Below are 514,148 nucleotides of genomic sequence, written 5' to 3' on the forward strand. Positions count from 1 at the left end.
TTTTCTCACAACCCACATCTAATCAGTCAAAAAATCTTGTTGATGGTACCCGAAAATACATCCAGAATCCAACCTCTTCTTATCACTTCCACTGCTACCATCCCATCCATCTGAGCCACCACCATCTCTTGGCTAGATTGCTATAATATGCTCCCAGTTGTTCTTCCTGCTCACACCCTTGTCAATCCTCAGCATCACAGCTCAAGTAGTCCTTTTAAAAAGTAATCAGCGACATCACTTCTGTACTCAAAACCTTGAAATGGCTCAGAGTAAAAGCCAAAGATTTACAAATGCCCACAGGCTCTTACCTGGTCTGCTCCCACTCCTTAGCTCACCGATCTCATCTCTTTCACGCTCCACCTTGCTCACTCTGCTCCAGAGACACTGGCCTCCTTGCTGATTCTCAGACATGCCAGACAAACCTTCCCTTAGGACCATTGCTCCACCTAGGATGTTCTTCATCAGATATCTGGAAGGCCGCCCAAAACTTCTTTCAAGTCTTTGCTCATCTTCACAATGAAGCCTATCTTGCCCTATTTAATACTGTCACTTGCCCCCAATCCCAGCACTCCCAGCCCCTTTATCCTGCTTTACTTTCTTTTTCCATAGCACCTCCACTTTCTACTACATTATATACTCTGCTTATTAGGTTCATTATTAATTGTCCCCCTCCCCCCGCTAAAATGTAGTACCCCAACAGCCGAGATCTGTGTTTTGTCCACTGATGTATCCTCAGTACTAAGAACAGTGCCTGGAACATAGGGGGCACTCAGTAAATACTTGTTGAATACATGAATGAATTTTTTTTAGCCATAAGAACCTTCTGTTACAAGGCAAATATATCTGGGTATAGGTGACACATTCAGCTTCAAGCTTCCAATTTGAGCCATTAACATACATTACAAGCTACAACTGGAACTACAAGTGATACGTCTTTGACACCTCTACTTTCCAGCTCACTCCTTCAACATATTCTTTGCACCAATGTTCTGGTCTTCTCCTCGGGATGGGGAATGGATACAGTAAGCATCACCTGCTTAGGGTTTGTCCTCCCTAGAATAATTTGGTCCTCTTCCTCTTCATCTCCATGAGGTCCTCACTGTGACCCAATTCCAAAAGCCCTTGTAACTGAAAATATGAGAAGTGGTGGCTCTACTAAAAAAAAAAAAAAAAAAGAGTTGGAGATTCCTAAAGTGGGCCAATATTGCCAATAAATCTGACTTTAGTTTATTGACATCTAGAGAAAATACAAATGATCACTAGACTTTTATAGCAAGAGAGAAGGATAAGGGATAGTAAGAAATGCTGGAAGGAACAGACTGCCTCATGGAGCAGCCATTGGGAAACTCACATCTTATTTTTGCTTAAGCTGGACCGTGTACTAACCCACCAAAGGTTTTGTAGGGCCCCCTCATGCTGCTGGCAACTAGGATAGCCTGGAGGGAGCTGCTCCAAGAGTTCTTGGCAACACCCACTGAATGAGAGATGCCAGGTAGGAGTATGGCAAGTGATCTATCCTACTAGAGCTTTTCTGAAGATTCCAGCCACTTCCACAATGCTCTCTATACTGAAAACACTCTAACAATCATTAGGATCAACTAAAAGAGAGGCTGAGCTTTTGTTTCATTAGGTACTGAGTTAATCCTCAAAAACTCTATTTCTTACATAGCACTAAATTGCTTAACCTCAGTCAAAAAGAAATCAACACAGAAAGTACCAAATCATAGTGCTGGGCACATACCATTAGTTCCTGCTTCTTACTTCTCTTGTTTTCCTCTACTCCCTCCCCACACCCACAATCTCCTTTGAGATGACTGTTTTTCATGTTTGTCTCTTTCATGGCATGTCTCTATTTCTTCTTATTTGGCCCCAGATGTCAGACTGGCTTGCATTACTCCAGGCTGAATCATTTGATTTCCTGTCCATGTTCCTAACCTTTCCGGCTCCTTTTGTATCATTTCTCAGTCATTCCTGCTGTTTACAATACCTCTCAATTTAAAGCCATCTGCCACTCTCATTAACGAATCACTGACCCTCTCCCCCATGATCCCAGGGCATGTTGGATAAAACAAGACCTGACACCAATTCTCTTCCTTCCTTTCAAGGCACCACAACTCTGGGTTACTTTAACTTATTACCATTTTAAAATATGATTATATTATTATTGCATGTTTACTCCTAATCTAGGCAAATCTAATATATGAAAATTAGAATTGACCTTTTTTTTAATTATTCACTTTTCAGAAATTTTAATTATTAATTCCTTTAATTAGTCACCTTAGTGTACTTAAAATATGTACTCATTAGCTTACAAAAAAATAACTCAACTTTTCAAGGCTACTTACGGCCTTGAATACAAATATTTAATGTCCTTTAGCCACTTTATAAGAAATTGTTTCTTGTAGAGCTTTGAGAATAAAACCTAAATTCTTCCATTTGAATAGTAAGCTTCTGAGGAACACACCAGTTTTCTCACTGCTGATTCACTGGATCTCAGCTTCAACTTTTCTCACTCCTTTTCCTGATATACTCAAAATATTTTCGAATCCCAGCTATTCCTCCTTCCTCAAAAACTTTTTGAGCTTCTTCTCTGTCCCAAGCACTGTACTAGGTGCTGGGATAAATAAAGAAAGAGTCTCCATCCTCTGGGAGCTCTTAATCCAGGAAATAACATGAAGGAAAACAATACTGTTGCGTGCCTGCCATATTCTGGATCTGCAATGTGTTATTCCGTTTAGACCACAAGGAAACCCCATCTTACAGCAGAGAAGACAGGGTTTCAGAGAAGTTAAGTAATTTTCCTTTTACGCAGAATATGAATAGACAACTTACAGAAGAAACACAAATGGACTGTAGACATATGGGGAAAATATTCACCCTACTAGTTATCAAAGAAATACATATTAAATAAATAAATAAACTATTTTTTACCTTTCAGATTAGTGACGAGATAAAGAACTCAAAGTTCGTGGGGTTGCAGTAGAACAGGCTCTCCTACACAGGGCATCAGAGAATATAAAGTGGTGCATTTTCCTGAGAAACAACTTAATAACATATAACAAAGACCATTACAAGAGGAATTTACCCTAATGTCCATTGCAAAGGAATGAAATAAACAATGTAATATCATGCACTGAAATTGCACACAGCCTTTAAAAATCATGTAGAATATGTAGTGACCTACAAGATTTTCTGAACACTAAGTGAAAAAGCATATTACAGAACAGTACATACTATATAGGATTACAATATATACGGAACTGTGTGTGTGTGTGTGTGTGTGTGTGTGTGTGTGTGTGTGTGTATGTGTGTAGAAAACAGAAGACTGAAAGACTAGATACCAATAGGTTAACAGAGGTTATTCATAAGGGGTGGGATGGGGCTCTTCCTATTGGTAGCATCTAAATTTTAATAATTTTTTTAAAAAAACCAAACACATAAAAATGTTCATACATCCAGATTCAATTATTCCATTGCATTGCAATGAATAGTAATGCAGACTAAGAATCAGGTGACTTGCTTAAAATCACCGGTTTGGTGTGCTGTGTTAAGTCAGGCTTTCTAACTCTGAAATCCACTGTCTTTCTACATTCCATTCCTCTCCCTCGCCACAGCCCCAATTACATCATATTTAGAGTTCCTTTCTCTTTGGTTCTTTTTCCTTTTAATTTCTACATCTACTATATCCCTTCCCACCTTTTTCTAAACCATTTTAGCAGTAGTCACTGTGAATTGCATATTATATGTAATACAAAACGTAAACCATGTTCATTAGATGAAAAAGACAATTCCTCCCTCATAGAGAGAACTGGGACAACACATATCAGAATAGGCACAATCTGACAGTCTTCAAATAAGTCAGTTTGCTTCTTGCATTTAAAATGAAACTGAAATCTGTTTGGTCTTAACTGTGATATTTGGAAAGCATCATGCTTCCTTCTATACCAAAAGATTTCTTAACTTTTTCAAAATGTGAATTATTGAGAAGACCACCTGCCCAAAACTCGGATCTGAAAAACCAATCCCTAATTTTATTTATAAATGTCAAGATTTCCCTATTTTCACTCGCTTACTCAAAAAGCAGGATAAATGTAATAGCCCCTCTCTTACTTGGAAAAGCACAGCTTTTGGAGTGAGTTGCCTGTGTCAGGAATTAGCAACGTCTTTGATGATGCACAGCTGTCTTCATTTCGTAATCACAGACGTCTAAAGCATTCCAGGAGGCTGACTAATGTACCTGGAGAAATGTGCCATGTTTTCTCATCCTTTCTCCTGAACTTGTCAGATCAAGAAGGGATGAATATCTCCTTTGCTTTACAACTAGGAACTTAATTACAAGATGGAGTAAGACAAATCCTTACATTCTCCACCACCATTTCCTTCTTGTTCTCATATATACCTGTCTCAAACATATGCACAGTCCTCAGTGATCTTAGTGGTTTCCCCTTTATTTCAATCTTTCTCCTACGGAGATTCACTTAGGACAAGATCCCCATACGGAAAACTGAAAAGTTTTCCTACCAATGGTTGCTATTAATGGCAAAAGAAAAACAGAGCACCACTTATGTTGCAGCCTACTGTTCACCAAAGGACATCATACTAAATATTCAGGAGTTTTTGAGCACCCCAAATAGTCCCAGACCAAAGTCAAGCCTCTGAGCTGAGCAATTAATAACGAAAAATTCTGAAGGTGTTTGTTGAAAGGTTCTCAGCTTTGTGACGCCAAATACCATCTTACGGAAAAACCCGAATGAACTTTTTGGCCAATCCAACACTTGTCTTTCCCCAAAAGAATTCTATTATCCCACCACCACCAACTCTTCTTTCCTGCTCTCTTGCAAGAAGTAAGTGATCGTTACCACCTCAATCCACCCAAGGGCATTTCATCTGAAACCCGAAGTTCATATGCGATTAAGATTTGTATTCTTTGGTGATAGAAGTATCAACAAAGATGTAGCTGGCTTCTCATGTGAGAGGAATACATACCTGAACAGCTCTACTTGGAAGGTTGATGCATTTTACTATACACAAATTATACCTCAATTAAAAAAAATAAACTCTACTAACAAAGACTCATCCCCTCAGGGAACCTGCCCTTACTAGACTAACAGCCCTAACAGGGTTCTCCATACCCATATATGCTACCCAATTAAAAAAAAAAAAAAAAAATGAATATCTTCCCCACTAACTAAAGTTGCATTATTTTTCTCAGTGTATGCCTTCCATCCAATTACATGGAACATCACTGGACTTTCTAAGTAAGCAAAAAAGAAAATTTTAAAGAAACTTATAAAGCCAAAGGGATAAGCTAACTAGAGTCCTGAAAAGTTGTGTGAGCTGTCTGAGGTTACACACACACCATGGCCTAGGGAGCAGGCCTCTAACCTCCTTTAGCACAGGCTGGAAAGAGCACAAGTGATCTCAATGCATCACAGAAAGAATGGACATTTTAAAAAGAACAACCCTCTATCTAGCTCAGTCCCAGCACAGAACTATTTTGAATGACCCCAAAATTCTTCCCAATGAAATATTCACCTCAAGGAATAAATAACATTAAACCAGGAATTAATAAACATTCAGGCAACTTGAGATTTTATTGTGAAAATAGCTATTTTGACATTATATCCAGTTTCTCATTTATCAGAATAAATTCTTCACAACATTGTTCATCATCACCACTTCTGGGTATTTATACACAGTCTCTGAGTAAAATATCTTCACACTAGGCAAGGCTAGAATATTGAAATTATGACCAACAATGCTTATTTTAAGATTGTTTACTTCATAACAAAACTACAGTGTTTGTACGCTAGAACAGATGTTTCAAATGTATACCATTTGAAGATAAACTTGGTGGAACAAAACCGATATGAGTATACATAAATTTCTTGCTTGTCTTCTTTGCTATCAGTCTTCCAGAAAGCTAAAATTATATTACAAACACCTCAAATTTCCACTTCGGGATGAACAGAAAAATGGAAAGACATTATTTCCTATTTTACAAAATAAAACATCAAGTCAGAAGAAGAATAAAGCTCATCTTTATGCAATTAACATAAAAGCTTGAGTACACCCGTCCTTCTCCAAGAAATAAGACGCCAGCACTGCAAGAGAGGCAGCCAACAGGTCAAAGAACGAATGGCCAACACAGCCTCCTCTATAGTGCGTGACTCACTCAGTACTGACGCAAACTCTGGCAAGCCATTGTTTCTAGACATCCAGGGATCCGGGACATGTAAACTCAATGATTAGAAGGCATTTCTCTGAATTTGCATGAGGAGATCTAAAGAATCAGAACAAAGATCCAACTGCTTTGCACATGGCCAGATGTTCACCACACCACAACTCAAACCCAAAGGCAAGCTTTCCAGCAAATACACATCCAAAGCAGGCAGTTCCAAATATGCAAGCATATACACTGCAGAAAACAAAGAGCATCCTTATGCCTGATGAGTGAACTGGGTTTATACTTTGAAATGAAATCAGATATACTTAGTCCTCTGAAATTAGAAGGTCTAGTGAGGCTTAAACTTGGGGGGATACAGAAACTTGCTGAGAATTTAATAAAAACCGTAAACCCTCATCCTAGAAAATGCATACACAAACATACAATCCTTTTTTAGACCATGTCTTCAGTAATAGAAGTTGAAAATATTAAACTTTCCTTGCTTTTGTCACTGAAGCAACTGTACACTTTCTAAGACACTATGTGTGTATGCATGTGCATATATATATATATACACATATATAATAACTAGCTTGTATGTGACTTTAATGCTATAAATACTCACTGCCTTTCTGGTACTTTTAAAGCACAGCCAAGAACAGTTTGGAATGGAACTCCAAGTTGGTTCCCTCTGTCTCATAGATGCCTAACAAGTGGTTAGTTCTCTGAAACCACCAGTTCACACTCCTGTACAGCTGTTCCAAGCCAACTGGGATTCTAGAGAAGCAGCTGGACTGACCAAGGGTCTCACATGTGCCTAAATTACCAGCCTATTTAGACCCACAGCCAAACCTCAGTCAACTCCATGGTCCTAGGGAGCCCTAACCTGTCGCTTCCATTTTATCACCACTCACTAGAAGGGCAGCCAACAACTGGAAACCTCTGCAATGAGTACAAACAAGCAGAAGCACTCTTAGGGCAGCATTTCCCTAAGTGTATTTCTCAGAACACAAATCCCACATGACACCTACTTAAAAAAAAAATCCACATAAAAATAAATTAGGAAAATAGTGTATAAAATACAGGCCCTTCTTGGAGTCTGAAACCACCAACAGCATATGTAAGGTTCTGAGAAGCCTACAGTAACTTAACTTTGTCTAACCCAGCATTTCCCTATTTAGCCAAAGAACCCTCTATTCATATAATAACAATATATTCTGCCAAAATATATCTTGAAATGCTTCTCCAAAGAACTGAAATACAGTTTAAAAATATCTTACAATATAATTTCAAATTAATAATAATGAGGATATAAAAAGACTTATTTTCCTGCATTTTTTTAAAGCAACTACTTTGTTTTGCTCTAAATAGTCTTTTATCATAACATTCCACTCTCTGTTTACAAACATCCAACTCAAAGCTACCCTTTCTTATATCATTGTTCAAGAATGTTAATTCTCATCAGTAATCATTGGCCTCCTCATCTGGAACAAATGATTTTTGTATGCTTTTTGATTCCGAGGATACCTCTCCACCTCAATCACAATAATTTTAAGTCTAGGGGAGGTAACCTGGACTTCTAGCAAACATTATATCCCAACAAGAGTTTGGGGCTAAATAATTTTACAAACACTTTAAAAAAACAAAAGCAAAGCACTCCATCTTTACATCTCTATGAAAATCAACATTTTGAAGATCTAATGAAACTTCAGTTAAACCTTTGAGACTAGGATTACTGACCTTTGGTTCATGTAATTAACAACAAATTTCTTAAAAATCTAGTAATTTCTTAGGAAATATGAAAACATTGAAAAGTAAATGTAAATTCCACAGAGCTGAACAAGAAAAAATGCAAAAGATAATTCTAAATGCCAACAACATATACAAAAGACCGTCATTACAACCCAAATATAATATGTGGCTCTGCTCAGGATTTCAATTACATAAATAATTAAACCAAGACAAAGTCAATCACTAAATCCCTGTGAACTTAAAAAACAAAAAGCTCACAGACACGCTGCATTTTGTTCATCAAAGCATGGTCCTAGTGTAGTTAGAGAGAGAACACTTGCAAAACAAAGAAGGATTACCACACAGAGACAAGGAGGAGTTTTTTTCAAAATATTTTATCCTCAAAAGTAAACCCACATACCATAGGAAAAAAAGATACAATTACAAACATAAAATCGTAGAATTTTTAATCTCCTAGGGAAAAGGGGTTCTTGGTTTTAAGGGTTCTTGTTGTTTTTCTTTGCTGATATGGTAAAACAGATCTTTAGATTATCATTTGTTATAAATCTGAGGTGTTTTTTTCTTTAAACTCAAGAATGAAATAAATTATATTTAATTTATATTATGCATTTATTCATCTGGAACTGAATACTGAATACTATGTTTACAGCATTAAATTTTAAATCATAGTTTATCTAGATAATGATAAACTTATTGAATTTATTTTTAAAACCCTTTTATTTTGAAATAATTATAGACTCACAAAAAGAAGTTGCAAAAATAGTACAGAGAGATCCTATGTAACCGTCCCTCAGCTTCTTGTCTTTACATTTAAGCATTTATATTTTGGTTTCAGAGGGATACAATTTTTGACAGTTTATGAAAAAGTAAACAGTTTATGAAAAATCTAATAACATGGTAAATGTCTATTCCTGGAAGAGGCTCTAAGAAAACATACTACTGACTTCAAATACCACTTTTATCACATGATACTACCTTTAAAAATTGGTTTTCTGAGATACTAACACTGTTACCAATTTCTGCCTCTTTTGATGTCTAGTTTTCTTCCATTTTTGCAGACTTCTGAAAATTGTAACTTAGCTCTGATTGAAATAAGCTTCCCCATTCCTTTAAGTTAATATATCTAGCCACATTAAGTGAACAGAAATTACAAATGGAAATCAAAATGCTTCGGATTTAACATAAAATCTCTAATCCTCTAGCACTCAAAAAATAAAACAAACATGTCTAGGTTGAAATTTAATTCGTTTGTCAGTGCCAACCTTTTAGGGGGAAAAACATTGTGTAGGAATGACTGTCCTTAAAGGTCTTTTACAGTTTCTTTGGTCTTAGGGGAATGGCCAGTCTTATGGATAACTGATGACAGTTTGTTGATGAAAGATCTTTATCTTATGGGGATTATCTGACCAATTTTCTCATCCTATACTACCAAGAAACATAAACACAAACATAGTCCCTTTTATCATATTATCCTCCACCATCACTTCCAAAAGAAAGTGGCTCACAGTATTTTAAGACTGTGGACCATTTATCCCAGCCAACTCAAACTTTATCCAAAGCATATCCTGACAGGTTGCTCAAAAGCTCTCTGCCCAGTCTGGAAAGTTATCCCTTTCCAAGAGCTTCCTATATGTGTGGCTGATCCCTGGAGTGGCTTGTGCTCAGCGATAGCTTCCTAGCATCTCATTAGCTTATACCAAAACCCTCAACTAAGTAACCCAGCATATAAATTCTCACTTACCTAAATCATATTTTGCATCTTAGGAAAGATAGTCTGGAAGCATCATGGCCTATATAGCATACAGCTAAAGGCAGTTCAAAGCAGGAATGACCAAAAGGAAATAAATCATATTTATAGTCGTCTCTCTACTAAAAAAGGATAGATACTTGTTATTCTAAAATGATATTTTTTTATTAAACTTTCAACACATCAAACATTACAGTATGCTTACTGGCTGCATCTTTGTGTCGTAAGAATACGATATTCCTTCCACATTCCTATAAAAATGTAAACACATTTTGCTTACTCATGGACAGTAGTAACCTTATTGACAGAAAACTTTACATAACCCAGTATTATCCTTTGACTTTGCCCATGGAGAAACCTGGAGTTAAATTTACCATTCAATTTTAGAATCTGTTAGGGTTAATATAGTTCTTTCTCCTACAAATTTTTTAGTTTTCCAAAAACTAATTTTAATTGTCCTGTTTTACACACGTTTGACAATTTTAAGTCACTTCAAATGCTTTTTGAAAGTTTTAATAGAAATCATAATCGAAAATGACTAACGCTGACTAAACCATAAGCAGATGATTAATGTGCTAACCACTCATCTCTAATAAACATCAATCAAGTCCTATGGTCATGATTTCCAACACAGAACATTCAAACAGATTTCCGATTGCTGGACTATAACAGAAGACTAACGCATCACACACACACACACACACTCTCTCTCTCCCACCTTTGCAGAAGTAATGTGAAACTCATTAGCTTCTTTCTCTCAATGCATCCAAACAGATGAACAAGACTTTGAAGACTACCCTGTTTCTCATTAAAACTTTCAAGAAAAAATATTTACAATGACATAAAGACTTCTGTATAAATAGCTACCTAAATACAGAACAAATTGAGAGGATGCAGGTCAAACACAGCCGAGTTCCACTCAGCTCAAATCAGACAAGTCTCTTGAGTCCAAAACTGTTTTCCTAACCTGGGGGTTTCTGCAGGATGTGACAAGATTTGCTGAGCACCATAGTAATCTTTTAAGACACTAATCAAAAACATGGTCCTATATTTTAAAAACCCCAGAAGTAGTTTTAGGACAGCAGAAGCACCTCAGCCACTAAAATAAGCAAGATTCTATTATAAGTAAAATTACCCACACAGCAAATCTTTGAATAGTTCAGCAACCAATAAATAGAAAATGTTCTTTAAAATCTGCTATTTCCGATTACTCCATTGACTCCTTCAACTGCAGTTAACTCTATGGAAAATAATTAGTTGTCATAAAGGTTGTGACTACATGATATGTTTCTTAGGAAAGAGCACTGGTCTGAGCCAAGCATGGTGAACCTGGACCAGGTGCACAGTAGTACTTCTAGTTCGCTGGCAGTGGGCTCCTCCTGAGTAGTGTCTAACCACTGGGCAAGTGTCAGTCAGACTTTACAGCCTGGCATAATAACGATGCTAACACATTCAGCTCTCCTGAAATCAACCCAAGAAAGAGATGACTAGAGTTAAACATGTACTATGAATACACAGGTCTAAAGCTCCAATAAATTAAAACAGCCCTTGCTAACCTGTATTGAACACATGAGCAAATACTGTTACATTGAAGTGCATATAGTCAGACAAATATTATATGTAACCATCTTTAATATTTATATATATGGTACTAACTCCCCCAAAGATTAGACTTATGAGAGCATAATTAAAAACACATTCCTCATTGCTTTTTAAAGTTAAATACAGGCTTTTCTACTGAAGTAAATAGAATATTAGAATAATATATTTTTCCTAACGTCTAAAATAAGCATCAGATTTCTAAACAGAAGAAAAAAAGGCTTCAGCCAAAGAGCCACATATTAGATATTTAGACTGGTCTAAGAATACTAAATTAATAAATTAACTTGAATAAACTAACAGTGCACATTCAGAACAGAAGTGTAGCTTTGGGCCAGCAACACGTGAACCAAAGGCAAAAATCTGCCAAGGTTAAGGCAGGTTTTTTATATACAGTACAATGTGTTTTCTTTTTTCCCCAAGTTCATTTAGCATTTACGTTGATGTTATTTAAAGTGCATTGCCAAGCTAAAACACGAGCTTCCTAACTAAAAAAAAATTGCTGTCACAGAAAGTTTCTTTTGTTTTAGAGTCTTCCTTATACTTATTTATGAATTTTCTTTTTGCCTTCACACACTTAGTGTAAGAGATTACTGCAACAATTACATGACTTTGGACACAAAGCATGAAGACTGTCAGGGTGATAGCCGTTGTGAGGAATTACTTTCTTCTTCTGCTGGAGTCAATTTAAGTGTTGGCAGTTTCCGAGGAGGAAGTTGAGGGCTTTGGCGAAGATTGTCATCCATCTGTGGAAAGTACAAAAGGTACATCTGACTAATGGCTATGGCACCACTTATATGGACTGTGGCCTCCCCATCCAAACTATACTAGAAGAGTACTGAACCTTATGTTTCTAGGACTGCTAGAGAAACCTTTTTCTTGCAAATAATCTCTCAAGAATTCTAAACATATCTAAATACTGGCTGGCTCAGTATATGTATGAAAGCAATATGGCTCACCCTTGATGACTTCACAAAATTACAGTAATTCCACAAAATGAATAGTCTACTGAACTCAACCACAGCACAACTTGGTTTAAGAGATCTTCTAATATTAAGTGTAAAAGCAGTATTTCTGTTACATTACTCTCCACAGTTTACAAAGTATGTTCTCATTTGATCTTCCCAACACAACTGTAAAGAAAAAAAAAAAAAAAGGCGGACACAATCATTCCCTATTTTACAGATTAGCAAAATGAAGCTCAGAATGGTTACCAGATTCGCATTAGGTTGCAAAGCTAGCATCAGAGCTGAAATGTGAACACAGGTCTTCTTATTCTAACACTATTGTTCTTTCAACTATATCTCATTGCCTCAATAAAAATGACCTGTACTCCACTCAAAAAGATCACCTCTTTTAGGCTATGACTATTTAGACCAAGAGAAGTTACGAAAAGAGACAGAAAGAAGGATAAATTCTTTAGACCTAATCCAGAGGCAATGCAAACACTGGATCAGTTCTAAGTCTGCTCCAGAGAAACAAATCAAGAGCATATTTAGAAAATGTCCAAGAGTTTCAGACTTACCCTAAGGAGTACGTTAGCATCCCGGGAAACACTAGGACAGGGGTTACTTAGAACTGAGTCAGACCTTAGAAAACTACCTTTAACCAGGGTACCCCAAAACCAGAGTGCAAGGTCCTGGTGTTAAGCTGCTTCATAAAAGACTTGAAAGCAGCTGCTATCAATGACCCAAAACCAACAGAATATAGCATCTTATCATCTACTTGATAGGTAGGCTTTTTTAGAGTTTTGAATATAAGCAGCCCAAAACTCTCCCTTATCTTCTCAAGATGCTTTTATAAAGCATAGGGGAAATGTTTCAGCAGAGGTACATAGGGTTCATAATAAAGGGAAAAGAATAAAAGATTAACTCTTAATTTTCTGAGGGAAAAAGTATTCCCAGTGAACTATCTGAATCAATTGTGATACCTTTTTTTTCCTTGCAAGAACTAAGTTCCTCAAACATAACTCTCTCTTTTTTTTAAGCTCTAGATTTCCTGTCTAAATGGTGAACGGTGGTAGCCAATAGAATTTGTTGTTCTAATGTCTTGTAGCAAACAGTGAACTGTACTGAAGAGCAGATGGGAAGTGGGGTGGAGAGAGGTGCTGATATAGGGTCAGGAAACTCTCATATATTGATGATGCCAAAATGGAACTGTACCAAGTGGTGACAGGGCCTCCTGGCTTCACTTTCTGCATATGTAGGTATTTCATGGTTCCCTTCACATGTCTAATGAATTTGCCACAGATAGAAAAGGAAACTATACTGGATAGCCTTCATCTAGCAGAAAAGTATCTAAAACAGTCTGAGTAATCTTTCCATTATCCACACTTAATTCTCAGTGTATTTCCTCTCATGAGATTTGCTGGGTTAGGCTATGAATTAAGACAAACTTGGCTTTGACTCAGCTTACCCAAACTTTAATAAGAGGTACATGCAATACCATAAAAAGAAATAAAATGGTCATTCCAGAGAGTGGCAGTTATAAATCTGGCTATTACCACCAGTAGTAATGGATACATACTTTCATTCATGAGTTAGATGACTGACTAACTGCAAAGCCCATGCTGGAATCCAATTTCTAGGGTTCAAATTCCCTCTCTACCTCTTGCCAGCTGAACGGCCTCGGGCAGGTGATGTTATAAGCTACTCTCGAAGCTTCAGTCTCTCATCTGTAAAATGGGAATGACAAAGTACCTGCACACACAGAGCTGCTGTGAAGATTAAATGAGATAACTCATATAAAGCTCATATAACACAGTGCCTGTTACTCAATCCCCCAAATCCTCTAGCCAGTGTTATTAAGTCACAATGACCTATTAGTTTGTGAAAGAATAAAGCATTATCCATTTGTATAAGAAAAAAAAGAAAGGTTATCAAACACTTGAGGAAAAAATGCATAACTCCCTTGTATTTTTCCAATTAGAATCACCCTTGAAATTTCCATTGTTGGCTCCCTCCCCTACCCAATTCCTCAATATCTCTCTCAACAAATGCATACTCCCTAAGTGGCAAAATATCCACACTGGCAAAAACTGTAGACAACGTTGAGAACAGAGGATAGGAAGGAGACAAAATAAAACCATTTATGTGGAAGAAAGAAAAAAACACCATAGTGCTTTTAGCAAGAAAGGATAAGCACAGGTGCTTACAATCTCAAGAAACGTTAACCCTCAGAGACAGAAAGAAGCAGACAAGCAAGCTAGAAGTGTTTTTTTGTTTGTCTCTCTCTTTTTTTGAAGCCAGGCTTTTGGGTCTCCTAACTTGAAAAGTACTATTAACTGGGTGGTAAAAGTAAATCCAGTACCATTATCAGATCTTTCCCCAAAGCAATCAGGCCATTACTGGCTTCAAAACACTGTATTTTATACAGCTTTAGTAAATGTATGTTTAAACAGCTTTCTGAAAAAATAAACTTAAAAAAAAAAAAAACTGAAAAGGTAAAGTTAATGCATAACCCAAAACAATATTAATTGCAGAAAGGAAAATACTAAACTACTATAAAATAACAATCGAAGTAAACTTGACCTTTTCAATCAAGTTGGATTCCTTATTTACAAGTTGTGTGAGTTTCTGCAGATTTGCATCTACCGTTTCTTGTCCAGCAGAAGAGATGCCTAAGAAGCCAGGACAGAAATCAGAAAGAGGAAATTCTGAAAGCCTTACAAGCTGTTTAGATTCAAAGAATATTGAGTCTATCCACCCTCCTAAGTGCCCCACTGCCCACCCCACCCTCCAAAAAAGGCAAAGTGAAAAACCATTCTGGGTTCAAAGGCAAACTTAAGAGGGAGAGTAATGCCCCAAAACCAAACACTAAGCCAAAGGACTATATTTGTCCTTAAGGAGACCCTGTTAGCCAAGCATTATGCAGATAGCCAAGGTCATTAGCAAGAGCACAACAGTCCTTATTTCCTTCTCAAATTTGACTTGTACCTTCCCCCCCATTTCACATAGGTCTTTAGTTACAACTATTTGAACAGCTTTCTAAGGCCCAAACTGCTATCCACGAAGCATCCGAAGTACTTGGAGGAACTTTAAAAAATACAGATTCCTGGGATCCATCCCTAAGGGATTCTAATTCAGTGAATCTGGTATAGGACCCAAGATTTTGTATTTGTTCTGTAGTCAGGTTTGCTAACCACTGCTCCCAAGTAACAAGGTTGAAAGTTACTCAGTTTCATGACCCCCAAAGTAACTAACCCCTCCCTTGTTATATACAAGTGTATTACATACAAAACACATAACCCACTATAAAAAGTAACCTGTCCCTAAACCAACGATCCTTATGACTTCTATTTTTTAAAAGGACAATTCTGGCCAACTCTCCCCATACAAATTTTGTGTCCCAATCACTTAAGCACAAGGCCCAACACTCGAAGAATCAGAGCCTAAGTGACAGGTGCCCTCTGTTTACTATACCTCCAGTCGGATGCAATCAGTTTTGAAGTACTGGAATCATGGGAGTGTACCTCACCAAAATCAATCTGCTGCTCATTTCTGTTCACACAGGAAAATGCTAGAAGCAACATTTAAAGTAATTGCCCATTTGCATTAGGATAAATGCTATCTTTCAGCAGGGACACAATAAATACCTGTGGTTAACTTTTAGAAGAAAATGCCCCACTTCAAAGGGGCAATATTTAAAGAAAAAGAAGCAAGAACTGTATAAAATCCAGAACAGACAAACGGCAAATATATATTTCTCTATTTAAAGAAGAACTCACACATGGGAATAAAAATAAAGTTGGAAAAATGCAACTTTTTGAAGTTCTATAAACCAGCATTTAAAGACAATATACAAACTTCTTTAATAAGTAATGGATTTGGCTTATACATCCTTAGGAGAATATGCAAGTATTCTATGCAAACAAAGATTAGCTGAAGAGGAACCAGCTTACCTCCAAGACTAAGCCTAAAATAACTGTTTAGGATGTCATCACAAAAGCGACACAGGTTGGAGAGCTGTTTCAAATGTTCTTGTAACTGAACTTTAGGAAAGCATACTTTATAAAGAGGTGCGAGAAAACCAAACACATAGGCATCCAAAGTAGAAGGCCTAAAAATAAATTAAGGATTTTTTAAAAGCACATAAGAAAATATTAATTTGGGATTATGTTAAAAAAAACACTTTTTCTCAAATACATTTGTCAATTCTGAAGTACACAATACAGTCTTTTAAAAGGTTTACTACCCATTCTGGCTTATAAAAAGGATGCAGCTAGGGTTTTACTCATTTGTAGCTTTAAAAAAATACTCTACCCATTTTATTTAGAAGAAAATTAAGTTGTAAGTTAATGATTCATTTTTACTCATAAGTGTGATATAGAGACTGGAGACACGGTGGGAATAGTCTTAGAAGTTTCAAATTCACATATGTAGCATATTAAGTCAATGTGAGATTACCCAAACAGAAAAAGTTTCCTATAGTAAAAATCCATTAAATATTTTTTTTAGGTGAAAAACTCATTGGGGATGGGGTGGGAGGACCAGGCAAGGGAACTTGCTTTAAATAACTGCTCACTGAATACATGCAAACAAAACATCAAAATGGTTTTTAAGGGCATGCACTCACGTATCTCCAAAGAAAAACTGAGATGTTCCCAGTCTGTTTGACAGAAGATTTAGGCACTCCTTGGCATCTCTGTATATCTAATAAGGATGAAATTACATCTCAGAGGTAGGAAAGATACTTGAGAACTCCTTTTCAGACTAGCATCTATAGGTGAGTTCACCCCTGCTCTTTCTCTTGTCCTCCTCTGGAGGGCCCTTGCTCTGAAGGTAATCCCAACCATACCTGAGCTTCTACATCTCGGAGGTGGTAGAGGGGAGGCTCTCCCCTGGTCAGGAGAATCCTATTCAGTGCTCCCTTAGACATTCTTCCAGGCAGGATCAAACTCAAGGGAAAAGGCATTCGTGAAGCAAACCATGGCTTTGTCACAGTAAAGTAATTGTCACTCTCAACCCAGAATGTGTGAAGCTGCAAAAGGAGGGAAAAAACACTACAAGGATATTCTTTTACTAAAAGGAAGATCCTCAATCAATGTGAAAGTTTTTCATAAATATCTCTGAATGAAGTTGACTTCACACAAATTTTCCAGTTAGGATGACTCAAGGATAAATCAAGGTTTTTAAGTGTGTGAGTTTTGTTGACTGCTCTATCCCAAGCACCCAGAGTAAGGCCTGGAACATAGTAGGTGCTCAATGAATATTTGTTGAATGAATGAATTACAGTTGGCCCAACTCTATACATGGACAAACTCCAATCTTTCACAGAGAATGTTTATTTCCAAAATGACATTATCTTTCACTTTGTTGTTTCATACACTAGTTGAACGTCTAACAGAATCAACCCAGTTCTGCAGTTACATGAAAGAATCAAGACTGATACATAAATGAAATTTCTTCTCTTAAGCCTCTTCCATTATTCTTCTTCTAAATCGACTAAGTACACTTTCAGTAAGTCACTAAAATACTGTAATATTCACCAATGCTCACCACTGCAGGAAGAAGTTTCTCTTCGAGGAGAGCAATGTAAGCTAGTGTATCTGCCCCTTGTTTTGCTGACAGTTCATAATCGGCATTATATTTCTATTAAAAAATATAAAACCAAAAACCTCATAAGTCAAGAACATCCCAAAACAGTGAAGCTAAATAAATTAGGACTCCTATTCTTCCTCAAAAATGGCAAACATATTAAAAGGGGAAAAGAGAAATACAAATTCAGCGACAAATGCTGGTTAATGCAAATAAAGTTCTTAGCACAGCATCATGCACACGTTAAGGTCAATAAATGTTAGTTTTAGGTGTTTATTTATTATTAACTATTATTTCAATGATTGTTAATGACCTAGTTTAGTGCATGGCATGTAGTACAAACTTAATAGAGGCTATTATTATTCTTGTTAACAATAAGGAAAAAGTTCTAATTAGTAGCATTTTCCCCTTGAAAAAAAGAAAACCTTCCAATTGAGAAAAGTTCTAAATTTTGTTGATATAGGACTTCTTTTTTTTAACTATTGGCAAAAATCAATGATAACTTTCGCATTTATGTAAATTGTTACAGTTTAAACATTTTAGATATATAAATCTTGGCATGTTCAGATATTTTGGATACATTATTTCATGAAACATTTAACTGCAACTATTAGTTTAAGTGCTTTTAAAAAATAAATAGTTGCTAGTTGATGGGAACTCAGACCTCACACCAAGCACAAAATGTGTAGCAATTATGGAACTAAATTTACAATCATATCAATAAGTACAATAGTGAAAATGGTTAAATTGAATCTACTTATTCCTAAACTTCAATAAAAACCAAGCAAAGTGCATGAAAATATAAATTGACTATAACTCACTATATGGCTTTTGAATCATAGTACAACTCATGATTTAGAGCAGTGACTCTCAAATCTATTCTTATATCAAGCCCTATGTATCTCCAAAAAAGAATTCTAAAAAAAAAAATTTTTAATGCACTTTCTTTGGAAGCAACATGCAGGGATCAAGAATCTACTTCTTCAGAAGGAACCCACCTGTTTTCTTAAAAAGTTTAGTATTTTTGCTGGCTGAGAAACAATATTGTCTTCAGTTGTCAAAACTGGTACATCTCCTGTAATCAAAACACAGTTTACATACAAGGAAGCATTTCGATTTCCTCTGAAGAGATTCCAATACCCTAAAAACTATGCCAGTCACATTTGGAGAAGAAAAAAATGAGTAACTCATCTTAGGTTTTTGCAATTTCACACACACACAAAAAGTTTTGGAGAGCATTTTCATTTCTCGTAATTTCCACTGATTTGGCTTCTCCTTTGAAGTATTACTCAGAATGATCAAAACATAAGCAACACACAGCCAAGGTCATGGTAAGAACTAAAACCCCAAGGTACTCCATGGCTACAAGCCCCCTAGGCTTTAAATAAGAGGCGGGAGGGTGCTTACAGAGGGCAGAAATGGGTGTTTAAAAGTTTACACTGTACCTCTTGAACCTCTCCAGGTGTTATCTATGACATTGACTTTCAGGGGTGCACCAGAAAATTTGGCGTAAGCCTGAAAGAGAGTTTGCAATAAAACATTTTAGACTGAGTACGTAATGCAAATCTGCAAGGCAGCTTTACTTCAAAGCCGGGTCCCCCGAAGGCAGAAACGCCTGACTCGGGTGCTGCGTCCCTCCCGCTACTTCTAGCCGGGGTTGCGCGCTACCAAGATTTCGAGGACTTTTTTCCCCCCACACGTTTGGGGGATGCAGAGCGGGTAGCGCGCGCCTCCTGTTTTGGGCTTTCATTCCACTGCGCAGACGGCTTTGCAAGGCTGCGAAAACTCGGAGCCAAGCGGAGAAGCCATGACTTCTCCTCCAGGCTTCGGCGGGGTCACAGGCTAGGCTGTAACTCGTTGGACGGGAGGGAGCCCCGGGCGGTGCAGCGAGCAGCGCCCCGGCCGGCCGGGCCCGAGCGCCGCGGGAACCAACCCCAGCCGCCGGAACCCGGACCAGCCAGCCTCGCGTCTCTGGCCCCGCCCCTTCTTTCCCGCGCCCCGGCTCGCGAGGCGGCCTCACCATCACCACCAGGGACTCGCTGTGCACCGACGGAAGCCCCCAGCCGCCTCCCCAGCACCTGAGCTCCAAGGGCGCCGCCATCTTGCCGGGGCCGACCTTTGCTATCCCGGAAATACTTTTGCCGCCTACTTTCCGGCACGTGGAAACGCGGGGGCGGGGCGCGAGGGAGGGAAGGGTACTTTGGGGACTGGGGGAGGTGCAAGGCGGGAAGGGCCACTGAAGGGGTTAACAACACGCTTAACATCAGTTTGGCCTGGGGGTTAAGAGTCCTGGGCAATGTCATACAACCCGCCAGTAATTCCTCAAGTACTTATTGGATGCTTAATGTGTACCAAGCACTTTGACTATTACTACCCTGGGCCTAAACTAACCCATTTGTAAACCAGGCATGACAGTTTATTCACAAGATTGTTGTGTTTAAAATTATGACATGGAGGTAAAGAACTTGGCGTATAGTAGGTACTCTGTAATTGTTTGACCCCTTTTCCCCATATATTTGGCTTCTGCTTCTTGCCACTCTCAATCTCAGTTAGTCACCTTCATATTTGCTCGTTACACTCTTCCTAGAAGTAACGAGTTTCCTGAAGTTTGTCAAGTGAATCTGCCGTTCTTCAGTCTGGAATATTGTTCTTCCCTGGCACTGCTCCCTCAGAAATGAGCTTAACTGTCACCTCCCTGGGACAATTTTCCAAAGTTAGGAACTTCTGGATTCCTGCAGCATCTTGTACATACTTGAATTGTAGCTTCTATCTGATACAAACCTTTTGCCTTTCAGTGTACTAGAAGTTCTTTGAAGACAGAACAGGGCTGGCTTCATAGATGTGAGACCTCTTCAGTCACACACGGCCCTATACTTAGAAGAGCTCACACTTGCCTTAATGTTCTGGTGTCATTGTCTTGAAATTCTTAATAATTTTTGAACAAAGGGCCCTGCATTTTTTATTTCAATTGGGCCCTGCAGATCATGTCACCAGTCGTGTCTGTGGGCCTAGGGGGCATGAACTACATGTTTCTTGAACATCAAACTGACAATTTCTCAGAAAAATGGAGGAAAAAGAGGAAAGATAGGCCTTGGGAATGCCATGATCGTAACATGCTCTCTGGGTCTTGAAATTAGCACCTGGATGTCAGGCTTCTTTCTAGAAGGCAAAGTAAACTTTCTGGGATACCCTCCCAGGCACTCCTCTGAGACCTTTCCTTCCTTGTGCCTCTGAGATGGCTGGGTCCCTTTAAACAACTGAAAACTCAAAAGAAATCTCTGCAAATTTTCATAAAATTACAATTGAACAAGTAATTGCTAAGCACTCCCTTACTGTTTACATAGCCATCTAAATTACTGTATGAATCTGCTAAAGTCCATTTTTATGTTTCAAAGGCGAGAGTTCTCAGAAATGGGTAAGGAAGTTATGTCAAAGGTGACATTCCTTTAACAATACTTTAAACTGGGAAATGTGTAACATATGTACCATTAAAATTAAATGTCAAAATATTTATTGAGCAGCTACTATGTCCAAAACACTGTAAGGCTCTGGGAGAATACAGAGATAAATAAGATATGACTTCTATCCTCAGGAGTTTATACTCTACAAAGGAGACAAAGGATTAGGTGTAACAAGTTAGATTATCATGTGTAAAGTTAGAGATAAAAATAAAATACTATGAAAGCAGAGAGTAGGAATGATACATCCTCTGTGGGATCAATGGAGTCTGTCTGTTCAGTCTTCAGTATAAAGCAGGTAATTCAACTTTCAGATTCAAGTAATTGGACCTCCCTGTTTAGAGAATTAAAATCCCAAGTCATAAAGCTCGGAGTCCATATACTACAATTAGGCATTTTAAATAATCGTACACAGAGAATGTAGATTACTTGAGTCTTGTTTATAGGAGCGAGGGAGGTGAAAGTGGATGTACATTCTTTGTGGACACACAGCATAATTACTCAGTTTAGCCTTCTCCCTTATTGCTGCTGTTACATACAACAGTTTCATTTGCATTAAAGAGAAATTAAATCTCCTAGCATTGAGTTGAGACAGAAAATAGCATGCTAATGCTTCTGATGAGAGAATCCTTACACACAGGTTTATTAGTGCCTGTTTAATAGCAATCTGTTATTGTTGCAATTCCTCTTGAGAGTCTGTATTTTCTAGATTGAATTTTAAAACCCTAGGCCAGTTGATTGCACAACGAGGCTGAATATGGTTCCAGAGGACCACAGAGAAAGCTGAAACCTTCAGGAATTATGCCTGGTATGGGTAGTTGGTATGCCCCTGCGCCTTTTTCTGGCTGCTAAAGAGTATCATTCAAAGTTCATCAAAATAATTTCAGATTCCTACCAGGAAGCATGCTATCTGCAAAACATTCATGTATGTGTGGGATGACCTGAATTACAGCTTTATAATGAGTATTCCAGACAGTGTTTTCCCTGAAAAAAGAAATCTTACTTTTCAAAATATAGACATTGAAAGTGGCTTCATCTATTGATGGTCATCTGGGCTCCGGGGACCTGATCTTGGCATCCATTCCTATCCCTCGGGTGTTTCTTAACTTAGGAGCCATGGTATTAGGATCTTTTGTCTGGATGATTAAGAATCTGTAATATGGTGCTGTCAGCAAAGATGAAAGGTTTGTGACAGTGATTATGCATTATGAACTAGAGAGCCTTGAATGTCGCTTTCAACTCTAAACTTCTGTAATTCAGTTCCATGTTCAGATAAGGAATGCTTGGGGAGGAAACTAACAAACACTGAATAGAAGTCAGGAGAGCTGGTTTCCTGACTTTGTTTCTAAATAGCCATATGACGTTGAGCCAATCATTTTACCTTTATTCCTCAACTCATTCACTTATAAAGTAAAGGTTGTTCTAGCTCTGAGACACTATCATTTTATGTGTGATAGGCATTTAATAATAGCTGACATTCATGGAACAATTTCTACATGCCAGAAATTGTTTTAAGTATCCAACATAACTCATTTGATCTTCATAATGACTCCATGAGGTAAATACTGTTACGTTCCCCTGTTTTCAGGGAGGGAAATTAAGGCACAAAGATGTTAATTAACCTTCCCAAGGTCACCTAGCCAATAGGTGATAGAGGCAGGATTTGAACCCAGGCAGTCTGGGCTTATACTCTTAACCACTATGTCATTCTGCCTGTAGCCTTCTTTTTCTTTTAAAAAAAATTTTTATTGAAATATAATTGATTTACAATGTTGTGTTAGTTTCAGGTGTACAGCAAAGTGATTCGGTTTTATATATATATATATATATATATATCACTTTTATACATTCTCTTCCATTATAGGTTATTACAAGATATTGAGTATAGTTCTCTTTGCTGTACAGTAGGTCCTTGTTGGTTACCTATTTTATATTTAGTAGTGTGTATATTTTAACCTCAAACTCCTAACTTGTGCCTCCCCCCTTTCTCCTTTGGTAACCATAAATCTGTTTTCTGTGTCTGTGAGTCTGTTTCTGTTTTGTAAAGAAGTTCATTTGTATCGTTTTTTTTAGATTCCACATATAAGCAATATCATATGATATTTGTCTTTCCCTGTCTGGCTACTTCACTTAGTATGATAATCTCTAGGTCCATCCATGCTGCTGCAAATGGCATTATTTCATTCTTTTTTATGGCTAATATTCCATTGTGTATATATACCACATCTTCTTTATCCATTCATCTGTTGCTGGATGCTTAGGTTGCTTCCATGTCTTGGCTATTGTAAATAGTGCTGCTATGAGCATTGGGGTGCATGTATCTTTCTGAATTATGTTTTTCTCTGGATATATGCCCAGGAGTGGGACTGCAGGATCATATGGTAGCTCTGTTTTTAGCTTTTTAAGGAACCTCCATACTGTTCTCCATAGTGGCTGTACCAATTGACATTCCCACCAACAATGTAACAGGGTTCCTTTTTCTCTACACCCCCTCCAGCATTTATTATTTGTAAACTTTTTGATGGCCATTCTGCCTGTAGCCTTCTAAGTAGTCCTATAAAAATCATAGTTTCACTCAGAGTAGAATTATCAGTGCCATGATATTACTATCATTATTTATTTAATAGTATTTGTTTAGAATTAAGCCAGTAAACAAGTTCATGAAGCAAATTCTATATGCCCAGCACCTTGCTGGGCAGTCAGGGAATAAAAACTTGTGTTCATGCTTTCAAAGGGATAGTTGATAAAACAAGGCCTACATATTTGAGGTAACTAGAGTTGATTAAGAGGTACCATTTTGTCAAGCAGACCACAAGTCTAATGTGGCTTTAGACAAAGTCTTTAATGTACTGCAATGCTTGGCAAAGGCCTGGTAGAAGAAGTAGGACTTTAGCTGACCTTGAAGGATGAGTGCATTGGATTTAAGTTGGCACAGAAGAAGGCACTCCATGGGATATACTACATATATAAGTCAAGGCTTAGAGATGGGAATGACAATGGCAAAGAATCTGAAGACAAGTAAATGGATGCTGGATTTGACAATAAGCTGGAGACTGATCAGGAAGAATGTTGATTGACTAACTTGAGAACCATAATTGGTGATATTGGAAGGCATGGGGATATGTAGTTTCGAGGAAGTAAAAAAAGAGTAAAAGTCTTAATACAATATTAATGGATTCACATAGTCCTGGATGGGAGGTGGAATGTTATTGTTTCATGGACATGATAGGAGGAAGCATTTTATGAACTCATGCATTGCATTATATGAATTTAAATGTGAAAATAATGAAGGGAGGAAATGCTGCAGAATATTATTAGAAGAGAGTCATCTGGCACCCTTGCACTGAGCATTTCTCATTGAATAGGTTGTTAGAAATCAAATTGCAAGAGATTGCTAAAGAGAATGGTATTAGGGATAGGGGCAGGTATAATATCACAAGGAATATGCCAGATAAAGGACGGAAAGGAATAGGACAGGAGCAGAAGATTCAAGATAAAGTTCTTGACGGATTTGACAGGGTGGATCTACATACAGACATGGTGAGCAAAAGCCTGAAGATGGCAGAGAGAAGAGTGATGGGGTCCTAGGAATTACCCTAAGAGTTGAGAGGCTGAGATCAGAAGCTTGAGCAGTGGCGCTGGCATTGAAAATGAGAGACATGCTTTCTTTTTGATGCTGGAGAAAGCTTCAAGGAGAGCATGGAATGCTGAGTTAGCTCAAATCAGTTACCTTCAAATTTCCCTGTTACATTAGAAAACAAATCAAAAGAGCCTGAGGGAAAAAGATTAGGGGCTCTAAAGAGAGAGAGAAAGCAATTTAGAGGATGTATCAGGGAGTTAGTAAAAAGTGAATGGAAGGGCTTCCCTGGTGGTGCAGTGGTTAAGAATCCACCTGCCAATGCAGGAGACATGGGTTCGAGCCCTGGCCTGGGAAGATCCCACATGCCGCAGAGCAACTAAGCCCATGCACCACAACTACTGAGCCCGCATGCCACAACAACTGAAGCCCGTGCGCTTAGAGTTCGTGCTCTGCAACAAGAGAAGCCACGATAATGAGAAGTCCGCGCACTTCAACGAAGAGTAGCCCCCGCTTGCTGCAACTGGAGAAAGCCCGTGCACAGCAACGAAGACCCAATGCAGCCAAAAGTAAAAACAAATAAATAAATAAATTTATTTTTTTTTAAATAAGTGAATGGAAGCATTGCTGACAGTAGCAAAGGTCAAATTTAAATTAGTATGAAGGAGACAAATCAAGTGAGAGCCACGGGCAGGCTAATAATTAGATGCCCTTTCAAAGAGATATTCTTTAAATATTTATTCAACTATTTTTATGGAAATGAAGTTAGCTAGAGAATGTAACAGTATCAATTTACATTTTACCGATTCCAACTACTAGAAGTCCTATGTGGGGACCTGGGTTTTAGTACCCTTTAAAGCTTGGTCCTGAGGATGATAGAAAAGGGAAGGGATCCTAGGAATTGCCCTACGAATTGAAAGAAGATGGAATCTAAAGCTTCAGCAGTGGGGCTCAGCCATCTTGAAGCCTAGCTAAGTTAGCGCAATTGTGTGACTTCCTCTAATGGTACCTTATTGCCTAGAAATGTAAATGGGGAGTCAGGTTCATTTATTTATTTCGTATCAAGGCTATTAGGCAGTGATATATATTGAAAGAGATTCATTTTGCTCCTCCAGCATAGTGAACCTGTTGTCTGTATTTTGTACAGGTATACCTTGGAGATATTGGTCAGTTCCAGACCACCACAATAAAGCAAATATCACAATAAAGCAAGTCATACAAATATTTTGGCTTCCTAATGCATATAAAAATTATGTTTACACTATACTGTAGTCTGTTTAGTGTACAATAGCATTATGTCTTAAAAAAAAACCCAGTGTACATCCCTTAATTAAAAATACTTTATAGCTAAAAAATGCTAACCATCATCTGAGCCTTCAGCAAGTCATAATCTTTTTAAAATAATAACATTAAAGATCACTGATTACAGATCACTATAACAAATATAATAATGAAAAAGTTTGAAATATTTTGAGAATTACCAAAATGTGACACAGAGACACAAAATAAGCAAATGTTGTTGGAGAAATAGTGCCAGTAGTTTGCTCAATACAGTGTTTCCACAAACCTTCAATTTGTAAGACACAAAACAAAAAGCAATATCTGTGAAGTGCAATAAACAAGTTATGCCTGTATTAAAAAGAATTAAGTGAAAAAAAAAATCATTTGACATACTGATCAATTATGCAGAAACAGAAGAATTATATTTTAAAAGTGGGGGTAGTAAAGGGTCCTAAAAGGAAATAAGGTTTCTATACTTCACTCAAAGTGATAGAACATCATATGCCTGTAGACTGTGATAAGTTATATATGTATATTGTAATGCCTAGAACAACCAATAAGAAAATAATACAAAGTGATATACTCAAAAACATTAAATAAATCAAAATAGGATTCTAAGAAATGTTCAAGTAACCCACAAGAAGAAAAAAGAGAGAGAGAGAGAGAGAGAGAAACAGAGGAATGATTAGCAGGGAACAAATAGAAAACGAATAATAAAATGACAGATTTGAACTCAACAAAATCAGTTATTACTCTAAACGTAAATGGTCTAAATACACCAACTAAAAGACAGAGACTGGCAGAGTGAATGAAAAACCACAACCCATAATAAGGACCCACTGTAAAGCACAGGGAACTCTTCTCAATACTCTGTAATGACCTATATGGGACAAAAATCTAAAAAAGAGTGGATATATGTATATGTATAACTGATTCACTTTGCTGTACAGCAGAAACTAACACAACATTGTAAATCAACTATACTCCAATAAAAATTAAAAAAACAAACAAACACAACCCAGATAAATACTGTCTACAAAGAACTTCAAATATAATGACAGAAGTAGGTTGGACACAAAAGGATGGAGAAAACTATACTGGGCAAATATTGATCAGATAAAAAAGTAAGAGTGTATATATTAATATCAGATAAAGTAGGCTTCAGAGCAAAGAAAACTACTAGGGACAAGAGGGATATTATATAACAATAAATAGGCCAATCCGCCAAGAAACCATACCAATCCTAAATGTGTACACCAAACAGCAGTGCTTCAAAACACGTAAAGCAAAAACTGATAGGTATGAAAGAATAAATATACAAATCCAGAATTATAGTTATGGTTACCCCCTCCCTTCTCAGCAAATTGATAGAACTACTGGACAGAAAATAAGCAAACATCTAGATGAATTAAACACAGGATTTAATTGACATTTATACAATGCTCCAATCAACAATAGATCACACTTTCTTTCCTAGAGCTCACGGAACATTCACCAAGATAGATCATATCCTGAGTCATAAAGCAAACCTCAACAAAAAATTTTGATGAGATCATACAGAATGTATTTTTTTACCATACTAGAATCAAGCTGGAAATAAGAAACAGAAAGACAACAGTAAAATCTCCACAATCTTGGAAATTAAACAAGACACTCCTAGATCATCAATGAGTCAAAGAGGAAGTCTCAAAGGAAAAAAATATATACAATTGAATAATAAAAATACAAAACAGCTTATTAGGAGAATGAAAAGATAAGCCACAGACTGGGAAAAAATATTTGCAAAACACCTATCTGTTAAAGGACTTGTATCCAAAATATATAAAGAACTCTTGAAACTCAACAAGAAAACAAACAACCCAATTTAAAAATGGGGAAAATATGCAAACAGACACCTCATCAAAGAGGATATACGGATGGAAATAAGCATATAAAAAGATGCTCAACATCATTTGTCATTAGAGAATTGCAAATTAAAACAACGAGATATCAGTACACACCTGTTAAAATGGCTAAAATCCAAAAAACTGACAATCCCAACTACTTTGCAAGGCTGTGGAGCAACAGGAACGTTTATTCATTGCTGGTGGGAATGCAAAACTTTGCAAGACAGTTTGGCAATTTCTCCCAAAGCTAAACACTATCTTACTATATATTGTGGGTTGAATTGTTTCCCCCTCCCCCAAAATTGTGTTGAAATCTTAACTCCTAGTACCTGTGATGTGACCTTATTTGGAAATAGGGGCTTTGCAGATGTAAACAAGTTAAGAGGAGATCATACTGGATTAAGATGGACCCAAAATCCAGTAACTGATGTCCTTATAAGAAGGAGACATAGAGACACAGAGACAGAGATACACAGACACACAGAGAGGGAAGATGACCATGTGAAGACAGGCAGAAATTGGAGTGATGTATCTGCAGGCCAAGGAATACCAAGGATTTCTGGCAGCCACCAGAAGCTAGGAAGAGGCAAGAAAGGGTTCTTTCCTAGAGTCTTCAGAGGGAACAAGGCCCTGCTGACACTCAATTTTCACTTCATTTCTAAACTCCAAAACTGTGAGAGAATAAATTTATGTTGTTTTAAGCCACCCAGCTTGTCATAATTTGTTACAGCAGCCCTAGGAAATTAATATATCATACAATCTAGCAATTGTGCCCCTAAGTATTTACTCAGCTGATTTGAAAACCTACATCCACACAAAAATCTGCACAGGAATGTTCATAGCAGCTTTATTTATAACACCCAAAACCAGAAGCAACCAAGATGTCCTTTAATAGGTGAGTAGATAAATAAACTGTGGCATATACATACAATGGTATATCATTTAGCTATAAAAATAAATGACCAATCAAGCCCCCCCAAAGGCATGGATGAACCTAAAGTGCATATTGCTAAATGAAAAAGTGAAACTGAAAAATTATATGATTCTAATTACATGACATTCTGGAATAGGCAAAACTATAGATACAGTAAAAAGACTGATGGTTGCCAGGGGTTTGAAAGGAGGGAGAGAAGGTTGAATATAAAGCACTGGGGGTTATTTAAGAAGATGAAACAACTTTGTAAGATACTGTAATGGTGGACACATGACATGATCCATTAGTCTAAAACCATAGAATTTTACAGCACAAAAAGTGATCCTTAATGTATGTAAATTAAAAAATTATTTAGGAGTTCAGGGCATCCCAGCATGGGATATAGACTGTGACAAAAGAATCTTTCTTACAAATGCATGAAACGACCACACTGAAGGGGATGGATGGTGGTCCTAATCTAAGCAACTTTGGAAATGAGTGTAATCTGTATGACTAAAGGCAAAATGAACTGTACATAATGCTGTACTGTAGTTGATAAAGTTCACAGGTACGGGTATGGGTTAGCAATTCTGGTACTGCTATATGTACTATGGAGTTGAACAATTAAGTACATGGATGGCAGACGATAGGCGTCTTCACTGTTGGAGGTGGGAAGTTACAGATTAGATAAAAATCTAAAAAAATCTGAATAAAGTATGGACTTTAATTATAATTTAATATATAATATATATAATTTATATATGTATATAAATTCATTTATGTTTATTCCATTGCATTAACTCAAGTTACTAGGTAAAAAACAAATTCACATGCCACATTTTTTTATGGTGGTAATTAAAAAGTTATAAAGTACCATTTTCGGAAGTGTTTAAAAATGAGTATGTAAAACAATTTTAGTTATTTCCAGAACTTAAGTCATTCCATGATATTGTTAAGTCTGATGGAGCTGCATTAACTTTTCCAGCTTAATAAGGTACCATTCATAGTGAAGACCAACTAAGCTCTGCCTTGTGAAATCCTGCCCTCTGGATCAGTAGGAGTTCATTACTGAAGGATTCTTTGCTTTATACATAAATTGTTTTAAACAGCAAACTCCCTAGTATTTAAAAATAGTCCCTATCTATAAATTATATCTATATACACAATCACATCAGTTGTGTAAAATGACACATATCTGGTCTGATACCCCACTTTATGAAACCTCCTCTTGAAATGTCAGCCATTACTCACATCAGTGTTTTAAATGTTATCTTAGCAGACTAAGTGTATATTTTACTTAGTGTATATTTTAAGTAATGGTATGAATTAGGAAGAGGAAAGGACAGAGTCTAATGAGTTTGAAATGGTGTCACAGGGCAGTTTTACACTTGTGTATCACTCACAGCTCTTGAAATCTTGCTTCCCATATTCATCAAGGTTGCTGAGGCAACAGCACTAAAATCAAGCCAAAAGGTATATTGAGTAGGTATATGGGAGAATGGAATATGTGTTGACTACTTGACAAAATGTCTTTGTATGTAACTTCTTGTTAATATTATTAATTTTGTATAACAGTATCTATTCACACCATATGGTTGCCCACACATGAAGATGCATCCTGGTTTTCTACTTCAAATGCAGGAGCTAAGTCTTATATCCCCCATGGCACCCAGCAAGCATATAATAAATGCTCATGGTTGATGAGAGCTTCCTTAAAGTGAAGAGAAGGATGCAAAACATGTTCAACTATTAAAGGAGCAGAATTTTTATTGCCCCTTCAGTTTCCAGTGTCCCAGTCTCACCCTTTGCTTCTCATGACCATGTCTACCCCTCCTTATAGTGATTTCCTCTGATGTCTGTATTTTATCTTTCCATTGTATCTTCTCCCCAGTTCTGGAAACTTCCTCCTTTCGCTGACCTCTGCCTCTACAAGGTATATCCATTCTTCGGCTTCCAAATACTTCATGCCTTCTGTTACTGTCACCACAGCCTTCCACTCTGTACCTCTGATTCCCATCATAAGGATGAGATGATAAGACTATGGTGTGAATAAACACAATTTATGTGCCTTTTCCCCTCTTTCTTGGAGTAGGTAATTAAGTGACCTTGAACTCTCATCCAAGGTTAACTAAATACTGAAAACCTACAAGATAAAGAGAGTGACCAAAGCAAGTCCAGATGAGGTTCTCTTGGGTGTATTTTCCAGTGTGTACAGTGACTCAGTATCAGTACCCAGGGTTGGTACACCAAGAACAAGTGTGTGTGTATGTGTGTGTGTGTGTGTGCATGCACGCATGCAGTAGTGGGTGGAAGAAGCCTTACAAGGCAGGAATTGTTGAAGAAACTTCCTCAAGCAAAAGAAATATCCCAAATGGTCTCCATTTTGAAGAAAAAAATTCTTTTCTCTCTGATCTTTTCAGGTGTAGATGTATTAATTATGTATATAGACCTGTTTAAAAACCAATCTATTTTTACATTTATCCTTCTTCAAGATAATTTCTACTTGTAGATATGGCCAACAGTTTATAAAAATTAAGAGAGACCAGTTGACTCTCAGTTAAACTGTTCATCTGGTCCATAAGAGTCTTTCTGCTATTTGGATTTCATAAGCCAAATGGTATCTTAAAATTAGCAAATATGCTTACAATTCAGTTGAACATATTTTTCTATGGAAAATGTTATGAGTACAAGAACGACATCTAGAGATGACTGTCAATATATATTTTCTTTGCATGTATGATATATTTGTTTCTGTGTTTTAGAAATACTTTAGAAGGAGGCTGGGTAACAGAATTAGCAGCAGCATTTTAAAATTCCTCCTCACAGTAATCCTAGGGATGGTATTATACTCATTTCACAGATATATCCCTCCCAATCCAGCAAACATTTATTGAGTCTACTAAATGCTGACACCAGTGTTACCAAGATAAATAAGATGTAGTTCTTGTTTTTGAGTGGCTTATATTGGAGGAGATAAACATATAACATCCATTCTGTGTGCTTCATGCTGATGGGGATAAGTTCAGGGTATTATGAAATTATATGCGAGGGATAATTCACCCATCTGCAAAGCGCTTGGAGATGAAGCAGTGTCAGGCAAGCACCCCTCATGACCAGCGAGGAGTTCCTAGCAGAGATAACAACTCCAGTAAAGACAAGGAGTAAAGAAATAGTATGCTGTGGTCTGAGAACGTGTAATTCAACGTTTTAGGAGAATAAAGTGAGCAGTAGATAATAATGAGAAATAAGACTACAGGCATAGTCAGAGGCCTGTGTAGTCATGCTAAGGAATTTGGACTTGGAGACACCAAGAGTAGATATCTTGTCCTGAAAAGTGATTACATGAGGATTTTTACCCAGTTCTGTTTGTCTCCACAGCCTGAGCTTTTTACACCAAATAAAATTTACTTCATAGACATTCTTGACATTAACTATTTACCAAAGATGTAAATAAATCATATTGTAAGAATGAGAAAAAAAACAATTTGGAAATTAGTTAAATAGCATTATTTGGAAAAAGCCACTGTTATACAGCCCTACTTCCAACATTCTTTGTACTTCAAGTTTATTGATTAGACATCTTTTACTCTCATATTTTATACCATACCATGCACTCTATTTTTGTTAACTGTCATCAATATTAAAACAGCAAACTGACCAGCATCTAATTCTGGGCTTACTTGGTGGTACACCACTTGGTGGTGCTCCAAAGCAAGCACTCTGCTCTTTGGACATCCAGTCACTGCCTTCAGTAGCTGCCTGACATAGATGTGGATCTGACACCAGACCTTTACATCAAGGGCACCTCTACCAAGGCACATCTGCTGGGCCTGATGGGAGCAGAGGTCTCTCTCAGTCCTGGCCTCGGGGACTGACATCCCCTCATTGGCTGTCAGGAAGGCCCATTGCTAAGTATGACTCTACCGCCCCTAAACCATTAACATTTTCCAAAGAGGAACAGGCGCCCAAGGACCATGCTCTCTGCCATGGTTAATAGTCATTCTGCCTCCGAAGGGCTGGAAGCACCTCTCTCAGTGACCTCGTGCTCCGTCCTAATGTGAATGGTTTTCATCCTTTTTCACCAAATCATTTAGAAAAGGTGCCGAGAAAGTCAACTATATTCATTTGGTACAGAGCAGAGAGAGAACATTTTATGTTCAAGAATAAATTGTCCAAGCAGTAAATGTCATTAGGGTGAATCCTGTAATGAGACAGGAGAGAACAATTGGACATTTGGGGAAACTCCAGGAGAAAAAAAAAAAAAAGGAAAGACTGAGAACTAAACAAAAGAGTTATTAAAATTACAGAGATTCAGAACAAGACTTCTGAACACAATTGTATTGATGGTGTTGGGAAACTTTAACTAGTGCATGCCCCTTCAGCAGGAGGTGGCTGGAGGAACAATTATTTCAATGTACGTTCACTTGAAAAACTTTGTTTCATCTTTCTCTTTTAAAATTTAATTAAGTGCCCTGATTCTTTTTTTTAATTTATTTTATTGAAGTATAGTTGATTTACAATGTTGTATTAGTTTCTGCTGTACAGCAAAGTGATTCAGATATATATATATATATATATATATATATACACACACACACACACACACACACACACACACACACATTCTTTTTCCTATTCTTTTCCATTGTGGTTTATCACAGGACATTGATATTGAATATAGTTCCCTGTGCTATACAGTAGGACCTTGTTGTTTATCCATTGTATATATAATCATTTTAAATGCCCTGATTATTATCATAAGAACAAAGAATGTAATTTTTTTTCAGAGAGAACAAGTTTTTTTTTTAAGTTCCATTTTATAATCTGTTATAGGTGAATGAGTAGCAAGTTAAGCATTGTGTTTAACTCCTGGCATGGAGAATGGAGGGTAGATATATCAGGAGGGGGATATAGAATGGGCTTCAATAATTTGCAATAACAAACTTAGCTGAGTAGTAGGAACAAATATTTGTTATGTTATTCCTTATGCTTTTATATATGCCTGAAGCATTTCATAGACTTTTAAAAAGCAAATTAGAGATTCAGGAAATACTTAGGGAAAGGAGAGAGGGATCAAGAAAGGGACCAGAGGGGAAGGGGATTAGACAAAGAGGAGGATTAAGTAGGGAGAGATAGAAAAATAGGTGAAGGCATGGTTTTGAACCTAGAGAGCTTTCTTTCTTTTTTCAATTATTTATTTATTTACTTACTTACTTACTTACCTACTTACTTATTTATTTAGCTGCGCCGGGTCTTAGTTGCGGCACTCGGGATTTTTGTTGCAGCGTGCAGAATCTTTTAGTTGCAGCATGCGGGCTCTTTCTGAAGAGTTAGGTTAGTGGTCACACCATGCTGTTTGCTAACGATTTGTCCTGATTGAGTAAGCTCTCTAACCCCTTCCCACCACACATGAGACTCAAGAACTGCCCATGGCATTCTGATCTCTGCAAACCAGACATAAAAGCAGTTCTTCCAAAGGAAAAAGGGCAAAAGAAAAAAAAAAAACAAAAAACTGAGAGCAAATGCAAGAAAAAAAGAAAAGAAAAAACAATGAACATATATGTATGAATGAACCTACAGCAACTCAAAACTGCTCCCCTTTGGGGACAGAAGCAGATACCATAGCCAATTTCAAAATGAAATCCCATATCCCTCCAGACCCCTTTCTTGCCATTAGTGTATAATTTACATGCAAGTTGCCTGCATAGTTAATCTTCCTCTCTAGCATCTGGTATTTATCATCAGAAATAAATTGGTGAGAGATTCTGGAGAAGCTCTTCATATATTGTGGGTTTTAAACATTCCTCTACAAGTCTGTTTCTTTAAAAAATTAAAAGAGCAGCTGAGCACAGGGAAATACGTGATAGCAAGTGGGGGGATGGGTCATTCACACTTGGGGCTCTCCCAATTCGACATAAATGAATCAGGGCCAGAGAGGTGAAGATAAAGGGAACTAAAATTTAGAGCTAAAAGGACTTTGAAAACCTCCCAGCTCAGCTTCCTGATATTCTACCAGTGGCTGGTCACTTTCACAAGGAATCCTAGCTGCAACAGCCGAGCTGAAACTGGAGGCTACGTTTCCTGAAGTGTCATTCAGGGTTGCCTCAAGGGTTTATTTTTTTCCCCAAATGGAGAAAATAGAAAAGTTTTAGATTATCCATTTTAGAGTGATAACTAAGATGTGTAAATGATATTGTTCATTCTGTAAGTGTGATCGGCGCTGCATTCGACTGGCCTGGAGAAGTCAGGACTCTGTCTGTGCCTTCTGGGCAAGTGCTTTCAAATGCTGGTGACGCAGCATCTCTTGGTGTTTGTTCCTGAGATGCAGATCTGAGGTCCTGCCAGACACATCCTGCAGGCTGGACCTTTGACGACATTGGGTTGGATCCTTCTTGCTTCTTACTTGCTAGAGTCTTCCCTTCTCTGAAGCTTGTGGATTTGATTTAGAAATTCAGAAAAATTTTAGAAATGGACAAACAGATGAAAGATTAGAGAATTGTTTACCCATTGGGGCAAAGTGGCAACTTTTAGTATTCTGCAACTGGGGTAAATGAAAAAAGTAAAATAAAAACCAATTTCAAACATTAAAATAATAACGAGAGCTCAGAAATGACAGTAATTAGACTAAGATCATGTGGAAAAGTTGCATTCAATATATTTTGGAACAAGGTGGTTTTTCCTTGTTCTTTTTCTTAGCTCCTTTTGGGACTATTTTAGTGCTTCAGTGCTACTACACAGAAAATAGTGTAAATGTCTTCATTTTTCCTGTAATATTCCCCAGCTCTTCCTATATTGGCAAAAGATAATAGATTATGGATTTCTTAAAGTTTAGCAGCTTGTAATTCCATGTATAGTATAAATAAGTATAGTTAAAGTTTAATTTAATTAGTAAATTTGCAGTTATCTGAATTAACTATTCTTTAAAATTTAATTTAGCGGATGTGACAATTTTGTGATAACATTAAGTCATTTCTCATATATTTTAATATACCTAAGTCACAGAGCATCTTAAACTTGGTAAAGAGAGAGCCAAGTGTAGAGGGATGAGCACTAGATAAGAGATCCAGAGTGAGCCAGTGACAGAACCTCAACCAGAATGCAGGTCTTCTGACCCCAGCCCTGGGCTCATACACATGTCACATAGTTTTATGGAAGACAAATATTATTGTTTTGGATCTTACAGTCACTTTTCTTCTGGTGATGTGGATGGTGTATTGGATTTTGTCTGAGATTATCAATATTAATTATTCACATTCTTCTCAAATTGTAACCACTTAGTTTTATTTTGAGAGTGAAGAAAGCAATAGGTGGTCCTGCAAGAAAAGAAAATGAAAGACCCTGATTTGTGTATTTGGGGTAAGGTCTTAGAACAAACTGGGCCCAGGTCCAGAATAAAAGAGGACCATTCCTAGCAGAGCGTAAGAACATTAGAAAGTCTATTATCACATCACAGCTATTTAACAAAAATCAGATTGATATAATTTTCAGAGAAGAAACAAAAGATACTCTCAAGCTGTGTTCATAATAATACGGTCTTTCTGAAAGTTAATCAGTTTGTTTACGTACCACATTAACATAAAAATTTTTTTTAAACAGTGAGCATCTTCTAACTAAAATCAGTGGTTTAAATTAAAATGTAAAAGTGGTTCTACCAGTGAAAACTATGGCAAATGTCTCCATCTAAGATAAGGTTGCCAGATAAAATACAATATGCCCAGTTAAATTTGAATTTCATATGAATAATGGATAATTTTTTCATATAAGTAAACACTTCAAATTTAACTCAGCTTCCTGTATTTTTATTTGCTAAATCTGGTAACTATAATCTAAGGGGCAAATTTTGTTTCCAAATACTGCTCCTGAATAAAATCCAAAGTATATGATAGCCAGTTAATTTGGAAAATAAATACAATTTCAAATCTTATTTAGGTAGGGCTTCTCAACACCGGAACTACTGACACTCCGGGCTGGATAGTTCTTTGTTGCGGGGGGGGCCATCCTGTGCATGTCAGGATGTTTAACAGCATCCCTGGCCTCTACTCACTAGATTCAAGTAGCATGCCCCAGCTGCGACAGCCAGAAATGTTTCTAGACATTGCCAAATGTCCCCGGGGTGGGGTGAGGGGGCAAAATCGTCCCTGGTTGAGGACCATTGTTCTGAGGAAAGAAGCTTATTTATAAGTAAGTGTGGTACATGTATCTCGGGAGAAAACTAGCCTGTCCTGGTCTTGAAGAAAGAAAGGAAAAACCATATTTTACGTAGTTTTCATTTTAAAGCGTCTTGGGAGAGATACCAATGGAGGACTGATGGGAAATGGTTGAGGAGTTGAGTGGGTAGACGTGGGATTGTTTTACAACCTGAGGCTCTATTAAAGAAGCTTCTGTTTCCTCTTTGAGAGAAAAAGATGATAGAAAGTACTCAAGAGAAGCCTCAGGTTCCCAACATGGCCTTCATCCAGGCTCTGAGAGAACAGTTAGTACAGAGTCTGCTGATTTCTGGAAAAGGAGTGTTTTATTTGGATAGCAATAACTGAAATTCCAACCTAGACCACCTAGCTGAATAATCATGTATGTGTGTCCAAAAAAAAACAAATTGCCAAGAGATGTGTTGTGAACCAGAGTGGGGAAACTATTTACTATTTGATTTTCAGAAAACAATTTGACAAGGAATTTTGCTACGAGGCTGTTGCTTCTATTTTCCCCAAGAAAACATATGAATTTAATTTGCTGTCTAAACCAAGAAAGTAATGTGGTTACACATACTATGGAGAAGTTTTGAAAGAATTGACCTTTCAAGTCTTTGTGCCTCTAATTACTATTCTTTAGTCATATAGAGTCACTAATCATTCCACCTGCAAGGAATTTTCAGCATAATCCTATTTTCCACTCAAGTTCTAAAGGATTGCCAGATTGCAGTGAAAAAAATCAAATCTACTTCCAGTAAAGAGAGACTCAAAAGAACAGTGGTTCAAATAAAATGCCAAAGAGAATAATCAACTTCTTATTCTACTTTTATTAATGTGAAATCTACAAATTTGTATTTTGTGAGGATAATACAAAAAATTTTTTTCTAGTAATTGAGTCATTCTAACTAAATTTAGGCAAATAGTCCTACTAATGTTACTTTTTTAAAGACGTATGTCAAGGCAATTCTACTCTAAGAGTGAAGCAACTCAGTTCCAGAGTTTTTTCTTAGACAGACAATATACACAATGCCTAAAGATGCAGCAAAGGTGCACTGTCCTTAAGATAAAGTCTGGAATCCTTACTGTGGTCTACAAGGTCTTAAATTATCTGACTAGAGTTGATCACACTTTCTCCAACTCCTATTGTATAGGCTAAGCTGCTCTAACATAGAAACCCAACAATAGCGTGGCTCAGATAAGACCAAAGTTGATTATTCTCTCACATAACAGACTAGAAGGATGCAGGTGGTCAGTGGTCCAGTGTTCATGGGGAGCTTGACCCATGACATCATCCAGTGGCCCACCTACCTTCTATCTTGTTGCTCCTCCACCCTGTAAGGCATTTCCTCATTCATATGGTCAAAGCTCGCTCACCACCGCCCTCTCTGCATTCCAACCAGCAGAAAAGTAGGCAGAAAGGAAGGCAAATAACTTTCTTTTAAAGATGTGCTGCAGGGTGGGTTTCCTAGGAAATCTGAGATGGGGATTAATGTGTAAGAGGTTCGTTAGGCAGTGCTTTTGGGATCAACCTCTGCAGGGGGAAAGGAAGGAGGCAGAATTGTGCAGAGAGAGAAGTTAGGCTGCAGGACAATCACAGCCAGGCCTCAACTGACCCTATAGTTAACTGTGAAGGAGAGATGGCCCTTCAGAGTTGGGATGGGGAGTTGGGCCTTTATATCCCTTGACCAGTTATTGGCTGTGAGCTGCTCCAGGAGGAGGGCATGACCTTGGATGAGATGGCTCTTTTCAGCTGAGGGAATTCCCAAAGAGGGCTGTCAGCCAACAACCACACCCCACCCCCATGCCCCAATGGCTAGAGGGCAGCACAGCACAGCACCTATGATGGGATATGACCCAGAAGTTGTACAAACCCCTTGTACTTACATCTCCTTATCTAGAATGGCTAGAATGGCCACCACAACTGCAAAAGAGGCTGGGAAATATAGTCTTTAGCTAAGAGGACATATGCCTATCCTTGACTAAAAGGAAGAAGAGGTGAATGGATATTGGGGAATAATCACAGGAGGAAAGGAAAATCATTGCTTGAGTTTGTTCAGCTTGTTGACTCTTTTAGATCAAAAACTATTACATCAAGGAAGCTACCCACAAAGCACAGAGGCAGAAAGAGAGGTAAAAGGGGGGCAAGAACAACTGAGAGGTGATCATACCCAGTGATGTCCCTCGAGGAATAATGACAACACCAAACTTGGCCAAATTTTGGAATGATCCAGGGCTGGCTCCCCAGAGGTCTGCAGGAAGAGGTTCCCAGGGCACACTTCCAATCTGCTCCCCCAAACCCAAGCCACAGAGGGAACTGAATGAACAGCCTCTCCCTAAAGGGTCCTACTTTGAGCTCTATGCCCACCTCTGGGATTGGATGCTTTTCTAAGACCTGTGACATATCAGAACCAGTCGCTTTATGTAGAGGATAAAAATACTGAAACATGGTTGTTTCTGTCAAAAAAAAAAAAAACCCCAGTAATTATATTGACCTAAATCAGACCCAAATCAGACAGCACTAATGTATCACTTTCTTTTAGTGGTAATGGGACTTTCCGCAAAATAACGGTGTGTGAAAAGAAAGGAGGCTAAGAAAAGCTTATGTGCCTGCCCCCCTCTATCTGAACAAAGCAGCTAGACCAGTTCCTGCCACTGACTGGACCAGGGATTGGAACCTGACGTAAAAGCCATCTATAGGCTGAACATAAGGAGATCAGCTTCTGACAAAGCACAGTAATAAAACTCTTACCAAGAGTGGTGCTGTATTGGATAGTGTGGGACTAACCAACCAACAGATCCTCTTAGGCAGTTGGCACAAGGCAGAGAGAGGAGCCAGTATGCACTAACAGTGAAACTAGAGAGAACAAAGCAGAGGGAGGATGAGGGACCATAAACTGTCTGCTTTCTAGAATGGCTGATGGGCTCCTAGAAGTATTCCTCTCTCCTCTCTCCCTGCCCTCATCCCCATCCTTTCCCATACACCCACTGCTGGAATACAGGGGACTTCTTAGCTGCAAAAAGGCAGGGCCATGGGGATCCTCAAAATGGAGCAAGTTTCTAACCTCCCCCGCAAAAAAAAAAAGTGTTTAATTTCTTAACTCCAGAGGTGTCTTGCCAGGATCCTGCATACTGATATTTTAAGAATAAAGTGGTAACATTAAGGGCCCTACTTTGAGCCTTGTGTCCACCTCTGGGTTTTAGCCATAGCCAGGCACATGTGACAGTGGTAATGGTGGGCTGCCCAAAGTGTATTTGTACCAGTCAGTATAGGATAAAGCTTAAGAAAACAGGTTCCGGAATTCCACAGATCTGGGTTTAAATCTTAGCTCTGCCACATATTAGCTGTGTGGCCTTGGAAAAGTCTTATATCCTCTGTAAGGCTCCATCTCCTCTTCTGTAAAATAAGGACATAATAATAGTATCTGCTTCACAGGGCTTTTGTAAAAGTTAAGCGAGGTAAAATTGGCTCTTGGCACAGGGCATAGAATGTAGTAAGCACCCAATAAATCAGCTGTAATAGTAGTTACCCCATAAATAAGCCTCCTTGGAGGAAAATTACCCTAAGATATGAAGAAAGTCAATTTGACCCAGAAACAAAGTCTCAGAAGAGAGATTCTGACTATAACTTGGTGCCCAGCTCTTAGCCCTGTCTCCTGGTCCAGCTTCACAGTGATTCATCATCAAATCCCATAGAGGTAGGATTATAGTAAATTATGAAAAGAGTTTTTCATTGAAAACTGGTTAAAGCTTTGTTGTACGAGGCAGCGTTGCTTTGGCATCACCACAACTTCCTATAATACATGTGTTCCTCCTAACCGGGAAAGAAGTAATCTCTCAAACTTCACTTCAAAATGCTGCACAGCTTTGGAATCTCACAGGATCCAAAGCACCAGAGGTGGTACTCAGCAGATGTGACAGTGGTTTCCAGCAGACATGAATGTGGTCCCTGCCAGATGTGATAATGGTACCTAGCAGACATGACTGTGGTCCCCAGCTGATGTGACAATAGTATCTAGTAGACAAGAATATGGTTCCCAACAGATGTAACAACGATCTCTAGCAGAGATGACAATGTTCCCCAGCAGATGTGGTGGGAGCTTCAGAAGCAGAATGGCGCTCTGTGGATGCAGCAGGACACTTGGCAGCAGCAACAGACTTAAGCTGATTGATATCAAGAGAGGTGCTGGAGCTCAAGGGTGTGATATTGTCTAAGGTCAGGGGAAGAGAGCAAGAAAATGACCATGAAGTAGCTGCTAGTATTTCTTTGTGAACATGTGTGGATTATAGCCCAAGGTACAGAAATTTGGGGTATGAGGGAAGTGGAGAAAAGACTCTGATTTGAAACAGACTGAGGAAAATAGGCAGGGAGCTATGGAGTACACTTCTATTATCTGGCATTCCCATAAGAGTCAAACAAAGGGCCTTACTTACAGCACCGTATTCCAATGTGGACGTGGAGAGAACACTGTACCAGGAGCCTGGAGAACTGACTGTTCATTCTGGTCTGCTACTGACTGTCTCTGGGGAAATAAGTTAACCTCCTTGAACCCCGGCTTATCCTCATATAGAAAGGAGAGAAGAGGGTTGTACTCAATAACTGAGGCCCTTTCTGTGATAGTTTTATGTCATCACTCCCAGATTCAGATAAAGCCAAGGTCTCCCTGACACTCCTTCCACATTGAAATGTGTTTAACTCCCAAGAACTTGGAGATGTTACCATTCCTGTAAGTAATCTTGTAATGGAAATTTTACATCCTTTAAAATAATTAACATTCAGTACCCAATCTTAGAACATTATCCAAACTTAGATGAGAAAAGATGAAGCAACGAAAAAGGTGTTACCTTATCATACTTTTTTTTTTTTTTGGCATTAAAAAAAAAATGACAATTAGGGGATGAGGAAAGTTTTAGTTTCTTTAGTACTGAGTTGGTGGCAGCAAAAGCTAAGTAGGATTTGACTATCTCAGGAATAGACTTCCCGTAGGTGACCCAGGTACCCAGGGGAAGGTGCAGCCAAGGTGAGTGATGTCCTCTGGGGCTTACATGGCCTGGCCACAAGTGAGAGACCTTCTATAAAGGTCTACAAGACCCTGGGAACATAGGAGGGTACATTCTAAAGGACTGACACCTGCCTCACCTTGGGTGGGTAGGTGGGAGGAGTTAGCCAGGACCTCTATGAGCTGTACTGGGAGAGGTGAACCCATGTTTTGAAGCTCATCTCTTTACCTTCTGGTACATTCCTTCTTCTGATAAGGAACCTTTGGTAATCACATGTCTCATTGGAACATTATCCTCATCTACTAATGTAAAATGATGGCTGACTGTCAACATTCAGAAGGTCCCTGGGGAGGCCAGGTGTCACGGGGAAGACTGCCAGACTGGCTTCCAAGGGGAATGTTCCTTTCCGTGGTAAAAGTACCAGAGGCCTGGGTTGGGGATTCAGTCATAGAGATGCAGAAGCTCTTGTCTTGTCAATGTGGAGGGAGGCTGAAGGATAATAAGCAGACTGCCCTTATTTTCATTAAAAGGCAAAGTGTCTTTTACAGGGCTGACATTAGCTTCAGCCTGGCAAGTACATTCTTTTTTTTTTTTTATTCAAACAGAAAGTCACAAAAATTATGATCATCCTCATCAGTTCACTCAGTCCCATGTAATTAATTTTTTTTTCATCTTGATCTTTTGTTAGCACTTTTATGAGTTCATCAGTTTTCCATTAGAGTTCTGAAAATGCTTATTCATTCAGTTCAACAGTATAGTCAGTTACCAGAAACCTGTACTTGTCAAGTCTTTTCCATGAATTCCTTGAGGATGAAACACTTTTATAGGATCATATTTGCCAAAGCATCAGAGTACACCCAGAACTGTCTGTAAATGACAAAAGACTTAAAAATGACCACGGTTAAAGATTTGATGAAAGTTCATAATAATACAATTGACAAGGAAATTTAGTTATTTCTGAGATATACATTTTAAAGTAATAACTAGAATTATGACTTATAACATTATACCAGAACATATAAGATTTTTAGAAATTTCATATAATGTCTGAAACACCTATATTAACATATTTCCATACAAATAACCCAATGAAAGTTTAGTATTAGTTGTTTCGTTTGTTTGTTTTTTGTTTTTTTATACTGCAGGTTCTTATTAGTCATCAATTTTATACACATCAGTGTATACCAGGCAAGTACATCCTTAGACAAACTGCCAGGAAGCCAGTTTAACAGAAATTTGCTTGGCAAGCAACAAGGGTGAGGTTTAACTGGGTCAGCCTATAATTACCTGATGCATCCATTTCTACCATGTGGCCTGTCTGCCACTTGTCCCAGAAGGGTTGTATCAGCGGCCAGGACAACTCACGTGTCCACTGCCAACTTTTGCCTCACTGATTCTTCCCATACCACCCATTTCTAAAACTTCAATGTCTGACCAGTTCCCTTTCTGACTGTCACAGTCTTTCCTTAAACGTGTTAAAATTTTTCATTGGGACAGGTTAAAGTCAAGTCTCTGTACTCTGCAGGATGTAGCTGTATACTGGGTTTACCCATCACCTGTGGTCAGCTGGCAAAAAGCTATTTCTTTGCATAGCCTAATTCTTGGGTCACCCCATTGTTGGCCTCCTCCCATATAACACCTACACTGTAGTCTTAAAATGTCATTTTGTTATTTCATTTCATTTTTATTTTCTGTGTTCTTTTGAAGGTCTCCACTGATTTTTTTTTGAGTGGGATTGCTCTGAGAAAGAATGTTATTTTTAGCATAAATTGAATCAAGTGTGATGAACTCTTATAACAAATTCAACTGCCATAATCAGCTTCATTATATCAAAGGAGGGCAGCTTCTTTCTCCATTACTATTTCTACCTGAGAGACAAAACTGTGTTCACAAATGACGAAACATATATACGTATAATATCATGTTTAAAATACTACTAGCTCTAAAAGTTGGTCAGTAATAAGTTCTCATTTCTTTTTTTCATAATAGATTTTGCTTGTCATGTTAGTGTTTTGCACCACTAACTGCTACTAAAAACCCCAAGCATAGGCAAGCTGCTTGGAATTCCAACCCTGGATGAATTGATTCAAACAGGGTAGACTAATTCATACCACTCTTCCTGTGCTGCCACTAATGAAGAAGACTAAAGAGCAAGTAAAATAGTTACCACTTTCCAGATTTCAATTTTTTATTTGCTTTAATCATTTCATTTTTACTTATTGATCCATTCAAGTATATATTTATTTATTCCTACCTAATTTGTCCAACAGAGCATTTAAGACACGAACACAAGATGAAAATAAGGATCAGAAAAAATAAAAATAAATGGTAGATAATCAAAGTGGGAGGGGAGAGTTAAAAGATCTATAGGATAGTAGCTCCTACATAATTATTAAAGTGGAGGTCAATGTTTGGGCGGGGCTTCCAGGTGGCAAAAGCAAAAATGAAAATATAATAGATACAAAATTACCTATTAGCCATAAAGAAATCTCCTAAAATAAACAAAGCTTTTTGCTGGCACTTGGATCTGAAGGAAATTTCTTATTTATAGCTTTATATAAGAAAAACTCAGTGATATGGATGGCACAGTCCCACAGTATAGTTTGGCAACATGCAAACCAAAAGAATTTTGTGTATTGGGGGGGAGGATATTTTCTTTGTTAATTTCTTCCTTCTACTAGTTCCTGAGCAATACATTTTCTATTCTCCCAGAGGTAAGCATAAATATTTTAATATTTTATGAAATCTAAACTTATCAATCATTTTACCTGCTCCTGAAAAATACAAGATCATTATAAGACTATGTCTAATTGCTTCCCTCCCAACTTTATTGTTTATAGTACTTTAGTTCTATCTTGCTTTTTAATTCTACAAATTAAGCATCATTGTTACTGTTTTATATGACCAATGTTTGTCTATTTATTTATAAAACCTTTGCTCATCATTTCTTCTTGTATTTCAGACTTCCAATTTGAGTTCATTTTTCTCTGAGTCTGAAGTGTATACCTTAGAAATTCATTTTGTGAGGATCTATACTGAGTTTTATTTGTCTTTAAATGTCCTTATTTTACCCTTATTCTTTTCATTAATTATAGAGTTTGGGATTGATAGTTTTTTTTTTCCTCAGCACATTAAAAATAATATTCCCTGTCTTCTGGCTTCCATTAATTATTATTTATCCTGTTTGGGATTTGTTGGGATTCTGTAGTTTGGTGTCTGTCAACAATTCTGAAAAATTCTCAGCCATTCTCTCTTTAAATATTGTCTTTTTTCCATTCTTTCTAATATCTCATCTGGAACTCCAATTAGACATATGGACTTCTTACTCTATCCTCCTTTACTTTTAACTTCTCATATTTCTTTTTAATCTTGTTTCTCTGTGCTATATTTTGTACAAGTTCTTTAGATTTATCTTCTACTTCACTAATTATCTCTTAATTTTGTCCAATCTACCATATAATTCATACATTGTTTTTCATTTCAATTCTATTTTCCTTTCATAGAAGTTCTATTTCAAATATACTTCAAAAAATTTTTTTGTTTCTTGTCCTTATGTTCAGGCTTCTCTTTTATTTCTTGAAGCATATTAAATATACTTATTGTATAGCTTGAAAGTCTGTGAAAGTGTGATTCTGTGTCAGTTGTTTCTGTTGGCTCTCACCTACGGTGCCTTATTTCCTTGAATGTTTTGTAATGTTTTTTTTTTTTATTATTTGGAACGTTATCTGTAGGAATTCTTTGAGAACTGGGTTAAAGTTTTTGTCCTCCAGAGAGGATTTTTTTGGACTTTAGTTGCCTGGAGGCACTACCAGATCTCTATCTGATATTTTTTCATGCCATACAGTAGCATGAATTTAGCACTACAAAACCACAAGAAGCAACATCAACTATGAAGCATTCTTCTTTTTTTTAATTTTTTTTAAATTTATCTATTTATTTATTTTTGGCTGCAGTGAGTCTTCATTGCTGCGTGCAGGCTTTCTCTAGTTGCGGTGAGCAGGGGCTACTCTTCGTTGCAGTGTGTGGGCTTCTCATTGTGGTGGTTTCTCTTGTTATGGAGCATGGGCTTGACGCACGGGGGCTTCAGTAGTTGTGGCGCATGGGCTCAGTGTTGTGGCTTGCGGGCTCTAGAGCACAGGCTCAGTAGTTGTGGTGCGCGGGCTTAGTTGCTCCATGGCACGTGGGATCTTCCCGGACCAGGGATCGAACCTGTGTCCCCTGCATTGGCAGGTGGATTCTTAACCACTGCGCCACCAGGGAAGTCCCTGAAGCATTCTTGACAAAAATATTTAACTTGAATCTAATAATGAGAAACAATTGGTCAAATTCAGAATATAGGACATTCTACATGACAGTTGGCTGGAATTCTTCAAAAAAGTCATTGTCATACTCACACATAAAAGGCAGGATACTCTTCTTAATTAAAAGAAGCTTAAGAAACAGAACAATCAAATTCAATGCACTTTGGGCAGCTTCTGTTTTTCTTAAGTCATAAAATATATTTGGAAGACAATTAAGAATATTGGAATACAGACCATATAGTAAATGACATTTTATCATTATTTTTCTGAGATGAGATAATATTATGATTCTATAGGAAGATGTCCTTATTCTAGGAAATGCGTATTGAAGTACTTAAGGATAAAATGTCCAGTGATTATAAGTTAATTTCAGTTGGTTCAAACCAAAAAAACCCAGGTATTTATCTATACGCACACGCGCATGCACACGCACACACACGTGTGTAGGTATAGATATTGGCGTATGTATAAAGAAACTGGTGACTCTAGAACTGTTCATTGTACTTTTCTCTTGACTTCTCTGTAAGTTTTAAAACATTAAATTTTTTAACTTTGTGGGAAAAGGCAAAAACAAACAAACAAAAAAACCACATGAAGGATAGCTATAGGTACAACTGCTCAGGGGGAAGATTTTCTCCCCTACACCAGAGCTAAAATCAAGACAGGCAAGATTTCTTGTTCTCCCCTTCCGAACAGAGGGTTTATTTCTAGTCCACTCTTATACTGAGAGTTTGACTCCTTCAGGTCTCAGCTTTACATGGGGGAGGGCGTCCTCCTATTAGTCTCTTCATCCTAGGAGGGCCTTAGGCTTTTTTTTTATCCCTTCAACCTGTGAAGCTGATAAAACAGAAGTTTAATTTCCCAAGGTTTATCAGATACTCTCAGTGTAAAAGCTGACTTCGGTGCTCATCTACCTTTTAGGATTCAGGCTCTAACTTTATATTCGGTCTCTATGAATTTCTTGCTTTCTTACAGCTCAGTAATCCATCTAATTTTTAAAATATTTTCTACTCTGAAATGTTAATTGTTTTTACTAGGAGGATCATTCAGGGCATCTTGACAAAAGTCTTCATGCAACAACATTTTAAATAAAAATTCAATCACAATTATTTTTCTTCCAATTTTTGTAGAGATTTAAATAGCAGTTATAACCACAAGCAAGTTTCAAAAAACTATTCCTTCTCATATCATTATTAAAAAGCCTTTGGTCTTAATACATAAATCCAGTACATTTACCTTTCAGCTACCCAGGTGAAAATATAGTTGTCTCAATACACAAAAAAGTACGCTATCAAGCCAATCTTTTCTCCTGATTTATGAAGCTCATTTACTCAAATTGTTGTAAAATCATAATCTACCTTATGTACCAAAAATGTACATAAAGAGAGGCTAGATCATGGAAGAACACCTTCTCAGTGTCGTAAATTCCTTTCATAACAACAGTGGAAACAGCCCTGTTGACAAGTCTGATACATCCTTTTTTCCATGCTTTATTTATTTGCTTATATAAGGATCAGACTACAAAGCCCACATCTCTCCCCATTTTCTTTTTACGGTACTGGACTTGGGATGCTCTGAACCAAAATATTCTATGAGGATGTCACACTTTTCTCAACACAAGGCTCCACCTAAGAACAGGGCAAACCTTTCCCCAAGATAGCTGGGTAGGTTACCATTGATTTCCTCAGTTGGATGAACACCAGCCTTAATTGAACAGGAATACTTATTAAAGAAACATAGAGAAATAAAGGAAAAGTAAACAAACATCTATTCTGCAAAAAGCAAATCTCAGAATCATAACATTCCATGATGTCCCACAGACCCTGATTATAGCAGAGTAATTATTCCCCAGAGTCAATTACAGTGTGGATTGAGGATATTTTTATCCTGGGACTTTCCTTAGCCTTTACCAGCCTCCAAAACTCTCTATTTTTCTGATTTGTATGTTGGCCAACATATCTAACTGTACCTGCACACACATAGAGTTACCCAGGAGTGAGATTACAGAGTTTCTATATATAATAGCACAGCCTCCTCCTTGATTCTGAGCTCAATTTTTGCCCTAGGTAACCAAGGCAGCAAAAGCATTAATTCTGCTTGTAGTCAGAGTAATTAAAATTTCCTCTAAGTCCTGCTGTCTTTCCCTTCTTTATACAAGAGGGTTGGGTGTTCTTTCTCTAAGAGAATATGCTCTACTTGTTTAAAGATTGTCAGGGCAACCTACTGTTTCCCCATTTCCTCTCATTTAGGCTCGGGAGAATAATAGATTAACAAACTCAATTTAAAATGGAAATACCTGAACCTCATCCCCCAAAAATGAAAGTAATAATGAAACCACTTAGAAACCACTTTGTGTCAGGCACTAGGTTAAATGCTTATATTTATTCTCTCACCCAAAAAGTGCTATTGGCATCTCCACTCATCTTACAACGGGTACCATTAGCCTCTCCATCTTTTGAATGACACTTCAGTCTAAGGAACAGAGCCATTAAATGCCTTCCTAAGGGCACACAGTATGGAATCAGGATCAAAGCCATTATGGCCGCAGAGCCTACTGCATTCCTAACCAAGACAATACCCCTGCTTATTTTCAGCAGCCCTTTTCAGAAATGTTTCAGATTCACACATCCTGGGAGTCTTCAGGTCCCTGAAGTCAGAGTCTCAACCTAGGAATAAACAACCACTGTTAATTGAAAGTTACAATATGTCAGACACCATCCTGGAGCTGGTTCTCATACAACTCGCAAGGTAGGTATCATTCCCATTTCCCAGTGAGGAAATGGAGACACCACCCCCTCCCCCAACAAAAGTTTTAAGAGACCATACACCTTCTAAGGCCATACATCTAGAGAGTGATGAGTGGGGTTTCAAACCCAGGTGTGACTCCATGTGCCACCTCTCCAGATCAGACACAGCATTCCTTCACAGGACAGGGCTAGGTCATGATACACTGTGCTGGTGACCACAACCATTATGGCAATGGTCTTTAAAAAGTGTAGAGAAAGAAAAGCAAATACTGGAAAACTGAGTTTTTGGTTTCACATAATATATTAGAAGAAAATAAATTAAATTAACAGCAAGAAATTCATTCTTATGGCTTCCCTTCCCTTAGCCTGCCCAGGAAGCAGGGGTTTTTGCATTGATCAGACATGCATTCTCTAGAAGCCAGTGCAGTAGAGTAGAAAGGCGCTGGGCCCGGGGGTCAGAGACTTGAGTTTGAGGCCAAGCTTCAGCATTCCCTTGGGTAGGTTGTTCAACCTCCCTGACCTTTAGTTTTCTAGTCTGTACAGTGGGAATTTTAATGTCTATCTATCTCACTTCAGTGTCTGAAGATTAAATGAGAACAAAGATATGACAGGGCTCTGTATCTGAATGAGATAAAGTTGATTACTATTATTATGTGAGTTACTAAGACTCTTCCACAGAAAAGAGATAAGGATGGGGTGTGTGTGTGTGTGTACTTATGCATATACATGCATATATATGCATGCATGAATATGCATATAAATACATATGTATAAGTAAGTTGTGCTGTGCAAATGAAGATTAAAAAATTAGTCATAATGTCACAGGAAAAGCCCTGTTCGGGTGTGCTGGGGCAAGCCTGCAGGCCTTGATTTTAGCTGCTTAACTAAGCCGCTTATCAGATATGCAGATAGTGTTGAAAGACTGCTGCTGTGACCAAGATAAGAGGGATAGTAATCCTCAGAGGACTAGTACCAAAGTCTGTGCTCCCACTGGTGACTTCCAGGAGCCTCACTGAACAGCGTGTTCCAACCAGAGGGCACTGGGAAAGGAGCTTTTACATTCTGGAGAGAGAGAGAGAGGGAGAGAGAGTATGTGTGTAAGAAAGAAAAATGAAGGTATCAAATGGAACGTGGTACTCTTTGACGGGTCCTTTAAAAAGAACCAGCACTCAACACCCCTGCACACAATGAGCTTGTTCTTGAGGGACTCTTGGCTGCCTCCTCACCTTGCCTTCCTCTTTTTCTCTCCTTCTTCCCCCAATTCCTCTGTTACCTTTGCTCACTTCTGCTTTTTCTGCTGAAACTTTTCCTTTATTGGATTTGTCACGTCTACTTTGCTTTCCCACTGGTCACTTTTTAAATGCGGCAGCCAAAGTCATCAACATCACTAGCAATTACATCCATAATCAGAATTATTTCTGTGAAGGGACATGCCACAACACCAGAAGGAAATCTCTTTCTGAGAATTATGCAAGGCGGAATCTCATTTTTAACTGACATGTATGATGAAACACATGCTATCTACCAATGAAATTTAATGCTCAAGTGGCAATATAAAAGGTCTGCAGTTCACATTTCCCTAGACCCATAAAAGGAAGCGTATTTTCATTAGTAAGGAATGGAATCAGCAACAGGAGTCTGCTAATATTTGCTTCCTCTTCCTTCCCTTCCTTTCTTCTGCTTAATAATTAAGTCTAACATAATGGATAGGATTTCAGAAAACGTATGGCCTAGAAAAGGGGCCAGTCACTTTTCCCATGAAGGGCCAGAGAGTAAAGACTTTAGGGCTTTGTAATCCACATGGACTTGGTGGCAACTCCCCAGCTTTGTGGTTGTGTCACAAAAGCAGCCGTAGACAAGTGAACATGGCTGTGTTCCAACACAATTTTATTTATAGACCTGGAAATCTGAAATTTACATAATTTTTACATGTCATAAATAACACTCTTCTTTATAATTTTGTTTTCTGCAGCCACTTAAAAATGTCAAAACTCCCCTTAGCTTGTCGACCCTAGAGAAACATGTGGTAAGCCAGATTTGGCCTGTGGTTTGCCAATCCCTGGTCTAGAACTTCTTATATATTAAGAGTATTCTTCACATTAAACCCATGGAAACTGAAGTTATTTCGTCTCTTTTTGCCCATCCTCTTTTCCCTAAGTCCATTATTTTTCCCCACCCCCTCCCTCTTATTCTCATTTACCAGTTCATCCCTTCTCTTCTAGCTTCGCCTATTTGAGCTATGAACCTCAAAAGAGAAAAAGGACCATTTGCCAAAGACCCACTTGTAAGCACCCAGCCCTGCAGGGGGCACTAGCAGAGTGAGAGACACAGAGCCTGTGGTGACCATGTTGGCCTGGTCTGTAATCCACCCTCCTCTCCCTCTTCCTTCCTGGTCGAGCCCACTCCCACAATGGAGGCTGAAAACACCAGTCGTCCCTTTCCCACCCTTTCTGACAGAAAAGACACAGGTATGTCTGTGACCCATTCCTGGACAATAAGACTTGAGGAGAAAGAAGTCTATTTGGGTGCTGCTGGGGAAGGTCTTCCTCATGGAAAAATGAGCAGTGGTTGGAGATTGAGAGAGATACAAGAGCAGACGCCTCACCATCCCCTTGCTTCCTACTCTTGGATGATGTCATGTAAAGACATGACGTTAGGAGCTGCAATAACCACGAGGGAAGTTCAAGAGCTGATCCAGAGGCATAAGGTTGTTAATTCACTGAACCACCCCTGCAATTCTCTCCCTCTGGACTTCATGTTATAGGAGGTAATGAACCCCTGGGATGGGAATTCTGTTACTGTCTTAACACAGACAGCCTTCATTCTTGTGAAGCTTCTGTTGTGATACAGAAAATGAAAAACTATTATAAGAAAACATAAAATATCAAATTTAATAGACCACCACATGATACTAGTTATACTTTTAATGCCTCTTGATTAAGAAAAATCACATATCATCAACTCCCTCCCTGGCAGCTCTGTTCCATCTACGTCAAAATATGTTCCTGTCTCTCCCAATGATTACTGCCCTATCTCCACCTTCCACATCACAGGCACGATTCTTGAAAGTTATCTTACTTTTATCATTATCTTTATTCTCCACTTCCTATTCTGTCATCCTCACTCCTCAAATGGCGGTACCCTGTTTTTCTTTCACCCACACTACTCCATCAAATGCTTCCAACAGAGTCACCAATGACTTCCATGTTGATAAGCCGAAGCACAGTTTTCAGTTCTTATCTTGCTTGACTTCTCCAAGGTATTGATACTATTCACCATGCCTCCCTGATACCACACTTTCCCAGTTTTCTTTTACTTCTCTCCATCTTTATCTCTGCCTTCTCCTCTACTGGTTCTGAACATTAGTGTTCCCCGGTGTTTTTTCCTCATTTGATGCACGCTTCTTAGGCAATCTCTACACCTACAGCTTTAGTTGCTACCTGTAAATTAATGAGGCCACACCTATCGACCTCTCTCTTGAGTTACAGACCCATGTAACTAAGCTCCTAATGGACAGCTCCACTTGAACGTCTTAAAAGTGCCTTAACCTCAACATGGCCAAGCCAAACCATCATCTAGCCCTCATATCTCAGGGAATGGCACTACAGTCTGCAAAGTGGCCCAGGTCAGGACCCCAGAAATCATCTTGACATCTCCCTCCATGGTCTTGTACATAACATGCATTCACTCTGCTTGCAATGTTCTTCCCTTACTTTGCCACATGGAGAATGCCTCCTCATCCTTCATGACCCCAGTGAAAAGCCAGCTCTTCTAGGAAGACTCTTCCAATTCTCTCTAACTATAAGTTGCTTTCTCCTCAGCATTTCCTTATTTCTTAGGACACATATCTGTTATAGCCTTTGTCATATTATTTATATCCTCTCTATTTTTGTATTTCTCACAGCAGACTGTGAGCTGGAGACAAGAACTGTCTTTCATTCATCTTTGTATGACCATTGTCTAACACAGTGCTGGGCACATTCTTGAAGACTGTTGAGAAATATTTGTTGAGTGAAGTAATGAACAGGCACAAAATAATTATTTGTTGGATAGCTGATTACATTAATGAGAAGAAACTCTAATTAAGATTTCATGATTGACAGGCAAATATTCTTTCTAACTCAACACTTTTGTCAATGATTGGATAGCAACACCTACAGAATTTTATAGTTTGGAGTTGGAAAAAATATTTATATATATGGGCCAGCTTCTTTACAAACTTGTTAGGGCTCATTTGTAATTAGCAGTACCAAGTTTCCTGTTGACAGTTAACTACTAAAAACCGTCATGTGTTAGTTATTTTAGTAAAGTTAAACATGCCCCCAGGAATTCGAGTAATACTATTCACTTGCTTACAAACATTTTTTTCCCCATAGATGAATTTCAATCCAATTCAAATCAAATCATCCCCAATTCCAAACTCCTCACATCCAAATGAATATAATTTTAGCATATTTTGCAAGTTTGCTTTATGTCCTATTATTTCATTGCAGTTTGCATCATATTTTCTTAGCAAATACATTTAGACATCTGGCACTAAGTTTGGGATTTCCCTGGAACAATAATCATTCTTATCACTAGACTTTGCAGGAACCGACATTTGGCACTAAGTTTGGGATTTCCCTGGAACAATAATCATTCTTATCACTAGACTTTGCAGGAACCACCATTTGGATGGATTAATGTATTGTTTAATGAAGCAGTGCAGTTACTTTACGAAATGCTAGTTGTCAAAGCTCTCTCTGGACTTCAAGCTGGGTAGACATAGTTACTGGTAATAAATGTCCTCACAATTGCACTTCTGGCTATTTTTCTAAGGAATTTTTACACAGTATTTAGTAAAGTATATTAAAGAAGCTTAATAAGAATTTTTTTAATAGTCTACTTAGACCCTTAGTTAGATTGAAAATGAATGATTTTACACACTTCTTTTCTTGCTTCACTAATCTTCAGTGCCTAATTGCTAAGGCAAAGTATTTTTTTTTGAGTTCTGCAAAAATGTTTTTTACTTTTAATTGTACACTAATCAAAAGCCCCCTGCTTCATTTACTAGGCCCTTATTGGTGTTAACTAGTTTCTAGAGAAGCTATTTTCCTGTCACTTAATCAAGTTGTTGAAACTAACTCAACATTGTAAAACAACTATACCCCAATTTAAAAAAAAAAAGGATCATTCTTTGTTATTAACACTAAACTAAATAGTAGTCCAAAGTCTACATTTTCCAGTGCTGTGGCATAAATGTCATCACACATTACAGTGTAAACCATACTCCCTTCAAACCATCTTTAAGTGTTAGTAATTATCTTCCATTTCTATTCCCTTCAAGAATTCTAGTGGAGAAGGGGGAGACCTTCAAGAGGACGGAGGAGTAAGACATGGAGATCACCTTCCTCCCCACAAATACATCAGAAATACATGTACATGTGGAACAACTCCTACAGAACACCTACTGAATGCTGGCAGAAGACCTCAGACTTCCCAAAAGGCAAGAAACTCCCCATGTACCTGGGTAGGGCAAAAGAAAAAAGAAAAGACAGAGACAAAAGAATAGGGACAGGATCGCCACCACTGGGAGGGAGTTGTGAAGGAGGAAAAGCTTCCACACACTAGGAAGCCCCTTCATGGGCGGAGACTGCGGGTGGCAGAGGGGGGAGCTTCGGAGCCATGGAGGAGAGCATGGCAACAGGGGTGTGGAGGGCAAAGCAGAGAGATTCCTGCACAGAGGAGTGGTGCCAAACAGCACTCACCAGCCCGAGAGGCTTGTCTGCTCACCTGCCGGGGCGGGCAGGGGCTGGGAGCTGAGGCTTGGGCTTCGGAGGCCACATCCCAGGGAGAGGACTGGGGTTGGCTGCATGAACACAGCCTGAAGGGGGTTAGTGCGCCACAGCTAGCCAGGAGGGAGTCCAGGAAAAAGTCTGGACCTGCCAAAAAGTCAAGAGACCATTGTTTCGGGGTGCACGAGGAGAGAGGATGCAGAGCACCGCCTAAACGAGCTCCAGAGATGGTCACGAGCCGCAGCTATCAGCACGGACCCCAGAGATGGGCATAAGATGCTAAGGCTGCTGCTGCGGCCACCAAGAAGCCTGTGTGCAAGCACACGTCACTATACACACCTCCCCTCCTGGGAGCCTGTGCAGCCCGCCACTGCCGGGGTCCCATGATCCAGGGACAACTTCCCCAGGAGAATGCACAGCGCGCTTCAGGCTGGTGCAACGTCATGCTGGTCTCTGCCGCCGCAGGCTCGCCCCACATTCCGTACCCCTCCCTCCCCCCGGCCTGAGTGAGCCAGATCCCCCTAATCAGCTGCTCCTTTAACCCCATCCTGTCTGAGAGAAGAACAGATGCCCTCAGGCGACCTTCATGCAGAGGCAGAGCCAAATCCAAAGCTGAACCCCAGGAGCTGTGCAAACAAAGAAGAGAAAGAGAAATCTCTCCCACCATCCTCAGGAGCAGCGGATTAAATCTCCACAATCAACTTGATGTACCCTGCATCTGTGGGATATCTGAATAGACAATGAATAATCCCAAATTGAGGCAGTGGACTTTGGGAGCAACTGTAGAAGTGGGGTTTGCTTTCTGCATCTAATTTGTTTCTGGTTTTATGTTTATCTTAGTTTAGTATTTAGAGTTTATTATCATTGGTATATTTGTTTATTAATTTGCTTCCTCTCTTCCTTTTTTTTTAATATATAGATTTTTTTTTTTCCCTTTTCTCTTTTTGTGAATGTGTATGTGTATGCCTCTTTGTGTGATTTTATCTGTATAGCTTTGCTTTTACCATTTGTCCTAGGGTTCTGTCTTTTTTTCTTTCTTTAGTATATTGGTTTGGTTTCTCTCTTCCTTTTTTTTAATTACTTTTTAATTTTTTTAATTTTTAATAATTTTGTTTAATTTTTTATTTTAATAAATTTATTTCTATTTTATTTTTTCTTTCTTTCTTTCTTTCTTTCTCCCTTTTCTTCTCAGCTGTGTGGCTGACAGAGCCTTGGTGCTCCGGCCGCATGTCAGGCCTGTGCCTCTGAGGAGGGAGAGCCGAGTTCAGGACGTTGGTCCACCAGAGATCTCCCAGCTCCATGTAATATCAAACAGCAAAAGCTCTCCCAGAGGTCTCCATCTCAATGCTAAGACCCAGCTCCACTCAATGACCAGCAAGCTATAGTGCTGGACACTCTAGGCCAAACAACAAGCAAGACAAGAACACAACCCCACTCATTAGCAGAGAGGCTGCCTAAAATCATAATAAGGTCACAGACACCCCGAAACACACCACCGGATGCGGTGCGGCCCACCAGAAAGAAAAGATTCAGCCTCATCCACCGGAACACAGGCACCAGTCCCCTCCACTGTGTAGGAAGCCTACACAACCCACTGAACCAACCTTAGCCACTGGGAGCAGACACCAAAAACAACAGGAATTACAAACCTGCAGGCTGCAAAAAGGAGACCCCAAACACACTAAGTTAAGCAAAATGAGAGGACAGAGAGACACACAGCAGATGAAGGAGCAAGGTAAAAACCCACCAGACCAAAAAAAATGAAGAGGAGATAGGCAGTCTACCTGGAAAGAATTCAGAGTAATGATAGTAAAGATGATCCAAAATCTTGGAAATAGAATGGAGAAAATACAAGAAACATTTTACAAGGAACTAGAAGAACTAAAGAGCAAACAAACAATGATGAACAACAAAATAAATGAAATTAAAAATTCTCTAGAAGGACTCAATAGCAGAATAACTGAGGCAGAAGAACAGATAAGTGACCTGGAAGATAAAATACTGGAAATAACTACTGCAGAGCAGAATAAAGAAGAAAGAATGAAAAGAATTGAGGACAGTCTCAGAGACCTCTGGGACAACATTAAACACACCAACATTCGAATTATAGGGGTCCCAGAAGAAGAAGAGAAAAAGAAAGAGACTGAGAAAATATTTGAAGAGATTATAGTTGAAAACTTCCCTAATATGGGAAAGGAAATAGTCAATCAATTCTAGGAAGCTCAGAGAGTCCCATGCAGGATAAACCCAAGGAGAAACATGCCAAGACACACATTAATCAAACTATCAAAAATTAAATACAAAGAAAAAACATTAAAAGCAGCAAGGGAAAAACAACAAATAACATACAAGGGAATCCCCATAAGGCTAACAGCCGATCTTTCAGCAGAAACTCTGCAAGCCAGAAGGGAGTGGAAGGACATATTTAAAGTGATGAAAGGGAAAAACCTACAACCAAGATTACTCTACCCAGCAAGGATCTCATTCAGATTCAACAGAGAAATTAAAACCTTTACAGACAAGCAAAAGCTAAGAGAATTCAGCACCACCAAACCAGCTTTACAACAAATGCTAAAGGAACTTCTCTAGGCAGGAAACACAAGAGAAGGAAAAGACCTACAATAACAAACCCAAAACAATTAAGAAAATTGTAATAGGAACATACATATCAATAACTACATTAAATGTAAATGGATTAAATGCTCCAACCAAAAGACATAGACTGGCTGAATGGATACAAAAACCAGACCTGTATATATGCTCTCTACAAGAGACCCACTTCAGACCTAGGGAAACATACAGACTGAAAGTGAGGGGATGGAAAAAGATATTCCATGCAAATGGAAATCAAAAGAGAGCTGGAGTAGCAATTCTCATATCAGACAAAATAGACTTTAAAATAAAGACTATTACAAGAGACAAAGAAGGACACTACATAATGATCAAGGGATCAATCCAAGAAGAAGATGTAACAATTGTAAATATTTATGCACCCAACATAGGAGCACCTCAATACATAAGGCAAATGCTAACAGCCATAAAAGGGGAAATCGACAGTAACACAATCATAGTTAGGGGACTTTAACACCCCACTTTCACCAATGGACAGATCATCCAAAATGAAAATAAATAAGGAAACACAAGCTTTAAATGATACATTAAACAAGATGGACTTAATTGATATTTATAGGACATTCCATCCAAAAACAACAGAATACACTTTCTTCTCAAGTGCTCCTGGAACATTTTCCAGGATAGATCATATCTTGGGTCACAAATCAAGCCTTGGTAAATTTAATAAAGTTGAAATCATATCAGGTATCTTTTCTGACCACAACGCTATGAGACTAGATATCAATTACAGGGAAAAATCTGTAAAAAATACAAACACATGGAGGTTAAATAATACACTAATAAATAACCAAGAGATCACTGAAGTAATCAAAGAGGAAATCAAGGGATTTCTGTGCATTAATTTTGTATCCTACTTTACCAAATTCATTGATTAGCTCTAGTAGTTTTCTGGTAGCATCTTTAGGAATCTCTATGTATAGGATCATGTCATCTGCAAACAGTGACAGCTTTACTTCTTCCTTTCCAGTTTGGATTCCTTTTATTTCTTTTTCTTCTCTGATTGCTGCGGCTAAAACTTCCAAAACTATGCCGAATAATAGTGGTGAGAGTGGACAACCTTGTCTTGCTCCTGATCTTAGAGGAAATGGTTTCAGTTTTTTGTCACTGAGAATGATGTTGGCTATGGGTTTGTCATATATGGCCTTTATTATGTTGAGGTAAGTTCCCTCTATGCCTACTTTCTGGAGGGTTTTTATCATAAATGGGTGTTGAATTTTGTCAAAAGCTTTTTCTACATCTATTGAAATTATCATATGGTTTTTCTCCTTCAATTTGTTAATATGATGTATCACGTTGATTGATTTGTGTATATTGAAGAATCCTTGCATTCCTGGGATAAACCCCACTTGGTCATGGTGTATGATGCTTTTAATGTGATGTTGGATTCTGTTGGCTAGTATTTTCTTGAGGATTTTTGCATCTATGTTCATCAGTGATATTGGCCTGTAGTTTTCTTTCTTTGTGACATCTTTTTCTGGTTTTGGTATCAGGGTGATGGTGGCCTCGTAGAATGAGTTTGGGAGTGTTCCTCCCTCTGCAATATTTTGGAAGAGTTTGAGAAGGATAGGTGTTAGCTCTTCTCTAAATGTTTGATAGAGTTTGCCTGTGAAGCCATCTGGTCCTGGGCTTTTGTTTGTTGGAAGATTTTTAATCACAGTCTCAATTTCAGTGCTTGTGATTGGTCTGTTTATATCTTCTATTTCTTCCTCGTTCAGTCTTGGAAAGTTGTGCTTTTCTAAGAATGCGTTCATTTCTTCCAGGTTTTCTATTTTATTGGCATATACTTGCTTGTAGTAATCTCTTATGATCCTTTGTATTTCTGCAGTGTCAGTTGTTACTTCTCCTTTTCCCTTTCTGATTCTATTGATTTGAGTCTTCTCCTATTTTTTCTTGATGAGTCTGGCTAATGGTTTATCAATTTTGTTTATCTTCTCAAAGAACCAGCTTTTAGTTTTGTTGATCTTTGCTATAGTTTCCTTCCTTTCTTTTTCATTTATTTGTGATCTGATTTTTATGATTTCTTTCCTTCTGCTAACTTTGATTTTTTTTGATCTTCTTTCTCTAATTGCTTTAGGTGTGAGGTTGGGTTGTTTATTTGAGACATTTCTTGTTTCTTGAGGTAGGATTGTATTGCTATAAACTTCCCTCTTAGAACTGCTTTTGCTGCATCCCATAGGTTTTGGGTCATCGTGTTTTCATTGTCATTTGTTTCTAGGTATTTTTTTATTTCCTTTTTGATTTCTTCAGTGATCTCTTGCTTAATTACTAGTGGATTATTTAGCCTCCATGTGTTTGTATTTTTTACAGATTTTTTTTCCTGTAACTTATATCTAGTCTCATAGCGTTGTGGTCAGAAAAGATACTTGATATGATTTCAACTTTATTAAATTTACCAAGGCTTGATTTGTGACCCAAGATATGATCTATCCTGGAAAATGTTCCAGGAGCACTTGAGAAGAAAGTGTATTCTGTTGTTTTTGGATGGAATGTCCTATAAATATCAATTAAGTCCATCTTGTTTAATGTGTCATTTAAAGCTTGTGTTTCCTTATTTATTTTCATTTTGGATGATCTGTCCATTGGTGAAAGTGGGGTGTTAAAGTCCCCTAACTATGATTGTGTTACTGTCGATTTCCCCTTTTATGGCTGTTAGCATTTGCCTTATGTATTGAGGTGCTCCTATGTTGGGTGCATAAATATTTACAATTGTTACATCTTCTTCTTGGATTGATCCCTTGATCATTATGTAGTGTCCTTCTTTGTCTCTTGTAATAGTCTTTATTTTAAAGTCTATTTTGTCTGATATGAGAATTGCTACTCCAGCTCTCTTTTGATTTCCATTTGCATGGAATATCTTTTTCCATCCCCTCACTTTCAGTCTGTATGTTTCCCTAGGTCTGAAGTGGGTCTCTTGTAGAGAGCATATATACAGGTCTGGTTTTTGTATCCATTCAGCCAGTCTATGTCTTTTGGTTGGAGCATTTAATCCATTTACATTTAATGTAGTTATTGATATGTATGTTCCTATTACAATTTTCTTAATTGTTTTGGGTTTGTTATTGTAGGTCTTTTCCTTCTCTTGTGTTTCCTGCCTAGAGAAGTTCCTTTAGCATTTGTTGTAAAGCTGGTTTGGTGGTGCTGAATTCTCTTAGCTTTTGCTTGTCTGTAAAGGTTTTAATTTCTCTGTTGAATCTGAATGAGATCCTTGCTGGGTAGAGTAATCTTGGTTGTAGGTTTTTCCCTTTCATCACTTTAAATATGCTCTGCCACTCCCTTCTGGCTTGCAGAGTTTTAAAGATGATACAAACAGATGGAGAGATATACCATGTTCTTGGATTGGAAGACTCAACACTGTGAAAATGACTATACTACCCAAAGCAACCTACAGATTCAGTGCAATCCCTATCCAACTACCAATGGCATCTTTCACAGAACTAGAACAAAAAACTTCACAATTTTTATGGAAACAAAAAGACTCCGAATAGCCAAAGCGATCTTGAGAAAGAAAAGTGGAGCGGGAGGAATCAGGCTCCCTGACTTCAGACTATACTACAAAGCTACAGTAATCAAGACAGTATGGTACTGGCACAAAAACAGAAATATAGATCAATGGAACAGGATACAAAGCCCAGAGATAAACCCACCCACCTAAGGTCACCTTATTTTTGATAAAGGAAGCAAGAATATACAATGGAGAAAAGACAGCGTCTTCAATAAGTGGTGCTGGGAAAACTGGACAGCTACACGTAAAAGAATGAAAGTAGAACACTTCCTAAAACCATACACAAAAATAAACTCAAAATGGATTAAAGACCTAAATATAAGACCAGACACTATAAAACTCCTAGAGGAAAACATAGGAAGAACACTCTATGACATAAATCACAGCAAGATCCTTTTTGACCCAGCTCCTAGAGAAATGGAAATAAAAACAAAAATAAACAAATGGGACCTAATGAAACTTAAAAGCTTTTGCCCAGCAAAGGAAACCGCAAACAAGACGAAAAGACAACCCTCAGAATGGGAGAAAATATTTGAAAATGAAGCAACTGACAAAGAATCCCAAAATTTACAAGCAGCTCTTGCAGCTCAATATTAAAAAAACAAACAACCCAAACCAAAAATGGGCAGAAGACCTAAATAGACATTTCTCCAAAGAAGATATACAGATTGCCAACAAACACATGAAAGGATGCTCAACATCACTAATTATTAGAGAAATGCAAATCAAAACTACAATGAGGTATCCCTCACACTGGTTAGAATGGGCATCATCAGAAAATCTACAAACAATAAATGCTGGAGAGGGTGTGGAGAAAAGGGAACCCTCTTGCACTGTTGGTGGGAATGTAAATTGATACAGCCACTATGGAGAACAGTATGGAGGTTCCTTAAAAGACCAAAAATAGAACTACCATACGACCCAGCAATCCCACTACTGGGAATATACCCTGAGAAAACCATAATTCAAAAAGGGTCATGTACCACAAAGTTCACTGCAGCTCTCTTTACAATAGCCAGGACATGGAAGCAACCTAAGTGTCCATCGACAGATGAATGGATAAAGAAGATCTGGCACAATATATACAATGGAATATTACTCAGCCATAAAAAGAAAAGAAATTGAGTTATTTGTAGTAAGGTGGATGGACCTAGAGTCTGTCATACATAGTGAAGTAAGTCAGAAAGAGAAAAACAAACACTGTATGCTAACACATATACATGGAATCTAAGAAAAAAAAAAAAGGTTCTGAAGAACCTAGGGGCAGGACAGGAGTAAAGACGCAGATGTAGAGAATGGACTTGAGGACATGGGGAGGGGGAAGGGTAAGCTGGGATGAAGTGAGAGAGCAGCGTGGACATATATACACTACCAAATGTAAAATAGATAGCTAGTGGGAAGCAGCCACATAGCACAGGGAGATCAGCTTGGTGCTTTGTGACCACCTAGAGGGGTGGAATAGGGAGGGTGGGAGGGAGACGGAAGAGGGAGGACATATGTGGATATATGTATATTTATAGGTGATTCACTTTGTTATAAAGCAGAAACTAACACACCACTGTAAAGAAATTATACTCCAATAAAGACGTTAAAAAAGAAATTCAAGTGGAAAACCTGACATAACTAATGATAGCTTTATTCAAATATCAATTAACAAATATGTATAAAGCTTCTACTTAGCTGTGCCAAATAGCAGCGTGTAATACGAGTAACTTCTCCCACTTCTGAAGAACAGGAGGAGCATAAGCAGGATGGGTATCCCCACGCCCAGCTGCAAAAGAGTTTGAAAAGGTTTATTACTCACATAGGGAGGCTTTCTGGTGAGAGCAGGATGGGCTCCCAAGCTGGTCTGCAGATGGCTTGAGAGAGCAGGGAAAGGAGGCTGGCTTTGGGGTGTTCATGATGATTAGGGGGTGGGGCTGGGGAGAGTGTTCCCATGCATGATGCAGGGCTTGCACAGCACCAAAGGAAGGAGCACCCAGGCTTTCTTATCAAGTTGCTCAGATGTGGGACCAAGAGGAAGGGGAGTGCTGAAGCTTGAAATCTGTCAGCAAACATCAAAAATGGGGCATACTCTGTGTTAACAATAATCAGAAATGGAACGGAACCTAGTATATCAGTTGCTACAATAAGATCGTAATGTTACGATAGTAAACATGGTAAACAACCCCCAAATCTTAATGGCATACAAATATAAATGTTTAAAATAAATAAATAGGGACTTCCCTGGTGGTGCAGTGGTTAAGAATCCGCCTGCCAATGCAGGGGACATGAGTTCGATCCCCGGTCCGGGAAGATCCCACATGCCACGGAGCAACTAAGCCTGTGCACCACAACTACTGAGCCTGCGCTCTAGAGCCCACGAGCCACAACTACTGAAGCCCATGCTCTGCAACGAGAGAAGCCACCGCGATGAGAAGCCCCCACACCGCAACGAAGAGTAGCCCCTGCTCGCCGCAACTAGAGAAAGCCCGCGTGCAGCAGCAAAGACCCAATGCAGCCAAAACTAAATAAATAAATAAATACATACATTTATTAAATAAATACATTAAAAAAAAATAAACGTTTGTTGCTCTCGTGGCTGGAGTCAACAAGACAGCTCTGCTGATCTTGCCTGAACCTATTCACCTGTGTGAGTCAGCTGTGAGCAGATCTCAGCTGGCTTTGCTTAGGGTGACTGTGGTGACTCGGCTGTGCTCCATGTCTCATCCTCCAACAGGCTAGCACAGCCACAGTATCATGGCAAAGGCAGAGGTGGAAGAGCAAGCAAGTCCAATCACACACGTATGTTTTTTACTTCTGCTTGTAGGAGTTTTGCTAAATTCTTATTGACCAAGAAAACTACACGGCCAAGCCTAGAGTTACAGCTGGAAAGCAAAAGATATATAGAGAACAGTGAAGCTTTGGGGCCATTTTTGCAATCTACGGCACAAATGGATTACTAACATATCACAACCTCTTATCCTGCTTTACAGTACCAAGAGAAGGAAAGTCAATTCAATGAGCTACTTACTATCAAGTGCCAGCACTGTACTTGGAATTAGGACTATGAAAATAAATGAGATAGTGTTAAAAAAGAGCTCAGTCTGATATGGGGGAACATTTAAATAAATTAGTACATTATTAAAATAAATTAAAATTCAGTGTAAGTGTTAACAACAGATATTTTAATGAGGTGGCACAGAAAAGACACAGATTAACTCTTTCACCTCCTTTACCATATATTTCACAGCCAATTTAATGAATTTTATTGTAATCAAATTTCCTCTTGATTCTGAGAACATGAAGAAAAAGCTGACTGAGATTCCCCAAAGAATAGCCTCATAAAAATGCAGTCTCTTTAAAAACTAAATCATAAGTTCTATTAGGCTAGCAGAAAGTCATTTGATTCTTTTGTTGCTCAGTTACACTTAGTAGTCATCCAGTTTCAACCAAAATTTATTGTGTGCCTAGCTGTGCAAGCTATTTTGCTGGGAATTTGCTAGGATTTGGGGATGCCTGGCAAAGATGACTAAACAAAGATGACTTAAAAAAAAAATGGTATCTGCCTTCCAAATAACTTAGTCCTACTTACTCCGAAGTCCGTTGCATAAAACATATACAAGCAAAGCCATTGTGCTTAAAGCAGAAGTTGGGAGCCTGGAGCTCCCTCCAACCCAGGCCACTCCTGAGGACACCGTTTAGTCACTTGAAGATTCTCTAGTCTAATCCATCTCACTAGTGTACAGTCACATTGCTGGAAACATGTGCCCTTTGTCTCTTCAGTGCTCTCTTATATGTAGACATATGGTGACCCACTCCATACAGAGACTTAGTGTAATGTGGCATTAAATGAAGCCTGGATTAGAACTATGTTAGACCTCAAATAGAAAGGAGCTCTGAATATAGCTCACAAATTTTCAGGTCATTAGCTGTAAATGGAATCATAATTGGTGAGGGGTTATTCTAGCACAGTTTGGGAATAAGATGATGAGTTAATCTTCCAGCTTATGGCAGATAGCTTCTTAAACTTTGAAATGGAATTCTTTGAGACTTAAAGATAGGGATATAAATACTTTGCTGGATTTTCTCCATTAGTCAAGATTGTTTAAGAGGGAAAAGTTTGCCATTGTTCTGAAATATTTTTTCCTCTAATTAATCCACATTATTTTTAGGGGGCTTTGCCTAGGAGGAAGACTAACTCCTTATGTTCCTTCCCTCTCTTTTAGGTCCTACTCCCATAGCTTTAAACTGTCACTTGGAATCTTTTGGGAGGGCGGAACAGAAGTGGGCAGAGTGTTTGGAAACCGGACTGAAAAATTCTCCATAAAACACTACCATCCTATAAATGGTTCTGTCTGGATGGATTCCTTGAGATGTGTTTTATTTCCATTAAAAACTCAAAAACTTTGAAACATTCACCGTTCACGTCTCAAAACTTGATGGGGAAAATATTCATCATTTGAAGTATTCGAGAAAAGACTGAAGAAATAAAAGAAACCAGTTGTTCTCCGGACCACCTTAGGAGGCAGAAGTTCCCGGAGAGCCTTCAGGGCTCGTTGGGAAGGGAACCCAAGATGGGCGTTAAGAGCCTGACAAAACGATGTTCTTCTGTTTAGAAAAGAAGAGGTGGGGGATGGATGGTGCCCAAAGCTAGCGGGTCAGTGTCACTTTCTTCCTCCTTTGCCCCGCTCTTGTCCTTCTTCTCTGTCCTGCGTGTCCTCACTTTCTCACCAGCCCCCCGACTGCCCATCCTCGCCCTTCGCGTCCTCCTAACCCCCTCGTCCGTCCGGGCCCGGCGACTACGCCCACCCACCCAGGACCGGGTCGGCCCAGGGCTCCTTCCCAGCCCCAGTCCCGAAGCTCACGCCTCTCTCTCTCTCTGCCGCCCACGCTCCCCGCTTCGGCCGCCCCCATACTTCCCGGCCAAAGGGGATCCCAGCCAAGTAGGCCGCCCAGGCCTCGGCCCTCCCCCACCCCGGCCAGCCAGACCGACCATAAAGCGCCCTGCCCCGCCGCCAGCGCACTCAGCTCCGCGGCGCCAGGACGCGAGCACCGCCCCCGACGGCAGCCCGGACGCCGCGCTCGCCTCACCTGCGCTGCGCGCGGGAAGCCCGACCGAGGGGCCGCGCGCTGTCCGCACTCCCAGGCAGGGCCCGCGGAGCCGTGAGTCCCGAGCGCCCGCGGGGAGCCGAAAGAGTCAGCATGCTGGCCCCGCGCGGAGCCGCCTTGCTCCTGCTGCACCTGGCCCTGCAGCCGTGGCTGGGGTCCGGCGCCCAGACCACCCCCCAGGGTAAGTGGGAGCGAGCCGGGGCGGGAGCCACGGGCCAGGGTCCCTCGGTCACGGAGTCCGCCGTCCCGCGCTCCACTTGGGCGAACGGAGGGACCAGCTCCGCGCGCGGCTCGGCCCCTGGCTCCTGGGGCCTCGCTCGGCACCTCTCTGTTTTTTTATTGTGATTGGAAACGATAATTAAAGATTAGAATTTTCGGAGATTAGATTATCCAGCGATGAGACCAATTCCCTGTACAATAGTTTGGGGGATGCAAAACCTATTTTCAGTCTAGGCAAAGACGTGGGGTTTCCAAGCTTACGGTGCGGCCCTAGACCTCGAACACGTCCTGTTTGAAGTAGGGTGAAATCCGAATTCCGTCCCCCGCGGCTCTCTCTGGCCGGCCCTCCACTCAGCCCAGCATCCTAAATCCTTCGACGCGGCAGGAGCGATGTTCCGCCCAGGTGGTCTGAGGCTGATATCCCCAAGAAAGGTGCAGTATTGCTGTATTGCCCTGCCACTTGCCTTTTTCTGCTCCAACTTTGCTGGGACCCCAAAGCCTCCTTTGGGAGTTGGCTTGGTCTCTTGATTCTGGAGGTAAATTGAACTGGAAGGCTGAGAAATGGGTCTTTCTCTACAAAGAGGTTAATAAGTTGATTAATAATTTGAAAAGCCACCTGGATGATCAGTCTTCAAACCCCTTTGTGAGATGGGGTGAAAAGAACTGTTGGGCAGAAAGCACTTAAGCTTAAACAGAATTTTGGAAAGACCAAAAGGAAGAAATTATTTAAGCAAGAAAACATCTTAGGGCTTTAACTGGCTATCCAGTGATGACCTTCATCTGTTTGAATTGATGCCTGGGGTTAATTTTTACTAAGAAAATAAAGCTGGAAGAGACACGCAACTTGAAGTAAAAATTGCTAATTCTAGGAAGGCAGCATGAAGAATGCCTGTGCTGGTGCTCTCCATTCCCTTCCCCTCCCACTGCAGTAATTACCCATTTAAACTTTGCATTTCACCAGATAACTCATTTTGATTCCAGACCAGGTAACCAGAATTGTGTTTTCAGGGGGTACTGAACTGCTTTTAGTTTGGGTTGAAATGTTTAAAATGCTGTACTTTATAGTATTTGTTCATTGTGACCTTGCTTCTAGGAAGGTAAGAAAGGACGCCTTTTTTAAAAATTAATGTATAATTGGCATATAATGTTATATTAGTTTCAGGTGTACAACATAATGATTTGATAATTGTATACATTGCAAAATGATCACCACAATAAGTCCAGTTAACATCCATTGCCACAGGTGACTACCGATTTTTTTCTTGTGATGAGAACTTTTAAGATCTATTCTCTTAGCAACTTTCAAATGTGCAATACAGTACTATTAACTGTAGTCACCATGCTGTACATTACATCCCCATGGCTTATTTATTTTATAACTGGAAGCTTGTACCTTTTGACGTCCTTCACCCATTTCACCCCCACCACTACTACCCCACTTCTGGCAACCATCAGTCTGTTCTCTGTGTCTATGAGCTTGTCCTTTCTTGTTTGTTTGTTTTTGTTTTTAAGATTCCACATATAAGTGAGACCATACAGTATTTGTCTTTGTCTTAATTACACTTACATAATGCCCTCAAAATCCATCCGTATTGTCATAAATGGCAAGATTTCCTTCCTTTTTATGACTAAATAATATTCTATTGTGTGTGTGTATCACATTTTCTTTATTCATTTATCCGTTGATGGACACAGGTTGTTTTCATATCTTGGCTATTGTAAATAGTGCTGTGATGAATAACTCCATATATCTTTCAGAGTTAATGGTTTTGTTTTCTTTGGCTAAATACCCAGGAGTGGGATTGCTGGATCATATAAGGTAGTTCTGTTTTTAATTTTTTGAGGAACCTTCATACTGTTTTCCATAGTAGCTGCCCCAACTTACATTCCCACCAATGGTGTACAAGGGTTCCCTTTTTCCCACCTCCTCACCAACACTTGCTGTTTCCTGTCTTTTTGCTAATAGCCATTCTAACTGGTGTGAGGTGATATCTCATTGTGGTTTTGATTTGCATTTCCCTCATGATTAGTGATGTTGGGCATCTTTTCATGTATATGTTGGCCATCTGTCTATCTCCTTTGGAAAAATGTTTATTCAGATTTTCTGCCCACTTTTAAATATGTTTGGTTGTGATTTTTTGTTGTTTTGTTTGTTCTTGCTATTGAGTTGTATGAGTTTTTTATATATTTTGGATATTAACCCCTTTTCAGAGATGTGATTTGCAGATGTCTTCTCCCATTCCATAGGTTGCCTTTTCATTTCATTGGTTTCCTTTGCTGTGCAGAAGCTTTTTAGTTTGATGTAGTTCCACTTGTTTACTTTTGCTTTTGTTACCTTTGCTTTTGGTGTCAGAAAGGAAGCTTTTTGACACAGTTCAAAAGTTTTCTTATTGCAAACATTATTTAACAGGTTTGAATTCATGGGTATAATATTTTGTGTTATATGAATTCTTGACATTTGAACACACAACTTCATGGTGTGTTGCAGGTATGGATTTTGCTTCTCCTTGGACAGAGCTGCCTGTTTTATGGAGACTTGAAATCAGGCTATACCTAAATTATCTGGTTAATTTAATTGCTGTAGGCGATCTGATTAAGTCAAGTTTCTGATAGATTCTTTATTGAGTTGATTAGTTTGCAATTATCAGCTCAGCTGAATAATTTGCTTATCTCCTTTTTCCTCTGAGCTGCCTTGCTAGTCTTATTGGTAAGTATTCGATTTTCATACAGTGATGGTTGGGCTCATTGGTAGCAGTAATTTCACCTGTAACACTAGAAGGTTGTGCTTAGATCCTGGCGCTATTACTAAAGCGTAATAACATTAGTAGAAATTTGTGGTGACTAATTTCCTTTTCAAAACATTCTCCAAACTCATTACTAACTAATCCCAACTTGGCCTCTTGAGAGTGAAGCCAGTGGATTAGAGGAACCATACAGATTGAAATGCGGTAAATTTAGTTTCAGCTGAATTATGAAGTAATCCTGGTCAAAGCAAAAATCAGGAATACCAAGAGTTTAGTTTTGCATGCAGTTCCCATACTTTTAAACACACATCTCTTTCCTGAAGATGTCTTGTCCTGAATGGAACTTTTAAATATATTGCCTTATTTCCCTTTGCTCCCACTGGTGGAAATGTAAAGTTTCCAGTTCTCTGGAAATTTAAAAATTCTATGCCCCTTTTGAAGTACAGTGGGCAGCAGTCCTCATGTTTGGGGAATGTGGGATGCTAGAAAGAACATAATAGATATTCTGCTTTCCAGCACTGCTAGTATTAAAATCATTATTGTATAAGGTTCTTGATACACATGAAAGAAACAATACAGATCCAATCTGAAGACAGATCGTCTTTTAAAAGGAGTAGACATTCATAAATAACTAGGCTTTTGCCTGTTTGTTTTATAACTTTTTTTCTTACGAAAGCAACACCTGTTCATTGTAAGAAAAAAAAAGAAAAAGAAAATTGGATAAGTAAAAGCAAATGAAATTAAAAATGTATAATTATTCAACCCAGAGATAGCTACTATTCTTGTTAGCATTTTGTCGTATTGTTTTTCAAATCTTTTTCTGGGCAAATACATATTTCAAATGGGGTCATGTTATACATGTAATTTTATCATCTGTCTCCACTTAATATATCATGAGCTTTTTCCCGTATCTAAGTATTCAGCTGCATTACCCTTTTTAATATATAGTAATTTAATATATAGTATTTCTCTTTTTGGGTGGACCAAAATTTATTTATCCAGGGCTCTAATGTAGGACACTTAGTTGTTTCCAGTGTTTTTATACTAAAAATAATTTGTTGAACATTTGCAGTGCCACAGGATGGCTTTGGAGGGCTGAAATCCCTGTAATCTCTGTCAAGCCTTTCTGTCTCTGTTAAGAAGAGACAAAGTGCTGGGCCAGCAAAGGTTCAGGTTTCCCACCTCTTCCAATTAGATTTTCACATAACTCCTTCCTAAATAGAAATTCTAGAATTAACACTGGTGGTGAATCTCCTAAATAAATTACCATGTCATCCATTATTTTCTTAAGATAAATTCCTTTTGTAGCAATGCTAAATCAAAGAGCATATGTGTCTTAGGGCCTTTGATATTGTTATTTAAACTGGCTTCAAAGTGTTTATACCAGTTTAAATCTTACCCACCAGTATATGAGCACCCACTTTCCAGAATCCTCACCAACAGTTGGGTATTATTGTATTTATTGTTTTTCCAATTTGATGGTGAAAATAATACCTCGTTGTTTAAGTCAGCAATTCCTTCATCATTAGTTAAGCATATGAACACTTATATATATACTTATTTGCCATTGTAACTCTTTTTCTGTAAATTGCCTTTTCATGTTATTTACCCATTTTTCTATTAGGATGCTTATTTTATTGATTTGTAAGAGCTCTTTATAAATTACAGATACTATGACCCTTTTTAGTAACCAGATTATTGCATCCAGCAGACAGCTCTGGAGCCTGAAGTTCCTGCAGGCTATGGAATTGTCCAAACGATATTTGCATAAACCAAGAAAAATACTAAGTAACTTCTAGTGCGTATTACCCAAATTTGACCTTTGCCTTTTAAATTAACTGGACATACTCTCTCATAGCTTTCATAAAGTTTGAGAGAAGGTGCTGCTGACTCGATCAAAAGCAACTTACACAAATATAAATGCAGGTTCTAGTTTTTGTAGACCAACTCTATCAGTGAGGTTACAATCAAGAAATAGAAACCACGTTGTATGGTTTTGTTTTGTTTCCACATCGGGATTTCTTCACAGAGAAACACTGGGGCACTGTAAATGCACAAAGGGAACACTTAGGTCTCACAAAGGTAGCAAACTGTTTTGTTGACAGTGTATCTCCTACCATACCCCTGCTTTCTGCTGCATATTCCCTGTGTCACTTATCACTGACCAGGAAAAGACAATTGGCTCCGGTCCAAGAGGCACATGAGAGACCCCAAGGCAGAAATTCACTACTAGGGGCCATAAGAAAAACAATGATTTGGATGCTGTTACCTGCGTCCCCCCCCCCCACCTTATACGTTAAGCCTTTAATATAAAGGCTTTTAGCCTTTATAACTACTTTATTTATTTATTTATTTATTTATTTTTGGCTGTGTTGGGTCTTCGTTTCGTGCGAGGGGCTTCTCTAGTTGCGGCAAGCGGGGGCCACTCTTCATCAAGGTGCGGGGGCCACTCTTCATCAAGGTGCGCGGGCCTTTCACTATCGCGGCCCCTCCCGTTGCGGGGCACAGGCTCCAGACGTGCAGGCTCGGTAGTTGTGGCTCACGGGCCCAGTTGCTCCGCGACATGTGGGATCTTCCCAGACCAGGGCTCGAACCCGTGTCCCCTGCATTAGCAGGCAGATTCTCAACCACTGTGTCACCAGGGAAGCCCCACTTTTAGCCTTTATACTAGCCTCTCCCTAGTGGGAATTTTCAGAGCCACTTCTTCAGCCAAAATGCAATTTTGGGTTTGCAAATTTTGTCTTCTCTTGGGGGCTATAACCTTGTGATGAATACTGTGCTCTATTTCTTCTGGTTCAAATGTCCAGCCACCGTAAGAGTGATGAGGAAGAACTGGCGTGTTTGACAATGTGGAAAAATGATTACAATAACAGTTCACTTCATAGCTTACTGTCAGATTGTCTCCCCTCAAAAAACATGTTTGCCCCAAAGTTAAACCTTTCACTGATTGTTCCTTTCTCCCCATTCTCCGCAGTCTTTGACCTTCTCCCATCCGCCAGCCAGAGGCTGAACCCAGGTGTCCTGCAGCCAGTCCTGACAGACCCCACCCTGAAAGAGCTCTATGTGATCTCCACCTTCAAGCTGCAGACCAAAAGTTCAGCCACCATCTTCGGCCTTTACTCTTCAGCTGACAACAGCAAGTATTTTGAGTTTACTGTGATGGGACGCTTGAACAAAGGTAAGGAGATTTATAGAAATTATTTTCTTAAAAATCCTCTCTGCCTATTCCAGGATTTGGGGTCTACTTTCCTTCAGATGGTTCCATCCACCATTGATTTCAGTTTTCAATACCAAATTCCTCTGATTGTGCATTTACCCGTATAGGGAGGGTGAGTTGATATCGGGAGAAAGAAGGAAGAATAGCTTGCGGCAAAAATGCCCTTTGACATTGTCCGATCCTCGTGTTATTCTGGATCCAGTTCTGGAAGGAACAGGACCCAGGACAGTTTGGCCACTCTGTTAGTCAGCTTGAGCTGCTATAACAAATACCATAGACTGGGTGACTTAAGCAACAGATGTTTATTTCCCACAGTACTGGAGGCTGGTAAGTCCAAGGTCAAGGTGCCAGCAGATTTGGTTCCTGATGAGAGCCTGGCTCTAGACAGCCACCTTCTCACTGTGTCCTCATATGGTCTTTCCTCAGTGTGTGCTGGTGCAGAGAGAGAGAGTGAGCTCTGTCTTCCTTTTCCTGTAAGGACACTAATGCTGTCATGGGGGTCCCACCCTCATGACCTAATCTAAACCTAATTACCTCCCAAAGGCCCACTTCCTAATACCACCATATTGAGGGTTCGGGCTTCAACATATGAATTTGAGGGGAACACACACATTCAGCCTGTAATAGCCACTCACACCATTCTTGTGCTCCCTTAGAAGCATGTGGCTTAGCAGACCTAACTCCTAGCTCTGCAAGCACCTCCCGAACTTGATAGAATATATCTCAGCGGTAGAACAAAATGAACAGCTCTCTTTTCTACCTGTTTTGTGCCAATTTACACAGGTCTGTCACTTGTTTGTTCCCTCTGCTGTCAAATGTTTCACTGTCAAATTGAGTTCCTACATGTACTAAGAAATGACTTCCAAGGAAAAAGGTCACTATTTTTTCATCTCCTTCTCTTCCACCCGTGCCCTGGGGACAACACCTGTTCCTGCTTATTGAGGAATGTGACAGATACGTGTCCATGCTGCCTCATGCTTTTAAAAAAGGAGGACTCGTCCTTCCGGCGAGATTTTTTTATTTCAGTTTGCTCTACAAGGTAGATACTTCTAGTGCTTCAGACTCTCTGAGATTCTAATTGTGATTGAACACTTAAAGCTGCAGGTGTTGGGAGCTGAAAGAAATTCCTAATTCTTAGAGTTCACAGGACTATGGAGTTAAAAGCAAGAACGAATGGGCTTTTGACCCCTCCTTTTATGTCAAGTTCCAATATCCTCCCTCCCTCCTTCCATCTCACTCACAAGTCTGCTTTCTCTGTCTGTTCCTCACGGCCTCTCAGGGGCTGAGGTGCAGTTTCAGACAGTGAAGTGAGTTGGGGACATGGTTCATGATTTAGCAGATGTTTCAACCATTCCTGCTCCCTTGGCCCCGCCTTCAGCCCTGATGGGAGGTAATTTCACCCATCTCTCTGCCTTGGTTCTCACAACCCCATTTTGCCTCACATCTCTTGAAGGAACAGCTCATTGTCTAAGAACCCAGCTACTCAGTTTATCATCTATAAACGCCACCCTTCTTCATCTAAAGGGCAGTAGCTTCTCACTAAATTATTTTAGATGCACTGGAAGGTTTTTCTTTTAGCTCACTCAGCTTAGTGGCTAAAAGGCCCGCTATAGAGCCAAAAACTCTGCTTCTAGATTTAACTCTCTCTGAATCTCACCCTCTATTTCTAAATTGGCCATTGTGGAAAAACAAGCAACTTCCCCCCAGCTGATTCTTTCTGTTCACTCTATAGAGGCCGGGGTAATGCTAGATACATGGGCAGGTAGATGGATAGGGAAGGGGGTTGTTAAGTGCGTTTCCTTTGAAGAATCACCAGTCATGTGAGTCAGCTGTTAATACCAGCTGATCTCCATGTTAAAGGAGAAAAAAAGAGGAAAGGATTGAACACCTTTCCACCTGCCAACCTACTAGAAGAGGTAAAAAGCTCTTAGAAAAAGTATTTTTTAAAAGGAGTCGTAAAAGAATCCAGAGATGACAATTCTCAGAAAACAAAGAGGGATTTATAACAGTATTAGAGTTGAAGAATTTGACACAGAGGAGATTCCCTGGAGCAATAGGAAAAAGGACAGAGATTTGCCATCCCTGGTGAATCGGAAAGTTCTAGGAAGGAGCAGGAGCCCATTGTGACTGGAACAGAAAGAGAAGTCACTGGGTCCATCAGGTCCAGAAAAAGATGCAACATGTGTTTGTGACTCCCCATTGAGGTGTTCGGTGGTGGTGCTGGGCTGCACCCTGCAGGCCTGCAAGTCTTGTTGCCCAGCCTCGAGACCAAAAGAAGAGCCCAGAACAGTGACAGAGACATCAACAGTTTATTGGACAGGGGATCTTACATGTCTGCAGCAAAAGGTCCTGGAGCGACATCCCACTGTATAGACCAGACAGCAGGCAGGACATGGCAGCGATCTTTGCTACTCGGGGGAGAAGGAGGCTACCATGTATGGGGGAATTGACGTCAGGTTGGCTCATCAGTTACCAGGGAAACCGGCAGCTGGGGTACATCCCTTACAGCCCCTCAGGTTAACCACCATCATGAGGGCAGAAGTTTCCCTTTAATAAACTAGCAGGTGGAGGCATTCTGGCCTAAGGATTAGAATAAGCACTTGCCGAAGCAGGAGGCAAGCACGTTCATGTGAGTAGCGAGTAGGTGAAGCAGGGACTGGTCGAGCAGGGGAGTTACAGAGAGCAAGAGACCATCTTCAGTGACCTGACCGTTCAGGGGGCCATGCACACCCGCCATGATTTGTGGAGGGTGGGGGGAAAGCATCTTCCTGGAAGGTGAACCCCAGTCCATTATTCAACTGACAAGGCTCAGCTGATCTTGTCTTTTGTTGCTTTGCGTGGAAAACAGCGAAACAAGAAATCAAGATGTATCTCTCGTGACTTAAAACACCAGAGTAGGAAATAAGACACATCTTTCCCTCTGTTAAAGGTTATGGTTTGGGAGAGGGTGACTGCACAGATGGAATCGAAGAGAGGATTTGGTTGTCTGGGCCTTTGGCGAGCTCCTACGAGAAACTAAAGTGTATTCCATGAAGACTGCAAAGAATGAGTTTGCCACTGAGCTTTCTGTTTCTACCCTCTCACTCTCCAAGTCATCCTACCATGGTCGCCTCATTACTGTTTGCAAAGCGTAACTTGGATCTAGTTATGCCTGACTGCAGAGACCTGTAGTGGCTTCCGATCCCACACTGAATAAGGTGCAATTGCCCAGGCTGGGCATTTAGGTCTTTCTATTGCCTGACTCCCAACGAGCCTTTCCAGTTTATCTGTCCTTCCAACTGTCCGTGCAGCCTGTGCTTCAGCCGGATGGACTAACTGCTGTTCCCTGGACGCACCCACGCTGTCGCTCCTTCTCTGTCCTTTTGCTCTTGCCCTCTGCTTCCCCTGGTGCATGCCCTGCACCATCTCAAGTTACTGAAATCCTACACACGTAAGACACATCTCCAGCTCCTCCCGACACCTTTCTTTATATGACTTTGTACCTCCACAGAAGGTGCTACTCTTCGCTTGCCTTGTATTTGAATTACTTAGAGGTCTTTTCTCCAGTAGGTTATAAGCTCCCCTAAGGCAAGGACTGAGCATCCCTTAACTCACCTTTGTGTATACTGCAGCACGTAGCACAGTGCCCTGTACATAGAAGTGGCTCATGAAGAGACTGGATAGAATAAATGGAGGCTGAGAAGAGTAGCTTTGTTTAAAAAAAAAAAAAAAAAAAAAGACATTGTTGTGGAAATTCTAGATGTATACAATGTCCCACAGTAGGTCTGGCTCGGAATCACTTTTTGAATGAATGAATGTTGAAGACCATTTGGTTGAGGATGTAGAAGGAATACAGATAGTATTTCTGATAGAAATGCTCTATCAGATTATTAACAATACAGTGGTATAGAAATAAGCATTCTATAGAAACCACCTAGCTGGGTAGAAGATATGGTTGGTGATTTTCTTGAATCTGGCATAGAGACAACTCTCCAGTTAGTATACTGAGTTTGAGTCACAATTAAAAGTCTCAGGAACTGTGTCACCATGAATACATCTCTGAATCCCCCTGAGCATCGACTTACTATCTCTAAAGTGGGGATGATAATAGCTACCTCCCAGGTTGATTGCAAGAACTGACTTACATAAAGTATAATAACTTAGACTCTGAAGCTCAATAAAAACTTCAGGTTACTATATTAGATAGATTAGATAGATAGTGAGAGACAGAGACACCTTTCTATTATTTAGGCAACTGTCTTCCAAAAATGATGAGTTGGTGAACTCTTGGCTTACGTTAATGAAAGCTTCACCTTTCAGAAAAAGCATGAGAGGACCGCTTCTTTGGTCTTAATTTGAGAGCCACAGGAAAACAACTTGATGCTGTGGAAATGAAGGGAACTCCAAGAATTAGCAGTAATGACTGGAAAGAGTCAGGCTCCTCAGCCTATGATAGGAGAAGTCAAGTGGTTCAGAGTAGTTGTTCTGAAACGTGCAGGCTAATGAGAGATACAGCTGGAAAGAGATGGAAGAGTTTAAAAGTTAGAATTCTGGAATTCCCTGGCGGTCCAGTGGTTAGGACTCTGAGCTTTCACTGCCAAGGGCCCGGGTTCAGTCCGTGACGGGGGAACTAAGATCTCGCAAGCTGCGTGGAGCGGCCAAAAAAAAAAAAAGTTAGAATTCTAAACCAAATAATGAAGGGGAAAAAATGAGGTGCCTCAAACACTTATAATAATATTTATTTATGGAGCCGTTACAATGAACCAGGGCCGTGCTAAAGGCTCAACGCTCATTTTCCCTTTTAACTTTCACAGTACTCTTATGAGGTACCCTTGAATGAACTCAGTTTTAAAATGACGATATACAGAAAGTGGAAAGAATTTTCGTGAACTTTAGGACAAACCTTCAGAGGGTTGTACTATTATTCATGCATTTTGGGATTTCCTGGAAAAGAAAGCTGGGATTATTTGAAGGCAAATAGGTTTACTAAAAATAAATCCTGCCAAACTTTTTAATGAATTTTATGAAGTCACTCATTATACCTTTCTGAATAATATAAAAAAAGAATAAGCTAGATAAATAGTACTGTTAAGGAGTTGGTAAATTGCCTTATAGCAAAGTATCTAGTGGTTTTTGACAAGGCTCTGTCTTGGGCATTGAACTTTTCAACATATCAGTGACTTAGGTGGAAACATAGTATTTTAACATGTTTGCAGTTGGCACAAAGCTGGAAAAAACAGTTGAACATGTCAGAGGCCATTATCAAGATTTACAGGGTCCTACCTGGCTGACACACAATAGGCCACCATCAGATTAAATTTAACAATAATAAATGTAAATCCGTCCTCTAGGAATGAAAAGTAAATTGTAGACACCCAGGATGTGGAAGACCCATCCTAAGCATTCTAGTCAACAACGTTAAGAACCAAGCAATGTTGAGCACAGTGCCTGGCACTTAGTAGTTGCTCAAAAATGTTTGCTGAATGAATGAATGAATGAACAGATACAGTGATGCAACTTTTTTAAAAGCTTTTTAAATTTTAGGCTTCATTAATACATACGTGTGGCCAGATCAAGGGCACTGATAGTCCCACTGTACACTTAATTGTCCAGCCACATCTAGAATACTGTGTCTAGTTGTGAGCACATTTCACAGGGACACTGTCAAGTCAGAGATTACCTTGAGGAGAGTCACCAAGCCAGCATCCCTCTGGATCCCATTTTTTTTACCACATCACAAGTCAAAAAATTAAAGGAACTGGAGAAATCAAGGAGCCAGACAGAAGACGTGAGAGAGATGAAAGTTGCCTTAAAATATTTGAAGAATATCATTTTGATTGAGGATAAGATTATATCTGTCTATAGTTCTGAAGAGTAAAATTAGGACACACTGGTGGAAGTTGGAGGAAACACATATTGGCTCTGAATTAGGAAAATCTTGGGGAGCAATCCAAAAGTGAAATGGGTTTTTCTGCAAAGTAAAGTTCTTTGTTACTGGAAATGTGCTGGTAGAGACTGCACTTTTACTGAAGGGATTTGTGAAGTGAGATATTAAGCTGGATGACTTATAATGCTAATATTCTGTGGCTCTACTAAGGCTAGAGAGCATTCCATGGGCATTTAAGAAGTTGCTTTGCACCTCTCTCCTATAGGGTGACCTTGGGATTCTGTGCACATTTACAGCTTTGTTACCTACCAGATAGTTGTTTACAGTGATGCCTCATAACTTAGCAAAATATAAAGCCTTTTGCAGATGTTCAATATAACTGCTGTGCTTCCTTTCACTGGATGTTTCTTTGCTCCGTGTGTGTGTGTGTGTGTGTGTGTGTATGTGTATGTGTATTCTGTAAACTTTACATTGGTTTAAACTGCTACAAAAAAATTTCAAAACACACATACTGCATTTATCACACCTGGGAGTCACCCAGAGTACTTTTAGGAAAAGCAGTTTGATGATTTACCTTTTATGTATTTCCAAAGCACTAAAGTTACAAAGACCTTAGCGTATAGGGCATAAAGATTAATGAGTCAAGGCAAACAAGAATATCCGTCACAAGAGACATTAATGGCAAGAAGTCTTTTTTTAATGTACAGTTATTTGGAGAAGAAGAGGAAAGGTTGACAGCAATTACTTTCATCATATATTTAAAAGGGCCACAGAGCAAAGCCATTTGCCAAGCAAAGCAGAAAGCCCGGAATACCTTGCTGAGTTTGCTGCCTGCAGGCCAGGTCACTCTGAATTTCTTTGCCCAAGCAGACAAAATATTATCATTTCCAGTTCTTTAAAGCTGGCAGCCTGCTCCATAGCTTTGATATTCAACACATCATAATATTTTTGACTACCAAGTCCGTCCACTTTTCAAAAAGCACCTTTTGAAACTTTTCCCAAGATAGCAATATTTCAAATCTTCATTGCTTGGGTTTGCTTCTTCATCTTCATCCCCCACCAGTCACTGAGATGGTTTTAATCAGGCCAGGCTGCGTGACTCCTCTGTCAGGCTGGTGCCCAGACATGGAGATGCAGCCATAAAATGAGGCTCCAAACTCTCAAGTACACAAAGATGCTACGTTTAGAAGGAAAAGATTTATGTAAGTAAACTAATAGAAACTGCTCCCCACATTTTTAATAAGATTGTGGATTAAAAAAAATCAGAGTAGATACATGAATACTCTATTTTATCTATTTTTTCATTCAACAGATAGTTATATTTGGTGTTCTCAGATGCTGTGGTGTATGGGAAAATTAGTAAGAAATAGACTGCTTGTCCCAAGAGTTTATGCTTTAGTAGAGAAGATGAGAAATAAACAAATATACTAGTACCTACGTTTGTATAGCAGCTTATATTTTTGCATTTTCTTATTTGACCACCACTGAAAACAAAATGAAATAGGAAGGACAGCTTTTATTGACTCCTTTTAATAGTTTAAGAAGTGGACACTTCAGGCCCAGGGTCACATAGGGATTTAATATCCGAGCCATGACTGGAACCTGAGTCCTGAAAAAGTATACCTAGCAAAGCACCGAGAAAGTGTTAGGGAACATGAATGAGGCAGTAACTTCCAACCCTGGGGAAGATGGAAGACTAGAGGGAGTCTGGTGCATTTGAGCTGGATCTTGGCTTCAGATTTGTAGCAATGATGGAGCAGGAAGGAGAAGAATGGAGAAGAGAACATTCGCACAGAAAGAAAAGGATGAGGGAGGCTGGAGAAGGCTAGAGAGGGGTGAAAATGGGTTGTTAGAACTGGTCGTTCAGCTTGGCTGGTGATCAGCAGAATGGAAGGTGGCAGGAAGGTTGGGCCAGTCCTGGGATAAGTTACATATTAATTAGGGACCGCTAGGGAGCTAATGAATGATTCCATTGGCTCGCTTGTGTGTTGCATTGAAAAGGCAATCATTTGATCAAAACAGTCCTGTAAGAATCTCAAGCTTTCAGTCCAGAAAAACTGCATAGAAAGAGACCCTCAGCAGGAAGGTAAGTAAGGAATCTGGTAGAGAAACCCAGAGATAGAACAAGGTAGAGGCAGAAACACCGTTTGAAGACCTGCAGCCTTCAGTTCTAATCAGAGGAGTTCTTGGTACTCGCCCTGAGAGAGAACAAGGCTGAAATCTCCAAGCAAACTTGTTTCAGTGAGAAGCAAGCAAGAGAATGGAATGTGCCTCAGCTGAAGAAGCAGAGCTGTACCCAGTGACGGTTTTCCTGAGTGCCTTGCTCCCTGGGGTGCTAAGGGGCAGAAGTGGGCTGGAGCCAGGAGAAGACTGCTCCTTCCGGCTTCCAGGCCTGACTTTTCACTCCTTCTGGAGGCAGAAGTGATGTCTTACTGGCTCACTTGTATTTTCCCCTCTGTTTTGCTCCCCTCTGCTCTGTGTATATGTTGGGCTAAGATTGGGCAAGGTGAGCACTGGGAAAGGGGAACCAGAGAGAGGAAGGGAACCATGTCTGCTCTCTCCCCTCCAGTGGTGCTGCTTCTGGAGAAGGTCAGGGAATCTCCCAGGCCGCAGGCTCCTGGGTTGTTGAGGCTGTTTCTAGACTCATTGTGACTGATGGGAAAATGCTGAGTTTTCTGAGCAGGTGCCTGTCGACCCTCTGGGGTAGTCTTACTGCTCTGAAGATTAAGTATAGAAGCACTGAAGTAAGGAGTTTGCAATAAAAAAGAAAAATGAAAAAATGGAAGCCATAAGCAAAATGAAAATTATTGGATCAAGTATGAAGAATGGTAAATGTCAAAGCACTTGATAATTTTCTGCTAACAGACCTTGTGAAGATGGAAGTTTCCATAATTTTTCTTTTCCTTTTTTTCCTCTTGCTCTTGTCACAAGATCTAGAAGCATGAGGAATTTGTCATTTCAGTGCTGCACTGCAACACAAAGCAAGGCAGAAGTATAGTGTGTCCTTAAATGACAGCATGAACACAATGGCAGGTTTGGCTGCCTGCAATAGATGTTAAATTGCTACTCTCTAAACTTTTAAATTTATATGTGAAAAGCTTTCAAGGCAATCATTTAATTATTCATTGGAAGTTTATATTCACAACATTAATGTGTACCTGTTATATATAACGTACTCCACTAGGTACTATTTATAAAATTAAACTTAGCGATTCAGTTATGAAAATAAATCATGGCCCACATGGCCTGGAAGGCCTGCTAAAAGCAGGCAAGAGGCCCATGAAAATATGTTTCCTTTGAATCCCACAGAAATCCCAGGGGAGAGAGACCAAGGGTATTTGTTTTAAGCTGCTCTGTGTATCCTCTTAAATTGTTACTATGAGGAACAGAGGTTGTGGCCATAATGAAAATGAGGAGATCCTGAGTATATGTGTCTATGACCTGGTTGAAGTCTGGTAGTCCAAGTGGTGTTTTCACTGGCCTGTAAAAACGCCAGGGATTTGCAAAACTATTCAAAAAAGTAAAGAAATAGACGTCTTAAAATATTGAATTAGTGCATATATTTGGTTTCATTTTCCCCCTCTTTTGTGTACCTTATGCCTCCAATTTCCAGCCATGCTATTACTATTATAAATTCTCAACAATATTAAATAAAGGGGTAAAAAAACTCTGTTGTATCCCATGTTTAAAATACTTCAAGAATTTCTACTCACGTCTGTTTTCTTTCTCCTCATACCACATTTACTTAAGTCTTACCAATACTTTGCTTCAGGAAACGTAGTAATGTACTACAGCCATAGAAAGGCCTTCTAACCAGTCTGTTCTGTCAGGTCTTACCAATTCTTCTCTCTTGGTAAGCAAGTGGCGGCGACCACATGAGCACGAGAGAAGATCTCCTGACTCCTCAGGGCATCTCTCTACACCACAGACCCTGATGCCAACTGGCCCCCTCCAACCATGGTCAAATGGGAAAGCAAATCTAGTCAGGGTTTAGAAGGGTGGGGAAGTCAACCTAGAAAGTCTAATGTGTTTGGAGGAAGTCTTCAAAAACATCTTTAAAATTTCATAGTAGGGATTATTTTTTCTGGCAATATTGCAACATAAACAGATATTCCTGGCTGGCTACTCCATGGGGCAGCACCAAGTTGGCATTTACACTTCACAGAAGAGGTATCTGAGGAAAGATGGTCCCAGTTACTTGTTATGAATCATACAGACTGACTGTAGCACACTCTGGGTTTATATGTGGAATTCATTATTTCTTTTACTTTTTTGTATTACATAAGTAATGTGTGTTTCTTGTAGAAAAATCAGGCAATGAAAATGAAGAAAAGGAAAAAAACACATCATCCAAGCGCCCAGCAATGACCGTATTAATATTTCCTTCTAATTTTCTGTATATACGTCTATGTACATACCTACATAGTTTTTTCGGAATGAACCTGTACTGACTCATAACCTTTTTTTCACTCAACATAATACTGGGAATGTCTTTTTGTGTAAGGTAGTGGATCTCCCGTGAAGTCCTTCCAAAGGCCTATCCAGGCCTAGCATTCTTTTAGTCATGGAATAAACCACACTCAGTTTCAAATTCTAGTCCTGTCACTTACTGTGTCCTTGAGCAAGTTCCTTCACTTATCTGAGCTTCCCTTTCCTCACCTGTAGTCATTCCAGTTTCATAGGGTTGCAGTGAGGAGAAATTAAGTGTTTACAGCAGTAAAGGGCAGCACCCAGCCCTGTAGTAGCGCTCAGTAAATGTTTGCAAATTAATGAATTCATGCCTTCAGGAGCTTGGATGTTACTTGACTTTTGATGGGTTCTACTTGCTCACTGTACTCATCATTATCTGAAATTATACTGTTTATTTTCAAATTTACTACTTATTGTCTCTCTTCATGAGCACAAAACATTCTCAGCAACAGAGTGGTGGCCAGTGCCTAGAAAAATGCCTGGCACACAAAATGTTGAAAATTTATGGTGCTGACTTACTTGCGTCTTTCCAATGACCCAGCCTCGCCATTGTCACCTGGAGGCTGTGCAGCACAGAATCACGCCCTTTCCCTTTATCTCATTATTCGCTGACCCGTGCTTGGTTCTAGCCATCCTCCGTTACCTGAAGAATGATGGGAAGATTCATTTGGTGGTTTTCAACAACCTGCAGCTGGCCGACGGCAGGCAGCACAGGGTCCTCCTGAGACTGACCAATCTGCACCGGGGAGCTGGCTCTGTAGAGCTCTACGTGGACTGCTCGCAAGTGGATTCCATTCACAATCTCCCCAGAGCCTTTTCTGGCCTCGCCCAGAGTCCTGAGGCTGTTGAATTGAGGACTTTCCAGAGGAAGGCACAGGTAAGAACCCACAAACCATTCTCCAAAGTGGAAAGATGAGTTTCTGAAGCTTCTGCTGAATGCAGAAGAGTGGGCTGAGGTCAAGAGTGGGTCTAATTTTGGCTGCATGTTAGAAACACCTGTGGAACTTAAAAACTGACTGCTAGAGGGCCCACCCTCCAGACAAGTTACATCAGAATCTATAGCGGTGGTGCCTCGGCATCAGTATTTTTTAAAATACTGATTCTAACGTGAAGTCAAAATTGAGAGCTGCTCTTTTAGATGATAAGTGGAGACTTTGGGGATATAATTGTAAAGCAGGAAAGGAATAGCAAAAAGAATAGCAAAAATTTTTAAACTATCTTAGGGCAATAGGATGATCTACTTGTAATCTTTCTATAATGTTATTATATATATATATTTTTTAAAATTTATTTATGGCTGTGTTGGGTCTTCGTTTCTGTGTGAGGGCTTTCTCTAGTTGTGGCAAGCGGGGGCCACTCTTAATCGCGGTGCACGGGCCTCTCACTATCGCGGCCTCTCTTGTTGCGGAGCACAGGCTCCAGACGCACAGGCTCAGTAATTGTGGCTCATGGGCCCAGTTGCTCCGCGGCATGTGGGATCTTCCCAGACCAGGGCTCGAACCCGTGTCCCCTGCATTGGCAGGCGGATTCTTAACCACTGCGCCACCAGGGAAGCCCCTGTTATTATATTTTTAATGAAAGTAAAAAAGAATGATTGGAAATTGCCAAGCACCAGGAACAACATTTTTCACAGGCCTCACTAGAGCATCCCTAACAAAAAGACCCTTATGGCCAACTTAATTCCATGAGGCCTTACAAATCACATCACTTCTGTCTTCCGTTTTATGCCCTGTTGATGGTATTTTTTTTCATCATATCATTGCACCTACTGTAGAAATTGCCACATATGTTTCTCTTAGAATTTTGCACTAGGGGGACTTCCCTGGTGGCGCAGTGGTTAAGAATCCGCCTGCCAATGCAGGAGACATGGGTTCGAGCCCTGGCCCGGGAAGATCCCATGTGCCACAACTACTGAGCCCACGTGCCACAACCACTGAAGCCCGTGCTCCTAGAGCCTGTGCTCCACAACAAGAGAAGCCACCACAGTGAAAAGCCCGTGCACCACAACGAAGAGTAGCCCCTGCTTGCCGCAACTAGAGAAAAGCCCGTGTGCAACAACGAAGACCCAAGGCAGCCAAAAATAAATATAAAAAATAATTAATTTTAAAAAAATTTGTGCTAGGAAATACTTTGTTTCCTATAAATAACTAGTATTCTTTGTCTTTTCCAATTATTACTGTAACTGCTCATCATTCCAGAATTTCATCTGATACAGAAGTCAATCCCAAAATCAATAACTACGTTCATCCACTGTGGCCCATATTGTTGTTTTATATATTGCAATCACTATTTTCCACTTCTATTTCATTATTATATGTTTTAACTAAATTATATGTGCTTTTAGCAAGTTATTCTGAGCCCTTTGTGTAAAGAAGCAGGGTGTAAACAGTAATTTCCATTGTAACTAGGAATGCTGAGAAGTTTTAGATAATAATGTAAAAACTATGAATCAGATACTAGAATTTGTGCTTGAAACATAGGAAGCATTTTCAAGCAGAAGTTTCAAGAAAGCTAAAATCCAAGTTTAGAGAGAGGGAGAAAGAGTTGTATATATATTTAGTGTAGATTTATAGAGAGAGAAAAAAATTAATAGAGAGATATGCCAAACTTTATTTCTGAATCCCCAGAGTAGCCCAAATAGTCAGAATGACAGTCAGAAATTGTGTCACTGACATTTCAGAAATTAGTCTCCACCACCAAATAAGTCCATTTCTAAAAACCAAGGTCATCAGAAATAGATGGAATTTTTTGGAATTTTGTCCAAAAGTTCTACCTCCTTAGACTATCAACAAGGACCACAGTGCTCTGTCTTCATAGTCACCTTCCCAGTCAGTCAGTCAGTCAGTCAATTAGTCAGTCAGTAGGCACATTCTAGGCATTAGACCAAACAGTCATGGCTCTGCCTCCATAGAGCTTATGGTCTGATTCCAACAAAATACCTGTTATGTAGCACGTGTTGCATACATCTTAACTTAGCTAAATGAAAAAGCAGAGTCCCTCTGAAAATCCTTAGCATGCTCATTTCTAAATAAGAATGATGACTTTATGTTGCCAGTTAACATAAACATTTTCTATCATACATATGTAAAATAGTGTGTACAGTAAAAGCTACAAAATTAAGGGATGAGGAAATTGACTATGACTAACAATGAATGATGGATATAAACCAGTAATGTGAAAATATATGAAAATATACATCACAGAATATACAGTTTAATATCACTAATTATTAGAGAAATGCAAATCAAAACCACAATGAGGTATCGCCTCACACCGGTCAGAATGGCCATCATCAAAAGGTCTACAAATAATAAATACTGGAGTGGGTGTGGAGAAAAGGGAACCCTCTTGTACTGTTGGTGGGAATGTAAATTGGTACAGCCACTATGGAGAACAGTATGGAGGTTCCTTAAAAAACTAAAAATAGAACTACCCTATGACCCAGCAATCCCACTACTGGGCATATACCCTGAGAAAACCATAATTCAAAAAGACACATGAACCCCAGTATTTATTGCAGCACTATTTACAATAGCCAGGTCATGGAAGCAACCTAAATGTCCATCAACAGAGGAACGGATAAAGAATATGTGGTACATATATACAATGGAATATTACTCAGCCACAAAAAGGAATGTAATTGGGTCATTTGTAGAGACTTGGATGGACCTAGAGAGTGTCATACAGAATGAAGTAAGTCAGAAAGAGAAAAACAAATATCGTATATTAACATATATATGTGGAATCTAGAAAAATGGTACAGATGAACCTGTTTGCAAGGCAGAAATAGACACAGATGTAGAGAACAAACGTATGGACACCAAGAGGGGAAAGGCGGGGGGGGGGGATGAATTGGGAGATTGGGATTGACATATATACACTAATATGTATAAAATAGATAACTAATGAGAACCTACTGTATAGCACAGGGAACTCTACTCAGTGCTCTGTGGTGACCTAAATGGGAAGGAAATCCAAAACAGAGGGGATATATGTATACATATAGCTGATTCACTTTGCTGTACAGCAGAAACTAACACAACATTGTAAAGCAACTATACCCCAATAAAAAAGAAAGAAAAAGAATATACGGTTTATTCATCCTCATAGTCCAAGGAAACCAGAGACTTTGCTAAAACCTGGATCCAAGACACCCTAAAAACAATAGTGTTTAAAATTGGGGTCAATGTCTTATTCATTACAGTCTAAACTCCATAAACAGACAACTCTTAAGAGGCTCCTGCCACAAAAGAGCTTGTTTACCACGAAGGAAAACTGCCTTTTCTCTTCTCCGAGTCACCTTCATGAACTCTCAGACCACGCTGGATGCCAGCACTCTCCTAAGCTACTGGTTTCTTCCATATTTGCATCAGTCAAAAGGATAGGGCTGGCAGGCTTCAGGAAAAAATGCAAAACCACAAAATTATGTAAAGTGTCAGAGTCCAAGTATTCAGGCCTACTCTGTGATGAAAATTGTGTGCATCTGCAAACTCATTGGCTTTTGAATGACATCAGCAATGTGTGGTATGAATCCGATTTCTTCCAGGACTCCTTGGAAGAGCTGAAGTTGGCGGTGAGAGGCTCGCTGTTCCAGGTGGCCAGCCTGCAAGACTGCTTCCTGCAGCAGAGCGAGCCACTGGCCGCCACAAGCACAGGTGTGGGCTCTTGGGCAGTTTGCATGCCTCCATCAACACAAACCCCCAGGCCCCCGGCTGGACTGGGTACCATCCCAGAAAGGTGGGCTGTCGGCAGAGCAGCCCTACAGGATCATGTACCTACAGAGATGAGGCTCTTGTGCCAAAGTCCAGGGCAAGGAATATTTTCATTGCACTTTTATTGGTATAATTCATAGGAATTTGGAGTAACCAGCCCAGTGGCATCATTATCATTATGTTTTAGATGAATTAAATGAATTTTACCCCAAATTAAATTCCTGTATCTTAGGTTCTTTGTCTTGATGATCTCTGGGAAATCATTTGTTTTTGAGTCACTGTAGAAATAGCTGTCACTGACTGAATGCTCCTTACCTTCTGCTATTCCTACAGGAGACTTCAATCGGCAGTTCTTGGGGCAGATGTCACAACTAAACCAGCTACTGGGAGAGGTGAAGGATCTTCTGAGACAGCAGGTAACAAGTAGGACATACCATCAGAGAAGGCCCAGTCTAATCAGAGAAGCTCTTTGTTGGAGTTAATGGAGCTGCAGACCTGCAGAGGCAGGGAGGGGACCTGGAGCCTGACCCCAAGTGGCCCCGTGCAGCCTGCTGCCCTGGGGCTCTGAAAATGGGGGACCAGCCTGTGATAAACACACCAGGGCTCCATGCAGAGTGGGAACTACCAAGAGCTCCTTTAACACTCCTTTAAGTACTGCTTAATAGTTTGCTACTCATGGATTCTTTCACTCCTGGATTATACATCAGGAACTCCTTTTCCATCTTTTTTTTTTCCCCTTCCCATTTCTAAAGGTCAAGGAAACATCATTTTTGCGAAACACCATAGCTGAATGCCAGGCTTGCGGTAAGTGCTCTTCTAGTAACTGGTGCATTCTGAGTTGGACCAGCAAATGCCGACTGATGACGGGCCTGGGTGGGTGAGGCTCCACTGGCGCTGGTTTCTGGAGGTTTGGCACAGAGGCGGAGGGAAGGGAAAAGAAGTTCACTGGGAAACTAAACTTGATTCTGTATCAGCTCTGTTTTCTTGGTGGTTTATAAGCCTGTGGATGATGGTTTTCCTCTAGGTCCTCTCAGCTTTCAGTCTCCAACCCCCAACACTGTGGTGCCCCCCGTGCTCCCAGCATCCCCGACACCCCCAGTGCGCCGGTGCAATTCCAACCCGTGTTTCCGTGGCGTCCGATGTACCAACACCAGAGATGGCTTTCATTGTGGGCCCTGCCCCGAGGGCTACACAGGAAATGGGATCACCTGTTCTGACGTTGATGAGGTAAAAGTTCAACTAGATAGGATGGGGCTCCCTCAGTATCTTGTACACCTGACAGCTTATGGAAAAAGAAGCCATGTTGATGACTAAGGGATGACTTGGGTTGTCCTCCAGGCTACATAAAAACTACTCCCTCAGGAATCCTTAGAGATCTGTGAAGATGGGAAGGAGGAGGCATGATGCATAGTTGTGGCTGTGATCATTACATCTCCCCTCCGTGGTTCCCACTCTTCCGGTTTGTGTTGCTACAATGCTGAGATTTCAGCCTTCAACTCTAACATTGATTCTTTCTCTTAAGCAGTCTCTGTGACAATTGTGATTTTTCCACACATTTGCAAACGTGGGAGGGGAAAGATCTGGGTAAGGGTATATTTCAGGGGTTGCAACTGATTGCTTCAGGCTTTTTAAAACAGAGGAGCAGACAGGAATCTCAAACCAATAAGACCTTTTGAAGAGGCCCCATAATCTGTGAGTAACCAAAAGTGCCCAGAGATGGAGCCAGAAAGACATACAGCAAATGCGGGCTGTTTGGCCAGCTGGCAAAGCCTCTGAAGGACCATGGTTAGCCAGTCACTGGTCCAGTCCCAAAACAGTGTTCACAGTGAGTAGCAAGGCTGCCCCCAGAATGTGCCTTTGCCCTCCCATCAGGCCAGAGGAAGGCTGGAAGGAGCTTTCACACACATGGATCCTGCAGGCTTGTGGTAGCTGATTACCTCCCCAGGTAGTAAGCAATTAAGATGGTCTCTAGTCATCCCTCCACTGGAAGAACATCTGCACATGTTTCACAGAACTGCATCTGGTTTTTATCTGTAAGCTGGAATTTTCCTCCTTTTGAAAGGGCAGGAAGTGGTCATGTTTTTTACATTAGTTGGACTGGTTAAAAACAAAACAAAACAAAACAAAATCAGAATGAACCTCCTAGACTGTGAGAGCCTAGGAACAGTCATGGACTTGGTAGGGCACAAAGGCAGGCACAGACCCTGATGAATCACATCTTACTCAAGAAACAACTGCCCTGGCTTTGTCTTCTCAAGGTCTTTTTGTTTGAGTAGTTGGTTCCTTTGGACTCAACTAGTAGCCAGCTGACAAGTGGTCCAGGAGCACTGTCCTCTCACAGAGGTTTTAAAACTCCAAGTTAGAATATCAGGGAATTTGCACTGGGAGGTAGACTGGTTAACATTAAGGACTCTTTCCACTTGGCTGTGCGTGATTCTATAATATAGCAAAAGCCCACTACAAGGAAACCTCCAGACCGTGTGGGTCAGGGATTCTGTGAGTAACTATGAAATTGGAAGCCTTTATTGCCTTTGATCATGTCGAGCACCAAAAAATGGGTAGTTAAATGAATCCCCAAATCTGTGCAAATAGATGAATGGAAGTTTGAGAGTGTTTTCTTCAAGTGGCTAAAGAGTGAATTTTTCTTTCTCTCTAGTGCAAATACCATCCCTGCTACCCAGGCGTGCGCTGTGTGAACTTGGTTCCTGGCTTCAGATGTGACGCCTGCCCGGTGGGCTTCACAGGGCCCATGGTGCAGGGTGTTGGGATCAATTTTGCCAAGACAAACAAGCAGGTGGGCTGAAGTTGTGGCCTTTTAATCTCTAATTACCAACAGAAAACCTTTGGTTGGTTCCCACCTCTTTCCATATAACCCTTTACCTCCCTGAGCGGCCAAGGGTGTGCGGAATGTCCTCATGCACTGCGGGTACATTGGGAAGTTTTCCAACTCATTTCATCAAGGCTAGTGAGGAGGAAGCTAGTCAACTGGGATAATCGAGGAGCACTAGGAAAGCAGTGAAGGGGGTAATCCTGGATATGTGGCATGATTCAGCCTTATTTTGTTGGTAGTCTTTTGAACATTTTGTCCCACCAAATAACTTAAGAACTGGGGAAACAAATAAAAGCTTTGAAAAATTAGGTCACTTTCATAGAGTCATTGTTGCTGATCAGAAGCTGTTTTAGAGATGAGAGGATTTCAAGAGTAGAAATAATCCCCTGAGGAAACCTGCCTTTCTTCTTATATAAGCCGTAAATTGCTGTAAAGCACTCAAGCACTTTGTGACAGTCTCCGTTTATATCCAAATGTTCTACTATATCCTGGCCATTATTTAACTGACTGACCGTGAAATTCTTTTTGATGTTTTCAGCCCTTAAAAATGGTTGGTCTATAAATATATTTTACCACTTTAGGGAAATTACTAGCTTTAAAGAAGGGCAGAGGTTCATTATTTCCTAGCAGCCTATCAAAGGATTCTAGAGGGCATCATTTTTTAGACTAGAAAAAGGAGCCAAGCTCGACACACAGGAATGACAAGAAGCCATTGGAGTAATGACCTAAGTTTTTCTTCCTCTTCTCTAAAGACAGAATCGCCAAGACTAAGCTAAGGAAAATAGACAGGAAGAAACAGAAGGTGCTTTATGTAAGCTAGGAAGGAGCCCTTCCGTGGATTTCCAGAATATGGTAGAATGAACTCAAGTCAAAGGGAGCCAACTTGCTAAAATTAAACAACAAATTTTAATGCATGACCAATATCAAAAGAAATAAAAGGAAATGTGCAGTTTCGAGAAACAAAGAGGGAACTCAAAATCAGAGCTGTGGGTGGAAACTGATGTCACAGCAGCTCATGGGAGGTGGGAGATGGTTTTAGGTCCTCCAAGTGGGAAACTGGGGTTCAAGCACTATGTGGGTATAGCAGATGTAGTCTTGAACCTTTAGAAAGACCTAATACCCCTGAAGAAAGCCAGAAGGCTTAGAGAGCTACCCTACTCATTACAAGGAGATGAGAAAACTTTCTTAGCCCCCCAAAATCAACAGGAAGCTTGATGTCAGCTTTGGGACATGGTTGACAGAAATGACAGTTGCCCACAACAAATCAAAACTCCAAGCTTGTAAGACATATAGTCATGAGCTCCGAACCTATGTTACACACAGGATGCAGAAACAGAAGCCCCAAAATTGACATAAAAACCAGCCCTAGAGCAGTAAAATCCCCAGGACCCTGGCTAATATCACTTTGTGAAGAGACTGCAAAACTCAGGGCAAGTGGGACACCCTCAAGCAAAAGCAGGGCCACTAAGGATATTCTCTGATCACCAGCCTACCTGAAATTCCATGTCCTCGCTTCACACAAAGATGTCAAAACAAAGCAAAATGTATTTGTCTTTCTACTTAAACAGTGTCCCTTTAAACTTCTCTGCACTAGGTCTGCACTGACATTGATGAGTGTCGAAATGGAGCGTGTGTTCTCAATTCTATCTGTGTTAACACTTTGGTGAGTATTTTTCATGGCTCTTGTTATCGAAGACCAGTTACTAAAACAAGTATGTGTACGTAAATCATAACCCTAAAACACATGGAGAACATATGGGCATAATATATTTGATTTGCAAGTGAGGATAAAAGTTTATGCTGAAAAACAGTTTTTAATGTAAGAGTAATTTATAAGTAATTTTCTATATAAGAATGATTTTATATGGGAATTCCCTGGTGGTCCAGTGGTTAGGACACTGCGCTGTCACTGACGAGGGCTCGGGTTCAATCCCTGGTCGGGGAAATAAGATCCCGCAAGCTGTGTGGCGTGGCCAAAATAATAATAATAATAATAATTTTATAAATGCCAAATTTGTTCTTTATCTTCTCTCAAAGTTGCAGTGTTGGGTTTTGTTTTATATATATATATATATATACAGCAGGTCCTTATTAGTCATCAATTTTATACACATCAGTGTATACATGTCAATCCCGATCTCCCAATTCATCCCACCACCACCACCACCCCCCCACCGCTTTCCCCGCTTGGTGTCCATACGTTTTTTCTCTACATCTGTGTCTCTATTTCTGCCCTGCAAACCGGTTCATCTGCACCATTTTTCTAGATTCCACATATATGCGTTAATATACGATATTTGTTTTTCTCTTTCTGACTTACTTCACTCTGTATGACGGTCTCTAGATCCATCCACGTCTCAACAAATGACCCAATTTTGTTCCTTTTTATGGCTGAGTAATATTCCATTGTATATATGTGCCACATCTTCTTTATCCATTCGTCTGTTGATGGGCATTTAGGTTGCTTCCATGACCTGGCTATTGTAAATAGTGCTGCAATGAACATTGGGGTACATGTGTCGTTTTGAATTATGCTTTTCTCTGGATATATGCCCAGGAGTGGGATTGCTGGATCATATGGTAATTCTATTTTTAGTTTTTTAAGGAACCTCCATACTGTTCTCCATGGTGGCTGTATCAATTTACATTCCCACCAACAGTGCAAGAGGGTTCCCTTTTCTCCGCACCCTCTCCAGCATTTGTTGTTTGTAGATTTTCTGATGATGCCCATTCTAACTGCTGTGAGGTGATACCTCATTGTAGTTTTGATTTGCATTTCTCTAATAATTAGTGATGTTGAGCAGCTTTTCATGTGCTTTGTGGCCGTCTGTATGTCTTCTTTGGAGAAATGTCTATTTAGGTCTTCTGCCCATTTTTGGATTGGGTTGTTTGTTTCTTTAATATTGAGCTGCATGAGCTGTTTATATATTTTGGAGATTAAGCCTTTGTCCGTTGATTCGTTTGCAAATATTTTCTCCCATTCTGAGGGTTGTCTTCTCGTCTTGTTTATGGTTTCCTTTGCTGTGCAAAAGTTTTGAAGTTTCATTAGGTCCCATTTGTTTATTTGTGTTTTTATTTCCATTACTCTAGGAGGTGGATCAAAAAAGATCTTGCTGTGATTTATGTCAAAGAGTGTTCTTCCTATGTTTTCCTCTAAGAGTTTTATAGTGTTCAGTCTTACATTTAGGTCTCTAATCCATTTTGAGTTTATTTTTGTGTATGGTGTTAGGGAGTATTCTAATTTCATTCTTTTACATGTAGCTGTCCAGTTTTCCCAGCACCACTTATTGAAGAGACTGTCTTTTCTCCATTGTATGTCTTTGCCTCCTTTGTCATAGATTAGTTGACCATAGGTGCGTGGGTTAATCTCTGGGCTTTCTATCTTGTTCCGTTGATCTATGTTTCTGTTTTTGTGCCAGTACCATATTGTCTTGATTACTGTAGCTTTGTAGTATAGTCTGAAGTCAGGGAGTCTGATTCCTCCATCTCCGTTTTTTTCCCTCAAGACTGCTTTGGCTCTTCAGGGTCTTTTGTGTCTCCATACAAATTTTAAGATGATTTGTTCTAGTTCTGTAAAAAATGCCATTGGTAATTTGATAGGGATTGCATTGAATCTGTAGATTGCTTTGGGTAGTATAGTCATTTTCACAATGTTGATTCTTCCAATTCAAGAACATGGTATATCTCTCCATCTGTTGGTATCATCTTTAATTTCTTTCATCAGTGTCTTATAGTTTTCTGCATACAGGTCTTTTGTCTCCCTAGGTAGGTTTATTCCTAGGTATTTTATTCTTTTTGTTGCAGTGGTAAATGGGAGTGTTTCCATAATTTCTCTTTCAGATTTTTCATCATTAGTGTATAGGAATGCAAGAGATTTCTGTGCATTAATTTTGTATCCTGCAACTTTACCAAATTCATTAATTAGCTCTAGCAGTTTTCTGGTGGCAGTTTTAGGATTCTCTATGTATAGTATCATGTCATCTGCAAACAGTGACAGTTTTACTTCTTCTTTTCCAATTTGTATTCCTTTTATTTCTTTTTCTTCTCTGATTGCTGTGGCTAGGACTTCCAGAACTATGTTGAATAATAGTGGTGAGAGTGGACATCCTTGTGTCGTTCCTGATCTTAGAGGAAATGCTTTCAGTTTTTCACCGTTGAGAATGATGTTTGCTGTGGGTTTGTCAGTTATGGCCTTTATTATGTTGAGGTAGGTTCCCTCTGTGCCCACTTTCTGGAGAGTTTTTATCATAAATGGGTGTTGAATTTTGTCAAAAGCTTTTTCTGCATCTATTGAGTTGATTGTATGGTTTTTATTCTTCAGTTTGTTAATATGGTGTATCACATTGATTGATTTGCGTATATTGAAGAATCCTTGCATCCCTGGGATAAATCCCACTTGATCGTGGTGTATGATCCTTTTAATGTGTTGTTGGATTCTGTTTGCTAGTATTTTGTTGAGGATTTTTGCATCTATATTCATCAGTGATATTGGTCTGTAATTTTCTTTTTTTGTAGTGTCTTTGGTTTTGGTATCGGGGTGATGGTGGCCTCATAGAATGAGTTTGGGAGTGTTCCTTCCTCTGCAATTTTTTGGAAGAGTTTGAGAAGGATAGGTGTTAACTCTTCTCTAAATGTTTGATAGAATTCACCTGTGAAGCCATCTGGTCCTGGACATTTGTTTGTTGGAAGACTTTTAATCACAGTTTCAATTTCATTACTTGTGATAGGTCTGTTCATATTTTCTGTTTCTTCCTGGTTCAGTCTTGGAAGGTTATACCTTTCTAAGAATTTGTCCATTTCTTCCAGGTTGTCCATTTTATTGGCATAGAGTTGCTTGTAGTAGTCTCTTAGGATGCTTTGTATTTCTGCGGTGTCTGTTGTAACTTCTCCTTTTTCATTTCTGATTTTATTGATTTGAGTCCTCTCCCTCTTTTTCTTGATGAGTCTGGCTAATGGCTTATCAATTTTGTTTATCTTCTCAAAGAACCAGCTTTTAGTTTTATTGATCTTTGCTATTGTTTTCTTTGTTTCTATTTCATTTATTTCTGCTCTGATCTTTATGATTTCTTTCCTTCTGCTAACTTTGGGTTTTGTTTGTTCTTCTTTCTCTAGTTTCTTTAGGTGTAAGGTTAGATTGTTTATTTGAGATTTTTCTTGTTTCTTGAGGTAGGCTTGTATTGCTATAAACTTCCCTCTTAGAACTGCTTTTGCTGCATCCCATAGGTTTTGGGTCGTCGTGTTTTCATTGTCATTTGTCTCTAGGTATTTTTTGATTTCCTCTTTGATTTCTTCAGTGATCTCTTGGTTATTTAGTAACGTATTGTTTAGCCTCCATGTGTTTGTGTTTTTTACGTTTTCTTCCCTGTAATTTATTTCTAATCTCATAGTGTTGTGGTCAGAAAAGATGCTTGATATGATTTCAATTTTCTTAAATTTACTGAGGCTTGATTTGTGACCCAAGATGTGATCTATCCTGGAGAATGTTCCGTGCACACTTGAGAAGAACGTGTAATCTGCTGTTTTTGGATGGAATGTCCTATAAATATCAATTAAATCTATATGGTCTATTCTGTAATTTAAAGCTTCTGTTTCCTTATTTATTTTCATTTTGGATGATCTGTCCATTGGTGTAAGTGAGGCGTTAAAGTCCCCCAATATTATTGTGTTACTGTCGATTTCCTCTTTTATAGCTGTTAGCAGTTGCCTTATGTATTGAGGTGCTCCTATGTTGGGTGCATATATATTTATAATTGTTATATCTTCTTCTTGGATTGATCCCTTGATCATTATGTAGTATCCTTCCTTGTCTCTTGTAACATTCTTTATTTTAAAGTCTATTTTATCTGATATGAGTATAGCTACTCCAGCTTTCTTTTGATTTCCATTTGCATGGAATATCTTTTTCCATCCCCTCACTTTCAGTCTGTATGTGTCCCTAGGTCTAAAGTGGGTCTCTTGTAGACAGCATATATATGGGTCTTGTTTTTGTATCCATTCAGCAAGCCTGTGTCTTTTGGTTGGAGCATGTAATCCATTCACGTTTAAGGTAATTATCGATATGTATGTTCCTATGACCATTTTCTTAATTGTTTTGGGTTTGTTTTTGTAGGTCCTTTTCTTCTCTTGTGTTTCCCACTTAGAGAAGTTCCTTTAGCATTTGTTGTAGAGCTGGTTTGGTGGTGCTGAATTCTCTTAGCTTTTGCTTGTCTGTAAAGCTTTTGATTTCTCCATCAAATCTAAATGAGATCCTTGCTGGGTAGAGTAATCTTGGTTGTAGGTTCTTCCCTTTCATCACTTTAAGTATATCATGCCACTCCCTTCTGGCTTGTAGAGTTTCTGCTGAGAAATCAGCTGTTAACCTTATGGGAGTTCCCTTGTATGTTATTTGTCGTTTTTCCCTTGCTGCTTTCAATAATTTTTCTTTGTCTTTAATTTTTGCCACTTTGATTACTATGTGTCTCAGCGTGTTTCTCCTTGGGTTAATCCAGTATGAGACTCTCTGTGCTTCCTGGACTTGGGTGGCTATTTCCTTTCCCATGTTAGGGAAGTTGTCGACTATATTCTCTTCAAATATTTTCTCTGTTCCTTTCTCTCTCTCTTCTCCTTCTGGGACCCCTATAACGCGAATGTTGTTGCGTTTAATGTTGTCCCAGAGGTCTCTTAGGCTGTCTTCAATTCTTTTCATTCCTTTTTCTTTAGTCTGTTCCGCAGCAGTGAATTCCACCTTTCTGTCTTCCAGGTCACTTATCCGTTCTTCTGCCTCAGTTATTCTGCTATTGATTCCTTCTAGTGTAGTTTTCATTTCAGTTATTGTGTTGGTCATCTCTGTTTGTATGTTCTTTAATTCTTCTAGGTCTTTGTTAATCATTTCTTGCATCTTCTCAATCTTTGCCTCCATTCTTATTCCGAGGTCCTGGATCATCTTCACTATCATTATTCTGAATTCTTTTTCTGGAAGGTTGCCTATCTCCACTTCATTTAGTTGTTTTTCTGGGGTTTTTTCTTGTTCCTTCATCTGGTACATAGCCCTCTGCCTTTTCATCTTGTCTATCTTTCTGTAAATGTGGGTTTTGTTCCACAGGCTGCAGGATTGTAGTTTTTCTTGCTTCTGCTGTCTGCCCTCTGATGGTTGAGGCTATCTAAGAGGCTTGATGGGAGGCTCTCTGTCTTTAATTTTTGCCAATTTGATTACTATGTGTCTCTCAGCGTGTTTCTCCTTGGGTTTATCCTGTACGGGACTCTCTGCGCTTCCTGGACTTGGGTGGCTATTTCCTTTCCCGTGTTAGGGAAGTTTTCGACTATAATCTCTTCAAATACTTTCTCGGGTCCTTTCTCTCTCTCTTCTCCTTCTGGGACCCCTCTAATGCGAATGTTGTTGCGTTTAATGTTTTACCTGAGGTCTCTTAGGTTGTCTTCATTTCTTTTCATTCTTTTTTCTTTATTCTGTTCCACAGCAGTGAATTCCACCATTCTGTCTTCCAGGTCACTTATCCGTTCTTCTGCCTCGGTTATTCTGCTATTGATTCCTTCTAGTGTAGTTTTCATTTCAGTTATTGTATTGTTCATCTCTGTTTGTTTGTTCTTTAATTCTTCTAGGTCTGTGTTAAACATTTCTTGCATCTTCTCGATCTTTGCCTCCATTCTTTTCCCAAGGTCCTGGATCATCTTCACTATCATTATTCTGAATTTTTTTTCTGGAAGGTTGCCTATCTCCACTTCATTTAGTTGTTTTTCTGGGGTTTTATCTTGTTCCTTCATCTGGTACATAGCCCTCTGCCTTTTCATCTTGTCTGTCTTTCTGTGAATGTGGTTTTTGTTCCACAGGCTGCAGGATTGTAGTTCTTCTTGCTTCTGCTGTCTGCCCTCTGGTGGATGAGGCTATCTAAGAGGCTTATGCAAGTTTCCTGATCAGTGTTGGGCTTTTGAATGAATGTTTATTGAATAAAATATTATCATTCTAGTATTTTTTAAATAGGAAGAGCTTTTTAGTTTGTATTAATAGTTCAGTATTCCAAAATATGCATTTTACTTGTGACAACACAATTCCCATATGTGTTCATTATTTTCATAGAACTTCTCAGAAGTCATTTGTATTAAATTAAAATGCTTAACGCTTAGTGGGTTGAAATTTTAACTAATCAGATATGGCTTTTATTCCTGAAAGTTCCTGTTGACTCTTTCCAAGATGATAGGTGTAGCACAGTAGAGTGTCAAGGAAAGAACTATTGGCTCCAGGTATGACTGCTTCTCACTTACTGTATGTTCCTGGGAAAGGTTTTTAATCTCTAGGTTCCTAGTTTCCTTATATGTCAAAGAATTTTATAATTATCAAGTCACTTATTTTAATCCTCACAACAAACCTGTCAATAGGCACTATTATTATCCCCATTTTACAGTTGAAGAAACTGAGGCACAGGAAAGTTAAATAATTAGGCAAAGGCCACACATCTCATAAGACATCCAGTCTGGCTGCAGAGCCCTGTTCTTATCCACAATGCTGCCTAGGAATATACTGGGACTTATTGCTTCTTAGCTTTTTACCAGGACAAAGCTAGTCTGCCGAAATGGATTTGGGAGACACTGACATGAAGGTAATAACTAAAGCCACTCAGGGGGAGGAAAAGTAGACAGTGGAACTGTCTACAAAATAGAACTCTAGAAAACTTCAAAAATGAAGAAGTAGGCAAAGGAAAAAGAGCAGAGAAGCAAAGAAAAGGAAAGAACTGACCAAAGGGAGTCTTCCAATGAGGCTGACAGATCACGAAAGATCATTGGAGAGAATTCCCTGGTGGTCCAGTGGTTGGGATTCTCCCAGGGCCTGGGTTCAACCCGTGGATGGGGAACTAAGATCCCACAAGCCCTGCAGTGTGGGAAAAATAAAATAATAATACTTGGAAAGCATCTTTTGGATTCAGTGATTCAGGAGTTGTGAGTGACCAAAATCATTGAATTGTATAGTTTACGTGGGTGTCTTTCATGATATGTAAAGTCTATCTCAGTAAAGCTGTCTTAAAAAAAAAAACCAAAAAATGTCAGGCTTGCCCTGGAAGTGCCATCGCAGTGGAGCTGACAGCTCATTTGCCAGGTTTCTTCCACAGCACCCCACCTCATCAAGAATTCTCAGTGCAAGGCCAACGACATTTCTCTGTTCCTTTGTCACTTGATTGTTAAAAACAAAAAAGCCAAATGAACATTAAAAAAATTTTTTCTCATTTGCTTTTTAACCAAACCATGTTCTTTGTCCCCAGAGTAAATTTTCTCACTCCACCTCCCAGGACTTCATTGGAGTTTTCAGCCCTTTCCTCCTTGCCCTCCACAGTGGAGCCGGCAAATCAAAGTGGCTCACTGGCCAGCCTCTGCCTTCGATTGTGTTCCTTCATGTCTCCGTGGCCTGCTGTGGCTTCCAGTCTGGTAGTGTCTCCCCCAACACTCACACAGTGTTATAAGACATACACATAAGCAGAGGCAGGCATGGGGCTCACTTCATTCTGGCATCATCGAGTACATGTAAAAATAGACACAAGCGCCGTACCTTTGTTCACAGGTCTGAGGCCCTGGCTCACCGTCTTGCTCTGCTCCTTACAGGGATCTTATCGCTGTGGGCCTTGTAAACCAGGGTACATTGGTGATCAGACGAGGGGATGCAAAATGGAAAGAAGCTGCAGGAATCCGGAACTGAACCCTTGCAGCGTGAACGCACAGTGCATTGAAGAGAGGCAGGGGGATGTGACATGCGTGGTAAGTTGTTTGCTACTTGCTTTATCATTTTCCCCCTTACATTTGAAACACCACCCCTCTCCGGTTTCTACTTGCTTCAGGGTAAAAGTACTCAAGAATGAAAGCAATTCCATCACAGTAAACAAAGGATGTAGTAATAGCAGAGTCAGCTGAGTTTGTGGGGAGCAATCTGAAGTCCACCTAACCATCAGCCACCCTCTTTCTCTCCCTCTTGGCCGTGGGTCGGCACCATCCCCTTGGGCACCCCGGTGGTGGAGCCCCAGCCCCCAACCACCCTCTATGGAAGGCCCGAGAAGTGAGCAGCCGGAGAGGAAGGAGCCTCCTTCCCTCCCTTCCGACTGCTGCCCTAGCTGCTTGTTTATATGAGCACACTGATGCGATTCCTTACTGTCCTCACCCTGAGGACATCCAGTTTCAAAATCTGGCCTAATACTCCAGGAGGTGAGCCTCAGTGGAGGGGTGGTGGGCTGCTCTTATAAGCCCTGGGAGAAAAACCTCCCATCTTCCGCAGCACCCTCTGTTCTCTGTGTCCACCTCGGCCAGGTTCAGGAGTGGCTCAGTGGGTGCTCACTCTCCTTCCCATGCGGTTCCCCACCAGGGAGCCGGCCCGGGGAGGAGGAGGTGGGTAGAGGGCAGGGCACTTGCAGCCTTGCAAGGGTCTCCCGCCAGGCCGGCGTGTAGTGGGCCCTTGGCGAGGAATGGGGTTCATTCCTGCCATCCATCCTGCCCCGGAGCCCTGCGGGATCCTAGGCGCTGCTAAATCAGCCGTCTTCAGCCGCTCACCTCCTCCTTCCTCCCCAGGGAGCCAGGCCCTTTAGAGTTGGGGGTTCATAGGTTCATGGCGATCACGCTGAGCGGCAGGATGGATCCTGGGAGACTTTTTCTCTCTTCTTTATACCTCAGACTCAGACTTCCTTACCTTCATGTTCTCAGAATTTTCTACAATGGGCATATCACTTTCAAATAGGAAAAATGAGAAGAATCAAAACTAAGTTAGAGAAATAACTGTAATGACACCAGCTCTCTCCAGCAACACAGATAATTTGTAACAAGATACTGATGAAGGAATGAGCTGGGTTCAAGGGGGAGAAAAAAATCAACAGTTCCTCTAATTCCTGTTGATGGGGCATGTTTATTCCCACTGAGAGGCAAGCGTATATCTATGTTTAAATCCTCATTTTCTGTGAACAAATTAACGATTCCCCTGGGATGGTGGGAGATGAGGCTCTTAATGTGGTTTTGAATTTGTAATAAGGCACAGTGACAGATGGTAAAGGATTAATACACTTGGTGTGACTACTAAAATAATTTAATCTGCCAGAAAATGGCTCATTAAAAACATACTTGTTCCTAGAGGAAATCTTTTCTTCATTAAAATGAGTCAAGGACCATACCCCATGGCTGAACTTTCCAGGCCTTCTGAAGGCCCTGCTGAAGCAATTGAACAGAAATAGGTGTAGTTACTGGGAGGGGTGTCTTTGGATCCTGCCTTCTACATCTCTGGTTGCAGAAGGGGGGTGCGCATGATTGAGAACAGACAGGCTACAGCTTAGGAAGTCACTGGTCTTAAATCACCTTATTTTGATTAATGAGGGCAGGAAATTTAACATTTACTCATGTAAAGTTTCTTTCCTTGGCCCTGTTCCCCCGACTCTTACCCGCCCCTGCCTTGCTGGTTCCCTGTCATTTTCCAGGCCCCCTTGTCTCCTGTTTCTTCTGCTGTTCTGCCTGCCTCTCCTCGGGCACCCATCCTGCTCCTGAGCTGAGCTCCTAGGTACCACCTCATACCCAGGACACCACTTATGGAAGGATTTCCTTTCTCTTGGGTTTATCATTCATCCTTTAGCCAGGCCAACTATATGGAATATCAGAGGGAGAACTCAAAGTGCATGTTAACCAAATACATGTGGCAGAAAACATTGAACTGGGACAGTCTTGAGTTCAAGTCCCAGCTCTGAGACCTTGGGCAAGGCACTTAGCCACTCTGAGCCGAGTCGACTCTTTTGTAAAATGGGATAGTGATGACCTTGCAGCCTCACTGTAAGGACTGGAGAAAATGCCTGTAGAGTCTGGTATAGAATAACTGTTATTTTAATGCCTCTTCTGCTGACAGTGAAGGCTTGCTCTCAGCAGCTGGTGGTGGCACGGAACTAGGGTAGACTTTTCCAGAAATGTAGAGAACATGCAGACCCAGCACTACACCTGTGGGAATCTTCACCTGTTTAAAGATATGAGTGGAGGTAAAGCACTTTGGAAGGTTCCTGCTGCGGTGGAAATTGATCTAGAAGACCATTAGATTCAGAGATACGACTGTGGCTCCAGAATGCTAAGGAAGGGGCCACAGCAGCTGCTCCACCCTTGTGTGCATTCATTTCCACTGGGAGAAGAAATTGGATAATCATATGGAGAACATTTTGACAATAATTCAAAAGTACAAATACAAATACCCTTTGAACCAAGAATTTCATACTAAGAAGCCAGTACACGTGCAGAATGATAAATGTCCTCGAATTCTTTGTGACAGCATTGTTTGCAACAGAAAAAGGTTTTAACGACTTGACACCGACCAGTAGGGGACTGGTTGAATTAATTGAGGTGCATGCATTCCACTTTATGTATGATATATCTGTGCCCATTAAAAAGGAAGACACAAATCTACATGTGGTAATATGAAAAGAGCTCTAAGATATTATGTTAATTTTTTTAAAAATCAAGGTACAGAGCAGTGTTTATATGTGTGCTACCAATTGTGCTGAAGGACAGAAAGAAAAAGAATGTATGTGTGTTTGCTGGTCTCTGCCCAGCATGTCTCTGAAAGTATTCATGAGAGCAGATTGCCTTGATTCCTGAGCCAAGGTGCAGGAGCAGGAAGGAGTTTTCACTCTCCCTTTGTACTTTTTGAATTTTGAACTATTGGACTATTCAAAACACAGTTTAATAGTTTTAAAATCCTACCAACAAAGCTTTCTGACCCTCCCTCTGGGGATGCACACACAGGAGCAGAGGCCCCTGTCAGACCCCGGCCTCCCACCAGGCTCAGCTCCTGGGCTCCTGACGGGTTTTCCCTTCACAGTGTGGGGTTGGCTGGGCTGGTGACGGCTACATCTGCGGAAAGGACTTGGACATTGACAGTTACCCTGACGAAGAATTGCTGTGCTCTGCCAGGAACTGCAAAAAGGTAAGGGGGACGAGCAGGGGAAAAACACACACACACACGCATGTGCACGCACACTCAGTCTGTGGCTTTCCAAAGCCACATCTTATATGGGGCAGAGGTTCTGTGGGTTCCATTTAAAATTGTATTTTTGAAGTAGCTGCATCTCAAATGTAGCAAAACAGCCATCAACAATAAAGCCAGACAGGTAGGGACTTCCCTGGTGGCGCAGTGGTTAAGAATCCGCCTGCCAATGCAGGAGACACAGGTTCGAGCCCTGGTCCGGGAAGATCCCACATGCCGTGGAGCAACTAAGTCCCTGCGCCACAACTACTGAGCCTGCGCTCTAGAGCCCGCGACCCACAACTGCTGAGCCCATGTGCCACAACTACTGAAGCCCGTGTGCCTAGAGCCCTACTCCGCAACGAAGAGTAGCCCCCGCTCACCGCAACTAGAGAAAGCGTGCAGCGATGAAGACCCAACGCAGCCAAAAATAAATAAATTTATTTTTTAAAAAAAGCCAGACAGGTACAGGCAGAAATAGTTTTTGACTTAAGACAGATGGAGATGGGGATGGGGGAAATGGGGAGAAGTTGATAAAAGGGTGCAAACTTTCCGCCATGAGGTGAATAAGATCTGAGGATCTAATGTATAACATGGTGACTATAGTTGATAACACTGTACCGTATAGTTGAAATTTGCTAAGAGAGTAGACCTTAAATGTTCTCAGCAAAAAAAGTGGGGAGATAAACATGTGAGGTGATGCATATGTTAATTAACTCAATGGGGGAATCCCTTCACAATATCAACGTATATCAAATCATCACATTATACACTTTAAATGTCTTGCAATTTTATCTGTCAGTTATACCTCAATAAAGCTGAAAAAATACAAATGTAGATGTGTCTCTGAGCTGTGTTTCTCCAACTTAGGACAACTGCAAGTATGTGCCAAATTCCGGCCAAGAGGATGCAGACGGAGATGGCCTTGGAGATGCTTGTGACGAGGATGCTGATGGAGATGGGATCCTGAATGAGCAGGTAGGTGCCTGCTTTGCTGGGAGGGCCTATGAATTGCCACGTACCAGGGATGGTGGAAGAAAGGCCGTGAAGTCAACTATTTATATTACTCATCCCGATTGTCTGTTTCCATGCCTGCGTTCCCATAGCACTGCAATTTTTTATTCTAAGATTCTGAAATGTTTATAAAACTGATGAACTTGGGCCTCCTGAGTTCCGACATCTCATGCCAGTTGGGGGAAGGTTGGCTGGCCTCCACCACAGGACCAGGCACACAGTGGGGATTCAGTAAAAGTCAGAGTTAATGTCGGTCTTTTGATCCTTTAGGATAACTGTGTCCTGACTCACAACGTGGACCAGAGGAATGGTGACAAAGATATCTTTGGGGATGCCTGTGATAACTGCCGGAATGTCCTAAATAATGACCAGAAGGACACTGACGGGGATGGAAAAGGAGATGCCTGCGATGACGACATGGATGGAGATGGTGCGTTTGTCTTGCTTAGTCTTTTACTTGGGACTCATTTGTCCTTTTTCCCCTTGTTCTCTCTTAGGAGCAGGAATAGAATGACTGACTCTGAGGGCCTTCCCACTCCAGGGGGTTCCACATGGTCTGTGCCTGGTGGCCCCAAGGCCCACTTGTTTCTGTGGAAGAAGAACCCTGGTGTTCTGGGAACTCTGCATCATTGCCAGAAACTTTGTAGGAATCCCTTCGAGCAGTGTCTTGTCAGGGATGTGACTTTGTAGGGCATCTGTCTTCCCAGACTGTAGCTTTCCTCCCTCCCCACCATCCTTCTCATGCATAAGGGTCCTGGAAGTGGAGGATTGAGGTAGAGGGGCTGAGCAGGGTCATGGGCCGCAGCCCTGGGTCAGGCTCCTCCTGCAGAGAATCGGGCATTTCCCAGGAGACTGGGAAGAGCTGTCAGGCAGGGCAGCTGCATCACCCAGCTCCAGGGTCCACTGAAGGGGCCTCGTATTGTGGTCTGTGTGAATAGCACCTCTGGAGCACAACTCTGGAGCCTCACAGGCCGTGAGGAAGGACGTTTGTTCCTGTATAGCTTCCGTAACATATAGATGACTATCATCATAGTATAGGCTGGATCCGATAGTTTCTGTAAAACATATCACAACACAGGAACTTGAAGGAATTTCCTTTTAGAAATACACTACACCCACCACTAACCAACACACACCCCACACTCCAGACTATTCACATGTCTCTAAAACACGACCCCGCCTTCTATAAGCCTGACTGATGGTAAACCAGCTCAGCAAAACAAACAAAAAATGCCCCAAGTTGTAGCATTTGCCAGTTTCCATTATGTAAATACCACTTCCACCATCACTGGTTCCAAGGTACCAAGAGGAGATGACATGACTGAACGGGAATCTGGGGAGAAATGGGTATGACTGGCCTGACTCCAGCACACCACTGCCTGAGCCCCGGGGCCCTTGTCATAGCTCACACACCCGTGAGGTCCTCCCTCTCCAGGGTCGACCCACCTACCCCTCATGACCCCCTCATCCGGTTGCAGTGATAGCCCTTGATATCTTCAACAAATTCTAACTCAGTGGATAAATGCCTCAGGTCACTTTTCTTTTTTAAGCCTCCCAGAATCCATCCTTTGACATTACCTCCAGGTAACTGCTGGAAAAGGTATGGCTCTCTGAGGATGACCCAGGCAGACATTACCTACTGTGTGCCATGTGCTGGCCTGATCTCTACAGCACCTGGAAGTCTGTGCTCCAGACCTTTCTGTGATGTTCGCCTGACTCAGGGAAGCATTCCTTTCTCATAGGAATAAAAAACTTCCTGGACAACTGCCAGAAAGTTCCCAACCATGATCAACAGGACAAAGATGGTGATGGCGTGGGGGATGCCTGTGACAGCTGTCCTGATGTCAGCAACCCTAACCAGGTTAGTAGGATCCAGGGGAATCCAAACTCTAGGCTGAACTGCCCAATGCAAAGACTCGTGTAAGACCCGTGTCTGGAAGAACCCAGCAGAGCCTGCCAGCCCGGTTCTTTGCTGTTGCCTTATACCTGACAGCAGAGGTGGTGAAATTGTATACTTAAGCCTGGAGGTGATGGGAAGAACATTACAGGAGATCTGAGGCCTTCTGGACTAACCTCACAGGCTGTGAAGTCCCTATGAGGTTAGGAATAGGAGTTTTTGGGGTTTCTTAAAATTTATTTGGCTGTGCAGGGTCTTAGTTGCAGCACGTGGGCTCTTCATTGCTGTGTGCGGGATCTTTAGTTGAGGCATGCAGGATCTAGTTCCCTGACCAGGGATCGAACCTGGGCTCCCTGCATTGGGAGCACAGAGTCTTAACTGCTGGACCACCGGGGAAGTCCCAGTAATAGTTTAATGATGCCCAAAACAAGTTGTTTTTTTGCTGAAAGGAAAATGCAATGTGGAAATTAACCATTGGGAGCCTCATGTCCCTTTCATCCCCAAATCCCAACAACAGCCTATGTATGGACATTTCAGATTGGGTCCAATCAGCGATGTGCTGTTTCCCTTCTCTCTCCTCCTTCCTGTCTGGATAATTGGGTATGATGTGTCACTTATTTTTAAAGCCCTGAGAGAGGGGCATCATTATTGCCCTCTGACTCACTCCTATTCTGGCTCAATTCCAAAATGCAGAAGCAGAGCAAAATCTGTTTGCCTTGTCCCCGTGCCTGTGGCTGGCTCCCTTCCGACCCGTGCCAGAGTGCCACGTCTCCACCTGCCACCATGCGGCCCCAGCGCCCTTCTCCAATCAGCTCATCTGGTGTGTAGGCAGCCCATCCTTGGAGCTTGATATTTTGGAAGGCTTTTTTGAAAATTCAGCATTGTGCCTACACCAATATGGTGTTGTCCTTTTGCAGTTTGCACCACCCCAATTCCAGAGAAGTAATTCCTGAGATCCAGTGATGATGGGCTGGGTCTGCCTTCTCTGGAACATTCTGTGCAGGCCCAGGGGTAAATAACACGTTTTGTTCCCTTTGCAGTCTGACGTGGATAACGATCTGGTTGGGGACTCCTGTGACACCAATCAGGACAGGTATGGCATGTTTCCCAGCTGCACAGGGCCAATGAAAATTCCAGAGAAAGTTTTCTCTTTCAGAGCTCTCTGTTGCCACCATGCTCTGGGATCTCTCTGGGCAGATTGAGTTGCTGGAGGGACAATAGCCCTGTCTTTGGTCAGGGTCACTGCACCTCCATGAATGGGGGAGTTGACGGTACCAGGAGGGGCCACTAGGCACTCAAGCAACTGAGACTCTATCACAGGAGAGGCGGTGTAGCATCATGCTTTAGAGATGGGCTCTGGAGCGACACAGCTAGATATAAATCCCAGGTCCTCCATTTACACATCAGCTTACCTTAGGCAAGTTACCTCATCTCTCTGTGCCTCCATTTTCTCATCTGTAAAATGGGGATGGAAATGGAATGTAGCTCTTAGGACTACTGTGAAAGTTGAGTTAATTTATGGAAAGTACATATTACAGTTTCTGTTGCATAGATGTTAGCTCTTTTGCTGTTATATTCTTTCAGCTCAGGAAAGCTTCACCATCATCCCAAAATAGAGAGCTGTCAGTGTGCTGAGGGAATCACTGTTATTTCATTGTCCTTGGAATTTTTTCTTTCAGTTTTCTTTATTTGGGTGGAGTTGTTCTATGCAAATGAATGTTGTCAGCCCTTCTAGCCCCACATGGGTGGAGTCCTACGTTAAGACACGGGGCTGGATCAGATGCTATAGGAACATCAAAAATGTAGGCATGGCCAGCTCTGCCCTAGAGGTACCTGCCGTCCAAGACTCTAAACCCTTTCATCTCTGTAGGGAATCAAAGGGGCAGCAGGACAGGGATGAAAGAGGGAAAGGAGTCTAAAAGGCAAAGCAGGAAGAAACGTAGCTGCCCTTCTCAACCTCTTCTCAGAGGCTGCCCTACAGGCAGCAGCTCCCAAGCCCAACCTTGCTCAAGGACAGCTCCTATCAAGTCCCATCTCTGTCCTTGTGCTCCGTGTCCTTGCTGCACAGTGCATGCCAGCTAAGTGAACGTCAACATACTTCTCAGTCTCTGAGTCTCAATTTCTTCATCTGCGAAGTAGAGAGAACTAAATGCCAAGTGTTGGTAAAAATGAAAGATAATGTAGGTAAAGCTCCTACCTCCAGTGCTGGCCCTCAGGTGACCTGCAGAAAATGGTAACTGAGGTATTATTGTTATCACAGCATGAGGAGAGGAGAGGCAAGTCGGTGACAGTCTGACATAGGATGTCTCCGTTTTCGAGGGGAAGATGGGACTGGTACCCTGACAACTCCCCTCAATAATGTACATCAAGAACGTTCCCTGTTGCAAGTCATCTTGCACTCTCAGTGCCATCTAAGTGATTTCTAAAATATCCCGTCCCACCAGCCTCTAGATTTTCTGCCTGAAATAAATAACTCATTCCACTACATCTTAATTCCCACAAACTTGAGGACAGAAACTGCTTGGTTTTGCATAAAAATGTTCAGGGCTATATGGAATGGCTGCTAATGGAAATAGCTCAATCTTATGATTTGGAAAGCAGCCCTGCCACATGCCCAGGAATTCCACTGTTGGAGTTCTGTCACCTTCTGCCTGTCGGGGTTGACCTCACTTTCTCTGGGACCCATCTGGGAAGCACTGGCCTGAAGGGCATGGACTGGCCCCTGGCTTCCCTTCCTTGTCCCATTGTGGATGGCGTGGGGCAGTTGCTGGTTCAGGACGGGCTGTGGGTGGCGCCCGTGCAAGTAGTATCTGCGCTAATCCAGAGTAGCCGTGGGAGGCCTCCATCAACTCAGGGAAGCCTGGGGACAGGGCAGACTCACCCTCAGGTGGCCGTTAGGCCTGGAAAGAAGGAATGTCGGGTGGGCAGAGAACGAGGGTTTCTGAGAAGTGCGTTAGCCCAGGGCCGAGCCCAGCCTACGTGCTCAGTTCTTGGGAAGGGCGGCCCTCCTGTTCCTGCCCTTCTCCCTGTGCATTCACATCTGACGCTTCTCAGGCTTACTGGCCGGGCATGGTGAAGAGTCACAGAAAAGGAAACACCATAGGGCTTCCCAAGAGCCAGGCACTTAGAAGTGTTTTTCTTATATTAAAACGTAACATGCAAAATTCGAATCACTTAATCATTTAATCCTCCTAACAACCCTGTGAGGTAGGCTGTTGTTATTCCCATGGTACAGGGGAGGATACTGAGCCATAGCGGGGTAAGCGTCACGTCCGGGGCCCCAGGCTGGGGCGCAGCTGAGCCAGGACTCACAGCGGGCAGTTTGGCTCCACTGCCCCTCACTTTGTTCCCCTCCCACTTTCTCTGTCGGGGATCACAGTCGTGCCCGGGGACTGAAAGGAGCATCTGGTCACAAAATCACAGAAATTGGCCCTTATTTTGAATAGAAAATGATCTACTTGTTTCAACAGGTTGGAGAAGTGGGAAATGGTCTCTGAGGCCCATAAGGCAGCCTCATCTAAGGACCTGTGGGTTTGATAAAAGACCAAGCCTGGTTAAGACCCCGAACCCAAACTCTCCCTCCTGAGAACCGGACTCTTCGTGTCCTCTGCTGAGCTGGGACGCAAACCCCCTCTCCTTTCTCCCACAGTGATGGAGACGGGCACCAGGACAGTACAGACAACTGCCCCACGGTCATTAACAGCGCCCAGCTGGACACTGATAAGGATGGGATTGGTGACGAGTGTGACGACGATGATGACAACGACGGCATCCCGGACCTGGTGCCGCCTGGACCAGACAACTGCCGGCTGGTCCCCAACCCTGCCCAGGAGGACAGCAACAGTACGTGGGCTCAGCCCAGGGCTCCCCTCAGCCAGGCACGTGGTGGCCCAGCTCTGCCAGGGCAGGAGCTGCTCCGGCGCAGCCCTGGGGTGAGACCACGCGGGGCAGGGAAGCAGCCACGTGCCCCCCACCGGGGCTCGGAGAGCCGCTCCACCGTCTTGCTCGCGCCTCTCACCAGAGTCACAGAGCAGGAGCAGGAGGGCGGGGAGGGCCCCGCAGCCCTGCATGATGCCTGATGCCTGCCGGGGCCACGCTGTTAAGGAGAGGGACGCCCAGAGCCAGAAATGAGACAGCAGAGTGGTGAGGACGGTGGTGAGCATGGGGGTGCGCTGGTGAGGCCACGCCCATCCCAGTATGCAAATTCAGATTTTAATACCATCTGTCAGCTGGACAGAAGACACTGGGCGATATTCAGCCTAAGGATCACTGTAAATTATTCTTAGATTTTGGTGGCCATAATTTCCCTGCTTTTTATGCGTCATAGTCCAGAAAGTACTGTAGACATTTGCTTATGTAAGGTCAGGCCTTAAGATCCACCAGTTGGTGAAACCCCTGTCCTAGAGGACAGCCAGCGTTTCCTGTCAGGTCAACTTTGAAGTGTACATTTTTTTTTTAAGATTTTTTTTTTTTTTTTTGATGTGGACCATTTTTAGTTTTGGTTTTTTGGCTGCGAGGCATGTGGGATTTTAGCTCCCCGACCAGGGATCGAACCCACAACCCCTGCCTCGGAAGGTGTAGTCTTAACCACTGGATCACCAGGGAAGTCCCTTGTCAGGTCATCTTTGGACAGTTGCCCTCCACTCTGTCCCTAGGAAGTCCTTTTGATCACCTGCAGTGGGGTTCACTCACCTGCAGTGGGGTTCACCAACCCACCATGAGAACTCCGGGGCTGGCTCAGACACGGCTGATTCCAGGACTCCTCGCTCCACGTGGAGCTGGGTCTTGGGCTCTCTCTGCTCCTTACCCAGCCCCCTCCCTGTCACGGAGTGGGTGGCTTGGAGGTAGTAGGCATTACTGAACTCCCCCCCTCCTCCTCCACCCCCTCAGGTGACGGCGTGGGGGACATCTGCGAGACAGACTTCGACCACGACCATGTCATCGATCGGATTGACGTGTGCCCGGAGAACGCAGAGGTCACCCTGACCGACTTCAGGGCCTATCAGACGGTGGTCCTGGACCCTGAAGGGGACGCCCAGATCGATCCCAATTGGGTGGTCCTGAACCAGGTGAGGGTCATGCGGTTGGCACCAGCTCAGCGTTGCCTCTCAACACAGGCCCTTCTGAGAGTAGTGGGTAAATTTTGCGGGTGCCGACCTCGAGCCAGGCACTGTTCCACGTTGTGTTTGTTCCTCTCAGCAGCCCTGTGACAGAGCTCTTTCATTAGCCTCGTTTTACAGAGGATGAGCTCAAGTGTTACAAAGCTTGAATGATTACTCAGGGTAGCACTGCAGGTAAGCGGCTAAGATTGCTGGATTTGGGACCTAGGCAGTCTGGCCCTAGAGCCGTGCTCCTAATCTCTGCAGTACATGCTCCTGTGTGTCCTCCTCCTTGTGGCCCTAAAGAAGAAAGGCACAGAGAGGCTTAGTAGGTTTTCCAGTGTCACCCAGGAGGTCACAATCATTAGAAGCATATGTTCTCTAATTAAGGGTTTATTGACTCAGCTTAAGTGACAGTTTTAGCAAAACTATTTCTACTTAGCTTTGAGGGTTTTTTGTTGTTTTTTTCCTAAGTGTACGCTTTCTTTGAGCACGTAACAAGGTAGAGCAGTTCCTCAGATAATGAAATCTTTACATGGAGGTCTGAGGTTCTGGGCTTCTTTGAGAATATTCTACCCCCTCTAAGGTTAATCTTAACCTCTTCAACTCTCTCTGCAGGGCATGGAGATCGTGCAGACCATGAACAGCGATCCAGGCCTGGCAGTGGGTATGTCCAGGGCCTCATCACCACTGGTGCAGAATTCACTCTTTCCAGCTACTCGTGTGGCTTGTCTGTTTTTCTCATCTATTTTGATCTTTACAGGGTACACGGCTTTTAACGGAGTGGACTTCGAAGGGACCTTCCACGTCAACACCCAGACGGACGATGACTATGCTGGCTTTATCTTCGGTTACCAAGACAGTTCCAGCTTCTACGTGGTCATGTGGAAGCAGACAGAGCAGACGTACTGGCAGGCCACCCCGTTCCGAGCTGTCGCAGAACCTGGCATTCAGCTCAAGGTACTCATCTCCCTTTCTTCTGGGCCCTTCACCCGCCTTCTAAATTCTGTGTTCGCCCATATGGCATTTATTCATCTAAGGAATTGATGCATTCCTGCCAGCATTCAAGTTAGTTAGGGAACACTGGAGCCCATCCAGGGCCTTGCCTTCACTCCTGCGTGCAAGCTACATGCTTCCCTCGGGATGACTGATGGTGAGAATGTCAGCCCCAGTAGGGCCCAAGAGGTGGGGAAGATTTGGAGGTACATCTTAAGGCACACTCTTGGAAACTGGCTAATGTGTTTCCTCAATGGGGCCAACTTTGTACAGGAGGGCTGGGAGGCTACCTCTGTCACTCCTGCTGGGAGGAGAGGCAGACTTCAGAGCCCTCATTGGCCAGATGTGGGGAGCAATGGATTTTCAGCAGGAAAAACATGGACTGGGTTAGTGGAATACTGGCCAGGGCGGATTACTGGAAGGCTGGGGGGAGCATCGCAGTAGAAATGGCACTTAAGTGTTTATGCTTTGTGTCCAGATCCAAAGCCACCAGATTGTAACCGTGAATTCCCACCCCATCACCACCCCAGGGATGCGGGGTGCAGGAAGGGTGGTCTGTGCATTCTAAGACCTCGCTCGTGTCGTTGTCCAGGCCGTTAAGTCTAAGACGGGTCCGGGGGAGCATCTCCGCAACTCCCTGTGGCACACCGGGGACACCAGCGACCAGGTCAGGCTGCTGTGGAAGGACACCAGGAACGTGGGCTGGAAGGACAAGGTGTCCTACCGCTGGTTCCTGCAGCACCGGCCCCAGGTGGGCTACATCAGGTAGGTGCAGCGCCCCCTCCTCCCCGTGCACTTGAAGTAAAGCACATCCTTCTCCTGCATCGTGGAGCCTTTGCTCCCCTGAGCAGAGGGTCCCCGAGGACACGCTGGGACCTCAGGCTCCCAGAAAAGAGGTGGGAGGATGACACCCGGCTCAGACTGACCGCCTGGATGGTAGGGCCAAACTGGGGGTAGAAGGACCTTCTGTGGGGGAGGCCTTGGCACCGGAACGGTGATTCCCCTCTGCCACGCTGACCCGTGTGAGGTGAGACGTGCACTGACTCTGCCATCCGCATCCCCGTGTGTTCCCTCTGGGCCCTGTATCATCACTTACCCACAAACATTTCACGCTGCAGTGAGTCCCTCACGGTCTGATACACTCCACGAGGGCAGCACCCATGTCTCATTTTATCTTGGTCTCCCCAGTGCCTGACACAGTGACGGCACGTCCCACCCTCGGCATGAACTGACCCTCATGTGAGCCGATGTAATCTGCCTTATTTCCCTGTAGGACTATTTAAAAAACAAACAACTGTTCTCAGAAGCTAGGATGCCTTAGCACTACATCTTTCTTTGAAATTTAGTCGGTGTACTTTTCTCTCTCATTCCTCAAACTTACAGATCAGCACCCATGCCAGCTTACGTAGCACTTTTAGGAAGGGTGCTGATTACTTTCTCCTGACCGGGGGCGAGGAAGCTGCTGAGTGGAAAGAAGCGAATCATGAGGGCTAATTCATATTTTGTCCTTCTTTCTTTGAGACATTACATAAAATGTAATCTGTCTCACAGTAAGATGATCATGTTCTCAGCCCTATTAAGCTTAATGCCCCTTTTTTATGACGTATTTTGAAATGCCCCCTCTGTGTCCCAAAATGAAATCATAGAAAATATAACCTACCTGCACATATTATTTGAGAGAGTCAATCTGATCCCTAATAGAGAAATAATAATTTATAACAAAATCATGTAAATGCTTGGACACAACCACACCCAACACAGAATGAGACAGACACTGGCACCTGTGCCTAGAATCACTGCAGAGGCAATGTCCTACTACAGATTGGTGTGTTGTGGACACAACAGTGGTATTGCCACCTGTGATGTGACTTTCTAAAATGGTGAACAGCTACAGAGAAGGACAAATATCGTATGACATCGCTTATATGTGGAACCTAAAAGGTACAAATGAACTGATTTACAAAACAGAAGTAGAGTCACAGCTGTAGAAAACAATCTTATGGTTACGGGGGGGCGGGGAAGGGATAAATTAGGAGGTTGGGATTGACATATACACACTACTGTATATAAAATGCATAACTAATAAGGACCTACTGTATAGCACAAGGAACTCAATATTCTGTAATGGCCCATGTGGGAATAGAATCTAAAAAAGTGGATATATGTATATGTATAACTGATTCACTTTGCTGTACAGCAGAAAGTAACAACATTGTACATCAACTATACTCCAGTAAAATAAGTAAATAGTGAACAGCTTAATTTTTAAACAAAACAAAGTACAGTTGACCTTTGAACAATTCAGGGGACCAGTTCCAGGACCCTGCCGTGGATAAAGATCCGCAGATGCTCAAGTCCCATAGTCAGCCTTCCGTATCAGCAGCTCAGTATCTGCAGAGTCAACCACCTGTAGATCACATAGTAAAGTAGTATTTGGGAAAAATCCACATATAAGTGGACGCATGCAGTTCAAGCCTATGTTGTTTAAGGGTCGACTGTACTCAGTTTCTCAATTTACCCTGGAAAATCAATACCAGTGCAAAAAATACTTGATGTTCACAAGTGAGAGAGAGTTAGTTAGGTTCTAAGCCCAGATAAACAGTCTCTCTCTCCACCTACCCAGGGGTCTGGAGGAGCACCCCAAAAGTGTCTGGATGAAGGACAAGTTTTGATTTTTCTCTCCAGGGCCTTGTAAGCCACCCAGCACCCCTGGCCTCTGTCACTAAATGCCATGGTGACGACAGCTCAAAATGCTCCCACAAATTTCTAAAACCCTGCTTAGGGAGTGCTGTCCCTCCCGAGGAGAATCATTGCTCTGGGTTTCCACCAAATATTATCAGTTCGACCTAGAGAAAAGCAGTGGTTTTCAAGCATGATGTCTGGACAAGGTAACTCACTGGACAGTGAAGTCACAAAGCCTCTTGGTCCTGAGTCGTATTGTGATTTCTCTTTAACTCATCAGCGAGTACCCATCGAGTTGAACTCGGTGCCCAGCATCATGCTAGGCCTTTGGAGAGACGGAAGAGGGGAGGTGTGGACAGGTGCTCCCTGACCTCATGGAGCTTCCAGTCTCGTAGGGAAAGGGGAACACAGCAGCGGGAGCACGATCCAGGTCTGCGAAAAGTGGAGTATGAAACAGAGCAAAGACGCAGGTGGATAAGAAGTGGGACCCCTAGGTCTTATGACAGGCGCTTCCCCCAACCTTGGTTTGAGACCCGCTCGTGGAGACCCGCTCTGGCTGTGTTGTCCGCAGGGTGCAGTTTTATGAAGGCTCCGAGCTGGTGGCTGACTCGGGGGTCACCATAGACACCACCATGCGTGGAGGCCGGCTCGGCGTGTTCTGCTTCTCCCAGGAAAACATCATTTGGTCCAACCTCAAATATCGCTGCAATGGTAACGTACATTCTTGTTACTGCATAATATTACTACTAGAAAAAAAATCAAATAATGCCACCCTATTGTATAGCACACATCCCTTCCAGAAGCCACAAGCTCATGCCACATATTCCCAAAACCTGAGAATCCCTGTGTAATCCAAGTAAAAGGTAGATCTCATTTTTCCTATTTGATAGATGAGGAAATTGAGCCCCAGAGAATTAAACTGCTTGGCTTAGGACGTGGGTTCACTGAGAGATTCAGGCAGGTTTAATTGACAGGCAGCCTTCATTTTCATACAGCTCACACATAATCATAAACTCAAAATCCATTCTGCATGCAAATTTTCTTTAGGCCTGTGAATGAGCACTCCTGGGCTTGAAGCCAACAATTTGCAAAGCAGCCTGCGGTAGAAGATGGCTGCCGGGGGGGTGGCGTGAGGTGGTGTCTTTGGGGGCCTGCTGGGTGGGCTGAGAGCAGCCCCTACAGGAGGCCTCCCAGCGTGAGATGCACCAGGATGCGGGCTGGAGGGAGCCCTCCTAACCCCCTGTGCCTGTTCTCCTTTGCAGACACCATCCCAGAGGACTTCCAAGAATTTCAAACCCAGAATTTCGATCGCCTGGATAACTAAACCAAAGAAACAATCCGTGACTGCTTTTACAAACACTGAAACCACATATTTTTTAACTTCCTACAACTTTCTTTATATACACTGTGGCTTTCTTTTGCCCACCCAAATATACCAAACGTTTTATATGAATGTAGCAATAAAGAAGAGATAATTTCTAAAAACCGTGTTACCCAGACATCGCCTGCACGTGGCTCAGGCTTTGATGACGTGTGTGCCGTTCTCTGTGGTGTCCACGTTCAGCTTGCCAGGGGATCTTTTTTCCTCAGACGTGAGATGATTGAGCCGCGTGCATCAATCAAAAGGCTCAGGCCAGAGGTCTCATCTTCCGTCTCTCCAGTTAGTTAGCTTCACACAGAAGCCTAACAGTCCTGTGCTCACCTCGGCAGCCTCCTTATTCTGGGTAAGGAGCCTCAGAAACACTGCTCAGGGACACCTTTCCTATGAAGACTTTTCCTGACCCATCCATCCTGGGGCAGATTTGTCCAGTTCCTTCTGTTACCCTCCCCACCTCACACTCACCTTCTGCCCAGACTTCTATGCCAGCACTTTCAACGCGGTTATTGTGCTTACTTATATATTTGGCTCCCCCTAGTGGAATATCAGCTAATTGAGAATTAAGGACCATGTCTTAACTACAGTCTGTATAATCTGAGTGCCCGGCATGGAGTAGATATCCAGTAAATTTTTTGCTGGCTGGCTGCACGAATGCCTCTTAAGTAATAAGGACAATAGCGTATATGGCTCATGTAAGCCCTCCTACAACTCAGAAAGCTGCTCACAACGTACACTCTATCTGCAGTGGTATCAGCAGCCTCGCTGTATGTACAGGACAGAAACGTGCCTGATTTTTGCACTAGCCTTTCTCCCATTCCATTTGTTAGGCAAAGATCCAGGCAAATTTTTATGAATTCCCTTAGATTTTTGTTTCAAGGAATATTGCTGGGCAGTAATATATTCTCCAAATTCTAAAATTCCTGGAAATATTTTAAATCATAAATAAAGGATAAACACCGTGACCACTGTTTTATTATGATTTCAGTAGTCAGAAAACACAGTGGCACATGCATGACCAATATGAGATGTGCAGGATTTCGGGCCACCTCTCACATGTAAAGCCTACAGATGGAGGTTGCCTCAAAAGTCAGGACTTAGACCTTCAATCAGGGTCTTCAGTGAGTGGACAGAACTTAGACCTGTCTACCAATTATTCCCTCTGCTGACACAGAGAGAATCTAGTCTCGCAGGCAGATCCTGCTACAGGAGCTGCCTTCCCAGGATCTCTGGGCCATATTGCTGTCGTGACACCTGTGGTTCCACATCTACAAATCTTTCCCAGTTCCAAAAAGCCCAGGAAGGAGAAGTAAATTCATATGGTTGGAGATTGTCATCTCTCAATCTTCCCCGCTTTCCTTGCTTTTTTGTATCCCACTGAAAGGTTATTTCCTGAGCCCTGAGGGCCTCCAGGAGCTCTCTGGCCCTCCTGGTCCCCACCCACTCTGTGGTAGAGCTACATTATACCTTTATAGGTATAAAAGGTATTTCATACTACAAAATTTTAGTGCGCTTTCTCTGGAGTCCTTGGCACTTTACTAGCAATATGTGATGAAGGCTACAGATCCTCTTCTTGGGGGATTTCATTCTAATCACTGAAGTACATGCCAAACCCTGTACCTGAAATACATGCATTTATAAGAGAAAAGGGTGTTAGCTGATCAGCTCTGGATGTGAATCTGAGTTGAAGTCTTACAGTATCTCGATCTGACTTTCAGTGAGACTGGCATGCTTATTAAAACTATCCTGTGCTCCTGTATTTTCCCCTACAAGCCTCCCTGAGGCTGGTGGAAAGAGGAGGCAGCCTCCCTGCTCTTAGCTGGGCAGTTGCTCCCAAAAAGCAGTATGTCCACAGGAAAATTTCTTTAGATAATTGATACATTTTTGTCTATGACCATGATAGTACCATGGGCTCACAGGAGATTTAGAACATAATTCCATACTTTAGAGAGCTTATTAACATCATATATAATAAGTTTTGTCTCCCCCAAAATCAGAAGGCAAATAGAAAAGGTAGACCCAGTGGTGTGCTTAATTAAACCAGCACATGCCAGCTCATGAGAGCTAACCAGTAAATTCTTAGGAACTTTGCGAGACAGTTCTTAAATTGTTGAAAATGTGAAATTAGCCATGGTGGGCGTATTTACACCACAGAAATTGGCAAACACTACAAATTAGATCTCCAGATTGCTGACTGCCAAACATTTACCAGCACACAACTGGGTACACTTCCTTATTCCTAGTCATTCTTCATCAATATCTTGGAAGCTGGTGTAGAAAGCTTGAAACTTTCAGAAAACTTCTTGTTTAAGAAGTAGAGAAGTACTCTTAGAAGTAAACGTAGGGAAGAAGCTCTTTGACACGGATATTGGCAGTGATTTTTTGGATATGATACCAAAAGCACAAATGACAAAAGCAAAAATCACAGAGCAGAATAAAGAAAAAAGAATGAAAAGAACTGAGGACAGTCTCAGAGACCTCTGGGACAACATTAAACGCACCAACATTTGAATTATAGGGGTCCCAGAAGAAGAAGAGAAAAAGGGACTGAGAAAATATTTGAAGAGATTAGAGTTGAAAACTTCCCTAATATGGGAAAGGAAATAGTTAATCAAGTCCTGGAAGCACAGAGAGTCCCATACAGGATAAATCCAAGGAGAAACACGCCAAGACACATATTAATCAAACTATCAAAAATTAAATATAAAGAAAACATATTAAAAGCAGCAAGGGAGAAACAACAAATAACACACAAGGGAATCACCATAAGGTTAACAGCTGATCTTTCAGCAGAAACCCTGCAAGCCAGAAGGGAGTGGCAGGATATACTTAGAGTGATGAAGGAGAAAAACCTGCAACCAAGATTACTCTACCCAGCAAGGATCTCATTCAGATTTGATGGACAAATTAAAACCTTTACAGACAAGCAAAAGCTGAGAGAGTTCAGCACCACCAAACCAGCTTTACAACAAATACTAAAGGAACTTCTCTAGGCAAGAAACACAAGAGAAGGAAAACACCTACAATAACAAACCCAAAACATTTAAGAAAATGGGAATAGGAACATACATATCGATAATTACCTTAAATGTAAATGGATTAAATGCTCCCACCAAAAGACACAGACTGGCTGAATGGATACAAAAACAAGACCCATATATATGCTGTCTACAAGAGACCCACTTCAGACCTAGAGACACATACAGACTGAAAGTGAGGGGATGGAAAAAGATATTCCATGCACATGGAAATCAAAAGAAAGCTGGAGTAGCAATTCTCATATCAGACAAAATAGACTTTAAAATAAAGACTATTACAAGAGACAAAGAAGGACACTATATAATGATCAAGGGATCGATCCAAGAGGAAGGTATAACAATTGTAAATATTTATGCACCCAACATAGGAGCACCTCAATACATAAGGCAAATACTAACAGCCATAAAAGGGGAAATCGACAGCAACACAATCATAGTAAGGGACTTTAACACCCCACTTTCACCAATGGACAGATCATCCAAAATGAAAATAAATAAGGAAACACAAGCTTTAAATGATACATTAAACAAGATGGACTTAATTGATATTTATAGGACATTCCACCCAAAAACAACAGAATACACTTTCTTCTCAAGTGCTCCTGGAACATTCTCCAGGATAGATCATATCTTGGGTCACAAATCAAGCCTTGGTAAATTTAAGAAAATTGAAATCGTATCAAGTATCTTTTCCGACCACAACGCTATGAGACTAGATATCAATTACAGGAAAAGATCTGTAAAAAATACAAACACATGGAGGCTACACAATACACTACTTAATAACAAAGTGATCACTGAAGAAATCAAAGGGGAAATCAAAAAATACCTAGAAACAAATGACAATGGAGACACGACGACCCAAAACCTATGGGATGCAGCAAAAGCAGTGCTAAGAGGGAAGTTTATAGCAATACAAGCCTACCTCAAGAAACAGGAAACATCTCGAATAAACAACCTAACCTTGCACCTAAAGCAATTAGAGAAAGAAGAACAAAAAAACCCCAAAGCTAGCAGAAGGAAAGAAATCATAAAGATCAGATCAGAAATAAATGAAAAAGAAATGAAGGAGGGCTTCCCTGGTGGTGCAGTGGTTGAGAATCTGCCTGCCAATGCAGGGGACACGGGTTCGAGCCCTGGTCTGGGAAGATCCCACATGCCACGGAGCAACTAGGCCCGTGAGCCACAGCTACTGAGCCTGTGCGTCTGGAGCCTGTGCTCCGCAACAGGAGAGGCCGCGATAGTGAGAGGCCCGCGCACCACAACTAGAGAAAGCCCTTGCACAGAAACGAAGACCCAACACAGCCATAAATAAATAAATAAATAAATAAATAAATAAATAAATAAATAAATAATAAAAATAAAGGAATTCCTTTAAAAAAAAAGAAATGAAGGAGACAATAGTGAAGATCAATAAAACTAAAAGCTGGTTCTTTGAGAAGATAAACAAAATTGATAAACCATTAGCCAGACTCATCAAGAGAAAAAGGGAGAAGACTCAAATCAATAGAAATGAAAAAAGAGAAGTAACCACTGACACTGCAGAAATACAAACGATCATGAGAGATTACTATAAGCAACTATATGCCAATAAAATGGACAACCTGGAAGAAATGGACAGATTCTTAGAAATGCACAAACTGCCGAGACTGAACCAGGAAGAAATAGAAAATATGAACAGACCAATCACAAGCACTGAAATTGAAACTGTGATTAAAAACCTTCCAACACACAAAAGCCCAGGACCACATGGCTTCACAGGTGAATTCTATCAAACATTTAGAGAAGAGCTAACACCTATCCTTCTCAAAGTCTTCCACAATATTGCAGAGGGAGGAACACTCCCAAACTCATTCTACAAGGCCACCATCACCCTGATACCAAAACCAGACAAAGATGTCACAAAGAAAGAAAACTACAGGCCAATATCACTGATGAACATAGATGCAAAAATCCTCAACAAAATACTCGCAAACAGAATCCAACAGCACATTAAAAGGATCATACACCATGATCAAGTGGGGTTTATCCCAGGAATGCAAGGATTCTTCAATATACGCAAATCAATCAACGTGATACATCATATTAACAAATTGAAGGAGAAAAACCATATGATCATCTCAATAGATGCAGAGAAAGCTTTTGACAATATTCAACACCCATTTATGATAAAAGCCCTGCAGAAAGTAGGCATAGAGGGAACTTTCCTCAACATAATAAAGGCCATATACGACAAACCCACAGCCAACATTGTCCTCAATGGTGAAAAACTGAAACCATTTCCACTAAGATCAGGAACAAGAAAAGGTTGCCCACTCTCACCACTATTATTCAACATAGTTTTGGAAGTGTTAGCCACAGCAATCAGAGAAGAAAAAGAAATGAAAAGAATCCAAACTGGAAAAGAAGAAGTAAAGCTGTCTCTGTTTGCAGATGACATGATACTATACATAGAGAATCCTAAAGATGCTACCAGAAAACTACCAGAGCTAATCAATGAATTTGGTAGAGTAGCAGGATACAAAATTAATGCACAGAAATCTCTTGCATTTCTATACACTAATGACAAAAAATCTGAAAGTGAAATTAAGAAAACACTCCCGTTTACCATTGCAACAAAAAGAATAAAATATCTAGGAATAAACCTACCTAAGGAGACAAAAGACCTGTATGCAGAAAATTATAAGACACTGCTGAAAGAAAAGATGATACAAATAGATGGAGAGATATACCATGTTCTTGGATTGGAAGAATCAACACTGTGAAAATGACTCTACTACCCAAAGCAATCTACAGATTCAATGCAATCCCTATCAAATTACCAATGGCATTTTTTACAGAACTAGAGCAAAGAATCTTAAAATTTGTATGGAAACACAAAAGACCCCGAATAGCCAAAGCAATCTTGAGTACAAAAAATGGAGCTGGAGGAATCAGGCTCCCTGACTTCAGACTATATTACAAAGCTACAGTAATCAAGACAGTTTGGTACTGGCACAAAAACAGAAACATAGATCAATGGAACAGGATAGAAAGCCCAGGGATAAACCCATGCACACATGGTCACCTTATCTTTGATAAAGGAGGCAAGCATATACAGTGGAGAAAAGACAGTCTCTTCAATAAGTGGTGCTGGGAAAACTGGACAGCTACATGTAAAAGTATGAAACTAGAACACTCCCTGACACCATACACAAAAATAAACTCAAAATGGATTAAAGACCTAAGTGTAAGGCCAGACACTATCAAACTCTTAGAGGAAAACATAGGCAGAACACTCTATGACATAAATCACAGCAAGATCCTTTTTGACCCAGCTCCTAGAGAAATGGAAATAAAAACACAAATAACCAAATGGGACCTAATGAAACTTAAAAGCTTTTGCACAGCAAAGGAAACCATAAACAAGACCAAAAGACAACCCTCAGAATGGGAGAAAATATTTGCAAATGAAGCAACTGACAAAGGATTAATCTCCAAGATTTACAAGCAGCTCATGCAGCTCAATAACAAAAAAACAAACAACCCAATCCAAAAATGGGCAGAAGACCTAAATAGACATTTCTCCAAAGAAGATATACAGATGGCCAACAGACACATGAAAGAATGCTCAACATCATTAATCATTAGAGAAATGCAAATCAAAACTACAATGAGGTATCACCTCACACCAGTCAGAATGGCCATCATCAAAAAATCTAGAAACAATAAATGCTGGAGAGGGTGTGGAGAAAAGGGAACCCTCTTGCACTGTTGGTGGGAATGTAAATTGATACAGCCACTATGGAGAACAGTATGGAGGTTCCTTAAAAAACTAAAAATAGAACTACCATACGACCCAGCAATCCCACTACTGGGCATATACCCTGAGAAAACCATAATTCAAAAAGAGTCATGTACCAAAATGTTCATTGCAGCTCTATTTACAATAGCCAGGACATGGAAGCAACCTAAGTGTCCATCATGAGATGAATGGATAAAGAAGATGCGGCACATATATACAATGAAATATTACTCAGCCATAAAAAGAAATGAAATTGAGTTATTTGTAGTGAGGTGGATGGAGTTGGAGTCTGTCATACAGGGTGAAGTAAGTCAGAAAGAGAAAAACAAATACAGTATGCTAACACATATATATGGAATCTAAGAAAAAAAAAAATAGGTCATGAAGAACCTAGTGGCAAGATGGGAATAAAGACACAGACCTACTAGAGAATGGACTTGAGGATATGAGGAGGGGGAGGGGTGAGATGTGACAGGGTGAGAGAGTGTCATGGACATATATACACTACCAAATGTAAAATAGATAGCTAGTGGGAAGCAGCCGCATAGCACAGGGAGATCAGCTCAGTGCTTTGTGACCACCTAGAGGGGTGGGATAGGGAGGGTGGGAGGGAGGGAGATGCAAGAGGGAAGAGATATGGGAACATATGTATATGTATAACTGATTCACTTTGTTATAAAGCAGAAACTAACACACCATTGTAAAGCAATTATACTCCAATAAAGATGTTTAAAAAAAAAAAAAAAAGCAGAAATCAACACATGGGACTACATCAAACTCAAAAGCTTCTGCACAGCAAAAGAAACAATTAACAAAATGAAAAGACAACCTGCAGAATGGGAGAAAATTTTTACAAACCATATATTGGATAAGGGATTAATATCTGAAATATATATTTTTAAAAACCCATACAACTCAATAACAAAAAACAAACAATCCAATTTTTAGATGGGCAGAGAACTAAACAGTTTTCCAAAGAGGACATCAAAATGGCCAACAGGCACATGAAAAGATGCTCACCATCACTAAGTATCATGGAAATGGAAATCAAAACCACAATGGGATTCATCTCATCTATTAGAATGGCTATCATCAAGAAGACAAGAGACAAGTGCTGGCGAGGAGGTGGTGAAAAGAGAACCCTTATATACTGTTTGAATGTAAATTGGTCCAGCCACTATGGAAAACAGTATGGAGTTTCCTCATAAAATTAAAAATAGATCTACCATAAGATCAGTATATACCAAAAGAAATGAAAATAGGATTGCAAAGCAATACATGCACTCCCATGTTTATTGCAGCATTATTCACAATAGCCAAGATATGGAAACAACCTAAATGCCCAATGGATGAATGGATTAAAAAAAAAGATGTAGTATACACACACAATGGAATATTATTCAGGCATGAGAAAGGAGGATCTCCTGCCATTTGCTACAACATGGATGGACTTTGAGCATAGTATGCTGAGATAAGTCAGATAAAGAAAGACAAATACTGTGTGATATCACTTATATGTGGAATCTAAAAAAGTCAAACTTTTGAAAAACAGTAAAATGGTGGTTACCAGAGGATGGGGAGTGAGGGGATAAGATTGCTGTTGTTTAAGGGTACGAACTTGCAATGAGAAGTAAATATGTCATAGAGAGCCAATGCACGATACGGTGAATATACATGACAATATTGTACTACGATCATCAAACTTGCTGAGACTAAAACTTAATTATCCCAACCACTAAAAAGAAATGATAATTATGTAATATGATAGAGGCACCAAATATCACTGCAACAGCAATCACATTACAACATGTAAATATATCAAATTAAGATGTTGTATACCCTAAATTGACACAACGTTATATATCAAATATATTCAATTTAAAAAAGCAAAGAAGTGGAAGAAGCTGTGAAAAGCGGGAAGCACTTGAGAGAGGCTAGACAAAGGCCAGATACACACCATAGGAACAGACCAGCAGGTGTGGTACCCTCTTCCCCAAGTCACAACCTGGGACTTTTGAATGTTTACACTCAACTTTATCTCAGTGACTCAAATTCCTATTAGAGTTTCATTCAGGTTAGTAAGATCCTCCTTTGAGTTTTAGTAACACCCCTAGGAGTCTGAGCAGCCATCACTCACTCACCAATGAGGATAAAGTCATCCTGTTGCCTATCCACCTCCTCACTTCTGACTGAGATCAAGGGTCCTGGGGGCATGGGAGGTGTGACTGGGCGAGAGAAGAGGCTCATCACTGTGGGAAAAAGACTGTGCCTGGGTAGACTCCCACCAGGTGTGGGGAGAGTTCTTGGGGCAGAAGGAGGGTGCTGAGGGCATCAGGAGACAGCCCCAGGGCCTGGGAGCAGGTGCAAAGAGGGAGGTAGAGCACATTTTGCCTCCACCCAAGAAAGAAAGGAAGCTCTTCCCTCTCCCCTCCCAGGTTATTATTCCAGGATCTCAGAATTAATTAAAGACACAAACTACAAAATCTTAAGTTTATAAGTTCAACTTAAAACTCTTACTATACTTGGGGAAAGGGCAGGGGGGATAAATTAGGAGGTTGGGATTAACATATACACACTACTATATGTATAATAGATAAGCAACAAGGACCTACTGTATAGCACAGGGAACTCTGCTCAATATTCTGTGATAACCTACAAGGGAAAAGAAGCTGAAAAAGAATAGATATATACATATATACACATATATGTATAACAGAATCACTGTGCTATACACCTGAAACTAACACAACATTGTAAATCAACTGTACTTCAATTTTTTAAAAATCTTACTATTCTACTATACTCTATCAATATGCAAATCTACTTAGTACTCTATAGCAAAATTTATAACCACTTTTAAGCTTTTGATTGTTTAGTCCCATTTGCAAACTTAATTAAATCTCCCTAAGCATTAAAAATTGCATTTATAAACTTAATACATTAATCTATAACATAATACTACAGTAATTTGTGATATACTATAAATTCACTATGTTTCAATTTCACTTATAAATTAAATTTTTCTGTCATTTGTCTGACAAAACCTACCTACATACTTACGTAACTCTTACAAATATAACAAACATGAATATTGTGGATCATAAGGTATCTTAACCACCTACTATTTATATATTCAACCAAACCCTCCCATACCTTTTAACTTAAAATTACAAGACTAAAATCAAATACTCAAGTTCAGTTTATTAAATGCTCTAATATGCCAAATTCTCTTAAATATTTCAAGTACTTTACATACCACATAGTCAAAGATAATTCCAAAACACCACACAAAAATATTGGGATGACCGGTTCAGCATCTCTATATTTAAGTTTTCTTAGGAATAAAAGACCCTTACCCAATAAGGAAACTATACTGTGCCAAGACATTCGGGGTGAACTCAGTGGACTGAGGTTGTTTATTAGCCAAAGTTTTGGGGCTCTGGACATCGAAGGGGATTTTTCTCATGACCCCAAAGGGAAAGCTGAGCCCTCCTACAGTCCCAATGTTATTAGGGACTCCAAGTGTATGCCCTCCAAACAGGGGTGGCTCATATCCCACTCCCCTAGATTCATGTATAAATGACCTAGTTCTCAAGTTTCCTCACCTCTAGACTAGATTCTTTTTGTGCTGGAAGAATCTACAGTAGCCATAAATTGTGTTTTCTGTGTACAAAAGCTTCCCTCATAAGGAAAAAAGCAAAATCAACAAAAAACAGCCAAGTGACAACACTGATAGAATTTTTTTTTTTTTTTTTTAATTTTGGAGGAGTCTGGGAAATGCATCCTCAACTCCAAATAAGTGGCTGACAATTGTTCTAGAGCACAGCCCATTTCTACAACGGGGATTGTCACTCTGCAGAGGGGACTGTCGCTGTACCTTGGTGCAGCCCTCCCTGGCTCCAAGGCCATCAACACACAGCAGGCTGCAGCATCACCGAACGGCCTGGCGATCCTGCCACAAACCCTCTGAGGCAATGAGCTCAGGGTCCACCCTCTGCCTGAACAGAAGAACTGGGGGAAAGGGAAATATGAGCAGGAGGTGGGTCTGTGTCTCAAGGTGCTACCCTACCACATTCTGAATGATCTCAAATGTTGGTGATCTAAAGGGTAGGATCATCTTTGGGTTTCTGGGGCCTCCCTGAAAAAACAAAATAGCCACCAGGGATACGGTTTGGAAAAGTAGGACTTGATCAAGGAATGAAACTGGAGTTGGTCTAGAGGCAGAGGGGGGTGGCCAGAAGAAGAGAGAAAGGGATTCCCCAAGGGTGGTGGAGCAGTGGGGTGGTGGGGTCTGGAGTGGCAGGGTCTGCCCCACTCCCACACAGCAGGAGAAGGTGGAGGAGCCTCCAGTGGGGCACCCGTGGGTGACTGTGGACTGGACACTTAGCCCACACCCTGAGAGCAGAGGTGAGGGCTCTGGGTAGCCAAGACTGCAGGGGCAGACAGGCCCATTACGAGCAGCATCACTGCAGCCACCAAGAAATAGCGCCCCCGTGTGGTGGAGGACCAGACGCCCGCAGGAACATCCAGTGGCTGAAGAGCAATGGTAGCGTGGGTGACCACCAAAGATAAAGCCCCCAGTCTCATATTCTGAAGCCATATAAGCCCAGGGATACTGAATGGGGGCATGGGGGTGAGGGAGGAGCCCCAGGAAGAATTGACAGTGGAGGTCGGCAGGATGAGTGGGCAGGAGGCCAGAGTGAGAGCAGGGGCATCTGCTGAGCCCCAACAGAGTGGAGCAGACAGAAGGAAAGTGAAGGAAGGGAGGACATGAGGGGCAGGGCCAAAGGGAGCTGCACTCGGAGGAGAGAACTGGGCCACAGCGAGAGCAGGACCGCCTCCACGACCCACACTCCCAACTCCAGAAGGTGTTTCTGGAGACACTGTCCATCCAGCTCCATTCACCAGAGGCAGAAGCAAGCAGCCCCAGACCCACATGCAGAAATGGGGAGCCTGCAAAGCACGTGTACTGTTCTAAGATAAAACTCCTGAACGTGTGTTGTTTCTATAAGAATGGAATACAAGTTAAGAAAGTGTCACACAGACCCATGAGCAGTTTAAATGGGTTCAGCATAATATTGCCTAAGAGAAGTATAGATGAATAAATGATATAAAATGAGAGCAATTAAAATACAAACAAAACAGCTTTGATTTCAACTCCTAGTTCACACCACCAAGGCTGGACCCCAAGTCAGTTTCTTGAGCCACTACAAATCAGACTTGCATTATTCAGCTCCTACTGACTAAATTTCTTCTTAAAATTAAAAGCTGTCTGTGTTTAAACCAGGCCACATCCTTCACCTTAGAAATTCCACAAAATAGCTCCTGAGCCGAGGGGTCCAGATGGGTGGCTGGGTGGTGGAGCCGGGTCCCAACCCTGCCCTGAAGGGTAGCCCTCAGAAGTCACAGCTTCAGCTCAGAGTACTCCAAGAAAAGGATTCGTTTCAGTCCTTGATCCAAGTGGTGAACTAACACACAAGTTTCGCCTCCGTGAAGTTTAACTTGCTAAGTACTACCAAATTTATACACGATAGAGCACAGCAGGAATCACTTTCGGGAGAATGTGTGCCCACAAAAAAAGACGTGCCCAGCTAAGCGTGAACATCTGCTGCCACGTTTCAGGTTCTTAACTAAATACTTGTTCATTAATGCTTATTCTATAGCATCCGCTAGAGTAAGCAGTAGCAGACATCTGAAGTCTAAGAAAGATTTATGGAAGGAAAATTTTTATAGAAAACTTCTCCGTTAATTTATTTTTAATGAGTTATCCTCACAAGCCCATCCTGTTTCCCAACCCTCTCCCACCAGAATTCTGAGGATGAGAGCTCGAGAACCAACATCTCGCAAGTCCCTTCTCACCCTGTGGTTTCTGTGAGCTCCTGGAGGATGAGGACTGTGCAATATTCATCTCCATCCCTCCCCTCTCCAACCCCCCACCCCTGCCCTCATTAAAGTGTTGAATTGGAAAAGCCAACTGCATCAAGCCCAAGAGCAGTCGGCTTCAACTTCCTGTCTTTCTCCAGAGAATCCACTAGGTGGCAGCAATCCTCTAAAAATAGCCCTATTCTGAACAAACTGCTCTTTTTTATTTTTTTAGCTAAAAGACAACTCCTAAAGTTCATTGAAAGTAAAATAACAATTACTACAGTTTATTAAAAACTTACTCTACCCCTAGCACTGTTAACTGCTAATAGTTCAGTGCTTAAGAGCTCTTATTTACCAAAACATAACAACAAAACAAAAAACAAGCACCACACATGAAACATCCTAAATTTGAATTATTGCAAATTGGGCTCTGAATGATCACTGAAGCCTCATTTCCTTTGGTTTCTTTCAGGAATTGCCTAGAGAAGCCTTTTTCCATGTCCCTCAACCTAAATTCACATGATAGTCTTCTCTGTGAGCCAAGCAAAGAGCCATTCTCCATCCATTCATTATTCATTCATTCATTCACTCACTCATTCATTCATCAAACACCCAATAAGCAATTACCATGTGCCAGACACTGTGCTAGGCACTGTGAGGGCTACAAAAAATACACAAGTGCAGTTAGCTTCAGTCCAGGCCTCTGTATGAGTGAAAGTCATTTTCATTCTAGTACTGATCATAATTGCAAAAGTATAATTTATTTTAGAATTAGATGAACCTTAAAGCCAGTCTCTAGATTCCCTTGCTCTTAGACTATCTATAACACATTTTTCTATTGGAAGAACCCCTACTTACTTAATCCTGAGAGTTCTTAGCTCTTAGCTGGGTCAAAAGAGCCTTGTCCTAAATGTCCCACCAGGAAGGATTTTCCAGGGAGCAGAGGGCAGAGTCCCAGGCCAGGACAGGTGGCTTGACAGAAACTGACTGAGGCAAAAACTGGCCTGCAGGGTGTTTTTGTTGTCATTTGGTTGTTTGTTGGTTTTGTTAACCCGAGCAAACATTTAAAACACAGAAGAGTTCACATAAAAATCTGGATTTCCAGCTTCCCTCAAAAAATCAAAAGCTCTGGCCACACCATCTGCATTCCTGACCAGGAACCTCAGCGAGGGCTATGTCCTCCAGGTCTCCCAGGCCCCGTTCAACCCTTGGCACTCAATAGGCTCCTGCCTGGCTGCTACAGGCGACTGAGTCTGACTGAGACCCTCAACTTGCCATGTCCAAGGTACTCGGCAAGCCAGCCAGGAGTACAGAGAAGGGTTAGACGCCAGCCCTCTGGCTGATGACCTGCTAGGTACCTTGTCCCCAGTCCCACAGCTACTGAATGGCTCAGCCTGGGCTCCAATCCAAGTGTCCTAAGTCCTTGTCTTAGCAGGACTCCACAAGAAACAGAACGCTGTCAAATTCATAATTGAGAAGAGATTAATAAAGGGGCTAATTCAGAAGGTAGCGGCAGGTTTCAGGAAACCAAAAGCGAGAGTACAGTATCCCTTCCTCTGCTCCCGCCCCACTCCACCCACCAAGCAAGAGAGGGGAGCTGTTCCCGCCCCTCCCCACCTCCCTTGACAGAACTAGAGGCAAGAGTTGTCACCATTTCTGGAGAGGGTGAGGGCAGTGAGTACAGCCAACAGGACCTTGGGTAGAGGGGCACAGCTGCACCCCATGTGTGCAAAACCCCACGTGTGCAAAACCCCGCGCAGGAGCCAAGGAAACAAGCAGCCCACACTCAGTCTCCTTCCCCTCCCCGATCACGCAGACTCAGCCAGAGCCAATGTGCCGGGGTGTCCACTGATGCAGAACACCAATGCCAGCCCCTCCAGACAGAAAGCAGAGGAAGGGCAGGTGGGGAGTGGGCCCCCCTTTTGACCCAGGACAAAGAGAAGACCCCCTACTTCTACTCTACCTTAATTCAGCTCCACCACACTGCCTTCTGCCCTGGACATCAGACCAAAATATCACACACCAACACAGACAGGGAGGAAACAGACTAACAGTAACAGCTCGACTTAGAGAGCATTCCAGACAGCTTGTACACACTACATCTAATCCTGACAACAACCTGCAGGGGAGGGGGAGGGGGAGGAGGGAGAGGATTCCCTTCTTGTAACTGAAGAAACTGAGGCACAGACTGGGAAAGGGACTTGGCAAAGGACACCTACTTTATAGATGGCAGAGACAAGATTCAAACCCAGTGTCCCTGGCTCCATAACCTGAAATTATTATATAGTTATAGAAAATATGCATCAACTGTGCAGAAAAGGGTTAACAAAGCAGGCCTGAGATTTCTACCCTAAAAGCCTGCTTGCAGTTTTGATCATGAAGAGATGCTGAATGACAAAATTGTTTTTTCCTCCTCTACTACAGGGACTGTTTGGTTATTCTGCTTTATTCTGTTTATACAGTGAATTACATTTTTAGGTGTCTTTTAATATTAAACCATTCCTTTAAAAAAAAAAAAAAGCCTGCTTGCCAAGTTGGCCTCTGGCTGGCACCTGAGAGCCTGGGTTTGGGGAGGGCTACCTCCATTCCCAGAACTGATAAGTGTGGCCCATATTGTACCATGTGGCTTATGCTGAACACCTGCTTCCCTGTCGGGGGTCTGGAACTTTGGTACATGCTAGGCAGAGTGTGCTTGCATGCCCAGCCCCCAGTAACAAGCCGGCTGCTGAGTCTCTAATGAGCTTCCCTGGTGGACATTTCACATGTGTTGTGGCAACTCCTTGCTGGAGGGGATTAAACACGTTCCTCTGGGAGAGGAATCTTGGAAACGTGCACCTGGTTTCCTTAAGATTTTGCCCCGTGCCCCTTTTTCCTTTGATGATTCTGCTTTGTATCCTTTACTGTAATAAATCATTGCCACGAGCTTGACTGTATGCCGAGTCCTGGGAGTCCCCTAGCAGGTCACTGTACGGGAGGTGGTCTTGAGCACCCCTGAAACATCAGGCAACTCTCACTAGCAGGTGAGTGAGGCCATGGGGCTTGTCAAGTGCAAAGACTAAATGAAGGGCTATTTCTGCATCATTCATGAGGAAATAAAGAGGGACCCAAAGGTAAAAGCTAAGGCTAATAACTACAAACCAGGGGCAGAGACAAAATAGTGCAGCTTATTCAGCTACTCCTGCACCTGGAGGAATTTAAGGTAGAGGCTACGACTCCCGATATCTGCTCTATCCTTCTTTCATAGGCATAGAGCCCACAATTTTACCTGGAACATAGATGCCCGGAATAAGTCTACATCTCCCAGATTTCCTTGTAGTTGGGTGTGGTCATATGACTGAGTTCCAGCCAATGGCATGTAAGCAAAAAAATTATGGTAGCTCTGGGACTCTTCTTTTAAAGACAGTTGATGTTTCCTCTCTATCTTTTTCTCCCTCCTCCTACTCTGGAATATGGATGTAATGGCCAGAGGTCCAGAAGCCATCGTCGACAGAGGAGACAACTTTGGGAATGGAAGCGTCATAGCACAGAACAGGATAGAATTGGTACTGTGAAGTCAAACACTGGCCCTAATATTTCTACATCTTGGCTTTTTGAAAACGAGAATTTTTCATCAGCGTATTTGGGGCTTTTCTGTTACTCCCAGTTGAATTTAATTCTCCCTAATACAGAAGATACTCAGGATGGGCAAGTGTTTGCAAAGTTATGTATCCAAAACCATAAAATCACTAGATTTTATATCTGAATGGTGATTAGGGACCATCTTTTTCAACCTCCCCATTTTACAGTTGGAGAAACGGAGACCCGGTCATCTCTGATTTGTCAGGGTCCCATGGCTAGTTAGGAGCGGGGCTGAGACTAGATCCCAGGTGTGGGAACATGCAGGCTCAAGCTTCTCCTTCTGCTGTGAGAACCACCTCAGCTAGGCCAGGTCAGAGGTGAGGTCTGAAACGCTGTTCCCCTCCAGAGCGCTCCAACAGAAAGTGCTAATAGAAGGTACAAGACAAACTTCCAGGAGTCTCCTGGGAGGCCACCCCACCTCCTGTTTTGATGGGGAAGACCCAGCAGTGGAAGGTGGGCACGTCCTGGGACTTTGGAGGCCCCAGGTTTTCTTCTCCACACCTTCTTGTCACCCTCACCAGACTTCATGCCTCCATCTATCCTTGGAGTTCGAACCCGAGGCTACTGGGAGTGCCTCTGACCCATATGGTGCATACTGAGCAGGACCCAGGCCGGACTTGAGCCCCACCTGTGCCTCCTCGGCCAGCTGCCTTTATGAAGCGCACAAAACCAGCAACTTTATAAAGCTGACCCTTGAAAAACACAGGTTTAAACTGTGGGGAGTCCACTTATACGTGGGCTTTTTTCAACAAATACGTACTGCGGCACTACGTGGGCTGCAGCTGGTTGAAACTGCAGGTGAAGAAACACATAATACGTAGGGTCGACTGTAAAGTTATACTGGATTTTCCACTGTGCGAGAGGGTCAGCACCCCCAACCTCCATGTTGTTCAAGGGTCAACTGTACAGAGCCCCTAGTCAACCTCAGGCTTGAGAAAGAGCTCACTGGGATCCACCTTGCTTCCCAAAGCACACTTGGCCTTGCTTACATCAGGGGAACTTATGTTCCTACTGAAAAACACTGTGGCAGGTGCGTTTGGTGTCCATCTCTCTCAGCACTTCCCACTCACTGATGTCAAACTGCCAGCACCTGCAGCACTTTTTTTCAGAGCGTTCTCTGGTGCTGAGACAACTTTTTCTACCCATGTCGCAGGCTGGGAGTGCAAGGGAATTAAGAGTCCCGGGAACAGGCTCCAACTAGCCCCTCACCTTGGGGGGGATGCCCCTGAGGTATTGTTGCAATGTACATAGAAGTGAGAGTTTTCTTTCTTCTCCTGAGAGCAAGGAAAGCAAAGGGAACCGCGAACAGGCTAGAGAAGAAACATAACCTGGCCTGAAAGAGTTAATCACTCCTTGTTTTACTCTAACTGTCACTAATTTGTAGTAAATAGATTTGTACTTTACAAAGCTAACCTCACTCCCTGACACTACGTAATTTACATTTGGCACCTATCACCCCCAACTCTGCGTGAGTTACATCGATAAACCAGAGGCAAATGGACGCAATTACCGGGCGGCCTGACACCAGCTATGACTGTTTTGAAATAATGTAAAGGAAAGGAAGAATGCAAGACCTTCACTACTTTGGTCCTTATCATATACCCCGGACTGCGAGACCCACATATAAAATCTTCCCTGATTTCCAAGGGCTGGGGGAGCACAGTTCTTGAGGCGCTAGCCTGCTGTGTCTTCCCTTCTGCCTGGCAGAAAAATAAAGCCATCTCTCTCTTCCTCCAAATTCCCTGTCTCCATATTTTTGTTCGGCATTGGTGTACAGGGAAGCCGATATTTCGGCAACAGTATGTGTTCTCTGTCACCCCCAGCACGATGAAGCTCCAGTTGCCTCAGTGCTAACTGCCTTCTCCTCCCTGCCTCACTCTCCACTCCCCTACCTGGGGTTCCTTCACCTCCAAATAAACAAGCTGTACTCAAATCCTTAACTCAGCGTCTGCATCTGGATAAACCAACCAGAAGTAAACCTCCCTCTCTACTAGCCCACTTAGATTTTACTTGATCCAGAGTTAGGGAATCTGAGGCTTGAATGGATACCCAGTGCTCATGAACATGTGCACACATACATATGTAGAAATGTCCAACTCCCCTCTGGAGCAGTCATCCCAAAGACATCCATGTGTCTCAGCCACTTAGCTGGGCTTCACTTTCCCTCCATGAATAGCCCAGAGGTCCAGTAAATAAAAGGAAAACTAGAACAATGAGGGCATAGTGATGCTGGATCTCATTCATCTGTTTAATCATACCTGCCATCCACCATCACATCCAGCCCACAGACTTTGGTAAATGCTCATTAAATATCTGTTCATCAGAGAAGCAGTTAGAAACAGGCAGCTTCCGCTGCACAACAGCCCACCTCCAATGCCCAACTGTCTCATCTCTCTGGGCATCAAGGATAATTCCCCCACCCCTACTCTCTCCGCACATAGCGATGCAGAAACTGTACTTGGTTTTTTTCAAGCTATTCTTCTGCATCTTCAGAAGCATGTGCCAGGAACATGCTCTTGAAACAGCCTGCTTGTTCATAAGTACATTTCCATTTTAGCAAGCGCAGCTGTCGCTCCTGCTGGTCCCACCCATGCCACCTGCCCAGAGGGAAAATTTAATTCACAGAAACTCAAGAGTACCTCCCAATTCAGGGGTTCTCTCAAGAGCCTCCCTGACAGTTGTCATCTCGCTATTTCATGAATACCTCAAGTGACAGGGAACTCACTACCTACAAACTTTTGACCTGATAGGCTACATGAGGTAGACTATCCTTTTGTTGGAAGGTTCTAATTATAATAGTTTTGAATAATAGACATCCATTATACATTTACTATATGCCAAGCGCTATTAAAAGTGCTTTACCTGTTGGAATTCATTTAATCACCACAGCAACCCCATGAAATAGCTGCTATTGTTATCATCCCCACTTCAGAGCACAGAGAAGTTCATAGCTTACCCACGATCACAGAGCTGGCAACTGGCAGAAGGAGATTTCAAATCAAGGAAATCTCACCCCAGAGTCTTCCTTATTGCCTTTTACTTTTTACTCGGGGTAGAAATCTCCCACCATATTAACTAAGCCCTTGTAAGTCCAGATCCTTGTAAAATTGTGATGAAAGCCAAGGACCCTCCCTCTCCCTTTGCTAATGTGCAGATGGACACAACATTTTGCATATAATTTCAGGGAGTCAACCTGCCCAGCCCATGGCACACAGGTTAAGAACCACTACCAACACACCAACACAGAATATTTTGCATTTGCCTCTACTTGAAAGTCATTTGAGGAGATTTTATGTATCCAATGGGCTTCCGCATGTTTCTCCAAGCTAAATTCACCCAGTTCCGTTAGGAAAGAATATTCAACCACCCCTCCCCCCAGTAACCAAAGAAAGACAAATTTTAAAAATAATGAGATTAAACAATAATGAGTGCTATTATGTACTTTTTTAAAACAAGCAACAATAAAGAAAGACTTAAAAATCATGTGCTTGAGGGTTGTACTCATTTGTTGCTGCTGGCATTGGACCTATATCCACTACGTTTAGAAAGAAATTTGGCAACACACAGGAAGGAGTGATGAAAATGCCCACAAGCTTCTGACCTGACAATTCCACTCCCAGAATCTATTCCAAGACAATGATTTATGTGGAAATAAAAGCCATATATAGAAAGATATTCATCACAAACTTACTTCTAAGAGCAAAAAAGAAAAAAAAGGAAAAACTTAATGCCCAAAAAACAATGGGATAATTATAAATATAGTTATTAATAATGGAACATATCAAACAATGGAAAGCATTATAAGAATATTCAGAGAAAAAATGTGTAACAGAGAAAGAAAGTCATGATTGTTGTTAATTATGGAGTGACAAGGCAGGAACGCCCAGAGAGTTTTAATCAGCTTTTTAGTGCCTCACTCTAAAATGTGAGACCCAACAATGAAAATAAAACCAGCTCAGAGGGGTGAGAAAGAGGCCATAAAGGGACCAGAGGAACATGTAAAAGAAAAAAACTAAATAATACCCTCCTTGGGAATTCCCTGGCAGTCCAGTGGTTAGGACTCCATGCTTTCACTGCCGAGGGCCCGGGTTCAATTCCTCGTCGGGGAACTAAGATCCCACAAGCTGCATGGCACAGCCTAATAATAATAATAATACCACCCACCTTGAAATATGAGAAGATATGTGCTATGGTCCATATATTTGTGTCCTCCCTAAATTCATATGTTGAAATCCTAACCTCCAAAGATGATAGTATTAGGAGGCTGGGTCTTTAGAAGATGTTTATGTCATGAGAGTGGGGCCTTCAACAACAGGATTAGTGCCTTATGAAGAAAAAAAAAAGGCTACAGAGAGAGCCCAGCCTCTTCCACCATGTGAGGGCACAGCAAGAAGGTGCTGGTATGAGCCACGAAAAGGGCCCTCACCAGAAGGCAACCAGGCTGGCACCTTGATCTTGGAATTCCCAGCCTCCAGAAGTGTAAGCAACAAATTTCTGTGGTTTATAAGCCACCCAGTCAGTGTTTTTTTGTTATAGCAGCCTGAACAGACTAAGACAATATGCATCCAGGAAACAAGAACAGAATGCTATTTTTAGGGAGGGAAAGGAATAATCAGAAAACAGAAAAGAACTCTTGGTAGATAGAATTATGATAGCTAACATAATAAATTCAACAGAAAATCTGGAAGATAAAATAGAGAAACCCTCCAATAAAGGGAACACAATAAATAGAAAGTGGGAGAGAGAAGGTGACTAATCTGGAAGGCTCAGTATCTACCTAGTAGGAGTCCAGAAAGAGAGATCAGAGACAATTTCCAGGACAGGGAGTTTAACTGGCCAAGGCAAAGGCATGTACCCTGCCCACAGCTGGGCAGGGAGGGGAGGATCTGGCCTCTTTGAGTTCTTTAGAGAAAGGGCACTGCCTCCACCACAACTATACCTAGGAGTAGCATCTCCAGGAGAGAAAGTAATAAGGTGCTATTAGGAAGTGAGGTTTAGATCATGGACAGCCAAAAACTACTAATGTCACTACACAGGAACACACGTTGACTCCTAGAAAACAGACATTCTTCTCCAACTCCTGATAGAACACCTTAGAATCCTATCAAATGCAAGATCTCCCATTCTAGATCTTTCGTGTGTCATCATAGGATAGATTTCTTGTGGTGTCCTACATTCCAGTTGCTTCATATAGGTTATCTCATTAAAGCCTTACAACAAAGCAAAAAAGTAAATACTCTTCATATCCCCATTTTGCAAATGAGGAAACAACTACCCAGAGAGGTTAAGAAGCAAGTTCAAATAAGAACCTGCTGTATAAAAGAATAAATAAAATTGTAAAATTCAAAAAAAAAAAAAAAAAAAAAAAGAAGCAAGTTCACCCATCTAATAAGAAGGAAAGCCAGGATTTGGACCAAGTTCAACTGATTGTGGAGTATGCCCCCTTACCCATACCACAGGACTTGATATTCCTCTCCCAAAAGGCTTCCCAGTGCTCCCAGAGACCCAGATGTCCCACCTTACTCAGGACTCCAAAGAGGATGTAAGGCAGCTCATTAAATGGCCCACAGCCTCAGCAGAGCCATGTACCAGGAGCATGTAGCTCAGCATCTCAGCTCAGAAAGTCCTTGGCATCCATGGTCACCCACAGGAGGGCCATGAGCCTTCTCCAGTAACCTTTTTTTCTAACTGACATATAACATTACTTTAGTTTTGGTTGTACAGCATAATGATTCAATTGATACTTGTATTCATTGAAAAATGATCACAAAATAAGTCTAGGGGGCTTCCCTGGTGGTGCAGTGGTTGGGAATCTGCCTGCTAATGCAGGGGACACGGGTTCGAGCCCTGGTCTGGGAAGATCCCACATGTCGCGGAGCAGCTGGGCCCGTGAGCCACAACTGCTGAGCCTGCGCGTCTGGAGCCTGTGCCCCACAACAGGAGGGGCCGCGATAGTGAAAGGCCCGCGCACCGCGATGAAAAGCAGTCCCCGCACCGCGATGAAGAGTGGCCCCCACTTGCCGCAACTAGAAAAAGCCCTCGCACAAACTGAAGACCCAGCACAGCCAAAAATAAAAATAAATAAATAAATAAAGTAGCTATAAAATAAAAAAAAAAAATAAGTCTAGTTACCATCCATCACCACACACAGAGACAAATGTTTTCTTCTTGTGATGAGAACTTTTAAGATTTACTCTCTTAGCAACTTTCAATATGCACTACATTATTATTAACTATAGTCATGAAATATTCTCCAGGATTGATCACATGCTAGGCCACAAAACAAATCTCAGTAAATTTAAGAAAATTGAAATCATATCAAGCATCTTTCCTGACCAAAATGCTATGAGACTAGAAATCAACTACAAGAAAAAAACCTGCAAGAAACACAAACACATGGAAGCTAAACAATATACTACTAAACATTCAACAGGTTAGTGAAGAAATCAAAGAGGAAATTAATAGATATCTGGAGACAAATGAAAACTCAGTGATCCAAAATCTATGGGATGCAGCAAAAGCAATTCAAAGAGGGAAGTTTAGAGTGATACAAGCCTACCTCACGAAGCAAGAACAATCTCAAATAAACAATTTAACCTTACACTTAAAGAAACTACATAAAGAAGAAAAAGACAAAACCCAAAGTTAGTAGAACAAAAGAAATCATAGAGATCAGAGGAGAAATAAATGAAATAGAAACAAAGAAAACAATAGCAAAGATCAATAAAACTAAGAACTGGTTCTTTGAAAAGATAAGCAAAATTGATAAACCTTTAGCCAGACTCATCAAGAAAAAAAGAGGACCCAAATCAGTAACATCAGTTATAAAAAAGGAGAAGTTACAAATGATACCACAGGCATACAAAGGACCATAGGAGATTACTATGAGCAATTACACACCAATAAAATGGTCAAACTATAAGAAGTTAACAAATTTCCAGAAATGTACAATCTCCTAAGACTGACCCAGGAAGAAATAGAAAATACAAACAAACCAATTACCAGTAATGAAACTGAATCAGTTAAAAAAAAGAAAGAAAGAAAGAGAGAAAGAACAAAAAACTCCCAACACAGAGGAACCAAGATGGCGGAGTAGAAGGACATGCTCTCACTCCCTCTTGCGAGAACGCCAGAATCACAACTAGCTGCTGGACAATTATCGACAGGAAAACACTGGAACTCACCAAAAAAGATACCCCACATCCAAAGACAAAGGAGAAACCACAATGAGACTGTGGGAGGGGCACAATCACAGTAAAATCAAATCCCATAACTGCTGGGTGGGTGACTCACAGACTGGAGAACACTTATACCACAGAAGTCCACCCACTGGAGTGAAGGTTCTGAGCCCCATGTCAGGCTTCCCAACCTGGATGTCCGGCAACAGGAGTAGGAATTCCTAGAGAATCAGGCTTTGAAGCCTAGTAGGAATTGATTGCAGGACTTTGACAGGACTGGGGGAAACAGAGACTCCACTCTTGGAGGGCACACACAAAGTAGTGTGTGCATCGGGACCCAGGGGAAGGAGCAGTGACCCCAGGGGAGACTGAACCAGACCTACCTCATAGTATTGGAGGGTCTCCTGCAGAGGCAGGGGTGGCTGTGGCTCACCGTGGGGACAAGGACACTGACAGCAGAAGTTCTGGGAAGTACGCCTTGGCAAGAGCCCTCCCAGAGTCTGTCATTAGCCCCACCAAAGAGCCCAGGTAGGCTCCAGTGTTGGGTTGCCTCAGGCCAAACAACCAACAGGGAGGGAACCCAGCCCCACCCATCAACAGTCAAGTGGATTAATGTGTTACTGAGCTCTGCCCACCAGAGCAGCAGTCAGCTCTACCCACCACCAGTCCCTCCCATCAAGCCTCTTAGATAGCCACATCCACCAGAGGGCAGAGAACAGAAGCAAGAAGAACTACAATCCTGCAGCCTGTGGGGAAAAACCCACATTCACAGAAAGATAGACAAGATGAAAAGGCAGAGGGCTATGTAACAGATGAAGGAACAACATAAAACCCCAGAGAAACAACTAAATGAAGTGGAGATAGGCAACCTTCCAGAAAAAGAATTCAGAATAATGATAGTGAAGATGATCCAGGACCTCGGAAAAACAATGGAGGCAAAGATCAAGAAGATGCAAGAAATGTTTAACAAAGACCTAGAAGAATTAAACAACAAACAAACAGAGATGAACAATACAATAACTGAAATGAAAGCTACACTAGAAGGAATCAATAGCAGAATAACTGAGGCAGAAGAACGGATAAGTGACCTGGAAGACAGAATGGTGGAATTCACTGCTGTGGAACAGAATAAAGAAAAAAGAATGAAAAGAAATGAAGACAGCCTAAGAGAGCTCTGGGACAACATTAAATGCAACAACATTTGCGTTATAGGGGTCCCAGAAGGAGAAAAGAGAGAGAAAGGACCTGAGAAAATATTTGAAGAGGTTATAGTCAAAAACTTCCCTAACATGGGAAAGGAAATAGTCACCCAAGTCCAGGAAGCACAGCGAGTCCCATACAGGATAAACTCAAGGAGAAACATGCCAAGACACACAGTAAACAATTTGGCAAAAATTAAAGACAAAGAAAAATTATTGAAAGCAGCAAGGGAAAAACGACAAATAACATACAAGCGAACTCCCATAAGGTTAACAGCTGATTTCTCAGCAGAAACTCTACAAGCCAGAAGGGAGTGGCATGATATACTTAAAGTGATGAAAGGGAAGAACCTACAACCAAGGTTACTCTACCCCGCAAGGATCTCATTCAGATTTGATGGAGAAATTAAAACCTCTACAGACAAGCAAAAGCTAAGAGAATTCAGCACCACCAAACCAGCTCTACAACCAATGCTAAAGGAACTTCTCTAAGTGGGAAACACAAGAGAAGAAAAGGATCTATGAAAACAAACCCAAAACAATTAAGAAAATGGTCATAGGAACATACATATCGATAATTACCTTAAACGTGAATAGATTAAATGCTCCAACCAAAAGATACAGGCTTGCTGAATGGATACAAAAACAAGACCCATCTATATGCTGTCTACAAGAGACCCACTTCAGACCTAGGGACACATACAGACTGAAAGTGAGGGGATGGAAAAAGATATTCCATGAAAATGGAAATCAAAAGAAAGCTGGAGTAGCTATACTCATATCAGATAAAATAGACTTAAAAATAAAGAATATTACAAGACACAAGGACACTACATAATGATCAAGGGATCAATCCAAGAAGAAGATATAACAATTATAAATATATATGCACCCAGCATAGGAGCACCTCAATACATATGGCAACTGCTAACAGCTATAAAAGAGGAAATCAACAGTAACACAATAATAGTGGGGGACTTTAACACCTCCCTTACACCAATGGACAAATCATCCAAAATGAAAATAAATAAGGAAACAGAAGCTTTAAATGACACAATAGACCAGATAGATTTAATTGATATTTATAGGACATTCCATCCAAAAACAGCAGATTACACTTTCTTCTCAACTGCGCACGGAAGATTCTCCAGGATAGATAACATCTTGGGTCACAAATCAAGCCTCAGTAAATTTAAGAAAATTGAAATTATATCAAGCATCTTTTCTGACCACAACGCTATGAGATTAGAAATCAATTACAAGGAAAAAAACGTAAAAACCACAAACACATGGAGGCTAAACAATACGTTACTAAATAACCAAGAGATCACTGAAGAAATCAAAGAGGAAATCAAAAAATACCTAGAGACAAATGACAATGAAAACATGATGATCCAAAACCTATGGGATGCTGCAAAAGCAATTCTAAGAGGGAAGCTTATAGCTATACAAGCCTACCTCAAGAAACAAGAAAAATCTCAAGTAAACAATTTAACCTTACACCTAAAGGAACTCGAGAAAGAAGAACAAACAAAACCCATAGTTAGCAGAAGGAAAGAAATCATAAAGATCAGAGCAGAAATAAATGAAATAGAAACAAAGAAAACAATAGCAAAGATCAATAAAACTAAAAGCTAGTTCTTTGAGAAGATAAACAAAATGGATAAACCATTAGCCAGACTCATCAAGAAAAAGAGGGAGAGGACTCAAATCAGTAAAATTAGAAATGAAAAAGGAGAAGTTACAACAGACACCACAGAAATACAAAGCATCCTAAGGGACTACTACAAACAACCCTATGCCAATAAAATGGACAACCTGGAAGAAATGGACAAATTCTTAGAAAGGTATAACCTTCCAAGACTGAATCAGCAAGAAACAGAAAATATGAACAGACCAATCACAAGTAATGAAATTGAAACTGTGATTAAAAATCTTCCAATAAAGAAAAGTCCAGGGCTTCCCTGGTGGCACAGTGGTTGAGAATCTGCCTGCCAATGCAGGGGACACGGGTTTGAGCCCAGGTCTGGGAAGATCCCATATGCCACAGAGCAACTAGGCCCATGAACCACGACTACTGAGCCTGCGCGTCTGGAGCCTGTGCTCCGCAACAAGAGAGGCCGTGAGAGTGAGAGGCCCGTGCACCGCGATGAAGAGTGGCCCCCACTCGCCGCAACTAGAGAAAGCCCTCGCACAGAAACGAAGACCTAACACAGCCAAAAATAAATAAATAAACAAATGAATAAATAAAAATTAAAAAAAAAAAAAGTCCAGGACCAGATGGCTTCACAGGTGAATTCTATCAAACATTTAAGGAGAGCTAACATCCATCCTTCTCAAACTCTTCCAAAAAATTGCAGAGGAAGGAACACTCCCAAACTCATTCTATGAGGCCACCATCACCCTGATACCAAAACCAGACAAAGATACTACAAAAAAAGAAAATTACAGAACAATATCACTGATGAATATAGATGCAAATATCCTCAACAAAATACTAGCAAACAGAATCCAACAACACATTAAAAGGATCATACACCATGATCAAGTGGGATTTATCCCAGGGATGCAAGGGTTCTTCAAGATATGCAAATCAATCAATGTGATACACCATATTAACAAATTGAAGAATAAAAACCATATGATCATCTCACTACATGCAGAAAATGCTTTTGACAAAATTCAACACCCATTTATGATAAAAACTCTCCAGAAAGTGGGCATAGAGGGAACCTACCTCAACATAATAAAGGCCATATACGACAAACACACAGCCAACATCATTCTCAATGGTGAAAAACTGAAAATATCTCCTCTAAGATCAGGAATGAGACAAGGATGTCCACTCTCACCACTATTATTCAACATAGTTTTGGAAGTCCTAGCCATGGCAATCAGAGAAGAAAAGGAAATAAAAGGAATACAAATTGGAAAAGAAGTAAAACTGTCACTGTTTGCAGATGACATGATACTATACATAGAGAATCCTAAAAATGCCACCAGAAAACTACTAGAGCTAATCAATGAATTTGGTAAAGTTGCAGGATACAAAATTAATGCACAGAAATCTCTTGCATTCTTATACACTAATGATGAAAAATCTGAAAGAGAAATTATGGAAACACTCCCATTTACCATTGCAACAAAAAGAATAAAATACCTAGGAATAAACCTACCTAGGGAAACAAAAAACCTGTATGCAGAAAACTATAAGACACTGATGAAAGAAATTAAAGATGATACCAACAGATGGAGAGATATACCATGTTCTTGGATTGGAAGAATCAATATTGTGAAAATGACTATACTACCCAAAGCAATCTACAGATTCAATGCAATCCCTGTCAAATTACCAATGGCATTTTTTACAGAACTAGAACAAATCATCTTAAAATTTGTATGGAGACACAAAAGACCCCGAATAGCCAGAGCAGTTTTGAGGGAGAAAAACGGAGCTGGAGGACTCAAACTCCCTGACTTCAGACTATACTACAAAGCTACAGTAATCAAGACAATATGGTACTGGCACAAAAACAGAAACATAGATCAATGGAACAACATAGAAAGCCCAGAGATAAACCTACACACCTATGGTCAACTAATCTATGACAAAGGAGGCAAAGATATACAATGGAGAAAAGACAGTCTCTTCAATAAGTGGTGCTGGGAAAACTGGACAGCTACATGTAAAAGTATGAAATTAGAACACTCCCTAACACCATACACAAAAATAAACTCAAAATGGATTCGAGACCTAAATGTAAGACTGTACACTATAAAACTCTTAGAGGAAAACAAAGGAAGAACACTCTTTGACATAGATCACAGCAAGATTTTTTTGATCCACTTCCTAGAGTAATGGAAATAAAAACAAAAATAAACAAATGGGACCTAATGAAACTTAAAAGCTTTTGCACAGCAAAGGAAACCATAAACAAGACTAAAAGACAACCCTCAGAATGGGAGAAAATATTTACAAACGAATCAACGGACATAGGATTGATCTCCAAAATATATAAACAGCTCATGCAGCTCATTATTAAAGAAACAAACAACCCAATCCAAAAATGGGCAGAAGACCTAAATAGACATTTCTCCAAAGAAGACCTACAGATGGCCAAGAAGCACATGAAAAGCTGCTCAACATCACTAATTATTAGAGAAATGCAAATCAAAACTACAATGAGGTATCACCTCACACCAGTTAGAATGAGCATCATCAGAAAATCTACAAACAACAAATGCTGGAAAGGGTGTGGAGAAAAGGGAACCCTCTTGTACTGTTGGTAGGAATGTAAATTGATACAGCCACTATGGAGAACAGTATGGAGGTTCCTTAAAAATCTAAAAATAGAATTACCATATGATCCAGCAATCCCAATACTGGGCATATACCCAGAGAAAAGCATAATTCAAAAAGACACATGCACCCCAATGTTCATTGCAGCACTATTTACAATAGCCAGGTCATGGAAGCAACCTAAATGCCCATCAACAGACGAATGGATAAAGATGTGGTACATATATACAATGGAATATTACTCAGCCATAAAAAGGAACGAAATTGAGTCATTTGTTGAGACGTGGATGGATCTAGAGACTGTCATACAGAATGAAGTAAGTCAGAAAGAGAAAAACAAATATCGTATATTAACGCATGTATGTGGAACCTAGAAAAATGGTACAGATGAACCGGTTTGCAGGGCAGAAGTTGAGACACAGATGTAGAGAACAAACATATGGACACCAGGAGGGGAAAACTGCGGTGGGGTGGGGATGGTGGTGTGCTGAATTGGGCAATTGGGATTGACATGTATACACTGATGTGTATAAAACTGATGACTAATAAGAACCTCCAGTATAAAAAAAAAAAAACAACAACAACAAAAAAACAACTAATACTAAACTTTCTTTGGGTTATTTGTATGGAAATATGTTAATATAAATGTTTCAGACATTACATGAAACTTCTAAAACTCTTATATGTTCTGGTATAATGTTATAAGTCATAATTCTAGTTATTACTTTAAAATGTATATCTCAGAAATAACTAAATTTCCTTGTCAATTGCATTATTATGAACTTTCATCAAACCTTTAACCGTGGTCATTTTTAAGTCTTTTGTCATTTACAGACAGTTCTGGGTGTACTCTGATGCTTTTGCAAAAATGTTCCTATAAAAGGGTTTCATCTTCAAGGAATTCATGGAAAAGACTCTGACAAGTACAGGTTTCTGCTAACTGACTATACTGCTGAACTGAATGAATAGGCATTTTCAGAACTCTAATGGAAAACTGATGAATTCATAAAAGTGCTAACAAAAGATCAAGATGAAAAAAAATTAATTACATGGGACTGAGGGAACTGATGAGGATGATTATAATTTTTGTGACTTTCTGTTTGAATAAAAAAAATAAAAAATAAAAAAAACCCAAACAAACAAACACACAACAACAACAAAAAGTCCCATCAGCCTCCCAGAGGCTCCTATGTGTATTTTAATAAGAATGATCATCATGAATGACGACGACTACTGTCATCATTGTGCTTTGTATTTAGGGGTGGGGAGGGCTCTTGGCTCTGCAGACGTGGCCTGGGGGCCTCACCCAGGCCTTCCAGGAGGAAGGTGGCCAGTGTGCCTCTCCAGGCTTCAGAGGCACCCCGAGGGGCCTGCCCAGGCCCACACAGCTGCACCTCAGGAAGAGGAAAGCCCTACCCACCACCACTTACTGTGGCAGGCTTTCCCGGTCCCCTGTCTCTCCTGGGCTACTCATCTGATACCCTTAAGCATCATGGTTAAGAATGAAGTTTTAGGAACCAGACAGGCTGGGTCTGAATGTGAGCTCTGCTATGTAATCTGGGTACAACTTCTCTGTGCCCACCTCATGGGATCATTTTGAGGATTACATGAATTAACACATGGATCATGCTTAGAACGATGCCTGGCATGAAGCAAAGCTCAATAAATGCTGGCTTTTATTAACAACAACAACAACAAAAACTCCCAACAAACAAAAGTCCAGGACCAGATGGCTTCATAGATGAATTCCACCAAACATTTAGAGAAGAGTCAACACCTATCCTTCTCAAACTATTCCAAAATATTGCAGATGAAGGAATGCTTCTGAATTCATTCTACAAGGCCAGCATCACCCTGATACCAAAACCAGACAAAAAATATATCACAAAGAAAATCACAGGCTAACATCCCTGATAAACAGATGCAAAAATCCTCAACAAAATATTAGCAAACAAATTCAACCATATATTAAAAGGATCATACACCATGATCAAGTGGGATTTATCCCAGGGTTTTGATATCCACAAATCAGTCAATGTGATACACCACATTAAAAAACTAAAGAATAAAAATCATATAATCATCTCAATAGATGCAGAAAAAGCTTTTGACAAAATTCAACATCCATTTATGATTAAAACTCTCAACAAAGTAGGTACAAAAGGAATATACCTCAACATAATAAAGGCCAAATATGGTAAGCCCACAGCTAAGATCATACTCAACAGTGAAAAGCTGAAAGTATTTCCTGTAAGATCAGGAACAAGACAAGGATGCCCACTCTCATCACTTTTATTCAACATTCCAATACCATTCTTAGTATTGAAAGTCCTAGCCACAGCAATCAGACAAGAAGAAATAAAGGCATCCAAATTGGAAAGGAAGAAGTAAAACTGTCACTGTTTTCAGATGGCATGATACTATACATATAAAATCCTAAAAATGCCAGCAAAAAACTGCTAGAACTCATCAATGAAGTCAGTAAACTTGCAAAATTAATATACAGAATACAGATACAAAATTAATATACAGAAATCTGTTTTCATTTGTATACACTAACATCAAACTATCAGAAAGAGGAATTAAGAAAACAATCCCATTTACATCAAAAAGAACAAAATACCTTGGAATAAATCTAACTAAGGAGGTAAAAGACCTGTACTCAGAAAACTGTAAGGTACTGCTGAAAGAAATTAAAGACCACACAAACAGATGGAAGGATATACCATGCTGATGGATTGCAATAATTAATATTGTTAAAATGAGCATACTACTCAAGGCAATCTACAGATCCAGTGCAATCCCTATCAAAATATCCATGGCATTTTTCACAGAACTAGAGCAAATAATTCTAAAATTTATAGGGAAACATAAAAGACCCAAAATAGCCAAAACAATTTTGAGAAAGAAGAACAGAGCTGGAGATATCACGTGCCCTGATTTAAGACTACACTACAAAGCAACAGTGATCAAAACAGTATTAGCAAAAAACAGACATGTAGATCAATGAATCAACAGAATATAGAGCCCAGAAATGAGCTCATACTTATAAGGGCAATTAATCAACAGCAAAGGAGACAAGAACATAAAATGGGGGAAAGACAGCCTCTTCAATAAATTATGTTGGGAAAACTGGACAGCTACATGCAAAAGAATCAAACTGGACTACTCTCTCACACCATGCACAAAAATAAATTCAGAATGAATTAAAGACTTAAATGTAGGACGTGAAACCATAAAACTTCTAGAAGAAAACACAGGCAGTGTGTTCTTTGACATCAGTCTTAGTAATATTTTTTCAGATATGTCTCCTCAGGCAAAGGAAACAAAAGCAAAAATAAACAAATGAGACTACATCAAACTAACAAGCTTTTGCCCAGTGAATGAAACTATCAACAAAGTGAAAAAGCCACCTACTGAATGGGAGAAGATATTTGCAAGTGATATATACAATAAGGGGTTAATATCCAAAATATACAAAGTACTCATACAACTCAACAGCAAAAAAACCAAACAACCCAATTTAAAAATGGGCAAAGGATCTGAATAGACATTTTCCCAAGACATACAGATGGCCAATGGGTACATGAAAAGATGCTCAACATCACTAATCATCAGGGAAATGCAAATCAAAATCACAATGAGATATCACCTCACACCTCTCAGAATGGCTATTATTAAAAAGACAACAAATAACAAGTGTTGCAAAAATGTGGAGAAAAGGGAACCTCATGCACTGTTGTTGAAAATGTAAATTGGTGCAGCCACTGTGGAAAACAGTATGGAGATTCCTCAAAAAATTAAAAATAGGACTACAATATGGTCCGGCAATTCCACTCCTGGGTATTTATCTGAAGAAAACAAAAACACTAACTAGAAAAGATATATGCATCCCTATGTTCAATGCAGCATTATGTACAATAGCCAAGATATGGAAGCAACCTAAGGGCCCACTGATAGATGAATGAATAAAGAAGATATGAGATAGATATATATATATATATATATATATATATATATATATATATATATATATATATATACACACAATGGAATATTGCTCAGCATTAAAAAGAAAAATTGAAATCTTGCCATTTGTGACAACATGGATGGACCTAGAGAATATTATGCTAAGTGAAATAACTCAAACAGAGAAAGACAAATATTATATGATTTCACTTATATGTGGAATCTAAAAACAAACAAACAAACAAATGTAACAAAACAGAAACAGAGTTATAGATACAGGGACCAAACAGGTGGTTGCCAGAGGGGGGCAGGGTAGAAAAGAAACAGGTGAGGAAATTAAAAGGTATGAACTTCCAGTTTCAAAATAAATGAGTCACAGGCATGAAATGTACATTGTGGGGAATGCTGTCAATAATTAGGTAATATCTTTGTACCATAACAGAGAGTAACTAAACTTATCATGGTGATCACTTTGATACCACTAGAAATATCAAATCACTATGTTGTATAACAGGAACTAACAGTGTTGTAGGTCAATTATACTTCAAAAACAAACACACAAATGAACTCATAGGAAAAAGAACAAATTTGTGGTTACCAGAAGCAGTGAGGGGTCGGGGTGGGGGGCAGGGGGGTGCAGAGGGTTGGAGGGAAGGAGAATTGGATGAAAGCAGTCAAAAGGTACAAACTTCCCCTTATAAGGTAAATAAGTACTAGGGCTGTCATGTACAACATTATAAAGACAATTAACACTGCTGTATGTTATATATGAAAGCTGGTAAAGAGTAAATCCTAAGAGTTTTTAATCACAAGAAAAAAAATTTTTTCTACTTCTTTTATGTTCTATCTATATGAGATGATGGATGTTTCATTAAGCTTATTGCGATGATCACTTCATGACGTATGTAAGTCAGATCATTGTGCTGCACACCTTAAACTTATACAGTGCTGTATGTCAATTATATCAATAAATCCGGAAGAAAAAAAAGAACTATAGTCACCATGTTGTACGTTACATCCCCATGACTTAGTTATTTCGTAACTGGAAGTTTGTACCTTTTGACGTCCCTCACACCTTTCACTACACTCCCACCCCCGCCTCTGGTAACCCCCAGTCTCACCCCTCCTTCTCATCTCAGGTCTCACTCAGGGGCTCTGCCTGCGGGTTTGCTCAGGCTGTGGAACAGGAACTCCTGTTCTTTCCCTGCTGGGAAGCCAGACAAAGCAGAAAGAAGCTCGGGCAGTTTTGAGAGCCCCCAGACAGCTGACACCTCCTCCCAAGCAGCAACAGACAAGGCCCCAGTGCTTCACCAGCATGAGAGCAGCTATGCAAAGAGCACACTGACGTCCTTGTCTGAGCCCGTGGAAGCTTCCATGGGCACAGGCTGTGGGTCAGGTGGAGACCCGCCTTGGAGCACTCGCCTCTTTTTTGCCTGACTCTTCCTTGTTCCTTTTCTTTAAAATGCTGACCTGGACAGAGAAGCTCTCAGCACGTAGGAAACATTCACTCTAACTCCATCAAACGTGAGCTCTCTACAAAAGTTCTTGAAGTGGCTCCCAATCTCAGGCCACAAGTCCAGGTGTGCAGAATACACACACATTTTCTATTACCAAATTTAATTTGTTTGATCCCCAGCCCACCAATGTGGCAAAAACATAATCTCAGTTTGGAATTTACCCCCTGCCTGAACCTAAGATCTTGTCAAAGTCCCCCTAAGCTTTGAGGGATGGGGTCTTCAATGTCTTCTGGTTGTCCGTGTGTCTGGATGTTGTCACATATTGTCACTTTGTGGCCTGCACAATTGCAGGCTCACCATCCAAACATTTCCTATTGCTGCTGGAACAAATTACCGCAAATTTAGCAGCTTAAAACAACACAAATATATATTAACTCACAGTTTCTGTAGGTCAGAAGTCCAACACGGGTTTCCCAGGGCTAAAATCAGGTGCTGGCCAAAGCGGGGCTTCAATTGGAGATCTTAGGGAAGAATCACTTCCGAGGGCATCCAGGGTTTTGGCCCAGCTCAGTCCTTTGTAGTCAAGGGACTGAGATCCCCATCCCCTTGCTGGCTGTCCACCAGGGTACCCCTGGTTCCTAAAAGTCTCTCTCTGGGCCTTGCACATGGGCCCCTCAGCACCAGCAAAGAGGCAGCAAACACTCCTCACCCTTGGAAGATCTGTCTCTGACTTGGCGTCCTCTGCACCTCTCTGACTCTGACTTCCTCTCCTGCTTGATTCCATTGGGCCCACCTGGCTAATTCAGGCTGATGGCCCTATTTTAGGTCAGCTGATTAGTTACCTTAATTCCACCTGCCAGAGTCCCTTCCCAGCTGTACTAAATTGATGCTTGATTGACCAACCAGGGGATGGGAGAATGGCTCAGGGAAGGCAAAGGGATCTTTACAATTCCACCCACCACACAAACCCTGTGAGGGCACCCGAGGAGGGAGGCAGTGCGGCCACCCTGCATGCCCACTGAGACATCACCTGCCCCCTCAGCCCACAGCCCCTGGAACACAAGACCTCCTTTCAAGGTCATGGTCCTCTTAAGGCTGACGCTTCGCTGCTACTCTCATGGCCATCTCAGGAAGGAACTTGCTCTGCTCTGAACCACACTGGGACGGGAAGCTCTGGGGGCCAAGGTGTCACTTCTGCCTGAACACACTGCACAAGCCACTTCCTTTTTGGGGTCTCCCAGGGCTCTTTCTAGTTCACAAGACGTAGGACAGCCCCCCCACCATAGGAACCCCCATTTCTGTACTGTCATGGCTTTCCTTCTTCCTCCCTTCCCCCATCCCAGAGGAATCTTTTCTCGTGTTTAAGTGAAATCATCCTCTCACCAAACCCCCCAAATCCCAAATGCTTTGGCTACATCCAGAGTCCTGTCCATTCAGCAGCGGCTTTAGGCTTTTAGAACCGGAGGTCCGGTCCTGCTTTCCTCTCTGTTACATTCCTCACCTGGGGCCCAGGGGCTGGAAGATGGCTGCTTTAAAGTTCAAGTTGCCGGGGTAGGAGGCGAAGGGAGGGAGAGGACGGCAAAGCAGGGAAATACTTGAGTTAATATTTCAAGCATGTTTTCCTGCCACTCTCCTGACCTGGCCTGTTCTTTAAAATGCCCTCGACATGCGGCCCATCACAGGAGTCCATCCTGGGGGACTGAGCTGGAGCCAGCGTCTCCCCGGCCCCAGGCTGTGCCTTCAAGTGCCGGGCCAGGAGGGGCTGCGGGCAGCTTTGAGGCCTGCACCTTCTTGGAGTCTTTTTTGTTCACTCTTCGGAGCCTAATTCAGAGGTCACCTCTCTATGCGGCCTCTCCTTCCCTTCAGGTAAGTGTAAGCACTCCCTGCTCTGGGCCCCCAAAGCTCTTTGACTTGTTTTTGACCACACGGCCAGGGGGTTCGGCCTAGGTTAAATCAAAACCAACCAAGATCCTCAGAGCAGACTCCCTCCACCAGGATTACAACTCTTAGCCCGTCTCTGCCCCAGAAATGCCACCACTGCTTCCTTTAGGGGCTCCTCATCCTCTTTGGTCCCCTGAGTGTCTCCCTGCCTCCCACCCTGGACTCCTGAGGCTCTGGCTGTCCCACTCGGCTCCCGCCAACACAATGCACAGCTGCAAGGGCTGCCCCTCAGGACGGGGCAGAGGCTGGCACTCCAGACTCCGAGGATGTCATCATCATAGTTCAATCCAGACACACTCCTAGAAGGGCCTGCAGGAGACCCAGGGTGCCCATGGACCCTGGAGCAGAACTGGGCTTCTGTGACAGCTCAGGCTCCAGGACCTAGAGATGGTTTCCAGGAGGGGGCAGCAAAAGGCCCTGCAAACCAACCAGGCCACCGCTCTCCCCCACCCCACTCAGCACCCATAGAGGCCTTCTCCAGGGCCAAGGGCTTCTTGGATATCCTTTCAAGGTCATGGCAACACGCTCCACAACCAAGAGGGCTTGTTCTCAGGATCAGACTGGAAGGGCAGAGAGATGAAGTCGCAAGAACCTGCAGCCTCGATGAATGCAGTGCTGTGCCCAGGCCCACCTGGAAGGACCACATTAGGCTCAGCCTCTCACCCTAACCATGCCAGAAAGTCTACGGGCAGAAGTGAACAGGAAGGGAGGAAAGTTCTTCAGATCAACGTGGTTTTATTGATCTTCTGACCAGCACTGGGCAAGGGCCAGTGGAATTTTTAAAAGGAACATAATCCTGGTCTTTGCCCTCAGGAAGCTTATGATTACTGAAGAGAACCAAGACTGTCACATAGGTAAATTAGGCCAGACACCGCTGGGGGATGGAACAAGGCCTTGGCCAAGTCAAGTCTGTGTGTAATGGAAAGTGAGCTGAGCAAATAAGGAGAGAGAAGAGGTAGCAGGTAGGAGTTACCACAGGTGGTGAATCCATTTGCTAGGGCTCCTGTAACAAAGTACTGTCAACTGGCTGCCTTAAACAACAGACGTTTGATGTCTCCCAGTTCTGGAGAATTGGTTTTGGAAATCAAGGATCCTTCCAAGGGCTGTGAGAAAAGGATCTATTCCAAGCCTCTGTCCTTGGCTTGTCAATGGCCATCTTCTACCTCTGTCTCTTCACATCATCTTCCCTCTATGCACATCTGTGTCCAAATTTCCTCTTTTTATAAGAACATGAGTCATATTGGATTAGGGCCCACCCTTATAACTTCATTTTAACTTGATAAACTCTGTAAAGATCCTATCTCTAATAGGGTCACGTTCTGATGTACTTGAGGTTAGGACACGAATATGTCTTTTTTAGGGGACACAATTCAACCCATAATAGGTGGCTTCAGGGAGGACTTAAAAGACTCAAAAAATTTGCCCATTTGACGGATCAGGTCCCCCAGCATGGGTGAGAATTTTATGATTACTGAACAATCCCCCAGGGAAGTACTTTCAGGATTTGGAACTGAAATCCTGTAGGAACATCAGGACCAGAGGACACCATGTTGGGCAGGCTTTCTTAACGCAGGTCCCGAGTCTGGGAGCAATAGAATCCTGGCCCCAGCTGTGCACAACGGCTGAAGCCAAGCCTTAGATTTTCCCACCAAAGGGGAAATCTTCTGGAATCCACATGAGGACCATAGCTGAGATTGGTTTAGAGGGCAGCAAGCAGCCGGAGTAGGCCAAGGAGGAGGGAAGAACCTTTCTCCCTGTTTCCATCCCCGCATACAAACACAGGAAAAATCAGACACCTCCTGCTGCCCACTTGGATGGTTTATGGGTCCAGGACACAGACAGGGTGGAGGAAGGAGGGCCACTGGGCCTGCGTCTTACATTCATAAAAGGGCTTTATTTTAGCCTTTCGATGTTATTTCCAAATGTTTGTTACAAGCTGAGTTGTATTCTCCAAAAATTCCTAACACCCAGGACTTCAGAATGTAACTGTATTTAGAAATAGGGTCTTTAAAGAAGTTAAGTTAAAATGAGGCCATCAGGGTGGGTCCTAATCCAATATGACTGGTGTCCTTATAAGAAACGGACAACTGCACACAAACACACAGAGAGAAGACCACATAACAACATGGGGGGCAGACGGCTAATCTACAAGCCAAACAGAGAGGCCTCAGAGGAGGCAACCCTGTAGACAGACACCTTGATCTCAGACTTCCAGCTTCCAAAACTGTGAGACAATTTCCGCTGTTTAAGCCACTAACTTTGTGGTACTTTGTTCTGGCAGCCCTTGCAAACTAATACAGTGTTAAATCTATATTCACATTGTCTGTGTTTTTAAACATTAATTTTTTTTAAATGTTATTTCCAGTGTACTTTTTTTTTTTAATTTATTCATTTTTATTTTTGGCTGCGTTGGGTCTTCATTGCTGCGTGCAGGCTTTCTCTAGTTGCGGCGAGCGGGAGCTTCTCATTGCGGTGGCTTCTCTTGTTGCGGAGCACGAGCTCTAGGCGCGTGGGCTTCAGTAGTTGTGGCACGTGGGCTCAGTAGTTGTGGCTCGCGGGCTCTAGAGCACAGACTCAGTAGTTGTGGCAAACGGGCTTAGTTGCTCCATGGCATGTGGGATCTTCCCGGACCAGGGCTCGAACCCGTGTCCCCTGCATAGGCAGGTGGATTCTTATCCACTGCGCCACCAGGGAAGTCTTAAACATTAATTTTTTAAGTGTAAATATATTTTAAAAATAGTATAACATTTAACCTGTTTTTTTCCCAGCATTTTTAATGTATTGGAAACTACCACCACCCGTCCTCAAAAAATGAAAGTGGCCCAGGAGTCTGTAGCTCTGAGCAGCCCCTGAGAGAATCCAGCAGCCCAAGTGGCAACTCTCTGGAGATCTGGAACGATGGTGTGTCTGGACACAGCCTTCATATCTGGCCCGAGAGCCAGCTGGCACTGTTAGGCCGAGGAGAGAGCTCTGGGCTTCCTCAGTAGCTGGCAGCATCCCAGCCTGCCTCCTCCCAACCACCCCCAAACCATCTGGAAAATGAAAATAATGCCTCTGCTTCCTACCAGGCTCCAGAGACCCTGCGAGAGACAAGGAGAGATTATCCACTAAGCCCCCCACATTCCTGGAGAAGGTTGCCCTGGAATGGGCTCCTGCCCGGCCTCCTCTGCCCTAAATAGCAGAAGTAAGACGCTCATCGGGGCTCTCGCCAGCTGCCCTGGCCTGGCCTCTGGAACCGCTTCTGCTCGGAGGCCGCCGATGGAAGGCGAGGCTTCCCACCGGCTCCCGCTCCTCGGGGTGTCCTCTTCCTACCCCGCCCCTCGTCCCCTGCAGCCTGCCTGAGATTCAGCCACCTGAGAGGTGACTCTGGCAGAGCTATGCAAGGGCAGCTGTGCTCTTGAGTCACCTGCAGATTTGTTAGAATGCAGAGTCTGATTCAGCACATCTGCCCCAAGGCCCTGAGCTTCTGCCGTTCCCCCTGGTGATGCAGATGTCACTGGTCAGAGTGGAATAGCGCTAGACAATACAGCAGGAGGGAATTATAGTCTCCAAGGCATTCTGGCAGAGGCCAGCACTCCCAGTCAAGAAGCTTGACCACTGTTAGGAGGGAAACGTGATGCTCTCCCCCGCAGCTCCGAGGGGGATGCAAATCCACACAGGCTTCTGCCCAGCCGCTTTTCCTCGCGCTTCCACGTGGGCACGTAGCCCCCAAGTCAAAGCAGCCGTTTAGCCAGCTGGCAGTCCAGCACCAGCAATTCATCTTTAAGTTAGGAACCTGGGAATCAGTAGGCGGGCACAGCTCAGTTTTGCGGTGTCCCTGAGAAACAACGCAGCCCCTCTCCAGATGGGCTTCTCTGCACCTTCCCTCCCTCCAGTGGGGGCTGGCCAGACCCCAGGGTGGATTCGTTCTGGGTAATTGCACTATTCCTGGCAGGGCTTCCAGGCTCATGAAATTCATCTCTTGCCAAAGGCAGAGGATCAGCTGGCAACAGAGAGCATGGGCTGCAGCTAATCAGGTGCAATCATTTTTTTAATGACATCTTTTCCCCTCTAATTATCAAAATCATGCAGCAACTCACTTTAGAAAATTTAGAAAACATTGTAAATAGAAAGAAGGAATAAGCCTGCAATTCTACAATTCTAAAATAATCCATTTTAACATTTTGAAAAATGTCCTTTCAGTTCTTTATGTGCTTAAATGTCATCGGCATGCAGTTACACATTGGGCTCCCCAAATTCTTTGAAAGCATTTTTTTTCAAATGATTAACATTTTATTATAGAAAAAGCATCCCAAATACAGGATTTCGTAAACACTGGTAGGTGAACAAGTGCAACTTTAAAAGTAAATACAAAGTAAAGAGGCAAAAAACCTATAAGCATTTTGCCTTCAAGAAAAAATGTAATGTTCTCCTGCAGAGGTGATCCCACCCAGAGCATGAATGTGGCTCCAACCCCCATAAAGTCATCAGGTTTACTTTCTGAACTATGCCCAGTTTATCAATTTCAAAATGATGGCAAGAAGTGGCATTGAATAAATCACTGAGACAGATTCTTAACTTTCTATTGATTATTACTCGATAAAAGCTTCCCATCACACTTTGACAATTTAAAGCCTGTGTTCTGATTGTTTTTACTTACAGAAGGGCTGGAACACTATCCATCCTTCCTGGGCTTATTCCACAGTATTTTCATAGATAGACCTGTATACATTAGGTATACAGAGATCAGAGAACTAAATTCCAAGAGAACAGAGATCACACTGTTCTCTTGGAATTTAGTTCAAAATAATATTGGCTATTGCATATCGTGCAGTAAATCCAGCTACTTTCTAGCTTCCTTACCTTTTTTTACTGTCATTCTTTTAATACCTTTTCTCCACTTTGGAGAAACCATTAAGTAATCTCACCAGAAAGAATGATTTTCAATAGCTGCATAATAGTTTCCCCAAATAGACCTTGAGCAAGTTGAAGGCAGACTTGTTCTTTTCCACATTCCTAGAACTTGACAAACAATAGGTACGCAACAACATTTTGTTGAATAAACGAAACTTTCCTGAGTTTATGTTTACCGCATAAAAGTCTATACATTTTTGCTGTCTTACACTTACTTCTTTTAAGGTGTCAATATGCTGAAATTTGGTAAATATAATTTCAATCCCACTTGAATCTCTGAAGGCTAGGTAAGAGTATTACAAAAAATGTAGACGTGCACTTACCGTCTGCAAGCAGGGCCATCTAGAACTCTTCTATGGCTCTTTAACAAACCTTCAGTGGGATTCCTACCTCCACTGACAAATGGGGAAAATTCTAGAAAGGAGGGAAGTCTTTTTGATTGGGATGCTTAACAGATTATTCACAAAGTTAATTCAACATTGGAAGGATAGAAGATGTCAATTCCACACAAATGTAGAAGAAATCAACAGTCTGGCCTCATGGAAACCCATGCTGGGGAAGGCGGGAGCAGATGGGGGAGGAGTGTAGGGCAGAGCAGAAAGCCATTTCTTGGCTGCAGCAAAATGCAAAATCAGGCCCCTTACCTTTGGCCCCTCCAGCACAGCACTCCGTCCTGTCTCTTCCCTACTTGGAGAAAAGCAAACTGTATTCAATCACCTTTTCAAATTCTAAAACCAGGCTTTCCTGTCAGAATCAGGCCCAGGAATTTTCCATTCCCCCTTGCACTGAGGATATTTTACCTGGGTCTTAAGTCCATAATATTGAGAGCTTCTGGGAAAGGAATAGAAATGAAAATCCAGCCTCGTGTCCCTCTCCTCTCCTGAACAGAGGGTGGGACAGGCCCAGCCAGTCCAGATCACCACCAACCCAGAGGAAACTTCAGTCCATATTCCCTATTTCCTTCACTGGGGTTTGCATGCTATACCTTCCTCCAGGCAGTGAGAGGCAGCGCTCACCTGCCTTCTCCCCACCCCTGTGTGCAGCAGCTCCGTAACTGAATGCAGAAACCGGTGGCTCACCTCCAAGAGGATGCCGTGCACTTCTCCAATGGCCCTGTAGCAACCAGAGATCAGCTGGCATCCCGTCCTATTACATCTCGCTCATTAACAAACATCTGCAGAGGCGCGCCTGCTGTGGCCTGGAGGGGCATGCCATACACTAGAGGACTCAGGCTCATGGGGCCCATTGCTCCGTCCACCCCTCTGGCTCTGGCCACCGAAAATGGTAGAGCCCTTAACTACAATGACTAAGCATGTAAGAATTCACTAAAAGGGAAGACGATGTAGGGAACTGCTTAAGCCAAGACTCAGGAGCAAGACAGACCTGAGTTCCAGGCCTCCCACTGGCACGTATTCACTGTACAACCATAGGTGGGAAATCACCTTTCTGAGCCTCAGTTTCCTCATCTGCAAAATAGGATAATACTAGTACTTACCTCATAGAACTGATGGGAGTTTTAACTGAGGTAATGCAAGTAAAGCACTTAGTCTGGTACCTAGCACATATTAAGTAGTCAACAATATCAGAAAAGGTGAAGGTGATGATGGTGATGATGATGTAAGTCCAACACAGAGGAAGAGACAGGCAGGTACTAACAGATAATTACATAGGGCTAACTGACCCCCAATTTCAGTGATCTCTGTCTCTGATTTTCAGGGTTTTTTTCAATCGGTCAGCACACAACATAATTCATCCTTGAATTATATGCTCCCTGAGGATTTTGCTTAAAACAAATAGGGTGTATTAGTTTCCTGTGACTGCTGTTAAAAACAAAAACAAAAACAAAACAGCCACAGACTGGTGGCTTAGAACACAGAAATTTATTTTCTTGCAGTTCTGGAGGACAGAAATCTGAAATCAAGGTGTTGTCAGGGCCCTCCATACTCTAGGGGACAATCCGTTCCTTTCACCTTCCAGCTTCTGGTGACTATCAGCATTCCTTGGCTTGTAGCTGTATCACTCCAATCTCTGTCTAGACGTCACATCTCCTCTTCTGTGTCTGTTTTCTCCTCTGTGTGTCTCTTATAAGGACACATGTTACCCACCTGGATAGTTCAGGATGACCTCCTCACTCAAGATCTGTACCTTCATTACTTCTGCAAAGGTCACATTCACAGGTTCTGGGTGATTAGTATATGGACATATTCTTTCAGCCCACTGCTCAGAGAAACTAAGAACATGAGCTTTAGAATCAAACTGACCTGGATTCAAATACCAGATCCACAACCACTAGCTAGTTGAGTCACCTTGATTAAATTACTTGACATCTTTGAGCTTCAGTTTTTGGAAACAATGCCAACTCATCAGTGTTTTTTGTGAGAATGAAATAAGCTAATATGTAAATTCCCTCTGTAAATGGTAACTCCCTCTGTAAATGGTACTCCCTCTCATTAACGGTAGGTTTACCTTACCAGGCTAAAAGCTTACAAGAGCGGGCAGCATCTTGCTTTGCTTCCTTCACGGGTCCTTCTAGCACAAGTCTGCAAGCAGTTCATCCTCAGTGAAGACAGGGTGAAAAATTGGCTGAACAAGCAACCCAGGCAACCAACATCACCAATGACATGAGATTCTACAGATGACAGGAAGTTGGGTTCATGTTCTCCACCTCTGAAGGAGGCTGTTGGAGGAGTCCAACAGTGACCCCAACCTGAGCATTGCAGGGGCCCAGATGGGTGGGCTTTAGGCAGAGAATAGGACCATTTGGCAGGCATGCAACTGGCCTCACTCAGCCCTGTTGTTACCATTGAAAAAAAATCCCTCCCCAGTGACATGATTCCTTGAAGTGGGGCAGGGGAAGCTACTCTGGAGAAGCCCAGAATTTCATAAACAGATCAGAACCCCAATTCCTAGCAAGGAGCACTTTTCCAGACCAGAACTGGGAATTCACCTACTCATGTTCATTTCAACACATCTGAATAACCCAGGGTGCTTACTTAATGCAGATTCCTACCCCCTCCCCGACCCCCAGACTGGCTGAATAAAACTTTAGTGGAGTGGGGCTAGGAACTAAACATTTCAAATAAACCGCTTAGGTAATTCTGATTCATTTGGAGAAAACCAGCCATGATAATCAAATTATAATCCAACCAACACATCCCTAAACATAGGCTTGATCTTCAAACACTCTACCGAAGAACTATTATATGTCAAACTGGAAAGAGTAAGAGTTTGGGAGTCAAATAGGATTGAGAACCTAACTGAGGTGGTTCACATAACAGCTGTGGGACCCTGGGAAAATTATTTCTCTGGCTCTCAGCTCCCAGTTCTGTAAAGCAGACCAATATGCCTCTCAGGGCTCTGGTGTTAATTAAATGAAAATTATGTAAGGTGCCAGTACACAGTAGGTTGAAGCAGAGACTGCTACTGTTCACCAATCCATTTCTTCTTCATTAATATACAGCTAGACTATATCTCCAAGCACCCTGACAGCTAGACATGGCCATGTGACTAGCTGTCACCAAGGGAATGACTGTTAAGTGATGTGTACTTCCACTAGGCAAAGGCTGGAGGAACAGATGCATCTCCTTCATGTTCTTTCATCTTGCACCAACTGGATGTAGGTGACGGCCCTAGGGAAGTGAGGAGCTACAATATGGAAGGAGCCTGGGTCTCTGAATCACTGGGTAGAGGAAAGCTACCCACCAACCAGAATACCTGCCTTGGACCTTTTTTTTTTTTTGCAAATGAGAACTAAGTCCCTATACTTTGGGAATCTATTTTTTACAACTAATGTATAGGTGGTCAGAAGATGTTCATCTTCTTTCTCTGCCTTCAAATAATAATTACACGTTACCCAGAACTGGTTCAAGAGTTTATCTCCACTCGGAATTTCTTCATAGTATAAAACATGTGGTAGGCAAATTCTAAAGACAGCCTCTCCGAGATTCCTGTCCCCCGGTTATTCATTCAATTAAACACTAATCTAGAGACTTCTGTGAAGGAATTCTTCAGATATAATTAAAGTTCCAAGTCAACTGACCTCAAAATAAGGAGATTATCTGGGTGGGCCTGATCCAGTCACATGGGTCCTTTAAAGGACAGATACAGAAGTCAGAGAGATTGGAGTTTGAGAAGGTTCCATATGCCCTTGCTGCTTTGGAGATAGAGCACCATTTGAGAAGGAGCTGAGGGTGGCGCCTAGCTGGCAGGCAGCAAGGAAACAGAGACCTCAGACCTACAGCCACAAAGAACTGGATTCTGCCAATGACTTGAAAGAGCTTGGAAGCAGATTCTTCCCGGAGGCTGCAGATAAGAGCCCCGTCTAGCCAACGCTTGCTTTCTGGCCTTGTGATACCCTGAGAAAAGAACTTAGCCAAGCCCACCCAGACTTCTGACCTCCAGAACTGTGAACGAATTCATTTGTGTTGTCTCAAACCACTAAATTTGTGATAATTTGTTACAGCTGCCACAGAAAACCAATACGTTTTCTAAATCTGTTTCCTCACCTATGTTTTTAAGAATTCTGTGGGGTGGTGGTAGAAAGTAGGTTAGGTGATATCCAGGCATCCTTTTAGCTTTACATTTGTTCAGTTCCGTGTCTCCATTGTATGTTAGGGAGCCCCATGGCCCTACGGCACTTGGAATCTGGTGGGAACATGGCACAGTCTGGGTATTAGTTGCAGCTTTATGAGTAGATGATCCACTCCCACTTCACCAGCCCCCAAATCCAAATCTTAGAAGTAGCACTGCTGTCAAAGAAAACAAAGTTGGGCAAAGTGATTCCAAAGCCTACTGTGCTGACCTGCAATCTCCCAGCAGATCTCCAAGCCTGATGAATGTGGAGGATCCAGCCTTTACCACTGTGCTCTACCAGCTCTGGGTGTCATGAACGGGGAAGGTGGCTTATTCTGATCACATTTCCTGGAACCCTCCTGGCCTAATGCATATATATTATTTCCATGTCTCTTATCCTAAAACACCCTCCAAAAGCAGAAAGTGTTCCCGCACATATTATGCCCTTGACCAAGATGAATTTAAGATTTTTTTTTGAAGTAAAGGAGTTCAATACATACAAGTATCATCATGAGATACTGAATATACAAACGGACAATGGCCAGATTATATATAAAAATAGAACTCTGGGGAATTCCCTGGCAGTCCTGTGGTTAGGACTCGGCATTCTCACTGCAGGGGCCCTGGGTTCGATCCCTGGTCAGCAAACTAAGATCCCACAAACCGTGTGGTGTGGCCAAAAAAACCCAAAAAAACAAAAAACAAACAAACAAAACCACTCTGACACACAACATGCAGCAACCAGACCAGGAATCCAAACAACAACCCTTGTAGCAAATGACTCAAAATGGCCAGGACTTGATTAATAACTGATAGCTTCCCTAATTTTTGCCCCCATTTCCAATTTAGGACTAACCAGAGAAAGCTAAATAGGCACCTTCACCAATCACACAGGATGCCTGCATCTAGTTAGCCCGTTAGCCTGCAAACAGTTTCCTCATGGCAGCAGCTTCCAATAAGAGTATAACTGAAGTCTTCTCTTTTCTCCACTATAAAGCTTTCCCGCTCCTTTGTCTTTTTGAGCCTGCCAAGCACTGGTGATGGTGGCACACTCCCCTGCTATACAGCAAGATCTGGAGAGCCTTTGCTTGTTCTCTTTTAGGTAGTCTTCATTTATGTACTTATTTTTCAAGCAGATTTAGAGCTTTGAGACATAAAGTGACATATTGATTGTTTTTAGTAATGTTATGTTATTCACACTAATTCCAATAATAAAAGGAAAATTTCATAGTAGGCTACAGGAGTGTTTCCTGGAAACTCAGGGTCAAGAGAGCATCTGGGCCACAAGAAGATCCTAGAACCATAGTCTGGAAAAGCCACCAGAGCTCTCTATCTTGCATCTTATCTCAGAAAGTTTTCTCTACCTTATCTTGTTGCAAACAGAAATCTTTGCTTTTCTGGCCTACAGGGCAGAAAACGTGACCATGAACAGGGCCTGTGTTTAATGGTGCTTGTCCAGCCAAGGGGGTGTTATCTGCAGAGAGAACTCCCCTCCCCTCCCCTCTTTTCTCTTCTCTTTTCTCTGTCTCTGTCCTAATTGCAAGCTCCAGGGTAAGGGACACAGACTAGGCCACTGGGTCTAGTGCCATCTTAGAATAGTTCACCAACTATTATAATTCTATATTCTAGGATAAAATAATTCATCCTAGAATAGTCCCCAACCCCGAACCCAGGTGGTCAGTGGCTGTGGGCAGTCTTGTTTATGACCGCGGCAATAAGGAGCCCATCCCTGTAACTGTTTGAGGGGAAGAGGGGATGGGGACAGTTCCCAGAGGAAATGTATAGGGGCAGACAACCCAATAGGGATTCACTCCATTCCTGATGGCACAGGGAGAGAGTAGTTATGTGGTGCTAGATTCTGTGCCTCCCAGTATCACTAACTCACATGGTCTAGTCACTGATTTTCCTTGGGAAGAGATTCATCCATCCATTTAACAAACAGCAAGTGCACATCCCAGCATTACGCTAGGTGCTAGGTGTACAATGGTGAAAAAACCCATCATCTCTGCACTCATGGAGAGGAGGATACCACCACATAAATGGAAAATTAAAATACGGTGAAGAGTATTATGCTCACACTATAACCCAAATCTGAGCCGGGTGGGGCTGAGGAGGGAGCTGTTTCAAGAAATTCTTCCTTAAAGAATATGATATCTGAAAGGAATCTTGAAAATTAGGGAGGTTGGCAGAAATAAAAGAAGGATGAATGTTCCAGGCAGAAGCAAGTTTCACTGTCAAGGAAGGGCATTTAGGGACACCGAAAGTAGTATAGTAAGGTTGACACGAGGAGTATTAGGGTGAGAGCACTGGGAGGTAGACTAGAGAAGGGGTCAGAGACCAGGTCTAAAGGTGAAACCGTGACCCTCAGATTGGGACTTGAAGCCACGTGCCGGGACTCGAACCCAGGCAAAACCCAGATTGGGACTTGAAGCCACATGCCAGGACTCAAACCTGGCCAAAACCCACAGTCTTCCAACTGATACTGCACACCTGGTTTCAGGACTTAATGAAGCTCAGGTTCTTGATGTCTCATTGCAGAAAGAATTCAGTGAGAGACAAAGTGATAGGTAAGAAGTGGATTTATTTAGAGAGAAACACACTCCACAGACAGAGTATGGGCCATCTCAGAAGGTGAGAAAGGCACCAGGGTATGGGGATGTCAGTTTTTATAGGAGTGGGTTATTTCATAGGCTAATGAGTGGGAGGAGTATTCCAGCTATTTCAGGAAGGGGCGGGGATTTCCAGGAACTGGGCCACCACGGCCCACTTTTGGATCCTTATGGTCGGCCTTGGAACTGTCATGGCGCCTGTGGGTGTGTCATTTAGCTTGCTGATGTGAGCGTATGCTGAGGCTCAAGGTCTAGTGGAAAAAGTCGACTTGTCTGCCATCTTGGACCCATTTGGTTCTAATTAGTTTATGTAATGTCCTCAGGCTACGTCATTCTTTCAAAGGTTGTGCCCTGCCTCCTTCCCTCCTGTTTCAAAGGGACTTGAATGCCATAAATATATGATGAAGGCAATGGGCCCCTTACACAGGAGTGACCTAGATTACTAGATTTACATTCCTGAAAGGTCACCAGGGCTGGTAAAGGATTGGGTGTATCTGAAAATGGAGAGAGCCAGTTGGGCAAATTATGCAGTAACCTTGGGGTTCTAAGGTGAACTAAGACAGAAGGCAAACTGATTCAAGAGATGTTACCACATGGATCAAGAAAAGGCCATGCAGTGGATGAGGTGGTTGGGGGAAGATATATATATAAAGTTATTACTTGAAATAATGGAAGAAAGGTTGAGAGAGATTGATTCTATCACCATTTATTTGGCAGGATCACAGGCTGAATCATGAGCCTTCCTGCAACCTAATCTAAAGTTTGTTCAGTTCAGAGATTCTATCTGAGCAAGGAGGAGCTTATGAGTCAGTCACCTATCAATGTGGTCTTGTGAGCTTTCTTGTCTCCAAGAGACAAAAAGGAAGAGAAGAACACTTTAGGATTATAATTATGAAAATTCATTTAAATATACTGAAAAACCAAAGTGGTGGGGTAGAGGGGAGAACTGAAAATCTGATTTCATCTCAACCACCAAGTAGATTTGGGACAGAAACAACCAATTAGGCAGAAATCCAATTTGGATTACAAAAAGCTAGTTCATCAGTAAGATCAGTACTGACTGTAAAAATCAGAAGCAAATGAAGAGTCAATTGAGCACAAAATCTTCCCTGTGATAATATGCAAAGAGATCCAAGCTGTACTAAGTGTAAGTTTCCTGCCAAAGAGAAATATCATCTTCCCTGGTGGCAAAAGTGAGAATTTCATGACATCAGCCAGATAACCACAAAAGAATGTATCTTATAATACAAAATGCCTCTAAGCCATCATGAGACTATGCTCTCCCCACCCAACTAACCAACATTCATCAGTTACTGAGGTATATATTTAACAAACACATTCCATTTTATAGCCACACTCTTTCTAAGCTGACAGGTTGGATAGAGAGATACCTAAAACACAAGCTCTCCAACATACATTTTTTCCTTCTATGTTGTGAGATATTAAAACACTGTTTTACACACATCACCCTTCCTATATTAAAAACAAGTTATCCACTGCCTTTTTTGTCCAAATAAAATTTATAAATTTTAATCTGGCTATGAAAATTTTAATTAAAACTTTAAATTTTTAATTTGGTTTCAAAATAACTATATATTCATTATGGAAATTTTCAAAGAAGAAAATTAAAATCACCCTAATTCCAATACTCAGAAGCAATCACTTCTGTAAGTTAAGACATTGACATCATGTATGACAGGGGAAAAAAGTAAATTATAAGAATTTTTTAAAATCTCCTTATTCCCCATTATAGTAGGTTGTATTATTGTTCAAAATATCAGCTGCCCCATCCTGGGGGAGGGTAATACTTCCCTGCCTCATTGCATCAGCTATGACTTGAGGCACCCCTCCTTGTGGGAAGATTATATATCCCCACCCTGTGGACCTCAAGAGTAGCCATAGGACTTGCTTTGATCAATGCAGTGATAACAGAAGTGATGTGTACCACCTCTAGGAAGAAGCTTTGGGAGTTACCATGTGATTCTGCCATGTTCTCTCTTTCTTCCATGAGACCAGTGTAGGGGAGGAAAAATAATTTTCCCTTTACTCTTCTAAGTTCTTAGCTGAGACTTCTGTAATAAAACAGTTAACAAAAGACAAACAAAGACATTTAGTAACATGCATACCTCATGTATACATGAGAGATACCCAAGGGAAAAATGGCTCCCCAAAGTGGCTTAGAATTCACTTAAATACCGTCTTAATAGGGAAAGAAGAAAGAGGATGTAGGCCTTCTAGGGGAGAGTAATGATTTTTAGGAAAGATGAATGGACCTTTAGAAGAACAGATGGGAGTTTATGTTGAAGTCTGTCTCGGTGTGGTGTCAACTTCTAGTCTCCTCTGGTTGATGAAATTCCCAGGGAAGGGCTCTATGACTACTGAGTTCCTTTTGGAGGATCTCTCTGTAGGCAGGTAAGGGGCATTCAGAGAAAGCTTCTCCCTACTTGCTATAGCTCAAAACAATCAGTATGCCAAAGTGGCATATTTTGTGGTGGCATGTTTTGCTACCCTTCATTCTATACCTCATGTATACATGGGAGATGTACCGGAAAAATTAGTAGTTCTCAGAAGCAGCTTAGAACTCAGGCTTAAATACCATCTTTAGCTAAAGACAAGGGAAAAGTATGGGAGAAGCCAAGTATGAGGAAGTGACCAGGAAAAGCATGGTAAACTAGAGTAAGTTTTATTATGCAGATTTAAGTCAATGTCTTCTCCATTGATAAGGGTCCAAAGTTGCCTCCAGGTATTAATGTTTGTCCTTCCTGGTAGAGAGGGGAGTAGGGATGCTTTTCTAAATTTATGTTCTGCTCTTAGGCAAATGGGGGAGGGCAAAAAAGTTTTCTTGTATCTTCTCAATTGCCTTCAGCTCAAAAGAAACCTTCTTCCAAAGTAGCATATTTTGGAGTGGCAAGTTCAGCCACCTTCATCAGCAATATCCCAAATAGGGGCTGCTGTATCAGCCTGGCTCTCAGAGTGAAGAGAACTTGGAGCAGAGCTGCAGACAGCCCACAATTGAAATGTAATGTGAGTGAGAACTGAACTTTACTCATTGTAAACCACTGAGAATTTTAGACTTGCTTGTTACCACAGCATATCTTAGCCTATACTGACTGACACACCCAAAGTATCAACTAAATTTTTCTTATGTCTGAAGACAGCTTTTATGCATTGAAAGAGTTTCAACTTACATTTTATATACTTAAATTATATGTATTTTTAAAATAATTTTAAGTCTTTAAACTCATGTCATTTTATTTACAAATTGATTTATTTTGTGTTAATATTACTAGTCAATTTTGTTTTTGATTAATGTCTCCTTGGCTTATAAATGCGATATATACACCCAAATGTTTATCACGTTTTAAAAATTAAGTCTTAGAAATTTCAAAGTACAATCTAATTTTAATACATTTGATTTTCTCAAGCCCTTCAAAAACCCAATAAAGATTCACGTTAGTACAGACAAAACTCTCTAAACATTTAAAACACATGAAACCTAAAAAGTTTAACCTTATAAACTTAATAAATTATAATAACTTAAACATTGGCTTTAAACTTAATTACCTGTATCTTCTTTTGAATTTTTATTAATATTGTAAGTCTAATTCATCTGAGTCTCTTCACTCACTTTCTCACCTTAAAAGGCAGAAAAACGCATAACATACTATAAAGATTACAAAATTTACTTCTAGATAATAGTCATTGCTAGACATAACTTAGCTTGTCACCAGAGCGTCTTTAAAATTATTCTTGTTTTCTGGTAATAACAAGATATTCCAGACCTTTATATTTCCTGCCCTGAAATGTGCAATGTGCTTCTCTTCAGAGAGCCCTGCACCCTTCCTTGGTTTTCTGTCTGTAATGTAGTTAGGATGGATCTGCAAAGCAGTCCCTGGAGTCCACAAAAGAAAAGCCAGAAATTCACAGTAGTCTTTGGCCTGACATCCTTGAGATGCTGAACCAAAATCCCAGGTGTTTAAGGCACTGAGGTTCACTCTGCTACTCAAATGCAAGTCCTTACTGATATAATCCTTATGCAAATAGAAAAACCAAGAGAAAACTCTATATACTAAAAGGAAAAACTGATCTACAAAGGAAAACCTTGGGAGGTGGAGAATGGTAAAGAGAAAAGGAGATGGGAAAGATGGGTGGGGAGAGGTGAGATTTGGCAACCTCTGTAAAAACAGTTGCATTTAGTAAGGATTTTAAGAAAAGTTCGCCTTTTTCCTTCATGTGTAAAATGAGAATTAGAACAGTAACTTCCACAGGATCATTGTGAGAATTGTACCAGGCATACATCAAGTGCTCAGTGAATAAGAGCTATCATTATTATTTCAAGCTGGGGTTCCAGAACAGAATTCAAGTGAGGGACATTAAGTACACCCTAAGAAATCCGGAAGTCCATTCTCTCTCTCTCTCTGCCCCACCCCTTCTCTCTTTCACAACTACGCCTCTGCACATCCATTTTAATCCTAGATCTTCCTGCAAATTGGCTTTCTCCCTGTGTCCTAAACTAATCACTAGCAACATCTTTTCAGTTTCCCAACTCCTTGTTTCAAGTCCAAATTTCCAGAGAGGCTGATTGCCGAACTTAAATGGGAAGTCCATTCCTGAATCAATTAACTGTAGCTATGACAATTATGTGGAAAGAAAATAGCTGCTCCTGCTACAGCCATGAGAACAGTTCCCAAAATGTGGAGAGGGAAACTCAGGGCGGGGGTGCTGCTATGAAGACAAAACAACGTGAACACTTTGGGTGCATTTTCTCTGAGCACACAAGCATGCATGTGTGTTCTAACCAAGTCCCTCTCCTTGACCAAATGTTAGTCAGGCTCCTCTGAGCTCCTTCTTGACTAGACCTCAACCTTAGTCTTCCACATCCAGCCTGTCCTTGCCAGGTGGCACAGCCTAGTCTTAGCAAAACTCCCCACCCTTGATATCTGACCAAGTTCTTCATCCCCTCTACCTTTGATGTATAAGTCCTTGTGTTACCCAAAAACTGGGTTCGCCTCTTCATGGGTGTTGAGCCAAAAGACACAACCAAGCCAAAGATTGAGAGAAGGAAGGATTTATTATTACTTGCAGCCAGTAAGGAGAACACCGGGGGTCTTTCTCAAAGCAGTGTCTCCCTGAATAGCAAACTTGGGGAAGCTTTAAGCTAAGGGTCCATGCATATTCATGAAGGGGGTTTGTGTGGTATATGCATATTCATTAAGGGGTGTGAGCAGAGGAGAACTCAGCATAGACTTGGGACAAAGGTTGACAGAGTCCAGGCCCTAGCTGATAGAAGTCATGAGGGTCAGAAAATGTCAACATCATCATCCCTTAGGTTCCAGTTAATCTGATGGTTGAGGACTCCAGGGGGTTTGAATTCTGCAAAACAACTCAAGAACGTGCTTCAGGGTAATCTTTACCTTTGAAACAGAACTGGTAGTCTTTACAACTGATATATTGTCTCTGATAAAGTTAGGTTATCTCCTTGTCCTGGCAGTAACTGTTTTTACCTTCTTTTTTTCCCTTAATATCACTGACTACTGAGACCTATCCCTCTGCAAGGGCAAGCACTGTGGCCAGGCTTAAACCACAAAATGGTTTAGGCCTAAAACGGCTTCTTATGTTTATAAAGTTATGTCTGGTTCTTTCTCTGGGGGCCCCCTACCCTATCTGCTTACACTTGGCCTACCTTTAGCAAGAATCTCTCCCCCCCCGAGGTCTCCTCTTGTAATTTTCCATCTACTGGATCCCTTCCCTCTGCTTGTTGGCTATCAATCCCCACTGTCCTTGTATTGAGTTGAGCCTGATCTCTCTGCCCTATTGCAAAACTCCTAATGAATGGACTTGAATAAAGTCTTAGCATGTTGTTGTTATTCTTTTTTTTTTTTTTTTGGCCGCACCATGGGGCATGCGGGATCTTAGTTCCCCGACCAGGGATTGAACCCAGGCTCTTGCAGTGAAAGCACCGAGTCCTAACAACTGGACTGCCAGGGAATTCCCAAGTCTTACTGTTTTAACAAGTATCATAATAATTTTTTCTTTAAGAGTTCACACAGGCAGGATTTGGATCACACTGTATATATGGTTTTCTAAATTACTTTTCATTTAACAACACACTGAAACACATTCAATGAAATATTTTTTCAACAACACTATTTTTTAAACTACTCATCATTTCTAAGATGCCACAAGTAAAGTGTGGCCTCAAGGTCAAGATAAAGCCTCTTATTATGACCTCAGAGATTTAAGGAAGTGCGTCTCAAATCCTCCTGGCTAGTGTGTCTCCTAATCTCAGCTAGATAAAAGGGCTTCTGTAAGAATAAGGGTATTGTCACACAGCACTCTGACCTGTAGCCCAAAGTAGAGGGGAGTGTATCTGGAAAAGATTGGTGGGGATGGTTTTATCTAACGTAGTGAATCCCAGTAAGAGTCACACAATGTTTTTAAGAGAATTGAACTAACAAAAGCACCACCAGCTTGTACCAATAGGGACAGGGACAGAGACGGTTCAGACTGAAGCCACTGGGCTCCCAACCACTTACGGGCAGGAAGCAGGCTGAGCAAACTATTCAGCTACAAATCAGGCCTTTTTTTAAGGAAAAAGAAGGATGACCCAGAAGGTGGAGCTAAGAACTAAGTCAGGTCCTGTTGTGGATGATACTTCCAGGGGTGGTTCCTGGGATGTCGTTCTGGAAGAGACTGGAAAAGACAAGTTTTTTAATTAATTAATTAATTTATTTATTGGCTGCGTTGGGTCTCCGTTGCTGCGCACGGGCTTTCTCTAGTTGAGGCGAGCAGGGGCTGCTCTTTGTTGTGGTGCGTGGGCTTCTCATTGCAGTGGCTTCTCTTGTTACGGAGCACGGGCTCTAGGTGCTCAGGCTTCAGTAGTTGTGGCACACGGGCTCTAGAGCACAGGCTCAGTAGTTGTGGTGCACGGGCTTAGTTGCTCCACGGCACGTGGGATCTTCCTGGCCAAGGGATTGAACCTGTGTCCCCTGCATTGGCAGGCGGATTCTTAACCACCGCGCCACCAGGGAAGTCCCAAAAGACAAGTTATTTGCCTCCCATGATCTTAAGGGCAATGTGAACAGGGACAGGATAACTACAATAGACAATCCCTCTCAAAAGGTGGGGATGAGTGTATGTAAAAACCAGTAAAGTCTGAACAAGGTTTGTAATTGAGTTGACAGTTAATACTGCCAAGTGCTGGTAGGTCAAGTAAGATGAGGACAATGGATTCAGCAACATGAAGGTTACCAATGACTTTGAAAAGCACTTTCTGAAAAACGTGTGTGTCAAAGCTTTACTGCGGCAGGTTCAATTCAAGAGTGAATAGAAGAAACGATAGAAGCATAGTTTTTGGATCTTCCTGAGTTCCTACACAAAAACAGTGCGAGAGGATAACACAACCAAAAACCCCATGGACAACATTTACAACAAAAAGTGGTGAACCTCAAAGCACAAAAGCCGGAAGACCTGAGCAATGTCAGCATTTATGTGGGAAGAAGTGGTGGAGGGTGGGGAATGGCAAATTCACAGAGGTAGAAAGTAGGATGGTGGGTGGTGGCTGCCAGGGGCTGGCGGGAGGGGAACGGAGAGTTGCTGTTCGATGGGTAGAGAGTCAGACCTTTGCCAGAGGAAAAGGATCCTGGAGATTGGCCGCACGACAACGTAGATGTATGCCAACTCAAGGTTGGCACCTGCCACCAGCCTCTGCAAGGATTAAATCACAAGCTGCTGGGACCGCTGACCTTCAACACCCCCTGAAAGGAGTTCAGGGTGGAGATCAGGAATGAGGTACTCTGTGCTCCGGGAAAAACTGGCAGAACAGGCCTTCAGATAGTTAGATATTTGCAGGAGAAGATTTTGAGCCCAATTCTTGCACCTCCTCATATCTAGAAAAGCACTAAAATCTTTCATGGTGATGTCTGCTCCTAATATACTGACCTTCCCCGCTACCTCTTCGGAACAGTTCCTCAGAGCTATCTGAAATGCTGTCTCTTGGGCTATAGTCCCCATTTTGCTCCAAATAAAACATAACTCACAACTCTCACGTTGTGCTTTTTTTTTTTTTCAGTCGACATGTATTTAACACTGCTGACTGCACACTAAACAACAGTTAAGATGGTAAATTTTATATTATGTGACACATACTATTAAAAAAAAATCAGGATACTAACCTCACATACAAATGAGGATTAGAAGTATCAAGATTAAATCCCATACAAAGATATTTTAATAAAAGCAAAAGTATCATTCAATACTGCTAAAGAAATTTTAAAAGGCCTATGTAAATGAAAGATACAATCATACGTCAGAAGACTTAATGTTGTTATCATGTCAATTCTTCCTAAATTGATCTAATGACTCAATGCCATCCCAATCGAGGGAACTGGCAAGTTAATTCTAAACTTCAGAGGGAAACGCAAAAGACCTAGAATAGCCAAATCTTGAAAAAGAAGAACCATGTTGGAGAACTCACACTACCTTGTTTAAAGACTTACTCTAATTCTCATGTTTAAGACAGATGTCGTTATCATAAAAATAGGAAAAAGGAAGCAGGCTGCAGGGGCTTTCAGAGAGAAAGAAGGCAAAAAGCTTGGGTTTTCCTGTTTGTATTTTCATTCTCTAGAACTAGAACAGACTCTATGAAGCTTAAGAGAGAGCAAATTAACACCTGAAGACATCTTTGGAAAACAGTACCTGGAAGACTTTAATTACAAATGTATTCAACAGAAGGGAGAAAAAACAACAGTTTTCAATTTTATTAAAGTTAACAAGTTTTGAGTTTTCTACCTAGGAAAAGACTGGTCAACTTCGGCTGCTTCACAGAAAAATTAGCATCCAAAAGAACAAACATAAATCCATAGTTGCCTTTGTGACTTAAAGGAAAAAAAATAACTATTTTAAAAGTTACCAAAACTCCAACCATATCTGAGAGCATTATAAATTTCAAACAGTAGATTTACCACACATATTACATTTTCAAATTGTAACATAGCAAAACATAACCACATAATTTGGCTACATCTAATTATTTCAGAAAAGTTAAAAAAAAAGTAACAAAGTTATGACTATAAAACTTTTGTAGTTTTTTTTTGCAAAGTAAAAAAACCTTAAATCTTTAATAAAGGAAAACAAAACAATCCTTAAATTTCTTATAAATAGCTCTCAAGACATATATTACCCATCTGCTACAAGCTTTCTTTACCTGACAGAATTTCCCAGGATCCTTCACCACAAAGGATTACCTTAAAGAATTCTTCTAAAAAAAAAAAAAAGAATTCTTCCAACATTTTACTCACATAAATATGATTAAACACCTGTAGAAGTGGATGTGGACAAATGCATTCTTAATCCACCCTTCCCCAAGTAAGTTTTTGCTGAAAGGATTTTGCTTTTAAAAAAAGAACACCTCTTTGGTAAAAGCCAAATATTTCCTCCTTTCAAAATGAACGCCTCTGCAAATGATTTACTGAGGAAGGGGGGGGGGGGGGGGAAAGAGTGAGAGGTCTTTAGAATGGCTAGCATCAATTCAAAAGATCTGTGTCCTGCGAAGCAGCTCCAACATTAGAGAACACATTTCTGCCTAAAATGCAAAACTGGATTAAAATGTCTGAGGCTTTACAAATATATTAAAGATGGCAGGAAACACAGTTAAGAACGAGGCCAAAGGGATTTAGTAAATTAAGGAGAATACCCTATAGAGAATGCCATGAATCCAGGGGCATTGGCACTGTGCCTGATTAAGGAGGGCCCAGAGTGCTCTCTGGACACGTGGGGTCTTGGCCCAAGGTCACAACCTTCTTAGTTATAACTAAAACCGCCTTTCACTTCCAAGAGGGGTAGGACAGGAATACATACCAAGATGAGATGCTCTTTAGAAAGGCAGTCAAAGGAGAAAAAGGCCTAGGCAGCTTAAATGCACACAGGCTCTGGAATTCCCTTTTGCAGGGTAACAGGAAGCACCAATGGTAGTAAACTTCTGGCCAAAATTAAATAAGCACATAATCTTAAAAAGGCAGAAGGTGACAATTTTGGGGGGATTAGCACTGCAGAGGTCATCCATAATGAAGGCACCGCTGAGCAACTGGAAATAAACAATGGGGTGTGGGAGCCCCTCTGTTGGCCATTCTGATGGGCACCAGAACCCCAAATCCCCAGTAACCCCACCCTCCATCAGTCCACACGCACATGACCCATCTACTCTACAAAGGAGCTCCAAAGACCTCTGCAACAATTCTTTCAAGCCATTTCCCAAGAAACTGTGAGAACAAAAACAAAACCAACTAACCAGTATTAAAAAATTCAACCCAGTAAGGACAAAGTAGGGTTTCCAAAAGCCTTTGACAAAAAAGTCTCCGGTCTTCAGTGAGGTGACACATCTAGACATACACTGCAACACTCCAGAAGAATCCCTTCCCCTACTTAAGTGTCTGTGCTCGTGAAAATGAGAGGGGAAAAAATTTCCACATCGGATGAACAGCACAGAGGAAGCACACACAGTTTTAAAATATCTTCGGCTTTCATCACTAAAGGAGTCTGACCAGCAGCTTCTGGGAATGCACTGTTTAAATCATGTATAAAAAGTTGTAGGAAGCAGAAGTCTATTATTTTAAAAAGATTATCAGTGAATTTATCAAATGGACATCATCCTTAAGAGCAACTCGGAGCAATTGGCACAATGTTTCCAGTTTCTTAAAACACAACAGCACAAAAATGCAGGTTTTTTAAACCCATGAATGTTGACTTATCACCTGAGTATTGTTTATTACAATTAATAATCATTAAAGTCAACTTCTTATTTATATGCCCTCTGTCCTCACAGAACACCTACATCTCTTGATCATTCAGGTAAACTTGCTTAAATTTTCAGTTGAGAATAAAAATCAGTGACTGTAACTCTCCTTCTTGTGTCAGACCAACCTTCAGAAAGGAACATTATTAGGCACCAACCAAGTCTTAAGCAGCTGGAAAATGGGGGTTGGCTGTAGGAGAATTTGGGCGGCTAAGGAAGGAAACTCCGAGGGCCTGGCCACTGGCAATGTCCTTTCCTCTGTGTCTCCCTGAGCTTCCTTCTGCACAGGAAGGGCCCAACGAAGGCCCGCTAAGGAACACAGGGCCTGGTCAGCTTGACCTTGACCTGCCAGAAGGGCCAGTTCTAAAGTCACACGGCTGGATGCCAGACCCCACTAGACCCCAGCAGGGAGAAGACACAACGAAACCTGTCACTGACGGCACCCCGGCTTACCCAGAGCCCGTGTCACTGCACCAGCCGCTGCGGTGGCCTCTGCCAGGACGCTGCGACACACACAACCCCACTCCCTCCACCTGTCCGGCCCACAGAGCTCACGCTCCCACTGGCTTAACCTCGGGCTACACATGGCGGCCATTCACTTTGTGCCTACAGAAGATCTCTGGACCACTGAGCCCAAAGAGCTCCTGGTCTGAAAAAAACTTGATAAAGTTTACAAAACAAGGCTCTCACACACACACAGTGAGCGAACCTCCAACACTGTAAATAAGTTCCTGGAGGAATTCATCCATTGTTTGACCCCCGCCCCCCAATTTTCTTGAAAGGAGGGCAAAGCAGTGAGTGGAAATGAAGAACTGGACTAATTTCCCAGGCCAGCATTTGGCACACTGGAGGCCAGCTTAGGTGGGACCCAATGCATACAGCAGGGCACAGAAAGTACAGGCCAAATCTCTTCATCCTCAGACCCTCTCTGCCCGGGTGCTGAGAGGATTCTTTCCATCCTGCATGAAATACTAAGAGGAGGGCGCCCACCGTCCTCCATCAGGGTCTCTGATGGACTTTCCACTGCGTAAACTCTCCCCTGGCTGACAGCATCAGCACTGAAAATGGACGTCTTCTTGGGCAGCTGCCTAGAGTCAAAGCTTTCTTCAGTATCACCTAAAAAGTATGTATTTTGGAAATTTCTGCGGCTTTTGCTTGTGGCTTAGTTAAATACCTCCCCACCCACCTTTTCTTCTAAGTACATTTGGTCACTTCTACAACTTGTATAACTGGAGGCCTTACCTGGTCAGCCCTGTTTGAGGTGTTGCCTGTGATCCCCACCTCAGCAAATCCACCCCCAAAATCATAATGGACATTAACGGTGTGGTCACATTACAGAGCTGGAAAACAAAAGCCCTTTTGCTTTTACAATTTCAAAGGCCTCAAGTGGAAGAGAAACTGGCTGACTTTAGTAATGGAAAGAGGGGTGCAGCAGGCTTCAGTCAAGAAGCAACTTCCCAGGTAAGGTCCTAAAGTATCATGACTATCAATCCACAAACAAGAAAGAACCATAGCAAAGAAAACAACACAAATATTGTTCTCTAATCATGTGAATAACACCACGAGTAAGAGTCGTATTATTGCAGTAACTCAGATCAGGTAGTGATAATCTGGTGGGGGATCACATGGGTGGTGATGGCAAATTGTGCTTTTTCACATTATAACAAAGATGTTGAACCCAGAAAGGATGAGGGGAGCTCTGGGAAGGGCAAGGACAGAGGGAAGTCTGTGATTCCCAGCATCACAACTTCAAAGGGGAACGTTTGGGGGCTGGGAGGAAACAGCACAAGGGTGGAGTTAAAAGCAGATGCTTCCTCTTGTAGCCAATAAATACCAGGGAACCATGAGCAGGGGTCCCGCAGGCCAAGGTGTGAGAGGGGTCTGCGTTCTGTCAGGAGCTCAGGGCTCCAGATTCTGTCATGTCTTTCTATTTCAAGGATAGGAATAATAGGCCACACAAGGTAAGCTTTTCTCCCTGTGATAAAATGTCATGCCCCAAACTCTGTTTTGGTAAAAACATGCAGAAGGAAAATACTAGCCTAACTACTATCCCAGTTTTTAGGGGTAAGACACATACAAAATATATCACTCAGGATCAACTCGGGTGAAAATTTCAATTTTGGGGGGACAAACTGGTAGCTTCTTTTCGAATTTCAGAATTAAAAAAGCTAAGCAGGTGATTTTTCTTTTCCCCCCTGTAAGTTTTTTTTAGACCCACTCAAGCCAGCCAGGGGAATGTCAGCTTGTCACAAAGTACCAGTCACTGCTCAGACTCCTGGTACATTTGTTCAAAGGACGTCACTTCCAGCCTGCAGAACCAAGGAGATCGCTCACATCCTCACACGGAGAAGTGCGGAGAGGGTCGACAGAGGGGAGCGACCAGCGTACCCAGGTATAACAGCACACATATCCAGCAGGAAGCCATCTTGACCCAGAAGATGGACCAGCTCCCGCTGAAGAAGGTTTCAATGTTGGCACTTTCATAGCTGCGGAAACAAGAGACCCAGCTGTGATCAGGGCAGGGAGAGAACGGGTGGTGAGAAGGTCTCTTCCACCAAGTCTGTCTCTCCCTGCTTCCACCACCTCCAGCCTTTCTTTTTTCCCTAGCAACTCAATTCAGGTGTAATTCACACCCACTTAAAGTACACGATTTTTGTTACATTCATAGACTTGTGTAACCATCACCACAATCAATCTTAGAACATTCTCACCCCCCCAGAAAGAAACACTGCACCCTTCAGCTGCCCTCTCATTTCCCTCCTCCTCCCAGCCCCTGCCACGCATTTATCCACTTTCTGTCTGTATGGCTTTGCCTATTCTGGACATGTCACCATGCATGGAATCATGTGGCCTCTCGTGACTGGCTTTTTTCACTCAGCATACTGTTTTCAGGGTGTATCTACGTTGTAGTATCTAACAGTACTTTATTCCTTTCTGTTGCTGAGGAATATTCCATTGTGTGGATATAGCACCTTTTGTTTATCCATTTGTCAGCTGATGGACATTTGGTTGTTTCCACTTTTCGGCTATTATGAATGATGCTATTATGAACATTCGTGTACAAGTTTTTACGTGGACATATGTGGTTTTTTTTTCTCTTGGTTATATAATTAGGAGTGGAATTGCTGCATCATATAATAACTCTGTGTTCAACATTTTTGAGGAACTATTTTCCAAAGTGGCTGCACCATTTTACCTACCAGGAGTGAGAGGGGGTTCCAGTTTCTCCACATCCTTGACATCTGTTATTTTCTGCCTCCATCCTTTCTTAAACTTCCGAAGCCAAAAATTTCCAGGAATTCTCCAGGTATCACTGGGAAGCATTAGAGGCTCTAACACCCTCTTCTCCCTCAGGATGTTGGGGAAGAATCTCCTCAGGGAAGCCTTCCCCATCACTCTATTTGAAACTGCTGCCCCCAGCATCCCCGACCCCACTGGTACTCCTCCTTCCTCTTCTTCACTTTTCTCCCCAGTAGTCATCACTGTCTGACACGCTGTATTTGCTGTGGATCACCATCCATCTCCCCTGTTAGAATACAGTCCCTGCCACCCACAGCAGTGTGGCATGAAGGAGCCACTCACATGTTTGTTGTACAGTGAGTCTTAATGTCTATCCGAAGTTATTCTAATGTCTATCTTAGGTATATCCTCAGGCACAACAAATTATGATGCAACAGAAACTTTGGATCGGTCAAAGAAATCTCCAAAAGGAATCAAAAAGAATCTCCATGTAGTGACAGGGAAAGTCGGGCCCATCATGTATTGTCCACGTAAGTTAAAAAACAACCCTCAAAGGGGAAAATATGTGTAATCACATTTATGGTTTAAAAATTATATAGGCTTATAAATGCACAGAAAAGGACCGAAAGGATACATACCATATAGTTAGCAGTGGTTATGGGGTGGGGATGGGGTCCATTGTTACTTTTCACACTTCCACCTTAATTTTTTTTTTTTTTTTTGGCCGTGCCATGCTGGCTAACCCGTGCCCCCTGCTGTGGAAGCCGGGAGTCTTAACTACTGGACCACCAGGGAAGTCCATATGTTAGTTTTTTTTAACAAGATGTTTCAAACTTTTGTAATGAAAGTGTAAAAAAAAAAAAAAAAAAAAGACAAAGTACAAAGTAGAAAAAAAAGAGTATCTTCTCTTTCTTAAAGGCACAGTTCCATGTTCTTTCTCCTTACTATTACTATGCTCTCAAGACTGCCCACGTGCCATTAACCTCCCATTTTCTTAAAGCTGCAGTAAGTATCACCAATTGCCAGGCTTAGAAGCACTCCAACAGAGGGACTTCCCTGGTGGTCCAGTGGTTAAGACTCCACGCTCCCAATGCAAGGGGCCCGGGTTTGATCCCTGGTCAGGGAACAAGATCCTGTGTGCCGCAACTGAAAGATCCCGCAACTAAGACCTGGCACAGCCAAACGAATAAATAAATATTTTTTAAAAAAGCATGCTGACAGACTGTCAGGAACGCGGACTGTTTCTGTGAAGATGAGTACAGCAGCACTTGGAGAAGAAGTTTGTTGACTCCAAGAGATCTGATCTTCGGGCCGTAAAGAATAGGATGTTTTTAAAAGACTTTTTTTTTAACAACTTCTAAAACATCTAAGACAATGGGGCCACTCACTTGAACCAGTTGGTGACGGTCATCATCACATACAGGGAAGCCAAGAAGAATACGAAGTGGAAATAGGCATAGCTGTAGACAGTGCTTCTCTTCTCATCATAAATGACCCTCGGGCCCTCTTTCACATTCTGCTGCTCTTCTGTGTCTGTGAACCACAAAGCGAGCACAAGCCCAGTGAGTGAACACATGCATGTTTACCATTTTCGCAAAGCCACACTCGCTAATTTCCATCCCAGGGGCTGTTGAGTAGAAAAGCTGTCAAAAATCATTTGTACCCTCAGGCAATTTCATCTATGCCATAAGCCCCAAATGCCCACCTCACCCCAGAACCTTCTAAAACAGGATGAGTTACCTAATGTCGGTCACATTTATTTTAACAGAAGAGAGCCCCTAAACACACAAAACGTATTATAAGCTCAGAAGAAAATGAGAGAGCAGAGCAAGAGTTGTCAAGCCCCTGGGATGCTCTAATTCAAGAAGAAAAGTAAGCTGAACGAAAGAAATTTTCCAAGTTATCATTCCTTTAAAAAATGCACCTCCTGCTCCTTGAAATCTCACTGGGTAATGTAACTTATATAAATATGACCCAAAATATAGACTGTTCTTCGCCTGCCAGAATATCAACACAAACAAATCCCAGCAACCCTTTGGGAAGAATGTGTAAAGTGTAACACATAAGAAAAAACCAGCTCTGGAATAAAAATTTCCTCTTACCACTCAAGTTATTTGTGCCTGAATCCCAAATGCTTACAGACTAGAGCTACAGGTCTGCAGGCCCACACGGAGCACAGAAGGAAAGCTGTCTACTTACCCTCTCCACCAGAGCCGAAGCAAAAACAACACCGGGCTACCTGTGAGGGCAAAACCAATAAAGTCAGGCAGCTTGCTTTCTGCTTTTCTATCTCCACATTGGTTAAGAACTAAAGGCCACCTATGTGCCAAACTTTCTCCATCTGAACTATATCCCAAGCCCTGAACTGCACGCTTCATTCCTTCGAAAGGTTCTGACTACCTGTTTGTTCTTCCAAGACGCTCTGGGGGCTAGTGACAGGAAATAAGGACATGGAGGTGAGCCACGCAGATCCCCTTCCAAGGTGCTCCCTTAGTGCTTGCTCAGCTACTGCGAGGCTCTAGAAGGCAGCTCCAGGCTTTGCCCAGCTGTGGGTTGCCCCACCCTCGAGGGAGCCTATCCTGGGCAACCCATACAGAATGCCCGCTCACGGCAGGGCTGTAAAGGCGCAGCCACTGACCCCTGGGGGACAGCCCTGATGGGTCGGGTATCTGCTCCGAGTGCCCGGGGGGTGAGCAGTGGCTCTGTCCAGCCTGCAGTGCCCTTCAACTTCACCCTCTGCCCCATGCTGCCCCCTCCCGTCCTTCCACATGTTTTGATCCCTAATAAACATCCTGCACATCAGGCTGTGCCTCAGTGGCTGCTTCTGGAAAACTCAACCTGGAACACAAAGTGAATGAGACAAGGCCGCCACACTCATGGAGCTCACTCCCGGTGCTTTGCTCTACTTGCTACTTGATGAAATCCTCTTCAGCGCCTGGGGCTGGGATCATTATCCTGTTTACACGTGAGGAAACTGGGGTCAGGCAGGCTGAATAACTGGCCTGAAGTCACAAAACTAGGTTAGTGACAGAGCTGGGAGAGGAACGCAGTGAACCCCAATAGGCAGCATGTGGTATGTAGGAGATGGTGGGGCTGACAGACTCAGAAAGGGTAAAACTAATGGATCTGGGGCCAGGAGGCCTACCCACATTTCCTATTAAAATCAGGCTCTGAGCTGGCTGCCTCATGGGGGCAGGGGTGCTGGGGACAGCAATGGATGGGATGCTTTCCTTTAACAGTCCTTGGTTCCTTCCAAATGTCATGCCATGCTTCTGACCTACTCAAAACAATAAACAATTTAAAAAAAAATCAGGTTACGAAAAATTACTACATGATTCCAGAAGTACGCTGGTAAACAGAATAAGAAATGCTACACATGCCAAGACAGTCTGGGAAGTGCTGGGTCCTCAGCACCTTCTGGCTAACAGTTTCACGACGAAGAACAGAGAGCCAGGGTCAAGGACATGGGAGCTTGAGCCTTCGTCCCATTTATACATCTCAAAGCCAAGCCCTTTTTCCTTCGTGCATCAAGGAAACTTGTCATAGAGGGATTGGCCTTGACAGAATCTTGGATCAAGTGATACAGTCTAAGATTCACTAATTCATTCAATGGGGCCAAGACATGGTATGCTTAAGCTTTTGAAGCTTAAGTTACAACAAGAAATGAGTAACTCTCTCTTTCAAAGGTATATCCGTGAAATGTGAGGCAAGGAGTTAGCAAACCAACTTCCATCCTGTGTGCTCTCCAGTTCAGAGGGGAACGCTGGGGCTCTTTCCTTGGAATGAGAAGAAAAACATCCTCTCTTAAATCTAATTCGGAGACTTGCTGTTCTTTGCACTTTAACTCTGTACACAATGGGGATATTGAAGCCAGAGCGGGTCCAACCTCAGCAGGGGGTGACCCAGTCAGTGGTGTGAATGACCACTTGCCTTCTAGAGGCCATTCTCTTCTGGGAGAATAGGCAGTAACCCATTCAAACTCAGCACAGCTTTCTCCTTCTTCAAGTGACAGAAAGAGCTGTTGAATGATACTGGCAGACTGACAACCCCTCATAATGGTCCACTATCTCCAGATCAGGTGCAGGGAGGACCATCCCCAGAGACCCACTGCAGAACCAAGTGCCCATATCTGGACAGACACCAGGGCCCTTCCTCCACGCAGCCAGGGCTCGGACGCCAGGCAGCATCAGCACCAGGGCCCGTGGAGAGCAGCTGAATCTCCGGCAGTGGTGGTTAGAACACAGCACAGACTCCGGAACCAGAGGGCACGGTTTACACGCTGGCAGATCAAAAGTTTCAAGGACTTAACTTTTCTGTTTTTCCCCCTTCTGTGAAATGGAGATAAAACCTTCCTTGGGTTTCTCTGAGGATTAAATGAAGTCACAAATGTAGCACTTAGAACACAGCTAGTCTTAGCCATCATCGGAACCTCCTGTTCGTTCCATTCTTGGGGTCAGGGCTGAGTCTCTGCCTGGCTGCCTCCATCTGATTAGACCTTTTGTGACCTTGGTGGATGTTCCACTGAGGGCCCCAGAAAAAAGACTTTTGCACAAGAAAGAAAATGACATTCTGCTGACCGACAGGCACCCGCCGACCAGCCTGGTTCTTCGGACGCCAACTGTTCACCATTCTTCGCCCCATGAGATGCCCATCTGCTGGAGCTGCTGCAGTTAACAAGCTCACGTACAGACAGTGCCCAGCAGGGCGGCACAGAGCACAGGCGCGTCCCTCCCCTGCTCCTTCCCGCAGCTACCGTATGACCTCATGGCCGTGCCGTGTACGGAGGGCGCAGACAGGTAAAGACGAGGGGAATGGGCTAGAAGTTAAGACAACCCGCACACATTCTGTTACAACAGAGGAAACGAGCAAAGAGCAGCCCAACGAGCTACCCAGGCCTCTGGTGGGAGTGGGGCGGCCGAATGCCACACCAGAGGCCAAATTTGTTGGAGGAAAATCAAGGATTTATTTTAATCCTGTAGTATATTCAGGACATTTCTTTTCCTGTACGAAAATTGTATTCCTTCCTGAGGAGAAAAATGGGATCATGGAACCCATGGTCCCATGGAAAAATGGGACCACTAAAGATGCAAATAAACACAGAAAAAGCCTTCTGAAAAATGGGCCTTCTGAGATGAAGCAGGGCAAGAAAAGGAAATGAACTTACTTCCAGTTCAGGAGCTGCGTACCGCCCCTGCAGAGCATCGGAACTTGATCTGGTTGTCGACGTCAAACTAAGAGATAAACAAAAAGGTCAGCAAAGCCTATTAACGTGTTACATCACATCGAAGGAGGGCAGAGCCCCCTGGCCGAGGCTCCAGTGAGAGGCTCACTCTAACCTACAGTTCTGCTTAAATAAACGTCGTCTATTTTAACATCCCACTTTATTCCAAAATTGCCTGACCTGTTCGATGGCTGTTTTTTTCCCATGTTGCATGAGATCATTTTATGCAAAGAGAATTTTATAGGTTAAAAAAAATAAAAGTCATTTTTTGGTCCTATTATCCTGGTTTTCACTATTGGTTTCTGCTTCTCCTCCCTCAAATGCCAAAATAATTTTCAGATTTCACTTTTATCTTTCCCCTCCCTTTGACTAGTCTCACTTAGAAGGGATCAAAAGCAATGAAAAGAAGCCAGAAATGGCAACAAAACGCAAAGGCATGAAAAGCAAAGGTCATCACTATTTTCTGTGATAATCAGCCTTTGGCAGAACAAGGTTTTCTGTTTGGAAATTCAGCACGGAGTAGTTATCAGTGTGATTTAAAAAAATTCTTCCTGCCACTCTCCCCATGCCTAGAGAGGTAAAATGTTATAAAATCTGGCTTACAGGGGTAAAAAAAAAAAAAAAAAAAGGTACTTATTCTTCCTGGGGGGGAAAAAAGGACCATTTTAAGCAAATAGAAAAATATTCAATATATATGAATAATCTTTACAGATTGATTTAGCAAATATTTACCGAAGGTGTGCCATGTGCCAGGCCCTGTTCTAAGCACTGGGCACTCAGTGAAACACACGACAATCCCTGCCCTCCTGCAGCAAATGCACTAGCCTGGGGGCGGTGGGGCTAGTGCAGAGGCAGGAATTAGCAGACTCATTTTAACCAAATAAACTGCAAGAGGCAACACTGCCTTCTCTGCTCATTCTCATCCTCTTTCCCAAGGAGAGAAGAGATCAATGAGATGCAAATAAACAATAAGAAGCTTTCCTCATAAAAAGGTCCCCTGGGATCCAAGAGCATTGCTTCTTCTGTGGTCCCCTCAAGTCCAATAGCATCACTTTCACTTCCGCTTTGAACAGATGGATGTTAATGGAGGCCCACTCCACTCCCACGTCCTGACTTTGAGCCTGGTCTGAGGAATGATAGAAACAATTCCCAATGGCTGTGCACCCAAGAAACACATACACCTTGCTCCTGCACTCAACGGCGTGCTCCATTTTGTGCATATGAATTAGGATTTAACACAGTATATCGTTTCCATGGAGGAAAATGTAACTTAACTTTAGGAAGAGATCAATATCTGGAATTTTCATCTGAAAGATGGTATTTAGTCTTTAAAAAAGTTCAAATAAGTATTCCATTTCATAAATTCTTGGGAATAAAATGGTTTCAGAAAAGCAAAGCTTTTGATCCTGGCACCTCTGCCACTTTGCTTCCATCATCAGAGAGCCCTTTAAAAGGGGAAGCTTTTGTTCTTCTAAAAATACCTATAATCAGTTCATCATTAGTGACATGTGACTTCTACAAGTAGATGTTACTGTAAAATAAGGTCTTTATTCAGTCATGGCCTTTACCCACAGAACACTCTTCTTAAAATTACTGAGAAAATACTGTTTTTACAAACTCTTTAAAAGCCTAGGAAATTCTTATTGTCTGCACTCTGGCTATTACTAAGACCCATCTGGTCGGCACAAGACAACAATTCCCGGATTATCCATAACCTCTTCCCTTCCAGGGCTAAGGCCTGAGTGACTTTAACTCAGTACTTCCTGTGGGGGTGTGAGGAGCCTGACAGCATTTGGTTGGGACAATGCTTCAGTGGACAGAGAAGGTCTAATCACCTTATTTGTTTACTATCTCGAGCCCTCACTCACCAAAAGCCAGTAGCATCTTGCAGTTGTTGTGACAACCAAAAAAGAAAAACGCCTCCCTGCTACCCCCAACCCCTCCCAACTTCTGTCATGCCCAGAATCTCTTCCATATTGTAAGAATGATCTGCAATGCAGGTGCCCCTCCACATCTGCTTCAGTGGTTCTGGAACTGGCCAAACTCCACTAGGTCACAGAAAGTCTCTAGACAACATGTCCAGACTTTCCTATCGGAGACCGCAGATTCTGCCCCCGACAAACTTACAGGGCCCTTGAGCGATCCCGTGACTGTTCTCAGACTTGGTATAATCAAGTTCAATTATGTTCCCAGTGGAAACCAGAGTTGGTGGAAAGGGGTCTTCAACATATTCCTGATGCAGAGACATGAAGATTTCTAGCTGGCAGGTTAGGGAGTAACAGGATTCCCAAAAGGTACTCCCCCCCTTCTTAAATAAAAGCAGTAGGTCCAGAACTCACCAAAAGAAGAGATAACCCTCCTTGACTTGCCAACTTTTCTCCATTTAAACCAATCTCTCCAGTGCCATCTTACCAATCTTGCACCTATTTCCATATGGTCTGCTATAGTGCTGTGAAATGTCCCATTTGGAACTAGCAAGTTGTTTGACCTTTATTAAAGAGTCAGTTTTTCCAATTTTGTACTCAAATTCCTAAGACAGCTGAAAAAATAGTTATTTTTTTCACTTAAGCATAGCTAAAACTGAAATAGCCGGGGAACATTTTACAGCACAAATGCCTCTTAATAATGCAATTATGCAAGTCATCCAGCTGATTGTTCCACCTAAGTGAAGGACCTTACTCCAAGTCTTCCCAGGGCGGGAAAAAATGACGATGAACCTGTCTCTCCCAATACGCCAGCAAAGGAGATGTAAGGAAAGGCTTCCTGAACTGGGGGAGAAATATAGGAGCAGTGTCCACAGCTCAATTTTCCTTATGTGTACAACGAGGGAATTGAACTTTTCTTTTTTGGGGGGGGGGGGTGCGCGCACAGCTTGTGGGATCTTAGCTTCCCGACCAGGATGAAACCCGGGCCCTCGGCAATGAAAGGACACAGTCCTAACCACTGGACCGCCAGAGAATTACCAAGAGGGAATTGAACTTGATCGACTCCATGATCCTGTCTCATCTGACAGTTTGTGAACTTGAAGCCAACAGAATAACAATTTCAATCAATATCTAGAGACCAAGGAGGGACTTAAGGAATAGCTGGGGGAGGCCAGGGCCTATGACAGCAAGGATCCAGGCCTAAGGGGGTACAGGGGCATCCGCTCATAGAAAGAGCCATCGGGGGACTCCTGACGGGGTCCGGGCTGTGACATTTCTTTACAGCATAATGCCTGGGTACAGTAGAAGAGGCTTTGGGAGAAAGGGCAGCCTCAGTTGGAAAGCTGGGGAGTGGGTTTTGGCTGAGCCCTTCTTCCAAGCTAAGACAGCCAAGAGTAAAACATCCTGACAGTGAGTGCCCAGAAGCAGGACTTGGGACAGAGAGCCAGAAACTGAGACTGGAGGTCATCATGAGAGCCTCCTAAAGAAGTGTTTGAGAGAGAGAGAGAGAGTGTGTCGGGGGTGAGGAGACTCCAGTTGGGTGAGAACATAGCACAGTGAACCTCTAAGATCTTACCAAAAAAAGTGAACCCCAATGCCAAGCAACCCTGGACTTCCATTGAAAATAGGTGATTTCTTCTCCCTTCAATGCACACACCACCCAATCTTCTGGCTTCCTACAGATTCTATGGAGAATTCTAGATATTCCTGCAATCATCTTCAAATGACAGTTTTTGCCCAGGCAGGGCAGCCTCCTTCTGTAATATCTTCCAATCTCTCAATCCTCTTGAGTCTAGGAAAGTCAAGATTTGAAACACTCCTAATTGTGCCGCCTCTCACGCCTCCCCGTTTAAGGCCCTCCTAGGCTGAACTCAGTACCCCTTGAGCTCCAAGATGCTTAGTATCAAGTTCTCAAAGCCCATTCCTCCTGGAGCTGTGGTGGGTAATCAGAGCAAACATCAGTCCCTCAGACACCCTCACCCCGCCCTGCGCAGCACCTCACTGACCCCTGAGGAATCACCTGCCTTCACCAGGCAGTGTGTTCGTGCCGTGTGTTCCACCAGTACCCTGGAGCTGCCTGTCTACTCCTCACCTGCACTCGGTGTGGCTGCTGTTTCTGTCTCCTCGTTCCTTTGCGCGTTACGGTTTTGCAGTTTGGTTACCAGCATTCAAAAACGCTTGTTACTGGCATTTAGGCAGATGTTAAGTAGCAGCTGTCACCTTTGAAAGTTGTTATCTTTTGGGAATATCAGATTAGACCTTACCAACCTCCACTAAAGTGCCTCTAAATTCCAAAAGGAGCAATGTTTTATTCATCATTTCTCACTCAAGGGTGGCAGTGAAAATCTAACAGGGTGGAAATTCCACACCACAAGCCAACACCACTGGTGGCAGTTCTATCAGCACATTAAATAGCATTTTTGCCATCTTTTCCATTGATGGGCTTATAGCAAATCTATGCCCTATTTTTATCTCAGGGCACAAACATTTTTTATCATGCAGGATTTGGCATTCAGCAACTCAAAAAACATATGATTTTATTCTAACAAATATCTTTACAGCTTTTTTATCCTGATAGTACAAACAAAAGAAACACTAGCTCATTGTAAAAAAAAAAAAAAATTTTTTTTTTTAGAAAAAAAAGTTATCCCTAATACCACCACTCTTACAAGCTTGGTTTATCTCCTTCCAGGAGTTTTTCTACATGTGTAAATACAACTATATTTTATTTCTAAAATGGAATATTCTACACTTATAGTTTAGTAACCTACTTTCTCCTCACTGGATTTACCAATATTTTTTTACATACCAATACAGAAAAAAACGTGAGTGACAAATCGTAAAATTAGCCATGTTGCTGACACTTCTCCCCAAAGCCCAACAATAACAGACTCAGGAAGGAGAATCTTAAGAAAGGAAGGGCTGAGAATCAGGATTAAAATGTGGGTGGCCTTTATGAGTTTCCTGAAAACATTCATTGATGAGGGCCCGAATCAGTGAACAAGTATGGAATTAGTAACGGTGCAAGGCCAGAAACCGGTCACCACAGTCCCTTCTGCTGCAGCATGGCGAGGCTGTCACCACATCCCAGACAGGCTGAGAGCTTGCACGCGTTTGCAAGCTTGATGCATGACTGTGAACACGTGCTTTATAAAACTCAGTTCTCTTGTCTACGTCTGTCGTCTATGTCTATGTCTGTTGGTCCCTCTCTATGGCATTAGGGGGTGTTAGATGCTCTACGAGAAAAAGCCAACATGCTCAGAGAGACATTCTATTTATACAAGCTATCACCACCAGGATGGTACAGTTTCGGCCAGAGGAAGATTACCATGTGCCTGTGACTAGCTGAAATTTTTAGACACTGAAATATAACAAACGAGGGACTTCCCTGGTGGTCCGGTGGGTAAGACTCCATGCTCTCAATGCAGGGGGCCCAGGTTCGATCCCTGGTTGGGGAACTAGATCCTGCATGCATGCCACAACTGAGAGCCCGCATGCCGCAACGAAGATCCCGTGTGCCGCAACTAAGACCTGGCACAACATACATATATACATACATACATAAATAAATATTTTTAAATAAAAATAAAGAAGAAGAAATATAACAAATGAAATGTAAAACACAGGAGTAAAACCTAAACATGAAAGGGTTACTGTCAAAGGGAAGCTTGCTCATCAGTGAAATATGTACCTGAAGTAAGAAACTTATCATTCCTACCCTTTACTTTTCTCCTTCTCGTATCTTCTACAGATTTTGAAGGTGGAATAAACCTCACCCCAAGCATCTGCAACACAGCCTGTTTATGTATCACACATACTTTTGGAGGAATGACTTTGCCTCCTTAACAGCAATGTGGGTTTTAGCATAAAAGAAAAGGGATGCTTCCTGTCTTTCCTGGACCCAGCACAAAACGACTGTGTTGGAGTGCTCTGTACTCTTTCCATCAACAAGAGAACAAACGGTATTTCCGCTGGAGTAGAAAGTTGCCAAAACATTCTGGCACATACCACCGCTTCCTTACTTTGTGCTCCCTTACCCTCCAAAAATGCTTTAGCAAGTAATACTCAACCGTCTGCTAAAGGATTGCAACGTACCATATATTTTATTTACCGCATAGAAATACAAGTTAGGCAAATGAAGTCCAAACACCTAGAGTTCATGCTGTAATACCAACCTTTTTACTTCGGGCTACATTTTCCCTCTTCCTCAGATGGTATTTGTTTGGCTGCCTCACACTGCTAAAACGTATTTAAATTCTCCTCTTATACTTTTAAAGTCTGCAAAGATGGCCTCAGGTAACTCCTGAAACTTACCAGGAATACAAGATGCACGCACACAGGAGAGTGGTACCCAGTCCAGCAACCAAGTTTTTGTCTCTGTACAGGTCCTGACCAAAGTCAGGCACACAGATGGTGACGTTCTTCCCATGTTGATCTAGAACTTGTGAAGAAAAGGGAAAGGAATCACAGCCAAATTAGAAAAGCCCGCTGTTAACTCAGGAATGCATTCACTTTGGGAAAATGCATGCAGCGCAGAACAGTGAACACTCAGCACTGGAAGCTTCTCCTCTACCGTCCCACTCGACTCAGACTAGATTGTTACTACTGTGAAGCGCCCTCTGCCACCTAGGAAGCCTCTCGGAGCAAGACCCTCGGGTTCCAGCTTAGTGCTAAAGGGATCTTCAGTCCCAGGACTTTCTAAGAGTCGTGTTATTTTTCAGTACTATTGAATCAATAGTAAAAAGTAAACTTCGGTTGTTTTTCAGTTGATTGGGCGGCAGGTAGCATGCAGCTAACCGAGAGCATCCTCCATGTCTGTCCTCCCTGGAGGAGCGTCGAGACTATTACATCAAACAGGAACCTGCAGGAACTGCTATCTGGCCGACAGCCTCCACCCAGATGAGAAGTCATTTTACTGTCGGTAACAGGACAGTCATGACATCTTAAGGCTGTAACCTGGGAACCTCCTCAAGTGGTCTAGAGCTTTAAAAAATTGTGAGAGGCTACATAACAAAGAATTGTATCATATTACCATCACTAGTCGTTTACTTTTTATCTATCACAGAGTCTTCAATTTTGAACACCCAAGCTGGGTCTGTTTGCCAACTCTGCCCCAAAATAAGGAACATAAACATAAAATAACAGGCTAGAAACCATTTTACAAACATGCACATTCTGAGAGTTTAAAGTTGGACTAAAATTATTACTGGTGCTCCCACTTGAAACTGTAAACTGTGTGTGCTGTGGTTTAAGGAATCTTTATTCTTAGGCCAATGAAAATTTTCTTTACAAAACTGACCAAAATATGAACTTTGCTATTTAAGTAGTACCACCCGAAATTAAAAATAAAAGTTTTTTTCTGTATTTAAGTGATACCTGCCATTAAAAAGAAAAATGTTGTAACCAAAAACCCCGTTAAGTTAAAAACAGAGATTAATACATAAATAGTCAAAACACTCATAAAAGTCTTAAATAGACTAGACTTAAATAAACTTAGAGTCACGATAGAGCTTTTTTTTTTAAAAAAATTATATCCAGGATAGACTATACTTAATATGACATACAATTATACTCGCATTGTACTATAAATAGCTATAAAGGCAAGACCCATATGTAGCACATGTATAGGCTAAAAGTTTCAAATTATCTTTGCATTTGCTTTCTAAATTTAAAAAAGGAAAACAACTTCAATTTTCTATTCTAGAGAAAAGAGAGTACATGTATTTAACCTGATGTATATAAGATAAAATGTACCCAAACATACTCACGTGTATATGAGTATACATTTATATACACATTTATATATCACAAAAGTGATAAAGATGATGAAATATAATAAGTTTGGAAATCAACACAAGAAAATTTGGTCCTTTACTGGGAAAGCTTATAATATAATAGTGCTTTTATAGTTCTCAAATATTCATTGCAACTACTCTACAAGAATAATAGGTACCCTTTATATAGCACCTACTACATGCCAGGAACTGTACTTATACTTACACACACACACATACTCACTGAATTCTTAAAAACCACCCTATAAAAGAAGAATTTTATTTAATTATCTTCTTAAAATAATAATTAAAATTCTTATTTTAGGGGCTTCCCTGGTGGCGCAGTGGTTAAGAATCCGCCTGCTAATGCAGGGGACACAGGATCAAGCCCTGGTCCGGGAGGATCCCACATGCCATGGAGCAACTAAGCCCGTGCGCCACAACTACTGAGCCTGCGCTCTAGAGCCCACGAGCCACAACTACTGAAGCCCGTGCGCCTAGAGCCCCTGCTCTGCAACAAGAGAAGCCACTGCAATGAGAAGCCCGCGCATCACAATGAAGAGTAGCCTCCGCTCCTGCAACTACAGAAAGCCCGCGTGTAGCAACAAAGACCAGATGCAACCAAAAAAAAAAAAAAAAAAATCTTATTTTAAAGGCGAGATATCTAGGGAGAGAAAAGTAAGTGACTTTATACAAGTTACTTAAGCGGCAGAACCACTCCCACGCTCTTTCTACTCTCTCCGTTACAGTCAGAGAAATGATCACCTAAAAACAATTAATAACCATCTAAAAATAATAATAAAAAAATAAAGAGAGCAAAAAAATTTTTCTTGAAAATTTTGATTATTTCTTGAACATTTGAGTATTTCTGAGCAGGAAAATGCAGATTAGGCCTCAAAGCAAACTCAACAGCCCTCCTTAGTTCATGTCTTTCCTGAACAGCAGGAAGACTCAGGAGAAGGAAGTTTCATGTTCATATCCCGTGTTGAGGACGTCATTTAATGAAGAAGTCTAGATCATCTATTTTGATGTGTCGTATCCCTGATACTGAAACGATAGCTCACAGAGACAGTGCTCACTCCACAAATGACACTATTCATCCTGCAAGCACAGGCTCCCTAACAAGCCGGCTTACCTACTTCTACAGGTTTGCTGGACAGAGCTGAGAACGTGAGATACGTGACGTAGCAGCTGATGAGACCCGACTGCAGTAACCCAGAGTGCGGCTGTCCTGGAGAATGAGAAGAGACAGCGTTTTAAATCAATGATGAGAAAGCATATGTGCCTTAAAAAAACAGGTCTCTCCCAAATGATATCCCTCCAACTTGGAGCCCCACCCTTCAAGGTAAGAAGAGGTACGTAATGTGTTTCTCAGACGACACCAAAACATTTGGGGAGGGGGCGGGGCGGGGAGTGATACACTGAACCTAACTGCTGTTTTAGAGACGACAAGTTCTGCCGAGTTCTCTCCCAACACCCTATTTTGATAATAACTACAGCTGTACTGAAACATATTGCCTGGTCTCCCTGAGGTTCATAACATTGGTTCTTAAATCACAAAATCTCCAAAGAAAATTTACCATCGTTATTTGTGACATCACATAGCTTAGTGGGGTAAATGATGGATTTTATAGGGTGGGCCTGGATTCCAGATTCGACAAGGCCATCAGACACACATAGTCCATGACAGTGGGAAAAAGCTCGTATCTGTCAATGGACAAAAAACCTTTGGGAATACCAGAGCTGGTCCAAACCAAAGAAGAAGGCTATGGGACTGAGCATTCACTGGGAAAAGGGCTTCAATGTTACAATATTTAAATTAAACTGTTTGGATGGTTGAGAGTAACCAAGATGTGATAAAAGGGATTCATCCTTTTTTTGGTGAAATTTTCAACCACCTGCAGACATAAAAGGATTTAGTTTTACCCAGTCTTCCCTCTGATTAAATTTATTCCCAGAGTTATAATTATTAAATTATAATGACCAATAAAGGTAAAAAATAGGCCCTTTTATAATGTTGCTCTTTGGCATGGGAATAAGACACACCTTAACAATGAATGGCATTAAACCAAATATTTCAAAATATTATAACTATTTCAAAAAGTAGGATTTAACCCAAAGAATATTTTAATCTGAATACTAATGCTTTAGGAAATTCTTAATTGATCAATTAAAGGAACTGGAGGAGTAATAACAGTCTCAATTTCAATAATGAACTTCGATCATCTCTTCCTTTTGGCTTTGAAACAAGCATGAGCAAGATGAGGCTCACAGGTTTCTGTTGGCTTTGCAGAGGAAGGATCGGGATATGAGAAAGGTTAGCTCCCGGAGCTAGCTGTCGGCAGAGCCAGGATCGGATTTCCTGCTTCCTGACTCTGGGACCACGCTGTCCTCAATTTGTGGTCCACAGGAGTCTTAAGTGAAAGATGAGCCGCAAAACAGCTCCTTCCGTAGCCTTCTCACTCATTCAAGTTTTACACAGAGATCACAGGGAAGAGCTAAATATCCACTCAAGGTGTTTTCCATTGAAAGGCTCCTTGTAGTACATTATGTAATGGCAACATCTATCTCCTTATTTATTGGCTTCATTACACTCAAATCTTGGACACAAGGCATGCGTGACTATCACATTCGCCCCAGTGTGGGGCATGAAGGGGACACTGGGGTCCCACCTTTCCTATTGCTGACCCACCCGTGGTAAATTAAGGAATGACCATAATTTCCAAAAAGGGAGGGGTGTTGCTCAAAGACATTTATAATATGAATAAGGAAGAATGGAAAAAAACTGTGCTTACGATTTTGGACACAGGGTGAGATGGCTACCGCTGAAATAAGCAGACACAGGCCTCCGTTTATCCCCAGAAGAATTTTATTTTCCACGCAACCATCTTTCTGTGTATAAAACACTGCCATCAAAATCAAGCCTCCCGTGGCGATGGAGTACATGATGAGAGTCACCAGGGACAGAGAGGCGTACCACAGCTTGTTGCTAGCTGTGCCTGCGGTCCTGTTTCTCCAGGAAGTGGAGAAGAGGAAGGGGAGAGAAGACAGGTCAGTTGATTCTCCGACAGCATCTACCATCCCTCAGGCATTATTAACTAATGCTATCAGGCCCCAGGCCATAGTAATGAGTTATCCAGAAGGCCTATCATTTTACCGACTAGAAGCTCGAAGGTACAGGTAAATATGTAAAAACTTCTTGGCTCAAGCATAGAATTTTTTCTAAACACTGAAGACATTCCATCTTTGACTCAAGTGTATTCACCAAGTAAAATGAATATACCACAGACTTTATTCTAGCTTCCCCATTCTGGATGTCAATTACCCTGGGACAGGTTTTGGCAGTATTAAAAAGTGGCTCTTTGCTGGAGTTTGAGCTTTCCCCATAAACACAGAGCCTGGAGGTGCCAGTCTCTTACGCCAAGCGCTGCCAGCAGCTCCTGCTGATGCTCATCTTCTCTTCAGGGAGAGAGAAGCAAATGAACTTCACCCGGAGAAAGACTGGCTGACCTCAGCTCTTCTGTCCCTGCACTGAAAAGGAGAATCTCTACTAGTACTGCTTCTCCCAAACAATGCCAGGTATGATTAAGGAGAAGTTTGACATTAGAAAAAGTGAAGACAGGAATTCCCTGGTGGTCCAGTGGTTAGGACTCAGTGCTCTCACAGCCAGGGGCCCAGGTTCAATTCCTGGTTGGGGAACTAAGATCCCGCAAGCCACGCAGCACGGCCAAAAAAAAAAAAAAAAGGGGGCGGGGTGGGGAGAGAATAAAATCAGCCGGCAAAAGAGTAAAAATTTTAATGGGATTTACAATAAAGAATCTAAAAGAGGAGGTTAATGTGCTCTCTGGTTTATATAAACATTAATAAAGGGATGGGAGAAATAAGTAGTGATTTCACAATCTACAGAAACTGTTCAGAACAAAGAAAAGAGTGCTTATTGTTGCTAAATGAAGAGGACAGAACAACAACAGGGGGGTGGACTGAATCACTGTCGTCTGCCTCAGGATTCAATTGCCCTTTGTAACCACACTCTCACAAACCTTCACAGAGAAAGCAGCATACTTAATGTCTTCACAAAGCTGGAAAGTGTTCAAGCAACCCAGCTAAAATGTTCCAATTATGAAGTTACTGCAGCCGGAGACAAAGAAAACAGGGAGGAAAGGCCAAAATGACAATGACCATCATATTCCTGAAACTGAGCCAGGTGCTCCGATGACCACAGAGTTATTCTCACAGAGAAGGCACACAAAGCAAATGAAGAGAAAATGAAACTAGAGAAAGGAAGGAGCCAAATGGTAATCGATGACATGGAGAGAAAATGGATTATGTAGAAAAAGGTGAACACTGCTGACCAGTGTGTAGGTGGGGTCCAGCTGTTTCCTCACTAGTCTTTTGGGCTACGTTATTAGTATAAGAAGGACTTTCTTAACAGTTAATTTATGCTTAGATTCCCAAGGTTAAATCTTCAACCCTAACCTCTCCGCTCAACTCCAGGCTCCTATTATCCAACTGTTAATGTCTCCACTTGGAGGTCTAATCTGCATGTCAAATTCAGCAGGTCCAGATTAACTTCCCAATATTCAAACCTCCATCCCCAAGTGTGCTCTTCTATGATCTTCCCAACCTCAGAACACGGCAATTCCATTCTTCTCATTAGGGGTGGGGGTGGGGGGAGATTAAAGAACTGCAGTTGCTCTTGACCGCTGTCTTTTTCTCTCCCTGCTCCTGTCCTCTCCCCACCACCATGCCATCCCCAGCAGCAAATTCCACTGGTTCCAACTTCAGACTATATCAGAATCTGACTGCTGCTACCATGTGGCTCCAAGCCACCTCGTCCCTCACCTGGATCATCTCCCACTAGTCTCCTTACTTGCACCTGTAACCCCCTCTCATCTTTTCTCAACTTAAAATGTGCATTAGACTCCATCTCTCTAGTGCCCTTCCATGATGGTCCCAGAAGCCCTTCATGAGCCAGCCCAGGGCCGTCTCTGATTTCATCTCTTGCACCCTTCCCTCACCACTGGGGTCCAGCCACAGTGGATGTCCCTGTGCCCCTTAAAGAAGCCAGCACAATCCTGCCTTAGGCTCTCCCCAACTTCCCTCGTCTCCCTCACACCTCGTCATGAAAGCCTTTCCCTGCTCTGCTCGCCCCAACTCCCATACCCTGCTTTCTTTTTCTCCAGAGCACTTTTCGTCATTGAACCTAGTCGTATTTGCTTGATTATAAGTTGATTATCTATCCCCCCTCTCCCCAGGAGAATGTACGCTCCACAGAGCAGGACACGGTTGCATTCACTGCTGCTCTCCTACTGTCGAGTGCCCGGCAAATAATAGGTGCTTAATGAATACTGGTGCAAGGACTGCCAACTGTTAGAGAATAACTGGGTGCAGCAATGGTGGCAGAGTGGCTGTGATTCCTGCTGCTCCAGACTCAATTGGTCCTCCCAATGACATCTGCTATAGACACCCCAAATAAGTGCTGTGACTTATTTACCTTTATACTCTTGGTGCCCGGCACACAGTTAATACTCCAAAAATTTTGAATCAGTGCTCAATAAGAAGCACTTGGATGGAGATTAGAAAAAGACCGGGCAGCGGGGAGGAGTGTATGGACACAGAAGCAAGCAGGTTATCAGGTTAGGAAAGACGGCTGGGCTCAGGCTTCGGGTGAGGGTTAGGAGTAAACAAAACCCAACAACAACATTAATTTAAAATCTAGAAAATCTAATAAATAAATAAATAAAATCTAGAAAATGGGTCTTCATTAGAAATACCTAAATAGGGCTTCCCTGGTGGCGCAGTGGTTAAGAATCCGCCTGCCAATGTAGGGGATATGGGTTCAAGCCCTGGTCCGGGAAGATTCCACGTGCCGCGGAGCAACTAAGCCCGCACACCACAACTACTGAGCCTGCGCTCTAGAGCCCGCGAGCCACAACTACTGAAGCCCGTGTGCCTAGAGCCCATGCTCCACAACAAGAGAAGCCACCGCAATGAGAGGCCTGTGCACCGCAATGAAGAGTAGCCCCCACTCGCTGCAACTAGAGGAAGACCCAATGCAGCCAAAAAAATAAAAATTAATTAATTAATTAAAAAAAAATGCAACTCCCCCCAAAAAAGAAACACCTAAATATACTGTTTACTTTTTGTTATTTCAGTTTTTTTTTTAAATAAATTTATTTATTTATCTATTTATTGGAGGCGTTGGGTTTTCGTTGAGGTGCGCGGGCTTCTCATTGCAGTGGCTTCTCTTGTTGCGGAGCGTGGGCTCTAGGTGCGCGGGCTTCAGTAGCTGTGGCACACAGGCTCAGTAGTTGTGGCTCACGGGCTCTAGAGTGCAGGCTCAGTAGTTGTGGCACATGGGCTTAGTTGCTCTGCGGTATGTGGGAATCTTCCCAGACCAAGACTCGAACCCAAGTCCCCTACATTGGCAGGCAGATTCTTAACCACTGCACCACCAGGAAAGTCCCTGTTATTTCAGTTTTGATATAGAACTGATGCTTCGAGTTATAAAAATTGACCTAGAAAGTGTCAAAAACAAGACAACAGGCTTAGAAAGGAGTCGCTTATGCTAAGCCCCACATCACCAAACCAACACAGCTTAGAGTTTCAGCTCTCCCAGAAACGGAATCTTAAACCAGTCAATCCGGAATCCCCTGATCAGCACTAGTTAGGTCACCTAACTGGCAGACGCCTGCCATCCCCTCAAGGAAAGTTACCTCACAATAACCAACCTGCTTTTTTGCCTAATAGTACTTCCTTGTCCCTGCTCTCTGCTGCCTATAAATGTCTTTTACTTAGTACAGCTCCTCGGAGCTCCTTTCTATCTGCCAGATTGGAGGGTGCCCAATTTGAATCAAATTTTGCTCGGACAAACTCTTAAAAAAATTTTAATATGCCCCAGCTTACCTTTTAACAAAAGAACAAAACACATTAAACATCACCCAACCACAACATTTTTCAGGTAAAAAAAAACTGAGGTCAGAGAGGCCAAGTCATATGCCTCAAGTAAAACAGCCAGAGAGCCAGGGGCACTAAAATCTGCAGCATTTGTGTCCAGGCCCATGGCCTTTCTATCCTACTGCTTTTCGGGTATTCTCCTTCTCAAGATCTTTACAAAAGGAGAGAAAAAAAAAAAGAAAGGAAAAGGGAAGAAAAATTTTGGTTGTTCCATGAAGAGTGATACAGGTATTATATTTTCTAGACTAACCTTGTAAGCAAGAATCTCTGTTAAGAAACACACCAAAAAAAAACTAAATTAGATGAATTTACATAAAAATAACAATACTTGTACGTTTCCTAGCTTAATCCTAATTTTAGGCCGACCAACCAGCTGTGCGTACGTAGACAAAAGAGATTTTGTTGGGACACCGGCCTCAAAGCCAGGTCAACAGCAACATCAATCGTTGCAAAGCTCTTAAGCCGTTCCTATTGGGTGGTTTCTGGAAAGTTTTTAAAGCAATCAAACTCTTCCAAAATGCCTGTTAAAACCTGGCATCGATAATTAGTCCCAGAAAATGGCTTCAGAATCAATCAAGACATTAAAGTCAGAGTAAAAAAGCACAAGTATTCTCAAGAGAACATACTATTTAATGGGCAAACCAGGCACTCAGTATCAAAGATATTAATATTTTACCATGAAGTTCCTTACTCGAAGTTTATTTGTAAAAATTTTAGAAAAAACTTAGGGTGATGCATTCATTTTGTCAAATAAAAAATTCAGAATGAAAGTACTTAAGAATCACCAGGGAATTCCTTGGTAGTCCAGTGGTTAGGATTCCATGTTTTTACTGCCGAGGGCCCGGGTTTGATCCCTGGTCTGGGAACTAAAATCCCACAAGCCACATGGTGCAGCACCCCCCGCCACCCCCCCCCCAAAAAGAATCATCATCAATGGAAAGAATGGTATTTAATCAATTAAAATGCATTTCCAACTTACTGTGCATATTTCTTCTGCATAACTGAGAACAGAGTCACATAAAACTATAGTCAACCATTTGACTTATCTTTAGGAAAACTTTGCTGCCTCGAAACAAGATCTAGTAGAAGCCCCAAACATACTAGGTTTCAGAGATGACCCAAAATGCAGGACAGCATGCAATATTAAACTTATATATGTACTCAGACCTAGAAATCTGTATTATCATAGAGATTAAGATTTGAGGGGAGTTCCACGGCAGTCCAGTGGTTAAGACTCTGCACTTCCAATGCAGGGGGCGCGGGTTCAATCCCGGGTCAGGGAGCTAAGATTCCCACATGCCGCGCAGCGTGGCCCCCACCCCCAAAAAAAAAAAAGATTTGAAAAAATACCAAAACACGCCTGTAGTGCTACCTGTATGACTATTCAATGTGCTGTAAACATTTTTAAATTGGCATTTGGGTGCTTACTCCAATATTTACCAAATAATAAAATGGTTAACACCATCTTTTCACTCAGGCATCTCATGATTCGATTTTCAAAAAAACAAAACCAAAACAAAACAACTACTACTACCACCAAGCTGAGGAATATAATCAGGATGAAAAGCGTTTTGAGAGAATTTGGACAGTATATTTTGTTTTATCCAAAATAAAAAATAAAATTCACATTCATATAGAACTTTCAGATCCCCCACCCAAACAGTACAAAATAACGTGATGCCTACAAAATCTACAAAACTACAAAAGCCTTACTAGATATAGCAGGCAGTTATTTTCATTCATATTTTATAAGTAAAGTAAGACAGAGCACTTCAGTGCTTTGCCCAGAGGTCACAAAGAGAGTCAACCTGGCCTTAGCACTGAAGGAGCTGGACCCTTGTCTAGCTGTCATTTCCTCAATGTGGCTCAGCAAGAAATAAAACGAGCCATTAATAGTTTGGCATTTCCCATGTACTCTAGGATGTGAATTCTATTTTCAAGGCACTTAAAAAGGGTCTGTATTTTTTTTTAAAGTCGGGGAGGCTTTCTAAGGTAGAACAACAGATCTTCCTTATGAAGGGGTCCTTCCCCTCTTAGGCAGTTGAGAAGGAACAAAATTTTTTTTAAAAAGAAAAGCACTATTTCATTGAATATTCTTTGCAGAAAATGAACCTCCAGCTCCAAAGTACTTTTTTCTTTTTAATCTCCTAAGGATGGGCGCCTAAGATAAAGCCTACCCAAATTTTCAGCCACTAACGCAAGCATGGAGCAGGGGCTGCGAGGTGCCAGCAGTGGGGTTGAGTGTGGCTAAGTCTTAGAGCCCAAATGAGAGGGTGCAGGCAAAAGAGAGCCAAAGAGTGAAAAGAAATGAAGTGGAAAAAGGAAAAGTAGAAAGGCGAGAAAAACAGTATGGGAGAGGAGTAAATGAAGAGGTCCAAAGAGCAGGAAGGAAGGGAGAGAACAAGCAAAAATTGTTTTTGGTGTAAGCAGGCTGCTAATCCCTGGCAATACAACTCGGGGTAGAGCCTCTGTCAACACTGGGGTACTTTCTCTGAGTCAGAGAGTGAGTTCACGCGGAAGCTCTCCATAAAGGCACATACCAGTTCTTGTTCCATTTATGTGCAAACTCCACAAGTAAGAGGAGCTGGATGCCTATGAACAGGAAGCCTCCGACGGCTCCCACATAGCGCCAGGCTGCAAAAGAAGACCGTCCGAAAGGAGATGAGGTGACTGTCCCAAGTGTTTAACTCAAAAGAGAGTAATGACTACAGTTAGTTTTTACTGCAGGCTCCCTGTACCAGTAACACATTTAATTCCCACACAACCCTACAAGGTGGGTACTACTATTACACCCACTTTACAGATGAGAAAAACTGAGAGTCTACACGTAAGTTGACAAGGTCCCATAGCCAGTAAAGGGTGGGGCTGGGATGTGAACACAGGCAATCCGGCACCACAGCATCCAAGCTTCACCTCCATGCTATAAATAAATGCCAGATATCCTAACAGACGCAGTAATTCATAAAATCAACAATGACCCTCAATTTAAAAGTAAAATCACACAATGCCAGAAAAAACCAAGGATTCAAATTTTACCGGATAGAGACCCACCAATGTCCAGTGAGGAAATGAGGTTCAAATGGGGGGCCACGGACTCAGGTTCTACTTCTGGCTCGGCCACAGAGAAGCCCAAACCTTGGATAAGCGCATCACATCTCTGGGTTGTCTATAATACGACTGAGCTGTGCTAGAGGATGGACAGCTAGGTCCCGTCCCATTCTAAGTATATTATCCTAATATATACAAGGACCTCTGTGGAGAATAGAAAACTAGTTTCCAGTATTTTAGGTAAAAAGACAACTTGGATACAACTTCCTTAAGGAGTACATAAAACCGGTATGACCCTAAGAAACTATCTGGAGCCTGATATATGGCTATTTGAGGGACTATGGCTGTTCCTTATTCACAATGTGAATATTTTTACTATCTTAATAAGGAAAGTGAATCCATTTGGGTCTGAACAGTGTTCTGAACCTCTAAAACTCAGGCTTTTTTTCCCCTCCCTACCTCATATGAAGAAGGGCCCCTTGTTTCAGCTATGATTAAATGCTTTATATTAAATAATTTTGGTAGGTTCTATCAATAAGGAATATAATTCAGTGTTATACAGTTTCACATAAGGCAAGTTTAGAGATAGTCTGGAGGATGCCTTTCTTACCCCATTATAGCTACAGCAGATTTAAAGCTGCTAAGAAGCCCTAAGTTTGTGTGCACTGCTCAGAAAGAACAAGGTCTCCCTGGGTCACGCTGACATGCTAAACTAGTTTTCAAACAAGTTTTAAGTGCTTCATTTTCCCTTCAGGCTAATAACCTTAATTTCAATTCTTCAACCGGTAGAGTAACTAAAGGTCCTCTCACCCCTCCCAGGGAGGGAGAAGTGGCGGGGAGTGGGAGGGGGGAGGAAGTACAGAGGGTGAGTGAAGTGTGGGCAGCTGAGGCAGGATTTATTTTTTTAAGCTACAAGAAAGTTAGTAACCTACAATATCAAAGGCACCCCGGACTACGCTTTCGAACAGTTTTACAAAGTGAATAAAAACACAATAAATAGATACCCCCAATACCCCATTTGTACCATTTAGAAAGGTCTCCTGATCTGGAATGAAGAAGGCTCCTGAGCACATGGCCCCCAACAGCAGAAGTTTAAAGAACCAAAAGCTGGAGGGGAAGAAAAAAAAAAAAAAAAGGAAATGTATTTAAATGATATTCAAGGAAGGACAAAAGACCTCTTAGAGGTAAGCGTGTCAATTCACGATTCTGTTCTCTCCAAATGGAGGGTAAGTAATTAAGTGACTGGAGACTGCCTTTTCTCATAATTAGACAGACTTCGGTGTGGCCTCTGATTGTGCAAAACCATTTTGTTGCAGGGGTGGAAGTGACCTGGGGGAAGCTCTTGGTACAAGAAATAAACTCTTATCTCCAAAGCATTTCTCATCATGGTACCAGGTGTTACAAATAGGATTCCAGTTCTTAGGCCACTGTGTGGTGGTAAGTATCAGTTCCACCTTCCCTAAAATCAGTGTCAACAATTTCAACCAGAGGAAAGCAGTCAGAGGGTCTGAAGAGTGGAAGAGGTCCTGGAATGTTGCTCTGAATATAAGGAACGGTGAAAGGACCCCCAAAAAGACTCACCCATTGTGAATATAGGCTCTACAACTTTTACTGTTGTTGATTTTCAAGGTCAGGAGGCAGAATATAAAGAAGAAACAGGCCATTCCAAAACAGACTCTATATACCGCAGAATACCCCACCAGCTTCTCACAGGTGTCGCCAGCTTTAATGCCTTTACAGATATCCTCGAAAAAAGGGATCTGAAGAAAAAGAGAAAAAGTCATTTGTTAAAACTAGGAAAAGAAGGGCTGCCATGGAGTGTTCTTTCAGCCTACAAGTCAAAATCCAATGTGAAATACACCATGTGCAGAGAGAAATTAAGACGGAGAAGAAAGTCTCTCTTCCAAAGACCGCTTTCTTTCTCTGAATCTTTCTTAAAAATATAGTGCTCATAACATACCACTCCACCTCCACTTACTCCTAATGAATTCTGAAATCCAGCATCAGAGTTTTAAAAAATGATACTTAAAATACACAGGTATATTTTTCTTTATTCATTCATTCATTCATTTTTGCTACGCCGGTCTTAGTTGCGGCATGCGGAATCTATCGTTGCGGCCTGCAGATTTCTTAGTTGCGGCCTATGGGATCTAGTTCCCCAACCAGGGATCGAACCCAGGCCTCCTGCGTTGGGAGCTCGGAGACTTACCCACTGGACCACGAGGGAAGTCCCACGGGTATATTTTTCTTGAAATGCATAAATATAGAGAATAATTGCACATATGCCATTATTTATATAGGATAAGCTCCTGACCTGGAAATGAAATCGGTGGGTCAAGTAGTATCTACATTTTAAAATTTCAAGAGATAAAGTCAAATCACACTTTTAAGGGCTGCATTTACATACTACCAGTAATATTTGCAACTGCTCACATTCCCAACCTGAGCACCAAATTTAAAGGTTAAATACCACTATCTTGTTTTAATGTCCTGTCTTCCTCATCACTAGTAAGGTTCACATCTTTTCTTAAATTTATGGCCATTTGTATTATTCTCTGTGAATTGGCAGTTAATTGGATTTTTTTCTTGATCCACTGGAGCTCTTAATTATGGACCTTAATCTTCTGATAAATGTTGATAATGGTTTATTCTAGTACAATTAGAAGGTTTTAATGTAAAACCCACTTACATTTTCAGAATAATTAAAATCTTACATTATGAGAACAAGCAGCACGTTTCTATTAATGTCAGAAAATAAAGATTTAGTCAGTGTTTAAAAAAAAAAAAAACTTGCTTCTTACCAACATCAAAGCTGAACACTCTTTAGAACAGAAAATAAGTTGAAAATCACATTACAGCCTTTACTCACAAGCCAAAAAAACAAAACAAAAAAAACCCAGGAAAAAAATGACATAAAACTAGAGGTAAAACTGAAGCATGATAATTTAGTTTCTTCTCCAGAAAATATCCTAAAGAAACAACAACAGTGGAGGTTATTAAGATTTCCATAAACAGAAGGAAGACTACATTTAATTGCAGTTCATCTTCCTCCACGAGGGTTCCCTCCCTCAGAAAAGAGCTGTAATCATTACTACACCTGAATCTCAAACATGCTTTTCCAAACAAAGCATGTTTTTCAAAATTAGTGTCTCGGGCAAAAAAGCATTAATACTGAGACCCTATTAGGATAGCTCCATTTCCATGAATAGCTATAAAAGATTTCATGGGACTTCCCTGGTGGTCCAGTGGTCAGGCTCTGCACTTCCACTGCAGGGGACACGGGTCTGATCCCTGTCGGGGAACTAAGATCCTGCATGCTACGTGGCGCAGCCAAAAAAAAAAGATTTCATAAAGAAATGCCAAATATTTTGCAGTCAGCAAGTTCCTGCAACTCCAATTTCTTTTTGATCAGAGCAAGATATAAATGCATAAAGGGAGACACTACTGTATTTTTGACCAAGCCGGGTAAAATACTAAGCCTAATAAAATACAGAATGTCTAGTTAAATTTAAATTTTGGATAAATAATAACTAATTTTTTAATATAACAACACTTGGGACATACTTAGACTAAATATTGCATGGGACATATTTATGCTAAAAAAGCATTCCTTGGCAAGAGATGAAGCTCAAAAGGCAGGGTCTTGGTGGGAGGGGCCAGGCGTATGCCATGCTAAGGAGTCTGGCTCCCACCCTGTAAGGGAAACAACTATTTAAGCTGGAACACCTTTGGCTGCAAAGTGGAGAACATATGGGAAAGGGACAGGTTTGAGGCAGGAGGATAAATTAGAGGGCCACTGGATTAACAGTCCAGATAACAATCGAAGAAGGTAAACTACTAGCAGAGAAAACAGAAATTCTGTGGCTAGAAGTCATAGTTGGCAGGACTGTAGGGATGGCGAGAAAGTGAAGGATGGGGGGGAGGGTTCTCTTCTGCTTTTTTAAAGCTGTTTGGGGTGGTGGGGGAGTAGGGTTGGCAGAGGACAAAGAGTGGAACTGAAAAGAACAGATCGGGAGTTTGCTTTTAACATATAGGGTTGGAAGCGCCTTGGAGCATCCCAGTGAGAACGGCTGGTCTGGAAATTGCTTCAGTACAGCGATAAGGTTACAGGATACAGGAAGTGCCCTCACACAGGTAATGAGAAGTCAGGAAGGGCCTTCTGAAGGACCTTGAAGTTTCAGCAGTGTTTCACAGTGAGTGAGCAAACTCACATGGTTAAGATCCTCATATACTGAAGTAATGGGGGACGCCACACAAGTGAACGTTTCAGAGCCTCTAGCAGGAAACAAAAGCTGCACCCCTATGAGTGGTACCGATAATAAGGAGGTAACACTGCATTAAATCTGTAAAAGGAGGCGCCATGCCACCTCACTTACTCCGTTTTGTTCATATGGGATTTACAGCTCTGTAATATTCATGGAACTCTTCTCTTCCCTCCCTTCCGTGTCCCACTCTCTCAGCAAAGCTAATCCCTGCTGCACACCGCCGCCCTCACTTCCACTGTAACACGCGCATGGCAGCATCCCTTTCGTCTACACCAGCCCATCTTTCCCGATTAGCCTCTTCTCCACCTCCCTACCCCACACCCACTTCTCTCTTCTCCTTCTCAGATCAGTTCAAGAAGAACGCTACTGCCAGCAGGCCTGAACGTCTACCCTACCATCCCGCATAAATCCCCCCTCCCCTAAAACCCTTGTTTACCGCCAGAGGCCCTTAGGCTCATCAAAGGCTGAGTATGTGGCACTGCATACTTCATCCAAAATATCAGTAGGCAAACAACCCCCTGCTCCAAATACTAAGACCTGCTTTATGCTCTGTGGGTGACTTAGTCATGTAGCCTTCAGTACGTGGTGAATATTTTTAGGCAAAGAACCTCCGAGTTGAACAAGCTGGCAGGATTTAGCGAGGGGAATCTGCCCTGATTAAATATTTGCTGTTCCAAGCTCCATCCCAGTTTTAGAAAAAGAAAACATACATTACACACACAGATTCCACACTGTGGGGTAGCGGGGACAGGCCTGCTAAGGGTGTTACTTCTTATGTCTGGTTCTGGGCAACCAAGGACACTGCATCTGTGTTGGTTCTGTACAGACCCAAGGGCAAGGGTTTCCCCCCACCCCTCAGGCAACCAAACTCAAAGCCACAAATTATCAGGAAGAATAAAAAGCTCACATGGACTTCCAACCCTGAGAACTAAATCAGTGAATCGTTGTAAAAAGTGCTCATCACAGCTCCTAATCCATAGTAGCCATTAAGTAAACTTCCTTAACTCTAAGGTACTATTTTATAAAAAGAACTTCTCGGGGAGGGAGTTAGGCACATTACATGAACCCCTAAGTGGTTGATGCATTCTGATTTAAACATGGGGGGACATGAACATCTTAAAACTCAGTAGATGCTCTATTCACTTTACAAAGGATTCATATTGAAAGTTACAGTTGGACCCCCATATCTGCCAGTTCTGCATCTGTGGATTCAACTAACCACAAATGGAAAATATTTTTTTAATATTTTTATTTTCCAGGAAGTTCCAAAAAGTGAAACTTGAATTTGTCATGTACCAGTAACTATCTACATAGTATTAGATATTATAAATAATCTAGCGATGATTTAAAGAATATAAGAGGATGTGCCTAAGTAATATGCAATGTCATTTTATATAAGGTACTTGAGCATTGGTGGATTTTGGTATCTGATAGCGTCCTGGAACCAATCCCCCACAGATACCAACAGACAACCATACCGGGTAACTTTCAATAAGGTGAATCCTTCCCTGGCACATATATATAGGCATACATCAGAGATATTGCGGGTTCAGTTCCAGACCACTGCAATAAAGCAAATGTCTCAATAAAGCAAGTCACACAAATCTTTTGGTTTCCCAGTGCATATAAAAATTATGTTTACACTACATTGCAGTCTATTTAGTGTGCAATAGCACTATGTGTGTTTTTTTTTTAAAAAGCAGTGTATAGACCTTAATTAAAAAATATTTTATTGCTAAAGTACACTAACCATCATCTGAGCCTTCAGTGAGTCATGGCAGTAACATCAAGGATCACTGATACCATAACAAATATAATAATAATGAAAAAGTTTGAAATATCATGAGAATTACCAAAGTGTGACACAGAGACATGAAGTGAACAATGCTGTTGAGAAAATGGCACCAACAGACTTGCTAGATGCAGCATTCCCACAAACCTTCAATTTGTAAAAGAACGCAGTATTTGCGAAGTGCAATAAAGCAAAGGACAACAAAACAAAACAAGGTATGCCTGTATAAGAATTGAATTCTAAAAAACAGTGCTCACTACCTATCTTTCAGAGACCTAGTTGCCACCCAAAAGAAAATATGTCTGAACTCCCAAATCAGGGAAGACATTTTGACACATCAACACAAGTATTACGCTCAAAGAGATGGAAGCTAGAAAATCCCCGTAACTCATCTGTATAGAAGAGATGCTAGCTATGCCTCCAAAACAATTTCAATCTCAGGTAAATAAATATAAACAAACAACAGAAGAGTTATAGGAAGGCTTACAGGTCTAGTTGGCCAGGGGCCCACATGCTGCAAACTTAGCAATAAAGTATAGAATTTGGGAGTGTTTCTTACAGAAATGAAGAGGAAAAGGAGCGGCGTGTTCCTATAATATTAAAATATTATTTGGGAGAGATGAGAAAATGGCATATTAGCAAAGGGAATGAGTCTTACATTTCATTACATCGAATTTTTAGGGCATTGAAGGAAACCAAGCTGCAGAGAAAGCTTTGGGCAGCTGAGCAGGAGTGATACCATAAAACCTAGAAGAACCGTATCTGTAGGTTCTGTTTAGTATCTCTTACTTGAAATGAATTTCAGAATCGAGACCCTCTCCCCTTTTTGATATTCCACTTATTTTCAAACTTTCTAAGACAATTTCTTTTTGTCTGTGGAAAAATTCCAGTGTCCACGAGAGTGATGCCTGTCTGTTACCCACCCACGGACAGCAGCTGTGAAACAGGGAACACCAAGATCAGCTTCCATCCTCCTCTCCACGGCCTCTAGCAACCAAGGCTCATTTCTCTGTAAATTATTACCTTTGAGGCCCTTTTTCTGGCTATTTTTAAAAACAGTAATGGTCTCCCCTGGTGGCGCAGTGGTTGAGAATCCGCCTGCCAATGCAGGGGACACGGGTTCGAGCCCTGGTCCGGGAAGATCCCACATGCCGCAGAGCAGCTAAGCCTGTGCGCCACAACTACTGAGCCTGCGCTCTAGAGCCTGTGAGCCACAACTACTGAAGCCTGCGCGCCTAGAGCCTGTGCTCCGCAACAAGAGAAGCCACCGCAATGAGAAGCCCACGCACTGCAACAAAGAGTAGCCCCTGCTCGCCACAACTAGAGAAAGCCCATGTGCAGCAACGAAGACCCAATGCAGCCAAAAATAAATTACTTAATTAATTTAAAAAACAAAAACAAAAAAAAAACAGTAACAATCTCACATCTCGTTTGTTCCGGTTTCTAGACATTTTTAGGAGAAAAGTCTACATGTGTCATTATTAAAAGCCATAAGGGGAACTAAAATTTCACCGAGCCTGGTTTTATTTGACCCCGCCACCTCTGCCATCAGGAACTTAACGTCCGCAAATAGTAACTCCCCAGAATCTCGGAAGCATGCAAGACAGAGACGGCACTGATGCTCACAGCTCCTCCTCCACCGGGAGCATTTCGTCAGGATCAAACCACCCACATACGATTAGACAGTTAGAAAACAACTCCAACCAAACTTTAAATAATAAGCTTGCAATCCAAACAAGATAACTTGCAGAGAACTGACTAATAATGATGGCACGAAGGGCTCTTCCTCAGAAGGGAAGCAGGTGACAGCTAACGTCAATCTGCTCAGGGAATTAAGGTAACGTGAAGGCAGTATGTACAAACAAGAATCACGCCAGTTACTAATCTTGAAGGAGAGATAAGAGTTAATCCCAGCAAAAACTCATATAAATCTTCAATTAGGCAATGGCAGTGGGGATTGGGGCCATGGAACAGACAGGTCCCGTGTGCTGACTTGATGGGGCCTAGGAAGAAAGGCAGAGGAACCCAGAACTAAGATTGCCAGTTCCTCGCTTGGCAGTTGGTTGGATGGCGGCCCAGCAGCGGATAGGAGTCACAGAAGAGCGGTTTCCGGATGGGGGGGCAGTCATTCACTTAACGACAGGCGGCCAGTATCCAGGGGAAATGTGGGCAGATGGCTAAGCAAGGCTGCAGTGCTCCAGAAAGACAGCAGGACTAGAGAGAAGGACCTGGTAGTGACCAGCAGAGGTGGCAAAGGAGGCACTCAATGGAGTAAATAAACTCACCTGGAGAGGAATGCGGGTAGAGGAGGGGGAGGGAGACAGAGGTGGGAACAGCCCAGAATGCTGGGGAATGCAAACATTTGGGGACTGGGAAGAAGGGGAAAATAACCAAGCAAGAAACTGAAAAGGTACAGAACTAGAGAGAAGTTGAGGGAGGCTTTCAAGAAGCAGAGTGTGTCAAATACCACCCATGCCATGACAACGCAGATTGGATTTGCCAACAAAGAGGCATCCGGGGCAGTGATCAGAATATTCTCTAGAGTAGATGGGGGCAGAAGCCAGACTGATGGCTGAAGGCTGAGCAGAGGAGACAGTCAGGGGGGCTGGGTAGCGGGCAGGGGGTGAACCCAGCAGCCCTTTCACCCCTGCTTTCAAGAAATCTAACTGCAAACATAAGAGTCCAAGCATCATTCTAAAATATATTTATTTACAATTATACAAGCAATACATAATTATATTCTTGTTGCCAAAGAAAATGTAAATTATAACAGATACAGGTAACTGAATCCCCTTGCCCATCATTACTCCAACCCTAACCTGACTGCTTCCCAGAGGGAACGACTGTCACACTTTCATGTGTATCCTTTTAGGCCCTTTGCTGTGTTATTCCCCTCTCATTACGTCTCACACACTGTTGCGTGTTCAACACATAAATCTATTTGCACCCTTTTTAACTACTATACAGAAATCCACAACCCAGACCAATCGTAATTTAGTTTCTGTGACGCTAGTGGAAGACATTTACGTTGTTTCTGAGTTTTCACTCTTATAAACAATGTACAATGGATAGTTCCCATATTGTGCATATCTCTCTCTGCACATGTAGAGCATTTAGGAGGACTGACATCCAGAAGATGAATATTGAGTCATAAAATTGGTTAAATTTTAACAGACACTGCCAAACTCTCCCCAGGGAGGGTTTCTGAAAACTCTAGGGCTGGGGGGAACAGGGAGAGCAGGAGAGAGGAACAGAGATGCCCACAGAGCCCCCTACACACCCATCTCGGAGCCAGGAAAGTCCCTGCTGCTCCCCCCTACGGTCAGCATCTCAATAAGCACTGCCCCCCATAATCAAGAGAAAAGGGGTGGAAGCAGGGGGCCCTCTGAGTCCAGAAAACAAATCCACACCTAACCCCAGAGACAAAACTGCAGCTATGGAGGTCTGGACTTTGTTTTAGATGGCAAATACGGTTATTGGCCCACACTCCCTCCCACAGAATGCAGGGTCTGATAGAGAACTCTGTGCCCCCCTGAGAGGAGCAAGGCCCACTGACAGTTCTCTCCTGAACACAGAGATGCTGAAGTTTCTATTAAGAGGACTAAATGCCTAAACAGGCAGAGCTTTCTAGCCAGACCACTCATCAGTGGGAAGATGTGCTTACGGCCTAAGTGAGCACCAAATCAGCTAACTTCCTCTTGAACTTGTGAACCTGGAATAGAGTGGTGACATATCATATGCAAATCCAACTACGCTCATGGCTGTTTTCTATAAATCATTATTAAAAGCCCAGTGAAATTAGAGTTTACGTGTGTATTCTTCATCCCACACGATATATTATATAACTATACCTAAGCGTCACAGCACAGGGTTTGCTCATTCCCTGACTCATTCATATCTACTGTGTACAGGTACTGTTCTAGGTTATGGAGATTCAAGCAGCGAATAAAGCAGGTTAAAAAATCCATGCTAACAAGGAGCTAACTTTCTAGCGAAATACATGCTGTACACACAAAGCCATGTGTGCTCTGCTTTATGGATATTTCAGGCATTTTCATGGTTTAATTTCAACTATCCATGATTTTGCCTTAGGTGGGACACAAGAACCTAATATCCTCCGAAAGACTGAATCCTACCAAACCTATACCCTCAAGATTCTGAGAGCCCCTAGTCACTTGTTCCCCAATCCTAGTTCTGAGAACCTGGCCAGGCAGACATTTCAGTTTCTGGCCCAGCATCCTTCCCATTTTACACTGGACCAGGAATTGGGGGTCCCAAGGAGCAAAGAACTGGGGTACCCACACACTCATTTTCTCCATCCCCACTTCTTCCTAATCACCAAAATGCTTGGTTTGGCTACCTAAAAAGAAGGGCTGATTTTTTTTTTTTTTAACCTTTGAATGATTTACCATGTATTTCAAAAGGCCAGGAAGAGTAAGACATCATACTGTTGAACGTGTCACATTGAATTTATCCCTACATTGTTCTTGCCTAGTCAAGCCAGTACATACGAGCTCACACAGCCCAGTATTTATTTGCAACTTAATCAGGAGCTCCGGTACCCTCAGCACAAAGTTTAGGCCATTCAAGTTTCCCCTTCAGGGAGAAGGGGAGAATAACTGCATATGACATGCACAGGGCCACTGAGGTCTACCACAGGCCAGCGAAGCAAAGGACAGCGTGTGGTAGCTCCTGTTCATGTAAATAGGGAACACAGCCACGCTCATTTGCTGGCCTTTTGTTTTGGCTGCAGAGTTGAGTAGTTGCTAAAGACCACAAGGCCCTCACAGCTGAAACGTGTACTAGCTGGCTCTTTACAGGAAAAGTCCGCCCAGCCCAGGACTAGGAAGTAGAGCAGAGGAGCTGCGCTGAACTGCCGCTGAAGCATGAATTAGCATCTCAAAGGCAAATGACAACTGGCGATGACTTACTCTACAGATCATAAGTCAAAGGAGCAGCAGAGACGCGACTGGCGGAACTTGTGCTTTAAGAGAATTAAATCGTACACCTCCCATATGTCATTTTCAGAGCTGCAGCTTAAGGATTTTAAATTATCTGCCTGCAAAAAAAAAAAAGCTTTGTGGAGGAGGTGGTGGAGGACATGTCTGTGAGTTCAGTGCTTTTTTTTCTGTGGGTCAGAAGCCCTCATAGTAGAAAAAAACCTCACATCTGTTATACAAACATGGCTTGTGGAACCAAAAATAAAACCCACACTGATGAAAGCCGGCATGTAGAGAGATAATTTTAGACTTAATTTTAAGACTGTATAAATGGCCTCACTGAAATTTAAAAACCACCCCCCCCCCAAATACCCAACCCCCCTTGTGATTAAGCTCAACCCTGCTTTAGAGGGCAACACATTCCAGTCCCTTGTACAAACCTCCTTCCTCACCTCGGCTCCCAGTCTCCCATGAGGACGGGGAAAAAGCACTCCTGAGTTCTAACGTCACCCCAAAGGTCAACAGAAGGGACAGCTAAGCTGACACCACCATCTCCAACAGTTGCTAACGGAATTCAGATTATTTTTAACTATGCAGCCTAACGCTGGGGGCACCTTCTTTATACACTTTCCACCTGAGGCCCAGTTCTCTAAGGACAACTAACTGTATGTTACTCACACCCACATCCCCTGCACCTGCCACAGTGCTTCGCACTTACATAGGCAGGAAAGAAAGGAGGGAGGGAGGAAGGGAGGAAGGAATCAATTACGTGACTTAAAAGATATTTTAAAACATGAACTCGGATTACAGCTTAACCAAGTAACACGATCACCCTTTTAAACTCTGTTATCAAGTATCAAGACTCAACTATTCACAATATTTATATTTCCTGCTCCCAGCGATCTGAGGCTACTGGTGTGTATTGTGCTATTTGTTCCCTCTGGCCCCATATTTATAACAGAGCTGTTTCCAACCATAAGCTCTTGTCTGTCCCATTTATCTGCAGAGGGCTTCGCAGTCCCGTCTATGGACAGTTGCTTAACGGGTGCTTTTGATGGTCACAGAAAAAAGGGTCAGGAAAACTTCAGTTCTCACATCTTATCACTGTACCCCTCCTACAGTTGGATGGATCCTGAAACAGAGATCCTGTTAACATCCGACGCTCCCCCAAAGCTTCTGGGTAACGGATCCTCCAGACAGAGGACGATAACTATTGTTTCTTGTCTTCTGGCTCCTGGCAAGCTCAGTATTACTGGACTAGGATCAAACCTCTTTGTCTCTGGTTCAGACTCAAAAAGGCTCTCAGCAGGGTTTATATTAGTTCAAATCACTGCCTGTAGAACCAAACTATTTCCCACCATCACTCTCCCCGCATTCACTGAGCGCAGGAGGTTGGGTCCTGAGCCATGAGAGAAGCGAGGGATGGGAGGGCTGCGGGGACTGTTTTCTCCAGGTGGTGTTACGCCTGGATGAACTTGAGACCTAAGATAAAACTGTTTGGAAACATGTGTCCCCAGAGTCACCCCAACTTAGAGAGGAGGGGACCCACAAGATTTAAGAGGTGGAACCTCACTGCCAGCGCACCCCAGGGAAGCTCTGATCAGGCCACGGTGAGAATTTTCCCTCCGTGTTCTACAAAGAACTTGAAGTTCAATGGCCCAGGCCCACCTTTAACCTCAGAAACACACTCGCTGATACACTGGACACATATAAGGTACAACAGTACAAAGAATTCAGCTGCTGTTCAGAGCGAGGACTTTTGAAAAGCATTCTATCTCAGCTGGATTAAAAAAAAAATACTCCAGACTCAAATAACTGGGTCAGCAATTTTTTTTTTTGGCGCTAATTCAGCACTTGTTCTAACACAAAAGCATAAAATGTCAGCTGAGAATGGAGAGCTCTACTCCCTAGAACTTCAATGCATGATAGCAACACCTGATGCTGGGTCTCAGGTACACAGTTCTCTTAACATTCAACCAGTAAAGACCAAGATCAAAACAAGAGCCAGACTTTGCAGCTTCAGCATGAATACCTGTCATTCTATGCTGCGACAAACTACATGGTGTTTGGGATCAAACTGGAATATTTTTCATTGCTGCTGTTTGTTTACTTTGAAAAGATAGTCACACCAAACACAACTTGAAGGCAGGTTCTATTTCACATGCAACGCCAACGAATAAATAAATACTGGATTTGTGGTTGCCCCTATTTTCTATTTCAGACTAGCCATCATCCCTAGAGCCCAGCTTCTGGCTTTACAAAGGGAAGGAGGCAAGTGGGGAAGATAAGCTAAGAAAGCCACTGAGGGCCCGAGGTGGTACTATTTCCAGAGGAAATACTTCTCCCTCACCACCAAGTCCAGATGAAAGATCAGGAATCAAGAGGAAGGATAAGTTTGCTAAGACTTCTTCTGCTACTTCTGTGAACATCTGAGCAACAGCCAAACCCAGTCATACAGGCCGGAGAGGCACCCTGGCTGGGGACCAGCAGTCCTGGGTCCTCATCCCAGTTCTACCTGGTGTCACGGCCTTGGACAAGCCACCTCACTGCCCTGCGCCACACCTCTCATCTGCCAAATGAGGGGGTTGGTTAGGATTATAACTTGAGATTCTTCCACTTTAAAATAATGTTTTATCCAAATTATGCTCTAAAAAGAGAGCAATATTTTATCTGCATGACACTTACACCGCATAGTATCTGCTGTCTCTTCACCGGGCAGAACACTTATGAATAGGAGCTGCATCCTTTTTTCCATTTCTTATCTGTTTAACTAGATCCTTTAACTAGTAACTTTGTTTCATGTATTTTTTTTTTTTTTACCCCCTGTGACTGGCACGGGAATGGGAATGGGAGGGCTTTCCCAAAACCAATACTTATTCTAATGTTTTCATATTCCTAATACTGTAGGTTAAAAAAAGTAGAGTAGCTCATTACCAAATTTCAGCATCTCTAACGTGCTGGATCAAAGCTCTGTCAACTCTAGGAACCACCGAAGTATGGTTAAACGTCACTGTGAACTGACCACAGGGTGTACTCAGGAGAGCATTTTGAAATCTAAGTCGTCTCTAAGGAAAGTAGCTTCTGTGTTCATCTATAGTTGCTACACTGTGGGAACTCCAGAATTTGAAAATGGAGTATCATCTGGGAGACATACAAGTACCAACAGCATCCTCATGGGGTCACCCATGGGATTAGTCATCTGGAGAAGGAAGTCTGAGGGGAAGTGAATGTGTGAAGCTAGGGACACGGGGACAATCCAAGTCTAAATAAGACAACTGGAACAGGACATCAAGGAGCCTGGTGGGGTCGAATCAGGACTGCCTGAACGCAGAGCAGAAACCCAACCCTTTTCTGACCCGCGTGGGGAAAGCATGTGGTCAGCACTGGACCTGGAAAAAAGGGGGAGAATGGATCTGTCCCCAGCACTGTCCTGAGACAAGTGTGCCTCAACCAGCAGATAAACATTAGGAATAACCAAAGCCGGAAATGAAAGCACGGCCGAGGGAAAGCAGGCAAAGGAGAAGGGCTCAGGCCAGGAAATGACCACTACACTCGGCGGGGATGGATAACCAGATGTGGATATGGCCTCGGAACGAGCCTGGCTATAAACAGTCCTCCTTTATTTCATTTTCATCCATCTACTTCCACATAATCTTATGTTAATACAGCTAATATACATGAATTTCCCATTACCACATCTCCTTCTCCTTCTTTTTTTTTAAGATTTTTATTGATTGACTGATTGCTATGTTGGGTCTTCGTTTCTGTGCGAGGGCTGTCTCTAGTTGCGGCAAGCAGGGGCCACTCTTCATCGCGGTGCGCAGGCCTCTCACCATCGCGGCCTCTCTTGTTGCGGAGCACAGGCTCCAGACGCGCAGGCTCAGTAGTTGTGGCTCACAGGCCTAGTTGCTCCGCAGCATGTGGGATCTTCCCAGACCAGGGCTCGAACCCGTGTCGCCTGCATCAGCAGGCAGATTCTCAACCACTGCGCCACCAGGGAAGCCCCCTTCTCCTTCTAATGAACAGTGAAAATGACTGAGAAATACAAACCAAAGCTAATTTATATATCACCTCTAGGGAATGTGTTGAGAGAGACTGGGTTTTCTGAATAAATAGAGAAGTCCTTTAAGCCCATCCTGCTACCTCTGTTCCAGGGGCCTAAATCCACAGTTGGCAGCCTCAACATCCATCCCTGTTCCCCTTCCCTGGCAAATTTTGGACTTCATGATAACTGTAGAAATCGCAGGTAGAATACCTACTTAAGATTTTTTTAAAGGGGTGGGGGGAGGTGATGACTGTAACTTGGGAATGTAACTGAAGGAGGGGCAGATTTAGATCCAATCAGCGTCCCACCTCCACTTAGTCCTGAAACTGAGTGGTCCATTGAGTCCAGTGGACCAAAGTGACCAGAACAATTTCTAAATAGTTACTTGGATAAAAATGCCAGATTCCAGCGTACCAAGGGTAGAGGAGTGATGGCAGAGACAGGCTTCTCGAGCCCCGGCCTGGGGCTGTGCGTGAACATCTGCAGAGACCACCCGAGCACACTCAGCAACCTCCCTACTGCTCACCGTCAGCGGTGGGTAAGACGCCTGGTGTCCGTTCTGACATTTACAGCCTTTTCAGAAACTCGTGAACTCAAAGAGTTTAAGCTATTTCAGGAGTTTCAAATCCAAATGCTATTCTTGGGGGGCAAGAAGTAAGGGTAAATGTATGGGACCTGATGTAAGTAAACATCCAGTGATGGCGCCTGTGGCGAGCTACAGCATGCCAGCCCCTTCCGCAGGCAGCCAAACGCACATTAGAAAAAGAAAAATCTGCTGGCCAAACAAGAGCCTGTAAGCCAACTTAACAATGCCTGAGCTAAGAGATTTCCAGGCGCACCTGAAGTCTCTGGGTGTGGCACTGCCTAGTGGGGGACGCTGGGGCATCAGGGGTTCTACCATCAAGAGCTGGTTTTCATTAAGTCCAGGGAGAGAATGGAATTCAGAAGCTGCTTTTAAGACACTGAGGAGACTGCAGCCCTCAGCCCCCCTCACCTCTGGGTCCTGTCAGATCTCGTCCAACCCTCCTTTGAAGCCCACTCTACCCTGCAACATTATCATCCTGTGCTGAAAAGAATGGAAAAACTCTTTTCATCCAATCATAGGAATGGTTCAATTTCCACATTCTTACTCACTCAGGGGAAAACTGACCCAAACCCACCAGCAGAAAATAATGTATAAAGCAAACCATGTCTCCAAAAGAGATTCAGTAAGAGTACAAACAAAACGTTAACACCTTTTAAAACAACTGAAGGAACAAAAAAAGATTGCTATCAAAAACAAAGATCATAGTAGCTTCTCCTCTCAATACAAGGAATGATTCTTCAAGATTTAAAATTCAAGCAAAGAAACACACTAAAACAACAACACAAACACGTCTTCCACGATGTGGAAGATATGTTTTGGTTCTGGAAGAAAAAAAAAAAAAACGCAAAGATCCAGGTGCTACCTACCACCCATGTCGATGACTCAGAGCAGCCTGGGCACCAAGGCGAACGCGGGATGGAGAAAATGGATTCTTGTGCTCAGGAACCTTTAGGGCTCTTCTTCCCTCGGCCTGGCACACAGCTCGCAGGGAAGAAGCCCTGAGGGCCACATAGATGCCCTGTCCCCCCTTTTCCAATGCAGGCTTAGTCTTAGGGGCTCCTATCCCACAGGAAACAAGAAGAGCCTTCCTTTCTCCTCCCTCCCCGAATGCCCGCGCAGCTCCCTAAGACGCCCAAACTCAAAGTGTCATCGCTGGTCTCCACACAGAAGTTACACCTTGATTTAGCGGTGCCGGTCAGGAGGCCTAAATCTCTCGCCCATTCTGTGGTTGCTGTTGTAATTCTAAAATGCATTTTTAATCCCCACAAGCATCAAATATCTCGAGACTGTTCCTGCGTGAATTACATGGTCACTGACAAGAATGACCTGCAATAAAATGGCTGGTATGTTTTGAGATGGGAAAAATGCTCCAGGAGAAGACAGAAGTCGCGTCCCATTCAACCAGCACAGCAGAGCCAAAGTTCTCACGGGAAAGAGGAGTTTCCCGAGAGAGAAGAGGCGGGACGAAGTCTGGCCCAGCAGCTCTTTGCAGTTCCCTCTCGCTCAAACTACAACACAGGCCGCATTGGGAAGCCAAGGCAAAAACTGAAAACAACTGAAAAGGCGCTGCCCTGTGTTCAAAATCCGCACACCAAAGGCCACGTGGCTCCGGACGGAGCCCCGGCCACCGCGCAGGAAGGCAAGGGTGCCCGGTAGGAGGCAATTCCGCTCTCCCATCTGGGCTGTTGCAAGGATATGTGCTTGCCCTCCTCCTGTCACACCCTCAACCATCTCCCCAGGCCAACGAGGAGGGAGGACTGCAGCAGAAGCCCAGTGTGCATCCCCCAAGGGACCTTTCAGCGCCGCCCTCAAGCACCGCCTGAGGGTGAGGCCAGCCTCTATGCTATAGGCCCAGAAACAAGCTGACTTGGTGACCAGCTGGCTGGCCCCCTGTGAGGCCTTAGACATGGGAAAGTGTTGGTTTCGCCAACAGAGGCCTCATTCCCTATGCAGGAAGCCCAGCCAAACCATTTTCAAATAAGTACCTTCAGGGGACAGGCATAGAAACATTTACAAGAGCCTCTGTGAGGCCTCAGGGTTGCTCCTTCCCTCTCTCCCTCCCTTCCTCCTTCCCTCTGCTCTGACCCCAAGTCACACTGCACACACACCACTGCTGGGCTCACCTCCCTAAGTATCTCTGCCTGTTTCTATGACAACAGCCTCCTACTCAAGAATCTATAATGGCTTCCCACTTGCCATGAGACCACGGCCAAATGCCTCACCTCGGCACTGAAATTCCTGCAAGTCATTCTAGCTGCCCATGTCTCCTCCCTCTCCTTCTACACATGCCTTGTCCTTATTCTACCTACAGAGCCTAGTCACTAAGAACTCAGTCAGCCTGGATTCAAATCCCAACTCCACCACTTTGAGCTGGAGACCTTGGGCAAGGTACTTAAATGACTCAGTACCTCAGTTTCCTCATCTGTAGAGCAGGGATAATACTGCTCAGGTGAGTACAGTGGTCATGAACTGAGATGATAACGTAAAATGCTTAGAATAAAACCTGGTACATGGTATCACCCAACAGATATTAGCAACTGAAATATTCATCATTATCACACAAGTCACTTCTTCCATGAAGCCTTCCCTAGAAACACCAGTCAACACCTTCTGTTTCCCTTCTTTCTTTTCTTTTTTTTAAATCTTCTGTTTCTTAAATGTCCTATGAACAGTCAGATACTGACTGGAGTTGTTAGGGACTGTTCCATGAGGCAGGTTACTTGGATGGTAATCAAATGTTAAAATTATTATTATGAAAGTCATATCCTAGAATAGGTCCTGTGGTTCCCAAATTAACTTTACCTCCAGTCACAATGTTTCTGATGGGTTCATCTCTAAGCGGTACTATACATTTGTAGTTTCAGATTGTGTTTCTGGGATCCAAAGGCTAATGCTACGGAGACTGAAAGCTTCTTAAGAGCACCATGGACACACTGGCAGTTCCTATCACAGAGACACACTGGGGCCTTTTTTTTTTTTTTTTTTTTCCTTCCTTCCTTCCTTCCTTCCTCTCTCCCTCCCTCCTTCCCTCCCTCCATCCTTCCTTCCTTCCTTCTTTATTTATGGCTATGTTGGGTCTTCGTTGCTGTGAGCAGGCTTTCTCTAGTTGCGGTGAGCGGGGGCTACCCTTCGTTGCCGTGTGCGGGCTTCTCATTGTCATGGCTTCTCTTGTTGCGGAGCACGGGCTCTAGACGCGCAGGCTTCAGTAGTTGTGGCACGCGGGCTCAGTAGTTGTGGCTCGCGGGCTCTAGAGCGCAGGCTCAGTAGTTGTGGTGCACGGGCTTAGTTGCCCCATGGCATGTGGGATCTTCCTGGACCAGGGCTCAAACCTGTGTCCCCTGCACTGGCAGGCGGATTCTTAGCCACTGCGCCACCAGGGAAGCCCCACACTGGGTCCTTAAGCCAATGCTTGTTCATTTAAAAAGAGAACATTAAGTTACCTGAAGAGCTAATGTAAGAAGTGGGAGATTAAACAGACCTTCAGAATAAGAGTTAAAATCTACCCTTTCAAGTATTCCTCCTCTCAAACTTCTTATCACAAACATTTAAGATTAAACCAAGTTAAGAAGAAGAGTGGAAAACACCACCGAGATGGAGTAGGACCTGGTGTAGACGAACAAGGCAGCCTTAGCCCTTGGTCTCCCTGCCTCCAAACTTCCACAGCACTTCATGCATCCTCTCATAAGACACAACTGCTACCTGGTTTTAAGCCTCAGAAGACTTTATACCTGTCTCTGGGTTAGAAGCTCCTTTTCTCTCAAGTTTGAATGCCCCATGGCTCCCACTGCAGGGCCTTACTGAGCAGAGATCCACTGTTTAAAGCAATCAGAGGAGAATCTAAATTTCACAAGTTTTCACATTAGTTCCAGTATATTCCAGATCATACCACCACAGTTATAAAAGCATTACCCAACAGAAAGCTTCAAAGGGACTACTTTAACTAACGGATAAGAATATAACAAGTGCTTCTAAAAACATGGTTGTTCTGAAGCCCTTGAGTGCATTTAACATAGTCTGCAGTTTCAGCAGAAGGTTGGGGAGAACAAACACTTCCTCAGGAGTTGCTCCTGGTGATGCCATCTCCATGCTTCCAGTAGGGCACTGCCCTGACCTCGCCCCCTCCTCACCCTGCTGGCCCCAGGAAGATGCAGTGCTCAGCACTAAGGCTGTGGGGCAAATGGGGCCTGGCTGGCTAGCCTTTCTTCTCCCGCTTTCCCTCTGAGGAGAGCTGCCCCCAGAGAACACGCCTGCAGCTCTTCCCAGCAAACCGTGCCCCTGCAGAGGAAGTGCTCCCTGGCTCAGGTGGGGTCCCCAGATGGGTTAAGTCTGACTCATTTTGGGGTTCAGTAGTAGGAAGACCACTTCCTTGCAGATACAAGTCACAATGTCTTACATCAACTTCCAGGGGGATAAAGGTGATGTTTGGCATCTACCCGCTGACATTGTAGTCTTTTTTGTCAATTTGTTCAAAACCTCAGAGGGGAAGGATGGTGTTATTTATTGGGCTCCCTCAGAACCCCCAACACCTCCCCCCATAATCAGGCCTACTATGAGGAAATTCCAGAAAAAGGCCCTATATGTGTCTCTATCAGCATCACGTACCAGGGATACCTTTGTAGACACTGCCCAGGAAATGGCTGGAAGCAAATCCATCCCTCACCCGTGGAGACACTCACCCCACAAGTGACATGTCCAGAAAAGTAAAACTCGTCCAGTAGCCCACTCCTCATTATCTGTGGGATTATGTAGGCTTTACCATACTGGCCACATTAAGTGTTTATATATAACAGCTGCTACTAGAGACACTGGCAGACAGCCTTAGGACAAGGGAAGAGAACAAAAGTCTACAAGAAAAGACTACACATCTAATCAGGAACGGCCATCAACAAGGCTAAGATGGGACTTCCCTGGCGGTCCAGTGGCTAAGACTCCGTGCTTCCACTGCAGTGGGTGTGGGTTTGATCCCTGGTTAGGGAACCAGGATCAGGGAACCAAGATCCCGCATGCCATATGGCATGGCCAAAAAGGAAAGAAAAACAAACAAAAAAAACCCAAGATGAGGCCAAGACAACACACACAATCTTCTCCACCAAAAGCATCAGATGGCATCTGTCCTTCTACTACAGATAGAGATGGTGAAGGGTTCGCCCACTTGGAAGCACTGAAGAGGCTTCAGGGAAGTTTAGGGAGAGCAGGTATAACCCTAAATCACCCTGGGGTGGGTGGGCCCCATCCTCTAAACGGAATGTTTCCCACACACCCTCATCAACCGTTCATCAGGAGTAGGAAGAGTTGAAGGGGTGACTTACATGCTCCCTCATCTCGTTGGCCACGGTGTTGGACATCATGATGCAGCAGATGACGACGACCAGGATGAAGTAGAGCGCGTACATGAAGCGGGTGCTCCGGGACTGGCGGATCTTGGGGCAGCAGCCGCAGCAGTAGGAGCAGCCAGCATTCCCACAGCAGCAGGCCAACTAGGAAAGGAACACAGAACATCCTCTCGGAGCCTCTCCTTCACAAACCTGCTTACCCCAGACCTCTGCAGGTGAGCTACCATTCTTCCAAGGCGTCCTGCCCATAGGACACGTGTGAACAGTTGAGTGCGTGAACAAAGTTTTCGCCAGAATTGGTCTGACATTGTCTGTAATAAACATGATGGCTTGGGAGATGCCCAATACTTAAACAGAAAAGGCACACTTCACCTGAAGCACTGTGATCACTTAGACTAAAAGCAATCAGGGAAGAGCAAGAGAAGAAGCCAAGAACTAGAAAAAGGACTAAGTGAAGTGGGAAGGACGGAATACCAAGAAGTTGGGCCCAAGAAAGGGACCTGTCAAAATCCATGAGCCAAAGAATGAACTGCATGGGGGGGAGGAGGTAACTTGAAGCACAAAAGGCACAGGAGCCTCTTACACGTGTGTTGTTGACCACAGCTTCACGCCCCTAAGGGTAGGCTTTAGGCTAATGAGTGGGGCAGGATTGGGCTTTACTGGTCAATGCAACCGGACATAATTTTATTTGAGAATATTAAATGAAATAGGGGATTAAGTTTTCAGGTTTGGGTCTGGTGTTAATTTTTGTTTTTCTTCTTAAAGAGTTTGTTTTTTTAGAGTAGTTTTAGGTTTACAATAAAACTGAGGGGAAGGCACAGAGATTTTCCATATGCCCCCTACTCCTACACATGTATAGCCTCCCCCATTATCAATATCAGTCACCAGAACGGTACATTTTGGGTTCACTCTTGGTGTCGTATATTGAACAGGTTTAGATAAATGTATAATGACATATATGCAACATTATGTATCAGAGTATTTTCACTGCCCTAAAAGGAAACTAGATCTTCTGTAAGCCTGGGTTTGGGGCCTGGCTCTGCCACCTACCAGCTGTGAGCATTTTCAAGACTCAGACTCCTCATGTTTTAAAGTGAGGGTGCTAACAGCATGTAGTGTACTCGGTGGTCTCTCGGACAACCTAATCAGACACACCTGGTGTTAGGGAGGGATATCCGTTTAGCAAATAGGGAATAATACAAAAGAGATTACCATAAACCACGAATAACAACCAAACCTACATGTATTAACACTATATATAAAACATACCAATGCAATCTCTTGATAATGATTTAGCAGGAAGTTCAGAGCTTTGCATGGCTGCAAAACAAGCATCAATTAGAAGGCTACACTATAAACATCACTTACAGTAAGAGGAGATCACAGGTGTAAGACCACAACAGGTTATAATCGTAATGACGTTAGGACGGAGCTTGGAAACATACGCATTTCCCGAGATATTTCATCTACTTCGTGGAACCGCCATCGTTGGAGCCCTTTGTCATTCTGTACTATTTCATTACTTAAAATTTCTTAATGTACTCTCTCCATCTTACATTCAGTTTTCTAAGCCATTTTTCTCAAGACTCTTCTTGCCTCAGAAGGCTGGGCTACTGCTTTGCAAGACAAGCTATTCTATCGGGCTGAGCTAACAGATCACACAAGTGGGATCCTAACACTGCTGTCTGTGTGGTGTTCTTATAGGCCACCTTCCTTTACAGTTCACTCATCCACATTCCCTGTCCCTGATTTTATTGATCCCTTTCCACTCATATGCCCCAGTTTTTCTTTTCTCTCCCTCCCCCGCTCCCTCTTCTCCACTCCCACTGGCTTAGCTGGCTTCTGGCCCAGACCCGCCTCCCTCCTCCTCTGCCTGCCAAATTCTTTCCAAACTGCCTCATTCATCGGTTGCTAACTCTTTAAGCTCTACGGCCTTAGATAACCAGTTTTACTGTATTTCAGATGTGATCAAATATTTATCCTATCTGGAAAAAGAAATATTTAGAAGCAGTTGATACATCCCACGAGAGAACCTACCCATAGCAGAATCAACATTTACACTTACTATCTCCACAGAGGGGAAAAATGAACACATACAGACATAATGTCAGCCTAATTGGTCATTTAAAGACAAATAGTGACAGAGGAATGTGATCATGGAAAACGTGAAGAGAAAATCACATTGGTTTAATCCTACCCTGTCGTTAAAGCCATGTGTCATCGTATGGATCTAATTTTGTAAACTCTCCTTATTTTTCACTTTCACCCTACATATAGTGCCATGATATTTATATGTGTGTATACATATATACAGACAAGTGTACATGCATACACACATGCCTAATATTAGAATCAAAGAGCACTTCTCTACTAGCCTAAAAGTTATTTATGAAAGCAAACTATGCCAATCACCAATACCATAGTACAAGTGCATTATCTTAAGCTAAACGCTGATATGGAAGTGGAAATTCAAAACAGCATCCACACAAGCAATGTTATGTTAGCAGTGAGGAAAATCTCACAGCCCTGCTGACTTACTACTTCTTTCCGGCAGTCCATAATTTAGAATAAAATGGGTTTACCTTTTATTCCTTGCCACTTACAGCTTTATTACTGCAAGCATGTCACTCCCCTACTCTTCACCCTCAAAACTGGAGAAAGCAACTCCTGGCCAACCTAACTTCTGGGGCTGTCACAAGCTTGGAGAGAAGCGCCTCTGTCTTGTTACCCCCAACTCCAGAGGACCTAAACATTTTACTGAACAAGTCAAGGTATAAAAAACAAAGGTAGCATGTACAACACCAAGAGTGAACCCTAATGTAAACTATGGACTTTAAATAATAATGATGTGTCCATGTAGGTTCACTGGTTGTAACAAATGTACCACTCTGGCGAGGGACGTGAATAATGCGGAAAGCTGTGCGTGTGCAGGGGCAGAGGGTATACGGGAAATCTCTGTACCTTTCTCTCAATTTTGCTGTGAACCTAAAATAACCCTTAAAAATAAAGTCTATCAAAAAACAAACAACAACATATGAACAAAACAGTGCCCATCAACGGCTCAATAAATGTTGAATGAATAATATATGATAAAGTCATAACAGCAACACTCCTCAAACAAAAGGGCTGGCAATCCCACTCCACAGGGCCAAGGACACAAGTCATGTGCTGCACTTTGAATTTCTCACACCCACATTGTATCACAAAGAGTTCATTATTAAGGGCTTTAATTTGTAGATACTGCACACAATCTTTTTCCACAAGAAATTAGTATACATTCAAGAGGGACCCAAGACAATCTTTTGGGAGGACAATGCTTGCAATTCTTCTAGAAGTTCATCCTACAGATATACTTACACAAGGGCACAGAGATTTAGGTATAAGGTTGTTCATTAAAAGCATAAAAACGGGGACTTCCCTGGTGGCGCAGTGGTTAAGAATCCACCTGCCAATGCAGGGGACACGGGTTCGAGCCCTGGTCTGGGAAGATCTCACATGCCGCGGAGCAACTAAGCCTGTGCACCACAACTACTGAGCCTGCGCTCTAGAGCCCACGAGCCACAACTACTGAGCCCACGTGCCACAACTACTGAAGCCTGCACGCCTAGAGCCCATGCTCCACAAAAGAAGCCACCACAAAGAGAAGCCTGCGCACTGCAACGAAGAGTAGCCCCTGCTTGCCGCAACTAGAGAAAGCCTGCTCGCAGCAATGAAGACTTAACGTAGCCAAAGATAAATAAATTTTTTTTAAAAAGCATAAAAGAAGGTCTTATTCTCCAGCTACACAGGGGCGGAATAAATGAATTATGGACTATCCATACAATAGGACATAGTTTAAAAGAATAAGTCAGTGTTATGGGCTGAACTGTGTCCCTGCCCCAGCCCCTCCAGTCATATGTTGGAAGTCCTAACCCCCTGTATCTCCAAACATGACTTTATTTAGACAGAGGGCCCTTAAAGAGGTAGTTAAGATTCAATAAGGTCACTGGGGTGGACCCTAATCCAATATGACTGGTGTCCTTGTACGAAGAAGAGATTAGGACACAGAGACACACAGAAAGAAGACCATGTGAAGACACAGGGAGAAGACAGCCATCTACAAGTTAAGGAGAGAAGCCTCCTTAATCTCGGACTTCTAGCTCCCAGATCTGTGAGAAATTAAATTTCTGTTGTTTACACTACCTGGTCTGTGGTACTTGGGTTATGACAGCTCCAGCAAACTAAGACAGCCAGTATGCCTGGATATTTTATACGTATGCATATCTGTACGTGGGGAATATGTGTGTGGACACAAGACCGCTAACATCGATCACCTGGGCCTAGATGAGTGCGCCTAGATGTGGGGAGGAAACTAAGACAGCCATGTCTCACTGTTCTGCTCTCTTTTTCTGATTAGAAAAAGAAAACAGACTATTTAAGAAAAGTAACTAAGTTTCAAGATAACCATATAGAAGTATTTGCAATGTGGTATTGACTTGTGTGATTTCTTTCTTTCTGAAGAAACTTCCCCTCCCCCAAATATACTGAAAAAGAAAAAATTCAAAGAGCCGTTCACACCCTCTATCTAACTTCCTTCAAAATAGCAACAGTGTGGATAGCAAAGGCTTTTCTAAATAGAAGGTGCTTTGTCTTTGCCGGGGCAGAGTCCAAATGAAAGGACTAGCCAGCCTCTCGCTGCTACCTGGAGCTGGGCCTCCCCCTTAGTGTTAGTTTTCTTCTCCTATCTAAGGTGCACGTGCCCGCACACACACAAACACACACACACACACACCACCACAACCACAGTAAATAAATACACAGTCTCTCTCCTTGTCCTCCCCACTGGCCTTGGGCTGACAGTTCTTCTAAGGACTGATGCCAAGCACGTGAGGAAGTGATCACAGAAGCGAAACATGAGCTAGGGCTGGTAGTAACTTCCGGGTTCTTTTGTTAAACTAAAAAGCACAATTCCTTTATTACCTAGAATTCCCTGCTGACAACACCACCAATTGGAAATAGCAAAGAATCAGGAAGAAAGCCAAAGAGATGTCATAGAATCAGCACAAACACATGCCCATGTATCTTGTGAGAGTTCCCCTCTTCCCCCCTCGGGGCTTTTTTTCACAGTTCCAACAGGCTTGCTTAGGCCCACTGGTGGGAAGAGTAGAGGTCTGAGAAGCAGAAGGCCTGGATTCTAATGCTGTGCAGCTCTGGGTCTTGGTTTTCCTCACTTGCACATTGAAGGAGCCTAGGCAGATGAGATGGCAGGTAAACAGGTTTCATCTGACGCTCAACTCACTGGCAGTGGTGGTCTTGAGGTAGGCTCTAAGGCTGAATGTCTCAATCCACGGGGAGAATGCAAGGACCAATGGGCACCATGTGAATGGTGGCACCCACGCTACAGTCTGGTCATCCCTGTAAGAGGTGATCTGATTGATCCCTACCATCCACAAATTCTTAGACGTTGAAAAATGACCTGCAAGAGGCAAGCACACTGGGTTAAACCCAAAGCAAGAAGAGAGAAAAATCCATCAGAAAGAGAAGAATTAAAAAGTGGAGCAGTCAAAAGCTCTTCAAGCAGGCACGGGTTCTATGAGCATCACTCCACTGCTTCCTGGGCTACATTCTGCGATATTCAGCTCCCGCGGCAGTGAGATAACTCACATTCATCATAATGGCTCAGGCACCCCATTAACTCGGGTTCCCTTCATTCCACTTAGGAAGGCAAACAAGTTGCGTAGGACATTTCTGTCACAAGAATCACCCCAAACACGGATCACATTTTTTTCAGTTCCAATGCTTTAGTTTGGGGGAGCGTAAATCCCTCAGCAAAGTGGAAAACATTCATTCATTCAGACTTATTCCTCGAGAGCTCTGGACAGCCTAGTTGGCTTTAGCACGTCAAAACTAAGTTCAAACTGCAAAAGGAAAGATTGCTTCAAATCTGACACGGACCTTCATTCAGTCCCTTTTCCTGATTTGGAAATGCAGGAGCCCTAGCAGAACTGAAGAAAGACCTAAGAAATTGTCTGTTAATTACAATAATTACAATATTGTCCCTTAATAAATGGTGAGGAGGCGGGGCAGCAGTAAGGAAGTTCCTAAAAAACTGAAGTTGTTGAAGCTGCTGGAAGCAGAACCCAGGTGTTCCTGTGCGAGCTGGGGGTGGGGTTTAATACCAAGGAAACAAGAAAAACACACAAGACATAAAACCAGGTTCAGAACATTTTATTAAAGTGAACGGTGCTCTCTATCTTTTAATATCCATTTCCACATCTTTCGGTAACACACAATACTACTCATGCCATGTCACAGCCCACTTTCCTTCCTTCTCCTTTGAGGGTTTAGGATTATCTATGAATCACCAGCGGTCAGCAGAGAGGTAAGGAACAATTGATTCTACTTTGATAGCAGTATTTATTTAAATTCTGGACTACATAACCAATATTTTGCAGCTCATTCTCCTCACTAGATGCTCAGAAACAGCTTCCCACTGAGCTTATACAGACCTTTTTCTCCGCTACAGTCAGGAGGCAGAGGGAGTGGTAAATAGCAACTCTTGCCACCGTGGCACCATGTGCTGCCCTTTACCGGTAGCTATACGAGAGAATGATGGGACTTGAAAGCTAGGAGAATAAGAACACGCAGTTCCTCTGCTCAATAAAGGCGTATTTTACTGCACAAGAAATATAGGTGGCAAGTAGTCGTTAATTCGCAAAAGGATTGTGTTTTAGAAACCTCAACACATATTATACACGTGTTAGTAAGTTGGTTTGTTTGGAGCTTACAGTGGATTTCTCCCACACAAAAGAATATAGGGCAACCTAGTAAAGCTTACTTAAGCCATAATAATATTAGCTAACCATAGCTAACACTTATTAATCCCTTGCTCTTTGCAAGGTACTACAACTTTTTATATCATTAGCTGTTATATCAACCCCACCTGACAGAGCTGGTGAGTGGCAGAGCCAGGATTTGAATCTGTAGGCTCTTTGCCACTCTGCTCTATTCACTGCTGGTATATACAGAGGGTGCACTGGACAGACAACACCGGCCTGAAACCTTGGTTTCCTACAGAAGGGAAATTGGCTGTGTGGGAAGGAAACAGCAAGTGAGGAAGCAGTTTTTCTCTCCTGCCCTCAGGGGTACAGTAAGCATTCAACAGATATCTGAAGAAGGCATCTCCCTCTGTGTGCCCCCTCCTCTCTCCTGGCAACCTCTGGCTTCACTGGATCTGGATGACCTCTATTAGAGCCCTGCCAGAGCAGCTCAACCACTCCCATTACCAAGCTCCCCACCTCACCCCCAAGTCCTACCCCACTTTAAAAGCCCTACCCCAATCCTATGGAAATAACCAGGCCATTCATTCACTCAACTAATGGTTATTATACTACATACCTACCTGTGCAATGTTAATTCCTGGGAATGCAGCAATAAACAACAGACCTTGTTTCTACCCGTGAAATGACTCTATGGGGCATTCCCCCAAACCCTCTGCTTTAGCTCCTCTCTGAAGTAACTAGATAACAGTATCTAATGCGCATTCCTGAGTTGCTTTGCAGATGTGAAAACCTCCACCAAATGAAAGACGTTAACTACCTGATGACCATGAGCACATAGCCCCCAGACCTACTGGTGCCTAAGGACTGGTAGTGTTAACCCCTGTGACACTGCCCTGTTACCTCACCATCAGCCAATCAGAGAACTGTGCACAAGCTGACCACATACCCTGTGACCCCCCCCTCCCTCACCTGGCCTTAAAAATGCTTTGCTGAAACTGTTCGGGGAGTTCGGGGTTTTGGAGGGGGCACGAGCCACCCGTCTCCTTGCGTGGCCTTGCAACAAACCTTTCTCTGCTCCAAACTCCGATGTTTTTTTGGTTTGTTTGTCCTCCCTGTGTGTCAGGCACACAAACTTGCGTTGACATAATGAGTTGTTTAGAAGAAAGGAACCTGGATGCTCCTTTCTGTACTGGAAGGAATACTGATCACTGACATAATGGTGCATTCATATTAATGAATCCAATGCACCCACTGAAATGACTATACAGGAAAAGTTACCGCCATGGAAAGATGTCCACACTGCATTAACTGAAAACAGTTAATAACACAACAGTATAGAGCATGATAGAATTTGGGGTAAAATTATAACAAGACATAGATCTGCAATAACAACAACAAAAAACAATCTAAAAGCATATACCAGGGTTTCCCTGGGGGCGCAGTGGTTGAGAATCTGCCTGCCAATGCAGGGGACACGGGTTCGTGCCCTGGTCTGGGAAGATCCCACATGCCGCAGAGCAACTGCGCCCGTGAGCCGCAATTACTGAGCCTGCACGTCTGGAGCCTGTGCTCCACAACAAGAGAGGCTGCGACAATGAGAGGCCCGCGCACCGCGATGAAGAGTGGCCCCCACCTGCCGCAACTAGAGAAAGCCCTCGCACAGAAACGAAGACCCAACACAGCCATAAATAAATAAAAATAAAAATAAAAGGATATACCAGTATGTCAATGGTAGATAACAGAATTGTAGGATTATGAGTGACTACACTTTTCTGTATTTTCTGAACTCTTTGTAACCAGCACATATCTTGTAATTAGAAAAAAAAACACTTCAAGTTTCTCTTTTGGAAGAAAACAAAACATTTCTCTTCTACCTTACAGGTGGTAAGCACTCAAGTATTTGCTAAACGAATCAGCCAGCGAGTAAATGACATCTACTTCTGCTATGTGATTGCTAGAAAACAGCCAGAGTGAACTATCACTGTAACTGAGGCATAAAACTAGGAAATTCCACTCTGCTGTATTTTTAAGTATGGTTAAGACGGTGAATTTTGTTTTTACCTCAAGTTAAAAATTCTTTAACCCTTATAATGTTTTTTAGAGTTTAATTGCTATAAATAAACCTCTACTTGGTAGAATTTGAAGCAAATGAAAATGAAATAGGAAAAATTAAATGGCTACCTAAGAGTGCAAGTTAAACAAGAAGCTGTGTGTTTGCCTGGCCCAGAAATTGGCTCTTGTGTTTCCTTCATTTCAGGTTCTTAAGTTTTTCTCTTTTGAGTTCAGAGAAGCCCTTAAAGCTCCAAGGTTTTCACAATCTTTTCCATAACTGTCGCGACACGATTCTGGAGGACTGTCGGAAAGGAGTTTGGGACAGGAGGTTTCTCACACGTTTCCACATTCTAGAACGTGCTGGTTTCAACAGCATTTTCATGAGAAGCATTGTCAAGGGTCAGTGTCCTTCCTTCATGAGCACTGAGTACCCACTGCCACTGGGACCGAATCTGAAACGGGCAAAGGACAGGTCATCAACACCCACCAAGCCAGCACTGGCTTTTGGGTTATAACGAATCTGGACACAACCGTTCCCCTTGTTGGGAGCCTCTTTCTCACGAGGTTAGGGTTACTTACAGCACCAAAAGAATGCTGATCGAGTTCTCTGTTCTCAGACAGCAGTTGGATTCTTTGAGTCATTCCCTCACACCACCCTCCGCTTATGCATCTTCTAAAAAATACCACACTCGATACACTTTAGTAAGTTGGTGGAGAGGATCTATAAGGTTTAAGGTTAAAAGGTAAACTAACTCCGCTTTCTGGCAGTTCAACAGAAAACAAACACTCGGGGGAGACAGATCATTCACAGCAAAGTTTGTCAAACTCAGCACCCTTGGGAACCCCATAATTCTTGGGGGGATGCTGTCCCGTGCACCGTGGCATGTTTAGCAGCTTCCTTGGCCTCTCCCCACTACACACCAGTAGCAGCCCCCGCTCCTCTCCCTCACAAGTGGAGCCGATCAGAAATGTCTCAGACAAATGCCCTCCCCGCTTCTCAATGGAGCCAGACTGTCTGGGTTCACACCCAAGCTCCAGTGCAGCCTGGTTAAGCGTCCTTGGGCCAATTCTTTTTTTTTTTTTAATTAATTAATTAATTTTTTATTATTTATTTTATTTATTTTTGGCTGTGTTGGGTCTTAGTTTCTGTGCAAGGGCTTTCTCTAGTTGCGGCAAGCGGGGGCCACTCTTCATCGCGGTGCGCGGGCCTCTCACTATCGCGGCCTCTCCTGTTGCGGGGCACAGGCTCCAGACGCGCAGGCTCAGTAGTTGTGGCTCACGGGCCCAGTTGCTCCGCGGCATGTGGGATCTTCCCAGACCAGGGCTCGAACCCGTGTCCCCTGCATTGGCAGGCAGACTCTCAACCGCTGCGCCTCCAGGGAAGCTTGGGCCAATTCTTTACCTCTCCAGGTTTCAATTATCTCATTGTTAAATGGGAATAAAATTACCTACTTCACAGGGTTGTTGTGAGGATTAAATGAGTCAGTTCAGGAAAAGCTCTCAGCACAGAGCCTAATACAGGGTACCCACCCACCTTCTCAAGAAAGCCACCTGTACTCATCATCTACATCATCAATACTCATGTCCCTCCTCCCCAGAGAGGCCCCCCTCCTTAGTCCATCAGGTAGATATGGAAAGAGGTAAAGATGGGAGGGGGATGGGATCAAATCATTACTACCTCACTTATAACAACGCTTTCATTTTTCTGCCCTAATGTGAAAGATAAATGCATCTCTTGAAGGAAAATACTTTCAGAAATAAAACTTCTGTGATCTAAACCCAGGAAAGCATCCTAGCAACTTGGGGGAAAGTCGTCATGTGTGTGGAAGCACTTCCCACGTGCCCAATTTATTTCCACTGAGGAACAAGCAAGACAATCAGAACATTCATTTGCACCCACTGAAGCCACAAATACCTGCAGCAGAACAGTTCTGAGAAAGATGAGTTAAGCAAGTTCTAGAAAAAAAATGGTGTAGGAAAACAAAACCTTGAAATTCAAAATGGAAAAGTGTAGGATGATGGGAAGAAAAGTGCTCATTAGGTTTAAACCATGTTTAAAAGTCAGTTTTAAGGCTTCTCATCAAAATGAGAGAGGGGGGGAAATCCTGCTTGTTCCACTTCATAATAGCTTATCAACAAGCAGTTAATGAAACACAAAGCCCAAAATTTGACTGATTGTGTCGTGGAGATTATGCCACAATGAAGAAATCTGCCAAGCCCTTTCTAAGAGGTGCTTTACGCCAGCCCAATCCCCCGACGCTGCCAAGCCTGGTGATGGAGGCCACAGAGCCAACTAGATCCAAGTGTGCTGTGGGAAGGAGAACAGAAATGGGCTCATTTTACAGACAGTTCCAGTGGCATGACCTCAGAGCTCAGGTGGGCCAGCAGTTTCAAGGGGTTAGCAGTGCACTCCTTTCCCTACCAAGTGAAATCCCATGTGCAACTCCAATGTATAAACATATAGATGCACTAAAACACTACAAATGTTCTTACATATACATACAACACATATTTATCAAATGCTTACTAGTGACCAGGCACTGTTCTAGGAGCTAGTAGTACAGTCGCTGCCCTCATGAAGCTTACATTCTAGTCGATTTATATCAAACTTGGCATCCCCCAAATTCCACCCAAACTGGGACATGTCGCAGCACCTAGGTTGAAAACCTCTGATCCAGTCCAGTCCCCTCATTTTCCTGATATGAAATCGGAGGCCCAGAAAGGTTAGGTTATTTGACTGAAGGACAAATCTAGGGATGGGCATCAGTGGACCAACAAAAAACACACCATTTGAGACAATTCAGCAGTCTGGAGGCAGGACGAGCTAAAAACTCAGCCTGTGGGTCCCACACTTCTGCATCCATAGCGCAATCAACTCACAGACACGCAAACCCACTAAAACATGGCACCGTAAGTAGTTTAAACAACGCTCTGTCGACTCTAGCAAGAAGGCAGTAAGTGTCTAAGTGTCTAGTACAGTTTGAAAGGTTTCCATCACAACACAGTTAAAGTGATGGCATTTTATGGCTCACGATGAGTCAGCCACAGATCTGAGCTCTCTGGAAGCTACGGGCTACGGCTGCTAAGTGGCCAAGCCCCTGAGGTGCCTCCCTCCCTACGTCTGAGAAGCAGGCGAGTCCCTCCCCGCATCCCTCACACAACCGCAGGGTCAACTGCTGGTCACTCTCCCTCCCCGCCGTAGGAAGAGGCCACGGCTCCAGACACCTCCGACCCCTGACAAGTGACAAGCTGGCTATCTCTGAAGGTGAGACTAGCTGCAGTGGTTCTGTGCAAGGACAGACTCTCACACGCCTCCTGCCCTAGATTTTCCAGCAGTCAGGATTGCATATAACCCTATTCTTTAGGATTCCCAAAATGCCCGATAGAAGGTGACGTTTTAAACCTGTTTTCACATAAATGAATAGAAGAACTGGAAAGAGAAATGTCAGACAAAGGCCTCTGGTTTGGAAAACCCCGTACCTGTAGGGCACCAGCCCTCAGGGGCAGGGAAGGGAGAGAGAAAGGGCCGCAGTAGCTCCTGGTTCTCACGGGGACCCTCCTACAGGGTCGCCCTCACCCGTCTCTCCACATGAAAGCCTGCTGGCCACATGAAAGGGCCTGGTCTCACAGCCTTTTCTCAGAGCTGGAGTAACAGCTGCACTGTTTTCCTGCAGCTGAGAAAACACCTCACAGTTGAGATTGCCGTTCCTCGGTCCCTCAAAGATTCAGGAAGCCTTCTTCCCAGCCCCCCTCTCCTTCCATCCCCGAAGTTTACCTCCTCCTCATACTTGTAGCTTGAAGAGGAAGGAATGAATAGGTGTGTACCCTTCCCCCAGGCAAATATCCGCAGTTAACTGCCTTTTTTGTTTGAAGAGCTGCCCAGGGGCCCAGTGGATCTTATCGGCAACCCGCCTACCCTCTTCTGAACCTGGGCCTCATGACAAGGCCAGCTGGCACCAAACCCTAGGTGACAGGGTTTGTGAGGTTGCTTTTATTCAGCGACAGGCAGCTTTCACGGCACCGGCTGGCAGAGAACTCTCACACACGTGCAACTCCCCCCTGCGACCGCGCCCCCATCCTGAGAAGCTTCCTGTTAATGTTCTTAAAATACCTCTGCAAAAGGAACCGAGGCAAAAAAAAAAAAAAAAAAAAAGGAACCGAGGCCACACATGAAGGAGCCCATGAATCATATTTTTTTCTATCAAAATATCAACAGAAATGAAAATATTCTTATGTAGTCCCCCCCGCCCCAACCTTCACCTTCATATTTTTAATCCATCAGAGCACTGGCTGTGCCAGCAAGGAGGGCAGAGGGGAGTCTAAGGGAGGTTCTCCCAGAGGCATTCTTTTTAATGAAAGAAGTCACTTCCCAAGTTGGGAGTGGTGTTCCCTCTGCCACTTAAAACTACAAAGACAGAGCCCTTCTACTGGCCCTACACTGTGGAAGAACAGTACCCCGGCTTCAAAATCAAATGCCACGGATCAAAAAGCTAGGCTGACGCACATACTCAATGAACTGTTATTGGGCTGCAAGGTAAATAGGCCCAAGGGGTAGGCGGTTCAGGAAATGGACCTGAATTACTGTGATTTGTTCAGTCACACCTGGTGTTTCTCAAGCCAGCTGGGTGGAGTGGATAGGGGGTAGACAGAGTAGAGGGTTCCCTGCAGGAGTCTGGTCTGTCTCGCCCTTCCTTCCTTCCCCCAGGGAAATCCAAGGGTCAAGGGGCCCAAGTGGGGCAAATGCCAGGTTGGGGCCAGGGCAGGACTGACGGAGGGTGCTTCTGAAGCGGGACCCTCCAGGGAGAGAGAGGGAATCAGCCAGCACGAGGCCTGAGCGCCCACACAGGAAACTGGGGGAATGGGGGCAACAATGAAGTCGAAGTCACGAAGAAACCTTCCTGGCCCCTGACTTGGTGGTGGCAGGAGGGGGAGGCCCAGGAAGCCAAGAGCTGCTGGAGTGACAGGAGCGCATCTGGTGGGGATGTGGTGAAAGCACAGGACTGTGGACAAGAGCCTGGATGAGGGGATGGACAGAGGAAGTGCAGGAAGGCCCCCAAACAGACCAGCCCAGAGTAGACTAAGCCACAGACTGCTTCACAGCAAGAGCGGAGAGCGCTCGGCAAATTCTGAGGTGCCCGAGCTCGAGGTGCCAAGAGTGGCTCCCGGGCCAGCAGCGTGGGCATCGCTGGGAGCCCGTCGGGTCCCAGCCCCCAACTACTACTCAGAACTGGAACCTGCACTTATTCAATAATAAGCTCCCAGGTGATCTGTGGCTCCTTCAATGCTGTACCCAAGCTCAGGGAACTAGGGTGAGGGCTTTCCTTCTGCAGCGGCAGGGCCTCCTCTTCCACGGGTCTGGAACAAGCCAATGGCAGGTGCGGGTGTGTGTTTAAGGAAGACATTTCACACCCCTCTCAGCAAGTTCCCGAGCTCTCCGCTCAGGAGTACTCTTCAGGGATGGCAAATAGGGAACGCATGTTTCCAGGGGGATCAAACACTGCTTCAATATGACAAGATAAGGGAATTGCGACAGACAAGTATGCGGTCCCTGAAAAAGATGTCGTTAAATAATTTAATATGGGAAAATGCTCATGGACACATCCCTGGGAAAAGACAGAGTAAACACACTAAAATATTAACCAGAGCTGTGATTTTTAAATCATCTTTGTGTTCTTTACCTTGTCTTGATTTTTCCAAGTTTTCAACATTAGGATGAATTTCATAACAAGTTCTTTTAATTAAAAGAAAATTATACAAAATTTTAATCAGTGAAGAATAAAAGAGTAGAAGTCTTCTGACCCGGAAAAAAGTACAAAGCCCATTTAATTTGCTACCTTCCACATACGCTATGACTTGCTATCTAGCTGTCTATTTTATTTATAAAATTCATTCTAGGAATTCCCTGGCAGTCCAGTGGTTAGGCCTCCGCGCTTCCACTGCAGGGGGCACGGGTTCAATCCCTGGTCACGGAACTAAAATCCCACATGCCACGCAGTACGGCCAGAAAACAAAAAAAAGAAAAGAAAAATTCATTCTCTTGGGGTACATTAAAAAAACAAGACAACCTTGGCAAAATCAAAGAATATCAGAAGGGAAGAAATACCATAAGCAGCTCATGCAGCTCAATATCAAAAAAACAAATAACCCAATCCAAAAGTGGGCAGAAGACCTAAACAGACATTTCTCCAAAGAAGATATACAGATTGCCAACAAACACATGAAAGGATGCTCAACATCACCAATCATTAGAGAAATGCAAATCAAAACTAAATGAGGTATCACCTCACACCAGTCAGAATGGCCATCATCAAAAAATCTACAAACAATAAATGCTGGAGAGGGTGTGGAGAAAAGGTAACCCTCTTGCACTGTTGGTGGGAATGTAAATTGATACAGCCACTATGGAGAACAGTATGGAGGTTCCTTAAAAAACTAAATATAGAACTACCATTCGACCCAGCAGTCCCACCACTGGGCATATACCCTGAGGAAACCATAATTCAAAAGGAGTCATGTACCACAATGTTCATTGCAGCTCTATGTACAATAGCCAGGACATGGAAGCAACCTAAGTGTCCATCGACAGATGAATGGATAAACATGTGGCACATATATACAATGGAATATTACTCAGCCATATAAAGAAACGAAATTGAGTTATTTGTAGTGAGGTGGATGGACCTAGAGACTGTCATACAGAGTGAAGTCAGAAAGAGAAAAATAAATACCGTATGCTAACATATATATATGGAATCTAAAAAAAAAAAAGGTTCTCAAGAACCTAGGGGCAGGACAGGAATAAAGACACAGATGTAGAGAATGGACTTGAGGACACGGGGAAGGGGACGGGTAAGCTGGGACGAAGTGAGAGAGTGGCATGGACTTATATACACTACCAAATGTAAAATAGATGGCTAGTGGGAAGCAGCTACATAGCACAGGGAGATCAGCTCGGTGCTTTGTGACCACCTAGAGGGGTGGGATAGGGAAGGTGGGAGGGAGACGCAAGAAGCAGGAGATATGAGGATATATGTATATGTATAGCTGATTCACTTTGTTACAAAGCAGAAACTAACACACCATTGTAAAGCAATTATACTCTGATAAAGGTGTTAAAAAAAAATGAAATAAAATTCAAAAAAAAAAAAAAAAAAGAATCCAAAGGATTATATGCTGTTCTGCCATCAAAACACCGAAAATTAAAGCTGGGAATGTCTTTAAAAAAAAAAAAAAAAACCTGGGAGTGTCTTAAGCAACCAGGGAGATCCTTCTACCCAGTACTCATTATAAATAATAGTTACCTACCATTTCTTAAACACTTCCTCTGTATCAAGGCACTACACTAGGGTGCTTTCAAGACCTTCTTTGATTTAATCTTTTTTTTTTTTTGGCCGCAAGGCATGCAGGATCTTAGTTCCCCCACCAGGGATTGAACCCGTGCCCCCTGCAGTGGAAGCACGGAGTCCTAACCACTGGACCGCCGGGGAATTCCCTGATTTAATCTTCAGAAGAGCCCTATGATTTAAGTATCACAATCCCCATTTTACAGATAAGGAAACCTCAATCGCTGATTGCAAAGCCCATGAGGATTCTGAAAACTGTTGTTACATCACCACATCCCCAGAAGACCTGGAGTACACTGTTTTGAAGCCTCCTCCACCCGCCCCCATACAGAAACATAAAATCAAGAGAGACCCAAAAGCACCTAAATGCACACAAGACCTGAGGCAGTCAGAAGGGCCCATTAGATATGCATCGTCCTCACTGGCCCTCACTCAGCACCATTCCAAAGGCTCGCTATAGTATAATACAGCCAAGGCCTTCAGCATCAAGTATCATTCTGAAAGACATTTGGCAGTGTTTATTCTTCTTATAAGTTGTGGTAGCAGTAGTAACAATAGAAAATTGTACTGTGTATTCTCTAGGTGCCAGGTAGGGCCCCAAATTCCTTACATAGATTCATTCTCACAATCCTGTGAGGCAGATAATGATTTACCAGTTTTTCACTGGTATTTTTGTCATCTTTTCACAAATGAGAAAGTATTACTTAACTTTTTGGCATGAAAATGTACCACTTTTAGAATCAGAGAAAAAATTTATAAGTTATGCTGACTTTGAAGGAGTGATGTAAAGACAAAAGAAGAAGTAGAGGAAAGAAGGAGAAAAGAGAGAAAAAGGAAAAAAGAATGTCGATTCCATTTTTTTTCACAAATGAGAAAACTGATGTGGACAGAAGTGAGGCAACTTTCCTAAGGTCCTGAGATGTGAACTCAGTCAGCCAGGTCCTAACACTCAAACCCAAACCTTTATGGTGCCATCTCTAGGATGGAGCAGCCATCAAGAGTTACTGGCATACACTCAGGATAAAATTATATTCTACAGAGAGGGATGATGTTTAAAAGTTTCTAGCAATTATTTTGGACTCTAGCTTTAAAAACAGACACTAAGCATAAAATAGAGTGAAACTGAGTTTGGCACTTTGCAACAAGCCTAAAATCTGAACTACAATCCAAATCTCCTTTTATCATTCGCCTTCTTCTTTCAACTATTACATTAAGTTAAAAAAATTCAGGTTGCCTACATTCTCAATCATTATGATACTGCACAAAATGTCCATTTCTAAACTGTCCCATGATTCACATTTTTCCCATTGCTAACATTAGAACACCTCCCACGCTTTCTAATAGAAATAAAAAGATCATTCTGAACTCTTCCGAACGAATTATACAACAACAAGATACATAAGCAAAAGACGGAAAACAAAAATTGCATTTAGGCTTAAAGTAAATTTCATGGTAAGTTCAGAAGACTCCCTTTCCCTCAAAATATCACATAGAAACTTTTCTTTTTTAAATTTAACTTCTTGGGATCATCTCTTCAGAGACTGCATAAAACAAAATAGTTTTTCAACCAACCTTTGAAGTTATCAAATAACTGAAAAGTGATCAATATAAACAAACAAGAATTTGAACTCACCTACACTAAACATTCACAGTTTAAGACAACACTAGGCAAGAGTAAAAGTAAACAAACAACAGAAACTTGCTCCCTAATATAGGTAGGAATCCCTTGGCCAGTGGAGCAATGCAAACAGACTTGTTCCCCCATATTAAAGCGATAATGATGACATCTTCAAGGAGGACATGAGATCAGCCACGTAAAGTGCTCAGCCCACGTGCCTGGCACATAGTAAGTGTTCAACATTAGCTTGTATTAAATGCTCATTCCATCAATACAAGGTTACTTACCAGCTGTGCACCTCAATCACCTCATCTACAAAATAGAGATAACAGTAGTTCCAACATCATAGGATTGTTAGGACAGAAAATGTAGTAAAGCACTTAGAACAACAATGTTAGTTACCAATATTATTCTTAGCGCCCTTAAAAAAGAAACTGAGAGGCTTACAGGGCTGGGGTCTGAACCCAGTAGCTCCAAAGTAGCTAGCATCTCATTTCCTCAAACTCAAACCTGGAGCTGACGCTTAGAGAGACTTACCTGGCTGCCAGCTCTCTTCCCACTGCACGAGGAACAAGGGGACAAGGAACCTACGGGCTCCCTTCCTCTTGGCAGCTCCACCTGCTCCAGCAATGTGCAGCTTCAGCATCCTCAGCCCCGTCACCCAAACCTCACATCTAACCAAAAAGTTATTCCCCTTTGCATTTCTGTTTGCCGACTTTTTCCAAAAGGATTTTGTTGGGGGGTGGGAGGGGGGTGTTTTGTAACTACATAAACAAACAACAACAACAAAGGCAACTGCTCCCATTTCTGCAGCACTCACTCCCAAATGCTAGGATGGACTCTTACGTGTGGACAGTTTCTCCCAACCTGTGAGATACTTACTTCTGTTATTATCCCCACTGCAGCAATGAGAAACTTGGGCTCAAGGAAATAAGTTGCCCAAGGTCACAGCTCATTAAGGGTGAGGACAGCGCCCAAACCCAGGTGTGATTTAAAGTCAGCATTCTTAACTGCCTCACTGAACTAAATGTGGAAAAGAAAAAAGGAAAGAGGGATTAGCACCTTCGAAAAACAATAACTGTTTTGGAAAATCCAATCAAAATTCATTTTCTAATGAAGTTACTGCTTAATAAATGAAAATATTACATAAAGAGCTGGCTAGTGCTGCGTACAGCAAGGAAGCATACTTTAGTCCTGACAACTCCATGACTCAGAAGCACAGTTTACCAGTGACATAGGGACGACTCCAGTTTCCACTGACACAGTATTTATACTTTGTGATTTGTATAAACAAAACCATCTCTCATGCCTTCAACATCTACCACAGCCCTGTGAAACCTACAGTTAGAAATCTGAAAATATTTAATCTCATGACCACACGAAGAAATGAGCCAACCATCTAAGACTGACTAGTCACCAGTCCCCAGACTGCAACCTCCAGCCCACTGACCAACAGTCCCACTGTGTCTAAATCCCAGATGGATAATTCCTCCAACGTAGGATCAATTTCTAAAAATTAACAGAATTGAGAGCCCAGAAATAAACACTAACATTTATGGTCAATTAATTTCTGACAAGTGGGCCGAGTTAATGCACTGGAGAAAAAAAACAGTATTTTCAATAAACAGTGCTAGAACTATTGATAGATACCCAAATGCAAAAGAATAAAGCTGGACCCATTCCTTATACCATACACAAAAATTAACTCAAAAAATGGACCAAAGACCTAAATGTATGAGCTAAAACTATGAAACTCTTAGAAGAAAACACAGGACTAAATCTTCATGACCTTGGGTTGGACAAAGCATTTTTTAGACACAAGATATAGCACAAGCCAGGAAAGAAAAAATAGATACATTGGACTACATCAAAATTTAAAAAATTTTATGTTGCAAATGATGCCATCGAGAAAGTGAAAAGATAACTCACAGAATGAGAAAACATTTGCAAATCACGTATCTTACAGAGCTGGTATCTAGAATATAAAAAGAACTCTTGGTCTTCCCTGGTGGCGCAGTGGTTGAGAATCTGCCTGCCAATGCAGGGGACACGGGTTCGAGCCCTGGTCTGGGAAGATCCCACATGCCGCGGAGCAACTAGGCCCGTGAGCCACAATTACTGAGCCTGCGCGTCTGGAGCCTGTGCTCCGCAACAAGAGAGGCCGCGATAATGAGAGGCCCGTGCACCGCGATGAGGAGTGGCCCCCGCTTGCCGCAACTAGAGAAAGCCCTCGCACAGAAACGAAGACCCAACACAGCCAAAAATAAATAAATAAATAAATAAATAAACCCAAAGTTTAAAAAAAAAAAACTCTTAATATTCAATTTTGAAAAAACAACCCAACTTATAAATGAGCAAAGGATCTGAACAGACATTTCTCCAAAGAAGATATGAATGGACAATAAGCACCTGAAAAGATGCTCAACATCATTAGTTATTAGGAAAATGTAAATCAAAACCAAAATGAGATACCACTTCACAAACTAGGGTGGATATAATTTAAAAAAAAGAAAAAACAGACAATAATAAGCATTGGTGAGGATATTGATAAATTAGAACCCACTTACACTGCTGGTAGGAATATAAGATGCAGCAGCCTCTTTGGAAAATGATTTATTTAAAACAGCCATAAAGTGGAAACAACCTAAACAACCATCAACTGAAAAACGGATGAGATAAATGTGGTATTCTGCATAAAAAGGAATGAAGTACTGACATATACTACAAATGGATGAACCTTGAAAACACGCTAGGTGAAAGAAGTCAGTCATAAAAGCCACATATTGTACAATTCCATTCACATGCAATGTTCAGAATAGGCAAATCCATAGAGTAAGAAAGTAAATTAATAGTTGTCAGGGATCTGAGGAAGTTTGGGAAGAAACTGGGAACAACTGCTAATGGTCACAGAGGTGATAAAAATGTCCTAATATTAGATTGTAGTGATGGTTGTACAACTTCGTGAATATACTAAAAAACCACTTAATTTTTACACTTTAAATGGATGAGCTAGGGACTTCCCTGGTGGTCCAGTGGTTAAGACTCTGCGCTCCCAATGAAGGGGGGCCGGGTTTGATCCCTTGTCAGGGAACTAGATCCCACATGCCGCAACTAAGAGTCCGCACCCCACAACTAAAAGATCCTGCACACCGCAACTAAGACCCAGCACAGCCAAATAAATAAATAAATAAATATTTTTAAAAATAAATAATGGATGAGCTATATGGTATGTGAACTATATCTCAAAACTAACTTTTAAAATTTTATAAAGAATTTCTTTAATTAAAAAAAACCTAATATAGTCATTTTTATAAGACAAATAAGGAAGTATCCAAAAAAAGAAAAAAGAGGAAACCTAAAATAATAATTTTAAAAGGCTGGACATTTCTGCTCAACAGAGAAGTAAACGCTTGGGCATTGCTCCAACTCACTTTAAGGATAAAAATAAAACTCTGAGGTTTTTTTGAACACCTGTTAATTTAAACAGGAATAAAGTCTCCCCAAGGGCAAATTCCCAGCACTTTGGAGCTGAAATTGTTCCATGTGATTCTTAAATTATTGGTCAGCTATAAAATGCTTTGTAAAGTTTACATTATTTCATGGATCTTTCAACATTGAGTTTTCTTAAGAGACTGCACATTGGAAATGGCTGATTCTTAGTACTGGAGCTCCCATTCCTCTAACAATTTTCTTGTACCAAAAACAGCCCTTTCAATACTTCCTAGTAACCCACGGCCAGCTGCAGCACCCTGACAAAGACTGATTTGACAGCTTAACTATAATCTTGGCAACCACTTTTATGGGTGGCACACTTTTTTTTTTTCTAGTTCTATTCACTTCAGTACACTTTAGTCAAGAAAAGTCTACATTTACATATGTAACTCGTGGGTAATGCAGATAATAATAAATTATACCACACATCCTTATCAACGGCGCAACCAAACTGATAATCTCAGTTTCCTGTCTCTCTGGACTCAGGCTTCTTGTCACCAGAATTGGCTCTTAATTATTCAACTGTACTGCCTCTGGACTATCCACAAAAAAGCTTACAAAATGCATACTGGAAAAATATCTAAATGAACTCTCTCACCATAAAGCATGCTTTTCCTTCTCCTATCAAACACGTAACTTTATCTAACTAGCTTAGCTTAAGCACTCAATCTTAATATGACACTTCTGAGCAACATTTAAAGTAAACTACATCCAAAATACAACCTGCTGTCTGTATGTCAAGTTTTGAATGCATGTTATATAAGTCAAGGTGGTGCTGTGGTAGAATCATCTACCTTGCTTATCTGTGTCCTTTTTTATCTCCGTATGTACTACTGGAAGTAGGATTCAGTCCATTTTGCAGTTCTAAATTCCATGGAAAAATTATCAAGGCCAAACCACCAAGTGGTTCTTGTCTGGGCAGCACCATCCTCCCTCTGTGGCCTTGTGGGTTGTTGCTTATAAAGGTGGAGACAGTTTTCACAAAGATTGGTAAGTGCTACTGATATCTAACTGGCTTAGCTTAGGCACTAAATCTTAATGTTATCAAGCATACTAAATACCAGCTCAGGACTCCCTCAAGAGAAAGAACTGCTTCACCCAAAATTCCAACAGCACTGCCCCGGGGACCCACGAGTTAAAGATCATTCCTCCCAAATGCCACAACTCACTTAATTAGTTATAGCTTTTTCTTTAACTCTTCTAATAAAAGCCTTATAGAATAGATACTTTTTTTGATCAGGAGCTCCCTCCCTACTTTCTCTTAGTACCTCAAGCATTTTTATTACTCTCAAAGTCTTAGAAAGATCGGGAAGGGGGAATGGAAGGACAGTGCTGAGTGGAGGAGAAGAGGGGCATCTCTCTAAAATCTGGGAATACGGTCAGGTCAGACTCACAATGAAGGGGAAATGGGATAAGCATCAGCCTCTTCCAGCGCTCTGTGCCCTGCTTTCTTTCTGCCATGTCACAGCAGGAAAATGAAGTCAGAGACTCAGCTCTGCTGGACCTCTAGCTTCCAAGAAAATACAATCCCATGACAACCCTCAACCCTCTCCTCCCCCCATCATAAGGAAATAATTTACTGCTTCATGCTTTTCAAAGCATGCAGCCAGAAGCCACTGCTGGGTATAACAATTTGCATAGAGCGCCTCATTGGTTAACCAGCTCAATCTAAATGGCCTAATACCCCTTACTCAGCAACCTGCAACTTTCACAAACTACATGGCTTGGTAAGAAATAAAAAAGCACATTCTTAAAAACTGCTTTCTGTTAAAGCTCATGATCCACAGATGAAGCGGAACTTCCTGGAAAAAAAAAATTCAAACAACTGCTTGGGAGTTTAATAGAAGAGCGAGGACAAAAGGTTTAAACTGATTTTACTGCAGCAAAATACAGTGGAAAAAAACCAGTGTGAGATTTCAACCATAAGATTATGTTTAAAATCTGCAACCATGAGCACTCTGTTGAACTGCAGATGTCTTCATAAAAACCCCAACACTCACCCATTCTCTCTCTTGTCATTTACCAAATGTCCACTGTGTACAGGCCACGGGGGCACACCACAGGCCAGGGTAGCAGGCCAGGGTGGCAGTCCCTGTGGCACGCTGATTAGCTGTGTGAACCCAGAAGAGGGCCTGAGCCCTGCGGGCCTGTCTCTTCTTCAATAACATGAGAGGGTGGACATGCCACTCCCTTAAGGATTCATCTAGCTTCAGAAGATGACTGTGTAACTAACCAGATTCTCACCGTCCATAAGGTACCTGAGAATGGTAACCCACCAAAGGAGTGACAGGCATCACTCACATCAGAAATCTCATGGTCAGCAGTGAGACTTTCTCTGGCTTGCTGCCAACCAAAAACTTCCCATGATGGTTCTAATTTCAAACTGCCTGACCATTATCCTTAAAAACTATTTGGGAGTGCTAGAAGTTCCAATAATTTGGCTTCCGACTGAACCTTCTCATACCCAGAGGTACAATTCCCCTCTGTCAGCATGTCCCAATTTTCAGTTTAAGGTTTGGGTAGACAGTGAGGATTTTCATAACCAGGAGAGCTGCATCAACACAACTGTGGTCCTCTATTCCCCAGGAGCCAGAGCCCATTCCCACCTTCAATGCTGCCTCTTCTACTCTACAAAACCACTGCAACCCTCTCCAAGTTCTGGGCCAGCAAGTCATTTCAGCCTGGGGAGGCTGGCAGGAAGAGGAATTCAACCAGAGCTCCCTAAAATGAAGTAGAGCTGTTTCCAAAGATAGGAAGAGTTCCTATCTCTGAAGTTGTTCACTTACTATAGTACAAGAAATCTGAGCACAATTGGGTAGGAGGATCAGAAGACCCTTCCAGCCACTTCCAGTACCAACTTTCTTGGAGTTTGTCCAAAGAGAAGCAGCGGGCCCAGCTCCTCCCTCACGCAGCTAACAGGCATACGAATTGGTCGGCCTTTCTGAAGGAGGTTTGCCACGTCCAGGGCTTCTGACCTATGCATTTTATAGTTGGTTCTGCTATACTTGCTCTGAAAATACAAATTTGTTCCAACAGGACTGATATGGAAGGAGTTTAGAGCATCTCACCCCAGGATATGACACTTTGGCATATTGATTATTTTGAGTTAAGGCACCTGAGAAACAGCAGGTGCAAGAAGGGCACTCTGACCTTCATGTTTCTTCCTGAAAGCAGGAGATGACATTCCCACATGAGAGGTGTCCTCCCTGTACCAGAAGGAAGACATTCTTATCAAGGACAAGAAGTTGAGATGGAGAGAATTCTATACAAAGAGACCTTATTAAAATAATTTTTATCTTCCTTTCACCTCCCCACATAATTTAGTCATTTTTCCACAACTGCCTCTCTTTGTTCAATCTAATATAAAAGTAGGTTTCACTATTTCTTGGGTCTTCATTTCCTTATGAGGGCTCCCAGGTCACATAAAACTTGTGTTAAATAAATGTGTATGTTTTTCTCCTGTTAATCTTTGTCAGTTTAATTTTCAGATCCAGCCAGAGACCCTAAAAGGGTCAAGGAAAACTTTTTCCTCCCCCACCATGTTAGGGAACAATATGAGCAAAACAGGACGTGCAGTTTTGTCTGTGAGACACATATACTGAAGGCAGAACACTGTGCCCAGCTGAACTGAGCTACACAGAACACATGAAACACACACTCCTCCGCTCCACCTGCATTATGAGTCACTCGAAAGCACATCTGGTGTTACAACTTTCCATCCAGTTTCAGATAACCCTCCATCCACCACTTCACAACAACTCACAAGCTGCAACTTTTCCAACACCTGCTTCCACAAGCAAATTTCAGGTCTTTTTCAAGGTCAAGTGCCAAATTTTCATAGTATTACATATCTCTTAACCATTTAACATTTGTAAAACTGTAATATCATTTTTACCAGATTCCCTTTTTATGTGTGTGTGTGTGTGTGTGTGTGTCACTGAGAAAACTTTCAATGCTGTGCTCCAACCCCATTTTCCCCACAAGGCCTGTGGTTTTTGCTGTTCCATCTTGCATAGTGTGATTTTTTAGGAATGCATATTCATGTTGTGTTACAGAAGGACTATTTCCAGAGCTCTAACCTAAAGAGGCATGGGACTAAAAAAAGATTACATAAGAGTTACTTAAGTTTTTTGTTTTTTTTTTAATATACTAAACATTTAATAAAGGGTAAATAGTGAAATAAATGTCCACATGATCAATTAAATGTGATACTGCCATTAAAATGTTCTCATTCTTACGATATGTGGAAATGTCCATAATGTTGTGTGAAAGTAATTTAGGATATAAAACAGTACATAAAGCATGATCTGATATTCATTCATTTATTTATTTATTCATTCATTCATTCATTCTGCATGGCTTGGGGGATTTTTAGTTCCCTGACCAAGGACTGAACCCAGGCCGTCAGCAGTGAGAGTGCGGAGTCCTAACCACTGGACTGCCAGAGAATTCCCAGTCTAACTTATTTTAATACTAGAACGAAATAAAACAAAATACTAAGAAGGGTTTGTTCTCTCTAGGATTATAAATGATATTCATTTTCTTCTTTATACTTTTCTGTATTTCCCAAATTTTCTATGATAACTATATATTATTTTTATAAAGCAGAAAGTACTGTTTGTTACTTGTCATTTGCTAAAAAGTCTAGTAAACTGACCCACTCTTATCCTTTCTTCAAGATGCTATAATACATACTATAATCTTCACAAAATTTTAAGGAATAAAAAGGCAATAAAGAAGATAGAATACTGAAAAACATTTAATTAATGCCCATCCTACCCCTCCTCCCAAAAAAAGGTAAGAAAGAACAAAGAACAGACGAAGAAATGGAAATGACCAACAATATATAGCCTGAAGTTCAAGCATGAATAATTACATTAAATGTAAATGATCTAAACATCCAATTAAAAGGCAGAGACTGTCAGAAGGGATCAAAAAGTCCCAACTACATGTTGTTTATAAGAGCATTTTTAAATCTAAGACACAGATGAACTGAAAGTTAAAAGGGTAGTATGGCCATCAGACAAAGACTTGAAGACAAACACCATTACCAGAGATAAAAAGGATCATTTTATAAAAGGATCAATTCATTAAGGAGACATAACAATTCCAAATGTGTGTATACATAATACAGCTTCAAAATATATTAAACAAAAACTGACATAACTACTGGTAGAAAGAGACAAAAACACAATCATATTTGAAAAATTTAACACCCTTCTCCCAGTAATTGACAGAATTAGACCCCTCTATCAGTAAAGATAGAGAAGATTTGCACAACACTAGCAACCAACTAGCTATACCCAACCTGCTGGTAGTATGGAAAAATGAGCAGGCAGTGAAGAGACTAGGAGAGGAAAACCAGTTTACACGATACGCATTTCCATCTTCCTGCCTTTAAGTCAACCCCCTCAACACTCTGGCCTTATTTGTAAGGCTGTCATTTGGTCAAGCCACGATGGGCAGTAACTACCCAATAACTGTAGAAAACATGTTCTTTTCAAGAGCACATGGAACATTCATCAAAATGTATCATATTCTGAGCCATCAAAAAGAAATATATACAGAATATGTTCTCTTATCACAAGCGTAAACTAGAAATCAATAGCAAAAATATGCCTGGAAAATCCTCAAATACTTGGAAAATAACAACACACTTCTAAATAACCAACAGGTCAAAGAAGAAATCACAAGGGAAATTAGAAAATATTTTGAATTGAATGATAATGAAAACAAAGCATATCAAAATGTGTGGGATGTAAAATGATTTTAAATATGCCCTTGAGAGGAAAGAAAAGATTTAAAATAAGGGTTTATGTTTCTACCTATAAAAAAACCCATAAAATAATTTAAAATAAATAATAATAGATTAAGATCAAAGTAAGTTAAAAAAGGGAAAAAAGAGCAGAAATCAATGAAATAGAGAATAACAACAAAAAAAATTGTTTCTTTCACAAGATTAATCAGATTGATAAACTCCTAGAGTCATCAAAAAAAGAATAAAGAACACAAATTACTAATATCAGGAATGATTGAAGAGACGTATTAAGCACATTGTTTTTTAGAATATAAGTTATCTCGATACAGACCACTAACAGATTCCTACAAAAGACTTGCATTTAGAAAATCCATTACGTTAACCCCAATGGTGTTGAAAAATCAGGCAGGGGATGACGTGGTTAGGACTATACTTTGGTAGAAGGATCAACCTGCTGGTAGTATGGAAAAAAGAGCAGGCAGCGAAGAGACTAGGAGAGGAAAACCAGTTTACATGATAATGTATTTCCATCTTCCTCCCTTTAAGTCAACCCCCTCAACACTCTGGCCTTACTTGTGAGGCTGTCATTTGGTCAAGCCACGATGGGCAGGAAGTACAGCACTCACTAGGGTTATTACACTAGTTCCTCCTAGCTTGTGCTCCACAGGGATAGTTCTCTCATTCAGCCTACATTCCCACCCTCTTCTATGGGTCTTCCAGTACTGAAGAATCTGGAAAATGTAACCACATTTCTAGACTCCTTTGCTGTTGGGGACCTGACAATTAGCAACCCTCACAATATTTGGAAGGTGAAAACAAGGTGGGGGACCATCCTCCTGCTGCAGTGTCTGCTTCCCAGCAAGGTCCTAGGACAATGGTCAGACTTGGGGTTCCCATGTTAAGCCGCCACTTGTGTGGGTATCAAGAGGCGGGGGGGGCAGCAGCCTGGGCTTTCAGACATCTGGATTACTGCTGGAGTGGTGTGCCCTTAAATCCAAGAGTTCAAAGGCGGCCCCCTGACTCTTGCTCCTCTAGCTCTTTAATTTCTTCAACAGTTAATTCCCTACATTAAATCGTTCTGCTTAAAACTGAGTGGTCTCAGTTTTCTGCATTGAACCCTGACACACCTGCATCACCAACTTACAGATAACAAAGAGTCTTAATATTGTCTTGTTTTCATCCCTTTCAACAATCATATAAGGGAGGCAAGACACAAATTTCCCCCGTTTGATGAACAAAGAAACCAAGGCTCAGAAAACTTAAAAACTGGGAAGGGTAGTGAGTTCCCCAACACTGGAGAGGCTCAAACACACCAGAGGTACACTTAGGAGGGGCATTTTTACAAGACGTCTAAGCTTCAGATGGGGAATTAAAAGGTATGCCTTTTAAAGCCTCTTCCAAAACTTTCTCTGATTCCATGATCTGCCTCATCAATCACCACACAAATAGCCCAACCTGGGCTAAGGATCAGAGCATTAGGCGACTCAGCCCTGCGTAAATTACTGAGATACAATGCAAGAAACAAAACACTGGAAAATAAATCCCGTAAATACCTCATGAGCTTTGTTTCAAAGAGCAATTGGCTAGTTTATAAAAAACGATATTTAAACAAACATTAGCCTGATTTTCCATCTCTCCTAGATATCGCTGCATAAATAAGATTTAAGCGGTTGTGTGTATGTGTTTTTCCTACTTTTGTTTAGACTAGACAGTTTTCACGAGGGGGAAAATGCTGTCTTATCACTATATTTTGTAACCTTACTTCAAACCGAAATTGTTTCAAAATTTATTCTGTGATAAGAACCCACCCTAAGTTTTTCCATTAACAGCTGCTTTCCTTAAACATCAGCTCAACTTTAATCTCACAAGGCAAACTACATACAGAAGAAAAGCCAAAAGTAAAGTCCTATTTCCTTCAAAATTCAAACAGATGTTTTAATGTAATCAAACAAATCCATTGTTTGAATTTCCTACACACACACTACACTGACTCCCAGATTATGTTCTAAAATCTTCGAAAATATCATTAATACACAAGCTAGAAAATACGAGGATGTCCCCACTGGAAATGTTTAAAATTCATTTTAACAAGGGTTGCAAAGGTTCACTTCGGACTACTTGAAAAACCTGATCGTTAGGGACAATCAAGGTGGTCTAGATGAGTAACTTGATCCATTGGATGCTTGCTCTGAGCATCCAATCGCAATCGCAAATTCAACTAACAACAGCAGCATGTAATGACAATTCACTAGCAATGCTGCTTGACTCAGGACACTGAAAGAACACAAGAGCTTTATCTATAATTACTATTATAATTAAAGATACAGAAAGCACTTTAGTCAAAGGGTAAAATGGAATTGTGTCCAATGGCTAGTTCTGCAGACATATCATGTTACACAAGGACTTCCTTTTTAATGTTAAATTATCATAGGTGAACAGGCCACATACTGCTCGTCCTGCTCTGAATACAAGTAGACAATGCCATCGTTATTGCTCTGTCCTTTCTAAAGGCGATTTACATTAAAACACCTGGGAAACTGAAAAGTAAGCTTCTGAGTCTCACAGTTAACTCACTCCCAGATATTCAGTATCTCTGGGAAATTGACAGGCGATATTCATAGGGAAAACGGGGGTGGGAAGCAAGCAGTGGGCAAGGGGGTGTTACCTTTTATCTCATTAGCAGAGAGATGAGTCAGAGGCTGCCCTCTACTCCCTACAGATGGGCCCTCCCAGCAAAGCAATCCCACGCAAGACCTGCCGCAGCCCAAAGCTATTTGCCAGCCTGCCCAGGTCAGCTCTAAAGCCACCCAAGAAAACAAATCTGAATGAGCAACCTTCATGCTGACTCTCCACCTACAACGGCAACCTTCACTCTCTTCATTGTTCAAGGTCAGTGACAAACTTATCTTTACAACAACGTGAACTTGGCTAACTACACAGAGGCATCTCCAAACCACTCTTTCTGTATCAGCAACAGTTCAACATCAGCCGAATCACCACCACCTTTGTCAGTATGGTAGAGCAATGATGTGGCCATTTTACTGCAACTTGCCCGCATTTTATAAAACGAATAGAAAAATAAAACTGCCAATACTAGTGATAAGCACAGGACTCACAGAGAAGGGCACCTTTATAGAGCAAGAAAACAGAGACTCAAACACCATCTAGACAGATGGTATCCGCATAAGTGACTGTAAAGAAAAAGACCAAAGTTAAAAATGATGTTGAAAATGGTTATTGTCGATGGCATCTAAAGGAGGTGTAGCTGGGATTTTCTTCATTATTTTTAGTCTTTTGGGAATTGAAACACACACACACACACACACACACACACACACACACACTCGTATTAACACATAAGCCTATTAACTGACTTTCACATATTTATGTTTACTTAATACCTCTGGAAAAATTGCCATGTTTGAAGGTAGAGGACTGCACTACTTTCTGGGTATAAGCCCAGAAAACATGGCTGCAAATGAGTGGCTGGTGCACTTGAAAAACTCCTGTAATTCAGCAGAGTTGAATCAAACATAGCACCTACAACATAATCCCAACTCCACAAAGTAAAATCATATATATTAAATGTGAGTGACTGTTATAAATTATTAAAATATAGTTCTCTCTGGGTGATATGTATTTCACAAATGCCCCAAACTGTTCAAAAAAGCATCAGTCATGCAAAGAATGAACTTTTGTGCCTAGATCCCTTCCAAGGGTGGAAGCAACACGTGATATAATGAGCACCTAACATTTCCAATCACTATAAACAAAGAGCTGTAGGGAAAAAGTTTTGTAACCAAAAGCACACAACAGGGGGTTCAGCTAGGTCACAGTACATGCTCTGTCTAGGAGAGAGGAAATGCACCCACACAGTAGCCAGGAAACAAGTCCAGTGCATCAGATGACCACATACTAGGTGGTGTGGACAGGTTTTGTGTGCAAGTTCTGAGAATTCTTAAAGCAAGGGGAAGGTCATTTCTGAGGAAAATGCTTCTTGAGCTTGGCCTTAAAAGCAGAGATTTGGGTTTTATAGAGAAGGAAGGACATCTCAGGGAAGTCAGTACTTTTATGTGGTATGTAATTTACTTTTTAAAGAAGTCTTCATGGATTTTGTGTGTGTGTGTGTGTGTGTGTGTGTCTGTGTGTGTTTTAAGCTACAGTCTAGAGGTGATCAGATGCCCTGATGAGGAAGACCCATTCCAGCTAACACTTAACAAAAGCCGGCCTCTAAAAGCCTCCTGCGTGGGCTTCAGTTACTTCTAACTCCAATGACCCCAGGCTTTGTTAACCAGCGTTAACGATGAGACATGGTGAAAACCGCAAGAACTCTCGATACACAGCAACTCTGCTCAAACCCTTGCAGGAAGGACTTGACCAAACTTTAACAGGCTTCTAGTAGCCTGAGGCTGCATCCCTGGGATGACCTAGCTGCCTTTTGCCTTTTTGAGTTCTTGTCTGGAAAAGTTCAGGGCTGTAAAAAGAAATTTACTGTTTGTTCTAGCCAGCACCTAAGATAGGCCCTAACCTCCCTTTCTTTTTTCTTTTTTTTTTTTAATTTGTTTATTTATGTTTGGCTGTGTTGGGTCTTCATCGCTGCGCACGGGCTTTCTCTAGTTGCAGTGAGTGGGGGATACTCTTCGTTGCAGTGCGCGGGCTTCTCATTGCAGTGGCTTCTCTTGTTGCGGAGCAGGGGCTCTAGGTGCGCAAGTTTCAGTAGTTGTGGTTCGCGGGCTCTAGAGAACAGGCTCAGTAGTTGTGGTGCACGGGCTTAGTTGCTCGGCGGCATGTGGGATTTTCCCGGACCAGGGCTCGAACCCGTGTCCCCTGCATTGGCAGGCAGATTCTTAACCACTGCGCCACTAGGGAAGTCCCTATCCTCCCTTTCTTAAGAGCATTTACTAAATAGGGCTAATAATTGTGAATCCTTCCTCTGTCCCTGAGAAGAGGGACAGATAGGACACATTTCCTACAAGTCTGGAGTGTCTTTCTCAAGGACTTAAATGCCATTCCTTTGAAATGTAATCATCAGGAAGGATAGGGTCTATCTCCTAGTCTCAGCGGAAGGACAGAATCTAACCTGCCAGCTATCAGACCCAGCTGGCCTCATCACCCATACTCCAAACAAACCTTTGTAACGTCTCACTTCCCTAACTCTACTTGGGCCTCCACTCACTCCTCCCTATTCCCTCATCGTCCCTTGAAAACTCCCAGTGATCTGTGCTAATCAGGATGGAGCTCAGGTCTTTCTGTCAGTGAGTGGTTACTGAATAAAATCTGTTTTCATTGCTTTAACTAACGTCCAGCTTTATTTATCTTTGACAGTGGACAGTCCCTGGTGGCATTCTGTGGCTTTGTCAATCAATTAACATAACAGGCATTAGAAATTTGCTTTCGTTGGGGAAAATCTCAGGGATCAAGTAATACAATCTGGCTGGAAACACCCTGGCATGGGCATTCCCACCCTTATATGAACCGGCTACAAGGACAAGGAGTCTTCTGCCTGAGAGTGGGACCGTGGGCTTGATCCATCCATGCGGTCCTGTGCTTCAGCAGTCTTGGTCAAGTTCTTCCTTCTAGAAGGTTGTCACATCTGCCTCAGGGAAACATGCAAGTCGCGTGTCAGTGCACCAAGAAGGGCAAAGAGCTGGAACTTCGTGAAGCCGCAGATCAGGCTGTGTAACTGTGCTGTGCCTGCCTGCCAATAAATGCCTGCACAAGCGACAGAATTTGGTCTGAGACTTGCTGTCTTTATAACCTGGACCAGACTATGAGGAAGAAGCTAAACCCCACCCACTGGTAACTCCTGGCAACCACCAATATCTACCAAGACAGCCTCATAGCTATGCATTCAAAGCTGCCTTAGGGCCATTATAAGCAACAACAATGAGCAACAGTTCCTCATGATTTATTCATACTGTATTTAGAATAATAAGGAATAACAGTTTCCCAGTTAGGAGCTCCAACTCGAGTCAGGTGGACCAGTGTTGAAGGCCTGGCTCCACCACCATGTAAATATCAGTCAAGTTAATTTATCTCTCTGCACTTCAGTTGCCTCACCTGCAAAAGGAGGCCAATTAGAACATTCCCCGACCCCATAGGGTTGCTGTGGAGAATGAGTGATATAACGTAGGTAAAAACAGCACACTTGTGGGCATGAAATAAGCTTCAGCTATTGTTACTATTATTATTAATGCTTATACTTGCCTGGAGTAAACCCTGCCAAGCCTTACTCTCAAATTGCCTTGACGAGGTGTCTAGATCTTCCAATTACACATCTCATTTCACCTCTGACAGGGTGTCCTGTCACTTTCTGCAGTGAGCTTCCCCCACACTTCCAATCCCCAACTAGCCCTTAAGTTCCAGGAGAGAAAGGACGCACTTTGTTAATCACCCAGTGCCCAGGGGCCTTACCACAGTGCTGGGTACCCAGAAGGTGTCGAGTGACCACTGTCCTGTGACCTCTGCTTCCATTAGCACCGATCAGCCAACGGCCTAAGCAAAATCTAAGTATATCAGGGTCAATGCAAAGATAAAATGACCCGGAGACTGTCCAGGTAGAGGTGGATAATGGTCACTAAGATCTTGGGGGTTCCTTACTCTGTGCCAAACCCTGTACGAGAGACATTATCGCATGTAATACTCATAATAACCCTAGGAGGTACTATCATACCCATTCAACCACGGAGGAAAACTGAGGTTAACTGAGGGTAAGTGACGTGCACAGTCACACCACCCCTCCGCGTCCAGATTTCCCAATTCAAATCCAGACCTGAGTCCAAAGCCCAGGCTCTTTTCTGGGTTACACATTGTTTCTGACAGTATCAATTAAAGTCCCCCAAATTTCTATCTCCAACCTCAAACTTCTCCCAACTTAAAAATCCAACTGATGACTTGCCATCTCCATTTAATTTATAATAGGCATCTCAAATGTGACAGAGCGAGAAGAAAACTATGGGTTTTCCTTGCCAAATGTCTTCCTCCCTTCAAGGAAGAGCCAATGCTCTCATTCCCACCCCCCACTTCTAACCCATGTAAAAGTCCAGCTCTACCTCTACAATATGCCCAGAAGCCAGTGACGCCCCACCGTAAGCACCACGACGCCCTAAATTAAGGTACCACACTCTCCCCTCCTTGGCCTAGGGCAACAGCAGGTTGCCAGGATTCAAGCTCCGTCAAGAAGAATTTGGGCTCACTGCGGAAGCCCAGACCACTGCTCACACGCAGGAGGAGGCAGCTTAAAAGTATTCACCGGGTGGCCAGCTCTGACTGCTCTCTCTCCATGCCAGTCCCTGACAGTCAAGTCTTCACAGCACCCAAGGTGACAACTTCTTTTCCTCCAACACCCTGGAAGCCTCCCTACCCAGGCCCTGATGTGGGTGCCTCTCCTCCTTTATGTCTCAATTCCAAGGGCATCTTCTCAGACAGACTTCCCCAGCAACCCTACCCAAAGCCACTCTGCCACCAGGACCTGTGACAGTACCAGTACTTGCTGTTTCACTGCTTACATGCTTATGAAATTCCACCCAACCCCAGTCACTGAGGGCAGAGATGATGTTTGCCTGGCTCACTGCCGTATCTCCAGCTGTTGGCACACAGTAGGCGCTGTGATATTGTGATATGATTAGAAATATTTATTCGGTCTTCCACCCCGGTGTGGGAGGCCCAGAAGACTTGTGATTGGTAGCTGGAGTGTGCGGGGGAGGGAAGGGGGAGGAGGGCGGACCCCTAACCTGTGGGATACTAACTCCAGGTAGTGTCAGAATTGAATTGTTGTACAGCCAGTTACTATCCGGAGAGCTGGGAAACTGGCTGGTGCGGGGGTAAAAACAATACAAAAAACCCATACATTGATGTCATAAGTGATGTAGGGAAAAACAATGCACAGGTGCTCAAAAAATGTTTGCAAAGGATTCACAGACTTAGATATCTTCTGACAGTGCTGCATTTTTTTTTTAATGCAAACTTAACAGCCCCATTCATACGAAATTATAGTGTCATCACCCCCTCCCTGTGTTGAGAGCCACCACAGTGAAGCCTCAAGCAGTCCCTAGAAAGCAGAAGTTAATTTTCCTGTGATGAACGGCCAGGATTTGGTTCTTTCCAAAGTCCTGAGAAGGGGATTTCAGAAACAAGTCATGAGGACTTCCCTGGTGGCGCAGTGGTTAAGAATCCGCCTGCCAATGCAGGGGACATGGGTTCGAGCCCTGGTCCGGGAAGATCCCACATGCCGTGGAGCAACTAAGCCCGTGTGCCACAACTACTGAGCCCGCGTGCTGCAACTACTGAAGCCTGCGCTCCACAACAAGAGAAGCCACCTCAATGAGAAGCCCGTGCACCTCGATGAAGAGTAGGCCCCGCTCACGCAACTAGAGAAAGCCTGCGTGCAGCAACGAAGACCAAACACAGCCAAAAAATAAATAAATAAATAAATAAAATTTAAAAGTTCTCACTTTAAAACAAACAAAAAGAAACAAGTCATGAAACCCTGCCAAAATATCAACCATACCAATCATTCTTTTACAAGACCCACTTGAGTACTGGCAATAATTTTCAGAGCCCTAAATCACCTGCTGGGAGCCACAGAAAACCTCAAGGGGCTTTCAAGGGACTGGAGAACAGGTGCCCCGAAATACTTGTAACGTAATCACTATATAATGAAGTGTCACATCATTAGGACTATCTCAAAATAACAACCATGAACGATTATGCAAAGCTTTCTTGACATTTGGAATATTCTGAAAACAGCCTTTTCCCGTCCACGTTGGTCTCCAAAGCCCTGAGAAGGTGTTAAATGTCCTCCTGTCGCCTTGCCTGACTCAGGGCAAGGCATTCCACCTCAAGTTAAAAACCTCAATTTCCTCATCTCTGAAAAGGCCAGCTTGAATGCATGCCAAGTACAGTATTAGACCTCAAAAACCAAGTGATAACTTCACACGGCCACTGGAAAGAGGACGGATTATCTACCAGTGTAATCGGCGGGTTAGAGAAACCCACAGCTTAACCCCTGCATCAGTTACGGGCTGGCCTCTGATTGTCGCAAGGCTGCATGTATTAAGAAGCAAAAACAGCCCGGTATGCCCTCCGGAGTTAGACTCATTTGAGAAAACGCACCATTAAAACTGTACAGAAATGCTGATAATCAATACGGCTAGGAAGGAGGGAGCGCGACGTGCGGAAGGCTTTACCTACTTCTTTTTTTTCTAACTCTGCAGGAAGGAGTGAAATCAACATTAAAGGTTAAAAACTATTACTAATTATGCCCTGATGCACTACTAACCGGTAGAAGACGCCTGTCCCAAGCGGACACAGGTGTTTTAAGATCTCATGAGTTTAACAGGCGAGAGTTACAAAACAGGATCGGGCAAGTTCAGCTGAAAGGAGGGATGGGAAGGCTCGCGCTCTACCCAGTCAGCCGCGTTTGGGTCCAGCCAGGGTTGGGTCGGGAGACTCAGGAAGCAGGGCTGAGTCTTCCCAGCGCCCAGATCTGAGCACCGCGGTTTGGAAAGCAGTCTTCCAGACTTTCTCGAAGAAAAAGAGCCACTGCTCTAGAGCCTTGCGAGATGTCAAGCGCAACCCGTCTGGGCCATACGACCCGAGTTTCGTTCAGGGCATGGAAAAGAAGTGGTTGCCCAAACCCACGTCTTCTCCTGGGTTCATCGGGTTGGCAGAGCCAGGTGGCCTACGGAGCTCAGCACCACACACTCGTGTTCTGGGGAGGAAGCGACACCCTCCTGAAACAGTCGGGATCCTTCGCCCGAACCCTGCCCGCCCCGCCCTAAGCGAAGTTCCTAAGGCCGAACGGGAAGACCTCGGGGTAGCCTGTAGGGCTTCCCCGTGTCCCTCTGGCCCGCCCTCCGCGGCACACGGTTTTCCCCGAAGGCCGAGCGCCGCGCTCCGGCCCGGAGCACTCACCCAGGCGGCGCAGGGTCACCCACCCCACTTGCGGCGGCGGAGCTGGGACGTGCACCCAGAGAAGCCCGCGCTGCCTCGGCTCCTGGCCCGGTCTCCCGACCTGTCTCTCCCGGCTCACCTGGCCCGCACAGCACTGCGCTGACATCGTGGCGGCCGACCACCACCAGCGCGCTTGCCGGCTCCCAGCTTCCCTCTGGCCCTCCTGGCTCCCTCCGGCCTCGAGCGTCCCTCTGCAAACCCGCTCACGCCTCCACGCGGCGTAGCCCCAGCTGAACGCGAAGCACTGTGGCCTTGGTAAAAACAACTGCCGCCAAACCCCGCCCCGCCACCACAGGTCCCGCCCCACTCGCCCGCTCCAGCCGCGGCGGCCGCCCGCAGCCCCGCCCCGTGCCCGCCCCTTCCCGGGCGCACCGCCTCCGAGCCCGCCAGCTCCGGGCTCACGCTTCCGCTGGCGTCAGGCGGTGGGTGGTGGTCATCACTTCCCGGTGCAGCGCTGGACTGCGAAGTCTGTCCTCCAACGCGCCGGCCAGGTATTACCGGGCTCCTACGCCGGCCTGGCGGCGCTCGGTCCCCAACCCAGGAGAGCGCGGCGCCCCTAGTCCCCGGCTCTGGTGGAAGAGCTGGTTGCTGACTCCAATAAACCTTGGAGCCCTTAGTGAGCGATTCTGAGTGTCCTGCACTGCACAGGCGCAATAGGGGTGGCCGGGTGGTGGTCTGTGCTGCGCCTCGCGCCAAACTGGGATATCCACGGGATCCCTGTTCCAGAAATCCCTTTATCTCCCTCATCTGCCAAGAAAATTTCTCAACTTTTGGGAAAGTTCCCTCGGCCCAAGCTTCGAATCCCTGGGCTTGGCTGTCCTGCCCTGACGTTACCATGGCACTTGGGGGATCCTGGGAGAACCCTTTCTGTGCTTCCCTGAATATTGATCTATTTTCCAATCTCTCCCTCACCACCCGCGTTAAGAGCGCATCCCGGCCCAGGGACTTGGTTTGCATCCCTACTTCCTCTCGCCCGACTCCACTAAAAAAGGGTTCCCTATATTTGTTTGTTACATGCAGAAGACAGAGAGGGTGCCCCTAGTTTATCTCCCTACCCAAATCTTCTCTCCTCGCGGCCACTTTCCCAAGAAGAGGAATTTCTGTTATTACAAACTTTGTGCCAAGGCCTTTTTACTCCTTAAAATAAGCATTACAGTATATATTTTAGAAATGAGGCAACAGGTCTATTATTTAACACACAGGTTAAATAACTTGCCCTAAGCTTAACAGCAATGCTGAAGAAGCAATACTGGGACTGGAATCCACGTGTCTGATCCCCTCGGGCATGATACAAAGCTTGACCTTAAGCCTTTGGCAAAGTAGTGTCTTTGAGGGCAGTTTAGGAGGTGGAGACTAAGAGGAAAGTCGCATGGAAACCAATCCTTGGATTAGGAGCAGCACAAGATCTCCTAGAATTGAGGCAGGCTGGGAACTGGGATCCTCTACAAGAGTGCTTGCACCTGGACAAACGTCTCCTTGAGCAATAGGATACAAAAAAATTATGTGACTAAAAATAACTGCACACATGCACAGTTGAGGCAAAGCTGAGCAATAGGATACAAAAAGACCAGAAACAAACCACAAGTTGTTGAGGTGCCAGGAGCTGAAGCATGGTACTGTGCATGATCCTGTCCACTGCACCACCAAAGAGGTGGACAGACCATGTAATGTATGTCTCCTGCGAAACCCACCCATGCATCCCTGTTGTTACCCCATTTAAGGACCCAAGCAGCTTCACTCCGAGAGCTGGCAAGGGTACCTGTTTCTTGCTTTTGCTCCCTGATGCTGCAGCTCCAGCCCCAATAAAGCCTTGCCTGAAATTCTCCTCTGACTTCTTACCAATTTCTATTGATTAAAGAGTCCAAGGGCCCGGGTGAGTAACAGAAGCTCCTAGAATCTCAGCTGCCAGCGTTTAGAGGAAGAGAAATAATGGAGCAGGCCCTATTCAGAACCATGGAAAGTAATGACAGTTGGCTCTAACTATAAAATTTTTTTTTTAAATAAATTTATTTATTTATTTATGGCTGTGTTGGGTCTTCGTTTCTGTGCGAGGGCTTTCTCTAGTTGCGGCAAGCGGGGGCCACTCTTCATTGCGGTGCGCGGGCCTCTCACTGTCGCGGCCTCTCGTTGCGGAGCACAGGCTCCAGACGCGCAGGCTCAGTAGTTGTGGCTCACGGGCCCAGCCGCTCCGCGACATGTGGGATCTTCCCAGACCAGGGCTCGAACCCGTGTCCCCTGCATCGGCAGGCAGACTCTCAACCACTGCGCCACCAGGGAAGCCCAAAATTTTTTTAATAATAGTATTAAAAAGGAAAAAAAAGCATAAGCAGTAACAGACCAGTGCAGCCACCTGCTTGGTGGCAGCCTATGATTCATCAGAAGCCAAGGATCTCACCAAGACTAGTTAGGTTCACTGTCGGCTGAGGTGGTCACTCTGACCCCATTTCTTGCCCTGGGAGATTACTTGTGTGCCGGAAGATTCCGCTCCCCTGGGAAGAGCCAGGCAGCTTCTGGGGAGGGGGAAGATGTGAAATCTACCTAAGTTTGAGCCTGCTGGGACTACAAGGTCTCCTCACCTTTTGGGAGGAGCTCAGGAAGATGAGATCCCTCATCAGGCACCACTGGGTTACAGGCAGAGCTGGTAGTAGGATCCAGGCCTCCTGAATCCTGAATTCTTTTTTCCCAAATGGATGCCAACATGGGAGGATTCTGTGACAATATTAACATCAGCCTGGCAAAGAGAGAATATGACTTAATAACTGGAGAATATGTAGACTGTGCCCAAGGTACCCAAAAAGCATAGTAGAAGCCTGAGCTTCTGGAGCCATAAAGTTGTAAATTTTAACTCCACCAAGAACTCACTGGGTGACCTCTGAGCCTCAGTTTTATCATCTGCAAAACGGGGACTGATAGTGCATTAAACTCACCCCTACAGACCATGTGGTACAGGGCCTGGCCCTCATAAGCACTGACTAAATAGTAGCCCTGACTGGTATTAACAAACGAGTTAAAAAGACAATCTATGCAGGCTGATTCCTCCTCCCTGCTGGAAAATCTCAAAGGAATATGACTATCGTTGACCAAAAGAAAAACGTACAATGTAAAGTGAGTTGAGTTGTATTCAGAGAACTTACTGTGGACCATAGCCCAGGAGACAGCCTCTCAGATAACTCCAAATTGGGGAATTGCTCCAAAGAGATAAAGGAAGAGCCAGGATATATGTGAATTTTTTGCTGGAAAAAAAAAAACATGTAGTCAAACATAAAAATATTACTGCTAATCACAAAGAACAGACATCTCAAGTTAATTATTTTAATACTTTTCTATGAATGGGAAGATACAAGAATCTGGGGTTCTTGAAATTTTTCCGTAGATGTGCTTCTTAATTATATAGGGGCCAGGATGTTTTTCCTTAGATACGCATCTTAACTATCTAGAGGCAAAATGCAGAATGCTTCCTGTTTTTCTCCATCCTGAAGTCCCCTCAGGGCGCATTGTTGGTGGGTGACAGTGGCTAATGGCTTGATCCCTGTAGAAATGGAATGGCTGGCAACATTTTTTTCTTTACGCTAGGTCTGAAGGTTTACTCCTTTCCTGGCTCTGAGGGCTTCGCACTTACTATTTAAGGTCTGGTCCATAGTATCCTTTGCATCTGTGGTCAGTTAAAAAGAATAGAGGTAATGTCAGTAGACATAACATAAAACAGTGGCACCTTAATTTTATTTTAAGTACTCTGCAGGCCTTTTCAAGAAAGACAGTTGTATGCTGTTCCTAACAGGAAGGTAATTTTACAGTCCATCCCTTTTGATGTGGATTTTTCAGGAACAAGCAGTAATAGACCTGTTTCAATAGACTGTAGCTCTTGGCAGACCATGCGAAATATTCCCCCCACAAAAATGTTCTTAAATTAACTAACTTAGCTCCTTTTATACGATTTAATTATATATGTATATTTATGGCATATTATAAATAACCAGCTTATAATTTGCTTTTTTCCCCTCCTGAATTTAAAGATTTTTTTTTTGGTTTTTCCTTTTTAGGAAGAAGCCACTGTTGAGCTTAAAGACACCACTCACTGAACTGAAAACAATAGTTATATACATATGTTATTAAAGTAAAAAACATAGTCATACATTTGCTTTTTTTTAACTTTGAATTTAGAAAACTTCATTACAAATTTAATTTCCAGTTCAAGAAATGGCTTAAAAGCCAATAAAATTAATTATTCTAATTCCCTAAAATTTTCTCAACTTTGAAAAAAAAAACCTAGTGATGTGTTATTGGTATTTAAATATAAAAGAAGAAATTTCTCCAATCTTCACTTATAAAGCTCTAGGGATCTCAGTCTAGTAGTGAAAGTTTAATTAATTTCAGTTACAAGTAAACAATGAAGTATTCATTTAGAAACAAATAGCTATAAATTTGGGACCCAGGCAAAAAATAATAGGCTGCTATAGTGCCCCCGCCCCCCTCCTTATGGTACTTGCATTCTCCTTTATTTCTATTAAATTAATATATGTACAATGTATTTTAAATGTCACAAATATTACAAAACATAAAATAAGAAGTAGCGTCTCCCTTCTCCACATCCTTCCTTTCAGTCCCTTCCCCAGAGGCAACCACTTTCAATTACTTCAGTAGTTTTTCCTTATTACCTCCATATTTTTTTAACATTTATTTTTTTATTATTATTATTTTTCACGCCACGCGGCATGAGGGATCTTAGTTCCCTGACCAGGGATCAAACCCATGCCCCCTGCAGTGGAAGCACGGAGTCTTAACCACTGGACTGCCAGGGAAGTCACAACTCCATATTTTTAAATAATATTTTTATGCTGTTATTTCCTGATCTGTTGACTATATTTATTGTGTATTATCTTTTATGTTCCATGTGGGCTGAAAGCTTAACCCACTGAGCACGTCTATCTGCTATCTTGCCAATCTAATTATATCACTTTTCATAAAATAATGTGTAATTAATTTCATAAATTAATATGTAACTGGCTAGTAAAAATTATTCATTGCATAGCCACATGGTGTATAATAATAGCATTTCTTTCTTGTCTCTTTTTATTTTTCATTCCCATCCCCCTTTCCTGGAGAGGCAGTATATTCTAGTGGTTAGGGTTAGAGACTCTGGAGCCAGACCCTGCGATCAGACCTTTGCTTTTGTCGCTTATTAGGTCTGTGATTTTAAGCAAGTGACTTCTCTCTGTACTTCAGTTTCTTCCTCTTTAAATGCAGAGGATTAATAGAAGTATACAGATTAAAGCACTTAAATAGCACCCAGCATGTATTAAGTGTCTGGAGTTGTGTTCGACTCACATGGTTTTCTTTCTACCTAATCTTGATTTTTCTCCATTTGTCCATCTGATCTGTCATAATTCTTTTCTCTCAGATAAGCAACCATGTCAGATAATCTATCAGTTCCATTTTCCCCAAGAGTCCTTTCTTTCTGGCAGACATCTCCAAGCTACTGCAATCTGGATCCCTCCAGGCTGCTACTGATGGCTGCCATCCTGGCATTCCTCTTGCTACTCTCTTCTTGGATATCTGGCTTTCTGGAGTCCTCTTTCTTGATTTTCTCCCTTGCTTTGGTGAATACATCAGCACTTTGGGATGCCAAACCCCTTCTTTTAACCCTATATTGACCTTCCTTGACCTGCTTAACTTAAAATAAAAGTTATTCATCTTTCTTTTTAACTCTAATCATTCTGTTGTACCCTCATCCTACCTTTAATTCCATTACCTCCTGTCTCCTCGACTTTCTCTCTTCCAAGCATTTTTTTTTTTAATAAATTTATTTATTTATTTTTGGCTGCATTGGGTCTTCATTGCTGTGCACGGGCTTTCTCTTGTTGCAGAGCATAGGCTCTAGGCGCATGGGCTTCAGTAGCTGTGGCTCGTGGGCTCTAGAGCGCAGGCTCAGTAGTTGGGGTGCACGGGCTTAGTTGCTCCGCAGCATGTGGGATTTTCCCGGACCAAGGCTCAAACCCATGTTCCCTGCATTAGCCGGCGGATTCTTAACCACTGCGCCACGAGGGAAGTCCCTCTTCCAAGCATTTTAAGCTTTTGCTTTCTACTGAATCATTCTCAAGCTCCAAACATGGTCAGATTTCTCCTAAATTAAACAACAAACGAAAACCTCATTTCAACTCAGCGACCACCTTTTCCTCTTTTCTTCATCTTATAACTTCTAGAAAACAAAGTTTGGTGCTCCACTCTCCTGAACTCTCTCTGGCCTGGCTTCTGTCCCTCTAGGCCACCGAAGGTGCAAGCTTCTGAGGTCACTGGGGCCCCCAGCTCCTGTTCCTAAGCCTCCTATTTGCTTTAACTCCTGCTCAAAATCATTTTCTTTTTATCTCTTTATCCAAACACAGAAAGAAAATTGAATATTACTCCACTAATTCCCGTTTAGAGGAATTTTTAAAGAAGTGTGCTTTTATTTTTCCAAATTCAACTAATGACAACAAATAAGCTAACAATGTGTTGCCTGGTCAAGATTTTCAGGGTAAATGCTTTGGGAAACCGGAGAAATCTTTTGTAATCATCCTCAGTTATTTTGTACTTAGGGAAAACTAATGATTCTTCAGCACTCAAATGGGTGCTTTAAAAGTTTTGTCTCAGTATTTTAAAGATTCTCCCTTTAATCCATTTCACATTATTAGTTTGCTTGGAAAGTCCTTTGAGTGTAAATAATACAAAGGAATATACTCCTATATAACACCCCAGGGAACCCAAATTCCAAGTTAATGAAGAGAGTAGAGCATTGTTCAACAGGTTTTTCAGCATTGCTCAACCCTTCTGGGAACAAATTAATATTTTTTAAAGTCCTCTTGGACTAAAGGCCTAGTCTTCATATCAATGGAAAGAATATATATGTATGTTCTTCATATATAATATGTATGTATTTCCCACACACCCCCATCTCTGAGATGTATCATTTACACTCAGATTTTGTTACCGCTTTCTAAGAAAACTCAGTAGGAGTGTTTAGAGAGGCTTTGCGTCTCTAACTTAATTAAACTATATAGTTGTCTTTGAGTAGATTTTCGAAAGTTTCCAATTTCTTCTCTTAGAGATAAATATTTGGGTAAATCAGGCAAATAATTATTACAATCACTATTCAATAGTATTATGAACTTTAATGAACATTTCTGAAAACAACTCATTTCTGTTCTTCTGCATACCAAGGAAAATTATTTTCACTTCTTTGGTTTTAACACTCAATCCAGAAAACTTTCCATTTCCTGATTTCAAGTAAGCACATTCAGAAAAGCTTGAGGTTGGAGGTTGGGATTTGGGGAGCTGGGAGGGGGACAAAAAAGAGAGCAGGCATCCTTTTCAGTTTTCCTGGTTAATCCATTCTAATTAATTTCCTGAGCAGAAGAACAAGAGGTGAGCCCATTTCTTCAAATAAGAGCACTTTGTGTTGTCTTATCTTTTTAATGTGTATTTAAAGGGACTACTCCTGCTGATTTGTTTTAAATTTGCTTCATAAGATGCATCCTTTGAAGTAAGCGATCCTTGGAGGTGATTGGTTTTAAAAGAATCATGGCCAGTTAAATGCCTGTGAAACCATATAGTTTCATGAAAATCAATAAAAGGCTTTCATTGAGGGTTTCACTTGAAAGGTGTTTACACTGTTCTGTGAAGACTGGAAAAGCAAAAGAAGCTTCCTGAGGTTCCACAGAAAGACAATCCGGCTTCTTTATTCACAATAGGATTTCAGTTGCAGAAGAGCATTTTAGATTCAACAGTAGGGGAATTTTAAATGGCTGAGAAAAATTATAAGAAAAACTTCAAAGAACATTTCATTTTTGTTTCCCTCTTTAATGCGAAAGGAAGGGAAATACACCCAGTGAAGAAAGTTAATAACTCTGAAGCCCAAATGAAAAGTTTTAAAAAACAGCTGCTTTAAGGGGGAAAAAAAGAATGCATTTATTGAACTGACATCATCAATCAACAATTTTCAATATTTTTCTGTGTTTTCTCCCATGCTGATTCTAACAGGTTGAAAGCAAGATTAAACGCTCCTTTTCCTTTGCTTTATATAAAAGCAGTGGGCTTCTATTCCATAATTGGACTACATTTTTTGAAGAAGCAAATGGAGCCTTAGGCACATTCATTTCTGACCCACCCCTCAAAGTAGGAAATCCAAAATGGGGGTGTGTGGCTTGAGTCACAATAAACTGAGGCAGGGAACAAGCACCAATTTTTATTTATTTATTTATTTTGCTGGGACATAGGGGCAATTAGTAGAAATGCAGAGTTAAGGCCACATTGCAGACTTGAAGGTGGAGAGGTAGAGACAAGGGAAGGAGGAAAGCAGAAGACTGTCCATTTAGCAGAGAAAAGTCTCACCTAAAATCTCCCCCAAGGAAAACCTTAGATACCAATTTGTGAAAGGCCTGTGCTGTACGTAGTCAGTCTCCAGATTTACCTTCTAGCCCCGGAAAGGTTAATAGTGATGACTTCATACCTTTATCCTGAGATAACTTGGGGAGATTTTCCCTTTTAGAAGTACTAGGTTTCCTGCTGCTGTTATTTTTAAATTCCTCTGGAACACAGAGACTTTTGGAAAAGTAGGAGACAGAGTAGAATGTTTTAGCTTCTACCCTAAGAATAGGTGTGAGGTTCAGTGATTGGGAGGAAAAACTTGCCAGTAGATGTAAAGCCTTTTGGCTTTTATGTCTTTAAGAATGCCAGATGCTGACCCTACCTATATGTCCACTGCAACCAGATGCAGGGTGGCGATCAGCCCGGACCCTGGTCCATAGGTGATGTTGTCACCATCTTTCCTCAAGCCCTGCTCCATGGGAATCTCCACTCCAAGAGGAGACAATACCTTAACCCTGTCACCTAAAAAAAAATGCACAACCTAAAAGTTGAAAATTATGTCTTATTTGGCGGACAAAACTGAGGACTTAAGCCCGGGACACAGCCTCTCAGATAGCTTTAAGGGACTACTCAGAAGAGGTAAGGGAGGAGCCAGGATATATAGGCGTTTTTACAAGAAAGACCAGGTAGTCACAACATCAGAAGATTACTGTTAGTTAAAGAAAACCAGCCATCTCAAGTTAAGGCATTTAGCGCTTTTCTATGTATGGGAAGATGCAAGAATCTGTGCTCACCGAAATCATTCCTTTGGTATACACCTCAGCTATCTGGGGCCAGTATCCTGTGCTTTCTCGTCCTGAGTCTCCTCAGGGTGCACCGTCCGGAGGGACTGCAGCAGTTGACTGCTAGATGGCAGGCATCCTGTTTCTATCCTGAGCTCCCTCAGGGCTCACTCTTGGGGTCCTGTAATGTCATGGCTTTGATGGCTGCAACATCCTTTGTTTACTGATATGGCAGGCAACATTTTTTCATTGATAACCTAATTAGAGTTCTCTAACTTTGGGGGTCAGTTACACAGGGAGTGCTGGGGGCAAACAGGCCTTTGAACAGCTGTTAGTTCAGATGGAATCAAAATGTTAAGGTATAAACTCCTGGGCTTCTGTTTTACCATAGTTGATACTGGGGCCCCTGGGTTTCAGGGAAGTGCCTGAGCCAAGAACTACCAGCTCTTATGTGATGGGAGGCAGGGGTAAGGGAAACCCATCATGTCCCATTGATTTCCAAACTTAAACCTAGTGCCTTATTTCTGCTCTTATGTCCAAATCAGGACAAGGGGTCACAGGGCACCTCAGGATAAGGACAGCTCATACAGTGAGGCTTGTCTTATATTTTTGTTCTGGTGAAATAATTTTAAAACAAAAGGGAAGGGGCTTCCCTGGTGGTGCAGTGGTTGAGAATCTGCCTGCCAATGCAGGGGACATGGGTTCGAGCCCTGGTCTGGGAAGATCCCACCTGCCGCGGAGCAGCTGGGCCTGTGAGCCACAATTACTGAGCCTGCGTGTCTGGAGCCTGTGCCCCGCAACAAGAGAGGCCACGATAGTGAGAGGCCCGCGCACCGCGATGAAGAGTGGCCCCCGCTTGCCGCAACTGGAGAAAGCCCTCGCACAGAAACGAAGACCCAACACAGCCATAAATAAATAAATATTAAAAAAAAACAAACAAACAAAAGGGAAGAGGTTTGGGGTTCAAAGTGGCAGATTTAGTAATAGAATTTATCTCCCCTCTTTCACAATATCTACATTTGTTTTTTCTGTAAATTCAGTTTTATTAGATTCCATATATAAGTGAGATCATACAGAATTTGTCTTCTGTCAGATTTATTTCACATAGCATAACACCCTCAAGTTCCATCCATGTTGTCACAAATGGCAGGATTTCCCTTTTTGTGGCTGAATAATATTCTATTATATATCTCACAGCTTCTTTATCCATTCATCCATTGATAGACACTCAGGTTTTTTCCATGTCTTGACTATTATAAATAATGCTGCGATGAATATGAGGGTGCTGGTATCTCTTCCAGATAGTGATTTCACTTCCTTCAGATATATACTCAGAAGTAAAATTGCTGAATCATATGGTAGATCTATTTTTAATTTTTTTTAGGAACCTCCATAACACTTTCCACAGTGACTGTACCAATTTACATTCTCACTAACAGTGTAGGAGGGTTCCCTTTTCTCCACATCCTTGCCAGCACTTGTTCTCTTGTCCTTTTCATAACAGCCATTCTAACAAGTATGACAAGATATCTCACTGTGGTTTTGATTTGCATTTCTTCCTGATAATTAGTGATGTTGAGCTTTTCATGTACCTGTTAGCTGTTCAAATATCTTCTTTGGAAACATATGTATTCTGGTCCATTGCCCATTTTTTAATCAAATTATTTAATTTTTTACTATTGCGTTTGAGTTCCTTATATATTTCGGATACTAATCTCTTATCAGATGTATATTTTGCAAATATTTTCTTCCAGTCCATAGGTTGCCTTTGATTTTGTTGGTAGTTTATTTTGCTGTGCAGAGCTTTTTAGTTTAATATAGGCCCATTTGTTTTTTGTCTGTTCGTTTGTTTGTTTGCCTTTGTTGTTTGTGCTTTAAGTGTCATATCCAAGAAATCATTGCCAAGACCAAAGTCAAGGAGCTTTTTCCCTATGTTTTCTTCTTTCAGGTCTCTTATTTCTTTCTTTCTTTATTTATTTATTTATAATTAATTATTATAATTATTATAATTATAATTAAGAATTCAACTATTTTTTAAAAAAATATTTATTTATTTATTTTGGCTGCACTGGGTCTTAGTTGTGGCACGTGGGATCTTCATTGAAGTATGCAGGATCTTTAGTTGTGGCATGCGGACGTCTTAGTTGTGGCACGTGGGCTTCTTATTTGTGGTGTGCGGATTCTTACTTACGGCATGTGTGTGGGATCTAGTTCCCCGACCAGGGATCGAACCCAGGCCCCCTGCATTGGGAGCACAGAGTCTTACCCACTGGACCACCAGGGAAGTCCCAAGTCTTATATTTATGTCTTTAATCAATTTCAAGTTATCTTAGTGGTGTAAGATAGGTATCTTACATTTATTCCTTTAAAATGATAGTAAAGGAATAAAAGGAACGAGTTCCCCACATTAAAGCAAATAAGAGTGGATGAGAGATATGGACAGTTTCTGAAAGATAGAAAGCTGGAAGAGGAAAATGGTGGTGCATGAGGCTGGGTGGGGAAGCAGCTACCTACAGTACAAGCCACAAGCCAGGGAGATGCTCCCAGGGAGGGCACTAGTTTGACAAAAAGAACCCTGGAGAGGCCCTTTAGAGACAAGAGAGGGCCAGGATGATACTCCATGAAAAAGCAAGAAAATTAATAGAAATTCCTAAATAGCAGTAAATTACTCCCATCATCACCCCCACCCAACCTCCTGTGGATAAAATACTTGGGAACAGCGTTCTCCCTACCCCTACTCCCCCAGATAAAATCAGATTAGCACCAGACATCTCATTTGCAACACTGGATGTTAGTAACACAGCGGAGCAACACCTTCAAAATTCTGAGGGGAAATTACTTTGAGCCTAGAATTATACAGTACAAGAAAGTAAGATACTGATTTTTCAGATTTTAGAATGAATCCATGAACGTTGTACAAATGGTTTAATTATGGGTACAGAACAGTATGTAAATGACAGAAAGTTTGGTGATGTCTAAGTGTAGATGAGAGAAGTCAGAGGATGGGAGGTTTGAGGCGAGAGGGTTAAAGGGAGGGTAGAGCCACTAATATCCTTGTCTTACTGAGTCGGGAGTTGTGGTAGGCAGACTAATGGGTCCTCAAAGATGTCCACATCCCAATCCCAGGATCCTGTGAATATGTGAGGTTACATGGCAAAGGGGAATTAAGTTTGCAGATGGAGTTAAAGTTGCTAATCAGCTGCCCCAGAGATGAGGAGATTATCCTGGATTATTTGGGCAGGCCCAATGTAATCATAGGCTCCTTATAAATGGAAGAGGAATGCAGAAGAGAGAGAGCCAGAGAGATGGCAGCATGAAAATACCGATATGGGGGTGTTAGTTTTGGATAAGGAGGTGACTGTCCAAAGAGCTAAAACAGAAACACTGAGATTCAGGAAGTTGTTCCTGAGGAAACTTTGTGCACTGGTGGTGGGAATGTAAACTGGTACAGCCATTATGGGAAACAGTGTGGAGTTTCTTCAAAAAATTAAAAATAGAACTACCTTATGATCTGGCAATCTTGCTTTTGGGTATATATCCAAAGGAAATGAAATCTAGATATGGAAGAGAGATCTGCACTCTCATGTTTACTGCAGCATTATTTACAATAGCTAAGATATGGAAACAACCTAAATGTCCACTGATGAACGAATTGATTAAAAAAATGTGCATATATGCACAACAGAATAGTATTCAGCCTTAAAATGAAGGAAATTTTGCCATCTGAGACAACATGGATGGACCTGTAGGACATTATGCTAAGTGAAATAAACCAGGCACAGAAAGACAAATACTGCATGACCTCACTTAAATATGGAATTTAAATAGTTAAACTTACAGGAGTAGAGAGTAGATGGGGATTGCCAGGGGCTGGAGGGTGGGGTTGGGGATAGAGGAATTTGGGGAGATGTTAGTCAAAGGGTACAAAGTTTCAGTTATGCAAGAAGGATAAGTTCTGCAACACTGTATTGTATACATGAAATTTACTAAGAGGGTAGATCTTAAGTGTTCTCACCACAAAAAAAGAAAGAAAATAAAAAGAAAATGGTAACTATGTGAGACTATGGATATGTTAATGAGTTGGATTGTAGTGATCATTTCACAATGTATACATGTATCAAAATAGCAAATTGTACACCTTAAATATGTATAGTTTCTATTTGTCAATTTCAAAAAAAAAAAAAAAAAAAGCTTGAAAGAAGCTGTCCCTGAGGAGCAAGACCAGTAGTGAGAAGGAGTGGGGTAGAGGAAGCTGCTTTTTAGTATCAAACTCTTCTTTTAAGGTTGAATTTTTAGACATATGCAGATGTGACTTTATAAAACAAAGGGCAGGAGGGACAAATACTGGTTTCAGAAGGGACATCACAAAGGCCCAAGGAATGTCAGATTTTCCAAATCCCAAGGTTGAATGGGCACTTCTTTAAGAGGAGGTTGATCTTACACCTGGGGACCACATAAACAATCAGTTCTGATGTCTGTGGCAAATGTTTCATCATTTAAGAGTTAACAAACCAGTATTTGATAATGTTTTACTTTAAACAATTAATTAGAGTCATTCTAGATTATCTGTCCCTCAGTTGCATTCCCAAGTGTTTTTTTGGGTGGACAAGAAAGGGATGGAGCCTGAATTTTGTACTGCCCACATGGAACATTCTCTAGGATTTACCACATACTAGGACACAAAACAAATGCCCTGGTATGCCATGTGAGGTGTCCCAAGAGTCAATGCCATTCCTCATGGGTCTCAAGGATCAAAGCCAGAGAGCTACTGTGCCAGAAGACTTACCCTAAATAATGAGCTGGGGTTAAAAACTCACCCACCCTAAAACAGTCCTCAGGAGCTTATGCTTTGGGAACACCTGTCTACATGTGCTTAACTGTGAAATATAACAGTCATTTACTTAAAGTAAATCAGTAGCAGTTTAAAGAATAAAGGGAACACCTGTGTATGCCCTTCCTATCCCCTCCAAAGTTAATGTGTATCCTCAGTTTTATCTTAATTATTCACTTCCTTTTCTGTATTGTTTTACCAACTATGTATGCAGTTTTGAATGTTCTATAAATGAAATCTCATTGTATATATTCTATGAATAGTTTCTTTGCCTGAAAATTGTTTTTGAAATTAAATTGTATTATGCATGTAGTTATAGTTCATTAATTTTTACTACTGTATAATATTCCCTTGAAAGAATAAATTGCAATTGATTTATCCATTCTACTGTTGATGGACACTTAGGTCATTTCCAAGTTTCTGCCATTCTGAAGAATGCTGCTGTGTACATGATGGGAGAGGTAATCTACCTTGAGCCCAGAGCATCCCTGTACATTCCATGCAAGCAGAAATACAAGGTCCTGATTGCTTTTTGCTTAGGCCATTTCTCAGGGTTGTGCTTACAGCCAGAAACCTTAGGGGTGTGAAATACTGTTTCCTTCCAGGACAAAGAACAGGCGCACTGTAAAAGAGGTTGATTCCTCTAGCTCAGCATTCCTCAGCTGTAATGTAAACCCATTATGTGTCACACCCATCTGAACCCCTCCAGTGTCCCTTCCTTGGGACTTGGGGACAAGGAGAACTTGTATGAACATGATACTCAGGCAGCTTGCTGTGCTCTGAATAATAAAGTCCTTTGTCTCTGACCCAAGAATCTCATTTTCTGCCAGTATCCATAAAACAAATTAACTTAACCACCCAAAGATCTGAAAACAGAAACAGACTGAGATTCAATTAGTTGTCCCCAAGGAGCAAGACCAGTGATGAGGAGGAGTGGGGTAGAGGAAGCAGTTTCAATATCAAATTCTCATTTCATGGTTGAATTTTTAGTCATATTCAGGTGTGACTTTATTAAAAAAAACAAAAACAAAAAACAAAAAAAACCAGGGGTGGAGGAGTCACAACCACTGATTTGAGAGGGGACATCACAAAAGCCCAAGGAATGTCAAAATCCTTGTAGGATAAAGTCACAGACCCTGACAGCACATTCTTGTCCCTTTCTCTTAGTGAACATGTCCAAGGGAGTGTAGAATTGCTGGGTGGTGGAGTTTGCATTTTATTAGCTAATGGCAAACTCTTCCCATAGTGGCTGTACCAACTTTTTTTCTTTTTGGTCACACCATGCAGCCTGCAGGATCTTAGTTCCTCGACCAAGGATGGAACCCGCGACCCCCCCTGCAGTGGAAGCATGGAGTCTTAACTACTGGACTGCCAGGGAAGTCCCTGGTGATACCAACTTTTATCCCCACCAGTGCAGATGAAGAGTCTGGTCTCTCTAGAATTTATGAATTAGTAGGATTAGATGCTATTATTATATCCTTTTTTTTTTTTTGTAGATGAAGAAATTGAAGCTGAGAGAAGTTCAGCAACTTGCCCAACTTTGGCATGCAAGCAGTAAGTGGAAGAAACTGGGATTTGAACCCAGGCAGTCTAGCTTGAGCGTGTGTGTGTAACAACTGTACTATGCTGCCCTAAGTAATATGCTGAGTGATTAAAGACGTATAGAGTTTAGAGTGTTTAAAGAACTTTTAAGAAGTTAATGAGACAGGAAAATGTACGTTTTAAAAATTGGGGCAAGGGACTTCCCTGGTGGCGCAGTGGTTAAGAATCCGCCTCCCAATGCAGGGGACACAGGTTCGAGCCCTGGTCCAGGAAGATACCACATGCTGTGGAGCAACCAAGCCTGTGCACCACAACTACTGAACCTGCGCTCTAGAGCCTGCGAGCCACAACTACTGAGCCTGCACACCACAATTACTGAAGTCCACGTGCCTAGAGCCCGTGCTTGGCAACAAGAGAAGCCACCGCAATGAGAAGCCCACGCACCACAACAAACAGTAGCCTCCACTCGCTCCAACTAGAGAAAGCCCACGCACAGCAACGAAGACCCATCTCAGCCAAAAATAAATAAAATTTTTAAAAAATAACTAAAATATAAAATTTAAAAAAAATTGGGCCAAAAAGGCATTTTACTGAGGAGGAAACAGGAATGGTCATAAACACAAGATAAAATGTTCAAATTATTTAATAATCAGAAGACGCAAATTGAAATCACAGTGAGATGCCATTTCACACCCACCACGTTGTAAAAATTAAAAATACAATGACAAGTATTGAAAAAGTTGGAAAGTGCTTAAAAGAGCGTCTAACATATAAGTTTTATATAAATATTTGCTATTATTGTTATCATCATCATAGTCATCATCATTATATTAATACTACTACCACTACCTTTATTAACCTTTTGTCAGTTATATGTGTTTTCTCCTAGTGTATGGCTACTGTCTTTATGATGTTTTTGATTAACAGAAATTATTTATTTTACTATAGTTGAATTTGTCAGTCCTTTTAAGAAATCCTTCCCTACGTGAGGTTATAGATATTCTCCTGTATGAGAATAAAGATCTCCTTGTATATATTTTTAAAGTTTTATAATATTGCTTTCAGTCTTTAATTTCTCTTCTGTAACTTATTTTCTCATATGGTTCCAGGTAGGGATCTAATTTTCTTCCAATATGGCCAATGAATTGTCCCTATGCTCTTTATTATATACTTTATGCTTTCTTTTTTTCTTTTTTTTCAAGTTTATTGAGATATAATTGACACATAACATTGGGTAAGTTTAAGGTATATAATGTGATGATTTGATACATGTATATATTGTGAAATGATTACCATAATAGGGTTGGTTTACACCTCCATCACCTCACATAATTAACCTTTTGAGTATGTGGGGTGGGAACATACTCTTAAGCAACTTTCAAGTATATAATACAGTATTGTTAACTATAGTCACCATGCTGTACATTAGGTCCCCAGAACTTATTCATTTTATAACTGGAAGTTGGTACCCTTTGACCAATATCTCCTCATTTCTCCCACCCCTCCAGCCCCTGGCAACCACCATTCTACTCTCTGTTTCTATGAATTCAGCTTTTTTAGATTCCACATATAATCCAGATCATACGGTGTCTGTCTTTCTCTGACATTTCACTTACCACAATGCCCCCAAGGTCTATCCATGTTGTTGCAAATGGCAGAATTTCCTTCTTTTTCATGGCTGAATAATATTCCATTGTATATATATTCTGTATCATCTTTATCTATTTATCTGTAGATAGACAATTTTACATTGTTCCCATATCTTGGCTATTGTGATGAATGCAATGAACGTGGGAGTGCAGATATCTCTTCCACATCCTGATTTCATTTCCTTTGGGCATACACTCAGAAGTGGGACTGTTGAATCATATGATAGTTCTATTTTTAATTTTTTTGAGGAACCTCCATACTGTTTTCCATAGTGGCTGCACCAACTTACATTCCCACCAAGAATGTACAAGCGTTCCCTTTTCTCTACATTCTCACTAATGCTTGCTGTCTCTCTCTTTTTGATAACAGTCATTCTAAAAGGTGTGAAGTGATTGAGGTGATAACTCATTGTGGTTTTGATTTGCATTTCTCTGATAATTAGTGATGCTGAACAATTTTTATGTGCCTGCTGGCCATTTGTATATCTTCTTTGGAAAAATGTCATTTCAAATCCTCTGCACATTATTAAATCAGATCTTTGATTTTTGGTTTTCGTTTTTTGGCTATTGAGTTGTATAAGTCCCTTATAAATTTTGGATATTAACCTCTTATCAGATGGATGGTTTGCAAATATTTTCTCCCATTGTGCAGATTGCTTTTTCATTTTGTTAATTGTTTCTTCTGCTGTGCAGAAGCTTTTTAGTTTTATTTAGTCCCACTTATTTATTCTTGCTTTTGTTCCTTGTGCTTTTTGTGTCATTTGTAAAAAATCATTGCCAGGACAAATGTCAAGATTTTCCCCTACTTTTTCTTCTAGGAGTTTTATGGTTTCAGATCTGATGTTTAAGTCTTTAATCCATTTCAAGTTATTTCTGAGTGTAAGACAGGGTCCCAGTCTCATTCTTCTGCATGTGATTATCCAGTTTTCTGAGCACCATTTATTAAAGAGACAATTCTCTCCCTATTGAGTATTCTTGGCTTCCTTGTCAAGTATTAGTTGACCATAAATGCATGGGGTTATTTCTGGACTCTCTACTCTGTTCTATTGGTCTCTGTGTATGTTTTTATGCCAATACCATACTGTTTTTTTTTTAATTAATTAATTAATTAGTTTATTTATTTTTGGCTGTGTTGGGTCTTTGTTGCTGCATGCGGGCTTTCCCTAGTTGTGGCGAGCAGGAGCTATTCTTCCTTGCAGTGCGTGGGCTTCTCATTGCGGTGGCTTCTCTTGTTGTGGAGCACGGGCTCTAGGCACATGGGCTTCAGTAGTTGTGGCATGTGGGCTCAGTAGTTGTGGCTTGTGGGCTCTAGAGTGCAGGCTCAGTAGTTGTGGCACACGGGTGCTCAAACCCGTGTCTCCTGCACTGGCAGATGGATTCTTAGCCTCTGCACCACCAGGGAAGTCCCAATATCATACTGGTTTTTTTTTTACTTTTTAAATTTATTTATTTATGGCTGTGTTGGGTCCTCGTTTCTGTGCGAGGGCTTTCTCTAGCTGTGGCAAGCGGGGGCCACTCTTCATCGCGGTGCGCGGGCCTCTCACTATCGCGGCCTCTCTTGCTGCGGAGCACAGGCTCCAGACGTGCAGGCTCAGTAATTGTGGCTCACAGGCCCAGTTGCTCCACGGCATGTAGGATCTTCCCAGACCAGGGCTCGAACCCGTGTGCCCTGCATTGGCAGGCAGATTCTCAACCACTGCGCCACCAGGGAAGCCCTATCATACTGTTTTGAATACTAAAGCTTTGCCACACAGTTTGAAACCAGGAAGTGTGATGCCTCCAGCTTTGTTCTTTCTCAAAATTGCTTTGGTTATTCAAGGTCTTATATAGTTCCATACAAAGTTTAAGATTGTTTGTTCTATTTCTGTAAAAATGTCATTGGAATTTTGAAAGAGACTGCATTGAATCTATAGACGGTTTGGGGTATTATGGACATTTTAACAATATTAATTGTTCTGATAAACATGGGATATCTTTCCATTTATTTATGTCTTCTTCATTTTCGTTCATCAAACTCATAGTTCTCAGTGTACAGATCTTTCACCTCCTTGGTTAAGTTTATTACTGTTTTTTGTTTGTTTTTGATGCTATTGTAAATGGAATTGTTTTCTTTATTTCTTTTTCAGATATTTGTTGTTATTGAATAGTCTGTTCTTTTCCCATTCATCTGCAATATTCTCTAAGTCACGAATCAAGTTTTTTATATATGTATGGATCTGTTTCCTGGGCTCTTCACTACAATCCATTCATCTAATTGTCTATCCTTGCACCGTATATGCTTTCTAAAATTCTTTGCCCTCCAAATAAGTATTGATGTATGGTAGATTAAGTCCCACCCCTTCTTCAGGAATGTCTTAACTGTTCTTGGCCTTTTGCTCTTCCATGTAAATTTGAGAATCACCTTATAAAGTTTCATGAAAAGCCTGTTGGAATTTTTATTGTAATTTCATTGACTTTGTAGACTGCAAGAATTGACATTTTTACAAGAATGACTTCCTATTCAAGGATACAGTATATATTTCTCCATTTGTTTGAGTCTTTTTATTAACTTTCATTAAAATTATATCATTCTCTCCACATAGTTTTTTGTTAAACATAATCTTGAGTCCTTTTGTTTTGTATTGTTATTGCAAAGGATATATTTTTTATTGTAAAATTAAAAATAGCTATAGTGAGTATATAAACATATATGTACAGTTTAAAGAGTAATTATAAAGCCATCACTCATGTAACCTCCATCCAAATGAAAAAATGAAACTTTGTACTATAAAAGTTCCCTCTGCCTGTCTTCAGTAATATCTTCCTTTCTCCACCCTGGAAATATTCACATTCCTTGCCTCTCTTTATAGTTTTACTACCATTGTATGCATCTCCAACTAGTTTAGTTTTGCCTGTTTTTGAACCTTGCAAAAATGGCATCATACTGTATGTATTATTATAGACTTCTCTTGGTCATTGCGATTTTGTGATCCATTTTAATACATCTAGCTGTTTTCATTCATTTTCACTAATACATATTTAATTGTATGAATATACTACAATTTGTTTACCTATTCTACTCTTACTGGGTATGTCTTATTTCCAATTTTTGGTGATTAAAAACAATGCTGTTATAAAAATTCATGCTCATAAGGTTTGTATGTATCTTCTGGGTCAGAAGTTCATATATATATATATATATTTTTTTTTAAATTATTTATTTATTTATTTTTGGCTGTGTTGGGTCTTCGTTTCTGTGCGAGGGCTCTCTCCAGTTGCGGCAAGCGGGGGCCACTCTTCATCGCGGTGCGCGGGCCTCTCACTATCGTGGCCTCTCTTGTTGCGGAGCACAAGCTCCAGACGCGCAGGCTCAGTAGTTGTGGCGCACGGGCTTAGTTGCTCCGCGGCATGTGGAATCCTCCCAGACCAGGGCTCGAACCCGTGTCCCCTGCATTGGCAGGCAGATTCTCAACCACTGCACCACCAGGGAAGCCCAGAAGTTCATATATTTTTCTAGGTCAGTGGTTGTTAAAATGTGGTCTGAGGACACCTAGGAGTCCCTGAGACCCCTTCATGGCTACTAGGAGGTCCTCCCTTTTCCAAATATATATCTTTCTGAGTTCAAATATTCTTTATATCCTTCAGCCAAAACAGTATACCACAACATATTGAAAGCAGAAGCGGATATGAGGATCTAACTGTCTTCTATTAAGCAAACATTAAAAAGGTCTTTAAAAATGTAAAATAGTAATTGTTTTGTAGAAGATAGTTATTTTACAAAAATTTTGTTATTTTTGCTAACATGCAATGGATTTATTATTTTTAAAAATGAATTACATAAATATTTAAAATCTGTATTAATTACTGATACAGTAAATAGCTATGACCCAAATAAACAAATGCTATTTGTTGTTCTCCACAATCTTTAAGAGTGCACAAGGATCCTGAGTTTGAGAACTGTTCTTCTAAGGCATGGTCTTCAACCTGGTTGCACTATTCAAGATGTATACAAGGTACAGATAATTTAAAGAGTCTGTTTCCAGATCCCTAATGTCCAAATGTACTGTGCCTAGCTTCATATAGCTCTCCTTTCCTACCTCCCCCTTCACAAGTGACAGTCTTGCCAGAGTTGTCTTTGCCTGACACCTTCTGGTCAAAACAAAAAGTGCCAGCCTCAAACTCCAAAGAACAAATAACTTAGAGGAAAACCTCTGAGACCACAGAGGAGCAGTTTTTTTTAGGAAATGCTGCTTCACCAATGCTCTGGATGCCCCTGACCCCTGTTGTATGGGACAAAAAAGGCATTGACTCCAAGTAGAAGTCATGATTCGTATGAGCCACGCTGACACAGTTATTTATTTTACAAGGTTAAAAAAACTATATCAGTATTTTTTTAAAGCTCTTTCAATAAGTTACATTTCAATTTTATACCACTAATAATTGTAACTTATAAGACTTAGATCTTATGGTCACAGGAAATTAAAATGAATATTTCAACTTATACACACATTTTTGTTGCAAAGAATTATGAGAATTGATTAAAAAAACTTTCAAGCATAAATACATGTTACATTAGGATAAAATTCTGGGGAGGGGGTGGATTGGAAATACAAATACAAGGGTAAGGAGTGATACAAAATTTCCCATTGTTAAAGAGAAGCTTGTTTGTATATTTTTTAAGTGAATGGTGGTACATATCAAAATCACTATAGTGTTTAGAGCCTATTGGATACATTTAAAAGAATGATGTAACAGTTAAATCTATGTCAAAACTTTAACATGCAGGAATAATATCCTATGTACTTAAAGGAAATTTGATGAGAAATTTTAGCTGTCGAACTAGAAATGTGTGAGGGAATACATACTTTAAAAAACTTTTATGTGCAGTGTTCTGAGGCTGGAGATAGATGGGCTCCAGGCTAGGCATTTATAACTGGCCTCCTGTTTACATTTCTTGTCGAGAAAAAGATGGGCCTTAGGCCTGACACTTACAACTAGCCTACTGTTTGCATTTCCTGAGACAGGAGATAAGTAGGCTCCAGTTTCGATATTTACAACCAGCCTCCAGGCTTTGTCTCCTGAGGACACTTGAAGGTAACAGTCATGGCAGAAGCAGAGAGGGGCTAAACCTTGTTTGAGTAAAGCATCAAGAGGTCACATATTTCCCATCCTTGGGGCAAGGGAGACACTGCACATGCACAGCAAGGCTCCTTGGGGGTCAAAAAGGAGGAGGCACCACCCCAGAATAGACAATGCCAAGGCCCCCCAAAGCCCTTTGGGCTGGAATCCACCTTGGAAAAAAGTTGCACACGCATGTTGGGGAGGGCCCTAGGGCAGGTCAGGTGTGGGAAAAGAAACCAGATGATTGGCCAAAGGTAAACAAAGACCTGGAGGAACTGCCCTATATAAATGACCTAATAGCCTCTTTACTGCACTCCTCATTAAGGAGGACACCCACACCCTTTCTCTCTGGGTGTGCATCTCTGCCTTGCTTCTGTCTTAACTAAACAAACTGTTTCTCTGTGTGCTCTCCCACTTGTTGTGCTGTGTCTCTAGTAATAAACTTTGTACTTGTTTTTACCATTATTGCCTTCTTGAGAAATGCATTTTTCAATGGGGTAAGAGCCAGGAAAAATTTGCTTCTAGCCTCTAGCCCTTGCTGGCCTAGTGGCTAGGATTCCTGGTTTTCATCCAGGCTACCCAGGTCCAATTCCTGGGCAGGGAACTAAGATCCTGCTTCAAGCCACCGCTCACTGCTGCTGCTTCTCTGAGATCAATACTAGCAAAGAGATTTGAGGACTAATAACGTAGAACATTGACAAACATGTAGGTGTTCACAGGATCCAACCTAGTGATAGGAAAATAAGGCATGTATCTGGACCAGTGGAATTCAGTGGGGTTGGAAGGTGGGGTTATGCATATTTTATCTTCTACTTTTTGCTGGTATTTGAATGGAGTCCTTATGTCAGCAGTTCCTCCCAGATAAAGGAACTCATTAAACTGCTCCACTCCAGCTCAGACCAGCACTGTGGCCTTGAGCCCAGGGCTCTGCCAGTGTGAACGGGGGAGGCCTGGTTTGCTCAAGAGCAAGGCACTGATTAGCAGTTAATATGAAATGCCTTTGAGGGGCACAGACGCAGGTTAAGACAAATGAGAGGAGGAACTGAGGAAGGCAGAAGACAGGATTTAGGTTGAATTCAGGCCTATTTGAAATAAGAGCTGTTACAAGCACATCCAGGAAAAGAGATCATTCAAGAAATATTTAAATTGTTTTGGATCTCTGTCTTACACAGACAAACACACTCACATTTTTTTTTCTCCTTTCTGAGTATCTCAACCCCAAACTCCCCCCACTTCTAGCCCACAAAATGCTCCAGATGACTTTGCAATGAAGACAAAAATAATTCACTTCATCTCCCTTCACATTCCATCACTAATTCAGCAGCTATTCTTTTTCAAGGCAGCTATCGTAGCTGAAACTTAGACAATCCCAGGGCTGGGATCTTCCTTAAAGAAGAAGCATTCTTCCTGCTCATGTGAAAATTCTGTTTCTGTGACACCCCGTTCCATGTCTCATTCACCTCTTGTACCAGGACAGCAGAGACTGCTAGTTGGCTACGTCAATACCTTTCTCCCTTTCTGAGAACTCTCAAACCAGACAAGGTCAGCCCAAGTTAAGAACATTAAAAATCAATCTCATTTATGAACATACATGGAAAAGTCCTAAATGAAACACAAGCATCACTTTCACTTCATTCCATTGGCCAGAACATACAGTCACATGACCACATCATGTTGCTAAGAAGACTGGAAAATATACTCTCCTCCAGGCAGCCTTGTGCCCCACCAAAACTGGTTTTAAATTCTCGAAGAAGTCATTTCTGTCTCTCTCCACTCAGCAACAAGATCAAGATAAGCAAGCTTCCTTACTGGCCCCCTGCGTGATGTGCATTTATTTCTACTTTACCCTTACACAAAGAGCTTAGCATTTTGCAGACCCAGATTTATAGAGAAGTCTTCTATTAGACTCTGAGATGGGTTTTGTCACCTATCCTCCTGCATTAGACTCAACTGTCAAAACTGAAATTTAAGTTTATGAGGATTTGAATATGCCCTGAAGGAAGAATATGGTTTCTTGTTTTTTCTAAATTCCTACTTTCCTTTCTCTTTTGATTTTTTTTTTTTTTTTTGGCCACCTCAGCAAGACAGTTATATAATTTTAAAAACATTTACTCCTGCCCAAGTGGAAGTTCACTCTGGTATTTTTAGAGGTTTGTTTAATAAAACTTCAAAGGACAGCTAATCTTCATCTTATACAAATTATTTCAGAGAACAGAAAAGAAGGAAAGTTACACAACTCATTTTAAAACAGTTGTTTAATTGTGACACCAAAACCAGGTGCTGACAAGGTCAGCACAAAAAGAGAAATTTAAAAATCATTCTCACTTATAAACACTGGAATTTTCAGTTAAATAGGCTAATAAGTTCTCTTTTGTGCTTAAAACGTGATTTAAAAACATAGATGGAAATGTCCCAAATAAAACATAAGCAAGGGACTTCCCTGGTGGCACAGTGGTTAAGAATCCGCCTGCCAATGCAGGGGACATGGGTTCGATCCCTGGTCCTGGAAAATCCCACTTGAGCAGAGCAGCTAAGCCTGTGTGCCACAACTACTGAAGCCTGCATGCCTAGAGCCCGTGCTCCGCAACAAGAGAAGCCACCGCAATGAGAAGCCTGCGCACCGCAACGAAGAGTAACCCCCGCTTGCCTGCAACTAGAGAAAGCCATCGTGCAGCAACAAAGACCCAACACAGCCAAAACAAAAAACAAAAAACAACCATATGCAAATCCAGTCCAATAGTGTATTTAAAAAGAACATGATTCCAAAATAATTCAAGGATGGTTGAATTACACTGATAGATTTTCTAATATTAAACCATCAATTTCTTATGGCAGCTTAACTATCTCCTTTAAATATTTTGGGCTTCTATGGACACTCATAACCTCGGGGATTTACCTTTTATCTCAAGTAGCAATAGCGGCGGAGGCTGGAGGAAAGGAGGTCAGCAGAGGGGTTAAATGAACAGGAGACCTTCCCAGAAGGAAAGCGATACCTATTTTTAGGATCATTCTAGCGTAGGGAGTTAGAGAAGCCCGAGGGGCCTCTGGAGAAGGAGGTCCCACCGCAGGGTGCAGGAGGGGCAGACCACTCTGTCTGATTGTGCGGGTTGGCGATGGCGTGACTTCGTGGGTACCAGTCACATCATACTCGTTGTGGATTTGGGCATTTATTACAACCATCTTGAGGCAGATAGCAGGACAGTATCCTGGAAGGAGTGTCTGTTTCTAATTCCTACACAGGTGCCACTGGTCTACCTGTACTGCTGAGGAGAGAGTCTGACTATAGCAGGGCTGGGATAAGATCTGGAGATGGGCCAGCCCTGCCTGATTCTGGAATTAAGATCTGGGTGTCAGAGCCAGACGCTGTACAGCAGGAGGTCCTGGGGGACCAATGAATCCTGAGCTCCAGCTCTTCCTGGACTTTTCTTCTCAACTGGCTCTGCCAGGAATCTGCTTCATCTGGTATACTCACTGCCCGTTCTGGGCCGAGGCTCCTATCTTTGGCGCCTGCTGGCCTCAGCATTCTCTCTTCTCTGCCTCATCACGGTACCCCACTGCAGTCTCCATAGCCTGATTTTCAATAAGTGCCTTGGAAATCTATAAGCGTAACTGTCTTACTAAGAAGTAATTACTTTGGCATTTTCCAGGGGGAATGCTTCTGTCCATAAAGAGAAAAAGATATGAAATGACTGGCAGCACACTGTGCAGACATTTAAAAGCCTCTTGGGGGAAAAAAGAAACTCTTAGAGTTGTCAGATTATCAACTGATCAAAGCTACAAAGATGTTTTTGGGGGAACCCAAGATACAAATAAGAATCTCTTTGAGGAAATGGCCTTAAAGATGCAATCAAAGGGCTTGAAGGAACAAATCAAAGGCCAGTGGTAAATCCACTTGTTATTTTAGGCCCCAAGAACAGGAATATAAAAACCAGGATAAAATATTAGAATGCAAGAACTCAGTGGACATATTACTCATTTTTACAAGGACTTTTGCAAACTTTCAGAGTTGAAAAGAGCCTTTAATGAAGTTAATTTTAGTAAAGGGACAAAACCTGGATTCCCAAGGGTTAAAAAAGAATATACTGGACTTAAGAGACTTGGACACTTACAACTGGGAGCAGAAAACTGAAAGGAGCTGAGTGATACAATCAAACATCGTCAGAAATTTCCAGAAAGACACAGCAAGTGCTCTTGCTCACAAAGAAAATGAAATGCAGGTTTTGAGTAATGGTATTGTGCAGCTGAAATAGCTGGCAGGTGACCAGACTGAAAAGTTAAAAACAGATGATAGATGGCTCACGAAAGGAGCCTTTGTTAACAATGGTTGAAAAAGATAAAGGCCATTTCCAATCTAAACTAAATGCTGAGATTCTAACTCGGCAAGGGCTGGAAAACAGAGATGTTGGAACACGAATCTTGCTGACTTATTTAAGCCAAAGTTCTACTGGAAAATGACTACAAAACTTTGCATCAGAAAGCTGATATTCTTAATAAACTCTTGGGCAGAAAGGCAGCATTCTTCCAAAGAAGCTGTTTCAGGAAGAATAAGACAAGGAAGAGAGAGAGCAGAAATACCAGCTAGAGAGTAAGTAAGATTCCATAAGCAGAAAATTCAAGAAGTGGAGGATGAAGTACAGAAAACAAAGATCTTACAAAACCCAGATTTCCCTTCATGATAAGAAAGGTCATGACAGCTGGCTGATTGCACATACTGCAGAATGAGCTCTAGCGAGAAGAGGCAAGCTGCTAGCCCAAGACCGATACTAATATGTGTGCATCAAAGGACAATAATTTTTCAAAAGTCAGTGAATGTCCAGCCAACCCCAGGAATACCGTAATGATAGAAACTTTCAAAGAGAGAGTCACTAATCCAAGATCAGTCTTTTGGTCCACCCGTTGAAACTAGTGAAAGCCTCTATTTTATTGGTATTGTTTCTACCTGGAATCTCTTACTCTTGTCTTAATGGCATAGATCTGTAAAAGTGAACCTGTGTCTGTCATTGGTCCCACAGCTGATCCTAGGAGGCCATTTCAGGTATCTGAACTAGTATCTATTTCTTATCTGCATCTTGGTAGAGCTTCATCAGTAAATCTTACCAGGGAAACTCACCACGACCTCACATGTATTCATTCATTCCACAAATATTTAGGTATCTTTCATGAGTCAGGGATTTTACAAATGTCAGAAATACAACAAAGAACAAGACAAAAATCTTGCCTTTGTAGAGCTTACATTTTAACAGAGAAAACACGTAGGTAAAAAAGAAATTAATCATATAATGCCAGGTAGGGATAGGGTTACAAAGGACAACTAAGCAGATTGAAGGGGTAGTCACGGGAACACCACTTTACATATGGCGATCATGGAAGGCTGCATAAGGAGATGACATCTGGGTAGAGACATGAGTGGAAAAAAGGAGCGAGCCGTGTGAAGATCTGGGAAAGATCCTCCCAGGCAGAGGGAATAGCTGTGCAAAGGCGCTGAACCAGAAGCATGTTTGTTGTGTTAGAGAAACAGCAGGAGTTTCAGAGAGTACTGCGTGTCTGAAGGCTGAGAGCTGAGAGGTGAGAACTGAGAAAGAACATCCTGTGTTCTCATATATATGAGAAAATAAAACTTCTAATGGCTCCAATAAGGCAAGCAGGGAGTTATAAGTGAAGACGGTAGAAGGGTAAACCCCTACCAGATGCTATTGTACATTATGAGTCACGTTAAAAAGTTGAAACTTTAGTCTTAATAACATATTACTATCATATGTTGAGTCCTTACCACATGTCTGTCAATGTAATAAATACTAGGATTTTTCTCACTTGATCCTCATAAATATTCTATGAGTTAAGAATCAATGTTATTTCAATGTTAGAGATGAGGAAACTGAGTCACAAAGTGGATAAATCATTTGCCCAAACACCCAGAGCTACTAAATAGCAAAATTGGCATAGGAACCAATATCAACTTGAGTCCCAAGCCTGAACTCTTATCCTCCACTATTCCACATTTTTATTTATTTATTTATTTATTTTTGGCTGCGTTGGGTCTTCCTTGCTGCACACGGGCTTTCTCTAGTTGCGGCGAGCGGGGGCTACTCTTCGTTGCCGTGCGTGGGCTTCTCATTGCGGTGGCTTCTCTTGTTGCAGAACATGGGCTCTAGGGCACGTGGGCTTCAGTAGTTGTGGCTCGCGGGCTCTAGAGCGCAGGCTCAGTAGTTGTGGCGCACAGGCTCAGTTGCTTTGCGGCATGTGGGATCTTCCCGACCCAGGGCTCAAACCTGTGTCCCCTGCATTGGCAGGCAGATTCTTAACCACTGCACCACCAGGGAAGTCCCTGTAAAGCTGTTATTTTAATTTTATTTTACTTGGCCGAGCAGCATGCGGACTCTCAGTTCCCTGACCAGGGATCGAACCCTCGTCCCCTGCATTGGGAGCACAGAGTCTTAACCACTGGACCCCCAGGGATGTCCCTATTCTGCACTTTTAAATGATCTATATGCATGTAGTATAATGGAGGCTATAGAGTGGGAAGGAAACCCATTAGAGGCGGGGGTTAAAGGGAGAGGGGATGGTAATGGGATCTTGGTAATAACAGTGGGGTTGAGAAGAAAGAGATGGGCTTGAGAGAAGTTTAGAAAGTGGAATGATTGGGATTTGGTGTTTGATTGGATCCGAGGAGGGAGGGAGGAAGGGAGGGGGTGGGGGGAGTCAAAGATGATTTCCAGATTTCTGGTTTATGAAACTCTGTGGTTACCATTTAAGGAGACAAGAAACCAAGCAGGAAGGGCAGTTTGGGGCTTAGGGGGAAGATGATGAGTGGTTTTAGATTAAGGATGGTGGAATAAGGACCTCTGAAAATCCACTCCTCCATGTAAGCAACAAGATCAATGACCAAAAAAAAAAAAAAAAAGTCAAAATCAACTTTTTAGAACTTGGAAATTAACCAAAGGCTTGCAAGAATCCAAAAAGCATTTATTCAAGAAAAACGACGGAATCTCAGTAGAAACAGTGAGATTTTTACTGGGGCAAGAAGGCAGATTCTAGCGGTTTGAAGAGTGAGCAGGAGTGAGGAAACCAAAATAGTGTTCAGCCCTTTGCTTGGAAAGACAAGAGAGATGGGGCTTTAGCTGGAGGATGGGTAAGGACGCAATGTTCTTTTTTATTTTGTAGAGATGTAAATAGTGCAATGTAGCTGGTAAAAAGCCTGGTCTTTCAGGAGGTGAAAAGGCCTGGTATCCTGATAGGCAAAACAGCTGAAATCTGACACCTAGAGACAAGCTACTCAGGTTCTTCTTAACTTTATTCTTGGCTCCATTTCACTGTTTGCCCTTTTTGCTCTAGAGATAGAAGCTTGTCTTTAAAAATTAAGAAAAAAGGCAGAATTAATGACCAAGAAACATCATTGTGAGGGAAGATTAGTTATTTACATCATTCAAGTTCTGTGCAATTCTTTTAACGTAGTTATATAATCATTAGTCTTATCAATTACCATAAAGGTATGCCAGTGTTGGGTTTATAGCATGTCATCTTGACAATCTGTCTTCAGAGCATCCTAGGGATTTTCAAACACCATATGCAGGAGTTGGAAACTGCTTGGTCTAATTGGGCAAACATTGAGTTCTAACTGAAAACCAGGGCAAACAAGTCTAGAGATCTAATGTATAAGCATGATGACTATACTTAATAATACTGTGTCAACCAGAAAATATGCTAAGAGAATAGATATCAGGTGCACTCACTGGACAAAATGCTAACTATGTGAGGAGATGATATATTAATTTGCTTGACTCTAGTACTTATTTCACCATGTATATCAAATCATCATGATGTATACCTTAAATATATATACAATTTTTATTTTAAAATATATAAATAAAAAATAAATCTATTCATTAAAAAAAAACAAACAGAGGAAGGACTCTACTTAGAAATGGAAATCTACTGGGAGGTTTAAAAAGTACTGATGCCTGGGTTCCAACCTAGAAACTGTATTCAAATTTAGTTTCATGTCTTTTAAAGGTCAGTTTTTTTTTCAGTTCAGGATCCAGTCCAGGATCACATGTTGCATTTAATTGTCATGCCTCTTTAATCCCCTTCAAACAAATCCAGTCTTTCTTTGCTTTCATGACTCTGAGCTTTTTGAAGAGTATAGTCTATTTATTTCACAGAATGGTCCTTCAATTTTTGTTCTTCTGATATTTTCTCATGTTCAGATTGAGATTATGCATTTCTAGCCATGAATACCACAGAAGTGATGGTGTGTCTTTCTCACTGCATTCTGGAGGCACAGAAAATTTTATTTGCCCCATTACTGGTGATGTTAACTTCAGTCACTGAAGGAGTACATGCTATTGACATGACTCAACACTGATGTTAATAGGCACAGATAGAGTTTGCCAGCTTTCTTCACTGTAAAGTTACTTTTGCTCTCTCTTTCCACACTCTACTCTTTGGAGGCAAGTCATTAAGCATTGTCACAATCTGCATTTCACCCCTTGTGTCTTCTGACCTCTTGGTTGATTTAAAAAAAATTTTATACATTACAGTTCACTCTGTGCTGGTAAGTTTTGAGAAATGCAGTCATATATCTATCACTCCAGTACCATACAGGTTAATTCTATCACTCTAGAGATACTCTGTGCTTTCCCTAGTTAACCCCTTCTTCTGGAAACCACTGATCTGTTCTCCATCCTTACAGTTTTGCCTTTTCTAGAATGTCTCATGAATGGAATCATTCAATATGTAGCCTTTCCAGTCTGGTTCTTTCAACTTAGCAAAATGCATTTAAGATCCATCTATGTAACTTTGTGGATGAATAGCATGTTCCTTTTTTCTTGCTGAATAGTTTTCCATCATGTATACCACAGTTTGTTCATCTATTCACCTATTGAGGGACATCTTGGTTGCTTCCAATTTTTGGTGATTATGAATAAAGCTGCTAAAAACATTCACATGCAGGTTTTTGTGTAGGCATAAGTTTTCAGTTCAGTTGGGTAAATACCTAGGGGCATGATTGTTAGGTCATATGGTAAGTCCATGTTTAACATTATAAGAAACTGTCTTCCAAAGTGCCTGTATCATTTTCGCTTTCCCACAGCTCTTGTTCCAAATCTTTGACAGCATTTGCTATTGTCAGAGTTTTTTTTTTTAATATTCAAATGGTATGTCATGGCATCTCATTGTTTTGCAATTTGCCTTCCCTAATGACAAATTATATTGAGCATCTTTTTATGCTCAATGGTTTATTTGCCATCCATATATCTTCTTTGGTGAAGTGTTCTGGTTAGGTATTTTGTCCAGTTTTATTTATTTTTATTTTTTTAAAATAAATTTATTCATTTATTTATTTATTTTTGGCTGTGTCGGGTCTTCGTTGCTGCGTGCGGGCTTTCTCTAGGTGTGGCAAACGGTGGCTACTCTTTGTTGCAGTGCTCAGGTTTCTCATTGTGGTAGCTTCTCTTGTTGCAGAGCACGGGCTCTAGGCACGCCGGCTTCAGTAGTTCTGGCTCGTGGGCTCTAGAGCACAGGCTCAGTAGTTGTGGCACATGGGCTTAGTTGCTCCACGGCATGGTATCTTCCCGGACCAGGGCTCGAACCCGTGTCCCCTGCATTGGCAGGTGGATTCTTAACCACTGGGTCACCAGGGAAGTTCCTGTCCAGTTTTAAAATTGAGTTTTTTGCTTTCTTATTGTTGAGTTTTAAGAGTTTTTTTATGTATTCTGGGTACAAATCTTTCATTGCATATGTGATTTACAAGTATTTTCTCCCAGTCTGTGGCTTGTCATTTCACTCACTTCAGCAGTATCTTTCACTGAATGAAATATTTTAATTTTGAGAAATTCCAATTTATCAAACTTTTCTTTTGTGGGTTATGCTTTTGGCATCATATCCAAAAACTAATCATCAAATATAGGGTCATACAGATTTTCTCCTGTTTTCTTCTATAAATTTTAGTTTTGCATTTTACATTTAAGTATAAAATCCATTTAGAGTTAATTTTTTTGTAAGGTGTGAGTGTCAAAATTTATTGCTTTTTTTTCATATGGATGTCCAATTTGTCCAGCACCATTTGTTGAAGTGCCTTTCTATCTTTGATAAAAATCAGTTGACTATAGTTGTATGAATCTATTTCTGAGCTTTCTATTTTGTTCCATCTATCTATGTGTCTATCTTTTCACCAATACCACACTGTCTTGATTCCTATATCTTTCGAGTAAGTCTTGATATCAGGTCATGTGAGTCCTCCTACTTTGTTTTTCTTTTTCAAGATTGTTTTGGCAATTCTGGATCCCTTGAATTTTTACATGAATTTTAAGATCAACTTGTCGATTTCTGCAAAAGAGGCAGCTGGGATTTTGATAGAGATTGTGTTGAGTCTGTGGATCAATTTGGGGAGTATTGCTATCTTAACAATACCAAGTCTTCAAATCCATGAACATGAGAGGTTTTCCACTTTAGAATTTTAATTTCTTTCAACAATACGTTGTAGTTTGCCGAGCGTTAAGTTTTGCACTTTTTTTGTTAAATTTTTCCCTGCATACAACCACTGTCATTATTTGCAGCAGTTTTGTTCTATAAGGTCACTGCCAACATTGAATTAGCCAATACTTGAATACTGCTTCTAAGGGAAATGTGGACAAGGTTAGAGTCTTGCGAGTCTCTGGTTACATTTTCCATTTTCATCAGTCAAAATACCATTTGCATTATGTAGGTTTGTTTGCCAACATTCTTGTAAAACAAGCCAGTCTCAGCAGCTGTGAAAACCTGTTCTTCCACGTAACCCTTTTTCTACTAAACGCTTAGCAGAAATTGAAAAATTCTTCCACAGTCTACCTGGCTTCCTGGGCAAGTTTAACGAGTTAAGGCAGGAGGGTGGCCTCTAATTCCAGCTCTCATCATAACTAGCTGTAACTTTGGGCAAGTCACTTAGAATCTCCACTCTAAAACTCTGATAAAATAAGACTGTGGATGAGAATATCTCCATCGTTCCACTCATTCTAGAGTTCTATACTTAAAAAAAGGGGGCGGGGGGAACTGGTGGGGGGAGGGGGAGGTTATATGGCAATTTAAAAAGCCCACAGCACCACCTGGTGGTCAAAGAGAAGACAGACTGAGGAAAAGTGTTAATAGACATATCCAGCTACATCTACATTTTGCTTGTTTGAAAATTTCACATTTTCAGACAATTTCTCCTCTAAAATGGCTACACACATACAATAATACCTATAAAAGCAGTCATACGGCATTATGTTTAAAATCACACCCTGCATAGAATGCCTTGTAAATATAAAGACTCTAACCCTTGAATAGCCATCATTATTGAGCTATCATTATACCTTGGTTAAAACAAAAACAAAAACAAAACAAAACAAAAAACTATTGAGCGAGTAGAAGAATTACACGAAATAAAAATATACTTCATTGTACCAAAAAATCCATCATGTTAAAATTATTCACACAGTTGAGTAAGAAAATGATAGTATTCAATTATAACCCCCCCGAAATAAAATATCTGTGAGTCCATACATATATAAATACATAGGTGAATGAATGAATGAATAAAATGGAGATGTAAATACAGGAAAAGAGACAGCTATTTTTTACAAAATAACTCTAATCAATAAATATAAAAGGAATGAGAGAAATAGAAAATCACCATTAGATTACCACTGTAATAACTGCTGCAGGCAAGATTCACTTCTGTATACTAAAATTATACTGTATAAGCAAACGTTTGAGGAGAAACAGGATAATTTCCTAGTCTCAAAACATCCTCCCCAGGACGTTTATTAATTATAAAGGGAAAGATAGTAACTTTATAGTAGTTTAATTCAGCAGATATCACTTAATGAAGTGACCAAGGTTAACATCACCAGAAATAAGACATGTTGATATCATGTACCCTTTGATATGATTTCTATTCTTGTTAAGGCAAACTGGTTTTAAAAAGAGAGAAAATTCTATGCATGTTTTCTAAGAGCTTTTTGCTCTTCTTTTTCACATTTCTTTTTTTTTTTCAAGTCATTAAGCTAAGGAGACTTAGTAGATAGCAATTGTAAGACAATCCAAATGTGTTTAACTTTCATAGTTATCCACTGGGCTTACGGGTCAATAAAGAAAAGAAGACCACTCTGGTGGCTTTTCAGTATCTACAGTAAACTCAAATTTCAGTAAAATTAACAGAAATTTTATTTGAAATTCATTGTATTTGTAGGGAGGAAGGAAATATTTAAATCCCCTTTTGAAGAAAAGAGAATTCTCATGGTATCTTGACCAAGCTACCTTCAAACCAGTTTCCAGAAAAATCAAAGACAGGGTAATATCAGATTTATGTCCAAAAGCATAAAAAAAACTGCAAGCACAAGAAGAAAATAGAGAATTCAGTTTCTTTCAAGTATCCATAAAATATACATGAACATTGTTAATCTATTAGGCCAAAGAGAAAATATCAATTTCAAAAGTAGGAATATTATATTTTCTGATTACAACACAATAAAGCTAGAAATTAATTACCAAATCAGGAAAAAAAAGTTTCCTTGTCCTGGAGATTTAAAAAGTATCTTAAATGATGGCTTGAGTCAAAGGGAAAAACCAAAATATCAATCAAAGTTGGACCTTATGAGATGGATTTAAAGCATAAGGGCAATCTCTAGCCTCTGTGGTATCATTGTGTGTGGGTCAGAAAAGTGTTCCTTCTTCAAGTAAAAAACAAGACTATCACAACTGCATCTGTGGATGGTCATGAGGTGATGGCTCTGAGCCCAGCTGGCTGGAAGCTGAGCATGACACTCAGGGAAACTAAAGTCAAAGTGAGTTGGGAGCTGTGAAAGAAAAAAAATGTAAATTTCTCTTCTCTAAGGGAAAAAAAAACAAACTGCTAGATAATGAGTTTTCCCTTAAGATTAGAAGCAAACTTCTAGTTAGTAAAGTGCCTGCTAGCAAGATTTTGAAGGCCAAGAAAAAGTCTCACCTAAGGAATGTTTTCTTTGGTTGAACTTAATATTCTCAAGGCCCTGACTCCTAAGGACAAAGAGACAAGAGTGCGTACACTTGGTTTAATACTCTTCAATTACTTTTCTATAAGCCACTATAGGATTTCATTGTTTCAAATACTTTAAGTAAATTATGCCATTTTAAACAAGTTCTTGTAAAGAGTAATTAAAGTTTTATATCCCCTGATGTAAATGATTCAGGAGCAAGCTTACTAAGCCTGTCTTAAAGGATGCCTGAATTCAGGGCATCCTCGTGGTCCAGTGGCTAAGACTCCACGCTCCCAATCCAGGGGGCCCAGGTTTGATCCCTGGTCAGGGAACTAAGAGCCCACATATCGCAACTAAAGATCCTGCATGCGGCAATGAAGATCCCACGTGCCGCAGCTAAGACCTGACTCAGCCAAATAAATAAATAAATAAATAAACATTTATTTAAAAAAAAAAAGGATGCCTGCATTCCAAGCCAAGAAAAGTCTCAATTTGTAATTGTGTTGTAAAGAAACCATTCAGATATTCTCTTACTGCATTAGAATATTTTTTAATGGAGCGATTCCTGATGTTATTTCCCTAAGATCACAGAAAGATTGCAGCACTTTTTGGGTTCTATTTTGTAAGGATGACTTTCTTTTGCAGTAGCATCTCTCCTAGAATGGGACCAATAAGGGATCCAGGTGCAATGAAAGAATGGGGACCCTCACCAGGGACGACTTCTCTCAGCCATGCACTTAAGCGTTAGAAAAACATACCACAGTTGAGAACATGTTGTGTATAGTGGGGATGAGAGGAAAGTCAATGAATATGATGAATATGAAAGTCACTGAATGAGATGAATAAAAACCTAGAAAAGGAAGGAAGGGAAGGACTGGTGTAGAGATCTTTCTGGAGTGGGGAGTAGCTTTAGGCTTTGAGTCACCGGGTGGGAGTTTAAGAGGTTTCTACTGTGACTCAAAGGAAACAGAATCTGGGGACAGGCCACAATGGTGCAGTGACAGAATAAAGACCTGGTTGCCAGGATCAGGGAATAAACACCAGAAGCCTGGAGGAGGAGAGATGGAGCCCTAGCTCCTGGTCCCCTTTCCCACCCTCCTTCCCAAGTTGTGTAAGATGTTACTTTCCACCTAAACATCATCTTCCTGGTTTCAGACCTTAACTCTGGTCTCTGAGTTCTGCTTAGTTCCACATTCTCTACCCATTTGCACAGAGGACCACCACCTTCCCTTCCTGGAATCTCTAAAGTTTTCTGCTTTGCTCATGCCCTGGTCATCAACCCTACTAATTCAGCCTGAGATGGAAGTGCCAACCCTCTCCAAAACGCTTAAGTCTCCTGATCTCAATGAAGAGTCTTTGGACCCTAGGATTACCATTGCCTTATTTGAAATTGGATCACTTCCTCCTGTTTCTTGCAGTTCTCTCCCTTCCCTAAAAAATAGTGACCATGAAGCAACTGAACAACGAATTGCAAAGAAGTTTGAAAACCTCTTAAAAGAAATTAAAGATATTGTTAAACATATGACAGGTTATGAAGAGAAGGTCATAGAAACAAAAGAATCTTTTGAGGAAACCAATATCTCTGAGGATGTGTCAGAACTTAAAGAAAAAATCAAAGAACTTGATAAAATAAATAAAGTACTATTGGAAAAGCTGCTTGCTAGTTGGGACTTAGGGAAAGAACAGAACTCAAAGAAACAGGAGATGATGTTGGAAAACCAGAACTCCAAGGACACCATGCAAGGTTGTGCAAGGGATTTGGTAAATTGTTCAGAAGAAAAAAGAGCCCTTCATGAAACTCAACTAAGTAAGGAAAAAGCAAAGCACAGATTCCCTCTTGTTCAAGAAGAAAATATCAAACTGAGGGACAACATGGAGCAATTACTACAGGAAGCAAAACACTGGAGTGTGCAACATACTGAGCTCAGTGAACTAATAAAATCCTATCAGAAATCTCAGACAGACATCAAAACTCTTGAAAATAATGGCGCCCATTCCCCAACTCAAACGAATAATGGGATGTCCGCTAAGCATGAGCTGGAAGAACAAGTGAGGAAACTGAAACAAGACACATATTCACTGCATTTGATTGCAGCTTTGCTGGAGAATGAATGCCAAATCTTAGAGCAGAGAGTAGAGCTTCTCAAGGAACTCCATAATCAGAAAGAGGGACCTCTACAAGGGGAGCCAATTCAGATAAACTATGAGCAGAACAAGAAAGAACAGAAGCTATCAGAGGCCGAGAAGGTCAAAATACATAAGCAAAACATGCAAGAAATGTTTCAAAAAGGAGACCAATTCTGTAGAAGCCTGGATGTTTGTCATAAAAAGAAAGCTCGTAATAATTTGTTCAATACTCATATTGCAAGAAGAGCTCTTGTAGGAAAAAAGAGGCCAGCAAGCAGCCTAAGTTAGAAAATACCAAGAGTAGAAGAAAAGGCAGTTCTTCAAAAAACTACAGTATATCCAGCTCCAGGCATGTCAATCATCAAACCTAGGATAGACCTTTCGGTTCAACCAAGAAATAGCTATGGAACAAGAAGATTAACATTTAACATTATTCATTACATCAGTGGTTAGGTAAGTTTGGTCTTTAATGATCATCAGTGTCAACTTTTGGTCACATTTGTCATCTTTACAATCTGTTTTTGTAGTTATTAGATAGAGATCCTATGACACTTAAACCAAAAGTGAGAATTTACAGGTCCAAATAAGTAAAGATCTAAATAAAAACCACAACAAACAAAGGAAAGGGTTTTTTTTTTCTTTATTTATTTAGTCATTTAGCCTGCGTTCTCTTGCTAAGGGATGAGGAAACAGTCTGGCAAGACAGAAACCTTTTTAAAAAACTGCCCTATCTGGCCAAACTGCATAAAAAATGCCATGCCTCCACTCTCAGCCCCATCAGCAAATACTGAGCAGAGACACTAGACTTTCACACTTGCCTGGGAGTAATGAAGCACTCTTCCTTCCTTCTTCTAGGGTGGTACATACAGAGGTGGCAGAGAAGGGACCTTGGAGTTCCACTCCCACCTGATGGTAACAAGGTGCTCCTCCCTGAGCCCCTTCTCCCAGTGGAGTAAAATGTCAGTGAAGGCCACATAGGTAGCCTAGATTTCTATACCCTTCCCCTGCTGGCACAGCATAGCTAAAGCCTGCTAAAACAGAAGATTTAGCTAGGATCCAGGGTCTCAAAGCACAATGCCCCAAATGTCCAGAAAACATAGAAAACTCACTCATATCAAGAATCAGGAAAATCTCAACTTGAATGAGAAAAGACAATCAACAAGTGCCAACAATGGGATGACACAGATGTTGGAATTATCTGACAAGAATTTTAAAGCAGTCATTATAAAAATGCTTCATTGAACAATTACAAGCACACTTGAAAAAACAAAAATAATAGAAAGTCTCAGCTAAGAAACAGAAAATATAAAGAAGAAACAAATGGAAACTGTAGAAATGAAAAATATAATTTGTAAAATAAACTCAATGAATGTGCTCAGTAGTAGAATGTTGAGGTCACAGGAAAGATTCCATGAACATGAAGATAGAGAAATAGAAATTACCCATTCTGACCAACAGAAAAAATAGGCTGAAAAAAACCCACAGTCTCAAGACACTTGGAATAAAAATAGATCTAACACTGGTGTCATCAGAGTCCCCCCAAAAAAGGTAGAATGTGGGCTGAAAAAGTATTCATCAAAAAAATGGCTGAAAATTCTCTAAATTTAGTGAAAGGCATAAACCTACAGATTCAAGAAACAGAGTGAACTTCAAATAGTATAAATTCAAAGAAGTTCAAGGCATTCATAATCAAATTTCTGAAACCTAAAGACAAAGTGAAAATCTTGAAAGCAGTTATAGAGAAAAGACTCATTCGATGTAGGAGAACAATGATCCAAATGACAGTGACTTTCCCATCAGAAACCTCAGAGGCTAGAAGGAAATGAAAATTTTTCAAGAACTGAAAGAAATGTCAACCCAGAATTATTTACCCAGTGAAAATATCCTTTAGGAATGAAGGTGAAATCAATAAATTCTCATGTAGAGGAAAACTGAGAGAATTAGTAACTCATTTCTCATTTGTTGAAAAAGCCCATTTGGTTATACAACTAACCCTCACTTTTTTACATTCAAGAAAATGAGTGTTCCCTCTAGCCTCAGACTTTGTCTTATTCCATTCCCAAACAGGAATTTCACATAGGAGATGCTAAATGAATGAAATGAGAAACTACAACATAGCTGAACCAAACAATCACTTCTTGTATTTCAGCTTGTTCATATGCATTACCTAACAAATTCTGTCAGCATCATTTATCTGTCAAATGTTAAGGGGCTAACTTTCTAGTTCCTCGTCTGTGCACTGATGTTCCCCTGGTACCACAACAAACAAGAGAACTGCAGGATTTTCAAATTTTTTAGAGAAACACTGCAATATGCAACATCTGTTGCACACAATACAAACTCAAGGTAGTCATAGTTTCAACTTTAGATTGATGTAGCACCGTACCCAGAAGTAAAATTTCCATTGGTGAGAACTCAGTCACAAGGCCACACCTATCTGAAAGCAACTGGGAACTGAGGTTTTTAGCTGGATAACTATGTTGCCCAGGCAGAAGAAGAATTACTTTTGGAACACTGTGAGGTGGAGAGAAAATATTTTTTGTTTCTGCACAGTTAGGGCATTCTAAGCAAATTTTATGGAAACTTGAGATCCTGGACTACAAGCAAGCTCTAGAAGATATTTTCCAACCGCATAGATAATAAGTGTTCAAAAGACTTACCTAACTTTAGAGATGTGTGTTAACATTTTAAATTGGGGGTGAGGCCTGGGATTGGGAGACTCCTCTGGGTTATAAAGCTGGAGACACTGGACTTAGATAACCCCTGGAGAGATTTATTGGATTGGCCAAAAAGTTCGTTCGTGTTTCTCCATAAGACGTTACAGAAAAACCCAAAGGAACTTTTTGGCCAACCCAATACATTATAAAAGGGTTATAGTGAGAACCCAGGATCCAGAGGGTTTTTTCCTCTGTCCTTTTAGAGGGGGAGAAGGACAGCTGCCTTTCTTTTCTACATAAAAGCCTGGATTCCTTTTCTCATCATTCCTCCCTTATATTTCAGGCCCTGTTGCATGTAGGGTGACATCTGGTTCTCATCTCTCTCCAAGGGTAAGTATTGGAGCAAGGGGAACTAGCACAATTATTATTATGTAAGTAATAATAATCTGTCTCTGATTTAAAAACCTCACGTGTGCATTCAGGATAAAAGAGAGATGAATATTAAAAACCCAACAAAGTCAATCACAATCTCCACCACAGGTTCTATTATGAATGAAGCATAGGGCATGAGAAATTTTCATATGTTGGAAGTACAAAATATGCAATTTGAAATATTGCTCCCTACTCCATAAACATTTCTTTCTCATGTCTGGAATATGTATCACTTTATAAATAATCTAAGAGACAAAATTTTCCTGTTATAGCTCTTAGTAAAAGAAAAAGATTCCCAGTTAAACAGTATTGGGGCTACTAAAAGAATCACATATTTTTTCCATTTGCCTTTCCCTCTAATGGAAACTACCATCTACTTTATTCTATTTTCCAGCCATCTTGGTTAACAAAACATTGTGCAGTTCATTCTATACTTTACCAAATACGTGCTACATGTTACCAAGAAAAAATGTTTTGCTAAAATAAATTACAGGTTTTTAATTGTCAGATACAGTAAGCGATCTCTGCTATATCAGATCCTCTAGATTTGGTATTGACTTTAAGATGTTATATGTGTGATAAAATTGTTCTTCTACCACAAGGTCATATATATATATTTTAGCTAATTCCTAAACATGTAAATGAAAATTTCTGAAAACAAGGCATTTTTAAAGGTGTTTCATGTGGGTTCCAGTGGATAACAATCTATTATATACTTTCAGTTAATGTAAATTTACTTGGAGAAGTATCATGGCATTTTATATGTGGAAGGATCTTTAGGCCATCATTTGTTGGCAGTGAAAAGCCAAGGTGTGAAATCAGTGAAAATCTGGAACAATAATTAGTATTGACCTAGTCCAGAGTTCTTTACCTTATATTTTCTCATACCTGAGGGCCAAATTCCAATAAAAATCAAACTGTTTTTGAAACTTGTAGATGTCCAGCCCTATCATCAGTATACTGCTGTCCAACAGCAATAGTAACTTTTAAGATATATATTTTTGGATAATCCTCTTAGGAAGAAGGGAAAACCCATACAAACTTCTTTGTCAAATAAATTTTTCCCAATAAATTCTTCATAGTAATAAACTAGATTCTTGATTTCAAAGTACTTGGATCCCTAAAAGTTTCCCCATCAAGCCATAGCAGTTCCACAGATTTTTTTTTTAAAGTTCTTGATAATAGTGATATTTTAGTAAAAATAACTACCTTGTTTCCCCTTTAAAATATATTCCATGAGCCAAATATTATTTTTTAAAATTTGGTTTCCATTCAGATCAAAATAAGAGTTTATTTACTACCTTTTAACTGTTTAAAAAATTATGAAATATGACAAATATACAGAAAAACACATAAAACTTATATGCACAATTTAACAAATGATTAAAAATCTATGTAACCACCCCTTGGGTCATGTCATACGGTTTTCTAAAGTGGTTGTACCAATTTATGTGCCATTCATTACTGTAAGAGTGTTTCTATTGCCCTATAGTCTCACTTAAATTTAGTATTGTCAGACTTTTTAATTTGATGGTTATGTAATAGTACCTCTTGGTGGCTTTAATTTGCATTTCCTTGATTACTGAGTTTAGTCAACTTTTTATGTTTGTTAATCATTTGTGTTTCGCTTTTCATGAAGTGCCTATCCTTTGCTTCAAATTATTGATTTATAGGAGTTTTTTATGTATTCTGAACACTAGTCCTGTGACAATTATGAGTTGCAAACATTCTCTCCCGCTCTGCGGCTTGGCTTTTTTACTTTTTTCGTGGTTTCTTTTGGTGAACTGAAGTTCTTTTTTTTTTTTTTTAACATCTTTATTGGAGTATAATTGCTTTACACTGTTGTGTTAGTTTCTGCTGTATAACAAAGTGAATCAGCTATACATATACATATATCCCCATATCTCCTCCCTCTTGCGTCTCTCTCCCACCCTCCCTATCCCACCCCTCTAGATTGTCACAAAGCACTGAGCTGATCTCCCTGTGCTACGCAGCTGCTTCCCACTAGCTATCTATTTTACATTTGGTAGTTGAACTGAAGTTCTTAATTTCAATGTAGCCCAGTTAATTAAACTTTTCCCTTTTAATTGTGGCTATGTTTTGTTTAAGAAATCCTTACCGGGCTTCCCTGGTGGCGCAGTGGTTAAGAATCCGCCTGCCAATGCAGGGGACACCGGTTCGGGCCCTGGTCTGGGAAGATCCCACATGCCGCGGAGCGGCTGGGCCCGTGAGCCACAGTCACTGAGCCTGCGCGTCTGGAGCCTGTGCTCCGCGACAAGAGAGGCCGCGATGGTGAGAGGCCTGCGCACTGCGATGAAGAGTGGCCCCCACTTGCCACAAATGGAGAAAGCCCTCGCACAGAAACGAAGACCCAAGACAGCCATAAATAAATAAATAAATAAAATTAAAAAAAAAAAAAAATCCCTTTAAAAAAAAAAAAAAAAAAAAAAAAGAAATCCTTACCTATATCATGGATAAAAGTCTTCTAAATTTCTTTAATTTCTTGTCTTTCATATTTCTTTCTTTAATCTCTGAATTGGATCTAGACAGAGAGATTCATCAATGTATTTAGGTTGGTTGTCCAAGGATTCTGCAATTATGGATATTTTCATTCCTTTTTCCATGTCTATGCTTTGGGGGTACTTTTTAATCTTTCCAATAAGAAAACTATGAGAAGCTTTATATTAAAAAAAGTAAGGATGGTATAAGGAAAGAAGCATTGCACAAAGAGGGAGGTGATTCTGGATCCTAACTCATCTGGGTCCTAACTCATCTGTTCCTTTTACAAGGTGGAGATAGTAACTTTCTTTTGGACCAAGGACCAATGGTCAAAGATTCTCTGGCTCTCTCTCAGCTAAGGTCTTATTGCTCTCTGAGGAGTAGGAACAGATTAGATGAGAGAATTAGAAACTAACCAGAAGCAAGCATGCCCCAAAAGGAAGGGAACAATAGCAAATAATCCAGGTATACAAGATGTCCAGGAGTTGGGGTCATTGATATTTTGAAAGTAAAAAAGAAAGGTAATTTTACATAAAGGAGAAAGGTGTACCAGATCAAAGTGAAGTAGAGGAGTGGATTTATCATCATCACGCAATCATCATTATTATTTTTAAAATGTTCTCCCACAAACCTGATCAATGTAGAAAGTAATGTTTAAAATATTTTGTAACACAAATAAGGCCTCAGACAAAGATTCATCATAGGAGTGTCACAGTCAGTTGAGTGTTCTTTTCTCACAATTACAGTTTTCTCGAGGAAACCACTAACCACTAATCCATATTTAATTAAGTCTTCTCTCACAGGGAAGCATACTGTACAGCATTTTGGTTGGCACTGGTCTGTTATGAAGCTTCATTTTATGAGGAAGTAGGTGCTGATATTTGCATTCTATTTTTATTTTAAGAATTTTTTTTTACTTTAAGAGAAACATACCATTTAGTAATTCTCAGACTTTTCTGGGGAAATATGCTATTTTGTTTATTTGTATCTTTACCCTTTTCCTTGATCTACCGCATTAGTCTTTTCCAAAAACTGGATTTGGGTTTGTTAATCTTCTTCATTATTTTTTTATTCCATTTCAATAATTTCTGTCCTTATTTTGATGCCCCTCCCCTTTTTTTAATGTTTTGTTGTGCTTTTTCAATTTCTTGAGTTGAACCCTTACTGTGTTTATTTTTAACCCTATTGTTTCCTCAAAAAAAATATTAAAAGCTATAAATTTCCCTGTATATACTGTGGATGTAGATCATAAATATTCATAGGAAATGCTTTCATTATTATTAATTTTAGTTTTAAAAAATATTTTTAAATTATTTCCTTTATAACCCACATTATTAAGGTCAGTAGATACACTGCTATGACTTTAAGTATTATTTTTTAAGTTATACATAGACATCATATGTTGTCCTTTGTGTGTTTGATATATTTCATAGGAAAAAACTTATAATGAAAATATACTTATAGCCCAGCAATTTTACTTATAAACTCTATAGAAACTCTTGCACATGAGCAAAAGTAAACTGTACAGTAATATTCTTTGCAACATTGCAGTATTGTGGGAAATAAGCCCTAATCTATCAGTAAAGAATAATTAAATTGGGCTCTATTTATGAAAAGTAATAGTATAGAAATTAAAATGAACTAAATTTACATGTATCAGCATGCAGAGATGTTTTTTGACATCTTTGGTCAGAACTCTGGGCTGATATCAATTACAATATCTAATCAAAAGAAGCATATTTTCTTATTAATCTAAGAATTTTAAATTACTTTAATAAAACTAACCACCTAAAGTTTTACATATCTTAAATAAATATAGTGTTTACACAAGTATTTTTATAATGTTATCGTTTTTCATTGTTTTTCTTATATATTTCTGTCAACAGTAAAATACTATCTAATATTCTTTTTTTTTCTTTATTATTATTTTTTTTGGCTGCATTGGGTCTTAGTTGCAGCATGCGGGATCTTCATTGAGGCATGCAGGATCTTTCATTGCGGTGCAGGCTCTTCATTGTGGTGCACGGGCTTCTCTCTAGCTGTGGCGTGTGGATTTTCTCTCTCTAGTTGTGACATGCGGGCTCTGGAGCGCCTGGGCTCTGTAGTTGTGGCATGCGTGTTCTTTCATTGAGGCGCGCGAGCTCAGTAGTTGTGGCGTGGGGGCTTAGTTGCCGCATGGCATGTGGGATCTTAGTTCCCTGACCGGGAATCGAACCCGTGTCCTCTGCATTGGAAGGTGGATTCTTTACCACAGGACCACCAGGGAAGTCCCATTACCTAATATTCTAACATGTTTTTAAGTCACTTTTTTAAAAGGGACAATCCTCTGAGGAAGAAAAGAGAATGGCAACTTTAACCAGTCATCATATTCCAAATATATTGCTGTCAGTATGACCACACTTTTAGATGTTCCGATAGTGTCTTCTGAACACCAAGTTCATTGGTGAAAATTATTTTTAAAAAGAGGACATTAGCACCTCTAACACGCATACACCCAAATAATGCCTATAACTTTTTTTTAAGTCTTTATTGAATTTGTTACAATATTGCTTCGTTTTATGTTCTGGTTTTTTGGCTGCCAGGCTTGTGGGATCTTAGCTCCCCAACCAGGGATCAAACCCACACCCCAGCAATGGAAAGTGAAGTCTTAACCACTTGACTGCCAGGGAAGTCCCCTATAATTCTTAATTATGAAAAGCAACTAGTAGACAATATAATGTTCTTAGCTAACGTCCAGTCATTAGTTCTATTTCAGCCTTGAAATCTTCTGAGTTCATGCATTTATTATCAACATAGGAGTTTTGCCTTGTTATAAGCTTTTAAAAATACCTTTATTTTGTTGCCAGGCTGGGCTTGGCTCCTCCTCATAGGCAGCTGTGTCTTGGAAGACACAAACTTGTGGGAAAGCATTCAGCCTTTTGCCACTGAATATGAGGTTAGCTGTAGAGTTTTGTAGATATTCTTTATCAAGTAGGGAAGTTTCCCTCTATTCCCAGGGTCCTGAGGGTTCTTATCAGGAATAAATGTTGAATATTGTCAAATGCTTTTTCTGCATCAATTGAAATGACTATGTGATTTTTTAAAATTTGCCTGTTAATATGGTGGATTACATAGATTGATTTTTGAATATTGAACTTGGCTTGCATCCCTGAAATAAACTCACTTGGTCATTTTTTTTTTAATATTACTGATTTATATTTGATAATATTTTGATAAGAATTTTTGTTTATATTCATAAGGGATATTGGTATTTTGTTTTCTTTTTTGTACTGTCTTTGTCTGGTTTCAGTATTAAGGTAATATTGGCTTTATAAAATGAATTGGGAAGTGTTCCTTTCTCTTCTAATTTCTGGAAGAGATTGTGTACAACTGATGTTAATTCTGCTTTAAACATTTGGTAGAATTCTCCAGTGAAATTATTTGGGCCTAGAGTCTTTTGGGGAAGATTTTAAATTATGAATTCAATTTCCTTAATAGTTATAATGCTATTCATATGCTCTATTTCATATTGAGTGAGTTATGGTAGTTTGTGTTTTTTGAGGAATTAATCCATTTCATCTAAGTTGTCAAACTTACATGTGTAGAGTTGTTTGTATTATCCTCTTAATTATTCTTTTGACATCTCTAAGGTTTGCAGTGATATCCCTTGTCCCATCCCTGATATTGAAAATTTGTGTCTTCTCTGTTTTTTTCCCTGTTGGTCTTACTAGAGGTTTGTCAATTTTATTGATACTTTCAAAGAACCAGTTTTTTGTTTCATTGAATTTTTCTCTTTTCAATTTCTTTGATTTCTGCTCTTCATTATTTCCTTCCTTCTGCTTGCTTTGGGTTTATTCTTGCTCTTATTTTTCTAGCTTTTTGAGGTGGGAGCTTAGATTATTGATTTGAGACTTTTGAAAATTCCCTATAATACCAAAATCATAACCTGAATATATGATTGCTGTACAGCAATTGGTAAATTTTCTTTTTATTAAGTATTGAAGGACATTATTTTTCATAATGTTTTTCTAATATTTAAAGAATGTTAGGAAATATTATTAAATTATAATTTTATTATATTCAATATTTCAGTTGAGATTATTGTCTTATTATTTAATTTTATCAATAAAATTATCAATAAAAATATCTGTATGGCAGGATCTTGTGTGTACAAGAATATAACAAGAATAAGACTTACACAAAAGCTACTAAGTCTTCTTGTAGTGTACTGAAGAGAGAATTCTGGGAAAACTTTTTAAAGAACATCAGCTCTCACACTCTTTCCTCCAAGTAGCCCCCCTTACACAGACTCCTCATCAACTATTTTCCGGTGTCATCTCCCTTCCTTACACTGGAATTCTTGCTGATTTTTTTTCTTATTGTTGAATCCATTGGCATTTTGCAACCATTTTTTAAATTGTGCTCTATGTGGCCCTTGACACCTTTGATCCTGCTCCTTATGCACTGACTTTCCTTAGGGTTCTGTTCTTAGTTCTAATCTCTTCTTATGTGATCTCATTAGTACACAAGTCTGCATTAATCCAGACACCCCACTTCAAACCCTTAAAAAGACTGCTTAAACTAAAGAATAGACATAGCAGGGCCAAAAAGTAGGGATGAATATGAGATTCCATATCTCATGGGCTATATATTCAGTATGACTTGGTGAGGATATGTGCAGTTGGAAGAGTGAGGGTGAGGAAACAGGAGGAGCTGAAGATAAGACCTAAGGTTCCAACTTCAGCCCTGGGTTCCATTCACTAAGCTAGGAGGTGAAACAGGTTTGGAAAGAAATATAAGGAGTCAACCTTTGGATGTGAAATTTCTGTTTCTTTACTGTTTCCCACAATGCACAAACAACTGAGGGCATATATTTGAAAAGAAAATAATTCCATAAGTGAAAGTTCTATATGTCTACCTTTTAAATAGAAATATGTAGGCATATTAGTCAACAAATTTTTATTAAGCACCTATTTTGCACCAGGCCTTAGGTAAGGTATATGTTAAAGAAACAGAGAGAGAGAAAGATGTTTTGAGAGACAATTCTTCTTGGATTTTTGTGGTCTTGTGGCAGCTTTTTTCTGAATCACCTGTTCAAGGATGTTTGTATAGCACATAGCCTTGCAAGATTCAAATATCGTTTCCCTCCAGGGCAAAGAGCAGGTATGTTTGCTGTCTAGGATAATGAAGATAGTGTTTCCCTCCAGGGCGAAGTTTGGGTAGGTTAGGTATTAGCAACTTTTAAAGATTGGGATTTCCTAAATTAAAATTTCCTCAACTGGGACATAAATCGATTACATGTGCAGAATCTATCTGAGTCCTTGTCTCTACCACCCCCATGGGATCTTGGGGAACAAAGGAACAGATGGAAATATGAGGCTCATGCTGCCTCTGCTATGAGTAATAAAGTCCTTTGTTTCTGACCCAGGAGTCTCATGTCTTCAGCCAGCACCTGTGAAACTGTGACCCGTTAACTAGTTAGCTTGAAAGTAGGGTAAAATCTCAGACCATTCATAGTTCTTGACAATGTCCAGCCGACAGTTGGATAAGAGATCTTGAGTTTCTTCTGAACTCGAGATCCTGAATCCAACTGTCTGCTGGACATTGTCCAAGATATGGCTTCGGGTGTCATTAGCATATAAGCGGTCATTAAACCATGGTAGTGGATGTGATCATCTAGGTTAGTGTTATCTGGAAAGGAGGAATTAGTACAGAGCTTTGAGGAACTCCAGCATCTAATAATCTGATTGAAGAAGGGGGTTCAAGGGAGTCTTGAAGAAGACTTCAGGTCAGTGTGATGCCACAGAACCAAAGGGAGAGAGTGATTAAAGGAGAGAATGGTCAAGTGTATCAAATGCTGAGAGACCACATAAAATGAGAACTGAAAACGTCCATTGAATTTAGCAATTTGGTCACTGTGACTTAACAACAGCCATAAGAGCAGTTCAGTGGAGTAATCAGGTGGAATCCTAACTGGAGGAAATGGAGGCAGAGAGTAAGGGCCAACAGCTCTTTCCTACAGAAGAGGAAGTGGAGGAAGAGGGTTCACGGAAGAGCCTTTGCTTTCAGCTTTATGGGCAAAGATTATGCAAATAGCAATGTGATCACCACCAGTGTTTTTCAGGTGAAAATACTTTCTCTGATTTCAAAAACTTGCTAGTAGGACAGGAATAAAGACACAGACATAGAGAATGGACTTGAGGACACAGGGAGGGGGAAGGGTAAGCTGGAACGAAGTGAGAGAGTGGCATGGACATATACACCACCAAATGTAAAATAGATAGCTAGTGGGAAGCAGCCACATAGCACAGGGAGATCAGCTCGGTGCTTTGTGACCACCTAGAGGGGTGGGATAGGGAGGGTGGGAGGGAGACACAAGAGGGAGGAGATATGGGGATATATGTATACATATAGCTGATTCACTTTATTATAGAGCAGAAACTAACACACCATTGTAAAGCAATTATACTCCAATAAAGATGTTAAAAAAAAAAAACTTGCTAAAAAAAAAAACTTGTCTAAAGACAGTCCTTCGGTTTGAGGCTGAATAGAGTCTGTTGAGCCAGTGTGTACTAAATTAGAAAAGTTATACTTATTCCAAGAGATCTTCCAATGCCTCCATTCAGAAATGGACTTAATGGGGATATAGGCCATCATCAAAACTGCAAAAACAGATAAAAAAGCTAAGAATGAAAGCCCCATTTTGGGAAAAACGTGTATGAGGAAATTTAGTGTCATCAAGATAACTAAAGCCCAGATGGCATGCTTAGGAGCTCTTGGCATTAAAAGGACACTGATAAAGAGATTATTATAAAGAGAATTCCCTGGCAGTCCAGTGGTTAGGACTCCACACTCTCACTGCCGGAGGGCCCGGGTTTGATCACTGGTCAGGGAACTAGGATCCCAAAATCCATGCAGCATGGCCAAAAAAAAAGAAAAAAAAAAGAGAGAGAGAGAGAGAGAATCATAAATAAGGAGAAAATGCCAAGGAGGGAATGAGGTCCCACATAAGCTAAGTCCCTCTGTAAACTGAGCACCTGTTGCAGTCACCCTGTAAGAGGAGAGGCATGGACAGAAAGGTTCCGTTTTTCCATTTAGTGCATACTTTTCTTTAACCTGTTTGTCAGATTTTTTCGTTTAATTTATATTGTAAGGACCTGAAAAGCCATGTGTCTCTATTGAGATTTATTTAACCAATGAAGATGGGATGAAATCAATATTAAGACAAATTATACAATATGGAGAAAAAATACATCTAGTGCCTCTTAGAGTCTATTCTTGATCTGAAGGAATAAATTAAAGATTACTGGCTACAACACCCAAGGAGCAGAAAGTACTAATAAAGATCACTGGGTATGTTCCTATAGAGGGAAGTATTCCTGCTCTTTTTCAGTCTTCTTTACTGAGAGATTAAATTCCATACTTAATGGGCACTAAATGGTAGGGTACAAAAAGTCACAAACCCTTATTTCCCTAAATCAAATGTAATCTACTTTGAGGAGGGGGAAAGTCAACCTCAGTTATTTGAGGACTCCTTTCGCTCCCCAGGATTACACAAGAATTCTGGGCTCCTGCCTCTCAGAAAATGGGTTAGGACTGGCTCTTTGTCCTCAGTGGTTGCATCATTGTCATTGCTTTGAAGACTCTGCAGTGCTGCTATAGAGCCTGGTCCCAGCTACTGTTTTTTGGGCCCTGAGGCTCCAAGCAGCTTCGGGCATGAGTCTCACCTTATTCTTCCTACTGACTTCAGGACATGCCCCTGTTCTCTGGTTCCCTACCACTGGGTGGTCCCTGTAGTTTCCTATTGCCTTCCAAGGCCTGAAAGAAGCTTAAAACTCTCTTTCTCTGTCCTGAGAAACATAATCCATCTTTGTAGTGGTGGGGATGAGCAAACAATAGGCTAACTCCAGTTGACTTTTAAAAATAACCTATTTAGTTTAATTCCTATAACTCAAAGTTTATTTTAGTCATTTTTTTCATCCTTCTCTCTCACAAAATATATTTATTGAAGAAAAGATAACTGATTAGAGTTTCACTACTTTTCCCGGCTTCAGTGTTAAGAGGTGACTGGCAGGAGAATTAGTTCACCAACAGTTGGCTGTTCTCTATAGATTTGTTATAAGCCTGGTAGTAACTGTGCCATTTTGAGTCCAAGTGTGAGTGTCTTGGTACTCAGCTTTCAAGCATTCAGTTCAGATGCTCCATAAAATAGTACAGGGAGAGCAACCAAGATGGAGGAACAACAGAAAGACCCTGAGCTCACCTCCTCTCAAGAGCACACCAAAATCACAACTATCTGCAGAGAACAACCATCGTTGAAAAGGTGTGAAACCTACCAGAAAAGATCCTCTACATCAAAAGACATAAAGAAGGAACAACAACAAGATGGGTAGAAGGGTCATACTCTTGATATAATCAAATCCTACACCCCCTGGGTTGGCGACCCACAAACACATACTGCAGAGATTCTCTCACAGGACTGAGAGTTCTGAGCCCCATGTCAGGTTCCCCAGCCTGGGGGTGTCTAGCACCAGGAAGACGAGCCCCCAGAGAATTTGGCTTTGAAGGCCAATAGGGCTTAATTGTAGAAGCCCCACACTGGAGAAACAGAGACTCCAGTCTTCCAAGGGTGTGTACAAAACCTCACATGCACTGCGACCCAGGGCAAAAGCAGTAATTTGATAGGAGCTAGGGCCAGACATACCTGCTGGTCTTGGAGAATCTCCTGGAGAGGTGGAGGGTGGCTGTGGCTCACCCTGAGGACACAGACACTGGTGTCAGACATATTGGGGAACATTCAGTCGCATGAACACTGCTGCTGCTGGCTGCTAACATCTTAGCTCATTATCACCAAGCCCTGGCTCCACCTAAGAGCCTGCAGGCACCAGTGCTGGGATGCCTCAGGCAAAACAACTAATTGTGTGGGAACACAGCCCCACCCATCAGCAGACAGGCTGCTTAAAGACTAAAGAACCCACAGTGGCCTCTGGACTCGCCCCTAGACATGGCCCAGCCCACCAGAGGGTCAAGACCCAGCTCCACACACCAGTGGACAGGCACCAGCCCCTCCCGCCAGGAAGCCTGCACAAGCCTCTAGGCCAGTCTCACCCACCAGTGGGCAGACACCAGAAGCAAGAAAACTATGATCCCCGCAAAGCAGGCCAGACCCTACCCTGGGACCAGCTGGGCCCTGACCCTGCCCGCTCACAGGCCAAAGCAACATTTCAGACACCCTGGGCCTCATATCCAACTGTGGCAGGAACTGCCCCTCCCCCCCACCCCCCTACCCCCACTATGATCTGAAACAAGCTCTGTGATCCTGGGGTCGTGAAGCCAGACTCCAGGAACCAGCTCTGCCTGTCACTAGACTGGCACTAACTCCAGGATCTGGCTTCACCTGCCAGTGGGTGGGCAACAGCCCCAGAGTCTTTGGGACCCTGACTCTGCCCACCAGTGAGCCAGCACTAGCCCCAGGGCCCCCCAGGATTCCACAACCAGCCACCTCATGACCAGGCCCCACTAAACAGCAGCCAGCAGCATCTGCACAAAGCAGGGCCTGGCAACCAACCAGTCTAGAAGTCCACCCACTATGTGGGTGGTCTGGTTTGGTTTTCCAGAAGGGGCTCATAATAGAGGACTCCCTTCCAATCCCACCATATATACAACATCACCTCTTTGGATGAAGACCGGCCTTTGGTGTGGTTGGTGGTGATTCATTTCACTTGCCCCACGATCTCTTCCATTCCACATTATTGTACAGCATCCACTTTTCATCGCCCGTCATAATTTGTTTTAAAAACAGAACGTTTTCATTACATTTAGGTAGAGAATCGCATGTGGAAATATGGTCAAGAAGGATTTTTTTTGCTTATGTGGAACGCAAACATCAAAGCAATTAACATAATCAAGCTAGTGCAAATGATTTTCAATGCTTGATTTGGATATTTTGAGTATGTCGGCTATCTCCCACGTGGTATAACGTTGATTGTTCTCAATTAATGTCTCAGTTTGATCACTATCAACTTCAACTGGTCTACCCAACTGCGGAGCATCGTCCAGTGAGAAATCTCCAGCATGAAACTTTAAGCCACTTTTGACACATTTGATCAGCCACAGCACCTTCTCCATACACTGCACAAATCTTATTTTGTGTTTCAGTTGCATTTTTACCTTTCTTGAAATAATAAAGTATAATATGCCAAAAATGTTGCTTTTTTTCTTCCATCTTCAATATTAAAATGGCTACACAAAAATTCACCTATTTTGATAAGTTTTTTAAAATAGATGCTGATATGGCAGCTGTCACAATACAATTTAACAAAATTGTTTCAAATGAAGTTAAAGACAACTAAGCACTACTAGAGCCATCTTACGAGAAAAACCAAACTTTCTGGCCAACCCAATACAAATAGAAACTTAGACAAAATGAGGCAGCAGAGGAATATGTTCCAGACAAAGGAACCAGATAAAACCCCAGAAGGAGAACTAAGTGAAGTGGAGATAGGAAATCTACCTGAGAAAGAAGTCAGAGTAATGATCATAAAGATGATCAAAGAATTTGGGAGGAAAATGGATGCACAGAGAGAGAAGTCAGAAGTTTAAACAAAGAGTTAGAAAATATAAAGAACAAACAAATAGACATGAAGAATATAATAACTGAAATGAAAAATACACTAGAAGAAATCAATAGTAGACTAAATGATTCAGAAGAATAAATCAGTGAGCTGGAAGACAGAGTAGTGGAAATCGCTGCCACTATACAGAAAAAAGAGAAAGGAATGAAAAGAAATGAGGACCATTTAAGAGACCTCTGGGACAACATGAAGTGTACTAACATTTGCATTATAGGGGTCCCAGAAGGAGGAGAGAGAGAGAGAGAGGGCTTGAGAAAATATATGAAGAGATAATAGCTGAAAACCTCCCTAACCTAGAAGAAGAAAGAGTCACCCAAGTCCAGGAAGTGCAGAGAGTCCCATACAGGATTAACCCACAGAGGAACACACCAAGACACATTGTAATCAAAATTATAAAAATTAAAGATAAAGGGTTTCCCTGGTGGCACACTGGTTAAGAATCCGCCTGCCAGTGCAGGGGACATGGGTTCAAGCCCTGGTCCGGGAAGATCCCACATGCTGTGGAGCAACTAAGCCCGTGCGCCACAACTACTGAGCCTGCGCTCTAGAGCCTGTGAACCACAGCTACTGAGCCCGCGTGACACAACTACTGAAGCCCACATGCCTAGAGCCTGTGCTCTGCAACACAGAAGAGAAGCCACCGCAATGAGGAGCCCGTGCACCACAACAAAGAGTAGCCCCCGCTCGCCACAACTAGAGAAAGCTCACGCGCAGCAACGAAGACCCAACACAGCCATAAATAAATAAATAAACAAACAAACAAACAAACAAAATTAAAGATAAAGAGAGAATATTAAAAGCAACAAGGGAAAAGCAACAAATAACCTACAAGGGAACTCCCATAAGGCTATCAGCTGAGTTTTCAGCAGAAACTCTGCAGGCCAGAAGGGAGTGGCACTCAATACCTGAAGTGATGAAAGAGAAAAACCTACAACCAAGAACACTCTACCCAGCAAAGCTCTCATTCAGATTTGATGGAGAAATCAAAAGCTTTGCAGATAAGCAGAAGCTAAAAGAATTCAGCACCACCAAACCATCTTTACAACAAATGCAAAAGGAACTTCTCTAGGTGGAAAAGCCCGCAGCTAGAAACAAGAAAATTACAAAATGGAAAAGCTCACTGGTAAAGCCAAACATACAATAAAGGTAGGAAACCATCCACACACAAAGCTGGTAGAGAGGTTAAAAGACAAAAGTAGTAAAATCATCTATATTCACAATAAGTAGTTAAGGGATATACATAAAATAGTACATATTTGAGAGGGCATGTTACTTCTAGACCTCGGGGCTGGAGGCCCAGCCCTGGCTCCACCACTCCTCCCAGGAGGGACTGGACCATCCATTGCGTGTGTCCGTCCCCCCAGGGCCTCCAGCGGGCCTTTGGGCCAAATCTCTGGGCCTCCCTGGCTACAAGTCAAGGCTGAGTTGTTCATCCCCAAACCCCCAGACGGCAGTGTCCAGCCCCTGCTGTTTGCTGCAGCTACTTGGTGATTGAAACAACCTCTGGTGCTCAGTCAGCTGCCTTTCTCCATTTAACCCCCGCCTTCCCCCGACCCTGCTGCTTTGGCAAAGAAAATGACATTGGGAGGGGAGGTGCCTCACCTCTTGGCTTTTCTCCAAGTGTTCTCATAGATACTGGTAATCTGTAAATGAAGAGGTAATTCTCTGTGTGTACCCACTCCTGCAGAATGTCCAAGAAACCATTTTGTGTTAGTATTAATGCCAAAAAATTTTTTTAATGTTTTGTATTCAGCGCATCATATGAACACACGTTCTTTCTGTCATTTCAGGGCAAACCAACTGGTGGGGAGCCCTTGTTATGTGCTATTTTAAGCAGTGTGTCATTGGCCAAGTTGCTTCCCATGTATGCTATGACGTGTTTATATCGTCCAGAAAGTATTGTTGAGGCTTTAAGCAGATGCAACTGGCAAACCCTGGAGAGAGAGTGCCTACCGTCTTGACCAACAGCCTGTCTCTTCTCTTTCTTGTTTAGTTACTTAAAGCAATAAATCATCTATGAGTTTAAAAAAAAAATAGTACATATTTGCTTGATAGTATATATGTTTGTATATTATTTTTAATACATATGACATATTAAGTATAATACATAACACATATACATAAGACATATTAAGATAAAAGAAATACATATACATTTGTATATGTATTAAATATATGTATTTGTATGTGAAAGTGTATATGTATATAGCTTCGAAGATATATATATATGTTTTACACCTAACCTTAGATGTGAAAACAAGCTTATATTTTTGAAAAAGTTTTTATATCGAGCACTTTGTGTAAGTAAATGGAAAAAATAGAAATCTAACAGATTAATAACCAGATCCTATTCACATTTGAATTTTACTGACTGTATTGCCTATTTATGGTAATTATGATTTTGAATTGGTATTATGACTATGGATACTACTATAATGGATTATTATATATATTAGGTATTTGGATGAAGAATTGTGAAAATGCTTAGCTATATTAAAGGTACAAAATTAGATGGGATTTCTGATAACCTGGGGAACTGAATTAGAATTCAATTGACCCTAAAAAATAGTACTAGTGAGGGGAAATTTATGTAAAATATACTTACCTGGAAAACTATAACAGGAATAAGTATAGGGTAATTTGCTTATGAAGGAAAAAAAAAAGAGGTTTAGAGAAAAAAAATGAGGGGGAAATGCTATTGCATCATGTCAATCAAAATATATTTTGGGTGATTCAGAGATCTTGAGTAATGATGTTGAAGTAGTATGTACTAAAAACCTGCTGAAAATATAGCTATCCCTCATTCTAGATTCTATGAACATAAGCCCAACAATATATCCATCATTCAAAGACAGCCGTAGTTAATGATGTAATGTATTTCCTCCCCTCCTTTTTGTCTACTAATTTCATTTTCCATAGCATAATCACACTATATATTCAACTTTTGGTTACCTGTGTATGATTTATATATTTTATGGATTATATACAGGAAAATTTTTATCACAGTTTAGCTTTTCTTTCGTAACAAGCTAAGCTCTTAATTGTTATTTGTCAAAAAATAGAAATAATTTTAATATGAAGAAAGTAACTGGACTGCCAAAAATTCAAATGTCTTTCGCAAACAAGTCAAATAGTTCATTAAATGATTCATTTACTATATCACTACTTCATGAGTACTTACTGTATGAAAGGCACTGTGCTAGAGTCAGTGAGAATCAGAAAGATAACATGTTTTTGTCCTGGAGGAGTGAAGGATTCAGTGTATTATAACATTGTGACAATTGTTTGGAGTTAATGATTATTTTTCTCACCAACATGAATATATTGGGACATGAGTCCAGATTCTTTTCAGATTTGGCCAATTAAATGTTCTGTTATTTCACATGATGATTGAAATGAAGAAATTTGTACATCAGATGTAGTACTAAATCAAAAATTAATGAAAAAGAATTCCTTAGTGTAATTTGAGAAATAACTGCTAAGAATCCTTCCAGGGAAGATCTCCTTATTTCTAAGTGAGCATTTGGAGCACTTGAGGAATTCATGCCAATTTTAAAGTATTTGACCAATTTATTCCCTCTCAAAACTAGTCGTAACTTTAATCATCAACAGCTTCACTATTTTGAATGGTAGTCAAATCTTGTTGATGGTCTTAGGAAGCTTAAATTACATAGTAGCATGTTTTTCCAAATTTCCATATGTTTTACCCTGAAAACCATATTATTTGTAAACAAGCTATTTTCCATTTGTGTGTAACCTGGATGTAAAACATACCAGGAGCATATAACACTGAACTATTTGTAGTTTTCCCCTCAATGTTTATTGTTTCTTAAATGGTCTTACTATAATAAACATTTTAAAGCAAGGAATCAATGCTGTGAAAAAATAGAATGTGATCTGTAATTTTATTTTTGGATTTGTACTTGGCCATTGGATTTGATAGTATTTTTTTTTTAAGCAGCATGTGTTTCTTTGAAAACAACTGTATTTCAATACAAACAGCTAAAATCATTTTCTCAGAAGAAAGCACCCTTGTTACAAATAATCTTCTGGTCCTGGGCTAGTTCTGTTGGTTAAAGCAGTGATATTTAAGAAAAATAGCCATGGTTTTGATGACCACAAGAACTTTTAAATTACCTTTACTCAGTGCCAAAGCCACAGACTGTTAACTCTAACTACATTTTCTGAAACAAGCATGTTACAAAGTAATGCAAGATGAGTGAAAAAACCACTGTCTATATCTATCTATCTATTATTAACTAAAGTCCATACTTTATTCAGATTTTCTTAGTTTTTAACCTAATATCCTTTTTCTGTTGCAGGATCCCACATTACATTTAGCTGCCATGTCTCCTTAGGCTCCTCTTGCTGTGACATTTTCTCATCTTTCCATGTTTTCGATGACCTTAACTGTTTTGAGGAGTTCTGATCAGCTATACCACAGGATGCTCCACTATTGAACTTCATTTGCTATTTTTCTCATGACTGGACTGGGTTATGGGTTTATGAAGGGAAGATCACAGAGGTAAAGTGTCATTTTCATTACATCATATCAAAGGTACATATTATCAGCATAATTTGTAGCTGTTGATATTGGCCTTGATCACCTGACTGAAGTAGCATTTCTCAGGTTTCTCCACTGGAAAGTGACTCTTCTCTGGCCCCCTTTCCATTCTGTACTCTTTGGAAGGAAGTCACCACTCACAGCTCACACTTTCACCATTTTCTCTTGGAAAACAATTTAACGTGCATGCCTTTCTGATTATAGATTAGTAACAGACTTCTGTTTCAGTTCCAATAAATTAAGGAAAACTCAGAGTTTGGGTAGAACATTATAACTGAATACTAGAATGGATCTGAAGAAAGTTTCCATTTATCCGCAACAGCTGAGGAGTGAGTCACAATATGTAATTTGTAAGGATTATTAATTTCCAAAAGTGTAATAATAAAATACCGTTACCCTTAAAATTACACACACCTTTATGTATCTATTTCTTAGTTGTTATGATTTACAAGGTACTTCAGGACCTTGTAGTGCATGCACCAGGATCATCAACAAGAACAATTTAGGGACTTCCCTGGTGGCACAGTGGTTAAGAATCTGCCTGCCAATGCAGGGGACAAGGGCTCAATCCCTGGTCAGGGAAGATCCCACATGCCACAGAGCAACTAAGCCTGTGCAGCACCACAACTACTGAAGCCTGCGCTCTAGAGCCCGCGAGCCACAACTACCGAGCCTGCATGCTGCAACTACTGAAGCCTGCATGCCTAGAGCCCATGATCCACAACAGAAGAAGCCACTGCAATGAGAAGCCCATGCACCGCAACGAAGAGCAGCCCCTGCTCGCCACAACTAGGGAAAGCCCATGTGCAGCAATGAAGACTCAACACAGCCAAAAATAATTTAAAAAAAATTTTTTTAAAAAAAGAACAACAATTTAACAAACAACAGATATTAGTTGACTTGAATAACAGATATTCCCACATTTCACTGAAGATGGAGGCAGTAGAAAAGTTTTGCATAAGCAACATGGATGGACCTAGAGATTATCATACTAAGTGAAGTAAGTCAGAAAGAGAAAGACAGATACTATATAATATCACTTATATATGTGGAATCTAAAATATGACACAAATGAACTTATCTATAAAACAGAAACAGACTCGTACACACATGTGGTTGCCAAGGGGAAGAGGGGGTGGGGGAGGGATGGATTGGGAGTTTGGGATTAGCAGATGCAAACTATTACATATAGAATGCATAAACAACAAGGTCCTACTGTATAATGCAGGGAACTATATTCAATATCCTATGATAAACCATAATGGAAAAGAATATGAAGAAGAATGCATATATATGTATAACTGAATCACTTCGCTCTACAGTAGAAATTAACACATTATATATCAACTATACATCAATAAAATAAAATAAAATAAAATATTTTAAATAAATTTGTTCTAGAGATGACTACCAGGAAGCCAATAAAATAATTGGCATATCTTATCTTGTTTACTGACCCCAACCCCTCCGACCCCCTAAAACCTGGTTATTTGCACTTCTTGATATTTGGAGTGTTGAATGTATAAGGACACACTCTGTTACTCTTTCCAAGGATCTTCAGTGATTGCATTGTGGACATTACAAATGTGACTACCCTTAGAGCATCAAAAAAAGCTCTTGTAAGAACCAATACTAAATAATAGTGTTTGGTTGAATTCTCTTATTTAATCAACAACTATTTTAACACCAAGAAGAATTACTGATACATAAATTTGGCTCACAGCTAAAGACCAAAATTGTTCACAATCAGGACTTTGTAAAAAGGCACAATGAGTTAGCTCTTGTTATGAGTATTTTTGCATATAAAGCTAATGACTGTAATCAATGGATAATAACTGCTTTAGCTCTCTTTTGGAATATTGCTTCTTCATGAACTTGCCATCAGAGATGAACAGTTTGCTGTTAAAGTTTACGTGAAATAACTTGGAAGAAAGGCCTATTTGAGTTGTCATTGGATTACTGTTTTATTCCCATGCAGGGACTAAAAGTTGAAATCTGAGTTCCTGAATGTAACTTTTTTGCCTGTTTTGTCAAGGCCAGAGTGAACCACTTTTTAGAAATTGGTAAATATATTTCAAATATAATTATGTCAATGCCCTTCAGCCAAAATCCACCAGGAATACACTTAGAGTTGTGTTGATTACTCATTGTAAGTAAGGGAGAGGCAACACCACAGGGAACTATAGCAGGTCACAGGAAAGGGATGTTAGAAAAAACTTCGAGGATTTGGGCTTGTGTTAGGTGATGTTGGGGGGTGTTTGAGGAAGCAGGGATTTGCTCTGGATTGGAGACTGTTGGGAAGGGGGAGTAATTCTATGGTTAGGTATCTTAACAAACTTACGTAGGAGAAGGGAAGACCAGACCCACACTAAAGCTTTAATTAATAGAGGCAACACTCGTGTCAGCCAGACAGGGAGGTGTTTGGTATTTTTGAGGCTTGGAAAATTTCATATTTTCTCTATATTCAGATGTTATTATGGGGAGGTCTTATTTTTGTCTTGATCCATCATGGCTTTATATGATATTACTATTCTGTGAAATTTTTTATGTTCAAGAGGAGAACACCATGGCCTAATTGTGAGTGCCAGGCCATCTCCCAGATGTCGGGAGATGATTTTCTCTTTCTTAACTGTTAGGTCATTAAATGACTAAAGTAATAATCACTGATTTTGAAGACTTTTTTCAATATTATACATGTGAATGAAATTCAATATCTACTCAAAATATGAAACAGACATCACAATACTTCTAAAGATTTACTAAACTGTTGCAATGTTTTTGGTCAACTTCAGAATTAAATTCCTTCTTTTTTTTTTTAAATAAATTTATTTATTTATTTATTTATTTTTGGCTGTGTTGGGTCTTTGTTGCTGCACGCAGACTTTCTCTAGTTGCGGGGAGCGGGGGCTACTCTTTGTCGCGGTGCATGGGCTTCTTATTGCGGTGGCTTCTCTTGTTGCAGAGCATGGGCTCTAGGCATGTGGGCTTCAGTAGTTGTGGCACGTGGGCTCAGTAGTTGTGGCTCACGGGCTTTGTTGTTCGGCGGCATGTGGGATCTTCCTGGACCAGGGCTCAAACCCGTGTTCCCTGCATTGGCAGGCGGACTCCCAACCACTGCGCCACCAGGGAAGCCCCAGAATTAAATTCTTATCATTAAGTTCTTTGGCATTAAATTTGAGAGTCAAGGAGTATAAATTTTGTATTTGGTAATTTTTTATTTCTCATTTTAAAAGATTTTTATCTGCATAAGGTGGCATTCCAGTGGAAAATCAATGTGTCCAGTGTCTTGTCTTTAATTTATTTGTTGTGGTCGTTGTCTCTAGTTTTATAGACTCGGAGATTCAGTGTACTAGAATATCCAAGTTATATTGGGCTCTGGGCACATATGCATACTAACTAAAATCATGAAAGACTAACATATCTACAAGAATGCTAATGCATTAGTTCACAGTGGGAAATATAACCATCAATAGTAATAATAGCTAATTCTTATTGAGTGCCTACTACAGTAAGCATGTGATATGAATTAATTCGTGAAGCTTTCACAACAACCTTATGCGGTAGTCACTGGTCATTTGGAAAACACTGGAAAAGACAAACTCTGCATGCCCCTCCTCTTCCTCCAGGAGCCTCCTAACTTCCTAACTTCCCTCTCTCTCCCCCCCACCCCCAACTCTCATCTCCAAGAGTTGTTGGATCTGTGCTACTATTACCTTCCATGCTGATGCTATACCCATTTCCCACTGGTGTATTCTATCATTTAGAGCAAAATGATGTAGTGTGTTAAAAACTGAGGGATCCTTTCCCACCTCTTTTTCTTCGAAAAAAAAATCTGAAAGGTGACCAGAATTTTATAGTATTTACTTATTTTTATTTATATCAATGCAAATTCTTTGGTTATGATAGATTAGAAATTAAATGTGTTGGTGTTTTATGCAATTTTGACTTGAAACTAAACTCACAAATGAGATAATCCTATGATAATCTCTTTTTATTAAAAAATAACATTTATCACCTTAATGTGTTTTATCCTTTTGCTCAGTCATGCATCTCTAATGCATCAAAATCAGGTTTAATGAATTGATCTAGATATTCATATATATTGTAGCCTGGGGTTTTTGGGGGGGTGAAAGAAGGTGCTTTTTTAATTGTTATTGTTACAATATATGCTTATGGTTTAAAAAAAATTGAAAAGTACAAAGTAAGCAAGGTACAAAGAATAAAGAAGGAAAATAAGCCATAATTCTCCCACTTAGAAGCAAACAGTTACTAACATTTTGGGTTGAGTCCTTCGACGTGTTTTTCTACACAGTTGGCATTGTAATGTACCTAAAATTGAGTTCTCTACTTTTTTTCCCACACAACATCACATTACAAGCTTTTCCATTTTTAAAAATGTAAACAAAAGATTTAAATATTCATGTAACACATGAATAAAATGTCTCCTTTTTCACATATTAAAATATTTAGGTGTAAGGATATGTATCAATTTAATTTTTTAAAGCTTTTTTCTTAGAGCAGTTTTAGGTTCATGGCAAAATTGAAAGGAAGGTACAGAGATTTCCCATATATACCCTGCCCCAACACATGCAGAGCTTCCCTGTTAACAGTGTCTCCCACCAGAGTGGTATATTTGTAATAACTGGTGAAATTATATTGACACATCATAAGTAACCCAAAGTCCGTAGTTAATATTAGGGTTCACTCTTGGTGTTGTACATACTACTGGTTTGGATAAATGTGTAATGGTTTGTATCCACCATTATAGTATCATACAGAATACTTTTACTGCCCTAAAAATACTCTGTGCACTGTCTAGTCATCCTTCTCCCCTCCCTCTTCTCTCCCCTCAACTCCTGACAACCACTGATCTTTTTACTGTCTCCACTGTTTTGTCTTTTCCAGAATGTCATATAGTTTGAATCAACCAGTCTTTTCAGATTGGCTTCGTTCACTTAGTAATATGAATTTAAGATTCTTCCATGTCTTTTTATGGCTTGATAGCTCATATATATGTATATATTTTTTGGTATTTATTTTTAACATCTTTATTGGAGTATAATTGCTTTATAATGGTGTCTTAGTTTCTACTGTATAACAAAGTGAATCAGCTATATGCATATGTATATACCTATGTCACCTCCCTCTTGCATTTTCCACTCACCCTCCCTATCCCACCCCTCTAGGTGGTCGAAAAGCACAGAGCTGATCTCCCTGTGCCATGAAGCTGCTTCCCACTAGCTATCTATCTTACATTTGGTAGTGTATATATGTCAATGCTACTCTCTCACTTCGTCCCAGATTTCCCCTCCCCCTCCCCATGTCCTCAAGTCCATTCTCTACATCTGTTTCTTTATTCCTGCCCTAGGTTCATCAGAACCATTTTTTTTTTTTAGATTCCACATATATGTGTTAGCGTATGGTATTTGTTTTTCTCTTTCTGACTTACTTCACTCTGTATGACAGACTCTAGGTCTATCCACCTCACTACAAATAACTCAATTTCGTTTCTTTTTATGGCTGAGTAATATTCCATTGTATATATGTGCCACATCTTCTTTATCCATTCATCTGTCAATGGACACTTAGGTTGCTTCCATGTCCTGGCTATTGTAAATAGTGCTGCAATGAACATTGTGGTACATGTCTCTTTTTGAATTATGGTTTTCTCAGGGTATATGCCCAGCAGTGAGATTGCTGGCTCATATGGTAGTTCTATTTTTAGATTTTTAAGAAACCTCTGTAATGTTCTCCACAGTGGCTGTATCAATTTACATTCTCACCAACAGTGCAAGAGGGTTCCCTTTTCTCCACACCCTCTCCAGCATTTATTGTTTCTAGATTTTTGGATGATGGCCATTCTGACCAGTGTGAGGTGATACCTCATTGTAGTCTTGATTTGCATTTCTCTAATGATTAGTGATGTTGAGCATCTTTTCATGTGTTTGTTGGCAATCTGTATATCTTCTTTGGAGAAATGTCTATTTAGGTCTTCTGCCCATTTTTGGATTGGGTTGTTTGTATTTTGATACTGAGCTGCATGAGCTGCTTGTATATTTTGGAGATTAATCCTTTGTCAGTTGCTTCATTTGCAAATATTTTCTCCCATTCTGAGGGTTGTCTTTCCGTCTTGTTTATGTTTTCCTTTGCTGTGCAAAAGCTTTTAAGTTTCATTAGGTCTCATTTGTTTATTTTTGTTTTTATTTCCATTTCTCTAGGAGGTGGGTCAAAAAGGATCTTGCTGTGACTTACGTCATAGAGTGTTCTGCCTATGTTTTCTTCTAAGAGTTTTATAGTGGCTGGTCTTATATTTAGGTCTTGAATCCATTTTGAGTTTATTTTTGTGTATGGTGTTAGAGAGTGTTCTAATTTCATTCTTTTACGTGTTGCTGTCCAGTTTTCCCAGCACCACTTATTGAAGAGGCTGTCTTTTCTCCATTGTATATTCTTGCCTCCTTTATCAAAGATAAGGTGACCATATGTGCGTCGGTTTATTTCTGGGCTTTCTATCCTGTTCCATTGATCTGTATTTCTGTTTTTGTGCCAGTACCATACTATATTGATTACTATAGCTTTGTAGCATAGTCTGAAGTCCAGGAGGCTGATTCCTCCAGCTCCGTTTTTCATTCTCAAGATTGTTTTGGCTATTTGGGGTCTTTTGTGTTGCCAAACAAATTGTGAAATTTTTTGTTCTAGTTCTGTGAAAAATGCCATTGGTAGTTTGATAGGGATTGCACTGAATCTGTAGATTGTTTTGGGTAGTAAAGTCATTTTCACAATGTTGATTCTTCCAATCCAAGAACATGGTATATCTCTCCACCTGTTTGTATAGTCTTTAATTTCTTTCATCAGTGTCTTACAGTTTTCTGAATACAGGTCTTTTATCTCCTTAGGTGGGTTTATTCCTAGTATTTTATTCTTTTTGTTGCAATGGTAAATGGGAGTGTTTCCTTAATTTCTCTTTCAGATTTTTCATCATTAGTGTATAGGAATAAAAGAGATTTTTGTGCATTAATTTTGTATCCTGCTACTTTACCAAATTCATTGATTAGCTCTAGTAGTTTCCTGGTAGCAGCTTTAGGATTCTCTATGTATAGTATCATGTCATCTGCAAACAATGACTGTTTTACTTCTTCTTTTCTGATTTGGATTCCTTTTATTTCTTTTTCATCCCTGATTGCTGTGGCTATAACTTCCAAAACTATGTTTAAATAATAGTGAGAGTGGGCAACCTTGTCTTCTTCCTGATCTTAGAGGCAATGGTTGCAGTTTTTCACCATTGAGAACGATGTTGGCTGTGGGTTTGTCATATATGGCCTTTATTATGTTGAGGTAAGTTCCCTCTATGCCTACTTTCTGGAGCGTTTTGATCATCAATGGGTGTTGAATTTTGTCAAAAGCTTTTTCTGCATCTATTGAGATTATCATATGTTTTTTAATCCTTCAGTTTCTTAATATGGTGTATCACATTGATTGATTTGCATATATTGAAGAATCCTTGCATTCCTGGAATAAACCCCACTTGATCATGGTGTATGATCCTTTTAATGGATCTGTTGGATTCTGTTTGCTAGTATTTTGTTGAGGATTTTTGCATCTATGTTCATCAGAGATATTGGCCTGTAGTTTTCTTTTTTTGTGACATCTTTGCCTTGTTTTGTATCAGGGTGATGGTGCCCTTGTAGAATGAGTTTGGGAGTGTTCCTCCCTCTGCTATATTTTGGAAGACTTTGATAAGGATAGGTGTTAGCTCTTCTCTAAATGTTTAATAGAATTCATCTGTGAAGCCATCTGGTCCTGGGCTTTTGCTTGTTGGAAGATTTTTAATCACAGTTTCAATTTAAGTGCTTGTGATTGGTCTGTTTATGTTTTCTATTTCCTCCTGGTTCAGTCTCGGAAAGTTGTGCTTTTCTAAGAATTTGTCCATTTCTTCCAGGTTGTCCATTTTATTGGCATAGAGTTGCATGTAGTAATCTCTCATGATCCTTTGTATTTTTGCAGTGTCAGTTGTTACTTCTCCTTTTTCATTTCTAATTCTATTGATTTGAGTCTTCCTCCTTTTTTTCTTGATGAGTCTGGCTAATGGTTTATCAATTTTGTTTATCTTCTCAAAGAACCAGCGTTTAGTTTTATTGATCTTTGCTATTGTTTCCTTCATTTCTTTTTCATTTATTTCTGATCTGGTCTTTATGGTTTCTTTCCTACTGCTAACTTTGGGGGGTTTTTGTTCTTCTTTCTCTAATTGCTTTAGGTGTAAGGTTAGGTTGCTTATTTGAGATGCTTCTTGTTTCTTGAGGTAGGATTGTATTGCTATAAACATGCCTCTTAGAACTGTTTTTGCTGCATCCCATAGGTTTTGGGTCATTGTGTTTTCATTGTCATTTGTTTCTAGGTATTTTTTGATTTCCCCTTTGATTTCTTCAGTGATCTCTTGGTTATTAAGTAGTGTATTGTTTAGCTTCCATGTGCTTGTATTTTTTACAGATTTTTTCCTGCAATTGATATCTAGTCTCATAGCGTTGTGGTCAGAAAAGATACTTGATACGGTTTCAATTTTCTTAAATTTACCAAGGCTTGATTTGTGACCCAAGGTATGATCTATCCTGGAGAATTTTCCATGGGCACTTGAGAAGAATGTGTATTCTGTTGTTTTTGGATGGAATGTCCTATAAATATCAATTAAGTCCATCTTGTTTAATGTATCATTTAAAGCTTGTGTTTCCTTATTTATTTTCATTTTGGATGATCTGTCCATTGGTGAAAGTGGGGTGTTAAAGTCCCCTACTATGATTGTGTTACTGTTGATTTCCCCTTTATGGCTGTTAGCATTTGCCTTATGTATTGAGGTGCTCCTTTGTTGGGTGCATATATATTTATAATTGTTATATCTTCTTCTTGGATTGATCCGTTGATCATTATGTAGTGTCCTTCTTTGTCTCTTGTAATAGTCTTTATTTTAAAGTCTATTTTGTCTGATATGAGAATTGCTACTCCAGCTTTCTTTTGATTTCCATTTGCATGGAATATCTTTTTCCATCCCCTCACTTTCAGTCTGTATGTGTCCCTAGGTCTGAAGTCGGTCTCTTGTAGACAGCATATATACCGGTCTTGTTTTTGTATCCATTCAGCCAGTCTGTGTCTTTTGGTGGGAGCACTTAATCCATTTACATTTAAGGTAATTATCGATATGTATGTTCCTATTCCCATTTTCTTAAATGTTTTGGGTTTGTTATTGTAGGTGTTATCCATCTCTTGTGTTTCTTGCCTAGAGAAGTTCCTTTAGCATTTGTTGTAAAGCTGGTTTGGTGGTGCTGAACTCTCTCAGCTTTTGTTTGTCTGTAAAGGTTTTAATTTCTCCATCAAATCTGAATGAGATCCTTGCTGGGTAGAGTAATCTTGGTTGTAGGTTTTTCTCCTTCATCACTTTAAATATGTCCTGCCACTCCTTTCTGGCTTGCAGAGTTTCTGCTGAAAGGCCAGCTGTTACCCTTGTGGGGATTCCCTTGTATGTTATTTGTTGTTTTTCCCTTGTTGCTTTTAATATTTTTTCTGTGTATTTAATTTTTGATAGTTTGATTAATATGTGTCTCATCATGTTTCTCTTTTGGTTTATCCTGTATGGTACTCTCTGTGCTTCCTGGACTTGATTGACTACTTCCTTTCCCATGTTAGGGAAGTTTTCGACTATGATCTCTTCAAATATTTTCTCAGACCCTTTCATTTTCTCTTCTTCTTCTGGGACCCCTATAATGCTAATGTTGTGTGTTTAATGTTGTCCCAGAGGTCTCTGAGACTGTCCTCAATTCTTTTCATTCTTTTTTCTTTATTCTGCTCCCTGGCAGTTATTTCCACCATTTTATCTTCCAGCTCACTTACCTGTTCTTCTGCCTCAGTTATCCTGTTATTGATTCCTTCTAGAGTATTTTTAATTTCAGTTATTGTGTTGTTCATCACTGTTTGTTTGCTCTTTAGTTCTTCTAGATCCTTGTTAAATGTTTCTTGTATTCTCTATTCTGTTTCCAAGATTCTGGATCATCTTTATCATAATTACGCTGAACTCTTTTTCAGGTAGGTTTCCTATTTCATCTTCATTTATTTGGTCTTGTAGGTTTTTACCTTGCTCCTTCGTCTGTAACATATTTTTTTGTTGTTTCATTGTTTTTTATTTTTGATGGGTGGTGCTGTATTCCTGTCTTACTAGTTGCTTGGCCTGAGACATCCAGCGCTGGAGTTTGCAGGCAGTTGGATAGAGCTGGGACTTGGTGCTGAGATGAGGACCTTCAGGAGGCCTCACTGTGATTGATATTCCCTGGGGTCTGAGGTTCTGTTAGTCCAGCGATTTGGACTTGGAGCTCCCACCACAGGAGCTTGGGCCCAACCTCCAGTCTGGGAACCAAGATCCCGCAAGCTTTGTGGCACAGTAAAAAAAAAAAAAAAAAAAGTAAGAAAGAAAGAAAAGAACGATACCATATCAAAGAATAAAAAACAACATAAAATTAGTAAGATAAAAAATATATTAGGAAAAATAAAAGTATAATTGAAACAACTGCATTAAGGTAAAATAAAACCACAGCCGAAAAAAAAATTTTTTTTTTAAATTTTATTTATTTATTTATTTTTGGCTGTGTTGGGTTTTCCTTTCTGTGCATGGGCTTTCTCTAGTTGCAGTGAGCGGGGGCCACTCTTCATCGCGGTGCGCGGGCCTCTCACTATCGCGGCCTCTCTTGTTGCGGAGCACAAGCTCCAGACGCACAGGCTCAGTAGTCGAAAAAATTTTTTAAAAAGGGGGTGGGGCAACAAGACAAAAGGAGAGATCACTAACAAAGCATAAAAAATAAAATAAAACTAGAAAAATAAAACATTTATTAGGAGAATAAAAATATAAAAGAATCAACAGCAATGAATCAACAAGGTAAAACAGAACCCCAATCTAAAAGGAAAAAGGAAAAGAAAAAAAAAAAAGCTGTGGCTATGGGGGCAGAGTTTAGGCAGGCGGGTGGGGGGGTGGGTGTGTGGGGGGGTGAAACTTAGGCAGGGGCGGGGTTTAGGGTGGGGCAGGACCTAGGTGGGCGGGGGTTTCAGCATGGGGCAGGGCCTAGGCTGGGTGACGTTCAAGCATGGGGTGGGGCCTCTGCTTAGGACCTGTGTGGAAGGGGAGAGGCAGCACATAGAAAGGAGGGCCTCTGGAGTGTGGAGTTCCGGAGTTTGGAGGTAGGGCCCTGAGTGAGGGTGTGTGGGTGGGGTTTAGGCCCAGCACGTTGGAGGGGATCTCCGGGTGCAGCGGTAGGGCACTGGGTTGGGGTGTAGCAGTGGGGCTTGGGCTCTCCAAGGCAAGAGGGAGGCTCCAAGGGCAGAGGATTAGGCCCGGGAGCCCAACAGGCTTCCTGGTGCCTAAGTGGACAGGGAAAGCACAGGCCCTGTTCCCTTCCATTCCTTTGCGCCCCTCCCCCACCATCTCCTCCAGGGTCTCCCCCATCACTGCTGGACCCCTAACCATGGGTGGGTCCCACTGGGTGTAGGAACTCCTCCCCTCCCCCAGCCATCCCTCAGGGGTGCCCATCCTGGAGGTCCAGCTCCCCCTTCCTTCCCTCCCACTCCCTCAGGACCCGTGTGGCTGGAGGGGGCCTAGGTGGGCAGAGGATCAGGCCCAGGATCTCAGCAGGTTCCCAGGGGTCCAAGTGGGCAGGGGAAACCTGACCACGCTCCCTTTTGATCCTCTGCTCTCCCAATGGGTCCCCAATTTCCCCCTTCAGGCATGGGATCCCTTCCCCTCCCCCAGCTGCCCCTCAGGGGCGCCAGTCCCCTACCGCCTCCATTTTTCCTCCCTATTCACTCCCCCCATGGCCCACATCCTACCTGGTCACTGGGGTTTCCTCCCATCCCCTTAGGTGTCCGTGGTACCCCACCGGTGCCTGGTAGGTGCCCTAGTTGTGAGGAGACGTGAATTCTGCGTCCTTCTAGTATGCCATCTTGACTCTGCTCATATCATTTTGATGCTGAATAATACTCCATCTTCTGGATGTATCACAGTTTATTTATCTATTCACCTACTGAAGAACATCTTGGTTGCTTCCAAGTTTTGGCAATTATGAATAAAGCTGCTATAAACATCTGTGTGTGGGTTTTGTATGGACATAAGTTTTCAACCGCTTTAGGTAAATATCGAGAAGTGAGATTGCTGGATCATATGGTAAAAGTACATTTAGCTTTGTAAGAAACTGCCGAACTTTCTTGCAAAGAGGCTGTACCATTTTGCATTCCCACTAGCAATGAATGTGAGTTCCTGTTACTCCACATCCTTGTCAGTATTTGGTGTTGTCAGTATTCCAGATTTTGGCCATTCTAATATGTGTGTATCTCACTGTCATTTTAATTTGCATTTCTCTGATAACACATAATGTGGAGTGTCTTTTCATATGCATTTGTCATCTGTATATCTTCTTTTGAGAAGTGTCTGTTAAGGTCTTTGGCCCATTTTTTAATTGGGTTGTGTGGTTTTTTATTGTTGAGTTTTAAGAGTTCTTTGTACATTTTGGCTAACAGTCTTTTATCAGATGTGTCTTTTGCAAATATTTTCTCCCAGTCTGTAGCTTCTCTTCTCATTCTCTTGATGTTGTCTTTTGTAGAGCAGTTTTTAATTTTTCAATTTAATTTTGAACACCACTCCTGATTAGAGTATTCCTCATAGGAAAATGCCACTGTTTATTTAGTCATTGTCTTGAGTTATTTCCATTATTTTCCTAGTCAAACACTGGTACAATGAACATTCTTTGACATATCTTTGATATAAGTTTCTTCAGGGTAAAAGGTAGAAATGGAATTTCTGTGTTATAAGGTATGAAAATTATTTAGTTATAATAGACATTTTTAATGCTTAAATAAAAATCTATTGTATGATTTTAATGTTGCACTTTAAATGCTCTGTTGAAAATATCTTTGTCCACATACTTTTGTGCTTATTTTATGTTATTCCCTTAAATTTCTAAAAGGAGAACTACTCATTCAAAGTGTATAATAATTTTGAGACCTCCTGATACATAGCATCAAATTGTTTTCCAGAAAGATTACTTTAGTTTAGAACCTCAGTAGGAGTGTATGAGATACCCATTTTACCATCCAATTAAACATTAGATGTTATCACATTTAAAATATATATTTTTCAGTTTGATAGGGATGAAAGAGTTGTCTGCCTGAGAATCATCTGTTCTTCCACCACTTTCTAAAGAAAAATTTCCCTGCATCCCTCTTACATCAAAATTGGGATTTTCCTCCTTTGATGATACAATACACATTCATTTATCACTATGTAAACTGTATTAATTTACTTTAAAACACTTTTTATTACTTATATCATCTTGTTTTCATTGTTCTATTGGTAGATTTTTCTATTTGTGAAAAAATTGTTTGGGTGTTTTGAGATGGGATAGACTATATCATCAACTTCTCTCATTAAAATTAATGGAAATACCTTTTCATTTAATGGCAGGATCTTCAGGAATGAAAGAAGTCATTAATTGAGGGCTAAGTATTAATTTATTTGTATATTTTGTAAAAACGAACAACCCATACTGTATCCTGCTCTTTTCATGGGCAATGGTATTTTAGATATCTTTCTATAGCAGTATACATAACTCTATGCATAAAGATTTTAAAGCAGATTTTTGTATGTAGTCTTGTTTAGTGCAACTAAGCTTTAAATATTATTTCTTCTAAAATCTCCTTTTTAGTGTTAATTAATCCTGTTGTGCATGCCTTTCTTCTAAGTACTTTTCAATATAATATAATCCCTGGTTTCTGGGCTTATCATATGTATCTAGAGACTTGTAACTTAAAGGATACACAAAGGTTAGTAATGTATGACTTTCTTCCAATCTATTGTAGAAATTTCCTCAAAGAACATGATATTTTTATATTTATGGGTGGAAAGTTATAGAGTGCTGACTTTTTCTGATGGCTGTGTGTTTGATGTTTTACTTCAAATCATGAGGCCCAAATCAACCTCAAGTTTCTTCTCTGTAGATAAGCAAAGGAAGCTACAATTCATATTTAAAGCTATATACTTCCTCTATTACTGTTCTGACTCTGCAGTCCATTTCTATTCTTAGAATACGTAAAACAGATGGGTCTTAGTGTGCTAAAACCACATCATAAAGCTGTTTTGCTTCATGGCCCAGGAATTCTGCTGCTTACCTAACTCTTAAGAAAAATCCCTGCTTCTGAATAACTTAATACTTTGCTGTGACCCCATATACGTAAAGAATAATCTTAAACTTTCAATTTTTCAGGCCCCTGGGGAAATCATTCACCTAGTCCATAGACTTCAAAAAAGATACTGTAAGAGTGAGGTGTGAGTATACCATATTCTAGTTTCTTGGTTCAATTCTGCAAGATTTATTACTAACAATTTAAGTTTTAGTCAAATATTAAATTATAGACATTGACAAATATCTTTACTGAGGCTTCAAGAGATGTTTCATATGTTTTATCTCTAATGTGATACAATAATGTGTATTAGCAAGTATAATTTTTTTTTGGCTCCAAATCATTTCTAAATGGTACTTAAATTTTTCTCACCAGCTAGTCACACATATTGAATTAGCTTATCAACATTTTCCACGAGCCTATATTTTCCCTCTATAGTAAATAAATGTCTTGCAATAGGAAACAAAATTTGAACAGAATAGATTTAAAAACAGAGGAGGGACTTCCCTGATAGTGCAGTGGTTAAGAATCCGCCTGCCAATGCAGGGGACATGGGTTCAAGCCCTGGTCCGGGAAGATCCCACAGGCCACCGAGCAACTAAGCCCATGCGCCGAAACTACTGAGCCTGCGTGCTGCAACTACAGAAGCACACACACCTAGAGCCCATGCTGCGCAACAAGAGAAGCCACCGCAATGAGAAGCCCACGCACCACAGCAAAGAGTAGTCCCTGCTCACTGCAACTAGAGAAAGCCCGCGCGCAGCAGCGAAGACCCAATGCGGCCAAAAATAAATAAATAAATTTTTAAAATAAAAATTAAAAAATGAAAAATGGAGAGAGAGGAGAAGATGGCAGAAGAGTAAGACGCGGAGATCACCTTCCTCCCCACAGATACATCAGAAATACATCTAAACATGGAACTGCTCCTATAGAACACCCACTGAACGCTGGCAGAAGACCTCAGACCTCCCAAAAGGCAAAAAACTCCCCATGTAGGAGTTTTCTGGGTAGGGCAAAAGAAAAAAGAAAAAACAGAGACAAAAGAATAGGGACGGGGGCTTCCCTGGTGGCGCAGTGGTTGAGAATCTGCCTGCCAATGCAGGGGACACGGGTTCGAGCCCTGGTCTGGGAAGATCCCACATGCTGTGGAGCGGCTAGGCCCGTGAGCCACAATTGCTGAGCCTGCGCGTCTGGAGCCTGTACTCCGTAAGAAGAGAGGCGGCGATGGTGAGAGGCCCGCGCACCGTGATGAAGAGTGGCCCCTGCTTGCCGCAACTAGAGAAAGCCCTCGCACAGAAACGGAGACCCAACACAGCCAAAATAAATAAATTAATTAATTTTTAAAAAAAAGAAGAAGAATAGGGACAGGACCTGTACCAGTGGGAGGGAGTTGTGAAGGAGGAAAGTTTTCCACACACTAGGAAGCCCTTTCGCAGGCGGAGACTGCGGGTGGCGGAGGGGGGAAGCTTTGGAGCCATGGAGGAGAGTGCAGCCACAGAGGTGCGGAGGGCAAAGCGGAGAGATTCCCGTACAGAGGATGGGTGCCAACCAGCACTCACCAGCCCGAGAGGCTTGTCTGCTCAGCCGCCGGGGCGGGCGGGGCCTGGAAGCTGAGGCTCAGGCTTCGGTCGGATCGCAGGGAGAGGACTGGGGTTCGCGGCATGAACACAGCCTGAAGGAGGCTAGTGTGCCACAGCTAGCCGGGAGGGAGTCCAGGGAAAAGTCTGGACCTGCCAAAGAGGCAAGAGACTTTTTCTTCCCTCTTTGTTTCCTGGTGCGCGAGGAGAGGGAATTCAGAGCACCGCCTAAACGAGCTCCAGAGACAGGCGCAAGCTGCGACTACCAGCGCGGATCCCAGAGATGGGCATGAAACACTAAGGCTGCTGCTGCCACCACCAAGAAGCCTGTGTGCAAGCACAGGTCACTATCCACACTGCCCCTCCCGGGAGCCTGTGCAGCCTGCCACTGCCAGGCTCCCGTGATCCAGGGACAACTTCGCCGGGAGAATGCACGGCGTGCATCAGGCTGGTGCAACGTCATGCTGGCCTCTGCCGCAGCAGGCTCGCCCCGCATCCGTACCCCTCCCTCCCCTAGCCTGAGTGAGCCAGAGCCCCTGAATCAGCTGCTCCTTTAACCCCATCCTGTTTGAGGGAAGAGCAGACGCCATCAGGCGACCTACACACAGAGGCGGGTCCATATCCAAAGCTGAACCCCGGGAGCTGTGCGAACAAAGAAGAGAAAGGGATATCTCTCCCAGCAGCCTCAGGAGCAGAGGATTAAAGCTCCACAATCAACTTGATGTACCCTGCATCTGTGGAATACCTGAATAGACAACAAATCATCCTAAATTGAGGAGGTGGACTTTGGGAGCAATATATATTATTTTTTCCCATTTTCCTCTTTTTGTGAGTGTGTATGTGTATGCTTCTGTGTGAGATTTTGTCTGTATAGCTTTGCTTTCACCATTTCTCCTAGGGTTCTGTCCGTCTGTTTCTTTTGTTTTTTTACTTAAAAAATTTTTTTTCTTAATAATTATTTTTTATTTAATAATTTTATTTTATCTTACTTTATTTTATTTTATCCTCTTTCTTTCATTCTTTCTTTCTTTCTACTTTTTCTCCCTTTTATTCTGAGCCGTGTGGATGAAAGGCTCTTGGTGCTCCAGCCAGGCATCAGGGCTGTGCCTCGGAGGTGGGAGAGCCAACTTCAGGACACTGGTCCATAAGAGACCTCCCAGCTCCACGTAATACCAAACAGTGAAAATCTCCCAGAGATCTCCATCTCAACACCAAGACCCAGCTTCACTCAATGACCAGCAAGCTACAGTGCTAGACACCCTATGCCAAACAACTAGCAAGACAGGAACACAGCCTCATCCATTAGCAGAGAGGCTGCCTAAAATCATAATAAGGCCACAGACACTCCAAAACACACCACCAGATGTGGACCAGCCCACCAGAAAGACAAGGTCCAGCCTCATCCACCAAACAAAGGCACTAGTCCCCTCCACCAGGAAGCCTACACAACTCACTGAACCAACCTTAGCCACTGGGGACAGACATCAAAAACAATGGGAACTACGAACATGCAGCCTGCAAAAAGAAGACCTCAAACACAGTAAGATAAGCAAAATGAGAAGACAGAAAAACACACAGCAAATGAAGGAGCAAGGTAAAACCACACCAGACCTAACAAATGAAGAGGAAATAGGTAGTCTACCTGAAAAGGAATTCAGAATAATGATAGTAAAGATGATCCACAATCGTGGAAATAGAATACACAAAATGCAAGAAACATTTACCAAGGACCTAGAAGAACTAAAGAGGAAACAAGCAATGATGAACGACACAATAATGAAATTAAAAATACTCTAGAAGGGATCAATAGCAGAATAACTGAGGCAGAAGAACGGATAAGTGATCTGGAAGATAAAATAGTGGAAATAACTACTGCAGAGCAGAATAAAGAAAAAAGAATGAAAAGAACTGAGGACAGTCTCAGAGACCTCTGGGACAACATTAAATGCACCAACATACGAATTATAGGGGTCCCAGAAGAAGAAGAGAAAAAGAAACGGACTGAGAAAATATTTGAAGAGATTATAGTTGAAAACTTCCCTAATATGGGAAAGGAAATAGTTAATCAAGTCCTGGAAGCACAGAGAGTCCCATACAGGATAAATCCAAGGAGAAACGCGCCAAGACACATATTAATCAAACTATCAAAAATTAAATATTAAAAAAAATTAAATATAAAAAAATATTAAAAGCAGCAAGGGAAAAACAACAAATAACATACAAGGGAATCCCCATAAGGTTAACAGCTAATCTTTCAGCAGAAACTCTGCAAGCCAGAAGGGAGTGGCAGGACATATTTAAAGTGATGAAGGAGAAAAACCTACAACCAAGATTACTCTACCCAGCAAGGATCTCATTCAGATTTGATGGAGAAATTAAAACCTTTACAGACAAGCAAAAGCTAAGAGAATTCAACACCACCAAACCAGCTTTATAACAAATGCTAAAGGAACTTCTCTAGGCAAGAAAAACAAGAGAAGGATAACACCAACAATAACAAACCCAAAACATTTAAGAAAATGGGAATAGGAACATACATATCGATAATTACCTTAAATGTAAATGGATTAAGTGCTCCCACCAAAAGACACAGACTGGCTGAATGGATACAAAAACAAGACCGGTATATATGCTGTCTACAAGAGACCGACTTCAGACCTAGGGACACATACAGACTGAAAGTGAGGGGATGGAAAAAGATATTCCATGCAAATGGAAATCAAAAGAAAGCTGGAGTAGCAATTCTCATATCAGACAAAATAGACTTTAAAATAAAGACTATTACAAGAGACAAAGAAAGACACTACATAATGATCAAGGGATCGATCCAAGAAGATATAACAATTGTAAATATTTATGCACCCAATATAGGAGCACCTCAATACATAAGGCAAATACTAACAGCCATAAAGGGGAAATCGCCAGTAACACAATCATGGTAGGGGACTTTAACACCCCACTTTCACCAATAGACAGATCATCCAAAATGAAAATAAATAAGGAAACACGAGCTTTAAATGATACATTAAACAAGATGGACTTAATTGATATTTATAGGACATTCCATCCAAAAACAACATTTTTCTCAAGTGCTCATGGAACATTCTCCAGGATAGATCATATCTTGGGTCACAAATCAAGCCCTGGTAAATTTAAGAAAATTGAAATCGTATCAAGTATCTTTTCCGACCACCATGCTATGAGACTAGATATCAATTACAGGAAAAGATCTGTAAAAAATATAAACACATGGAGGCTAAACAATACACTACTTAATAACCAAGTGATGACTGAAGAAATCAAAAGGGAAATCAAAAAAATACCTAGAAACAAATGACAATGGAGACACGACAACCCAAAACCTATGGGATGCATCAAAAGCAGTTCTAAGAGGGAAGTTTATAGCAATACAATCCTACCTTAAGAAACAGGAAACATCTCAAATAAACAACCTAACCTTGCACCTAAAGCAATTAGAGAAAGAAGAAAAAAAAACCCAAAATTAGCAGAAGGAAAGAAATCATAAAGATCAGATCAGAAATAAATGAAAAAGAAATGAAGGAAACGATAGCAAAGATCAATAAAACTAAAAGCTGGTTCTTTGAGAAGATAAACAAAATTGATAAACCATTAGCCAGACTCATCAGGAAAAAAAGGGAAAAGACTCAAATCAATAGAATTAGAAATGAAAAAGGAAAAGTAACAACTGACACTGCAGAAATACAGACGATCATGAGAGATTACTACAAGCAACTCTATGCCAATAAAATGGACAACCTGGAAGAAATGGACAAATTCTTAGAAATGCACAACGTGCCGAGACTGAACCAGGAAGAAAGAGAAAATACGAACAGAGCAATCACAAGCACTTAAATTGAAACTGTGATTAAAAATCTTCCAACAAACAAAAGCCCAGGACCAGCTGGCTTCACAGGCGACTTCCATCAAACATTTAGAGAAGAGCTAACACCTATCCTTCTCAAACTCTTCCAAAATATTGCAAAGGGAGGAACACTCCCCAACTCATTCTACAAGGCCACCATCACCCTGATACCAAAACCAAAGATGTCACAAAGAAAGAAAACTACAGGCCAATATCACTGATGAACATAGATGCAAAAATCCTCAACAAAATACTAGCAAACAGAATCCAACAGCACATTAAAAGGATCATACACCATGATCAAGTGGGGCTTATTCCAGGAATGCAAGGATTCTTCAATATATGCAAAACAATCAACGTGATACACCACATTAACAAATTGAAGGAGAAAAACCATATGATCATCTTAATAGATGCAGAGAAAGCTTTTGACAAAATTCAACACCCATTTATGATAAAAGCCCTGCAGAAAGCAGGCATAGAGGGAACTTTCCTCAACATAATAAAGACCATATATGACAAACCCACAGCCAACATCATCCTCAATGGTGAAAACCTGAAACCATTTCCACTAAGATCAGGAACAAGACAAGGTTGCCCACTCTCACCACTATTATTCAACATAGTTTTGGAAGTGTTAGCCACAGCAATCAGAGAAGAAAAAGACATAAAAGGAATCCAAATCAGAAAAGAAGAAGTAAAGCTGTCACTGTTTGCAGATGACATGATACTATACACAGAAAATCCTAAAGATGCTACCAGAAAACTACTAGAGCTAATCAATGAATTTGGTAAAGTAGCAGGATACAAAATTAATGCACAGAAATCTCTTGCATTCCTATACACTAATGATGAAAAATCTGAAAGTGAAATTAAGAAAACAGTCCCATTTACCATTGCAACAAAAAGAATAAAATATCTAGGAATAAACCTACCTAAGGAGACAAAAGCCCTATATGCAGAAAATTGTAAGACACTGATGAAAGAAATTAAAGATGATACATATAGATGGAGAGATATACCATGTTCTTGGATTGGAAGAATCAACATTGTGAAAATGACTCTATTACCCAAAGCAATCTACAGATTCAATGCAATACCTATCAAACTACCAATGGCATTTTTCACAGAACCAGAACAAAAAATTTCACAATTTGTATGGAAACACAAAAGACCCCGAATAGCCAAAGCAATCTTGAGTACAAAAAATGGAGCTGGAGGAATCAGGCTCTGGGACTTCAGACTATACTACAAAGCTACAGTAATCAAGACAGTATGGTACTGGCACATAAACAGAAATATAGATCAGTGGAACAGGATAGAAAGCCCAGAGATAAACCCATGCACATATGGTCACCTTATCCTTGATAAAGGAGGCAAGCATATACAGTACAGAAAAGACAGCCTCTTCAATAAGTGGTGCTGGGAAAACTGGACAGGTACATGTAAAAGTATGAAATTAGAACACTCCCTAACACCATACACAAAAATAAACTCAAAATGGATTAAAGACCTAAATGTAAGGCCAGACACTATCAAACTCTTAGAGGAAAACATAGGCAGAACACTCTATGACATAAATCACAGCAAGATCCTTTTTGACACAGCTCCTAGAGAAATGGAAATAAAACCAAAAATAAACAAATGGGACTTAATGAAACTTAAAAGCTTTTGCCCAGCAAAGGAAACCATAAACAAGACCAAAAGACAACCCTCAGAATGGGAGAAAATATTTGCAAATGAAGCAACTGACAAAGGATTAATCTCCAAAATGTACAAGCAGCTCATGCAGCTCAATAACAAAAAAACAAACAACCCAATCCAAAAATGGGCAGAAGACCTAAATAGACATTTCTCCAGAGAAGATATACAGATTGCCAACAAACACATGAAAGGATGCTCAACACCACTAATCATTAGAGAAATGCAAATCAAAACTACAATGAGATATAATATCACACCAGTCAGAATGGCCATCATCAGAAAATCTAGAAACAATAAATGCTGGAGAGGGTGTGGAGCAAAGGGAACACTCTTGCACTTTTGGTGGGAATGTAAATTGATACAGCCACGATGGAGAACAGTATGGAGGTTCCTTAAAAAACTAAAAATAGAACTACCATACGACCCAGCAATCCCACTACTGGGCATATACCCTGAGAAAACCAGAATTCAAAAAGAGTCACGTACCAAAATGTTCATTGCAGCTCTACTTACAATAGCCATGACACGGAAGCAACCTAAATGTCCATCATCGGATGAATGGATAAAGAAGATGTTGCACATATATAAAATGGAATATTACTCAGCCATAAAAAGAAACGAAATTGAGTTATTTGTAGTGAGGTGGATAGACCTAGAGTCTGTCATACAGAGTGAAGTAAGTCAGAAAGAGAAAAACAAATACAGTATGCTAACACGTATATATGGAATATAAGGAGAAAAAAAAAAGGCCATGAAGAACCTAGTGGTAAGATGGGAAGAAAGACACAGACCTACTAGAGAATGGACTTGAGGATATGGGGAGGGGGAAGGGTAAGCTGTGACAAAGTGAGAGAGTGGCATGGACATATATACACTACCAAATGTAAAATAGACAGCTAGTGGGAAGCAACCGCATAGCACAGGGAGAGCAGCTCGGTGCTTTGTGACCACCTAGAGTGGTGGGATACGGAGGGTGGGAGGGTGGGAGGGAGGGAGATGCAAGAGGGAAGAGATATGGGAACATATGTATATGTATAACTGATTCACTTTGTTATAAAGCAGAAACTAACACACCATTGTAAAGCAACTATACTCCAATAAAGATGTTAAAAATATAAAAATATTTTAAAAAATTAAAAAATTAAATATAGAAACAGAGGAGCCTTGCACCCCATATAAAACAGATTTTAATGTTATCATTTCACATTTTTTATTTGTAAGTCTATTTCATACACACACACAGTCAGTCAGTTGTACCTGTACACATTTGTCCTACATCATCTAACTGTATATTTTATTAATTTCTTATTTTTCTTCATTTTATCAACTCATGTTTTCCTGTTAGTACTCATTCTCATCCTTTTTTTCTTATGAAAAATTTCTACCTATAGAATGGAGTTCCCTGTGTTTACTATCTTAAACACATTTCTACAGTTCATCTAAGAGAAGCATTCTCCATTGACTTTTGACCATGGGACCATTTGCTTTTTTCCCATCCAAAATCTTATAATGAGCTGTTTTATAGTGTGAATTTAATTTATAATGTCAAATTATAGCATTTCATTTATTTACTTTTTTATTTCATTTGATGCAACTTTTAAGATGGAATTCTGGGGTGTCAGATGTTTTTGATGACAAATGTTGTATACATTGCTTATAAGAAATTATTATTCTTTGTTGGAGCAACAAGCATATGTAACACCAGTTAGAACTTTAACTAATTCTTTCTAATCTTTCACTTTTTGTTTTGAATCAAGAGCATTTGGAGTTCCTTGCAGCGTTTGATTTAAAAAAGAAGGAGCAGCAGGAGGAAGTTGGGTGGGGGGAGAAGAATATTTAGGAGACATTTAGATGTTTGTAAGATTGCCTTTGCAGAGGTAACAGATCTTGAAGTATCTGAGTTAAATATAAATTTTTTGAAAAATTTTCTTGTTCTTCCTCTTTTGACTTTTTTGTCAAATTGTTGAAGTGTAGAAAACCTTAGAAATTTGGGACTGAGAGTATAGGTGAGTACTTCCCACTTTGCTGACACCGTGTCAGCCATGCATAAAGTTCTCAAGCTTTAAAGAACGGGCAGATTCCCTAAGTACATTTCATTATTTCACATGAACCCTGTGAATGACACGTAGCTGTAATTATCATCTCATTGTACAGATGTGGAAACTTAGAGAAGTTAAAGCTCTTTCCCAAGGTGACATAGCTTAGTTAGTGGTAGAGACAGGTCTTAAACCAGATCTGCTGACTGCTGACTAAATGCTAGATCTTTAGAGGATGCATTGTTAACTCCTGCCTGCAATGCTAAATGCCTTAGCACTATGGTGTTTTTGAAAAGAAAGTAAATCTCAGCAAAAAGCGTCCTGGGGTAAATAGAACAGGATTAGCTGTTCTCTTAGAGGCAGCACTCAATCATGAGAGGTTATAAAAAAGTCTTCCCTAGAAGTCTCTAAAAATAAGATTATAAAATACGCCCATATGTTTTGTAATGTCAACTACAAATTGGCACCTGCCATTGGCACTTGCCATCTACCTCTACAAGGATTAAATCATGTGCTGCAGCTGCTGACTTTCAACACACCCCTGAAAGGAGCTCAGAGTGGAGAGCAGAAATGAGGCACTCTGTGCTCTGGGGAAAACTAGTGGAACAGGTCTTCAGATAGTTAGATATTTTCAGGAGCTGATTTTATGACCTCAATTCTTGTATCTCCTCATATCTGTAAAAGCACTAAAATCTTTCATGGTGATGTCTGCTCATTGTGACTAGCAGAAACCTACTACAAAAAAATATGGTCTTCAAAAACAGAAATATAGATCAATGGAACAGGATAGAAAGCCCAGAGATAAGCCCACACACATATGGTCACCTTATCTTTGATAAAGGAGGCAAGAATACACAGTGGAGAAAAGACAGCCTCTTCAATAAGTGGTGCTGGGAAAACTGGACAGCTACATGTAAAAGAATGAAATTAGAACACTCCCTAACACCATACACAAAAATAAACTCAAAATGGATTAAAGACCTAAGTGTAAGGCCAGACACTATCAAACTCTTAGAGGAAAACATAGGCAGAACACTCTATGACATAAATCACAGCAAGATCCTTTTTGACACAGCTCCTAGAGAAATGGAAATAAAACCAAAAATAAACAAATGGGACCTAATGAAACTTAAAAGCTTTTGCCCAGCAAAGGAAACCATAAACAAGACCAAAAGACAACCCTCAGAATGGGAGAAAATATTTGCAAATGAAGCAACTGACAAAGGATTAATCTCCAAAATGTACAAGCAGCTCATGCAGCTCAATAACAAAAAAACAAACAACACAATCCAAAAATGGGCAGAAGACCTAAATAGACATTTCTCCAAAGAAGATAATACAGATTGCCAACAAACACATGAAAGAATGCACAACATCACTAATCATTAGAGAAATGCAAATCAAAACTACAATGAGATATCATATCACACCGGTCAGAATGGCCATCATCAAAAAATCTACAAACAATAAATGCTGGAGAGGGTGTGGAGAAGAGGAACCCTCTTGCACTGTTGGTGGGAATGTAAATTGATACAGCCGCTATGGAGAACAGTATGGAGGTTCCTTAAAAAACTAAAAATAGAACTACCATACGACCCAGCAATCCCACTACTGGGCATATACCCTGAGAAAACCATAATTGAAAAGGAGTCATGTACCACAATGTTCATTGCACCTCTATTTACAATAGCCAGGACATGGAAGCAACCTAAGCATCCATCAACAGATGAATGGATAAAGATGATGTGGCACATATATACAATGGAATATTACTCAGCCATAAAAAGGAACGAAATTGAGTTATTTGTAGTGAGGTGGATGGACCTAGAGTCTGTCATACAGAGTGAAGTAAGTCAGAAAGAGAAAAACAAATACTGTACACTAACACATACATATGGAATCTTAAAAAAAAAAAATGGTCATGAAGAACCTAGGGGCAAGACAGGAATAAAGACACAGACCTACTAGAGAATGGACTTGAGGATACGGGGAGGGGGAAGGGTAAGCTGGGACAAAGTGAGAGAGTGGCATGGACGTATATACACTACCAAACGTAAAATAGATAGCTAGTGGCAAGCAGCTGCATAGCACAGGGAGATCAGCTTGGTGTTTTGTGACCACCTAGAGGGGTGGGATAGGGAGGGTGGGAGGGAGGGAGACACAAGAGGGGGACATATGTATATGTATAGCTGATTCACTTTGTTATAAAGCTGAAACTAACACACCATTGTAAAGTAATTATACTCCAATAAAGATGTTTAAAAAAAAAAATGTACTTGATTGCATGTACTCCCCCTTCACCAAAATTACACATATACTGACCTTCCCCCCTACCTCTTTGAAGCAGTTTCTCAGAGCTATCTGAAATGCTGTCTCTCGGGCTATAGTCCTTATTTTGCCCCAAATAAAACTTAACTCACAGCTTTCACATTGCGCAGTTTTTTTAAGTCGACAGTAATGAACATAGTTTATAGTCAGTGGACGTCTAGAAAATAATTTTATAATAAGTTCCACATGAAAGCATTTGAAAGGCCTGGCCTAAAACAGTAAACAGAATGTCCCCATTAAATGGTAGAAATCAGATATTTCTTGAAAAATAAAAATTTATTTTTTGTTTTTAAAATCAGTATCAAATGTAGAATTTTGTATTTTTATCACATCTTTGGTGAGTTAATCCAAACTAAACTCTATGTACCTTTACCTTGCATTGGGATAAAGAATGATATAGAATTAACTTCTGATCATCTGTGCTAATATAAGGGATCAGGGGCACAGGCATTCCATTTGTCTTAAAAATGTGTAATGAGATTGTGCATTGTGAGGTGGGTTTTTTTGTTTGTTTGTTTGTTTTTCAGGTGAATGGGATCATAGGATGCTTGTGTTTTACTCAGTTATATAGTATAATCCATTTGTCATTTTTTAACATATAGCAGCCAATATTGGAAGGAATTGGCAACAGTGAATGACAGGCATCAGTGAGAAACCAATATGGAATGCCAATTTGTCACAGGAAAATCCACAAAGTACAAATCTGCTTGTGGATATACCTGAGTGTCATCTGTGAAATTAGACCATATTCCTTCTGAGGATTTGTAACTATTGAAGGCAAATGCTGGGGTTCAGGGATTTGACAGCCAAAAGGGGAAAGTTAGGATCATGTTTCACTTTCTATTTCAAGTGAAATCTATTCTTTCCACATTTTTTGTTAATTCCCACTTGAGATCCTGGCCTCAACACTTCTTTGGTTCGTACTTTCCTTTCTACTTTCTGTGGACACGGTGCTTGAAAAATAATATACAAACTTGTGTGTGCACACTCTCATCTTTGTGAGAAAATAAGGTAATTTTTGGATTGAAATCTTGCAGTGCTTGAGAACTGCCTCTATTATAGGCCCTGTTTCTTTGCTAAAAATGGCAGCTTCTCTTAGGAAGTAGCTTCCTGCATTCAGAACAGAGGTTCAGTAATTAGGTAAAACAGCTACTTTGGTTTTGCTTCTCCATTTTTTGTAGAATAAATGCAAGTATCTGTTTCGGGTTAACTTCATTGTGGAGCGCAACGGATATTGAAACATATGATTGGTTTTACATGATAGAATCAACTCATTAATTAGATTTTGTTTCCATCATTCAAGTGTACAAATAGTAGTTGGAATGACAGTTGAAGCCATGTACAAATATTGATCTAATCAAGACACAATTGGTTCCCTATGTTGGTACTTAATATTTCCTAAATTCATATATCTTTCATGTGGCCCTAAAATTACTATGAAAGTATATAATAAAACCTATTAGTGCTTATTAAAATCACAAGGATGAGCAAACACTGATTAACGTGAAGGTAGGCATGTTAGAAAGGTAGAGTGGGGCAGTGGAAGATGGTCATATCAGACAGATACGTGTGAAGCCGAACCTCACCACCTACAAGCTATGTAATCTTGGTCAAGTTACTTCATTTCTCTGTGCCTCAGTTTTCTCCTCTGATAAGTAGGGAGTAGTAACTGCCTTGCACATTACTGTAAGGATTCGAGAAAATATTTTCAAAGTGTCTAGCTAGCTCAGTATCCAACACTTGACAGGGATTCACTAAACTGGAAGCTGCTATCTCTGGTCTTGAGAAATAAATCATTTAGACTACGATTCTAAAAATATTTCACTCTTATAGAAGGTGGACAAATTTCCTTTAAACTTTCAGAGTAGATATGAAAGCAAACAAATATTAGCAATGCAGGGGGAAAGTCTGGTTATTAGAGCAGGTATTAGAAGCATCTGGCAGGACTTTGAAAGGTGGCAGCATCAGTCAGGTTCTAGGCAGAAAACCAGAACTGAGATATTTTAATAGAGAAACTTTAATGTGGAAAACCAGTCACAGAAGTGATGGGAGAGCTGAGAAGGCAATCAGAGGTCAGTGAGGCAACACAAAGTTACCAATGGCAGGAAACAGCTATTGCTCCCACAGCCAGAGGGACAAAGGAAGGAGGTGGTGGAACCAGAGCTGAGGAAGCCTGGAGAGAGATGGAACCTGCCTGATGTGTTACACAAAGCAGAGAGAGAAAAGAGAAGTACATTCATTTTCCTACTTCTCACCCTTCAACCTCCAGTCATTGTCTCCTCACTGGTCCATCCTAATAGAAGTCAGTTGTCAAAGAGCTTGGAAAATGCAGTTTGCAGCGGTGAGGGTCCTGCAATACAGAGCAAAACAGGGGAAGGGCAGGGAATAGATCTGAGGACAAATAAACAGATAGCCAGCACAGGGACATTCACAGTTATTTTCTGAAGAATAGTTTGCATGGCCTGGGACAGAATTGCAAGACAGATAGTCCACTGCTTTTGCATTTTTCCTTTCCTTGCCATCAGTACCCTCCCTCCCTGGATTTGGTGTAGGGCAGGTCTAAGGTAGTGAAATCCAAAACTGTGATTAGACCAGAAGGAGGCTCACAGGTACCACAAGTCAGAGTAGTTGGGGTCATACCCAGAGCAGAAGGCTATGGCAAGAAAAAACAAAGGCAAGTAGGGTTTACTAATTCAAGCAGATAAACTAGCTTCATTGTTGGCAACAAATCAAAAGTCAATGTTAGCAGAACAATCTGCAATAGACTAAAGATCATGGTAGCTCACCCCAGATGGTAAGAAATGGATATATTTTGGGGGCAGAGCCAAGAGGATTATTGACTCATAAATGTAAGTGAGAAGGGAGGAAAAATAAGAGTGAAGGACGATGGCCAAGTTTACTCTGAGCCAGGAGGATAAAACTGCCGTTTATCAAGGTGAGAAAACTGTGAGAAGAGAAGGTTTGGGGAGGATAGCAAGAGTTTGACTTTTGATATGCTGAATTTTAGAACCTTTTGTTTTCAAAAGTTTCTTTTAAAAACTGCCCTTTTTGTGATTTTTTTTAACATAATGCAGGAGGCTCAGTACTGAAACTAGGGAAATTATTAAGTGGAAGTCTACACATCTAATGGTTAAACCTCATCTTTCTACCTTCTTTGATTCTGAGAAAGCTGGCAGACAAGGTTTACCCACACCCTGTCCCCGAACTCTTCCCCCAGCCCCAAGAGATTGGTATATTACTCTTTGGGGTAATTGGCTAGCTCAAGAGAAAATCCCTGTAGATACCAGTAATTAAGGATTTCCCACAGGAATATCTGAATCCACGGTGACTCCAAAGTAATTCCTTATAAATCCCCAAGCTCTGACCATGCACACTTCTATCATGTTGTTAATTCAACACATACATGAATGGACAGTCAAAGGTCAGCAGACTTACCCTAGGCACAATGTTAGGCCCTGTGAGAGACTCAAGGCCAGGGGACCACACCTGCTCATCAGTCTCAGAATTCAGGCAAGAATTATTCTGGGTTTGTCTCTGACACCTGGTAAACATTCTTTCAAAAACATTGAGTACATGCATGTTCATAGCAGTGTTATTCACAATAGCTAAAACATGGAAGCAACCCAGTGTCCATCAGTGGGTGAACGGATAAGCAAAATGTGGTACATACATGCAATGGAATATTATTCAGGCTTAAAAAGGAAGGAAATGCTGACATATGCTACAATATGGATGAACCTTGAGGACATTATGTTAAGTGAAATAAACCAGTAACAAAAGACAAATATTGTATGATTCCATTTAAACAAGGTACTTAGACTAGTCAAAATCATAAAGACAGAAAGTATAATGGTGGTTGCCACTGGTTGGGGGAGAGGGAGAATGGAAATTAGAGTTTAATGGGTATAGAGTTTCAGTTTCACAAGATGAAAAGTGTTATGGGGCTGGGTGGTAGTGATGGTTGCACAACAATGTGAATGTATTTAATACCACTGAACAGTTCACTTTAAAATGGCTAAGACGTTTAAAAAAAAAAGTTGGGAAAAAGAAAACACTTGGAACTTCTGAAGAAAAGAGGAGTTACTATTGTATAATGGCAGATATTCTCCAATTTGCCTTTGACCAACAATTGATCAAGAAAAAGAACCAGGCACTAAAATTGGCACAAATGGACGAAAGGTACTGAAAGAAAATCCGAAAAGATAAATTAGAGGCACCTTAAAAGGAATGTTAAAATATTATTCTAATAACAATGACCAAGTATAATTTTTATATTTTTATTGTTAAACATAAATACATTTATTTCAGTCATGCTCAGTGTAAGCAATGCTATAATTATGTTGCACTTACACTTGTGATCCCATTTAACCATGCAGTATCTATGAACAGAATAACAAAGGAGGTCATTGGAGGTTAGAGCTGCCAATGACCTATTGTAATAATGAAATCATCTTTTCAAATTAACAGCAGAATTACTGCTTTATACTCTATTGTCTCATGTAAACAATACCAGATTTAGTGGAAAAAAATTAACGAAAGATGTAGATGATTTAAAGAGAACTCCCCAGAAAGAAATAATATTGATAATATTGATAAAACCCACAATTGAATATATCTATCTATTTAGCCAATACTGAATGTGTATACTGATATATATAATGCATATATTTGTTCTCAACTATGTTTAAAAATTCTCAATAAAAAAGACATTGTCTTTAGTTTCTATTCTTAAATCCTCAATAATATGTAGGGAATGTGTCTGAGAAAGAGCAGATATGTAATTATTTATATTGGTTGACAGTTTAAGGAATGAAAGACTAAATACTATGATGACAAGCTATAATAATAATTTTTTCTCTTAATATGGCATACAGTCTATGGTTTGCTGACAAGCTCACATGTTTTTTAAAATTTCTGTGCATTCACATGGATAATAAAGAACCAGCTTTGGCTAATCAAAGACAAGTTACTTGTTTGCTCAGACACTGAAAGAAAAGGAAGATACTGCAAAGCAGAATAAAGATCAAATTACAGATGTGGTTTTGGGGATCCTCAGCACATGTGATAATTGAAGCCTGCAGTAGATGAGTTCATCTATGTGTAGTGGTGGAGGAAAGAACGACTTAGAACTGAGCTCTTAGGAGATCCACCATTTTGTGTTTTGATAGAGGAGAAGCTCACAAAGGAGATTTACACGGAACTTCTGGAACAGTGTTGTGTCATAGAATCCAACAGAAGAGAGGGTTTCAAGAAAGAGGAAGTGTCAGCTTTGCCAGATGCTGAGAAGCCAAGGAAGACAACAGAAAAACACCTGATTAATTTAGTTTCATAGGGTCCCTGTTAGTGTTTGCAAGAACAGTGGAGTATTCAGGGACAATCCATTCTAGAGAAGGTTGAAGATAAATAAAGGAGGTGGGGAAGTGAGTCAGTGAGAGCAAACACTCCTTCTAAACATGTGGCAAGGGGAAGAAAGACAGTGAGGGGTGGAGGGACAGTTTTGTTTTTGATTGCATTGACAATGCAATCATTAATAGTGTGTCCCAGTGTGATTGAGAGGTCAGCCTTTATTCTGGAGTTGCAAGTATCATGCAGAGCCTGTTCAGATCCATGTTATTTTATGAATCTGTGTTCTTGCAACAAGGGAGCTCCCAATGGTACCATGGTTCAGTTAGAGTGTGGCAGAAATTGCTATTTCCTCCCAATATCCATTCTCCCATTAGAATTTTCAGCGAGGCACAGGGCCCTCCAAAATAAAGACACACAGGGCCTCCCAAAATAAACAATTCCCGTCTTCCTTGTAATTATATATGGCCAGGGGAATAAGTTCTAAACAATGCAGATAAGCAAGAGTATCCTGCAGCAGCTTCAGAGAATCTTCCTTAAGGAACAGCTTGCATGAACTCTTTGACCCACTATGTCACTTTCCTCTTCCTAACTAGTTGAAATATGGACATGATAGATGGAGCTGAAGAGCCATCTTGGACCATGAGGTGACCTTGAGAATAGAGGCCACAGTTGATAGAGTAAAAACCTAGAAGAATCCAAAGTATGTGTTGACTTCATAGAACAGAGTTCTATGAAAGCCCTAGACATCTGTATCTGGATGTTAAGGCAAAAGGAAAATAAGCATCTAGTTTAAGCCTCTGATATTTTGGAGGCTACTAATACCCTTAGTCAAATCTAAATCTAACGAATATATAGAAGGACAGCAAGAAAAGTGCAGACTGTAATAAAGTTGACAAGTCATCATTGAAATGAAAACAGATTAAAAGTCATTGAAGAGGGACTTCCTTGGTGGTGCAGTGGTTAAGAATCTGCCTGCCAATGCAGAGGACACAGGTTTGAGCCCTGGTCCAGGAAGATCCCACATGCCGCAGAGCAACTAAACCCACGTGCCACAACTACTGAAGCCTGCGTGCCACAACTACTGAAGCCTGCGTGCCACAACGACTGAAGCCCATGCACCTAGAGCCCATGCTACACAACAAAAGAAGCCACCGCAATGAGAAGCCCGTGCACCGCAACAAGGAGTAGCCCCACTTGCCGCAACTAAAGAAAGATTGTGAACAGCAACAAAGACCCAACACAGCCATAAATAAATAAATAAATAAATAAATTTATTTTAAAAAAGTCATTGAAGAAAATTCTATTTAGGAAAAATAATAGTGTTAATTTAAGACCATGGATATTGTCCAGGAGTCGATGTTAAGAAGGAAATGGAGAATGAAATTTTGCCATTTGCAGCAACATGGATGAACTTGGAGGGCATTATGCTAAGTGAAATAAGTCAGACAGAGAAAGACAAATACTGTATGATATCACCTTTATGTGGAATCTAAAATATACAACAAACTAGTGAATATAACAAAAAAAGAAGCAGACACAGATATAGAGAACAAACTAGTGGTTACCAGTGGGGAGGGGGGGAGGGGCAACATAAGGGTGGGGGAGTGAAAGGTACAAACTGTTGGGTGTAAGTAGGCTACAAGGATGTATTGTACAACACGGGGAATATAGCCAATATTTTGAAATAACTGTAAATGGAGTGTAACTTAATTTTTTCTAAAAAAAATAAAATCATATGAAAAAAATTTTAATAAAATAAATTTTAAAAAATTTAAAAAGCCATATACAAAAATAAACTCAAAATGGATTAAAGATCTAAATGTAAGACCAGATACTATAAAACTCCTAGAGGAAAACATAGGCAGAACACTCTTTGACATAAATTACAGCAATATTATTTTGCATCTGTCTCCTAGAGTAATGGAAATAAAAGCAAAAATAAACAAATGGGACCTAATTAAACTTAAAAGCTTTTGCTCCACAAAGGAAACCATACACAAAACAAAAAGACAACCTATGGAATGGGAGAAAATATTTGCAAACAATGCAACTGGCAAGGGATTAATTTCCAAAATATTCAAACAGTTCATACAGCTCAATATCCAGAAAACAAAAAATGCAACCAAAAAATGGGCAGAAGACCTAAATAGACATTTCTCCAGAGAAGACATACAGATGGCCAATAGGCACATGAAAAGATGCTCAACATCACAAATTATTAGAGAAATGCAAATCAAAACTACAATGAGGTACCACTTCACACCATTCAGAATGGCCATCATTAAAAAGTCTACAAATAACAAATGTTGGAGAGGGTGTGGAGATAAGGCAACCCTCCTAGACTGTTGGTGGGAATGTAAATTGATGAAGCCACTATGGAGAACAGTATGGAGGTTCCTTAAAAAACTAAAAATAGAGTTATCATATAATCCAGCAATCCCATTCCTGGGCATATATCCAGAAAAGACAAAAACTCTAATTCGAAAGGATACATTCACCCTGATGTTTGTAGCAGAACCATTTACAATAGCCAAGACATGGAAGCAACCTAAATGCCCGTCAACAGATGAATAGATAAAGAATATTACTCAGCCATTAAAAAGAATGAAATATTGCCATTTGCAGCAACATGGATGGACCTAGAGATTTTCATACTAAGTGAAATAAGTCAGACAGAGAAAGTCAAACATCACAAGATAACATTTATATGTGGAATCTAAAAAAAATGACACAAATGAACTTATTTACAAAATAGAAATAGACTCACAGACATGGAAAACAAACTTATGGTTACCAAAGGAGAAAGGGGAAGGGATAAATTTAAAAAAAAAAAAAAAAAAAAAGGAAATAGGCAGGAAAATTACCATAATAGGAAGAAAATGTCACATGAGGAAATGTGGTCCCATATTATCCAGTCTCCTTGTATATCACTGGTCAATCACAGCAGATACTCTTGCAAAGTCTTACTTCAAGAGAAAAAGTGAGGTAGATGATGATTCCCTTTTCCTGTTTAGTATATACTTTCATACTTTCTTTTAACCTGTTTAACTGTATATATATTTTAACTTGTTTAACCTGCTTGTGTATCTATGTTTCTATCTATCTCAGATGTATAAATATATGTGTGTGTATATATACACATATATAGTTTAATATGAGTTGTAAAAGTCTCAGAGTCCATATGAGTCTATTGGTTTCTTTTTAACATTAAGGAAAATTGTAAAGTGTGCAGAAAAGTTTCTTTTGGTTATCTCTCTTGATCTGAAGGAGTAACTCAAAAATATTTTAAATGAGAAAATTCACTTTTGAACTGACTATCAAATCTGTTACCAAAAAAAGCTAATAAAAACATCACCGGGCTTCCCTGGTGGCGCAGTGGTTGGGAGTCTGCCTGCCAATGCAGGGCACACGGGTTCGAGCCCTGGTCTGGGAAGATCCCACATGCCACGGAGTAGCTGGGCCCGTGAGCCACAATTACTGAGCCTGCGCGTCTGGAGCCTGTGCTCCGCAACGGGAGAGGCCGCGATAGTGAGAGGCCCGCGCACCGCGATGAAGAGTGGCCCCCACTTGCCGCAACTAGAGAAAGCCCTTGCACAGAGACGAAGACCCAACACAGCCAAAAATAAAAAAAAAAAAAAAAAAAAAAATCACCATCTCTCATAAGAGAGGACAGGATTTCCATTCTATTTTTATTGAGAGATCACCATTATAAAACTACTTATAGTGGGCATGAATTTTATTCCACAATGCCAGGATACAATATATATCACATTTCCCTATTTCCTAAGTCAAATGTAATCTGTTCTGAGGTTGGAGGGAAAATTCAACCAATCATTTTTGGGATTCCCTTCTCTTTCTTGATGGGGTCCCACAACAATCCTAGTAATGTCAAAATCAGGAGGTTGAGCTGTCCTTTGCTCTGTGTGGTTGCCATATTTGCTGTTGCTCTGTTGACTGCAGGATGCTGCTATACAGCGCTGGAGCTGCCTCTTGGGCACTGAAGATCAGGCAGGCCCAGAGATACATCTTACAAGGGATCTTTCCACTGACTTCAGACTGTGCCTCTCACTGCCAAGTTCCTGAGGTCACTGCATGCCTACAAGGCTTGGTCTCTGCCACCCAGTGGTGGGTTCCTTGTCTTCTCTCCAGCTGTAGAAAGTTAATACTCTCCCAATGTTTGGAAATGTGATCCCTTTTCTTGAATATACATAATGAAAGGAGCTGGTAACCCCAGTTCATTTTTTCTCCTAATTATACACAATGTTAAACTTATGTAACTCAGAAAGTATGTCAACCTTTGTTTTGAGCTTGTTCTCACAAAAATATAATTATTTAAGTGACTAAAAAGTAGAATAATTAATTTCACTTCTCTGATTTGAATTTCAGTTCTCTTTCTGGCTCCAGTTTACATGCTAACTGGCAGTGGAATTAGATCACTAACAGTTGCTTCTTCTCTCTATAAGTTGCCTGATACTGTCACTTGCATCTTAACATATTTGAGCTTTGGTGAATTTCCTTATGCCAGCTTCCTAAACATAAAATTAGTATAACTGTGTACTAATATGATATACCTATATCTTTGAAATTTTTGTAGATGAATTCAATTGTGACTATCCTTAGATATAGTATAAAAGCACCAAATAGTTTTGATAACCTTTTCTTATTGACCTGTTGTATGACTTTATAGAAAAAAGTAGAAATCTAACATTAGAGTTATAAGTATATCCTAATCTGATTTAAATTTAATTATAATTCCTTGGACCATTTTAATAATATCTTTCGTATCATGATTTTGGCAATGGATATGACATGTGTTCATTATAGTATTAAACATTGGGATGTACAATGGTGAAAATGCTGAAATGTGTTTATTAAAAGCTAGAGAACTGGTTTAGTATCATATATATATAGTATATGATATGTAGTATCATATACATACATACATTTAACTTACATATATTACCCCCCCACACACACACACACCATTAGTCTCCTTTAGACGGTACAAGGGAACCAACTCATTCTTCTGAAAATGGTCAGTAAAGTAAAAGGTTGAATATTTAACTTCTCTTTCCTGTATGAACTTTATTTCAGGAAAACTAAATTGTTATTGAGGGACATTTTTCTTTCCCTAGAAAAATTCCAGCCAATAAATAAAAAAGAAATGATAGATTAGAATGTCATCATTTTGCAAACTCCAAATCAAAGGATGAATCCAAGTAGTGATTATCAATGGTTGCTAACATCACTGAAAGAGAGCCAACAAGATATTATGTGTCTCCTGATGGAAGTACACACCATCTATGAAGTAGCCTTGCCAAAAAAACTGAACTGTATCTAACCAAGCCTCTAGATCTAGCTACAAGTTTACAGGAAACACAGAGGCAAGAGACACGTGTTAAAAGATACTATGCAGAGGGAGGTGCAGAAAAGTCCAGATACTGAAAATTTTATAGGCTAAAAGACATGGCTTTTTAAAAAAACAAATTGCCAGGAACAAAAAAGAAAGAGGGAACTTTATTACACATCAACCAATCTCAATTTGTTGACCTTATTTGGATTTTGATTCACCCAAGCTATTTAAAAATGATGACATTTATGAAACAATTGGAAATATAGACAGCAATGCTTAAATATTTGACATTATTGAAGAATTACTGTTAAATTTTTGAGGTGTAATAAAGGTATTATTAATATATTTTTGTGAAGAGCTGTTTTATTTTAGAAATACATACAGAAATATTTATGAATGAAATGATATAACGTGAGATTTTCTTCAAAATAATAAGGTTGGGTAAGGCTATAGATGAAACAAAGTTATCCATATTGAAGTAAGATACTAATATTGGATAGAAAAGGATTTCATTGCATTATTATTTCTACTTTGTAAAGTGCTTATCTTTTAAATATATGTGTAGAAAAAATTTAGAGATGAAAAGATATGATAAATATAGCAGAGAGAGGAACACTCCCAAACACATTCTATGAGGCCACCATCACCCTGATACCAAAACCAGACAAAGATGTCACAAAAAAAGAAAACTACAGGCCAATATCACTGATAAACATAGATGCAAAAATCCTCAACAAAATACTAGCAAATAGAATCCAACAGCACATTAAAAGGATCATACACCATGATCAAATGGGGTTTATCCCAGGAATGCAAAGATGCTTCAATATACACAAATCAATCAATGTGATAAACCTGATTAACAAATTGAAGGAGAAAAACCATATGATCATCTCAAGAGATGCAGAAAAAGCTTTCGACAAAGTTCAGCACCCATTATGATAAAAACTCTCCAGAAAGTCAGCATAGAAGGAAACTACCTCAACAAAATAAAGGCCATATATGACAAACCCACAGCCAACATCGTTCTCAATGGTGAAAAACTGAAACCATTTCCTCTAAGCTCAGGAACAAGACAAGGCTGCCCACTCTCACCGCTATTATTCAATATAGTTTTGGAATTTTTAGCCATGGCAATCAGAGAAGAAAAAGAAATAAAAGGAATCCAAATCAGACAAGAAGAAGTAAAACTGTCACTGCAGTTTTACTTTATTTGCAGATGACATGATACTACATGTGGAGAATCCTAAAGATGCTACCAGAAAACTACTAGAGCTAATCAATGAATTTGGTAAAGTAGCAGGATACAAAATTAATGCACAGAAATCTCTTGCATTCCTATACACTAATGATGAAAAATCTGAAAGAGAAATTAAGGAAGCACTCCCATTTACCATTGCAACAAAAAGAATAAAATACCTAGGAATAAACCCACCTAAGGAGACAAAAGACCTGTATTCAGAAAACTATAAGACACTGATGAAAGAAATTAAAGACAATACAAACAGATGAAGAGATATACCATGTTCTTGGATTGGAAGCATCAACAATGTGAAAATGATGCTACTACTCAAAGCAATCTACAGATTCAATGCAATCCCTATCAAACTACCAATGGCATTTTTCACAGAACTAGAACAAAAAAATTTCACAATTTGTATGGCAACACAAAAGACCCCAAATAGCCAAAGCAATCTTGAGTACAAAAAATGGAGCTGGAGGAATCAGGCTCTGGGACTTCAGACTATACTACAAAGCTACAGTAATCAAGACAGTATGGTACTGGCACATAAACAGAAATATAGATCAATGGAACAGGATAAAAAGCCCAGAGATAAACCCATGCACATATGGTCACCTTATTTTTGATAAAGGAGGCAAGAATATACAATGGAGAAAAGACAGCCTTTTCAATAAGTGGTGTTGGGAAAGCTGGATAGCCACATGTAAAAGAATGAAATTAGAACACTCCCTAAATGCATTAAAGACCTAAATGTAAGGACAGACACTATAAAACTCTTAGAGGAAAACACAGGCAGAACACTCTATGACATAAATCACAGCAAGACCCTTTTTGACTCACCTCCTAGAGAAATGGAAATAAAACCAAAAATAAACAAATGGGACCTAATGAAACTTAAAAGCTTTTGCCCAGCAAAGGAAACCTAAACAAGACGAAAAGACAACCCTCAGAATAGGAGAAAATATTTGCAAATGAAGCAACTGACAAAGGATTAATCTCCAAAATAGAATAACTACGTCCAAATCTCAGAGACATAAAACAAAGTTTATCAGCTGTGACAGGCTAAGCTATGTTGCAGTAACAAATTACCCCCAAATCTCAGTGGCATATAACAACAAGGTTTATTTCTTGTTCTAGAAGTGCTCTGGAATCCCTCAAGAACTCACACTAATGGAGTGGCCACAGTATCAAGTCTGGTCTATTGCTGTGCCAGAGGGAAAGGAGGCTCTGGAGTGCCTCACATTGGTAAGTAAAATATCCAGTCTAGAAAGACACGTGTCACTTCTCACAGTTCATTTGCCTCAATCAGTCACTTGGCCCTATTCAACCATAAGGGGGCCAGAAGATACCCTGCCATCACATGCCCAGAAGAGAGAAGAACTAGAAATATTTGGCAAAGAAATCTGACCCCCTCAACAAGAGAACCCATGTCATGATGTTGAAGCTGTATCAAACCTGAGCCCTGGGGACTTCCCTGGTGGCGTAGTGGTTAATAATCCACCTGCCAATGTAGGGGACACGGGTTCGAGCCCTGGTCCAGGAAGATCCCATATGCTGCGGAGCAACTAAGCCCGTGCGCTACAACTACTGAGCCTGCGTGCCACAACTACTGAAGCCCGTGCGCCTAGAGCCCGTGCTCCACAACAAGAGAAGCCACCGCAATGAGAAGCCCGCACACCGCAATGAAGAGTAGCCCCCGTTCGCCACAACTAGAGAAAGCCCGCACAGCAACGAAGACCCAACACAGCCAAAAATACATAAATAAATAAATGTATTAAAAAAAAAAAAAAAAACCCGAGCCCTGGGAATCACTGTACCTTGCACCACCTCTAAGACAGTATCCAGACACAAGTGCTCATCAATCCTTTCGGGTATATTCTCTCTGATGACTCACAGTCATGCAATATATTGTATGCAGAGATTGCATAATGAATATAAGGTAATTGGTTGGCTCAATTACGAATTCAGCAATACTTTTAAAAAGGAATCCTTCCATTTTTCCTCTTGGATTATTAAAGTAATATGTTCTCATTACAAAAAAACTTGGAAAATATGGAACACTCGAAAGAAGAGGGAGAAATCACTCATAATTTCACCTTCCAAAAATAGAGTTAATATTTTAGTGGAATTCCTTCCAAACTTTTTCTATGCATTTTTAAAAACTAGTTCGCACAGTCACTAAAACTATAACCATTTCTTCATAGGTGACTTTGTTCCAAATAGCTGATCCAATTGGCCCTAGACCAGCAGACAATTTTTTAAAAAACTGTTTCAGCTCTTTTCCTTGTAACATGGGTGTCTTAGCATGGTTATATATCACTTAAATGCAGATGGGTAACTAACAGTTGCATGTCACATTCTGTATTTTGGTGCAATGAATCCCTAGTTCTAAAACTGCTTGTTAGTCTCAGACCAGCCATGAAACAAATGAATAATTGTAATAGTTATTTTCATTTGCTTCTGGTATTTTCTCCACCCAGTTTACTTATGAAAAGGGAACAGCTTTGTAAGTTCATATTACAATGGAATTTAAGCCTCTTAAAATCATCAGGATCCTGGTTACCTTTCAAAATAATAAAAACTGCTGATGATCCAAGTGATGATTAGGTAGTCTAAGGAATAAATTGACCAAGTATGTTATAACTAGGATGATGACTTTCCCCAAGTCCAGAAAACATTTAGTTATAAATAGGATCTTTAGGTAAAAGATGATACATTGAATATTTCAGTAATATTACTCAACTTTTGCCAAGGACTCTTTTTCCTTAATATTTTATCTGACATTACATTTGATGTGTAGCTTTCTTCTTTATTTCAACCAACAAAGGAAATCACAGAAAATGTGACCAAGAATCTATACAAAGCTCTTGTAATTTTACTATACTGCAGCAATCTCTCAGCTATTTATGTTAATAAATAAAAGAATGACACAGTGGATTGTGAACTTCTTCAGGGCAAAAATCATAAATTATCCATCGTTATAGTCCTTACAACTCCTAGCATAATGCACTGTATAGAGGAAACACCCATAAACAAATAAATGTGATACAAGGTACAATTTATATGTGAAAGGTAATTGGGTTTTGGTACCTTGTTTATTTTCCTTATTGTTACTCATCTAAATCTTTGTATTCTGAAATATCTCCTTATAATTTCCAAAACAGAAGTTACTGAATTAGGTCATGTGAACATTTCTTGATACGATTTGACAAGTAACTTTCCAAAATCTTTGTCTTAATTTATATCCCCAACAGGGTATGAGTGCTCATTTCATTCTACCCTCACCAATGGAGTCTATTCATAATGTAAACAAACTAATTAGATCCATGGGAAATAATACCTTTTTTGTCTTCTTTTCATTATTAATGAATTTGAACATTAGTAAAATATGCAGTAGGCATTTAAATTCCTTATTTTGCGAATTGACTGTTCATGTATATACTTTTCCCATTTACCTGTTTAAGGTCTTAGTGTTTCCTATTTCTAGTTTTTGTCCTCACACTGTGCAATGTAAATACTTCTATCTCAAATATGCACTTGTATACATGCATCTTTGCTGTAAGACTGTGTTTCTATAAGGGTAGTGACCCCATTTTATTTATCTGTGAGCGACACCGGACACATATTAGAGAAAATGCATACTGTTCTTCGTAGGATTATTCTTAGGATTAAATGAGATGACCTAAGCAAAGCATTTAACACAGTGTCTGTCACATAGCAGATGCTCAATAAATTATTTTAAGCAATCAATACAAGTTTCACCGTTGAACTAAAGCCACACAATTTCATTTCAGAATTTAGGAAAACCGAGATGAAGTATGTTTGAAAGATCAGTAACCATGCTTGTCCAAGTTGCAGATTTGGGATTTGAACGCTGATTCTCAAATATTGCACCGCAAATTACATCAGACTTACATATTCCTGAGATACTAAAACTCTTGAAATTTTTGAAAGAGCAGTATGAATTCCGAACCGGTAAAACCTTTTGGCAACCGACGGATTCTTTTCCCCGGTCTGTAATACCCTGACCTCACACAGATGTCTCTTCTTCCCTCATTTAAATTTATAGGAAACTTGTGGTGAACACAGTAAGGCTCAAACAAGCACAAATATACATCACATGATTGACATTTACTTCTCCGGATGAGTTAGCTTGTATTTTCATACAGGGGAGGCAGCTGTTCTCGCGGCCACTGTCAGAAAAGCAGAACTGAAGCAAGGAGAGGCAAAGGCAGAGCCCTCGGGAATGGCCAGTCGGCTGGAGGGCTTAAGGCTTGGCAGGGGGGTAGGAGCATTTTTGTTGCTGCCAGGGTGTGAGGGGGAGGGGGGCTGCGGGTGGTTGCAAAACCAGCCCTAAGCAAAAAAAGTGAGGTTTTTTCCGGGAAGACAGCAGCGCTGGGGGGAGCAGGCCGCGTTGGCTGCCCAGCAGGCGGGTGTGTCCAGTACAGGCCGCAGGACGCAGCAGGCTGGGGGCGGGGGAAGCTGCGTCTAGGTCAGCGAAGGGCAGAGGAAGCCGGACACGGACGCAGTCGCCTCCCGACCCCGGCTCCAAGGCTTCTAGTGGGAAACCGAGTCCCGACCTACGGCCGATCTTCAGGAGCCCCAGTCACCCCAGAACCTCCTCAGGCCTTTCCGGTAAGAAGCCCGACGCCCGGGGCTTAGAACCTGCATGGCAGCGCGCAGGCGCCTCGTGAGCCGGGAGGCCGCGGACGCAGAAGGAGGGGGTGTGTGAGGCACAGAAAGCCTTCTCTGCGCCTGCGCTATCTGCTCTCCCTAGGTCGGGGGGGTAGGGGGGGGGCAACAAACCTTGAGCCGACATCGCGCACACCCTGGATTCCCGGCCGGGGTCGCTCTTCACTCCTTAACGCGGCGTCTCGTCAAGCCTCACAGAGCTCCGCAGGGGTGTGGGGAGGTAAGAGCCCCCTGGAACAGGCGTCTTGGCCTCTCCTCACCCCTGCTGCCCTCGGGGAGGGGGCGGGGTGACCGCTGGTCGCGCTGCCCTAGGCGCTGGGTCAGGTCCTCCTGTTCCTCCAGGGACCGAGCCTTGGGCCCCCGACCCATTCCTTTCCTGAGCCCCCTGAGCTGGCTGGGAAATAAGGACTCAAACCTCGCGGCTCCTCGGTAAAGCCTGTTGGGCCGGACCAGGCCAGGATAGCAATCACGGCCGCTGTTTGCCGGGTCCCACCCACCCGGGCCTCCCGGAGTGCTCGGCGCTGCCGGGGGAGCAAGCCCCGGGCCGCGGCGGATGGAGGGAGAAGAGCCCCCAGGGCCGCCTGTCCCTCCAGGGAAGGGGCTGAGCTTGCAGGATGGGCTGTCGCTCCCGAGGAGTGAGTGGTAGCCTCTGCGCTGAAATGACTCTGCCCCCGCAGAGGAATCTGTCATCGCCGCCCGTGCTCTAGCAAAGCCCATTCTCGCACCGATGCATTTTCTCATCGTTTTAGACCAGAAGGACGCGCTAGTGTCCCTTCGTCTACCTTTTCTTTAGTACCTTTGCAAAATGATAAAAGATGATCTAACTTTTAAACTATAAACTTACTTGTACTACCGTGACTGCATGATATTATATTCCAGACTAAGGGAGTTCTTGTTAGTTTGACTGGTATGGAAACCAGTCCATACATTTGATAACTTAATATTTTTCCTTTAATAAAATAGGCAGTTTGTTGATCGAATTAGGTTCCTTAATTTATTATTTTGAGCTTGTCTTTTGAATTGACACGAGTTCAGTGCTTTGATCTAGTAGAACTATATATAATTTTCCACCTAATTTCTTCCCTTTTTTCTCCTCTGGATATTAAACCGCATGTTTAGTGTAAAAAAAATTAAATATAATAAAGAATAAGGAAAAATAATCAACTTTAATTCCACATTTAAAGGTAATCAACAATAGTTAATTTTGACTTTTCACCTGAGTCTTTTTTTTTCCTGTGGCATTTTCTGAATTGAAATAATGAGATTTTATATACAGTTGGATTGCCTGCTTTTCTTGATTAAAATTATATTTTAAGCATTTCCCCATGTTTTTAAAAAGCTTCATAGACATGACTTTATGATTTTTGATTACACAACTGATACATGAGCAAAGTGTCTTTTGAAACAGTTACATTACATATAAAAATAAATTCCCTTTTAATTATCATCCCCAGTTATAATATTACATAATATGATGGTATCACAGTTTATTTAATCCAGTGGGTCTCAGGATCCCTTTATACACTTAAAAATTATCGAGGACTAGAAGAGTTTTTGTTTTCTAATGCAGTATATATATACCATTTTAGAAATTAAAACTCGGAAAATTAAAAAAATTTTTATTCATTTAGAAGTAATAAACCCATTATATATTGAATTAAATTATATTGTTTAAAGTAACTATATTTTTAAAAAAAAATTTAGTGAGAAGGATGGCATTGTTTTACATTTTTTGTAGGTCACTTTAATGTCTGGCTTTATAGGAGATGGCTAGATTCTCATATTTGCTTTGCCCTTTGGTCTGGTGTGCTACCTTGTTTAACCTGAAGCATATTAAGAAAATCCATCCTTGCACAGATTGGTATTTGGAACAGGAAGGCTCTCACCCCCCGAAAGCTCTTGGGGTCTTTAGGGGTCCTCAGACCACAGTTTTAAAAAGCTGATTTAATCATTCTTGTATTGGTGAGCTGTTAGAGTCTTTGCAATTTTCACTATTACAAACATTGCAACATTGAAAGTTCTTTATAATGTGTTCTTGGGCCTAAGTACTAGTGTTTCTCTAGAAGTGGAATTGCTAGGTCATAGAGTATATACTTTAAAAAAAAAGTTTTGATAGACATAAACATCACTTATGATGCCTGCATAATTTTCTGTGTCCTAATGTTGGTGTTTAGATTGCTTCAATTAATGATTTGGCAAAATATCTTTGCATATTTTCAGTTGTTTTGGATTATTTTCTTGAATTTATGAAATGGGAATCGTTAGATAAAATGTTAGGAATCTTTTTGAATCGATTGATGCATATTATCACATTGTTCCCCTGAGTGAGTATACCAGTTTATTTCCTATCAGCAGTGTCTGAGATGCTCTTTTTATCAAACACTTACCAACATTGAGTACTTTTATTATTAAAAAGATCATATTCTGATCTAGTAGGCAGTGAATGGTATGTATTCTGATTTGTGTTACTTCGGTAATGCAGGTTGTACATTGAATGTTTTTTCATAATCTTACTAGTTATCTGTTCATATTGTTTGCCCATTTATGGTCCAGTGTCCAAGTGTTTTTCTAACAGATTTGTGTTACCTTTTTACATTATAAGGATACATGCTATCATTTTTTTTGAAGGAAAGGAACAAAATTATCTTTTTTCCTGTTTATAGAAGTAGTATATTTTTGTTAAAAAAATACTATAAGAACATGTAATATAGATGTTATGCTTACATAATCTCAGACACCATTATGAACAGTTTGGTGTTTGCTCCTCTGTATTTTTTTTTCTTGTGCCTTTTCTAATACTATAATTTTTTTTTTTTTACAACTTATTTGTAAAAATGGATTTGTACTATGCATGAAGTTTTACAGTTTGATTTTTTTGTCTTTTAGCATTATATATTGGATATTTTTTCATGGAAGTACATAGAACTATGGGCAAAGTTTTTGCAGAGTGGCTTTAGGAACACCAGTTGTGACCTTTAGTTATCTGATGTCAGGCTCCTGTCCTCTTCTATATTCTCTTCCTAGGTGATTTCATCTATTAACAGCTATGTGCTGCCAATTCCCAAATCTTTATCTATCTCAGACTTCTCTCCTGCATTCCAGATCCTTACATTCAACTGCCTATTGGACATCTCCCCCAGGATGTTCTCAAGGTACTTCAAACACCAGTCCAAACGTGAACTCGTGTTTTCCCTCAGTCCTGCTCCTCTTTGTATTGCCTGTTATGGTCAGTGCTACCTCCGTCTACCCAGTCACTTGCGATGGCAACCTGGCAGTAATCCTAGCTTTCTCCCTTGCTTTCACTCCCCAAAGTTCCCATTCTTTAGCCGCTTTTATATCTGTTTCCTTTTCATCTGCCCTGTCTCAGTTCAGGCCCTCATCATCTCTCACCTTAACCATTTTAGGAGTCTCCTTATTATTGGTTTTGTTGTTTTCTGACAAATCTTGCATGTTGTTGCCAATTTGGTTTTACTCATGAAGAGATTTTTAAAAATCATTTTTGCAGAGTAAACATTGTAAATATTTGTTTATAAAATTATGAATACATAAATGGCCAAGTTAGTAAAGATAATACCTAAAACAAGTTATCATATGCACACATAAATAAACTTCCTTAGAATAGGGAGTATATCTTGTATTTCTTTTGTGTCTTCTGTACAAGGGTAGATTACTGGCACAATAAGTAAATCTTGATTGAAATGGGAAGTATGTGCAGTTTAATAAGATTTCATGTCAAAAGATTTCAGTGTCATACCTTTTACAAATTGTTAGATTATATTATTATTTATCCTACCTTGTTTTGTATCTTTTAGGTGATTCAAAGAACATAATACTTAGTAGTACATTGCTATTTGGATAGAAATACTTTTTAAGTAGATGTTATTTAATAAATTCTATAATTTTTAAGAAAAATTATTGGGCTTTTTCTAATGAGAACTGTTTCTACACCTTTGAGTTCTGTGCTTTATTTTTTAAAAATACATTTTGTATTCATAGTTCCTTTATTACTTTTTGCTATTATATTTAAGGTAATGTTTATATTTATCAAAGGGATACCTGTACATAATTTAAAGAGTCAAATAATCCTACAAGACTTATAGTGAAAAACAGTAGCCCTCTGCCCTCATCCTTCTCTCCCTGAATCCCACTCTACAGAAGCAGCTTTTCTAAGTGTTCCTCATTGGAATCACAAACACAGAAAATAACTTGAGTAACTATTTTCTCAGTTCCCCCAAGGGTGATTTATAACTATAGTAGACCCTTGTACAACACGAGTTTGAACTGCAGGTCCACTTATACGCAGATTTTTTCCAGTAGTAAATAAATACTACAATACTACACGATCCTGCTTGGTTGAATCCATGGATACAGACAGGAATCTCAGATACTGAGGAACTGTGGATACAGAGGGCCGACTGTAAGTTATACAGGACTTCGTGAAGTCAGCACCCAAACCCCATTGTTCAAGGGTCAACTGCAGTAACACTTCAGATGCATAGGAGAGATGTTAATTCATTACATAAAGTGAATGCCTTAGGGGCATTAAGGCTTAATTCTCTCACAGAACCCTTACTCAGAAAGGCTGCCCCACAGTCAGCAACTATTCAACTCTTTTTCACCTCTAGGTTTTTAAATAACATGCTCTCATATACAGCTATTTCTCCTCTCTACCCCCATCCTACCATAGTTTTAGACATTATTTACCAATTTCCTATTATAGAAGGTGGGAATTTATGTTTGTTACACCAGCCTCCACATTTAAGTACTGCACTTCTCCCCTCCTTTATATTTGCAAATTAGTTATATGTTAATTTTTAGTTAAATTATTAGTGTTTGCATCATTTATGTAAATATTGTGTACAGCTGAGCCAGGTAGTATATTGTGATGTTACTTCCTTTCATGTATAATTCTGTGTTTTTCCTAGAGTTAATAATCATCTTGGTTTTTTACTACATCTTTTCATATCGTTTATTTAATCTATTAACAACCTTTCAGACAAGATGTGTAAATCTCCTTGTGGTAGATTCACACATATCAGATAATCTGTTTGTTTATTTTGCAACATCTTTCCTGTAATTGTCTGTCACCCTGCCTCCATCTTGATGGGTTGCTCTCTAGGCCTGTTGTACAGCTATCTTCCTGAAGTGTCCTTTTATGATCATCTGTGAATTTCATTTTTCTCTCCCCTGTGTGGGATAACCTGTTTCCAGGATGTCAGGTCTTTTTTCTTTCTTGGTGTTGCCTTCATGTTGGCAAAGTACATCTTCTAGTAGTTTCCTGAGAAAGACTGAATGGGAGGCAAATTTTGACATACCTCCTTCATTATGTGTGTGCATGTATGTGTACATGCATTTCCTTACTTTCCAGCATTATAAGATACTCCATGCTCATCTTGTATATTTCCTGTCCCAGTCTTACAATCAGCGATTTCTCCAAGGAGCCTTAGTTCCTTTTGTTGGAGAAACCAAGATCTGGGCACTAGTGTGCTTGTTGCCACTAAGACGTCTTGCTTTTAGGCCCTTTCAGCTGATGGAGCAAGAGATATGGTTTATGCTAATATCTATAAATATTTCAAATAAAAAATTATTACAAATGTGTAACCATCTGTGTCCATATTAAGCTAAACATGAATTTATACTGATGTCTCCAACTCAAATTCATTACCACATGGATCATTCTAGCTTCCTCCCCTTGCTTATATATAACCTTCCCCTCCAAAAGTGGAAACCTCACTCCCACCATCAGCCATCCATTTATTTAATTTCATTTCTAGCATATGTGTATGATGGTTTCAGAATTAACCCATACCCCCAGAAGAAACAGCTTTATCAACTAGAGTATAATGCTCGTGTTGCCTTTAGACTCCACTTATTTCCAAAGGTAGAACTTTATTTCTCCCCCTTCAGCATGGTTGTTTTATACATTCGTAATGCATTTAGACTTTTTTTTTTCCACATTCTGCATTCCATCTGAGTCCCCCAACCTTCGAAACATTTTTAAAAATTTGCGTACATTGAGGTTATTCTTTGTGTTATAAAGTTGCATGGGTACAGACAAATGCTTAACGTCTTGTATTCACCATTATAGTATTATACAGAATAGTTTCACCACCCTAAAAGATCCACTTTGCTTTACCTGTTCAGTCCTCCCCTACTCCAAAGCACTGGCAGTCACTGATGTGTGTACTGTCACTCTAGTTTTACCCATTCCAGAATGTCATAAAATTAGAATTGTATAGTATAGAGGTTTTTTAGACTGCTTTCTTTCACTTAGCAATACCCATTTCAGATTCATCCATCTTTTTGTGGCTTGATGGTACATTTCTTTATATCACTGAATAATATTCCATTGCATGGATGTACCAGAGTTTATTTAGCCATTCACTTACTGAAGGACATCTTGGATGCTTCCACATTTTGGCAGTTATGAATAAAACTGCTATAAACATTCACATCTCAGTACTTGTGTGGATATAAATCTTTAAATCAGTAGGGTAAATACCCAGTATTATGATTGCTGGTTCATATGGTAAGACTATGTTTAGTTTTGTGAGAGACTGCCAAGGTGTCTTCCAAAGTAGCTGTACCATGTTGCATTCCTATCAGCAATAAATGAGAGTTCCTGCTGTTTGGCATCCTTGGGGCATTTGGTATTGTCAGTTTTTTTGGATTTCAGCCATTGTAATAGATATGAAGTGGTATCTCATTATTTTAATCTGTAGTTCTCTAAAGATAAATGATATTGAGCATTTTATCATATGCTTATTTGCAAATTTTATATCTTTTTAAATTTTTATTTTAGAGTATAGTTGATTACCAATGTTGTGTTAGTTTCAGGTGTACAGCAGAGTGATTCAGTTATACATATACATGTATCCATTCTTTTTAAAATTCTTTTCCATTTAGGTTATTATAGAGTATTGAGCAGAGTTCCCTATGCTATACAGTAGGTCCTTGTTGGGCAAACTTTATATCTTCTTTGGAGAGGTATCTGTTCAGAACTTTTGCCCATTTTTTAATTGGATTGTTTGTTATCTAATTATTGAATTTTAAGAGTCTTTTGAGGACTTTGGATACAAGTCCTTTATCAGTTATGTGTTTTTGAAATATTATCTCCCACTCTGTGGCTTGTCTTCTCATTTTCTTAACTGTCTTTTTCAGAGCAGGTTTTTTTTTAACTTCAGTAAGGTCCAACTTATCAAGTTTTTTCTTTCATGTGTCATGCCATTGGTGTTATATTTAAAAATTCATCACCAACCCAAGGTTATATAGATTTTCTCTTATGCTTTTTCAAGAAGTTTTTAGAATATTGCATTTTACATTTAGTCTCATCCATTTTATTTTTAATTTATTTCTTCAGTTTCATTGAGATAAAACTGACATACAGCACTACATAAGTTTAAGGTGTACAGCATAATGATTTGACTTACATACATCATGAAATGATTACCAGAGTAAGTTTTGTGAACATCCTTTATCTCATATAGATACAAAATTAAAGAAAGAGAAAAAAATTTTTTTCCTTGTTATGAGAACTCTTAGGGTTTACTGTCAACAACTTTCATAGGTAACATACAGCAATGTTAATTATATTTATCGTGTTGTACATTACATCCCTAGTACTTATTTATCCTATAACTGATGTTTGTACCTTTTGCTACCTTCATCCAGTTGCCCCTCCCTCCACCCCCTGCCTCTGGTAACCACAAATCTGATCTTTTTTTCTGAGTTTGTTTGTTTGCTTTTGAAGTATAAATGATCTACAATACTATGTTAGTTGCTGGTGTACAACATAGTGATTTGATATTTCTATACATTTCAAAATGATCACCACAGTAACTCTAGTTACCATCTGTCACCATACAAAGATATTAAATAATTATTAACTGTATTCCCCACACTGTACATTTCATACCCATGACTTACTTATTTTGTAACTGGAAGTTTGTACCTCTTAGTCTCCCTCATCTATTTCTCTCCTCCCCCCATCACCCTTCCCTCTGGCAAGGGGGATTTGTTCTTTATATATATGACTCTTTCTCTTTTGTTGTGTTTGTTCATTTGTTTTTTAGATTGTACATATAAGTGAAATCATATAGTAATTGTCTTTCTCTGTTTGACTTATTTCACTTAGCATAATACCCTCTAGGTCCATCCATGTTGTTACAGATGGCAGTTTTGCCATTTTATTTCCATATGTCTTTGTTCTCTGTGGGTTGATCTTGTTTGGGACTCTCTGTGATTCCTTGATTCTGTGGGTTCTGAATGTCTGTTTCCTTTCCCAGGTTAGGGAAGTTTTCAGCTATTATGTCTTCAAATATGTTCTCTGCCCCTTTCTCTCTCTCTTCTCCTTCTGGAACTCCTGTAATGCAAAGTTAGTGCACTTGATGTTGTCTCAGAGGTCTCTTAAGTGGTCGTCTTTTTTTTTTTTTAATTATTTTTTTCTTTTCCTGTTCAGCTTGAGTGATTTCTACTACTCTGTCTTCTAGTTCGCAGTTCGCTGATCTGTTCCTCTGTATCATCTAGTCTACTGCTGATTCCTTCTAGAGTATTTTTTTTCTTTCATTTATTGTATTCTTCAACTATGTTTGGTTCTTTATATTTTCTAATTCTTTGTTGGAAACTTCTAACTTCTCACTGTGTTCATCCATTCTTTTCCTGAGTTCTTTGAGCATTTTTATGATCATTACCTTGAACTCTTTATCAAGTGGATTGCTTATCTCCACTTAGTTCTTCTTCTGGGGTTTTATCTCGTTCCTTCATTTGGAACATATTCCTCTGTTGCCTCATTTGCCTAATTCTCTGTCTTTATTTCTGTGTATTTGGTAGGTTGGGTATGCTTCCTGATCTTGGAGAAATGACCTTATGTAGAAGATGTCCTATGATGCCCAGCAGCATAATCCCCTCTCATCCCGAGACCTATCTGCTCTAGGGAGTGCCCTTTAGGTGGACTGCATGGGCCCTTCTGTTTTGTTGGGGTGACTGCTGTGGGCATCCTGGTAGGTGTGGCTGACCCCTTGTCTGGTTTGGTTGCCAGGCCCTGAGTAGTGTGAAGACTCCTGGCTGCTGGTGGCAGGGCCAGGTCCTGACATGGCCGGCTGCATGGCCTGTGGTGTCCCAGTCCTGATGCTAGACTGCTGGTGGGCAGGGCTGGGTCATGAGGTGGTTGGGCCAGGACTAGTGCTGGCCTTTAGTGGGCAGAGCCATGTCCTAAGGCTGGTGTTGGCCTCTTGGTGGGCAGGGCTGGTTCCTGACATGGTTGGCTGTGAGGTCTGGGATATCCTGGAGCTGATGCTGGCCTGCTCTTGGTTAGGTCCAGATCCCATGGCTGATAAGCCAGAGGGAGGATTCCAAAATGGCGCTTGTCATCACCAGTGTCCTTATGGTAGAATGAGCTCCCCACAATGACTGCTGCCAGCATCTATGTCCCCAGGGTAAGTCCCAATTGCCTCCTGCCTCTCCAGGAGTCTCTCTAAGATCAGCAAGTGGGTCTGACCAAATCTCCTTTCAAATTACTGCTTCTGCCCTGGATCTCAGAGCATGTGTGATTTGGTGTGCACACTTTAAGAGTGAAGGCTCTATTTCCCCCAGCCCTCTGGCTATTCTGAATGTAAGCCCAAAGCCTAATGTTTTAGGAGGCTCATTCTCCTGGTGTAGGACCCCCAGGCTGGGGAACCTGATATGGAGCTCAGGCCCCTTGTTCCTTGGGGAGAACCTCTGCAATTGTAATTATCCTGCTGCTTATGGATCACCCACCCAAGGGTATGTGTCTTGACTGTACCATGTCTCCACCTCTCCTACCCATCTTGTTGGGGTTCCTTCTTTATATTAAGTTGTAGAAGATCTTTTCTGCTAGTTCTCATCAATAGTTGCTCTTTAAGTAGTAATTTTGGTGTGCCCACGGGAGGAGGTGAGCTCAAGGTCTTCCTATTCCTCTGTCTTAGCCACTCCCCCTCTGTTATCCATTTAAAATACATTCTTATGTAAGGTGTAATTCTTGCAGTATTTCATACTTTTCATTATTATTATATTTGTTATGGTGATCTGGGATCAGTGATCTTTGATGTTACTACTATAACTTGCTGAGGGCCTAGATGACGGTTAGCATTTTTAGCATAAAGAATTTTTTAATTGAGGTGTGTACATTGGTTTTTTATACATAATAGTATTGCACACAATAAACTACAGTATAGTGTAAATCTTTAAATCATTTGGACAAATACCATATAATTTTTATATGCACTGGGAAACCAAGAAATTTGTGCAACTCACTTTATTGTGATATCCACTTTATTGCAGTGGTCTGGAACCAAATCTACAATATCTTCAAGGTATCCCTGTATTGTGTTGGCTGTTATAGGTCCTTTGCCTTTCCATATACACTTTAGAATGAGTTTCCTGAGTTCTACAAAATAGCTTACTGGGATTTTGATTGGGAATGCACTGAATCTACAGATCAGGTTGGAAGAACTGACATCTTAACAATATTGTCTCCTTGTCCATGAACATGGACTATATCACCATTTATTTAGATCTTCTTTGATTTTTTGTCAGCATTTTGTAGTTTTCCACATATAGGTCCTGTATATATTTTATACTTATATCTAAGCATTTAATTTTTGAGGTATATTGTAAATGCTGTTTTTTAAAATTTCAAATTCCAACTGTTCCTTGCTCATATAGGAAGCATTTGACTTTTGTATATTAACCCTGTATCCTGCATCCTTGCTATTACTCTCACTTTTCCATATTGGGGGATCAGTCTGGGGGGACTTTCTACATTGAAAATCATGTCATCACAAATAAAGACATTTTTATTTCTTCCTTTCCAAACAGTGTACCTTTTATTTCCTTTTCTTATTACACTAGTGAGGGTTTCCGTACTATGTGCAATAGGAGTGGTGAGAGAAGACATCCTTTCCTTGATCCCAGTCTTTGGGGGTAGGGCATCTAGTTTCTCATCACTAAGTATATTGTGTAATGGTAGCTGTAGGTATTTTGTAGATATTCTTCATCAAACTGAAGAAGTTCCCCTCTACTCATAATTTGCTGAGAGCTTTTATCATGAAGAAGTATTGGGTCTTGTCAAATGCTTTTTCTTTTGCATCAGTTCATATGATTATATGATAATTTTTCTTTAGTCTGTTGATGTGGTATATTACATTGATTAATCTTCAAATGTTGAACCCACCTTGCATACCTGAATAAATCCCACTTGGTTGTTGTGTATAATTTTGTTTATACATCGCTGGATTCAATTTGCTAATATTTTGTTGTGGATTTTTACTTCTGTGTTCATAAGTTACATTGGTCTGTAGTTTTTCTTTCTTGTAATGTCTTTATCTGGTTTTGGTATTAGAGTAATGCTGGTCTTATAGAATGAGTTAGGAAGTGTTCCCTGTGCTTCTTTTTTCTGGAGGAGACTGTGGAAGATTTGGATAATTTCTTCATTAAATATTTGGTAAAATTCACCAGTGAAGCTATCTAGACCTGATCGCTTTTTTTGTGGAAGGTTATTAACTATTGATTCAGTTTCGTTAATATATATAGGACTGTTCAGGTTGTCTGGTTTTCCTTGTGTGAATTTTGGTAGTTTGTGTTTTTCAAGGAATTGGTCCATTTCATCAAAATGATAAAGTTTGGGGGCATAGAATTGTTCATAATATTGCTTTATTTTCCTTTAAGTGTCCATGGTATCAGTAGTTATGACCCCTCTTTCATTTCTGATATTGGTAATTTGTATCTCTCTTTTTTTTTAATTAGCCTAGTTTATCAATTTTACTTTTTTCAAAGAAAGAGTTTTTGGTTTCAGTGGTTTTTCTCCATTTCTCTATTTTCCTGTTTTTAATTTCATTGATTTCTGCTCTAATCTTTGTTACCTTTCCTTCTACCTACTTTGGGCTTAAATTGCTCTTTTTCTAATTTCCCAAGGTGGAAGCTTAGATTATGGATTCTTAGATCTTTCTTTTTTAATATATGCACTTAATGCTATAAGTGCCCCTTTAAGCACAGCTTTTACTACATTCTGTAAGCCTCACTTGAATTTTAAGATTTGTGTTATCAATTTTCATGATCACTTTTTTCTTCACATATTCTTTACGTATGGCTTCCTGTTGCTGTTTCATAGTTGCATTGCTTTTTTTTTCTGAGAATATTAGTTTCTTTGAAGTTTTCTTCTTCCTATATTGTCTCTTCCTCCAAGTTCCTTTTATTTGTTTTGGTGTCTATGTGTTTTCATGTACTTTTGTATATGTATGGTATAAATAAAATTTAAAAATGGAAATAAAAGAAGTAATATGCTTTAATGAATAGGATGGCATACCATTGTTAATGAGAATTGTTCTGAAGTTTACCTTGTGCTAGCATAATTATTGTTTCTTTGAAGATGACATTTTCTGTCTGGCTGTTCTATCTTGGAGTTCAAAAGTTTCACTATAGAGTATCTAACTGTGGATTTCTCTTTACAGTCGACCATTGAACCATGTGAGGGTTGGGTTGCCGATTCTCTGCAAGTCAAAAATTCACATATAACCTATAGTCAGCCCTCCGTTTCCACGGTTCCTCCATATCCATGATTCAACCAACTCTGTGGAGTATTGCAGTACTTACTATTGAAAAAAATCTGCATATAAGTGAGCTGTGCAGTTCAAAGCCATGTAGTTCAAGGGTCAACTGTATTTATATTGCTTGGTAATGGGTTACCTATATCTGTTGTGTTTTTCATCAGTTCTGGAATTCCTGGCATTTTCTTTTCAAGCATACTTGTTCCATGCTCTGTTCTCCTTATGGGGCTCCATTCTCATTCTGTCATCCATGTTTTTTAACTTCTTTTTTCATATTTTCTTCTTCCTCATCTCTCTGGGCTGCATTTTAGGTTATTTCTTCAGATAGGTCTTCCTGTTTGTTCAATTCTCTTAAGCTCTGTCTAATCTCTTTTAACCCATCTTTAAAGTATCTCTCATTTTTTCTGAGCCTCATGTGTCCTCAGTTCATGGTGACCATCATAAATGGCTCTAGTAAAGCCCTCTCAGTAGTTTATTGTCTTTTATCCTTCATTTCCCACTCCTATTCCTTACTCAGGGCACCATTCAAATGTGTTTAATAATCTATATCTTTTTGTTTGTATATTATTGCAAAATTTGTATTGTTTTATTGTGTTTTACAAAAGTAACAGTTTGTAACAGACTGGAAGTTTAAAAAAAAAGTCATTCACTATCAACTGTTTAAGGAACATTGCTGAAAAGTGTTCCCCCTTCTGGATTTAGCCGATTGCTTTCCTTTGATATCATTTAACTTGTCCCTCTATCCTTGAATTTCCTGTAAATATGCAGTTAGTACTAAAAACTTGATTAGATTTGGATTCAGGTTTTTTTGGTTTTTTTGTGGGTTTTTTTGTTTGTTTCTTTGGGCAGGAATATTTTGTATGTGAGTCTGTGTCTTCCACATTAATTGATGGTGAAATTGGTCACTGGAATTAGATGTGTTGGCCTGATCCCACCATTATAAAGTTCCCCTCCAACCTTTCATCTAACAGTTTTAACATCCATTGATAGCCATTGCCTAGTCTATTTATTGCTCTAGGGACTATGAAGAAATGATTTAAAAATTTTTAATATCTTTCTGCATTTATCAACTGGAATTCTTATCTAAAGAACTCTTCCTCAGCAACTGTTTTCTTATCCTAAAGTACATTTTGTAAATAAAGGGCAGGATAAATTCTTAGTTCTTTTCTCATAGTATATCAGTTTTTAGAATAAAGTGTTACTGCCCTAGCAACCCTCTAATGAGTGGTGGTTTTTGATTTTGTTTTTAGTATCATTATGATCTCTTGGTTTTTTTTTTTTTTTAATCCATTTGATTTGTGGTCCGTCCTTTGTAGTCTTCATTTATTTGAGGTTCATTTGTCCCATTTAAGCCAGTGATACTTAGCTCCTGTGTCCTTTTAATATTGTCCCATTAGTCATTGATAGATTCCTTCAAGGTGTCTCAGGCTTATTTGATGGAGCTCCTGCCACAGATCAGAGGTTCACCTACTTTATTCATAAAACTAACTTTTAGTTTTCTTGTACCTCTCTCATACGCTTGTTTTCTATTTCTTTAATTTCTGCTGTTTGCTTATTTGTTTTCATTCTTTTTTTTCTAGTATAAGCATCTAAGTCTCTAGGTATCTGTCTTTAAGTATTCACTTTTGCTGAATCTCACAAGTTTTTACATGCAGTATTTTTATTTGTGTGTAGTATATTTTATATTATTTGATATGTGGTACTTACAACTATTTATAGCTTTCAACTATGCGTTCTTTGACCCATGAGTTATTTAGATAAGTGTTTTAAATTTTAAATAGTTTATGTATGCATGTTATGTTGTTAGAGTTTGTTTTCATGTCATTTTTGTATATATAGAGGAATTTCCCCAACTAACTTACAGATTCTTCAAAGCAATACTCTTAAATTTTATTTGTGTCTATTCCCTGGCTGTGTTTCTTGTTATGCAGTACATGGTATAATATTTATATGTCAGAGAATTAAATGAACTATCATACTTCGTATTTTCTAGGCACACAAGAATTAAATTCTGAGTAAGTCTACAAGTAGGATGGACAGTTATTTTAAAGCAGCAGTCAGTGACTTGGACAAACTCCTCGATGATTTTGAACAGAATCCAGGTTTGTCAATTTTTCATTTTTACCATTAATGTAATTTTAAAATGTCCATAATTAGTACTCTTAGCAGAACTTGGTTTCAGTTTTGGTCACATGGTTATCTCCTGTAAAACATTCACTTATTATAATGAATTAGTGTATTCTTATACTGCATAGAACCAATAGCCAGAAATAGAAGTAAGAAAGGTAGAAGTTTCTCTCCAGATACACATTTAGGTAAAAGAAAGACCTTTAAAAACAACATACGAACCAGCTGAAAGCAACCTGAAAGTTCTATATTAATTGGTATTTCATTACTATGAAAGATAGTATTTTCCTCATCTTAGGATGAAGACTAGGAAACTGGAGGGCAGAACAAAGAAGTTAGATTGTTTTTCAGCTCTTCCTTAGTCTGGTTTTTATAGTGCAACTGAGTTATTTTGAGTAGAATTTCTATCATATTATGACATCTACATTAAAAAGTAAAAACCCCAAGTAGTTTAAATCCAAGTGAAAATAATTTTGGAAGTTATTACTATTTTGCAGGAGAATAATATATTTCTGGTCTAAAAAAAAGTTTAGAAGTCATAGAAACCATAACATCTTTGTAATAATTTTGATTTGGGTCTCCTGACTAACATTATATTTCTATTTTAATTAGATGAACAAGATTATCTCCAAGATGCACAAAATTCATATGATTCTAACCACTATTCAGTCTCTTCAGAGTTGGCTTCCTCACAGCTAACTTCACTGCTACCAAAGGATCAACAATGCATTAATTGTTGTGCCTCATCAGAAACAGGCTATGAAACAAATCAAATTGCCCTGAATGAAAAAACACTTGAGGGACTAACTTCTATACAAAACGAAAAAAATGTAACAGGACTTGATCTCCTTTCTTCTGTGGATGGTGGCACTTCAGATGAAATCCAGCCTCTATATGTGGGACGATGTAGTAAACCTGTCTGTGATCTGATAAGTGACATGGGTAACTTAGTTCATGTAACTAATAGTGAAGAAGATATTAAAAAATTATTGCCAGATGATTTTAAGTCTAGTGCAGATTCCTTGATTGGATTGGATTTATCTTCAGTGTCAGAAACTTTCTGTGTTTCTTCAACAGACCATGGTAATAATACAGTCAGAGAGGAACAGAATGATGTCAGTTCTGAATTACAAAACAGAGAAATCAGTGGAACTAAAGAATTTGGTATAAAAGTAGATACGACACTTTCAGATTCGTGTAATTACAGTGGAAAAGAAAATTTAGAGGATAAAAAGATCTCTAATCAGTTAGAGACAGTTGTTGATTTTAACATGCCATCTGCTTTGACTCAACAAAGTTCCAAAATGTTTGATGCCAAAGACCACCTACAGTACAAGAACCAGCCATGTGAATTAGTAAAAGCTGATGGCTGTTTGGTAAAAGAGGAGGTAGATGTGCCAGTCATAGCTGCCCCAGAATGTTTAAAAGAAGGAGGCAGCACGAGTGCTTTGTCTTGCAGTCTTCCAAAAAATGGAGGTTTATGCTTAAATGATTCAAATTTAAGAGATGAAAATTTCAAGTTACCTGACTTTTCCTTTCAGGAAGGTAGGACTGCTATATTTATAAAACAATCTGCAAAAGAAGACTCAAGAAATTTAGATCTTAAAGATAATAAAGATGAAATCCAAGATTCTGCTTCAACTTTACATGTTTCAAGTGAAAATACATATTCCTCATTGTCCTGTCTTCCAGTACCTGGGTCTTTGTGTGGATCATTCATTGAAAATAAAGCTTATGGTGATTGTTTACCCCAGAATGAATATAAAGATAATATAAAAGATGCAGTGACTGTGCATGAAGAAATACAGAAGAATATGACTTCAGGTGGGGAACCTTTGAAGGAGACTGATCTTTTGAAACAGGAAAAATGTAAAAACATACCTCATCAGCCATTAATTGAAAAGATGGGAGATAGAAAGGTAGATTCTAACCAGATGGTAGTTAGAGTTGAGTCTTTGGATTACCCTGATAACACCAGTTCTTCTACAGCTGCAGAATCTCAAATAGAGCTTTCTGGTGCTAATGCCCCAGAATCTCCTGACTGTTGTGAAGGTTTCACTTTTTCAAACAATGATATCAATGGACAAGACTTGGATTACTTTAATATTGATGAAGGCATGAAAAGTGGTGCACCAATTAGTGATGCTGAACTTGATGCCTTTCTAACTGAACAGTATCTTCAGCCTAGTAACATAAAATCATTTGAAGAAAATGTAAGTGACTCAAAATCTCAGATGAATCAGATAGATATGAAAGGCCTAGATGATGGAAATGTCGATAATATATATTTCAATGCTGAAGCAGGAGCTACTGGGGAAAGTCCTGCTATTAATATGATTTGCAAAACGGTTGATAAACAGAATACAGCAGAAAATGGTAGCCTTTCTTTAGGGGAAAAAAGTACAGTTCCAGTTGAACAAGTGTTATCTAGCAGTAAGTCTGAGATTACAAATGAATTATCAGTCTCTGATAGTAACAGTCAATCTGTTCATGTTGGAGGCGCCAGACCTAAGCAACTGTTTAGTGTTCCATCAAGAACAAGGAGTTCAAAGGAACCAAATAAGCTGGATGTTCCAAATATGCCTGAAAGTGAACCCAGAGTAGCAAATACCATTGTTCCAACCACCTGTGCTATAGATTCTGTGACTGATCCTCAGGTTAGCTTCAATTCTAATTACATTGATATAGAAAGTAATTTTGAAGGTGGATCCAGTTTTGTAACTGCAAATGAAGAATCTCTGCCTGCAAACACTTGCAAAGAAGGTCTTGTTTTGGGCCAGAAACAACCTACTTGGGTTCCTGATTCAGAAGCTCCAAATTGTATGAACTGCCAAGTCAAATTTACTTTTACGAAACGGCGACATCACTGCCGAGCATGTGGAAAAGTAAGCTATAAAAATCTTTGTCTTGTATTCTTTTGAGACATTTTAAATGAAATTTAATGTGACAAAAAAGCTGATTAAGAGATGATTACAAGATTCAGTTAGTTTAAAATCATCGTTTTCCACCTACGTGGAAGTGTATAAAGCACTGTCATTTTACAGATTGCTTGAGGTTTGAATAAATGTCACATTGTCATGGGTATTACATACTGGGAAATGAGGAACACTAATTTTTGTGAAATCTAAGAATACGTTTCATTCTCTCTCTAACATGAACACGTCAGATGTACGGAATTCAGTCAGCTTCCAGTTTATCCTTGAATACTTAATTTCAAGACTACTCTGCAGGTAGTGTTACGCTCGATACTTGAGGTAAACACTGAGAAAACAAGCAGATTGGCTTGCACAAGGTTCAGAACACTGAAGCTGTGACCTCATTTGTGTTCTGACTATCTTAATAGTCTATGGACTCTTAAGAGTTGCCTCTAGAAATAACATTGCATTTTTTTCAGCATTTTCCAGTAATATGTTAGTCTCAGATCAACCCTACTCTCTTTTAGAAAAATAACATTCTACTTGTTTTTCTTTTTTTTTTAATTGAGTGTAGTTGATTTACAATATTATGAAAGTTTCAGGTATCGAACATAGTGATTCACAATTTTTAAAGATTATACTCCGTTTGTAGTTATAAAATACTGGCTATATTCCCTGTGCTGTACAATATATCCTTGTAGCTTATTTATTTTATATTTAGTAGTTTGTACCTTTTAATCCTCTACTCCTATCTTGCCCTTCCCCACTTTCCTCCTCCTGATGGTAACCACTAGTTTGTTCTCTATATCTGAGTCGGTTTCTTTTTTGAATAACATTCCCGTTTTAAAAGTTGTAAAGGAGGGGGACTTCCCTGGCGGTCCAGTGGTTAAGACTTTGTGCTTCCACTGCAGGGTGCACAGGTTCTATCCCTGGTCGGGGAACTAATAAGATGCCGCATGCAGCGTAGCGCGGCCAAAAAGTTAAAAAAAAAAAAAGTTGTAAAGGACCACAGAAAGCTTTTTAAGTTATGAACTTATTCATTAAGAAAGTTTTTGTTCCCTTCCAATTAACATAATTGATTTAAAGGAATTCTCATCAGAGATACAATTTTAAATTACAGAAACCTCATTAAAGTAAAATAATAAAAATAAAAAGAATCATTTAATAATTACCTATGATTATGGTGATTAGAAAACTTGTTTATGTAATCAGAAAAATGGTTTTTGGTTAGAGTTCGGGTCTCTCCTCCCCCTGCCTCCAGTTGGTATACACATGCTTGAAACAAAATCACATTTGATATTTTGTCCTTTATAGGTATTTTGCGGTGTCTGTTGTAATAGGAAGTGTAAATTGCAGTATCTAGAAAAGGAAGCAAGAGTATGTGTAGTCTGCTATGAGACTATTAGTAAAGGTGAGTATTAACCTGACATATCTTCTTCCAGTAATTGAATATATCTTAAAAACAACTGGATTGTGACAAAGATAAACTTCTTTATTTTCTTAAGGCAAGGACCTAGTGTTGACTTATCTGGCTTAGGTGGGACATCCCAAGGCTTGGTTTCTCTTCTTTTTGTTCCACTCTCACAGTTATTACTACCAGTGTGGAAAGGAAGCGTTCAGTTTCTGGAGTGGCAGTTCATTAACTTTTAACAGGTACCAAGTCCCTAAATGCTGCATTTCATCTGCCTATTTGTTTTTGTCACCATCATTGTCATCCTCATCATCTTAATCTAAACATTTATAGAATATCTACCAATAAATAGTATATAATCTTATATATTAATAGCATAAGGCAAGATAATAGTTCCCACCTTATAGAAAATTACAACCTAAAGTGGGAATAAAAGATAAGGTATAATATTTATAATTTTTTTAAATTTATTTATTTGGCTGTGTTGGGTCTTCGTTTCTGTGCGAGGGCTTTCTCTAGTTGTGGCAAGCGGGGGCCACTCTTCATCGCGGTGCGCGGGCCTCTCACTATCGTGGCCTCTCTTGTTGGGAGCACAGGCTCCAGACGCGCAGGCTCAGTAGTTGTGGCTCACGGGCCCAGCTGCTCCGCGGCATGTGGGATCTTCCCAGACCAGGGCTCGAACCCGTGTCCCCTGCACTGGCAGGCAGACTCCCAACCACTGCGCCACCAGGGAAGCCCCTATAATTTTTATATAAATTTATAGGACTGTCACACTATTTGCACATTTTTGTCTTTTATATATTTTTTTCCCTTCTCAGTTTTAGAATTCTGTTTGTATGTGTTTCCCATTGTTTCTCTGGCTCCCTAGCTAGCTTACTGTTATCAGCAATAATCTTACTTGAGTTCTCACAGTTTTGTGTGTCTGTGTTTTTTTCTTCAAATACACGTTTGTTCTTTTGAGTACTTCTTGGCATTTTCAAAGATTTGTTGACGGTTTAATTCCCAGCAAATATTACTTGGGACTTTTAAGACCAGGCCTGTGCGCTAGCTCAGGTGCTGCTTCCTGTTAGCCGGGAGAAAAAATACCTGATAATAATTTGTTTTTCTCTTTTGAGTGAAGATAAATTTTTTCAGCAATTCTTCAAAAAGCTCTGATGTGAGTCTGTTAGCCTGAGGTAAGCTGCTTTACTCCCTGCTGTTGACCTCTGCTCTGGAAGATAATAGAGTGTAAATCTTCTTATATTTCCATATTACCACCAGTGTTTATGAAGAATTTAGTTTAAGTGCTTGTAGTTGTTTTGTTTTTTGCTTATGCTGTTTCAGTAGCCTTTAAGACTACTGCTGGTGCTGTTAGCCAAGCAACCTGCTAGAGTTAAGAAATCTTAGAGCAAGCTCCCACATAATTATCTCTCCCCACTTAAAAAATAAAACAGCCATGAAGATTTGAAACATTATTTGAGTTGACAGGTCAGATTTTTAGGTGAACATTAAAACATATTGACCATAAGGATCCAGGAGAGGAGAAGATATAGTCACTGAAGAGACTTAGTAGGATAGTGAGATCAAGCATTGGTTTATCAAAGAAAATATTTGGAATGGATTTATTTATTTATTTAGTTATCTGTTTTATTTATTCTGTTTTGATATCTTATAGCATGTAATTTCATTTATGGCTCTGTTTATCATTAATTTATACAACGCAGGAAAACGTAAATAAAAGTTATTTTAACTCCAACTTTAGGGTTGAAAACAGTAGACATGATCATTTAAAATAATGTTACTAATAAGAGGAGAAAGATGGCTCAAGGCTTATAAGGCAAATTCCACAAAGAAGAAAAGATAGTTTCATTAGAGATTGTGGACAATGAGGAAGTTGTGCTGAGACTGTATAAGTTTTAAAGAAGCATGCATGTGAGTGCCATTACATAAACTTAGAGGAAGTTGGAAATTACTTTGAAACTCAAAGTACTGTGTTTGGATTTTACTTGGTTAGCGGAAGCCATTGCATGAGGGTGCTAATTCATTGGCACTTGAGGAAGGTTATTGTAGTAGTGGCAGCATTTATAGCAGATCAGTTTGGAGAAGTGCTGAAGGGAGAGGTACCAGTGCTGTTCCGTGTTATTTGGATGAAAAAATCATTCAGCAGTATTTAGGCACTGTTCTGTGCTTTGGAACTCCAGCTGAGAACAAAATATATTCCCTGTTCTTATGGAGCTTTTGATCTCATGGACCTTATGAATGTGAGGAGACGTGGACAGAAAGCAAAGAGAATATCAGATGGTGATAATATTCTAAATGAAAATAAAAGAGTACAAGAGGGATAGATAGTAACAGACTGGTGGCAAGAGGTCGTAATTTTAAATGGTGGTCAGAATAAGGGTTTATGATAGTATGATGTGTAAGCAGAGACCTGAAGGAAGTGAGAGAATAAAGCCATGTGGAAGAACTTTCCAGGCAGAAAGAATAGTAAGAGCAAAGACCCTAAGCTAGAACAGTGCTTGCTTCCCTTGTTGAAGAACAAGGAGGCCTCAGTGGCTGGATTCTAATGAGCAAGTAGGATTTTAGTGAGAAATGATGTCAGACAGCTAACTGGGAAAGCAGAGGAGGTAGAAATGCAGACTATGTAGGGTCTTGTGGGCCACTGTAACAACTTAAATTTTCATTCTTGTTGGGAAGCCATTAAAGGATTTTAAACAGAAGAATGATGTGTTATGATTTATGTCTTAAAAGAATCACTAGGAACTATATTGGAAATAGACTGTAGGAGTACAAGGGCAAAATCAGATGGTCATATTAAATAGCAATGATTTTCTTTAGTAGATATCAAATATATGCCAAAATTATATTGAAATAACTAATTGGTAGCTTATACTGAAGTGGAGTGCTGCCAACTAAAGTAAGGATATTATCTTTGCCAAGTGCCACTTCTTAGTTAGCCATTAATTTCTTTCTCCTTACAACTTGAAAAACAGAATATTTATCATGGTTTACTTTGAAGTTCCAAAACACCTGAGATCAAGTTTTTTTTCCCTTTATAGCTCAGGCATTTGAAAGGATGATGAGTCCAACTGGTTCTAATCTTAAATCTAATCATTCTGATGAATGTACCAACATCCAGCCTCTTCAGGAGACTCAAACATCCAGTATATCTTCACCTACAACTTTACCAATCTCAGCACTTAAACAACCAAGTGTTGAAGGTAACTTGAAGAAAATGTTCTGTCTAATATTAAAGATAAATAATCAAAGTAGAAATTTTCTAGTATTGACAGAATCTAGTGAGAAAAGAGAAACCAGACTAGCTACCAGAAGGAATTTAATACAGGGAACTGGTTATACATGTACGTTAGAAGGGTAGAAGAGCAAAAAGGGCATGCTCAAGTGACTCAGAGATTAGTAAGTACAGGAGGTAACCACCATCCCTAGGGTTGGGAGAATGCAAAGGGAGAGGCAGTATTACTAGAACCCCATGCAGGAACACCAAGAGATTCTTGGTTCTCAGACCTAGTATTCAGGGATTATGGTACCACGTCACATGACTGGTACTGTGACTTCTAGAGGAACACAAAGTGGCAAATGCTGGGACCATCAAGGAGCCTAACAGAGTTGGTGTTCAGATGACGGAAAGAGTGTCCCAGGCTTGATGTAAGGAGTACTGAAGATCACAGGACATTTGGGTATATCTGGTGGTGCCGCTGCTGCATAAGTCCTGGCAGGAACTAGAAACAGAAAGAATTCCTTCTGTTCCCACCTTCCAGTCTCCAACCAGTGCCTGTCACTGCTGGAACGTGACCAGAACCAACTAGCAAGGGGGTCTGGGAGTTGCACTTTCCAGACTTCCAGCCTGGCATCAAGGAGCACCATGTGGAAGGGTGGGCTTGGGTTTGAGAGACAATAGGTAAATAATTGGCATGTCTCCCTTTCCTTAAAAATCTATTTTTTTAAAATAAAAAATTTATTTATTTATTTATTTTTGGCTGTGTTGGGTCTTCGTTTCTGTGCGAGGGCTTTCTCTAGTTGCGGCGAGCGCGGGCCACTCTTCATCGCGGTGCGCGGGCCTCTCACTGTCATGGCCTCTCTTGTTGCGGAGCACAGGCTCCAGACGCACAGGCTCAGTAGTTGTGGCTCACGGGCCTAGTTGCTCCGCGGCATGTGGGATCTTCCCAGACCAGGGATCGAACCCATGTCCCCTGCATTGGCAGGCAGATTCTCAACCACTGCGTCACCAGGGAAGCCCTAAAAATCTATTTTTAAATGTATATTTTACCACAATAAAAAATGTTTCTTAAATCTTTTAACAAACTTCTAAAGATTTAAAAAATCTTTGGGCTCTCTGTTTTTTTTTTTTACAGCCTATTGTAGTTTAGGATCTTGAGTAAAGCCTGTGTAGACTTTTTATTTATTTTTTTAATTTTTAAAATTGAAGTATAGTTGATTTACAGTGTTGTGTTAGCTTCAGGTGTACAGCTCAGTGATTCAGTTATACATATACATATATATTTCTATTCTTTTTCAGATTCTTTTCCCTTATAGGTTATTACAAAATATTGAGTATAGTTCCCTGTGCTATTCAGTAAGCCTGTGTACACTCTTAAAAATAAACTATTAGTCTGTAACATGCTAGAAAATAACTGTAATTGTCAGTTAGTGACAAATTCAAGTATTTCTGTCAACTATTTTGGATTTCACTTATTTCTCACTTAATGGCTAGTTTCTGTTTATCGTTATGACTTAAATAATGAGTTTCAGCATTTTTGGTTGTATATTATAGCTCTAAAGATGAATGAATCTGCTTTTAAAAATATTTATTCTCTTATATTGACTTTTAAAATTATTAAATTATAAAGTATTGCAAATACAAGAAAGATACCTTATTTAATATGTCCACCCATGTTGCAAAAATTATACATATATGATTCCAGTTTTTTCAGTGTTACCTGTATTATGATATGGAAGGTAGATGTTGGTCCTTTTGATGTTTATATGTTCTAAAATCATCTGGCAGGAATTTTCATAACTTTCCTCCATGGATGCTTTTTAATAAAAGAGAACAAATATTTATTCTGACATCTAGTTATTTCCTCCAAATTTGAAAGGAAATATTAATAAATATTAATAAATTTCAATATCAACATTATAAGAACAAAGCATGTTATGCTTCTCTTGTTAAGTAAGTTAAAAGTAGGAAATGACCTCTGATGCACAAGTGATCCTGTTTCTTTTTTTAGACTTTTTATGCTTCTTTCTTCTGTTCTTCATACTTTTTTCCCTTTGTTTGTCTACCATGCTCTGGTCTATTCCATTTTCCCTCCCTGTGCCTTAGTCTCTAAATTTTATTCCACACTCACAAAGTTAGCCTTAATAATATAGGCTTTAAATCTGCCTTCAATGTCTTTAAGGTATAACCTCTCCTGTCCACTTTTTTTCTGAGTACGGGATTCCTAGGGCCAGCCCTGCCTTTGTATGAATTAGAAAAGAACTTCTACTCTGGGTAGATGAATCACAAAAGGCCATTTCTCTAGGCCTTGAAACCCTGAGAATGCAGGGCTTGCCAATGGTTAGCAAAAAGCTTTTGAAAATGTTTCCTGACCCGTTTAGTATTAAATCATTGCAATATTATCAAATTAAAATGCTTTACTTTTTAAACTGATTCTAGGATTATGCTCCAAAGAACAGAAGAGAGTATGGTTTGCCGATGGTATATTGCCCAATGGCGAAGTTGCAGATACAACAAAATTATCATCTGGAAGTAAAAGATGTTCTGAAAACTTTAGTCCTCTCTTACCTGATGTGCCACTGGTAAGGAATCTAAAGAATGACTTGTTAATTTAATAAAGTTTTATTTTGTAAGAAATTCCTTGTGTGATTTTTTAGAGTACTTTTTTTTTTTAAATGCTTTGAGCTTCATAAAATGAGAAGCATATGATGTATGAATATATTTTAGATTTTACCTTTTTTTAATGTCAGTTTAAGGCAGTGATTCTTAAACTTTTTGATCTAAGGACCCTTTATGCTCTTAAAAGTTACTGAGAACCCCAAAGAACTATAGGTTATGTGGGTTATGTTTATTGATAATTACTGATATAAAATTGACAAACATTTTAAAAATTAATTAAAAAATAAACTCATTAAATTAATAGAAATAATATTTTTAATGAAAAGTTTTTGAAACAAAAGTTTAGTGAGAGGAATAACATTGTTTTACATTTTTGCGAATTTCTTTAACATCTGGCTTAATAGAAGATAGATTCTCACATCTACTTCTAAAGTCAGTCTGTTGTGATATGTTTTAGTTAAATTATATGAAGAAAATCCTAGGACCTCACTGACTTCCTGAAAGGGTCTTGGGGACCCCAGAGATCCCTGGACCACATTTTGAGAACCACTGGTATCGGGAAATAGAACTGAGATTTAGTAAGTTAATTTAGATTAATTTGTTTAATGATTTTCAAATATTCAGTAAAGTACCTGATGGTAGTATTTATGTTTATGTTTATACAAATGTGCTAGGTGTTAAATAGAAGATACATAATATAGAATCCCAGCCCACTAATAACTCTCATTGTAAAGTAGCAAAATACTCATAAAAGCAAGTATTAACACATGAAGTAGGAATGCTTTTTTATTCATTAAACAAATATATATTGAGCCTCTCCTCTGAGCCAGTTACCTGGTTTATATTGGGTAAAGATACATCAGACAAGATGGATGTGTATCCTGCTCTCTTCAAGTCCACATACCATATAAACTTATGTTGTTTGTCAGTAAGAGTTCACGAGCTAGTTTTTACAAGTAGCTCTAATTACCAGAAGTATGTTTCTTAGCTAGCACCTACCCTCAATCAATATTTTAACAAATTGGAATTTCTATAGAGGCTAGTATTACTTGAGTTCATAAACAGTTCTCTATTGACTTAGGTTTGGCCAGTCTAAAAAGAAAGGGGCTTACTTGAAGCAGACTTGAGGTGTAGTTTATTCTAGGTGGTTACTGTTGTGAAGTATGTCTACCATTTTGCTTCCTAACTGCTCCCCTCCCTGCCTTCTCCCTTCTTCCTCTCCCTTGCCACCCCCCAGCCAGGCTTTTTTGTCTATTAGGAGGAGGAGTGCCTTGAGTTGAACTAAGTGTGCTCACTTTGTGGTATGGTATAGGATCCTGAAGTTCTCCTTGCCTCCTTTTTCCAGTCTATAAAATTAGTCATAAATACCTACCTTAGCATAGAGTAAAGCTAAACCTGTGCTCTTGAATTTAAAGAACCAAAATGGTACTATTTCTTGGGAAATGTGGCTTCTGAAGAAAGAAACTATGAACTCATTTGGGTTTTTGTTTTCCATATTTTACAGATGATAAGCACAGTGGATCATGCCCATTCTACTACAGTGGAAAAACCAAACAGTGAGACAGGCGATATAAGAAATGAGATAATTCGAAGTCCTATTTCTCAGGTTCCATCTGTGGAAAAACTGCCTATAAACACAGGAACTGAGGGGTTGCCTACTTCTGGCTCTTTTACACTAGATGATGATGTTTTTGCAGAAATTGAGGGCCTATCAAGTCCTACTGGTGTCTTGGTTAACAGTCATTTACCTGTTGCTAGTATTTCAGATTATAGGTTATTGTGTGGTATTGACAAGAATGTTTGCAATAAGATTAGTCTTCTACCTGATGATGAGGACAGCTTGCCTCCTCTTCTGGTTGCATCTGGAGAAAAGGGATCAGGTAGGATAGCAGTTATTTAAATTTAAAAAGGAGGTTTTTTTTTTTTTAAAAGAAGAATATATTGATGAATTTTGTCTGTGATATATAAAATGTATTTTTTAAAATTTAGACAGTGTGGTTGAAATATGTATGATGGCATGGAACTCCAGTCTACAAAAAGTCTTACTATATAAAAACAAATTCTAAAAAGATCTGACCTTTTGAGTTGATTTGAATGTGATTCACTTATCTCATCTGGGTCCCTAATTTAAAATAAGGCAAAAGTCCAATACAACAGGGAAATTCATAGACTTTTAGTCCTGTATTAGTTTTGACTCCATATCATTTTTTTTTTAAGGAACATAGTGCCTAAAAAAAAGAATAATGGATTGGATGACAAAGCTAGGAATTTTAGTTCCTCATCTGCTACTTAATACACATATGACTGGAAGCATGTAATTTAATCTCTTGGGCCTCAGTTTCCTTTGTAAAAGAAGAGAACTTAGGTGGTCTTTAAGGTCCTTTCTAATCTGGAGATTCTGTGGCTACCTCCCACCTTGGAGTAGTTCCCTAGGGATATATCCTTGTTACCCTAGGCATTATGCTGAATCTTACATGAAATGATTATGTTCTGTGCATGATAATGTAGGGGAATGAAGCCTAGGATCTCTGTTCTGAAAGTAGGAGCCATTTCATGATCCTATTGATAGTGGCAAAAATACCTTAAGCCCTGTTCTTTGCATGCCATGTATATTTTCCTGTTGGTTGTCAAGTTCTTTATTCACCACTTGTCACTGACATAAGGCTTATGGCAGCAAGCAGCATGTACAACTTGGGTCTAGACTACTTTCACAGCTGTAAATTTCAGAATTTATAATTGGAGTGGCTGGCAGATAGGAGTCCACTTTACAAAAACGTTTGTTTTAAAACTTTAAAGGTGCTAAAATTGTATCAATATGTTGTTTAATCAACATATTTGTTCATAGACTATATATAATATAATTGATCAGGATTTATATTATTATAATATTAATATCTTTACATAAATTGAAAAGTAAAAATTAGTATATAACAGTTGTCCAGGTGTTGATTGATTTTATAAAACGTGTTTGCTTTTGCTTTTAAATGTGATTAAGCCATTGGTGGATTTATAAATCTGTTTTTTTCATTATAGGCATATTTAACAGGAAGACATGTTTATTCTAATTAATATATTATTTTCATGTTTTAGTGCCTGTAATAGAAGAACACCCATCTCACAAGCAGATCATTTTGCTTCTTGAAGGCGAAGGTTTTTGTCCTGTTACATTTGTCCTAAATGCTAATCTACTTGTGAATGTCAAGTTAGCATTTTGTAAGTAATGATTCATCTTTCTTTGCTTAATTGGTAAGCAGGATTTCTGAATAATTAATTACATTGTCAGGTTAAATTTTGACGGTCAATGGTGAAAAATAAGCAGTATTGGATATTGGTTTTTGTAGCCAAATATTAATATAAATAAATTTTGCAGTTTTATATGCAGTGGGACTTGAAGTAATAGCTTAAAGATTTTTATTAGTGTCCCTCATTCAGTCCTAGGTTAAGGCCATGGGCTTATAACAAGCTGTATTTTGATGCTCATGATACAGCTGACCATATATTTTTTTTTTTTTTTGAATTTTTGAATTTTATTTAATTAATTTTTTTACACAGCAGGTTCTTATTAGTTATCCATTTTATACATATTAGTATATATATGTCAATCCCAATCTCCCCAGCTGACCATATTTCATATAGGTTTTAGGTAAATTGAAATTTGGTAATTGAGATAAGCAAGAATCCTGATTTAGTAACAATAAAGACAGTTTTAAAGTAAATGACACTAGACTTAATTAAAAGTAAGGAAGTAAATATTTCTCAGTAATAAATAGTCCTCAATACTCAATAATGCATCTGTTAGCTTTTCATTCTCTTTGAAACTAACCTGATTCTTACCCACTACATTTCAGCTTGTTAGTGCATCTTTTATTTTATTGTTGTTTATTAATTGACTCCATCAGATAATTTTTCATCCTTTCTCTTTTTTGTATTAATCTCATACAATTCAATTTAAAGTTTTTGTGAGGAGAATGTTGGGAAACTAAGGAGTTTAAAAAGTTGTGCTTCATGCAAAGGACAATTATATTTAATTTTTTTGGTTAATGGAAGTTGACTTTTACAGTTGTACACTTTTGTCACTTAAGATTCCTCAGACAAATATTGGTACTTCTCAACCAATGGATTGCATGGCTTGGGACAGGCAGAAATTATTATTCTATTGTTATGTTTGCCAAGTGAAGATACTATTCCTAAGGACATCTTCAAACTCTTTATCACCATTTATAAGGATGCTCTGAAAGGTATACCATTTTATTTTGAACTGTTCAGACCAGGGGATGGATAAATTAAGGGCATTTTTGCTTTTGGCTGTGCTAACTGTACTAAAGATTTATTTTGTGAAGAGATTGCTGATTACTTAAGAGAGCTCTGTCATCATTTTCAGTCTCCTTAAATTTAACATTTTATGTAATTAGTGTCTTTATAGTTTTTTTAATTTTAAAAGTGAAAATATATTTACCTTCTTGATCTCTTTATGTGTCTACACAATAATCCCCCCTTATCTGCGGCGGATAAGTTCCAAGACCCCACTAGCTGCCTGAAACCGCGAATGGTACTGAACCCTATGTACACTGTTTTTTCTATACATACATACCTGTGATAAAGCTTAATTTATAAATTAGTCACAGTAAGAGAACATCCGAATTGCCAACAACACTTCTCTTGCACCTTGGGGCCATTATTAAGAAAAATAAGGGTTACATGAACACAAGCGCAGTGATACTGCAACAGTCGATCATAACTGAGACTGCTACTGAGTGACTAATGGCTGGTAGCATATACAGCGTGGATATGCTGGACAAGTGATTCACGGTGTGGCTCACATCCCAATGGGGCAGAGCACAATAGTGAGAGATTTAAAATTTGCTGTTTATTGAATTTTCCATTTAATATTTTTGAACTACAGTTGACCAGGGGTAACTAAAACCATGGAAAGCAAAACTGTGGATAAGGGGGGACTACCGTATACTTTTCTGTCTGTATAAGATTTGGGGGACATGATGATGACTTTTCACTTGACCGTGAAGTAAGGAGAAAAATTTTAAAACACTTAACGGTTAGAAACATTCTCAAATTTTTGTACACAATTCCCAATCTTCAGGAATAACTGAACTTTGTGCACACAAGGTATTCAGTGCTTCTTCAAGAGTGGAAATAAAGAAAAAATATATTACATTGCTTTTATTTAAGAAAGTTTATACTGGGACATTCAAACTCATAATGCTGCTTCAAAACAACTTAAAGTCTTTTTATAAATGATTTTATTTCTAGGAAAATACGTAGAAAACTTGGACAGTATTACCTTTACTGAGAGTTTTCTCAGCAGCAAGGATCATGGAGGATTTCTATTTATTGCACCTACTTTTCAGAAACTTGATGATCTCCTGTTACCAAGTAATCCTTTTCTTTGTGGAATTCTTATCCAGAAGCTAGAGATTCCCTGGGCAAAGGTTTTTCCTATACGTTTAATGTTGAGATTGGGTGCAGAATATAAAGGTAAGTTTTAGAATAATAAGCAAATTACATAGGTTCAAATATACTGAATGTAAATAAGAATTTCAGATATCATTAAAATAAATTTTTAATGGATTAATGGGACTACTTTTGTTTTGATGTACTTTTAAAATTCTAAAACAGCCCTCCTCTACTACCAAATTAGTCTAGACAACCTTGCTATGTCCTGAGTTTCTAGATATTCATAATTATTATATTAACTTACCTTAAAATTTTTTTTTGAATTTCAGAAAAAAAACATAGAAAACCTTGAAAAGTTTTCTTAAAAGTATTTGCTGTAGGGAGTTCATTTTGTTATGTTGCCTACATATTAAGAAGGTAAATTATTGCCCCCCCATTTGTGTACACCATAAAGCCAAACATAAATGGTTGTGAAATAGTGGTCTAGGCTTACGTGTATGATTATTTCTGAGTTGAAATCATTTCTGTGTTCGACTGTCTTTGAATTCGTACCCTTTCTTTATCCCTCACTTTTTTAAAGAATAATTTATTTGTTGCATGTGAAGTACATCACATCTAAGGAAAATTTAGGCATTTGATTCTTGTATAATTTAATAGGTATTTTCTTGGAGGAAAATTAAGTGTAGAGAAGTTATAAAAGTGACCATTACTATTTCAAAATGGACAAATTCAGTGAAAGAGATACTCATTTAAATCTATTTGGCAAATTTATTAAACTCTCTGTTCTGAGGGGTTGGTCCTTACCATTTAAGATTTAAATATGGGATACTCTTAAATTGTGGTGCAGGAAGTAAAAATTAACTTTCATCTCAGGTTTTGTACTGTGTGAACCAAAGAGCTTAAGAGACTTCATTCTGAGCCAAGTGTTTCATCCATTCAGCCTAACGTTTTATCTCTGATACTAATATTTGAATGCTATTTTTATGGAAGGTTAGATCAAAATACTAGCTAATCTTAAGTCATTGTGGAACATATAATCTATAAGTGTGGCCAGTATTTTTGCCAGTATCACTTCTAGATAGTAAATCTATTTTTCTCACACTGAAAGTAGGAAAATCATAGAGTAACGTGAGAGACGTCTCAAAAGATCACAGGGGCTGGAGCTGCAAAGCTATGATAGCTGTTTAGTGGTGATGAGGGAAAATCACCAGTTATACATAGAAGTTAATTAGTCTCAGCTGTTTTCTGAGTTCTTTGTGTTCAGCTGGATTTTAGATAGACTGGCATTTTGATGTTACTGGTGCCCATGCCTCTTTAGACTAGAATTTGGAATTGTGATGTGTGTGTGTGTGTTTATTTTGTTATAGAGATAATGTACCTATGGAAAAGTTAATGGCAAAAGTTAGAGTCCCAAGATTAAAGACTAAAAATAACTGTCTGAGATTAGTAATTTTCAAATGGGGATTACCTACGCTTTTATGTTGAGACTATTTGGAACACCATTACATGTTGGATTAGATGATTTATGAGGTCCGTTTGTAACTCTGACAGAATGTCATTCTAAGCCACAACCTTTTGAAAATTACTGTTTTAGATAAAATTACCTCTATCAAGTTGCAAAGGATGTTCTCTTATTCATAAAAGATGAAGTAAAAAGTCAGCATTTACCTTAATCATATTGTTTATCATTTTAATGTGTTTTACCACTAATTTATGTTTCTTTCTGTACTCTCTGTCATCCAAATAACTTAGTTGTCCTTTTTAAAACTAAAATATATGCTTGTAATAGCAAAGATGTGAGTTACCCTGACTTAATTTTTTAAAATAGATAATGTCATGTGTGTTTTCTTAGACTTTTAAGGAGGTATATTTGTATAATATGTATTAGAGAGGTTTGTTTGCTTAACCTAAGCTGAGAACTGAAATTCTCAGGTTAATTCTTGGGTTAAAAATGTGTCCGATTTTTATCATCATAGATATAGTCTTACCTTCCTTTTTTCACTTTCCTTTTCTTCCAGAATTCCTGCAGCATTGCCACCAAGGTACTTTTCCTTTTTGGTGCGCAATATTTATAGTGTCCTAAAGAAACAGAAAAGTAGTTAGGTGACAGACTCCATATCACTTCTTCTCTGCGTTGACTTCTCTGATTCTATGTGTTCCTTTTATCATGCTGACCCAAGAACTATAAAAGTTTACTATCATCCATAAATCCACACGATTGAACATTAATTACAAATGCCTTAAAAATCTTGAATTCTTCATATTTTGCTTTAAATTATCAGAATATTTCTTTTTAAATTATGAGAACTTTATGTAGGTCTAGCTAGTTATGGTAATTTTCTAGCCATCATAATGTTTGGAAACAACATGTATGATGAAAGATTAAATGCTTTGGAATCAGGCCAAGCCAGTTTCATATCTGTTTCACCAGTTATTAACTTAGAAACCATAGGCAGGCTTATTAATCTGTGTCTCTACTTCCCCATTTGTAAAGTAGGGATAGACATACTTGCCTCATTGGGTTGTTATAAGGTTTAAATAGGATAATGTATGTAAAGGTCCCAGTTCAATGTAGCATCTGGTAGATACATGGTATGGGTTAATGTCATTTCTTGCTTTCCCCAGAGAACTGATTGAGTGGTATTTATCCGTAATGTTTGAAAAATGAAAATTAAAGGTAATAAATTTAAGACTTTTTTTGGTTTTTGTTGATGGTAACCAATTTTCTATTCTTGTGTATAGCATATCCTGCTCCTTTAACAAGTATCAGAGGCCGAAAACCTCTTTTTGGAGAAATAGGACACACTATTATGAACTTACTTGTTGTGAGTAATTGAACTGTTTTATTAAGTGTTCTATATTGTTACTTTAACAATTCATTAAGCAAATTTTACATACTTATATTTTTCTATTTTAATTTGACATATTTGGTATAATGAAAGTTCATTTATAATAAATCCTAATTCATTTAACATAAATGGCCTCTGTTTTTGATGAAGTGCTTTTTAGAACATGTCCTAATTTATGTATACCTGATTCAGATTGCCTTTTGACTCATTCTGCTGCAGTGCTTACATATTTAGGTAATGTGAGATTCACACAGTTGTTGAAGCCTTAGTAAAAGAGTAAAGTCAATCAATTTGATGATTTTGAGCAAACTGGCCCAAGTTACCTCATTTTTAATAGGAAGTATTGGATTAGATGATCTCAGGTTCCCTTCCACCTCTAATTTATGTAATTTTGTGTTTACCTTTTATTATAGAAATGTATTTCAGTGGACTTGCTTTTTTTTTTTTAATTAATTAATTTTATTTTTGCCTGCATTGAGTCTTCGTTGCTGCACGTGGGCTTTCTCTAGTTGCGGCGAGTGGGGGGCTACTCTTCGTTGCGGTGCGCGGGCTCTTCATTGCGGTGGCTTCTCCTGTTGCAGAGCATGGGCTCTAGGCATGCAGGCTTCAGTAGTTGCAGCACGCGGGCTCAATAGTTGTGGCTCGCAGGCTCTAAAGAGCAGGCTCAGTAGTTGTGGCGCACAGGCTTAGTTGCTCTGCGGCATGTGGGATCTTCCCAGACCAGGGCTCGAACCCGTGTCCCCTGCATTGGCAGGCAGATTCTCAACCACTGTGCCACCAGGGAAGCCCAACTTGCTTTTATTTATCCATGTTCGGTTTGAAAATCTACTGTTTTGGAAGATCTGTAACTAGAAAGAGATCACCCTCAAATACTACAGAATTCTTCCTGAGAATGATATTCTTTATTATTATTGTGGAGTAGCTGGAAGAATTAGCTGGTTTTTGAAGTTGCTGTTGCTTTCTGGATGGTGTTTTGATAGTTATGTATGACAAGTTTTAAAATGATGGATACTCTTAAAAAAGGATTTAATGAATGGGTAAATGTTCATGGATAGTAGTTTAAGGTTTATGGAACTATCATTATTTTATGTAGGACCTTCGAAATTACCAGTATACCTTGCATAATATAGATCAGCTACTGATTCATATGGAAATGGGGAAAAGCTGCATAAAAATACCTCGGAAAAAATACAATGATGTAAGTATAATTGCTTTATTCAAGTTTTGAGATAATTATTGAACATTAGATTTCTTTAGAAGTGTGTTAAATTTGTTTTGAATTGGACTAATATATAATGACAAAAAAACTTATTTTTGAAATTTTAGATTTGTTTCCTAATAGAGGATTTGGTTAATCCTATTTTTTCCATTTTTTTCTTACTGTTTTATCTGTCTTTTAATTGAGGTGATTTTATTTTAAACATTTGTTTCTATCACATTCTCAGGGAGTTGTCCAGACTAAAGCTTGATAAAGGTGGTCAGAAATGTGACTCTTTGAATTATTGTAACTAATAAAGGCACAAAATGTTAAAAATGTTTCTAAATGCATATGTTTTTTTCCAGGTAATGAAAGTAATAAATTCTTCTAATGAGCATGTCATTAGCATTGGAGCTAGTTTTAGTACAGAAGCAGATTCTCATCTAGTCTGTATACAGAATGATGGAGTTTATCAAACACAGGCCAACAGTGCTACTGGCCATCCTAGACAAGGTGAGTATTGGTTCCTAGTGTCAATCCATAAAACCATCTCAAAAAGTAGAATTCCTTTCAAAGAGGAATATACCTACCTATATGTAGATATCTTACTTATTTGCTAAATTGATGGTGATAAAACAGTATGCTTTAAATTTTTAGCTATACAAACAAAAAAATTGCTTCTAATATTTGTGTTTATCTTGGGCAACATTAGGTTTAAAAACTTGGAATACAGTATTTATTTTGATGTCTTCAGGTTTAGTGTGTCCCATATGGTGGGTGTCTCTGGAGTGAGGTATTTTTTGCCTTTGTTTGCTCTATGCTCCAACTCCTCTTAGTGGGGAGCACAGGGTAGATAAGGATGAAGAATGATTTATAAAACTGTTAAGTGGCTGGGAATATAAAAATGATAAAGATGGTGATGTGAATGACATTACTCGGCTGAATGGCCTCAGTGACTGCTGTGATTACCAAATCCTTGCAGTAGAGAGCCTAACAAATTGAAAGTTAAGAAGTAAGTATTCCAAAAAATTAATACATTATTGTAAAATAACACATTTAAAATAGTCAGACATTCTGGCTGCTAATAAAAAATTTTCCTCTGATTATAAAAGTATGTATACTCATTTGTAGTAAGCTTGGAAAATATGTTTCAAGAAGTAGTAAAAGGAAAAAAAAAAGCCAAAATATGGCCTTTGTTGACATTTTAATATATTTCCTTCTTATACTGATATATATGTTAAACAGATGATTTTATACTGGATATTTACTTTTGTATTGTGCTTTTTTAACTTAACATGCTATTGACATTTTTGTCATTAAAATTTTGCAGCCATTTAATATTTATTTGATGAATATTTATGTAGTATAAAATTCAAAAGGTATAAATATTCACACTGCAAAATCTCCTTTCCTCCCTAGACCCTCAAACTACCCTCTTCCCCTCCCCACAGGCAACCAAACCAGTGTTATCAGTTTCTGGTATATCCTTTCAGAGATTTCTTGCTTGTATGTATATATAAGCAAACACCACCCCACCACACACATACACGCACATACACCTTTCTTCCACTTTTTTTCAACAAGTCATAACATTTGTTGCACCTTGTTTTTTCTTTTGGAGATTATTCTTTGTTAGTATATAAAGGACTTTCACATTGCACATAACTTTCCACTTTATATGTGAACATCATTTAATTGTCCCTTATTAATGGACAGTTGCTACCAATCCTTGGCTGTTTATAAAAATGCACTATGAATAACCTTGTATATGTGCCATTAATTCCTAGAAATGGAATTTGTATGTCAAAGCATACATGTGTTTGTAATTTTAATAGCAATTTATCAAGTTGTCCTCCATAGAGATTGTTCTGATTTATGCTCTCAACAGTAGCGGATGTTTGATTTTCCACACCCTCACTTGATACAAACACTGTAAATAGTACAACAGCCATCAATTTTTAGATACAAACATTAAATAACCTTTATGCAATATTTTATCATAACTTTATTTTGTTTGGTATTTTTTGTTATTCTAATGTAAGTGGTATGGGCATGGCGTTTATCAGGTACTTAAAATATGCTGTGCTCCACATTATGCATTTAACAAATATCATATAGCATAAAAAGAGCAGTTTAAAACATAATTATTGTATTTTTAAATCAGTGACAGGTGCAAGTTTTGTGGTATTCAATGGAGCTCTAAAAGCATCTTCAGGATTTCTTGCTAAGTCCAGCATAGTTGAAGGTATGAGTTTCATCTTTAAGACTGGTTTAATGTAAAGATGTTTTCCATCTCCTTTTAAAAATGTATTTGATACTTACAAAAGAATATATGTAAGTTACAAAGCATAGTACAACAAACTTGTGTGAAATCATCACTCAGCCATGAACTAGAATATGACTAACATTTGGGCCTACCTCAAGCTTGACAACTCTGCCTTAGCCTGCATTTCCTGCTTGTGCATAGCCTAAAGGTTAGTCTGAGGTGAGAGCTTAGGGTCTTCTCAGGTCTCACCTTAGCATGCACACACCCTGGGCATGCGCACAGTATTGCACATGCATGGGGCCTTCTAAATTCCCAGATATATGTTAGAGCCTTTCAAAGCCCTTATGGACATCTTATTCCCCAGCTTTTCCTTTAAGTGTTTGGTTGGCCTATCGTTTGCCTCTACTAGTATCTGCTGCCACAGGCAGCTATGATGTTGATCACTGGTCTCTAATTGTTTTTAACAAATGCTCCCTGAGAAAATACTTTTTTCACTGGGCAAGCTTAGAGTCTGGTCAAATAAAGACATTGTATGTGGAGTCTTCCCAGGAACCACCTGACAAGTCAAAAAATGACAGTTCTCCAGTAATGAGGTTTTGAAGGAGTTCCAGCCCCATTTGCCTTCTCCAGTGGATACCAAGCTGATGGTTTTTTACTATGATTGCAGGCTGTTGGTTTTTAGGCTTCTGCTAAGCTGGAGAGGAGGGGATGGGAATAGGAAAGTTTAAAATGACACAAAACTTGCTGTTTTTAATCAAGTTCCTGCCGGGTTTTTTTGTTTTTTAAAGAACCAGCTTTTAGTTTTATTGATCTTTGCTATTGTTTTCTTTGTTTCTATTTCATTTACTTCTGCTCTGATCTTTATGATTTCTTTCCTTCTGCTAACTTTGGGTTTTGTTTGTTCTTCTTTCTCTAGTTCCTTTAGGTGTAAGGTTAGATTGTTTATTTGAGATTTTTCTTGTTTCTTGAGGTAGGCTTGTATTGCTATAAACTTCCCTCTTAGAACTGCTTTTGCTGCATCCCATAGGTTTTGGATCGTAGTGTTTTCGTTGTAATTTGTCACTAGGTATTTTTTGATTTCCTCTTTGATTTCTTCAGTGATCTCTTGGTTATTTAATAATGTATTGTTTAGCCTCCATGTGTTTGTGTTTTTTACGTTTTTTTCCCTGTAATTGATTTCTAATCTCATAGCATTGTGGTCAGAAAAGATACTTGATATGATTTCAATTTTCTTAAATTTACTGAGGCTTGATTTGTGACCCAAGATGTGATCTGTCCTGTAGAATGTTCCATGTGCACTTGAGAAGGAAGTGTAATCTGCTGTTTTTGGATGGAATGTCCTATATATATCAATTAAATCTATCTGGTCTATTGTGTCATTTAAAGCTTGTGTTTCCTTAGTAATTTTCTGTTTGGATGATCTGTCCATTGGTGTAAGTGAGGTGTTAAAGTCCCCCACTATGATTGTGTTACTGTCAATTTCCTCTTTTATAGCTGTTAGCGGTTGCCTTATGTATTGAGGTGCTCCTATGTTGGGTGCATATATATTTATAATTGTTATATCTTCTTTTTGGATTGATCCTTTGATCATTATGTAGTGTCCTTCCTTGTCTCTTGTAACATTCTTTATTTTAAAGTCTATTTTATCTGATATGAGTATTGCTGCTCCAGCTTTCTTTTGATTTTCATTTGCATGGAATATCTTTTTCCATCCCCTCACTTTCAGTCTGTATGTGTCCCTAGGTCTGAAGTAGACAACATATATATGGGTCTTGTTTTTGTATCCATTCAGTGAGCCTGTGTCTTTTGGTTGGAGCATTTAATCCATTCACGTTTAAGGTAATTATCGATAATGTATGTTCCTGTGACCATTTTCTTAATTATTTTGGGCTTGTTTTTGTAGGTCCTTTTCTTCTCTTGTGTTTCCCACTTAGAGAAGTTCCTTTAGCATTTGTTGTAGAGCTGGTTTGGTGGTGCTGAATTCTCTTAGCTTTTGCTTGTCTGTAGAGGTTTTAATTTCTCCATCGAATCTGAATGAGATCCTTGCTGGGTAGAGTACTCTCAGTTGTAGGTTCTTCCCTTCCATCACTTTAAATATATCATACCACTCCCTTCTGGCTTGTAGAGGTTCTGCTGAGAAATCAGCTGTTAACCTTATGGGAGTTCCCTTGTATGTTATTTGTCGTTTTTCCCTCGTTGCTTTCAATAATTTTTCTTTGTCTTTAATTTTTGTCAGTTTGATTACTATGTGTCTCGGCATGTTTCTCCTTGGGTTTATCCTGCCTGGGACTCTCTGTGCTTCCTGGACTTGGGTGGCTATTTCCTTTCCCATGTTAGGGAAGTTTTTGACTATAATCTCTTCAAATATTTTCTTGGGTCCTTTCTCTCTCTCTTCTCCTTCTGGGACCCCTATAATGCTAATGTTGTGTTTAATGTTGTCTCAGATGTCTCTTAGGCTGTCTTCATTTCTTTTCATTCCTTTTTCTTTATTCTGTTCCGCAGCAGTGAATTCCACCATTCTGTCTTCAGGTCACTTATCCGTTCTTCTGCCTCAGTTATTCTGCTATTGATTCCTTCTAGTGTATTTTTCATTTCAGTTATTGTTCATCTCTGTTTATTTGTTCTTTAATTCCTCTAGGTGTTTGTTCTTTAATTCTTCTAGGTCTTTGTTAAACATTTCTTGCCTCTTCTCGATCTTTGCCTCCATTCTTTTTCCGAGGTCCTGGATCATCTTCACTATCATTATTCTGAATTATTTTTCTGGACGGTTGCCTATCTCCACTTCATTTAGTTGTTTTTTCTGGGGTTTTATCTTGTTCCTTCATCTGGTACATAGCCCTCTGCCTTTTCATCTTGTCTATCTTTCTGTGAATGTGGTTTTTGTTCCACAGACTGCAGGATTGTAGTTCTTCTTGCTTCTCTCCTGCTGTTTTTTTTTATAAATACTCCCCAGATTGCTGCAAGCCTTTGGTTAATTTCCAGAGTTTCGAAAAAGTTTCCTCTGACATTTTATTGGTTTCCTTGTTGTTTTTATGGAGTAGTGTATTTTCGGAAGTTCTTAGTCTGCATTTTCACTAATATCATCCTCCATACTATCTCAGTTACATAGCTTTATAGGAAGTCCTCCCATCTCTGATGCCACACACATGCCTTATTCCTCATTTTAGTAGTGCTCTGGCCAGTCTAAGCCCTTTGTTTTATCATGTTAATTTTAGGATCAACTTGTCAGGTTCGAAAAGGTCCATTGGACTTTTTATTGGAATTGCATTATATTGCTAGTTTAATTTTGAGAAAATTGGCATATTTTCTATTTTCATTGTTTCTATCCATGTACATTGGCTACCTTCAATTTATTTACATAATATTTAATAATATTCATTTCCAATAAAATTTTATAGTTTTTGTGTAGGTTTTGAATATCATTTCTTATTTATTCCTGTACCTCATAGATTTTATTGCTAATGTAAATGGTATCTATTTATTTACTTATTACAATTTTAGTGTAATGTAAATGCCATTATAATTTTTTAAATTTATTTTTTATTGAGGTATAGTTGATATAAAATATTATGTAAACTTCAGGTGTACAACAAAGTGATTCACAAGTTTTAAAGGTTATATTCATTTATAGTTATTATAAAATATTGGCTGTATTCCCTGTGCTATACACTATATCCTTGTATCTTACTCACTTTATACATACTATGTTGTACTTTTTAATCCCCTACCACCCCTCCCTGCTTACCTCTCCCCACTGGTAACCCCTAGTTTGTTCTCTATATCTGTGAGTCAGTTTATTTTTTGTTATATTCACTAGTTTTATTTCTTAGATTCCACATATAAGTGATATGATACAGTATTTGTCTTTCTCTGTCTGACTTCTTTCACTTGGCATGGTACCCTCCAAGTCCATTCATGTTGTTGCAAATTGCAAAATCATTCTTTTTTATGGCTAAGTAGTATTCCATTGTATATATATACCACATTTTCTTTATCCATTCATCTGTTGATGGATACTTAGGTTGCTTGGCAACTGTAAATAATGCTGCTATGAACATTGGGGTGCATGTATCTTTTTGAGTTAGTGGTTTTGGTTTTTTTTGGATAAATACACGGAGTGAAATTGCTAGGTCATATAGTAGTTCTATTTTTAGTTTTTTGAGAAATCCCCATTTTGTTTTCCATAGTGGCTGCACCAATTTACATTCCCACCAACATTGTAGAGGGTTCCCTTTTCTCCACATCCTTTCCAGCATTTGTTATTTCTGTTCTTTTCGATGATAGCCATTCTGACAGGTGTGAGGTGATATCTCATTGTGGATTTAATTTCCATTTTTCTGATTAACAATGTTGAGCATCTTTTCACATGCCTATTGGCCATCCTATGTCTTCTTTAGAAAAACATCTATTCAGGTCTTCTGCCCATGTTTTAATCAGGTTTTTTTTTTTTTTTTTTTTGATGTTGAGTTGTATGAGCTGTTTATATATTTGGATATTACCTCGTTATCAGTCATATCATTTGCAAATGTTTTCTCCCATTTGATAGGTTGTCTTTTTGTTGTGCTGATGGTTTTCTTTACTGTACAGAAGCTTTTAAGTTTAATTAGTTCCCGTTTGTTTATTTTTGCTTGTATTTCCTTTGCTTTAGGAGACAGATCCAAGAAAATATTGCTACAGTTTATGTCAAAGAGTGTTCAGCCTGTGTTTTCTTCTAGGAGTTTTATGGTTTCTGATCTTACATTTAGGTCATTAATCCATTTCGAGTTTTTTATTTTTTTGTACATGGTGTGAGAGAATGTTCTAATTTCATTCTTTCCTAGCACCACTTATTGAAGAGAGCGTCTTTGCTCCACTGAATATTCTTGCCTCCTTTGTTGTAGATTAAGTGATCATAAGTGCATGGGTTTATTTCTGCGCTCTATTCTATTCCATTGATCTATGGTTCTGTTTTTGTGCCAGAAGCATACTGTTTTGATTACTGTAGGTTTGTAATATAGTCTGAAGTCAGGGAACATGATTCGTCCAGTTCTGTTTTTCTTTCTCAAAATAGTTTTGGCTTTTGGGGTCTTTTGTGTTTCCATACAAATTAAAAAATTATTTGTTCTAGTTCTGTGAAAAATGCCCTTGGTATTTTGATAGGGATTACATTGAATCTGTAGATTGCTTTGTTCATTTTAACAATATTGTATGTTCATTTTAACAATATTAATTTTTCCAGTCCATGAACACAGTATATCTGTGTTCCATCTGTTTGTGTTGTCTTCAGTTTCTTTTATCAGTGTCTTACAGTTTTCCAAGTACAGGTCTTTTACTTTCTTAGGTAGGTTTATTCCTAGGTATTTTATTCTTTCTGATGCAGTTGTAAATGGGATTATTTCCTTAATTTCTCTTTCTGATAGTTTGTTGTTAGTGCATAGAAATGCAAGATTTTTATATATTAATTTTGTACCCTGCAACTTTATCAAATTCATTCATGAGCTCTAGTAGTTTTCTGGTGGTATCTTTATTATGTTGAGGTATGTTTCCTCTATGCCCACATTCTGAAGAGTTTTTATCATAGATGGATCTTGAATTTTGTGAGAAGCTTTTTCTGCATCTATTGAGATGATCATATGGTTTTTATTCTTCAGTTTGTTAATGTTGTGTATTTCATTGATTGATTTGCAGATACTGAAAAATCCTTGCATGCCTGGGACAAATCCCCCTTGGTCATGGTATATGATCCTTTTAACGTATTCTTGGATATCTTTTTAAATTAAAAATTTTATCTTTTGTTGCTGGAAAATAGAAATTAATTGATTTCTGTATTTTTATCTTATAACCAGCTATATTGCTAAACTTACATTATTTAAAATAATTTACCTATAGACTCTTTTAGAGTTTTTTTATAACTATAAATAATGATAGTTTATTAATAATGATAGTTTTGATTCTTTCTTTACAGCCATTATGGCTTTTTAATTTATTTTTCTTGTTTATTGGCTAGTACTTCTAGTGGAAGCAGTGATTGTAAATGTTCTTGTCTAGATCCATGTTTTTCAGTAATACCTTTTAAAAGTAAGTGAGCTTTATGATTCCATTTTGTGTGCCATATCTGTCTTCTGAAGATGGAATGTGATATATTCAATTATATTTCTTATATCACATTATATGTGATAAGAAGTAAGGAGAAATATGTTTTATTTTTGTTGGGTTGTTTGTGGTAGGTTTTGATTTTGCTCCTTTTTTCAGGGAAGCAGTGTGCCCTGGGACATCAATTCTTTGATAGATCTAAGAGTTGTTCATTTTATGTTTGTTCAGCTTTTTAATTTTTTAAAATTTATTTTTAAAAATTTTACTGAAGTATAGTTGATTTATAATAATCTATTAGTTTCAGGTGTACAGCAAAGTGATTCAGTTTTTCATATGTATATATATATTTTTTTACAGATTCTTTTTCATTATAGGTTATTAAAAGATATTGAATATATTTCCCTGTGTTATACAGTAAATCCATGTTATTTTATCTATTTTATTTATATTAGTGTGTATCTGTTAATCCCATACTCCTAATTTATCCGTCTCCTCCCTTTCCCTTTTGGTAACCATAAGTTTATTTTCTATGTCTGTGAGTCTGTTTCTGTTTTGTAAATAAATTCACTTGTATTATTTTTTAGATTCTACATGTAAGTGATATCATATATTTGTCTCTGTCTGACTTCACTTAGTATGATAATCTCTAGGTCCATCCATGTTGCTGCAAATGGCAATATTGCATTCTTTTTTTGGCTGAGTAATATTCCATTGTGTGTGTATATACACACACACACACCACATCTTCTTTACCCATTCATCTGTTGATGGATACTTACTTAGATTGCTTCCATGTCTTGGCTATTATAAACAGTGCTGCTACAGACATTGGGGTACATATATCTTTTTGAATTAGAGTTTTCATCTTTTCTGGACATATGCCCAGGAGTGGGATTGCTGGATCATATGGTAGCTCTACTTTTAGTTTTTTAAGGAACCTCCAGACTGTTTTCTGTAGTGGCTGTACCAATTTACATGCCTACCAACAGTTTAGGAGGGTTCCCTTTTCTTCATACCCTCGCCAGCATTTATTATTTGTAAACTTTTTGATGATAGCCATTCTGACTGGTGTGAGGTGATCTCATTGTAATTTTGATTTGCATTTCTCTAATAATTAGTGATATTGAGCATCTTTTCATGTGACTGTTGGCCATCTGTATGTCTTTGGAAAAGTCTATTTAGGTCTTCTGCCCATTTTTTGATTGGGTTGTTTGTTTGATAGTGAGGTGTATGAACTGTTTGGATATTTCTGAAAGTAACCCTTCATTGCATCATTTGCAAATATTTTCACCCATTCTGTAGGTTGTCTTTTCATTTTGTTTATGGCTTCCCTGCTGTGCAAAAGCTTTTGAGTTTGATTAGGTCCCATTTGTTTATTTTTGCTTTTGTTTCTTTTGCCTTGGCAGACTGACCTAAGAAAATATTGCTATGATTTACATCGAAGAATGTTTTGCCTATGTTCTCTCCTAGGAGTTTTACGGTATCATGTCTTATATTTAGATCTTCAAACCACTTTGAGCTTATCTTTTTATATGGTGTGAGGAAGTGTTCTAATTTCATTGATTTACATGAGGTTGTCCAGCTTTCCCAACACCACTTGTTGAAGAGACCGTCTTTTCTCCATTGTACGTTCTTGCCTCCTTTGTCAAAGATTGACTACTGGTGTGTGGGTTTATTTCTGGGCTCTCTCTTTTGTTTCATTGATCCATATGTCTGTTTCTGTGCCAATACCATGCTGTTTTGATTACTGTAGCTTTGTAGTATTATCTTAAGTCTGGGAGGCTTATGTCTCCAGCTTTGTTCTTTTGTGAGGATTGCTTTGGCAATTCTGGGTCTTCTGTGGTTCCATATAAATTTTAGGATTATTTGTTCTAGTTCTGTGAAAAATGTGATGGGTAATTTGATAGGGATCACATTAAATCTGTAGATTGCCTTGGATAGTATGGCCATTTTAACAATATTAATTCTTCCAATCCAAGAGCATGGGATATCTTTCCACTTCTTTTATTTTTTTTAATTAATTACTTTATTTATTTATTTATTTTTGGCTGTGTTGGGTCTTCATTTCTGTGAGGGCTTTCTCTAGTTGCAGCAAGTGGGGGCCACTCTTCATCGCGGTGCGCAGGCTTCTCACTATCGCGGCCTCTCCCGTTGCGGAGCACAGGCTCCAGACGCGCAGGCTCAGCAGTTGTGGCTCACGGGCCCAGTTGCTCCGCGGCATGTGGGATCTTCCCAGACCAGAGCTCGAACCCGTGTCCCCTGCATCAGCAGGCAGACCCTCAACCACTGCGCCACCAGGGAAGCCCTCCACTTCTTTGAATCATCTTCAGTTTCCTTTATCAATGTTTTATAGTTCTCAGCATGTAAGTCTTTCACATCCTTGGTCAGGTTTATTCCTAGGTATTTTTTTTATACAATTTTTAAAGGGATTTTTTTTTTTAACTTTCTGATATTTCATTGTTTAAAGTAATGCAAACTATTTCTGTAAATATTGTAGCCTGCTACCTTGCTGAATTCGTTTATCAGTTCTCATAGTTTTTGTGTGGAGTCTTTAGAGTTTTCTATATAGAGTATCATGTCATCTGCATATAATGACAATTTTACCTCTTTCCTTCCAATTTCGATACCTTTTATTCTTTTTCTTGTACGATTGCTGTGGCTAGGACTTCCAGTACTATGTTGAATAGAAGTTAGGTTTATTCCTAGGTATTTTATTGTTCAGCTTTTTTCTTGTTTTGAGGATGGAAGTGACAAGTTCCAAGCCCTTTACATGGAGCAGACACCAAGAAGTCATTAGTATTTTTTGTAATACAAGTTGGCTGACTTTCATTTATCTAATGTTGTCTTGCCTTTCATTTTTCTGAAGCTGTCTTTATTTCATTCTCATTTTTTATGGGTATTTTTGCTAGATATAAAATTCTGCTTTCAAAGTCTTTTCTTTAAAGATGTCATTTCATTGTCTTCTGACCCTCATTATTTCTAGTGAAGAGTCAGTAATAGTTTTTATATTTGTTTCCTTGTATTTAATGTGCCCTTTTCCTCAGTCTGTTTTCAAGATAGCCTCTTTATCTTTGGTTTTCACCAGTTTTACTGTGGTGTGCCTCAATGTGGTTTTCTTTGTATTTATCCTATTTGGCATTTATTAAACTCCTTGGATGTGTGTGTCAGTATTTTTCATCAAATTTGGGGAATTTCTTACCATTTTTTTAAATGTCCTGATCTTTCTTCTCCTTCTGGGAGATAGTCTTATCTATGTATATGTAATCCATATCTGTATTAGACTGTTTTATACCATCCCATGGGTCTTTGATGCTCTTTTTATATTTCTTCATTCTTTTTTCTCTGGGTTCTTCAGATTTGATCATTTTTGTTGACCTTTCTTTATGTTCTCTGATTCTTTTGCCATCTTCAATCTACTATTAAGCCTATCCATTAAGGTTTCTGTTTTAGTTGGATTATACTTTTCAGTTATAGAATTTGGGGGGAGGGTTTTCCAGTTTCTATTTCTCTGTTCAGATTTTTAAAAATCTGTTTATAAATTTAGCCAGTATTTGCTTTTCATTCTTTAAATATGTTTTCCTTTAGGTCTTTGAATATATTTTAGATAGCTATCTTAAAGTGTTTTTGTGTTTAATCCAATGTCTTGGCCATCTCATGGTTAGTTTCAGTTTTATAGGGGCTCACATTTTCCTGTCTTTGGTAACTTTTTATTATGTACTGTCATTATTGATATGCTTTAGAGACTTTAGATTCTTTTAGCTTTTTTTAAAGGGATTTTTTTGCTGAAGAAGGCTTATTTATGTTTAAGCAGGCATTTTATGTCTGCTTACCCTGAGCTTGTGTAGTCTTTATTTTTTTAACAGATGGATCTATGGATATTCTAAGGTGTTTACAGTCTGGCAGGACTCATCCTCCAAATCTGTTTTGCCTGTAGATTTTGTAAGAGCTTTGATTTGGCATTGCACAGTTCAGGGTTAATGAGGTGCTAATGTCTATTTTGGTTGGTTTAGACTACCAATATCCCCCAACGTTGCTTGACTTCTAGTATCTCTGTTCTATTCCCAACCATATAATAGCCATTTTCTGTTATGCCTCATCTAGGGTCACTCTATTAATGTGTTCTCAGTTCTAGTCCAAGGACTCAAAAAGTCCTTGAACACAGTCTCCTGGTGCTCCCCTTTTTAGTGTCTTGACCACAGATTTCAGGTTTCCCTAAACTCTTATCTCTGACTTCTCAGCCCAGTAGAGCAATTGTAGGCTTACTGGTCACCATGCAGAAATTGTCCCCAAGCAGAGAGCCTGGGCAGTTATGGGCTCACCTATTGAGTTTTCCTGTAGGGACCATGGTATTGTACTTCCTGTTTTCCAGAACCTGAAAACAATTGCCTCATACATTTTGTCTAGTTTTATGGTTGGTTTTCATAATGAAAGGGCAGTTTGGCATCATTATTTCATCATAGCCAGAAGTGGAAGTTCTCACCTTTATTTGTTTAACCATTAAAAAAAAAAAAAAAGAATCCTTAACATTGTGCAATATTTTTCATATTCCCTAACAGAAAACAGCCATCAAGATGATTTAACAGATGGTCTAAAACTTGCACGGAACATATTTTGATAGCAAAATTTATGGCTTAGACATATAAATTTATATTCAGTAAAAGAAATGTGAAACATAATTCTCATTTTTAGATGGCTTAATGGTACAAATAACTCCAGAGACCATGGATGGCTTGCGGCTAGCTCTACGAGAACAAAAAGACTTTAAAATTACATGTGGGAAAGTTGATGCTGTAGACATGAGAGAATATGTGGACATCTGCTGGGTAGATTCTGAAGAAAAAGGAAACAAAGGGTAGGAATTTTTTGTTACCAAAATGTAATTGATTTGATGAAGGAGAAAGGATAAAAACATCCTGTTAACAAAATTAAATATTTTATAAATAAATATAGAATTATACCATTAATTTAAATGCATATACTCTAATTAATAAATGCAGTCTGTTTTTTTCAAAAATGTACCTAACCAGCGTCATGTGTGTTTTCTTAGCCAGGGTGCTGTAAATTATTAAAGGGTGGTCAGTTTGGGAGGGGGCAAATGATAAAATGTGCATTGTGTAGCAGTGTAGGCTTGATGCCAGGTCTGAGAAAGACAGGATACTTTGTTATATGGTACGTTGAGGCATACACATATTTCCCCCCAAGACTGCCTTTTATATACCAGATATGTATTTTCATGGAATTATTTGAGGATTATTTTTGTCAAATAAGTAATGGATTCCCTTTGGGTGTTTATTCTGTATTATATTGATCCACTGTAAATGCAAACAACTGAATTCAATAATATGTACATTAGAGGCCTCACAGAATATTACTGCCATTCCCTCCTCTCTTTAGTTACCCATTTTCTTTCTTTTTTGGAGACTGGCTAAGGGATCTGGAGCAAAAAAGGAAGAGGAGGGCTAATGCTGAAGGATTCCAAGATAGAGTTTTGCAATTCATGAGACAGCTTTTCTGTTAGGAGACTAAGGTATTTTAAACCTCAGGTCTGAATTGGGCATATGAAAAAGAGATATAATTTGCTACACAATCAAGAAATCTTGGTAAATGAATATGAGCTAAGTTTTAATTATTTTTTATATAATTGAGATGTCTTACTGATGCTTTAAATTTATAGCTTTCATAATTTTTATCCTTATTCCATTTGTTCAAGTCTAATAATTTACTTCATAGAAAGTACTTTGGTATTAAATAAATCTGTTCTATTATATTTTATTCTGCAGTGTTATTAGTTCAGTGGATGGAATATCATTACAAGGATTTCCAAGTGAAAAAATAAAACTGGAAGCAGATTTTGAAACTGATGAGAAGATTGTAAAGTGTACTGAGGTAACTTAGAAAGACGTTTCCTTCCATTTACATGCTGTGTTTGTATATATTTTTGTTAATTTGGAGATTTTGTAGGACTCAACCTCTGAATGTTTAAGTGCAGTGTATTACACTTTCATTACACCTTGAGACACACATATCTCCACCCCAGACTGCCTTATATACACCAGATTTGCATTTCCATAGGATCATTTCAGGTTATTGTATGGTGGTACTGCCTGTCAGCTCACAGTTAAGTTTTCACGGCATTGCCATCTTTGTTTGTACAATAACATGTTATTTGACCATGGTGTTTTCATTTTTCTCCTATTTTACAAAAAATAAAATATTTTATAGATATCAGTTTATAATCAGCATTTACATATGAAAGTTAGTTTTGCATGTTCCAGTTTTTTAAAAATAAGAGAATATGAAACTATAGCCTTACAGCCCCTTAGTCTACCTCCATTCTCCCCCTCACTCTACCTCCTGGGTCAGACAATCAATGTTACTGATTTCTTAGGTATTCTTTGTGATTTTACACATGTAGAAGATAGAAACTATAGAGGGTATAGAAATTATAGGACATTATTTCTTTGTTTGATCTTAACTTCATTAAGATGTCCTTATGGGATGGTGATCTTATTGGGTGGGCTCATCAGTACCCTTCTTTAAACTGAGTTAACAAAGCTTTTGTTGCTACAAGTTAACTTTAGGCAAAAATAGCTGTCATTCCCATATTCCCTAACCTTTGGTTTTAAGTTTTTACTTATACTATAGATCAGGCTATATATAGTATATATATATACTATATATATAATGTTCCTAACTAGTGAATTTCATGGCACTAACATTGGAATTTTATTCATAAAGTTGAATTGAAGGTAGCAATTGTTGCATTTTTAAAGCTACTTTTAATCTTAATCATGACTTGTTTCCTAATTAAATACATTTCAGGTGTTCTACTTTCTAAAGGACCAGGATTTATCTATTTCAGCAACTCGTTATCAGTTTGCAAAAGAAATAGCCATGGCTTGTAGTGCTGCACTGTGCCCTCACCTGAAAACTCTAAAGAGTAATGGGATAAATAAAATTGGCCTCAGAGTTTCCATTGACACTGATATGGTGAGGCATGTTTTTGTGATGTATTTTTGAAATGAATATATCTTATATTAAAATAATCAGAAGTTTTTCTTTAACCTTTTACTTTGAGATCACTGAAGAGAATTAAAGTTTGTTGAACGTTAATGTTCGGTACATACTTCCTGTACATTATCTCCTTTATTGTCCACAGCAGGGGCCAGCAAACTTTTTTTGGTCAGACAGTAAATAACTTAGGCATTACGGTCTGTCAGATTTCTTTCACAACTACTTAACTGTGCCATTATAGTGTGAAAGCAGCTGTAGACAGTAACTAAACAGCTTAGCTGTGTTCCAGTGAAACTTTGTTTACAAAAACAGTTGGTGGGCCACATTGGCCCACAGGCCATAGTTTGCTGACGCCTGCTCCACAACATTTCTGCTTGATAAGTAGGTTTTTTAATTATGCTGACTAAATTCTATATTCATGTGACTTAAAATTACAAAAGTCTAAAAATGTTAAAAAAGGAAAATTTTCAGTTTTTTCCGCCTATGTAGGGAAAAACCTATTTCTTCCCTCCTATGTCTTTCTTTCCTGTGTGTCTCTTTCACTATCACGGAAAACACTTCTGCTCACCAGATGTGTAGAGGCTTTCCCCGACCCCAGCAAGCAATTCTCAGACACAAGCAGGGTGTCCAAGAATTCAACTCAATTCTGACTTGATCTACCTGGAGATAGCATCAGATCCTACAGCTCTTACAAGACTGCCTCCTCCCCCACTTCATATGCCAGTCAGTTATCACCTGTGCTTCTGACCAACCAGTTATGGATCAGAGCTTCCAATGACCCCCTCCTCCTTGGGTTCAATTAACTTGCTTGAGCAGCTCACAGAACTCAGGGGAACATTTGCTTATGTCTGTCAGTTCATTAAAGGCTATACAGATGAACAGCCAGATGAAGAGATACATAGGGCAAGGTCTGGTAGAGTCCTGAGCAGGAGTTTCTGTCTCCACGGAGTTGGGGTGCATCACCCTCCCAGTGTGGATGTATTCACCAGCCTGAAAGCTCTCTGAACCCCCTTCTACTGAGATTTTATGGAGGCTTCCTCATGTAGGCATGATCAATTATTAAGTCAGTTTTTAGCCCCTCTCTCCTCTCTGGAGAATGAGGGGTAGGGCTGGAAATTTAAAGCTTCTAATCATGGGCTTGGTCTTTCTGGTGACCAGCCCCTACCTAGGAGCCCATCCAGAGTTGACTCAAAAGAACAAAAGATGCTCCTCCCTCTCTTATCACTTAGGAATTTACAAGTTTCTTAGGAGCCCTGTGTCAGGGATGGGATCAAAGATAAATATTAGAACAAGAGATGTTACTGGTATTCTTATCACTTAGGAAATGACAAGGGTTTTAGGAGCTTTATGCCAGGAATTGGGGTCAGAGACCAATATTTTCTATTATATTATATATTCTATTCTATTCTATTATAATATTATAATTATAATTATAATATATTCTATTATAATTATATAATTATAATTATATATTATAATTTTCTATTATAATATTTTCTATTATCTCACAAATGTATATATATCGGGACCACCTCATTAAACATTAAACATGCTAGAGAGCAGCATTCACACAGTACTCTATTTAATTGGTGACCTCTGGAGATATTAACTCCAGGCTACAATGTAAATGGTTCCCAGTAGAGTTGCATCAGGTAATAGCCCTGGAAAGATCTCCTTCCTACCCTTGACTCCTAACCCTTCAGTCCACTTCCATACTCCCCCTCATCCTCCCTTCTTGGTCAGGCAGTCAAATGTTATCCATTTCTATGTATTCTTTGTAATTTTTTGCATGTATGAGCAATTAAGTTTGTACGTCCTTTTTGTTCTCTTTTCACTGTTTTTTTTTTTAACAGTGCTTCTTTAACTTAATATATCTTAGAGATATTTCATATTAACTACATATTCTTTTTAAAGTTGCACAGTAGTAGTTGATTATATAAATGTACCATAATTTATTTAGTGCTTATGCATGTTTGGTATGTCCTGGTTGATATTTAAGGTATCCATAATATTTTGCTTTTGCATAAGTGTGAGTATATAAGAAACATTCCTAGAAGTAGAATTGCCAGGTCCAAGTATGTACTCAATAGATATTACCATATTGTCTCAAATAGAGGTTATGACAATTTATATTTCTACCACAATTTATGAGAGTGTTCTTTCTCTCACATCCTTATCAAAGCAGAATATAATCAAACTTTTGAACTTTGCCAATTTGATAGGTGATAAGTGGTACTCCAGTAGTATTTTTTTTAAATATTTATTTATTTATTTGGTTGTGCCAGGTCTTAGTTGCAGCCCATGCGCTCCTTAGTTGCGGCAGGCACACTCCTTAGTTGTGGCACGTGGGTGCCTTAGTTGTGGCAAGTGGGCTCCTTAGTTGTGGCATGCGAACTCAGTTGCGGCATGTGGGATCTAGTTCCCTGACCAGGGATCAAACCTGGGCCCCCTGCCTTGGGAGTGTGGAGTGTTAACCACTGCACCACCAGGGAAGTCCCAATCCAGCAGTATTTTAATGTGCCTTTTTAACTGTTTCCGACATCCAATATAATAGATTTCAGTCCAGGTTGTTCATTAGAATGGTCAATCTTTTTTTTTTTTTTTTTTGGCGGTGCCACGCCACATGTGGGATCTTAGTTCCCCGACCAGGGATCGAACTCACGCCCCCTGCAATGGAAGCACGGAGTCTTAACCTCTGGACCACCAGGGAAGTCCCAGAATGGTCAATCTTAACATGAACAATTTCATATGTTGAAGGTTTGCTCTTCTTCAGGCAGGATGTGTTACAGTTCTTATTGGAAAAAAGAACTGACATTTTTATCTCACTATTAAAAGTTCCTTTTTCAAGGAAGCACCTGATAATTATTTGAGTAAGCATTGTTAATTTTTTTAGTCATATGTATTAAAATGTAATTTTCACCAGCAAAATTAAATTCAAATATTATTTTATGATAAATTCAAAATATTTTTAAGTAGATCTTTTTTTAAATACCATGGGGTTTTTATTTAAGTCATGTTGACAATTATTCAAAACCTTGGTCTGCCAATGTGTTTACATGTTCATTGAGAAGAAACCTGAAGTATGAAGTAGTGGCAATTTTATTTTCATAGTATCTGTGGAAGGGACAATTATAATTTATGTAGTAGATAGAAGAAATAAAGGAGAATGTAAAACATTATTTTATGAACAAAATATCAAGTATTTTCTTAACGTGCTTAAATTGAATGATATTCTTAAATAGTTTATTTTATATTCATCTGCTGAACTAAACAAGATTGCTCACTTTCTAGGGTTGACTCATCAAGATTTTTTTTTTCCAGGTTGAATTTCAGGCAGGATCTGAAGGCCAACTTCTTCCTCAGCATTATCTAAATGATCTTGATAGTGCTCTAATCCCTGTGATCCACGGTGGGACCTCCAACTCTACTAGTTTACCATTAGAAATAGAATTAGTATTTTTTATTATTGAAAATCTTTTTTAGTGAAAGGACGTGAGTCGTATTATATATTGCAAACTGATTTGTTAAACCTAACTCCAGCACTAAAGCTGAAATGCCACAAACACTAAAAGTAAATATGTTTGATGTTTGAAACATGTAAGCTTTGCTTTTTAGGCAGGAATGATCTTTTAAAAATCATTAGCACAATATTTAAATCTCCAAAAATTTAAGAGATCCACAGTTTTTGAAGCTTTACACTTTACAAGTACTGAAAAAGACAAGGATTTCTTCTGTCTTTAAAAAATTTGTAGCATTTAACTGTGTTATTTAAATGCTAAGCCAAAGTATCTGCACTTAGGTATACCTCTTTATGCCAAGAATGATTTTAATGAAGGCTCCTTTCAGATGTAACCTTATGAAGGAACTACCTTTTTTGTTTATATGCCAGTTAAATTACTGGTTTCTAAAGTCTGTTAAAAATGTATTTCAATGGCACAGACCAGTTTCCAGATCTTAGACTTATATGGTAATTCTTTGAATAAGGCAGATAACTTATTTGTATAATTGGAGTGGAGACCTACCTCCATGATTAGATAAACTGATTGTTTGCATTAAAATCAGAATTTTGCCTTTTTTCTTTTCAAATTATTATTTTATATATACATATATGGTTTTCTCTTGATTAAATGGGTATTCTTAAAATAATTGTGGGTGCTTCAGGATTTTGTGCTTCTATAATTAAGTATATTGCTTTTATAGCGAGAACATGTGATTTGGTATGTGTTTTCTAAATCTTTAATAATTTATAAATAGGTAATATTTTTGTATTGCAGTGCATTATTTTTCCTCCTTTCCTTCCAAAGTATACCACTGTATATACCACTTCTAAGAGTGATTGACAACAGGCCAGATGACCCTTGAAGTAGTCATTATGTAGCAATAAATGAAGCCTGAAACAGGTGTTTTTTTAACTTCTCCTTTAAAGCTTAAAAGTTTCTTGGCAAGTCTACATATTTTCATTGACACCAATGTATTAAATATAAATTTTAATGAACTACTTACTTTTGCATATTTTAAATTCTTTATATGGTAGTTATTTTTTATAACAGGATATTAACATAAGTTAAATTCTATGTATTTGAAACTGTTACAGAACTTTCTTCTTTACTTCAAATAGAAAAAAATTTTTAAAGTACGTTGTGTTAAAAAAAGTAATGGTCATATTTTAGTTAATCCTGTCATTTAAGTTATTTAAAATATAATCATTATTTTAATGCTTTTTTTATTCTAATGTGGAATATATATGTTTTTGTATCAAAAACACTCCTGTGTCTCAAGAAAAAGAAACTACACTAAATAGCCCTGTTTTAAGAAAGTATTTATGAAGCATCTCAACCTGAAGACGAAGTCAGGGTTATAACTCAGGTTCTTAGGTCTCAGGCTAGGAAAAAACTGAGAATTTGAATCAGTTTGGTCATATGATTCCTACTGAATCACATCTGTAGTACTAGCCAAAGATACAGCATGGAGAAAAATATCAGTCTTTTGGAAGTAACTACTTCATAAACAATGTAAAATATTGCAGACATTAAATAAAATTAAGCAACATGTAATAACTTGTGAAATTTGTTGATATCATAAGCAATTGCATATCTAACTCAATTTGTTTTCTTTATATTTTTGTTTATTTTGCAGTATAAGTTAAGGGCACAATCTATGAATACTGAAGTTACTTTAAAATAACCAGAAGGTAGAGGACTCTTCCCATGATGGGATAGCTTTGGATTTGTTTCCATAAAGTCTCTACATTTAATAAAAATTGGAATTACTGTGCCTTTGGAGGCACATTTTAAAGTATTCTTTGTAGATGGACAATATGTTTCTGAATGCATTTGGTCATGTTCTTCACATTGATAATTTAAAATTTTAATTTTTTTAAAGGTGAAGAAATAGAATGGTTCTTTGTACTCAGTCTGCAATGATCTATTTTTGGTCTATGCCTTTTAAGAATACTGTCTTTCCAGAATTTTGAAATATTAAGTAAAATTTAGCCCATTTGCTTTTGCAGCAATCCAGCAGACTTAGTATATGCATATATGCTTGCTATACGCAGAGCACTTTAGTAGGCTTCATTGATTGAAAGATGAATAAAATAGTTCTTTCCCTCTTGGAGATGAATGTGTGAAGCAGATAATTAACAAAGTAAAAGTAATTGCTAAAATAGAGATATGACTTATGAGTAGCTGGTTGGAAAACAATCCAGGAGGATAGCCATACCAATAAAGAGAAGGCATGGGCGTTAAACTTGTCTAGGCAAGAGCTGAAAATCTGAAGAGTCAGTAATATGTCAAAACATTCAACTTTCCCTTTTAAGGCAATTTACTTTAAAGAGTCTTCTGTGTTGTGTGAATATCTTACCTTATAATTTAATCATAAAAGTAGTAGCCTGACTATGGTGTCTCAATTGCCTAAGTTTATAACAGCCTAGATTTAAATATTGTTTTATAAGTAAAGAATACAACTCTTCTTTTTTTAATAGTAATATAACTTTGATAACTTGACTCAAATTTTAAAAGAAAGTATCTTGAAATCTTGAAAATAAACCAGAAACCTCTAAACAATCCTAGGTTTTAATTTTTTTCTTTGTGATTAAAAAAAAAAATGCTTCATATGTGTAATATATAAACATTCAAAAATCAGAAAGAAATGTTAAAAACTTAATCAATATAAGTCTTACTGCCCACCTTGTATGCATCTACCTTGTTCTTCTCACTCTCCAATCTCAATAAGAAGTGATTTTTATTATTGTGTATCTTTCCAAGGTTTAGGTGCAGTAGCAGCAAATATGTTTTTATTATCTCCCCTCATTTTTTATACAAAATATAGTGCGCTGTTTACACTGAAGAACACAACGTCATCTCCTAAATTACTTTGATTTATATGGCTTCTATTTAGAATCTTAAAGTTTTCACTGCTTCTCCAACCACTGTGTAATTGATAAAAGCAATCTTAATTGCAGAAAAGCAAGAAGAAAATCCATTACTGGAATTACGACCATATGTTTCCGTAGGAGGACTGTTTTTCTCATAACAAATTTTTACGAAAATACTTGCAATGTTATTTTTTATTTGAGCTATATTGAAAACCTTTATTTTTTTTCCTACCCAACACTAAGCCTCACCATCTAAATTTATCTTTTATCACTTAATTGACATTGACATTGGTGTTCTTTTTGTTTTGTTTTGTTTTTTTACATCAGATTTTTAGTAGTTTTAAATCTTCTCTTTATATTCTGTGTTTTGGATTTAGCTTGGAATGATACACAATTTAATATTTAACACCTTTTGGGAAACATTTTCTGTATTTGCATTGATAAAATTACAGCCATATTTTCATGCTTTTTACAAATGAAGAAATAGGACTAATTCGAGAGCTTTATTATGAACCTCCGAATATAGTAAAGTTTTTTTTTCTTTCTTTTTTTGTTCTTTTGGTAAAATAAGGTGCTTGCCAGCTTCCAAGATAGCCCACAATGATCCCTGCCTCTTGGTTATTCACACCCTTGTGTAGTCACCTCCCACACTGTACCACTGTTGGTCTTTGTGACCAACAGAATATGGAAGAAGGGATGGGATGTCATTTCCAATATTATGTTATAAAAGTTTCTATGGCTGCCATCTTTGGTGTATTTCTCCCCACTCACTCTCTTCATTTCATCCCTCTCTCCCCACCTCTCCCTCCCTGTCTGTCTCTTTCTCTTTCTCCTTCTCTTTCTATTGAGTCACTCATTCTTGGGGAAGCCAGCTGCCAGGCAAGTGGAAGGGGATCCTCCAACCCAGTCAGGCCTTCAGACTGCAGCCCCAGCCACAGTTTGACTGCAGCCTCATGAGAACCACCCAACTAAGCCATTCTCAGATTTCTGAATATCAGATATAAATGTCTGTTGTTTTAAGCTGCTAAATTTTCTGGTGGTTTATTACATGAAGCAACTAATATTAGCTAACTAAAACAAGATACCTATATCTTAGAGCAGCTATAAGTACAAATTTCTAAAAAAAAAAAAAGATTAATTGCTCTGACAAAATTAAGCATAGTTCTTATCAACATTTATGTATTCCATTCCACAAGTAGTATGTGCTAAGTGCAGAGAATACCAAGAGAAAGAGTAGGGTTTGGCCATGTTGGAACAAAGATGCAATTGTGGGAAACTTCCTGTTTCTGGAAATTGCATGTTAGGATATTTAGAGCTATGCCATTGATAAAAACAACCAAAGCTGATTAAAATACAAAAAGCATCTTAAAACATCAAAGAGATTTTTAAGACAGTATGGAACACCCAGTCCAAAAGTAAAGAGAAAAAGAGAAGTGAGCATGGGGCCCTAATATGACAGCCTAATGGGGTAAGGGGACAGATATCAAAGTTCAAGGCCCACACAAGATGGTGAATCTAACAGGAATTGTGAATCTAACAGAAGAACTTCCCCACAGTAGGCTGAGACTCCCTCAAAAGGGTTTTGGCCTTTAGATGAGGATGAATCAGAAATATAAATTATGTAAAATTGTAGCCAAGTTTAGAATTGCCTACATCACCCAAAGACTCTTAAGCATTTAACTTGCTTTAAGGTGGTCCCCCCCCCCCACACAAACCAAAACAAACAAAAAAAACAGGCACATAAGGAAGCTAGATTCCAGAGGCAAGAATTAGTAGAAACAGTTAAATTCATATAGTCTTAGGTATTACATTTATGCTTTCTGTGTTTAAAGAAATAAAGTCAAGTGTCAAATACCTGTAGAGAATTGGAAACTAAAAAGTGATGGAACTAATTTGGGAAGTAACTAAATACAAATGTTGCAAGAATATATAAAAACTGAACTTTAAAACTCAGTAGATAGGTTTAAAGGCAGAACAGAATATAACCAATTGGAAGGATTTATAAACTGGAATATAAATCAGGAGAAACTATCCAGAATGCAGCATGGAGAAACAAAAAGATGGAAAGATGGAAAAAACAGGAGACATATAGAGGATACAGTGAGAATTCCCAACATCTGCTTAATTAGCTGCAGAAGGAGAGGGGAGAGTAGAACAGAACAAATATTTTTAGATATAATGTAGACTTTTAAAAATTGATGAAAGACATGACTCTACAGATTCAAGAAGTTAAACAAATCCCAAACAATAAATAAAAAGGAATCTACACATAGGCACTTTAAAATAGGAACTGGCACAGACAGAGTCCAAGGAACAGTCTGCTCTCTCTAGTCAGAGGACAGAGAAGGGGGTTGGGGGGCTATGAGACAGAATCCTTTTGAATTTACTTACCTTATTCCAGGAGAGCTGCAGAAAAACAGCAGCACCCCTCCCTCCCTACCATGTCTAAACCCTATGGAGCAATGTGGACTTTCCCTGCCCTACCTAATCTAGAGACAGCAAAAAGGCAGCACCCCCCTCTCTACCCACTGTGCAATGGTGGCAGTCAGTGCAGGGCAGAACACTAGCAATGTTGTGGGGAAGCTAAAGCTCTGCCTTCTAGCCAGAACACAAAGAAGGGGTGATCTTAGAACCAGAGAGTGTGGGGAAGATCACTGATAGGAGGGAATTGAAGAAAGGGAACCTCTAAATTTGTATATAAAATCCTGAGATCACCTCCACACTGTGCATGTGTGAAATTGACCAGAAGCAGCCAAGCAAAGGTTTTGAAAACTGATCTACAGTATAGCTCACTATCCAGGTTTCAGACTAGCCACTGGGTGGTGCACAATTTGGGCAGATTAGAATGGCAGTGGAAAGTCACTGAGAACTAAAGTTTGGAACCATAGCCCACAGAAAGCAGGCCAGGATGTGTGGTGTGAACTAACTGGACTGACTGCCAGCTAAAACAAGACAAAACGAAAACACTCTTCTGAAGATTTAAACAGGACTGAGAATTTCATAATATTCAAAATATCCAGGAAATAATCCAAAATTATTCAAGATGCAAAACACTAGGGAAATCTAAGTAACTCTCAAGGGAAAAGACAATGAACAAAAAACCAATTCTGAGGTCACCCAAATGTTGGAATTATCAGAAAAAGACAAAAAGAATTATTTTAATCAGGTTCTACAAAGCAAAGGTAAACATTATTGAAATGAATGGAAAGATAGAAGTCTTCACCAAAGAAATCAAAGCTATAAAAAGAACCAAACAGAAATTTTAGAACTGAAGAATACAATAAAAAAATTACTGGAGATGATGGATGGAAGAGTCAGTGAATTTGAAGATACATGAGCAGAAACTATCCAGTCTGAATAACAATGAGAAAAAAAAAGTGGAAAAAAATGAAGAGCTTTGAGGGCATATGGGACAATATTAAAAAGTCTAATATATTTGTGTCATAGGAGCTAGCTGAAAACTTCCAAAATCCCATAAGTCTGGGTTTTCATGATTCACTCAACCCTGTAAGTAAACACAGCTAATTGGATGAGTGGCAATAATGCCTGACAGATTTGTTAACTTAAAAAAGAAAATATTTAAGCAACTAAAGGAACCAAGAATATAAAGTAATTAAATTCTCAATTCTCAAAAACCCTTTAACTTCAAGCCTGAGGGCCATTTAAAATTCATTGAATTAAATTAGTTTTTTGTTTGTTTTTAATCACAATTTAGGGAGTTAGTAGGATCCCTGGTTTTAGCATTAAATTATGTGGAAGTGGGAATCCAGTGCAGAGACTCCCAATTTGGCAAATGACATTTAAACATCTTTTGTCTATTGAACTGCAGAATAAATCCAGGACAGGAATCAAAGTAAGTGGAAGCTATCAATGTAGGCATATTTAAAAAGAAATTTGAGGCAACCAGAGAGTAAAAATTGACTGCTTTATAGTTACGAGAATTTGCAACTGGGCTGGCAGAAAACTTGTTAATAACAAAACAGAAGCCAGAAAACTATAAAATATATACATTTAATATATATATTTAAGTGCTAGGTGGAAAGTAAATTCTAAGGCCAGCTACACTCTTATTCAAGAGTGAATTGTATGTACTGAATCAAAGGTCACCCACAGATGACCTCATCTTATTCCACTCCTCTAATACACATAATCTCACCACCTGTACCCAGATTGGGTTAATCAGAACTAATATTATACCATTAATTCCTATTTAAATATGTCATCAAAAGCAGCTCCAAACTATCAGGTCAATGCCCATTTTTCACATTCTAATCTTCATAAGGCTCTGTACATCTCCTTTCTTCAGTGTACCATATACCCTTAATACATGAAACCCTTCCTTTGTGCAAAAAGATTAAAAGTAATTAGACACATATTTGCTATGAAATTTTCCAAACACTCAGAAGTAGAGAAAATGGTATGATGAAACTCCACGTACCCAACCTATAACAATCCTCAGATTCAACAATTATCAAGATTTTCCACTTTTGCTTCATCTATCTCTTGATTTCTTTGCTGGAGTATTTTCAAGCAAATCTTAGACATCATTATCTCATGCCACATATTCCACTATGTAGTTCTAAAAAATGGACAGTGAAGAGTAATTTTAATTGAGACAGTTACTGTAAAATCTATGAAAATATTGACCTAATACGGTTATCAATAGGCCATAAAAACTTTTGTACTGCAACTGATACGATCTAGAACGTGAAAAGACAACCTGCAAAATGGAAGAAAATATTTGTAAATCATATATCTGTTATGGGACTTGTAGTCAGACTTTATAAAGAATTTTTACAATTCAACAAAACCTCCACAAATAACCTAATTTTAAAAATGTGCAAATAATTTGAATAGACACTTCTCCAAAGAAAATATATAAAAAGCCAACAAGCACTTGAAAATATGTTCAACATTATTAGTCACTAGCGATATACAAATAACGACCACAATGAGATGTTGCTTCATATCCATTTGGATGGCTATAATTAAACAAACAAACAGATAATAACAAATATTGGTGAGGATGTGGAGAAATTGGAACTCTCATACATTGCTGGTGGGAATGTAAAATGTTGTATGTAGCTGCTTTGCAAAACTGTTTGGCACTTCCTCAAAAAGTTAAACATAGAGTTACCATATGAACCAGCAATTCCACTCCTATGTATATACCCAAGAGAAATACAGCTGCATAATTCCACACAGAATTTGTACAAGAATGTTTATAGCAGCCAAAATTCATTAGTAGCCAAAAAATGGAAACAATGCAATAGTCCATCCATTAATTGATGAATAGACAAATAAATGTGGTATATGCAAATAATGGAAATTTATTTGGCCACAAAAAAACTTTAATAAAGTACTGATACATGCTACAATATGAACCTTGCAAACATTATGCTAAGTGAAAGAAGCCAGTCACAAAACACTGTATAGTGTATGATCCCATTTAAATGAAATGTCCAGAATGGGCAAATCCATAGAGACAGAAAGTGGATTAGTGGTTCCTTAAGGTTGGGGAGAAAGGGAAGTGACTGCTTTGGATGATGTAAATGTTCTAAAATTGATGGTGTGCTGGTTGCACAATTCTATGACTACACTGAATTGGACCCTGTAAATGTATAACATTTTGTATCATTAGGAAATGCAGATCAAATTCAAGCCTATCAATTGTATATCTCAAGAAAGATTTTCTTTTTAAGGTCAATGAAGTCATTAAAATTTAGTGTTTTCTGAAACTCAAGAAATCTTTTCGATTGAGCTTGAGAAAATCCAGAGAATACGGAAGCCTCATTGAAGACATATTGAAATAATTACAACTTGTCTGGAAAGACTTACGTATATTAAAATATGAAGAGTTGGGCGAGAAGGGCTGCCATTTGTGCTTTGTGTGAGGTGATGTATTGTCATCCTAATTTTACAACTGGCGGATTGAGTGGTATTAGAGTTATAGAACCAGAATATGGCAGTGCTGCATTGCTTATTCAAGTCAGTCTGACTCCACTGGCTCTTTTTCCAGTCCCAGCTTGGCTGTGGAAAGGAGTCAAGGAGGGCAAAGAAGGCAGTGGGTGGGAGAATCCAGTTGCTAGGAGTGTTTCTGAGTGAAAACCGGTAGAGAAGGCAAGGGGGGAACAGAAAACTTCCAACTTATCACTTCAGTCTCCTTATGCAGAAACGCTCATGTTTATGGAGATAGGATTTCATGTCATTTTTTAGGATGCTACTAAAATTAAAAAGAGAAAATATATCCAATTTGGAAATTCGTACCCCACAGCAGCAACTTGGCGTCTCAACCCAGCTTCTGTCTTCACTGACGCTGCGTTCTTCAGAACTACCCATTTCCTGACTACCTTTCAAAGGAGCAACGCGCGCGACACTAGGACGCGAAAACCATCCGGGAAGACGGCGGGCTGGCGAAACTCGAGCCTCCGCCTCTGCGCGTGCGCACCGCTCTTCGGCCCCTTCCGCCTCCGCCTCGGAAGCTCCTCCTAGGCGGCCGTCGGAGGCCACGGCAAGGTCTCTTCACTGTAGAGTCGGGTTTTCTCGCCACCTGTGACGGGTCTTCGGCGGCACCCACCGCTCAGCGCCTGCGTAGACTGAGGACCACGGTCACCATGACAGCGACCGCCGGGGCCCCTGGTAAGCGGGGCTCCCCAGGCTCCGGGGCTGGGACGGTGCTCCACACAGTGGGCTTGCAGTGGACGTTTTCTCCGGCCCGCTGCCGGTAGTTGGGGGCCCTTTGAGAGACTCCTCTGGCTGTACTCCTTCCTCTTCTGGATCTCGTGGTCCGCGTTCTCTACGTGCTCCCAGAATCAAGCGGCCTAGAGCCTTGGTTCCCGGCGTGGGCGGTAAAGAAAAGCTTTTGGGGTGGCAAAGAATGGCAAGAATATTCTGACATTTTGTAAAGGAGTTTTTATGTTTGTTTGTTTTAAGAGCAGTTTTAGGTTCCTGGGAATATTGAGCGGAAGATACGGTGATTCTCCATATACCCCTACGTGACATACGCATAACTTCTCCATATCAGCCTCCCCCACTAGAGTGGTACTTTTGTTACAGTTGTGAGCCTACACTGATGCATCGTAATTACCGAAAGTACATACTTTACATTAGGGTTCACTCTTGGTGGTGTACCGTCTGTGGGTTTAGACAAATGTATAATGAATGACACGTTCCATGGTAGGGTATCATACAAAATAGTTTCACCATCCTAGAAATCCTTTGTGCTCCACCGACTTATCCTCCTCCCCCCAACCCCTGACAACCACTGATCTTTTTACTGTCTCCATAGTTTTGTCTTTTCCAGAATGTCATGTAGTTGGAATTATACAGTATGTAGCCTTTTCACATTGGCTTTTTTTCACTTAGTAATATGCGTTTAAGCTTTCCCCGTGTCTTTTCATGGCTTGAGAGCTCATTCCTTTTTAGAGAGCAATAATATTCTGTTGTCTTGGTGTACCACGGTTTATCCACTTACCTACTGAAGGATATCTTGGTTGCTTACAAGTTTCAACAATTATAAATAAAGCTGCTATAAACATAAGTGTGCAGGTTTTTGTATGGACATAAGTTTTCAACTCCTTTGAGTAAATATCAAGGTGTATGATTGCCGGATTGTATGGTAGGAGTATGTTTAATTTTGTAAGGAACTGCCAAGCTCGCTTTTAAAGTGGCTGTACCATTTTGCATTCCCACCCACCATGAATGAGAGTTCCTGTTACTCCACATCCTCACCAGCATTTGATATATCAGTGCTCCGGATTTGGGCCATTTTAATAGGTATGTAGTTATACCCTGTTGTTTTAATGTGTGTTTCTCTGATGACATGGATGTGGAGCACCTTTTCATATACTTGCCATCCGTCTATCTTCTTTGGTAAGGTGTCTGTTAAGGTCTTTGGTCCATTTTTTAATGGGGTTGTTTTCTTATTGTTGAGTTTTAAGAGTTCTTTATATATTTAGGATAATAGTCCTTTATCATATGTGTCTTTTGCAAATATTTTCTCCCAGTCTGTAGCTTGTCTTTTCATTCTCTTGATGTTACCTTTTGCAGAGCAGAAGTTCTTCATTTTAATGAAGTCCAGCTTATCCATTATTTCTTTCATGGATGGTGCTTTTGGTGTTGTATCTAAAAGGTCATTGCCGTGACGTGACCATAGATACAAAAATCTACGAAGGTCATGTAGATTTTCTCCTATATTATCTTCTAGGAGTTTTATCATTTTGTATTTTACACTTAGGTCTATGATCCATATTGAGTTAATTTTTGTGAAGGTATGAGGTCTGTGTCTAGATTCCTTTTCTGCATGTGAACGCCAGCACCATTTGTTGAAAACTGTCTTTGTTCCATTGTATTGCCTTTGTTCCTTCATCAAAGATCAGTTAACTCTATTTATGTGGGTCTATTTTGGGGTCTGTCTGTTCTGTTCCATTGATCTATTTGTCTATTCTTTCACCAAAACCACACTATCTTAATTACTGTAGCTTTATAGTAAGTTTTGATGTTGGATAGAGTCATCACTTCATTCTTCTCCTTCAATATTATGTTGACTATTCTGGGTTTTTTGCCCTCCACATACACTTTAGAATCAGTTAGTCGATATCCACAAAATAACTTGGTGGGATTTTGATTGGGATTGCTTGAATCTATAGATCAAGTTGGGAAGAACTAACATCTTGACAATATTGAGTCTTCCTATCCATGAACTATCTCTCCATTTATTTAGTTCTTCTTTGATTTCATTCATCAGAGTAGTTGTCCTCATGTTGATCTTGTACATATTTTGTTAGGTTTATACCAAGTATTTTGGTTTTGTGGGTTTAATGTAAATGGTATTGTGTTTTCATTTCAAATTCCACGTTCATTGCTGGTAAATAAGAAAGCAGTTGACTCTTGTGTATTAAACTTGAATTCTTCAACCTTGCTATAATCACTTGTTAATTCCAGGAGTTTTGTGTTGATTCTTTTGGATTCTCTGCATAGACAACCATATCTTTGTGAACAAAGCAGTTTCATTTCTTCTTCCCAGTATGTACACCTTTTATTTCTTTTTGTTGTCTTAGTGCATTAGCTGGTACTTCCAGTATAATGTTGAAAAGGAGTGGCGAGGAGGGAGAAGTATTACTTTTTGAGATCTTGGTTGAAATGAAAGGAATGTGACATTTACCTGGCCCATAATTTCAGCAGATGAAATGAGGAATAGTTTGAGCAGTACTATTCCTCTTTGGCAATTGGGTGAGGATAGGAAATGTAGACAAAGTGATGTGGCCAAGCATTATTCCAGCTTTTTTTTATGTAGCCTTTAGAAGCTGGTAATTAGTGTGTCTCTGTTGTTTGACCCCAGAGTTAGAGGTCTTTTTTTTTTTCACTTTTTAAAAATTGAAGTATAGTTGATTACAGTGTTGTGCCAATCTTTGCTGCACAGCAAAGTGACTCATTTATACACATATATACATTCTTTTTTAATATTCTTTTCCATTATGGTTTATCCCAGGAGACTGCATGTAGTTCCCTGTGCTATACAGTAGGACCTTGTTGTTTATCCATTCTAAATGTAATAGTTTGCATCTACCAACCCCAAACTCCCAGTCCATCCCTCTCCCTCCCCCCTTCCCCCTTGGCAACCACAAGTCTGATCTCTATGTCTGAGTCTGTTTCTGTTTTGTAGATAGGTTCATTTGTGCCATATTTTATTTTTTATTTTTTTTATTTTATTATTTATTTATTTATTTATTTGGCTGTGTTGGGTCTTCGTTTCTGTGTGAGGGCTTCCTCCAGCTGCGGCAAGCGGGGACCACTCTTCATCGCGGTGCGCGGGTCCCTCACTATCGTGGCCTCTCTTGTTGCGGAGCACAGGCTCCAGACGCGCAGGCTCAGTAGTTGTGGCTCACGGGCCTAGTTGCTCCGCGGCATGTGGATCCTCCCAGACCAGGGCTCGAACCCGTGTCCCCTGCATTGGCAGGCAGGTTCTCAACCACTGCGCCACCAGGGAAGCCCTGTGCCATATTTTAGATTCGATGTATAAGTGATGTCATATGGTATTTGTCTTTCTCTTTCTGACTTACTTCATTTAGTGTGATAATCTCTAGTTGCATCCATGTTGCTGCAAATGGCATTATTTCATTCTTTTTTTAAAAAATAAATTTATTTATTTTTAATTTATTTTTAATTTAATTTTATTTTTGGCTGCATTGGTCTTTGCTGCTGCACGCAGGCTTTCTCTAGTTGCGGCCAGCAGGGGCCACTCTTTGTTGCGGTGCACGGGCTTCTCAGTGCAGTGGGTTCTCCTGCTGCGGAGCACGGGCTCCAGGCGCACGGGCTTCAGTAGTTGTGGTACAAGGGCTCAGTAGTTGTGGCTCATGGGCTCTAGAGCACAGGCTCAGTAGTTGTGGCACACGGACTTAGTTGCTCCACGGCATGTGGGATCTTCCTGGACCAGGGCTCGAACCCATGTCCCATGCATTGGCAGGCAGATTCTTAACCACTGTGCCACCAGGGAAGCCCTATTTCGTTCTTTTTTTATGGCTGAGTAGTATTCCATTGTATACATATACCACATCTTCTTTATCCATTCATCTGTCAGTGGACATTTAGGTTGTTTCCATGTCTTGGCTATTGTAAGTAGTGCTGCTATGAACATAGGGGTGCACGTATCTTTTTGAGTTATAGTTTTGTCTGGGTATATGCCCAGGAGTGGGATTGCTGGATCATGTAGTAATTCTGTTCTTAGTTTCCTGAGGAACCTCCATACTGCTGCACCAACTTATATTCCCACCAACAGTGTAAGAGGGTTCCCTTTTCTCTATACCCTTTCCAGCACTTGTTATTTGTAGACTTTTAATGATGCCCATTCTGACTGGTGTGAGGTGGTACCTCATTGTAGTTTTGATTTGCATTTCTCTAATAATTAGTAACGTTGAGCATCTTTTCATGTGAGTACTGACAATCTGTATGTTTTCTTTGGAGAAATGTCTATTAAGGTCTTCTGCCCATTTTTTGATTGAGTTGTTCATTTTTTTGTTGTTGAGTTGTATGAGCTTTTTGTATATTTTGGATATTAAGCCCTTGTCAGTCGCATCATTTGCAAATATTTTCTCCCATTCCATGGGTTGTGTTTTCACTTTTTTTTTATGGTTTCCTTTGCTGTGCAAAACAGTTAGAGGTGTTTTAAGCCAGGCAGTTCTACTCCAGAAGGTTACAGTATCTTTTACATAAACATAAGTAGTCACATCAGACAGTTTTGGTAATACATTCTTTTTTCAGTTTAAATTTTTTCCTGATTGTAAACATAATACATGCTCGTTATAGAACATTTATACAGTAAAGTATATTGAAATAGGAAAACAGTTTACATAGTGCCCATATTCAGAGGTACCATTAGTTAACTTTTTGGTATATTATCTGACAATCCTGACTTTTAAGAAAATATAGGGAATTCCCTGGTGGTCCAGTGATTAGGACTCTGCACTTCCCCTGCAGGAAGCCTGGGTTTGATCCCTGGTGGGGGAACTAAGATCCCATAAGCCGTGTGACATGGCCAAAAAAAAATACATATAGTTAAGATTGTAGTATACATGCTACCATATACTGTGTTCTCGTTTTTGTTCTTCTCCCACTTCTTTTTTAAACATACAAACTAGTTTTTTAGAGCATTAGTTTTTAGTGGCTTAGAACAACACAAATATATTATCTTATAATTCAGGCGGCCAGAAGTCTGAAATGGGTCTCAGCTAAAAATCAGTGTCAGCATGGCTGCATTCCTTCTAGAGGCTCTAGGGGAGAATCAGTGTCCTTGCCTTTTACTATCATCTAGAGACTGCTTGAATTCCTTGGCTCATGGTCTCATCCTCCATTTTCAAAGCCAGCAGTTGCTGGTCAAGTCTTTCTAACATTGCATCACACCGACACTGACTCTCCTGCCTTCCCTTTCACTTACAAGGATCTTATAAGATGCTTAATGTGATTAAATTAGGCTCACCTGGAGCCTAATCCAAGCTCAGAGTCAACTGATTAGCAACTTTAATTGCACATGTAACTTTAATTCGCCCTTGCTGTGTAACAACATATTCACAGTTTCCACAGATAAGGATATAGACATCGTGGGGGTGGGGGAGGGATCATTATTCTTCCTACTGCAGTACCTATACATGTTGTTCTCCACCTTGCTTTTTTCTTGCTTAACATATCTTTGAGATTATTCTATATTACACATATGGATCTGCCTCATTCTTACTAATGGCTGCACTGTGTTCCATTGCATGGATATACCATAATTTATTTAGTGAATTCACTGTTGCTGAATATTTAGGTTATTTTCACTCTTTTGCTGTTACAAACAATGCTGCAATAAATATCCTTATATCAAATGTGTCATTTCCTACATATTACAAGCATATCTGTCAATGGGATAAGTTTATGAAAGTGGAATTTCTGGGTTAAAGGGTAGATGTATTTTTCTTTTTTTTCTTTTTCTTTTTCTACTTTTTCTTTTTTTTAAACTTTTTAAAAATCTTTATCGAGATATAATTTGTATACCATACAATTCACTCATTTAAAGCATAGAATTCATTGGTTTTTAGTATATTCAGAGTTGTGTAACCATCACCACAATCAATTTCAGAGCAATTTCATCACCACAGAAAGATGTAAAAATTAGGGGAGGTCACATATAGGAACTCTCTACTTTTTGCTCAGTTTTTTCTATAAACCTGAAGCTGCTCCCACTAAAAGTCTTAATTTTTAAAAATTACAAGTAATTTTGCCTTTGTCCTGGCCCTATTTTCAGAATAACAGTTTACTTAAAATAGTGATAATACCCTAGATTATAGATAATTAGAGTCTGAAATTCTGTGTATATGAAAAGATATATACAGTTGTGGCTAAGTGTAAGGTACAGTTTCACCCATTAACTGGGCAAGGAGAACTTTTTGCTTCAAATGTTTTTAATTTCTGGAATCATGGTTTTTTTTTTTTGTTTTTTTTTTTAAACATCTTTATTGAAGTATAATTGCCTTACAATAGTGTGTTAGCTTCTGCTTTATAACAAAGTGAATCAGTTATACATATACAATATGTTCCCATTTCTCTTCCCTCTTGCATCTCCCTCCCTCCCACCCTGCCCATCCCACCCCTCTAGGTGGTCACAAAGCACCGAGCTGATCTCCCTGTGCTATGCGGCTGCTTCCCACTAGCTATCTATTTTACATTTGGTAGTGTATATATGTGCATGACACTCTCTTACCCTGTCACATCTCACCCCACCCCCTCCCCATATCCTCAAGTCCATTCTCTAGTAGGTCTGTGTCTTTATTCCCGTCTTGCCACTAGGTTCTTCATGGCCTTTTTTTTTTTTTTTTTTTTCCTTAGATTCCATATATATGTGTTAGCATACTGTATTTGTTTTTCTCTTTCTGACTTACTTCACTCTGTATGACAGACTCTAACTCCATCCACCTCATTACAAATACCTCCATTTCATTTCTTTTTATGGCTGAGTAATATTCCATTGTATATATGTGCCACATCTTCTTTATCCATTCATCTGTCGATGGACATTTAGGTTGCTTCCAGGTCCTGGCTATTGTAAATAGAGCTGCAATGAACATTGTGGTACATGACACTTTTTGACCTATGGTTTTCTCAGGGGAATCATGGTATTTTATTATTAATCTGCAAGTTACCCTTATAAAAATTTTGAATCCAGTGTGTTTAGTTGGAAGGTGTCAAGGATACATCTAGCATGCACTGTTAACTAACATTTAGTTTTTTTTATGGTAACATGCATGATTACCATTTCTGTGAGATTTTTGGCATATCTCAAAAACTTCATTTTTAACAGCCACATCAATTACGTATTTTATCATGAGGATATACTGTGATTTAATTTTTCCCATTGTTGGACATTTCTGTTTTAGCCAGTAGTTACTGTACCTTTTTAAGATGCCTAAGTTAAACATTTAAAAAATGATGCCCATGTATTTTCATCTGAGTCTGAAAGGTTTGTGACTCTCTTGCCTATGCTAAAAAGGGGCATGTGTTTTGTATAGGAGACTGCTTGGATAGTGGATGCTACAGCTAACTGTTTAGTTTCTTTATTCTGTAGCCCAGTATGCAGAGTGGTTACTGAGTTCCATGCATGTTACTTAGAAGTTATTTTTATATGCCCCTCCATTCTCTTATCAAATTTTACTTTCTCTCAATGTCTTATCATCAGTTTATGATGGCCATTTTTAGGTTTTTAACTGTTGTTAGGTGGAATTAATAAACAAATAATTAAATGGAAGACATAATCTCATGCATAGGGAATTTGCAGCCATTTGGTAGCCACTTAAATGTTTAAACCAATGAACAAGAATTGGCGAGGTAAGATTATAGATACCTCTTTCACTGTTTTTCAGTCTTTTATCCTTCTTATATTGCGATATGGCATAATATGGAGTAGAACTGATTCAGGTATTTTAGTCTTGGTTAACTCACACATTTTAATGCCTAATTAAGAAAAAAATCTAGTCTGCCAAAAACTAGTCGATAGTTATGGGAATTACGTATATTTGTACATGCTAGTTAAATCTATAAATACTAACTCAAGATTTACTTAGTCACTCATGTAAGTGTTGTTGACATTTATAATTTGAAGATGAATATGCTTAAATGTATAATTTAAGATTCTAAATGGTTAATATAAATATAGAATGGAGCCTCAGGTGGAGAAGACAATTAAGTTCTACAAAATTTAGAAGTTTTTTTAACATAGCATTGGCTTTATATACATTTTACTTATTTATGGGTCCAGGATTGGAGAAGATACCATGTGAAAATTCCTGCTTTAAAATATCTGCTTCTTACCAGTTTTTTTTTTCTTACTACATATTTCCTCACAGTTCTGAGGTTCAGACTATCCTATATGTTTACTAATTATTACTTACATCATAAATAGCATATTTATATATAAATATATATTTTTATACTTGCCACATCTTAATACTTGTTCTTAATTTTTAAAAATCTTATATTTTCCCGGTTTTATTACTTTATTGTTCTCTATCAATATATGCTGTGCCCTTTTTTTATTAAAAAAATTTACCCTATAAAAACTTCTTTTAATATAAATGCTGTTATTTTAGGATCTTGGAGTGAAAACATACTGGAATATTTTCTCAGAAATAACCAGATCACAACAGAAGATGGCGCCCAGATCATCTGGTATCATGCGGCTAACCACAAGGTGCAAGTGAATGAGGCACTGAGAAGTAAGTCATTAGTTACTTGTATTTACATTAGATTATAGATGAAGTCAACTCTTTTTAAAAAAAATATCTGGTCATATTTGCAGGTGCCAGAGACTTAGATGATTCAAGTGTAGATTCTTGGCTAACATAAACATTTTTGTAAAAGATCTCATTTTATTTACAAAATGAACAAGTTTCCATAATGGAAGAATTTTCTCATTTTCCAGAAGTGATTTACCGTTTCTATGCCTTATTTAAAACTCTCATATGTTATTACATTTGCTTATATATTGTAGTGATTTAGGTAAAATTTTTAAGATCAGGGTTGTATGTCGTACATACATATTTTTGTGTCTTTCACAGTGTACTAAGGAGAAACTCAATAAATAGTTGTTGAATGGATGAATGAAGCCATTGAATACTAATTTATAATGCCTTGGGCAATATTTATGCCTAGGCTAGAAACCAAGCCTTTTGGTTTACTAACTCCATCTGTAATCAGATGATTACTATAGCAGTTTAGTTAGCCTTTTCCTATGAAGTACCCCTGTTGGCTGCAGCAGCTCAGGAGAATGAAAGCATATCACCAGAGGGGTAGGGCATAGCTTGAAGTGCCCTGTTCCAACAGGAAGAATTCCTTGTAACCTTGTGTTTTATTGTAAAAATTTACACATTTTTTGCATCTTAGTTATGTATCTGGATAATGTATCTAAATATGTATTTCTTTTATTGTAAAGATACTCTTTTATATTGCTTTCCTTTGTTCCTCAAAGGGAAGAACCTTGTCTTCTAATATCCCTAATACCTAAAACAGTGCCTAGCACATAGTAACCAAACAGTGATTATTTAATAAATAATTTTAGCAAAAGCGGTGCTTCGGGAAGATGTTGATTAGTGGCTGCCTGGAGCTGATAGGAATAGGGACTAGAGAGTAGTGGGTACAGCGTTTCTTTCTGGGGTGACAAAATTTTTCTGGAATTAGGTGGTGGTGGTGATGGTTGCACAACTTTCTGAATATTCTGCAAACCATTGAATGGTACACTTTATTTTATTTATTTATTTATTTATTTGGTTGCATTGGGTCTTCATTGCTGCGCATGAGCTTTCTCTAGTTGCAGCGAGAGGGGGGCTACTCTTCGTTGCAGTGCACGGGTTTCTCATTTTGGTGGCTTCTCTTGTTGCGGATCACGGGCTCTAGGCACGTGGGCTTCAGTAGTTGTGGCTCACGGGCTCTAGAGCGCAGGCTCAGCAATTGTGGCTCACGGGCTTAGTTGCTTCGCGGCATGTGGGGTCTTCGCGGACCAGGGCTCGAACCCGTGTCCGCTGCATTGGCAGGCGGATTCTTAACCACTGCGCCACCAGGGAAGCCCTGAATGGTACACTTTAAAAGGATGATGTTATAGTATGTGAATTATATATCAATTTTTTTTAATGGAAAAAAGATAGGAATAATACAACTGTTATGTACAGACAATATGGTTGCATATATAGTAAATCAGAAAGATTCTACAGATAAATGATTATAATTCATAGGTTAATTTAGACAGTCTGTCTTTTTTGACAGTATAAAATCAAAACAGAAAATAAATTTTATTTCTATATAACAACTAAAAATTTGGAAAAAATCTTAAAAATTTACAATTTGTAATAGTAAATGCAGAAGCCTCATACCTAGAAATAATTTAATTAACTATGGATCATTTACTTTTAGCCAAGTTTTAAAAATGACTAACGGAAGTCATTTCCAATTGCTGGAAGTCTGGTGTTGATGTGGGAATTTTTTATAGGTTACTTAGTTTTCGGATAATATCCTCTTTACCTTCTCTTAGGCAACAGGAGCCCCAAGTTTTATAGTTTGGGGGATGTTTTTCATCCAGTCCCTTTTCTCAGCTCTGGCTAGTCTTGCAATTTCTTTCTAGTCCAAAGGAAAGAAAACAGATTCCTGGAGACATGTATTTCATTGGTTTATCTTATTTCTCCCAGAATATTTAAATTTAGTACAACTGTTATTAATGAAGCTATTTCTATTTTGATTAACATGTGATACTGGATTTTCAACAATGTCTATGTTTTAAAAAAACAAAGTACAGGAGGAACAGTGTAAGAGTGCCATTTGGTGTTGCATTGTCAACACATCCGACCTCAGAATAGTCAAAATTGTTTAAAAAAGTTATTACATATATAATGTAATTTTTTTGTTATAACATTTCTGCATGTAGATTTTTAAAATATATATATTAAAAGAAACGCTGGTTAAAAAATTGAAATCATCAAGTCTTTTTGAGAATAAAAAATGTAGTTTTTTGAAAAAGGCTTTGTAACATATTTAGGAAAAGTGTGACTATAGTCATCAACTAAATGTATTAAAAAGTATAATAAATTGCTGCATTAGAGCATGTAAACTGTATAGGCAAGATAGATAAGTTTAACTTCATTTCTATAAACATATTTCTTTGAGTTTTGTTTTGAGTGTGAGTAGCAACTATTTGGGGTTTTCTTGTGCAGAAAATCAGAAAAAACAAAGCTGTTTTCTACTGTCTGGCTCTTGTCACAAGCTGGGGCTCCTGTGGTTGGAGTGATAATCTTGATGTGCAGACTTCCTCATCTGGCTCTCCCTGAGTTGGGAAATATGGTGACCAGGCAGTCTCCCAAAGCAGAAGCATTCCCTGACCTTCAGAAGGCTTCTACCCGAGGACCAGGGGTAGGAGAATAGGGAGAGAGGCTGGACAGCTCACAAACATGTCTCCAGGCCAGGCCTCCCTCTCTTCTGTATTAGTCTGTACAACTGCTTATTTGGTGTTTTCCCTTAGAGAGTTCTCATGCATCACAAATTTAAATTATTCAAAATGAAATTCTTAATTATGTCTACTAACCTGTACTTCCTATGATCTTTGCTATCTCAGTAAATGGCACCATAATCCACATAGATTCTTTTGTTTGTTTGTTTGTTTGTTTGTTTTTGGCCATGCCACGCATCTCGCGGGATCTTAGTTCCTTGGCCAGGGCCCACGGCAGTGAAAGTGCCAAGTCCTAACCACTGGAATGCCAGGGAATTCCCCATGTATTCTTAAGCCAGAAATCTGGGAATCGTCTATTTTTTGTTTTCTTTATTTCTTGCATCTGCTCTATTATCCAGACATTATAATTCTATTCCAAAATATATTTTGAATTAGTCCACATCTCTCCATCTCTGTTGTCATCATCCTAGTTCAAGCCACCATGATCTCTTGCCCCTACTGCTTAGCTTCCATTCTTATTCTTTCTTTCTTTCTTTCTTTCTTTCTTTCTTTATTTATTTATTTATTTATGGCTGTGTTGGGTCTTCGTTTCTTGTGCGAGGGCTTTCTCTAGTTGTGGCGAGCGGGGGCCACTCCTCATCACGGTGCTCCATTCTTTTTTTTTTTTTTTTTTTTTTTATTTATTTATTTATGGCTGCGTTGGGTCTTCGTTTCTGTTTGAGGGCTTTCTCTAGTTGTGGCAAGCGGGGGCCACTCTTCGTCGCGGTGCATGGGTGTCTCACTATCGCGGCCTCTCTTGTTGCGGAGCACAGGCTCCAGACGCGCAGGCTCAGTAATTGTGGCTCACGGGCCCAGTTGCTCCGCGGCATGTGGGATCTTCCCAGACCAGGGCTCGAACCCGTGTCCCCTGCATTGGCAGGCAGACTCTCAACCACTGCGCCACCACGGAAGCCCCATTCTTATTCTTAAAAGAGACCTTCAGGAACATAATTTACATGGGACCTGAGACTCCTTGTCACTGCCATTTAGTGATTTTTTTTTCTATTCATGGGAAATGAATGGAGTTAATAAATGGAGACACTGACTATTACTGTTAAGGAATTCCAAGGGCTATATGCTCCTTTACAACTGCATTGATAGAGAAGATGGAATGCCTACATATATTGTGGTAAGTACCACTTTATTGAGAAGTCATGTTTGCTTAATTTTTATGAAATTAGACAGAAGCTTGACCTATTGCATCTCAAATATAACTCTGTTTAACTTTTTTTGAGAAACTGCAAGCTTTTCTGAAGCAGCTGCACCTTCTTACATTCCCAGCAACAGAGTGGATGAGGTTTCTAATCTCCCCATGTCCTTGTCAACATTTGTTATTGTCTTTTTCATTATAGTCTTCCTAGTACTTGTGAATTGGTATCTCACTGTAGTTTAGATTTGCACTTCCCTGAAGGTTAATGATGTTGAGCATCTCTTGATATGCTTATTGGAAAATGGCTTATATATATGCAGCTGGGTAGCTTTTTCAGCTTATTTCCTGCCTATAGAAATTTGAGAGTTCATAGGCTTCTTTTTGTTTTGAACTGTCTCTCTCTTTTTTTTTTTTTTTCAGGTCCAAGTGGATACAGCTCTATTAAAAACGTACTAGTCTTTCTATATATCAAATTATAAACCGTCCCTTTAATCAAAAACCTTATTGCCGGATCTCTTTGGAGTAGGCCTCTCTCTACTTGGTCTGCTAGTTAGGGTGCTATGGGATAACACCCTTAAGATTCTATAATGTTCTTTTGTCTAGCTATGTGGATACCCAAGGCATCATCTTTCTGAAGTCTTAATAAAGGGTCTTGTAGCTGTATCCTTGGTTTGGTCTTGATCCCGAGGCCATGGTTTACTAACAGCATCCTGGATTTGACTTTTGACCTGAGGCTTTCTCCTGCTTTGAGAATCTTTTGCCAGCTGGAAAGAATGGTTTTATTTTCTAACTCAGCACAAGTCCTGAGTTGGAAATATTTCCTCTCTATGCTGCTTAAAATGTAAATAGTTAATTATTTAACTCAGCTCTTTCTTCCCATTCTTTATCATAGGAGCTAAAAGAAACCCCGTTGGCATTTTCAGCATTCTGCCTGGAAACCTCCTTAGCCAAATCCACAAATTTACTAGGCACCCTCTCTATCTTCCACCAGTTGCTACAAGTGCCAACGTTATCAAAAGTTTCACCACTACGTGAAAAGAATTTCCTCACTGCTCTTCTAACTTGCTTTAACAGTGCCTTTCTAGAATCTGCTGGATCCCAAAACCAGTGTCACAGGTTTCAGGTTTTTGTTATGGCAGGTCCCCACTTCCAGGTAGCTATTTATGTTTGTTTTCTATTGCTGTGTAATAAACTACCCCCAAAACTTTGTGGCTTAAAATGACGATGATTTATCATTTTTCACGGTTTTGCGGGTCAGCTAGTGGTTCTTCTGTTGCATGTGGTGTAGATTGGGAGCACTCATGTTGCTGCATTTGACTGGGAGCGCAGCTGGGCCTGGAAATTCTAAAATGGCCTCACTCACGTGTCAGAGACCTTAATGCTGTCTGTCGGGCAGGAAGTCTTAGTTTTCTTCCATGAGGCTTCTCTCTCTCCATGTGGTTTCTGAGTCTTCAGTAGTCTTACCTGAACTTCTTTACATGGTACCTGGCTTTCAAGAGGATGAAAGCAGAACCTGCCAGGCCTTTTAAGGGCTTGGCTTAGAACTGAGAGTTTTACTTCCACTACCTTCCACTGGTCAAAGCAAGTCACAAAACCAGCCCAGACTCAAGGGGAGGAGAAAGAGATGAGAGAGGCACGTACGTATGGGAGGAATTGTTGTCAGCCATCTTTGGAGTTAGTCTATCAGAGCCTGCTAAGCACACTCACACTAAGTGACTGGTGAAGCTCTTTACCCATTCCAGGGATGTGTGCTTTTAAATAGTAGCCAAGCTTTAGGTCAAGGAACTGAATCTATAACATACAATTTCAAACATAAACAATAAACATCTGTAGTTTCTAATTTGAGGTGTGAGAAGATAAAAGTACTATTTTTGTTCTCAGAAGCGTCAACAAATACTTATTAAGCCTCCCTTTGTATTCTCACTTTGCCATATACTGGGAAGAAATTAAATATTAGGACAACAGCTTGAGTGTGACCTAGGCAAAGGTATTGAACTCCTCACTGCCTATTTGCTCACGTGTAACAAATAAGTGCAGCATGTAAGGCTTGACATAGTACCTGGCACTTAGTCTTTACTCAGTAAATTTTATTTTCTTTCCTTCCTTTTATCTTCCTCAAAAGGGTACTGAATATGCCATCTCCTACAGTCTCTATTTTTTTTAAGTATTTGTTTATTTATTTATTTATGGCTGTGTTGGGTCTTTGTTTCTGTGCGAGGGCTTTCTCTAGTTGTGGCAAGTGGGGGCCACTCTTCATCGCTGTGCGCCGGCCTCTCACTATCGCGGCCTCTCTTGTTGCGGAGCACAGGCTCCAGACACGCAGGCTCAGTAGTTGTGGCTCACGGGCCCAGCTGCTCCGCGGCACGTGGGATCTTCCCAGACCAGGGCTCGAACCCGTGTCCCCTGCATTGGCAGGCAGACTCTCAACCACTGCACCACCAGGGAAGCCCCAGTCTCTATTTTATTAGCATTAACGTAAGTTCTTTTATTTGGACAGGTACTGCTCATATGATAGAGGCTGATGTCATTTTTCCAAGCGATGGATCAGAACATGGCCAGCCAATCATGGCTCATCCTCCTGAAACAAACAGTGATAATACTTTACAGGAATGGCTGGCTGAAGTTATAAAAAGCAATAAAGGCATCAAACTGGATTTTAAGAGGTATTTGTACAAACATGTTCAGTCTCCTAGTTGTTATAGAATAACAATATGGAAAAAAAATCAGTAACTTCATATATCTGTGCCTGACTAAATAACTTTATACTTTATCTAAACTGAGAATGGAATTGCAAACTAATATGTTTCAGGAATGGACCAAAGACACACTGAGTTTTTTGCTAAAATTGTTTCTTGGGAACCGTTTCAGGCTAAAATTAAGTAAATTTTTATAAAGGAAATTATCATAAGTGACCATTGTAATAGTAGAACGGTAAATTTAAAATACCACTTTCATTAAAAAGTAGTTCGAGCGAGAGATTTGGCAGTAGTTGGGGTAGTTAATGCATTTCCTACTTGATTTGTGTTATTATATTTGTGGAAGGGGAATTATCTAGAATTCTTTAATAACTGAAGAGTTTCTTAAAAATAATATTTTGGAAACATTGATAATGAAGAGAGCAAGATTAAGTGTTGTTTCCTTCCCTGTGGCTATCACGGAAAATTTTACTTCTGTGGTATTTTGGCAGTATAAAAATTATAGGGAAAGCCAGGAATTTATTATGACACCATAAAAGCTCACCATAAGGCCCATGAAGGCAACTGCTATGAAAATCTAGGATGTGTGGTAATCCTGCCTTATCTTTGAACAATATTTTAAAATTGAATTAGCTCAAGAAATTAATAAGGATTTGGAGCTCTTACTCACAGGGTTTTTAACGTTACGCTAATCAGTTGTTGTGGGCCTGAGTGTACCAGTCAACCTCTTTACACTGTTGAATGAAAGCTGTTTCAAGATCTTAAAGCTTTTAGAGTGGTGAATGGTCCAACTCCATTTTCTCGACAAAGAAACTTAGTCCTAGAGAGGTTAAGTGACAATAGCTAAGCTTAAGAGCTGAGCTAGGACCAGATCCCAGGTTTCCTGGAGCCAGTCCAGTGTTCTCTGTACCGTGAAATAAAGCATTTAATCATTAATGCTTGGTGAGCCGAATTTTAGAGCTCCTTGCCTTTTCACGTGCTCAGGTTTTTTTTGATGTTTACCATTGCCCGTAGACTTGCTCTCTGTAATATATTCTTCGGCTCCTCACCAGTCAGACCAGCTCCTTCATTCCTAAACGCTAGCAGCTACCACTGAAAGGCTGTGCCATTAAAAAAAGAGTTTTGGTCATAACATATTTGAAGGGGAATGAATTTAACTAACAATTATATAAGCACTTACTGTGTGTCAGACACTGTTCTAAGAACATTAAATGTGTAAATTCATTTAGTCTTCATAACAATCCTAAGAAGTAGGTTATTCCTGTTCTCATTTTCCAGATGAGGGAACAGAGGCAGAGAGGGGTAAGTAGCCTGCTTGTGGTCACGTAATCGGTAGGAGAGCTGCCAGCCTGGCTGAAGAGTTCACACTGTGAACTGGAACTCTGCACTACGTCTGTAAGAGTAGCTGAATGACCTAATAGTCAAATTTTAATAGTTCTTGTTTTGTGCCTCTGAGTTATTTTGTTTGTATACACGTAATAACTAAGTAATATATGATGATTTAAAATTTGTATCTGGAATTTTACCGTAGAATGTAATTTTAAATGGTTTATTATCATTTTAAGTATGATTTTTATTTTGTTAGCCCCAACTTCTAAATGAAGTTAATAGGAAAATAGGTACTGAGAAGTTTGACTTACCAAGTAACTTTTTAGAAAATAAATCTATTCTATAAGAGCTAAGTTTATATTCTTACCTGGAATTTCCTAAATAAGTACTACCAAAAAGAAATTTTAGGTAGTATACTGATTAGGACCCTCCTCTTCAAATGATCATTTTGACAAACCTTTTGTCAGTTCTTCATGGGAAACTTAATACTAATACATGTGAGGATTGAGAATGTTATCCACTGATATTTTTAATTAGAATTACATGGAATTTATAGATTAATTGGGAACGAAGTGTAATTTTGCAATATTTATAATATTGAGTCTTCCAGGCTAGGAACATAGTATGTTATTCTTTGTAGTAAACATTGTATCTTGGGCTTCCCTGGTGGCGCAGTGGTTGAGAATCTGCCTGCTAATGCAGGGGACACGGGTTCGAGCCCTGGTCTGGGAAGATCCCACATGCCGCGGAGCAACTGGGCCCGTGAGCCACAACTACTGAGCCTGCGCGTCTGGAGCCTGTGCTCCGCAACAAGAGAGGCCGCGATGGTGAGAGGCCCACGCACCGCGATGAAGAGTGGCCCCCGCTCGCCGCAACTAGAGAAAGCCCTCACACAGAAATGAAGACCCAACACAGCCAAAAATAAATAAATTAATTAATTAATAAAACAAAAAACAAAACATTGTATCTTGCTCTTGGGCAAAGTTCATCCTCAGTCTTTTTTTTTTTTTCCCAAAAATGTTATGGCTTTTCCTCCACATTTACTCTTCCAGAGGAATTTTATTAATTATTTTGTAAAGCTCCAGAAAATTAAAACTACAACAAAAAGTTGTTTTCTTCTTAGTAAAGTTTTGTGTTTTTCTTAATATACGTTTTTTTTTTTCTTATTTAAGTTTCTGGTAAGGGAAAATGACATTACTATAGTCTATATTAGTGATAATTAAAATATTTACATATAAAACAGAATATGTACATTAAATTCTTATTTCATTATGTTCTGTGTCTTAGCTCTGTATGTCTAACTGTGCAGTGTTTTGCATGTAGTAGACACTTCATATATGCTGGTGGAATTTCAGTTTGGGAGAGAATATGCTGAGACTAGATATTATCAGATGGCGAACCATTGTTAAACAGCCTGTTGTCAGCTTACTAAATTGAGAAAGCATAAGAAGCTTCCTCCCAAACGTAAACTGGAAATTAGTGTTCAACCCAACCTCCACAGACACCAGATTTCTTAAGAATTAAGAATCCTTTCTGGAAAAGGAGAGGAGACATGCGTGGATTAGTTCAAGGTTACCTCCCACTCCACCCATGAAGAGCAGAACCCCATGGGGACTTGGCTGCTGCTGTGGGACTTGCAGACAAGCAAGCTTTGGAGTAATAGATACAAGTTGTTTGCTACTAAAAATGGGGGAATTTTGTAGGAAGTACAGCTGGCCAGATCTCAGAATTGTGGTTTTTAACACGGCATTGATACCATTCAAGGCAGAAAGCATTTGAGACAGAGAAATGACAGCATCTAAATTAGAGTCTGTAAGGTCTAGCATTAGAGTTTATCAATCCACTAAAATCTAGGGCCTCCATTTCAGGGGCATAAGAGTGAGAAAAAAGCAGTTTATTACATGGGAGCAGAGTGAAAGAGAGGCTGGTTTCCTCTGGTTTTAGTGAACAGTATCATTGCTCACTAATAAATATGACCCTGTAAATAATGAAGTTATCAGTTTCTGCTCTTAAAGTAGGAGGCCCAAAAGGAGTGATGTGAAGAGTGGTAGAAGCATAGGCAGAAGGACTCCAGTCCATTAAGAAGAAAAATGGGAATGTGAGGAGAGGTGCTGAATGTTCTCGCTTCCAGTATCCGTCTCCCAGATTCTTAGCCTCCCATCGCTGTATTCACTAAAAGCTAATTTTCTTAGAAATGAACGTAGGCCTTAAAGGTTCAGAAGACATTCAGAATTATAAGTAGTGTAGCTTTCCAATAAAGTTTGTGTATGTATTTTTAATCAGTAAAAATTATGTAGGCTGATTAAAATCTTATTGTTTCAAGATATATGTGTCTGTTAGAAAAGATGTAGGGAAGTAAAAAGACTGAAGCTGCTTTTTACTTTAAAAGTAACTAAAATATAGTTGTCTCTTGTTTCCAGGACAGGTGTTTACAATAAAGGAAAAAATGAAGTTTATAAAAGCTTTAAAGAAATGTTATAATTTTACACTTGGCAATCATTTTTAGCAATGTGTTTATGTGTCCAGACTCACACAAGTATGCATGAAGGAAAAGAGGCCCTTTTCTCCAAGGTCATGAGCTGGTATTAGAGACATGGGGCCTGAGTGCACTTTGGGTATTTTCATAAAATTGAATTTGCAGGTTATGAGTGTATTTAATTTTTAAATCTTATTTATACATTCTCTGATGAGTGAATGTTTGTGTCTTTTCATAAATTGTTTTTATACTGAGTGATCCTAATACAGAGTTTTGAAACCTCTGTCTACATGTAGTGTCATTATTCATACATTTATAGACCCTTTTAGGTACCTTCATGAATAGTAAGTATAAATCAGCATTTTAAGATATGGCACATGTTAGCTTTCCCCTCTAGTGCTATCTGCTCTTTGATTTTGTTTAATTCAGGCATTATGGTATTATACTTTTATTATGAATTTGACAACATTAAAGCCACCAGTCTAAAAGAACTTTTTACTTTTACTTTAGGAATATATCTCATTGACAACAAATTGTTTTTAGTCTGGCAGCTGTAGAACCATCCATGATGCTCTTGGAAAATGTGAAGAGGCACCTGAAGCGTCCAGTGTGGATTAATGCTGATATTCTTCCTGGTCCAAATGGAAATAGCAGAGTAGTGGATGCAAAACCTTTTATAGACACTGTGACATCCTTCTTTCCAGATGTGACATTTTCCCTAGGTTGGACGACAGGATGGCATCCTGAGAAAGTCAATGAAGGTGATAATTTTTTAAATGTATTCCTTTTTGGTCAAATTAAAATATACTCAAATATAAAAATAATACCTTTAATACAAAACCAAAAACACATTCTACAAAATCTAAGAGCCTAATGGAGAGAAAGGTCTGGCCCTAAAGATGTGTGTATGACTCTTCCTTCTGTTATTTCAGATAGATACTCATTCATTGGTGACATTCTGTCGCCAAGCTTGCATGGAAAATATTTATTTGCAAGGTCTAGAATAACCAAAGCTGCCTCTTTACATACACAAACGAATCCTGAATTGGTCTCTTTGGACTTATAGAACATTCTATACTCTTTTCTTCTTTCCTTTTACTTTGGAACAAACTCCCTATGTCAGATGAAAGATAGAGAAGTGGTAATTAAAACTTTTCAAGTAATGTGAGGCCAGAAGTCGGTGGGTGTATGGTTGAACAGCACAGATTCTGTTCCCTAGACATTAGAAGGAGCTCCAAATGTAGGCTGCTGGAACCTTGGTGCCCTTAAGCTCTCTTTGGCTAGACAGGGGGTATGTGAGGCCATGAGACTCTCTCTTCTAGGCTGGATTTCTTCTTTCTCTTTATGTACTCTTACAGATGGACCTGATATTCAGCTTCTTTCTCCTGGCTGAAACTTACTACGCTATTTGGATTCATCTTTCTATTTATTCATACATTCCTAGGTAGTGATTTTCCAGTAAACAGCCATTAAGCAAACAGATGCTCTGGGACACCTGAACACATGGTAAAAATAATTAACCAAGAAGTTATTTAGAGCCAGTGGAGATGTTAGCCTTTATCTTGTGTTCAGGGCATTCTTTTTACTTATTTGCTACTATTGTTTTTAGATGTAAAGTTTTAAAATCTAACATGAGGTTAGAGTAACTGCTATCTGGTGAGTAGTGACATTTAGGTTATAACCCCCTGGACCAACAACTGATGTGATTGAGAAAAAAATAATATGCTTTAAATTTGTTCTATTTTAATTTTCTAATCATTTTAATTTTTATTAGTTTCAGTAAAGAATATAGCATATAATTCAGAGTGTTTAAAGAAGGTAAACTAGAAACAATTTAATAGCCTCCATACTGATTCTAATCTTTTAGTCACAGTTTAGTCTAACTCTGGCTTTAATCTCAGGCTTGAACCGAGTTAAACCATATCTGAGTCTTTAAGTTAATGTTGGTGTTGAATGTTTCCAGGCTGCTTTTCCCCCACTGGCCTCTGGTCGTTACCAACATGTGTTTTATCCTCCCTTACTTCTTCTGCTACAAAATTTAGAAAAGAGTTTATAAGTTTTTAAGTAATGTAAGTATAGCTTCTGTTAGCAACCCCTTTTTCTAATTAAAAAGATATAATTTTCCAGATTTTAAGGGAAAGCAGACCTTTCCCTTCTTTCATGAGGCATTTAGCTGCTAAACTAATGTATTCACATAGGCTTTTTGTAAATTGTTCCTTTACTGACCAGTACTTTTTACAACCTATGGATACTTTTGATAGAGTGTAGGGGCTATTTTTAAAATATAGATTTTTTTCTGAAGCTGTTTATAAACAGGCAGATATGTTTTCCACAATGTCTAAATATGATTTAAAACATAAAACACATATATAAAAGTCAATTTTAACACTATTTCTATTTTAGATAAAATGTGTAAGTAATTTGGACTAGACCCCCACCCCCCCAAAAAAATTGAAGTTAATTATTACTTAAACAGCTAGTAAATACTCTTTCTTTCTCTTGGAAAAGAAAACTTAACAACAAGCGGAAGATCTAAGTTTATCGAGAATATTAATGATGCAGAGCCTTAGAATCTTTAAAGTAAATATAATGTCAGAATTTCCTTTTTTGTACTTGAGAGATTAATAAATTCCTTTCTAATGTTTTAATTTTTTGTTTATTGCTCTAGGTCACTTGTGACATGACTTTAGATTTAATTTTTTATCTACATTTTCCACTCAAAATTTTTTCTTGCATTAAGTGGTATTTTAATTTCTCTGAATCCAAATGGAAATGTTTATGAATTACCTATGAATTTACCTATTCATATGTAATTGAGTTTTTTACTTAATTGACTTGTAGGACTTTGGTTAGAAAAGTTAAATATCTTTCTTTTCATTTCAGGTTACAGTTGGATAATGGTGAAAGAGATGGAATATATATGTAATGAACTAAATCAGCTTGTAACGTTTCCTGTCAGAGCAGCATTAGTCAGGCAGTCTTGTTCTCAGTTACTTTGGCTGTTAAAGCAATCAAACAGGTATGTGTAAGTTTTACAATATAGTGTGTGCATGTGAGTGTGTGTGAGAGACAGAAAGAAGATGGAAACTGATTATGTAAAGACAATGTGTGTGAGAGAAAGAGACAGAGAATGAACACTGATTCTGTAAGTGCTCGGACTTCCTCACTGGAATGAAGATCCTTGATGAAACTTAACATCATGTCTTTCACCTCTATTCTTCACAAAAGCTTTTGCACATAGTAGGTGCCCAGTAAATGTTTGTCATTTTTTTCATTATGTTATACATTCACAAAAAGTTATAAGTGGGTAAAATAATTTCCCTTTGAATTCTGTCATAATTCCAGAAGTCTTTCCCATATAAAAGTTTTATTTATTTATTATTTTTTTTAATTTTTTTTTTTTTTTTTTGGCCGTGTGCCTTGTGGGATCTTAGTTCCCTGACCAGGGATTGAACCTCGATCCTCGGCAGTGAAAGCACCAAGCCCTTACCACTGGACCGCCAGGGAATTCCCAAAATTTTATTATTTTAATATGTAATAAAAATTGGTTGGGCCATATATTAAATATTATAAAGCTACAGATAATGAAATCGTTTTGATACTGTCTTTTCAGTAGACTAGTCAATAGAACAGCAGGGAATGTCCAGAAATAAACCCAGCTCTATCATGGAACTTAGAACAGGAAAAAGCTGGTATTTCAGATCATTGGAGCAAAAGTTCAATAACTTGTGTTGGGACAACAGGCCAACATTGGAGGAAAAACAAAGTTAACATCTTTCCTTAATCCTTCCTCCAAAATAAATTCCAGATGAATTAAAGACTTGAACAACAAACATTAAATGCATAAAAAAACCACAAGTGATGATTCTTTTTTTATATAGTTTCAGAATGGAGAAGACCCTTCTTAGTAAGGCGCAAAACCCAGAAGCTATAAAAGGAAAGTTTGATACATTTGAATACATAAAAATAGGTTCTGGTAAAACTATCCTCAACACATAGGTCAAATAGTTGTAAAGAATTCTAACAAATAAAGAATGATCACAAGTCATCCAGAAAAAAGACCCTGTTTGATAATTCACTATATTGTAGAGAGTAAGGAAGCATATACTCAAACATTAAAGAAGTATCCACATTCCTGTGGGTATTGAGTTTTTACTAAATGCTTTTTTCAGTTTCTATGAAAATAACCGTATTTTCTCCCTTTATCTATTAATAAAATAAATTTTATTAATATCTTATATATTGAACCATCCACACATTTACAGAATAAACCCCACTTGATCAGAATTTATCATTCTTTTAATGTACTGCTGAATTTTATTGCTAATATTTTAGTTAGGATTTCAGCATTTGAAAGTGAGATTGGTTTGTAGTTTTTTTTCTTTCTCAGTTTTAGGTATCAATATCATGGATATTTCATTAAAAAAACTAGGGACCTTTCTTTCTTTTTACATTTTCTGGGATGTTAAAAGTAACATTCAAATGAGGCCTGTACCTGAGTTTTCATAAACTCAACATTGAAACCATCTAAACCTGGTGCTTTGGGGAAAGCTTAACTTATACGTCTTTTCTATTTCTTACATGGTAAATGGTTGATTTTCTGTATGGTAGCCAATTTTGATATATTGTATTTTCCTAGAAAATTGTTTATCTCACCCAAGTTTTAAGATTTATTTACACACGGATGATTAAAATAGTTTTCTTTTGGCTTCTTCTGTGTCTCTAAAATAATTTCCTTATTTTGTTTATCTGAGTTTTCTCCCTTGTGTCTTGATTAAACTAGAAAATGATTTCTCTCTCTTTTTTTTGAAAATGAACTCTTGGATTATTTATTTTTCTGGTTTATGGTTTACTAATTTCTGCTTTTTATCTTTTAAAGTTCTTTTCATGTAGTTTCTTCTAATTTCTTGAGTTAGATGCTTATTTTCATTTTTTATATTTATTAATATATTTATATTTATTAACATAAATATTTAAGACTATACTTTTTTCTCTGACCACTGCTGTAGCTGTATCTTATTGTTTCTTATGTGTAGGTTTTCATCACTGTTAATTTATAAATATTCTGCAATTGTGGTTTTTTCTCCTTTGTCTCAAAAGTTGTTTTAAGAGAAAATTTTTTAGGCACTGAGATAGTAGAATTATTTTATTTTGGATTGGTTAATAGTTTTCTAGGTTTATTGTATAGTAATCAGATAATGTCTATATTATTTCTACTTCGTAGACTTTATTAAGATTTTATTAATGGTTTGATATATGGATATTTGTATGAGTTCATGTATTTTATGAGGATATAGTTTGGCTGTTATAACAGAAACCTAAATTAACAATAGCTTAAACTTAAGTTTGTTTCTGTCTCACATAACTGGAAAAGCATAAATAGGCCAGGGCGGATTTGATGCCTTCACAGTGTCAGGGACCCAAAATCCTTCTCTCTTGGTACTTGTTTTCCTTAGGATATTGACCTCATCTATATGGTCAGATTGATTACTGCCATGTCTGAGGTTTAGTTGGTAGGATGGAGGGAAAAAGAGGCTCAGGGCCTGTCCCTGTTCTTCAAGGGCATTGGACACACTCATTGGCTTGCACACACTCATTGGCTTTAAGTTAGTCATACGCCTATACCTAGCTGCAGGGGAAGCTGGGATATGTAGCTATTATTCTGTACAGTCTTATGCCTAGTTAGAATTCAGGGGATTGCTATAAGACAGAAAGGAGACTGGATATTAGAATAAAACTACTAGTTTCTGTGACAGGTTAATAACATACATTATTAGTTACGTTATTTAAGTCGTTCGTGCCTTACTCTTTGCTTTTAAAAATATTTTTAATGTAATTCTTTGAATAAGTAATATAATCACAAGGTTTAAAAACCAATGAACAGAGTTATACTGTGAAAAGCCTTTCTCCCATTCACCCAGTCCTGCCCAACCTCACTAACCACAGTTGTCAGTTTCTTGTTCAACCACATTAGTAGTTTCTTTATGCATATAAAAGTGAATACAAAGAGGGAAGAGATATGGGAACATATTGTATATGTATAACTGATTAACTTTGTTATAAAGCAGAAGCTAACACACCATTGTAAGGCAATTGTACTTCAATAAAGATGTTTAAAAAAAAAAGTGAATACAAGTATAGATTCTTATTTTCCCCTCCTTTTTAAAACAAAAGGTATCATATTATATACCTTGCTTCTGTTCTGTTCTTTGCTTTTTTTTTTTTTTTAACTTAGCAGTACATCTTGGAGCTTTTTTCAAGGTTCCTCATTTTCCTTTTCTAGGTGCATCGTATTTATGTATGTACTATAATTTATTTAACCAGCCTCCCCATTGATGAACATAAAGGATGTTTTTAATCTTTGATATTACAAACAATGCTATAATGAATAACCTTATGAGTGTGCCATTTTGCATGTGTGCAAATATTTGGCATCTTTAATTTTTTGGCTACTTGCTCTCTTATGGACTAAGAGAGTTAAAGTCTCCAACTATTCAAGTGTTTTTGTCTGCTTCCTCTTCTGCCTTCATAATTTTTGCTTATTAAGTGCTCATGATATGTTATTTGGGCCATATTCATATAGGTTTTATTATCTTCATGAAGAATTATACCTTATTATTAAAAGTTCTCCTTCTTGGTCTTGTTTAATGATATTTTTTACCTAAATTCGCATTGTCTTTCTTTTTGTTTGGCTTGAATAACTTTGCTTTATCTTTTCTTTGAAAAATAAATTTATAAAGTTTTATTTTTCATTCACTATTTTAAGGCTGATTTATTGTCATTCAAAAAAATAATTTTAAACATACAGAAAAGTTGCATAAAACTACTACATCTCCTTTACCCAGATTCCCAAATTGTTTAACCATTCTCTCTCCCTCCATCCCTCTCTGCCCCCACCTCTCTTTCTCTCTTTTTTTCTATGTTTTTTTTTCTATCATGATGCCTCATATCCTTAAGTACTGCAGTGTACACCTCCCCACACGAGGATGCACTCCTGTATTACTGGTATGCAGCCTTCCAACCAGGAAATCAGCATTGAGGCAACACTGCCATGCAGTCTGCAGACCCCATTCAAATTTATCAACCATTCCAGCAATCCTTCTTATTTCCTTGTGGTCCAAGAAACTCTCCAGGAACATGCATTGCATTTAGTTTGCATCAGTCTCCTTCAAAATAGTTAGTTCCTCAGTTTTTCCCTTCCTCTCGTACACATGACAGTCTTCAAGACTACAGGCCTTTTATTATGAAAAACGTCCTCAATCTCGGTCAGTTCAGTATTTCCTCATGACAGACCTCAGGTCTTGCATTCTTGGCAAGCTCATCACGTACTTGTCCCAGTTCTCAAATCAGTCACTTCTTCAAGGATCCCTGCTTGATTATAGCAGCAGGTGATATTTAGAAAGCAAAATCTGGGATTTTAGTATAATCATTGCTCCTAGGGTGTCAATGCTTCCAGGACCTCTCAATGGACAGAGCTAGAAAATATATGTGTATGTATATGTATAGTTATGGTCTGTGTATGTATATATGTATGTATATAAAAACACACCTATATAGACCTACATACATATACACACCCCTACATATATGTCTGTAAACATTTCTGTATCTGTGTGTGTGTGTACGTGTGTGTGTGTGTGTGTGTTTAACCAACCCATAAGTTCATACTGATATTTCCAATTTCAACCCAACCCCTCAGGGTTCTTTCTAGCCTTCTTTCTTTCCATGTTGTTAAATTCCTTATCAGATGCCTAGATACCTAGCTCTCATTAATCTAATCTAACAGTCTTTCTTTTAAAAGAAGAGTTTAACTTATTTACATTCATTTATAACACAGATATGTTTGGTCTTGTTTCTGTCATTTAAAAGAAAAACTAGCATATTTGCTATTTCTATAGCATTAAAAAGCATTTCACTGTAGCTGTTTTCTTTCTTTTGTATTGTTAATTCTGAATATTTGGTAAGTTAGTTTTTTTTCCTATTTGTTATTTCTTACTGCTACTTTATAAAATATGCTTAATCTACTTCTTTACAAGTACCCATTAACTTCCATGAGCAATAATAAAATTAGTGTATTTCTTCACCCCCCTCTCACCTAATTTGAGTTGACTGTACTCTCTTTATTAATGTCCAACTTTGTACTTCATATTGAATGATAGATTGGCTGGCTGTAAAATTCTTGGCTCACAATGCCTTTTGGATTTTGAAGTCATTGCCCTTCTCCTTTCTTTTTTTTTTTTTATATAAATTTATTTATTTTTTTGGCTACATTGGGTCTTCGTTGCTGTGCGTGGGCTTTCTCTAGTTGCGGCGAGCAGGGGCTACTCTTCGTTGCGGTGCTTGGGCTTCTCATTGCAGTGGTTTCTCTTGTTGTGAAGCACAGGCTGTAGGTGCGCAGGCTTCAGTAGTTGTGGCACGCAGGCTCAGTAGTTGTGGCACATGGGCTCAGTAGTTGTGGCTCGTGGGCTCTAGAGTGCAGACTCAGTAGTTGTGGCACACTGGCTTAGTTGCTCCACAGCATGTGGGATCTTCCTGGACCAGGGCTCAAACCCATGTCCCCTGCATTGGCAGGCAGATTCTTAACCACTGCGTCATGAAGGAAACCCTGCTCCTCTGCTTTCTTTTTTTTTAATTTATTTATTTTATTTATTTATTTTTGGCTGCATTGGGTCTTCATTGCTGTGTGCAGGCTTTCTCAAGTTGTGGCGAGCGGGGGCTACTCTTCGTTACGGTGCGTGGGCTTCTTATTGCAGTGGCTTGTCTTGTTGCGGAGCACGGGCTCTAGGCAGCAGGCTTCAGTAGTTGTGGCACGTGGGCTCAGTAGTTGTGGCTCACGGGCTCTAGAACTCAGGCTCAGTAGTTGTGGCGCACAGGCTTAGTTGCTCTGTGGCATGTGGGATCTTCCCAGACCAGGGCTTGAACCCTTGTCCCCTGCATTGGCAGGCAGATTCCTCACCACTGTGCCACCAGGGAAGCCCCTCTTCTGCTTTCTAATGTGAGTGTTGATGTGGCAAAGTGTGAAGCCAGCCTGATTATTTGTTTGCCCTTATAAGCGACTTGATTTTGGAGGGGGGAAATGGGGGAAACTGAATGTAGAAAGGATTCTTTATCTTTGAGGCCTAGTAATTTTACTAGAATATGTCTCAGTATGGACCATTCTATACCAGTTTTTTCAGCGATATGGAGTTTTTTTCAATATATAGATTTAAATGCTCTTCTTTTCTATAATATTTGTCTGAATTGTATTTTTAAATACTTGTTCTGTTGCCTTTGTAACACTATGTTTTCTCTTTCAGAAACTCCAGTTATGAATATGTAGATCTCCTTTGCCTGTCTTTGGTATCCATTGTTTTCTCTTTAGTCTTTCTTTCCTTTTTATTTGTTTGCATTTTATTTTACTTTATTTTATAATTTGTCTTCTCTGACCCTTACAATATGTTCAACAATGTCTGTTCTCTCTAGTCTAGTATACCTTCAGATTTCACCATATTCTGTAATAGTATTAATTTTCCACTTCTTTCCTAAGATCTGCCAATTAATATTTTATCATCTCTTTTCTGTTGTCTTGAAACTTCTTCCATGAATTTGTATCTCTGCTTTGTGCTCTTCAGAGAGGCAGCTGCATCATTTAAAAAATATGTGGGTTATGGCTTTCATCTGTTTTGTGGCTTTTTTTTTTTAATAGTTTTATATCTGTTTCAGCTATCTGATAGTTTTTTTTTTTAACATCTTTATTGGAGTATAATTGCTTTACAATGGTGTGTTAGTTTCTGCTAGTTTCTTTTTAATGATGAGGTTTTTATTTCTCTATCTGCCATGTGTTTTTCCTTATATTTTCTTGTACTCTCTTGTATAAAATCTCTGCCAAATTTATTCTGATTATCTGCTTTAAAGAAAGTGAGGTGTTTTGTTTTGTTTTGTTTTTAAAGTTACTCTTTTTTTCTTTTTTTATATGAATGGCTGGATTTTATTTATTTATTTTTGGCTGTGTTGGGTCTTCGTTTCTGTGCGAGGGCTTTCTCTAGTTGTGGCAAGCGGGGCCACTCTTCATCGCATTGCGTGGGCCTCTCACTGTCGCGGCCTCTCTTGTTGCGGAGCATAGGCTCCAGACGCGCAGGCTCGGTAGTTGTGGCTCACGGGCCCAGTTGCTCCGCGTCATGTGGGATCCTCCCAGACCAGGGCTCGAACCCATGTCCCCTGCATTGGCAGGCAGATTCTCAACCACTGCGCCACCAGGGAAGCCCAAGTGAGGTGTTTTTTAGACCAGCTAGTTGCCTAAAGTTCATAGTGGAGAGGGATCAGGACTATGCTCCTTATGACCCAGAGAGTCTTACGTGTGACTTGTTTAGCCTTTAACTTCTCCCCAGTCAATGGAGATAAGCAGTTGTGGTGTCTCTAGGTAAGATCTTTCACGTGTCTCTTAAATTTAAACTTTTGGGTTTTCACAGGAACAGTCTGATTCCTACAACTATGGCTTTCCTGTTCTATTTCTTTGTTTCCACTGCTTTTTGAGACCAAATCTAATCCAGGAAAGCTCCCACTTGTAGTTCAAGGACACCATTCCCACTGTGCGAAGTGTTTCGGTGGGATATGCCTCTCATCCAGAAGAGTCTCTTATAGGCTTTCTCTGTAATCTGCATACATGAGCAAACTCTCTCCACCTCCTTAACATGTGGCCTTAATTTCTGTTGCTGTTAGAAACCTTCTCACCTGTTTTGTAATTTGCACTTTCAATTCTTTCTTAATTTCATTGAAGATGGGGTTTCTATTTTCATTCTTTTGTTCTTTTTGTTACTTTCAGGTGATTCTAGGAGAAAAAGGAGGCAGTGCTGACTTTAGGCTGCCATGTTCAAATAGGATGATCCTGCCATCCCATTTCTTTCATTACTTACTGCCTCAGTTTCCTCACCTTCCACTTCTGTGTAGTCAGTTACTCTCCTGAAATTTCTCATTTGAAGATCATACTTTGTTCAAGCCAAATTCTTAACCTCTGCAACATTTGAGTACTGCTGGTCCCCCTCTTCAGTTTGACACTCCCTTGTCCTTTGGCTCCATGGCATTGCACTAAGTGGATTCTTCTACTTCTCTGTCTAGTTTGTTTTTTTTGGGGGGGGGGTCCTATTTTTGTTATTGTTGATTTGTTTTGGAACTCTGTCCCTAATTTTGGATTTCTCTTCGTCTCTTTCAGAGTCTTTTATTAAATATGAAAGGTGTAAACAACAAAGCTTTTTAAAAAATTTTATTTTATTGAAGTATAGTTGATTTACAATGTGTTAATTTCTACTGTACAGCAAAGTGATTCATTTATACATATATATATACACACATGCGCATATATATATTCTTTTTCATATTCTTTTCCATTATGGTTTATCACAGGATATTGAATATAGTTCCCTGTGCTATACAGTAGGACCTTGTTGTTTATCCATTCTGTATATAATAGTTTGCATCCGCTAATCCCAAACTCCCAATCCATCCCTCTTCCAGGCTCCCTCCCCCTTAGCAACTGCCAAGTCTGTTCTCTATATCAGTGAGTCTGTTTCTATTTCATAGGTAAGTTCATTATAAATTCTGTATTAGAGCCCTTTTGATTTACCAAAATCTTCCACAACTCTGTGCCTAACCTGTTCATGTTCTTCATGGTATCTTTTGATGGAAGGAATTTCTGAATTTTAATGTGTTCAGATTACTCGAACATATCCTTCATGGCTAGTGATTTTTGTGTCTTGTTTAAGAATTCTTTCCCATCCCCAACGTTACAAAAATTTCTCTAGTAATATATTCCATTAAAGCTTTGTTGTTTACCATTAATAAATGAAATTGAAGATCATTCAAAGAAATGGAAAGATATCTCATGCTCTTGGATTGGAAGGATTAACATTATTAAAATGGCCATACTACCCAAAGCAATCTACAGATTTAATGCAATCCCTATCAAATTACCCATGGCATTTTTCACAGAACTAGAACAATTAAAAAACCCAGAATTGCCAAAGCAATCCTGAGGAAAAAGAACAAAGCAGGAGGCATAACACTCCCAGGCTTCAGACAATACTACAAAGCTACAGTAATCAAAATAGCGTGGTATTAGCACAAAAACAGACATACAGATCAATGGGACAGAATAGAGAGCCCAGAAGTAAACCCACACGCCTACGGTCAGTTAATCCTCGACAAAGGAAGCAAGAATATACAATCGGGGAAAATACAGTCTCTTCAGCAAGCGGTGTTGGGAAAGTTGGACAGCCACATGCAAATCAGTGAAGTTAGAATACACCCTCACACCGTACACAAAAATAAACTCAAAATGGCTTAAAGACTTAAATATAAGACATAACACCATGAAACTCCTAGAAGAGAACACAGGCAAAACATTCAACATCATTCAGTTTATTCTATTATTGAATGACATTTGGATTATTTCATGGTTTTGGCTATTGGAAAGATTGCTGCTGTGAACATTCATATATATAAATGTACACACACACACACACACACACACACATCCTGGTGCAAATATGCCTGCATTTATAAAGGTTATATCAGAAAGGAATTTCTAGAAATAGAATTTCTAGGTCATAGGGTATTCATATTTTCAGCTTTAGTAGATACTGCTAAACTGTTTTCCAAAGAAATGCATAAACTGTAGCTACATGTTTTAACTTGGATAAATGTCACAAACAATATTCAGCAAAAGAAGCAAGACCAAAAAAATTATATCCTGTATGATTCCATTTATATAAAATTCATTAACAGGCAAAAATTAAACTGTATTGTCTAGGATGGTTATACAGGTGGTAAATAAAGCAAGAAGATGGCAACCCAAAAGACAAGGTTGTGAGGACTCCGGGGGAAAGGCGAGGTTGTGATGGGGCAGTGATATACAAGTGTCTCCTGAGGTGCTGGCAGTGTTTTTTCTTGATTTGTGTTTTGTTACACTGGAGTTCATTTTATAATAATTTGTTAAAACTTACATTTATGTTTTATGTATCTTTTCCTATACATGTTACTTCACAATGAAAAGAGCTTTAAAAATGAAACCTGAGAATTGATTTGAATGAACGCATTTAAAATACCCTTAGTCAATTTTATTTTTCCTACTTTTAGTTTAAATTCAGTAGCGGGGGATTAAAAGAGGCAAAATAACACTGGAAATAAAATGAATAGCTTCTTTTAACCTAAATTCATATCTGTCTTTTTATAACGTTTGTCACCATGGTGCTCAAATAAAGTAATAAAAATGCCATTTTAGCAAAAATATAAGTTTTTAAAGTAATTCTCATTTTTTTTTTCTGTGTTCCCTACTGTAGTTTAAAATTCTTTTTGGTTTGTCACATAATACTACTATGGAACAAAATCCAAAGTACTTTCCTTTGTTACATTTCCAGAATGGTGTCATCATCCTTAAGGACAGTAATGTGTCAGTATAACAAGAATATATACATTGGTTAGACTGTTTCTTATCATTAGCAGAAGAACTGCTTTGGAGATTTTCCCTGGATTCTGACATGTTTATGAGGAAAATAAATATGAAAATACTTAACAGCTTTGCATTTCTCTAAACTTAGAGTAATGTAATCGTAATGTCACAGGAAGAAATGAAAATATACGATTTAAGTAACATTACAATTCTGAAAATATTCTTATATCCATAATAAATCTGCATATATTATTATTGCTTTTTAACTCCAGAAATAGATCTAGGTTTATTCTGTTTGGCATTCTTAGTGACATCTCTTGGCATTCTTGTATCTCATACAGAAAACCCCCAGAAGGGATAGCGGGGCCACTTATAAGTGAATATGAATGTTGGGAACGTCAGTGACATTTGTGTCTCTTCACTGTCCCTTCCAGTCGTGCTTTTGACTGTGGCCTGGCTACTGAAGAAACGAGGTTAGAGCTGTGGTTTTTGTGTAGGGAACAGATTCCTTGATCAGCAACACAATCTCCTCAGTTCTTTTGTCCAAAATTGGACCCATTTCTAGTGCTACCAGTCTGGGTTTCTAAAGCCATTTAACATTAATTCAGATACGGCGGGTACCTAATTTAGGCAACAGCAGTGTGAATTTTATTCTGTCTAGTCCCTTTGATGTTGATGAAGGAATGAAACAGGAAAATATAGTTCCACCAGTGCTAATTAATTTTTTCTTCTGTGTGAATTTGGGTTAGAGACAAATGAGAGTAACTGTTTTTAGGCTTATTGGAATTCTTCATCACTGTTTCTTATCTTTCTCTTTTAACTATATAATTCTGTTTTATTTTAATGCAGGTACAGCCTGACTGTTTGGACTGGAAATAACGATAGCTATTCCACTGAAGATTTACTTTTTATTAGAGGCCATTTTGACAAAAAAAGAGTTTTCTATGACATCTTGGAACCACAAAACCATGAATTTAAACAAGCCATTGGAATCAAAATTAATCTCTAAGATGAAAATTCTGCTAAATTATTTCATGTTTTGGTTTCATAATCCTTCTTTGCTTTGGTCTGAATTGATTACCATATAATTATGATGATTGATTTATGTTCCAGTTCATCCAATCAAAAAACACTTATTGAGTGCTTACTCTGTTAGGCTTATGTCCTTATAATACTGTACTTACCTAAAATATTTGGAAAGAAGAGATTTCATTGGGCTAGTATAACAATAATTTAGGAAAATGAATCTTTAAAACTCTTTATAAAAAAATTTTGGTATACTGAAGATAATTGAACGAATCCACATGTCATACAGCTATTAAATCACATTTTGTTGGCACTAGCATTATAGAGATTTCATAAAAATATGCCATCCTCTTCCCTTTTTCCTGGAGAACTAGTTACTCAGAGACTACAAAAGAGTAAGAGGGCTTTAAAAATGTTTTTAACTTTCACAGGGATGATCAGCTTTCTTATAACAAGATCAAGTCTATTTACCGAAAACAATACGGATTAAATTAGATGTATCTAGAACTTCCATATTTTTGGGAGTATGCCGACAGCCATATATGTTTTTTGTACTCTTTGTTTTGATCATAATATCTAGAGTGAGCAAAATACTATCGGAGAGCAGAATTTTAATCCTGGTAATATATCATTTGATTTTCAAGTTTCTCACCAACATCACCTTGGTTCAGGCCCTTGTTCTACTACTAGAATTTCAAAAACTAGTTCTTCATGACTTCATTCCTCATACTCAAAGATACCCTGAATATTTCTGCTGGAAAAAAAAAAAAAACTTTTAAAAAACACCTCTTTCTTTATGCCAAATCAGAAATCTCTAGGGGATTCTTAAATTCAACTTTATTGAATTTTACTCTTTCAAGACCCTTCCTAATGTGGTCCCACTCTAAAAGTTAATTCAGTGTCCTCAACACAATCCTTCATTTCAAAAACAGCTACACCATCTGTAGTCTCCAGATCTTACTTTAACAGTTAATTTCAACTAATATTTTTCACTAATTGTGTCATACATAGTATTTATGTTTCCTCAGCTAGATTATAAAGTCCTTTATGGTAAGAGAGCATTCTTAATTGTCTTTACAGTGCCTGGCATAGTCCTGAGCAAGGTATTCAGAAAAACATGTTGCTTCTTTGATTTATTGAAAAGTAATTTACCAGTGAATGTCCTAAGATATGTAATTTATCTTTTATCAACCATTTTCTCCCAGTGAATAAAGTAGTGCAATGTAGAGAAAAAAGCTTGGGTTTTGAATTCAGATAGACTTCCCTTACAGCACCACCTGTGTCCCTTAATAGCCATAGATTTGGGGAAATATTTAACCTCACTGAGTCTTGATTTCTTCATCTATAAAATGGGGGAGGGGCGCAGAGGATGAGGCTTCTCTTGTAGGGTTGTTGTGAAGGTTAAGGGAGATTCATGCAATGGAAGCTTGTAGCTGAATGCTCATCACATAGCAAGTGCTCAACAGATAGTTCCCTTCTTTTAGACTTATGTGATCATATCCATTGTAGATAGATAGATAGCAGTAAGACATATAACATGAACATTGTACACATATAAATACTTCAAGAAAATGATCATATTTCCACTTTAAATTTTAGCTACAACTGAATATGGTGCTATTTGTCAAGTAAAACCTAAAACTTCACTTTCTATGGTTGTTTGCCAACAGCAAAAGATGCAATTTCATAATTATAAAATGTTAATAATTGCAACAAATAACTCTTAAAATTATAGTAAAAAGTAATGTTTACATTATAAATGTTCTAAAATGACCATGCTTTGCTTTTACAAAGAGAGCTGAATTTATAAATGCATTGCATTTTAATTAAGTTTGAAATCAAATTCATTTGACCAGAAGATTAACTTTACTACTTTATTCTTAATAATATTTTTTAAAGTATTAGTCTTAAGGCAAAATGCCTTTATATTGAGAAATTTATCAACTAAGTGTCATTTAGATTAAGATTTAAAGCTATATTTTAAAGTGTTCTCAGGAATAAAAATTATATAAGAGAATTATAAAATGTACTCTGTTGAAAAGTAAATTTTTTAAAAAATATTTATTTATTTACTTATTTATTTGGCTGCGTCGGGTCTTAGTTACGGAACGCGGGATCTTCATTGCAGCATGCAGGATCTTTTGTTATGGTGCGTGGGCTCTTTGTTGCAGCACACAGGCTTCTTTAGTTGTGGCATGCGGGCTCCAGAGCACGCAGGCTCAGTAGTTGTGGCACACAGGCTCTCTAGTTGTGGCAGGCGGGCTCAGTAGTTGCAGTGCATGGGCTTAGTTGCCCCGTGGCATGTGGGATCTTAGTTCCCTGGCCAGGAATCGAACCCGTGTCCCCTGCATTGGAAGGTGGATTCTTAACCACTGGACCACCAGGGAAGTCCCAAAAAGTAAAATTTTAATGGATTTTGGTCCCTATGGAAAAAGGAAAACATTGATTCCTACTTCACACCATATACAAAAAATAATTAGAGTTGACTCTTAGGCCTAAAAGTGAAAGCTAAAACTATAAAGCATTTAGAAGAGAATAAAGGAGAATGTTTTCATGACTTCGGAGTAGGCAATTATTTCTTTCCTTTTTTAAATTTCAGCTTTATTGAGATATAATTGACATATAAAATTGTAAGATATTATTATTAAATACTTGGGAAGAAGTTCACAGACACAAAAGTAAGTAAATGGTTTAGTACCACTTATTTTTTTCTCTCCAGCTTCTTAGGTCTAATGTATTGCTGTTAAGATCCCATAGCATCCAAGTGCTGTTTCCCAAGCCTGGCAGGGCAATCCTAGTCCTAGAAGATACTTTTGTACAAGATCCAATTTTTCAAAAAATCAGAGCTTTTAAAGGTGCAGTAGCTTATGGCCCTGTAAGAGTGATGTGATTGCTAATCAACCAGATACATACTCATTTATCCAGTTGAAAACTGTTGCAAGTTATTCAGAACAGGTTGTTTATTTGCTTGTTTGTTGGAGCTAGGGTCATGGATTTTTCCTTGTAATTAAAAAAAACTAAATACCTAGTGAATATATAGAAAAACGCTATATTCCTCATCTTGAAATTTAAGATGGGAGCCTACCTAATATGAGCTTACTATCTTCTTACAATCATAAATTCATGAATCCATGCAAGGAAAATAGTTGTGTGTTAAAAAGAGAGATGAGACTAGTAGCACTGAAGTACTTTTTAATCTAGAAAATGGGAGTATAATGAATTAGTGAAACCAAGAAGAGCTGATAACCAGGTCTTGGAAGAAGTGGGGCAGGATCCAGGAGCTCTTGGCACCCCAGCAGCAGGAACTCAGGGTCTTTGTTCCAGTGTCCCCCATCCCCCATGAGTGTCACTCTTACCCTTCACTGTGATTGCTTCTCTCTCTTCTTCGTACCTTTGGACTGCCATCCTTTGGTCCAGGGACCTTAATTTGTCCAGTCACTTGTGTCTTTCATGAGGGAGACATGTAACAGGACTTAAGGGCTCAATAGGAACTCTGGGGGGGAGGGAAGGGGACATCTAATTAATGTCTAATAAGCTAAGGTTGTGCAAATAATTCAGAAATGATTCCTACCCCAAGGATCTTACCATCTAGTAGGGGGAGAGAGACTTGTTAACAGTAAGTTGGATATTTGCTGTAACTCCTATGATGGAACTATATACCAGGTTGTGGTGAGAGACAGCAGTATTTTCTAATTGGGAGAGAATACTTAAGTTGTGTTAAGTAAGATTCACCAGGTAGACAGAGCTAAGGGCCTTTCAGACAGAGGCATGTGAGCAAAGGAACTCTTAAGTGGAAAAGAGCCTGATCTGACTTGTTCAAAAAAGTTTGTGGAGGCACTGTATTTCGAAGCTGAACATTTAGGCAGGGACCAGATTCACTTTCCAAGCTAAGGAGTTTGTTCCTTTTCTCTCAGGCTGTGGGAATCATCATACCATTTTAAGCAGGGAAGCGTTACCAGTTTTGAGTGTTGCAAAGGTGATTCCAGTGGCATGAGAAGGAGCCTTAGAATTCTTGAAGAGAAAGGAGATGATGCCCTGAATTAAGGTGGTAACAAAAGGGGATGGGAAGGCTCAAGAAACAGAGGAAAGGTTAAGAAGGGAGAACTTGTAAGAGTTTGTAAACTAGTTGAATGGGAAGTATGGGGGAGAAGGAAGAGTCTAATATACATATTTTGGGCTTGGGTACCAGAGCGTCAGGTGGTGCTACTGACCCAAACAGGATAGAACAGAGGCCAGGTGTAGTGATATTTCTCAGTGATTTGTTGACATTGCTACTTTATACCAATTTGTAAAGAAAAATGAAAACCCCATCTTCCTGCCTCTGAACTCACCTCCCACTCTGACTTCAGAAAGGATGCTCTTTAATTCTATCGGTTTCTTAAAGAACTACAGCCCCCTGCCCCCGTAATTGCTACTTTACTACATATTTTTAATTATGTCATAATTTTAAACAATGAAAGCTACCCACCCCCCCGCCTCAGTCTAACCATCAGAGTAGACAGAAAACAGGCAGGGCTTGAAAAGGGCTCACCCAGCCTCCTGTCCTCTAGGGAGGCTCTTTTGTTTCTATGCTTCTGCTTGTGAAAGGGACCAGTCTGACTAAATCTGGCAGCTGAGTTGTTCCAGGTTTGGTTGTTGCTATAGAATTTTCATAAAGGCTGGTCATTGTCCCTTTCTTCTTTATCCCTTTCTTGGGGTCACATCATGTAGTAAGAATTCAGAAAATTCAATTGAAATATTTGCTGTGAGAGTCTGTTGCCACTTGTGAATTCAAGAGCTAATCAAAAAATTCTGAATTAAAGTTGAAGGGCGTGACCTCTTCACAGAGCCTGTTGAGCTCTGCCCGTAAGTCAAGGTTCCTGTAAAGAGTCTTTCAAGACTTCCCCAGGGCTTTCTCCTGATGTACATCCTCTGCTAGATTACAATTATTTTACGCATTTGTATTTTGCCCTCAACTGTGCTGTTCTGGGGGGAAGAAATTACTCATTTTTATGATACCTGGTCAGAATAGGCCTTTATCAAATGATGGATGGATGGATGACACAAAACCTCAATAATTCTCTTAGGCCAATTGTTCTTATACTGTGGCCCACAAACCCCTCAGTTCCCCTGAGATGCTTTTAGAAGATGGATGAGGTCAAAGCCACTTGTGAAATTGCCTGTTTCACTGTGTTGACATTTGCAGTGATGGTGGAAAAAAGAATGTCAGGTTAAATTGTGGATGCCTTAGTATGAATCAAATTCATGGCATCAGCTATCAATCATATTCTTCACTGCCCCACACACTAGAAACAAAACAAAAAAGACAGGAATATCATCAATGATTCAGCAAAAATTATTAATTTTAGTAAATCTTGACCCGGAGTACACATCTTTTTAATATTTCATGTGACAGAATGTGAGTTAAGCATAGTACAATTCTGCTGTATACTGAAGTTCAGTGGTTGTATTAAAGAAAAGCCCTTGTTGCAAACTGAACTAGCCATTTTTTTCATGAAAAAAATATTTATACTTGAAAGAACAACTGACAGACCAGTTACTTAGTCTTGGGTATTTGGCAGATATTTTCTCAAAAATGAACAAAGCAAGCTTGTCGCTTGAAGGAAAAGAACTGACAGTATCTGCTGCCAATGATGAAACCTGAGTTTTTACATGAAAAATTAGAATTTGACTAAACTTGAACCCATCATTGTGAGCTTGACAATTCCCAATACTTAAAAGACTTTGATATCAGTGGTGATATTAATAAATACTATTTTTTTATGGTATATAGTGAAATGTGTCAACACTTGGAAGGTCTGCATAACTCAAGGAATCAATATTTTCCAAATGACTCATGCACAATATTATAAGGTCTCGCTTGGGTAAGGAATCCATTCAAAGTGCGAGACAGAGCAGTGAAATTTAGTGTAACAGAAAATGGAAGTTCCTTGGTGTGGTTTCAGATTCTACATTATAACTAACATTCTAAGAAACTACCACTTACCAAGCTTGAGTATAGTATCAAGGAAAACTATCTACAATTATCTGAAAAGCCTATTATTTCTTCCTTTTTCAACTGCATATCTGTGTGAAGCCATATTTTCTTCATATGCTTCAACTAAACATTACAACAGATTGAAGCAGAAACACAGAAGAGAATCCAGCTGTTTTCTATTAAGCCAAACATTAAAGAGATTTGCAAAAACATAAAACACTGCCACTCTTCTCACTAAATATATTTTGGAAAATGTAGTTATTTTTCGTAAAATACTTATGCTAACATGTAATGGGTTTGTCACTTTAAAACAATATTTTAAAAATTCTCAGTTTTAAATTTTAATGTAGTAAACATACACATAACCTAGATTTTTAAAAAAAGCAAAAAACAACAACAAAAAGCCTTTGAGGTCCTGATATTTAAGACTGTTAAGGACTTCTTTTTTTTTTGGCCTTGCTGGGTCTTAGTTGCAGCACACAGGATCTTTGTTGCAGGGATCTTCATTGCAGCGTGTGGGATCTTTAGTTGCAGCATGCAGGATCTTTAGCTGTGGCATGCAGGATCTTTAGTTCCCTTACCAGAGATCGAACTCGAGCCCCCTGCATTGGGAGTGCAGAGTCTTAACCACTGTACCACCAGAGAAGTCCCAAAGACTGTAAGGAGTTCTAAGACCAAAAAGTGTGAATGTCTCAAAATGTTTTAGGTGTTCAGCATATATGGATTAAAGGTTAATGCCATTTCTGCTTTAATCATTCTAGCATTGTTTAAGCTATAAAATGTGTGTAGTACATTTAAATATATTTTGCGTCTCTATGTATTCAGTTCTTGAAAAAGTTTTATTAGTCTCTTTTTTTTTACATTTTTTCATCTTGGACGCACTGCACGGCTTGTGGGATCTTAGTTCCCTGACCAGGGATCAAACCCAGGCCCTCAGCAGTGAAAGCTCAGAGTCCTAACCACTGGACTGCCAGGGAATTTCCTATTAGTCTTTAAATTGAAAAAATATATATGCAGGTGGTTTTTAAAAATTCAAACAGTGCAAAAGTATATTTAAGTTGTTTTCGAGTTAAAAGGGATGTATTAAATAAATGACCTATTTGGAACTTTGTAGGGGAAAGAGAATAATTATAACCATTGTCTCACCAATTTATCAAAGTTTTCTAGTTTTTCAAAATTCCTTATCCTCATATTTATGATGATAAGAAGCAACAAAAATTTGGAATGCATACTATATGCCAGGCATTGTTCTAAAGAGCCTATGTGACATGCTATGGTCACTGATGAAGACACTGTCTCCTGATACTCTCTTCAAAGCTGAATCCTTAGGTGCCAAAGCTGCCCTATGAGTTGGAACTTTCTTTGTGTGAGCCATGCAGTCCTTGTTCTGATAATGATTATCTTATTTCTGGACGATATTTTCCATTTTGATTCAACTGATACTGCTTTAGGTACTGTCTTGGTCAGAAACATTTTGGATGCAATAATAGAATCCTACTCAAATTAACTCCAATAACTGAGGCTAGGGAGGAAGTTACCATAAGGAGACATATCCAGAAAATTAAGGGAAAAGCTGAACATCTAGGCTGCAGGAAGGCTAAGAACTAAGACCACTGTCCTAGGCAAGAACTCAGACAGGGTCGTCAGCAGTGGGAGGTCATGGACTCCAGTGCTCCACAGAACAAATTCAGATTACTGAGAGAAAGCCCCATTGGTTCATCCCAGTTTGTTCCTTTCAGTCACTTGTCCATCCTTGGTCCACTTTGCTGTTGGGGAGGAAGGGAACCAGTGGGGTCATGTGACACCTTAGGCTGTCCCTTCCAACAGCTGTGGGCAGAAATGTCAAGAATGTACCTGGTGGTGTACCTCCATCTCTTCATTCTTGAGAATTCTGAGGCATTGATGCTTCTGCCTGTGTGGGATTGTGATAACCTATATTTACCACTGGCTATGATAATACAAGGGAGTCCCCAGTGAATTGCTCAAATTCCACCCATATTCCTTCTAGCTCCTATTTGTAGTACTGAGAACTATTCCAATGAACGTCATGACCCCTTTTTCTCTTATGAAGGAGCCTGGGATGACTAGATGGTTATCACAGTTTCCATTTCAGAGGACTGTGATAGAATCCCTTGGTGGAACTGTTCTTCCCTTGGATGTCAGATTCTTCATATTTATAGGACCCAAAGCTGCAGGGATAATATAGCAATTTTTTTTTTTTTGGAAATGGAGAAGATCCTTTTTGAAATGTGTGCCTGACAATCAAAATTTAAATTTGCGCCACTAAAACTAACACTTAATAAATGTGAAAATAAAGCTAAGAAGTCATGTGGATGATTGAAATTCAAAAATGTAATTTCCAATGTGATACACCATATTAACAAACTGAAGGATAAAAACCATATGATAATCTCAATATATGCAGAAAAAACTTTTGACAAAATTCAACACCCGTTTATGAAAAAAACCCTCCAGAAAGTAGGCATAGAGGGAACTTACCTCAACATAATAAAGGCCATAGATGACAAACCCACAGCCAACATCGTTCTCAATGGTGAACAACTGAAACCATTTCCTCTAAGATCAGGAACAAGACAAGGCTGCCCACTCTCACCACTATTATTCAACATAGTTTTGGAATTTTTAGCCACAGCAATCAGAGAAGAAAAAGAAATAAAAGGAATCCAAATCAGAAAAGGAGAAGTAAAACTATCACTGTTTGCAGATGATGTGATACTATACATAGAGAATCCTAAAGATGCTACCAGAAAACTACTAGAGCTAATCAATGAATCTGGTAAAGTAGCAGGATACAAAATTAATGCACAGAAATCTCTTGCATTCTTATACACTAATGATGAAAAATCTGAAAGAGAAATTAAGGAAACACTCCCATTTACCATTGCAACAAAAAGAATAAAATACCTAGGAATAAACCTACCTAGGGAGACAAAAGACCTGTATGCAGAAAACTATAAGACACTGAAGAAAGAAATTAAAGATGATACCAACAGATGGAGAGATATACCATGTTCTTGGATTGGAAGAATCAATATTGTGAAAATGACTATACTACTCAAAACAATCTACAGATTTGGTGCAATCCCTATCAAACTACCAATGGCATTTTTCACAGAACTAGAACAAAAAATTTCACAATTTGTATGGCAACTCAAAAGACCCCAAAGAGCCAAAGCAATCTTGAGAAAGAAAAACGGAGCTGGACGAACCAGGCTCCTGGACTTCAGACTATATTACAAAGCTACAGTAATCAAGACAGTATGGTACTGGCTCAAAAAAAGAAATATAGATCAATGGAACACGATAGAAAGCCCTGAAGTAAACCCACACACATATGGTCACCTTATCTTTGAAAAAGGAGGCAAAAATATACAATGGAGAAAAGACAGCCTTTTCAGTAAGTGGTGCTGGGAAAACTGGACAGCTACATGTAAAAGAATGAAATTAGAACACTCCCTAACACCATACACAAAAATAAACTCAAACTGGATTAAAGACCTAAATGTAAGGCCAGACACTATAAAACTCTTAGAGGAAAACATAGGCAGAACACTCTATGACATAAATCACAGCAAGATCCTTTTTGACCCATCTCCTAGAGAAATGGAAATAAAACCAAAAATAAACAAATGGGACCTAATGAAACTTAAAAGCTTTTGCACAGCAAAGGAAACCATAAACAAGACAAAAACACAACCCTCAGAATGGGAGAAAATATTTGCAAATGAAGCAATGGACAAAGGATTAATCTCCAAAATATACAAGTATCTCATGCAGCTCAATATCAAAAAACAATCCAATCCAAAAATGGGCAGAAGACCTGAATAGACGTTTCTCCAAAGAAGATATACAGATTGCCAACAAACACATGAAAGGATGCTCAACATCACTAATCATTAGAGAAATGCAAATCAAAACTACAATGAGGTATCATCTCACACCGGTCAGAATGGCCATCATCAAAAGATCTGCAAACAATAAATGCTGGAGAGGGTGTGGAGATAAGGGAACCCTCTTGCACTGTTGGTGGGAATGTAAATTGATACAGCCACTATGGAGAATAGTATGGAGGTTCCTTAAAAATCTAAAAATAGAACTACCATATGACCTAGCAATCCCACTCCTGGGCATATACCTTGAGAAAACCATAATTCAAAAAGAGACATGTACCACAATGTTCACTGCAGCACTATTTACAATAGCCAGGACATGGAAGCAACCTAAGTGTCCACTGACAGATGAATGGATAAAGAACATGTGGCACATATATACAATGGAATATTACTCAGCCATAAAAAGAAATGAAATTGAACTATTTGTAGTGAGGTGGATGGATCTAGAGTCTGTCATACAGAGTGAAGTAAGTCAGAAAGAGAAAAACAAATACCGTATGCTAACACATATATATCGAATCTAAAGAAAACAAATGGTTCTGATGAACCTAGGGACAGGACAGGAATAAAGATGCAGATGTAGAAAATGGACTTGAGGACACAGGGAGGGAGAAGGGTAAGCTGGGACAAAGTGAGAGAGTAGCATTGACATATGTACACTACCAAATGTAAAATAGATAGCTAGTGGGAAGCAGCTGCATAGCACAGGGAGATCAGCTCGTTGCTTTGTGACTGCCTAGAGGGGTGGGATAGGGAGGGTGGGAGGGAGGTGCAAGAGGGAGGGGATATGGTGATATATGTATATGTATAGCTGATTCATTTTGTTATACAGCAGAAAGTAACACAACATTGTAAAGCAATTATACTCCAATAAAGATGTTTTAAAAAAATGTAATTTCAATCATTAGTTTTCAACTTGTCCCAATGAATCTAGAATTGTTAATAAGTAAAGCCTGTCTCAAACAACCTTCAAAATTGAGAAGACTTTAAAGACTATTCAATAAAGAGAATCTCTTTTGTTAAATCTCTGATCAACATCTATCTTCAGCCTATTTCTGAAAGTGGTTCTTATCTTCCTAGGATAGACTTTTCCATAGATGGACAGCTCTAGTAGGTAAAAGAGTTGAAATATTTCTGTAACTTCAAATTTCTAGTTCTAGTTTTTCTTAATCTGGAGGATTCAGACTAAGTCAGTCATCAGTCCTTGCAGTACTTAAGGTCAGCTGTCTAATCTCAATTGAGTCCCACAGGATGACTTTACAACCAGGCTCAAACAACCACAGTCCCTAAAATGTTCCTAGGATTGACACAAGACTAAAAATTCTTCCAAATATGGCCAACAAAGTTTTAATCCTATTAAATATTCCTTTCATGTTGGGATGAGAATAGCGACAAATGTTATTCTTTCTTAGTTTTCCATTTACTCAAAGTAACATACGTGGCACAATTTCTCTTCAGATTATGTTGAAATATTTATCATTAGTATTTGAGGTAAGTAAAAATCACTGATACTCCAAATGGCATTTAAATCTTTATTGATACCATTTTGTTTATGAACTAATCTAGCTACATATTCTTCCAAACTGTACCCTTACAACGTAAAGCCAAGAACTTTTCTCAATATTAAAACTTGCGAAAAGGGTTTAGGTTACCTATAAACATCAGGTACAATTCTAAGTTCTGAATCAAACAATACTTCTAGTGCAATTAATATTAATGTTTTTCAAAACATTAAATGGAAAACTTACTTTTTTCAAATAAAAGCCACAAGAAATTAAATAATTACTATGTACATAACAACTTGCTTATATCAAATTGTGAAGAAAAGCATCATGCCAGTTGCTAGGATCTCAAATTAATGCACTCAGGTTTTGTACAGTTTGATTTATTCTTTGTTGTAAAACTGCTAGATTGAAATAAAGTCTCTCTATAAACACTATGCTTTGAAATCATATAGATAATAGAGTCATTTTATAATATTTTATGGTTCTAGCATGGTATTCATTTACTTTGTTAGAAGTTATTCACAGGTCCTAAATACTAGATGATTGGAATGTCACACAAGGAAATTATCCTTGTTATTCTAATTATATAAATGTCTAATAATTATATATCAGAAAAAAAGATATTGTTTAATATTGACCGAATATTTAATACATTTTGTACTTAAATTTCTACTGGCTTTCTTAATTTTAGCTAACCTAAGATAATCTAATAATCAGTTTTACTTTTTTACAACCAAAGCAAGCATTTAGTTTCTATTTGTGATAAATCCCAAACTTTTTTTTTTGGTTGTCTTTAAAAAGACAAGAACACTTTGATAATAAGAAAACGAGAAATGCTTTTTAAAGTTTGAATTATCTTGTTATTGGGAACATATGAATAAGCTTCAAAAAACAATAACAGGAACTAAAAGATATGGAGAAGGAAGAATTCCATAAAATAACATTAAAAAACAAAGCAAAGCAAAAAACAGCACACAAACACTTGGCACAGATTATTACTAGCTTATAAAACTTGGATCTGCCATTTTTGACACTTATTAAGCTGACAACACATATTAGCTGCCTCGTCTACTATAATGGTTGACCTTTTAAAATGTTAATTAGATTGTCACCTACCTGCAGTCAACATTTTTCAAGAATTAGTTCATTCTTTCTTTGTAGCTTAGGCTTATTGATCATAGAACACTATAGCTGTTTATGTTTTCTTTTATGCTGTTGGCATCATGGAAAATTACAATCATGAAATGCTTTTTAAAAATTGATTTGAACACAATGTTTCCTAATAAAATATTTGGCAAATCTGAAATTTTTAAAATTATCTCCAACATATGTGACCTTCTTTCTTTGCTTATTTTTGTTTAAATTAAAAACTTGAACCACATGAAGGTTGTTAAGTATTGAAGGTTTTGAAAAAAATAGTTTTAATTTTGTTTGAGAGAATTCCCTTAGCAAAAGCTATCTATTATTTGTATATCCACAGTGCCTAATATGATGATACACAGTACATTTTGATACCCCTATTATGGACTAACCACTTAAAAGATTTAAAAGGATGAACGTTTGAATTTTCTTCTCTAGTTCCATGTTTCTCTGGTATAGACATGTGAACAAAATGTATTTGCTAGCTGTCTCTTAAAAATTAACTAATTGCTTAATTTGTTCTGTTTGCAATGATTGTCTCCTTAACAACATTTTTTTACTTTTGAATTCTTTGGGGAAAATAGGAACTGTTGGCATAAGCATTTTTTGACCACAAGAAAGAAGGCTGGAAATCTTGTTGGTGACATTGATATCTGAGATGGGAGGGTGAGGATTCACATTTAAGGGTGGCAGAAATCCTGGTCTGGTTTGTGTAATGCTGTGATCTAAAGGGAAAGCTCCTGAACCACGCCTTTCTAAAAGGGCATGATTTCTCCTGCTCGGGGGACCTGGTGGGATATTCTCCAACAATTCTGACAACAAAGAAGAAGATGGTGAGAGGATCTTCTTCTTTCCTGTAAGTGTTTTGCCATCATCTAAAGTTGCAGGGATAAGACCAGCTGAGAGCTGGGAATCAGAGCTATAGTGATTTGCTCCTGAGTTTCTTTTTTGAACTATACTTCTTAAGGTGGAAGTAAATATTGTCTGGTTAGAGTCTGGGTCCCGGTCAACTGGAATGTCAATGCATTGCTGATTTCCTTCTGAAAAAAATGATTGATAATTTATTTCCTCATATGACATCTTTCTTGAGCTGGCCTGATCAAAGGCTCTTAACAAATGTGCAGTGTCTTTTATATCAATACTTTGGTGCCTAGTGATGAATCGCTTGGAAAGTGCCAGCCCATTGGTTTTGTAGGATAATTCTTCTTCTGGAGTAATATCCTGGAGCTCCTCTGGTAATGAGGCCACTCTGTTCTGGTGCATTAATGAGGGGGGACTCTTGATCCAGTGTGGAGCCTGAGGTAGTTTGGGCCCGTTAGGGGCCACACGAGGCTTCCTCAAAGGGGAGCTTGGGTCCCCCATATCATCACTGCTTCCTGCGGGTTCCAGATCTTTAAAGGCAAAAAGTGTCATTTCAGTTTCAGAAGAATGTGATAGTGGCAATGAGGCTGTTTTTAAGTCTATTTCTGAAGGAGTGGCACAGGTGGCTGGGGAATAACGCTCATCCATATCCACAGGAGGCATATTTAAGTACTGTTTGGTAGTGTGCCTGCCAGAGGGCGATTTTGCTGTCGTTATGATAATGACCTCTTTCCCTTTTGCCTTGCAAGCACTAAGTAGGACTTTCAGGGTCTCTCTGTCTTCTGAATTTATAGCATAAACAAGGGCCGAGTAACTAGAGTGGTCTTGCAAGCTGAGGTCAGCCCCACTCTCTAGGAGCAAAGAAACAACTTCAGGACCAGCTTTTTCTAAGCAAGCATGCATCAAAGCAGTTTTCCCAGATTTGTCCTGTATGTTGGGATCAGCATTGTTTTCTAATAGGTATTTAACCATTTTGGCTTTACTGACACTCTGGTGATCAACATGTTTGGTCTTACAAGCAATCATTAAAGGTGTTTCCCCTCGGTCATTGCTCTCATTAATGTAGGCGCCACCTTCCAGCAAGAGTCTTGTAAGGCGAAGCCGGCTCTGATGGACCGCTTTGATCAGGGAATTTCCATCACTGGAAATTTCTATACCTTCATCCATCTTCAAAAGTCAGAATCAATACCTGGTTAGCAAAGAAGATGAAGAACAAAAGATTAGCCAGAGTCAATGTCCCAATTTATATTAATGTTGTTATTCACAATTAATTTCTGAAATATGTATAGACAAAGAAGACATAAATAAGATTATGTTATTAATAAATATAGAGAAAAATTTGAAAAATTTAGAATAGTAACAACCTTTAGGGAAGTTCAAACTAAAATTTACTTTCCCAAAATCTTCACTGAATATTTATGACATAACACTAGCCTAGTACTTCTCTAAATCCCACATCAATTAAACAATAATCCACTTAGTTTCCACCTGTGAAAAATATTTTTAAAATAATATTAAAATGCAAATTTAAGCAAAAAAGCCAAAATTCTGTGTAACTGCAACTGAATCAACTAAAATAGAACATGTTTATGATAGCTTAATACAAAAAACTTCTTAGTATTAATTACTTAAACATGCTTTTCAGTTAAATAATGCAATTAAGATCTAAATTTTCAATTTGAGGGGCATTTCGATGTTTCTTTTTTTTTTTTTCCACTTTTAGAATCAAACTCAGCTCTTCCTCATATTTACACTAACTTGAATGATTTCTTTCAATTCTAGAATTGCATGCAGTTCTCTCAATTTCATTCCCATGGGTTTAACACTTCCCTTAGCAAACGTCATCCCAGGGACAGTTTGGACTTCGGCTTATTTTTAATTAATTAATTTATTTATTTATTTTTGGCTGTGTTGGGTCTTCATTTCTGTGCGAGGGCTTTCTCTAGTTGCGGCAAGCGGGGGCCACTCTTCATCGCGGTGCGCGGGCCTCTCACTGTCGCGGCCTCTCTTGTTGCGGAGCACAGGCTCCAGACGCGCAGGCTCAGTAGTTGTGGCTCACGGGCCCAGTTGCTCCGCGGCATGTGGGATCTTCCCAGACCAGGGCTCGAACCCGTGTCCCCTGCATTAGCAGGCAGATTCTCAACCACTGCACCACCAGGGAATGCCCGATGTTTCTTTTAAAGGATGAAAAATATTTGGACTACAAGATGTTAAAATAACTGACATAATGTCTGGAATTCACACTGAGATAGGAATGGTGAGCATGCGATCATGCATTTTTCTTGATTCCATTACTTAAATTATACACTGACTAGGTTATGGGGTTAGCAACATACTATTGAGTTAAATTTTGACAGTTGCTCCAAAAAAGTTTTCTAGGCTAGAAACAAGTGAAGACATATAGACTTTAAAAACACTTTATTATCATTAAAACTGAAAATTATTTATGTTTAATTTATTTAAATAATTTAGATTCAGGAATTCCCTGGCAGTCCAGTGGTTAGGGCTCTGCGCTCTCACTGCTGAGGGCCTGGGTTCAATCCCTGGCCGGGGAACTAATATCCCACAAGTCATGCGGCATGGCCAATAAATAAATAAATAAATACCTAAATACAAATTTAGATTTAAACTTATTCAACAGATAATTTCATTAGGTGATAAGAGTTATGTCTTTATCGAGAGCCAAGGAAATGTTAGTCTTGTAACAGTCCTTAGAGCTGGGGAGAAAAATCAAATAAAAGTTTGTATAATATTTAAATCTATTTCATTGAATTGTGTAGCTTTGAGAAATCAAGAAGTATTATTTATTCTACTCATTTACTTTTAAAATAAAGAATATGGGACATGAATTTCTATTGTATAGTAGAATAGATAAGGGGTCCCCAATCCCCGGGCCACGGACCAGTACCAGTCTGTGCTGTGGCTTGTTAGGAACCAGGCCGCACAGCAGGAGGTGCGTGGCAGGCAAACAAGCGAAGCTTCATCTGTATTTACAGCCGCTCCCCATCGCTCACATTACCGCCTGAGCTCCGCCTCCTGTCAGATGAGCAGCAGCTTTAGATTCTCATAGGAGTGTGAACCCTACTGTGAACTGTGCATGCAAGTGATCTAGGTTGCACTCCTTATGAGAATCTAATGCCTGATGATCTGAGGTGGAGCTGAGGCGGTGATGCTAGCGCTGGGGAGTGGCTGCAAATACTGATTATCATTAGCAGAGAGGTTTGACTGCACAGAGACCATAATAAATCAGTTGCTTGCAGACTCTTATCAAAACCCCATCAGTGAGTGGCAAGTGACAATTAAGCTGCATCTGGTGGCAGGCTTTATAGTGGCAAGTGAGTTGATGTACTTCAATTGTACAGCTGCATCTGGTGGCAGGCTTTAAGTCAGAATCTGATACTTATTTTAGTCCGCATGTGGCCCACCCATTGTTTTATTTACCACTTCCGTCCACGCCTCTTTCCCCGCACTGCGCACTTGTCTCAGTCACAGTTTTGGTAAGCCCACAAGCTAACCGTAGCCAAAATGAGTAAAAAACAAACGTTGCTGGAGAGCTTCTTTGAAAAGGGGAAAAGACACAATGATGAGACAGCAGAAGACTCTTAATTAAGACTGCCAACAAAAGGGAAGCTGCATTTAAAAGAAAATACCAAGAGTCCTACTTAAATTACAGGTTCACTGCAACAGGCGATTCACATTCTTCAAGCCTGCTCTGTATAATATGTGGCTGGCTATCCAAGGAAGCCATGAAACCTTCAAAACTGCTTCGCCACATGGAAACCAAGCACCCTGCATTAAAAGACAAGCCTTTGGACTTTTTCAAAAGAAAAAAACGTGAACACGAAAAACAGAAGCAATTATTGAAGGCCACCACTTCATCAAATTTGTCTGCACTGAAAGCATCATTCTTAGTGGCTAACCGCATTGCTAAAGCTAAGAAGCCCTTTACTATTGGTGAAGAGTTGATCCTGCCTGCTGCTAAGGACATTTGTCATGAACTTTTAGGAGAGGCTGCAGTTCAGAAGGTGGCACGTGTTCCTCTTTCGGCTAGCACCATAACTAGATGAATTGATGAAATAGCAGAGGATACTGAGGCGCAATTGTTAGGATTAATGAGTCACCGTAGTACACAATCCAGGTTGACAAGTATACAGATGTTGACAACAAGGCAACAATGCTTGTTTTTGTGTGATATATTTTTCAGGATGTGCATGATATGTTATGTGCACGTTTTTTGCCAACCAAACACCACAGCTGCAGAAGTATTCAACTCTTTGAATGATTGCATATCAGGAAAACTGAATTGGTCATTTTGTGTTGGTATATGCACGGACAGAACGGCTGCCATGACTGGACGGCTTTCTGGTTTCACTACTCAGGTCAAAGAGGTTGCTTCTGAATGTGAGTCTATGCACTGTGTCATCCCTAGAGAAATACTGGCTAGCTGAAAAATGTCACCTGAACTTAACAACATTTCGCAGGATGTGATTAAAATTATCAACCACATTAAAGTACATACCCTTAACTCATGTCTGTTCGCATAGCTCTGTGAGGAGATGGACGCAGAGTACACACGTCTTTTCTTATACACAGAAGTGAGATGGCTTTCTAAAGGTAGATCACTGGCCAGAGTTTTTGAGTTATGACAGCCACTCCAGAGATTTCTTTTAGAAAAACATTTACCACTGGCAGCACATTTCAGTGACACAGAATGGGTCGCAAAACTTGCTTACTTGGGCTTCCCTAGTGGTGCAGTGGTTGGGAATCCGCCTTCCAGTGCAGCGGACACGGGTTCGAGCCCTGGTCTGGGAAGATCCCACATGCTGCAGAGCAACTAAGCCCGTGTGCCACAACTACTGAGCCTGCGCTCTAGAGCCCGTGAGCCACAACTACTGAGCCTGCGTGCCACAACTACTGAAGCCCGTGTGCATCGAGCCCGTGCTCCAAAACAGAAGCCACCGTGATGAGAAGCCCGCGCACCGCAACGAAGAGTAGCCCCCGCTCGCCACGACTAGAGAAAGCCCGTGCGCAGCAACGAAGACCCAACACAGCCCCAAAATACATAAATTAAATAAATAAATTTATTTTTAAAAAAACAAAAAAAAAAACTTGCTTACTTGTGTGACGTATACAACCCGCTCAACGAACTCAATCTGTCACTTCGGGGGAGAACGACAACTGTGTTCAAGTCGGCAGATAAAGTGGCTGCATTCAAAGCCAAACTGGAATTATGGGGGTGACAAGCGAACATTAGGATTTTTGACATGTTTCAAACATTAGCAGAGATTTTGAAAGAGACTGAGCCAGGGCCTTCTTTCTCCCAGCTGGTGCATGATCACCTATCTCAGCTCTCAAAAGAGTTTGAGCATTACTTCCCAACTACAAAAGACCCCCGAACTGGGAAGGAATGGATATGCGACCCATTTGTGAATAAACCAGGTGAATCAACTTTGTCCAAGCTACAAGAGGATCTACTGCTTGAGACTGCAAATGATGGTGGCCTTAAAAGTATGTTTGAAACAACTTCAAATCTCCATACATTCTGGATTAAAGTCAAGGTGGAATACCCTGAGATTGCCACAAAAGCACTGAAAAGCCTGCTTCCATTTCCAACATCCTATCTTTGTGAAGCAGGGTTTTCTGCAGTGACAGCGACCAAAACGAGATCACGGAGGAGACTGGACATAAGCAACACACTTCGGGTCACTGTCTCCCATCACCCCCAGATGGGACCATCTAGTTGCAGGAAAACAAGCTCAGGGCTCCCACTGATTCTGCATTATGGTGACTTGTATAATTATTTCATTATATATTACAATGTAATAATAATAGAAATAAAGTGCACGATAAATGTAATGCACTTGAATCATCCTGAAACCATTCCCCTCCTACCAGGGTCCGTGGAAAAATTGTCTTCCACGAAACTGGTCCCTGGTGCCAAAAAGGTTGGGAACCGCTGGAATAGATAATAAATATAATGACTTCTTAAAAGAAAGAAGAGATAAAGAGAGCAGAAAGAAAGTGAAGAAAAAAGGGAAAGACAGACATGCACATAGAAATTAATTCAATTGTTAAACAGCTATAAGCTCCTAATATGTGCTGGGCACTGAGCTACAAAGGTATAGGCCCTAGCCCTGAAGAGGTTACATAGCTGTTTGGAAGAGTTACTGTCTAAGCAGCTGGTTATGAGTTAAAGTCATGAGAACACACAGACTTTAATGGTTTGAGGACGGAAGGGGCTTCACAGAGGCCAGCCATTTGAGCTAAACCTTGAAGACTGCGAAAGAGTTTGGCAGGCAGAAAAAGGAGGAAAGGAAAAGTAGAGAACACTCCTTGTGCAAAGACCTAGAGGCTTAAAATAGCACAGTTATTTATCACAAATCAGGCTCTACACCATACTACAACCAAACTTTAGGAAAATATTTTAGCAGATGATTATAGTTACGGTGATGTGGCAGAACACATACATCTAATTTTGCCCCTTCCTGAAACCCCCTAAAAGTAAAGATTTTTTTCTAAAAAAACATAAACTCACAAAGATAGCAGGAAAAGGAGAGAAGATGACAAACAACATTTTGGAAGCCGGAAAGCAGATGGGCCAGTGGTAACTGACTGAGCCAACCTGAAAAGGCTGTGCCTCGAGTCATCGGTGGCAGAGTTGAGATCTAAGCCCGTGTACACTACAGAATCCTCGAAAGAGGCGGCAGCAGGAGGCTCTATAACTAGGGGGTGGAGAGTACAGCTAAATAAGGAGGGCTAGGAGAAAAGCTGTTAGAGAGGCAGTTGGATCCCTAGGTCTTGCTCCGGGAAGTGCCGTGGTCCTACCTTGGACCAGCAGAAGCAGCATTACCTGAAACTTGTTAAATATGCAAAATCTCAGGCTCCATCCCAGATCTACTGAGTCAGAGCCTACAGTTCAACTAGATCCCCAGGTGATTTGCATGCACATTGAAGTTTGAGAGGTGCTCCTCCACTCCAAGCCACTAGGAGATAGAAGACTGCCCCTCTCCCACCTCAAAAGATGTCCAGTGGTTTATTCTCCAGAAATGGTGAAACAGAGAGTCTCTGGACTGAGAGGCACTAGGCATGTTTGAGGACAAGAAAATAGGAGAATAAGTGATGGTATGTTTACTGACCACTGAGTGAAGGGACTCACAGCCTTCTACCCCAACTCAGCTCTGAGAACGATGGCAGCCATATCTTTATCCTTTAGAAGAAAACTGCTATACTCTTCTCTCAAGAATCTGACCTACCAAGGAGAAAATACCTAAGAGTACTGATCACAGGGATTCCCCAACATGCCACCTAGATCATCCCACAGTGTGGCTTAAAGGTCACTCATGTGAAAAAGCTTCACATTAGGTTTTTAATCCAAGCCCTTTAATCATGAGCATGAAAACAAAAAAGCCTCTTACATTAAAGACAGAGAGCAGAACTAATAGAAAAATCAACTTGGAGAAGATGGATATTAGTCCGAAAAAATGAAAACTTCAAAACCTCAATATCCTCAAAGGGATAAGACGATGTTGTAACCATGAAACAGGGATAAGAGTCTATTAAAAAGAATATTCAGAGATCATAAAAAGCTCTCAAAAGAGAAAAACATGATACAAACTGCAAAACTCAATAGAAGGGTTGAATAATAACATTGATAAAAATCTCTAACACAGTCAAGCAAAAAGAATAGAGAGAAAAAAAACAAGAAAATTAGAGGACTAGATCAGGAAATCCAAGATCCAACTAATAGAAGTTCTTGCAAGAGAAAATAGTGGGGGTGGAGGAAGGGGTGAGCAGGAGAGGAAATGATGAATAAGATCAAGAAAATTTTTTAGACATGAGGGACATGAGTTCCCAAATTGAAAGGGCCCAAAGAGAACATAGCACAATGGATGAAGACAGACCCTGACCATGGCACATGGTTTTAAATTTCCAGAACACTGAGAACAGAGAAGATTTAGGCAACAGAGGAATATTTTTTAAAATCTGAGGGAAAACTGATTCCCAGCTTAGAATTCTCTATCTAGCCAAACCATCAGTCAAGAATTGGGATACACTCTCAAGAATCTACTGAAGAATATAATCTATCAAGATGAAATGGTGGAACAAGAAAGAAGAAACGAGATCTGGAGATCATCATAGAGGAAAGGCACCGAAAATCCCCAAGAAGATGGTGAGAGGAGATGCCAGGATAATGGATGTGCATAGACATCCTCTCTGAGATCATGCTGCCATTTTACCATCTTGTTAACTGAGGACCAGATGCCCAGGTAAGCCTGATCTCAGTTCTTTAATTGACTTGCTTTGTCCTGACCACATCTCTGCTCTCCCCTCCATACCCTGCTTTCTGGGGCAGCCACTGGCACTCGTTTCAGCCCTACTCAAATGTTCTCCTTTGACCTGCTCTGAGATCTGGGGATAAGTCATGGTGAGCTTAGGAGGAGAAAGACTCAAAACCCATTGCCTTTGCATATCCACTATCTGCTCTACACTGCAGCCGCCAGAAGCCCTATCATGGTAAGCCCCATGTTTCCCAGGACTCACTCATGACCTTGCCCAGAGGGGCTCTTGTAAATGCTCAGGAATGCTGAGCTGAACTCAGATCCGGAGACTGTTCAACTTATGTTCTCCTGAGAACTTTTGCCGTATATTGTTAATATTGATCTTTCTTTATTCATCTAATTTTGTGCTTTCTACCCAGTTTTCCAAAAATAAACAATTAATTTACTTAAGGATCACATGCAAGTGGGAAACTCAGAAAACAAAAAAAGCAAAGGAACGATTTACACAATAGTCAAGACTAAGTTACCTCTTGGTGAGAACAATGCAATTTGGGAGGGACACACAGAGGCTTTTAAGGTTCAGGTAATGTTCTGTTTCTCAACCTGGGTGGTGTGTATATAGGTGTTCGTTTTATTATTATTCTTCAAACAGTATATATTTCATGTACTCATCTGTATGATATTACTATTCTCTTTTGTAAAATGGGACATGTACACAAAAAAGAACATAGCATTTATGTAAGAATGTTTCATAATTAAAATGTAGAAAGAGCCATAGTAAGTCTTAGTTTTCACAACATAAATCACTTTTTGTGGTGTTATCAATAGTATTTACGCCTAGACTTTCAAGGAATTTCAGCTAGTCAGCTACTGATAAGCAGTATTCAAAAGAATATACTTATTCGTTTCCACTTTAGTTTCATTCAGGATGTTATGCAAAGAACAACCACTAGATATATACATCCATAAATATAATAAAAGTTAACACATGAAATACATGATTTTTGTCCCCCGTGCAACGTTCTAAAAAAGCTATTCCAGAGCCAGACATACCTGCAACTCAGCAACCTAGGAATTTAGGGTTGGTTGACAGATTGAGTCCCAACTCAGAGGTTTATTCTGAATGCGAAACATCTGCAAAGAGCTCACATGAGACAGTGGTCACAAAAGAAACCTTCTTTTAGCATTTTTGATATACAAATAGGTTTAATAAAGCAAAGAGACTTATAGAAATGAGCTGGAACATAATATAAAATATAGAACTGCCATTCAAGAAGAGATAACAGTATCAATCATGTAAAAACACCTTTGACCAAAAGTAGCATTTGATAAACAGATATTCAAATGAGAACCAGTTGCCAGATACCAGATTTCAACATTAAACTTTCATATAGTTTCTAGTATGGGGGCCAATGTTGTTTTAAAAAAAAGTCTTAAAAGAATCTTTTGGAAAGACATTCAAACCTTTTCACTTATCCTCATGTAAAGATCTTTCTCCACAGTGCTAAACCCGGCCACTTCCTGTCATAACTTTCCCTCCCCACACTCGGCATCAAGAGGTTCTGGGAGAAAAAGGGGGGCTGGCTGCGATGCCTGAGGGGGGCAGCGGCCCTGCCGTGGTCCTGTGGAAAGGGAGGGTGCTATGGGCTCCAGGGCCTCAGAGAAGCTGGGCAAGTGACACCACTAGCCAGTGGCAACTAGCGAATATATCTACCATGAGGCCGTAGGCAGACCTCGCCCCTTAATTCTGCAGGGCTGTCAAGCAAAAACAACAAAGGCTTACTTACACTTTGCTCATTATAAAGACTTCTAAGGCCCACTGGATTGCTCACTTTTTAAATTGTTCACATTTAATAGAGCAATTTTGAAACTGTTTAAGCATTAAATTTTTCAGAAACAAAAGTTATCAGGTACTTTATCTTCCATGTGTATACATGTTAGGTTTCCTAGTGTCTCATTTTGTAATCAGTACTTTATTGGAATAATCCCCTTGTCTTCATGCCTTCACCCTCTTTCAGTCCATTCTCTTATCTCACCTCATCCATTTGCACGTCAAAAATGCCTATATTGAAGTTGATTTATTTACTCTTCATAGAGGTAAGCCCCACCTGGGATGAAAACCACTTCTCTAGCCTACAATGATCCTAGTTCAGAAATGTTCCCGCCCTCTGTGTCCTCCTGTGAAACATCCTTACTGGGCACCTAGTGCTAATACTGTATTAACATTCAGTCAGACTCTTATAATCTAGCTTCTAAATGATTCCCCAGTTCAGTCACACCTTCCAAACAGAGAGCAGTTCAACTGGAGAAAGTCTGAAAGTCAGGTAGACCCAGATTTCCATACTGACCCTCCTAATTACTAGCTGTTGCCCTGGTCAAATCTCTCAGCCTCTCAGAGTCTTGAGCTCCCCATCTGTGGAAGACAATCATGAAACATTCATCCCCTGGGGGCTGGTAATGAAATCAGACAACATCTAGAAAAAGACTTTCCTGTTGTGCCTTCATACTCACTGCGTTCTTCTTTTTAAAATTTTTCTCTCAGAATTTAGCTATCTTTTATTTTTATCATGTCTCTAATCCACAGGCTATTTAAATAACATAAAATATTTAAAATGTTGTTGTTTTAGAATCTGTAAATAATGGTTTGTAAATATAAATGGAACCTAATAAGTGAGGTATGGAAAAAGATATACTTTAAGTGCATTTTCCTTATAATTTCCAGATACAATAATTTCTGCATTATTATAAGATGTTAATTATTAAACAGCTGGATAAATTGCTTTTGATTTTAAAATTAGAATGTCTTTAACTTTGCTTGTAATTCATCATGGCATATTGCTCTACTCTTTTAGTGCCTCTCTCCATCTCCCAAGGCCCCACTAAAATTACAGTTTAGTTATTTTTTTTTAAAAGATGTCTATTCTGAAGAACACAGAAAACTGGAAGAGAGATATCATCAGATGACCAATTTCAAACAAGCTGTGGAGACAGAGGCGGGTGGTGGTGTGGTAACTGCCTTAGCATAGCAGAGGCTACAACATAAAGCCCCCGGGAGGTGGCCCCCATGAGAAGGAAGCCAGCTTACCCACAGGACCCCGGAAGCTTAGGACATGGAGGTTCCAAACGGCACCGAAAGTGGCAATGAGGCACGGGGCTGAACATGACAGGATGGTTGGACAGAACAACAGGACCCCCAGAACTTTACCCCACCCCAAGTAGACAACCACTCTCTTAGGCAAGAAAACAAAGATTCATTCTCTGAACAGATTAATCAGGTAGGCTCCAACCTTGGAAGCCGTGTGCTGAAAACGAGAGAAAGTGAGTCTACAGGCTGACTGGTGAAATTCCCAGCTACCACGGGACTGGAAGGCAGGAAAAAGAAGTAAAAAGCACTGGATTTTAGAATTATGAGCCCTACTAAAAATATCTGTCGATAAATGAAGCAATTCAAACCATAACTACATTCACCCCTCCAGACACCCACTCTACATGGAAATAGAAAGTTACCTGAAAACATTATTCAAAATTTCATACTTCACTTTTTCTCTCCCTGGATGAGTTTTCTGTCAGCCAGCTGTCAGTTCCTACTGAAGGAAATCAAAGCTATTCAGAGCTACATAAATACCTATAATTTGTTCCACACATCTCTCCCATTTGGAGTCTAGTTTTTTAATTCCTTGTTAAGAAAGACATCCCCGGGCTTCCCTGGTGGCGCAGTGGTTGAGAATCTGCCTGCCAATGCAGAGGACACGGGTTCGAGCCCTGGTCTGGGAAGATCCCACATGCTGCGGAGCAACTAGGCCCGTGAGCCACAACTACTGAGCCTGCGCGTCTGGAGCCTGTGCTCTGCAACAAGAGAGGCCGCGACAGTGAGAGGCCCGCGCACCGCGATGAAGAGTGGCCCCCGCTCGCCACAGCTAGAGAAAGCCCTCGCACAGAAACGAAGACCCAACACAGCCAAAAATAAATAAATAAATAAACAAACTAACAAAATTAAAAAAAAAAAAAGATTAAGAACCATTAACTTATAAAAAAAAAAAAAAAAAAAAGAAAGACATCCCCACAGTGTTTGTGCAGTTAATCATATTTCACTGATTATGACTCTGTAAAGTGTCTGGAGTGGATTCTGTGCACGGCAATCCAGTGTGTGGTGTGGGTGTGTGTGCGTGTGTGTGTGTGCGTGTGCGTGCAGGAAGCAGTCTACCCTGCAAGGACTGCTGAGGTTGGAAAGGCTGCAGCACTCACCTGGTCTGCCCCATTCTGTGCAGGTGAGGTGGCTGAGGAGGGAAAGGTACTCTTTCTCTTACTCACCTGCTTGCCAGGACTTAACTAGATGTTCCTGTGTCCCTTCTCTTATGTCTCCTTGCTTCTTACAAAGTAGGGTTCTGTTTTGAGTACCTAATTTGTGTGGTATCTAACATGGCAGTGCCACATGGGCCGAGGTGCTTTAAAAGCTATCTTGGAGATGATAGGCTTGGTGTTTCCTGTGACTTTTTCTCCCCAAGCCACCCCCAGTTTTCCTGTCATTCAGAAAGAAATCTTATTTTCCTCTGAGCCTCTTACTCCACCTCCAGATAGGATTTATGCTCCCTCCCAAAAAGCTACTTATCTGGCCATGGTGGGGGAGGGCAGCAAGGGGGTGGAAATTAACAAATGGGTTTCAAGTTCAAAATTCAGCCCCTCACCTTTGCCCCAGGATGCCCTCTTTGTGCTGCCCACAAGGGGACCAGAGGAGGCAGCAGACTGTGTATCAAAGCCTGGGGCTCTGTCTCCTCTCAAGTTACCGGCTCTTGAGAAGTTGTTCCTTTGAGCCTCTGTTTCCTCATTCCTAAAGTGGGGATAATACCTACTTTACTGAAGATGACTGAGAGGAGTTTAGAAGATCCTAATATATTTGCCACTTAGGAATTCAATAATGTCAGGTTCTAAACATATTATCACTAAACGTGAATGCTCTGGGCTAATGGGGTCTGAGAATGGGGGCTAAGGTGCCTATACCAACAGTTTCTCCACCTTCTGTGGGCATAAGATCACATGGAGAGTTTGTTAATAAGATTCCAGGCTCCACTCCCAATAGGGGGTGCTTCCCGTGCACGCTCGGAAAGAATCTGTGACAAACTCTTCATTCTTCATCCCAGTCCCACTACCTATTAGCTATCAATCCCTGCCTCAGGCTCCCACCAAGCTGTCTCCATTATCACCTCCAGGCCACCTGATGCTCAACTCTCCCGCACACGAGTGAAGGGCAGAGATGCCTGCCACGCCTAGAGAGGGGCAAAGGGAGCCCACAGGCTCAGAGAAGAGTACAGCCTTGAGTTAGAACAGGCCAGGTACTGGAGGTCTACTGTCCTACCCTTCCCAGACAGGTCTGAGAAAGTCCAGAGTTGTAGCGGGCAGCCCAGGCCAGGATGCAGAGGCCAGCTGCACCTGGAATGAGGCAAGCCTGCCTGCCACAAGCAAAATATATGTCTTCTCCCCATGCAAGGAAAGGGTCAGAGCCAGAACAAAAGATGCAGCTGAGACTGTCCCAGGAAACATAGTGACTTGCCAGGAAAAGTGTTCTCTGGCACCAGCTTGAAAGAACTATTTAGAAACTGCCCAAGAGGGAGGAGTAGCTGGTAAGGTTTGCTGTCTTTCCCACACGTACCCAAAAGGGCTGGTTACTTCTAGTTACTTCAGCTGTCCCCCAGGTCCCTGGGGCTGGGCCCTGGGGGAGCTGCACTCCCACCCCCACCCCCTTCCCAGCGCACACACATAAAGACACGCCAACCTATACCTCCAAGTCTCAGGGAACCAAGGTGATGGGATTTCTAGGCTGCTGAGGATTCTGGCAGCGTCTTCACAGCCCTCGCTGGCTCAGCTTTTCCTGAGAGCGGGGAGGGAGCGAGCCCGAGGTGCTGTCGGAGAAGGGCAAAGGAAGGTGACTGAGGCGACAGCACCGGGACACCGATGGGGGCGGGGTGCGCGTTTCGTCGCCTCGTCTCGGAGCCAAGGCACAGCTGGCGGGCTGAGGCGATCGCCGTCCACGAGAAGGGGTTCTGCCCAGAGCCGCTGCGGAGCGGTCCCCGCACCGCCCGCCTGGAGGACACGGCCCTCCTTTGGGAAATGGCACGCCCGATGGGAGCAGCCATTGCCCCCATGCTTGGTCAGGCGCACCTCTGGACCCCAGTTATCCGACAAGGGGACTGGGGTCCTGGCGCCAAAGCTGTGCGCCCCCAACAGCTCCGGGGACCCGGCTGCCCGCACCTGTGTGGCTCGCATTTGTGGAGACAGTGGCTGCAAACGGCTCCGCAGCCCACTCTGGCCCTCCCCCCGGCGCCCAGCCTGCACCTCCCGCCGCCAGGCGGCCGGAGACACCTGCGGAGACACGTCCAAGTCCGCCCCTCCGACCCGCGCGCTCTTCCGGCCGAGCGCGCGCCGCTCCCGCTGCGGCGCCGACCCGCGCCCGCGAGGCCCCTGCCCCGGATCCTCTCAGACATCCCGCGGCCGCCGGCTACCCTCATCACGTCCCCAGCGCTGCAAGGCCGAGAAGGAGGCGAAACCCGCATGCCGGCGGGGTCCAAGCCCGCGCCGCCGCAAAGCCCGAGCCAAGAACGGGCGGGGACTGCGGGAGGCGCGAGAATGGGCTCCGTGGAGCGGCCCGGAATGGTGGGGCAGAGTCTTTGGACAGGGCCCTGCACCCCGAAGGCCTTCAGTGGGCGCCAGGTCTCTGCAGAGTCAGGGTGCGCGGGAGGTGCCGGCTCCCAGGGCCTGAGCGGACCGGGCGGGGCGCACGGAGGCCGCTGGGCCCTGGCTGCGCTCTCCTCGCCCTCCTCCCGGCAGCCAACACGCAAACCAAAGTTTCCCTGAGTGCAGCTCGCACAGCCAGGGCCTCACACTGACCTGGGACGCGCTGTCGAGTCGGCGGGGCGCCTCCCGCCTCCCCGGTTCCGCTTGGACTCTCCGTGCCTGTGGCCCCGGGACGCCGTCCGGGCTGGGATGTGGTCTTCGGCGGCTCGAGTCGCAGATCCCGGTAGGTGCCGCCGTGTCCCCGCCCCCACCCTGCGGAGAGATGCAGGCGTGTGACCCCGAGCGGTGAAGCGTCGTAGCGGGGGCCAGGAGGCGCGCACCTCGCCAGACGCCCGGGCTGCACGGCGTTTCCGTTGGGAGTGACGCGCCGGTTCGCGGCTGTGCTGCAGGTGTGGGCGGCGGCCCCGGGGGCCAAAGTGTGGCCACTGAAGCCCCGCCTTCTGTCCCCACGAGCATCCGCCCTCCCCCCATTCCCACACCCCAACCCGGCCACCGCGCTTTGGCCTGAGCGACTTGGCCCAGAGCAAGGGCGGCAGCGTTTTTCCTACAGCAGGGCGTCGGCCACCCCTCTATAACGGCCCTTGGTCCCCCAGCCCGTCCACATTTGCATCCCTCCCCCGCAGTTCATCTCCACCCGGGTGGTCCGTGTGTGTGTCCCCCACGGGTCTCTCTTACCCCTTCCCGTCCCTGTACCCTCTTTTGGTAAAGCCAGAGCCTCACTTCAGGTTGAGGCATTCGTGAGAGCAACCGTTCTTCTTTTGTTCTGATGAGTTTATAACTTTATTATACTATTATTAAAACATTAATACATACTAAAATTCCACAACGTATATTTTATGTATTAAACTCCACTGTGGAATTAAAGAGAGATGAAATTAATAAGCAGCAATGATTTTAACTCATTTATAAGGGATCATCTGGTGGAGAAAAGACTATGACCTTTTGCTGTTGTTGTTCAGATGATGTCAATTTAAAATAATTTGTAGTTTTGACTTCTCGAAGGGGGAAAGTACACTTATCTCTGAGCAGGCTTCCTTTATTTAGGAAAATAATCCGCTAAATTTGGCCCTTTAGTAAGTATATGTTAAGCAAGTTCACAGGTCATTTTAACCCAGAGTTGGTCTCTACAGAGCTGGAATCTTAGATCTGGGTTGACCATTGCCCACAACCGTTTGTTTGGGAAGGTCGGGGATTCACAGGAGGGGATTGGGCAAATTTGCATGAAGGCACCGGTCTCCTTTCCCCCATTAAAAAAGTTTTTAATAATGTATAGTAGATGTTTAATAGGTGCACATTTCACAATTTCAATGATTTTGCTCAAACTAAAGCATCGTTAAGATCAAGAGACAGAATATTACCAGCTCTCCAGAAGACTGTCTCATATTTCTTCCTTCCAGGGGGCAGAGTAGTGGCTTCAACCAGCCTAGATTACTTTGGCTTGTATTTGCACTTTATAGCAATTGAATCATACAGAATATACTCTGTTTCTGGCTTCTTTCACTCAACATTATGTTGAAGAGGTGCGTACTGTCTATGGATTTAGCTTGTTCATTCTTTTTGCTGTATAGTATTCCACTGTGTGAATGTACTGGGATTTACTCATTTTATTACTGATACGCATTGGGGTAATTCTCAGGTTTGGAACATTACAAATAATGCTGCTAGGAACATTATAGCAGATGTCTTTGGTGAACATATACACACATTTCTGTTGGGTACGTACCTAGGAGTGGAATTGTGAGTCATGAAGCAGGCATATGTTCAGCTTCTGCAGATATTGCCAAACAGTTTTTCAAAGTAAGTGATCTAATTTTCACTCTTATTTTATTAGTTTCTTATTGCTGCTTGTAACAAATTACCACAAGCTTAGCGTAAAACAACACAAGTTTATTCTCTTACAGTTCTGGAGGTCATATCTAAACTGGGTTTTCCATGACTAAAAGTGTTGGCAGGGCTGAGTTACTTCTGGAGGTTCTAAAGGATAATCCATTTCCTTGCCTTTTGCTGTTTCTAGAGTCTGCCTCCATTCCTTGGCTGGTAGCCCCTTATTCCCTTCATATCTCAGGGTCTCTCTCTCTCAACTCTGCTTCTGTTATCACATGTCTTTGTCTCCCTCTGCTTCCTTCTATCCTCTTGCTTCACTCTCATAAGGACCTTTGTGATTATACTGGGCCCACTCAGATAGTCCAGAATAATCTCCTATGTCAAGATCCTTAGTTTAATCACATCTTGCAAAGTTCCTTTTGTAACATATCCATAGATTCCAGGGATTAGGATGTGAACCTCTTTGGGGAGGGCATTATTCAGCCTACTACACCTGTCATCGGGGTATTGGAACATGTTGGATGGATGGAGAGAGGCTGGACTGGGGGAAAAAAGGACAATGAAGCCCTGGGATACAGTTCACCTGGAGGATTAGTGCTGTTGACTTGGGTGCTGTGACAGGGCTCATAGGCAGGAGAGGGAGGCTGATGCTGGAACATCACAATCCTGGCACCACCAACACATCTGAGGCAAGAGGCTTTCATATAGGGAATGAGAGTGCAGGTCAATTTGGGCCTGGGTACCTCGCTGAGTGAAACGTTAGGGAAGGCAGACTCTCCTTTGTAGGAGTTGGGAACAACAAGAAAACAATGGAGAACGGATCAGATCTTGCACTGTGGGCAAGGTCCTCTCAGTGGATGGTACCCCCAGCCCATGTCACGTCCCTGTCCATCCTCCAGGCCCTGGGGACTGACCTGTTTCGGGGCTGATGGTGGAACTGTGGGGACTGACTTCCCACATAGGTGAGGTGAGGTGAGGAGAGGAGGAGGTGGGATGGAACAGCCTGTTAATCTAGGCAGGCGTGCCCTGCCTTCACCGTAACTTGAATGTTGAAGGGAGAAGACTTTAACAGTCAGGGCTTGAGGATGAGGACATATAGTTTCTACCTACTTCTGGCCTCATTTTAGTCCAGCAAACACACCTTGAAAGAAACAGGACAGATGTTATTATCTCCACTTTACCTATGAGAGCAGCAGGGCTCCAAGCGGCCCTCTAATTTACTCGAGGAGCCTCAGGAATGGAACCAAGAACAGAATGAGACTTGCAGCTCTTCCTGTCGTCCTTGGCACTGCTCCACCTCCCTACTGTGTGAGATTCACTGAGACGCAAGGTGATGGGAGCTGAGAGGCAGAACTGACCCAAGGTGTGCAAACCCAATTCAACACATCCTACTTTGTGGGTGATAAAGCGGGATGATCTGGAATATGAAACATGCTGTCCTCATGGTTTCATACCATTAACAATATGTTTTGGTGGGGTTTTAGGAACAAGTAAAATTGATGCCTGTGTTTGATAAGCATCTTGATCTGAAATCCCTCCATCTACTTTTTGCCTTCCAGAAATAAGCTGAACACTTTGGTTTATTGGTGGAACCCCTCCAGCTCTCTTAAAAATTGTGGTTATACTAGAATTCATTTACTATCTATTTAATTCTGATCTCAAGACAGAGAGGAGGGACTTCCCTGGTGCCACAGTGGTTAAGAATCCACCTGCCAATGCAGGGGACACGGGTTCGAGCCCTGGTCCAGGAGGATCCCACATACCACGGAGCAATGAAGCCCGTGCGCCACAACTAATGAGCCTGTGCTCTAGAACCCGCGCACCACAACTACTGAGCCCACGTGCCACAACTACTGAAGCCCATGCACCGCAACAAAGAGCAGCCCCGGCTCACCCCAACTAAAGAAAGCCTGTGTGTAGCAACGAAGACCCAACACAGCCAAACATAAATAAATGATTAAGTAAATAAATTTATTTAAAAAAAAGAATACTTTAACTTGTCTAGGTGGCATCAGGGAAGGCTTCTCAAATGAGGTAACATTTCCAGTGAGACCTGAAGGACAAGTAGGTATCATATCAGTGAAGAGTAGAGGGGCTTTTACATGGAGAGAAACAAACTTCTCGTCTATTTAAGCCGTTGTCATTGGAGGGTCTCTGTTACATGCATCCATATCTATTTCATGATGAATATATTCTTTGTACCAGAACAAAGGGTGGACCAGTGCAGGGAGGCACTTTGTGTGCCAGGATAAAGGACTCTGGGTTGCTAGCTGCTTCTCTTTAGGGAGGTTTTCTTTGGTTGTCCCCTGAATATCTCAAAAACATAACAAAAACCAAAGGCCTCTTACTCACTGATACCCCTGCAGTTCCTCAGACAAGTTCTCTGAGCTTACTGCATATTCTGGAAGACTGTCTCAGTCCTTGAGCTTGTTGACAAAACTCTCTTCTATTACATTGGCCTTGGGAGGGGTCCCACTTAACGGCAGCAATCCAGTGGGAACCTTCCTGCCTTCTTGTTCTCAGGGTGGAAGAACTGTTTCTTAGGCTTAGAGGATTTGTTCTAGAAAGAGGCTGAGAAACTTAGCTCTAGTGTCTCTTCTGACATCTGTCACCTGAACTCCAGATACCTCAGAAATCCCAACTGATCTATAAAACCAGGACAGTGCAACGACTTAAGGAAACTAACATCAGCTCTGTGAAGAACTTTAGACCAGAACGAAATACCAAATAGTATTATTTTTACTTTAAAACTCAGTGACAACCTATGTTCAGAAGGAAGATGTGTTTTTTCTTCCGATGATTCATTATTCATTCCAAATACTCATTTTGTCATGCAGATGACATGACATCTAAATATGAGCCATGTAAATATGAAAAGCCAGCTCAATAAATTAGTCAGCATACTGATGAATATGTTTTCATTTACTGGACCAACTACTGATTCATGTAAATCAACGAAGAGATGAAGTAATGCTGGAATAATTGATCAGATGTAAACCTCTTGATAACATGATTAACCTCTTAGATACACCTTCAAGATGTGTTAAGTTTATAATCATAAGTGAGAAAACTATGTGTCATTTTGCATTGTCCAGCATCCAAACACCTTTTCTATTTTGGCAAATCCAAGATGAGTGGAAGCCAGGATCTGACTTCCCACTCTGGAACACGGACCGGAGCAGATAATTCCCCTTTGGACTCTTTAGACCTGTGTGTGGACCTTTGAGCAAGGTTCAGCCAATCAGAGGCTCTTTACTGAGACTCTGAGTCTTCAGGGAGTGATAACAAGGCTAGAGACAGCTAGAGATCACTCAGAGTGGCTGGATGGACTTGAGACTTCGGTGGATGGTGACAAGCATCCAGGGCAGAGATGCCAGAGGCAGAACCCTACACTTACTGAACCTCTGGTGGAATCTTGACTGTGCCATACACCCCTGAGTTCCTGTTTCCAAGGCTGATTCTCCAGTCTTCCTGAAATTCTTTGAAATATCAGGTGTCTTTCAAATAAATTTCTTTTCTGTATAAGTTAGCCTGTGTTGGTTTTATTATTTGGAGAAACACTGGCTGATATACACTCTATGTGAGAGTAAGATACAGGGTATTATTCTGTACCTGGTCCAATTCTAGATCAGGAAGAATTAATTTAAAAAACTACAGTTACTTTTAGGGTCCAACTGACAGGAAAGCATGTATTTTACAAAAGATGTTGCATTCTAACGTTTGTTCAGTGCACTTAATTGCTACTCACCCTTTTAACACACAAACGACTAATCAGGGACAAGCCACAGTCTCCAAGAGCCTGACAGAAAGGCAGTGGTATTTTAGAATTCAAAAGGATCTTTGAAACCGTCTCATCCAAACCCGTCATTTTGCAAATAAGAAAACTGAGATTCAGGCTGGCTAAATGATTTACCCAAATTGTATAGCCACTTTGTGAAAGAGCAGGGGTTATAATCAGATACCACTCCTGGAGAAAAGATGGGGCGGGTGGGGAAGGGAGAGGCAAAGACAGGTATCCAGTTTGCAGAACTGAGATCTAAAAGTGTGTGTTTGGTTACGAGGCCAGCGCAGTCACAGAAATCAGGTCACGAGGTCAGAGAATTGCCACACGGAAAAGTTGAGTAGGTGTTGAGTTGCTGCTGGAATGCAGGGTTGGCTAAAACAGGGTAGGCTCAGAGCCAGGGTAATACCTGAATTTTTCCTCTTGTCCCAAACATGTGTGGACAAGGAGCCTAAGTGTTTAAACACTTTTTTTTTCAACCCTGTGGGAACTTGTCACCTTTCTAAAACTCTCATGAATCCAGCTGCACTTCTGGAACTTTGGTCCCTTCTTCTTTTGGTCATGATGTTGAAATGCCTAGTAGAATTTCATTGCAATTGGACATGTCACCAGTCGGTGACACTATCTGGCCATTAGGGAGAATTATTCCTTCAGTTTGAGGTATTTGCTTTACATGTTGGGCAGATATTAGTTATATGCTCCCCCTGCCAAAAAAAAAAGAAATAATAGATCACTTCAAAGGACAGAATTTGTCTCATTCAGGCTTGAAAATTGGTAATTAAAATAAAACTGCTTTCTCAGGCATTACTACCATGCAGCATGCTTTTTTTTTTTTTGTGCTTCACAAACATAATTTTTTATTTGCTATGTGGAATAAAGACTAGGGAAGGGAGACACAAAAGTTAGACACACCAGTTAAGAGGGTATTGTATTATAAGGGTACACAATAATAGGAAAGGGCAATTACAGAGGTAATTAGGAGAGAAAGCCAGTTCAGGAAATTGTATTTCTTTCTAATTGATAGACTTCCAAGAATAGTTTTTTGTTTTTTTTTTTTAACATCTTTATTGGAGTATAATTGCTTTACAATGGTGTGTTAGTTTCTGCTGTATAACAAAGTGAATCAGCTATATGTATACATATATCCCCATATCTCCTCCCTCTTGAACCTCCCTCCCACCCTCCCTATCCCACCCCTCTAGGTGGTCACAAAGCACCAGGCTGATCTCCCTGTGCTATGTAGCTGCTTCCCACTAGCTATCTATTTTACATTTGGTAGTGTATATATGTCAATGCTACTCTCTCACTTCGTCCCAGCTTACGCTTACCCGTCCCCATGTCCTCAAGTCCATTCTCTACGTCTGCATCTTTATTCCTGTCCTGTCGCTAGGTTCATCAGAACCTTTTTTTTTTTCAGATTTCATATATATGTGTTAGCATATGGTATTTGTTTTTCCCTTTCTGACTTACCTCACTCTGTATGACAGACTCTAGGTCCATCCACCTAACTACAAATAGTTCAATTTCATTTCATTTTATGGCTGAGTAATATTCCATTGTATATATGTGCCACATCTTCTTTATCCATTCATCTGTCGATGGACACTTAGGTTGCTTCCGTGTCCTGGCTATTGTAAATAGTGCTGCAGTGAACATTGTGGTACATGTCTCTTTTTGAATTATGGTTTTCTCAGGGTATATGCCCAGCAGTGAGGTTGCTGGCTCATATGGTAGTTCTATTTTTAGATTTTTAAGAAACCTCTGTACTGTTCTCCACAGTGGCTGTATCAATTTACATTCCCACCAACAATGCAAGAGGGTTCCCTTTTCTCCACACCCTCTCCAGCATTTATTGTTTGTAGATGTTTTGATGATGGCCATTCTGACCGGTATGAGGTGATACCTCACTGTAGTTTTGATTTGCATTTCTCTAATGATTAGTGATGTTGAGCATCCTTTCATGTGTTTGTTGGCAATCTGTATATCTTCTCTGGAGAAATGTCTATTTAGGTCTTCTGCCCATTTTTGGATTGGGTTGTTTGTTTTTTTGTTATTGAGCTGCATGAGCTGCTTGTATATTTTGGAGATTAATCCTTTGTCAGTTGCTTCGTTTGCAAATATTTTCTCTGATTCTGAGAGTTGTCTTTTCGTTTTGTTTATGGTTTCCTTTGCTGTGCAAAAGCTTTTAAATTTCATTAGGTCCCATTTGTTTGTTTTTGCTTTTATTTCCATTTCTCTAGGAGGTGGGTCAAGAAGGATCTTGCTGTGATTTATGTTATAGAGTGTTCTGCCTATGTTTTCCTCTAAGAGTTTTATAGTGTCTGGCCTTACATTTAGGTCTTTAATCCATTTTGAGTTTATTTTTGTGTATGGTGTTAGGGAGTGTTCTAATTTCATTCTTTTACATGTAGCTGTCCAGTTTTCCCAGCACCACTTATTGAAGAGGCTGACTTTTCTCCATTGTATATTCTTGCCTCCTTTATCAAAGATAAGGTGACCATATGTGCGTGGGTTTATCACTGGGCTTTCTATCCTGTTCCATTGATCTGTATTTCTGTTTTTGAGCCAGTACCATACTGTCTTGATTACTGTAGCTTTGTAGTATAGTCTGAAGTCAGGGAGCCTGATTCCTCCAGTTCCATTTTTCTTTCTCAAGATTGCTTTGGCTATTCGGGGTCTTTTGTGTTTACATACAAATTGTAAAAAATTTTTTTCTAGTTCTGTGAAAAATGCCATTGGTAGTTTGATAGGGATTGCACTGAATCTGTAGATTGCTTTGGGTAGTAGAGTCATTTTCACAATGTTGATTCTTCCAGTGCAAGAACATGGTATATCTCTCCATCTGTTTGTATAGTCTTTAATTTCTTTCATCAGTGCCTTATAGTTTTTTCTGATTCAGGTCTTTTGTCTCCTGAGGTGGGTTTATTCCCAGGTATTTTATTCTTTTTGTTGCGATGGTAAATGGGAGTGTTTCCTTAATTTCTCTTTCAGATTTTTTGTCATTAGTGTATAGGAATGCAAGAGATTTCTGTGCATTAATTTTGTATCCTGCTACTTTACCGAATTCATTGATTAGCTCTAGTAGTTTTCTGGTAGCATCGTTAGGATTCTCTATGTATAGTATCATGTCATCTGAAAACAGTGACAGTTTTACTTCTTCTTTTCTGATTTGAATTCCGTTTATTTCTTTTTCTTCTCTGATTGCTATGGCTAAAAATTCCAAACTATGTTGAATAATAGCAGTGAGAGTGGGCAGCCTTGTCTTGTTCCTGATCTTAGAGGAAATGGTTTCAGTTTTTCACCATTGAGAATGATGTTGGCTGTGGGTTTGTCATATATAGCCTTTGTTATGTTGAGGTAGACTCCCTCTATGCCCAATTTCTGGAGAGTTTTTATCAAAAATGGGTGTTGAATTTTGTCGAAAGTTTTTCTGCATCTATTGAGATCATCATATGATTTTTATCCTTCAATTTGTTAATATGGTTTATCACATTGATTGATTTGTGTATATTGAAGAATACTTGCATTCCTTGGATAAACTCCACTTGATCAGAGTGTATGACCCTTTTAATGTGCTATTGGATTCTGTTTGCAAGTATTTTGTTGAGGATTTTTGCATCTATGTTTATCAGTGGTACTGGCCTGTAGTTTTCTTTTTTGTGACATCTTTTTTTTTTTTTTAAATATATATTCTTTTTTTTTTTTTAATTTTATTTATTTATTTATTTATGGCTGTGTTGGGTCTTCGTTTCTGTGCGAGGGCTTTCTCTAGTTGTGGCAAGCGGGGGCCACTCTTCATCGCGGTGCGTGGGCCTTTCACTATTGGCCTCTCTTGTTGCGGAGCACAGGCTCCAGATGTGCAGGCTCAGCAATTGTGGCTCACGGACCTAGTCGCTCCGCAGCATGTGGGATCTTCCCAGACCAGGGCTCGAACCCGTGTCCCCTGCATTGGGAGGCAGATTCTCAACCACTGCGCCACCAGGGAAGCCCTGTGACATCTTTGTCTGGTTTTGGTATCAGAGGGATGGTGGCCTCATAGAATGAGTTTGGGAGTGTTCCTCCCTCTACTATGTTTTGGAAGAGTTTGAGAAGGATAGGTGTTAGCACTTCTCTAAATGTTTGATAGAATTCGCCTGTGAAACCATTTGGTCCTGGGCTTTTGTTTGTTGGAAGATTTTTAATCACAGTTTCAATTTCAGTGCTTGTGATTGGTCTGTTTATACTTTCTATTTCTTCCTGGTTCAGTCTCGGAAGGTTGTGCTTTTCTAAGAATTTCTCCATTTCTTCCCTGTTGTCCATTTTATTGGCATATTGTTGCTTGTAGTAATCTCTTATGATCCTTTGTATTTCTGCAGTGTCAGTTGTTACTTTTCCTTTTTCATTTCTAATTCTGTTGATTTGAGTCTTCCTCCTTTTTTTCTTGATGAGTCTGGCTAATGGTTTATCAATTTTGTTTATCTTCTCAAAGATCTAGCTTTTAGTTTTATTGATCTTTGCTATCATTTCCTTCATTTCTTTTTCATTTATTTCTGATCTGATCTTTATGATTTCTCTCCTTCTGCTAACTTTGGGGTTGTTTTTGTTCTTTATCTAATTGCTTTAGGTGTAAGGTTAGGTTTTTTATTTGAGATTTTTCTTGTTTCTTGAGGTAGGATTGTATTGCTATAAACTTCCCTCTTAGGACTGCTTTTGCTGCATCCCATAAGTTTTGGGTCATCGTGTTTTGACTGTCATTTGTTTCTAGGTATTTTTTGATTTCCTCTTTGATTTCTTCAGTGATCTCTTGGTTATTTAGTAGCATATCATTTAGCCTCCATGTGTTTGTATTTTTTACAGTTTTCTTCCTGTAATTGATATCTAGTCTCATAGTGTTGTGGTCAGAAAAGATACTTGATATGATTTCAATTTTCTTAAATTTACCAAGGCTTGATTTGTGACCCAAGATATGATCTATCCTGGAGAATGTTCCACGAGCCCTTGGGAAGAAAGTATATTCTGTTGTTTTTGGTTGAAATGTCCTATAAATATCAATTAAGTCCATCTTGTTTAATGTGTCATTGAAAGCTTGTGTTTCCTTATTTATCTTCATTTTGGATGATCTGACCATTGGTGAAAGTGGGGTGTTAGAGTCCCCTACTATGATTGTGTTACTGTTAATTTCCCCTTTTACGGCTGTTAACATTTGCCTTATGTATTGAGGTGTTCCTATGTTGGGTGCATAAATATTTACAATTGTTATATCTTCTTCTTGGATTGATCCCTTGATCATTATGTAGTGTCCTTCTTTTTCTCTTGTAATAGTCTTTATTTTAAAGTCTATTTTGTCTGATATGAGAATTGCTACTCCAGCTTTCTTTTGATTTCCATTTGCATGGAATATCTTTTTCCATCCCCTCACTTTCAGTCTGTTTGTGTCCCTACATCTGAAGTGGGTCTTTTGTAGACAGCATATGTATGGGTCTTGTTTTTGTATCTGTTCAGCCAGTCTATGTCTTTTGGTGGGAGCATTTAATCCATTTACATGTAAGATAATTATTGATATGTATTTTCCTATTACTATTTTCTTAATTGTTTTGGGTTTGTTATTGTAGGTCTTTTCCTTCTCTTGTGTTTCCTGCCTAGAGAAGTTCCTTTAGCATTTGTTGTAAAGCTGGTTTGGTGGTGCTGAATTCTCTTAACTTTTGCTTGTCTGTAAAGGTTTTAATTTTTCTGTCAAATCTGAATGAGATCCTTGCTGGGTAGAGTAATCTTTGTTGTAGGTTTTTCCTTTTCATCACTTTAAGTATGTCCTGCCACTCCCTTCTGGCTTGCAGTTTCTGCTGAAAGATTAGCTGTTAACTTTATGGGGATTCCCTTGTATGTTATTTGTTGCTTTTCCCTTGCTGCTTTTAATATTTTTTCTTTGTATTTAATTTTTGATAGTTTGATTAATATGTGACTTGGTGTGTTTCTCCTTGGATTTATCCTGTATGGGACTCTCTGTGCTTCCTGGACCTGACTGACTATTTCTTTCCCATGTTAGGGAAGTTTTCGACTATAATCTCTTCAAATATTTTCTCAGACCCTTTCTTTTTCTCTTCTTCTTCTGGGACCCCTACAATTTGAACGTTGGTGTGTTTAATGTTGTCCCAGAGGTCTCTGAGACTGTCCTCATTTCTTTTCATTTTTTTCTTTATTCTGCTCTGCAGTAGTTATTTCCATTGTTTTATCTTCCAGGTCACTTATCTGTTCTGCTGCCTCAGTTATTCTGCTATCGATTCCTTCTAGAGAATTTTAAATTTCATTTATTGTGTTGTTCATCATTGTTTGTTTGCTCTTTACTTCTTCTAGTTCCTTGTTAAACGTTTCTTATATTTTCTCCATTCTATTTCCAAGATTTTGGATCATCTTTACTATCATTACTCTGAATCCTTTTTCAGGTAGACTGCCTATTTACTCTTCATTTGTTTGGTTTGGTGGGTTTTTACCTTGCTCCTTCATCTGCTGTGTATTTCCTTGTCTTCTCATTTTGTTTAACTTACTGTGTTTGGGGTCTCCTTTTTACAGGCTGCAGGTTTGTAGTTCCTGTTGTTTTTGGTGTCTGCTCGCAGTAGATGTGGTTGGTTCAGTGGGTTGTGTAGGCTTCCTGGTGGAGGGGACTGGTGCCTGTGTTCTGGTGGGTGGGGCTGGATCTTCTCTTTCTGGTGGGCAAGCCTGCATCCAGTGGTGTGTTTTGGGGTGTCTGTGAACCTACTATGATTTTAGGGAGCCTCTCTGTTAATGGGTGGTGTTGTGTTCCTATCTTGCTAGTTGATTGGCATGAGGCATCCAGCATTGGAGTTTGCTCGTCGTTGCATGGAGCTGGGTCTTAGCATTGAGACAGAGATCTCTGGGAAAGCTTTCACCGATTGATATTACATGGGGCCAGGAGGTCTCTGGTTGTCCAATGTCCTGAACTCGGCTCTCCCACCTCAGAGGCTCAGGCCTGACACCAGGCCAGAGCACTGAGACCCTTTCAGCCACACGGCAGGTAGGAGACAGCTAAATATGCAAGTATCTCAATGGCTTCTTAAGTGATGGGGAAGATGTGATGCATGAAGGAATCCAATTCAAGTCTCACAGCTTAGTTCTGTGATCTTGGACCAGGCAGTTAACTTCTGTGTGCCTCAGATTTTCTTTCGTGCAGCACCTCCTCGCCCCAAAGGCCCAGTCAGGTGCAAGGGAAGGGCTTTCTCTCACAGGCTGTGGAGGGAGGAAGCCTGGGAAGCTGGCACAGGATGCTGGCACAGGACCAAACTCCAGCATGCTTTAATGTTACGTTATTGACAGATGGGATGTGTCGAAATCACTGATGTGCTTCAGGATAGCTCATCTCTTCTGCATGCTCTTGCCATTTAGAGTTTCTTTTTGTCTATCATTTGGTTTATGCCCAATATAGATCTTCTTACTATTTTTTAAAGTTACATTGCTGGATGAGCAAACGACCTGCAGTGGGAAAAAAAAACCTCTTTCCAAACCAAGCTGGTGACTATGTAGGGGATGGTGGTATCCTAGTACAGCGAAGACTAGAGAATCCTGGCAAAACTAGGACAAACTTTAGTGGGGAAAGTCCAGCAATATGTTACTCCAGGAAAAAGCAGTGTTCAAAGAAGGACCGTTCCTGCTGACGTTTTACCTCCTACTTAACAAATATGTAGAAGGAAGAAAGAAAACTTAAGAAATGATCACCTGATTAAGATACAATATTTTAAAATATTTTTTAACTTTGATAATATTTGGTGAGTGTTTTTACATCGCAGTGTGATGAAAATAGCTGTTATATTCTGTATTAAAGTAATGTTTAGGTGATAATAATCATTGAGGAATATGATACTTTGATAGTTCATGGATTTAAGTCAAGGATGTGCTATTTCTTAAGCAATGGGGAGTTTAATAACTAGAATATTAACAATTAATGTTGCTTTCAGTTTTGTTTCTAATTCAAGGAAATAATTTTAAGCATGAAATGTTAAAATGGATTATGAGGCCTTCGTACTAATGTAATATAGTCCATGTCTCTAAGTTCTGTGGAAAAATACACAGAACCTGTCAATGTTTCTTGGAAAAGAAAACCACCTTTTCTGTGATTTTCTGGTGGCTGAATTTTAAGTGTTCCTTGATCCCAGTTAAAACTGATTATGCTTAGGTAAGAGAGTTTACCCAGGATATTCTCTGCAGACAGTTTTCAGGATCTTATGCAAGGTAAGGCGATCACTGAATTGTAGTTTGAAAAGAACAGGAAGATGTTTCCAACATACTAATTGGTTCTGGTTTACCATCATGAGCAGCATTCAGTAAGGAGTTAGTTAATGAGTATGGATGGAGTCACCATCGCCACTGGTCAAATCATTTCTTGGAAATGGACCGGACACATTCCTTCCTCTGATCCTTTGTTTGCTCATTTTGTCCTTTCTGCCCCCTCTTTTCCTCTCTACTTTTGTAAATCTTACATCTCTTTGGAAACCTAGCTCACCTCCTGCATGGAGCCTTGGCCAACCATCCCAACCACCATGGCATATTCCTTTTTAGAATTCCTATGATACTTACATGGTAATAGTCATTTGGTCTTTAGCTTGTATGTAGATTATTCTTTACGTGCCTTACCTTCTTAGCAAAATTCTAAGCTCTTTAAGGTCCAGAGTCATATCTTAGATCTCTGAATCGCTGCTGGTGCCACCTCAGTACAGGCAATGAGCACTGGATGACTGATCAACAACTCCATTCAGCATGATGGTTCATTTTAAACTCTGCAGAGAGAAGAAACCAGCATGCAGGGAAGAGAGCTGCCTTCAGATTTCCAAATCCAGACTCAGCCTAAAAGTCATGTTGGAATTCCTGAGATATCCCCACATAATAACTACCCTCTTAGCTTAAGCTAACGTGAGAATGTTTCTGCTATTTCCTTCAAAGACACATGGAACTGACAAAATTAAATTAGGTCCTGGAATGTAATTGTAAAAGGCAATGTACAACTTCTCAGATAATCTTTTTTTTTTTATATAAATTTATTTATTTTATTTATTTATTTTTGGCTGTGTTGGGTCTTCATTGCTGCACACGGGCTTTCTCTAGTTGCATCAAGTGGGGGCTGCTCTTCCTTCCAGTGTGCGGGCTTCTCACTGCCGTAGCTTCTCTTGCTGCTGAGCATGGGCTCTAGGCCCACGGGCTTCAGTAGTTGTGGCTCGCAGGCTCTAGAGCGCGGGCTGTAGAACACAGGCTAAGTAGTTGTGGCGCACGGGCTTAGTTGCTTTGCGTCATGTGGGATCTTCCCGGACCAGGGCTTGAACCTGTGACCCCTGCATTGGCAGGCAGATTCTTAACCACTTCGCCACCAGGGAAGCCCCTCAGATAATCTTTGACGATATCACTGTTGGGAGCAGGAAGCTTTGGGGGGTCCTGGAATAGATTAAATGACTTGGAAAGCTTTTACTGAGAGTCTTTTGAGTGTTGGGCAAGATTTTAGGTATGAGTATAGCAGATGCTTTTGGTGCCTCATGTCACATCCCCTTGGATCACCTCTAATTTCAGCCAGGTCTCCATTACCTAATAGTGACCTTAGGAATGTGCCCTTTAAATACTTTCTGTCCTTTCTTGCTTTATTCTCTCACTTCTTCTTCCTAGGATCGCATTCCACCTGTTTCCAGACCTTGTCGAGGGGGAACTTGAACTAAGACAAATAAATATATAGGATATGATATTTGCCCATAGACATCTTATAAGTTTAGATGGAGTATTTGGACACACACTGTTGGAAACAGTAAAATGAAAATAAAAGGCAGACTTCAATTCAATGACACACAAGTAGTACAGGGTCTAGTACTTTATAGCTGATATAGATTTTATTAAATTTTAGTAGTAATTCTTACAGCTCTGATAACTCTAACCAGGAAGACTTGGTTCTTCCAGAACTATTATTTCTTTTGATATTTTATTAATCTCATATACCACTGAAACACTCTCTTCTTAGCAAAGTATGAAGAGGTGGGATTGGGTACATTTTGTACTGTATCCTTGGTGATCTGTAATTGTATCCTGCCATTCAAATGCTATTCTGTTCAACTTTACAGAGCTTAAACATTCCTTAACATTTTGCTTTTCCTAATACTAAATGGAACACTTAGGTCTTCATAAAATTATCTTGGAACATGTCATGGGAGTAATCGAAATGAATTGAAGTTATGATTTTGTACTTGGGAGCAATTGTTTTAAAGGACAAAGAAAAGGAATTTAATTTTTTGTTGCCAAACCAATATAACAATATTAAGAACAATTTGATGAATAAAAACATCATCAATAGAGAAAACATACTAAACTTGTTATTTTAATTTTATAGATTTTTGTGCTTGGCCATGATACAGATATATCTTTTACACAGTTGTAGCATTCATAAAATTTTGTATTCAGTCCTTTATCGAGAGCATTTTGGAGCATTAAGAAGTCATCTTGAGAGATTTGCTAGTCACATGTAGTTTCCTGGGATTATATACAGTCAGCAGTCCTTCATCATCAAGGCTATTTTCCTGATAACCTTTCTTGAATCACCTAATCTGTTTTATAGTCTCGTTTAGATCAGGGAATCTTGATTTCCATATTTATGAAAGAGGTCACTACAGAATACCTCAAAATAGTAAGCTTTTAAAATGTTTAAATTTTTTTTTAGCTTTGTTGAACAGAAATATGTATTATGAAAGCAGGACATTGTTTGGATTTGCATTTCAGAGTCTGGGCAAGACCCTTCTTTACTGCTACACTTTGATTTTTACTTTCTTCCAAATCCTATGATGATAACTTATCATCAGAGACGATGATGTGCCTTACTGTGGGTCTTTAAAATTTATTTTTGCTGTGCTTTCAGTGGTAGGACCTTTTACTATGAACACTCCCATCCTTCAATTCTAGGAATTTTTCTTTCATTATTTCTTTGATAATTTATTTGTTTCCCCTTCTCTGTTCTATTTGCCTGGGTCTCCTATTTTTAGCATGTTAATATTGGATTAATCATATGTATAATTTCTCTCCTATTATTCATCCCTTTGTCTTTTTCTACTTTTGGTAGGATTTACTCATATTTATCTTTCAACTTCATAAGAGATTGTTTTCATTACTAATGTCATATTTTAAATTTTTATTAGTTTGTTTTTAACAACTGAGGTTTACTGAAAATATCAAACGAAAGTACTTCATACACACAGTTGTCAGCAGAACCCAGGCAGCTCAGCAGTATAATAAAAGGTGGTTTATCCAGCAGTCTGTTGAAGGGGGATGCTGCTAAGGATGCTTGAGCATAGCCATAGTACCTTTGTGTTGTGTTGTGTGTGTGTGTGTGTGTGTGTGTGTGTGTGAACTATCATCATATCTTTTAATTTCCAAGAACTCTTTTTTGGCATCTGAATATTCTTTTTCTATAGCATCATCCTCTTGTTTCACAGATATATTATCTTATTTAATCTCTAAGGCTATTAATAAGATCATTTTGAAATTTTTTTCTCTTCTTTTTGTTATTTCCAAGTTCGTATTTTCCACATCACATTGTCACAATTTTGAATCTAATGGGAGAGAGTCTTCAAAAATGTAAGGAATATTCCCAGAGTTTAATCTCATTACCTCTGATTGGCTCAAGTCAGGTTATTTGCTTATTCTTGAACCAGTCACTGTGTAGGGCAATCACAGTTTTCCATTTGATTGGGAGTGGATCAATGTTCTTTCCTAGAGCTAGATAGAGAGTTGGCTCTATCAGAACTGAGAGTAAGATAGAAGTGGGCCTTCAAAGAAAACTAGGGGGCTGTTACTAGGAAAAGAACAAAGGGATATTGGATGGCCACAAAAATAGCAAATATGCTTACCACAGCACCTGGTACAGGGGTTTCCTCTGTAACAACCTGGCCTAGAGCTCAAAAGTTAGTGTCAGAATTCCTGCAGTGACCAGCTACTCACAATTTCAAGGCAACACAGTCTATTCCCAGGTAATATTGCTTTTTTAAGAACTGAGGTATAGTTGATATACAATATTATATAGGTTTCAGGTGTACAACATAGTGATTCACAATTTTTAAAGGTTATATTCCATTTATAGTTATTATAAAATATTGGCTATATTCCCTGTGTTGTACACTATATCCTTGTAGCTTATTCATTTTATACATAGTTGTTAGTACCTCTTTATCCCCTACCCCTATCTTGCCCCTCGCCCCTTCCCTCTCCCTACTGGTAACCACTAGTTTGTTCTCTATATCTGTGAATCTGTTTCTTTTTTGTTATATTCACTGGTTTCTTTTATTTTTTAGATTCCACATACAAGTGACATCATACAATAATTGTCTTTCTCTGTCTGACTTTTTTCACTTGGCATAATATCCTCCAAGTCAATTCATGTTGTTAAAAATGGCAAAAATTCATTCTTCTTTATGGCTGAATAGTATTCCATTGTGTGTGTGTGTGTGTGTGTGTGTGTGTGTGTGTGTGTGTGTTTATCTCCATTCTTTAGGTTGCTTAGATGGACACTTACGTTGCTTCCATATATTGGCAATTGTAAATAATGCTGCTATGAACATTGGGGTGCATGTATCTTTTTAAATTAGTGTTTTCATTTTCTTTGAATATATGCCCAGGAGTGGAATTGCTGGGTCATATGGTAGTTCTATTTTTAGTTTTTTGAGAAACCTCCATACTGTTTTCCACAGTGACTGCACCAATTTATATCCCTACCAACAATGTATGAGGGTTCCCTTTTCTCCACATACTTGCTAACATTTGTTATTTCTGTTCTTTTTCATGATAGCCATTCTGACAGGTGAGAGGTGATATCTCATTGTGGTTTTAATTTGCATTTCTCTAATGATTAATGATATTGAGCATCTTTTCATGTGCCTGTTGGCCCTCTGTATGTCTTTTTTGGAAAAATGTCTATTCAGGTCTTCTGCTCATTTCTTAATCAGGTTGTTTGTTTTTTTGATATTGAGTTGTATGAGCTGTTTATATATTTTGGAGAGTAACCCCTTATTGATCACATCATTTGCAAATATTCTCTCCCATTTAGTAGGTTGTTTTTTCATTTTGTTGATGGTTTCTTTTGCTGTGCAAAAGCTTTTAAGTTTAATTAGGTGCCATTTGTTTATTTTTGCTTTATTTCCTTTGCTTTAGGAGACAGGTCCAAAAAAAATATTGCTATGATTTATGTCAAAGAATGTTCCACAGATACACTGCTTTTTAAGAAAGTCTTATATTGCACCAAAATATAGCTTCCTTTAGCTGTCATCCATGACTCTAGCTCTGCCCTTTGGTGTACCCCTGAATTATGTGACGGCAGCTCTTGGGTTCCAGGTCTTTCTTTTCAGAATCAACATCACCTGTTGCTATAGCAATTCCTAATCTGACAGCATTTTGAATCCTTTCTCCATCTTAGACCCTTTCTTTCTTCCTCTAGGTTTGTGCATTTTGGTATAGCATGAGTGGCCTAGATTATGAGTATCCACCATTTAGTACAGTTGATTCAAATTAGTTTCTGCATGTAATCTAAGAATATGTAAAGAGTTTACATATATGGTCCTTCTATTACAATAATTCCTAAACCTTTGTTGCACAAAAGAAACTTAAAAATCCTGATACCAGACCATCATTGGACTTTCTGGGATGGGGGATGGAAATTCTTGCACCAGTGTTTTGTTGTTTTTTTTTAATAATAATTTCCAGTTCTCTGCTGAGATTTTCTATCTATCTATCTATCTATCTATCTATCTATCTATCTATCTATCATCTACTTGTCTTGGCTGTGCTGGGTCTTAGTTGTGGCATGAGGGATCTTTGTTGCAGCGTGCAGACTTCTTAGTTGCGGCATGAGGACTCATGTTGGGGCATGCATGTGGGATCTCATTCCCCAACCAGGGATCGAACCCAGGCCCCCTGCATTGGGAGCACGGAGCGTTAGCCACTGGACCACCAGAGAAGGCCCATAGCACCAGTGTTTTGTTAAGATCCCCAGGTGATTCTAATGTGTAGCCCAAGCCAGAAACTGCTTTACTATGTGACGGACCTCCTTAAAAATATGCTCTCAATTGTTAGAGGTTTCTTTAAGGTATGCTTTTAAGAAAATGAATTTGAGGCATATCTCCATTGTTTGTCTTCGGCTAACCTTGTTCACTTCCTGTGAAGGATTATTCATCAAGTCACATCAGAGGAAGCAACCTGGGGCAAAGCAGTGATTTGGCCATATGTAATTATTGAGGTTTCTAGGAAAAGTGTTTATATGAATCCTAGGTAAAACCATAATTTTTATGTAATTTTCTCAGTTTGGTTGATAACTCCTGGAGAACACTGCCTGACTTTATTTAACTGACCTCATGCAGCATCAAAAGTAGCATTATGTTCTGGTGGGAACTTAAGAAGAGCTTTTGAAATTATTTTCAACCAAAAAAATGTAGTCTTGTCGTTTATGAGTGTGGATTAGAGGCCATCTGTGAAGCTGCTGAGTTTTACAGAAAAGCCTTCATTTAGACTGACATTTAACTTGTAGTGTGGCAGTAGAAAAAGATTCTGAAACATTTGCAGAACAAAGGTTAAGGCCAAACTTTCTCAGTATAATGTTTATAGAGGATAAATCTCCACAAAAAAGGGTAGATTTATTATTTATGTTTAACTACAGTGGCTATTGTGTGTTAAAAAATCTCATATTATGTGGAATCTAAAATATGACACAAATGAACTTATCTACAAAACAAACAGACTCACAGACATAGAGAACAGACTTGTGGCTGCTAAGGGGGGGAGGGTGGTAGAGGGATGGATTGTGAGTTTGGGATTAGCAGATACAAACTATTATATAGAATGGATAAACAACAAGGTCCTATTGTATATCACAGGGAACTATACTCAATATCATGTGATAAACCATAATGTAAAAGAATATGAAAAAGAATGTATATATATGTATAACAATCATTTTGCTGCACAGTAGAAATTAACACAACATTGTAAATCAACTATACTTCAATAAAATAAATTTTTAAAAATCTCATATTAAATAAAGTAGATTCACTGAGAAAAAATGGAAAGGAGAGAGGTTGAGAATAAGAGGGAAAAAATCTAGTGAATTTTCATAGGAGCCTTCTTTGAACTGTCTCCTGCCACTTCCTGACTTCAGAGCATTTTCCCCCATTTTTATTTTGAATATTTTCAAACATGTGGAAAAGTTGAAAGAATATTGCAGTGATATCTGTATATCCTTATGTATCCTGAAGGCCTGAAAATCAGGAGAGCTGATGGTGTGGTTCTTCTTCAAAGGCCAGCAGCCTTGAGACCCAGGAAGAATGGATGTTTCAGTTTGAGTCTGAAAACAGGAAAAAAAAGGTAATGTCCCAGTTCAAAGATGGTCAGGCAGAAAGAATTCTCTTACTTGAGGAAAGGTCAGCTTTTCTGTTCTATTCAGGCCTTCAACTGATTGGATGAGGCCCACCCACATTAGGGAGAGCAATCTGCTTTACTAGGTATACCTATTTAAATGTTAATCTCACCCAAAAACGCCCTCACAGAAATATCCAGAATAAAGTTTGACCAAATGTCTGGGGACCCTGTGGCCCAGTTAAGTTGACATAATTAACCATCACACCTTGTGTTAGTTTTCTATTACTACACAAAAATATCATCACAAATTTAACACCTTAAAACAACACATATCTGTTATCTCACAGTTTTTGTGATTCAGGATCTTGGCATGGCTTAGCTGGGTCCTGTTCTTAGCGTCTCTCAAGGCTGCACAAGGTGGTGAGCAGGGCTGTGGTCTCATCTGAGGCTCAACTGGGGAAGGATCTGCTTCTAAGCTCACTCAGGTTGTTGGCAGAATTCAGTTCTTTGAGGAGTTCAGTTTCTTTCTGGCTGTCAGCTGGAAGCCATCTTCAGATCCTAGAGGCTACCACAGTTCCTTGCCATGTGGGGCTCCCAACATGGCCACTTGCTTCCTCAAAGCTAGCAAGGGAGAGAGAGATTCCACCAAGACAGAAACTGGAGTCTTATGTAACTTAATCACATAATCATGTACACATAAATATGTGCACCCTACATCTTTGCCATATTTTATTGTCTACAAACAAGTCACAAGTCCTGCTCACAGTCAAGGACAAGGCATCACAAAAGAGCATGAACTCCAGGAGGTGGGGATCATGGGAGCCTCTCCAACTGTGCACCACAATTCTCTATTTAGATTCAAGAATTGTTAACATTTTGCCACATCTGCTTTCTCTCTGGCTCTCTCTCCATACATATACACATACAAACACATACACATGCATACATTTTTGTTGAACTATTTAAAAATACTTGTCATGATTAACATTACTCTATAAATAAACATTTATCTCCTCAGAGTAGTACATTTTTACATAACTACAACACTATTATCAAACTGTTTTCAAAATTAACAATAATTTCATTTAATCATTTAATATTCAGATCATGTTCAGATTTGCCAATTGTAAAATATGTCTTTTGTAAATATTTTAAAACCAAGATTCAATAAGTTTTCATGTATTACATTTGGTTATGTCATTTTAGTCTCTGTTAGTCTAGCTCTGTTATGCCACTAAATTAAAAAATTTTTGAATTATACTGTACATATAGAAAAGTACAAAAATCATTGGAAGTTGTAGCCTGCATTATAAGCTAGAAAAATAAATAAATAGGTGTAAAGTTTGGAAAGGAAGAAAGAAAACTATCTTTACTTCCAGATGATATGATTATATACAAAGAAAACCCCAAATAATCTATAAACTATTAGAATAAACAAATTCATCAAGGTCTCTTGATATAAGGTCATTATTTGAAAATAATTTCTAGGGACCTCCCTGGTGGTGCAGTGGCTAAGAATCCTCCTGCCAATGCAGGGGACACAGGTTCGATCCCTGGTCCGGGAAGATCCCACATGCTGCGGAGCAACTAAGCCGGTGCGCCACAACTACTGAGCCTGTGCTCTAGAGCCCACGAGCCACAACTACTGAGCCCAAGCACCTAGAGCCCGTGCTCCTTAACAAGAGAAGCCACTGCAGTGAGAAGCCTGTGCACTGCAACGAAGAGTAGCCCCTGCTCACCACAACTAGAGAAAGCCCGCCTGCACAATGAAGACCCAATGCAGCAAAAAATTAATTACATGGGACTGAGTGAACTGATGAGGATGATTATAATTTTTGTGACTTTCTGTTTGAATTTTTAAAAAAATCCCACAAGGACTCAGAGGCAAAGAATATACAAATCAATTTTCACTGCGAAGTAAAAGAGCTGTTACAGTGGAGCATTACTGGACTGAATGTCTATATTATGACATAGTATGAGTGTGTTTCGTGTTTGGTAATTGCAATCATTGTTGCTTTTGTTGTAGTCATCCATTTACAATGCTTGATGTCAGTCTATTTATCTCTTGTAAAAATAAAATACAGTGTGTGTGTGTGAAAAAAAAAAAGAGGGAGGGGATATGGGGGTATAGGTATACATATAGCTGATTCACTTTGTTATACAGCAGAAGCTAACACAACATTGTAAAGCAATTGTACTCCAATAAAGATGTTAAAAAAATTTAAAAAAATTTAAAAAAAAGAGCCAATGCAGCCAAAAATAAATTTATATTTAAAAATCATTTATATATACTAGCAACAAAAAATGAAAATGAATGTAAAAAATTTAATTATAACACCATCAAAAAACACCAAATTCCCACAAGCAAACCTAACAAAAGATGTAAAAGACCTCTTCTCTACACTAAGAAGTATAAAATGTTGATGAGAGAATTAAAGAAGACCTAAATAAATGGAAAGATGTTAAATCTACATAGTTAATCTTTAGATTCATAATAATTCCAATTAAAATGGAAATTGACAAGGTGATTCTAAAATTTATGTGGTACTGCAAAGCACCTAGAATAGTCAAGGCAATGTTGAATAAGAAACAAATTTGGAGGATGTGTACTATAAGATTTCAAGACTTTCATTAAAGGAAGAATAATCAAGATGGTGTGATATTAGCTCAAGGAAAGACAAATAGATCAATGGCATAAAACAGGGCGTCCAGAAATGTATGCAAATACATATTGTCCCTTGATATATGATAAAAGCACTACTGCAGTCATGTGGGGGAAAGTATTACCTTTTTAATAGATGGCCTTGGAGCAATGGGGTATTTATATAGAAAATAAAATAAGATTGACCCCTACCTCACACGACATACAAAAAGTAATTTAAGGTGGATCATAGACCTAGATGTGTCAAGTGAAACAATAAAGTTTCTAAAAGAAAACAAAGAAAAAAGTCTTCCTGTCCTTAGGAAGATAAATATATCTAAAATATTAAACAAAAGCATTAACCTTAAAAGAAAAAAAAAACCTGATAAATTGGATCTCATTAAAATAAAGACTGTTCATCAGAAGACACAGTAAAGAAAGCAAAAAGAAAGCCACAGATGAGAAGACAGCTTCAGTGCTTGTATTTGACAACTTTCTCAGTTTCAGAATATACAGAACAACTCCAAATAACTAAACAAAACAAAACCCAAGCTTTAAAAAAATGGACAAAAGCATTAACAAGTACCTTACAAAAAAGATATCCAAGTGACTAATAAACATATGTAAAGGTGTTAGACATCATTAGTCATAAGAGAAATGCAAATTAAAACCACAGTGAGATACGATTATCCACTCATCAAAATAGCTAAAATTAAAAAGATGACAAATCCAAGAGTTGAAGAGGTTATGGAAATATTAGCATATCTCAAATATCTCATATATTGCTGGTAAGAGTAAGGCTGGTACAACTACTTCTGAAATTGTTTGGCAGTATCTACTAAAGCTAAACATAGGTCCACTCGATGACTCGGCAAGTCCACTCTTAGATTTATAACCAAAGAGAAATGAGTGCCTGTGTCCGCCAAAGATATGTACAGGAATTATTCATAATTCAACACTAGAAACAACTCAAATATCCACCAACAGGAGAATCAATAAACATAATGTGCTATATTCAGACAATGGACTATTATACAACTTAAAAAAACTATTGACACATGCAGCAGTCAGGATGAACTTCACAGGTGTTATGCTGAGCAAAAAATAATCAGACACAGAAGTTGGATGAAGTTCAGCACATGAAAAACTAATCCAATACCATAAGAGTCAGAATAGTGTGTGTGTGTGTGTGTGTGTGTGTGTGTGTGATTTTTAGATGGGAAATGGGCATCATGGAACTTTCTGGGGTGTTGAAAATGTTCTATATCTTGATGTGGGTGGTGGTTACAAGTTGCATATAATTGTAAAAAATCCATCTAATAGTATGTATTAAGATTATTACTTTATGCCCTTCACTGTATGTGTACACACCAATTTTTTAAAAAAAGTTTTAAAAGAAAGAAAAATAGACAGATTTTAAGTTTATGACTGAATTTTCACAAACTGAACAGCCCTGATCTCTTCCCATCACTATCCCCCTAAGTGTAACCAGGATCCTGACTTAAAACACCATAGATTAGTTTTGCCTGTTTATGAACTTTATGTAAATTGAACTGTAGCGTAATGATTCTTCTGTTTCTGTTTCTTTTACTCATCATTATATTTGTGAAATTTATCTGTTCTCTTGTGTGCAGTTGAAGTTCATTCATTCTTGCTGTATAGCATTACAATATAGGATTGTACCAAAATTTATCCATGCCACTGTAGATGGGCATTTGGGTCATTTCTAGTTTATGGCATTGACATTTTACAGAGTCCAATCTAGTTTTCTTAAAAAATATTCAACACTCTGGTTTTATGATGGTGCGATTTGACTTGTTCCTTTATCCTCTGCATTCTAATAAATTAGAATTTGGGTCTGGAGGCTTGATTCAATTCAGATTAAATTTTTTGGCAAAAGACTACATACGTAGTGCTGTGTACTTGACTCTGCCGAATTTCCCTCCATGGGAGTTGTACCAGAGTATGCTGTCAAGCTTTTCAGTTTTATGGTGCAATTTTAATTGGCATTTTTCTTATTTTTAGTGATGTGAGCAGCTTTTCACATACGTAAGGGCCATTTGTGTTTTTTCTGTGACCTTTCTGTTCTTATCTTTTGCCATTTTTCTATCAGCCCTTTGCTCCTTTTCTTCTTTACTCTTCAGTACTTTTTATATATTATGGAGACTGAAACTTTTTTTAAAAAGGTACGTGATTGCCCAAAGCTCAACCAATCCATGTGTTTTCTTTTAGTATTCTCTATGATTTATTCTGGGTTTATTAAAGGAGAAACGATGACTTTCCCTGCATCCTTTTCTACTGAAAAACTGGAATATATGAGATGTCTACTTTCATCCCCAACTATATATGACCTTGACAGATGCTATATACACTACTGCAAATATAGGCTGGCTTGTTCTTGATATATCTATGACCCCACGTCAGCTCCATGTCACATTGCTGCCTGTTCTGGAGCCCACATGGCATAAGCATGTGCTCTCTCTTCTCAGAGAGGCTTGCTCCGTCTCTCCATATTCACAGGGATTTAAGCTCTGCATATGAATTATCTTCAATTACACATATGACTTCCTTTCCCTCACTTACCCTGTGAGCTGGGCCCCCCTCCTGACTCCTTCCTTCTTGCCACCTGCTCTTCAGGACCAGCCCCCTCACCTCTGCTCTGAAGCCCTCAGGGGTGTCCTCCCTCTCCATCACTTCCCTCTCTCACTTTTGTCTATCTTCATTCTTGGCTTCATTGACATCTTTCCTTTCAGCTAATCTATAAATACATGTTCCCCACCCCCCCATCTTAAATCCTTCTCTAGAATAGGTTTGTCAGGACAGTTTCTTGTGTTCACAATGGGGATAGCCAAGTATATTACTAGGCAGAGCACTAGGAGTTCTGGACTGGGCTAGAGACTCAGGGAGCATAAGAAAAACAGCACATTACTGAGCCTTTCAGAGAACATCTACCCCGAATGCTACGTAAACACACACACACACACACACACACACACACACACGGCTAAAACTTTGAAACTACAGCTTATCCTTATGTTGGTCCAGATCAAATTCTTAGTTAAGGCAAACACCTCTAATCTTTGTCAGAGAATAATGATTTGTTCTGTCTCTGTCCAGAGCATACTCCTGAGTGGCAGGATGGGAGTGAGCAGCTAGTCTTAGGGACGGTGGGGTTTTCTTCCAATTAATGAGTCTCCCTCCCTCATGCCTGCAGACAGGTGTCTGCCCAGGGTCCCTACCATGGGCCGTCCCTCTCACACTATACCTTCTCTGGACCCATCGTCTCAGATGCTTTCACATTTTGATGTCTCCACATCTCGACCTCCATCGCAGCCTCCTATGATGAGCAACAGGCTGGCACATCCAGCTGCAGAGCCCCTCAACATCTCTGCATGCTCCAGAGGCACCTCAAACTCCATCTGTCCCAATGGAGGTAGCGCCTCCCTGCTTGCTTCCTTTCTGAACTCCTTCTCTGGGGCTCAGCGCTCCTCTCCTCCCTAGACCCTCAAGCTAGAACCCTGGGAGTCATCTTCTCATCCCTTCTCTTCCCTACTTTCAAAACGATCACCAAGTTCTGCAAATTCTACCTTCTAAAACTCTCTGGAGATGCTTACGTCCTCTCCTACCCACTCTTCCCTCATCAGATCAGGTCCTCATTGTCTCTCCTTGAGACTATTGTATCTGTCTTTACCACATCTCTGCCTCTGTTCTTGCCCCTCTCCAATCCAGTCTTGCTCTGTCCCCCAGCTTGCTCATTGTAAAAAGTAAATCTGAAATGACTCCGATTAATGACCGAGATTGATCCACTAATCTAAATTCTTTCATGACTCCCCAAAGGGCATGGGATAAAACTCAAACAACTTAGCAAGGCATCCAAAATTCTACATGATTATTTGGCCTTTGCTACTCTTCTAGCTTCATTTTGGGCCATATTTCTTAAACTTCAGGTTCTGGCAATCCTAGAGTGTTTCTGTTTTTGGAACTCCCCATAATCTCTACAACCACTGTGCTTTGCACGTTATTTTCTTTGCTTGGAATGTCCATAGTCCTTCCTCACCCTACCACCCTCCACTGCTTGAACATCTGACAAATGTCTCCTCATCCTTTATATCTCAGCTCAGGTGTCACCTTCTCTGAGAAGCCTCCTCTGACTTACTCAGCCAAGCTGAGGTTCCTTTTTCCCTACCTCATCCGCTACCTGCTAACTTGTGCTTCGGCACCATCACTGTTTTCTTGCATGTTTGTTTCTCAAATAGACTGTGAGCTCCTTGAGATCAGAAACCATATCTTATTTATCTTTGGATCCCTAGTGCTGCTATGACTTACAGTACATGCTTATGAAAAAGACTGAAGGAAGGCATCTTAACACTAGGTCTGCAGTGGGGCTGTAGGTTGGGACGGTTGGGGCTGCTTTCACAGATACGATCTTGTTTGATCCTGGATGGTCAACTCCATGAGGGCAGATATACATCAGTTTTATTCACTCTTGTAACCCCATTGCTAAGCACAATGCCTGGAGCACTCAATCAAAGTGCTTCATATAGAAGCTCAGTAAATGCTTTTTTTTTTTTTAATTTTATTGAAGTATAGTTGATTTACAATTTTGTGTTAATTTCTTCTGTACAGCAAAGTGATTCAGTTATACATATATGCAAATATATGTAAATATATATATTCTTTTTCATATTCCTTTCCATTATGATTTGTCACAGGATTTTTAAAAAAATATTTATTTATTTATTTGGCTGTGCCAGGTCTTAGTTGCGGCACACGGGATCTTTGTCGTGGCATTCAGGATCTTTAGTTGCAGCATGCGGGATCTTTAGTTGCAGCATGCAAACTCTTAGTTGTGGCATGTGGGATCTAGTTCCCCCACCAGGGATTGAACCTGGGCCCCCTGCATTGGGAGCATGGAGTCTTAGCCACTGGACCACCAGGGAAGTCCCTGTCACAGGATATTGAATATAGTTCCCTGTGCTATACAGTAGGACCTTGTTGTTTATCCATCCGATATATGATAGTTTGCCTCCACTAATCCCAAACTCCCATTCCTTCCCTCCACTACCTCACCTCCCGCTTGGCAACCACAAGTCTGTTTGCTATATTTATGAGTCTGTTTTTGTTTCAGAGATATGTTGACTTGTATTGTATTTTAGATTCCACATATAAGTGATATCATATGTTATTTGTCTTTCTCTTTTTGACCTACTTCGCTTAGCATGATAATCTGTAGGTCCATCTCTAGGTCCATGGTCCATCCATGTTGCTGCAAATGGCATTATTTCATTCTTTTATATGGCTGAGTAATATTCCACTGTATATATATACCACATCTTCTTTATCCATTCATCTGTCTATGGACATTTAGGTTTTTTCCATGTCTTGGCTATAAATAGTGCTGTTATGAACATATGGGTGCATGTATCTTTTCTAATTATAGTTTTGTCTGGATATATGCCCAAGAGTGGGATTGCTGGATCATATGGCAACTATATTTTTAGTTTTTTGAGGAAACTCCATACTGTTTTCCATAATGACTGCACCAATCTACATTCCCACCAACAGTGTAGGAGGGTTCCCTTTTCTGCACATCCTTTCCAGCATTTATTATTTGTAGACTTTTTTTTTTTTTTTTTTGGTAGACTTTAAAAAAAAATTTTTTTAATTTATTTTATTTATTTATTTTTGGCTGCGTTGGGTCTTTGTTGCTGCACGCGGGCTTTCTCTAGTTGCCACGAGCAGGGGCTGCTCTTCGTTGCGGTGTGCAGGCTTCTCATTGCAGTGGCTTCTCTTGTTGTGGAGTATGGGCTCTAGGTGCGCAGGCTCAGTAGTTGTGGTGCATGGGCTTAGTTGCTCCGTGGCATGTGGGATCCTCCCGGACCAGGGACCAAACCTGTGTTCCCTGCATTGGGAGGTGGACTCTTAACCACTG

General features: G+C 40.0%; 7 protein-coding genes and 1 long non-coding RNA gene across 27 annotated transcripts; 4 read left to right on the forward strand and 4 right to left on the reverse strand.

Moving 5' to 3' along the window:
* Nucleotides 1-8,042: 8,042 nt before the first annotated feature.
* On the reverse strand, nt 8,043-19,905 carry MTX3 (metaxin 3). Of its 3 annotated transcripts, XM_059916642.1 has the most exons (9): nt 19,821-19,905; nt 19,246-19,315; nt 18,799-18,875; nt 17,762-17,854; nt 17,061-17,243; nt 16,839-16,915; nt 16,165-16,322; nt 14,795-14,883; nt 8,043-12,010 (listed from the first exon to the last, which is right to left on the reverse strand). In XM_059916642.1, exons 1-9 carry the CDS (start codon nt 19,899-19,901, stop codon nt 11,900-11,902), a joined length of 939 nt encoding a protein of 312 aa, XP_059772625.1. In that variant the 5' UTR covers nt 19,902-19,905; the 3' UTR covers nt 8,043-11,899. The 3 variants fall into 3 exon arrangements, with proteins under 3 accessions (XP_059772625.1, XP_059772626.1, XP_059772627.1); XM_059916643.1 differs by lacking the exon at nt 17,762-17,854; XM_059916644.1 differs by lacking the exon at nt 14,795-14,883 and having other exon boundaries at nt 11,928-12,010.
* A 45,417-nt stretch (nt 19,906-65,322) lies between these two features.
* THBS4 (thrombospondin 4) lies at nt 65,323-116,336 on the forward strand. Of its 2 annotated transcripts, XM_059916650.1 has the most exons (23): nt 65,328-65,696; nt 66,150-66,329; nt 72,086-72,289; nt 83,294-83,541; nt 87,211-87,319; nt 87,710-87,792; nt 88,129-88,180; nt 88,401-88,603; nt 90,033-90,170; nt 91,801-91,869; nt 99,792-99,944; nt 103,018-103,122; nt 104,032-104,139; nt 104,446-104,605; nt 105,918-106,036; nt 107,113-107,165; nt 109,722-109,915; nt 110,963-111,141; nt 111,790-111,838; nt 111,935-112,131; nt 112,760-112,932; nt 115,421-115,560; nt 116,112-116,336. In XM_059916650.1, the coding sequence occupies exons 2-23, from the start codon at nt 66,242-66,244 to the stop codon at nt 116,171-116,173; spliced, it is 2,886 nt and encodes a 961-aa protein (XP_059772633.1). In that variant the 5' UTR covers nt 65,328-65,696; nt 66,150-66,241; the 3' UTR covers nt 116,174-116,336. The 2 variants fall into 2 exon arrangements, with proteins under 2 accessions (XP_059772634.1, XP_059772633.1); XM_059916651.1 differs by lacking the exons at nt 115,421-115,560; nt 116,112-116,336 and having other exon boundaries at nt 65,323-65,696; nt 65,969-66,329; nt 112,760-112,936.
* A 57,055-nt stretch (nt 116,337-173,391) lies between these two features.
* Nucleotides 173,392-259,791, reverse strand: SERINC5 (serine incorporator 5). 3 transcript variants are annotated; one of them, XM_059916658.1, is made up of 12 exons: nt 259,623-259,791; nt 222,542-222,709; nt 203,186-203,364; nt 202,629-202,711; nt 201,097-201,190; nt 194,395-194,606; nt 192,735-192,830; nt 190,140-190,266; nt 183,844-183,910; nt 180,879-180,918; nt 180,068-180,212; nt 173,392-177,925 (listed from the first exon to the last, which is right to left on the reverse strand). In XM_059916658.1, exons 1-12 carry the CDS (start codon nt 259,647-259,649, stop codon nt 177,778-177,780), a joined length of 1,386 nt encoding a protein of 461 aa, XP_059772641.1. In that variant the 5' UTR covers nt 259,650-259,791; the 3' UTR covers nt 173,392-177,777. The 3 variants fall into 3 exon arrangements, with proteins under 3 accessions (XP_059772641.1, XP_059772642.1, XP_059772643.1); XM_059916659.1 differs by lacking the exon at nt 259,623-259,791 and adding an exon at nt 259,505-259,592; XM_059916660.1 differs by lacking the exon at nt 259,623-259,791 and adding an exon at nt 245,226-245,274.
* Nucleotides 259,792-261,570: 1,779 nt separating this feature from the next.
* On the reverse strand, nt 261,571-360,679 carry LOC132362346 (uncharacterized). The gene is made up of 3 exons (XR_009502339.1): nt 360,129-360,679; nt 262,678-262,776; nt 261,571-262,274 (listed from the first exon to the last, which is right to left on the reverse strand). It is a non-coding gene; the product is annotated as an uncharacterized LOC132362346 (long non-coding RNA).
* On the forward strand, nt 296,022-297,173 carry SPZ1 (spermatogenic leucine zipper 1). Its single transcript, XM_059919368.1, has one exon. The coding sequence runs from the start codon at nt 296,022-296,024 to the stop codon at nt 297,171-297,173; it is 1,152 nt and encodes a 383-aa protein (XP_059775351.1).
* ZFYVE16 (zinc finger FYVE-type containing 16) lies at nt 359,689-414,734 on the forward strand. 6 transcript variants are annotated; one of them, XM_059916655.1, is made up of 19 exons: nt 359,701-359,957; nt 363,117-363,166; nt 374,571-374,679; nt 375,317-377,589; nt 378,934-379,030; nt 382,069-382,230; nt 384,687-384,829; nt 386,371-386,746; nt 387,957-388,079; nt 388,949-389,104; nt 390,135-390,359; nt 393,021-393,103; nt 394,221-394,325; nt 394,691-394,838; nt 396,490-396,570; nt 407,353-407,515; nt 408,444-408,549; nt 409,486-409,653; nt 412,999-414,734. In XM_059916655.1, exons 3-19 carry the CDS (start codon nt 374,610-374,612, stop codon nt 413,158-413,160), a joined length of 4,641 nt encoding a protein of 1,546 aa, XP_059772638.1. In that variant the 5' UTR covers nt 359,701-359,957; nt 363,117-363,166; nt 374,571-374,609; the 3' UTR covers nt 413,161-414,734. The 6 variants fall into 6 exon arrangements, with proteins under 6 accessions (XP_059772640.1, XP_059772638.1, XP_059772635.1 ...); XM_059916654.1 differs by lacking the exon at nt 359,701-359,957 and adding an exon at nt 360,114-360,234; XM_059916652.1 differs by lacking the exon at nt 363,117-363,166.
* A 7,071-nt stretch (nt 414,735-421,805) lies between these two features.
* On the forward strand, nt 421,806-458,117 carry FAM151B (family with sequence similarity 151 member B). Of its 3 annotated transcripts, XR_009502338.1 has the most exons (8): nt 421,807-421,945; nt 422,325-422,689; nt 431,170-431,295; nt 437,699-437,864; nt 442,246-442,463; nt 444,586-444,721; nt 455,467-455,598; nt 455,975-456,060. XR_009502338.1 is itself a non-coding variant. In XM_059916661.1 (7 exons), exons 2-7 carry the CDS (start codon nt 422,665-422,667, stop codon nt 456,132-456,134), a joined length of 831 nt encoding a protein of 276 aa, XP_059772644.1. In that variant the 5' UTR covers nt 421,806-421,945; nt 422,325-422,664; the 3' UTR covers nt 456,135-458,117. The 3 variants fall into 3 exon arrangements, 2 of the variants coding, with proteins under 2 accessions (XP_059772644.1, XP_059772645.1); XM_059916661.1 differs by lacking the exon at nt 455,467-455,598 and having other exon boundaries at nt 421,806-421,945; nt 455,975-458,117; XM_059916662.1 differs by lacking the exons at nt 421,807-421,945; nt 455,467-455,598 and having other exon boundaries at nt 422,309-422,689; nt 455,975-458,117.
* Nucleotides 458,118-468,363: 10,246 nt separating this feature from the next.
* On the reverse strand, nt 468,364-485,028 carry ANKRD34B (ankyrin repeat domain 34B). Of its 8 annotated transcripts, none has more exons than XM_059919370.1 (6): nt 484,710-485,028; nt 483,604-483,724; nt 481,335-481,411; nt 478,881-478,961; nt 474,666-474,770; nt 468,364-470,737 (listed from the first exon to the last, which is right to left on the reverse strand). In XM_059919370.1, exon 6 carries the CDS (start codon nt 470,713-470,715, stop codon nt 469,180-469,182), a length of 1,536 nt encoding a protein of 511 aa, XP_059775353.1. In that variant the 5' UTR covers nt 470,716-470,737; nt 474,666-474,770; nt 478,881-478,961; nt 481,335-481,411; nt 483,604-483,724; nt 484,710-485,028; the 3' UTR covers nt 468,364-469,179. The 8 variants fall into 8 exon arrangements, with proteins under 8 accessions (XP_059775353.1, XP_059775356.1, XP_059775352.1 ...); XM_059919373.1 differs by having other exon boundaries at nt 474,666-474,753; nt 481,335-481,414; XM_059919369.1 differs by having other exon boundaries at nt 481,335-481,414.
* Between the last annotated feature and the right edge of the window lie 29,120 nt (nt 485,029-514,148).

Source organism: Balaenoptera ricei, chromosome 3 (assembly GCF_028023285.1).
Source record: "Balaenoptera ricei isolate mBalRic1 chromosome 3, mBalRic1.hap2, whole genome shotgun sequence".
NCBI classification, from domain to species: Eukaryota; Metazoa; Chordata; class Mammalia; order Artiodactyla; family Balaenopteridae; genus Balaenoptera; species Balaenoptera ricei.

Bases quoted from the DNA above. Each gene is read 5' to 3' on its own strand.
- MTX3 (XM_059916642.1), bottom strand. From the start codon at position 19,901: ATGGCGGCGCCCTTGGAGCTCAGGTGCTGGGGAGGCGGCTGGGGGCTT. The intron at 19,316-19,820 runs GTGAGGCCGCCT...ACTCTCTTTCAG, and splicing joins GCGAGTCCCTGGTGGTGATG to GCTTACGCCAAATTTTCTGG. The intron at 17,855-18,798 runs GTGGGTTCCTTC...ATTTTTTAATAG, and splicing joins TAAACTTTTTAAGAAAACAG to AAATATAATGCCGATTATGA.
- THBS4 (XM_059916650.1), top strand. From the start codon at position 66,242: ATGCTGGCCCCGCGCGGAGCCGCCTTGCTCCTGCTGCACCTGGCCCTG. The intron at 72,290-83,293 runs GTAAGGAGATTT...GCTTGGTTCTAG, and splicing joins GATGGGACGCTTGAACAAAG to CCATCCTCCGTTACCTGAAG. The intron at 111,839-111,934 runs GTATGTCCAGGG...TGATCTTTACAG, and splicing joins CGATCCAGGCCTGGCAGTGG to GGTACACGGCTTTTAACGGA.
- SERINC5 (XM_059916658.1), bottom strand. From the start codon at position 259,649: ATGTCAGCGCAGTGCTGTGCGGGCCAG. The intron at 192,831-194,394 runs GTAAGCACAGTT...CTCATTCTCCAG, and splicing joins CTCACCCTGTGTCCAAAATC to GACAGCCGCACTCTGGGTTA. The intron at 183,911-190,139 runs GTAAGTTTCAGG...TTTATCTCTTAG, and splicing joins GCGTGCATCTTGTATTCCTG to TTTGACGTCGACAACCAGAT.
- SPZ1 (XM_059919368.1), top strand. From the start codon at position 296,022: ATGCCCTGGTCATCAACCCTACTAATTCAGCCTGAGATGGAAGTGCCA.
- ZFYVE16 (XM_059916655.1), top strand. From the start codon at position 374,610: ATGGACAGTTATTTTAAAGCAGCAGTCAGTGACTTGGACAAACTCCTC. The intron at 389,105-390,134 runs GTATACCATTTT...TTTTATTTCTAG, and splicing joins TTATAAGGATGCTCTGAAAG to GAAAATACGTAGAAAACTTG. The intron at 407,516-408,443 runs GTAGGAATTTTT...TTTATTCTGCAG, and splicing joins GAAGAAAAAGGAAACAAAGG to TGTTATTAGTTCAGTGGATG.
- FAM151B (XM_059916661.1), top strand. From the start codon at position 422,665: ATGACAGCGACCGCCGGGGCCCCTG. The intron at 437,865-442,245 runs GTATTTGTACAA...AATTGTTTTTAG, and splicing joins ATCAAACTGGATTTTAAGAG to TCTGGCAGCTGTAGAACCAT. The intron at 444,722-455,974 runs GTATGTGTAAGT...ATTTTAATGCAG, and splicing joins CTGTTAAAGCAATCAAACAG to GTACAGCCTGACTGTTTGGA.
- ANKRD34B (XM_059919375.1), bottom strand. From the start codon at position 470,715: ATGGATGAAGGTATAGAAATTTCCAGTGATGGAAATTCCCTGATCAAA.